The following is a 440493-nucleotide window of genomic DNA, read 5'->3' on the forward strand; positions in this document are numbered from 1 at the left end:
GAAGCTGAGGATCCCTGAAGAACAGCCCAGAAGAAAGGCTGCTCTTCATTCCCCATTGGACCTGGCTGGCCTGTCACAGTGCTGGATGTGCACTTGAGCCCATGCCTGGGTTTGAACCCTGGCTCTTAGCACTTGCAGCTGCACTGGCTCGTCTGGGCCCCTCAATCCCTCTGTGCTTTCATTTTCTCTACCATAAAATGGTGGCACACACCTGTAATCCCAGCATTCAGGAGGCTGAGGCAGGAGGATCGCCACAAGTTGAGGCCAGGCTGGGCTACATAGCAAGTGCAAGGACAGCCTAATCTACAAACCCGAGTGAGGTTTGGGAGGTTCAGGGAAAGACAACAGCTGGCTGGGAAACAGCCTTATTGCTCAACCTGCCCGTGGGGCACAGACTCCCTGTTTGCAGTGTCTGGGAGCTCTGATGCTGGAGATGTTCAAGTCTGAACAGGATCTTTCTTGGCCCCTGGGGGGAAATGAAGAAGCTGGGCAGCAACTCAGCGTGGGCTGGGCCCCTGAGCTTCAAATCATGAAGTTTTCTTTCCTACAGTGCCTATTCCTACCAGACAGTGCAATCCTGGGATGGGAGAGAGGAGGAGTTCCCATTCAATTCCATGCAGATTTACTCAGTTTTGTAACAGATGCTGTTTGGGTGCTTTGGTCAGGTGCTAGGTTGGTGCTAAAAGATTTAGGACTCCTTAAGCCCCCTGACTCTCAAATCCATGCTCCAGCTGCTTCAGGACACCATGTGAAATGATATGCAACACTATGGGGATTAAAGGCCCATACTCACCAGGCCTGGTGACACATGCCTGTAATCTCAGTTCTTGGAGGCTGAGGCAGGAGAGTCATGAGTTAGAACCCAGCCTGAGCTATGTAGCCAGACCCAGTCTCCAAACACCAAAAACAAAAAAGAAAAGAAAATTCAATATTCTTGGTTCTTTATTTCCAGAGAGGCTCTGAACACCCAGATGTTGTACCCCCAAGACCCCTATCAGAAAGCTAACTATTCATGCTGAGAACTCATGCTGGCCATGTCCTGAGTTTCCCAGGACCTTCATCTGTTCCAAGCAATTGTCCCTAAAGGTGCCCAGTCAGTGGTGCATATCAGAAACACCTAGGGAGCTTTCCCAACATCACGAGTCCTGGCACCAGCCCCGACCTGACTCAATATCAAAAGGTGGGGCAGAGGTTTGTGTATATTTTTAAAAGATTCTCAGGTGACTCGGCTAAGAAATGCTGCCAACACCCATTAACACGACTGGGAAATTCCAGTAATTTGGCATCCATTCTATCCCCCAGCCTGCCTTCTGCACCCCAGTTCTTCAGCACTTGCTATTTGATTAAAAATATATAGGCTTCCCCATTAGGATGTCAGCCAGCATCCTGAGCCCCCTGATCTTCGGGATAGCAATGGATGGTACATTAATACAAGAAAACTCAGTGCCAGCCCCACATGCAGATAGTGGGAAGTTGTTTTCTGTTCCATGAATCCCACAGACTCAGACTAGGGTTTGGGATCAGCACTTTTCATTTACGCAAGTGCTCTTCTTGGTTGAGGTCAGCCCAGAGATTGTGGGGTATAGAGTGTGGTACAGTTGATCCTAAAGAGGACCCCTGTGTACAGTTGTTTAAGACATGTACTGCACAAAGGTATCAGGCTGAGGAAAAAACTGGGAGCTAAAACTCCCTGCACACCACTTACCAAGCTCTGAGCCCCTGGATCAGGGCACCTTTTTGTGCTATGGAAGCCCTGCCCTACAACTCTCCTAGCTTCACTTTCCAAAGCCACATTAAGCCCAAGGATGCTGCATTAGCCCAATGAGAAAACTCAACATAACCCCACATGCGAAGGAAGATCAATGTTTTCTATTCCCTGGATGCCACGAGTTCACACTGGTGCTTTGCATCAGCAGTTTCCACTCATGCAAGTGTTCTTTTTGGTTGGAGTCAGCCCAAGGATCGTCGGCCCTAAACTCCACAAGAAACGTAAGCATGCGTGTCACTGCCATCATTTGCTTCTACTTTTTCTTTCTTTTATTTATTTATTTATTTATTTTTTTCGTTTCTTGAGACAGGGTCTCACTGTGCAGTTCAGGCTAGTCTTGAGCTCACTATGTAGCCCAGGCTGGCCTCGTACTCAACAGCAATCCTCCTGCCTCAGCCTCCTGAGTGCTGGGATCACAGGCGTGCACTTCCACACCTGGATCATTTGCTTCTTTTTATACTCCCCCCTCCCTTCCCTACAAACACCAGGGAGAGACCAAAATCTTCAGAAAAAAAATCACATTTTATTGATCATCTTTATTCAGAATTATAAAAATAGATATAAATAAAAATCACAGAATATAATTATTAAATATTCAGTATATACAGGAGTGGCCCTCACCTCATCCAGTGAGGATTGGATAACTAGGCAGAAAGGTCAGAAGGGGGCATCTGTGTGAAAGTGAAACAGACGCTTAGCACAGGGCAGGAACTGTGCCCGAGTGATACATTCACGGGCCCATCCCGTGGGCGACACAAGGGGCCCCGTGTTGACCCACAAGCTCTCGGGGCAGACTGCTCTGGGTGGCATCGCAAACCATAGCACAGGGAAACAACCAGACCTACAGTGGGCCGACGCCTGCCCTGGCGGCCGGGGCAGAGTCTCCACCGTACGCACAGATTTCCAGATCTGTTCTTGGGATGCCAGAGCTCTTCCCTCAGCCCGTTAGCGTCTCTGTTCCCCAAACTGCTTCCCCCTTGGCCAAACTCCTCCAGAGACCTCCGCTGTCACACTCCCTAGTTGGGAAGTGACTCATTTCCCAGCTTGCCTCCAGGGTGGCCCCTATGGGGCGCTAGTTCTCCTCCCACAATGCACAGAGGCACCAGGGCAGGATTTAGTCCAGAAAAAGTCAGTGACTGGTCAGTGTGACGCTAAGTCAGGACCACCTCTTCAGCCTGGCCAGGGGGAGTCTGGGCGGCCAGCACCCAGCTCGTATCTGAGGGAAACTATTGGCCTGGTGGGCATCGCAAGCCAAGCCACCCCTGCAGAGCCCATCTCTCCAGTCTTTTCCTTCAGCGGATGGAAACAACCCGCCTGCGGAATTGGAGGTCAGCATGGAAACGGATGGAAGGCTGTTTCTTTCCTCCCTTGGCTCCCTAGAGGTCCTAGAGGCCAAGGCCATTGTCCTCCCTAGTGTGGAAGTGGATCCAGGGCAGGAACCTGGAGACCCTAGTGTAGACGCCTGGCTTGTCCTTCAAGGCACATCCGCGGCCCCAGCTCACAATCCCGGTCAGAGTGAGACGGTAGTTCCCAGTCTGGGGATCTTGGATGGAGCAGACCAAGGGCCCTCCGGAGTCTCCCTGGGAAGCCAGAGACACTGGTAGTGAGCCTGGGGAGAAGGAATCCCACCTCCAACCAGCAGGGAGAGGTCTCCTGGAGTGGAACTGTCCCAGAGCCTTCCGACTCTCCTTTTCCTGCCACACCAGTTTAAATTCCTCCGCTGGGTTTTGAAACCCCTGTCACCCCGCACCATGCTACCTGTGCTGCCAGACCTTAATTCTCCTCACCCTGGAATATGGTACGCTCGGTTTCCATTTTAACCAAAAATTCTCCTGTCTTCTGCATCCCTATCAATTCACTTTCTCTTTAAAGCTACCCCTCCTGTCCTAAACACTAACCTTTTCGGGCCGGGGATTTAGCTCAGTGGTGCCGCCACCTGCCTCGAAAGCACAAGGTCCTAAATTCGATCCCTATTCCAAAACACTTATCTTTTTTTTTTTTTTTGGTACCAGGGATGAAACTCAGGATCTTGTGCTTGCCAGGCAGGTGCTGTGCATCTGAGCTACATCCCTGGCCTGAACATTAACCTTTTCCAACTCACCCTGCATCCTAAGCACTAAGATAGGTCTACTGTTCCCTTTTTTCTTATGGTTATGCTCTTTTCTTTTGTTTGTTTGTTTTTGTTTTTTGAGACAGGGTCTTGCTATGTAGTTCAGACTGGCCCTGAACTAACTATGTAGCCCCAGCTGGGCTTGAGCAATCCTCCTGCCTCAGCCTCCTGAGTGCTAGGATTATAGTCATGGGCCACCACACTGGCTTCTTCTGGTCTTAATAAATCACCCCCTCAAGTCTGAAATGCCTAACACAGACTAAGATCATGTCAAATATTTGGGGAACATATAAGGGTGGCTTTAAGCCTCCAAGAGACCTGGCTTCTTCAAGCTTTGGCTGGAGAGAGGTTCCTTGATGCGGGCAGAGTCAGGCCCACAAGCTTCAGGGAGGTGTGGGGGTGACAGAGAGTTGCCTGGGACTCTTACCTGGCAGGAATCTGTCTCCCACTGTGGGTCAGCAGCACACAGCATGTCGGTGGTAACTTCCGAGCCATAGTAGTGGGGCTGCTGACACTCCTTGTAGGAAACCAACTTCACAACAGTCATTTTCAGGTGTTCTGGGTAGAGATAGTCAGCTAGATGAAAGAAAATGTGAGGAGTTTGCATTAAGATTTGTCTGTCATGGGTCGGGGATTTAGCTCAGTGGTTCCGCCGCCTGCCTCCCAAGCACAATGTCCCGAGTTCGATCCCCAGTACCAAAAAAAAAAACAAACCAAAAAGCAAGATTTGTCTGTCTACTGGGACTCTGCGAGGGAGGGGAACCAAAAAGAAACAACAAAAAAAGTTGCTACTCGGGACTTTTCGACCCTTATTCATTTTCCACCTGAACCGGATGGAGCCTTTACCCCATCCATACCCACTCACTTCCTACTATTTACCTCTGAGGCCCATCACTCCCTACACAGTGCTCGCCTCCCCATCTCTGGGCCCATCTGGCACCCCCAAAGTGCTCCCATCTGTCCCCACAGTGGATCACACTGCACTCATTTCCAGGTCACCGTCCTCCCCTAGTGGTCTCCCTCGGTCAGCCCCAAATGTCACTTACCAAAATTCTCTTTCCCAAAGCCTGTGATCTCACAGCTTGCGCCAAAGGGGGCACCATTGTTCTTGGGGGGCAGGCAGATGGTCTGTATGGACCGGGACGGCTGTGCACACTGGCCGCTGCTGGAGCGGATCTTCAGCAAGGCTGGGGGAGAGAGAGGTGGTCAGAGGGGAAGGACCACACCCGGTCCCGGTGGCCATCATCTCTCTCCTGAGTGCTGAGGGAGTGGCTGTGTCCATCCCTGGATCAGTCAGGGTCATAGGTCATCCAGGGAGGTCTGGGGGTAACTTGTCACCTGGAAGCCTCCCCTGCCCCATGCTCCAAAGCCTTTGTTCCAGCTGCTGACAAAGACTTAGGCAGCTGGGGCTGCCATATAGTGTACAACTGCACAGTTTATTTCTTGTTGAGGAAGCTGAGCCTAAACAGGGTGTGGTGGTGACGCCTGTGATCCCAGCACTTGGCAGGCTGAGGCAGGAGGATCGCTGAGAGCTTGATGCCAGCCTGGGCTACAGAGTGAATTTAAGGCCACCCTGAACTACAAAGCAAGACCCTGTCTCAAAAAAACCAAGATAAAATGAAAAATAAAATCCAGCTCAAGGCTCTACTCTCCAAATTCTAAATCTTGGTATAGCCAGAAGCTGCACTCATCCCCAAATAGGCCATGCCCAGCGCAAACCATATGCCCATGAGCTGTTTCCTCTCAGAAGCAGCTACCTGTTTGGGAAAGTGGTGGTTTCTACAGAGCAACATCACATATATTTTACTCTTAACTCATCCCCCATAGTCCCTTTGCTGAGTAAGGCAGAGGCTTCATGTCCCCCACCACTTCAACCTCCACTGGGGCCTCTCCCTGGACCCCTTGGCCCAGCCACCATCAGCCTCGCTCACCAATGTCATTGTGGTGCGCCAGGTTTTCGGCGCTGTAGTTCTCATGCAGGATCAGCTGCTCAACTTCAAACTTTACCTCCTCAGGAGTATCGGAGTTAAGCTTTGACCGGCCCAGGTAGACAATGTAGTCCTCCTTCTCTGGGTTTTCACTGTGGGAGAGGAGACCTGTCAGCCTGATCATGCGAAATCCTGCTATCTCCCTTCTCCCACCACAGAGACCTCAAAGCATGACTTGTCCCCAAGGTCATGGGCCAATGGAGAGATGCTGAGGGGGACAATCAAGGTGGGGTCCTCTGCAGGGAAAGAGATGGGGTGTGCTTGGGCAGGGGGAGGAACATCACAGAGAAGGGACTGGACCAAGGGCACGTACATGAAGCAGTGGGTGGCACTAACAACCCAGCAAGGGCTGATGAGGCTGCCACCGCACATGTAGGAGGCAGAGTCTCCCCGGTTCTTCCTGTAAATGGCTGCAAACCAGGGCTGGTTCTCGATGGTGGTGAACTCTCCACCTATGATCTTAAAGCGGGGCTTCACAGCCTTCTGGCCACACTGGAACTCTTCCTGTTTGGGAGAAGAGGGCTTTCTTCCTAGAGGAGCAAGAAAGGGGTGTCTTGGGTGGCAAGAAGGATACAGTATCCCGCTGGGGCAGGCCTCCCTTCTCATCTCTCTGGTGATGGAAGACTGCAGCATTGTGAACGTGTCCCCTTCCACTCCACTGTCATAAGCAATCAGTGACACTCACCAAGAGCGCAGTCGTGCACCATGCACTCTTGCACGAACTGCTTTAGACCAATCTGCACGTAGCACCAGGGCCGCCTCCGGTTGTCTGGGTTCCTGCAACATGAAGGACAACGATGTCATTCTGGCCCAGAACACCCCGCCTGCATTCTCCCCTCCAGAAAGACAAGCAAAGGCCTGGCCAGCGCTCCGGGAACAGAAGTGGATGGCAGCCAAGGTTTCAGAGAGGCCGTGGGAGGACCTCCCCGCCTCACCGGCAGTAATTGTGTTTCCCCAGGCCAAGGTGGACAGCATCAGATCTGTAGGCGTGGAACTTTTGCTGAAGGACAGCGGCAGAGTTCCAGCCCAGGCAGGGCCGTCCTTTGCTGTCAGTGTTGGCCTTTCCTCGGTAAGAGTGACCATTCCCCTCGTAGCAGGTTTTCCATGCATCTGTGAAGGACATCAGAGGAGATCAGAGAGAAGAGATAACCTGGTTTCCAACCTGGCAAATGACTCTGGAAGAGTCTTCCACCCCCACCATTTTTTTTTTTTTTTTTTTTGTAAGGACAGGACTCACTATGTAGCCCAGGCTGGCCTCAAAATCATGGCAATTCTCCTGGCTCAGTCTCCGGAGTGCTGGGATTACAGACGTGCGGCACCACAATTTCTGCCTGCTCTCGAATCCCACCCACCTCTCTCTGACTTGAAATCTCTGGGGCTGCTCCTTCCCAGCTAGTCTGCACCCTCTTACCTATCTCACAGTGCTCCCCCTGGAATCTCTTCGGGCAGTTGCATCGTCGGATGCCGGAGAAGTACTTGTAGGTCACACAACTCCCTCCGTTCAGACAGCCACACTTTTCTGGGGGAGACAAAGGTGGAGTAAGCACCACGTGGAAGGAGGCAAGGAGGCAAGGAGGCAAGGCAGCCCTGCAGAAGGGCCAGGGAGGGGCTCCCCCTAAGGCTTTCCAAGATGTCTGTGCAGCCAGCTATTTCGAAAGGGGCAATGCTCACCTGCATCTGTCGCTCCAACTTCCTGCCTGCCCTGCAAGAGATCGGGGAAGGGGGCTGTCACCAGATTTCCCTGGTGGCACCCCGCAGTGAGGATTAATTGGCCTCAGTCCACCCCACCCCCACGCCCCAGATCCCTCAGTCTTCACCCTGTTCGTGTCTAACCACTCGTCGAAAGGAAAACCAGAGGTTTTCAGCCGGGAGACAGGGATTGACTCAAGCGTCGGCCTCCAGCCAAGGCCGTCTCCCTGCGGCTTACAACCCTCTTGGTTCTCGACGCCCCAGGGCCCACCCTTGCTCTACTCCCCGGGAGAGCCTGCCGCTGCGGCTGCTGCTGCTGCTGGGATCTCGAGAACTCCAGCTCCCCAGTGCACCTCTCCCTTCCCGGGGCGCGGTCCAGGGGTCCCCCAAGCCCCCGCCTGCGACAGGCAAAGCAGGGAGACCACTCACTTGGGAGTCGCTCAGGACCACGGCGCAGAGGAACAGGAACGCCAGCAAGATGCTCATGATGGCGGGGCCGGGGCTCGGGCCACGGCTCTGCAAGGCAAGGAAGGAGAAGTCAAGGCCAGCCGCGGAGGCGCGGGTGACTGCGGCTTGGCTCGGGGAGAAGCACAGGTCCCCTGCGGGGCTCCGGCCAGACCGCGCCTCCCTTGGGGCCTCCGGGCTCCCGGCGCAGCCTGGCCTGGCATCCTCCGGGTCACCCGGGACCCGAGCGGCGGCCGGGCCCGCAGCCTGGGACGGAAAGGGAGGCGCGCGGGAGCCGCACTCACCGGCGGCTGCTGCGGCACAGGGCGCGGGGCTCTGCGGGGCAAAGGCCAGGGGACTCTGGGGGGCGAAGGGCAGGGAACGCTGCAGGGCAGGTAGACACTGCGCCGGATAAGAGCTCTAGTCTGGCGCTGTGCTGCACCAGGCGCCTGGCTATATAAGAGGGCTCGCCCCGCCCCGGCCCCTCCCCTCCGCGCCGCGGTCCCCCTTTTCCTTCCCCGTGCCGGAATCTGTACCCCGCAGGAAAGAGCGCGCCCGCGGTGTGTGTGTGTGTGTGTGTGTGTGTGTGTGTGTGTGTGTGTGTGTGTGTGTGTGTGTGTGTGTGTGTGTAGGGGGTGAGTGACCGATCCCCAGAGAACGGGACCAGCAGAGACTTGTGGTCAATTCTTCGCTCTTCCTCCCATTCCCTGGCCCTGGACCCCGCCCCAGTGCACGTCCCTGGAATCTCAGAGAATCGAGAACGCTCGCTCTAGGCGACTTCAGACTGTATCCTTGCTCTGAAGCCTCCTCTCTAGCCCCCTGATCAGTTCTCCAACCTGTCCATCCTTTGCTGCCACAGACCTCGGGAAGTGATTCAGACCCACGCATACAGGGGCAGAGTCCACAGCTCATATAGCATCTGTATCAACGTGAAAACCGATGGGACAAACTCCCTGAGACAGGCACAAAAACACCTGCTAATAGGGGCTGCCTGGTGTCCCCAGATATCATCGCAGAGCCCGTGGGCGGATGACGAGCTGGATTTATTGCTCACCGCAGGAAGAGAGTTTAATAGTCGTTATCCGAGGGGCAAAGGCAAGGCCAGATCTTACTCTGAATTCAGTCTTTGGTGCAGGGCCGGTCTATGGAAGGACAGGACTGCGCAAAGACTGGTGAGGCTTGGATAGGCTATTGTAGGATTGTGGGGACACAAACTGTCGGTGCTTCCTACTGAAGTATCATTGGGTCTTTTAGGAAGTTCCTATAATGAACAGTCCATTTGTCTGGGAAATAATCAAGTTAGTTAATAAAGAGTGGAATAGTCAAACCTTATTAATGTAGACTAAATTGTGGCAGGATAGGAAGTTCTGCTCTCACCTGCGAGTGGAGAAGCTGGGGGTCTGGAGGACAAGATAAGGGGAAGACTTATTTTTCAATGTATGCCCTTTTAAACTCGTTTTGTTTTTTTTTTTTTTAAAAAACACGTCTCTATTTTATCCATCCCGAAAAGATAAGTACACATTTTTAAAAGCATTTAGGCTGGAGGTGTAGCAGCGGTTGAATGTTTGCCTAACATGTGCCATGCCCTGGACTTGATGCCCAGGAAAAATAAAGAATTAATTACATAAATGAATATATGCACACATATATAGTATGTACTTCATCTCACAGCATTGTTTATATTAAGATAAAAACAATTGTTTAGGCATGGTGTGGTGGCACATCCCTGTAACCTCAGCACTCTGAGAGGCTGAGGCAGGAAGATTACAAGTTTGAACCCACCCTGAGCAACTTAGTGACTTAGCAAGAAGACCCTGCCTCAAAATAAAAAAGTTGAAGGGCCGGGGATTTAGCTCAGTAGTGCTTGCCTGTCTTGCAAGCGCAAGGTCCTGAGTTAGATCCTTGGTACCAAAAATAAAATAAATAAATAAATGCATAATAAAAAAGTTGAAAAGGGTTGAGGATGTAGCTCAGTGTGACAGCCTCGGGTTCAAACCCCAGTACAGAAAGAAAGAAAGAAAGAAAGAAAGAAAGAAAGAAAGAAAGAAAGAAAGAAAGAAAGAAAGAAAGAAAATTGTTTCTCAAATAAAATTGGCCTCTAGAAAGATCATGTGTAAATGACTCCTCTTGCCCTTCCTGCCTAAGGACAAGCATACACATCTGGGTGTCCACATGCACATGACCCAGGCACAGTTAGAGGAGCACAGCAAGAATGCTGCACTTCAGTCATTTCTATCCCTTTTCCCTAGTGCCAGGCACTAAGGTTGGGGTCATTTCAATGCACCCAGCAGATTGGCTCCCTTCATAGCAAAAGAGTCTGCGACCTCGTTATCTCATTAGGACCCAAGCCTTGCTGAAACCTATAGCATTTTGCTGCCTTGCAAACCTAGACCTTAGGCCTGGCTCCCCACTTGAGAGAGACAGAAAGCAAAGAGAGGAAGGCCAGGAGGAGGGCAGGAGGAATGCTCTTTTGCTGTGGCCCAGCTAGAGGTACCAGGATGGGGAAAGTGCAAGTTAACTATCCAGCTTCGGGGAGGCAGGTGACTGACCCGTCATCCTCCATAGTTAGCGCTGTGCCTGCTGACCTGCTAGCCTTCAGGGGACCACTGAGTCCGAACTTTCATAGGCCTCAGAACCTGTCTTCCTACTTCCTCTAGAAGACTGTGGCCAGTTTTGTTTAGATCTGAGAACTCATTAATTGTAAATGAATGTGATCAAAATGTAAACAGAAATGTTGCAGCCTGAGGACTTACCCTGAAACTCCTAGGTTAGCTATTAGGAAATTCCCAACAGTCTGTCATGATTCACATCACTGCCCCAGCTGCTCTCATGACTCCGAATTACTTGGCTGGAGGCTGTCATGCTGCTTCTTTGAGAGCAGGATGACCTCATTTCCTCCTGGACAGAGACCGTTAGGCGGTTCGACACCCTTCTTTCCCCTGTTCCCCCTGGCCACCTCTTCACCTGGGTGGAATATCCTAGTGCCTCTGATACTTCATAGAACTTCCCTTTCCACCCTGCCAATCTTCAGACTTCCCTGAAATCTCTGGTCATCTTTTGGTGCAGTCTAGATTTTTCATTCTTTGGGGCCAAAGTACACATCTTAGACACTTTTGGATCTCACCCAGCACTTGCCACACGTCTCGATCAAGTAGGTGTTTTATGGTGAATTAAACAGTGAATGAGTAGGAGAAGAGAGTTCTGGGGCACCCCAGAAGGTACCCCCTTCTCTCTCTATTTTTTTCATAAGAAGTAGTAGCTTTACTATTTTTTGTATAGTAGTTCTGTCTTGTGCCTAAAGGCATTTGGAGGTCAACTACTTCTCTTTGAACTTACAACTGCCTTGTGATACAGACTGGGTTTGTTTTTCCTATTTTGCAAGTGAAGAAAATGAGGCGAAGAAAAGATCTAGAATGAATGAGTGACAAAGTCAGCACTGGACCTCAGGGCTTCTGACCCTTGTTCCCAAGCTCCGTCGCTCACTGTCTCCATAAAGAGACGGAATGATGTGAAGAAAAGGGCCGAGTAATATAAGATGTCCAGCTAGGTGATGTCAGGTGTTCCAAGCCAAGAGAAGGGGTACACAACTGTGCAAGTACTTGGGAGGCTGAGGCAGGAGGATCACAAGTTCAAGGCCAGCCTGGGCAATTTAGCAAGACCCTGTCTCAAAATTTTGCAAGAGCTGGGGATGTAGCCCAGTGCTAGTGTGCTTGGCTAGCATGCATGAGGTCCTGGGTTCAATCCACAGTACTGAAAAGAAACACAGCCACCGGCTTTGGAGAACTCTTCGGGGAAACACTGCTCTGAGGTCCCTGGTTAGTTGCTTACTGAATTCCAGGAACTTCCCTTGTGGTCTAGATTCGCTGAAGTTTCTGTTGAAGGTGTGAGAAGAGACTAAATGCATATTTCCCTGGCTTCAAGAGGAAGGACACCAACCCCTGCTTCTGTGTCTCAGTGATCCAGATCTCCTGAGTCAGATGTGGTGATAGAGATGATGGAGGGGCCCCTATGTAGTAGCTGCTTTAACAGATAGAGGCAGAGGCCTCTACATGTGCAGGAAAAAGCAGTGTCTAAACTTGGCCTTGACACAACATCCAAGAAGTGGGACCCCCAAAAAGCTATTTTGTCTGCAGCTAGACCCCAAGAGAAGTCCATGTGGAATCATAGGATGTATTCCTGAATAGCTACACTGAAATTCCTACAGAAAGACCAATCCAAGCTGAATGATGTTAGATGAAACACTCAATGCTTTTGGACTCAGCTTTCCTATCTGCAAAACACAGCAATACCTGCCCTGCCTATGCCTCATTTTGCAGATTGACTAGATCATGCTCCTGTGTGATGTGTCCGTTCTTTCCTCCAGTATTTACAACAGGCCTACTATGTGCCAGGCACAGTTCCGGATGCTAGAGGTGGCAAGATGGACTTTGTAGACCATAACTCCTACCCTGGGTGCTTCCCTTCCAGTCCCGATTCTGGCCACGTTGACCAGAAGATCAGGTCAGGCTGTACTCCACCTCAGAATTCCAGTTAAGTGAGGATGCTATGTGTTTGGCTCCCAGCTCCCAGGAATTAAGCAGCTGCAACACACAGCTGCAAGTGCCGCGCCCCCACAGCCCCAACTCCCACTTACCGCCCTCAATTGCTCTTTGTGACCTGGAGCTCTTCTTGTCCTCTTAGTGTGTGACAAACAGACCCCTGCAGTTCTCGGAGGGGGCAGAGAGCGCCGCCGATTGCACAGCTTCCTTGGGCTTGGGTCTGAGGACCCTTTCTTTCTGCTAAAGGTGACAATGGCTTCTGAAGAAAGCCACAGTCAGGCCTGTAATGTGATAGGGGAGGTACCAGGGCTGCAGGGCCCCCAGCGGCCTGTGGAAAGGGGTGGAGAGAAGCCACATACTTGCACCCTTACTCATGGAAAGCAAAGGGCCCAGAGGCTGGACCCTGAGGTTAGACTGTGTCTTAACAACGCCATGAAGCCCTGGCCACGATGGTCCCTCCACTCTGGCCCCCTAAACTCCCTCATGAGTTCCGCCTCACCATCCCTGGCCAGATTTCTAGCCCCACCCAGGCCAGTCAGCCCAGACCTCTGCATGAATGTCTTGAGCCTTGGCCAATTTTTTTTAAATCCGTAACTCAAATTCAGTTACTACGTAAGTCAGGGACTTGTTGCCTTCAAGGAGCATTGGTCATGACTCTCCAGGCCCTCTGGCTTCCGAGTTCCCCACCAGGAACCAAAATCAGACCCCAGTCTTGGAACTTCTACTTAGAGCTCAGGGTACCATGTTGGGTGGCAATGTATGCTTACCTGGAAGCTAAGAGGCATGCCTAGGGTCAAAGAGCTGGAGCAGGAAACCAGAAACTGCTGGCTTTGCCAAGTTAGTGACATTTAGAGGAATATAGTCAAACAGGAGCTGAAAATTTTTTTTTTAAATCCTGTTTAACCAGTGGCAAACGCCTATAATCTTTTTTTTTGTATGGGGAAGGGATCGAGCTAGGGACCTTGCTCCTGCAAGGCAACCAGCAGCACCACTAAGCTAAATCCCTGGCCCCTCGCCAATAATCTTAGCTCTTGGGAGGCTGAGACAGAAAGATTACCACAAGTTAGGGACGGCTTGGTCTATACAATGAGTTCAAGGCCAGCCTGGTATACAGAGTGAGACCCTGTCTCAAAAAATAAACAAGTAGGGCTGGGGATTTAGCTCAGTGGTTCCACCGCCTGCCTCGAAAGCACAAGGACCTGAGTTCGATCCCTGGTACCAAAATAATAAATAAATAAATAAATAATAAGCAAGTAGGGCCAGGGATTTAGCTCAGGGATTCCAGCACCTGCCTCACAAGTGCAAGATCCAGAGGTTGATTCCCGGTACTAAAAAAAAAAAAAGTAGTAAATAAGTAAGTAAGTAAATAAATAAATAATCCTGTTCAGAAGGAAAGCAAGATAACTTTCATAGACCACATGAGGTGTAATTTCATGTTCTCACAGCTCTCTCAAGCTAGATTTGGTACGCTGAATGCTATTCTCTTAAAGCAAAGGCAAGCACTTCCCCGGAAAAATAGAGGCTAATGAAAGGAAATGAATCATCTGAGTCCATTCATCACAAATGAGATTCAGAACCCATAGATTTTGAGGAACCTCATGACACATTTCCACTCTCTCCCCTTCTATTCTGCGTCCTCTGCTCCTCCCCTCCTACCCATCCTCTTTCCCACCCTCAGTCTCTGTCTTCCCTACCCAAGTGCAGCAGGTGTTCTCTCCTGCAAGCAGTGGCTGAGAACAATTTTACCAGCGTCTGGGGAAGGTTTGGAGGCAGTTGTGTCACAGGGAGAGGATAGAGTCCTTTTGGAACATGCTGTGGGACTGAATTCATGGATCTGTGGGAAGAGGGAGCAGGACCATAGCAGGGGCCCCCAGAGATAGCTAGGCACAGCATGAGCAAGAGGAACAGGAGGCCAGTAATACCCGAGCCAGGATCCTCCTTGTTAATTCTGGGGACCAAGTCAGTGGCAGGAACTAAGGCAAAGGGCATCTGTTATCTTCAGAGGGATCTTGTCTGTCCCTTGTTAAAGACAGATACTAAAGCAGGGTGCAGCAGCATGTACCTGGAGTCCCAACTACTTGAGAGGCTGAGGCAGGAGGAGTACTTGGGCCCAGGAGCTTGAGGCCAGCATAGCAAGACCCTGAATCAAAAAATAAATAAAAATTTAAAAGATGGATAATTATAATAACCAACTTTTATTTGCATGACATTCATTTTCTTTTCAAATCATTTTCTTTTAGCAATCTTTAAGGAAGTTACCCCCCCCACCAAGTAATCGGAATTAAAACTCAGAACTGAGCTACATCTCCAGCCTTCTTCATTTTTTATTCTGAGGCCGGGTCTTACTAAGTTGCTAAATTGCCCAGATTGGGTTCAAACTGATCATCCTCCCTGTCCCAACCTCCCAGGAAACTGGGATTGCAGGCCTGCTCCATCAAGCTCAGCTAAGAATGTATGGAGAAGAAAACTGACTCACTGGTTCCGCAGCCTGCCTCATAAGCACAAGGTCCCGACTTCTATCCCAGGTACGAGAGAGAGAGAGAGAGAGAGAGAGAGAGAGAGGGAGGGAGGGAGGGAGGGAGGGAGGGAGGGAGGGAGGGAGGGAAAGAAAGAAAGAAAGAAAGAAAGAAAAGAAAAGAAAAGAAAAGAAATGAAAAGAAAAGAAAAGAAAAGAAAAGAAAAGAAAAAAATTGAGGCTCAGGGGATTTAAGCGATTTCCCCCACAGTCACACTGCAGGCCAAGGGTAGAGCTGGGACCTGAATCTAGACCTGCTTGATTCCAGGTTTGAAGAGCTGTTTTGGAGACAAGATGGCACTCAAACAGGAAGGGGATTGCAGTTTGTTCTTAGAGTGGGGAATCTTCCTACTTCTAACCCACAATGACGTCCCAGAGTAGCTACAACTAACCAAGTCCTGTCTGTGTTGATTCCTGCCTAGCCAGCACAAGCCAGACTTTGATAGAAATGTTCTTCCTTTTGTTTAATATAGTCAGCCACAGTTGTGTCTGACTAGAATCATTGTGTCCTCTGGATGTGCTTGTGTATCTGTGTGGCCACCTGGAACCATCCTCAGCCAGTCTTCCTTTTTTACAGCCATTATTCACCCACATTTCCATGATGGGCTCCTCAGTGGGGAAATAACAACAGCCTCTCTGCACTGCACTGCGCATGCCTGGTGCTGAGCAGGTATCAGGCTAACAGTTCCATATGCATTAGCTTGTTTGATCCTTAGTGAGAGAGATGCAATATCATCCCCACATTATGGATAAGGGAAAGCTCTGAGAGGTCAAATAACCTGCCCAAGGCCACATAGCCAGTACTGTATTTGGCAGATAAAATCCAGATTTCTCACTCCAAAGCCTGTGGATTTGCTGCTGTAGTTTACAGAGCAGGGGGTCAAACTCAGGGCTTTGTGCATGCCAACAAGCAAGGGCTGTCTGTCCCTGAGCCACAGCCCTACCCCAAAGGCTTGTGTTGATAATCACTATGATAATATTGTCTCTTACCCTCCCTGAGAGGGGAAAAAGTGCTTGTCTTAGTTACTTTTCTAGTTGCTGGGACAAAATACCTGACCCTCAAAGTTAAAGGGGGAAAGGTTCATTTAGCTCACAGTGTGTAAAGGTTTCAATCCATAATCGGCTGTCTCCAAGGCAGGATGGATAGTAGATAGGCATTGCAGAGGAGAAACAGTTCATGGTGGGCCAAAGGTAGCAAAGCAAGCAAGCAAGGGACAAGACAAGCCTCTTTCTGTCCCTCATATTGTATACAGGCTACCGGGACTAGGGTGGTCCTAAACCAATCAGTGGACTGATTTAGTAATCACCCACCCTTAATCCTAGCATCCTTAATCCTAGCATTGCACCATCAATCAATCACACACTCTAGATTCAGCTACCTTTGAGAAAGCCCAACCTATGACTTCAGGATACTTTGAGAGGGACATCTAGACACAAGCCACAACAGAGCTCTGTTGAGTAGAAGCTTAGGTATACAAAATAATAAATATCCACTGTTAGGTTTTTCCAGATTGGATGGTGATGAGAATTATCTGGCTTGAAAGTTTAAAAGCACAGATTTTTTGTGGGTTGTTTGTTTGTTTAGCATCAGAGATTGAACTGAGGTCTTTGCACTGAGCTATATCCCCATTCCCCCCCTCCACCTTTAAAACAATTTTTATTTTGAGATAGGGTCTCACTAAGTCATTAAATTGTCCAGGCTGGTCTTGAACTTGCAATCCTCTCTGCCTGAGCCTCCCAGAATGCTGGGACCACAGAGGTGCTCCGCATGTCTGGCTCCAGGTATCTGATTCTTAATATCCTCCCCAGGAGATTCCTAGCACCTAATAAGTCTTGGGGAAATCATATTTTCCCACTATGCCAGTGCATAGCTAAGGAGTCTTGGTTTATTTTTTCACCTGGGAATGCCCAATGAACCACAAACTTTCCACCTAGTGCACTTCTTGTCCAAGCCCACCCTTCAAGGTGGAGGCCAGTGGAGAGCAAGGCAGGGAAGGCAGGCTGCGAGGTGGACCTTGGAGCACAGCTGCCCAGACAGGGAGGAAGCAAGGAAGTGAACGAACTGAGAACCTTGCACCAACCACACCACCCCTGGGTGACTTCAAAAGAATCCATTCTCATGAACTTCATTGCCTCAGTACATGTGGATCTGGGCTTCTTTTAGATTCTTCTTTTTTTTGATACTGGGGATTGAACTTGGGACCTTGCACTTGTGAGGCAAGCGGTGGAACCACTGAGCTAAATCCCCGGCCCCTCTTTTAGATTCTTACTGATGGTTTCATTTGTAAAACGCCAAAGGGATGGCTAAATGGAGGGACTTTTCCATATAGAGAAGAGAATCAGAGTCTCTCAAAGTTACAGCAGTGAATGCGAAATTGGCTTCCCAAGACCTTAGGAGAATCAGGAGAAATGAAGTAAAGTTTAGAACAAAGCAGAGTTGAGAATACCTGGACTTGTTACCACTTCCTAAGCCTGTGTAGAATGCTGAGAATCAAACCCAGGGCCTTTGCACATGCTAGGCAAACACTGTACCACTGAGTGACAGCCCTAGGCTCCTATTAATACCTTTCTATCTGTGCTATTTCCTTCCTTTTCCTGTGCTGGTCTCTTCTGAACTTCTCAAGGTCAAGTCTTCTTTATTTGTTTGCTTTTCTTTTTTAATTTCTAGCGACTTCTGGTTACACTTGAATAGTGTTTTGCCTTTGGAGGCAGGTAGAACTAATCTCAGTGACAATGAACCTAGGAACTTGTGCAATGACCACAATATTTGCATTTTTAGCAGGCAATAGTGACATTACGCCCCATGCAGATGCTCTGCTCCATGGTGTAGTGTTCTGAAGCTCTGTAGAGGTCAGCTTGTTCAATTTGCAAAGGAAATTCTACCCCAAGCTCTAAAAATAAAAGAATTGAGCTCAACTCAACCTATGTATTTTCAGTATTTTCACCCAGAAGGTACTTTCAAGCACTTAAATCATGCTTAGGTTTAAGTGCATGTTAGGTTTTCTGAAGGCCCTTGGAAAAACAGAACAAGATTCTTATTTTGAAGAAGTCTGAAATCTGCTTAGGAAGACAATTAAATTTATAGAAAACAATCACACAGCCATTAACCAGGATGGCTACTATTTAGAAAACAAAAACCAAAAAACAGCTGGGCATGGTGGCACATGCTTGTAACTTCAGCTACTTGGGAGCTGAAGCAGAGAATTACTTGAGCCCAGGAGTTCGAGACCAGACTGGGCAACATAGTGAGGCAAAAGCAAAAACAAGGTGGAGGGAGGGGATGAGGGGAAGGGGAAAAGGAAGGGAAAGAAAAAATGAAAATGTGTTATGTACATGTACCAACTCCCCACAATGAATGTAATCATGTTTGGCAAATGTGTACTAATAAAAAATTTGAAAGAATAAAACATCAAAATAACAGTAACAACAAAACAGAAAATAATAAGCTTTGTTAAGGACACAGAGAAATTGGAACTTTTGTGCACTATTGGAGGGATTATAAAATAGTGTAGCTGCTATAGAGCAGTTCCTCACAACTAAGTAAGTGGTCCAGCAATCCCACTCCTGTAAGTACATCCAAAAAAGTGAAAGCAGACAGTTTGGAGGAGATGTTTGCATACCCAAGTTCATAGCAGCACTATTCCTTTTTTTTTTTGGTACCAGAGATGAACGTGGGACCTTCTGCTTTCGAGGTAGGCGGCAGAACCACTGAGCTAAATCCCTGGCCCTACTATTCCTAATAACCAGTAAGTGGAAGGAACTCAAACATCCATTGACAGATAAATGCATAAACAAAATATGGTCTTCATGTACAACAGACTGTTACTCTGACTCAAAAAGGAAGAATCCTGTCCCATGCTGCACCATGAATAAACCTTGACGACATGATGTTAAGTACAATAAGCCACGCACCAAAAGGTGAAGACTGTCAGATTCCACATATATGAGATATCCAAGATAGTCAAATTCACAGAACCAAAGGTAGAATGGTGATTGGAAAGGGGTAAGTTCTTGTGTAATGAGTACAGAGTTTTAGTTTTGCAAAATAAAAATTTTGGAAATCTGTTGCACAATGGGGTGAAGATATTTAACACTCCTAAAGTATACCTTTAAATGGTTAAGATGATAAATTTTATGCTATGTGTATAAATAATATACATTACCATAAATGCAGTAAAAGCTTAGAGAATTGAGACAGTAAATTTCAAGATCTCCTGGCCCTGAACAAATTTTAAAAGATGGGGGAGGCTGGGATTGGTAGAGGGCAGGCAAAAAATAAATTCTAGACAAGACTTCTGGAAAAAGGACAGGGACTGAAAATAACATTTTACAGTGCAGAGAATAAACTTTCCATGTGTTTACCTGTAGTGTATGTACACAAACAGTGTGAAGTCAAGTCTGCCCCAGCTGGGGAACTCTTAACATTGGAGAGAAATGAAAGCTAAGTACAAATAGTTAGGCTGAGGTCAGATTATAAAAGGTCTTAAAAATTGGGTGAATGTCTGCACTTGATGCCCTGTACCCCAGGAAACCACTGTAGGTTCTTGAGCAAGAATGTGTGTAAGTTTTTTACTGAAAACTCAAAATTCTCACCAATCTCAGTTGACATATGGGAAGCCAAAGAGAGTAACTTGGATTTTGTGTGGGCTTGGGCTGGACGGGATGGGAGGATGAGGAGAGGTATGGGAGAGGTAGTGGAGTGAGAATTCAAATGAGGAGGCATTCAGTGAGGGAGTAGAGTGCAAGGGAAGAGATCAGACTTGGATAGTGGTCATCATTCTTATCTTAGTGTGGGGGGCTGTTTTTTTGTTTTTTTGTTTTTTGGTACTGGAGATTGAACTCGGGATCTTGTGCTTGCAAGGCAGGTGGCAGAACCACTGAGCTAAATCCCTGGCCCTTGTTTTTTGTTTTTGAGACAGGGTCTCCCTATGTAGTTCAGGCTGGCCTTGCACTCCCAGCAATCCTCCTGCCTCAGCCTCCTGAGTCCTGGGATTACAGGTGTCCACCACCAAGCCTGGCCAGAAGCTTCCTCTTGAGAATGGTGGTGACCACCTCTGAGAAGACTGGTTCTAGAGTCAGAGAATGAAGCTTACTTCATTGGTGAACCTGTCTGAGTCACTTCCCTCCTGGACTCCATTTTCCTTTTTGTGCAATGCAGAAGGGTATTTTTTCCACCTGCTTTTGCAGAAGACAGAAGTGGCTGAAAGAAAGAGAAATTTACTTTGGGTGTTTTTTCCCCAGTGCTGGGGATAGAACTCGAGGCCATTACGTGCTAGGCCCTGCACTGAGCAACACCAGGTGCCTTTAAGCCAAGAGGCAGATGTGACCTGGGCTGAAGCAAACCCCGGGGAGACGGCACCCCATGGAGGCCAGGTTTGGAGTGGACATGGAGGACATCAGAAGTCCACAGAAAGGATGTAAGTTTTAAACAATGTAAACAAATGTTGCCCAGAGAGCCTGGGTTCTGGGAATATGAATAGGGAATTTTGACCAAAATTCCAGGTCTCCGAGTTCCCCTCAAGGAGTCATGAGGATCACACAGGAGGTGAATCACCACACCCAACATCTGTCTCAAAGACCTATACCACCGGCAATGACCCTTGGGAAAGGCAGGGGCTGGGGGGCCTCTGATTCAGTTAGTTAAGGGCTGGAGCTGAAGCACTGCAAATATTCCCCTAGGTTCTGATGGCACCAAGAAACAATTTTGCCCCGGGCTCTGGATACCATTCTAGCTCTGAGGTCAGTGGCGGGTCAGAGCCAAAGTTAGTCCTCATGGCGTCAGTCGCCTCTGGTCTGGAAGACCACACGGAAAAAGACGATCAGAACATTGTGAGCCTAAAGAAATTGAGTTTGTATTCTTTCCAGCCTCTGTGCTGTTTCTTGGACCAGCTCTATGTAAGACGAGTGGCTCTTCAGAGCCCAGGTGAGAGAACAAAGGGTGAGGGAGAAAAGCATGTCACCTGCTCGTGGGCCATGTGGTTCCACTGCCAAAGGAAATGTCAGTTTCTCAGGGCTGGGAGAGCCAGTGGGACCCTTGGGAGGAGGACAGATCCCAGGAGTCTGGAACACTCAGATTTGAGGTACACGATGCTCCACAGGGACCTCCTGTACTATCTCACAGCCATGACAAAAAGTGGAAAATAGCCCGGTGTGGTGCTGCTTACCTATAATCTCAGCGTGCTGGGAGACTGAAGCAGGAGGTTCACAAGTTCGAGCCCAGCCTGGGCAACTTAGTGACTTTGTGAGACCCTGTCTCAAAACTTTTAAAATATGTTTTAAAGGGCTGGGGATGTTACTCAGTGTGAAGGCCCTGGATTCAATCTCCAGTACTGGAGGAAAAAAAAGTTAAGCACAAAATTACTCTATGATGAGGCAATTCTACTTCTAGGTGTGTATCCAAGAAACAGAAAGCAAGGACTTAACACAGACCATGTTCATAACAACATTACTCCCAATAGCAAAAAAGTGGAAGCAACCACATGTCCACCAGTTTAATGAATGGCTAAAAAAATGAATCATAAATGCATAGAATATTATTCAGTCTTTAGAAGAAAAGAAATTGTGATGCATGCTACAATGTGAATGACTTTTGAAAACATTGTACCAAGGGAAATAAGCCAGACACAAAATGCTACATATTGTATGATTCCAGTCACACAAGATATCTTGAATAGGCAAATTATTAGAATCAGAAAGTAGAATGGGCCCAGTGTAAGGACACACGTTCCTAATTCCAGCACTCGGGAGGCTGAGGCAGGAGGATTGCCACAAATTTGAGACCAGCCTGGACTACGTAGTGAGTTCAAAGCCAGCCTTAACTACATAGCCAAATATTGCCTCAAACAAACAAACAAACAACAAATCAAAATTTTAAAAAAGAAGAAAAAAAAGACTTCCCACCGGGAAAGTCCCAACCACTTGGGCTTGGCCACCCTCTTTCTTCATGCTCACTAGGGAATTAGTACCTACTCTGAAGCATTGTAAGTCCTTTTCTCTTTATCTATTAATAAATAGCTTTAAAAATCAATCCTGGCCCGGGGATTTAGCTCAGCGGCACCGCGCCTGCCTCAAAAGCGGCAAGGTCCTGAGCTCAATCCCTGGTACCAGGAAAAAAAAAAAAAAATCAATCCTAAGCATGGGTCTTTTCCACAGCAGGCATGCGAGTTTCTGAGTGGAACCGAGAAGGATGTTCTCGGTAGCTTCCTGGGCCTCCAACTGCGCCGCAGTGATCAGCCTACAGCGGCCCCTGAAGCTTCCTGCCAGCTTCCTCGCAGACACCGCGGTGAGTCAGTCCTACCACGGCTTGACTCATTTCTGACCCAGTTTTGGCGATCAAACACCTTACCCTAGCATTTGGCCCTGTGGCTGCAAAGGCATGGTAGTAGATGGTTGGAAGAACACCCACCAGGCTCCTGACTTCTTCCTTTGCCCATCTCATTCCTTTAGGTTTGAAGTGAATTATAGTTCACATTAGAGAGGCTTGGGTTCAAATTCTTTTCTTTTTTCCTTGCAGTACTGAGAATCAAACCTAGGGTTGCTCTGCCACTACATCCTAGCCTATCTTTCTTGTTGTTTTACTTTATTTTATTTTAATCTTGCTAAGTTGCACAGGCTAGCCTCGATCTTGTGGTTCTCCTTCCTCAACCTCCCAAATAGCTGGATTACAGATGTGCACCACCATGTTGAGCTTTGGGTTCAAATTCTGAGTCAACTCTTGCTAGCTGGAGACCTTGGGCAAGTTATTTAACCTCTACAAGCCATGGTTTTTCTCATCTGTAAAGTGGAGCTCCAGAACTCTTCAGTGGTGCTGTAGGGGGTTAGATAGATAATATATGAAGAATTTCTTAGTATTCTGCTTGTCACAAAGAAATTGCCCAGTAAAGCTGGGTGTGGTGGTGTACATCTGTAACTCTGGCTCTAAGGAGGCTGAGGCAGGAGGATTGCAAGTTGGAGGCCAGCCTGGGCTACATAGTAAGTTCAGTACCAGCCTGGACTATATCAGAAGACCCTGGAGAGAGAGACAGAGACAGAGACCCAGGAGGTTAAGATTATTTTATTTGTAGTGCTGGGAATCAAACCCAGGGCATTGTGAAGCTAGGCAACCCTCTACCTTGGGGCTACACCTCAGCCAAGTTAAGGTTATTATTACAAACTGAGTATCCTTTATCTGAAATGCTTGGGGTCAGAAATGTTTTGGACTTTGGATCTTTTCCCATTTGGGAATGTTTGCATAGACATAACGAGATATCTTAGAGATGAGACCCAAGTCTAAACACAAAATTCAAAATAAACAAACAAACCAACAAACACAAAATTCATCTATGTTTCACGTACACCTTATATACATTGCTGGCGTGAAGTCTATGCAGCATTTTTAGTGTGCCTGCATTTTGAACACAACCCCTCACACAAGTCAGGCATGGGACTTTGGTATTCAAAAAGCTCTGGATTTTGCAACATTTTGTATTTAGATTTTTATCCTGAGAATTTTTTTTGGTACCGGGGATCAAACTCAGGTCCTTGCACTTGCACAGCAAGCGCCGGAACCACTGAGCTAAATCCCCAGCCCCATGTATTTAGATTTTTGAATTAAGGCTGCTCAGCCTATATCACCTCTACCGATTAGCACCTGACGTCTCTGTTGTGTAAGGTCACTGCCCCAGGACAGCAGACCCCATCTGAGGAGCTGGAGCAACCAAACTCTTGCAGAACTAGGTAAGGCGGAAGACCTGAGTCAGATCTGGGTCCTCCATTTACCAGCTGTGTGAAGTTGCACATTTTTCACCCTGCATCACAGTTTTCTCCTTTCTAAAATGGTAATGACTCCCCGGGTGTGGTGGTGCACTCCTGTAATCCCAGCGCTTGGGAGGCTGAAGCAGGAGTATCGTTGGGAGTTCAAGGCCAGCCTGGACTACATAGTAAGTACAAAGCCAGCCTGAACTACATATTGAGACCCTGCCTCCAAAAACATAAATAAATAAAATAAAAATAAAATGGTAATGACCGCATAGAGTTGTAAATGTCAAATGAAATAATTCATGCCAAAGCTTTATAACTAGGCAAAAAAGGAAGGAAGGAAGGAGAAAGGGGAGGGAAGGGAAAGGAAAGAAGCAGATTAGGATAATGCACCCAGCATCAAAAGCACTGATGTACCTGAGCCAATGTTAGGTCAATATGGAAGCCAAAGCTGGGCTTGGCACCAGGACTATAAAAGCAACTGTGAGCACCATGAGGATTGGCACTGGAGCCCACGTTTTGGGTGAGGGCAGGGAGAGTGTCGAGAGCGAGAGCAAGGTAATGGCAGGGATTCGGTGGGGCTTTGGTTTGGGGAAGGAATTCAAACCAGTGTGTGCACTGCCTGAGTGTGGTGACTCAGAGACAGCTGTGCTGCCTCAGTTAAGGCTCTAAATCCAGTGATCTTGGTTTGAGGGAAAGTAGAATGTGGGATTTTACAAATTCCAGACCTGGAAAGGAACAAGCCCCTAGAAAGACAGAGGGATTGGAGCCACTCAACTGCCTTATCTCTCCTCCTTCCACTACTCCAGTGGGTGGTTAAGGCAGAATGAGAAGCAGCCTATCTCTGAGAACATCCTGCATGTGCTTGTCCTCACAGAGCCAGGCATCCTTCCATCTACCCAGCTGACAAGGATTCATTCAGCATTTACTATAAGGCCAGCACTTTGCTAGCGTTGGAGAGCAGTGTGTTGCCTGTTTTCATGGAACTTTGATCTGGAGGGAGAGACAGAGAACAGAGTAAATTCCATTTTTTGTTTGTTTGGTTGGTTTTTTGAGGCGGGGTCTCATTATATACTTCAGGCTGGCCTTGAATTCACAGGAATCCTCCTGCCTCAGCCTCCTGAGTGCTGGGATTACAGGCATGTGCCACCATGCCTAGCCCAGTCTTCATTTGTGTATATTTGTGGAAGTGGTGGTAAATTCTAAAATTAGATTAAGAAATTATTTTTGAAAATCCCTTCTATTACCAGGACCTAAGCATTTAGAAGCCAAAGCCAAGAAATAATATCTATTTCCTTTTGTGCTTTGGGTGTGATTCTGGGGTAGTAGATGTCAAAATCTGTCTTCAGTGATGGCATGTGTATATTTAACATCATAAAGATAAGGTAGTCTGAGACTCTTGGAATTAAATAATTCACAGTACAGTGCTAGAGAAGCAGAAATAATCAGTCAATGTATTTTGGAATCACTTGGCAAGTTATCCTGTGAGATACAGAGAAGAATGGAAAACAAACTATTAGAGACAGAGACCATGGGACTTATGGCTATTGTGAGTAGCTTAGATGTGAACCAGGGCCCACAAATGGAAGCACCTGAGAAGCTAAGAAGGCACTATAAAGAAGAAAGCAGGCTGAATGTGAGAAAATAAGGAGAAGTAGAGACTATGGTAAACTGGAGACCTCTTGCCTTGTCTAAAGGGGCAACTAAGGTTTGAGAGGTGGTCCATGCCTGTAATCCCAGCACTCAGGAGACTGGGGCAGGAGACTGCTATGAGTTCAAGGCCAGTCTGAACTATAGAGTAAGACCATGTTTCAAAGAAGAAGGAGGAGGAGGAGGAGGAGGAGGAGGAGAAGAGGGCAATGACGAGGAAGAGGAGGAAAGTTCTAAGGGTGGAGATTCATGCAACCTGGAAAGAACTGCTTAAAATAAAGACAATTAGAGAAGGGCTCAGCAATGAAGGCTGTAGCTGCTAGAATTTCCGTTCCTACCTGTAGCTCCCTGCTGCAAGCTTCCTCCTGTCAATCTGGCCTCAGCTGCCACCACTCCCACCTTGGTAAGTCATAGGAGGGCCCCTCTGGACGTTTCAGAGCTGAGCCAGCTGCATGCCAAACTGGTTCTGCAGAGTGACAAGCCAGGGCCTGCTGGCTGCAGAGTCTTCAGAATCAGTCTCCTGGTGCCCAGGCCACTGCCCTCCTCAGAGTCTTAGCCCAGCTCACCTGGCCTCTTGGCATAAGGAGAGGATTCAAGCCTGCAGGGGTGCAGAGCCAGTGGGGGAGCCGTAATCCCCCCTCCCCACACCTCTAGCTAGCTTTCTAGATAGTCACCCAATTTTGCCACCCAAAGTGCTGACAGGAGGCACTGTTATCCTGGTGCTGCACGGGGAGACAGGCCAGACCCTGGGAGGTGGAGGGCTGCACCTAGCTGGGGTGCCCAGACAGGCCTGAGGGTGACAGGGTGCGTGCTCTGCCCAGGCCCAGGCTCCAGCAGTGTTTGCAGAGCCTGGGCTATTTTCAGTTCCTTTGTCATCACTGCAGGCAAACTGGACTAGAGGAGTCTGATTAGGAGGGAAAGAGCCGGCTTAGCAGAGCAGGGGCATGGGGGTTGCTTCCCTGAGCGGGCAACGCAGCAGCAGGCAGAAGAGCCTGGGTGAATGGTTCTGGGTTAGAATTTCAGCACTAGCTTCAGAGCAATCACCAGGCAAAAAAGATGGAGAGGAGAAGGACTTTGAGATTTGGGGACCAGAGACTAGAATCCCTGTCTTGGGAATAATCATGACAATAATGATACCTTATTATAAGTGTGCTCCATGAGTGTCCAAGTCATCTTCATAGACATGATCTCACTTGATCCCTGCTGCAGCCCTATGAGGCAGGCAGATATTATTCATCCACTGAAATACAGAGAATCTAAGTCTCACAAAAGTGAGCGATTTGCCCAAAGTCACAGTCTTAAGACAGTGGCCAAGGCAGGGCCTGCATCAGTAATCAGGGAAACTAGAACTGCACTGGAGAAACCTCGAACTCGTGACCATGCTCCTGCCTCAGCCTCCCTCAGGCTGAAATTACAGGCATGCCACCACGCCTGGCTCAGCTAGATGTTCTTGCAGGTTGAAGGGAGCTCAAGGAATGAGGGGGAACTCTGGCCTTCCACTGGTGACTCCAGGAAATATGGGGCTTCGTGAATCCATGGTTGGGAGAAAGGCCCATGAACAGAGCTGTTGGTGGTCTGGCAGGACGAAGCCATCACAACAGGCCTCTGGACAGCTTCATCTCCTCTCTTGGCTGCCGGGTGGGAAGGGGTTTTCTGTCCCCCTCATGCCGGCCCCTGAGTCAGCTCTCTGCCATTGCCCTGGCATGTCCCAGGCCCCACGCCCAGGCAGTGAAGAGATGCTGGCCGATTGCCCAGGGAATGCTACTGTTTTAACTCGAGCTAAGTCCTAATAATAACCCCCTTCCCAGAGGCAGCCCCACAATGGCTGCACTGGGGGCTGTGACATGCAGGCACAGGGTGAGCTTCCCTTGCCCTGAGGACTTCCTGGTCTAGGCGGCATCTGGGACACACAGGCCTTTACCGGAGGGCTGCAGCCCAAGTAGCCATGCAGGAACCAAATCCATTTTATAGACCTCGGCTGAGCCAAACTCCAACCTCTGCTTGGGTTTCTGGTCACATCCAAATAGCTAGGGAGGGAGTTGCTTTTGGACAGAAAAGGGGAAAAGAGAGCCAAGACGCCAGGCTGAAGCGACCTCAGCTGTTTCTGGGGCTCTTCTGACTCAGGAGCTGCTTCTCAGGAATGTTGAGCTCATAGGCCTCAAGTACCCTGTCCAGGCACACAGAGATGAGCAGCTGGCAGGGGAGTTGGAGCCTTCTCTGTCTCCTCTGAGGATAGCTCTTGTAGAGAAACCACTCCTGAGGAGGTAGAATGATCATCCCGGAAGGCCTGCAGACCCTGCTAAGGAGGAAGGAAGGAGGGAGAGAGGGAGGGAGGGAGGAAGGAAGGAAGGAAGGAAGGAAGGTAGGTGAGGGAGGAAGGGAGGCAGGAAGGTTGGTTTCCACTCCCCAGCCCCCAGGGATCTACCCCTAGCAATGACTGCAGCAACCAACTTGCAGTTGGTAAATTGCTGCATTGCGTGGTAGTATGACTCTATCTCTCTATCTTATCTCCCCACTCTGTTTGAAGTTCCTTGACCTCATGTTTCTGGGGGAAAGAGAATGCCCAGAACATTTATGCATTTGATAAACATATTACAGATAATCTGAGGAAAAGGAGTAAAGCAAACAACAAGCACAGAGAAATCGGTGATGAGGCAAGCAGGCTGGTTCATATCCCCAAATATGGAGACTCTACTTCCATTCCCAAGCAAAGCTCCCAGACCACTTGGATCAGGGATAGCAGAAAAACTGCATTGAAGCTGGGCATAGTGATGCGCATCTGTGATCCCAGCACTAGGGAGCCTGGGGCAGGAGGATCGTTGGGAGTTTGAGACCAGCCTGGGCCTCATAGTAAGTGCAAGGCCAGCCTGAACTATCTAGCGAGACCCTGTCTCAAAAAGCCAAAAAGGAAGAAAGAAAAGTTGCACTGTTGTTTCCTAGCTCCCAGTGCCCACCATGACCCCAGATGCCTCAGACACGCCAAGAGAAAACAGGAAATCCTTCCACCTCCAAAGAGGAGGAGGCTCTGCACTGACTACAAATGTGGGCACAAATATTTTGCTTCTGGCCTTTGTTTTCATTTCCCTCAAACGGACTGTTAAGCCACAGTGAACAGAGACCCAGGGAGACCCAGCCTTGAACAGAAATCATGTCACAGCTTATCACTCTCCAATAATTACAGCTTTGTCTGCACACCACATTAGATCCTAAGCGCTGGGAGGGCAGGAACAGAGTCTCGGAGTCTAGCAAGCAGCACGTACACACTAGGCACTGATACACATTTGTGCATTGGTCTGACTGAGGGGCAGCTGGAACTTGCCACTCCACTCCTATCTTTCTGCCATCAGCAATTCTTACTCTGGAGCTCATTCTAGATTCGAGACTCTGTTATCTATTGGGAGAAACTGGAGCTGGAGGCACTGGTAGACTGTCTCAGGGCCCAGGAGTTCTAGAACGGACTTGTGTTAGCAAGGACTTCAGGCGCGAGGTCAGTCTCTTTATCCAAAAGCCCGGCTAGCTGTAAAACCCAGCCTACGGCGGCCTCTAGTGGACAAGTTAATCATTGTCCTTCCTGGGATGAGCCCCCCCCATAAAGCACTTTTAAGGAAGAAAAAAATGCACCCTAATTCCACTATAAGAGTATTATTAACCCAGAAATATGATCTTTTTTAAACTTTCATTGTTTTGTTGCTGTTTGTTTTGTTTTCTGAGACAGAGTCTCACTGTGTAGCTCAGGCTGACCTTGAACTCACAATGATCCTCCTGCCTCAGCCTCCTGAGTGCTGGGATTACAGGCGTGTGCCACCATGCCCAGACTGTATTATAACAACCCATAGTAGGGCTGGAGATTTAGCTCAGTAGTTCCGCTGCCTGCCTTGCAAGTGGGAAGTCCTGAGTTCAATGCCCGGTACCAAAAAAAAAAAAAAAAAAAACCATAGGAAAGTTATAGCATCTATATCTTAAGATAAGGAAGATGAAGCTCCTTAGTAACTTGCCCACCGTCACACAGTTTCTAAGTGGCAGTGCCAAGATTCAAACCTAGTTCTAGCCCTGGAGAGAGATAAGGGATGAGTCAGAGTTAATTCTGAGATTCTGAACCCAGGTCATTGGCAGATAGTTAATATTTATTGAGCCTTTGTATTCCAGGGACTAGTTTACCCTTCACAGGTACCAATAATTTACTGTTCATAAAACCCTACAATTAGATAGGAGGGATAAATTAAAGAGACGCATTGTACAATAATATGACTAGAGTTAATAACAACATAGTGTGTTTTGGAAAATTGATGAGTAGATTTTTTGGGGGGGGGTACCAGGGATCGTACTCAGGACCTTGGGCTTGCAAGGCAGGTGGTGGCACTACTGAGCTAAGTCCCCAGCCCAATAAGAGTAGGTTTTAAGTATTATCATCATAAAAATGTATGTAAGGTAATACATCTGTTAATTAGCACAATTTAGCCATTCTAAAATGTATACATATTTCAAAACAAGCTGCACAGTGTGGCACACACTTGTAATCCCATCACTCTGGGAGGCTGAGGCAGGAGGATCAGAAGTTTGGGCCCCGCTTGAACAACTCAGTGACTTAGCAGAAGCCTGTCTCAAAATAAAAAGTCAACCTGGCATGGTGGCACATGCCTGTAATCCCAGCACTCAGGAGGCTGAGGCAGGAGGATCACCACTAGCTGGAGGCCAGACTGGGCAACATAGTGACTTTGAGGCCAGCCTGGACTACATGGAAATACCCTGACTCAAAAAACAAACAAACGGCCGGGATTTAGCTCAGTGGTTCCAGCACCTGCCTCGAAAGGCAAGGTCCTGAATTTGATCCCCCGTACCAATAAATAAATAAATAAATAAATAATAAAAAGGTCTGGGAATGTAGCTCTCAGTATGAAGGCCCTAGGTTCAGTCGCCAGTACTGCCAAAAACAAACAAAAATATCATGTTAAATATGACAAATGTATACAATTTTTATCAGTGAAAATAAAATATTAATAAAAGTTTTTATTAGGTAAATACTACTTCTACCCCCCCCCCCCGCTTTTTGAGCAGAATCTCACTATGTAGTTCAGTCAGGTCTTGAATTATGTAGCCCAGGCTAGCCTCAAACTTTTGAAGAGCGTCCTGCTTCAGTCTCCCAAATGCTGGAATTACAAATGTGTGCCACCACGCCCGGCTTTTATCTCTCTTTCGAAGATGAGAAAACTGAGATGCAGACACTGGGGATACTAGTGTGAACATAAATGGACACAGATCCTGATTTTATGAGGCCCAGAGCCACACAAACATATGCAAAATTACACTTGGGACAGGAGCTTTGAAGAAAGGTGGAATGGGAGGAAGCCCTAAAACAAAAAGTGGAGGGTGACACTTTGAGGGCTGTCACTGCAGAGATGTGAGGGGCCAAGAAGTAGGGCAAGCTACTTGGGAAAGTGACATCTGCGCAGGAGGGCAGAGCTCCAGGCAGCCACTGGTGATCAGATCCAGAGGTGCCTGTGGTGCCAATCTTCCTCCTGGATTGCTGTCTTCTCGGCCCATGAATAAATCTCCTCTAAGCCAGGGCCATCTCAGGCACAGCTTTCCATCCTTCAGCTGTTTGGCCAGGGCAGGGAAATGCCCTGTATGGATGGAGCAGACACTGGCTGTTTCTGCAGACCCTCAGCACACCGCCGCCAGGGCTCTGGAGCACTGAGAGTCCTCTTATCCCCGTCTCCACCACCCGCCTTTGCAGTGGCCAAGGAACAGTGCCCTTTCTGGCTCCAGGCCTAGATTTCTGTCTGTCCCTGATGATGGAATCTTCTCGCATTGCTCTGGGGTTTCAGGTCTCCTGGATTTGGGAGCAAGGAGGTAGCTTGTCCTTGGATCCCCGGGAGCTATAGAGTTTGGAGCCACAGAAAGAACAGGGGAAACTGGGAGTGCTGGTGAATGCCAATAGTCCCAGCATTCTAGGAGGCTGAGGCAGGAAGATCGAAAGTTTGAGCCTAGCCTGGGCAACTGCTTGACTTAATGAGACCCTGTCTCAAAATTTAAAAAATACAAAAGGGCTGGGTATAGCTCAGTGAGAAGGTCTAGGCTTTAATTCCCAGTTCCATTAAAAAAAAAAAAAAAAAAGAACAGGGCAGTAGTTGTACCGTGACAGTGACTGGGGTTTATGAGGTCCTCTAAAGCCTATTCTCCTACCACTTACCCACCTGGTCCCTCAAGTCATACCAGCTTCTTTCCACCCTTCCGATCCAAGGCAACCATTTTTATCTCAGACCTTTGCTGCTGCTCCTTCTACTAGTAATGTTGTTTAGATCTTCGATCATCTACCTCCTTATCATCATGTAGGTCTTCCCTAAAAGTCACTTTTTTTTTTTTTTTTTTTGGTACTGGGGATTGAACTCGGGTCCTTGTGCTTTAAAGTAACTTTTTTTAAAAAAAACGTTTGAGACATGGTCTTGCTAGGCTGGCCTCAAACTTGAGATCCTCCTGCCTCGGCCTCGTAAGTAACCAGGATTACAGGCTTTTGCCACCATGCCCACTGAAGACAGGAATTTTGCTGAATTGGTCTCTTCTATTTCCAAAGTGACTGGAAAAGAGGAACTATCTAATCAAATGAATGCAGACATGAATATGACCCTAGGTGCAGTGCCTTCACTGGGGGCCAAATCCAGCCTGGGGGGCTGGGGTGGAGCTCAGCGGTATAGTGCTTGCCTAGCATGTGCAAGATCTGAGTTTGAGTCTCAGCACTGCAAAAAAGAAAGAAAATAAAAGAAAGCTGCGTAATATTTCACTCTAGATCCCATCATCCCATGTGTGGTATGAGCAATCTGAAGCGTTCCGAATATCTCCTTCTGTTCTCTTCCCTTCAACATATTAACCCAGTTGTGCTGCCTACTATTTGTCCTTAGGCAAGCCCTTACGCACCTTTCTACAGTTTCCTGCCAAAGAAAGGAAAGGACAGGACAGGAAAGGAAAGAGAAAAAGAATCCCAGCCCTCCAGAGACTGAGGCAGAAGGATTACTGCTTCAGAGCCAGTCCGGGCTACAAGGTAAATCGCTTGTGTAGCGAGCTTACCGTGCTGCCGAGTAGATAGCAAGTTCTCCCTAAACACCAGCTGCTCTGGTGGTTTTGTCGTCTTCACCGCACCTCCCTTTGGCATTCTTGGCCCGCTCCCAGTCCCGGCCTCCCCACGACAAGCCTCCCTGCACACCTCAGTCTGCCCGCCAGGGGGCCGCACTCGCCTGCTTCCCGCCACCCGGCCTGAGAGCGCAGGCACCCAGGCCGCGGCTTGGGCACCTTCGCTTTGTCTCAGATGACAGTTCTGACAGCTCTGTCCTCTCTCCACGGAGCTCCACCTCTTCACTCTGAACGTCTCATCCCTGTCCCCCCAATAGTTTATTCATTCTGAAAATATTTACGGAGCGCCTACTCTAGGCCACACTTTGGCGTAGGTGTTGAGGTTAGGTAGGGACAGATCAGATGTCTCCCGCCTTCACGGAGCACCTAGTCTCCAGGAGGGTGGCGGAGTGGGTGAGAGCCAGAGGGAGCAACCACTTGGACTTGGGGGTGGGAAGGATGGAACCAGTCCTCTTTGCTCAAAAGTGAAAAGGAATTTCTTTGTCAATGCCCCACTTCATGTGGTGATTTTCTTTCTTTCTTTCTTCCTTTGTTTTTGTTTTGTTTTGTTGGTACTGGGGATCAAACTTGGGACCTTGTGCTTGCGAGGCAGGGGGTGGCAACACTGAGCTAAATCCCAGGCCCTTCCTTTGTTTTTTGAGACAAGGTCTCCATATGTAGTACAGATTGGCCTTGAACTCACTATGTAGCCCTCAGACATGAAGCCATCCTCCTGTCTCAGCCTCCCCAGGTGCTGTGATTACAGGCATGTGTTACCACGCCTGGCATGTGGTGAATGCTTTTGTTCTGTTTTGTGATGCTGGGCTCCTCACATTATGCATTCCTACAACTCACCTGAATTTCTGAGTTCAGCTCTTCTTCCCCAGGGCCTCAGACCCTATTCCACACACCTCAGCATTTACCCTACACAGCCTCAGCCTTTCACTCCAGAACCTTAGTCCCTTTTGTCCAAATCTTAAAGGAGCTCACTTCTCACCTTGACTACCTCAACTCCTGCTCTAAGAAATGCTACAGTCATTGATTTTATCTGTGGCTCTTAGTATCCTGAAGGATGGGAAACCACTCCCACCAATGGCAGTGATTCTGTTGGGATTAGGATTTTTTTTGTTGTTTTTTTGGGTTTTGTTGTTGTTGTTGTTTTTGTTTTTTGAGACAGGGTCTCACAATGTAGTTCAGGCTGGCCTTAAACTCACTATGTAGACCAAGCTGGCCTCAATTTCATAGCAATCCTCCTGCTTCAGCCTCCTGAGTGCTGGAATTCCAGGTGTCTGCCACCACATCTGGTTTGGGAGTAGTTTTCACAGGGGATGGTGCCTACCAAGTTTTCTGTACATGGCTGAGGTCTAGAAAAGCCCATTGGCTTTTTCTGATGTGACTTCCAAGGAAGAGATGGGCATCATTTGCTCCTGTTTGGGATTGCTTAAATGCTTCTGTCTTTCTCCTTCTTTCCTTACATCTCTCCAGTTTCCATGATGTCCCACTAATAATTCTCTCAGAGTTCCTTGGAGAGAGGCCATGACCTTGTTGCCCCTAATTCTTCAGCACTAATCACAGAATCTTACAGTTGGAGGGAATCTTAGAAACTAGTAATCCAGTGGGTTTCAAACTTCTTTTTTAGCCAGGGATCTCATCTCCAACCCAATCTTATATGTAATCCCAGGAGGTATGCTGAGCAGTGGCTGGAGCTTGGTCTAAGAAGCCCTAGGAGTCTTTGCAATATGTGCTGAAAACCCCTCACAGATGCAAGACTGAATTCATCACCTTAGAGCTGATTTTACGACTCCTGGCAAGTGAGTAACTCTGCTTCTCTTCCAAGGGCATTATCCCCCTCCCTTTCACTTTCAACTGCTCCATTTTCCTTAGGTCTGAAGTGTAAGTCCGTTCATACTTTGGAATTACATTCAAAATTAGGGAGGGATGGGGGAGGGATTTGGCTCAGTGGTGCCACCACCTACCTTGCAAGCGCTAGGTCCTGGGTTTGATCCCCAGTACGGAAAAAAAAAAAAAAAGTAGGGAGGGATGCTTCTGTCATTCGGGTAACAATGGGATCATTGTGGGCAGCTTCAAGGAGAAAGATCAGAATGAGGAGGAGTCCCACCAGTAGGGTGCCTCTGGTGCTCTCCAGTTTTATTCCCTGCTCCCAGAGCTCCAGGCATGCCTGAGTGCTGGCACTGCCCAGGCGACTGGCTGCAACTGGAACAGCACAGCCTGTGGACCCCAAGAGGTTGCCATAGATACTGAGGCACAGGGAGCCAGTGCTTGTGTTGTGATTTGTGTGTATCTTCCCTCTAATTCCCTCTAATTGCTGCAGGGTAGCTGGAGGCTGCGTGGGTGCTACAGCAAGGAGAACCAAGGAGGGTTGTGCAAGGGTGTGTGTTTGTGTACGCACATAGAAGTGTCTATAGTGTCCAAACTGCCACTGTGGGCACGTCAAGAGTCTGTGCTGTTGAGACAGCGAGGGAGGGAGAAGGAAGTGAGGTAGAGATCGAAAGGAAGATGAAGAGAATGGATTGAGTTTCCTTCTGGTTGTGTAAATTTCCCCTTTATTGGGATGTCTCACAAAGTAAGAGGCAGGGCCAAGCACACAGTAGGCAATTGATAAACGTTTGTTGGAAGGCAGCCTGCCTCTTACACAGGAACATGAATCATTCCCAAGGTTGAGCCTCAATATTTTGGTCATCACTGTTCCAGAGACTCAATGCAGAGTGCTTCCTGCACTTACCCTGAGACACAAAGTGCAGAGCCCTCGCCCTCAGGAGGGATGAGAGACCCCTCTCGGCAGGCACATGAGCTTGGTCAGGGTTAGTCTTGTTTGTACCCTTTCCTAGGGGACTCACTGTCACCCCTGGTCTGCATGTCCTGACCTCTCTCCATCTCCTCATTCCACTTTACAGTAATGAATATAAAGTTTCCAGTATCAGCCACTGGAGGTCAGGAACAGAGTCGCCTTGAGCACTGGGGAAGGGCACAGGTATCATCCACTGATACGCAGCCTCCATTTCTGGAGTGCAAGCTATAGGTCACCTCTGCTTTGAGGCCAGAGGACAGAAACTCAAGACTTGCTGGGCATGGTGGCACATGCCTGTGATCCCAGCACTTGGGAGGCTGAGACAGGAGGATTGTCTCCAGTTTGAAGCTAGCCTGGGCTACAGAGTGAGTTCAAGGTCAGCCTGAACTACACAGCAAGAAAAAGAAACTCAAGACTTACTGGCATCCCCAAGTTCACAATCTCATTGCTCTACCCACACTGGGACTTGGGGCCTGGCTCTCACCCTGGTGTGCTGAGGTAGGAAGTGGCCTTATGTGCACCACTTTACTTCCTGTTGCCCTGGGAGGGGTGGGGCATAGTGTTGTCACCTCTACCCTTTCCATGGTCCTCTCCACCTTCCTGCCAGTCAGTTTCTCTTCCTGGGCTCTATTCCCTCCTATTCCCCCATGGCTTCCACTGGCCAGCTCCCTGGCAGTGGGTGAGGAAAGGAGGGGCACCTTCCTGGAAAGCTTGCTCCACCTATCCCTCCAGGATGCGCCTGCCCACCCAGGAAAGTGGGACCCTCTCTGCCTCTCCGCTGCCTCCCCTGGCAGAGAGGCTGCAGACCACAGAAGCCTGGCTCCTAGCAAGCGTCCTGCTGTAAGCAAGTCTGAACCTCAAAGTCAGCTGAGCTCTGGCCTGACTGGCTGGGGTTGGCCTCTGGCTGAGGGTTCAGCTGCCCAGGCAGGTCAGGAACCTGCCCAGCCTGTTTTTCCTCTACTGAGACAGTTATGCACCTCTGTCCCACCGACCTGTGATGCAGAGGACAGAGGATGGGATGGCAACTCCCTCTGCCATTCCACAAATATTTTCCAAGACTCTGTGGCTGGGTAAACAATGGTGTCATGGGGTAAGCCATTGGGGCTTATGATTTAGTGGGGAGGCCAATATCAAATAATAAGAGCAAACAGTTTTAATTAGGTACCTAAAAGCTTTATGTGATTTAGCCCATTAAATGCTCACAACCCTGTGAAACGGATGCTATTATTTTATTAACAGTTCTCAAATAAGGTAACTGAGGCACAGCTAGAGTAAGTCACTTGCCCAAGTTCATACAGCTGGTCAATGAGCTGCCCAGAAATTCAAGCTGATCTCATCCTACTGTTCAATCTACTGTGCTCTAGTTCTCATGCCAGAAAACGTATCCTTACAAAATGACAAGTAGCATAAAGGAAAAGTAGAGATACCCTACAATAAATGGGGGTGTTTTCTCCATCCTCCTAGTTATCTTTTTAACCACCAAAGCACAAAGTCTTTTCAGATCATCTCCACTTCTTCCCTTTCGTGGAGAGAACATTCATCTCTAAGGCTGGAGTGCAAGAAGGCAGCGTTCCACCAGCATCTTGCCCCAGGCTTGGTCTCCCTGATCAAACTTCGCCTGAAGGCTTTATTTTGTTTTCTAATAACTGATGCTCACACACGTCTAGACTGTCGGCTCCCTGAGGGAAGGCAGCTGGCAGCTGGCTCTGCAGATTGGGGGAACATCTCCCAGCGTGCAGCGTGACACAGGCTCCTTGACCTTGGACCTGTCATCTTGATGAGAGCCGGGCTGGGGGCCTGGGACCGCACGTGTGCGGTCTCTCCAGAGAGCTCAGTGGTCCAGACCCCTGCGCATTCTCGCCCGCCCCTTCCCGAGCCCTAGGGTCCACTCCAGGACGCGCCCGCGGATCGAGACCCTCTCGGCTCAGTCTGCGGGGCGGGTCGGGTGGTCCGGCGCCGGTAGCCCTTCCGGAGCTCAGGCGCGCAGGAGCCCAGTCATGCAGGAGCGCTGGCAGGGCGGCCCCCCCCCCGCCCCGGGCGGGGGCGGGGCGGGCTGAGGCCCCTCCCCGGGGCGGGGCGGGGCCGGGCGGGGGGGGGGCTGGGGCGGAGGGCGGAGGGCTGGGGGCGGGGCGGAGGGCTGGGGGCGGGGCGGAGGGCGGCGCGGCGGGGGTGTCCCTCCCTCCCTCCCTCTCCCCGGTAAAGTCTCGCGGTGCTGCCGGGCTCAGCCCCGTCTCCTCCTCTGGCTCCCTCGGCCGGGCGGCGGTGACTGTGCACCGACGTCGGCGCGGGCTGCACCGCCGCGTCCGCCCGTCTGCCAGCATGGCCACCACTGCCACCTGCACCCGCTTCACCGACGACTACCAGCTCTTCGAGGAGCTCGGCAAGTACGGCCCGCCCGCCGCGGCCCCCGCCCTGCCCCGCCGCGCCCCGCCTCGCCCCGCCGCCCCGGTGCTCTGCGGCTCCTCGCCCCGCCCCCCGGTCCTGCACCGGCCGCTGCGGCGCCCCCTCGATCCGCCCCACCCCCAACCTTTCCCGCGTGTGGCCTCCGGGACCCCGCGCCCCCCGGCTCCTGCCCCGCAGCCCCCTCCGCGCCCTGCAGCAGCTGCCGGGGCCGCGGCGCGGGTGAGGACTGCAGTCCCCGGACCGCTCCTGGGCGCCCTCCAGCCCCGCCCCTCACGCACCCTTGGGCGCCCCCCGACCGCCTGCTCCGCGCCGCTCCCCACCTTGCCGCTGCGCTTACTCGGCGTCCTGTCCCAGGTCCCACGCGCCCGGCACTCGGGACCCTCCCCAGCCCTACGGCTCCAGCCCGCTTCGGTGCGGGGGTACGGGGGGGGGGGTGTCGGGGCCCGGCCCCGCCCCCCAGCTAGGGCAGCGTCCAGGATCCCGGCCCCGTGCGGGGCAGCGCCGCAGCACCCCGGCCCCTCCCCCCAGTCTGCAGTGGTCCCGGAGCCGCGCGCCCGCCGCAGCCGCAGCATCCCCCTCCCCTGCGCACCGAGCGGGCACGGAGCGGGCCGCGCCGCCGCAGCCCCGGCCCCCCACCCCCACCCCCGGCGCCGAGCCCGGCCACTGCGGCCCCCGCCCCGCCCGCCCCCTGGACGTTTCCAGAGCCCGGGAATGCGAGTTCCCATTTGGCGGGGCGCGTTGAGGAAAATGTCACGGGGAAGAGGAGCCACTGATGTAGACTCTCAAGTGTGTCCTGGCTTTCCGGCTGTCAGAGCCGGGATACAGTGAGATGAAGCTACTGGGGGGGTGGGGGCAAAAGGTTGAGCCTGACTTTCCGCCATGGTTGAGGGAAATTTCTCTCTCAAGGAATTACACTATTCCTTGAATCTCTCCTTCCCCTACCCTCAACTGTTCCTGCTGAAGGAACGGCAGGATCCCCGTTCCCTTCTCTTCTTCTCTTGGCTGGGACTGCAGGGCTGTCAGGGAGATGCAGCAGGTGTGTGTTTGAAGCATCGCCCACCAGCTCCTGGTGTACAGCCTGAGGTTGGGGCTGTTGCTTTGCCCAGGGACTAGATGCGGGGGTGGGAGCAGGTGGTACTCCACCCGCGTCTGTTCAGTGTCTTAGGGTGGCCTCATCCTCCTGCTTCGTGTTGGCTTGTGGTGGTCACTGTGCTGGTGCCTGTGCGTGTGACTAAAGGTCTGGTGGCATCACTGTCCTCAGACCCGAAGTGTGTCTGTGTCACTCTGCCCTGCTCCATGTCCCAGTTCTTTCCCCCCTTCTCCCTCCAGGGGTGCTTTCTCTGTGGTCCGCAGGTGTGTGAAGAAAACCTCTACGCAAGAGTATGCAGCAAAAATCATCAATACTAAGAAGTTGTCTGCCCGAGGTGGGTGTTCCCCATCTTCATGTCTCCCTGGGGATCCTTCCAAGGCCTCTGACTTCTGGGGATGGCCCAAGAATTGAGATGTGTGTTTTAGCACTTGGAGATGAGCGGAGATTTCAGAGTGGGTGGACTTCAAAGCCAGACAAAGGGAGTTGTGTGGGGAATTGGAAGTGGTCATGGAGAAAAGAATGAAGAGGATGAGAGAGATGTAGGTAGCTGGAGTGGTCCCTGGATGCTCAGAGGAGTCGAGTCCAGTCCTTTGGGAGGTGGAGGATGGGGTGGTGGGTGGTGTGGAATGGAGAGCTCTTCATCTGGAGCATTTACAGCCTTTCCCTTTGAGGTAGTGGTAGCCATTGCGGGCCTGTCCTAGTTCCCATGCCTCAGTGGTGACTTATAGGATGGAAATCCAGTAAATGAGCAGCTCTGACAAATCCAGCCTCCCCTGCCCACCAGGCGGCAGAACAGACTCCCCAAGGGAATGAAATCTGTAAACATCAGGGGAGGCTGCTACTGGCGAGGGCTTCTTGGGAACAAATCCTGCCAGATGAACTTGATTGCTTTTTTGATCAAATTACAAAGTTGATGGTGTAGCAGCAGATGTAGTCTGTCCTGGTAGAGGGTGATGATGCCTCATGGTCTAGACATCCCAGTGGCCTGGCCTGGGCAGGAGCTCACTGCCTGGGTGTGAGGAGCATGAAGGCCCAGGCCTTGGTGCCTTCCTTGTGAGATCTCCTGAGTACCTGAGGCTGGGAGGCCCAGGGCCTGTCACTAACACTTTCAGCGTACACTCTCTGAACCTCAGTGTTGATTTGGTGCTTGCCAAGCTTACCTCCTCTGATCCGTGGGACCCAGCAATGTGTAAAGTGCTCGATGAATAGGTCTGGTTAGTACAGAAGTCAGGTCCTAGATGTCGAGTCCTGGAGGATTGCAGGGTGCAGCCCAGGGACAAAGGTTATGAGACTTATTGAAAGGAATTAGGGCTAGGCAGCAGGATGCCATAAATACCTTAGAAGCGAGGACACATGCCCTAGGGAAGATGTGGGCTTTGGCCAATAATGATGTGGGCATCTCTAGGGCGGAAGATGTCATAGATGTCCCAAGCACTCAGAGCAAACTATAAAATTCCACAGAGATGGCAGTGGGCTTCTGTCACATTGGCTGTTCTGGGACCTGTTCAGCAGGGCTACATTTGGCCCCTGCTTGGGGAGTCTCCCCCAAGGGTCTCCCCCATCCCTACTGGCAGGACTTGTTTTGCCATCTCCCTCCTAGCCCCTTGTCTCTTGTTTGTGTACATTGGCTGTAAAGTTGACTTGTTTATTTTCCTCCTCTCTGGGTACCTTGAGTCCAAAGCAGTGGTTACCATAGAGATATGTGGGTGGTCAGATGCCCTCCTCCCCTCGGGGGGAGTACGGGAGCAGGGCCCTCTGGCAGACATCCTCTGCCGAAGAATGGAAGGTGCAGGCAGGGAGGATGGGTTGAGGATGGACACCTTCCTGGCCCACACAGTGTAGCCCTGGTGCATCAGAAATGGAGTTCGTGTCTGGATCTTCAGTTGTGCAGTGCTTTGCTCTCCTCATCTCCCCAGTGTCCTCTTACCTTGAGGGGGAGAGAGGAAGAGACAGCTGGGAGCTGAAAATCTGGCACAAGAAGATAGCTGGTGGGTGGGTGTGGAGCTACCTGCCTTGGGCTTTGGTTTTATGTTTCTTCCCTTCCCATCTGAGCTCCCCTGGCCTATGTGATAGTGTCCCTTTCCCTTCCTCACCTCCTTTCCATCTTGTCCTGTCTTTCCAAACTGGCATCTTGGCCAAGCTGGATGAGGTTTCATTTCTCTGATTTTTTTTTCTTCAACTTGAGAAGAGGATTCTTGTGTAAAATCATCTGCTTCAGATAGCAACTCCCCCTCTCTCTAGAAGGTTCTGCCAAGACTAGGGCTCTGTCATGTGGCTTGCGTAACCAGGTTAACTTTGGGACGGAGGCTTGGTCCTGGCTGATAGGCTCTGATCCCAACCAGAGGGGTCCAGAGTGTGTAGGTACCAGTCCTGTATGGAAGTAGGAGAATAGGCGGAGCAGAGGGCGCAGTGGGTTGTGAGTATGGACATGGAGGCTGTGAGCTCCTGGACAGGGCTGGGCCAAAGTCTTCACCAAGCTGGTGCCCCTGGGGTTAGGGAGTGAAGGCCATGGCTTCCCTACAGCCTCTCAGTTTACCCTGTATATTTTATAAAGGTGCAGTGGCTGGGGCTTGGTTTCACTCATCACTGTCTGTCTAGGGCTCCACAGGTGTTGGATTTCTTTGTCTGGGAATGTCATGGGCCCACCAGGGTCAATTGTGGAGGTCTGAAGGGGTTTGCTGTATTTGCTGGACCTTCCTTGCTGGCTTGCTTTCTTGTTTATGACTGTGCTCAGACTGAAAGGAAGGAAAGAGAGTGTAGAACTGCTTCTCCTTGGCATCCATGGTGAGGTGGCCCAGGAGGCCAAGGGAGAGACTGCTTAGTCTTGGGGGAAGGGCGGGGGGTGGTCAGACCTGAATGAGAAGCCTTCTTGTGGGGTATTGTTGCTTGTCATTGTGATCTCCAAGCCTCCATTGGTGGCTACTCTCCCCAGGGTGGGAGTTCATACATTTGTGTATTGAGCACTGTTTTTTGCTATGGGCATGTGTGTTATGTGGTCACTGAGTCACATACTGTCACTCCATTTGCTTCAGAAAAGCGATGGGTGTGGATTTGAGCTCTTGGTTGAGCCCGTGGTTCTGAGCTTAGCTCTGCTAGGCTGAAGGAGGCATTTAAAATAGGCTTGGATTCGGGAGCTAGTGGGCCAGGTGATGGCAATGATAAGTCGTTATTTTAAGATTTAAGATCACCCCCCCCCAAGGAGTCTGAGCCCTTATGTCTTTTTTTTTATTTTTAAATCTTCATATTCCCTTCTTATCTTTATTCATATGCATGCAGATTTTCACCTCATGGAGCATAACATTTTATATCCTGTTCTCTTTGCTTACATCCAAAAGTATTTTCCCCATATTGCTACAGTTGAAGGGCAAATGGTCCTTTCTTCCACACAGCTTAGGATTTATCCTTGGAACAGTTTGCATCATAAGAAACCTCTGTATTTGGACCATTTATCTGTATTCCAGTTGCTTGCAATAAGTTGGGTACTGGAGTAATGCCCTTGGCAGTATGGAGATATGCCACCAGAAACAGTAATGAAAATCTGTTTTAGTGCTTGCTATAATTGTTTATTTAATCTCTGTACCCCTCATGACATTTTTGTTGAAGCTTCGGATAAGAATGGCTTTCCTCTTCAGGAGGACCGGGAAGGGAAGTGAAGGGAAGGGACCATGTCTGTTTCTTTACTTCTGTGTAGACCGGCCCTGGCAAAGTGCCTGATACCTGCTGAGCATGTACATGTTAAATGAATGGATCAAGAGGACTGTGTAACCAGTCATGGTTGATTTTTGGCTTTGGCTCCTGGGAAGCTCAGAATCAAGTTGTTGGAGCCCTTGTACCCTGGTGCTGGCTTGGGCTTCTCCTTTCTGATTGATCCAGGGAACCAGGCTGCTGGAGAAGAGGATAGATAAGGATAAAGACCTGTGCTTGGGGCATAAGGCAGGGTGGGAGACGTAAAGTAGCTTATGATTCCTCCTTCTTTGTCATTAATGGCTTTATAGCACCACTATTGGGACTTCCTCTAAGACTTTGAATTTTAGTGTGCATATGGATCACCTTGAACCTAGTTTAAAATGCAGCTTCCTGGATCCTGTCTACAGAGATTCAACTTCAGGATTCCTGGGGTGTGGCCCCTGAATCTGCATTTTTAGCATATGATCTAGCAAATTTCATGTAGGTAGTCCATGAGCAACTGTTTATGAAATGCCATCTAAAATCAGTAGAAGCAACAAGAGCAGTGACAGTCACTCTTGCCATGTTCCTGGGATTCACCATATACCCCTTGCCCCAGCCTTCTTCAGGGGTGTCTCTGCTGGTGTGTGGCCATCTGTGATTAGAGACCTCATTTTGGCCCCCAGATTGGGGTGTCAGTCTATACTTGAGGCAGTGGCAGGCTGAGTGGCTGGTGTTGTGGCATGTTGGCTACTAGAAGGGTAAAGGCTGTCCCTTTCTGGATCCAGCTGGCCCTGGGGACTGAAATGGGATCCCCCTGGATGGTGCCAGCTGAAAGTCCCCACCCCCTTGGTGTTGGCCTGAGTAGCCCCCATGACATTTGTGTCCCCTGTGGTATCTCCAAGGGAGACTTTCCTGTTAGGGATCTGGGTGAAATGAGGGGAAGAGAAGGGAGGGTGAGGCGGCCATCGAAGGAGGGAGAGAGGAGGAGGCTCGGTGCCGCACTGGAACAGTGGAACTCGAGGAAGCATTTAAGGAGGTTGTGTGCAAAGCAATGTTTTCCTCTAGAGGATAAAACAGGCCATTTCTGTTAACAGAGAAATAGCATCCTCCATAGAAGTGATTGAACTCCTCTGACTTCTCTCCGGCATGAGGAGCTTGCTCGAGGTCCCTCCTCTCTGCCAAGGCTTCAGCTGTGGCACTTTCATCCTACAGTTGTGATAGGACCTATGGGACTCAGTCACGCAACCCTGGTCTGTCATCCTTTCCTCCTACCCACCTTCCCAGAGGGACTTGGGGTTGTGTCAGTTTGGGGTTGGAGGCTGCAAGGTGGCTCTGTCCTGTAGGAGAGGCCTCTGCTTGCTCACATCCCTTGTCATCATACCCCTGTCAGAGGCTATGCTGAAACCCTAGAGGTGAGTGGCTGACCCTGTTCCCTGCTGAGGCTGTAGGCAGGGAAGGGGGGTGATCAGCTCCTGTCCTCATCTCTGTGCTTGCTGCTCCCTTTGCCGGGCAGACAAGGGCTTGATCCCATGGGTGCCAAAAAGGTGGTGACAGGAAGAGATGGGCACTTTGCGCCTCTCAAGTGCCTCTCTGTAGAGGCCCTTTGTCACCTGGCCATGGTCAGACACATCTGTCCCAGGATGGATGACTGGGGAAACTAAGGCATAAATGATTTGATGGGAATTTGGTTTTGGCTTTGAGCCATAAGTATGCCCGTGATTTTGCCAGTGTCAGACTCCGGATCCTCAGACAGCGTGGCCTTCACTTCCCCCGAATATTCCCTTTCAGACATAGGTTCTGGGTCCTTGGTTTGTGTGATGAATCCTGGTGTGTCACTCCACACCTTTCCACCTAGGCCCAGGTGCTTGAAGCCCAGTAGAGCAAATTCCTCATTGCTGGCTGAGGCCCCATTCTCAGCTGTCCCCACATTTTTGGACTCTGTGGTGGGGACATTTTCAGCCACTCCCCCCCAACACCATCTCTACTTCCTGGGGCCTATCAGCAGCAGTAGCAGCAGCAGCTTCCCATCTGTTCCCCTCTTTTCTCCTCCCTCTCTTTCCCCTCCCCCTGCTTGCCGCTGCCCTGGGAGGAGCTATTTTTAGGGGCTGCTTCCTGGGATGTTTTACTTGGGGCCGGTTACCATGAAGGAAATGTCACTAAAACTGGGCAAAGGGTGCAGGCACCAGCAGCCCTGCTGGGTGCACTAACTCAGCGGCTGACCCTGTTCTGGTCCTTAAAAGTGACCAGAGTGTCTACAGGCAGAGCCTTGCCTTCTTGGGCTTACTGATGACCCCATGGGACTCTTCTCCATCAAAGCTGGATTGGAGGTTGAACTATGGGGCATATCTTAGCACCCGAACCCTAACTCTTTTCCTCCTTAGTTAGAGCTTTCCTTGTCTTGAAATCCAAAGGCCATAGTGAGGCTCAGATCTTTGTGTCATGTGGCTGACAAGGGGTTGACACCTTTGGTTTAGGGCTAAAAAGGTGGGGGTCAGTGCTAGGTTAAGGGACAAAGGTTTGGGGATTCACATGGGCGTATTTCAGGCCCTGTCCCCTATATTCACAGCCCTCAGCTAGTCCTTACATGTATGGGTGTGAAAGAATTGGAAGCCATGGTCCCTGGTCTGATATGATGGGAGTGCCCCTTTGGAGTGAGATTCAAAGAGGAAGGGATGTGGTGTCCTCATAGTGTTGGGGGGCAATCGATGGAACTGTGGCTTGAGATTCCCACTAGTTACTGCCCAAGGCCCAGAGCAATCTATAAGCAGCTGGGGAAGGTGGATTATGACACCAAATCCCTGTACTTCCCTGTTTGTGGTCCTCCAGGTGATGCCCATGAAGGCCAAGTGGGGCTTTTTCTGTGTGGGAAGGAGGTTGGAGAGGGACTCTCAGGATGTAGCAAGCTGAGGCCATCCCATCAAGTGGATGGGGCTGCAGGAAGCATCTGATACTCTGATTTGGGGTCACAGGGATAGACCTGCAGAGTACCTTCTGAAAAGGGCAAAGTGTCTGAGATTGGAACTCAGGGAGTGTCCACATAGCCAGAGTGTGACCACATGTCCTTTCTTGCTTACAGAGGGTTGTGTGCTTAGGTGACAGCAGAATTCTCTTTTGAAGTCAGTGCTGGCATTTGAGATTTTAGAGAAATGTCACTAAATCAGAGGGCAGGTCCTGGGCAGGGGCATGGAGGACAGGTGGCCAGCTCTCCGTGCCCCACCATTCCAGGCATGGGGAAGGAGAGTGCATTTGGAGGCTTCTCAGGGCTGGAGGGATGGTGGTTGAGGGCTCTGTGTGCCCTTTTGCCACATGCTGTCACCTCACTAACTGCTTCCTCTTTTCTCCCTGCCTTGGTGCATCTTGTTACTGCTTGTTGCCCTTCCTGTGAAAACATGGCATACTTCAAAGCACTCAAAGCACTTGGGCAGAAGGCAGGAAAGGCAAGGTTGCTGGGATCCTCGTTTCCTGGGGCCTGGCTCTGCCCTGGACCAGTGTTGAGGGAGTACCCAGGTGGGGGATGAAAGTCTGGAACAGGCCCCTGATAAGGCTGCTTCTGCTTTCTGCTCCTGTCGCCACCTCTGCTCTTAAGGGGGAAAACTTTGCAGAGGGCTGTAGTTGAAACTGGGCTGAGGGCCGGCAGGGTGGGTCTCCATGGGAGTACCACACAGGCAGGCAGGAAGTGGCCCTGTGCAAAGCGGGAAGTGGCTGTTGTCAAACAGGAAGGGGGGGCTGGGCTGTGGGAGGGGGCAGGGAGGAGCCCAGCAGAAAGGTGGATGGGAGGGAGCAGGGTGGTCCCTGGAAGGAAAGGTGTCTCAAGGAAGAGGCTGCCTCTGTGGCAAGAGCACCAGCTGGTGTTTAGTGCCTTGGGATGTGGAGCCAGGGCCTCTTTCTACTGCTGTAGCCTTGTTTCTTTTGGGGTTGAGGATGCTGTATAGCCAGGATGCCCTTGCACTTGAGAAATATGCTGGGGTGGAAATATGCTTTTTCCCAGCCATGGACCAGTCCTGGAGGTGACCGTAGGACAGGAATTGTAGGGGAAAGAGACAGGACACAACAGTTGGAGGGGATAGGGTGGTGGCTGGCAAAGGAGGCCAGGAGAGTGTTCTGAGGAGAAGCTGCATAGCTCATTGAATGGAGAGCTTCAAGATAGTGGGGAGCCTTTAGCAGCAAGGCTGAGGAAAAAGAGGGACCCTGCAGGCAGTGACACTCCCTGGGGCGGTCCTCTTTCTAGGAGCCCCTGTTGCCTCCCTTCACTTGCAGGCCATAGACGTGGGTAAATCATGTCCAGGCTCATGAGAAGCCCTAAGAGTGGGTCAGAGGGCGCAGGTGTTGTATTTTGGACCCTGCATCTGCCCAGGTGGAGAGGAAAGTGGGTCCTGCTCTCTCTGTTGTCTGGCATTAGCTGTGGCAATAAGCCCAGCTTGGGAGTCTTTGTCCTCTGTCACTGAGCCTTTGTCAGGCACTGTGCTAAGTATTCCACTCATATTACCTCATTTAAACCTCAGGTCTTGCTGTTTACGTATTAGAATAAGAAACTTCTCCCCAAGCTAAGTATCTGGCTCATTCTTGCCTCTTTTGGGTCCAAATCAAATGTCGCTTTCTCACTGAGGGTTCCCCAGCCACCTTGTTCAAACTTACACTTTCTCCCTTCCCCGCTTCATTTTTCTACATGGCACTTACTGCACCATCTACAAGCTGAGCTTCTTGCCTGTCCTCCCTCCCCCAGGCCTACTAGGATGTGAGCCCCTCCAGGGCAGGGGTTTCACCTGGTTTGTTTCCCACTGTTTTCCAGTGTCTAGAACAGTATTTGTCACGTAGTAGGCCTCGATAAATACATTTTGAAGGGCTGAATGAGGCTTAGGTGCATTTAATAACTTGTCGGATATCGCAGTGCTGGACTTAATCCAGGGCTGTCTGACTCCAAAACTGATGTGTTAATTGCTCTATTCCATGGCTTAGAATCAGGGTGAGGACCAAGGCACAGCCCTGGGGTTCAGAGAAGATGTGGGCCTTGCCCAGAACTTAGGGCTCAGCTCCTTGGTTGAACTGAGTGACTGGCAAGGACCCTGTGGACCCTGGGCATCTCCTTCGAGGAGTCGAGAGCCCAAGTCTGTGTCTCCTGTCTCCACGCTGAGTCACTGGTAAAGCCAGAGTGCCTTTTCTTATTTTTAGTGCTGTTGCTGTTGTGGGGCCGTAACCATTAGCCAGTAAGAGACTTAAGGGAGGAGATAAACATTAATCTTCTAGGCCTTCAGCCTGGGTTGCCACCTCCGCATTGCAAGATGCTGTTTTCCCACACCTGTCCAGGCAGCCAAACCCAAGAGTTGTGGGTCAAGGGTGGTGAGGTGAGTGGTCAGAGACAGAGCCAATGCGTCTGTAGTTTGGCAGGTGGCTGGCTCGGTACCTCTGGCTCAGCTCCAAGGCTAGGAGGAAGGTGGGGTAACTCTGACATAGGGCCAGATCTGGAAGAAGCAAGTCCCATCCCCCACCACCAACACGACTACCATTGCTGCTTCCTTGAGTGCCCTGGCTCACAGAAGTCCCTGGCCATATTCTTTTGGGAACAAGGGATACCAGGTGCTGTGGGCATTGGGAGTTATCTGGGGTGGCTGCATCCTGGACAGTGGTCAGGCTGTATCTGAGGATGGGAAGGAAGGCCTGACCCAGATCTTTGGGCAGCTGGGATAGATTAGCTGGGCAGCAGAAACTAATCTCTACCAGTCCCCCACCTCCTTCCATGAAGTAGAGCTATTGCTAGAGGGAAAGTGTGGCACAAAGCTGAGGGTGGTTGGTGAAACAATAACCATGAGTTCCTTCTCATCTAAAATCCTTACATTATCTCAGAGTGATGGGCCATAATCTCAGTGTAGATCTTAGTTTATCCGTTTGCTGCTGTGCAACCTTTGACAAGTTATTTAACTTCTTTGGGCCTCAGTAGTTCATTATCTGTAAAATGGGAGCCTAGCACCTACCTGGTGGGATCATTGTGAGAGTCATATGAGTCTTTAAAGAGACTCTTCTGTGTGGGCTTCCTTACTCTGAATAGCATTCTCTGGGCTCTGCCTTCTTGGGCTCTACCTTCCTGTGGAAGGACTTAACCCATGCAGCTCACTTGGATCTGAGAACTCACAGATTCTGCTTATTTCCTCAAAATAGAGTAATCCAGAGCCTGGGATTTGGCTCAGTGATGCCATACCTGCCTCACAAGTGCAAGGTCCTGTGTTCAACAACCCCCCCCGCCCCGTACCAAAAAAAATTAGAGTAGGCCGGGGATTTAGCTCAGTGGTTCTGGTGCCTGCCACGCAAGCACAAGGTCCTGAATTCAATCCCCTGTACCAAAAAGAAAAAAAAATTAGAGTAATCCAGAGCCTGAGTGTAAACAGGTCAGAGCTCACAGCAGTAGGTGGCCAGGAGGACAGGGGAGAGAAGCAGGATTTGTATCTTGTTTTCTTTTTCTATAAAATGGCATCAAAATAGTGCCATCCTTCTAGAGTTATTATGAGAATAAATCAGAAGATGTGGGGCTGGGGATTTAGCTCAGTGGTGCCGCCTGCCTCACAAGCACAAGGTCCCAAGTTTGATACCCAGTACCAAAACAAAAAAACAAAAGCAAAAGATGTGTCCATGTGGTATAGATGTCAACTCTCAGTAAATGTTAGCTATAATTATTATTTTAAATCACCAGGGTTGGGATGTAGCTTAGTGGTAGAGCACTTGCTTAGCATACATGAGGCCCTGGGTCCCATCTCTAGCATCATAAAAAAGAAACAAGCAAAAATCTTACCTTGGTTATCAGCATCTCCACTGGTCAGCATCATTATGTTTCAGAGTTGCCAGGACGTCTACATAAGACAATATATACAAAACTACTAGCAGTGTGCCTAATCATATATTAGGTTCAGTAAAACTCAACTGTTATACTCATTCCCCTTATCTTGTTTTGTTTTGTGCAGTTTCAGTTATCTGTGACCAACCACAATTCAAAGATATTAAATAGAAAATTCCAGGGGCCGGGGATTTAGCTCAGTGGTTCCGCCACCTGCCTCGCAAGTGCAAGGACCCGAGTTCGATCCCCAGTACCAAAAAAAAAAAAGAGAAAAGAAAATTCCAGAAATAAGCAGTTAATAAGTTTTACATTGCATACCGAGTAGCATGATGAAGAGTAGCATGATGAAATCCCTTCTGCTCTGCTTCTTTCCCCCAGGACATGAATCATCCTTTTGTCCAGAGTATTTATGCTGTATAAGCTACCTGACCATTAGTCACTTAGTGGGCTTTTTGATTATCAGATGGACGGAGTGTCACAGTATCACAGTGCTTTTGTATAAGATGTGATACAATCCGGGGTTCCAGGCATCCGTTGAGGATCTTGGAACATCTCTGCCTCAGAAAAGAGGAGACTTCTTCGTTAAGATTTCCAACAAGAAAGAAATCTCTATGGTAGAGGAAAAAACACCAGGTTTTTAGCTAACACCTGGATTCAATTCTGGCTCTGCCACTCACTGGCTTGAGTATTTAACCTCTCAAGTCATTTATTTTCTTACCTGGAAAAAGTTGTCATAATAACTATCTCCAAGATTGCTATGACTTGGTGTGTTAATTCAGCTAATTGCCAGAAGTACATAGTCAGTGCCTGAGAAGTAAAGGAATATGAATAGCCAGGTGATCATAAAGAGAATGGGTGGCTGATGACTTCCTTTTTTTTTCTTCTGCTTTTAGATCACCAGAAACTAGAACGTGAGGCTCGGATATGCCGACTTCTGAAACATCCAAACATTGGTGAGTGCCCTGTATGGAGTGTTTCGTGGTGTTTTGTGGAATGCAGGGAGGGCAGAGATTGGCTGCTTTTGTGTGTGGAGTCACCTCTGTCTGTGAGGCTTCCCCTGGTGTGTTTTTTTTTGTTTTTTTTTTTTGCCTGAGCAGGGTAGCAGCTGTGTCTCAGAGTTCTAAGGCTTTCTGGTTTAGAGATGCAAGTATCTCCATGGCTGTGGTGCCATGTCAGGCTGGGATGTGAGGAGTTGGAATAGGTCTCAGACACCCTCTCTCTCCCTTGCTCCTTCCGTTTTTGGGTTGAGGCCCAGGGCCTTCAGGATGTGAGGTTCTGGGCTCCTAGCCTGCCAGCACCCCTCACAGGGCCCATCCATAGCCCTCATGAAAGGCGCAGGATTTTGTTTCTGGACCGGAAAGAGTTTTGTCCCTGTTGCAGTGTCCTGGGCACTCTGAGGTTTCCATGGCACTCTCGTTTGTGTTACCCAGAGCCGGGAAAGCGAGCTGCCTGCCTGCCTGACTTCTCTGGAGAAGGGATGGCAGGATCGGCTTAGATGGGGAAAGAGAGAAAATTGAGGATTTCTCCCTGCTTCAACGCTGACAGAGGGACAAGGGGACATTGTTGTTTGTTCTAAAGCATGAGGAGGTTTGCCTGCCACAACCCACTCCGGCTCATTTTTACATTGTTGAGTTGAAACAGTCTTTGCCAAAAGCGTTGACCCTTATTTGGTGCTCCTTGCAGAAGGGACAGAAACTAGGCTGGCTGTGGTATCTGAGCAGAAACCCCAGTGTGGACTTGAGGCAGAGAGGGGCATATCTCCTAGGTTTTTCTCTGAAAGCCCTGAGTCATCACAAAGGACAACACGTGTTCTGTGCTCCTTAGGCATGGCCTAAATATCAGGGCTCCCACAGTGCCCGGGAGGCCTCCTGCTCTGCTCTCTTGGTGGCCAGGGCTGTGAGATGACTTGCTGGAGCTTAATGCTGCCTCTGGGGCCACCCAGCCTCTGGCTCCCAGATCGCAGGAGGCTCAGTGTGAGCTCCTAGTGGGAGAGCTCCTAGTGGGAGAGCTGAGGTCGTCCTCCAGCCCATGGGGAGAGGAGCAGAGCTGAGGTAACCAGCATGCCAGCCATCCAGGGCTTTAAAGATCACAATCAGCAGCTTGGATCACACCCGAAGCAGATTGACATGGCCAGCCCCCTGGTCCGCCTGGTGCATCTGTCCTACGGAGCCAGCACCTCTCAGCAGATGAGTCCTAGCCTTGGAGCTCGGGAGCTCCTGGGTGGTCTGAGGTTAGACCTTACCTGAAAAACTGCACAGTGGGAACTCATATGCTGCCATGGGTAGGCTGGGGCCCACAGAGAAATACCTAGAGCCCCAGTCACAAATTTGGGCATGTTTTGCTTGGCTGGCTCAGTAGTCTAAAATATTTAAATATTTTAAATATTTCCCAATATTTAAAAACAAGATTTCCGGGCCGGGGATTTAGCTCAGTGGTTTCACTGCCTGCTGCACAAGCGCAAGGACCCGAGTTCAATCCCTGGTACCAAAAACCAAAAAAACCAAGATTTCCTATTTTGAAAAAAAAAAATCCTACTTCCCAGATTTTCAAATCAGAAGGCTTGGCTCTAAAGCCACCTACCACCTCAGAAGCGTTTTTGGGTCCCAGTCTTGGGTCTCAGACTCTAACAACAGCAACTTCCCTTCCTGTATGCCTCTTGTGGCCAGCTGGGACAGCAGTGATGAGCTGTCCTCACGTAGGGAGAACAAAGAGGTAGGGGTGAGTGGTAGTTGAAGCAGACCAGTGTTAGCTCACCTGTGACACAGGGAAGGTGAACCACAGAAGGGTCAGGGCATAAAGACAACTGAGATGAATATGAATAGGAAAGATGGGGGATGTTAGCAGAAAAAAGTCCTAGCCTTCTTTCATACATTTCTAGGATTAAATATACATATATTTGCTTTTTTTTTTGGTACTGGGGATCGAACTTGGGACCTTGCGCTTGTGAGGCAGGCAGCGGAACCACTGAGCTAAATCCCTGGCCCTAAATATATATATATTTGACTTTTTAGACTGTGCTTGGTTTGGTCATCCTTTCCTTTTGCCACCTACCCCAGCTCAGAATAAAGGCAGAGGAAGAATGGCGCATCCCAGGTGTCTGCACTGTTAGGAAGGAAGGCAGTGAGACCTGAGGCAGTCACTTTGTCGGCATCGACATTGGCATTGGATTGCCTAGGACCATGCTTCCATTTCACCACTGTTCACAGGTCTTGAGGATTTTTGGTCCAGGACCAATTCCAGGGGCAGGGGCAGACAGAGGGAAGGGTGAGTCAGGACTGTGTCCTGGGAGTGCTGGCTGGCTGGTGTCTCCAGCTTCTGGTGGGAATCAGAACTCTTGGAGATGTGGCTGAGCTTCAGGTCCAGGAGGCGGGGGTTGCCATGGATCCGGACCTGGCTTGTAGCTGGAGAGGAGGCAGTTTGTGCCCCTAATTCACTGTTCCTCTCTCCACTGCTCTGCCCTTCAAAGCTGTGGCCCTTTTGGCTCTGGTCTTTTTAACTCCATCTCAAAGGGAGACCAGCAGAGCAGCCCAAGAATGGTGCACTGTTGGGGAAGCCGAGAGCAAAGTGTCAGATCATCAACCTCTGGCTGCTTTCAGACCTGGAGCCACTTGTATTCAAAAGGGGTGTTGGGTGCAAGGTGCCAGACGTCCCCTTGTATCCCTAATACGTATTCCGTGCAGTTAGAAGCCTGTCGGAAGAGTGAACCCTAATGTAAACTGTGGACTTTGGGTAATGGTGTGTCCCTGTCGGTTCGTCGATGATAACAAATGTACCACTCTGGCGTGGGATGTTGCTAGTGGGGGAGGCTGCAAATGTGGGTACCGGGTTATGTGGGAACTCTTTGTACCTTCTGCTCAGTTTTGCTGTGAACCCAAAACTGCTCTAAAAAATAAAGTGTATTTATTTAAAATAAACAACCAAAACTTCTGTTGGGTGTACAACTCACTGTTGAGCTTAAAACAGTCCAGGCAGCGTGTCCAGTGGTAGGAACTGAGCGTTGGAGGAGCCCATAGTGGCGATAGTCTGACGCCTCAGTGGAGTGCGTTCTACCTGTGATCTGCCTGCTCTCTGCTCTAAATTCCTCTAATGAATAGGCTCTGTCTTCTTCATGCTGAGCTGCCCCAGTGCTTTCGATCACAGTCTAGCATTGTGGTTTAAAGCAGCCCTTCTCAAACTTTTATGTGCTTATGAATCAGCCAGGGATTGTGTCGAAATTCAGATCCTGATTCACTAGGTCTGGGTTTGGGGCCTGAGATTCCTGTTATCTGCCAGATACTAGGATGCTGCCACTGGTCCCTGGTCCATACTTGATGAACCCAGGTTCACTGGGTTTGAATTTGGGATTTCCCAGTTAGAAGCTGTGACCTCTAGCAAATTATTTAACCCATATATACCTGCCTCTGTTTTCTCATCTGGGATTCTTCCTGGAGCCATGAGAGGGTTCAGTGAGTAAAGAAGGCTAGGAAATGGAGATGGAGAGTCCAACTCTCAGACCCCTCTGTTTGTGAATTATTCAAGGAAGGCTGCCATTAGCTTGGGTCCAGGGCCATTCAGCAAACAGTGAAATACAGTAAAAACAACTAAAAAGAAAAAGGAAACATTGATCATGGCGGATCTCAGTTCCTGCTCCCAGTGGGAGAGAGGAGGTCCTGCCACAGCTGGACCCCGGGAGGCAGGCTCAGTCCCTCACAAGCCCCTGTGACAACAGGCCTCCTTCCCACCATGTTATTGCTGTGGACCTTTTTTTCCCCAGTACTGAGGATTGAACCCAGGCCCTTGTGCGTGCTAGGTAAACACTCTACCACTGAGCTACATCCCAGGCCCTTTTCATTTTATTTTATTTGTGGGGTTGGTTTTTTTGTTTGCTTTTGTTTTTGTTTTGTATTGGGTATTGAACCCAGGACCTTGGGCATAATAGGCAAGTTCTCTACCATTGGGGTACATTCTCAGCCCTTTTTATCTTGATGTAAGGTTTCAATAAGTTGCCTGGGGTGGGCTTGAACTTGGGCTCCTCCTCGCCTCAGCCTCCTGCGTGACTAGGCTAGCTGCAGACACTTTCAGCAGTGGAACTTTTTCAGTGGTTTTTGAGGAAAGATTTATTAGTTAAATATGGTTAACTGTGGCTTTGGTGGGGGTACTGTGGATTGAACCTAGGGTTTTTGCACTGAGTATATCCCCAGCCCTTTTTAAATTTTTGAAATAGGGTCTTGCTAAGTTGCTGCATTTCTCTGGCTGGACTCAAACTTGTGACCCTTCTGCCTCAGCATCCTATGTAGTTGGGATTGCAGGTGTGCGCCACTGTGCCTGGCTTGCAGTGGACATTTTTTTTTTTTTGATACCGGGGATCAAACTTGGGTCCTTGCGCTTGTGCAGCAGGAGGCGAAACCACTGAGCAAACCCCCAGCACTCAGTGGACATTTTTAACAGTGAGCCTTTTTTTTGTGGAGCAAGATTTGTTAGATTTTTTTTTTTTTTTTTTTTTTTGGTTCCGGAGATCGAACTCGGGACCTTGCGCTTGGGAGGCAGGCGGCGGAACTACTGAGCTAAATCCCTAGCCCTCTTAGATGGTTTTTGAAGAATAAGAAATCACCACAGCATTTGAGTTGAGGTCTCTCAGTCCTTCAAGGTCTGAAATACCAAGTAAAGGTATTTAGGTGTTTGGGCCTGTCCTTCCTTCCCAATTTGAACGAGTAGTATGCTGAAGCTCCATAATGCTCCTTTTCCTGGATCTTACTGTCTATAGACTTGGTCCAGCCCTCATTTCTGCAGAATGGGCTGGGTGTTAGAATGTTTCATTCTACAGCACCCTTTACTTCTTTCTCACAGCTCGCCACACAGTCGCGCTTAGTTCCCTATTCGTGTAATTGCTGTTAAACCTGTCACCTGGAAGCACCAGAAGTACCATGGTAGCAGGGCTGGGCTCCTCTTTATAGCTGTGTGTACAACTGAGCCTGCTTCAGGGCCACTGCCTAAAAAACGTTGTCGATCTAGTCAAAGTAGCCAGGGCTGGTGGGGTAGCTGGAAACTCCTTTGCCTAAAAGGATGGAGAAAGTGTTTCCCTAGTGACTCTGCAATATCAAGAATCTTGATGTCAGTTTTTCTTCAAGTCCTGGGTCTGCCATTAACATGGTATAATTTTGGGGCAGGTTCTTTTGGAGGTTTCCTCTCCTGTCAGATGGGGGGCATCCTAAGGAGCAGAATTAGTATGAGAGTCTAGTAAAATACCACATGGATAACACATGGCACAATGCTTACATAGCACATAGAACAACTCAGCTAAGTGTCAGTCGTTATAAATTCAGTCATTATCATCAAGAATCTGCCAGTTGGTGCTTAGAAAGGTACAATTTTCTCCTCTTGTCCCCAGTTTCCTTTTAGTTTTCATTACAAATTATAAAAAAGAAAAATGATAACCGTCTTATTCAGATCTCTCTTACCCGTCTTTTTTTAAATTTTTTGGTACCAGGGATCGAACTTAGATCCTTGTGCTTGCATGGCAGGCGGCAGAACCACTGAGCTAAATCCCCAGCCCTTAACCCTTGTCTTGGGATGCCTTGCTCTGAGCACATCAAAGCCATTGGGGCTGAAGCTGGGGCCGGGTGGCCTGGAAGGATTAATCTTCCTTTGCTGCTCTTCTACTAATCCCCTCCCACCTGGGCTCTGTGTGTGGCCTTCCTGGAAAGGGGCACTCCGTGTCTGGGCAAAGGCCTAGGTGCCTGCTCCTCTGGCCCTGTTCTCAGGCCTGTGGTGCTGGGGCGGGGGTAGGATTGGGCCTGGGCGGGCACAGGGAGTGGGGTGGGGCGAGGCTCAAGGCAAGGCTGCTGCCAGGGCTCCCCCTGGGAGCGGTTGTTAGTGTCCTACCTGCTGTCCTGTCAGCTCACCATCCTGCTGCTGTTACTCAGCTCCCTAATGAAGCTGGTCTTTGGCTTCTGGGACAGCTGATTTCTAAGGGATTATTTGTACTAGATACTTTAATGCTTTTTAATAGCAAAGTTTTAATTAAATGGAAAGTCCTTTTGGAAGTGAGGGAGCAGCCGCAGCAGGACTCAGCATGAGGCACCGACTGAGACCAGAGAAGCAAAGTAGGAAGGGAAGCAGGGAAGCAGCAGGGCTTTGGGGACTTTGTCTGAGTGCGAGGGGTTAGGTGGATGGAGAGGACACAAAGGTTTGGCTGTAGCTCCTTCCTTCCCTAAAAGCCCGCTTCTGTCATCGGGAGGCTAGGGAAGTGTGGACAGTTGAATAACTGAAGCAGATCAAATAGGGTAGGCAGTGTGTGTGATGTGTAGACCTCTGAGTCCTGGATTGTCAGGTAGAGAGGGGGAGGGGCCTGTGGTGATAGCTCGGGCCCTGCGGCAGCTGGGTTGCAAGTTTGCTTTCTGGCTGATGTTGATTTGGTGAGAAGGGGAGTAGGGAAGCTCCTCAGCCCTCAAGAGATGCTTTGGCACTGGACATGGAAGCAGTCTAGGCCCGCCAAGGAAGAGATACTGTGATGTCTTTGTATTCGAGTGCTTTACCAGTTGGGTTGGTGTCAGGCCATTCCTGAAGTACTCTGGGAGATGCTCCTGTAACTGCCCAGGACTGGAGCAAAGGTCACACAGGGAGCCTGTGGAACAGAGGTTCCTCCTCCAGAGAGTTCAGGTGAGGGGAGGGACAGGAATATCAGGACAGGCGGCCAAAGCAAGTTGTATCTGTATTAGAATGATGCTTAAGGGTTGGCATTTAACCCAGAGGTAGCTCTGTGGGCAGAAGCTTGAAGAGGAGACCTCAGAGGACATTAGGTTGGTCTTTTGCCCAAGAGTTTTGGAGGCAGGGATTGGGACAGGATTCTGCTCGCCAGCCTTTTCTCACAGTTTGGTGAATTGCCCTGGTCTTCTCTGTGCCCTACCCTCCTGGACCCATCTGTGACGCTGCTGTAGGTACATTTGTGAGCAGTCTCTTGCTCCAGCTCTGTTGCTTTGTTGCCTGCTGTGTGGGCTGCCCCACGTTTCTTACAGGATGCAGTGATATGACCAGCTTTTGGAGCTCGAGATGCCTGGATTCACATCTTGACCACCACTTACTAGTTCTTTGGCCTTTGGCAAAAGTCTTCATGGCTCTCCGCCCCTATGGTCCTGTTCTATAAAATAGGAGTGACATTCATCTTAGTGAAGCATAATAAACTTCTTGAAGGCGGACACTGTGCTTGTCTCTCCTAAATGCCACCACCTAGCCTGAGGTCCAGCACACAGTAGTGCTCACCCAGTGCTTATGGAATCAGTAATGTGTGCCAGGAACCTAACATGTGGCCTGGCACAGAATCACTGCTTGAAACCATTGCCTGAATGTGTGTGTGGCCTCCTGGGCTGTTGATTACCCTGCTTCCCGTGCCTTCCTGCTGGCCTCCACCTTCCTCTCTTCCTCCCCTTCTGTCTGCCCTTGGCATCTGCCTCTCTGCAAGAGCTTCCTGCCATCCTGTTGCATGCATGTGTCCCAGGACCGCCTTCTCTGGGTCTGGCCCCTCTGGGAAGGTTCCTGCTCTTCTCCATCCTTACTTGTTCTTACCCACGAAGCCCCTCTCTCTTCCCTCAGTCGGAGGTAGCACCAGTCTCTCGCTCTGTGGCTGCGTAACCTCAGTTTGGGGGGTTGGGTGTGTTGCCCCTTCTCCCTGCAGCGCACAGTGAGGCTGGCAGGAGGGACCTGGGCGGAGATGCTATGGAGAATAGGATTTCCAAGTTTTCTCTCTGTTAATCTCTGTCCCTGTCTCCTCTCTTGCAGTGCGCCTCCATGACAGTATTTCTGAAGAAGGGTTTCACTACCTCGTGTTTGACCTGTAAGTGCCACTTGTCCCTTCCAGCTGGCTCAAGGTGAAACCTTGGGAAAAGCTAAGCTGGGTCCTCAGCCTCTGCCGGGTCCCTCTCCATTGCCTGAGGGGAAAGACTTGCTTGTGAACTTCCTCTGGGGATGGGTGGGGAGCTGGCCTGAACCCGCCTAGGGGTCTCTTTGCCCTCACATTTCTGTGCATTTCTGTTCAGCAGCACACCTTGTGCCAGTGCTTGTCTCTTGTTCCTTGGTGTGTTGTCCTTATTGGAGAAGTAAAGTACAGCTCTTTGCATGGCCTTAAAAATTCTGGGAAATTGAAGGTAGCTTTTATTCGTTGTAAACTCATCTCCATTTGGTTTCTCTTCCACTTTGGTTGTACTTTAGTGTCTTAAAAGTGGCTTTTTCGCTCCTGGAAATTCTTCTCCAGTGTCTGTCAGGTTTGGGTTTCTGTGTCCGTGGTCTCATTACTCTTCAACCTCAGTGGTAGGTCTGTCCTTCTTGGACAGCTGTATGCTTGTGTTAATATTGGTCTCAAAGCTATGGCTTTTGGGATAGGTTGGATATTTTCTGTTAGATCCCTGTATCTTTACCACTATCTGAGTGTTAGCCAGTGTGTAGGTTATAGAGACAGAAATGTCCAGAAGGAAGGGCGAGCTCACGATACCCCCAGAGAGAAGCCCTATGTCACCGAAGGATGGTGCACATGCTGAGCTCGCAGACAAAGTGCACGTGGAGTTGGGATTTCTCTGAAAGCTGTTTTACAGTGTGACTGCTACCTGTTGGACACTAGGGTGGCCAAGGGACGCTGCCTCCTCTAACCTCTTCTTCTCTTGGTTACAGTGTTACTGGTGGGGAGCTCTTTGAAGACATTGTGGCCAGAGAGTACTACAGTGAAGCAGATGCCAGGTGAGATGAAGGGGCCCAGTAGTTGCACTGCAGCCAGGACGGATTGAAAGAAGTCTTGGTCACCTCAGGGGGCTGGTGTTGTGCCTATTTGAATAGTATCTGGGGAAGATCAGAGGTGCTCTTGTCTGGACAATGATTCTGTAGAGCTAGGCTAGGGCTGCATTCTGTGGGCAATATTAGAAGTCAAAAATTCAACACACAGATTAATATTTTGTAAAGCCTCTTCTAGGTCTCCTTTACCCTACCACCCCAGAAGCACTTTTTCTTTGCATGGCTGTGTACTCACCATCATGGCCAAGGGCCCTTTCTCCCCGTTTTTAATTCAGACAAATCCTGGTATGCACAAGGCCTTGGGCTGAGGCCATGTTATGATCAGAGACCGAGGAAGCATGGTTTTTGTCCCCAAGGAGTCTAAAAGCAGGGAGCTGCCTCGGGAGCTTGCAGCCTCTGTCACCTTGTTGAGCACAATGACCACCTTCAACATGTGGCCCTCCAGCTGAGGGATTGTCACCTGACTCCTGGTCGCTCCTTCATGTGACAAGTCGAATGCCACCTACTGCAGCAGCTTGATTTGGGCTGCCTTTCCCACCTTGGCTTTTCCTCCATCCCCATTTCTCTCTGAGGGTGAGGTCCTGACAACCTGCTTTTAATCATCCCGCCTGCAGCTTATCTGGCTTACGTGGCAGCTCAGGCTGCCTCTGAAGAGTGGGGGAGTGTGGCTTCCTCATGAATTTCTCAACCCTGAGCAGGCCCATGTTTGCTGATCAACTTCAGATGCTTCAGCCTCAGGAAAAATTCTCAAGTAGGGAGATGAATTACAGTGCCAGCAGGGGAGGACCAGGCTGTGGGCGGGAGGAGGCGGCAGGAGAGCTGGGGAGCCGGGGGAGGGGGGACTGTACCAGTGGGCTTGGCCTGGCTCTGTGGGACACTTCGCACTTTTGCCATTTTAGGCCAGAAGGCTCTCCACTAGCCTGGCTGTGTTCTAATTATACATTTCTGTGGAGACTCAGCTCTGCAGCTTGGCCCTGAAGTCTCTTTGGCCCACCGTTGGGCTCTGTCCTATGGGAAGCCTGAGCCTCGGCCACTAGGGGCCTAGTACAGTCCCTTGGCTCTCACAGGAGCCACAGCACCGGATTTTAGAGAAAGGACTCAGAAATGCAGGCCACCCAGCCCAGAACACCCAGGTGCTCTGCAGCCCTCCCTGGCGCACCTGGTAGTGTCTGATGACCAGCCGTCTGTTCTCTAGCTCAGGCTGCTTCAGCCTCGGTGCCCTTGGCATTTTAGGCTGGATAATTTTTTTTTTTTTTTTTGGTACTGGGGATCAAACTCAGGTCCTTCCACTTGTGAGGCACGTGGCGGAACCACTGAGCTAAATACCCGGCCCCTGGATAATTTTTTGTTGTGAGGGTGTCGGACACTTAGAAGCATCCCTGGCCAATAGATGCATCTTTCCCCTTCCCTGTGGTATGACAACCAGCAATATCTCCAGACAATGCCACATGTCCCCCGGGGGATAAACTCGTGCCCAGTTCAAAACCACTGCTCTAGCCTGCCCATACTTCCTGCCAGGAGTTTGACCACAGGGCTGGCAGGAGGGTTCACATAGTGGATTGTCTGCTTTGAGAACGGCAGCTGAATGTGACTTGGGCTAGTCTTTCTGTGTAGATTCATTAGAAATGCTCTCAGGTGCCCTGTTTGGAGCCCCCACAAGTATGTTGTTTCTGAAAGTTGCTTAATATCTCCTGCTAGATGATAAACTTTGGGGCAGCTGCTGAGTTTTATTTGTCTGTATATGCTGTCTGGTACCAAGCACAATGCCTTAGCGACACTCAATAAATGTTTAAACCCATCCCCAAAACAACTTAGGCGGATTAGCTGGACTCTCCTTTTTGCTGGCAAAAGCCTTTACTCCAAGCACAAAATTACAGCCAGATGCAATAGCACATACTTGTAATCCAGCACTTTGGGAGGCTGAGACAGGAGGATGGCAAGTTCAAGCCTATCCTGGACAACTTGGTAAGACCCTACCTCAAAATGAAAGTGAAGGGGGCCAGGGACTTAGCTCAGTGGTTTCGCTGTCTGCTGCGCAAGTGCAAGGACCCAAGTTCGATCCCCGGTACCAAAAGAAAAAAAAAAAAGTGAAAAGGGGACTGGGGACATAAGCCAGTGGCAGAGTACCTGTGGGTTTGAGCCATAGTACCTCCACACATGAGCACACACCAAGGAACAAAGTTACTATATGGGGAAAGCAAGTGACAATGAAGGGGTTGGATGGTTTCACCTTTCTCAGGAGTGTAGGGCATCTCCTGATCTTTGGGAAGCAAATTGGTTGTGTTGGACGTTAAAGCCAAAAGAAGCCCTGGTGGACTTCAGTTCTAGTCGCTCCTCTGCCATTTAAAGAACGACTCTGGAAAAACCACTTAATATACCTGGACCTCTGTTTCCTTTTCTGTAAAATGAGTGTTGGTGAGGATGTGGAGGAAAGGGAACCCTTATGCACTGTTGGTATTATAAATTAGAACAGCCTTTTTTGGAAAATTGTATGAATGTTCCTCAGGAAAACTGAAAATAGAATTACCATATGATCCAGCAGTCCCACTACTGGTAAATACTCGAAGAAATTGAAATCATTATGTTGAAGAGATGTCTGTATACTCACATTCACTGCAGCATTACTCACAATAACCAAGATACAGAGACAGCGTGTCATCAGATGAACAGATATTAGACTTGGGGTAGATGCGTATTACATATATCTGTGGGTGTGTATGTATAATATATAATAGAATACTATTAGATAGTAGGTATAATATATAGAGTAGAATCCTATTCAGCCTTTAAAAATTTTGTCATTTATAACACATGAATGATCCTAGAAGACATTGTTAAGTGGAATAAGCAAACCAAGCACAGAAAGACAGATACCACATGGTCTCACTTCTATGAGGAATCTAAAAAAGATGATCTCGTAAAGTAGAGTAGAAGGGGATTACGAGGGACTGGAGTGGGTGTGGATGGAGAAAGGAGAGGCGTTGGTCAGTGGGTGCAGCTTCAGACAGGAGTAGGTTCTCCTCTCTGGTGACAAGAGTAATAATGTATATTTCAAATAGCTACAAGATTTTAAATGTTCATACCGCAAAGAAATAATAAATATTTGAGGGGATGGATATGCCAGTCAGGTGATTTAAGCATACCAGAGATAGAAATATTACTTGTTCATTAAAAAAATAAAGTAAGTTGAACTAGATGATGTCCTCCTCTGTGAACCTGATATATGCTTTTAGTCTGAAGCATGTTGTCTTGGACGAGGTGGTTTAACTTGACATTTCTCATCCTCCTGCTTTTTCAGCCACTGTATACATCAGATTTTGGAGAGTGTTAACCACATTCACCAGCATGACATCGTCCACAGGGATCTGAAGGTACTGCCCAGGCTCAGCCCCCGTCCCACTTGTGGTGTGTTGGCGCCACCTGGTGCTAGGTAGTGGTACTGTATGAGGCCAGAGTGGGCTCTCTCTGGGCTGCAGGGTGGGTGCCTCACAAGGTTCTCCTGTTTCTTTGCAGCCTGAGAACCTGCTGCTGGCAAGTAAATGTAAGGGTGCTGCTGTCAAGCTGGCTGATTTTGGCCTTGCTATCGAAGTGCAGGGAGAGCAGCAGGCCTGGTTTGGTAAGGGTGACCCTGTCTTCCCAGAATGCAACCCCCACTCTTCCTCCTCTTCCTGATCTGCCTTCCTCTTTCAGAACTAGAAGCCAGACCTTTAATGGTGCTGGCCTCCTCAGAGAGTGGTGGAGGGTGGGAGGACACAGAGATCCCTCCTGGCCCTTCATGACTCAGTACAGTGAGTCTAGCTGCTGTCAGCAGTGCGTTCTTGCTGCCTCTGGGGAGGTGTTGGAGTTCCCGGTAGGCACCCAGACTTGTCCTCTTATTTAGATTCCAAGAAGTACAAGAAGCCCAGCGTGTCTCCTCTTGCAGCCCATGTGCTGAGAGCTTATGCAGCAAAAGCAGCTGGAATGAGAAGGGCTTTGGGGTAAATTGCTGATATGGATTGACTAAGAGAAAGTAGGTTCAGTGTGCCTCTGCCCTCTCTTCTGCTGCAGGTTTTGCTGGCACCCCAGGTTATTTGTCCCCTGAGGTCTTGAGGAAAGATCCCTATGGAAAACCTGTGGATATCTGGGCCTGCGGTAAGCCCATTCCACACCCTCAGCTTTTCCGTGTTAAGGGCCCTCGGCTTCCAGTGATGGCGAGAAAGAGGCATCGCTATTCCTTGTGGGTCCCACAAGTGCCTGGTGTATGTGAAATCACAGTGTTTGCTCTTGTCCCCTGGGGAGGGCTGCTCCCATCACACCCTTTTCTCCAAGTAACTTCCTGGATTTTGTTGCATCCTTCTTGGAGAAAGCTTTGTCCACGCCTTAGAGGATAGATCATGCCTAATCTCTGATGTGACTTGGTGATGGGAGGAGTGAGGCACAGTAGGACGGGCTGATGGCACACCATTACCCACTGACATCCACATCTAACTCTGGGCTGACCCTTACCTTTCGGGGTGGCCCTGAGCCCTGCATGGCCTTTCTTTGCTCCTCAGGGAAGGAGGTAACTAACCCCAGTGACCTGTGTTCTGTCTCCTAGGGGTCATCCTGTATATTCTTCTGGTGGGCTACCCTCCCTTCTGGGATGAGGATCAGCACAAGCTGTATCAGCAGATCAAGGCTGGAGCCTACGATGTAAGGACTGGTTTGCTGAGAGCCCAGCAAGCAAATCGGAAGGGGGGCAGATTTCCTTCCCCTCTGGTTCTGTCCAAGGGAGGGGGCATGATTAGTGTGTCACTTGATAAAAAGGCGTGGAGGGGCTTTGAGGACTCAGGGATGGCCGTATAAGACTTAATTCTCCCAGGGATTTAGCTCCGTGGTTTTGCTGCCTGCTGGGCAAGTGCAAGGACCCCGATACCAAAAAAAACAAAAAAACAAAAAAAAGACTTAATTCTTGCCACCTTTTTTCAGGGAACAACTTTTTTTTTTTAAACATTATTCTTGGTATCTATAAAAATAAGGAACCCACTAAAGCCTTTTGATTTTTATTGTAAAGAATGGAGAAGCCGCACGGTGTGCCACGTCTCACAGGGATGTGAAGTCCAGAAGCTCCTGCCCTGCAGTGGTACCTTGGGCACATCAACAAGACTCTTTTATCCTGAGTAGAGAGATGGAGTTGAACCAGAGAGTTGGAGTTGCCTTCCTGCTCTGATCTGATATTCTGGCATTCTGACCATGATCATTCTGTCTTCTCTCCCAGTCTCTAAGTTGACACAGGTTCTGTGATATTCCTAGGGCTTCTCCACCTCTCTGTCAGACAACTTAGGGTACCACAGAGTATCCCAGTGGCAAGAGTTGAAATGAAGACACAGCCCACATTTCAGGGTGAGGCACACAGATTTCATATTCCTTCTCTCCCTCTTCCTGCTTCTTAGTTTCCGTCACCAGAATGGGACACGGTGACTCCTGAAGCCAAGAACTTGATCAACCAGATGCTGACCATAAACCCAGCAAAGCGCATCACAGCTGACCAGGCTCTCAAGCACCCATGGGTCTGCGTAAGTGTCTTCACCCCAGGTCTTGGAGCTTAGGGATGACCCTCCACATGCCCTCAGGCCCCTCATTTTTTTTTTTTTTTTTTTTTTTTGGTACTGGGGATTGAACTCTGGACCTTGTGCTTGTGAGGCAGGCAGAGGAACCACTGAGCTACATCCCCAGCCCTTTATGCATCTTTTTACCAGCAGAGAATCATCCTGGGCTTTGAGTGGAGGGCTGAGTGGGGCCCAAGGTCAAAGAATGTCACTGGTGGACTCTGAAAGATAGGCTAACAGGCCTTTGCTCATCTCTCCACACTTGCCGTTCTGAGGCTGTGCTCTTGAGTGAGGGCTCAAGTTGACCTTTGCAGACTCAGCTGACAGGAGAAAGTAGCTGACAGAACCAAGGTGCATCCCAGCTCTACAACTCTCCTGGTACCATGACCAAAACCCCACAGATAAACAAAAGTGTCCTGTAAGCTATTGCAAAGAATATCCCGAAGCTCACTCTTGCAGCTCCCAGTAGGGAAGACCCTCCTAGGCTGTCAGTATGGTTGACATGCTGTGTTTTCTTACATAATTCAGACACAGAACAGGATTTGGTAGTTATCTATCCTAACAGTCATAATACATTTATTTGTCCTTTCCCATGTTTGCTGAATGGCTCTTTGATGCTGTACACCAGGCAGGTGCTGGAGATACAAAGATGATTGCAGCATGGTCCCTTCCCCACAGATCTGGGGAGACAGGTGCTCAAACAGGGAACCATGCTGCAGTGGGACAGTCTGCAAAAGTATCCCACAGGAGTGCAAAAGTTCCTGCTGTCCCTGATGGGCATTGGGGTCACCAAAGGCTGTGTGGGGAAGGTGACCTCTGTCCTGCTTCTTGGAGATGATTAAGAGTTCCCCAAGATGTCACCCTACAGAGAGAGGTTAGCGTGGGCCAGAGTGAGAGGCCATGGGAAATTGTTGAGTTTAAGGAATGTTAAGTAGTTTGGTGTTGATGAGGCTATGACTATAGGAATGTGAGACAACGAGCTCAAAAAGATTCCATGACCTACAAGTTTCTGCCTGAGTTGGGATTTTATTCTGAAAGCACAGGAAACTATTTAAGGGTTTTAAAGAGAATATGAAATTTGCATTTAAGAAAGATCACTTTGGAAGCTGTGTACAAAATGGAATCAGTGAGGAAAGAGGCTGGGGATAGAGAGCTCAGGGAGCTGTTAGGACTGTCTAAGCAAGACCAGATGGGGTCTCGGCCAAGGGCAGAGACAAAGGAGTGTGGAGTATGGTGAGCAAACGCAGGAGATATTTGGGACATGAAATCTAGAGGATTTGGTGACCAGTTGTGTGTAGAGGGACAGGTTCCAAGACGGTCATTTAGCAGAGGGCTGTACCCTTCACTGACCCAGAGTGGGACCTAATTTGTGAGAAAATATGATCACTTTGTTCTGTACTCGCTGAGTGTGGTGTCAAGGGGTCCCAGCCAGGGGACAGTTAGAAACATGTCTGTATGGCCTAGGGATGTGGCTCAGTACTAGGACACTTGCGCATACCACACAGGAAGCCCTAGGTTTGATTCCTAGCACTGCGAAAAGAAAAAAAGATATGACTATAGAGATTAGAGAAGATGTGAAAAACTGGAAATGCACATGTAGTCATTTCTGTGTCGGTGGTGCAGAAGCTGTAGAAATAGATGGGATTGTTCCCATGCTGATCAGACTCTTACTGTGGGCTGTTTTCCTTCAGTAAAAGAAGGGTTGGCAACTAAATATCAGCATTTGAGTTCAGACACACCAGCAAAAGGAACTGAGGATGAGAACTTCCATAGTCAGAAAAGAGTCCAGAGTGGAACATGCACATGCCAAGAAACAAGGAGTCTCCATACAGGAGCATAAGTCATTGGATACTGAGTCCCTGCTAAAGATGGAAGAGGCTGCCTGAGCTCTGACCACTGTTTTCTCATTTTTTTCTTTGTTTGTTTGTTTGGTTGTTTTGGTACTGGGGATCGAACTCGGGTCCTTGCACTTGTGAGTCAGGCGGCGGCACCACTGAGCTAAGTCTCCGGCCCTTGTTTTTTCATTTTGCAGACAAAAACAGCGGCATGAGATGCAAGCATGTTTTGAGCAACGTGATGAGGGAGTGGGGCTGAGGAGGACATGGGAAGCTAGGCAGGAAAGGGCAAAAGAAATGGTGCTCCTTAGAGGAGAAGGCAGGGTCGGGGAGTTTTTTCTCTTTATTTTATTTTTGGTTAATTCATATTACTTTTACATTGTGGTAACTTAGGATTTGCACACAGCATGCATTGTTCAAATCCACCCTCCTTTTACTCACTCCACCCTCCAACCTCTAGTAATTCTACATTCAAATTCTACTATTCTACATTCAAATGGACATTTTTCTTTTTTAAACTTCCACCTATGAGAGAGAATCTGTGGTACTTGCTTTCTGTGTCTGGCTTATTTCATTGACATAATGTACTCCAGTTCCAACCATTTGTTAAAGATTTTGTTTAAGGAGAATTCTGAAAGTAATGTATAGACCACAGAGAAGACTCTAGTCCAGAGGAAGGGGTTGAAAATATTAGCTAGTTGAGGAGCACAGATCTGACAACAAGAAGAGAGAGAATCCCTCGACCTGCTCCAGGGGCCCACACTGGGTCTAAGGAACGAGGCTTCTGACACTCAGATTAGGTTGGGGTAGGTGGAGATGAGCTTGTGGGTCAGGGCTGAAGTGGAAGCAGTGTGTGCATGGTAACCACCCATTTCTCTTTGTGGGGAAATTTACACCAAGGAGGAAGAGGAAGTGGAATGAGAGACTTAGGGAAGGTAGAGAAGATGGGGAGAGTTGCTTCAAGAGCCAGGAAAGGGAGTGGTGGTGGGTGGCAGGGAATGTGGGATTGTGTGCACCAGGCCTTGTCCTAGTATTTCTTCTCCTGACAGTCTGGCCAAGATAGCAATAGCAAAGGGAGCACTGAGCCACTTAAAGCAGGCACTCCTGAATTAGGGAAGTGTTGTGTCCTAGGCCATTTTGCTAGGTCTACCCTCTGCACTCCCATGTCTCTGTAGCCCTGTGGATGTCACTGTGTTATGCCATTATGTAATGATTTATGCTGTATTGGTGACTCTAAGTCATCAAGGAAATGTGGACCATTTCTGGTACACTGCTGAAGGAAACAGGGAAGTTAGCAGTAAATATAGAGAAGAAGAATTTTTGTCCAAAATGATGGAAAGAATTGATGCTTCAAGGCAAAGATCCTTAGCTTCTCAATCACAGCTTCATTCAGGACTGCTGGGTGTGGGGAGCAGCTCTGGGAAGGAGTATGTGATCTCTGGAGAGCAGGAGGCTACCTTTTCTCTTACTGAGCAGAATCTGGACCACAGCAGGTGTTGAGTAAATAGTTGCAGAAGGAATAACAGCCAGGATCAAAGCAAATAGTATACTCTCTACCATGCACAGCCTCCTTGCCCGAAGATAACAGTGCTGTCATCTAGTATCTGTTATTGATGTTTTCATATTCAGGTTGTCCTGACTTAACCTTGGGTTTGCAGTGGTGCTTTTATTCTAAAAGCATGTTCTAAAATTTTTATTCTAAAAGCATCTGTGACCTCATTTCATCTTCAGAGCAACTCTAGGGGGGCCACCAATGCCAGGACTAAGGTGAAAGGCAGAGGGTCTGGGCTGGGGGTTCATGTCCCTGTCTCTTTGGCTTCCAGCAACGATCCACCGTGGCCTCTATGATGCATCGCCAAGAGACCGTGGAGTGTTTGCGCAAGTTCAACGCCCGGAGAAAACTGAAGGTGAGCCTTACTTGTTACAGTGTGGCTCTGCTCCGTTCCAGAAGGAAGCTCCCCTCCTGGCTGGAGCAGGGGTAGGAAGTTGTGTGGGTCAGTGGTGCCGGAAAGCTAATGTCTTCAGGCTCCGGCCAGGGGCTGCCTTTGCCTGAGCTGGCTAGCCTTTTCCTTTAGTCCCGACACACTCACAGGGCTGTCCTCTTTCCTCAGGGTGCCATCCTCACGACCATGCTTGTCTCCAGGAACTTTTCAGGTATGTGTTCCCAGCTGTGCACTTTAATTCTTCCGAGGTGAATGGGTGAGGAACAGAGTGGGTTGTCAGGCAGCATCCTGAGCGGGATGAATGAGGATTCGGTTTTGAGGGGCTTCTATTACTGAGAGTCGTGGTGGGGAGGGCACCCAGCCTATGCTTGGGCTCAGATTTATGAATTCTGTTCCCTAGACCCTCCCAAGAAGTAGCCTGTTCAGCCTCCAGTGTGCCTGCTCCCTGTGCATTCTTATTTAATTCTCTGAAGACTCAGCTCTTTTAAGATTTTGGCCAGTCTAGGGTATTGGAGGATGTGCTGGAGGAAGGAGACGAGGTATAGTAAGTCTTATCAATTGCTCCCAACTAGGATGATCTCTTACTTTTATTGTTTCCAAGTAGAGATGACTAATAGAAACTATTCCAGATCTTTAAACCTTTTACAGAGGCTCACACTTAAAATACTCCCTGTGACACTAGCTATAAAAATGAACAAATAAAGACCAGCAGGTGGAGAGAAAGGTACTTGCCTAAATTTGCTCGAGGAATTGGGAGAGTTGGGAATCAGTAATTTGTAAATCAAAACTTGACATTTCTTTTTAAGATGCAGGACACTCCACTGCCCTTTGACCCCCTGTCACCCGCACTCTATCATTGTTTGCCCTCAACTGGGAGCACAGAGGCCCCTCTGTGAGGAAAAGACTAATGTCAAGGCTTAACCACCGCAGCTTGCCATTGCCCCGTCTTCTTTCCCTCTAACCTTGCTGTTTTGGTTCAAGACCCCCTTCTCCTCCTAACAGACTCCCTCCCTTGCTTTCCTCCTGCACCGCCATGGAGAGGGGCTTTTGCGGGGATACCAGCCACCAGCCAGAGTGGGTAGCCATTCTGGGCAGGGGTGGCTCCCTTCAGCTTGAGTCACACCGGGCTCAGCTTTGCTGTTCCAGGTAACCCAAGGGCCTTGGCTCAGAAGCAGCCATAGTCAGGAAGGCCTAGGGCTTCTGAGCCCCAGCCCTAGAGCCACAGGGCTTGAGACATTAACACTGGATAGGGAACCCAGTGAGTGCCCCACCTTGGGCCCATATCCTTTGGGTACCATGAGGGGACAGTTGAGCTCCTGGATTCTGCCCTTAAGGAGGGGCGCAGAATCGAGCAGTGAGCCGTCTCCAACAGAGATGGAGCTCTGGGCCCACGATGTGTTTCTTGTCCTCTTAATTACTTGCAGCTTATGCTTTCTGGGTTTAAGAGCCTTTCTAGAGGACACTCAGGGAAATTTCTGTGCCACCCCTAGAGTGGTGATCTATCTTCTGTCTTCTCCCAGTTGAAGAAATGTGAAGACAGACTCCTGCTTCTTTTTTAGCCTGGCCAATCAATATCAAGTAGCCTGTCCCATGGCCTGCTCCCCACATTGACACACCCCCCCCTTCAGGAAATTGCTGTCCTGATGTCAGGAAATCAGTCTCTCTGCTAGGACAAACACTTTAACTCATCCCTAAGAGGCGCCTGTCCTTGTTGCCCAGACCTCATCTGGTCTTTCAGCTTATTTTGCCCTGGGTCAGAGGAGGCCAGAAAAAGAAAAAATGCTGCAAGCGTTCCAGGGTAGCCTGTTTTGCCTGACTGTGGGACAGGTGAGGACACAGCGTGCTTCCAGAAGCTGCTGCAGAAATTGCTGTCTACAGGTGTCATACAGAAGAAAGATGAGCCGGGGATTTAGCTCAGTGGTGCCACCGCCTGCCTCAAAAGCTCAAGGTCCTGAGTTCAATCCCCGGTACCAAAAAAAAAAAAAAAAAAAGAAGGAAAGGCACTTGTGTTTCCTTTGGCACAAGCTAGGCTGTTCCTGAGTTGAGCCCTAACATGGGGTGCAGCTTAGCCCCAGACTGTAGTAGATGGTTAGTCATGAAGTCAGGGCTCCCTTGACGCATGACTTTGGCAGCTTTTATTTTCTTTCTGGGGGCTCATTTATTGGACAGCTCCACCCTCAGCACACTGTGAAATACAGGCTAATAGCCGCCCCTCTTTGCCACCTCCCTCAAAAGGGAGGCCTGTGTCTCTGAGGAGCTGGAGGCCAAACTCTCCATGCTGAGCCTGAGTGCCCACCTCCCTGTTGTTCGGAACGTGGGGAGGGGAGAGGGCCATTCTGTGCTCTAGGCTCTCAGATGATGGGCTCATTTAGGTCCTAGGGAGGGAAAGTCCAATTGTGTGACTCAGCATCCGCACAGCCTTAAGCATGGTTGACTGGGTTAACCAGAAAGGGCACCTGCTTCTCACCAAGTCAGGCTTTACCTGTGACCCTTACCTTCAGTGGTCACGGGATAAGCACCAAAGCCATTTCCACAAAGTGGAGGCTTGATACTCCTGTGTCCTATCCAAGCCTGGTCTTCTCAGGCCCCAGACTGCTGCAGGCCTGGCTGCACCTGCCCCGTCGGCCTGCCCCTTGCTCCCCCAGCTCGGCTGGCTTGGCCACGCCGCCTGGGCCCTTGCGCTGGGGCATGCTCGCTGCTGATGGGCCCCCGTGGCTTTGCGGCAGCTCTGTGCACTGAGAGACTGTATCCCCTCAGTTGGCAGGCAGAGCTCCGCCCCCGCCTCGCCTGCCGCGAGCGCCGCCGGCCTGGCCGGGCAAGGTACGTGGCATGAGTCCTCCCCGACCGCCTGCCTCGGCTCCCTGCCTCCCCACCAGGAGGGCCAGCATGCCAGGCCCACTCACGAGGGAGGCGAGTCCTATGCTTGCGGGCTGAGATGGGCATGACAGACGGACCACCTAACTTGGCATCTGCGAGCGCATTGATGTTATGAAGCCCCGTAACCAGCTGTGCATGCTGGGCGCTTGCCAACTCTCAGGAGGCAACAGCCTGGGAATGTGGAGCTGGGCAGTAGAGCCTTTATGCCCAGTGGCCAAGGCCCTGACCTATGGAGAGCCCTGGGACTGGCCTGGAGCCACCCAGTGCCGGGACTAATCGGCAGCACTGTTGAAGACCCCCCAGAGAAAGCCAGGCCCCTCAAAACTGTGAAGTCTGGTGTTTGGAGGCCTCCAGGTCTGAAAAGCTATGGAGGGCAGCAGCCTCGGAGTCAGCCATCCCTGGGTTTGGATCCTAGCCTTGCCACATCCTGAGCAAGTCTTATCACGGCCTTAGTTTCTCCTCTCTAATGTGGAGAACAAACAGCCTGGTGACACCTAAGATAGTGGATGATGGGAGCGTACTGCCCTGCCCATATAGGTCGGCCTGGGAGCTCATAACCCACTCCCGTGCAGGGCACACACCAGACTGATGAAGGCAGAGTCCTGAGCAGATGGGATAGGCTCGGGCAATTTTTTTTAACACTCCCCAGGTAATTCTGGTGGGCAACCAGAGTCGAAAACTAGCTGATGCAAAGCCTTCAGCCAGGCTTTCAGTCAGGCTTACAATTAAACATGTTTTTTTAAAAAGTCATTTTCAAATCCAGCATGACTGGAGATAGGATCAAAGGCCTGATTTTTTGGAACCAGAATCTTGTGATGGAAAGAACCTCTATTCTCACTGGAGAAAGATGGAATACAGCTCAGGTAGGAATAGCCACCCAAAGGGTGAAAGGGTGGCAACAATAGGGACAACTGTGCTTAATGAGTAATTTCATTTGCTCAGTACCTGGCTGAGTACCTTTCAAGTATTGTTCACTAATATCCTGTGATCTCGATCCTGTTTCACCCCATCTCATAAATAAATAATAGAGACTCAGGCTGAGTAACTCACTTAGGGTCACACAGCTTGCAAGTGGGGGAACCAAGATACAAACCCAGGGCAGTCCAGGTGGATCAGAGTGTTGGGGGCCTGATTCCATGTCCCTGTGCCTCCCCAGCACTGTCTGCTGCCTTGCAGTGCAGCCCTTGTGGCTGTCTGGTGTTACTAGCCTTCTGGTATGGAGCTCATGAGCCTTGAGCATCCCTCTGGGTGGCTAGAACCCATTTCACAGCTGATTATTCTGCCCCATCCTTCTTGCTCATGGCCCGGAGAGCCTGGGTAAAGGGTGGTAGCTAGGACCCAGCAAACCTGGTGAGGTCCTGCCCAGTGAAGGCTTCACCCCCTGGCAACACCCTCCTGTAGGTGGTCCTGGTTTTTGTGTCTGTGTCTGTCCTCGCACCTGGTCTCCTTCGTGAACTGTGACACTCTGTTTCTTGAGAACACTCCGGAGATGTCTTGCATCCTACCAGTGTGGCCATCCGGAGAACCTCTGTGGCGTCTAGGGATGGAGCCGCCCGGCTTTGCCCTGGGTCCCAGGCAGCTCCAGTACTGAACGTGGTTTCTCCTCCTGAGCACAGGGTGTCTGTGTCCACCGAGCCTTCTTCTGCGGCAGAGGAGATCCTGGGGTGCCGCCGCCTGAAGGGTCCTGATGAGCTCCTGAGGCCCTTCCTGTGGAAGGCTCCTGAGAAGGCCTTCTTTCGGGCCCCATGTCGAACACAGCAGTCTCTTGCAGATCTGGCTTCCGGATTTCAGGTTGGGGAAGACGGTCCGATGCGGAAGCCCTGACTTTCCTCTTTGTTTTCACAGCTGCCAAAAGCCTATTGAACAAGAAGTCAGATGGTGGTGTCAAGGTAGGTGTCTCTCTAGCCCCCTGATCAGAGATTGGCCCCTCTCTCCCAGCAGTACTCAAGGGAGTTCTGGGCACCCCCTTGCCTCTTCCTATCCTTGCTGTTCTGCTTTACACCAGAAGCCTTTGTGCTTGGAACAGCAGGTTCCACTGGCCCTGGCTGGTGTTGAAGACATGGGAAGCGATCTACATTAGAGTGTCCTACCTGAGCTGATCCTGAACCTGACTTCCACACAGGGTCTCATCTCCAGGGCTTGACTCCCTGGGGTTTAAGGCCATTTGGTTAATCTTTTTGTTTGTTGTCCCATTTTCTTTTAAAAGCTCAACCCTTTTTAATCAAATGAAAGTAAAGTTTGCCTGGATGACTCAGGCAGGGTACAGGGCTGGAACCTGAAGCCACTATCCTTTGGGTGTTTTTCCTTACTTGTAAAATCCTTCCAGTATCCAGGTAGATACGACTGAGTGAAAGCACCTTCAGCTTTCTGGAGGACAGGCTGCTTAGAAAAAGGCGAGGGACACGGTGTGTCATGGCTCGTTCTCATCTGGAGAGGGAACCTTTCCTTTGGGACACAGACAAGAGCAGGAACCAGGGGCTTGAAGGGACCTCCAGGAAGCCCCTCTGGGAGGGGCAACAGAGCTAAAGTGAAGAGAGGTAAAGAGGGGTCCCCACAGGCCCCAAGGTGTGAGCAGATGCCTTTGAGGCAGAAGGCTCCTGGGACTGGGACACTCATGTTGTTGGGAAGCCTGTAACTTACACCACAGAGAATTTCAAATCATGAAATTATCCAAACCTTGAAATCTCCAGTGAAGGTTTGAGCTAGGCCTTTCCCTGGGATGTTGGGTCCACAGCTGAGGTGCACACATATGCCCTGTTCCCTCACTGCCCTTCCTCTGTCCTTTATTCTCTGCATGCCTGCCTGTGTCCTGCCTGTGAGGGCAGCTTGGCCTCTGCGCACGCCTGCTCACATAGAGGGGGACCGGGGAGCCACCTGGTTCTGGGTGCAAGCTAAACAGGTGGAGCCAAGTTAGGAAAAGGAGATGTTTTCTTTGGAGAAAGATTTTAGATATTGCTACCTGAGGGGGAAGTTAAATCAGTCTGTCTTTACAAAGTGTCTAACATACCTGTCAGAGGTCTAGCAGCACACACGGTTCTGAGGGGCACCCAGAGGAGGTGCAAGAGGAGGCAGAGCTTCTACCTGGACTTAGGAAGAGAAAAATGGGCACACTGGGAATCAGCTGAGCCTGCTACCAAGCCTATGTGAGAAAGGCCACAGGGAGGTAGCAAGATTGGAACCCATTCAGTGGTTGCCTCTAGGGTATGGAATTGGAGGTGAGGGCAGGGTAGAAACACCTTTCAGTTTGTAAGTATTTAAATATATTTTACTTAAAGTGAGATTGTATTAATTCTGTAACCTGAAAACAACAAAAAATTTTTATGAATTCTTATACATATTAACATTCTCTGCCCGACTAGTACATGGAACGTATGTCCAGAATACAGCTAGGTAGGGTTGGGGATGTAGCTCAGAGGTAGAGCACATGCCTAGTATATGTGAGGCCCTGGGTTTGATCCTAGCACTGCCAAAAGAGGCATTAAGAGACATTTTTAGTAGATGTCTAGATGCTGGTGCCAAAGATAAATGTCTACTGCAACTGATTAAGATTAGCACAAGGAACTAATTAAAAATATACAGATTCCAGGGTGTGGCCTGGAATTCAGATTCTAGAGGCCTTGAGTGGGAGACAGAACAAAATAATAAATTTTAGTACTCTGCTTCTTCCATACAAATCTAAAGCATCTGAAGGTTTAAGAGTTGTAAAGCCAGGTGTGGTGGCGCACACCTGTAGTCCCAGCACTCGGGGCTGAGGCAGGAGGATCATTGTGGGTTCGAGGCCAGCCTGGTCTAGCTACATAGTGAGGTCTTATCTCAAAAACAAACAAACCAAAAAAGCAAACAAGAACTTAGTAAAAAAAAAAATTGGAGGTAATTGGGTTGTAAGGTGGTGAAAGAAGAGGTTTCAGCAAAGGAAGTGGGGAAAGAACAAAGAGATGGGAGAATAACAGAAGTGTGCAGCAATGTCAGATCCTACAGGAACACTGAGGAGAGGACAGGGCAGACAGAACACTAGATAAGTTGCTTTGGATGAGAATGCATTTGCGAGGTAGCCCTGTGTGTATCTGACCCTGCTATGTGCTCAGGAAGTGCATTTATGCTATTCTCTTTCGAGAAAAAAAAAGTTTCAGTAGCACAATGAGACCAGAGGCTGGGAAGCAGGTGTTTAAGACAGGAATAACCAAAATTAAAAGGCCAGTGACAGATGGGCTGGGAAAATACTTCCAGCAGGTATAGTGGGAATTCTTTTATTAAACAGTTTCTCTAACAAATAAGAATCCCCTTAAACCCCAGTAGAAAGATGCCGAAGAATGAATTGACCATCTGGAGATGAGGAAGTAGACCTGGATAACAAATGGAGCCTTACTAGTGTCAGAGAAACAAGATGGCTTCTTTTTTTTCCCCTTTTGTGTGGTACTAGGGATTGAGCCCAGGAACTTGCACATGCTAGGCAAGCACCTTACCATTAAGCTGCATCGCCAGCCCTTTTTAAATTTTATTTTGAGGTAGGGTCTCGCTAAGTTGCCCAGGTTGGGCTTGAATTTGGTGATCCTCCTGCCTCAGCCTCTCAAGTACCTGGGATAATAAATGTGCACCACTACATATCTTTTTATTTTGTAATTCTCCTTCTGGTAGTCTTTTGTAATTATTTTCCTAAAGATATAATTCAAAACAGAGAAAAGCTGAATGCAGAAAGATGTTCAACGTGAAATTACTTATAACTATCATGAAACTGGAGACCATTTCAAAATCTAGCATGAAATTGACTAGATAATTATGGGAAATCCACTTCATAGATTATTACAAAGTGGTTCATTTTCATGACTATGTAGTGACAGAAATATTTTATATTAAGTAAAAAATTTAATGGAGAAATATTTTATATTAAGTAAAAAGGATGGGATATAAAGAAATACATTATTATCTACATTTTGTTTTAAAAATGCAGTGAGTTTGTAAGTACTTATTTAGTCTATAATACGTGTGCAGGGAAAAAAAAACAACTAAAGACCACTGAAGTATTTATCATAACTTCACTGGATGATGGAAGGAAACTTTTTGAGAGAGAGTCTCACTGTGTAGTCCAGGCTGGCCTCGAACTTTTGGCAGTTCTCCTGGCTTAGCCTCCTGAGTGCTGGTATTACAGGTGTGCACCACCATGCCAGGCATAAAGACATTTTTACATTGCATGAAGTAAAAGACTAGAAGAGCAGTAAGAATTTGGGTGTTTTTTCTCTTCTCTGATTTCTATTGTTTGTGATGTGTCAGGTCCTTTTAAACTCAGGAACAAACATGCAACAGTTAATGATGTGATTGCATGAAAGAGCTGAGAAGAGGGAATGAGTGTGCTAAGCAGAGTGTGGAGTCAGATCTTTCTGGGCTCTCAGGAAGGGCAGGGTGGAGATCTGTGCTGGGAGGGAGGTCTGTGAAGTTGCTCAGAGGTCCCGGGCTTTCTGCATACTGTGTTCCTCCCTTCTGCTGAGTGTCCATGGGCAGGTTTCTGGCTGTTCAGAAGCTTTCCGCAAATGCTCAGAGCCCTAGCCTGGCTTTGACCAGTAGTCTGTCTTGTGCTCTTGAATTTGGGGGCTTTAGGTTCTGTTTAGGTTTCTTTGAAGGCAGCATGCCAGTGACTCGGGCTGTGGAAAAAGGAGAGTCACCTCCGAGAACAAAACTGAAGAGGCCACGAATCCTTAGCTCCAAGAGGCCCCTCATCTAGGACTCTTGGCATTCTGTTAGTCCCAGGCCTGAAAATGCCATCCAAGCTTTAAGGAAAAAAAATAGGAAGCAAGCAAGAAAAAAAAGGTTATAGCTACTTTCTTAAGTATTGTTTCAGTATTTGTTTAAGTATGGGGGGACATTTAAGTATGGAAAGGAGGCTTGAACCCTTTTCTGGTGTAACATTTTAAACCCATATATGTGGTTTTTATGTGAAAGTGAGGCCCGCTTCTTTAAAAGTGATCTGGCATTTCAACAATGCTGCAGTGTACTGCTTGAGAAGGAGCCTGGCTGTGGGCCCCAAAAGGACGGAGAGAGAAGCTCAAAGATGCACACTAGCCTGGGAAACGGCCTTGGAGTAGAAAAGGGTGAGCTGGAGTTACCCTTCGGGACAGTTGAGGAGGTAGAGAGCTAGCTAGGCGGAAGCTGCCAGCATTTCCCCATGATGTTGAAGCAGACAGCTGAAGGTCTGCTTTAAGGTGAGAGGCAAGTAAAAACGATTGCAGTGGCCTTGACAGCCAGCCCCTGAAAACCACCAGAAGCAAGACTGGGCCTGAGTAGCGCCCAGGAACTTCTCGACTTCTCCTTAGAAACCTGTGCTCTAGGGCCGGGGATTTAGCTCAGTGGTTCTGTCGCCTGCCTTGCAAGCGCAAGGACCTGAGTTCAATCCCTGGTACAGAAAAAAAAAAAAAAAAGAAAAAGAAAAAAGAAACCTGTGCTCTGCCATAGCCTTGAAGGGGTGGGGAGCAGTGTACGCTGTTGACCTTTTGCTAACTGTAAGGCATTTTGCTAGGTGCTGTGGAGTTAACGGGTATATAACACATGGACCTTCCTTCAGAGCATTAGCACTCTGGATAAAAGGATAAGGAGATAGGTAGGTAGAAAGGAAGATAGGTGGTATGAATATAAGGCAACACCCTCTTCTTTTTATATATTTTTTTAAGACAAGGTCTCAATCTGTAATTTAGGCTGGCTTTGAACTCACTATGTAGCCCAGCCTGGCCTCAGAGTTGTGGCGATCCTCCTGCCTCAGCCTCCCAAGTGCTAGGATTATAGGCATGTGCCACCATGCCCAGCTGACACCCTCTTACTGAGGGATAATTTGGAAGTAAAATCTCATATTTGAGCATGTTGAAAGGGCCATTACAAAAGAAGCCTGATCATACATAAGTTTTTCTTTAGATCAGATTCTAAACTGTGGACTATTGTTTTAAACTCTGTAGCCCTCTGCTTTTGATTATGATACATCCTCCAAAATGCTTTGAAAATGGAATGTTAGCTCCTGGAGGGCAGAAATAATTTATCAGAGGTGTTACTGTGTCTAGAACAGCCCTGGATGTTTGGTGATGTTAGTAAATGCATGTACAAAAGTCAAACAACAGGGCTGAGGATGTAGCTCAGTAGTAGAGCGCTTTCCTACCATGTATGAGGCCCAGAGTTCAATCTCCAGTACCACAAAAAGCAAAAGCAAAAGTCAAACAACAGACAGCCATGTTCCAAGAGAACTTCTGTCTCCCAGTGAGGTGATTATAAAATTCATAATTTCCCCTTCACCTTTAGACACAGTCCTCTGAGGTGTATTTGCAGTGCGCCATGTGGTCTTTTATTTTGATGCTCGTTTCACATCTAGACATAATGTCCGTGAGCATCTAGTTGAGGCTAAGAAATCATTGCTTTCAACATTCCCCATGGCTTACATCTCGGCATCTTTATGATCACTGCACCTTTAAAATCACCAGCACTCCTGCTTCTTTTCCCAGTAATCACAAAATACAGTCAAACAGTCAGATCTTCCAAACAAACATCCAAAGAAGGAGACACCAAAATTCAACTCTGAGATAATTTTTAGAAGCCCAGTGTCCTTATCTGAATAGCAGTTTAGGGGTACAGCAAGTTCTGGGTTGAGCAGTCTTATGTGACTGAAGCCAAGGAAGCTTTTGCCACTTACCTGGCAGCTGCTTTCACCTAGCTGTGAGAGAAAAAGTAAATGCCCTTCAAGTTACATTAACCTTCTGAACCAAACCTGTAAATTGGCAGCAGCCAGATGTTGCCCTCGAAGACTTGTGACTTAATCTCCTTAAGAAGCTTTCTCTGAGCAAGGCTGAGACTTCTCAGAATATACGAAATCTGTGTTTGTGACCCTGACAGAGTTCTTCCTGCCAGGGTCTGGAGGGGGCGTGCCTGTCGTTCTCCGTGGTGTGTGAAACTCTCTGGTGCTGGACTCCTTCTTCCACTCTTTTCTCTCACAATGCAGAGCCCACGCTGGGGCACTAACCTGCAGTGTCTCTGTGCTTCTCTTCTTACCTCCTCTTTCCCCTTCTCTTTCCCTTTTGCTGTGGTGTGTCCAGAAAAGGAAGTCGAGCTCCAGCGTGCACCTAATGGTGAGCTTTGCCTGCCCACCCATCAGCCCACCTCATGCTGCCTGCGCCCGCCTGCCAGCCACGCAGACCCATTCTGCCATGAGCGCGCGCTTCACTCATCCTCACTGCATGTTTGTGCTGTGTGGGCAGGTGTAGCCTGTCCTGCCAGGCCAGGGCCATTGCCCAAGGTCACCTAGTGGCCTCATACGTGGGCTTTGGAAGGTGTGCAATGGCACCTCCTGCTGTGGAGGTTGGATGGCTCCCCGAAGCCCAGGGCAGGGAGTGAAGCTGGCAGGGAGTCGGGGCCAGGTGGCAAGCTCCGGGAGACCCTCATTCACTGTCACTCAGGCAGAAAGGCCTTGCTCACTCGAAGCATGCAGCTGCTGCTTGCAGACCTGTAGCCTGTGGGCAGCTTTGTGGTGGGCAGAGCGGTGGACTGTAGGCTCTGGCTGTGAGCCTTGCTCACCTGGCTTTTCCTGTGGGCAAGTCCCATTCTCAGGCTGGGCCCAGTGTTCATCTTGCATACCCAGCCTCCGGGAACAGCTGACAGACTGCAGTGCATACGTCTTCTTCCCCATGGGAAACAGGGCACCAAGGGGAACTCAGCAATCTGAGTCATGAAACTATCCATTAAAAATCAAAGGTGGGGTCACTTGGGTGTCACCTTGGGGTTCTGCAGGTTTTATAGGCATGTTAGGGTCCTTGTCCCCTGCAAAAGTCTTAGTATCAGCTGGGGTTTGTGAACAAGGCAGCCTTTATCCATCAGTCCTGAACAGGAGGTGAGCATCAGCCGCTGAAGTAGCAGGGCTCTGCTTTCTTCTGGTGGAAATGGAAGACACAGCTCACACAGTTTGGGCCCACATCCTGGCTCCTTCAGGGACTCTTCTTTCTAGCCCACAGAGTTCATCGGAGTCTTGCAGCACATGGTGCCTGGCTCAAGGTTCCAGGCATAGCCCTGAGTTTGGGGGTGGATGGCTGTAGGGCTAGTCCACGAGGCCCGGAGGCAAGATGTAGAGCAGAGAATTGTAAGAGGCAGAGAATATCGATAATGGCTCCCAGCCCTGGAGATTGGCCTCCTTTCTTCCTCTCCACCCTCCCCACTTCGCTATCTGGCTATGCCATTCTATGATGTTTCAAAAGGCAAGGAGATGTCCTTGGTGGTGGAGCTGCTATTGGGAATGTTGGCCTGCCTGCTGGGCAGCCTGCTGTTTCCTGGGGATTAGATTCTGGGCCACAGCCACAGTCCCCACCAAGGTTTACCTGCTGTTCAGTGGAGCTCTGCCCTCATTTGCAGCTGATCAAGTCCAAGATTTATCGAGCAGAAGGTGATCAGCATAGCCCTGCCTCTGCTCCTTGGGGCCCATGGATATGTTTTGTACCCAAAGTTGAATTTTTCCCTTTCCTCTCCGATACCATCTCCTAGGTCAAGTATTCTTGCTCTTCTTCCTCTTCTCTTTAGATCAGGCTTCAAGCTGGTATTTTAAGGGAAGGAAATGCCAGTGCTGGGTAGAAGGGCAGCAGGACATTGCCCACAGAGAGGGGAGCCAGAGTTTCTGAATTTTGTTCTGTTTCCTTATAAATCACTGTCTTTTTCACTTGTAAAGTGGGAAGAGGAGCCTGAATTTCTTTGGTCAGGTATGACTGTGCAATGATACGGCACACCTGGAATAAGCAGAGATTTCCAGAGAGATGCTTTAAAACAAGCCTTTGTCTGGCCCCATCTTGCGGATGCCTCCAGAGCTAGGTAGCTAGGTCTCTGGGGCCTTCCCCAAACTCCCTTACTCTGATCGTCTCTCCAGCTATGGCTCCCATCGGCATAGTGTTCTGGTGGCCACTCAGGCCTAGCTCCTCCAGGCCAGGCCAGGGGGCAAGGGAGGTCTGGGAGTTGAACCTGAGTGGCTTTGGTAACTCAGGAGGAACTAAACCATCTGTTTTCTTGTCTCAGCCACAGAGCAACAACAAAAACAGTCTCGTAAACCCAGCCCAAGAGCCCGCGCCCTTGCAGACGGCCATGGTACCTCCTGACTACAGCTTCTCTGCCTCTGCCCCTGGCTGCCTCCTGTGCCTTCCCTCTTCTTGCCCTCCCCTGCAGGACTCCTTAGCCTCTGTCCTCTTCTCACCCCTGTAGAGCAGGCTGCTCTGTGTGCTGCCCTGTAGGTACCTTGCCCTTCATTGTCCCGCTTGACCATGCTCTGTCCTGCATGGCAGAACCGCTCGCTGTTCCTGCTCCTTTTGCTGTTGTGGGGGAAGAGTGATCAGGGCTCTCAGCCAAACCTCCCAGCTCCAAATGGGCCCCCCAGTGGGTCTGCTTCGGGGCTGGGAAGATGAGTTGCTTATTAAAGGAGAGGGTAGGATCTTTCTTGGGACCTGTACATCAGTTCCTTGTAGAGGAGGCCTTGTAAAACCTGCCTTGACCTCTTCTTTGGAGTGGCAAAAACAGGAGGGCTGCGGTCCTCCATGTCTGGATGGTGCTGAGGTCTCTGGGATTCTAGAGAGCCCTGTCTGTCTGAGTTCTCTCAAGGCTTCTCCAAGGGGTGCTGTGTCTGAGAGCTCCCTCCACTAAGTAGAGTGTGGCTAACTAGCAGATTGGCAGGGGGTAACTTGGAGAGAGGAAGGGGTGATCATGCCTGCCATGCCCTTTGCTTCCTGCACACTCTTAAGGACCACTTGGGGAAGGCAGGAGGTAGACGAAATGGGCAGCTCCTTGGATTCAGCTTGCTGAGAGGACATCCTCAGTCTTTCTGGGAGACCTTAGCATTCTCCTCCTCCTGTGTCTCTTCCTCCTGTGTACCCCTTGGTGAACATTGTTGGCAGGACCCTGCCCATGCCCTGAGTCCCACGGCTTCTCCGTGTACTTGACTCACAGGGCCTTCATGCAGAAAGAACCCTCAGAACCAGTAGGGATCAGGGACAGAGGCTCCTGGCATCCCAGGCACCTGCTTCTGCCAGGCTGCTGCTTCTTAGCACCCAGTGATAGTGCCTAAGTCCTGGGCTTCCCAGCTCCCCGAGACCCACTTGAGTCAGGATTATTTATCCCATGGGGAAGGCTAATGGCCTGGCCTCAGTAGTCATCATAGGGTCTCTGGGGGTATTTGGGTGATGGTGGGATCCTTCAGGGAAGAGCTGTAGGTCTCTGTCCCCAAATCAGGAAGGTTATTTTATCTTCTCTCACAGGAACCACAAACCACCGTGGTGCACAATGCTACAGATGGGATCAAGGTGAGTGAGCAGCTCCTGACCGACGCCCTGCTTTCTGGAGCAGCGGGAGAGGACTGGGCTGGGTCTGAGCCCTGCAGATGGGTGCCTGCACACTGCTCCCTGAGGCTGGGAGTTTGCCGAGGCCAGGCTGGTCTGAGTCCTGTTCTTGAACCCCTGGGAAAATCACTTAACCACTCTGCACCTCTTTTCCTAGCTGTGAATTGGGGATGAAAATAATGGAATCTTCCCTGTGAGTTGTGAAGTTTGGTGAGAACAGATGTTAGCTAAAAAACAGGCAAGGGCCTAACCAGACCTCCATTGCACCACGCCCCCACATTCTCGTGTCTCACTAACATTGGTAAATATGTAATGGGCCCACCAAGCACCGTCTGTGGCTTTGGTTTACAGAGATGACATTACAAATGGGGGGGGGGTGATAAATCAGTAATCGAGGTAAAATCCAGTAGTGATACGTGCTCTGAAGAAAGTGGCCCAAAAAGGGCCGGGGATTTGGCTCAGTGGTTTTGCCGCCTGCTGCGCAAGCGTAAGGACCCAAGTTCAATCCCTGGTACCAAAAAAAAAAAAAGAGAGAAAGTGGCCCAAAGTAAAGAGACAGTGAATGGGGCCTTTGATTAAGTGGTCCCTGAACAGCCTCTCAGGAGGGAATGCTGATCTAGAAATTCAGTGGCAGCAGGAGGGAGGCAGCCAGGCGGGCTGTGAGTCCTGATGCTCTAGACAGAGACTGCAGGTGCTGAGGCCTGGCCTGTGGAATGGCTGCAGTCAAGCCCAATGGATGTGATGAGCAAGGGTCACAGAGTCGGGGTGGTGGTGCTGCTGGAACAGGCAAGGCCTGTAGTGGCATTTGCATTTTATTCTAGCAGCAAGAAGCTATTAGTTTTTAGCAGGGCAGTAACATAAATATGCCCTGTAAACAATGTGTGGCCACTTTTGGGGCAAGAACTTGAGGGAGAAGGCAGGAGAAGCAGTTGGGAGACCTGGGAGCTGCTGTAGTGGTTCAGGGGCGAGATGTTGGCTGTTTGGACTCAGGCTGTACTGGTGCATTTGAAGAGAAGAAAGGAGACATGGGATTTATTTTGGAGCTAGAGCCAAAAGATTGTATTTTAGATTTGTTGATTAGAATATAGGAGAGAAGAATCAAGGATGCCTGCAGGTTTTCATCTGTTGACTAACTGGGTAGATGAGGTAATTTACTAAGTTGGGGAAGAGTAGGATAGGGATTTGGGAGCCCAGAGTTTTGTAAGTCAGAAAGCAAGGGTGGAAGTAGAAGCTTCTATGATTCCTTGTGGCACTTCTTGTAGTAGCACATGCTCTGCTTTTGTTTTGCTTGCTCCTTTGAGTTTCCAAGCTTTGAGTGTATAGAAACATGTTCTTTTTGGCCCACAGGGCTCCACAGAGAGCTGCAACACTACTACGGAAGATGAGGACCTCAAAGGTAGGTACTGGTCCCTGGAGGGGAAAGAGCCCCAGCAGTGACCCAGGTACCTCAGCTCTGATGGGGCACATGCCCTGCCTCTCAAGAACTGGGCTTGGTGGCTGCTCATACCCAGGAGAGGGTTTGGCATGAAAACAGCTTTCTGGGATGGGGATGTAGCTCAATGGTGCTGCGCCTGCCTGGCAAGCACAAGGTCCTGAGTTCAATTCCCGGTTATCCGCCACCCTCTGAAAAAACAGCTTTCCATGGGCCAAGACATAAGGTCCCCGTGCGGTGTGGCTGGGCTAAGCAAGTCCTTTCTCCTTTGACCTAAGTCTAGATTAGCTAGATTAGCTCTTCCTGGGGCCAGGGCTCAGGGCTCCTGTTGCTAATAATGATGTGATGTCCAACAACAGGGGCATCTTGGGTCCCTACAGAAGAAGGGCGCCCAGTCATCCTAATTTTTCCTAGGCAATTCCCAGCATGTGACTCTATCAGTTTTAAAACCAGGATAAGGACTGAGAGTGTAGCTCAGTGGTAGAGCACTTGGTGGCATATTCAATCCTCAGCACCACAAAAAAAAGTAAGAGAAAAGAACAAAGGGAAGGAGAGAGGAAGGATAAGAAAAGAAGAAAACAGTAAAGACAAGACCAAGGTGGTTTCAGGCCCACTGGGATGAGTTGGTTGCTCTAGTCCCAAGATCTGGCCGTGGATGATGGAGTTGAAACTGATCTGATATCTGTGAGACCACACTCAGCTGTGTTTTGGTGGGCCATGAGGACCACCAGCCTGGGCTTGAGGCTGGCTAGAATGTCCTGGGGTGTGGGAAGCATGGCAGGGCTGACCTGTGGGATTCTATGTCCTCTTGTTTGAGCTGGCCTCCTGGAATGGTCCCTTTGCCTTCAGTAAGTTACCTTGAGCCAGGCACCACAGAAAACAGGATGTTGAAGGGCAAAGCTGAGAGACATTGTCCATGGGCAATAAGAGGCACCAAACCTTTGGAAACCAAAAAAAAAAAAAAAATTGAAAGCAGAAACATATACAGTAATAATGGGTATTATACAACATATACAGGGTTGCTGGGAATCATGTCAGATCAGTTCAGTTGTGGCACTGCTGGCGAAGTAGAGGGTGCCCTTCATGCTGGGCTCTTGACCTTGTGGCCCTTGAGCGTGTTCCTGGGAGCAGGGGTCCCTGTACAGGCTGTTTAAGGCTCACCTGGAAGCCGCAACTCCCGGTCTGTGCACCTTCCTGGTGCTTCTGGCTGGGAGGCCTCTGGCAGAGGTGGCGGAGTGGGGTGTGGTCCAGTGTCCACAGCAGCCTGAAATGTCACCTTGCCCCGGCTCTGCAGTGCCCGGGGCTTGGGTCCTGTCCGGCTTGCTCGCTCACCTGCCTTGTTTTGTTTGTTTTGGCTGCTCTGCCTTGCCCTGCCCTGCCCTGGCTGGCTAGCTGCCCCGCTCCGCACTGGGAATGGCAGCTCGGTGCCTGAAGGACGGAGCTCCTGGGACAGAACAGCCCCCTCTGCAGGCATGCAGCCCCAGCCTTCTCTCTGCTCCTCAGCCAGTAAGTGTGAGGGAGGCACATTCTGGCTTCCAATTCCCTGGCTTATCCTGAAGCCCCTCAGGGATCCCCCCAGAGCTGTCAGCCCAACCCAGCTGCCCATCTCAGTCAGCTTCAGGAGCACAGCCTTTGCTAGGGTGGGGAACCAGCTGGAGATACCATTAATACCAGGCAGGGGCCCTGAGTCTAGGGCCAGAGAAATACCTTGAGTGGGTGGAAGGACATGGCGTGGAGGGAGGGGGCAGAAAACGGCTGGTATGTATAGTGGGCCTGGCCTCAGCAACAGTCAGGAAAAAGGGCAGAGGCAGAAGCCAGGTCTGTGGGGGCAGTGGTGAAATTGCAGTAGCCAAGGAACTGTGTTGGGGTAGGTTTTGCTGAGGCTCAGCCTCATGTCGTATTCAAAACAAGGGGCTCAGGGTGAGACAGACCTGAGATTAAATCCCAGCCGCGAAACCTTCCCAGAGTGGAAGTAGCTTGGCTTCTCAGAACTTCAGTTTCCTTATCTGTACTGGGTTGGGGGTAGGGAGGCATCTACCTCACACGTGGTGAAAAATAAGTGATAGGGAAGATCTTGACAGAATGCCTTGCAGGGTCAACAGCAGTTTATGGTACTTAGTTATGCTTCTGTTTGTGCTGGAGGATGCCTCTCTGCTTCTCTTCCTCCCACATCTATTTGTGTAGTTTCTGAACATGATCCTTTTCACCCACGGGGCCCCAGTCATGTCCTCTAGATGGGTTTAGTGGGGTTGGAGCAAGACTGTGTTGTGTGGACATACCTGCTTCTTTAGAAAAGAAGTAGATTTACTGGTTGTCCTAGTGGCTGATTGGTCCCCTTGCACCCCTGGACCAGTGGTAGGGGCACCTTTGGCTGTGCTACCCACTCCCAGCCGGGACCCTTGGCTGTGCTGGCCCAGGTGTGCCATGCTGGTGCTGTCCTAATGCTTGCATTTGTCTTGCAGCCTGTTGCTCCTGTGAGGAAAGGCTTGTGGCCTGGACCAGTCCAGGGGGTCAAGGTTAGCCCGAGCTTGGTTAAAGCCCTCCTTACCTTGGCGACACCCCCTGCTAATAGTGGCACTCCCGGTACATGAGCTGCCCATGAGAGCAGGATGTCACCAGCTGTCCCTTGGTTTGAGAAGGGCCGGGAGTCTCTGAGGGCATCGACTGCCTGTCTGGCTGAGTTTTGTCTTGGTTTCCCTGAGGGACGCATCCTGGCATGAGAGCTGGAGTGAGATTTATAGCTTTTCTAAGGCTTGTCCAGGTAAATGGAGCTTCTGGCAAGAGGCTGTCAAGAGCTTTTACAGTTCCAAGATCCCTTATCCCAGCCAAGCCTGTGAAGGAGATGAGCAAGGCAGAGAGAATTCAGTCTCCATCTGAGGGCTCTGTTCCCTCTTGGAGTCCTAAGAGATTCTGCTCTCAGGCTGCCTGTTGCCCAAGGCTAGGTTCTGGGCCCTGAATGAGGGCTTGGAGTGAGGGTAGCATTTGAAATCTGAGTCCCTTGTGGTGAGAGAAAGCGGGCGCAGGGTGGAAACTGCTGTGTTGGGTGATGCTTCTTAGGCTGAACTGCTGGGGGTGAGTTACACGGACTGGTAGAGCATTCATGATGTTCCAGGCTCCTTGGCTGTTAAAGAGAAGTGTTTTCTGTGACCTGGTTGTTGATGGAGAGGGAGGTAAAGGCCAGAGAACTGTAACTAATGAGTGGGCTCCAAGAGGAGGTGGTCATTGGCCACCACAGAGGATATTGGGAGAGAGAGAGGTAGGCTTGCTCCTTCTGCAAAAGGCCTTAAAGGCAGAGAAGAGGGATGTCTTTGACAAAGGGATCCACAGGGGACACCCTAAGGGATTGAACAGGGCTCTCTGTCACTGAGAGGTTGCCCAGCAGGTAAATTGGTGGATTTTTTTCCCCCTGCAGTGCGAAAACAGGAGATCATTAAGATCACAGAACAGCTGATTGAAGCCATCAACAATGGGGACTTTGAGGCTTACACGTGAGTAGACATCCATTCCTTGAGACATAGATCATCCCTCAAGGCTTTCTCTGCTCCCAAAAAAAGCAGCCAGGACCATGGGGAAAGGGCGAGCTGGTCTTGGGCAGTGTTTTAGTTAAACCCGAACCCCTAGGCCAGGAGCCCTTTCAGGTGGATGACCTGTGACTGAGCCCAGAAGCATGGCCCATACCTACCCTGCTGCGGGGCAGACGCCACTGATGAGGAAGACTTGTAACTCTCCTGTCTGACAACTGCTTTGGATTTTTTTTTTTCTTTCCTGCAGGAAGATTTGTGACCCAGGCCTCACTTCATTTGAACCTGAGGCCCTTGGTAACCTCGTGGAGGGGATGGATTTCCATAAGTTTTACTTTGAGAATCGTGAGTGGGTTCGTGCTGCTGATATACTCCTGCCTGCCCCTTCATCCCTTTGCCTTTGTCCTTGTTTACCTTCTCCTTGCCTGTGTTGCCCTTGTCTTCATTTGACCTTCCTGCCGCATCCTGCTCTGTATGCTTCCCTCTCTGTGCCCTGCTGGTCTCGTGCTCTGCTGTCTTAAATGCCAGAGCCCCAAAGGCCCATTCATCCTGCACCTGCCTCAGGGCAGTGCTGGTCACCACAATGAGGGTCCCTGCAGCATTTCTTTAAGCCTCACCTCTTTTCAGGTCAGATTCCAAAACCCCTGAGATTAGATTGAGAGGATCTCAGCAAGTAATCTGTGTCTACAGGTTTCATAACAGAGGAAACTAAAGCCAGGATAAGAATGTGGAAGCAACAGGGAACTGGTGGTGATTAGTGATACAGAAAGTTGTGGCTAGGATCCCCTTGAGTGTGGGAGGAGGCAGGCATAGGCACTGTGTTCTGGGCCGGGGTTATCTGCTCTGGATAAAGGCCCAGGGGATAAGTAGCTGTATCATCACCTGCTCCCATTTTTCTCCACTCTCTGAGACACTGCCCCATTTGCCCCTCTTCTTCTGTAATTTACCCTGGGCCTTTTCCCATTCTGCCCTGAGTTTTATTTTGTTGCTCCATATCTCCACTATGTTTAACCCTCAGCAGTCTAAGTAATTCTTTTTGCCAAAAGCAATTCCATAGTTTCTATTAGTTTTAAGGAGGGTCTCCTGCAGTTCCTGTGTAACATTGGAGTTGAGCTAAAATGAGAATCCAATAAAATTGCCCCAGCCTGCACAAGTTGTACAGATAATGGCAGGCTGACTTCCCTGGCCTTTCCCCTGGAGGGTCCTGGGAAATATTCTTAGCTGGGTGTTTTGGTGACTTCAATGCCTTTTCAAGTCACAAATCAGTTTTGAATGTTTTGCTCTGTAAGCCCTAGCTAGGTACAAGCTAACTTTGTGAAATCTAAACATCAGCCTAACAAAGTGGTAAGACTATAGGGCTGGGCGTGGTGCGCTCCTGTGGCTGAGGCAGGAGGCAGGAGGATCACCACAAGTTTAAGGCTGGCCTGAACTACAGAGACCCTGTCTCAAAAAACAAAAGTAAGATCTAGCTGGGTGTGGTGGTGCATGCCTGTAATCCTAGCCCTCAGGAGGCTGGGGCTGGAGGATTGCTGTGAGTTTGAGACCAGCATGAACTACAAAGACCCTGTCTCAAAACAACAAAATAAACAAAATAAAGGAAAGATAATAGGCTTTTCTTAGAGTAATGTGGTCCTGAGTTTAAATGTATGATTTGGGCAGTTTACTTAATCTCCTCAGGCCTATTTCCTTCTTATATTAAAAATAACATCAACATGTAAAACCCCCAGCCCAATCAATGCCTGACTTAAAGAGTAGCTGCTGTTGTCATCATCACATTTCTCTTCCCTTGGGTCACTGAGACTAACATACTGGAGTATCCTAATCTCTAGAAGGTTGTATGTGGGGTTGGGGTGCAGATTCTAGAGATGGTTTCCTGGAAGAAGACTGACAGACAGGCTGGGAGGAAAACGCAAGCACCGTCCTGACACCCTCCTACTCCTCCTGCAGTCCTGTCCAAGAACAGCAAGCCCATCCATACCACCATCCTAAATCCACACGTGCACGTGATTGGGGAGGACGCAGCTTGCATCGCCTACATCCGGCTCACCCAGTACATCGATGGGCAGGGTCGGCCTCGCACCAGCCAATCAGAGGAGACTCGGGTCTGGCACCGCCGGGATGGCAAGTGGCTCAATGTCCACTACCACTGCTCAGGGGCCCCTGCCGCACCGCTGCAGTGAGCTCAGCCACAGGTGCACCTGGTGGGGAAGGAATGGTTGGGAGGGGCTGGGACAGGTGAGGTCAGAGAAGGAAGACAAGGCTGGGAGGTGGCACTCAGGCAGGATGTGTGGCTCATCCCAGAGGAATGGCAAAGGCTGGGCAGTGTGGCTGTAAGTTAGGCTCTGAAACCAGTAAGGCTTGGATCTGGCTCCCAGAGTCCAAATTGGGTGTGCACAGATGGGGTACTTTCCCTCCCTAAACCTCAGATTGCTTAGCCATCAAAAAGAAGGGAGGGCAGGGCCGGGGATTTAGCTCAGTGGTTTTGCTGCCTGCTGCACAAGCGGAAGGACTCGAGTTCGATCCCCAGTACCAAAAACAACAACAACAACAAAAAAAAACAAAAAGAAGGGAGGGCCAGGGACTTAGCTCAGTGGTTCTGCTCCTGGCCTCGAAAGTGCAAGGTCCTGAGCTCAATCCCCAGTACCAAAAAAAACAAACAAACCAAAATACAAGAAGGGAGGGCAAGGGAAGGCTAGGGATTTAGCTCAGTGGCACTGTGCCTGCCTCAAAAGCACAAGGTTCTGAGTTTGATCCCCAGTACCAAAAAGATGAAGAAGGGAAGAGTGGTGCCTACCTTCTTGAATTGGTGAGTATCAAATAACATACTGTAAGTAAAGCACTTAGTTGGGTGCTCAAATATGAGGCAATGCTGTATTTAAACGTTAGCTTCTCCCTACTCCCACCTTCTCGGGCAGAGAGCCCAAGTGTGTAGTGTGCTTATTACAGCCTGGAAATTCATCTGCATGCTCATTGTGCTCTATTCTGCTATAGTGTTTTTCCTCTTTGACAGGGGCATTAGGAGATTCCAGCTGGAGGTCAAACCTTCGAAGCCAGTGGCTCTGGAGGGCCTGAGTGACAGCGGCAGTCCTGTTCGTTTGAGGTTTAAAACAATTAAATTACAAAGCGGCAGCAACCAATGCACGCCCCTGCATGCAGCCCTCCCGCCCGCCCTTCGTGTCTGTCTCTGCTGTACCGAGGTGTTTTTACATTTAAGGGGGAAAAAAAGATTGTTTAAAAAAAACGGAATCCATACCATGATGTGTTTTAAAACCACCGATAGCCCTTGAGCCAGCAAGAAGGCAGGAGTTTGTGTGACACCGATTTTGGCATGAACAGTGGGCTCACCCACCAGCCCTGAAGAGGGGAGCTTGGCCTCAGGTCCCCATGGACTCAAGGGGACCAGGCAAGGACTCTGACAGAGCTTTGAGGCCCGTGAAGTGATTGCAGCCCCTGAGGTGGCCTGCTTACCCCAGGTCTAGGAGTGAACTTCTTCAGAACCTGCCTAGGCGCCTAGAATGAGGCTGAGAAAAACACCGTGGCCATCAGACCTACTTGGGAGAGAACTCAGAGCTCCCCACCTGCTACGAAAACAGCTGAGAAGCAGTGGCCTTAGGACTGAGGGCCCGGACTTTGCTGTACTGTTCAATTTAGTGTAGAAAGGAAGAGAATTGGTGCTGCGGAAGTGGGTTTGCTGTGAAGCTGATGAAAAACCTCATGTTAGTCTGACATGCACTCACTCATCCATTTCTATAGGATGCACAATGCACATGGGCCCTGATTTTGAGGCCTGATCCCTGCAGCTGGGAAGGGAAGGGGTTGCTGCTTTGTGTCGTGATTGTCTTCTTAATAACTTAGCAATGAGAGAGCCAGGCCCTGATCAGGGCTCTCCTTGCTGCCTTTGGCAGTCCTGTTTCTGTGCTTATCTGGATCATCTTAGTCTTGCCTTTTCACGATGGTGGTCCCATGCTACCCTCATCTGGGCCTGGGCCCTCTACCAAGTGCCCTGTGGGATGGGAGAAGTGAGGCAGTGGCATAACGTGGTGGTTGTTTCTATGCATTCAGGCTGCCCTCAGGGCTGCCTCCCTTCTTACTCTTCCCTTGCTGCACGTCCATCTCTACCCGTCTCTGAAATTGACCTGACTGCTCTGGCAAGAAGAGGAAATGTTCTCTTTAAAGAGGCCCCTTTGCTGACCAGTTGAAGTCTAGACTTATTGCTGGAAAATCTGCATGGGCATCACCCCCTCTCACTGCATGTACTCAAAAAGGCATCCAGAGCCAAGGCTCCTACACTCATTGTCCCTCTCTGTGCTCAAGGAGTTCCATTCCAGGAGGAAAAGATCTATGCCCTAAGCAGATAACAGAGAAGATAATGGAGGAAGTTTGGTCATGGCCTAGGTTCCCCCCAAATCAACTGTGCATATTTATCTGCACGGTTACCTGCACTTTGGGGGAAAGATTGGTAGTTTCTAGCTCCCTGGATGACCTTCAGGAGGTGCAGGAGCTGCAAGAAGAGGCAAAAGCAACAGGTGTACTTTGGAGCCAGCTGAGGAGAGAGCAAACTCATAGGTGCTGGTGCTTGGATTTAGCCAGGCCCCTCAAGCACCTCATGCATGCCCCAGCCCCTGGGCCCTTGCCCCTTCCTGCCCTGCAGCCTGCAGTACCAGCTCGCAGACACCTTCACCACAGGGTTTGGTTTTGCTGGCTTGAAGACATGGTCTTAGAGTTCATTGAGACCCATAGCTTCACATGGCTGCTCCAGCCCTACTTCTTAGCATTCTTACTTCTCTTCTGGGGCTAATGTCAGCATCTATAGACAATAGACTATTAAAAATTATCTTTTAAACAGGAAATGGAAGGCATTTGATGCAGAATTTTTGCATGATGACATAGAAATAATTTAAAAATAGTGTTTGTTCTGAATGTTGGTAGACCCTTCATAGCTTTGTTACAATGAAACCTTGAATTGAAGATATTTAATAAATAACCTTTAAACAGTCCATTGTGTTACTGCTGTTGGAAGCTTATGGCCAGGGGTTTAGGTTTTTTTGGGTTTTTTGACACCAGGGATCAAGCTCAGGACCTTGTGCTTGCAAGGCAGGCGCAGGCGCCACTGAGCCAAATCCCCGGCCCAGGGGTTTAGGTTTTTAACATCCTACTTTACGAGGCCTCAAATGGAGAAAGATATCTTCTCCCTCTCCCTTTGGGCACGTCTTAGAAGAAGACTTCATAAATTCAGTCTCCAGTCTCTGGGGTCTCTGGGACAACTGGGATGGTGGCGAGGACGAGGTCCCTTAGGCAATGGCTAAAGGTCTCACCCGGCCCCGCCCCTGCCCAGGATGAGCGACGCCCCGACCCCCGCCCTTAGTAGGCCGACCCGGCCTCCCCTCGGCGCGGCTGAGTGGTCGAGCCCGTCCCTCGGCCCGCCCCAGCTCCCCGGCCGCGGCGCCCGACGCTGGCCAGACTGTGCCACCCGGAGGGGAGGGGGTGCGCTTCTGCAGCTACGTCCCGGAGCCCGCTGTCTCGGAGGTCGTGGCTCGGCCGAGCGCTGAGGAGGACCATCTGGGTTCGCCGCACCCGGGAGCTTGGCTGCCGTCCTCTGAGCCGGCGGGGACCTGACGGGTGCCGCGAGCAGCAGCGCGCCGTTTCCCCCTGTTGGGAACAGTGGTTGGGCCCGGCTGCGGTAGAGCGGACGCTCGGAGATGGCGGAGCCGCGACGCGGCCCGAGGGCCCGAGAGCTGGGAAGCCGGGCAGCCCCGGGACGCAGCGGAGCCCGGGGACCGCAGGGACGCCGCCCACTCCGCCGGGTGAGCTGCCCTCGAGGGGAACACCCCCCCCCCCAGAGTGTGGCCCCCACCCACGGTCGTCCTCCTTACCTCCCCTCGCGGACTCCCGGGAGCCGCTGCCACCATAACCACCCGCAGGGTCGGCTGGGGCGGCCCCTCGTGTGGCCCAGCGCGCCTGTCGCCCCATGTTCCACTAGCCTCTGTCACAGTTGCCCCTTGCTTACTTTGCTCCCTCCTGGCTTTTCCAGCTGAGAACCTGCCCCAGAGTCACCCAGAGTCGGTGGTGCGGTCCTTCCCCTTCCCGTTTAGTGCCTCCGTCCGCACACTCTTCATTGCTACCTGTAAGCCCGTGTCCCCCAGCGAGGTCCCTCCGTTCGAGAGCCCCGGTGCCCACTCGGTGCCCCGTTCTTCCACAGCATCTGTGCTGCCCGTCCCCGCTCAGGGCCCACACCCCCAGCCTGCCGGTCCTGTTAGTGCTGCGCCTCCCGCCCGGCCGGCCCTGATGATCCTTAGGTTTCCCCCTCTTTAGAAACCTCTCGCTGCTGCACACACACACAACCGCATGCTCCCCCTTTGGTATTTAACATCCCAGCCCGCATCTCACCACCATGGTTCTTCCATTACCCCTCCCCTAAATATTGCCGCTTCTTCCTAGGTGTGAAGTTAAAATGCAGTGGTTAACAGCGTGGACTCCAGAGCTTGACAGGCCTGACTTTGACGCCTAGTTCCTCCACTGACTAGCAGTTTGATCCTGGGCAAGTTACTAAACTTCTCTGGGCCTAAATTACTCAAAATATAAAATGGGAATATTAGTATCTATTTCTTCCCTATCTCTTAGGGTAGGTATGAGGATTAAATACAGAAGCTTCTTGGTTTACTATAGAGTTTTACATCTTGATAAACTCATCATAAGCTTGACGTATCCTAGGTCAAAAATGGCATTTAATACACCTAACAAACACCATAGCTCAGCGTCCAGGATGCTCAGAGTGTCAGTTGTTTAACCTGATTGTATAGTTTGCTCGGAACTGCAACTCACTGCCACTGCCCGATGTGACAAGAGTATTGTACCATATATTTACTAGCCCACATATCCACTAGCTGGGAAAGGATCCGAATCAAAATCTAGAGGCTGGAGCTATAGCTTAGTGATAGAATACTTGCCCAGCATATGCAAGGCCCTGGGTTCAATCCCTAGCACTGCAGAAAAAAATTCAAAGTTCGGTTTATACTAAATGCCTACCACATACCATTGTATGTCAAACCATCAAAGATTGGGAACCATCCGTATATGCAAATCTCTTAGAAGAATGTCTGGCAAGTAGTAAGCTCTCAATAAATATTAATATCGGTGATACAGCCCAAGTATCAACTTGCCCTCAATGACATCTCCTCACTACTGTGTTTTCCCGAAACTCTCCTCTAATTCTGAGGATTCACCCCTTTCCATCACTTGTGTGTGGATGTATGGTTATGGATTAAACTCAGGGCCTCACACATCCATAGCACATGCTCTACTACTGAGCTACACTCGCACCCTACCCCCCATCACAGTTTTTATTGTCTCTCCCAGATCTCTTCTCATGTTGATTTGTTTTACCCAGGAAAAAGCTGAACTGTTCTTAAATCATCTCTCTCAGTTTTGAAAGACTTACCTCTCCATATTCACCACTGAGATGTGGGTATTGGGGTAGGTGACAGTAAGAGATTGCAAGTCACTGGCCTTAATAGAGTGGCTAAGGTGAAGAGTATGACTGTAAAGCTTCCACCTCCATTAAGTTAAGAAAGAGAACTGGAATGGACACAGAGAGTCTAGACTGCTTTCTCGCTTTTCTCAGGTACTAGTTACATAGCCTGTTCTAGGTCTCCATTTTTATCTCCTGTCCTCACTTTGGCACAGGTTAGATGAAAGGCAACAAGTAGGTAATGGAGAAGTGTCCAGGTTATGGGTTCAGAAGCCAGTAGAACAGTTGAACCATTTCTCTTTGCTTGAACTCCCCCACCATAGTGTCCACATGACTGCAAGTTCGTTAGTGCTGTTAGCTATGATGATGGGTTTGATTGATGTGGCAGATAAACAGACTCATGAGTTTCCTCTTATCTGATATTTTGTTGGAACACGGGACTCTGGGGCTTTCTCTCTCTGGTCACAGGAAGACCAGAGCTCTTGCTTGCTGGCCAACTGCCAGTCACAGGCTGGGAACTCCTTTCAAAGCAGGCCTGTTTTCAGCTGTTTGGCCCCTTGTAGGTGGGAGAATTTGAGCATACTACTCTAGCTCTGAGCTTAGAATTTGGATATCCTAAGAAAGGAAACAGGTGAGAAGCTAAGGTATAAGATAAGGTATAGCTGTGTCTTCTACAGGAGCTTTTAGGGGTTTTTTTTGTTTGTTTTGGGGAACAAATCTTAAGTGAGCAAGAAGTAAGAGAGAGGGGGAAGAAGAGTATGGATTAAAGATAGTTTTAAGGGGAGAAGTAATGGATCATCGATATTTCTGTTTTACAGGTAGCGGGGCCAGATTGTGAAGTTTGCTGACTTCTGATGTGAGGAACTTCATCAGAGCCAAGGTGGAACCTGGCTAGATTTGCAACCTGAAGCCATGGACCAGGGGGCCATGGTGACCTGAGGCCAGTGGACTCTGTCCAGCCCTCCCTTGCTGCTCCTTCTCTCTCCCCTACCCTGTACTAAGAGGACTTGTCTCCACCTCTTCAGGGAACTGATCCCATTTTCCTACCCTCTATCCTCCCGAGACTGTTCCAGGCTGTAGAACTCCTGCCTCCCATCCCCTGAGGTGGTCCCCATTCCTCCATTTCCCCTCGCCATGCTTCAGCTCTGGAAGGTGTTATGCCCAGCTCGGCAGCAGGAACTGCACCGCCTCATACTGCTGCTGATTGCTTTCAGCTTGGGCTCCATGGGCTTCCTGGCTTACTACGTGTCTACCAGCCCCAAGGCCAAGGAACCCCTACCCCTGCCCTTAGACTGCAGCAGCAGTGGGGCAGCTGGCCCTGGCCCTGCACAGCCTCCAGTCCCACCTCGGCCTCCCAGGCCTCCAGAAACAGCTCGAACTGAACCCGTGGTACTTGTGTTTGTAGAGAGTGCATACTCGCAGCTGGGGCAGGAGATCGTAGCCATCTTGGAGTCTAGTCGTTTTCCTTATAGCACTGAGCTAGCACCTGGCCGAGGGGACATGCCCACATTGACTGATCATACCCGTGGCCGCTATGTCTTGGTCATTTATGAGAACCTGCTCAAGTACGTCAACCTGGATGCCTGGAGTCGGGAGTTGCTAGACCGGTACTGTGTGGAGTATGGTGTGGGCATCATTGGCTTTTTCCGAGCCCATGAGCACAGCCTACTGAGTGCCCAGCTCAAGGGCTTTCCTCTTTTTCTACATTCAAACTTGGGGCTCCGCGACTACCAAGTGAATCCTTCTGCCCCTCTACTGCATCTCACGCGCCCCAGCCGCCTAGAACCTGGGCCACTGCCTGGTGATGACTGGACCATCTTCCAGTCCAACCACAGCACATATGAACCAGTGCTTCTGGCTAACCTGCAGCCAGCTGAGCCCCCTGTGCCAGGACCAGTGCCTCGTCGTGCCCGGCTCCCCACTGTGGTGCAGGACCTGGGACTTCATGATGGCATTCAGCGGGTGCTCTTTGGCCATGGCCTTTCTTTCTGGCTCCATAAACTTGTCTTCGTTGATGCTGTTGCGTACCTCACTGGCAAGCGCCTCTGCCTGGACCTTGACCGCTATATCTTGGTAGACATTGATGACATCTTTGTGGGCAAAGAAGGTACCCGCATGAAGGTGTCTGATGTTGAGGTCAGTCTTCCCCTCACTTTTTTTTTGGAGACCTGGTGCTTTGTAGCTCACTTAGGCTGGCCTGGAACTCAACACAGTCTTCCTACCTCAGCCTCCCAAGTGCTGGGATCACAGGTGTGCATCACCAGGCCCGGCCCCCCTCACTTTTCTTAGAAGCTGTTTAGGCTCTGGCCTGTCATACTCCCTCCCTTGATTCTCTGCTTGTCGTAGGTACACTTCCTGCCCCTTGCAGGCAGAAGGAAAGCTACTTCTAATGTATCCCTGCTCAGCCTGCTCTGTCTTGATTTTTCATGTCTCTGCTACTTTTCGTAGGCTCTGTTGACCACCCAGAACAAACTCAGGACCTTAGTCCCCAACTTCACCTTCAACCTGGGCTTCTCGGGCAAGTTCTACCATACTGGTGAGCTTCTTCCCCTGCTCCTTCAGGACAGTAGTCTTAGTTTGAGCTGTCCCTTCACTGTCCTTCCCATGAGCAGACAAGCTGGAGAAGGGGAGGGCAAGGTTTGGGGTCAGACCGCTCTGAGGAGATAGTGTTGGGTGGGAATTTAGCATGGGTGGCTGCAGAGCAAGTTGGCACTGGGGCAAATGGAAAGTCTCAAGTGAGCAGGGATCATTAATGTCCCAAGGATGGAAAGTGGTCAGTGTTATAACAAAACAGAAGGACACGGGCTGACTGATTGTGGTCAGCAGTCAGTGTGTGGTCATAGGGACAGAGGAGGAGGATGCTGGAGACGACATGCTGCTGAAACACCGCAAAGAATTCTGGTGGTTCCCCCACATGTGGAGCCACATGCAGCCACACCTATTCCACAATCGCTCCGTGCTGGCTGACCAGATGAGGCTCAACAAACAGTTTGCTTTGGTGAGACTCCTAGACCACTTCCTTTTCAACCTTCCCCTCCTGCCTCCTCTAGTCTTCCTTCTGTGGAAGAATCCCCACCCTCTTTGCCCTCTACTCCCCAAACCTCACCAGGTCCTGGTGAGAGTCTATGCCATTCCCAGGAGCATGGGATTCCCACGGATCTGGGCTATGCTGTGGCCCCCCACCACTCGGGTGTGTACCCCATCCACACGCAGCTCTATGAGGCCTGGAAATCTGTATGGGGCATCCAGGTGACCAGCACTGAGGAATATCCCCATCTCCGCCCTGCTCGCTACCGCCGTGGCTTCATTCACAATGACATCATGGTGAGGGACTCCTACTACGAAACGGAATCAAAGTCCCACAGTTAGACAGCCTCCAATCTGCCTTAACTTAGGGCTTCCCAACTGCCAGTCCAAGAGTATCCTTAATGGGGGTAAAAGTCATTATGGAAAGCCATAGTGCACACAGTAAGAGCCTTATTGCTGTAACATCAAGGGGAGAAGTTTCCTATACGGGCCTTCTGTAAAGTCAGGATCACAGTGCCTCAGGACTTTTGTCCTTCTTCATCTTCACATTCTGTCTTTCACATCACATCCATCCCTGTTTCTTCTCCCTGCAGGTGCTGCCCCGGCAGACGTGTGGCCTCTTCACTCATACAATCTTCTATAACGAGTATCCTGGAGGCTCTCGTGAATTAGACCGGAGCATCCGAGGTGGAGAGCTCTTTCTGACGGTGCTGCTTAATCCGGTAAGGTGCCGAGAGGAAAGGCTCGAAGATTGGAGAGCCAAAATATTTTCAGACTGGGACTTTACTCATCAAGGCTGCTTCTGAGGTGGGGTAGACACTCCATCTGACATGCAGGCACCCCCTTGCAGATCAGCATCTTTATGACCCATCTGTCCAATTATGGAAATGACCGCCTGGGCCTGTATACCTTTGAGAGCCTAGTGCGCTTCCTTCAGTGCTGGACAAGGCTGCGCCTACAGACCCTCCCTCCTGTTCCTCTTGCACGAAAGTACTTTGAACTCTTCCCTCAGGAGCGAAGCCCCCTTTGGCAGGTAAGGGTGGAGCCCAGATGACCAGAGACACATGGGGGGTGGAGTTTAAGCAATTAAGCCTTATGGGAGTCTTGGCCTCGCCTTCAGAATCCCTGTGATGACAAGAGGCACAAAGATATCTGGTCCAAGGAGAAAACCTGTGATCGGCTCCCCAAGTTCCTCATTGTGGGACCCCAGAAGACAGGTAAATCATCCTTAGTCAGTTTCTCTTGCCCTGCCTTGAACTCAAAGGTTCTTTTGCCAAGCAATTCCCTTCTCATACCCCCGCCTCTTTAATCCAGGCTCTTGAGACAGGGATTCTTAACTCTAGTTGTATATCAAAATCATCTGTGGTTTTTGTTTCATTTTTTTTGCAGTGTTGGGAGTCAAGCCCAGGGCCTCACGCATGCTAGGCAAGCCCTCTGCTGCTGAGGTACATCTCCAGTCCCACCTGTGAGGATTTTAAAAGATCTACAAGTAGTGGGCACAGTGGCGTATGCCTATTATCCCAGCACTTTGGGAGGCTGAGGCAAGAGGATTGCAAGTTGAAGCCCAGCCTGGGCAATTTAGCAAGAGCAAGTCTCAAAATAAAAAATTTTAAAAGAGAGCTTTTTAAAGGGATGTAGCTCAGTGCAAAGGCCCTGAGTTCAATTCTTGATACTACCACCAAAAAAAAAATCCACAAGTGATTTTGATAGTCAAGGCTGAGAGCCACTGTTTTAACTATCTTGTGCCTTTCTCAGGCTTTCCTTCCTCAACATAGTTTGTCCAAAAGAGATTTTACTACCCAGAGTGCTTATTTTCTTGCTGCCTTCAAACTCATGCTGTTCAGCTGGGTTCTTCCCCACAATGGCTTGGTCTTTCTCTCTCATTTAGGGACCACAGCTATTCACTTCTTCCTGAGCCTGCACCCAGCTGTGACTAGCAGCTTCCCTAGCCCCAGCACCTTTGAGGAGATTCAGTTCTTCAATGGCCCTAATTACCACAAGGGTATTGACTGGTGAGACTGGAGCTCCTTGAAAAACTTCTCAGGGGAACATTTCCTTCTTCAAAAATACCCAGCTTCTACCAGCACCAACATCTGACCGCTTCACTCTGAAAATATCTCCGCCTTTCCTCTCTTCTGCTTCCTAGGTACATGGATTTCTTTCCTGTTCCTTCCAATGCCAGCACTGACTTCCTGTTTGAAAAAAGTGCCACTTACTTTGACTCAGAGGTTGTACCACGGCGGGGGTCTGCCCTCCTGCCACGAGCTAAGATCATCACTGTGCTCACCAACCCTGCTGACAGGGCCTACTCCTGGTACCAGGTCTGCCTGAAGCTGGGGACATGTGGGGCTGAAAGGCAAGGAGTGGAATGGGAGGGAAGACAGGAATGAGGGTAGGGAAACTAAACTAGATCTTGAGGAAGGGTGCCTGTGCTGTCACCAGACCAGGGATAAGTGCAGAATAATTCTGTCGAGTCACCAGCTCCTCGCCTTCCTACGCCCTGTCCTTCAGCACCAGCGAGCTCACGGAGACCCAGTTGCTCTGAACTATACCTTCTACCAGGTGATTTCAGCCTCCTCGAAGGCTCCCCTGGTACTTCGCTCCCTGCAGAACCGCTGTCTTGTCCCTGGCTACTATTCTACCCACCTACAACGCTGGCTGATGTATTACCCCTCTGGACAGGTACAGTTCCCCAAGAGTCTACGTTAGGGTGGCCTTCCCTCCAGCCCAGCAGCTTCCTAGGAATATAGAGGGAACCACATCCCTGTCCCTTTAGTTGCTGATTGTGGATGGGCAAGAGCTGCGTAACAACCCAGCAGCCTCAATGGAGAGCATCCAGAAGTTCCTGGGTATCACACCCTTTCTGAACTACACACGGACCCTCAGGTGGGAGAGCATGACCCAGGGGCGGAATCTCTGGGGAAATGGGCAAGCAGGTTGATCATGTTTGTGAAGACAAGGATTTATCCTGTCTCACAAGGAGGGAGTTCCTGTGGGCTGGGAGGGGTAGTGTGCATTTATCGGGCTTGGATTTCTCTTCTTCTTCCCACCTAATCGCCTTTTCCTGTTGGGCAGGTTTGATGAAGATAAGGGATTTTGGTGCCAGGGACTTGAAAGTGGTAAGACTCGCTGCCTAGGCAAGAGCAAAGGCCGGAGGTACCCAGATATGGATACTGAGGTCAGTGACAACTGGGGCAGGGTATCACACTCCACTCAGAGAAGCTGACATGGTCCTACTCCTTACTGTTTCTCCCTTCACTTCTCTCCTTCAGTCCCGCCTCTTCCTTACGGACTTTTTCCGGAACCATAACTTGGAGCTGTCAAAGCTGCTGAGCCGGCTTGGGCAACCAGTCCCCTCATGGCTTCGGGAAGAACTGCAGCATTCCAGTCTGGGCTGATGTTCCAGCCTTCTATGCCAGCATAATGCCCTATTTCCCAAAGGAGAAAGCCCAGAGCAGGTCCCACGGGGGATTAAGAGTGGCCTGCCCTCTTCCCCCTTCTACCTCAGTGGCTGTCAGGCCTGGGATGGCTGAGAAGGGAAGGGCATTCCTTTCCCATAGCTCTGGAGCCTGATAAAGGGGCTTCCTTGACAGCCCTGTAACATGGTACTAGGTACCTTTGACTCATGAACTTAGGAGGTGGGGAGGAGTGCGAGGGTCCAGGCAGGATGGAGAGGAATGTATTAACCCAATGGTTTCCCTCTTCATCCCAAGCAGTGTATCTGTCTATGGCTATGGGAGGAACCCCCCTTGCAGTGGCCCCTTTAGTCAGGCAGTGGGATCTACCTGTGGCCCGGCCTCCCTAAGGTCATTCACATTGAATGGGGATGAGGTCGGACAGTGGCTCATAGAGCTAAGTATGAGCCCTGGCTGTGGGCCAGAAATGTCCTTAATAAACATCCTTATTTTTCTGTTTTGTTTGGCTTAATGAAATGAGGAAAACTTAAAAGCAGAATCAGGCATTCTACCTCTGGTTCAAGGTTCAGCTGCACATGAAAGGAAAAAAGGGAAAGCCCAGTAAACTAGAGTAAAAAAGGAGTTTATATATTTATAAATGCCAAATAAATACCAGAGGCCACCCAGGGCCCCCTCCCAGACAGGCCTATCTCCCCCAGCCCTAGGCTTCTAGAGTCTGAGACATCTTGGCCCCAAGCTACAGCCCAAGAGCAGCTGCCAGTCAGGGCTCCCAGGGAACTGAGTGGGAGTGATCTGTCCGGCCAAGACTCACTCCCTCTGTGTGAGGGGACCCCATAGCTACAGGCCTGTGTCCCTGTCCAGGCCCCTAGGGAGGCCAGACTCAGGGGGAGAAGGTGGTCATCTCGAGTGAGACCCGCTGCCACAGCTCCTTGGTCTGCTTGCTGCGCTTGAGGTTCTGCAGAATGTCGTTGAACTGCATCATGCCCATGGGTGTCAGGCAGAAGGCGCTGCGGGCACTGCGAATGGCGTTCACAAAGTCGTCGTAGTCGGCAGGGGTCAGGTGAATCAGGCGGTGGTGGATGTACTGGATGGAGGAGGATGGGTGGGGGGTGAGTCTTGGTATGAAGCACAGGGCTGTGCCCCTCCTCCCTCACACGCTGAGCACACCCCCCCATGCTTCCTGGACTGTCACCTGCATGTAAGCCTGCTGGCAGCGCTGCACCAGCTGGTGGAAGGCCGGGGCACGCAGATGGTTGTGGGCATGAGCGGGGCTCAGCCGCTGCAGCGTCTCCATGACGATCTCCTGCAGCACAAACGGGCTCAGCACCCCCTTGGCTGCCCCCACACAGAACTGGTGCACGTAGTTCACTCCTGGGGGGCAGGGGGAGGGGCATGAGACGGGGGTGGCCACCTCTGCCCTAGGGACCCAACTTCTGTATCTCAGCTCTGGCCTGGCAGAGCGCCTCCCACCACCCCAGGAGCTGAGGTCACCTCCGCCCCCCCGCGCACGCACACATACCCGACCAAGGCCTCAACTCTGAGCAAGAGCTAGGAAGGAGGTCTGGGATAGGAAGGTGGGGGAGCGAGTCGGGGGGACAATGGTCCTTGGGAGGGGAGGTGTTACCCAGCTTTGCTGCCAGCCCCAGCAACCATTTGACATCATCAGTGTAAGGGGGGGAGCGAGAGAAGTTGTTGGGATGATCATTGTGTGCCCGGCGACCCAGCATCTCCAGCGCCAACATTCCTGCAACGCAAGGGGGTCATATGGCGGAGTACATCTGCTTTACCCTTGAGCCCAGCCTGGCATCTGACTCCGTGGTACACAGATTAACAGGGAGTGGAAGGGGTCCCCGCAAGAGCCTCGGGCCCACTGACCGACACGGTAAGCAGCGTGCAGATGGTGCAGGCTGTGCGGGTTGACCGGCTGGCTGTGCGGCTCCTCCTCCGGCGGTGGGAAGCCCCCGCTCACCAGGGGGCTGGGCTGTGTGGTCAGGGCTGGCAGGGAAGCACCCTGGATGGCTGGGAACGTGGGTGCTGGATGGACACTGCTCACTGAGAGTGTAAGGACAGCCGTGAGATCTGAGTGCAAGGGGCAGAAAAGAATGCCCCCACCTCTCCCGTCCATGTGCCTCCCTTCCATTCACCTGCTCCCTGTCCCCACAACTCACAGGCCACACTGGTGGGCAGTGGGAGCCCTGGCTCTGTGTGGTAGGGATGGACTGTGATGGGTGCCATGGAAGGGACAGGGAAAGACACAGCAGTGGCAGCAAGTGAGGGAGGAGTCACTGAGTAAGGGTACTGAGCCCCCAGGAATGCAGGATGCACACCCTAAAGGCAGGGGAGGAAGAGAAGGGAGACACCAAGTTACAGCGGGATGTGGTGCTCTCCACCCCACAAATGGGGATGCCTTTCTTATTTTGGCTGGGTTCCCCAGACTCCCACCACCTCACCAGGTCTTTGGGACAGAGTATGCCACAACCAACCCCACCCTCCCAGTGTCCTCCCACTCGCCTACTCCTAGCAGAACACTGGGTCACGGCTCACCTGCGGGTATGCGGTGCTGGGCACAGGGAAGACGGCAGGCCGGGGCATGTGAGGCATGGGGTGGGCGGGGTGCGCTGGGTGGGTGAGGTACTGAGGGCTGCAGGGCAGGTGGGGCTGTAGAGCAGTGTAGGGGTGCAGGCCAGGGGAGTGACCATGTCCCAGCCCTGGACCTGGATATAAACTGGACCCCACTGAGATGACTGGAACCACTGTAGCTGCTGCCGTCACTGCTGCTGCTGCCACTGTTACAGGTTCAGTCCCTGGCCCCACCCTGCCCTCAGGCAGCCCCCGCCCAGCCTCCCCAGCTGCCCTGATCCCACTGGCACTACAGCTTGGAGCCCCGTCACGGGCTGTGGATGAGCCACCTGCTGTTTGCTCATATAGCCAGAACCACTGGTGAGCAACCTCAAACAACACTTCGGGGTACACGCCCCCACCCTTAGCCGCCTCTTCCACTGCCATGCAGGCCTTCTCCAACATCAGGTTATCCTGGAAGAGGGGGCACAGAGTGTTAAAGGGGAAAGGTCTCACCCAGGAATGATGTCCATATGTCTTTCAAAGTTGTCTCGGGGTTGGGATCAGGTCAGGGTAAACACTCAGTTTGTGGCAGAGCAATGAGAGTGCCTCTCACAGACAGTGAACACAAACACTTGCTGACTAATAGGAGTCAAGGCCCAGATTATAAGCCCAGTTTCAAACTAGTTCAACCATCTCTCCCATCTAACCCTCATCATCTCCCTGAGGCCTTCATTAAATTTTCCATCCTGGGCCATCTTCATTGGTCCTTAAACTATAAGCCTTTATTTCCTTATTTGTAAAGTAGGGATAATCCTCACTTTAGAGATATAAAGAACACAATGCCCATGAAAGCATAGTACAGGTTCAGCAGCATCCCAAATCCAAAATTTTTTTGGGCAACATGCCATAAGTGGGAAATGAAGAAATTTGGCCCCATGCACAAAATTATTTAAAATAATTGTATAAGATAACTTTCAGTTTATATTGCATCAAATATATATGAAAGATAACTAAATTTTATGCTTAGACTTGGGTCCTAGCCTCAAGATACCTCATTTTATATATAGACAAAATATTCCAAAATCTGAAATCTGAAACACTTCAGATAAGATACTTAGCCTGTGATATCTAAAATGTCACATGTAAGGACAAACTGGATACTTTGTAAACTCCTGAATATGGAATCAAAAGCTGAGCCCTCACTCTAGCATGGTATCCTGCCTGTAGTCCCATTATTCTGGAGGCTGAGACAGGAGAATCATGAGTTCAAGGCCATCTTGAACAACATAGCAAAACCCCATCTCAAAAAATAAAGAGCTGGCCTTCAACCCCAACCTCCCTGCCAGGGCTCCTAGATTGCCTATAGAAATACCTGCTCCTTGCACTGCACCAGGGCCCGCTGGATTTCATTGGGGTTCAACGCGTGGGCATGAGGCAGGCAGCTTAGGGCCAGCTCCGCTGCTGCCCTCACCATATTGGAATCCCGTGCCCGTGATGCTCTGTCAGCCAGGGATGCGACCTCAGGGGGCGTCAAGTGCCCATCCCAGCATTCTACCAGTATAGTCAGGGCTGCACTGCCAATCTCCATTGCCTGCCCTTCGGGGAAAAACAAGCAAATTGGGGTTAGGGTGGACACCGTGAGGGCAAGTGGATGATGGTGCCCACCAAACTAGTAATGCCACAAAGATGAGGCTCTTAGCTCCACCAATAACCCCATCCTACCCACAGCAGGACATTAAATTTACCTGTAATCCAAGAAACGTGGGAAGAATAGGTACGTGAGAGCCAGTTGGGAGAAACAAAGTTGTGCAGGCCAAGGGCATAAAGCCCAATCTCAAAGGCGCAAAGGTGCAGGTTGCGGTGAGGACCCTGGTGGCCCCCTGAGGAAGATGGATGTGTGAAAATGGAAGTGCTGCTGTTGCCCCCTGCCTTGATCAGCACTGTCTTCGCCAGCTCAAAGTAGAAGTGTGCAGCTGCCTCTGATGGCTGATTGGGTACATGAGGGGCATGACTCTCGGGGCGGCGGCCCTTGTACCTGAAGGGGCAATGGGACAGGGATGGGGGTTGGCGTTTCTCTGAAGTGGATGTCCAGGTAGGTTGGGAAGGACCAGGGTGAGGCATTGGGGGACAATGCTCGGATCACACTAGGGATGTGCCCCTGAGAGTAGGCAGATCAGGGCCAATGTGTGTTTCTTTCCACTGACCTGCCAATTTCAACTGTCTTTGCCCTGGCCCCTCCACTGGCGCTGGCCCGACGACTTCCACTGGAGGATGAGGAGCCCAGGGAGTCCGAGGAAGAGCTGCTAATACTGTCACTGTCTTGTCCTCGACCCCAGGAGGTAGGGGCCCAGCCACCTCGAAGTGGCCTCCGGCTTAAGGTGGGGGAACTATCTGATGTTGTTTCAGGGGCACTGCTGTCAATACTGGCCATGCCTAAAACCCAAGACAAGTTCATCTCAGAAGCCAGGAGTCCCAAGCTTTAATATCCTTCCCTTCATGCCATTCTGAGGGCTGTCCTACCTGTATGCTTCTTCTTGGGTCGCCCTGGGGAGCCCCAGCCCCGTCCATTATAGCCTCCACGACTGCCAAGTGCCAGGCGGCTGGGAACCTTCCCCTCTGGCCTTGGGGTCAAAGATGCCTCAGATGGGAGACCCTCACAGGGGGAATGTGGGGAACTTTCTAGGTGGGAAAAATAGGACACTGGGATGAGCCCAGGAAATGGTACCCAACATGGCTGTAGACCATTCATCCCCCTGCCCAGTGCCCCCACCTCACCAGGCACATTCTTCTCTGTGAAGCCCTCAGTAGGGCCTGGCCCAGCCCCTGCTACATTCCCTGGCTGGGCAGGCCCCGCAGAGCCTGAGGTCAGCTGCAGGGCCCCAGGGGCAGATGGGCTCCCGTGCTTTGAAGGAGACCTCTGGTTGGCTGTGGCTGGGCGGCTAGATGAGTAGAACGAACTCAGAGTCTGTGGCTTGTGTGTCTGGCTCTCTCTGTCCAAGAGTTTGTCTAAGATCTGAAGAACAGAAAAACAGTGATAGGATGCCCTTTTATCTCTGACTTCTGTTAACATTCCTTTATTTTGAAGCAGCCTAATGCTACCTCTCAGGAAGCCTTCCCCAGTTAGAACTACAGGACGACCTCCCGGGTTACATGTCTTGGCATCTTCCGTAACACTTACCTCAGGACTGAATATACTGATATTCAATAAATATTGAAATAAATGAATGAATGACTTTATGCTCTCTGCTTCTCGTCTTCCACCTCATGCCCAAGCACACCTACAAGAACCATTGGTCTCTTGTTCTTTATGAGAAGTCTCCAGGATTCCCTACTTACCTCCTAGGGGCAGAACAGTACTTTTCTCATTGTGCAAGAAACTCCTGAGAAAGGGAGTAACATTTGCTCACCCTCTGCCTGTCAAAAGCCCAACATCTCAGGCCCTTACCTTCTTCAGCTTGGCCTGGTCGTCCTTGTAAGTGATCATGAGTGCTAATGCCAGGTCACCCTTCTCCCGACGTGTCCCTTCACACAGGAGGGGATGTTCTGCCTCACTCACTGTCGTCTTCATGCCTGTGAGAAAGCCCACATGGGGATTAAGAATGGGCAGAATTCCCAAGACAGCAAAGCCAAATAGGCTAGGGCTCCCCAGAGAGCCAAACCCACTTCCAGTCCTGTAGAAGGTCCTCATTATCATATCCAACCTAAGTTCTGTCTGCTTTTCAAGAGCTTCATAACCTGCCCCACTCTACCTACCCAGAATGCACCTGTCACCCTAAGGAAGTTGGCCCCTCAGTCATGAAAACTTGACTGCAGCTATGTATGTATATAAGTATGCATTATTTCATTTATTTATTTATGTGGGTTTTTCTGTTTTGGTTTGGTTTTTCAGACAGGTTCTATGTAGCTCAGGTTAGTCTTCAACTCACAATGAGCCTCCTGCCTCAGCCTCCCTAGTGCTGAGATTACAGGCATGCACCACCACGCCTGGCTAATCCACATTTCACATTCTGTCACCTCCATGAGGCCTTTGCCTAGAATTTTGTTTTGCTGCCCTTACCACACCCACCATCAACAGCATACATTCTCCAGACTTCCTGATTATTTCACAAGCACTAGTTGACTCACATATATCATCCTGACTTCCCTGTTAACATTTAGCTTCTCAGGAACAGGGCCCAGGTGTCATGTCCCTCAAGATCTGGGCCAGGCTTAGCTCATGCATGTGCCCAAGACACTGACAGACTCACCCAAGGCAGCAACTGCTGCTTCAAATCCCAGCTCCTCATCCCCAGGCATCTCGTTGTTCCAGTTGCGACTTGGGGGCCGAGAACCCGTGGGAGAAACCACTGGATGAAAGTTAGGGTAAGTCAGGCAGACAGAAGTACCACAGGAGAGAATATGAGAAACCCCAGACCTTCATCACTTCAGACCTACCCATGAAGTTGCCTGATGTGCCTAAAGGTGGTTCAGAAAGAGCCTTGGGGCTCCTGGGATTTCCTTAGAGAAAGCTACACCTCCCTCAGTTCCCCACCTACTGTAGAGGCAGATACCATACCTGGAGCACACAGAACGTCAAAGATGAAACTGGCCAACATGAGGGGCAACACAGGCCGATAATCACAGAGCGTCCCTTCCCGAAGCTCCTCTGCCCGGCACCGCATGGTACTCATCTCACTGGGACCCAGAGGAATCTTCTTGAGCAGGGCGGCCACCTCAGACTCCTGGTATGCCAGCTTCACCTGAGAGCACAAGAAGGAGCTCATTCTTCCTACACCTCAGCAGAGATCAAGGTACAAAGGTCTGAGGAAACTGAGGTGCAAGGTTCGGATGAGACCTCTGACCTCCAAGGCCTTGGTAGAAGCTGGGGGCCGCTGCAGCTCCAAGGCAAACATGCCCACTCGGAAGGCCAGGTTGTGGTGCTCTGGGCGCTCACTCAGCACTGTTAACAGGAAGGCTGCCTTGGTCAGGGTGTTGGTTGCCACCCAGGTCTGGCGGCTCGTGGATACCTTGTTCTTCTTGCCCTAGAGAGAGAAAGACAGGAAGCAGGCAGATGAGTCTGACTAACCTCAGTGGAGGTAGAAGGAGGCTCTCTCTTGGGGTGGGGCTCAGGAGCAGATCAGGAGTAAGTGGGGCCAGGTAAGTAGAGGAAGGGAGTCTCTCTCACCTTGGCAGGGGGCGGCTCTACCTTGAGGTCGGGAGGGTTGGCTAGCAGGTCCTGGGCAAGCTCCACGGTGAGGCGAGAGGCCTCACTGCTATAGCCATGTGCATGCAGGGCCTCAGCACAAGCAAATAACACCTGGAAAGAGGGAGGACACGGGACCAGATGGGGAGAAGCCCAACTTGCAGAACTAGGACATCATGCCCACTTACAGAGCCCATGCTCCTTGAGTGCTTGCCACACTCTAGGCCCTGTCCTTGTCCTGGGTACACCACAGGGACTCGGTCCAGTTATGGAGAAAGACACAAACACACAGGCTGGTGTGAGGCTGGATCACTGCTATTCATCAAGAGGGGTACAGGGAGGTAGAATGGCTCACTGGGACTTGGGCCTGAGGACCAAGAAGAGGGAAGACTTCTAAAAGGATGTGGTCTTTAAGGTCTCTGAAATCTGAAGAAGGGACAGGAGATAACTAGGCAGGGTGAGGGGACAGCAGTCCAGGTAGAGAGGCCTAGGTGTGCATGAAGAGGCATGAGGCACCGCGGCAGCTCCCCAAGTGGGGGGCTATGTGGAAGACAAGGTAGAGCAGCCAGATAGAGACAGGAAGCTGGCAGAGATCAGACCAAGTGGAGCCTAACAAGTTATACTGAGGACTTTTACCCTAAAGGCAACAGGAAACCACTGAAAAGAACTGAGCTGCAGGGTGGCACAATCAGACATATCAGAGAAAAATCAATGTGGAAGCAGTAAAAAGAATGGACTTCAGACAAGAAGTCCTGTCAGGAGCCTCCTATAGGATCTAAGTCGTACTAATGTCCTGAACCAGAGCCAGAGGGCCCTCCCAGCACAGGCCAAGAAGCACCCAGGACCTCCCTCCCTCAAGGCCGCAGAATCCCCTCACCTCCATTCGGCTCTCCTGTTCCAGTGGCTTCAGCCCAGCAAACAGGTCGTGCTCCTCCCCAGCCCCGCCCTCAGCCTTCTCTTCCTCGCCCCCAGCCCCATCCTGGGCATTCAGGTAATAGGCCTGGTAGTCGTCATCCTCCTCTCCAACTGCAGGGGCTGCCTCTTTGTTTTTGGGGAGCCCACTGCCACTCTCATCTGTGGAAGGGAGGTCATCCCGGGTACAGATTTCTCCAGGCAGGAGGCTGGGGGGACCAGCAGAGGCTGCGGGAAGCTCAGGCCCTTCTGAGAAGTACACACCACCATCTTCCTCATAAGTGTCTGGGGGCTCAGGAAGGAAGGTAGCTGGGCCTCGGGAGCCAACAGGGGGAGGACAGGGTGGAGGGCTCTCAGGGAATCCACCAAAGGTGCTGGCCTCTGCCCCCAGGGCCAGGCTGCTGTCATCCAGGCTCATCTCTGCCAGGTCCGGCTCCAGGGAGCTGTCTTCACTGCTCAGCCGTCGCTTGCTTCCACTGCCTGCTGAGCCTTTGCCCCCACCACCAGCCCCACCCAGTGCCTTGGCTTTGCCCCCACCTGGACCCATCTTATGCAGAGCCTTGTCTCCCCCTTCAGCTGAGAGGCGGCGGGGACCCCGCTGTGACGAGGGCACTCCCTCACCCAATCCCTTTCGTTTGGCCCCAGGCTCCTTGGGCCGAACGGCTGGCTCAGTAGGCAGAGGTCGGGGCCGGTCCCGGGACTCCTCCAGGCCCGCAGAACGTGAGGCTCCTGGCCGAGGGGGCAGGGCCCGGGCCCAGCACAGGGCCAGCTTCCGGTCAGTGCCGCTGTAGGTGACACCAGGAAGTGGATAGGCCTCTTCCCAGTTAAAGTAGCAAGCCTCTACCGCTGGCCGGAAGCCAGGAAAGAGCCGCTCCAGGGTCTTCTTGTGCTGTCCCCGCTTTACATTCTCAATCACCTTCAACTGCCACTGGCGCAGCTGTACACACAGTTCCCGGCGGCTGTGGGAAGAGGGCAGGAGGCTGCTGGGAGGATGGCCAGACCCAGCAGGCTGCACTGCAAGTAGAAAGAAGGAGCGGGTGTGCACTGGAAGAGAGGCATGGGGAAAGGATTTCCTGAGCAAGCCCCATAGACACCACGGTAGAACTTGGGAGTTTTGTAAAGTGGGCGCCATTTAGGGGAAGAAAGGTAAAAGCCTGTCAGAAAAAGGCTCATAAATCCCTGGTCGCCCTAATGTTCAGCAGCCCCACTTCCCTGAGACTAGAATAATGGTGCATCTTTATACACAAGGAAGGGCCCTGTCTGGCCCTGTCAGTGCTCTGATGACCCCGGGGGACACTCACCGCTGGGGGCTGAGGGCAGGGTCTAACACAGCCAGCCTCCACAGTGTGACCATCTCGTCACACATGCTGGCGCATGCATGAGCTGCCACTTCCGACTGTCCATTGCTGCGGCCCGTGTGCCCACTGGCGCTGCTGTGTGAGGCTGAGGTGCGCACACTGTACCACCAACCTGTTATCTGGAGACAGAGATGGCTGTGAGATATACCTGACAGCTCAGAAACTCAAGGCCATGCTGCCCAGTATCCCTGTCAGCAAGTCAGGAAGAGAACAAGGCTGAGGGAGAGAGAAGGAGCCACGTGGCACTGGGGGTTACCTGTTCGTAGGTGAGGCACTGGTCAGTGAGGATTTCCAGCAAAGGGGCAGCATTGCTGTCCCTCCGCTTGAACATTTCCCGCACGATGCTGAGCAGGTTCCAGACACCCTCCGGCTCACGGCCCCTCAGTGGGCGCAGCAGACAGGCCCACTCAGCGGCAGCTGGAGGCTCCGTGGAAGACAAGTACATGGAGTTCACATCGCTGGAAAAGTTGCAGGGGGAAGAGGGCAACTGAGATGGAGCTGAATATACCAGGTGAAAGCGCAACTGGGCTTTGACCCAAAATACAGAGTAGAGGGGGAAAGGGGTGCCCATAACATTCTAAATCTTTCTCTGCCTCAATTTCCTGACCTGTCAAAACAACAAAAAAATGACTCTTGCTCTACCTAGATAAAACCAGACTACACTATGACTGCCCGAGATCATCAGTACCCATGACTGTTCAGTGACATCTGTGTGCCACGCACTGTGCCAGTACAGGGGAGAGTGGGTCAGGGAACAGGTATTAACAGAACAAAGACTCTGTCTGCAGTCTTGAGGGGTGCTCCCTGTCCCCCCAGACTCAATACAAAGAGATCCAGTTTACCTGAACACCACAGGGGAGGGGCCGCAGAACTTGTGCAGCGTCTTCTTGATGTTGTCAGTCAGTGTTGACTCATCCAAATACCAAGTACTCTGGTCTGAAGCTGAGGGCCCTGCTGTGGGGTCTGGGGATGACAGTGGTCAGTCACCTACTGACAGGGGATGGATCTGCCTGGCAAGGATGAGCCCTAACTGCTTGCTTCCTTCCTACCGCACTTCTTTTTACCTGGGGCTCCACACACGGTATTGATGGCTGTTGACTGGGAGGAGAGAAGTTCATCCAGGAGGCGCTGGGCTGTGGGGAGGATCTAAGGGGAAAGGGACAAAGGCAGAGAGAGCAAGGCATAGATGAATCCAAGGAGGCTAGAGCCCACCAGAAAGTCTGCCATGCAGCCCTGGAGCTGGTGAGGGGAGTGCAGGCCAAGCTTATTCACCTGCTGAGGGAGCTCACTGATGAGGTACTGAGCAAACTTCTGCAACTGGTCCCTCTGGAGCCGAGACAGGGACTCTGAAACAGGGGCCCGAAGGCAGACTGCAGAAGCCTGAAGGGGAAACAGAAAGAAATGGTGCCATTTGAGAAAAAGGTTACTGAAGGCAGAGCTGGGACAGACAGGCAGAGTAGGGGAAGTGAGGAGGCTCACATTGTGGCTGGGCATGCAGCAGAGAAGGGGGGGATGGAGCAGAGGATGGGGCCAGAATAAATTGGGAGGGCCTCACGTTGTGGATGCGGAAGAGACACAGTGCCACGACATGGGTGCACCATTTGGCCCCAGCCCCACAGGTACAGCTGCAGGAAGTGACCCGGCAGCGGTCAAACATCACAGCCACGTTGTAGGCCCCTTTAGGAGGGACCATCTGAGGTGGCACCACAGTAGCACTCAGGTGGAACCCTGGGGAAAATACAGACATGGTCAAGAAGAACTGCCAAGGCCTGGGCCTCTGCCCTCAACCCTGGCCCTGCAGTTATTCAGAGAACCTGCACCAGCTTCTTCATAACTGGTGATGGAAGTAGCAAGGCTGCCACAGGGCATGATGGGACCCTTACCTATCTGCAGCGGGTCCTTTACAGCCCTCATGCGGAAGAGCTGATCCCCTCGCTGGAACTCATCTGCACTGCCATTGGCCAGGCACGAATACAGCCTGAGGGTAGAGAAGAGGACATGGCCAAAACCCAGCCAATAACCCTTCACAGACCCATCCTCAGTCTTCTTGGGGAAACTCCCAGGTACTCCTTCCTCCCCTTATCTTCCTCTCCAAATTCAGTATCTTCTTTGTGCTGCAGAAAGCCCTGCAGACAGTGTAGGATATCAGGACCCCACATCCCACCATCAGTTCTTTGGCCTCACCGAATGTCCTCTTCATTCTCAGGGAAGCTCCAAAAAGCAATTCGGAGCTGGAGCTGCTCAGGCACTGGAGGGTAAACTTTCTCCACCACTTCAAATGGGATGTGAAATGCCACCTGCTTTGCTGACAGCTCCACCAATGGGATCACCAGTCCATCTTTGGAAGCACAGGTTGGGGTTGGTGAAAGAGTAAGCAAAATGAAAAGGGCCACAATTACTTGGCGCCACTGCCACTGCCACATCCTGGGGCCCATCTTCACTATGAAATGAAGGGGAGACCTGAAACTCTAACCTTTAAAACTCCTTCTGGGGAAGGGGAGCTGGGAAGTCCCCAGGCCACAGGCTGCCACCTCTAGCCTGGAACAGGAGATGCCAGGGAGTTCCCAGGAAACTCCTGGCCAGATAGGTGTGTTCCAGGACCACAGCAGGTAAGCTGCTCACAGGGCTTGGCATCGAATTTCCCACATACCCCAAGCACTTTAGGTTCCCACTACACTGTTAATGTCTCTCCTTTGGCATGCTCATCTCTGACTGCCTTTTCACTATCCTTTCATCTCTAGATGACTACAGGCCCCCGTCAAAGGAGGGAAGACAGGCCAGAGCACAGCAGAATTAAGCCGTGACCTCAAGAAGCAAAAGAGTCTGCACTCTCTGCCACTCCTAAACCCTGACTTCATACCCTGGAAGCCCCAGAGGGGAATTATCCCACCGGCCCTAGCTGCTCTCCTGGAATCACTTGGTGTGGGATGGATGGAGTTAGGACTCTAAAAGGTTTTTCACACTCTTTTACTGCAAAAGCAGTGATAAAATGACAGACAGCACATCTACTCTAATGGCCAGTCAGACTAGAAGACAGATCAGAAACTTATAGAACTGAAAAAGAACCTTAAAAAAAAGTTAACCTGTTTAGTAAAGCAACTGAAGGTGGCCAAGAGAAGGTGGAGGGGGTGGGGCGGAAATGGCAGGCTTTCTCAGATTTTAACCTGTTCAGGAAGCTATCAATATGTTGAAAATCTTCACCGCTATGACTTCAGTTACTTCCCCCAAAGTGAGGGATCTGTAAGCCTCACAGCCACCCACACATGCAAATATGAAAGAAGCAGGAAAGCCAGAGAAGACCTACAGTGAAACTGCTTGTGATTGGGTTGTGTGTGTGTACATACACAGAGTGTGTGCTGCGTCTCCAACTGAGGATGAATACTACCACTAAAAAGTGACACATGTATATTTCTCTCTGTCTCAAAAACGTCAACCAGGCAGCTTGGAATACAGGACACTTAAAATGGTGTGAATAGAAGTAAACCCCTCAAAGAAAGTCAGCTTCCACTAAGGCCCAGGACAAAAACTGCCATAGAGCAAGGCATGGACAGGATTTGATGAGCCCCAGGCCCATGGAGCTTCTCTTGCATTCATTCTCCTTTCCATCCCCTCTATCAAAAACAAAATTATTCATAACACTGATCAGTTATTTCACTGAAAGATCCAAGGATGAAAGAAACTCACAGCAAAGATCAGAAAAAGTGTTCCATGAGGCAATCCCAAAGGCAATTACCCAGATTGGAAATCTAAGGCTAGTCTCAGCCTTGGCTTATAACAGATGCTCAATATAGCCAGGAGCAAACCTCTGGTCAAACCCTATGAACTACAGAATCTCCTCTCACAGCTAGTTCACTTCCACTTTCCTCTGGATGGGATCTTTTCTTGGAGTAGCTGGGATCAGAGCTAAATGTCCCAAACCAAAAAGTTCTTTTGCACTTTGTAACACAGTGACACACCTCGAGTGGTCACTTCTTTACAATCTGCTCCTTAACCACATTCTTCTTTGCCTACTCTCCGGTTTACCAAAGGCTGAAATCAATGAAGTATTTTCAGGTCAGAGAACCAATTCTCCCTACTTACTCCCATCTCTAAGGCAAAGTAACGACAGAAGATCCTCGTGTTCAACCCAGGATTTCCCTGCCACAACTCACAAAACACACACACACACACACACACACACACACACACACACGCACGCACGCACGCACGCGCGCGCGCTGGTGTGGTGAGGCCAGCCCACCCTGGGAGGGCCAGAAAAGCGAGCTTGAAGTCCGTCCTAAACTCGGGACAGCTCCCTGTCCCGAACAGCTCCAAAGCAAGCCCCAGGCAGGGCCTGTCCGCTCCCCTACCACCGGGCCTCCTCACCTCGCATTCTGGTACCGCCGCTGCCACCTCCGCCTCCGCCGCCGGTAGGGGAATTGGGCCCCGCTGACTGTTTGCGCCATCCCCGCCAGTTCTGGCAAAGGCTCTCGGCTTCGGAGATGAAGGAACAGAGTGAATCCTCCTCAAAGCGGTCGGAATCCTCGAATGAGAAGCGCTCTCCGTCCTCCCACTCCGCGAACATCAGCTCCATGGGGCCCGCACCCCCCCGGGCCGGGTCCCCCCCCACGGATCCGGGGCCTGGGCCGCCGGCCGGGGACTGAGGGGAGGCCCGGGGCCTGAGGGGCGAGCCGGGGCTGGGGGTGGCCGGGGCGCTCAGGGCGGCCGTGCCTGGCGAGGATCTCAGGCCTGGGAGAGATACGGGACTGGGCCTTGCCCAACAGCGAGGTGCAAACGGGGACTGTAACCAGTCTCCGAGACTCGGGGCCCGGACGTAGCGCTGGGCGGCCGGGGCCTCTAGGCAGCTGCGGCACCGCCTCCCCCATCAGCTGATCTGAACTTCCGGCCGCGCCGGCCATCACCACTTCCGCCTTCGCGCGCTTGTGAACTGGACCCGGTACGGGCGGGTAGAGGGGACATGTTTCTTTCACGGCTGCATTTTTCTGCCCACTCTCAGACACCATAAGAGGAAGTCAACCCCTGAAGGTATATGAAACAACTGCAGATTCTAGCTGTAACTCGGTGTCTATAATGTCCCCAAGGCATAAACAGCCGTCGTGAGAGTCGGGAACCGTAGGCTGTCAAGAGACTTGGACCTGTGTTATTGCCCCAACTCCAGATAGGCCACGGGGCCCGATCACCTGGGAATTGTAGTCTAGAAGCCAGACTTCAAAGGGTTTAACTGGGTAAGTACCATGGAAGAAAACCTTTGATTTGAGGAAATAGTCCTTTTTGTCAGTATGACCTTTGAATCTAGGAATTCTTAGCCTTTTTTAATAGACCCTTTAGCAATCTGGTGAAGACCATGATTCTCCTCCAAAATTGTTTGTAAATGCACAAAATAAAATACAATAAAGGACACCAACTATATTGAAAATAACAAATTATTAATAAAACAAATTTGTAACATAGTAATGCTTCCTTATTTGTACATTAAATGACAGTATTTGGATGGGGATGTAGTTCAGTGGAGAAGCTCTTGCCTACCATGAATGAGGGCCTGGATCCAATCCCCAGCAGGGGAAGAATAAGTAAATAAATCTAGCAGGAAGTGTAGTAACTACTAATTTTGAACCTAGTGATGATTATCAATTATATCTTGAGATATTTATAATGAACCGTAATATGGTGTTCAACTGCCATGATTAGGCTGGGGGCATAGCTCAGTGATAAGACTGTCTGTGGAGCATGCACAAGACCCTGGTCTTAATCCCCATCACCAAGAAAAGGAAAACAATAGTAACAAAATGTATGATTTCATACAGATACTGCTAATAGCACTGTGACTTGTTACCTACAGTCCTAATTGAAATGTTAAGTTTCGTTTGTGATTAAGGAAGTATTTTCCCCCATTCACAGCCAAAGTGCCTCAACACTGAGCTGCTTGCAGTAACTAAAAGGCTCAGTTTTTTTGTTGTTGTTTTGTTTTGTTTTTGGTACTGGGGATTGAGCTCAGGACCTTGAGCTTTCCAGGCAGGTGCTGTGCCACTGAGGTACATCCCCGGCCCTAAAAGGATCACTTTTAAACCAGGTGCAGAGGCACAGTGGACCCTTGACTTACAAACTCAATAGGTTCCATTGGCTGTTTGTAACTAAGTCAGTACAGCCGAGATCCGGATGTTTACCTGGGTACATGCTATAGATAACAAGAGGCAGATGAATCTCCCATTAACCTAATTAACCCAAGTTGTTTGTATGTCAGGCTGGTCGTAACTTGAGGGTCCACTGTACCTGTAATTTCAGCAGAGACTCTGAGGCAGGAGAATCACAAATCTGAGCTTTGTCTGGGCAACTTAGCAAGAACCTGTCTCAAAATAAAAAAAATAAAGAGGGGCTAGGGATATGGCTTGATGGGAAGGCCCTGGGTGCAATCCCCAATACCACCAAAAAACAAAACAAAAAAAACCCACCTCAGTTTGCAGCAGGCAGTTGCATAGTGCACCACCCATGGGCTATTTGGACAATGGGAAGAGGTAGCAATTGGGGGGGACAAGATTTCTCTTTACCTTAATAATCATCCCACTGGTACATTAAAAACTTCACTGATATTTTAATACACCATAAAGTACATAGAAAAAGTTAACTCAATTATGCCTGAAAAGGCATAGTACACATAAAATACTATGCAATTATATCTAAAATCAGGAGAACCTAAAAGAAAACACCTTCAGCAACCAGCAGGTAACTTGGAAAAATGAGTAAGTTAATACACAAAGAAGGCAATTACCTCAAGTCTGTTTCACCATTTGGGAGAGTGTGGTGTGGTGGTTGTGGTGGGGGTGTGTCTACCTGATTATTGCCAAATAGAATAAGAAAAAAATAGTTACTAGAACTGGGTGTGGTGACACCTGCCTGTACCCCAGCACTGGGAAGGCTAAATCAGGAGGACTGCAAGTTTGAGGCCAGCCTTAATTATATAGTGAGACCCTCCCTGTATCAAAAAAGAAAAAATTTTCTAGAGCTTTTAATTAAAAAGAAATAGGGCTGGGGGACTGGGGATTTAGCTCAGTGGTACTGCACCTGCCTCATAAGCACAAGGTCCTGAGCCTGAGTTTGATTCCCAGTACCAGAAAAAAAAAAAAACTACAAAAATGTTTTTTCCTTTTTGTGGTCAAGTAATTGAAAAACATATTTTAAACTACATGAGTCAAATAAAATATGAGTTCTGCAGAAACTCGAAGCAACAAAGTTGTGGACTTTATTCAAAGAGCACCTAACAGGAGCTATACAAAAAATATGGTCTCTAATCAGAGATGACAGAAAAAAGCTCTACATATAGGCAGACTCCAATATCGCTAGTGCATCCAAAGACAAAAGCACTAAATGGTGTGAAGGGCTTCAAAGGCAGGAAAAGACATCTTAGGGCAAATCAGAAACAAAGAACTTCCAGGATGTAGGGGAGAATATAGGGTTCAAAAAAGGAAGGAGAGCGCGTGCCTGAGAGTGTACTTGGGAGGCTGAGGCAGGAGCATTGCTGCAAGTTTGAGGCCAGCTTGGGCTACATAGTGAGTTCAGGTCCAGCCTGAACTACAAAGGGAGACCCTGTCTCAAAAAAAGAGAGAGGAGCCGGGATGTAGCTTAGTGGCACAGCACCTGCCTGGCAAGCTCAAGGCCCTGAGTTCGATTCCTGGTACCAAAAAGAAAGGAAAGAGAGCTGGGGAGTAGCTCAGTGGTACAGCACTTGCCTAGCATTTGAGAAGCCCTGGGTTCCATCCCCAGCACTGGGGGAGAAGGGGAGAAAAGAGAGAGTGTTTAATTCACAACAAAACCCAATTTCTCTTCAGAAAATTTTATTTCAAGATAAACCATAACTTCCATCCAGACCATGGCTCCAGTGAATGGAAAAAAGTGTTTTGCCTTATTTTACCCTTCAAAAGAGGCATAGTGGTACAAATGTCTTTAAAATGCCTCTGCACAGTTCTCAGAAATGACAGTCCAATTGAAAATGCGTTTCCATTTTCAGCTGAGGTGAGGTTTATTAGGAAACCTCTGTAACAACTTATTCATTTTCTTGGGAGATAAACTTCCAGACTCTCCCAGGGTGTCCTGGATTGATCTCATCTTTCGGGCTTCCTGAAAACAGAACAAAAATAGTATATATGAAGTTTGCCCTGACCTAGGGCCATAGTTTTAGTTTTTTTTGTTTGGTTGGGGGTTTTTTGTTTTGTTGGGTTTTTTGAGACAGGGTCTCCTTATGCAATTCAGGCTGGCCTTGAAATCACAGTGATACTCCTGCCTCAGCCTCTCAAGTGCTGGGATTACAGATTTGCACCATTACACCAGGCATGAGGCCCCTAGTTTTTACAATGCTTTAAAGCAAACTAAGACATTAACCAATCCAGAGAGATCCACGCCAATAATTCTTTTCAACAAAAGGGACTTAGACCCTACAAATGTATTTGAAGCTACTATGCCAGCTAGCAGTTAAATCGAGGCTGGAAACCAACTGTCCTTAGATAGCTTCACTATTTTCAGTTCTGTTTCAAACAGTGACTAAGCAGCAATTTAAACTTGTCAAAGTGATTCTCCCATTCACTACTTCATTTGACAGTCAGAAAATTCTATAACGTGGGTATTAATTTAACCTTACTTTATAAATATGGTAAGTTTGAAGTCCAGAGAAGTGAAATAAATAGGTCAAGAACGAACAGCCTTCAAAACTATATCTTCTCACGGGGAGTGGTGGCACACACCTGGAATCCCAGCACTTGGGAGGTTGAGGGAGGAGGATCACTGCGAGTTCGAGGCCAGCCTGGGCTACATAGCAAAACCCTGTCTAAAAAACAACAACAGACCTATAACTTCTCCCACGCTGGCAAGTGAATGGGGACCTTTCTTTCCTATCACCTAGAAGAAGGCAGAAAAAACCATGAACTGTATCCCCTATTCTCTTCCCAAGAAGGCACCCAGGAGCTGTCACCTGAGTCCTGGACGCACACTCGAAGAAGTCTTGGATCTCTTTTTTGCACGCACTGTCGCGGAATTCATTCTCCTTCCAGCAAGCCATCATCACCGACATTTCTGTGATACATGTCGCCTCTGGAGAAGAACTGGGGGACCTTCAGTCACACTGAGACTTTACTTTCCCGCCCTCCTTCCCAGCCATCCCTTCCCCAATCCGGTTTCCGCTTCAGGGCCTCCTCGGTTCCCACTGCTCACCGCCCTTCTCCCGGCGCCGCTCCCCGACGCGGTTAGCTAGGATGAGGGGTTTGTTGGGCTTCAGTGTAGGTTTCCGTGGGTTCGCAAGCCGCGGCAGGCGTCCTCGTAGGCTGGGCGTCGCCATTGCGCACCGCGCTCCCGGCAGCCACCGCAGCGTCGTGCGTGACCCTTGCGTGACCCTTACGGAGTCAGAGGATCAGCGCGCGGCGCACATGTCTGTTTGGGGGCTTGGTAGTGAGGACGCTGTGTTCGAATGTTCGCGGATTCTTAGCCGTGAGCGGGTTAGGAGACACCAGCTTGCAAGCTCACTCGTGAGAGCCCTGAAGTCTGGGGGCAGTAAGGGGCAGGGGCACCCAGGGAAAGGCCCCGATAAACAGACACTCGTTTCTGGTGGTGGCCAGCTGACCTAGAGGAAGACTGTCATAGACAAGGGCAAAGGGGATGGGAGCGAAACAGAATAGGAGCCTTTAGATGTTAGGTTGGGAAAGTTGTTTTAATAAATCTACAAGTGGGGCCGGGGAATTAGCTTAGTGGCACTGCGCCTACCTCACAAGCGCAAGGTCCTGAGTTTGATCCCCGGTAAGGAAAAAAAATAATAAACCTAGAAGAACTATTGTTTACTACTGTACCTTTAGGAAACCGGTCCCCCCATGCCGCAAAGAAAAATTAAGCTTATTTCTAACTACGCACTGACATTTGTAATGATCCCATTAGGTAGGATGAGGTTTAATGTCTTTCGAAGTGATTTAATCCTCTTGCCATCTCCTGTAGCTACTTGGTAGTAGTCATTCCTTTTTATAGACGTGATGGTTCATCAGACTTAGTTCTTGGGGTTGTTGATGTTGTTGATTTTGTTTTTGAGACAAGGGCTCGCTATGTAGTTCAGGCTGGTTTCAAACTCAAGGCCTCGGCCTCCCAAGTCAGTATTGGGATTACAGGCATGCACCACCACACCTGGCCATGAGGCTTAGTTCTTTTTTTTTTTGGTACCGGGGATCGAACTTGGGTCCTTGTGCTTGCGCAGTAGGTGGCAAGACCACTGAGCTAAATCCCCGGCCCTTTCAGGCTGTTCTTAAGTGATTTTTGGTTGTTTACAAAACAGTCCGGGTTTTGTAGCTGTAATCCCAACACTAGGAGGCTGAAGCAGAAGGGTTGCAAGTCCAACCAAGACCCTGTCTCAATGGGGCGCAGGGCAGGGTGGCACATAGCTCTGTGCAAAGGCCCTGGGCTCAACTGGGGGGAGAGGCACACTCAGTCCAAACATGATGTCATGAATTCTTAAGGCATTTCCAGATGAACTCCAAGAAATGTTTCTGATAATGGAAGCATAATTTGAACAAACGTAGAGTTAATAACTATTTTGTAGTAGCAATATTTACTTACTTGGATGTGTAAATTTAGCGTTAAAAGTCACTTGTCACAGATGTTCGGAATCTTCCCACTGATACCTGCATGGCTGATTTTCCTTCCCTTGAGACTCAGTTCATGTCAGAGATGCTGTCCCTGACTTCTCATACCTGAATTTACTGTTTATGGCTTTATCGACCCTCAATACCCATAGTAAAATGTAAGCACCATGAGATAAGGTAACATCTTGTATCTTGCTCATTGCTAAATTCCCAGTGCCTACAACAGTGCCAATAAATACTTGTTAAATAAACAACTGTTTGAAATATTTTTACAAGTTTTCAACTATCATGCCCACCCCTAAAAAATGATCAAGCAAAAGACATATAAAAAGCAATTTATTATACAAAATGAAACCCAAGATAATATAAAATAGCAACACTTGTAGTCAAGACAGGAGCCTGTGCTCCACCCTCACACTCCAACAGTGTAAATAAAACAAGATTCCTGTCAGACACTTCTACCACCAGTAACTACAACTGCAGTGAGTAGTACACTGCTTCTGTATAGGATGGAACAGGCTGGGCCCCAGACCAGAGAAAATTCACATTGCTTTCTTTCTCCCTAGGAAAAGCAAAGCTTTAGTTCGTAAGTGTGGCTAATCCTAGTTCTTTCCCAGGTGGAAATGTAGCACCTGATTTACTCTTTTTTGTGAGTACTTTAATTACATGGTGATAGGAAAAAAGGTGAAAGTATGAGAATCAGTACAAAGCAGGCCTACATCACCAGCAACAACTGTTCATAAACAAATGGCTCACTTTGTACATAAGTGCTAAAGGAATACTATTTGTGAACTGGTGTCCTTAGGCAAGAGAGATAAGGATGATTCTGCACCTTGCATAACCATCACTTGTTTTATTACACATAATGAAATCTGAGTCTTAACCTCTTTTTGCACTTGTACAATATATATTTTGCACTGTCAATAGGCATCTGCATTGAAAAAGATTGCAAGCTCAGAAATGAGTCCTATAGTTTCTTTTGCAGGTGCCAACTATATAAAATTTTTACTTTTTCCCCCCAGTACCAGGGATTGAACTCAGGGCTTCACACATGGTAGGCAAGAGCTATACCACTGAGCTATATCCCCAGACCTTTTAAAATATTTTTTTAAAAACAGGGTCTAAGTTGCCCAGGCTCACTTCGAAGTTGCTATCCTTCTGCCTCAGCCTCCAGAGTAGATGGAATTACAGTCATGTGCCATCACATGCAGCACAAGTATTTTTTTTGTTTCTGTTTTGTTTTGTTTTTGAGATGGTCTCGCTATGCAGCTCAGGCTGGCCTTGAACTCAAGGCAATCTTCCAGCCTCAGTCTCCCCAGTGCTGGGATTATAGGCATGCACCACCACACCTGGCTCACAAGTATATTTTTGAAGGTCTGTCCTTGCTTGTTCTTTTCTGCAAGAGACCAAACAGGGTAAGGAAACTTTCTATGCTATTATGAAGGACATCTTTTATTGAATAAAATCAAAGGCTAGGTATGTAGTTCAAGGCAGAGCATGTACTTAGCATGTACAAGCCCTGGGTTTAATCCCCACCACCACACACACAAAAAAAATGAAATGAAGAAAGGCAATGAAATCCAGCCTAAACTATAGCTTTTCTTGTTCATATCCTTAGGTGTCACAATATTAAGCATGGACCTTAGTTGTTGAAGCATCTAACATGCATCCATCTCTCTATATATGTGCATGTGTATGTGTGTACAGACACAGATATGGATATACAGATATATAAATTTACAATCAGATATACTGATAAGCTATGGAACTTCTCCAGTGATAATTCATTAATACCTTACAACGAGAGTGGCTCTAAGCTCCAAGGGATCCTTTCTTGTTCCACTATCCCATGAGAAAAAGGTCATGGTGTCAATCATTAGGCTGTATGCTTAAACTGGATCAATAGAAGAGTTTGGCAGCATCCCCAAGTCCACTAAGGCTTTTATTTGGCCAGTCACTTGTGGTGGCTTTAAACCTCTTGCCTTGCCTTCTCTTTGAGTTTAGGACCATGGGGGGCTCCATCAAAAAGTAAGTCTCAGTAACATAACATTGTATAGAAGAATATGTGTAAGTTGGACTGTTCATCAACTTTTTCTGCCAAATTCTTAAATCTAAAACAAAATAGGACACTTTGTTAAATTGACATGAGATATATTAGCTGTTGAACCCATTTATGAGATGAGAAGAAATCCGATGTAACCTAAATACAAAGCAAACTAGCAGTAAGAATGACGGCAAGATTTGTGTATCTCCATCTGAAATTGGGAGAAGAGGTCTAAAACCAAAAAGAAAAAGCCATTTAAAATAAAAACAAGCTGGGCATGGTGGCATATGACTGTAATCTCAGGACTTGGGAGGCTGAAGCAGGAGGATCACCTTGAGTTCAAGCCAGCCTGAACTACATAGAAAGATGCTGTCTCAAAAACAATAACAACAGGGCTGGGGATTTAGCTCAGTGGTTCCGGTGCCTGCCTCGATCCCCAGTACCAAAAACAACAACAACAAAATTGACACAAAAGGCAATTAATATAAAAAACACAAACCTATGAGCCAAGTGCCCTGGTATGCACCTATAGTCCCACCTATGCATATGCAGAGGAGGAGATGGGAGGACTGCGTAAGGCCAGGAATTGGAAGCCAGGCTGGCAATATAATGACACCCTATCTCACAAACAAATAAAGCCCAGCAGAGATTTTGCCTTTCTACCAAAGTAACAGTTCATAAAGCTGATGAAGAGATTATTGGAGAAAGGATTTGGTGAATAAAACAGAAGTTTTAAGGTGTAACCTGGCCCACCTTACCTCACAACTGAGAGGATGAAACAGCTAGAGAAGTGAGCAGTCTTTGAAAAACTCCATTGGGACAGTGAGTGTTTCAGGCTTCTGTTTCCCACTGAACCAAGACCTAGATGCTTCTCTCTCCTGGAGGAGAAGCTCTTTTATCACAGGCTGAGACTTTACTACACATCATTAAGATACAATATTGGAGGATATAACTGAATCCATGATAAGACAGTGTTTATTAAAGACTTGTGCAGTGGATGCTCTTTATGTGCCATGGTGGAATAAGATCTTCAGTATTCCAAGATAAAGATTAGAGATTTTGGTTCCTTTTCATGAAGATCTCATGTAGGTAATCCCAAAATTTGCTCTGCTGTGTTTCATTGTTGTAGATCATGGCAGTCAGGGCTTCCCCCTGGTACAGACCTTGCCAGTAATCTTGCAACCACATCTCCTTCCAGCTGAAATGACAAAATGGGGTGTAGATTATGGAACCACAGCACAGAGATGAGTCCTGCCTTTCTCTGGGGCAAAAGGAATTCTAAGCAGCAAATACAAGATATCTGGATAGGACAAGACTCTGTGTGAAGCCCAAATAACAGGAAGTAAGCCACAAACAAAGATACCACACAATCCACCCAATGTGTTAAAATAACTGACTTGCTGGCTCTTGGCTTTACCACTGAGTTACATCCTCAGCAGTTTGTGTTTTGCTTTGTTTTGTCTTGTTTTGTTTCAGACAGGGTCTCACTACATATTCCAGGCTAGCCTTGAACTCACAGTGATCCTCCCACCTCAGCCTCCTAAGTCCTGGGATTACAGACATGTGCCACTGTGCCTGGCCATCCTCAGGACTTCAAAAAATGTTTTTTGAGACAGGGTCCGCTAAATTGCCCAGGTGGGCTTGAATTTACAATCCTCCTGCCTCAGCCTCCCAAGTAGCTGGGATTACAGGCCTAACCTAGTGTGGCTAGAGATGAATATTTACTTTTTTTTTTGGTACCAGGAACCGAACTCAGGACTTTGTGCTTGTGCGGCAGGCGCTGGAACCACTGAGCTAAATCCCTGGCCCCAATATTTCAATATTTACTTTCTTGATGTTTTATATCTTTCCTCTAGTAAATCTTTCTTTTTTTTGGTACCGGGGATCGAACTCGGGTCCTTGCGCTTGTGCGGCAGGCATCGAAACCACTGAGCTAAATCGCCGGCCCTCCTCTAGTAAATCTTAATATTGTGTGCAACTATATACAAATTACTCCACCAGCAGGACCAAACTGCTATAGCAACACACTGTATATAAACAGCCCTCTGCTGCCATCCACTGTCCAGCCAGGCCACTACAGACCACAGTAGAAGCCTCTTTTTTCTCCTGTTTAATCTTATCACCTCTCTCTGAAAAGGTGTGGCTTGCTGCAAGTGGCTTCAATATTTTCCCACTCCACTTCCCACACAGACTTCAGCATCAGTGCCACCACTTTGTGCTACCTACAATGGTAGCTTACCTCTTTTCCAACCACACTGCCCATCAATGTTTGTTCATTTATTTTTGGTACCAGGGATCAAACTCAGGACCTTGTGCTTGTGAGGCAGGCACTGTAACCACTGAGCTAAATCCCTGGGCCTGCCCATCATTGTTAAATTTTAGTCTTTTGAAAACATTCCTTCTATGGTGAACATAACTGATCCAAATCAAGGTAGGTTTTATGTATGTGTGTGTGTATGTGTCCTGGGAACTGAATCCAGAGCCTGGCTTTGCACTGAGCTACATCCCCAGTCCATTTTCATATTTTATTTTGAGACAGGGTCTCACTAAATTGCCCAGTCTGGGCTCATATTTGCAATCCTTCTACTTTGGCCCCCCAAGCAAACTGGGATTACAGGTGTGCTCCACCACATCTGGCTTAAAGTAATTTTAAGAGTGAAAGGAAGCCTAAGGCAGTCGTGGTGATGCACACTTGTAATCCCAGCCCTTGGGAGGATGAGGCAGGAGGATCATCACAAGTTCAGGGACAGCCTGGGCTATATATAGTGCGAAAAAAAAACAACCGAAAGGAGATGGGGATGTAACTCAGTGGTAAAGGTCTGGCCTAGCAGGTGCAAGGTCCTTCAATCCCTAGTAGCACTCAAACCAAATTGAAAAAAAAAACTTTCAAAATATTCATCTCATCCTAGGCTGGGAATGTAGTTCAGTGGCAGAGGTGCTTGCCTAGCATTTCAGAGCCCCTGAGTTCCATCCTTAGCAACAACAACAACAAAAAAGGCCAGGGATTCAGCCCAGTGGTTCCGCCACCTGCCTCGAAAGTGCAAGGTCCCAAGTTTGATCCCTGGTACCAAAAAAAAAAAAGTGTACCTTTGTATCTCCACCCCCATACAGAAGGTGCTCAAGAAGCTGAGGTTGTTTTTTGGGTTTTTTTGAGACAGGATCTCAGGGTGTTGTTCAGGGTGGCCTCGAATTTACAGCGATCCTTCTGCCTCAGCCAACGGAGTGCAAGGATTAGAGGCATTCACTACCACGCCCAGCCAATGAGGTTGATTTTTAAGGACACTCCAAAATTCCTCGACTGGCATTCGGACTATTTACACCCTTGCCCTAGTTCATCTGCCCAACTTTTCTCTCTCCTTCCTCACCTCCTTGCATAGGCCCTCTGCTCTGGTTCAAGCCTTTTGTTTTGTTTTGTTTTTTGGAACCGGGGATCGAACTCGGGTCCTTCCGCTTGCAAGGCAGGCAGTGGAACCACTGAGCTAAATCCCCGGCCCTCAAGACTTTTTTTATCACTATTGCAAACACTGTCCACTCAAGGTTATTTTCATGTGTTGTCACCTTGATTGTATTTTACATCTTCATCCTTTTCAGTTAGCCTTACCTCACCAACTACTCCACACCTTGCAGGCAGAGTGAGCACATGTCATAACTTCCTCCTGCTCTCCTCAATACCTTGTACTAGTTCCTGGCTCACAGTAAGCAAATAAGTAATTTAATCTGACAGCTGCTCAGGCCCACACCAGCAACCCCTACCTGTCATTCTCAGGAATCTCTGCCACGTTGCCAAAGCCAGGTGTAGGCACCGGGCAGTCCATGTGTGAGGGCTGGGCAATGTGAGGTTCAGGGACAGGGACGTCACTGAGAGAAGCAGCATGGGCCTTCTCAGCTTCTAGCCGAGCCAGTTCATGGTCACAGACAAAACATTCGAAGCCGTTAAGGTAGTTAGGAAGTAGAGGGTCGTTCACTCCCCACTCCCGCTGCTTCAGGCTATCCAGGAGGAACTGGTTGGTGATGCCCCCGGGTTGCTTGTATGCCAGGTATTTCATATATTCCTCATCATTCTTGTCCAGAAAGTCAATAAACTCCGCCAATTTCTGAGGGGACTCAAAGTCGTCGATAAGGATGATGGAGTGGTTGTTGGGCATCCAGTCCCTCACAGAGGGGGAGCCGCGGTACACGGGCACAGCTCCCAGGTGCATGGGGCGCCAGAGTTTTTCGGTCATGTAGTCGTTGCAGATGGCGTTTTCCAGGGCCAAGTGGAACTTATAGCGGGACAAGAAGGCCAAGAGCTCAGGATCCTCGGTAGTGGCTGTGGATGTGTCTTGCAACCGCGCGGTTGGCAGCTCCTTATTCTGTAGGCACTTCCCGTACGAGTCCACCTAGGTGGAGTAGAGAGCGGCGGTCAGGAGGGCCAGTCGGTGGCCTTACGTTCCCGGGGTCCCGGGCTCCCCCCACCCCGCCACAAGCCCCCACGCACCCGGATGTAGCGCATGAGCTCGCGCACGTAGCGGTCGCGGTCTGCGGGCACGTCGCAGTGGGACTGCAGGTAGAGCACCGGCGCGTAGCCGGAGCGACGCCACTCCGTGCGCTCGTAGAGTGGAGGCGCCGCGCGGCGCAGGTAGGCGGCCCCGGGCAGCCACTGCAGTGGCAGCGGGTAGTCCGAGTGGCGGCTGAAGGTGGCGGTGAGATTGAAGAGGCGAATGCCCGGGCCGTGGCTCAGCAGGAAATTGTTGAGAGGCGACTCCTCGTGCAAGAGTACCCAGCTCTGGTGCGCTAGGCGGGGGAGCGGCGCCTCTGACGCGCGGAAGTCGGTGCCGTAGAAGAGCAGGGCCCGCGTTCGTGAGTCCGCCCGCACCCGTTGATCCCGGGACGCCACGCACGCGCCGCGCGCGCACTCTATGCGCTCTGAGTCGCCGGGGAAATGGGGAAACAGCCCCGGGCTCCACCACAGCAGCACCGGCAAGTTCACAGCCTCCTCCGGCCCCGACTGCGGGGTTCCAGGCCGGTGCGCCACCCCTACTGCGCCCAGCGCTGAGGGCGGCCGGAACACTGCGCCGTCCCACGGTTCCGCCCATGCCGCCTCCCCACCGGCCTCGCCCTCCGCCACAGGCCCAGGACCGCTGGCTGAACACACACTGAGTACCCCCAGGGCGGCCAGCACGGACCCGGCATGGCCGGCCGCCATGTCCATTCCTGCAGCCGGTACCCCGCGTCAGACGGCACCAGACCCCGCCCCGCAGTCCAGAGAGGCTTAGGCCCTACGACGCGGGACACGCAGCGCATGCGCAGCTCTGCTCCAACAGCGGGCGGGCCTGAAGAGGCCACCCCAAATAAGACGAAGCTACTGGTTACATCTTATTTTATTTCTTTACAAATTAAAGATGCATTGAAAAATAAACCAATGAAGAGAAATGAGAGGTCCAGAGCAGGGGCATCCCAGGCTGGGAGCAGGCAAGCCTGGCCGCCATCGATCCTAGCCCTTGTCCTGCCCCAGGCAGTTGGGTTGGAAAATAACTGTCAGCCATTTGGTCAATACCAAAGCCCAAGTGGTGTCCCTGTGGGAGAGAACAGGGCTCCAGCTGCCTCTGCCTCTCCCCAGCAACCCCTGGCTTGGAGAAGCGTGTTTCCAGTAGGAGCTGGGTGGATGTGGGCTGGCTCTGTGAGGTATTGCAAGTTGATGATCAGGCTCCCTACAGAACCATCCAGTGTCCGGGGCTCTCCAGCTGGAAAGGAGGCTGGGATCTCTCCTAGGTGTGTTAATACACTTTGCAACTTAGTTCCCAGGCTCACTCATGTCTCTGAAAACTTGCCTCTATCCACGAAGTGATCAGCAATCATTGCAGGGGAGAGCACACGCAGTGGAAGCAGAGAGAGAAAGCTAATTAACCACCCTCAGTAACTAACTTGGTTGCTGACCACCTGGCCCAGAAGCACTAACCACTTTTCTCTCCACCACCTATGGGTATGTATGCCAGCTCTTGTGCACCTACATGTTTTATCCCTAATATAGGAAGTTGTTGATGACACTGAGCAGAATTAGCCACTCCCTGTAGTAACCCTGGGATCCGTACTACTCCTTGCCTCTGCCTGCTTCTCTTCTTGGAGGCTGGTCCAAAAGGACACATATTGCCAGGGTCTGGGTGCCTCCAAACCCCCAACACCAAATCATATACAGTGAACTGAGAAACTACATTCATTAAAACAGGATTAGCAGGAAAAGGAGGGTAGAGTGAGGGATGGGACACCTTCCATCAGCAGGACATGACAGAGTGGTAGGATACTTGAGCCCAGAAAGAAGGTGTCTCCTCATATCTCCCCCTCCCCCTAAAGAGACTGAGGTCGGCTTACGTGACTTATAAGATATGGAACTGTCCCAATTTCTCTGCCATCCTGGGGTACTTTCTGGAAGCTGGTCTGGGACCCTGTGCCATTTAACCACTTGCTTTAGCTCAGTAGCTGCCGAATCTCCTTGTGCATATGACAGAGAAAGTCCACATAGGATTCTCCCCCACTCAGGCTCTTGTCTTCCACCAGGAAGTTCTTGAACAGCATCTCCAGCTTGTCTTCCTGTTTCACCACAATAAGCTACGGCCAGAATGTGGGGTGGTGAGGCAGGGTCAAAGGGAATTAAGCACACCCAGAAATCCCATGACCTGGTCACTCACTCCCCACCCACCTCCCAGGTGAGAACTTGAAAGGTGAGAAATTCAGGGTTCAGATCAATATTACCTTCATGTAAAAAAAAAAAATTACCTTCATGTACCGTGCTCTCTGTGCCCTTAAGCTATCAATGAGACCTCGAACCTTCTTGGACAGTGGATTATCCAGAACTGGCAGGACACTCTGGAACACAAAATTAATTCATCCTTAAAGTACTCTGAGTTCAGTGAGGAAGGGGCAGCACAGACTTTAAGTGTTATCAGAAACAAAGCAGCCTGGGAGAATGACAGCACCCTCCCTTCCCCATATAAATACTGTATTGTATTGCCTGATAGATAAGGTGACATGTCACCACAAACTCCTTCTACACCCTTGACTCCTGGCCCTCACCAAGCCACTGGTGATCTGACTGAAGGAAGCAACGCTGAAAAGGCTCTGGACGACACCTTGTTGGACACTTGCTCCCACCCAGAGGAAGAGGTTGAGCCCATTCTCCAGTAAATATATATCACCACTGCTTAGACGCTCTTCAGATGCTCGAACTGCTGGTAGTTCAGTGGTACTCTCAATGGGAGACTTGGTCTAGACAAAAGCAGAGGCAAAAGGTCACCAAGGACCGTAAGACACACTTGCTCCCTTCCACACATACAAATACATAGAACTTAGAAAGTAAGTCCCCAGACACCAACTCAGTGGTCTCAGTAACTCTGTGTGAAATGAAATTCACACAGATAGGATTAACTGTCTCCCTTCCTCCTAGAAGCTCTTTTCTCAAAGCAGTGTCTCATACTCCAATCCTCAGTCGCACCAGTGGTAGAAGCCGAGGGTAGAAGAAGACATTAGTCTCAGCCACATCCATGGAAGTAACCAGCTGTCGAACATAGGCACGATCGTCAGTAGTGACCTCAGCTCCAGGCTGCAGGACGTCACTCTTCAACACACAGTTCAGGTAAACTGGAAGTAGCTTCATGCACTCAGGAAGGATCAACTGGGGGATTTATCAAAATAAAGTCAATGGTCATGAAAAATCTCTCCCAAATGCAAAACTGTCCCAGCAACCTCTCCACTAATAGGCTTGCCCTACCTGTCCTGCAGAAGAGGGGCTGGCACAGTTCTTTCTGTAACAGGCAAGGATCTGGGCACACTGGGTGATGAGAGTGTCACGCACAGTCTTTATGGGGCTATTCAGGACACCCCGGTATGCTGGATGGGGAAGGGAAGGTAGCACCCATGGTCAACCATCCATTACATGTGTGTTCCCAGCATGACACCTACCCAGGCATGTTGAATCGCTGACCAGTCTGGACCATCTCTCGGCCCCAAACCCACCCTGCCCTGCCTGCACTCTCACCAAACTTGGCCATGTAGTTGATGAGTGTGTCAGTCTCACAGTTCCGATACAGATCAGCCAGCTGGGTGCAGCAGTTCAGGGCCAGGTTGTGGATGCGGAGCCGACGCTGCCCTGCACAGCTGGTATAAAGCAGGGCACACTAGGGGAGGGAGAAAGGGGGAGCTCACACCCCTCCCTCACAAAAAACCTTAGAAGCTGCCCCTTTGCTGTATTATTAAACGGAACAAAGGCATGAGCCACTCCTCCCCCAGCTGCTTCATCCAGTCCTTGCTATCCACTCATCCTCTTCCCAGCACCTCACCAGCCCCTGCCCCCACCCGCCTGCCACCTGCAGGAGGGCTCCACTCTCTTCATTAAGTCGATCATCATGCTTGAACTCCACAGTCACTGTCTTGTCCCCATCCAGGCCCGCCAGCTCCACATCTGTTGTGTTGCTCATGTAGAAACCACCAAAAAAGTCTATGGCACGGATACCTGAAGCCACAGGGTCAGGGTCAGGACTAGAGGCATGGCAGATGCCATGTGCCTTCCTTCTCAGGTTTGCCCGCCACCTGCTCTTTAACCAGACCTACCGGTGCTCGTGCGGACCCTCATCACAGCATCAAAGCCAACAACCTTCTGTACATCACGACGAAGGTCACTCAGGAACCGTTCCTGGTCATTCTCCACCTGCAGTCCCCCAGGCCCCAAGTCACATCACTGAGTACAGAGCACACTCTGCAGTAAGTCTCCTGCCCCCTTCCACTCAACAAGCCTGCTTAATCATAATGACAGGGAGAATGAATGACGACAACAATAGTGATAGCTTTTAAGCATCCAGGTACGTGCCAGGTACCACACAGAATGCTTTACATATAATTATTTAATTCTGTAGACAAATCTTAAATAAATATTAAAACTCCATTTTACAGATGAAAGAAAAAAGAAGTAATTAAGTAATTTATCCTAGGTCATAGAGCCAGAAAATGGTGGGGCCAGGACTGATTCCAAGACCCAGTCTCCTAATGACCGCACTCTCAGGGTTCATTTCACACTCCCAACACAATTTTTAAAAAATTGTGGTCATGGGGAAGGAAATCAGGGTCTTGGCACATGCTAGGCAGGCACTCTACCACTGAGCTACACTTTTACCCTTTTTAAATTTTTATTTTGAGATGGGGTCTCATTAAATTGCCCAGGCTGGCCTCACATCTGTGATCCTTCTGACTTGGCCTCCCAAGTAGCTTGGATTAAGGGCGTGAGCCACTGTGCACTAGCAACACAATTCTTACTCGTGAGTCAGTAGCTAAAAAGCCACTCCAGATGTAAGCAAGACACTCCCAACCCTGCTGCCACCTCCCACCCAGAACCCCACATTGTACCTGAAAACAAGCATATTTGTAGACAGAGCCACCAGTGAGTTGGGGCACAAGTGAGAGCGTGGCCACATCCACATATTGGTTAGGGAAGAGGAAGAGGTCAACACAGCAGCCTTGGGCCACACACTCTTTGGCCAGAGTCTGATACACACCTGTCTGAGGCTGGAACAAAGTCTGGGGAGGAGTAGAAAAAATTTCAAATATCTCAGCTCTGCCCTCTTTTAAAACTGTGTATGTGATCATGTAATATGGGACAAATACTTTTAAGACTTCAGATCCGGTGCCAGCTACAGACACGACTAGATGTCACCGGCTAGAGCGCCCGGTGGGCGCGGGGCAGCGAGCGGCGGGCTAGAGCGTCAACAGCGCCTGGCAGCGGCTTGTTCGTGACGTCATAGTCAGTCGCCACTCTTCGTCACTGAGCCCAAAGAAGGGCGAAGGTTCGAAGGGAGTTTGAGATGCGGCTGTCGCCCTGGGCCTGTGACCTCGAATTGGCCTGGGCTAAAACGTCGAAAGACCCTAGGGTTGCTGCAAGTCAACAGTCCCCACTGGAGAAAAAGATCTTGAACCTAGGTGGGATGCATACAACAGCAGCAAGATACTTGATAACTCAGAAACGTCAAGAGGAGTATGAAACACTCTGTAGGGAGCAAGTTCGTTCTCTTGACTACTGGCTTGGCAAAGCAGAGTCCTACTATAATAAAAGAATAATGGACATAATGGAAAAAGAGGCAACAGGTAATGAAATGAAGATGAAAATGGAGGAGGAAACAATCCAAAGCATAGAGGAACAAAAGCATTACTATGTAATACAAGAGAAGGGGGGGTGGGGGGGTGGAGGAAACAGAAAGGCACATACATCAAACAGGCCAGGCCAGGCCAAAGGATTTAAGAACAGAACATTTAGACAGCTACAACCCCTCAGTGAAACGTTACCAAAAGCTACTCCAGAAAAACATGGTATCCGGAAAGCACAGAGAAGAAAGGAGGTAAATGAAAGAGAACAGATGAAAATTAAGGATCACCAGGAATGCATGATTCGAGGGAGAGAACTTACACAGCAAAGACTCAAGGAAAGAATCCTGAGAAAAAGCCAGAGCCAGCCACCTACATGTGAAAAGTGTGGGAGAGCACAGAAAGACATCAGGGAGCTTGAGAGAGTCACTGCATATCCACTTTTCCAGCCATGCAGTAGAAGTTGGGTACAAGTGACTGTTCTTATGGAAAAGTCTCAGACTAGAGAGGAAGTGGATTCAATTCTAAAACCAAGTGAAAGAAAACGCTTGGCTCTACCCCCCTTTTTGGGACATCAAATAGGAAAATAAAACATTAATAAATGTCAGTAAAGTTTCAAAAAAAAAGACTTCAGATCCACTAGCTAGGAATTTGCAGTAGTAGTAACAAGTGCTCTTAAAAAACTCCATCAAAGGCTTTGGGCTAAAATGAGGTATAGATGGATATAGGAGCGGAGGAACAGGCTGGCAGTCGCAGATGTGACACATGATAGGGAAGAATGCAGTCCCTTAAGAAAGCTAGGAGTGGACACTGAGCAGGGTTACCACCTTCCTCTATAATGGAAAGGCCTCCCCACACCTTCCAGTCCCACACCTTCTCTTTGTCTGTGTTGATGAGCTTCCTGTCATCTCTGTTCTTCAGCTTCCCTGGGGCCTCTGCAATGGGCAAGGACGTGTGGAACAGAAACAGCTTTCCTGCACACTCGGCAGCCTAGGAAAGAAGACAGCACTACTTGTTCATTTCCTTTATTTACCCATTATTCATTCATCCCCTCCTGCACCACTTATTAAGCACCAAATGTCAGACAGCCTGATTTACTGGACAGCCATCAATCACTGAAGAAAATGGATGCAGTATTCCAAGGGGCCAAAGATGATCAGAGGAAACTGAGACAGAGGAAGTTGTCAGGACTCCAGCCTTACCTTCAGGGCCTCCATCCCAGCCTGGATAACTGGTGCAAATACTGTCTCTGTTTCCCTTGTGTCTGCGAATATTTCTGGAATCTGATCCAGTAGGCTGAAGAGATAGGTGATGGAAGACAATCAAAATTGCTACCCAGATTCCTATGCCTCATTCTCAATTCCCCTAAGAGTCACCTGGCCCCCAGCTTGTGAAAATTCCTGAGCCATAGCCCCTGCCTCCCTACAGACTCATCTGCCCAACTACCTGGCCATTTTGGTTTCATTTTGCTTTTTTCAGTCCTAGGGATTGAACCCAGAGCTTCTACCATGACAGCTAAGTACTCTACTGCTGAGCTATATCCCTAGCCCTTATTTTTTATTTTGAGACAGGGTCTCGCTAAGTTACCTAGGCTGGACTTACAAACTTGTGATCCTCCTGCCTGAGTCTCCTAAGCACCTGGGAATACAGCCATGTGCTACCTGCCTGGCTTCCTGTCCTTCTATGGCTGTACCTTCTTCACTCCCCTTCTCCCCCACAATCTGGATCTTACCTGGTGATGACTGCCCGAGACTCACTGACATTGACCAGAAAGCCATCCAGCAGTGGCACAAACATGTCAGCCACATCAGATACAACCATCATCTGTGGCTGGGCCAATGAGCTCTTCACATTGTAGAAGTGGAGCACCTTATTGTAGGTGACAAAGCCAACATGGATTGCTGATTCTTCTGCCCCCTCCCTGTAGAGGATGACATGGTTACTTAGATTTGCTACCTTCTCCACCAACCACAACTTCACAACACTGGGCTCTGCCTGCTCTGTCAACCCGGACACCCCACTATTAGCCAAAGGAAAGACCTCAGCTCCACAACTCTCACCTAGGTAGGTAGTCTAACAGTGACTTAAGCTCCTCACAGAGGAGCCTAACGAGACCAGTTCTGATGGCATTGTATGAGACGTCAATCATGAAGATGAAGGCAGGAGGGCTGGGTAACTTATTGTTCTGCAAAAGGAGGAAATGTTGGAAGGAAAGGGGCCAGGTGAGCTGGACAGTTGACGAGAAAGTAGCCAGCATCAAGGGGACAAGGAAGGGGTGAAAGAAACGATAACAGCAATCCTTAGCTGTTTCATTATCCTCCACCCATGGCTCCTCCCCGTCCCCCTTCTCTCACCTTGCAGTAATCTACAGTGGCCAAGAATTCATAAGAGCCCAGGGATAGCTCAGGACGGTCATAAGCATCCACACGTCTGCCGGTGTGATCCAGATGTTGGAAATACTGGGGAGGAACTGTGGGGAGTATGCAGTGTGTTACTCAAAGGGGCTATCCTCAATTTTAGTACACTTGGCCCTAGCTGAGCTGCCTATCACTCCACTGCCCCATATTCCCACATCCCCACATATGCCCTATGTTTCCAGCTCCTGGAAAATGGACCCTCATCCATCTAACTAGAAAGGAGAACAGTTAAGATGTCATCAGGACCTTCCCCCCAAATTCCAGCTTCTACAGCCATACCATCATTGATACAGCTGCAAAAGCAGCACTGGAAGCGCCTCCCTCCCTCGATGAACTGCATGAAAGGGCACATGTATGCTTTGCAGCGATTGCAGCGCAAGGGGCCAGATTCCCCATGGTCTACGACATACGGTGAAGCCTAAGGAACAAAGGGGAAAGGGTCAGAGATAGAGGGAAACTACAGTGGTTGAGACATATGGCAAAGATGAGAAGGAACAACTGGAGGGAAAAGGGGGATGGCTCAGCTATTCTGCCTGGGGAAGGAGCACAGTGGAAAAGAATGAGGACATAAGAGGAGGGTAGTGATCATAGGAGAATGTCCAAAGGAATCTACGTTCCACCATTCCCTCTTTTTACTCTCATCCCAGACTGTGAGGTTGGCCATAGAAAGCCAGGGGCTGTTTAGGGTGTACAAAGATTAACCAGGATTTTTGTTTCTGGCCTTACACACACATCCCTTCCTCTCCTGCTCTAGGGATCTTGGCTCCTGCTTTCTTCCCTGACACTTCTCCCCCTCACCCAATTAATAAGCCAGGTAGATGTCACCCTGTAGATTATGAGAACAGTGTCCAAGCATCCCCACTGGGAATGAGAAAGAGAAAAGAAAAAAACACAGAGGAAGACAGAGAAGCAGAATATAAACTGCTCCTTGAGCTTCCAGGTCCAGAGAATTGTATCTTAAATCAGATTAGTGAGGCATGAACATGGGGGTAACCTGTCAAGGCCTGAAAAAGAGTCGCCTTGCTCTTTTTTCCACACTGGTTTCAGGGACCAGGAGTGACAGATCAGGGTCCAAGCCATGTGAGGGATGCAGTATTGAATCCTAATATACCTTTTCTCTTATATGCTGTCTTAACATCCTTAATCTACTAGGGTGACAGGACGGCATATAAGGAAAAGAATGGTTATCTTCTGGAGATGACCATGCAATGAGAGGTTCCTATATCCATCTGTCTTCCCCAGTTCCTCCTATGAACCCTGGTCCATTTCTTGGGCCTTTGCTATCATCCCTACTATTCCTCCAGCCTTGGGCCCTGGGAAGGAAAGCTACTGAAGACACTGCCCTGTCCTGCCTAATCAAGATGTCTTCCACCATGCCAACCAGGATCACCCCGGCCCCCTTCATTATATTTTAGCCCTTTCCCTGACTTACCTCCTCTTGGGGCAGCCTTGCCAGGGGCTTGATGACAGCTGCCAGGGGCACCTGAGCCTGCTTAGCCATGTCAGACGTGCAAGGGATGTTATAGGATGTGCATCGGATGTATCGGGGACTTGCATTCCCTGAAAGAAGAGGTAGAAGTCCTGGGTCAGATCACAGAATCCCTGAAGATACCAGTCCTTCATCAGAGATTTAACCCATCACCTCCACAAGTGCTTGAGTTGATGGCAGCTTTCTCCGTAGATGGACTTGGTAGAGGAACTAGTCTTTGGTTAAAGACTGCCAAAAGCTCCAGCCAGAAGCTGGTAACCTTGGAGCAAAGGTCCCCGTAGGGAGGATGTATGCCCTTCTCACCTTGGTCTTTCACCAGGAAGTTGGTGGTGACTAAGGGTGGCACCTGGCCCCGTATACCAGTAACAAATGGCTCTGAAGCCCGGTTGTTCCTATCATCTTCAATGACCTGAATCTGCAGAGAAGAAGTCAGATGAATGAGATGATAGAAGAAAAGGACGTGCCGACTCCCACAGTGCCAAGAAAAAGAACACAGAAACTTAACAGTTTGTCAAAGAACACTTCATGGGCTAGGCCTGCTCTCCTTCCACTCTACAGCCAGCAGCAGGATGCTGGATAGGCCACACTGAGAATGAGCTTCTTAATGAACTATTCCCTAATCCCCAATCGAAGATGAGCACCCTCTCACTCCTCCCACTCCAGGAAAGTTCCAGCTCTGATCCCAGACCATTAGACATGTTTAGAGTCCACATCCCTCCCCCATGGAGCCTTCCCACCTCCTCCCCACAAGACACACTGAGTCAGAGCAGGAAAACAGACAACGGTACCATGTAAAAATGATTCTACCTGGAATGATTCTACACTCAATGAAATTAACAAAGGACGGGGTGAGGAGAGAATTAAACAGCCAGAAATGACCAGGTAAGGTGTGGAAGCAGATGCTGCCTTCCTTTGAGGTAAGCATCAGTGTGCATATATGGGAGAAGAAGCTATGTATCCAATTCTTATAGCCCAATCCTCAGCCACCCACATATTGGGGGGGGGGGGGTACCGGAGATTGAACTCAGGACCTTGCGCTTGCGAGGCAGGCACCAGAACCACTGAGCTAAATCCTCGGCCCGCCACCCACATTTTGACAGACACAGTGAAAATTAAATAAACAAACCAAAAAAAGGATATGCAAAGCTGGTAATCAAACCTTTGTGCAGGCTGGCGACCTTTGGTCAGTTACTTCAAGATGAGTTTGATAAAGCCCAAAAAGTAAAAGCCAAATAACTAACCAGCAGCAAAAAGGGGTAATGCTTAGAAATATATCAGACTCTCCTGATGAGAAAGTGGCCCACACTTTCCCAAACTAGCAATCCCCTCCCCTGTAAGAAATGCCAGTTTGGGACATCAGGAATCTGTACATTAGTAGCCACCTACACAAAAGTTTCTCTACAACAGGCTGTAGACAAACCCAAAGTGAAAAGATCTATTGCTCGACATTTGTCCTGTTCCATCACATGTCATAGGCAGGTTCCTGGAGGAGCCAGCAGAACTAAAACTGAAACTGAGTATGTCATCTGGCCATGCCCAAAGAGCCTGACCTTCTACCACCCCATACTCAAGGCACTGCTAACAGCTTGCTACCTCTTCATTACATGGTGACTTGAGGCATGCATATCCTTCAGCTTGGAAAAGTGAGGATCTAGAAGGGCTAGGGGAAGAGAATGGAGAGGGATGGACATGGTGGATGAGGTGGTGATGAGGTCACAGGCATGCATGGGTGGCACAGGGATGACAGGCGCACACAAACCCACCCCCTGCACTTACTGGACTAGGAATGGCATCAGGGTCTATTCTGTGCCTGGTTTTCTGCTGAGGAGGCAGCTCATTGAGTTGCTTTTAGTGTTTTAATTTTAAAGGCAGCAGGGGAATATAGGGAGGGAGACAAAAGAACAAGAGGCAGATGTTACTTCTCTCAACCCTGATGAGTTAGACATGAACAGCTGGAGCCCAGCTCAGACTGCTGAAATCAGGCCCTCTTACATCTGAAATTCCAAACCTCAGTGGCTCAGAATATGATGTAGCAAGATGTGGAGAGGGAGCAAACAAGAAGCAAGCAGGCCTTTATAGGAGATGGTGAGTGGGAGAAACCTTAAGAAGAGGAATGTTCCCTCCAAAAGGCCAAACCTCCCATCTAAGATCTTTTCTTATATGGGAAGAAGCCTCCCTCACAGCCAATCAGATTCCCCCACTGTAAAGGGGGGAAAGAAAGAGGGACTGCTCAATCCTCACAGGTTCCTCTTAGCCAATAGGCTCCCTCACCATGGTGGGTCCTCAAAGGAAGAGGGAAAAGAACAGAATGAAATATGACAATGGCTAAGCATGGTGGGTAACTGACACAGCAATGTTACAGACAGGACTATAAAGTGGCCCCTACACAGGAGTACAGTACAGTCCCAGCCTCTATCCCAAGTCTGCTCAGGAGAGACTAAGGATGAGTGAGGTTTACCCACTTCTTCGGAGAAGCAGCTGCCTTGTGCCCATGGGTCCTTACACACACACACTTGCCCTCATACACTGTGATTCACTTTTCCTATCCACACCACAAGGGCTACCAATACAAGTACTGGGAACTTCCTTCTCCAGCACTGTTCAAGTAGGAATAAAGTGCAACCAGTGAGGCTGCCCTCTTCTGAACATCTAACACCAGAGAATTCCCACCTGCTCTCCATTAGGAAGAATGCTAAACTACTAGGTCTAGGAGCACACGACCCAGGGCTGGGGATTTAGCTCAGTGGTTCCGCTGCCTGCCTCATAAGCACAAGGTCCCAAGTTCCATGCCCAGTACCAAAAAAAAAAAAAAAAAAAGAGCACACAACCCAGTCACTACTCCACTGAAGGGCAGAGATGACCATGCCATGTATGCCCAATAGTGACAGAACATAGCCCTCCATCCAGAGCTTTACTGACACTGCTGCTCTCTCCTGGTTTCGTTTCCTTCCCTGTGCAGCTGTGGAATCAAACTGCCCAAGAATGAAAAAGAATTCTGAAACTTCAAATTGTTCAAAGACTCAAAAATTACTTCTAGGTTTTAGGTCCACAAAATGAATAAAAAAGGAAAATTATCAGAACATGCTGTGCAAACATCTCATCTAGGTCGATTGGCTTATCTGGTAGACATAAACCCCTTTCCCACATAAGCATCTACTTACAGGGCTGGGGATGGCATCAGGGTCCAGGCGCTTAGGAGGCAGTGGCTGAGGAGGCCCAGGCTGACTGCCAAAAGTGGGTGCCCCAGGGTAGGGGCTTCCATAATTGGGCTGTGGGCCCCGGCCTGGTCCAAAGGAACCTGAGAGACAAGGGCATAAGTTGATGAACTTACTTGTCCCTTCTTAGGGCCTCACGGAAATGACTAGAATCCTACAAACAAAGAATTACGAGGTACATTAATGCCTGGTGAAGTCATTCACAGAGACCACTATCTGAACTATGAGGAAAAAAGAATGTCCTGTAAACCTCACACCCAAGGAATGATGCCTTCAAGCTATCCATCTAGACCTTGGGGAAAAACTCACCATTTTGTTGCAGTTGATAACCCGGCTGCTGGGGGGAGTGCATAGGTGGCAGTGGTCCTTGGGGCCCAGTCATCTGGGTGCCTGGGGGCAGAGCTTGAGGAAGAGGTGAGGACACATGGTTGGGGTGGCTTATGGGGACACCCCCAAAACCCTGTCCAGGTGGAAGTGGACCAGTCATCGAAGGCATCCGAGGACCCCCTGAAGCTGGGGGTTTGAAGCTGGAGGCCAGTGGGGGTGCAGACCGCTGGGGAGGCTGAACCCCAGGATGACCTTGGGTCTGGCTAATGGGAGGAGCCTGGCCCTGAGGATAGGAGCCATATGGACCGGAGTTAGGGAAACTTCCTGAGGCTGAGGCCAGCGATGTTGGTGGTCCTGAGGAACAGAAGAGGTAGAGTCAGAAGTCATTCTGCCTCCTTCAGCAGATCGCTTCCCACAAAAGAGGGGGGGATTATGGCTGCCCCATCTTCTGGAGCTCAGAGGCACAGGAAATAAGAGATCCAGGGGTACCCCCAGAGCCTCATGCCTCTAGAAAGAAGGCCACAGTAATATTCCTGTGGTCAGCACTACTTACCATAGCCCAGCCCTGAAGGGGGAGGAGCTGGGGCCATAGCACCACTGATCTGCATTCCGGCCAGCTGGGCAGTCACCTGTGCACTTGTCGGGGGAGGGCCATAGGGCTGAAGCACAGCTGGCTGGCTGACTGCAGGAGCCAATGGGGATCCAAATGGCTGAGACCCAGGGAGCCTATATAGAGAAGGAATGCAGAGGTGATTGGTGGGCTGGGCTACCTGCAAAGATGTAAGCAATGCCACATCACACAGGAAGCTACGTTGTTTGGCATTTTACCTCATCCTGAGCTCTTTTATGGCTTCATAATCCTATATTTGTGGGCCAATGACACTTCTGATTATCTACACTTGAATTATTTGTAGCAAATCTTATTTTCCACTAGATTCATTCCATAAACATATGGCAAGCACTCTCGAGTCAAATACTATTTAATCTGCTAATTAAATTATTTCCTCCTCTGCCCCAATCCTTTGTTGACAAACTACCTTAGTTTTTTTGGATTCTTTTTGTTTTGTTTTATGGTACTTGGGATTGAACCCAGAGCCTTTGTACTGAGCTACATCACCAGCCCTTTTTGTATTTTTTGAGACAGGGTCTCACTAAACTGCCTAAACTGAGCTCAAACTTCCAATCCTCCTGCCTCAACCTCCAGGAATGCTGGGATTACAGGAATGCACTACATCTGGTTCTGAACGACCTTGCTTTTTTTTTTTTGGTACTGGAGATCGAACTCAGGACCTTGTGATTTCAAGGCAGGCAGCGGAACCACTGAGCTAAATCCCTAGCCCTACATTGCTTTTTTTAATCTGAAGCCTCAGTAGACTTGAAAGAGAGGGTACACATTAAGCACGCATACAACAAGCACTTGAAAAATCCGAGATCAAACAAATCCAGTCCATTGTTCAACTTTAAAGTAAAGTATTAATATATTCTGGGACAGGTGTTACAATAATCTATAAGGTCAGAGGAGCATGTCAGCTGAGTTTGGCAGTTTATACTAATTAGAGGGATGGTGCTAACTGTACCAAGAAAGGGGTAGAGAAATAACATAAACCAACTGGATCTATCTTAGCAACAGCTAAGGTGAACAATGGCATGATATAAGACAGCACATTTAAAAGTAAATACAGGGGGCTGGGGATTTAGCTCAGTGGTTCTGGCACCTGCCTCACAAGCACAAGGTCCTGAGTTCGATCCCCGGTAAATAAATAAAATTTTTTTTAAAAAGTAAATACAAAATAATTCCACTATCACTGCATACCAACTACAGGCAACTGCACTGGTGTTTTATGGTGATATTACCACAGGTCTCTACAACACACTCCTGACAAGACTTATGGAACGCATCAAATTCTTCCCAGTGCAGTCTCTCCCACTGCAATTCTTTTTTTTTTTTTTTTTTTGGTACCGAGGATCAAACTCGGATCCTTGCGCTTGCGCAGCAGGTGGCGAAACCACTGAGCTAAATCCCCGGCACTGCAATTCTGATTTATATTTTCTGCCTTATTTTATCTCTGCTAAACAACTAGTACCTGATATTTGGTGAGCTTCTATTAGTCCTTCAGTTTAATACATTGGCATTCATTCAATAAACTTGTATTTCCTTCCCAAGAATTTAACTAGTGAACTTTACCTGCTTAAGCTCTTTGTTGGGCTTTGTATTTGTCTTCCACAGCACTAAGCATACTATTAGCCCTATGCTAGACATTCCAGAAGTCCTTGTCAGAATAATTCCATTCCATGGTACTGCTATCAACTAAGTCAGTGCCATTCTGTCACATGCCCTAGTAACAGTGAACCGCCGTCACCTTACCTATGAATTAAATAACAACTCTAAATTCTTTATTTAGCCTACTTTTATAGCAAAATAATGAGGGAGACAGAGAAAACAAGAAGCTAAACAATGAAAGTCTAAGTAACAGGCTGAACTAGAATTTATTCCCAGATTAAATGTAAAATAAAACATAAATAGAAAAAAAGCACAAAATATATATGTACAGCTGAATAATTATAATGTAGCCACTCGTGGAACAAAAAACAAACTCAAAAAACAGAATACACTAGCATTGGGGCTGGAGATTTAGCTCAGTGGTTCCAGCGCCTGCCTTGCAAAGGCAAGGTCCTGAGTTCCATCCCCAGTACCAAAAAAGAAAAGGGCCAGGGATTTAGCTCAGTGGTTCTGGTGCCTGCCTCGCAAGAGCAAGGTCACAAGTTTGATCCCTGGTACCCCCCCAAAAAGAAAAAAAAAAAAATCAAAGGCCCTGCACGCAGCTCCCTAAAAATTACCCCGTCTTTATGCACGCATGTGTGTGTGGACTGGGTATTGAACCTTGGGGTTTCCCCCTGAGCTACATATCTCCAGTCATTTTTGTATTTTTTATTGTGTACCCAGGCTGATGATCCTCCTGCCTCAGCCTCACAGAGTGCTAGATTAGAGGTGCTTATCACTATATCCAGCCCAGTTTTTCAACTTTATTTTTATTGCCCCCTTCCTGTTTTTCAACTTTTTAAACAGAATCATAACATACATCTCTTTGGATTTTGTGTCTTTTGTTCAACCCATTTATGAAATTTATCAATGATATCACCTTTAGCTACAATTAATTTCTCTTTCATCACTAAATATTATTCCACTCACTAAATATGGCTTCCAGTGAAGGGGATTGAAGCCAGTGTCTCACTAGCAAGCCTAATTTTTGGTTATTACGAATAATGTTGCTATTAACATTCATTCATTCATTCATTCATTTTTGAGATAAGGTCTTGCTATGTGGCCTAGTCTGGCCTCAAATTCCTGGGATGAAATAAACATTTACATATACATATATAGAGTCCACCAAAAAAATGTATACACACTTTAGGAAAAGAAACATAGTATGATGTTTTTTCAACAGATGGTGTTACCCTTGTATGGGGGACCCTAGAGGATGTCGTATTGCAGAAAACCCACTACACTGTTGGCCCTTAGAGAAGAAATTGAAAATGCATGTGCACCAATCTCAATGACCAAGGTTACCCAAGCATCAATTTGGTGTACAAATAAATGCTTGGAAACTAACTGCCACCACTGTGAGCACCTCTTGTAATTGTAGAGGCCAAAACTGACTTGTATTAATATCATGATGTCTCAATCAACTTAGTATTAAAATATTTATACAAGTTTTTCTTTTCCTGAAGTGTGTATACATTTTTTGCTGGACTCTGTATATATAGTTTTTTCTTTTTTGAGACAGGGACTCGCTAAATAGTTCATGCTCCCTTGAAATCACTACTGTATACAGCACAGGCTGGTCTCAAACTCACTGTGATCCTTTCCCCCACCCCAGTACCAGGAATCAGACTCAGGATCTTGTGCTTGCAAGGCAGGCGAAGTACTAGGGAGCTAAATCCCCGGCCCTCACTGTGATCCTTCTGCTTCAGCCTCCAGCCCTGGGCTTATAGGCAGCTTTGCCTACAATCACCATGCCCAGCTTTGTTTTATTTTTTGAGAGAAAGTCTTACTATGTAGCCCAGGCTGGTCTCGAACTCACAGCAATCCTCCTGCCTCAGCCTCCTGAGTGCTGGGACTATAGGCATGTGCTAACATGCCCTGCTTCTGGCTTTGTTTTCTTTGAGACAGCATCTCACTATCTTATCCAGGCTGGCCTTGAATTCCTAGGCTCAAGCAAAGCTCCCTCCTTAGCCTCCTGAGTACTGGGAGGACAGGCACATGGCACATACCTGGCTTTTCTTTTCTTTTTTTGAGACAGGGTATCGCTATGTAGTTCAGGGTGGCCTTGAACTCACTATGTAACCCAGGATGGCTTCAAACTTGTGGCATTCCTCCTGGTTCAGCCTTCCTAGTGCTGGGATTACAGTCATGTGCCACCATGGCCTAACCATTAGTTTTTGTTACATATCTATGGGTGAAACTGCAGGGTCACAAGGTATACATATCTTTAATTTTAATAAAAAGTGCCAAATTATTATCCTTTAAAGTTATCCTAATTTCCATCCTACCACCATTGGATATGAATTCCTATTATTCTATATCCTCGGCAAATTTTTTTTCCCAATAATAGGAGAATGAGTCCAAGGGCACTCTCTAGCTACATCTCTAGCCCTTTTTACAATTTTTTTTTAATTTTAGGAAAGGGTATCCCTAAATTGCCCAGACAGAAGTTGAACATCTTTTTTTTTTGGTACCAGGGATCGAACTCAGGGCCTTGCGCTTGCAAGGCAGGCACCAGAACCACTGAGCTAAATCCCCGGCCCTGAACATCTTTTTATTTTTTTTTATTTATTTATTTATTTATTTATTTATTTATTTATTTATTTATTTTGGTACCAGGGATCAAACCCTGTTCCTTCCGCTTGCGAGCCAGGCAGTGGAACCACTGAGTTAAATCCCCAGCCCTGAACATCTTTATTTATTTATTTATTGTTCGTTTATTTGTTTATTTTTGGAAAATCTTTTTTAAATATGTTCTTTGAGCTGGGTATGGTGGCACGTGTGAGGCTGGCCTGTGAGTTCAAGGCCAGCCTGAATTGTACAGCAAGACCTTGTCTCAAAGATCCAAAACAAGGGCCAGGGATTTAGCTTAGTGGTGCTGCCACCTGCCTCACAACCACAAGGTCCTGAGTTCAAACCCTGGAACCAAAAAAAAAAAAAAAAAGTTCTTTGGCCATTTGTACATATTTCTTCTTTCACAAATATCCTATTCTAGTTTTTGTTCATTATTAATTTTTTTTTGGTACCAGGGATCGAATTGGGTCCTTGCGCTTGCGCAGCAGGCGGCGAAACCACTGAGCTAAATCCCCGGCCCTTGTTCATTTTTTTTTCAATTGGACTGTCTTTTAAAAAAATTTCTATTAGTATATATTTACAATACATAATGATTACATTCATCATGGGGAACTGGTACATGTACAGAACACATCCAATTCTTTTTACTGTCCCTTTCTCTCTTTTTCCTGCCCATGGATTCTTTCTCTTATGATTAGTCAGAGCTCTTTATATAGTGTAGATACTTTTTTTGTGGTGTTAGGATTGAACCTAGAGCCTTGTGTGTGCCAAGCAAGTGTTCCACCACTGAGCTATATCCCCTATTATGTCTATTTTATTTATAAGTATCTTTTTCATTTTGGCAACTTGTCTTTCTAATGTGCTTTCCCTCAGTTTCCCTTTCTGATTATTCTCATCAGCACAAAGTCCTCTCAAAAAAACCCAAAAAACCAAAAAAAAAACCAAACTATGTTGACCTCAGTGGTAGAGCACTGCTTGGTATATGTAAGGTCCTGGGTTTAATCCCCAGCACTGGAAAAAGGGAGAGGGAGGAGCTATTGTAGAAACAAACCAAAATTCAGAATGGAGCCAGGCATGGTGGTACATGCCTGTAATTTGAGCACTCAAGAGGCTGAGGCAGGAGGATGGCTGGAAGTTCGAGGCCAGCCTGGCCTTCATAGTAAGTTTAAGGCCACCCTGAACTGCATAGAGAGACCCTGTTTCAAAATAACAACAACAAAAATCAAAATGGATAAACAAAATGTGGTGTATCCATACAATGAAGTATTACTCAGCTAGACATTACCAAAAAATTGTGATCTACATTGTGTTTCTCTTCCTTCTTTCCTTTCGTCCCTCTGTCCCTCCCTGCTTTCCTTTCCTCTTTCCCTTCCTTCATTGTGGTAGTCCCAAGGGTAAAACCCAGGCAAAGGCAAGTGCCATACCACTGAGCTTCACCCACAGCCCTTTTTTATTTTGAGACAAGGTCTCACTAAGTTGTACAGGCTGGCCTCAAACTTCCAATCCTCCTGCCTCACCTCCCAACTAGCTAGAATTACAGGCATCTACCACGATGCCTGGCTCTATTTCTACCTCAGTGTCTATTTTTCTCTTTAAATATCTTTCTAGGCTCATTTTCCTTTTTAACTTATGTCTATCCCATAGTTTTTCAACCAAGTGTGTATATTACTAACTCTTGATCTGAAATGTCTTTAATTTGGCCTTTCTCTTGATAAGCTACATAGTTCTAAGCTGGTAACTATTTTCCTTTAATGCTTTTAAGTTATTATTCTTTCTTTTTTTTGGTACTGGGAATTGAACTCAGAGCCTCAAGCTTGCCAGCCAGGCACTGCGGCATTGAGCTACATCCCTGGCCCTTAAGTTATTATTCTATCTGCTGCCCCCTAATAATTTCTACTGACTCTAAACAACTGTTTTCCCTCCTCAGAGAAGGCCGTATGGCCTCAGTTAAGGGAATGTGATTGTTTCCTGTTTGCCTCTGGAAGTACCCATGATAAACTTTAAAAACAGCTAAAACACAATTTCCATACCATTAGAATCACTCCTTTAAATGCATAGCTTGCTAATTTTCTTCAATCATCGAACAGAATCCAACTTGGAACATTTTTATTACCCCAAAATGTTCCCTCGTGTCCATTTGCATCCTCAAGACCTTTTTCCCCCACTTACCAACAGCCAACCTGAGAAAAACAGCACTCCTTATTGTCACCCTTTGCCAGCATGCAGATCTTCCTAGTCTAACTGTTCACTGAAGGCACCATCTAGATATAAACTTTCATAAACAAGATCTCAATTCGAATCTCACTTCTCAGAAAAGCCAAAGAACTTATCTTCCATTCCCAGTACCTGCTTAAACTTAAGTCCTTGGGTTTATTCTGTTCTTCACTTTTCTCCTTTCCCTCTTTCCCTTCCTTCCATCCATTCATCCACCTATCCATCTATCAAGACAGAGTCTTGCTATGTTGCCCAGGTTAATCTTGAACTCCTGGCTTCAAATGATCCTCCTGCCTCAGCCTCCTGAGTAGCACCAGTGCCTGCCACCACACTGGGCCATCTTGGATTCTCAAGACGATAATTCCCACCAAATTCACAGGCAGCCACAGACTCAGCTTATCACTCTGATTTTTGATCTCTAGAACTCTAGAACTTGATCTTTAGAACTCTAGACCTCTAGAATTTTCTTTTTCTTTTTTCTTTTTTTTGGGGGGTGGGGGCTACTGGGGATCAGACTCAGGACCTTGTGCTTACAAGGCAGGTGAAGGCACCACTAAGCTAAATCCCTGGCCCAGGATTTCACTTTCTAAAAGCTTAACTATGAACTTGAAAAAAAAAATTTTTTTTTTGTTTATATTTCATCTCTGCTTTCCAGATTACTGTAGAAAAGGGTTTTCAGGTTACAATGATCTATCACCCAGCTGAAACTCTGACCCACTTGGACTAGGCAGTTTTCCTCATTTCTACACTGAAACTGCATTTATTAATGAGAACAGTCTCACCAAATCCAATATTCAATCCTTAGGCCCTCATCTCATCACTCAGCACCCACTGACCAACTGATTGCTTTTCTGCCTTCCTGAAATACTCTTCATCTGACTTCCTAACACCACACTCTCTGGCTTATACACTACCCCACTACTGTTCTTCCTCATTGTCTGTTCATCTGATTGGTTTCTGCAGTGGTGGGGCGCAAACAAGGGCTCTACCACTGAGCTGCACCACCAACCCTCACCCTTAAACTTGCTATTCCTCATAGCCAACAAATTTACTTCTACTTCAGGGCCTTTGCACCTCTTGTTCCTTCTATCCAGCAGACTCTTCCCCCACATCTTTGTGCAGCTCACTTCATCTCCTCACTGAGGTCTCAAATACTTCAGAGAGGCTTTTCTTGACTGGCATGATTTAAACAGTTCCAAACTTTTCCTCACACTATGTTATATCTTTAAGTTTGTCTATATGTTATCTTCCACATATCCTACTCATCTGCCTTATCCAGACTTATGTTCAGCGCTAAAAATGTATAATTTGGACACTTCAGCAACTCTGCCAATTACCACATTTTCTACCCACAGTTGTACTTTATTTACCAGAAAACAAATAACCTTCTGTCAGAGATGACTTCCCTCCTTTAGTGAACTCTCATGCAAACGGGTTTATAGAGTCATGCACCAATGAAGTTTTTCATTTCATAACTGGTCATGCACAAACTTAACCAATCAGTCTACTAAGTGCCTAATGTAGAAAAAAAGGAGAAGCTGGCAGAGACACAACTAATCCTGACATTGTCTTCTTCCCATTTCACCCTTAGCAACCATTATTGAAAATGTATGTCTTCAAGGAAAAACAAACAAACAAACGCAGAGTGTGGTGGTATATGCCTGTAATCTCAGCTACTTGGGAGGCTAAGGCAGAAGGCTTCCAAGTTTGAGGCCAGCCTGGACAATTCAGTAAAACCCTGTCTCAAAATAAAATAAAAAATGAATAGGAGCCAGTCATGGTGGTGCATGCCTATAATACCAACACTCTTGGATGATGAGGCAGGAGGATCTCAAGTTCAAACCCAGTTTGGAGAAATTAGCAACCTGTCTCAAAAGTAAAAAACAAAAAACAGTAGCCATGCTGCTTAGTGCAGAGGCCTTGGGTTCAATCCCCAGTACCACTAAATAAACAGATACATAATTAATTGAAAAGGACTAGGAATTTAGCTCAGTGGTGGAGTACTTGCCTAGCATGCAGAGGCCTGGGGTTTCATCCCCAGTACTGCAAAAGAGGGGTTAAAAGACAAGAAGGCCAGGAATGTAGCTCAGTGGCACTGCACCTGCCTGGTAAGTGCAACGTCCTGAGTTCCATCCCCAGTACCACAAAAAAAAAAAAAAAAAAGAAAAGAAAAGAACAGAACAGAATAGAACTCAGGTTCACTGAAAAAGAGTAATATGTAAAAGAGCACAAATATTAAGATAGGTCAGTAATCCACAGGGCTGGATATCAGCAGCACCTATAACCTAGAAAAAAGATGACAAAATAGAAGAGGACAAAAGGGAGAAAGGGATCTACAAAAGAACTACCACTTTTAGGTTAACCCAAGTACACACCTTGGCGTGGGAACAGTGGAAGAGCTGGGTCCATTCTGTATATCACCTTGGCCAAACTGGCCATACCCAGCTTGGCCACAAGAAGCCTGTGCTGTCGAGGTTGGAGGGGCCCCTGAGGAGGGTGGGGCTCTTGACATACCTGAGGGTAAAGGACAGAAAGTAATGATTAGGAAATAATTTTCTCCTCCTCCCTGAACCAGGAATGCAAAGCAAGAATCAATAAGCTCAACTTTTGCTGACCCAATACCACAGCTGCATGGTGAACAGGACATTATCAACATGGAACTCTAGGTACAGCAGTACTCTGAACATGGATCCCTTCCACCCAGCCTAAACTCTGCCAGACAAGTACACCAGGGTGAAGCTGTAGCCAGAGCCACAAGAATGTAGGGCCTTCGGCTGAGCATAGTGGAACATGCCTATAATCCCAGTACTCAGGGGCGGAGGCAGGAGAATCCCTGTAAGTTCAAGGCCAACCTAGGCTACACAGTGAGTTCAAGGCCAGCCAGAACTACACAGGGAGACCCTGTCTCAAAAAAGAAAAAAAAAAAGAAAAAAAGTAGGGTCTTTCTATGGTCACCATACTCTCACTCAACTCAGGCCATCCTACTGTCCTTACCCTATACAAAAAGATCAACTGTTTCAAGGAGAAGATCATATTCCAGAACTCAGAAACTTAAGAGCATATATGACACAAGTGGTATAGAAGTTAACAAAGTAATAAACTGAGCTAGGCTGTAGAGAGAGGCACCTTTTTAAAAATTATTTTTAATTCTCTACAGTGCTAGGGATCAAATAGGGCCTCACACATGCTAGGCAAGTCCTGTACCACTGACCTACATTCTTCTTGCCCTAACCATAACCTTTTTATCCACTTCTAACTGTGGAAACTTCCAACAGCACATGGTTTAGGAGCGTTCACCCAGGACAGGGGGCCTGTCCTCCCATTAGTGCTGCCACCTGTGTCCTCACAAAAGCTAGACTCCATCCTTTCCATTCATCAGAGCTGCCATCAAGGCTACTTCTATTCCCCTTAGCTATTCTTCCCACAGGAAACATGGGACGAATGACATTAGTTACTTAGCAAATCACTCTGGAAATTTGCTGACCTCTGTTCAAACAATTTTTTCTTTTACTCTGTCCTTGTCAGAGATTAGATATTACAGAACCTGCCTGGGAGAACACGATTAATCTGAATTTGCACACTAACCATGAAAGAACCAGATAGATTTTCCTCTCAGTGACAAAGCTCTCTCTTGAGAGAATGACAAACTCCATTTTGATAAATCAGGACTAGACAGAGCAGAAGTGGACTCTGTCCAGTCAAAGTCCCAACCAAGGATAAGGCTTCTAAAGAACTAGGATCTAATTTTACCACCTCACAGAATTTTTTCACAGCTATAATTAAAAAGGTAATACTTCTTCATTTTCCAAATGTTACCTATGCTTCCTTAGTGCCTTCTTTTTACCTAAGATGGGTCAGCAATCCACAGGGCTGGACATCAGCAGCATGGAATTTACTTTTTTTTTTCATACCGGGATCAAACTCAGGACCTTGCGCTTGCAAGACAGGCAACAGAACCACTGAGCTAAATACCCGGATACTCTTTAGTATAGAGAAGGGCCGGGATTTAGCTCAGTGGTTTCACCGCCTGCTGTGCAACCGCAAGGACCTGAGTTTGATCCCCAGTACCAAACAAAAAAAGTATAGAGAAGCCACGCATGCATGGTAGTACATGCTGGTAATCCCAGCACTCTGGGAGGCTGAGGCAGGAAGTCACAATTTCATGCCCAGACTGGGTAACTTAATGTCTCATAATAATAAATAAAAATAGTGCTGGGGTGGTGCTCAGTGGTGCCATGCCTGCCTCGAAACTGCAATGTCCTGAATTCAATCCCCAGTACCAAATAAAATAAATAAATAGATAAATAAATAAAAGTAGTCTGGGTATGTAGCTTAGTGCCAAGGCCCTGAGTTAAAAAAAAAAAATTGCAGCCGGGGATTTAGCTCAGTGGTTTCACCATCTACTACGCAAGCTCAAGGACCCAAGTTCGATCCCCGGTACAAAAAAAAAAAAAAAAAAATAGAATCTTTAAAAAAAAAAAATTGCAAAGTTTGGCATACCTTATGGTTAATCAAAGAAGTACTGTTAACTACTTTCTGAAAGTAATCTGTGGAGTAACTAGTGCTCTTCTCAAAAAATTAACATAAAAGCCAAACACTGGGGAATGGAGGTACAGCTCAGTAGTATACCATGTACTTAGTATAGCGACGGCCCTAAACATTGAACCTAACACAGAAACGAATTGATCTTATTACCCTGACATTATAGAGCAAGTAAGAAGCAGAGCAAACCGAAGTAAAGGAAAAGAAATGACATTAGAGGGCTGGGGATTTAGCTCAGTGGTTTCGCCGCCTGCTGCGCAAGCACAAGGACCCGAGTTCAATCCCCGGTACCAAAAAAAAAAAGAAATGACATTAGAGGATATAAGAAGCACCAAAATTAGGCACAAAATACTATGCTTTTCATGTCAGAATCATTTATAGACAGGGTTGTCCCACAGTCACCAGTCCAATGAATGGTGCATGTATAGATATAAGTATAATCAGAGAGACAGAGATAGATAGAGATAGGGAGCCAGAGAGAGGGAGAGAGAGAGAACAAGTGATTTGGGTGAGATTTTAGGTCAACAGGTTCTGGAGGAGTTGTGATCACAACCTCTCCATTTAGCTCCCAACAATGCAGCCAGGTGAGACAGGGTGACATCCACAGGAAGTGAGCTGCCACTGAACCTGAAAAATGTACTGCCACTAGATGTCTTACAGCAGAAATACAGTCACCTGTCTAAAAACAGGAAATGACAAGACTGTTCACCAGCTCTCAATTTCAGAGAGCAAGATTTATGTTTTTCAATTCTAGCCACTAAATTCCCTAAGCTGTTTTGCTAGAGCAAAACAATCCAACCTGACCACTACTGATTCCCTTCCTTCACACAAAAGAAACTTGAAAACATACCAAGAGGAGGTGTTTGCTGATAGCCTGGCACTGGACCATTGTAGGCGCCATAGGGAGTTGGAAGTGCTGTGGACCCTGGCTGCCCACCATAACTGGACTGATGATACCCTGGGTAGATGGGCTGAGGCTGCCCAAATGGCGGCACAGGTGGAGCTGACTGGTTAACATTCATTATGACAGCATCCCCGACTTGGTCTTACCTATTAGATCACAGAAAAGACAAATTAGTCAAAACACATTTTTTTTTTCCTTTTCCTTTTTTCTTTTTTTTTTTTTTGGTACCAGGGATCGAACTCGGGTCCTTGCACTTGCAAGGCAGGTGACGGAACCACTGGGCTAAATCCCCAGCCCTCCTTTTCCTTTTTTTTTTTTTTGGAGACAGGGTCTCACTATGGAGATCAGGCTGTCCTTGCAGCTCAGGCTGGTCTTAAACTCACAGCAATCCTCCTCCCTCAGCCTCTTGAGTGCTGGGATTACAGGTATATTCCACCAGTCAAAACAAATTTTCTAAAAGAAAGAGCAACTATTTAAAGTAAGAAGTCGAGATAAAAATGGATTGACCTTATCAGGGAGTGATCAGCTTAATCATTCCCATGCTGCCACAGGATCACAGAAATTTTCTGCCCCAGCCAGTATCGTTATGCTTCCTCAAAGCAAGGATTTTGTTACTGTGAACCCCATGTTTTGCCACTACCAAGAGGGTATAAATTTCAACTTTAGACAGACCCACTAGAATGAAGCAGCAGCCTCCATTTCCAGTGGTATGATTTCTAATGTTTAGTCAGAAGAAGTCCTGTGGCTGCTGAATTACCATAAATTTACAGATAAATGAAAGAATATCTCCACTTTCCATTCATTCTCTCTAGCATCTACTCATTCGTTCATTCGATAAACAATGAGTATCCTCTAGAGTGCTAGTTGTTTTTAATCACAGGGTAAAAGTCTAGGTCAGACCAGCTAAATCCCTCCCCCTCAAAAGATAAATTTTTAGAGTAATAGATTTAGAGAAATGACATTCTTTGGCTGAACTACAATGATCCAAATGCTACTCCAATCCCAGCCTTTCCACTACAAGAAGGTGACAGCCAAGTGTAGTGGTACAAGCCTGTAATCCCAACTACTTGGGAGCCTGAGGCAGACGGAAGATCACAAGTCCCATATCAAAACCACAAAATAATAAGAGTATATGAAGTGAAACATTAATTATCAAATGTAAAGACATCTGAAAAGTCTAGCAAGGTAACTGGTTAAAACTAAGTTCAGCCAAGCACAAAAACATCTTCACATAAGCTAAGGAGGCAGTTCAAAGATAAGCGGCAAAATAGGACTGCATGGAAAAGATCATTTATCTTTTCTCTCAAGCAGAGCAGATGAATGATCCCAGTGCACTTCTCAAACTCTTTCTCCTCTCCTTAAGAATGCAGGCCACCATCAAAATCACTACAATCTTGCCCAGTAACTGAAAGATAGCCTTACAAGGTCCAGTTCTTGCTTCTTCGAAGAAAAGGACTATCTTATCACGTCTACTGTATATAGCTTTATCATCCTAATTATCCTAGGCAGAAGGGGCCCAAGAAGCAGAGACCTCACAAAGGGCTACCATGAAACAATGGGCCTCTCCTCTTGGCTAGGAAGGAAAAGCTGCTCCTGGACTAGAACTCTAAACTAAAACCCTCTCGGGAGTTGTTTTTCCAAATCCTAAACTTTCCACAGGTCACTGACACTAAGCTTGACAGATGTCTCCCCTCCTTTCTTTTTAAAGTCAGAGAAGGAAAAGGGTGTCTTCGCCAGAAAATTATCCCCTCAAACACATTCCAGAGCCTGGAATCAAACTCTGGTCTTGATTCCATTCTAGGTGGATTGGATAGTTAGAATGACAGCCCAAAGAGGCGGGGCAAGCTTCCTAGAACTCTGAAAGTAGTTTAAGCTTTGGAGGCTGGGAGTGCCGAGGATAAAGATCCAGAAGACAGCTTCTCAGGCCACGGTCGGCGAGAAACCTAGTCCATCAAGCGTTAGAGACCGGGCGTGCTGCGCCCTTCGAGAGGCTCGGAGCAGGAAGCAGGAGCCAGAACCTGGGCCGGGAGAAGGGAGAAACTAGGTCTGATCCTAGGTCGTGGATGCGCGAGGCGAGGGTCTCTTCTCGGGCCCCGCCCCCAGGCTCCTCTCTTCCTTCTAAAACCAGACCCCGATCTGGTCAGTAATACTCCGGCCTCTTCTCTACATTGCTATCCACCACCTAACCTCCGACGCCACTCCTCACCCGGCTCCAGATCCAGGTTCGCCTTCGTTCCTAACGTCTTAGGCTCCCAGGCTCCACTTCCGGTTCCGATCTGGGTGGTGGGGGCCGTGGTGTCCCCCCAGGAAGTTCCGCCTCCACGCTCCAGACGCGGCCACTCCTTCTGCCACGTCGGCATTAGGCACGCACTCGGGAACCCGGATGCTGTGCATGCGCCACTGCCCTCTTCTAGCACGGCACTTTCTTCGGACTCTCTCCTGGCTTTCATGCATTTTCGTTTTTTGTTCTTTGAAATGTCCTGGCCACTTTACTGCCGCATCAACCAACATGCAGCTGAGACGACTGGGTCAAAAGACTTCAGTAACGCTTTCTTAAACTGACGTGTTAGTGACCTATGATCTTAATCAATTTCCTGCTGACCCTTGACCCCAGTTATTTCCGTCCTCTGTGGTGTTCTCACCTCTGAACTTTGTGGTACGTGTAGTGGTGGCAATAAAAGGTAATCCTACTGTCGGGCAGTGTGCATGAGTTTGCGGCCTGGTTCTGCAGTTCCCTAACTTGGGCAACTTCTTTGCCTCCATTTCATCTGTAGAATTGAAGTGATATCCAGCTAAGAGCTTGTTGAGAGAATTAATTCACACGTTTCATAGGTTGACATTACAAGCCCTAGGTAAATGTTAGTTATTAGCCATTTTTGTACAGTGTCTTCGTGTTTTTTTGTTTTAGTTTTCTATTTGATATTCGGTCTCACTATGTTGCCCAGTCTGGCCTTGAACATATGAACCTCCAGCCTCAGCCTCCCAGGTGTTGGAATTGTGAGCTCAGAACTCCACCAGGACCAAAAATTCTCTACTGTTGGAAAAGCTACAATTTCTGCAGTAATCCTTCCATGTTTAGTGAATGATTGTAGTTAACATTTGTAGTGTTGGGCCGGGGATTTAGCTCAGTGGTTTCACCGCCTGCTGCGCAAGCTCAAGGACCCGAGTTCGATCCCGGTACCAAAAAACAAACAAACATTTGTAGTGTTTTATCATCCTTTTGTTACTATTTATATAATGATTTGAGCACTATTGTGGACCCACATTTTAGGTTCTGCAAATATAGTAGGGAACAAAAATGTTCTTGCTCTCAAATCTTGACAGTTATTTTGAGGTATAAAGTAGCTCATTCATTGAAAAAAAAAACCATGCACTTCAGTTTGTGTAGGTGTTTACTAACAGGGCAGATCGCACCTGTCCTCAGTTTATAAATGTCAACAAACTCTGTGGCGATTAGTATCAGTAATACCCGGGAACTTGTTAGAAATGCAGGTTTGTAGGGCTGGAGACATAGGTCAGTGGTAGAACACTTGCCTAGCATGCTTGTTGCCCTGAGTTCTAGCACCAGTACTGCAAAGAGAAAAAGAAATGCAAAGGCACTGGGTTCAATCCCCAGTACAATAAAAAACATACAAAACAAGCCAACGGTGGGCTGGGGATTTAGCTCAGTGGTTTCACGGCCTGCTGTGTAAGCGCAAGGACCCGAGTTCGATCCCCGGTACCAAAAAAAAACACCAAAAAACTGTCTCTTTAGGAGCCGGGGATTTAGCTCGGTGGTTTTGCCACCTGCTTTGCAAGCACAAGGACCAGAGTTCGATCCCCGGTACCAAAAAATAAAAACAATAAATAAAAAAAACCAAGCCAATGGTATATGTATGATACAATGGTTGACATTTAGGTGGTTGGTTGGTTGGTTGATTTGAGAGTCTCAAACTCCTGGATTCAAGAGATCCTACTGCCTCAGCCACTCTAGCAGCTGGAACTACAGGCATTAGACCACTGCCCTCAATTTAATATTTATTTATTTGTTTGTTTATTTATTTATTTTGGTACCAGGGATCAAACTCAGGACCTTGCTCTTGCAAGGCAAGCGCTGGAACCACTGAGCTAAATCCCCGGCCCATCCTGATATATATTTAAATAGTGAATGAGGGAATATCTAGTCTTTTTACTGACGAGACCAAGTGGCTGCATGAGATAACACAGCTAATAAATGGTGAAATAAGAACTCAAGTCTAATTCTTGACCAAAATCCCATCTTCTCTGACCACATCCTACACCAAGGGAAAGAGCATTTAATACACTGGGGAGCAGCTCTTCCATGAAACTGGGTTTTTTTTTTCCGGTACTGGGGATCAAACTCAGCACCTTGTGCTTTCGAGGCAAGCAGCAGCACCACTGAGGTAAATCCCTGGCCCAAAACTAATTTTTGATAACCACAGTTACAACACCATAATGTTAGATTTTATAACAGAAACCTCTATGTAGGGCACATTCGTGCATTGGAGACCTAGAAACAAAAAGAGCTTTTATTATTAACATGAGGTGGGATGTTTTCTATGACTACCTATGGATTATAATGGTAATTTAGTTCAGCAAAAATTTATTGACCACCCATTAGATCAGTCATTGTCCTGTGGACTGTTGATGTCACACAACTCTTGCTTTTAACATTCTTGTAGTCTAGGAAGGAAGACACGCACATAAACACATTGTACTATTAGCTGAGAAATAAAATACAAATATAAACAAGACATACGTTTTTGACTTTAAAGGTGAGGAGTTGAGAGATGGTCAGAAAAGGTACCTATGTTACCTTTAACATAATGATGACAGTACAACTGAAGCAAACCTTCTAGCTTTCCTTACTTTTAGTCTTTTTTTTTTTTCATGAGACAGAGTCTCACTATGTAGCTCAGACTGGTCCTGGCCCAGGCTGGCTTCACACATGTGGTGATTCCTCCTGCCTCAGCCTCCTGAAGGCTGTGAGATTACAGGTATGTTCCACCACACACAGCTGAGGGTTTTTAGTCTTTTAGTTACTTGCTTTTAGTTTACTTTAAAAGTCACTACTTTTATTTTTTTCCTACCACGAAGCTATATCCCTGAAGTAAGTGTCTTGCTGTATATTCCAGGATGCCTTGAACTCACAGTTATCTTCCTGACTCAGCCTCACAAGTACTGGGATTATAGCCATCCAATACCATACCCATTTCCCCCAAATGTTTTCATTTTTTAATTTTTTTCTCCACTTTTTTTATTGGTACATTTTAGATAGACATGATGATCACATTCATCGTAGGGAATTTGTACCTGTACATGATATATCTTGCTTCCTTTTTTTTCATTCCCCTCCCCTCCCTTCAACCCCTCTTCCCCTCCTTGCTTACAAAAGCTTTGTTTCCATTTTTTCCTTCTGTTCTCTTTTTTTTTTTTTCCGCTTGTCCCTTCCTTTTTTTTTTTTGTCCCAGGGATCAAACTTAGGACCTTGTGCTTGCAAGGCAAGCACAGTGCCACTGAGCTAAATCCCTGGCCTGCTTGTCCCTTCCTTTCCCCCTCCTGTCGCCCTTGTTTCCCTTCTCATTTGAACATTTTCTTCCCATTTCCTAATATCTATTATACATTTTGGTCCTTATTTACACCTTCGGTTTCTCACACCACAGAAACAATGTGGTATTTAAACATATGTGTCCGATTTATTTCACTTAGTATGGTCTCAAGGTTCATCCATTTAGCTATAAATGTCTGAAGCTTATCCTTCTTTATGGCAGAGTAGTACTCCACTGTATTAAAAAAAAACATCTAGGGGCCAGGGATTTAGCTCAGTGGTTCTGGCACCTGCCTCACAAGCACAAGGTTCCACTTTTGATCCCTGGTACCAAAAAAAACCCCACTTCTTTATCCATTCATCAGTTGTTGGGCATTTGAGCTGTTTCTAAGATTTAGCTATTACAAACTGTGCCACTATAAACACTGTCGTATGATGCTTTTAACTCTTTTGGGAAGATACCAAGACGAGGAGACTAGCTGGGTCAAATGGAACTTGTAGGTTTAGTTTTTTTGTTTGTTTGTTTGAGACAAGTTCAAACTATGTAGTTCAGGCTGACCTTGAACTCACTGTAGACCAGGCTGGCCTCGAACTCATGATGATCCTCCTGCCTCAGCCACCTGAGTGCTGGGATTACAGGCATTTGACACTATGACTGGCTAGTTTTAGTTCTTTGAGGAATCTCTGCACTGATTCCTCAGTGGTTGCACCAGCCTACACTCCCACCAACAGTGGAGAAGGGCTCCTTTTTCCCCACAGCCCCACCAGCAGTTGTTGTTGGTTGACTTTTTTTTTTTTTGGCACTGGGGATTGAACTCCTGACCTTGCGCTTTCGAGGCAGACGGTGGCACCACTGAGCTAAATCCCTGGCCATTGGTTGACTTCTTGATAACAGCCATTCTCTTTGGAGTGAGATGGAATCTCAGTGGTTTTTTTTTTTGGTACCGGGATCGAACTCGGGTCCTTGCACTTGTGGGGGCAGGCGGCAGAACTATTGAGCTAAATCCCTGGCCCTCTCAGTGTTATTTTAATTTACATCTCTCAAATGACCAGTGATATTGAACATTTTTTCATATATTTATTTGCCATTTCTACTTCATCTGAGAAGTGTATATTCATTTCAGATGCCCATTTTTGAATTGAGTCTTTAAATGTTGGGGTCTGATTGTTTTGAGTTCTTTATATAGTATATTCTAGATATTAGTCCTTGTCTGAGGAACAGCTGGCAAAAATTCTTTTCCCCACACTGTACATTGTCTCTTCACTGGAGTCTCTCTCTTCGATCTCCCTGTGGGCTTCAATTCTAGCTTCCTCTTTAATGGGTCCCGGGGACCCACTTCCCTCCTCCTTCTCTTCTTCATGTTGCTATATATATTCCAGCATCTGGACACCAAATCTCAGGCTGTTTCTCTGCTGTTCATCACTCTGCTGTCTCCCTGGAAGTCTACATTTTAAATTTTTGAGACAAGTTCTCACTAAGTTGCCCAGGCCAGCCTTGAGCTTGTCGTCTTTCTGCCTCGAGCTTGCCGTCTTCCTGCCTCAGACTTCCAAGTACTGCAGTTGGGCTTGCAGGTGTGCACCACCACAACCAGCAAAAAATCACTGATTTTTTGATTTAGCAATATATTACTAGTCTCCCACTAGCTTTGCTGTAGATAACACCTCTGAAGTGTGGCTCTTGATAACAGTTGCCTAGGTTACCTTTCAGGAATTTAACAGTTGCTTTTACTTAAACCACCAGCTCTTCACTTGGGCTTATGCAGGTGTGCAATAGGTAGGTGACTGATGAAAGAGGGCCAAACACACCACCCTCAGATCATACTAATGCCCCTATTTTTGTGAACATGCATCCTGTAAAGAGCTACGAATATTGAAGACACATGTGCAGACCACTGATTACTTCGCTTCCAGTCACTTTTCGCCATGCTTTCTGCTTTTTCTCCTCCCCATTCAGCACTGGTAACAGAACCCAGGGCCTTGTGTATGCTGCATAACTGCTTTACCACTAAGCTATATTTCCAACCCTTTGTCATTTTTTATTTTGAGGTAGGTTTTCACTGAGTTACCCGACATGGCCTCGAATATGCAATCCTCCTGCCTCAGCCTTCCAGGTAGCTGGAATTACAAGTGTGTGCCACCATGGCCAGTTATACCTTCCTTTTAAAATCATAAATATTCCTAAAACCTACCTTTGAGGAGGCATTCACACTTGGCTGCCTCAATAAATAAACTTGGTCTCTTGCAAAACACATATCAGTGACTGGCATGCTGCACAATGGGCAAAAAGAGCCTGGATTGGTAACAAATTCATACAGGGTACCTTTCCTGGGAACTTGTGGAGTAAACCCAGCCATTCCTTGCCAGCTTTAGAATTGAAGCCTCTGCTGGTGCAGCTGCCACTCTGAAGTGGGATTTGGGGGAAAGCGATTGAGATTAGTCCATGATCCTATCCTACAGGACACAGCCACTGAAAGGGTGTTCCTTAGTTGAGAAGGGGGCATAGAAGGCAGAAGTTTGTGCTATAATTAGCAACAGGAGTAACAAGGTGGGGGAAGGAGGTTGAGTACAGCCGGCAACTATTTTGAGCAGATTGATGGGACATGTGTGCTGGACTGTAATTACTCCAGGGCCAAGTTGCTTGCCTGGGGTGTGGGGTGTGGGTGCTGGGGCAGCAGGAGCAGGACAGCCAGACAGGCAGGCAGGCCAGACGGGGTACCAGCACCTCGACTTCTCTCCCTGGGACACTGTCCAAACTTCAGGGGCCATAGGCCAAGCTGAGCAATGGGTGCTGAGGAGGAAGTCCTGGTCACACTATCAGGGGGAGCCCCCTGGGGCTTCCGACTTCAGGGGGGGGCCGAACAGAGGAAACCCTTACAGGTGTCCAAGGTAAGGGAGAGCCCCTGAAATGAAGTTTCAGGGAAAGGGGAACCCAAGGGAACCTGAGAAGTCATGTGGTGGCCTAATTGGGGAGGAGGATCATGGGGGGCTGTGAAGAAGAGGTGGAGGGAAGGGGGCAGGTGGGCAGGGAAGCATGCTCAAGTCTGGTGGAGGGAGTTGTATCTGACCACAAGCTTCTTCCGGGAGCTATTAGAAAAGGGAATTCCTGGCTTCCAAGGAGCAGAGAAAAAGGGAGCTTCAGGTTCCTGCAGCCCTGAGGTTCCAAAGGCTGGTGTCTGGGCACCTGGGGTTTGCTTTCCTGTGTGTGTACCTCTCTGCTCCCAACTCCAAGAATGTCGGGAAGGTTCTCATTTCTCTCTCACTAAACTGATATGTTACAAGCTGAAGCTGTCTCATCCAGGCCAGCCCTGCCCTGCCCTGCCCTGCCCTGCCCATGCCTTCTGTGCTCCTCTTTCCCTAAGTCAGGTCCTTTTCCTCATTAGGCCAGACTTTTTTTAGGTGCTAGGAAGGTTATGGCAAGATCTGGCCTCTCAGATAAAGTCATTACCCTTTTGGTTTCACTCTACAGACTTAGTTTTCTGAACTGTAAAATGTGGGTAATAATAGTACCTACTTCATAGAACCATTTTAAGAAATGCACTAACACATGTAGCACAGTGCCTAACACCTACTAAGAGCTTGATAGGTGGTAGTCATGTGTGCACATGTGTCCATCCAAGCTGATATCACAGTCTCCCAGAATCTGGCTGGACTGCCTTGATCTGGAATACTATTATAAAATCTTAACTTATAATAGCATCTGGGATTCCAAGGCCTGGAAAGGAACTATTGGCCACTAGAATATTGCCCAGAGGAAAATCTTGGGGATGCACTGTCATTTCTAGTACCTCCTCCCTGCAGTTTCCTCCAAGCCCCCTCCACTCAGTGGTTACCATACCTCCCAAGATAAGAATATTACACCCGCTGATCTCCACCTTCCTCCTAGACTGGCCCCCTCAGGTGCAGCCCCAGATACCTCCACTCTTCTCATCCTGCATGGGTACTTCCTATCCTCTCCTTTTCATCTTTTCATTCTATTCCCACTGGAGTCCTCCATCACCTACAATCTCTCCTCCAACATCTCAGATCCGAAGAAGGAGCCAGGCTGGCAGAGCAGGACTCCGAGAGAGGGACCACCTCTTGGCGATCAATGGGGTTTCTTGTACCAGCCTCTCTCATGCCAGTGCCATGAGCCTCATCGATGCCTCAGGGAATCAGCTTGTCCTCACTGTGTGGCGGTATGGACCCTCCCTTCTTTTACCACAGTCCAAGACTCCTAGGGTTCCCTTTTGCCTGCCTCAGCTCTAGGTCTCACTGGTCTGGCTTCAGCAACTAACAAGTACCTATTTCTGCTTGTGTATTTTTGCTGGGGTATAGATGTTTGCATATGTCTCCCAAAAGGTGTGGAATTAAAGGTTGGGGTGTCAAATGGACATGTCACCAATGGGTCTCCTTCAGCCTCTGGTCTATCTCCTCATCTCATCTTCCTTATAGCCTTCCAACCACATTGGAAGATGATTCACTCTAGCCATATGCCTGTCCCTGCTTTCTCCTTTATCTCCTTCCCCAGCCTCTCCAGAATTCTCTAGCTATTAGCCACATAGCCCATCTCTCAAGTTTTGTCGTCTTTCCCATCCAGGGCAGCAGAGGAAGGGCCTGTGAGATCTTCATCCCCTGGGGAGCTTCAGGCACTGTCACCCCTATCTCCACTGAGTCCTGAGCCTCCTGGTGCTCCGGTATCCCAGCCCCTTCAGCCTGGGAGCCTTCGATCACCCCCTGACAGTGAGGCTTACTATGGAGAGACAGACAGTGATGTGGATGGCTCTGCCACTCAGGAGAAGCCCCGCCGACCCCGCCGCCGAGGCCCCACAAGGCCCACACCTCCAGGAGCCCCACCAGATGAGGTCTACCTGTCTGACAGCCCTGCAGAGCCAGCACCTGCCATCCCTGGGCCTCCCAGCCAGGCTGACAGCCGTGTGAGCTCCCCATCTTGGGAGGAAGGAGCAGCCCTTCAGCCGCTCCCGGCCGAGGCACTGCTGTTACCCCATGGTCCACTCCGGCCTGGTCCTAATCTCATCCCTATGGTGGGACCTGTTCCCCACCCAGTGGCAGAAGATCTTACTACTACCTACACCCAGAAGGCCAAGCAAGCCAGTGAGTCCTGAATGCTTGTTTTTTTTTTTTTTTTCCCTAGCCAGGATCTGAAACCTAAGTCTATGCTTTCATATTACAATTTCTACCTACTTCATGTCTCTTGGATACAATCTTTGGGACAAGTAGAGAACAGACATAAGTGGAGGAGATAATAATTATTCTCATGGTCTCCATTATTTTTGCCATTTGAAGCAGTGTAGCAAAAAAAGTACAAGTGGTTCAATTCAACCCAGGAACAGAGTAAGTGGGGAAACTGGAAAAGGGCGTGACTAGATGAAGAGTTTGGTGGTCGTTGCTGTTGTTTCATTAGCTGACAGGATGGATTGAGAGCAGAGGACAGACACAGGGCACGGGAGTATATGGAAACAGGACAAGAGTTCAGGGGCTCTTTACAGTGTTAACTGTAGGCAGAGTTTCAGAGCTGTTGACATGTAAGTTTGGTGGGGATTCCTGGGGACTGGGAAGCTATGGGACGGTCATGAGGTCCCTAGAAAGTGGCAGAAGGAGGAATCTCTGGCCCCTTATCTCAGGCAAGAATGTAGGCCTGGGCAGAAAAAGCCAGTTCCGCTTATCTCAGGCTCTTTGCTATTTTTGATGTGAGCTATAGAACCAGATCTAAGAAAGAAGTGTCTCCCTGTCCTGGTTCTTCCAAGCCCCTCCCTAAAGACCTTTTTGTCACCTCTGAAATCTCAGGATTCCCCCTCTAGTTTTCATCTTTCTCTCCCCACTCCATCATTCTGATAATCCATACAATTTTGTGTCTCTAAATTTGAATAGAGGTTAAGGACATGACAGTTTAGAGTCTGACATCTCTGAGCATATCCAGCATTCCACACATCTAGGCACATACTTAGGATCCCGTACTTATCCCCAGTTCTCATTTCTCATCCCCTCCTTTCCCTTCCCATCATGATGGGTGAGACTGTGGTTAGTGGCTCAAGGATATTTTTAGTCAAAGTAGACCTGATTGTCCAGTGGGGCAGGGTGGGGGGAAGGGGAGGCAGGTGCCCACGTCCATCACACCAGGACTTGTGGGACAGCCTAGAGAAAGGAAGGGGCCAGGCTCCAAAAATAGCCCAGTGAGGTCATTCAGCTGCCAGCCCTGGGGACAAGACAAAGGGGCTTTAAAAGGCTTGGGGGTGGCTCAAGCTGGTCCTGCTCCAGCCAACACTGCCTTTCTCGGCATGGAGGCCTTTGAGCCCATCAGCCAAGAGCCCTTCAGTCAAGCCAGCTGTGACAAAGCCCCAGATCCAGATCCTGAACTCCAAGACCCATTCTATGCAGGTATTACCTTCCCACATTCAAGAGAGCTTTGGGGTGTAGAATGGAAAGGTTTAGAGTGGAGGGTGATACCGCAACAATTGAGGAAAGGTGGACTTTAGGGAAGGTCATGTTCTCCTGTCCTCTTCTTTTTTGCTGTCCTCTTCTTCCTTCTCTCAGAAGAGCATCATTGACCCTTTCTCAGAATGGGTTGGTGCTATGGCCACGTGACAAAGGGGTTTGTGACCACATGAGCTGTAGAAACCTCATAGGAAGAGTGTGTGTGAAAGAGAGAGGTGGATGTACATTATGAATACCTGAATGCAGGCATGGGCAAGTCTGTGGGAGGAGGTATGTGTGAATAAGAATTGTCTGTATATGTGTATAGCTAGGGTCAAGAAAGCATTGAGAGTAATAGCTGCTCACAGTGGGCCTTAGTAGTATGTTAAGTGCTAAATTTACTTATATTAGCTCACTTACTCCTCATAGCAACCCTATGATGTTGCTGTTATCCTCATTTACAGATGAGGAATCTGAACTTCAATGAAGTGAAGTAACTCTCCCAAGAACAAAAGCCCGAACTGAACTCTGACTCCTGTGCCTATTCTGTCATCTACAGTACTATATTCTATGTTATGGGAGTTGGGATGAGGGGAATGAGAGCCCTAAATAGAAAGGAGCTTGGTATCTCAAGTGGAAAGTAGATGGAATTTCAAGAATTTTTCTGGAGGAACTGGGGACCATGGACCAGAGATTACCCGTCTAAGGCGGGGTCTCTCCCATTTCCTGCTCCACCTATCCAGGCTTTACATGGCATGGGAAGCCCTGCCTTGGTTCTTCTTAGCACATAGTCCTTGTGTGCCTATCTGGTGGCAGATGCCTGATCTCTCTACCTAAAAGGCTTGTGCTGACCCCCTAAGAAACCTATCCTTCTCTTGGGGGAAAGGAGACTACATTTACCTGGTGACCTTGAGGTATCCTGAAGATTGGGAGGATGGTCTTGGAGAGCAGCACCCTGACTTTCCCCACATCTTGGATCTGAGATTAACTCTGGCTGTGAGTAACGGGTATGAAGCATAGTTGGCAGTTAGAGGGCCAAGAGCAGCTCTAAAATTCTGACCAAACTGATAGTAAGTGTCCCTGTGGGGGAACTCAGGGGAAAAAACCCACCTGGAGCATGTGTGTGTATACATGTGAATGACTCTGTGTTTTCATGTGTGCACAGATATATTTAAGTATGTGTATGTGAGCTAAAGTGTATGTGAGTTGAGATATACATTCATTCATTAATTAGGTTGATTGCTTGATTTATTTATTTGCAGTACCGGGGATCACACTTGGAACCTTGGGCTTGCAAAACAGGCATGGCGCCACTGAGCTAAATCCCCGAGCTAAATCACTGAGCCGTAATTGGGTTTTTTGAAGCAAGGTCTTGCTACGTAGTTCAGGTTGGCCTTGAACTCACTATGTAGCCCACACTGGCTCAACCTCCCAAGTGCTGGGATCATAGGTGTGCGCCACCAGGTCCAACTGGGATAGACATTAGTGAGAGAGAAAAGTACATTGGAGAAAGAACTAGCTTTCAGTAGTAGACAGATATTCCTCTTGCAATGTCATGTGATGGAAGTTATTGCTATGAGTGCATCTGATGTGGACCACATTATGGGGGTGGAGCTGTGAACGAACATCTTCATTGTTAAGAATCCCGTGTCTTGGTCATCGGGGTAACAGGTAGGAAGAATGAATAAATCCCATACGTTGGGATCCCATCCCTCCTAACAGGGTCTCTATGGTAGAAGGAAAGTGTCCCTTCACTTCTCTCCTTGGGACACTTTCTCTAATTTCCCTGCCTGCTGTGGAAAGGGACACCTCCTTCCTGTAGCCAGTCAGGCGCGGGAAGTGGATAAGGAATCCAGGGGAGGGGGGCACAGATAAGGGCACATCTCTGGGAAGACTGGAACAGAATAGAAGGAAGGGGGACGGTAGTCAAAGCAGCGTCAGGGCGGCCAAGTGGACTCTGCCTTCCCTTTAGCTGACCTTGGTTTCACCTTTCACCCTCCACCCAGCCCTCAAGTCAGCCCACAGGCAGAGGAGAAACATTGTGGGTACCACGGTTGAAAGGATAGAGTGGGGGAGGGGAGAGGGAGCTGTCCCCGGGTGGAGACTGAAAGCTTCAGGGAGCAGAATTAGAAGAGGCTCCAAAGCCCCACTGACCAATCTACCTTCTGGTCTTCTAGAACTGCAACGGGCAGAGAGCCTCCAAGAGAAGAGTGTAAAGGAAGCAAAGACCAAATGCAGGACCATTGCATCCCTGTTAACTGCAGCCCCCAACCCCCACTCCAAGGGTGTGCTTATGTTTAAGAAACGGCGGCAGAGAGCTAAGAAGTACACCCTAGTGAGCTTCGGGGCTGCAGCTGGGACAGGCACCGAGGAGGAGGACGGAGTTCCCCCAACGAGTGAGTCCGAGTTGGACGAAGAGGGCTTTTCCGACGCGCGCAGCCTCACCAATCAGTCTGACTGGGACAGCCCCTATCTGGACATGGAGCTGGCCAGGGTGGGCTCGGGCACAGCAGAGGGCCAGGGCGGGCAACTGAGCGAGGTCTCCGGGCGAGGAGTCCAGCTCTTTGAACAGCAGCGCCAGCGCGCAGCCTCCAGCACCCACGAGTCGGCTCCGGTGGGCCAGGCAGTGGTGCTCAATGGTCAGGGTCTGCAGTCACCACCCCGAGCCCAAAGTGCTCCCCCGGAGGCAGCTGTGCTCCCACCCAGTCCTTTGCCGGCCCCTCTAGCCAGCCCCACACCGTTCCTCCCAGGTGGTGGAGCCCCTTCCCCAGCTCTGAGCGTATTTAACAGGTCAGCTAGACCCTTCACCCCGGGCTTACAAGGGCAGCGGCCAGGTACCACCTCGGTGATTTTCAGACCTCTAGCCCCCAAGAGGGCGAACGAGAACCTCGGGGGCCTCGGCCCGGCTCCAGCCCCCTTCGTGTCCGCCCCACCCCCCTTCGTGTTCTCTCCGCAGGAGCCCACGCCTCTGCAGAGCTTCACCACAGGGGTTTCCAGCCATGTGCCTTCCCCTAGTTCCCCCAGCACCCCGCGGTCCTCAGGCCCTGTTACGGCCACCAGCTCCCTGTTCATCCCAGCCCCGAGTCGCCCCGTTACTCCGGGCGGAGCCCCAGAGCCCTCCGCTCCTCCTGGTGCAGCTGCCATGACCTCCACCGCCTCTATCTTTCTCTCGTCGCCCCTGCGACCCTCTGCGCCCCCCGAGGCGCCTGCTCCAGACCCCGCGGCCCCCGACCCCCCCAGCGCTCGCGAGCAGCGCATCTCTGTGCCAGCTGCGCGCACTGGCATCCTGCAGGAGGCCCGTCGCCGCGGGACCAGGAAGCAGATGTTCCGTCAGGGAAAGGAGGAGCCCAAGAACTCGCCCAACCCCGAGTTGCTGTCGCTAGTGCAGAACCTAGATGAAAAACCTCGGGCCGGGGTTGCTGAGTCTGGTCCAGAGGAGGACGCTTTGAGCCTCGGAGCTGAAGCTTGCAATTTCATGCAGCCACCAGGGGGCAGGAGTTACAAGACGCTGCCTCGCGCGACACCTAAAACCCCGCCTCCAATGGCTCCCAAGACCCCGACCCCTATGGCTCCTAAGACTCCACCCCCAGTGGCTCCTAAACCAGCATCCCGAGGGCTCCTTGATGGGGTAGTGAATGGGGCGACCCCTTCGCCTGGAATCCCTGAGCCGCCAAGGCTGCAGGGGAGGGGTGGGGAGCTGTTTGCCAAGCGGCAGAGCCGTGCCGACAGGTATGTGGTGGAAACGACACCGGGTCCTGGCCCTCGGCCCAGAAGTCCTTCTCCTACCCCCTCACTGCCCCCTTCCTGGAAATATTCACCCAACATCCGAGCCCCACCTCCAATTGCTTACAACCCACTACTCTCACCCTTTTTCCCCCAGGCTGCCCGAACCCTCCCTAACAAGGCCCAATCCCAAGGGCCTCGGGCAGCCCCCAAGCAGGGCATCAAGGCTCTGGATTTCATGCGACATCAACCCTACCAACTCAAAACGGCCATGTTCTGTTTTGACGAGGTTCCTCCAACTCCTGGCCCCGCCTCCTCAGGGCCCCCCCAAACTGCCCGAGTCCAGGAGATCCGTCGATTTTCCACTCCAGCGCCCCAGCCCACGGCAGAGCCCCTAGCTCCCACTGTACTTGCCCCCCGAGCAGCCACCTCACTGGATGAACCCATCTGGAGGGCAGAACTGGCCTCAGCCCCTGTCTCCAGCCCTGCCCCTCCTCAAGAGTCTCCCAGAGGCTTTGGGGCCATCCCCAGCTCCTGTGGTTTCCAGGTAGCCAGGCCCCGATTCTCAGCCACCAGAACAGGATTACAGGCTCATGTGTGGAGGCCTGGGGCAGGGCACCGGTGAGCAAGGAATGGGTCCCAGGACCAAGGAGAACTGGAACATCCAGTCTCCAAAACTGCTTCTCCTGTCCTAAGCTACCCCACCTCTCCCAGGCTTCTGGAGGCTAAAGTCACTCCTGCCAGAGACAGTTTTGATGTTAATGTGTCATCACCCAGCTTCCTTCTCAGTCCCCACCTCCCTGGAGCTTTCCAACCTATTATCCCTACTTTGGTATTTCCTTGCCTGGATCTGTCTACATTTCCTGGTCTCTCTACCTGTATGCCTCTACAGGTCTCTTTACTCTTGTGTTTTTCTCTGTGAGCCTCATTTTAATGTTCAGTAAGAAGCACACAGAGTAGAAGTAACCACTGGGACCTTAGGCTAGAAGCTCACCACCAGGAAGACAGCAAAAACATGGAACTGATCCCTGTTTGCACTAACCTTCTCCCTACTCTTCACTCTGCTTTCCCAGGATTACCTGGCATATACCTAGGGTGTGTATGCCTAGGGTGTGTATGTGTGCAGACAAGTATGAGCAAGTGTGTGTGATCAGGATCTGATCTGGAAAGTAATCATATGTGCTCCTCTGTTTGAGGCAAGAGTAATAGGAGAAGTATAAAGACCCCATCTGAGTCTTAACTTTACACTGGTAGAAGGATTAGATACCCACACAGGGAGTCTAGCAGGAGAAAAGGGTTCCCTGGAGAACAGCTCCTTAGAGAGCAGTGTCTAGCAGGTGCACAGCACATGACAAGACTGGGACAGTTTGCATGGGCTAAGTTACACCACCTATACCAGCAATAGAACTAAGAATTATTTAAATCCTCTGGATTTCAGAAAGTTAGCAAATAGAGCTCTGTGCTGAGCAACCCAATATCAAGGATGTCAGAAAAAAAAGAAAAAGAAAATTTCTTGTGATAATGAATAAATTATTGGCTTCATTCCTTTAGGAACCTAAGACAGAAAAGAGGGAAGCAAGCCTGGGTGAGGAGAGTGAGACAGAAAGCAGGAGTGGAGCAGAAATGGGTGAAAGTGACGAAGCATGGTGAGGGAGAGGGCAGTGTTGGCAGAGTAAGGTTGGTTAACCAAAAACCAACTGTGTGAGGAGGGGGATTGGGAAAAAATCTGAGGGACAAAAATGTATTTGTCAGAGTTAAGGGGGATGATGGTGGGAGGGGAGCGTGAGGGTGTGTGCTGAGTGTAGAAAGAAGAGTTGGTGTCTGTGCTACTTCCTGTGAGTCCATCCTTCAGTTTGTCTTCTGCAGCTTGTCCTGGCTATCTGGGAAAGGCCAGGGAAGCACCCAGAGCCAAAACCTTCCCAGTCCTACCCCATCCCTCAAAACCCTAGCTCTTGTTCCTTTTCAGCTACAGGTCCTGGTTTCTGATTCTAGGAGGGGATGGACTCCCTTTTCACCAAGACCATCACCAGCCATATTTGCTGTTTGATCTGGAAAGTAATCATTTCCTTTGCATTTTGGGTGTGAGTCACAGCTCTTTGATTTGTGCACAAGAATAAACTTATGCCCCATACCTTTTGTTGCTGTCATCTCTTCTGGTTTTATACCCCATCCTGATCTCTCCTTGGTCTTCTCTAACTCATTAATTATCCTAATCTGATTCCCAATCTCAGTCTCCATTCCCACCCTCCCATTTTCCACCCTTTGCCCTTCATCCTCAACTATTTTGCTGTTCTCTACCAATTCCATCCTGCTTCAATTTCACTACCTCCACCACTCCTCCTAGTTTCGTCTCCCAGCAGTCTCCACCCAGAGTCTCCCCCTCTCTCTTCACTGCTCCTTACTTTCCAGGGAAGGCTCATCTTACAGAACTGAGAGAAGTTAAAAGGCCCTTTAATTCCTTTGCTATCAATACTTCCTAGCTCCCTGGAGGAAGCAACCATGTTAAACATTCTCTGAGACTTAAGTGAATAGAAAGCAATGACTGGAGGTGAAGGTTGGAATGGAAGATGGAATAAAACGTGGGCACCATGGGCTGGGGATTTAGCTCAGTGGCACCGAGCCTGCCTTGCAAGAGCAAGGTCCTGAGTTTGATCCCCAGGACCAGGAAAAAAAAAAAAAGGTGAAAGCCAGGCATGGTGGCTGGGTGACATGTTTGTAATGCCAGCATTTGGGAGGCTGAGGCAGGAAGATCTGAAGTTTGAGGGCAGCCTGGGCCTAGCAAGTTCAAGGCTGGCCTGCACTACATAGTGAGACCCTTTCTCAATAAACTCAAAAGAAGAAAGGAAGGAAAGAAGAGAAAGAAAAGGAATGAAAAAAAGAAACTTGGATTGAAACTAATAGAGAATTTGTGACTTATGTCTGCACCTAGGCAGCAAAAGGGGACTAAAAGGCAGATCTAAATGTTCACCTGTTGTTCTTAGACCTGCCAGAGTTGAAGAGGAAAGAAAAGGGAGGTAGAATAATTGGATAGTCCAGCCAGAATTAGAATTAGATTTGAGAAGGAACATGCCATTGCTCCAATTTTGCCAGCAGAGGGCAGATTTGTGCCAGTAATCAGATGCTCCCAAGTACACACTATCAGAATTCCAAAGGAAAGCCCCAGAGACCATAGGCTAAAATAGCGTCTTTACCCACTCAGTTATTTTAGGTGCTCAGTAATAGGAGATCACACTTTGAGTTTTTGTTGTTCTTGTTGTTGTTTCTGTTTTGTTTGCAGTGGTGGTGGTGGATTTTCAATTCCTAGCCTGAGCCTGAAAAGTCTAAGATGGGAGAAGGGCATGGTCAGGGACAGTGGAGAGCTCACAGAGGGTATATTTGGGAAACTCCAGGAGCCACTTTGGAGGCGGCTGCAACTGGGTAGTGAAAGAAGGCTGTGGCAGAGGTGCAGCAGCAGCTCATTCTACAACTTGTACAGAAGTGAAGGAGGAGCCAGGATGTTCCTGCAGCTACTGAGGAAGGACCTGGGCAAATGATAAACTTCCTTCCAGGGGGCTCTCAAGCTTGTGCCCCTTCCCAGAGGCTTCTTTTCCTTTTTTTCATCAAATTCATTTATTTATCTTAAAAGTCCTTATAAAGTTTTTGTTGTTGTTGTTGTTGTTGTTTTTGGTACCGGGGATCGAACTCAGGTCCTTGCGCTTGCATAGCAGGCGGCGAAACCACTGAGGTAAATCCCTGGCCCTTTTTGTTGTTGTTTTGAGACACAGTCTCACTATGTAGCCCAAGCTGGCCTCAAGCTTGCAGTGATCCTCCTGCCTCAGCCTCCTTAGTGCTGGGATTACAGAAGTATGTCTCAATGCCTAGCTCCCAGAGGCTCCTTTGGAACAACATAAATGGGATAATGCAGATTCTATGGCGTGTGTGCTCCTGTTGAAGGGAATTCCAACTAGGAACCCTAGAAAACAAGGCCTTGGTGAGTCAGAAACCAACCTGAGCTTCTCAGGGAGATAGCAACATCTGTCCTACAAAGAAGGCTGAACTGAGCACACAGGCAACAAAAGAGGACTAAAAGGCAGATGTAAATGTTCACCTGTTGTTCCTAGAACTGCCAGCGTTGACCAGGAAGAAAAGGAAGGTAGAATAACTGGTCAAGTCACATATCTCTCATTTTATTAGGTTTGGTTAATTTGTCCTTTATCCTGCCAAGATCTGGCTCTCCCAGAGAGACCAATCCATCAGGAACTTTATTTTATTTTATTGGGGGGGGGCAGGGTTGGTACTGGGGATTGAACTTGAGTCTTTGCACTTGCGCAACCGGCCGAGAAACCACTGAGCTAAATCCCCGGGGCCCCTCCATCAAGAACTTTAAAAGAGCAGCTCCATTGTGAAGACTTCCATCCTGTCCTCAAACATAGAGCCTTAATCCCTCCACCCCCAAATACACCCACAAGTCCCTCCAGCTCCAGCCCCAGATTGGCTGTGAGTGGTCCTCAGTCATGTTCTCTGGCTTCTCTCTCCCACTCCGAATTCCAACACCACTCGGGCCCGTTTCCTTTCTCCCTGTGTCTTCAATTTCCCTCTGAATGCTTCTTTGAATTTCAGACTCTAGGTGCACAGGGAAGGGGAGGTGGGAGGCAGGCTGATCCCTGGCTCAGATGGCTCAGGGGGAGAATCCCCCTTTCTCCCCTTCCTGAGCCTCTGGGTGAGGAGGGCAGGATCTTGGTTCCAGGGGTACCCCCTTTGCCATTTGAGCTGCTTGTGCTCATCATCTCTATTAATAACCATGCTCCCTCCCTCACTGCCAGTGCTGCCCCCACGCCTGCCCAGCTCGGGTTCTCCGGTCACAGCAGCTCAGTCCTCCAAAGCTGCTGGACCCCAGGGAGAGCTGACCACCGACTGAGCAGCCGGTAAGTGTGCAGCGATATGGCTCAAGGGGCTGGAGCCTATGCTGGTGACTTGTGTCTGCACCTGTGATTCTTGATCCTGGGGGAGTAGACCTCCCTCCCCCTAATCTGTACTCAGCTCCCAGCTGTCCAGGCCTGGGGAGCCACAGAGAGAGGGAAGGAGAGGCTCAGGGAGTTGGGGGAATGGAGATGTTGGGGAGGCACTTGACAGATGGGAAGGGAGTCTGAGACCCCAGTAGAGTTGCAGATGTGTTTGTAGGGCAGGACTCAGCAGAAGACAGCTGTCTCTGCAAGCCAACTTCTGTTAAGGAGGGGCCAGAGTCTGTATCTTTCCCCAGCTTGTCCCCATCCACAGTCAGATCTTATTACTATATTCCTGCCCTCACTCAATCCCCTACTGCTATGATATTGCTGAACTGACATGAGTCAGGGCTCCATCGCCTCCTAGATCCCTCTTTACCCCAGCTCTGGGGTCTGGGATGGGAGTGACTAAAGGAGAAGGGAACACGGCCATGACCTCCCAGGCCACCTTCCAGCTGGCCCAGTGCAGGAGCAACAACCTCTCATTCCTATGGAGAAAGTTTTTGGCTGAGTCTCTCAACCTGGCAGAACATTTCTCTATCCCCATGGGCCATGAGGGCAGATTGAGGAGAGACCAGAGCCTCCTAGTCCCAGTCTGATATCCCAGTGCAAATAAAAACTTTAAGTCCTGCATGCCCACGAAAGCTGGATGAATTGTCCTGCCTGTGAGGTTGTTGTCACCTTCAGCTATGGTCCTAATCCCTACACAGGCTCTGTGTAAAGCAGCCCACAAGAGGTTGGTAGAAGGTAGGAACAGGGGATCTAGCTGTTTTTCCTGCTTTGTTTCCCAAGAAAACAGAAGCCCTAAAACAGCGGCTTTTTACCTTTAGGGGAAATACATATTTCTTTGAAAATCTGATGAAATTACATCTTCTGAAGCCCTTAACCCCTGGTTAAGGAGTACTGTCCTACTGCAGCCAGGGGTGGTAGTGCATGCCTGTAATCCCAAGAAGAGAATCACTATGAGCTCGAGGCCAATCTGGGCTACATTGTGAACCCAAGGCCAGCCTGACATAGCAAGTCCTTTGTCTCATACACACACAAAAAAAACTTGGGCATGGTGGTGCATGCCTGTAATTCTAGCACTCAGGAGGCTGAGGCAAGACGATTGCCTGAGTTCAAAGCCAGCCTGGAATACATAATGAGACCCTATCTCAATAATAATAATAATAATAATAATAATAATAATAAACAAAATTGCCCCATGGCATACACTCTGCCCATTGTCAACCCTCCTTGCTACCTTGCTGCCCCATCTAGGGTGAATCCACCTCCACAATGCCACTCTCAGGAACCCCGGCCCCCAGTAAGAAGAGGAAATCCAGCAAGCTGATCATGGAACTCACTGGAGGTAGGGCATGTTTGTAACTACCTCATGTGGGACTTTGTATTGACAGCATCCCTGACTCAAGAGTCTCAAAAATAATATAAGGTTTTATATGTTTTAGGGTAAACAAACAAGAGGAATTCCAGTGGCAGGGGATCAGGGGTCAGGAGTGAGAGGGAGAGGAAAGATGGGCAGGAAGAAAGGCAGAAGGGATTTGACATTGTCTCTTCATCCTTCTACTCTTTTCTCCTTGTAATCTGAGACAAGATCCTACCATATTACCCAGCACAGGTCCAGGACCACAGGACACAGAGTCAGTGAGGTATGTTTGAGGAACACTGGTGCAGACTAAGGTCTCAGAATATGTTTAATTTCCTTATTTCTTTCCCCAGACCTTGGGAACGTGAATAAGCACATAAAATGGAAAGTTGCACATGTATGATTCCAGGCGTTAGACATAAGGGCACACATGTAGCAAGCTCTCCCAGAGGCTTTTTGGAGCCAGAATTCACTTGAGAAGAAAAGGGAAAGAGTTAAAACAGGAGTCTGTAGTTAGAGACAACCAGCTCCACTCCATGCAGGACTGACCTATTGACTTTCCCCGTGCCACTGCTTCTCCAATGGCCCTGCCTCTGTGATGTTCCTTCATACCTTTTGCCCTCGCCCCTTTGATGTTCACCTCTCACTGTAGTATCCACACTTTCTCTGCCCTGCATCCCAGTCCCTGTGCCTTCTCTCCAACTTCAAACCCAGGAAACCAAAATCTCTCACAAACAAGACAGACCTTGCTCAGGCATTACAGACACCATTTAGGTTCCCTAAATGATCTCTACCAGGACACACAGTTAGTTGTGGGTGGGGGTCTGCATTCTGAGCCCAGAAAACCCTCCTGTCCTCTTTCTTTTCCTTTGTACCTCCCTGAAAGGTGGACAGGAGAGCCTGAACCTGGGGAAGAAGATCAGTGTCCCAAGGGATGTGATGTTGGAGGAGCTGTCACTGCTCACCAACCGGGGATCCAAGATGTTCAAATTGCGGCAGATGCGGGTGGAGAAGTTTATCTATGAGAACCACCCTGATGTTTTTTCTGACAGCTCCATGGTGAGTTTGGAACTGAACCATTCTCTCAAAGCCTAGTGCCTTTTCTGATAGCTTTTAGTGGGCCTTCGACCTCCAAAATACCATCATCCTCTCCCTGAAAATTTATAAACTCACTAAACCTCTAGATTCATTGAGCCCCTGATAGCTCTGGGGTGAGGAACAGCCTCTGAAACTAAGTCTCCAGTTTAGAGCCAGTGAAGGGGTGGGGTGTACCACACCCTTAAGGAGAAAATTCCTTTCCAGTATGGGTAAGTGTGAAAATAGGGCTGCCAGATAAAACACAAAACTCCTAGTCCTGAATTTTGAAGTAAAGATACACAATGAATAATTTTTTTGTAAAAAAAAATTTTGGCAATATTTGGGACATAAAATAAATTAAGTTAAAAAATAAAAAATACAGGATATGAGGGGTAGAGGTATAGTACAGTAGTAGGGCACATGCTCAGTGTTTATGAAGCCCTGCGTTGAAACCTCAGCACCAAAAAAACCCAACCAAACAAACAGGATATCCAGTTAAATTTGACCTTCAAATTTATACAGTGAATACTTTTTTCCTGTAACTATGTTTCCTGTAACATTTGGAACAGGAAAACAAAAATACATGATGGCCACTTCAAATTGAATTTCATATGCACAATGAATAATTTCTTAGTATAGTCATGCCTTGTGCAATTATTTAGGGCATATTTATACTAAAAAACTTATTTGTTTTGCATTTGAACTTCAAATTTAATTTGGTGTCCTATAATTTTATTTGGTAAATCTAGCAATCCTAAATTGGGTGTAGTGGCATATGTATATATATATCCAGCATCTCAGGAGGCTAAGGCTGGAAAATGGCAAATTCAAGCCCAGCCTGGGCAACTTAGTAAAACCAGGTTTCAAAATAAAATAAAAAGGGGTGGGGATGTAGCTCAGTGGTAGAGTGCTGGCCCAGCATGTGGAAGATCCCAGGTCAATCCCAAGTACTGAAAACAACAAAAGAAAAAGAGGGCTGGGGATTTAGCTCAGAGGCACTGCACCTGCCTCACAAGCACAAAGTCCAGAGTTTGATCCCTGGTACCAAAAAGCAAAGCAAAACAAAACAAAACAAATCTGGCAACCCTAGAGTTGTTTTTATAGCCATATCCTTCTTTTCTTTTTTTTTTAGCCATATCCTTCTTGAGTCATTCTTTTATTTAAAGGGTCACTCTCTGCCCTAATGATCCCAGACGTGGCAACTGAAATCATCCTTCTTCAAGACCAACAATTTCTAGTTAGCCTCTTCTCCAAAGAAAGAGAAGTAGGGATTAGAGAGGAGCCAGGCACAGGATGTTATAGCTGAGGTGGAGACCTTCTCCATTTCCTTTTTGCCTCCTCCACCTTCTGTGGATGGCCGGGGGAGTAGAAATAGATGCCTGTGGGGATGGGGCCAGGGCAGGAGTGTCTGCCTTTGGTAGGAGCAGAGTTAAAGTGCTAAGCTGGTCATATCTAACTTTAGGAGGCTGAAAGCCCTTCTCTTTGCTGGGTCTGGTTACATTGGGTGGAGCATGGAGGTATACATGGTAAGGTGGCCAGAAGAGCCTCCTCAAGGAGTTGGGGGGGGTTATTTTTAGGCTTTAGGGCTGAATCCAGTGTTGCCCTTTTGCTTCCCCCTCCCCCGCCAGTCCCATCTGCTATAGTTTCACTCCCAGGAAGTCCAGTGGACATCAAGAGGAAAGAAAAGAGACTTCTGACTGTTGGACAAGCTGAGGAAGGGTAGTTCTTCAAATTAAGACTGCGGGGGTGGATTTAGCTCAGTGGCACCGTGGCTTCCTTGCAAGCGCAAGGTCCTGAGTTTGATCCCTGGTACAAAAAAAAAAAAAAAAATTAAGACTGGGTTCTTCTTGGCAACTCTGCCCTCCCAGAGTTTAGTTGTGCAGAAGTCTTGATCTTCTTTGGCATAGTAAGGATGGGAAAGAGGAGTGGAGAATGAGCTGCCCAACCTAAGGTGCAACTAGGGAAACTGAGCCAACAGGGGTTCTGCCTCTTAAGGAGAGTTTGATTCCTCTCAATTAAGCTGTCCATGTAATGGTGGGGGTGATCTCAGAGGACTCAGGGTGTTGTGTTTGGCCACTGTCACTGACCACCTCTTTTTTTTTGTTATGTACACCTCTCTCTTCCTGTTTTCCATACTGATTGCTAACTTTCTCCTCAATTTGTCCTTTCTTTACAGGATCATTTCCAGAAGTTCCTTCCCACAGTGGGGGGACAGCTGGGCACAGCTGGTCTGGGATTCTCCTACAGCAAGGGCAGCGGCGGAGGCCAGGCAGAGGGCACTGGCTCTGCTGGGCAGTATGGCTCTGACCAACATCATCATCAGGGCTCCGGGTCTGGAGCTGGGGGTGTAGGTGGTCCTGGGGGCCAGGCTGGCAGAGGAGGTGCTGCTGGAACAGCAGGAGTTGGTGAGACAGGATCAGGCAAGTACTCTCATCCAGAAACAATGTGTCTGATCCCTAGGGCAAAGATGTCTCTAGGAATATTGCCTAGGTTGAGTGTGGGGAGCAGGAGAAGTGAGCTACCTTGAACCTAGGAGGCATCCAGGATAAAGAGATGTGTCTATTCCACTCACAAGCCTTATCTGAAGGCCTTCTGGCTTTTCAGATTCAATCACAGATTTGACACCTCACTGTTGTTACACAGCAAACTTTACATAATTACCAAGATATTATACTTTTGGTCCTTGGCTTTAGCAATTTCCCTAGTGCAAGGATGTGGGATTAATTTTCATTGGCTACAAATGAACTGCTACTGTTTAACTTACTTTTCTCTCCCATGTCTAATAGGAAACCAGGCAGGTGGAGAAGGAAAACATGTTTCTGTGTTCAAGACCTATATTTCTCCATGGGAGCGAGCCATGGGAGTTGACTCCCAACAAAAAGTGGAACTTGGCATTGACCTGCTGGCCTATGGGGCCAAAGCAGAACTCCCCAAATATAAGTCTTTTAACAGGTAGGGTAGTGGGGAAGGAACCAGGTGCATTCCAGTGTGTGGCGTGGGACTACAGTTCAGATGTTTCAGATGGGCGCTAAGAGGGGATGGCAGGAATATAGGAGCCCTAACGGAAAGCTTTTGCTCCTTTCACTCTAGCTCATCTTCCTCATAGCAATATGATGAAAGAAAAATTTTCTGGGAGGCAAGGTTTGAATACTAGTTCACAGGCCATTTGTTAGGCAGTAGGCATGGGAAAGTCACCCTACTTCTGAGCTTTGGTTGGTTTGAATGTAAAACAGGAATTAATGATCCTGTGGTTCAAGGCCTCTTGAGGCTCCATTCAAGGTGAGGATGTCCTTATCTTCCTGTAGTATGATTCTGTTTCTTTATACCCTGCTGGAATAAGGCTGTAAGTGTCTATTCTTTTGGAATTGGGCTTCTCTAGACCATGGAGATCTTTGTAAAAGTAGGGTTGGAAAGACCTAGAGAAATGTTTTTTTATTCTGTTGTTAATTCCTTCAGAAGGCATCCATCAGAAGGAGTTAAGGTGGGGTCTCTGTATTGTAATTTAAGGCGACCTCAGACCCTTGGGTCTATAGTGTTTGGGTTACAACTCTCCAAGAGACTCTCTACTTAGTGTCCACTAGACTCCTTTTTTCACTATTAACTTTGGGGAAACAAGAAAGCAGAGAAGAAGATAGAAGGTGCTAAGGGAGAAGAAAAATAAGCTCTGTTGAAACAATCTCACATTAGAATTTATGGACCTTTCCTTCCTCAGACCAGGGTAACATCTCCACATAGTTCTATTTCTTTTGTTCTGATTGTTAATGAAATGATCTGTCCCCTTCTCAGGACGGCAATGCCCTATGGTGGATATGAGAGGGCCTCCAAACGCATGACCTTCCAGATGCCCAAGATTGACCTGGGACCCCTGCTCAGTGAACCCCTGGTCCTCTATAACCAGAACCTCTCCAACAGGCCTTCTTTCAATCGAACCCCTATTCCATGGCTGAGCTCTGGTGAGCCGGTAGACTACAACGTGGATATTCGCATCCCCTTGGATGGAGAAACAGAGGAACTCTGAAGTGTTTCCTCTTCTAATTTGCATCAGGTTTCTCCCTCTGGTTCTAATTTGGAAAAGGAGTGCTGACCAGGATGCCCCCACTGTTAATCCCATATCTGTGGGAATAGAGAGAAAAAGGTGGGAGCGATCTGCCTTTCTGCCCTTTACTCTGAACTCCACTCCAAGCATCCTTCCTCACCAACTCAGAGCTCCCCTTCTACTTGTTCCATATGGAATTTACTCTGCCACCAGTAACAGTCAATAAACTTTAAGGAAATGAACTCATTTTTCCTTTGATATTTGAGGGCAGAAAAAAGCTAAAGCTAACAATGCACAAAGACTAGTTAAAGCTGAATGCTAAACACTCATTATTTAGACTTTAAGACCAGCCATGGTCTCTGGTTGCTTACGTTTCCACCCCCACAAAATCATATTCATAGATACATACAAAGACATACTTGATTCAACAGTACACGTGACAAATAATCATGCATAAACACACATGCTGGTCCATATGTGGGCAAAGCTAAGCTGCTGGTGTGCATAGTGGTTAGGAAATAGGTGTTGGTAACACTGGTGTTAGCTCTCTGTGTAGCCAATTAGAAGCTGCAAAACAAGCAAACCAGGAAAAGGGAAATGGGATTCTAGGGAAGAAATAAGGGTTACTTTAATTGTCATGTAACTAGAGGATGCCAGAGTTTCCAGAGGATACCAGATTGTGTTTAAGAATGTATGTCAAAAGTTACAGATTCACAAAAGGATCAAATGGAATAGGGTGCCATGTGGAATCAAGAAGGGAGTAGGAGAAACAGCCACTGGTATATGCTTAGCTCTGTGTGACCATAGCAAGAAAAGATTTAATGGAGCTGGGCTTGTGGCTCATGCCTATAATCTCAGCACTCAGGAGGTTGAGGAAGGAAGATTGCTGTAAATTCAAGGCCAGCTTGAGCTACACAGTGAGTTCAAGTCCAGCTTGAACTGCATGGTAAGACTCTGTCTCACAAAGAAAATAAAAATTTAATGGTTACAGGAGCACTGCAGTGGTGCCAGAAAGCATTGATTGGAGAGAAACCATAAGAACTCAATGGCCTCGTCCTGTAAACGGCCAGAGGTGACCTGTGAAAATGGTTTGATACTCTCTTGACCCAGAAAACCCCAGAAAATCATGCAAATCAAGAGGCTCAAATCTTCGTGTTCACTTTAAGAACACGCGTGAAACTGCCCAGGCCATCAAGGGTATGCATATCCGAAAGGCCACCAAGTATCTGAAGGATATCACATTAAAGAAACAATGTGTGCCATTCAGGCGTTACAATGGTGGAGTTGGTAGGTGTGCCCAGGCCAAACAGTGGGGCTGGACACAGGGCTGGTGGCCCAAAAAGAGTGCTGATTTTTTGCTGCACATGCTTAAAAATGCAGAGAGTAATGCTGAGCTTAAGGGTTTAGATGTCGATTCTCTGGTCATTGAACATATCCAGGTGAACAAAACACCCAAGATGCGCCGCTGTACTTACAGAGCTCATGGCCAGATTAACCCATACATGAGCTCCCCCTGCCATATTGAGATGATCCTTACTGAAAAAGAACAAATTGTTCCTAAATCAGAGGAGGAAGTTGCACAGAAAAAAAAGATATCCCAGAAGAAACTGAAGAAACAAAAACTTATGGCACGGGAATAAGTTAGGCATAAAATAAATGGAAATAAAAGTTAAAAAAAAAAAGAGAACTCAATGGAAATGAGTAATGATACTTTTAAAAGTTGATTCCAAACCTTAGGTCTCTCCTAGAGTCCCAGACTTACTCTGATGTCCCACAAAAGAAGAATGATGCAGACTAGGAAGAATAATGAGATGACAATAGGATCTGGGAAAATAACTTTTTTCTTATTTATCTGCTTATTTTTGCAATGCTGGGGATCATACTTAACATTCTATGCGTGTTACGCACATGATCTACCATTGAGCTATATCCCCAGTCCTGAGAAAAGGAGAGCTGGCAGAATTCAGTCAATTCCATGAGCTGTTAACAGGTTAAGTAGCCAGACTTCACATTAAACTTACCATATTTTAGTGACCTTGGTCACATGACATTTACCCTGATCACCTTCATTTGCAACCTAAAGAATGAATTTTGGGAATTCATTCCTCTGCTAAACATATACACAAAAGTCTATGTACATATTCCTAAGGATTTTCCCCTAAACAGATCCTGAAGCAAAGATTTGAATGCAAGTAGTTAATTTGGAAGGTGTCCCAGAAATCCAAGCAGAGTAAAGGAGTGAGAAGAAAGGCAATAAAGAGTGATTTCATTTTTTACAAAATAATTTTATGGGGGCTAGGGATTTAGCTCAGTGGTTCTGGCGCCTGCCTCTCAAGCTTAAGGTCCTGAGTTCGATCCCCGGTACCCCCCCCCAATTTATGATACTTAATTAAATAGCTTACATATAAGAATGAACATATTATTATTATTATTATTTTGGTACTGGGGATAGAACTCGGGTCCTTGTGCTTGTGAGGCAGGGGTCGGAAACACTGAGCTAAATCCCCGGCCCCAAACATGTAATTTTTTATACTTATTATTTTTCCAGTACCGGGGATCGAACCCAGGACCTTGCGGTTGACAGGCAAGCGCAGCACTGCTGAGCTACATTCCTGGCCCTAAAGAGTGATTTTACCAATTGGGACTGAATCTCACTAGGAAATCTCAAAGAATAATGCTATTCAAAGATTGGTGGGCCAGGGATTTAGCTCAGTGCTACAGCGCAAGGACTGGAGTTTGATCCCCGGTACCAAAAAAAAAACCAAAAACGGATCGGTTCATGGTCTGGCAGCATCAGTATCTCCTAGGAGCTTGGTTAGAAATGAAAACTCTTGGGCCCAGGAGTCTGTAGTTGACTACTCTCTCCAGGTGATCCTTATATACTAGAAAATTTTGAGGAACACTACAGTAGAACATACTTCAGAATTGTCCTACTCATGTGTGAGGGACGTCAGAAACTAGAATATTTAGCCACCAAATCTCATTTTCATTGATTGTCAATGTTAATTACACTGGTACTCCTATGTAAAGTGATATAGTAGTGTATAATCACGGTCCAAAAATATTAAATGGAAAATTCCAGAAAGAATACTTCAGTTTTAAATGGAACATTGTTCTTCTGAGTAGCATGAAGAAATCTCATGCTATCCTGCTCTGTCTCATCTGGGATGTGAATCCCTTTATCCAGCATATTTGCACTGTAAATACTACCATCCCAATAATCACTTAGTAGCCATCTCAGTTATCAATCAACTGTTAAAGTATAGCAGTGCTGTGTTCAAGAAGCCCTGATTTTACTTGAGAATAGCCTGGAGGGCCAGGGATTTAGCTCAGTGGTTCCTCTCCCTGCCTTGCAAGTGTAACATCCCGAGTTTAATCCCTGGTACCAAAAAAAAAGAATGGGCTGGAAATATAATAGTAGTGATGCTGGCAATTTTATTACCGTATGTATTATAATTATTCTACTTAGTTATTATTACTCACTTACTGTGCCTAATTTATACATTCATCTTTTTTTTTTCACTGCTGCTAATCAAACCCAGGGTTCTACCACTGAGCTGTACTACCAGCCCTATGATATAAACTTTATCATACGTATGTATGTATAGAAAAAAGCGTAGTATATATAGGGTTTTGGCTGGGCATGGTGCAGTACACTTGTCAATGTAGTACTCTGGGAGGCTCAGGCAGAAAGATGGCAAGTTCAAGCCCAGAAAGACCCTGTCTCAAAATAAACCAACCAAACAAAATAATAAATAAAAACAAAACAAAACAAAATAATAAATAAAAAGGGGGGCTGGGGATTTAACTCAGTAGTTCCGCTGCCTGCCTCACAAGCGAGAGGACCTGAATTCAGTCCCCAGCACCCCCCCCTCAAATAAATAAATAAATACATAAATAAAAATGGCTTGGGATGTAGTTCATTGTGAAGGCCCTGGGTTCAATCTTCAGTATAATATAATAAAGGGGATTGGTATACCCAGCTATTTCAGATACAAAGGTCTGGACCTATGCAGCATCTGTAGTGAGGTCTGGGGTAGGCTGAGGTAAAGTGGGTATGGAACAGATGGGATAGGATCTCAGTAAGGATTCTTTTTTTTTTTTTAATAGTAAAACTTTGGGCCAAGGATTTAGCTCAGTGGTTCTGCTGTCTGCCTTGCAAACACAAGGTCCCGAGTTGGATCTCCAGTACCAAGAAAAAAACCCCCAAAACAATCCAATAGTAAAACCTTTATTGGTACATTTTAGGCATACATAATGATAACACTCATCACAAGGAATTTGTGCCTGTACACGATACATCCCATCTCGTTTTTCCCATTCCCTCTCCTCTCAAGCCCCTCCCCTTCCTATGTACAAAACTTTGTTTCCATTTTTTCTTCTATTTTCACTTTTTTTTTCTTGTCCCTTCCTTCCTTTCTCCTTCCCCCTTCCCTTGTTCCTCTTTCCATTTGAACATTTTCTTCTCATTACTCAGTATCTATTACACATTTTGGTCCTTATTTACACTTTCGGTTTCTCACACCACAAAAACAATGCAGTATTTAAACATGTGTGTCCGATTTATTTCACTTAAGAGTATGGTCTCAAGGTCCATCTATTTGGCTAGAAATGTCTGAAACTCACCCTTCTTTATGGCAAAGTAGTACTCCATTGTATAAAAAAACCACATGGGCGGGGGATTTAACTTAGTGGTTCCTTGAAACCGTAAGGTCCTGAGTTTGATCCCCAGTACCAAAAAAACCCAAAAACAAACCACAAAACCACATCTTCTTTATCCATTTGTCTGCTAATGGGCATTTGAGCTGTTTCTAAGATTTAGCTAATTACAAACTGTCCACTGTATACATAGTGTGCATATATCGCTGTGATATGATGCTTTTCTTTCAGGAAGATACCAAGAATGGGTCAAATGGAACCTCTAGTTTTAGTTTTTTTGAGAAATCTCCACATTGATTTCCACAGTGGTTGCACCAGTCTGCACTCCCACTAACAGTGGAGAAGTGTTCCTTTTTCCCTATAGCTCCTCCAGCATTTATTGGCTGATTTGTTGATAATAGCCATCCTTTCTAGAGTGAGATGGAATCTCAGCATTGTTTTAATTTGCATTTCTTGAATAACCAGTGATGTGGAACATTTTTTCATATATTTATTTGCCATTTCTACTTCTTCATCTGAGAAGTGTCTATTCATTTAAGGTGCCCATTTTTGGACTGGGTCTTTAAATTTAGGGCTCTGGGCCAGGGATTTAGCTCAGTGGTTCTGCCTCCTGCCTCACAAGCGAAGGGACCCGAGTTCAATGCCCGGTACCAAAAAAAAATTTAGGGGTCTGCTTTTTTTGAGTTCTTTATATATTCTACATAGTAGTCCTTTCTCTAATGAATAGCTGGTAAAAAAATTTTTCCCATGCTGTAGGTTGTCTCTTCACTCTGTTGGTGGTTTCTTTTGCCTTGCAAAGCTTTTTGATAAAATGAGGTCCCAGTTGTTGTTGCCGTGACCCGCACAGTTTAAGATTTGAAGCCGGAGATAGTGGTGGGAGATGAAGAAGAAACGATGAAGAGACTAAGATTATTTTTGAAGTTTGGGACCAGGTGGAACCATAGCTTGTTGGGAGCTAACGGCGCCAGGAGCACCACGCCCTCTTTATTTATAGTGGAAGGCAAACAGGAAGAGAAGGCGGGGCAAATAGTGCTATGTGGCCTAGGCACAAGTAGGGTGATTGTTTCGTGATAGGGGCATGAGCAGGAAGGGAACAGGAAAGGATACAATGTAACTGTCTCCTGGGGCTGTGCCATCCAGGGTCTACAGTAATAATCTAAACAATAATCCATGGAGGAGAAAGGGAGCAGGGAAGAGATGAAGGGCCATTTTCAGGCTCAGCCTGTGACACTTTGTAGTATTTCCCGTGCAGTCTGGGTTTTGTTCATGAACTCTTTGCCTATTCTTGTGTCCTCAAGTGCTCTAACTATTCTCTTTTCCAGCAGATTTAGTGTTTCTGTTTTAATATTTAGATCTTTGATCCTTTCGATTTTAGGTTAGTGTATGGTGTAAGATATGAGTCTAGTTTCAATCTTCAGCATGTGGAAAGCCAGTTTTTCCAGCACTATTTATTAAAGAGGCTATCTTGGGCTGGAGATTTAACTCAGTGGTTCCACCGCCTGCCGGGAAAGTACAAGGTCCCAAGTTTGATACCTGGTACCAAGAAAAAAAAAAAAAAAAAAAAAAAGAGGCTATCTTTCTTCCAGTGAAGGTGTTTGGCTCCTTTGTCAAAGATAAGGTGGCTGAGTGTGTCTGGAGTTGTTTCTGTAACTGTTCCATTGATCCTCAGGTCTGTTCTTTTGCTGTACCATGCTGTTTTTATTACAGTAGCTTTGTACAATAGGTAAGGGTTCTTAACTTTTATCAGATTCTCAGGTGTGATGGCCTTCAAAAGTTAAGAACTATGGACAGTAGGGCCGGGGATTTAGCTCAGTGGTTCCTCTGCCTGCTTAGCAAGTGCAAGGTCCCAAGTTCAATTCCCAGTACCCAAAAAAACCAACAAGAACTATGGACAATATTCTTTTTTTTTCTCGGTGCCATTTATTTGTTTGTTTTATTTATTTTTTGTTATTTATTTATTTATTTATTTGGTACCGGGGATCGAACTCTGAAACTTGTGCTTTCGAGGAAGGCGCCGGAAACACTGAGCTAAATCCCCAGCCCCTTTTTTTTGTCTTTTTTTTTTTTGGTACTGGGGATTGAACTCGGGTCCTTGCTCTTGAGCAGCAGGGGGCGAAACCACTGAGCTAAATCCCCAGCCCTTGTTTGATTTTTTGAGACAGGTTCTTGCTATGTAGTTTAGGCTGGCCTTGAACTCACTATGTGGCACAGGGCGATCTTGAACTCACTGTAGTCTGTCAGGTAAAAGAGCCGAAAACCAAGACCAGACCAGGCCACAGCAAGCCTTTATTGCAGGGACGATCTGTCGGGCTGTCTCTGAACAAAGGAGAGACAAAAGCAATATGGCCAGGGACAGGGAGCGCATCTTATAGGAGCTGGAGTGGGGCTTGTAGTGGGTGGGCTTGAGTGAGGTAGTGGCTAGGGACTGGAGGAGGATGTGACGTCACTAGTTGCTAGGAGGAGAGCAAGTATTGGGTTACTCTTTTGGTGGGAATAGGGCCATGTTGGGAAGAAGAAGGTTGTCCTTTGGTGGGAGAAGCCATCTTGGGGTGGCCTTAGGTGGGGAGCAGGGCATTATGGGAAGAATAAGTCAGCTATTATATATAGCAGCCACACTAAATCGGAGGGAAATCTATCATAATCCTCAGCCTCCTGAGTGCTGGGATTACAAGGGTGCACTATCAGGCCTACCTCTTCTTTTAGTACTTGCATCAAACCCAGGATTTCCCACATTCTAGGCCAGTGCTGTACCACTGAGCTGCAGTCTCAGCCCAAATATATTCCTTTAACACATGCTTATCATATGTCTGCTGTATAGCAGGTACCATATCAGGCAAAAGAACAAAGACAACTTTCATGTGACAGAGAGCTTTCCCAGTTAACCATAAAGTAATCATTAAATATAGTCCTTTAAAGTTGTGGGGGGCTGTAGGGGGACTTCCCTATAATTCCAACTACTGGGAGGCTGAAAGTTTTTTTTCCCCTTGTGGTACTGGTGATCAAATCCAAGGAGCACTGAGCTACAACCCTGACCCCTTTTATTTATTTAAAAAAATTTTTTTTGTTTTGGTACTGGGGATCGAACTCACAACCTTGTGTGTAAGAGGCAGGTGTGGTGCCACAGAGCCAGATCCCTGGCCCTTGACTCCTTTTACTCTTTAAATTTCAAGACAGAGTCTTGCTAAGTTGCTCAAACTGGCTTTGAATTCTGGTCCTTCTGCCTCAGCCTCCCGAGTAGCTGGGAATACAGGTGTGTTCCACTGTACCTGACTCAGACTGGGCAATTTAATCAAAGCAGATTTTTTGTTTTGTACCAGGGATCGAACTCTGGTCCTTGCACTTGAGAGGCAGGCGGCAAAAACCACTGAGCTAAATCCCTGGCCCCTTAGACCGGGCAATTTAGCCAGATCCTATTTCAAAGTCAAATAGACGGGCTGGGAATGTAGCTCAATGGTAGAGTACTTTGGACTTTCCTACCATGTACTAGGCCCTAGTTCAATCTCAATACCACCAAAATAAAACAAGTTATGGAGAAAAGTCAACATCTGCTAGTCAACTGCTCTGAGTATCTAGGAACTTTTTTCAAGCTCAAATGTCTGAAATTTAAAACATAACAACAAAAAAGGTTCAAGGTAAAGGGTTCCAGGATGGTTGTGAAATTATATCCTCAGTAAAGAAGTCTATTTAGCAAAAAAAAAAAAAAAAAAAGAAGAAGTCTATTTAGAAGTCAAAGTATAAGCAGAAGGTGGCCTAATGTAGTATCTAGCAAGAAACCTCATGAAATTCTCAGGTTTTGTCATCCTTTTGCCTGGAACTATTCTTCTGTTAAAATATGCAAATTGGGCATGATAGTAATCCTGCAACTCTAGCACTTGGGAGGCTGAGGCAGGAGGATCTTGAGGTCCAGACCAGGCTGGACCGAACAGAAAGCCCCAAACCAGTATGGACTATATATTGAAACATTGTCTGAAAAACACTCAAGAAAGGTGAGGTAGCCCTAATTGTCCCTGTATTTCTTGGCTTTTTGAGACAGGATCTTGGTAAGTAGTCTACACTGCCCTGAACTTGACATGCTGCCAAAGCTGACCTCCATCTCATGATCTTTCTGCTCCTGCCTCCTGAGAACGAGCTGATTACTGGCTGCACATCTGACAAGGTAGCCTTCTAGTCTCTAGTTGGTCCTAGTACCCACTATTGTTTTATGCAAGATCATCCACTGGCCCCCCCAAATCAGGGATTGAACTCAGGATCTTGCACTTGCCAGCAAGTGCGGTGCCACTGAGCTACATCCCCAACCAAGATCATCTATTGTTACTTGCTTACCCTCTTGCAGCCATGAGTTAGCACCCTCAAGAGTCTCTTTTTCATAGATCATGTCTATAATACCACACCTCAAAGTCATGTAAATTGCTTATTCATTACTCTAGAGACTAGATCTGCACTTCTACTATAAATGGTGCATAATATACTGAATTTTGAAAATTTAATGCAAAAAGGTAAAATATTTTCATTGATTACAAACTGAAACGTCATTTTCAATATGTTGGGTTAAGTAAAAGTTACTAAAATTAATTTCATCTATTTAAAAATGTGGCAACTGGCTGGACATGGTGGTGTGTATACCTGTAATTCCAGAACTCTGGGAGGCTGAGGCAGGAGGATCACAAATTTGAGCTCAGCTTTGGGCCATTTAGCCTTATGGAGACCCTGTCTTTAAAAAAGGGGGGGGCCCTGCAGATATAGCTTAATGACAAAGCCCTCGGTTCAATTCTCCAGTACCACACACAAGGATAACAAAAAAGGGCTGGGGATGCTGCTCCCTGGGAAGCACCCCTGGGTTGGATGCCCAGGACTGAAAAAAGTATTAAGTTTTAAATTGCTAGTGATGCTCAATATATTTCTACTGACAGCACTGGTCCAAGGACCTTATGAGAGCTATTCAGGGACAAGAGACAAAAAAGAATTTCTTTTTATTTCTATTCCCTTGTTTCCCTGTTTTATTCTTCCCTGTTGACCAACATGCTTTAAATTCACCGTTTCAGTCGCTGCTCAGTTCAGCTGTCTGAAAGCAACCACTGAAACTCCTGTGTAGAAAGAGGAGCGACGGAGTAAGGACGCGTCCACAGGGCGGCAAACAAATGCAAAATAAAAGGCCAAACACCTGTGGTTACTTTTTTTGGGAAACTTATTTCCTATTTTGGTCTTGAGAATTGACGGGGAGGGGCACCCGGGATAAACACTTTTGAGGCGCTAAATACCTTTAACAATGGATGAAAACTTCTTCAAGGTAGGTAATGTGGAGATGGGTAGGTCAATATCTGCCTGCCCTATCTCCAATTACCCCACAGGCAGATGGAAAATGCCGAGAAAACGGAACTTCACCTAAAGGCAACACTGCTCTAAATTTGAGAAAGTGAGGCAAAAAAGGTCTTCTATCCCTAAGGTTATTCCGGTATAGGACCCGCCACGTTAACTTTCCCCAGCCTGAACACGTCATCCTGCCTGCAATCGTAGTCCGGCTCTCAGCCAGCTCAAGTTTCATCCTCGCCCGTGCCCTACTTCCAAACCTTTCCTAGGCAGCCCTGAGACGCCTTGCGGCCGCCATTTTAAACAATACTATCGCGAGATACACAGCCGGCTCGAACCTGACTCGTTTACTGTACTTTCTTGCGAGAGTATCTTCTCGACTGTTCTCGCTGAAGCTGGGGAAAGTGTCGCGAGAGCTGGTTGCCTTGGCTCCCTGTAGCTATAGCAGCCGCGGCGGTTAAGGATGCGGCGGCTGGAGCTGTGAGTGCGACACCCTCAGGGGGGCGGGGCCGGAGGTAATGGGGTTCTGGGGGGTAGCGTTTGGGGAGGGGGTGTGGAAGGTCGGTTCTCCTGGGGGAGGGGGGGAAGGACCCAGTATGACATGTAGGGAAGGACCCGGGACCCGTGGGTACCAGGACAAGGCGCCAGTCTGCGCTAGGGCACGGGGAGGGTTGGAGCTGCTGGGAGGTTCAGGGGGAGGGACCCTGGTGTAATAGGGTTCCCGGGGCAGGGGCGGGAGCCGAGAGGGTTGCGTGTTGGGAGCGAGGTGGTTAAGGGGACTCGGAACTGGATAAAGAAACCAGGCTCCATTGGGGAAGAAGTGGGACGAAATTGGGGTACTGCGAGAAGGGTATGTTGAACGGGAGCGCGGAGGTTGGGCCCAGTTTGCTTTTCCCTGTTTGGGGAGTGTGGGGGGGGGAGAGGGAGGACCCGACCTCTGCAGCTCCCTGGGCGCCGCCCCGGGCTGGTCGGGGAGCGCGCGCCAGGACTTGAGTCCTAAATGGCGTAGCGGGAGTGGTGGCGTCCCGGACCCTCGCCCCTTTTCCCCCTGTTTTCAAAGAAATAGCCATCGGACACTCTGGCCTGTGAGTCCTGGTGAACAAGCATTAGTTGGGAAGGTTCAACGGAGAGACTCTTTGAGTAGGGTAATGAATGATTGCTGCTCTAAAAGGCGTGGGGTGGGCGCGGGAGAGAGAAATTCTTTTTTTTTTTTTTGGTACGGGGGATCGAACTCGGGACCTTGCGCTTGCGAGGCAGGCGGCGTAAGCACTGAGCGAAATCCCCGGCCCGATAGAGAAATTCTTGAGGGGAAAAAAAAAACCTAGGTGTGCTTTCTCTGGAGTGTAGTGAGTTGGAGGAAGGGGGTGTGTGCTAACATCACGTTTCTTCCCAGATTCATTCAAGTGTAGAGCTCCTTTACGATGTATTTATGAAATTACATATGTAGTGTAATATCAGTTTAGATGATATAGCGAAAGAATGTGCAGTGCGACATTTAAATCTTACACTAAGTGTAACTTAAAAACTAAGAAAAGTGTTTCTTGTTGCAGCAGGAGGCTGAGTAATAAACCTAGGGATAGGTTTAGTTACGTGAGTATAAAACCCATCGTTCCCAAAGTGTGCCGATTCAGGTTATTTGCTTTTAAGAATGAGGTTTTATTTTAGGAAACTGAACAAATTTTGAGTATCTGTCAATAAAAAGAGCCCCTCCAGGAATTAAAATTACTGAGGGGAAAATATTTAGACTTCGAATTTCAAGAGCTGTTTTCTGGAAGCAGGTTTGGACCATTTGGCTCATTAACATATTCCTAGTGAAAACTGGGGCTTCATGTCAGACATAGAAATAACTTACCCATTTTAACCTACAGATAAATGATCATTACATTATTAAGACAATAATGAATGTATTATGTATTTATACCACGTATAGTTATTATGTAATGAATGCATATAATTTTTAATGTAGATATATTAAACTACAGCTTTCCGATCATTTGTCTTGTAGGTATAAATTTGCAAAGGATAACCCCTCTTTTGATTATGTAACTGGATTTGGCCATGTTGAGATTCACAAATTCATTAATTAGGATAATGGCTTTTAAATCCTTCTTGAGCTAACCCAGATATGGTTAGTCAATGAAGCCATTTATTTGATATGTATTACAGTAAAACTTTTAATTTGTCATGTTAGTAGCTAAATTTCAAAAAGTAGAAGTGATTTTTCTAAGGCAAGATAAATCTGTGTGTTGATTGGATTAAAAAAATTCCTGCATGAATCCAAGAGCAGGCTTTATACTGAGTTCCTGTTACACGTATTGTGTAAAACATTGCAGAGGAGAAAAAAGATTAATTCATTTATCCATTCAACAAACATTGATTGAGACCTTATTTTGTGTCTGATTACTAAGCATTCAGGACACAAACACAAATAAGACTTGATCTCTACTTTGGAATTGCTCAGACCCTAGGAGGGAAAAAAGAAACACATAATTACAGTGTAATAAATAGGATATATGAACACCAGAGTATGAAACAAAGTTCTTGCCTTGAGTTTACACAGTACTCGGTAAGACTAAAAAGGAATGAAGAATTTAAAAGATAAAATGTTAAATTCTAAACTGCTGCATTCCCAAACACTACATTTCTCAGAAGAGAAAAAAGGGGGAATATGAGGAGAAAATTCACTGCTCAGATCATAATTTAATGGTCTTCTTTATTACTCTCAATATAAATATAACAACATTCTTAAGTCAGTAATAATAGCCAGCATTCATTGAGTGATTATTAATGTTCCAGGGTTGCTAATCTCATTTTATCTTTACAACACTCTGCTCTGCAGCTGGTACTAATACTATATCTTAGTTGTAAAGATAAAACAGGCTTAAAAAGGAAGTTGCCGGCTGGGGATTTAGCTCAGTGGTTCTGCCGCATCGCAAGGGCAAGGTCGCGACTTCGATCCCGGTACCAAAAAAAAAAAAAAAAAAGGAAGTTGCCAAAGACCACAGGGCTAGTAAATGGCAGATTAGGAATTAAAACTGGAAATTACGTGATTAAAAAAACTAAGTACAGCCAGGGATTTAGCTCAGTGGTGCCGCTGCTTGCGTTACAAGCACAAGGTCCTGAGTTCGATCCCCGTTACTAAAAAAAAAAAAGAAAAGAAAAAACTAAATACAGTAGCCAGTTGCAGTGAGATTGAGTCAGCTACTTTCGAGATATTGGTAGGATTCTTGAGCCCAGGAGTTTGGGGGCAGTATAGTGAGCCTTCATCTTTAAAAATTAGATAAAATAACGTATCTATGTAATCTTAGTTATATATGTATAAAATCTTGTGTGTGCTTGTGCGCGCACACATACGCACACATGCATAGAATATGACTTTTTTTTTTTGGTACCGGGGATCAAACTCAGGTCTTTGCGCTTGCGCAGCAGGCAGCGAAACCACTGAGCTAAATCCCCGGCCCGAGAATATGATTTATTTTAGGAGCACGGGTCTTGTATGGAAGCAGAGAGGAAAAGTTGATGTTGGAATTGGCCAGGAGATCAGAATTTAGTGAGGTGGCTGGGAAGAGGGTGTACATTTATGGATGGGGGTACCTTTTTTTTTAAATGTAGACTTTTCTCCTTCAGATATATACACTACACATGAGAAACTAATTTGAATATTAGCATGGTGCCGAATATGAGGTTTGTATTGTTATATAGAGAATTGAGTAAATTACCATACTCATGCTGTGTATAATTGTATGGGAAGCTATACAATTATACTATTGGGAAAATAGTTATAACAAGCAATCATTAACATTTGTAAGCTTCCAGAAAGTGATCGTTTCTGTAATGGAAATGGTTATCTGTGTTCATATATATGTTTTTACAACAGACTTTGAGACATTTAATCAATTTTATTTTTTTGTGGTTCCTTGAATTCTCTAGTCTCCCCAAGAGCCGATTGAAGTGATTTTTGAAAGAGGAAAAGCAGCAGACTTAGTGTGAATTTAGAGTGTTTCTTACACAATACCTTATATTTTCCTGGCTAAGACCAGTTTTGATTATTTGAGGGTTTGTTTTTTTTTTTTTTTGGTACTGGGGATCAAACTCAGGTCCTTGTGCTTGTGGGGCAGGCGGTGGAACCACTGAGCTAAATCCCTGGCCCTTTTTTTTGTTTTTTGATAAGTTGTAGTTTTTATTTTTAAAAATTTTATTTATTTATTTATTTATTTTTTGGTACTGGGGCTCAAACTCAGGACCTTATGCTTGCAAGGCAGGTGGTGGAACCACTCAGCTAAATCGCCCGGCCCCAAATTGTGGTTTTTAAAAAAAATTGTTGTAAAATGTATTTAAGATTATCTGGGCGTAGTGGCATATCCCTGTAATCCCAGCACTTGGGAGGCTAAGGCAGAAGGATTGCTGTGAGTTTGAGACTATCCTGGGCTACATACATAGCAAGACCATATCCCCCCCCGCCAAAATCTCAAAATCTATACCAGTGGCTGCAAACCTATTGCATGCTTCAGCAAGCTTTTTTTCCCCAATGTCCTGCTGTGAAGTTTAGGGTGGTATTGAACTCAGTATGTAGCCTTAGGCTGGCCACAAACTCAAGGCAGTCCTGGTTCAGCCTCCTGAGTGCTAGGATTACAGGCATGTGCCACCATGCCCAGCATGTTTTTGGTTTTTTGAGACAGGGTCTCACTGTTAGTTCAGGGTAGCCTTGAACTCAGTATGTAACTCAGGCAGACCTTCAGTTTGCAGCAATCCTCCTGCCTCAGCCTCCTGAGGACTGGGATTACAGGAATGCACTGCCACCCCCAGCTACAGTGGGATGTTTTTATCATTGAAAGCTCTTTAAAAGGTTTGCCATCACTGATCAATACAATCTTAATTATTTTTTATTTTTCCTGAATCTAGATCTTCAGTTTTGCTAGGCAAGTGCTAGGTTAGTGGTCCATCACTGAGCTACATATCCAGCCCTGTTTAAATTTTATTTTGAGTACAATACCTGGAATTATATGTATACATTTCTTGTCTAGCTGTAGGAATTGTTTATATATTTTGGGTGTTAACTCTTTATCAGATAAATGATTTGTGATTTCTCCCATTTCATTGGTTGCCTGTTCACTCTTTGGTTGTATCCTTTGATCTGCAAAAGTTGTTTTTTAAAATTTTATATATTTCAGACATTTGGGCCAGGGATTTAGCTCAGTGGTTCCACCACCTGCCTCCCAAGCACAAGGATCCAAGTTTGATCCCTGGTACAAAAAAAAAAAAAAAAAAAAAAAAAAAAAAAAATATATATATATATATATATATATATATAAAACATTTGAAAAATAAGACAGTAAGCCTCCTTATATAGTGGACCCCTGACTTATGAACTGGATCAGTTCCCGAGGCCTGGTTGTAACTCAAATTGGTTGTATGTCAATACAACTGAGATCTGGATGAGGCAGATGAATCTTCCATTAACCTAATCAACCCAAGTTGTTCATATGTCGGACCAGTCATAACTTGAGGGTCCACTGTATCCACTACCTAGCAAATTAAACATTACTAAATCATTTGAAGGCCCCTGGTTTACCCGTAGCCAGACCCAGCTGGCCAGTCTTCACCTCCTGTGTCAGGTCCCTCCTACCCCTGGTGCCACCTGGGGAGCCAGCCCACTTCTCCGGGATTTCCCCACCCAGGTGCCACTTGTGGAGGACCTAGACCTGCTACTCTGTTCTCCCTGACCCCGGGGTGAACAAAGTTGAATGACAAAAACACTGAGTCAGTTTACCGTATGGGCAGGGCAGCCAGGGGGCTCTTACCTCTAGCAGGCAGAGTAGTCTCCAGCCAGCATCTAGCTCATTTTACCTTTATCCACTCAAAGATAGCTGCAGTCAAAGTATCAAAGTAACACAAGATTCATCTGCTTTCCAATATCCATTAGTACATTCTTAGGTAAACAACTTAATCTCAGTTGTTTTAATTTATCCCTAGAACCTGAAATGTGCCATCACCCCTGAGTGTGGCCTTTCTCTTTGTGCTCACAGAGGAGGCCTCAATTCTTCTCTGGTCTCCCACGTTTCCCTTTATTGATTCCAAGTTTCTTGCCATCCTTGCCATCCCTCAAAGATAACCACTAATAAATTTGATGTTTCTCTGACTTGTTTATAATCCTTAATCTATTAACATATTAGAGTTTATCATGGCTGAAATAAAAATACTGCAGAGGTCCTATGAAGGAAGGCTAAGATGAGAAAGGCTACTTATTTTTTTGTGTGTGTTATGAGGACCTTCACAGTGATCTACATCTTCAGTCCTTTTTGTTTTCCGAGACAGTCTTGCTAAGTTGACTAGGCTGGGATCAAACTTATGGTCCTCCTGACTCAGCCTTCCAGTATGTTGGAATTACAGGGATCCACCACTATGCCTGGCTGGAAAATTCTTAGATTTCTGTTGTTGTTCAGGGCCCAATTAAGCACCCTGTCAGGAATACTTGTACATAATAGGTACACAGCAATATTTGTCGAATGACTATTTAGTACCCATCTACTTCTGTTTGAAGATACTTAGTACTACTATTATATTATTTTGAAATGAAATAAATCTACATATATATCTTTGGACTAGGATTATTGTGTACTTTACCAATAAATAGACAGATGTGGCAGGGTAAATATTTTCTCAGAGGTAGTGAAACTGAGGAACAAAGGAATTGGGAGCACTTGGCTCATCTATATACAGTGTTTTAGATTTTTTGGCTAATTTTATCTTGTGGACAGGGCAAATGGAATAAGGAAGATACAGAGGTACTGCATTCCTCATTCAGGAATAAGTTGTAAATTCTGAAAGAAGCAGTGATTCTGGTAATGTCTGTTCATGGGCAAAGAGCTGTTGAAACAAACAGCACAGTGTTCTGGGGTAGCTGCAAAGGACCTGATCTCCATTATAGCTGGGAATGAAGTCCTTCTCTAGTGAGGCCATAATAGCAGCAGCAGCTGCTGTCACCACTGCTGCCAAATTCAGTGGATGTGTGAAGTGGCCGTAGCAGGAAGTGACTCCATGTCACCAGGTGTGTGTAGGGGAGGACTTGTTTTGGCTCTGCCCAAGTGGTTGCACAGGTTGTGGGTGTCACTTTAAACATACAAAGACTTGCTTGCTGGTGGAGGAGCAGCTTCTTGAGGATCAGATGCACATCTGAAGGGATGAGGTCATCCTTCTAACCAGACCTGCCCTATACACTGAGTGAACATTTTCTTAATTGCAAGTCCTACAGCTGGAAGAAGCAGGCAGTGGTTGAGGCTTCAGATACTTTGTGAGTAGGGGAAAAAAAGCATTTTGGGGACTTGTTTGAAATGAGTAACTGTGAGTATCAGGCTGAAGGTGACCCACATACTCAATCTCTAAGTTGAGGATTGCAGTAAAGTGCATGGTAATTGAGGACAGCTTTGCCGATTCTCACTTCACTCTAGTACTTCTGGGTGTGTGTGTGTCTGTGACCGTGTGTGTCTGTGTCTGTCACCGTGTGTGTCTGTGTCTGTCTGTGGCTGAGGATCGAACCCAGGGCTTGCAAGTGCTCTACCACTGAGTTGTATCCCCAGCCCCTTGAGGTGACTTTTTTTTTTGGTACCGGGGATCAAACTCAGGACCTTGCGCTTTCAAGGCAGGCAGCGGAACCACTGAGCTAAATCCCCAGCCCTGAGGTGACTTCTTAAGACTTAATAAATTTGTTGCCTATATTGTCTTGACTGATTTCATTGTTTTGGGAAATAATTTCAGAGGCTCCTTTTTGATTTCCAGGTTTCCTCATGGCTTATTTTGGAGCTTTTGTTGGTGGTACTTATCCCACTTCTGAAGTCTACTGTGCTAGATTTTAGAGCTTCTAGGAATGATCCTGTGTTGTTTTGTTTCAATTTATTTAAACTTTCCTATTCAGTTTAAGGTTCTTAGAAATGCAATTGGCTTAGACAAGAAATATCAATTCTTTATTTTTTAATTAAACCTTTATTTTGGTATAATGCTGGATTCACATAGTTTTAATAAATAATTTAGGGCTATCTGATGTACCTTTTAAGTAACATCTTTCAAAATGTAGTGCAACATCACAATCATGGTATCGATGTTGATGCAATCAAAGTGCCAGAGATCCATCATGTTGTCTTTTCTTTTTTTCTTTTCTCCTGACTGGCTTGCCCAGGCTTTTCTTGAGCTCCTAGGCTCAAGTGATCCTCAGTTTCCCAAGTGGCTGGACTATGGATTTGTGCCACCACACTTGGCTCCCTGTTGTCCTTTTAGAACACCTCACCTCCCTTCTGCCTCTACACTTTCTTTAACAACCTTGTCAATCAAAAAATAAGTTTTCATCAGAAAATTTTTATGTGCAATCCTCAGTATTTTTGTTTGTTTTGTTTTTTGAGACAGGATCTTGCTAACCCCGACTAACCCACGCTATTCTCTCTGTGTAGCCCAGACTGGCCTCTGACTTGTGATCCTCCTGTCTCAGCCTCCCAAGTCCTACCTTTATGGCATGTAGTAGCAAGGTGAGCTTTGGAGTGGTTTTATATTAGAAATCCATATGGCCTTATGAAGAGAGCCCTAGATTGCAATAGGAGTTTTGTTCCTTGTAGCTCTTTGACCGTGGGCAAATAATTTTAATTTCTCTGTGCTCCAGTTTCCTTATCTATACATTGGATAATGGTATGTTAATTTTTTTTTTTTGGTACTGGGGACCGAACTCAGGACCTTGCACTTTCGAGATAGATGGGGTGCCACTTGGCTAAATCCCCGACCCTCCCCTGTTTTCTATACTCTGCTCTAATGTGGAGTGGTGGTTACATAGGCTTGTTTTAGAGCTTTACTCTGGGATTTCTTTTCACTGTCATCCTGGGAATTGTTTTCTGAATTACATGTGATTTTTCTTGGTTTACTCTCATTTTGATAAAGCACATCCTTTAGAAGCTTTTTGCGAATGAAACATTTATGAGAGATAACCCTTTTTGTTTTTTAAAACAAGGTCTCACTATGTAGCCTAGATTGGCCTTGAACTCCCTGCTATCCTCCTGTGTCAACCTCCTAAGTGCTGGGATCACAGGTGTACGCCACCATGCCCGGCTTGAGAAAACTTATTTTTGTTTTAATTTTTTTGTTGTTTTGACACAGGGTCTTATTAGGTAGTCTAGTCTAGGCTGGACTTTTAACTAGCTGATAACTTCTGATTTTCCTGCTTCAGCCTCCTGAGTGCTAGGATCATAGTTATGTGCCATGATGCCCGCCTTTTTTTTTTTTGTTTTTTGAGACAAAGTTGGTTGTGAACTCCTGAGCTCAAGTGATCCTCCTACCCCAGCTTCCTACCTAATTGGGTAGAGCTACCCATGCCCAGCTACCATGCCCAGCTGGGAGATGACATTTTGAAACTTTGCAAATATGAAAATATTTTTATTTTACTGTCAAAAATGATACCATATTTTGTAATAGAATTTTACTTTGAAAATAATTTTCTTTTATAATTTTAGATATTGCTTATCCCAGCTACTCAGGAGTCCGAGCAGGAAGATTGCAAGTTGGGGGCCAGCCTGGGCAACTTAGTGAGACCCTGTCTCAAAATAAAAAATACTGGGAATGTAGCTCAGTGGTAGAGCATCCTGGGTTGAATCACTAGTGCCACAAAAACAGAAGAGAAAGAAAAAAGAAAGAATGGTAGATTACTTTAGTGGTCAGATCCCAACTCCTTTTGGTAAGAACCACCTCCTAAGGAAATATTATATTTTCTGTAGAATTTCCAAGTAAAATATTTGTGGTAGTTAATCTTCATTATTAGGTCACTTCTAAGTCATGCCTGGAGAGATGATTGTATTGTGAAGGTGCTGACTTCAGTAAGGAGATTAATCCATTGATGCTCTATGGGGCTTATTGGAAGTTTAGGCCTAATTGCATGAGGGAGGTCACTGGGGGGGGCTTACCTTTGAAGAGATATCTTGTCCTCCGTCCCTACATCTAGCTTTTCCTTGCTCACTTGGGTTCCTGGCTGCCATGGAGTGAGCAGCTTTCCTGTACTATGCCCTTCTGCCATGCTATTTCTGTCTTGGAACCAGCTGACCATAGACAGAAACCTCTGAATCCAAAATAAATAAATAAGTAAACTGTTCCTGCTTTATGTTGTATTTATCAGGTATTTTGTCCCAACAATATAAAGATGACTACTATACATAGCTGTTTTGAAATATTTGTTATTCTATTTTGCCATAGAATATCAGAAGTTATTCCTTCTAACTGTTCCTGTGTACAGTTTGATCTCATGTACATTATTCATCCTCTCTCCATCTTGCCCTTCCCCATACAGTTCCCAGACTCTGGTAACTGCTACTCTTATTTTCTAGTTCTTTGAGATCAACTTTAGTTTTCACATAAGTGATGCAGTATTTGTCTTTTTGTGCCTCACGTATTTCCTTTAATATAATGTTCTCTAATGCCAGTCATGATAGAATTTTTCTTTTTTATGGCTGAATAATAGTCTATTATGTATATGTACCACATTTTTGTTATCCATTCATCTGCTACTATCTAGGCTTTTCTCAAAAGTCCTGCAGTAAATGTCCAAATGTAAATGTTTCTTCACTGTACTGATTCCATTTTCTCTGAATATATATCCAGTAGTGGGATTATTAGGTCATATGGTAGTTTTAATTTTTTTTTGCTTTTTGCAGTGTTGGGTGTCAAACTCAGCTTCTGGCTCATACTAGGCAAGCTACCACTTGCCTGCTGTGCAAGTGCAAGGACTCAAGTTTGATCCCCAGCACCAAAAAAAGAAAAAACCATTTGGCAAGCTACCACTGAACTACATTCCTAGCCATAGTTCTAGTTGATCGCGGAACCTCTGTACTGTTTTCTATAATTGCTATAATTTACATTCTCACCAACAGTATATGAAGTTCCTTTTCTTTGCATTTTTGCCAGCAGTCATTATTTTCTGTCTGTTTTATAATAGCCCTTTTGACTGGGGTGAGATAATACCTCATCATTCATTTGGATTTCCCCTGTGATTAGTGATTTTGAGCATTTTTTCATATACTTATCAGCCATCTGTATATCTTTTTTTTTTGGAACCAGGGATCAAACTCGGGTCCTTGTGCTTGCGCAGCAGATGGTGAAACCACTGAGCTAAATCCCCAGCCCGTGTATATCTTTTTTTGAGAAATGTCTGTTAAGTTCATTCACACATTTTGTTGTTGTTGTTGTTGTTAACTGGGGATCGAACTCGGGACCTTGTGCTTGTGAGGCAGGCAACGGCACCACTCAGCTAAACCCCTGGCCCAATTCACACATTTTTAATCAAATTATTTGGAGTTTGTTTTGTTTGCTGTTGAGTTGAATTCCTTGCGTATTGTGGAAATTAATCCCTTATTGGATGAATAGTTTGCGAATATTTTCCCATTCTGTAGGTGCTCTTTTCACTCTGTTGATTGTTTCTGTTTCTGTACACAGGATTTTGTTTGTTTGATTTGTTTTTTGAGACAGGCTTGCTATGTAGTCAGGCTGGCCTTGAACTTACTATGGTATGTAGCCCAGGCTGACCTCAGACTCTCAGTGACTCTCCTGCCCTGTATTTATTTATTTTCCTCAGTACTGTGGATTGCACGCACCTGGAGCTTCAAACTGAGCTACATCTCTTTTTATTTTGAGACAGTCTTGCTAAATTGACCAGGCTGTGCTTGAGCTTTTAATCTTCCTGCCTCAGCCTGCAAGATTGCTGGGATTACAGGCATGCTCATACCAGGCTTGAACCCGGTATCTTAGACATGCCAGGGTAGGTCATTGGTTTACTCCTGAGTTATGCTATAGCCCAGAAGCTTTTTAGTTTGATGTAATCCTGTTTGTCAGGATTTTGCTTTTGTTATCTGTGCTTTGGGGTTATAGCCAAAACACTTTTCCCAGATCAATGCCCTGAAGCATTCCTCCTATATATTCTTTTAGTAGTTTCAAAGTTACATTTACATCTTTGATCTATTTTTAGTTGATTTTTGTATACAGTGAGTGAGAGAGAAGGATCTAGTTTCTTTTGTATATGGACACCCAGTTTTCTCAGTACCCTTTATTAAAGAGACTTTCCTTTATCCAATGTATATTCTTGCAGCCTTCGTAAAATCAATTTGCTTGTAAGGCTGACTGAGGATATAACTCAGTGGTGTGGCACTGTGTTCAATCCCCAGGATCACACACACACACACACACACACACACACAAAATTACTTGTCTGTAAATAGTGTAAATAGGTGGATTTATTTCTGGTTTCTCATTCTGTTCTGTTGGCCTTTTTTATGCCAGTACTGTGCTTTTTTTTGGGGGGTACCAGGGATCAAACTTGGGACCTTGCGCTTTCGAGACCGGCGGCGAGCTAAATCCCTGGGCCAGTACCATGCTGTTTTGACTCCTATATCTTATTTGTTTTTTGGTCCCATGTGTTGAACTCAGGGTCTTCACCCTGGGCTATATCCTTAGCTCTTTTATTTTTTATTTCTCAAGATAGGGTCTCTCTAAGTTTAGTTGCCCAGACAGGGCTTGAACTTGTGATTCTCCTGCTGTAGGCTCCCAGCATGCTGGGATTACAGATATCACAACTAGTTTGTGGTATGTTTTGCAGTTAGGGTTGTTTTTGTTTTTGTTTTTTTCAGTACTGGGCATTGAATCCAGGTGGACTCTACCACTTATCTTATATCCACAGACCTTTTGAAATTATTTTTTATTATACTTTTTTTTTTTTTTTGGTACCGGGGATCCAACTCAGGACCTTGCGCTTTCGAGGCAGGCAGTGGCACCACTGAGCTAAATCCCTGGCCCTGAAATTATTTTATTTTGAGATATGGTCTCAATAAGTTGCCCAGGGTGGTCTCTAATTTTTAATCCACCTGCCTCAGCCACCTGACTAGCTGGTATTACAGGCAAGCACCACAGGGATAGGCCCAAAATTAGGTGGTTTTAATGCTTCCATCTGTGTTCTTGCTCAAGAGTCCTTTGGTTATTGGAGGTCTTTTGTGGTTCCATATACATTCTACGATTGTTTTTTTCTTCTTCTGTAAAGATTATCTTCGTAATTTGATAGGAATTGTATTGATTGTGTAGATTGCTTTGGGTAGTATAGATATTTTAACCGTTAGAAAAAATTGTTTTTATAGTACTGGTGTTGAACCAGAGTCTTGCATATGTTAGGCAAGCTCAGGCTCCCAGATTTTTGGTATTATAGGTGTGCACCAACACCCTTGGCCCCCAGCCCTTATTTTAACAAATGTAATGCTTCTGCACCTTCCTGCTACAGCCTCTCAGGTGCTGGGCTTACAGGCATGTGCTACCATGTTTGGCTGCCTTTTTTTTTTTTGGTACCAGGGATTGAACTCAGGTCATTGTGCTTGCAAGGCAGGCGCTGGAACCACTGAGCTAAATCCCTGGCCCTGGCTGCCTTATTTTTTTTTTTTTTAATTTTTAGTTTTTTGGTACCGGGAATCAAACTTCGGTCCTTGAGCTTGCGCAGCAGGTGGCAAAACCGCTGAGCTAAATCCCTGGCCCCTGCCTTATTTTTTTTAGATAGGGTTTTGCTCTGTAGCCCAGGCTGGCATCAAACTAGTAATCCTCCTGCCTCAGCTTCCTGAGTGCTGGAATTATAAGTGTGTGCTACTTTGCCTGACTTGCTTTCTTGATTTCTTTTTCAGTAATTTAATGTATTGAAAAGCTCTGACTGCAGGGCCTGGTGGCACATGCCTGTAATCCCAGCAGTCTGGGAGACTGATGGAGGAGGTTCACATGTTTGAGCCCTGTATGGATATTTTAACAATTAAAATAATATTTTTTTCAGTACTGGGGCTAAACAAGAGTCTTACACATGCTAGGCAAATGTTCTACCACTGGGCTACATCCCTAATCCTTTTTCTATTTTTAAATTTTGAGACAAGATCTTCCTAAATTGCTGGAGCTGTCCTCAAACTTGGAATCCTCCTGTCTCAGCTTCCCAAGTAGCTGGGATTATAGGCTGTCTGGCTACAGGTTTATTATAGCAATCAGAACTGGTGAAAGGAAGAGATGTAGATGGTGAAATCTGGAAGGGTCCTAGATTTAAGTTTCTGTGTTCTTGTAACTGCAAGGTCTGGTTCTGTTGCCACCTGACAAAGCCAAGAACTCCAGAGACAGTGAAAAGAGAAAAGTGCACTTTATTGGCAAAAAGCCAACAGGTGGAAGATGGAAAGCTTTTACCCAAATTCCACCTTGCTGTGCAAAAGCTTATGTGGGTTTTCTGGTGAATCTAATGTTAGCTATAGCCAGGTAGCATTGGAATGGTCACTGATTCTTGCAGTAATCCATTGTCTTGACATGGCTTTGATATTGTTTACAGGTTACAAGTGTTCAAGGTACTCCAGGTTTCTTGTAAACCTAAAGAAAGATTATTGATTAAGTAGGCATGATGGTGCACTCCTGTAATCTCAGCTTCTTGGGAGGCTAAGGCAGGAGGATCGAAAGTGTGGGGCCAGCCTCGGTAATTAAGTGAGACTGTATCTCAAAATAAAATTAAAAGGGGCTGGGGATTTATCTGCCACCTGCCTCGCAAGCTCAAGGTCCAGAATTGGCTCCCTAGTACCAAAAATTAAAAAATAAAACAAAATAAAAGGGCCTGAGGATATAGCTCAGTGTTACAGCACTTGCTTAGCATGAGCTAAGTCCTGGGTTTAACCTCCACTATCACAAAAACAAAAAAATTTTGCATTCATACTAGTCACATAAATGGTGGTGTTCTTTGCTGTTTCTCCTTACTCTTTTTATTATTTTTATTTGTTTTTGGTACCAGGGATCAAACTTGGGACCTTTTGCTTGCGAGGCAAGCGGCGGAACCACTGAGCTAAATCCCCGGCCCTCCTTACTCTTTTTAGGCAAGGCTGGCTTTATTGGTAATTTGAGGAGTGAGATAAAATGGGGACAACAAAAATGAGACTTACGAGTGGTAGGAGCTATTTAACCCATTTATCAGCTCATCCTCAGGATGTGTCACCTTCCTGGCACATGTCAGTGTATGTCACTAACCTGAGAAGCTCATTGAGTCTCAGTGTTTGGAGTTGTTTTTTTTTTTTTCTACCTGGGATCGATCTCAGGTCCTTGCACTTTCGGGACAGGTGGTGGAACCACTGAGCTAAATCCCTGGCCCTGTGTTCCGAGTTTTTATTGGAGCTTCATTATATAGGGTTGATTGAGTCATTGGCTTCATGACTGAATTCTAGCCCTTTCTATTCCTTATTTATTTATTACTCTTTTTTTTTTTTTTGGTACCAGGGATCGAACTTGGAACCTTGCGCTTGCAAGGCAGGTGCTGGAACCACTGAGCTAAATTCCCAGCTAGCCTATCATGAAAGTATTTAGAGACCCACTGTTAGTCATCTGGTTATACTTAGTGGGGTTTCTGCATAAATAACAAAGACTACTCATATCACTTGGGAAATTCTAAAAGTTTAGAGGCTTTCTCCCAGGAAATAGGGACAAAGACCAGTCAAATTCAAATTCGACATTATGCAACAGTGTTAAAACTCAGTTTGGTGCTCTATAATCACTTGTAATCTCAGTTACTTGATCCTGGGGCTCGAACTCAGGATCTTGTGCTTGTGAGGCAGGCACGGTACCACTGAGCTAAATCCCCAGTCCTGTTACTTGGGAGCTGAGGGGTAGAAGGATCTTGAGTTCAAGGCCAGCCTGGAAAATTTAGTGAAAACCTGTGTCAAAAAAAAAAAAAAAAAAAAAAAAAGACAAGGATGTAGCTCCGCAGTAGAGTGCTTGCCTAGCATGCATAAGACCCCTCAATGCTCAGCATTACAAAAGTAATAAATAGGGCCGGTGATTTAGCTCAGTGGTTCCGCCACCTGCCTTGCAAGCAGTAGGACCTGAGTTCAATCCCCAATACCAAAAAAATAAAAAATAAAAAAGTAAAAAAAAAAAGTAATAAATAAACAGGCAAATAAAAAAAGCAGGTGATGTAGCTCAGTTCAGTCAGTATCACAAAACAAACACACCAAATTAATTCCTCTGGAAGTTTTTGTAGACTTTCTCATAATCTTTGTACAAATTTACTATAGTTTTTCTTTCTCTTAGGCAGTAAACAATTTTTTTTTTTTTTTTTTTTTTGTACTAGGGATTGAACCCTGGGCTTCTGTACTGAGCTATATCCCCTAGCCTTTTTACTTTTTATTTTGAGACAGGATCTCACTAAGTTGCCCCCGCTGGGCTCAAACTTTCAGTTCTTCTTTTTTTTTTTGGTACTGGGAATCAAACTCGGGACCTTGCGCTTGCTAGGCAGGCGAGGTGCCACTGAGCTAAATGCTGCTTCTTTTTAAATTATATATGAATTATTTTTACAGTGGGATGGGGAATGAACTTGAAGTTCTTCTGCCTGTGCCCACTGAGTAGCTGAGATCACAAGTGTGTACCACTGCTCCTGGTGACAGTGAACATTTTGAAGGTCTCATAATTTTTAGCCATTGTTGTATCTCTAATATTAACATAGTGTGACTAACTTATAGTAGATTCTCAGTAAATACTTAATAAATTAAAATATTTAAGATATAACTTATGATACAGGAAGTTCAGTATAGAATTCTGAATTGTTTTAATTTTTGTTTGTTTGTTTTTGTTTTTGTTTTGGTACCAGGGATCAAACTCAGGACCTTTTGTTTGTGAGGCAGGCTCGGTGCCACTGAAGTAAATCTCTGGCCCTGTTTGTTTTGAGACAGGGTCTCACTATGTAGGCTAGCCTTGAACTCACTGTGTAGCCCAGGCAGGCCTTGAACTTGTAGCTATCCTCTTGACTCAGCCTCTCTAGTGCTGGGATTATAGAGGTAGGCCACCATGCCTGGCTCCCTGAGGATAAAGAAAGGGATCTTTTGTATCTAAAATTCCTAGGTTGGCTCCCCCCTCATTCAGATAAGGTATTGGGACATTTGTCCTATTGAAAACTTAGTTGGTGTCATAGTAGGTATAAGCTGTCCTTTAGAAAAAACTCACCTGGCTTCCTGCTAGATACACTGTAAGTGAAGGATCAGAAACAACATCTTTTGATTGGTTGTGCCCAGTTGTAAATGAAGGATTGAAAATGGCATTTTCTTTTTCTTTTTCTTTTCTTTTCTTTCTTTCTTTTTTTTTTTTTTAAGGAGGAAAGATTTAGCTCACAATTTGTAGAGGTTTCAGTCCATAATTGGCTGGCTCCAAGGCAGGGTGGCATGGCAGACAGGCATCACAGGAGAAACATTTCATGGTAGGCAGGAGGTAGCAAAGCAAAGGGAAAAATGGCATCTTCAGATTGGTACTACAAACAGGGCCAGATTCAGATGAAGGATTGAGAATGTCACATTCTGATTAGTTCTGTATATAATGCTTAGGAGCCAAGGAGTCATTGTAGGTCCTGTGTTTTGCACTTGTCTTCCTTTTTTAGGAAACATATCATTCAATCTGACCTTTGACACATTTTGCTCAGTTAGTTGTTCAGTTTGCCCCAGCCCTAATCTTCTGGCCCATTTTTTTTGAGGGGGGCTTACTGGGTAACTACATCCCTATCTTTTTTTTGGTACCGGGGATTGAACTCAGGACCTTGCACTTGTGAGGCAGGTGCCAGAACCACTGAGCTAAATCCCCGGCCCCCCTATCTCTTTTAAATTTTCTTTTCTTTCTTTTTAATTTTGAGACAGGGTCTTGCAAAGTTGCTAAATTGCCGAGACTGGGCTTTAACTTGAGGTCCTTTCTGCCTCATCCTCCTAGAGTGCTGGGATTTCAGGCTTGCACAACCATGCTTGTCTCATAGTTAAAATGTTCTTTTTCTTTCCAGATTTTATTCAGGATACTTTTTTACATTTACTCATTTATCCACTTATACATTTATATGTATAGTGGTTTTATAATTGTTAACTTGTACATCTGTGGGAATTACTTTTATTAGCTGGAATACAGTATTTTTTGTTTTGTTTTGTTTTGTTTTTTGGGTTTTTTTGGTTCCAGGGATCGAACTCGGATTCCTATGCTTGCAAGGCAGGCAGCAGAATCACTGAGCTAAATCCCCGGCTCCATTATTTATTTTTGAGTACAGTATTAATATATAATTCCTTGTACTTTAGTCTTAACAGTCATTTCCAGAGTTACTTTGTATCAGTACCTTTGTCTACCATTCTCTTCAATGAGGTTGTTTCATACATTTGTATCTTTTATGTTTTTAATTAATTTTTGGTGGGCCAGGGATGTAGCTCAGTGGCACCCTGCCTGCCTGGCAAGTGCAAGGTCCTGAGTTCTATCCTCAGTACGGACAAAAAAAAAAAGCAAACAATTAATTTGTGGTACTAGAGATTGAACCCAAGGCCCTTTACACAAGCTACATCCCCAGTCATTTTTATTTTATTTTATTTGTTTTTGAAGTTTTATTTCTGGACCCTCAGTTTTATTCCTTTGATCTATATTTATTTTTATACCAGTGTCTTGATTTCTTTTTTTTTTTTTGTATTAAATTCTTTTATTGGTAGATTGTAGGTATACAACACAATTACATTTCTCATTGGGAATTGTACCTTTATATAATGCATCTTGGTTCTTATTTTTTCCCCATTCCTAGCCCTCCCTTCACGCCCTCCACCCTTCCCTATTTACAAAGACTTTATTTCCATTTTTTCCATTTCTCATCATTTTTTCCTTTCCCTTCTTTCCTTTCCCCTGTGCCTCCCACTACCCCTACCCCTTTGGACCTTTTATTCCTATTTTATATTATCGATTATTCATTCTAATAATTGGTACATTTTAGGTATACAATATAATGACATTCATCATTGGAAATGTGCACCTTTACATAGTCTCTCTTGGTTCTTGTTTTTCACCCTTGCCCAGCCCTCCCTTCAACCCCTCCAGCCCTCCCTATTTACAAAAATTTTGTTCCTATTTTTCCATTTTCTCATATTAATCCCATTCCCTTCTATCCTTTCCCTTAGCCCTCCCACCTCCTTCCCCTTTGCCCCTTTTCTTCCTATTTCACATGACCTATTATACATTTAGTCCTTATTTACACTTTCAGTTTCTCACACTAGAGAAACTATTCGGTATTTACACATCTGTGTCCTATTTATTTCACTTAAGAGTATTGCCTCAATGTGCATCCACTTAGCTATAAATGTCTCTAATTTCTCATTTTTTAATGGCTGAGTAGTACTCCATTTTATTAAAAAACCACATTTTCTTTATCCAGTCTTCAGCTGATGGGCATTTGGGCTGTTTCCAAGTTTTAGCTATTACAAACTGCGCTGCTATGAACATGGGTGCACATATATCACTGTGGTATGATTCTTTTAATTCTTTGGGGAAGATCCCCAGCAGTGGAATAGCGGGGTCAAATGGGATTTCCAGTCCTAGTTCTTTGAGGTATTGCCATACTGATTTCCACAGTGCTTGCACCAGTCTAAACTCCCACCAGCAGTGGAGCAGGGTTCCTCTTTCCCCACAGCCCCGCCAGCATTTGTTATTGGTTGATTTCATGATAGCAGCTATTCTTTCTGGAGTGAAGTGGAATCTCAGCGTTGTTTTCATTTGCATTTCTCGAATGACCAGTGATGTTGAACATTTTTTCATGTATTTATTTGCTATTTCTACTTCTTTGTCTGAGAAATGTCTGTTCATTTCAGATGCCCATTTTTGGATTGGGTCTTTAAATTTGGGAGGTCTGATCTTTTTAAGTTCTTTATAGATTCGAGATAGTAGACCTTTGTCTGAGGAAGAGCAGGTGAAGATTTTTTCCCACATTGTGGGTTGTCTCTTCACACTGCTGGTGGTTTCTCTTGCTGTGCAGAAGCTTTTTAATAAGAAGAGATCCCATTTGTTGATTATTTGTGCTAGTTCACGGGCAACTGAGGTTTTGTTCATAAAATCTTTTCCTACACCGATGTCTTCAAGGGTTCTACCTAACCTCTGTTCCAACTGGTTCAGAGTTTCTATTTTAATATTTAGATCCTTAATCCATTTTGATTTTCGTTTAGTGCATGGTGAGAGATACAGGTCTAGTTTTAATCTTTGGCAAGTTGAAGCCCAATTTTTCCAGCACCATTTATTAAAGAGGCTATCTTTCCTCCAGTGAGGGTGTTTGGCTCCTTTGTCGAAGATGAGATGGCTGAGTGTGTCTGGAGTTGTTTCTGCATCTTCTAATCTGTTCCACTAGTCCTCAAGCCTGTTTCTTTGCCAGTACCATGCTGTTTTTATCACAGTAGCTTTGTAGTATAGTTGCAGGTTGGGGATTGTGATACCCCCTGCCATGTCTCTGTTACCTAGAACTGCTTTTGCTATTCTGGGTCTCTTCTTGCTCCAAATGAGTTTTTGGATTGTTTTCTCGAGGTCTATGAAGTATGCTCCTGGGATCTCAATTGGAATTGCATTAAATCTATATAGCAGTTTTGGAAGTATGGCCATTTTCACTATATTAATCCTTCCTACCCAGGAGCAGGGGATGTCTGTCCATTTTCTGATATCATCTTCAATCTCTCTTTTCAGAGTGCCATAGTTTTCAGAGAAGAGGTCTTTGATTTCTTTTGTTAGGATGATTCCTAGGTATTTCAGTTTTTTGGATGCTATTGTGAAAGGAATTATTTGCCCTATTTCTCTCTCAGTGAGTCTGTCATTGGTGTAGAGGAAAGCTATTGATTTTTGTGTGTTGACCTTGTAACCAGCTACTTGACTGAATTTGGTTATTAAGTCTAAAAGACTTTTGGTGGAGTTCTTGGGGTCTTCTATATAGAGTATCATGTCATCTGCAAATAATGACAATTTGACTTCTTCATTTCCTATCTTTATTCCTTTTATTTCTTTCTCTTGTCTAATTGCTGTGGCTAATGTTTCCAGAACTATATTGAACAAGAGTGGTGATAGTGGACATCCTTGTCTTGTTTTTGATTTGAGTGTGAAGGATTTCAGTTTGTGACCATTTAGGATGATATTGGCTGTTGGTTTTTCATAGATGGCTTCTATCAGTTAGAGGTAGAGACCATCTAGTCCAATTTTTTGTAGGGTTTTTATCATAAATGCATGTTGGATTTTGTCAAATGCTTTTTCTGCATCTATGGAGATAATCATATGGTTTTTGTCCTTGGCTCTATTGATATAGTGTATTACATTAATTGATTTTTGTATATTGAACCATCCCTGCATCCCTGAGATGAATCCCACTTGATCAGGGTGTATGATCTTCTTGATGATCTTCTGCATTCTGTTTGCCAGTATCTTATTAAGGATTTTTGCATCTATGTTCATTAGTGAGATTGGCCTATAGTTCTCTTTTTCGGTTGGGTCTTTCTCTGCTTTGGGGATCAAGGTGATGCTTGCTTCCAGGAATGAATTTGGGAGTATTGCTTCCCTTTCAATTTCATTGAAGAGTTTAAACAGTAGTGGCAGCAGTTCCTCTCTAAATGTCTTGTAGAATTCAGCAGTGAAGCCATCAGGGCCTGGGCTTTTCTTACGTGATAAATTTTTAATTATGTTTTCAATTTCATTGGTTGATATTGGGTTGTTCAGAATTTTTAGGTCTTCTTCATTCAACTTTGGTAATTCATATGTATCTAGGAATCTGTCCATTTCTTCTGTGTTGTCCATCTTATTGGCATATAGGTTCTGGAAGTAGGTATTGATGATCCTCTGGATTTCTGCTGGGTCTGTTGTAGTTTCACCCTTTTCATTCCTAATTGCATGGATTTGGGCCTTTTCTTTCCTTTTTCTGACAAGGTTGACTAAAGGTTTATCAATTTTGTTGATTCTTTCAAAGAACCAACTCTTGGCTTCATTGATTTTTTGTATCGTTCTCTTAGTCTCCATTGCATTGATTTCTCCTCTGATCTTTATAATTTTTTCCCTTGTATGAACTTTGGGGTTGTCCTGCTCTTCTTTTTCTAGAAGCTTGAGGTGCAGCATCAGGTTGTTTAATTGGGCTCGTTCTGTTTTCCTAATATGCGTATTCACTGCTATGAATTTCCCTCGTAAGACTGCTTTCATTGTGTCCCATAGATTCCGATATGTTGTATTGTCATTGTCATTTAATTGAAGGAACTGTCTGATTTCTTCTTTAATTTCCTCTGTGACCCATTGGTTATTCAGAAGTGTGTTGTTCAATTTCCACGTGTTCATGAAATTTTTTGAGTTTCTTTTGCTATGGATCTCCAATTTCATTGCACTATGGTCTGATAATATATAAGGGATAACTTCACTTCCTTTGCACTTACTTAAATATGTTCTATGTGTGAGTATGTGGTCTATTTTGGAGAATGACCCATGTGCAGCTGAGAAGAATGTGTATTCTGATTTTGTGGGGTGGAAGACTCTGTAAACATCTGTTAAGTTCATTTGTTCAAGAGTTTGATTGAGTTCTAGTATTTCATTACTAATTTTAGTCTAGTTGATCTATCTATTTGTGACAGTGGGGTGTTGAGGTCCCCCACTACAATTGTATTAGTGCATATATGGCTTTTCATGTCCGTTAGTATTTGTTTTATATAGTTGGTTGCACTAGTGTTTGGTGCATAGATGTTTATGATTGTCATCTCTTCCTCTTGGATTCGTCCCTTTACAAGGATGTAGTGTCCTTCTTCATCTCAATTAGTGTTGGTTTGAAATCTACTTGATCTGCCAAGAGGATAGTTACTCCTGCTTTTTTTCGGGTTCCTGTCGCATGCAGTATTGTTTTCCACCCTTTAACTTTCAGTCTATGAGTTTCATTTTGAATTAAGTGTGTTTCTTGTATGCAACATATTGTTGGATTTTGCTTCTTGACCCATTCTGCCAGTCTATTTCTTTTGATTGGTGAATTGAGACCGTTAACGTTGATGGTTATAACTGAAACATATTGACTTGTCATTGCCATGACTTTTTCTTTTTGTTGGGTTCTCCCCCTTTACATTTAATTTCTTGTCCTGCCAGATGGGTTCATTCTGCTTTGCTTCCTGGTGTTGTGATCCTCAATGTCTGTTCCTAGGCTATTGTGTAAAATTCTTTGGAGTGCTGGTTTGGTATTCACGAAGTTCCTAAGGTGCTCTTTGTCATGAAAGTATCTTATTTCTCCATCCATTTTGAAAGATAGTTTTGCAGGGTACATCAATCTGGGTTGGAGGCTGTTTTCTTTTAGGGCTTGGAATATGTCACTCCAAGCTCTTCTTGCCTTGATGGTTTGTGTTGAGAAGTCTGCTGTGATTCTGATGGGATTTCCTTTGTATGTGATTTGTTTCTTTTCTCTGACTGCTTGGAGAACTTTGTTCTTCTGTTGTGTTTCTGGAATCTTAACAATTATATGCCTATGTGTAGTTTTTTTTGATCAAGGCTATTTGGAGTCCTATATGCCTCACTTATCTGTATGTCAAGTTCTTTTCCCCTGCTTGGGAAGTTTTCTGCCATTATTTCTGTGAAGAGATTTTTTATGTCATCTGCACTCTCTCCTGTTTCTTCATTGAGCCCAATCAGTCTTATGTTATTCTTTTTTGCATCATCTAGCAGCTGGTGGATTGATTTCTCATGTTCCTTTATAATTTTGAAGCAATTTTTCTTTTCCTGGTCACTAATTGCAATCTTATCTTGTACATCTGAAATTCTGTCCTCACACTGGCTCATTCTGCTGTGTAGACTTTCAATGGAGTTTTTCATGTCCTGGAAATCTATTTGCATGTTTTATGGATTCCATTTGTTTCTTATGCTGGGATTCCATCATGTTCCTCAGCTCCTCTCTAGATTTATTAATCATGTCTTGCACTAAGGGCACAATTTCTCCTGTTATCTGAGAAATTATTTCTGATTTCATTTTTTCCAGATCCCCTTTTGTTGCCAGTTCAGTGGGTCCAGGTGGTTTAGTATCAGAGTGTTCCATCTCATTTCCCTTTGGGGTTGCTGTAGGTGATCTGGAAGTCTGGTTTTGAGACTTATTTATGTGTTTTCTCATTTCGACTGGGACGGGGGGCTGTTAGCGCCTGCACGGATTACCTCCTCTGAGCTGGGTGAGGTGGGACAGGGGCCGGGGGCAGCGCTAGGGATGGTGACCCAAAAGCCCTTTCCTGTGGGCTGGGAGCAGCCGGAGGGATTGTGGCCGGGAAACCCCTTCCTCTGGACCAGGAGCAGTGGGATGGTGGCTCAGAAGCCCCTCCCTCTGGGCCGGGAGTGGTGGGAGGACTGGTGGCCCGGAAGCCCCTTCCTCTGGGCCAGGAGCAGCAGGACAGAAGGTGGCCCAAAAGCCCTTTCCTCTGGGCTGGGAGCAGCGGGAGGGATGGTGACCGGGAAGCCCCTTCCTCTGGACCAGGAGCAGTGGGACGATGGCTCAGAAGCCCCTACCTTTGGGCCGGGAACAGTGGGACTCAGTCTTGGTCTGGTGGTCTCGTGTCCTCTGCGCCTTGGTAATGTGGAACCAGGTGGCTGCCTGTCTGCAGTGGGGTGATTCGGTGTCTTCCGCGTGACTCAGGACCTCGGTAGGGCGTGCACAGACCTGCCTGTCTGCAGCTGGCTGATTCGGCGTGTGTTCAGCGCGACTGGGGACCTCGGCAGGGTGTGGGCAGACCTGCCTGTCTGCCGCGGGGTATTTCGGCGTCTTCTGCGTGACTCAGGACCTCGGTAGGGCGTGCACAGACCTGCCTGTCCGCAGCGGGCTGATTCGGTGTGTTCCGCGGGACTGGGGACCTCGGTAGGGTGTGGGCAGACCTGCCTGTCTGCAGCGGGGTGATTCGGGGTCTTCCTCGTGACTCAGGACCTCAGTAGGGCGTGCACAGACCTGCCTCTGTTTTTTGTTTTTGAGACAAGGATTAGATAAGTTACCCAGGGTGTACTTGAATTCGTGATCCTCCTGTCAGCCTCGAGAGTACCAGGACATGGTCGTTCCCTAGGGCTGTGCGTCCACCTCAGGCCCCTCCAGCCCCCGCCGCCCCTTGGCATTATGGGGGAAGAACACCAGTGCCATCAGCGTGATTCTGGTGAGCTCGGGCAGCAGGGGGAATAAGCTGCTGTTCAGGTACCCCTTCCAGAGAAACCAGGAGCACCCGGTGTCCCGGACAAATAAGCCACATAGCAGATATGCTGTTAACAACACTGGTGACCATGCTGATGACCAGGACGGTGACTCCAGATCTGATTTTTTTTTTTTTTTTGGTACCGGAGATCAAACTCGGGACCATGAACTTTCGAGGCAGGGGCCAGAACCACTGAGCTAAATCCCTGGCACTATAAGAAAAGACTTTATGAACAAAACCTCAATAGCATGGGAACTAGCAGAAAGAATCAACAACTGGGATGTTCATCTTTTTTTTTTTTTTTGGTACCGGGCATCGAACTCGGGTCCTTGAACTTGCGCAGTAGACAGCGAAACTACTGAGCTAAATCCCTGGCCCTGGGATTTCATCTTATTAAAAAGCTTCTGCACTGCAAGAGAAACCACCAACAGAGCTAACAGACAACCTGCATTGTGGGAAAAAATTTTTAGCAGCTGTAACTCAGACAAAGAGCTACTATTGAGAATATATAAAGAACTGAAGGGCCGGGGATTTAGCTCAGTGGTTTCGCCGACTGCTGTGCAAGCGCAAGGACCCGAGTTCGAGCCCCGGTACCGAAAAAAAAAAAAAAACCTGAAAAAATCAGACACCGCCCCCCCCCCCCCCCCAAATTCAAAGACCCAATTCAAAAATGGGCATCTGAAATGAACAGACATTTCTCAGACAAAGAAGTAAAAGCAGCAAATAAACATATGAAAAACTGTTCAACATCACTGGTCATTCGAGAGATGCAGATGAAAACAACACTGAGATTCCACCTCACCCCAGAAAGAGTGGCTGCTATCAAGAAATCAACCAATAACAAATGCTGGTGGGGGTGTGGGGACAAAGTAACCCTTCTTCATTGTTGGTGGGAGTGCAGACTGGTGAAACCACTGTGGAAATCAGTATGGAGATACCTCAAAGAACTAGGGCTGGAGGTCCCATTTGACCCAGCTATTCCCCTGCTGGGTATTTTCCCAAAAGAATTAAAAGAATCATACCACAGAGATATATGTGTACCCATGTTTATAGCGACACAGTTTGTAATAGCTAAAGCTTGGAAACAGCCCAAGTGCCCATCAACTGGAAACTGGATAAAGATGTGGTTTTTTTAATAAAATGGAGTGCTACTCAGCAATAAAGACCAAGAAACTGGAGTCATTTATAGCTAAATGGATGCATATTGCATATTGAGACCATACTCTTTTTTTTTTTTTTTTTTTTTTTTTGGGTACTGGGGATCGAAGTCGGGACCTTGTGCTTGCAAGGCAGGCTCCGTAACCACTGAGCTAAATCCCCAGCCCAAGAGCATACTCTTAAGTGAAATAAATAAAATACACATGTGTAAATACCGAAGTTTCTCTAGTGTGAGAAACTGAGAGTGTAAATAAGGATTAAAAGGATTAATAACTAACAATTGATACTTTGAAATAGGAAAAGGTCCAAAGGGGTAGGGGTGGTGGGAGGAGATGGGGAAAGGGAAGAATGGAAAGGAAAAATTATGAGAAAAGAAAAAAAAATGGAAACGAAGTATGTAAATAGGGAAGGGTGGAGGGCTGAAGGGTGCAAGGTAATGGGGAAAAAATAAGAACCAAGATACATCATGTACAGGTACAAGCACCCAATGATAAATGTAAACTTATTGTATACCTAAAATGTACCAATAAAAGAATTTAAGCAAAAAAAAAAAAAAAAAAAAAAAAAGAATACCAGAACAGCAAGTGTGTGCCACTACACGCTTTATGTATGTATGTATTTATGTATTTATTTATTGTAACTGGGAATGAACTCAGGACCTTGTGCTTGCGAGACAGGCACAGTGCCATTGAGCTAAATCCCTGGCCATTTATGTTTTTATTCTGGAAAATTTCAAACTTACACTGAAGAGAAGAAGTCAGATGTGGTGGTACATTCCTCTAATCCTATCTTTCAGGAAGCTGAGGCAGGAGGATGGCAAATTCAAGGCTAGCCTGGACTATACAGGGACCGTGTCCCTTAAAAAAAAAAAAAGTGAAGAATATAAAAACCCTAGGTACCCATCACCATATCTATAAATTATCATATATGATGAAATTTTGTTTCATCTATATTCCCCTTTTCAGTCACATTCTTTCTACCTAAGCCATGGTTATTTTGAAGTATATAACAGAAATTATCTTAATTTATTTGTACATATCCAGAATGGGATTTACTGTATTTAATTAGGTCCCTATGGATGGACATTTAGATTGCTTCCAGTTTTTATTTATTTCAAATAGTGCAACTATAAACATTGTAATTTGTCTTGGCAAGCTTGTATATGGTTATATTCAGGGTAAATTCCTGGATGCTAAATTGCTGAAATAAAGGTACAAGCACTTGAAATTGAGAAATATATATATGTATATTTTTTGGTATGGGGGATTGAACTCGGGACCTTGCGCTTGCAGGGCAGGCGGTGGAACCACTGAGCTAAATCCCCAGCCCTAAAGTTTTTTTTTTTTTTTTTGGTACCAGGGATTGAATTTGGGACCTTGCGCTTGCGAGGCAGGCGGCAGAACCACTGAGCTAAGTCCCTGGCCCTAAATTTTTTTATTGAGCTCAAATTTGGCAGTCCTCCTGCCCCAGCCTCCCAGAGTGCTGGGATTATAGGCCACCAAACTTGGCATGTCTTCCTTTACACTTGTTCCTCATTCAGATCACCAACCTGAGAGAGGTGTGTGTGTCTCTTTAATGAAGGTAAATGGCTGCCCATTTCTTCTTTCTCCTTCTTACTCCTTTACTCTAAAGGTTCTTTAACTCTCTGTTTTCTGCAGCCCTAAATATGGTAAGATTGTTTATCGAACAGATGGTTTTATTTTTAATTTTTATTTATTTATCTATTTTTAAACAGATGGTTTTAGTTTGGTTTCTGAATGAGTTCTCTAAGGAAATATGCCCAATCAGCAAGAGGAAGGATTTCTGCAGACACGTAGGAGAATGTCTGTGATTGTTCATCACAGGGCATGTCCATCAAGCATTGCTTCAGCCTGCCTATCCAGTGACTGTGTTTCCACCCAGACACAAGACTATAATCTGAATTTTATCGAACTTGGGACCTTGCACTTGCCAGGCAGGTGTGGCTCCACTGAGCTAAGTTCCCAGCCATTTTCAGTTTTATTTCTGTTAGGGCTTACTATTTTTCTCTAGCTACACGCACATATGTGTAATAATTAATATTGATGTTGACTTTTTATCCCCAATACTAGGGATAGAATGATGTTGACTTCATGATTAGAAAAATGGTGATTACACTCTGTCCTGATTTAAATGACAGTGTTTTTTGTTTGTTTGTTTGTTTTGGTGCTGGGGATGAAACTCGGGTCCTTGCACTTGCGCAGCTGGTGGTGAAACCACTGAGCTAAATACCTGGCCCTTAAATGACAATGTTAAAAGAGTAAGAATGAAAGCCAGGCCACTGAAATCTCACCACTCTGGGAGGCTGATGGAGGAGGTTCACAAGTTAGAGCCCAGCCAGCCTGGGCAATTTAGCAATTTAATAAGACCCTATCTCCAAAAAAAAAAAAAGAAAAGAAAAAAGGCTGGGGATATAGCTTGGTGGTAGGGCCCTGGGTTCAATCCCCAGTAAGGGAAGGTTTAGGGAGTAAGAATGGACTAATGCCAATTTTCTTTCTCATGTGTTCTTTAAAAACTATTATTAAAAATCTCTTTCACACACATAGAAGTTGTTTGCCAAACATTTGAAGCCTTCCAGTTTTACCAGGTGGCAGCTGCTGTTGTTTATGGGGATTTAATTTAAACAAACATGAAACAAAGAATGTCCTTGTTTCACAAAGTAGGAACTGTGATTTTTTAAAATATTAGCTTTATTGAGATATGATTCATATACCATACAGTTCACCCATTACAATGTAAAATTCAATTTTTTAAAACACTGGGAATTGAACCTAGGACTTTTGGGAGGAGCTGTATCCCCAGCCCTTTTTTATTTTGAGACAGTGTCTCACTAAATCACCAGATTACCCAGGCTGAGATTGAATTTATGATCCTCCTGCCTCAGCCTCTGAGAGTGCTAGAATTGTGTTTACTCCCACACCTGGGTAATTCAGTGGTTTTTAATATATCCACAGCATTAAGCAGCTGCCACCATAATCACTTTTGAATGTTTCATCATTAGAAGAAATGCTGTACTTACTAGCAGTCATTTTCCATTTCCTTCACATCATATCCCCTCTCAGCCTAGAAACACCACTAATCCACTTTCTATCCCTATAGATGCCTATTCCCAACATTTTATATATTGCAGATTGAACCCAGGGCCTTTGCACTGAGCTATATCCCTGGCCCTTTGTTTTATTTTACGTTTTGGTGTTTTGGTTTTTTTTACTTTTTGGTTTTTTGAGACAAGGTCATGCTTTGTAGTTTAGGCTGGCCTTGAACTCACACAGTCCTCCTCCCTCAGCCTCCTGAGTCCTGGGATTATAGGCATGTACTACCATGCCCATCTAGGTTTTGTTTCTATTAGAATTTGTTTGGGCTGGGGATGTAGCTTAGTGGCACTGGTCCTGAGTTCAATACTCAGTACTGAAAAGAAAAAAAAAAAGAATTTGTTTGATATTTTTCTCATGATTAGACTTTAGATAATAGGCTTGCTTCATTCATTCCTTCATCCTTTTTTTGAGACAGGGTCTTGCTATGTTGTTCAGGCTGGCCTTGAACTCACCATGTACCCCAGGTTGGCCTCAAACTCATGGTGATCCTCTTGCCTCAGCCACCTGAGAGTTAGGATTACAGTCATGCACCATCACGCCTGGCTGGCTATGTGATTCTTAAGGTTCAGTGAAATGTGGGGGAAAACATAGTATGTTCATCTAAATATATTGTTAGTATCTCTACTGAAAATGAGTTGAAGTTTGCTGAATTCTGGCAGAAATCTCAGAGGCTTTCACTACAGAGAAGACAAAAGTTATTGTGAAAATAGTATTGCCAAATATGTAAGTTACTATGCTGGCAGTTTACCACTACTGTAGGATCAATTTAATTCCTTTTCTTTTAATATAGGATCTCAATAAATTGCCCAGGCTGGCCTTGAACTTCTACCTCTGCCTCAGGGATAGCTAGAATTACAGGCATGTAATTCACCTAGGCTGAGTTTAATTCTTAGGAAGACTATTTTTTAAATGCCATTAATAATTTATTTATTTTTTATAGCAAAACCTTTATTGGTACATTTTAGGCATACGTAATGAGAATTTGCACCTGTACATGATACATCCCACCTCTTTTTTACCATTCCCCCCCTCCTCAAGCCCCCTTCCCTCCCTATATACAAAAGCTTTGTTTCCATTTTTTCCTTCTATTTTCTCGTCTCTTCCTTCCTTTCTCCCTTCCTCCTCCCTTGTTCTCCTTCGCATTTGAACATTTTCTTCCCATTTGGGGAAGACTTTTGAAGGAGTGGCTTTTGCCCTGTATCTTAGCATACATATTTATTTTAATGGCAAAGGAATGAGTTAGCAGAACTTGGAGCAAATTGCTCTTTGTATTTTTCCTTTTTTGGGGGTGGGGAGTTGAGACAGGGTCTCACTATGTAGCCCAGGCTGGCCTTGAACTCACAACAATCCTCCTGCCTCAGCCTCCCAAGTGCTGGGACTACAGGCGTGCACCACCACCCCTGGCTTCTCTTCGAATTGTTCCTGATTCACTTGATAGCCATCCTGGACTTTAAGTACTATCACCTTTTGTCTTTTACTTTTTTTAAAAGTTGTATTTTTTTATTAGTGCATGCCTATAGTACATAATGATTACATTCATTGTGGGGAGTTAGTACATGTACATAACTCGTTTTAATTCTTTTTATTTCTTTTGTTTCTTACTCTTCTTCTGTATATCTTCTCCAAATCTGTGAAAATTTGGAGAAAGAAGTAGAAGAAAGTTCTAGAAATGAATATGGGGAGAAATAGCTTGAGGACATTTGTAAGAGTAAGAATAGAGGGCTGGGGATGTAGCTCAGCGGTACTGTGCCTGCCTTGAAAGCGCGAGTTTCTGAGTTCAATCCCTGGTACCAAAATAAAAGAATAAGAATAGAATATAGGACAAATGATAATGACAGAATTATAGGACCAGGGACCAGAAATGGTCTGAGAAACTTGGAGGGAGGTGTTTAATGTAAAACTGGGCCTCTATGGCTTTCTTAGGGAGTATCAAATTGAAACTGTGTTGTATGATGAGATCCCAAATGGGATCTTTTTGAACGTACATGTTCTGGAGTCTGTAAAAAAGGAACAGCTGAAGTCCCAGACCAAAGACCTCACTCTGGGGGTGTCCCAACAAACTGGATTCAGCCATCTGCCACGTTGAGAGTCCTATTAGAGAAAGGAAGTCGCGGTGGAACAAGGAAGGAATATTATTGTTATTATTATTAATATTTTCTGGTACTGAGGATTGAACTCAGGACCTTGTGCTTGTGAGGCAGGCAGTGGAACCATTGAGCTAAATCCCCGGCCCAGGAATTTATTATTTTGTGTGTCCACATTGGGAAGAAATGGGGCATCAGCATCCTGAGCCCTTTCTTTGGGGTTTTGATAAATAGAGGAAGGACAAAGGTTGAGGATATGAATTATTCAATCAGGCGCTCTTGGTCAAACTCTGGTCTGGTTGATCATTATTTCAGGTCTGGTACTGTGATGTTCTTCTGGGACTGGGTGAAATCCTTATTGCTGAGGGGGTGGGTTTGGTTCTTTCAGGAGGTGATAGTTCCAATTTGAGCAAGCAGTCTTGATTCTTATCATGGAGTGGCCTACTGTTTCTGGAATTTTAAAAATATTTTAGTGCTGGGCGAGGTGGCACAGCCCTGCAATCCCAGCACTCAGGAGGCTGAAGCAGGAGGATTACCGAAAGTTCCAGGGCAGCCAGGGCTATATAGTGAGTTGAAGGCTAGTCTGAACTACATAGGGAGACCCTGTCTCAAAAAAACAAAAACAATGGGCTGGGGATTTAGCTCAGTGGTTTCGCCGCCTGCTGTGCAAGCACAAGGACCTGAGTTCAATCCCCGGTACCAAAAAAAACAAAGCAAAACAAAACTTAAGTTTTTCTTCCTTTGGTGTCTTCAGGCTTGAAAGGGGGAAGGTAAATTTAGGGCTATTAACCTCATATCACCATTTTTTGGATGGTATTGGAGATTGAACCCAGGGCTTCCTGCTTGCTAGGCAAGAATTGTACCACTGAGCTACGTTTTATTTATTTATTTATTTTGTTTGTTTGTTTGTTTTGAGACAGGGTCTGGCTGTGTAGCCCAGGCTAGGCTTCAACCTGTGATCCTCCTGCCTCAGCCTCCCAGAGTCCTGGGATTACAAGCATGTACCACTATACTGGCTATTTTATTTTATATAGGGTCTTACTAAGATGTCCAAGCTGGCCTTGAACTGCTAATCTTTTTGCCTCAGTCTCTCAAGTAGCTGGGGTTATAGGAATGTACCCCCGTACCCAGTAAGAGTCAGTGCTTTTAGCCAAAGCAGCCTTTAAGTCCCTGTTACAAGGCTACCAATATAATTTTTTTTACTGGTACTCAATATATGGTCAGTTTCCTCTCTCTTCATTTTCCTCTTTTTTCTTAGGCTTAACTCTCTTTCTTCATTATGCTTTAAATATATAGGTTTCATGTTTAAAAAACAATGAGAGATTCATCTTTTTTACAAGTTTCTGTGAGACAAACATTTAGGTGATCCTGTGATACATTTGAGAGATATGTCACATTCTTCCTGCTCTCTAGGAGCTTTTAATGTAGTTGAAGACATTTGTTTTTTAAAGTTATGGGGTCTCTCTCTGGTACCCAGGCTGGCCTCAAGTGATCTTCCTGCTTTAGCCTCTTAGGTAATCACTGTGCACCACTAGTTGAAGACATTTTTTTAAGCCCTTGTTTTAGAGATATGTTGGTTAATACTCCCAATGACATAATGCTATTTCAGTCTGTTTTAGGAATGATATAAGATGTAATGAATGAATTTAAATAAATGAATTTAAACTAGATTCAAATTAGTTACATGGTTTTTACTGTTTTCCAGTGATTTCTACAGTATTCTTTCTCACAATGTAGAACCAAAAGCTAGAATATTTTCTTTTGGGTTTTTTATTATTAGATTAAGTCCATTCCTAAATTTCATTTTCCAGAGCACCAGCTTAAAAACTGTTAAAGTTTTTCCCTCTATGAGCATAGAACTCAGAGATTAAATATTGATGTTCTAAGGGCTTCCACTTGGTATAAAGCCGTCTCTTAGCTGGGTCTGGTGTTGCATGTTGTAATCCCAGCTCCTCAGGAGGGACTGGGGAAGCAGGATCATAAGTTTGAAACTAGCCTGGGCAATTTAGCAAGACTTCCTCAAAATAAAATATAAAAGATCTGGAGTTGTAGCTAAGTGCATAACACTTGCCTAGCATGAGCAAAACCTTAGGTTCAATTGCCAGTCTCACTGTCCCCCCCCCCCCCCAACAGTCTTTCTCTGCCCCTTCTCACTCTCCCTCCATAGTTTATTTATTTATTACTTTTTTTCCATTAAGTTTATTGGTACATTTTAGGTATACAATACAGTTACATTCATCATTGGGACTTGTACCTTTACATAATATATTTTGGTTCTTATTTTTTCCCCATTCCCCTGCCCTCCCTTCACCCCCTCCACCCTTCCCTATTTACAAAGACTTTATTTCTATTTTTTTCCTTTTCTCATATTTTTTCTTTTCCCTTCTTTCCTTTCCCCACCCCTCCCACTTTCCCTTCCCCTTCCCCTTTGCCCCTTGTCTTCCTATTTCGCATTATCTATTATACCTTTTAGTCCTTATTTACACTTTCAGTTTCTCACACTAGAAAAACTATTAGGTATTTACACATGTGTGTCCTATTTATTTCACTTAAGAACTCCATAGTTTAAAAGTTCCCAGATTTCCTACTACACTCTTCACTACTGTAATTGAGAGCCCTTTAGTTTCTAATTTGCTTCTACTCTGGAGTCACTCAGTATTTGCATTTATGACATTATCATTAGCATCTCAGACATAATAAAATGACAAAAAATGGTTTTAGCACCTTAATTTTTCTTAAGTCCTCCCTCTGTTACTTTTGCTAAACAAGATTATGGAAAGGCATTGTGTTTTTTGGTTTTTTTGGTACCAGGGATTGAACTCAGGACCTTACCCTCTTGAGGCAGGCATCGGCACCACTGAGCTAAATCCCAGGCCCTAGAAGGGCATTGTGTTGAATTAATCTCCTGAACCAATTAATCTGCAGCAGACCATACCAATCCAAAATGGAGTCCATCATGCTAAATGCCATAGAATCCAAGTGAAATTCTAAGGAAACAGACGAGTTTTTTCTGAAAACACATTTGTCTATGTGAGTCAGTGTATAAGGAAGGTCTTTTTAACCTTTATAAAAAGGTTTCCCTAAATAACCTTGTCACCAACCAGCTGAGGGTTCTTTTGCTCAGTTTGGCCTTCTGCCAGGTGTTGAGGACACCTCAGAAAAAATATAAAGTACTTTTTGGGGAGCATTAGCTCCTTCTTGCCCTGTCTCAACCTATGTTAACCAATCAGTTTTTTCATATTTTCTGTTTCTTTGTTTTCACCTTACAAAACTCACTGTTTTACCATTGTCCACCTGGAACTATCATTCTGTTTTTATGTTTGTTTTGAGATAGAACCCAGGGCCTTGCACATGGTAGGCAAGTGCTCTACCACGAGCTACAACCGCAGCCCTCTCATTTTTATTTTGTAGAATGGAGTCTGCCCTGATAATTAATATATTATTAATAATTAATAATTAATCTGCCTGTGATAATTAATCACAGATAAAACACAATTAGATCTATAAGTAAATTTATTATAATTTGGTCTGTTGACATTCTTTTTTGACTTTTGAGAGAAGTGATATATACCTTCATTAAACTGAACATTCTGTTGTACCCTATCCTGCTTGCTAGTGGATCTGACCAAAAAGGACTTTCAGCCTTGGCTCTTCTACTTTCTTCCTCACTTGAGAATTTTACTCGATAATTTCATTCAAGTCTTAGATTCAAGTTCTTTCCTGCCAGTAATATTTATTTTTTTTTAGTGGCCTTTTATATATTGTGGTCAAAGGTGGCCAAATGAATGATGGTGTTACATATTCCCTGTAAAGTACTTGAAGAATATAACTTGATAGCTTTTGTTGAAATACAGCTTTACAAAGTGCTATTGTATCTAGTTATCCCACTTTAGAATTCCTGTACATTTAAACAAAAACCATGTATGTGACTCTCCCTCATGACTTAGAAATTAGGCCTCTAAAAATCTTTCCTGTAGGCAATTTGATACTCACATAGCACAAACTTTTAGTTACCCCAATTTATTTGTTTGTTTATTTATTTATTTATTTTTGGTGCCAGGAATTGAACTCAGAACCTTGTGCTTGTGAGGCAGGCATGGTGCTACTGAGCTAAATCCCTGGCCCTTTTTATTTATTTTTTTGATACAGGGTCCTACTATGTAGTTCTGGCTATCTTTGAACTAATGGTGAACCTGCTGCCTCAGCCTCTCAAGTACTGGGATTACAGAGATTTGCCACCATCTCCAGCCCCCCAATTTCTTTTTTTTTGGTACCGGGGATCGAACTCAGGTCCTTGCGCTTGCGAGGCAGGCGGCAGAACCACTGAGCTAAATCTCCGGCCCCCCCCCCAGTTTCTTTTGAGTAGAGAAATCCAGTGATGGATGTATTGGGTTTTCTTTCTATGGGATACCAAATCCCATAAGCAGTTTGAAGAGAGAATAATAAATGTCCAAAAAATAATTTACTCAAGGCAGAATGTGAGTCCTATAGAGTTTCACTATAATGTTTTTGGAGAGGCTTCAGAAGAAATTAGTCTTACTAAACAGAGATTTCTCTGTGGATCACTTCCTTAATCTGTGTGAGACGTGAAAGTTCATGATGTCTAGTTGCCTTGTAAGCAGGCTTGAAGCTCAATAACTGTTAGTATTCTAGTTTTATTTTCATAATGAATATATTTCTCCTCTCTTGAACTGGGATTCTTTTTTTTTTTCTTTCCTTTCTTTTTTTTTGAGATAGCTCTTGCTCTATAGTCCAGGTTGGGCTTGAACTCACTATGTATCTATCCCAGGCTGGCCTCAAATTCTCAGGGATCCTCCTTCCTCAGCCTCTGGGAGTGCTAGGATTACAGGCATGGGCCACCATGTCCAGCTTTTTCTTCTTTTTCTTTAGTGCTGGGGATTTATCCTAGGGCCTCAGGAATTAAGCTCTACCACTGAGCTACACCCCTAGCACTGTATTACAGTGTCATAATGACTTGATTAGAGAGCTTGATTTTGTTACTTGTACATCTTTCTTTGTATTTAGCACTAATCAGTAGAAATACAATACTGTGTTTCACACTTTGAGATGGTGCAACCAGTGCCTCACCCACCTGGCACTAGGTGACCTGAGTTACAATGGTAATGGTTAACAATAGAAGCAGTAGTATATTGTGTGTGTGGTTTTAATTTTGGCACTTGTTGCCAAAGGACTACTTTAGATTATACATGTGAATAAACTGTAAAAGCTTAATTAGTTTTGGGCAGTGTCCATAAATCTTTTTTTTTGGTACCAGGGATCAAACTTGGGTCCTTGTGCTTGCAAGGAAGGCAGTGGAACCACTGAGGTAAATCTCCAGCCCCATAAACCTTGATTAAAACTTCTTTTAGTCTACTCATATTATTTTCTCACAACCTATAGACTTTCATATTTGGCAAGGATTCTGCTTATGAACTTTTTCTTTTTAAATCAATGTGCTTATAAAACCATTTTCAATAGCTATTTTATAATTGGAGTAATACATAGAAGGGTTTGTGTTATTCCTCTGAGCTTCTGTGTCCTGCCTGCAAATACAAGTTCTGGCTGACTGATCACATGTTTGGAAGTAGGGTCCAGCCTGCTGTTTGTTTTCAGTGATATAATTTGGTCTCTTCCTTGATAGAAGGGTGGAAATCTTTCACTGCCCTCATCTTTGTGATTGAGAACCGTCAGATACGAAGTAATTTAAGATTGACTAACTTGATTTCAGCAGCTCAGTTTTACATGATAGTTTTATTTATTTATTAAATATGGAACGCTTCATGAATTTGTGTGTCATCCTTGTGCAGGGGCCATGCTAATCTTCTCGTATCCTTCCAATTTTAGTGTATGTGCTGCTCAAGCGAGCATGACATAATTTTCTTTACTAGTGCAGCTTTTTTTTTTTCCTTAAGGTATGTACTGGGGATTAAACCCAGGGCCTTTGCATTGAGCTACATCCCTAACCCTTTTTTTATTTTTATTTTTATTTTGGTACCAGAGATCGAACTCGGGTCCTCGTGCTTACCCAGCAGGCGGCGAAACCACTGAGCTAAATCCCCAGCCCACCTTTTTTTAAATTTTGAGACAGGGTCTTACTAGGTTGCTCATGTTAGGCTTGAACTTGCAATCCTCCTTCCTCAACCTCCTGAGTAGTTGGGATTAAAGGTGTGCTCCATCTTACCTTGGTTTAATGTAGCCTATTTTAATGTTTAAAACTGTTTTGCCTATTAAGATGATTTAAGTTCACGTGGTCTTAGAATTCTGAATCATGAATTGAAACCATAACATTATTTTGGTTAATCTCTAAAGCACTACAGAAGACTCTTAGCACTCCTTTTGACTGTAGTGCAAAGTATTTTTAAGGGCTGGTCCTTCTTTGGAAGCAGCTGTCACCCTGCAAAGTTTGTTTGGTGACCTTTGTCATCAGGAATGTTCTTGGAGGAAACAGCTTCATAATTGTTTTTCTTAAGCCTTTAGAAAAGTCTGTGATATGTCCTTTCAAGTTACTTTTGGTTAGTTTCTTCAGTTTACTTTGTTTGCATTTAATTGGAAGCTCCACCTTTTTAGCTTTATAATGGTTTGTGCTGAGTTCCTTGGCGAAAAGAATTGTCTTCTCCCTGATATCCTGTTCCCTGGGAAGCCTTTGTGGTTTAGATTAACAGCTTCCCATTGTTGCCTGTTGCAGTTGTCTCCTCCCTCAATACCTTTCCCTCCCATTCCTGTATCTTTTGCTCTACAATTGCCCTTGCAATTGCTTGAGGTCTTTTGCTGGTGGTTGAGTGTGCTGTCTGGTAAGTATCGGTAGCCTAGTGTTAAAACTGGGTAGGTGACTGGATCAATCAGTGTAAGCGTTTCTTTTAATAGCAACAATTTACTCTTTGAAATTGAGATTTTAGGAGTCTAATTTTCAGGAGAAAACAGCTTTTATGCTGAAGGTTGTCTTTGCTTTTTCCTCCTCTTTCAATTGTGAAATTCTGGAAGTTTGTTTTTTCCATTTAAAAAATGTTCTGGTAGATTTTCTTGAACATGTTAGAATTAAAGGCAAGTGTTGTGAGTTTAGTATTTTAGGGCCGGGGATTTAGCTCACTGGTTCTGCCGCCTACTTTGCAAGCGCAAGGTCCTGAGTTCGATCCCCGATACCAAAAAAAAAAATGACTTTGTATTTTAAATTTCCTTGAAACTTTGAAGATTATCTGTGAGAATGCTATATTTCTTCATACTTATTTTTCAGTATAACATACTGGTTAAAGAAAAAATAGCATATTTTGTGGCTAATCTGGGAAGTAGCATTTACTCTCCAGTATCAGAGTCATTCTTTTATCCTGTCACCAGAATGCTGTTGGCAAAATTCATTGAGATTTTTGGCAATATGTTGTCAATTCTGGGAAATGGCTTCCAAGTATTTCAGGGTAACAGATGTTTCTGGGAATTATTTTTGGGAAATGAGATGTATTCATTAGTATTTGCTCCCTTGAGGTGTGAAGTCTATAGTCCTCTCAAAAGTAAAACTAATATATATATATATATATATATTTTTTTTTTTTTTTTCTTTTGAGACAAGGTCTTGCTATGTAGAATGTTTCATAGTGGGCCATTTCCTTGAGTTGTATGCTTCAACTAAGAAACTGTCTCTAAGTGTGCATTTAACACTGAATGGATGATACTTTGGTATTTCAAGCAGTTAGATGAGCCTTAGATTCTCTAGAAGCATTATTAAGGATATAAGGGAAAATTTGTTTGTGGACTTTATTGCTGTTCCGTTGTGTCACTTGTTTACATGGAGGTTGCACTTGTATGGTAATGATTTCCTGAGCTTCTACTATGAGGCAAGTGCTAGGTTCCCAGTACATCTCTGCCAGACAGGTAGTATTGTCCACCTGGGAAAGTCATACTCAGGGAGAAAGAACTTGGTCTTTTCCTTTTTCCTGGAATGTGAGGATAATGATTCTTACTTAGCTGTTAGTTGTAGGAGCTAAAAGACATACTATGAGGCCAGTAATGTTCACTAATTGGTAGCTACTATTAAGATTTTACAGCTGAAAGCAAGAGAGGCTAAGTAATGTTCTGAAGGTCACTTTATTTCTATTTATTTTTTGGTACTGGGGAATCGAACTCGGGACCTTAGGTTTTCCAGGCAGGCACCAGAACCACTGAGCTAAATCCCTGGCCTCTGAAGGTCACTTTGAGTGATAGAGCTAGGATTTGAATTGGCTCAAACCGTATAGAGTTTAGTTGGTGGTGGCGCCTGCCTGTAATCCCAGCTACTTGGGAGGTTGAGAGGCAAGAGGATCTCAAATTCAGACCCTGTCTCAAAAACAAAACAAATAAGCAAACCCCCAGGAGGAGTTTGGTAGCATGTTTTTATTTGAGTATTGTAAAGGCTTTTAGAGTAGATTTCCCTGGATCACTGGTTATCTCTCCACCCCCTGTCCTATTGCTCCCACTTGACACCCCCCTCCCCCGCCTTTCTTTGGTGTCCTCTGTCACCTTCCCAGTCATGTGCTTGCTTTCTCACACTGGACTTGCTTGTGGCATTCAGTACCAGTGTTCTCAACAGAAATGAGTCAAGCTGGTGCTGTCATTGGCTTCCTCTCCTATTTTCCTCTTGTTGATAGTCATTAGACTTTCATTATTTGTGCTGAAATAATTTGAGTATTGGTGTGTTTATAACAATTTTAAAATGATGCATAATTGCAATAAAGTATTTAAATTAAAAAAGCATTCCTTAGTGATTTAAAAAATTATGAAAAGAAAATCTAGTACTAAGTTATTGAACCAGAGGGGTATATAGGGCAGATTTATATAACTCACGATTATCATTTTGCTATCCAGAGGCCTAATGAATTTATGTTTAAACTCTTCCTTTAACCTGTTACTACTTTGCTACTATTGGCAGTATGGATGAGCAAAAATATTGTGTTATACTACTCACCTTAAGTAGAATGTCTTTTTTTTTGTGTGTTTTGTTAGTAGAGTATCTTTCTTCAGTATATCTTTTAGAAACACAAGGCGTGATTTAGGTGTGATATGATTTAGGCAGGAGATTCAGGGGAGAGCTAGAGGTCTGATGCATCATACCTATAATTTATCTTTAATTGAAAAAAATGACGTTTGTTCCACAATTCTTTCTTCCTTTTTTTTTTTAATTCTTTGGTTTTTTGGATCTCACTATGTATCCCAGGCTGCCCTCCAACTTCCAGTGGTCTTCTTGCCTCAACCTCCCAAGTGCTGAGATGACAAGCATGTGCCACGATTTCCTTCTTCTTTTTTTCTTTCTCTCTTTCTGGGGATTGGACTCAGGGCCTTTTTACTGAGCTACATCCACAGCTCATTTTTTATTTTTCATTTTGAGATAGGGTTTTGCTAAGTTACCCAGGCTAGGGTTCAACTTGTGATCCTCTTGCTTCAGCCTCCCAGAGTGTAGACATTACTGGTGTGCTCCTTCATGACCAGCTTCATTTATTCTTCTGTTTGACAAGTACTGTATTAAGTATTTGCTTAATGTTAGACAGTGTAATGTTTTACACTATATTTTAATTAATTAATTAATTATTTTAGTACTGGGGATCGAACTCAGGTCCTTGTACTTTTGAGACAGTTGGCAGAACCAGTGAGGTAAATCCCCGGCCCTACACTGTATTTTAATAATGAACTGATATACTGGTTAAGTACTGATTAATGAAGTTCCTGGGAGGCTCAACTGGTGGGGAGTGGTGTTTAAAAAGATAGTCCTTCAGAAATGAATACTACTTCCTGATAAGGTGTGACTACAGATGTCATTATCCCTATCACTAAGGGATAGGTCACATTTTCAAACTGAGGAGAAGGGATTGCTAGTACTAGAGAGGACTGGAGAGATGGGGGGGGTAGAAAAAAACTCCTTATTTAGCAAAATGCTGGGTATGTACACAAAATAAATCATTTTGAGTCTTTTAAGAGTTGTGAGTCTGGGGATTTAGCTCAGTGGTGCCGATGCTTGCCTTGTAAGTGCAAGGTCCTGAATTCAATCCCTGGTACCAAAAAAAAAAAAAAGGAGTTGTGGCAGTTGAGTTTATAATTGTGCATGGAAAAAGATTATGGAAGGCCATAAAAGCTGAGGAGTTCAGATTGTGTGTATATATATATATATATATTTTGGTACCGGGGACTGAACTGGGGTCCTTGCGCTTGCGCAGCAGTCTGCAAAACCACTGAGCTAAATCCCCAGCCCTCAGATTGTATATTGTCGCTGGAAGTTTCTGAGCGAAATGTGATTGATCAGTTTGCTTTTGATCCTATTGAATAGATAGGATTAGAGGGGAAGGAGTAGTACGAAAGTTAGGACAATAGTTTAGGATTTTAGTGAGAATACTTTATCTTTGGGCTACATTTTCCACATTTTTGTTATCCCCCCCGCCCCCATCGGGATTGAACTCAGGACTTTGGGCTTGCCAGGCAGGCGTGGTGCCACTGAGCCACAACTCCGGCCCTAGTTATTGTTTTAGAGACAGGGTATCACTATGTACTTCAGGCTAGCCTTGAGCTCTGGTAATCCTCCTGCCTCAGCCTCCAGAGTGCTAGGATTACAGGTGTGTGCCACCACACTGGCTGTTTTACTAACTCATGTTCCCAAGTTGTGCAATTTACGTTCTCTCTACTATAGACATAGTGCCTTCTGAAGTTATGCAATGTGGTTGGCCCTGCAAAAGCTGCACTTTTAACTGCTCTGTTCTTTGTACCACTGCGCTGCCTCCCACGGAGATTGAAAAATTATCTGTTGTCTGTACAGCTATGGATCTTTATGGGGGGGGCAGGTAACCTGTACCTCTCACTACTTAATTCTTACAGTTTGTCAGTTATAACAAAATGAAACATTGTCTCTGTATTTTCCTTTCAATGGGTTTTGGACAAATTGGTAGTAAGTGACAATTTTCTAAGTTCTTGTAATATAAAAAATAAGACTTTCTGTACTTTACCAGCATACAGTTCTTCCTGTTGTACATGATGTAATAACTTGAAGCTATCAAAGTCTTACCCTTAGAAAATTGAATTAAGTAACTGCTCAGTGGAGAGTTTAAGATAACTATCCCATAAGCCAACAAATAGATTGGCCTTTTTTAATAGTTGTAGATGCTTATCTCTATTTTCAAGCTTGGATCAGAAGCAAATAAATATTGATTACATTGGCTGTCTCCATTAGAAAAACTTGTCAGCAGTATCTCAAGCCAGATGTAGAAATCTGACAGCTCTTATTTAGAAAGTGAGAATTTATCAGGGTGTTGGAATTGGTTGTTCTAGGTACTTATCCCTTTCATTAAAAATTGCTCTTGAGGGCTGGGGATTTAGCTCAGTGGTTTCACTGCCTGCTGGGCAAGTGCCAGGACCTGAGTTCGATCCCCAGTACCAAAAAAAAACAAAAACAAAAACTGCTCTTGGGCTGGGGATTTAGCTCAGTGGTTCCGCAGCCCGCCTTGCAAGTGCAAGGTCCTGAGTTCGATCCCGGTACCAAAAAAAAATTGCTCTTTCAGTGAAACTCTCAGTGACTCAATGTCTATTATATTCAACCTCTGTAGAATGTTTTTAAAAAATGCCTTTTAAGGAATACATCCTGTAGTCCATGTATTCAAGTAACTGTAACCTGAGGCAGAATGTGAGTATTGTAATCTAAGCTCCACATGCCTTGAGCACAGAAGAGAATGAAATAAATTGGGGAAGCTGAGTGGTGTTGATATAGGGGAAATAATCTAACTCCCAACCTGCTAGATGTCAGATACGCTGAGCTTGTGTTCCCCAAAATTGAAAAATGAATTTTAAGGAACAACAGAGGTTAAGAGTAGGAAAATATATTCAGAGAGATAGCTCCTGAGAGACAGGAGGGGACCTGAAAGTGGGTTGCCAATGAGCCCACTGATGAAAGTTTTATAGAACAAAATCATGAGGTGGGTACAACGTGGTCAAAACTATGATCAACCAATAAGATTATAAGTATAGCCACTTAGGTAATATGGATCCAATAGGGAAACAGTATAGCAAATGTACATGGAAAGAACAAGGACATTTTAAGGAAGAGATGGATCAGGAGGTCCTGGTCACCCACCTGGGTAACTGATGTCTATCTAGACTTTATTGGACCAGGTGATACCTATTACAGTATAATCTTCAATTTATTGCTTATCCCTTGGAGAGGCATGTAGACTTGTTCATTCCATTTTTATCTTGAGGCCTGGGCTTCAACAAATGCACCTCCAGCCACAGTTGTAATGTGTTCTCACCCTCTGCTCTGACTCCCTCGAGGGCCTAGTCCTTTCTGATTGCCTAGAATATTTCTACCTAACTCAGCTGTCTATAGTAGTGTGGTACATGCCAGTGCATGCCTGTAATCTTAGCTGCTTGGGAGGCTGAGGCAGGAGAATCATAGGTTTGAGCCTTGGACAACTTTGTGAGACCTTGTCTCAAAATAAAAAGGGTTGGGGATGTAGCTCAGTGGTAAAATGCCACTGGGTGTTCAATCTCCAGCACTGTGAGCAGGAAGGAAGGAAGGAAGGGAGGAAGGAAGGGAGGGAGGAAGGAAGGAAGGGAGGTAGGAAGGGGTAGGTTACAGAGAGGACTTGGGAGGGCCTTTTGTTGTTTTTTTTTCTCTCTTTTTTTGGTACCGGGGATTGAACTCAGGACCTTGTGCTTGTGAGGTTGCGGCACTAGTGAGCTAAATCCCCAGCTCATAAGAGGGCCTTTTAGATGAGGGGGCTTTCCCTAACCACCCCCCCCTTTCCCTTTTCTTCCTTCTCTTCTCTGTCCCACTCCTCTTTCTCTTTCCTTCTCCTCCTCTCCTCTTTTCCCTCTCCTCCCCTTCTCCCTCTCTTCTCCCCTCTCTACTCTGTTTAGAGACAGGGTCTCCCTAAGTTGCCCTGGCTGGTGTTGAAGTTACAGGCTCAAGGGATCCTGCCTCAGCTTTCCCAGTAGGTGGGACTATAGATACACTGTGCCTGGTGGTGGTGTGGTATGGCTTTTCCTTGTAGGACAGTTAATTTTCAACAAGAAGAAATAGTGAGGAAAAGCATTCAAGATAGAGGCAATATTAGGGTCAAAGGAGTGAGAAAGCTGAGTACAGAGTATAGTAATTACAGTTTATGGAAAGGAGTCCCATTTGCCTGGAATGGAGGATGAGTGAGAGCACACGATAGGCCCAGAGGTGGTAGGAATATGAATTTTAGCAGCAACAGCAAAAACAAAATGAAAGGAAATGAAAATCCAGTGAAATAGCTGGTCAGGGAGTGAATGAGTAGAAGATGAAGCTGGAAATGGTGGGAAATGTGGGGCAGTGGTCCAGAGGTGCTGAGGATTAAACCTTAGCAGCAACAGTGGAAACAGAATGAAAGGAAATAGAAATCCAAATCTGGGCCCGTTTCTAAGTAGGAAAGGGTTACCAATTATTAATCAGCTTTTGTATTATAGGATATTACATTTCTGACCTCTGGTCTATAATCCTTTTCACTATATTTTTAGGGAAAATGAATTTAAATCTTTAGTTTTAAAATAAGGGAATTACAGAATATAGATAATGTATCTATGAGTTATAGATAATTGAGAAAGTAGAAAAAAATGAATAACTCCATCACTCTATGAATAACTCCACTCTACAGAGATCTCTATTATTTCACATTTATTTACCCTTCATCTTGTAGATTTTTAAACTTTTCTATTACTTCATTCTAGGTAAATCAAGCTCTTGGATATGATTCCTGAGGAAATAAAACTTAGCTCATTAGCTGCTGTACTATGATGTTGAACACAGTGAACCATGAGATTTCACTTGAAACTTTCACTGGACTCCAGTTTACCAGGATCACAAACTATGTCACTATCTCCTGTTCTCCTATTAATTTTATCATGCTCTACCTACCTTTAAATGCATATATATTATTTCCTAAATACTTTAATCTTCTTTGGGTCTATTTCCTTCAGTGAATTATTAGCATAATTTAAAAAGCTGTTTAAAATTTTTGAGCAGTTTTGGATTTATAGAAAGTTGCAAAAATAATACAGTGTTTTTACATATGCCTTATCTAGCTTCTGCTTATGTCATCCTCTTTCATGACCATAGTACAAAGATCTGAACTAGGAAATTAACATTGGTACAATACTGCTGTTGAATTATATTAAAGACCTTTTGTTTTGTTTTGTTTTGTCTTTTTTTTTTGGTACCAGGGATCAAACTCAGGACCTTGCGCTTGCGAGGCAGGTGGTGGCACCATTGAGCTAAATCCCTGGCCCTTGTTTTGTCTTGTTTTATTTTGTTTTTTGGTTTAAAGACCTTTTTTTAATGTTACCAGTTTGCCCATCATTTTATTTTTTTCTTTTCCAGTAGCCTGTCTAGGATTACACACTGCAGGTGTTTTGCTTCCTTAGTCTCCTGCATTCTTTTAATTTTCTTAGTTTTTCTTTTTTCTTTGGAAGGGGTAGTAGGGATTGAACATAGGTTCTTTACACAGAGATGAATCCCGGCCCTTTTTCATTTTTTGAGACAAGGTCTCCTTAAATTGTCAAGTTGCCTAGGCTGGGCTTGAACTTGACAATCTTCCTGCCTCAGCCTTCCAGAGTGCTGGGATTGTAGACATGTGCCACCACACCCAGTTTAAGCTTCTCAGTTTTTATTTCTTATAACCTTGATACTTTTAGAGAGTATTGGTTATTTTGTCAGATGACCCTCAATTTGGATTTGTCTCATCTTTTTTCATGATTGAACGGAGGTTATGCAGTTTAGGCAAGAGTACCACAGAAATAATGTTGTATCCTTCTCAGTCATCATATAACATTCATGATGTCAGTGTTTATTATCACAGTGTGTAATCACTGGTGATTTTTTTGTTTGTTTGTTTTTTCAGATGATGTTTTATTTTATTTTATGAATGTCGAATGTTTTACAATATTGATTTAGTAAGTTTTATGTATTGTATAAAATAAATACCATCTTTAAATACACTGGAATTCATAACAAATCATGAAAGAATATTGGTTGAAATATACCCAGTAGGAAACTTATTTTTATTATCCAATCCTTTGATAAATGCCTCCAGTGTTATAGACAAATTTGATCTTCTTTGAAATGTACTGTCTGCTGCTTTTCTGTTTCTGTTACAGTAGCTATAAATAGTTGTTTGAGGATGTCCTTATCTAAATTCCTGCCAATAAGGACCAATCAACTTGTTCTCTCAGTGTCATCTTTCCAGCTCATTGGAGTCTCTTCCAGGTCATAGAGTTCATGGACACCTTGGACAATCATTTGTTGTGGTTTGTCTCTGATTGACACCAGTCCCTTTAGCCGTATGACCTCCATGCAGTGATGTCCTTGTTTCTCACATTCTTTTCCCACAGGAGTTTCTGAATAAATACTTTTAGACTTTCTTCCTTTACATTTCCTGGTACTTCAAATGTGATTGTAGGAATAGTTGGCCATTAGAAGATCCTTGTGAATACTCTATTTTCTTCATTTATTTCTTCATTTTTGAACCCTTATGACTTCTAAGTATGATCTTCTTCACCCAGGAACTCAATAACAGTGTGGTTCCATGGCTGGGGATTTAGCTCAGTGGTTCCACCGCCTGATCAAGGTGAGGTTGTGCTGTTGGCACATACTGAAGTTTTTCCTGAAAACTTATTCCAGAGAGACTATCAAAGTCATGAAGATCTAATATAGTTAGAAAGATCTGGATCTTTGTGTTTCTAAAATTTGTCCTAGTCCATTTATTAATCTAATGGATGTTCTTAATTTGTTTAACTTCTCTTCTGAAATCAAGTCTGTTTTATTGATGAGGATGATATCTGCCAAAGCAACTTGCCTAGTAGCTTCATTGGTAAGGCCATTAGGTTTCTCTTCTGCTAAATGTTTTAATCCATATTTTGACTCTACCACAGTTATGATACCATCAAGATAAATATCACTCCCTAGTTCAGCATCAACCCAAAATATAGAAGCCACAGCACCGGGATCTGCTAATCCAGTGGTCTCTAACAGTATGTAATCAAATTTCCCTTTCTTCTGCATCAAATTCTCAATAGCCCTAAGGCCACTGTCCTTCACTGAACGGCAGAGGCATCCATTTCCAAGTTCCAGCCACTCTTCATAGAGCTCTCCACCTTGATTTACAGCTAAGGATTTCTCTACTGCACTTCCTTCACCAAATTCATTTAAAATAACTGCTATTCTTTTACTATGTTGCTCTGTTAAAATGTAGTTCAGTAGTGTCTTTCCAGCACCCAAGCCTGGCCCATCACGTGTGGCTCCTCCCGATCTGTTTTGTTTGTTTTGAAATGGTCTCACTGTGTAGTTCAGGCAGGTCTTGAACTCCATTTGCATCCTAGGTTGGCCTTGAACTTGTGGGAGTCCACTTGCCTGAGGCTCCTTAGTGTTGAGATTACAGGCGTGCACCAAGACACCTGGCTATCACTGATGATTTTGACCTTGATTACTTAGTTAAGGTGGTTTCTGTTTCTCCACTGTTACTTTTTGTTTTTGTAGTTAGTAAATATTTTGGTGAAGTTACTTCAATACTGTTATTTGCATTAATGCCACAGAGGTTTCTGCACATGAAATTAGTAGTATCTACTTAGAGATCTCATCAAATTTTAGTTCTTATGAAGTGTGTTCCCTTGAAAGATCTATCTATCCCCTTTTATGCTTCCTGCATGTTGTTCCTGTTTTCATCAGAGGGCCCCTAGGCTTTGCAGGAACAATTCCTGTGTAGTTTTTGTTATTCTCAGTGACTAACTCATGATGAAGTCTCCTGTTCTGCAGGTCTCTGGACCTTATTTATCCCACTATCCCTTAGTATATTCTGGTCCAGTGTCCTTCCAGACGTCATCCCTCTTGATGACCAAGCAGTTTCATTTGAATGACTGGGTTTTCTCAGAAACAGAGACTAAGAGAAGCTGATTTTGTTGGTGAGGAATACAGTGGAGATTAATTAGGCTGGCTACAGCTGGAGCCTGGTTTATTTATTTATTTATTTATTTGGTACGGGGGATCAAACTCAGGACCTTGCACTTTTGAGGCAGGCGGCGGCACCACTGAGCTAAATCCCCCATCTGCTATGCTGTCATTTTTCTCAGGCCAAAGTAATAAACCAGGCTCCATGGACTGGGGATTTAGCTCAGTGATGCTGCTGCCTGCCTTGAAAGTGCAAGGTCCCGAGTTCGATCCCTGGTACACACACACACACAAAAAGCATATCATACTGCATTTATATTCCTGTTCTGAAGAAATCCTTCTGTATTTCATTAATATGGAGCAGTGAAGTGCTGTTCCTAAATTTGAAAGGTCCTCAGCAGGCATGGAGACACACACCTGTAATCTCATGATTACTCATGAATAAAAGGAGAGAACCCTTGGCATCTATTCAAATTATGATGTTGTGGAATTCTAATTACAGTATTTTTTAGTTGTACTAAATGTACAAACATAGAGGGGCCTTTCTTTTTTTTTTTGTACTGGGGATCGAATTCAGGACCTTCTGCTTGCAAGGCAGGTGGTGGCAATACTGAGCTAAATTCTCAGCCCAAGAGGGTCATTTTAACCCAGAAAACAGGTGGTTCTGCTTTAGCTGGATTATCATAAAGTTACATGTTCTACCTTGTTTATTAAATATTCCTTGAGAAACAAAAAAACCAAAAAAACCCTGGAACCACGCTAAAATGGATAGTCTCACGTTTTAAAAGATCATGGAAAACTCAATTTGAAATCATTAAAAAATGTCGTGTAATATAAGCTGGTATTTAAGAAGTGGTAAATATTATTTATGTTTTTAACTTTGTAAAATAAAGATTTCTTTTTAACCACTGGCAAAAAAAAAAAAAGTGCTTAAGGAGCACTCAGGAGGCAGGAGGATGACTTCAACTTTGATGCCAGCCTGGGGTACGTAGTGAGACCCTGGCGCATGTGTGCTGTCTGTCTCTCTCTGTCTCTTTCTGTCTCTCTCTGTCTCTCTCTGTCTCTCTCTGTCTCTCTCTGTCTCTCTCTGTCTCTCTCTGTCTCTCTCTCTCTCTCTCTCTCTCTCTCACACACACACACACACACACGCACACATAGAAGCTCTTCAGCTTCTAGAGTGGTACCTCTAGTCCTGGGAATCTTGTGATCATTTCCATTTAGTCCCAACAGTTCTATCCTGTGGGTTTTGGACCCCTTGTAGAGGCAGTGTAGTTAGTGAGCCTTAAGAATCCACATATTAACTGTGAACCAAACTTTATAATTTTGATCTACATCGTGCTAATACAATTTATACAATGAATAACATTAGATGCTTTGATTAATATAATACAAATTTGTTATTACTGAATTCAAAGTAGCTTTTTTTTTGTACCGGTGATCAAACTCAGGACCTTGCACTTGCGAGGCAGGCACAATGCCACTGAGCTAAACCCCTGGCCCCCAAAGTAGCATTTTGAATAATTCATTTTCTCATGTAACGTAAAAATTAGTTTCTGTAATATAGTCAACAGGAGGATTTAGATTCCCTGGGGCCTGAAGCTTATACATTTATATAGTTCTTTAAGTTAGACCTTTTTTTCTTTTTTGGATTGGGTATTGAATCCTGAGCCTTTGGACTGAGCTATATCCCCAGCTCTTTATTTTTTTTGAGTGTCTTGCTGAGTTGCCCCGGCTGGGCTTGAACTTGTGATCCCCTTTTCTACACCTCTCAATAACAGGATTACAGGTGTGTGCCACCATACCCAGCAAGAAAAACATTTTTTATTTAAAAAATAATTTAAAAAATTTTTTTCTACTTTTTAAAATTAGTGTTGGGCCATGGAGGTAGCTCAGTGGTGCTGTACCACCCTGGCAAACTCAAGGTCCTGAGTTCAATCCCTGGTACCACAAAAAAAAAAAAAAAAGAAAATTAGTATATATACAGATTAATGGAGTTCATTTTGGCAGATTTGTGCATGCATATAAATATTTTAATAAAAAAATAAGAACCAAGATACATCATGTTCAGGTACAAACACCCAATGATAAATATAAATGAATTGTATACCTAAAATGTACCAATAAAAGAACTTAGAAAAAAAATATTTTAATCATTGAGGAAATACTTCTAAAAATAGTGAATTAGACACTAGACTTTGAGGGTCTGTGCAAGAGAGGAGCCCAGAACCGTAAGCTTCATTACTGTCTTTATAAATCTGCCTTTAGACTTGGGAAACTGTAAAAAGGCTAGGATCCATTGTTTCCCATCACCTCATGCAGGAAAAGTTTTTTTTTTTTTTTAAATTCTTTTATTGGTACATTTTAGGTATACAATAAGTTTACATTTATCATTGGGTGCTTGTACCTGTACCTGATGTATCTTGGTTCTTATTTTTTCCCCCATTACCTGTGCACTCTTAACCCCCTCCACCCTTCCCTATTTACATAGACTTTGTTTCCATTTTTTTTCTTTTCTCATAATTTTTCCTTTCCTTTCTTTCCTTTCCCCTTCCCCTCCCACCACCCCTACACCTTTGGACCTTTTACTATTTCAAATTATCAGTTATTCGTTTTAATAATTTTAATCCTTATTTATACTTTCAGTTTCTCACACTAGAGAAACTTCGGTATTTACACATGTGTGTCTTATTTATTTCACTTAAGAGTATGGCCTCAATATGAATCCGTTTAGCTATAAATGTCTCTAGTTTCTCATTCTTTATGGCTGAGTAGTACTCCATTTTATGAAAAACCCCACATCTTTATCCAGTTTCCAGTTAATGGGCACTTGGGTTATTTCCAAGCTTTAGCTATTACAAACTGTGCCACTATAAACATGGGTGCACATATATTGCTGTGGTATGATTCTTTTAATTGTTTCTCTAAATTTCTTGCAGAATTCAGCATTGAATCTGTCAGGGAGAAAGTGCCGCTTGCCACCTCCTTCTTCTGTGTTTGGGTCTCTCTCTTCACTTTCACTTGGGGCTTCAGTTCCTGCTTCAGATCCTTGCTGGGTCCCAGGGACCCACTTTTCTCCTTGTCTTCTTCACATTGCTGTATTCCAGTGTCTGGGCACCGTATCTTGGAGAGGCCGTTTCTCTGCTGTTTGCCCGCTCTACCATCTTCCTGGAAGTTAGAAACCAGTTTTTTTTTTTGAGATGGGGTCTTGCTATGTATGTATGCTGGTCTTGAACTCACCATGTAATCAAGCCTAGCTTTTTTAAAAATAAATTTTATTTTATTTTATTTTATCCCATACCCCTCCTCAAGCCCTGTCCCCTCCCTATGTAAAAGCTTTGCTTTTCACCACTCATTGCTGGTATACAGAAACACAGTTGACTTTTTAAAATATTGATTTGTATTTTTGACTTTACTAAATTCATTAGCCCTCAGAGCTTTTTTGTACCATTCATGTGACTTTAAAATGTAGAATAAGAGCCGAGGATTTAGCTCAGTGGCAGTACACCTGCCTCTCAAGTGCAAGGTTCTGAGTTCCATTCCTGGTACCAGAAAAAAAAGAGTAGAATAAAGACAACAATATAGTCTGTGAATAAGGATAATTTTATCTCTTCCTTACCAGTTGATGAGCTTTTTCTTTTTTGGTACCGGGTATCGAACTCGGGACCTTGCGCTTTTGAGGCAGGCACTGGAACCACTGAGCTAAATCCCCGGCTCCAGTTGATGTGCTTTTAAATTTTTTTTCCTTGCCTTATTACACAGGCTAAGACCTTCGATATAATGTTGAACAGGAGTGGTCAGATTAGACATCTTTTCCTTTCTTGGGACCTGGGAAGATGGGAGTGATCTTATAAAAAATGATTTGGTGGCCTGGCAATGTAGCTCAGTGGTGCCACGCCTGGTGGCAAGCACAAGGTCCTGAGTTTGATCCCTGGTACCAAAAAAAAAAAAAAAGAAAAGAAAAAGAAATGATTTAGCTGGCAGCTGACATAGTTTGACAGCTAAGGAGTAATTCAGGTTCTTGCCTATTTTTTACAAAATGCATACAAATAAATAGAGATATAAGATAAATATCAACTTTAAACACTTATTGTATAATATGAAATAGATGGTAAGATACAGGTGATCAGATAGACTGACCTATTATAGCAGTTGAGATGGGAGTTAATTGGAGCATAAACTAGGTTGATGACAATAGAAGTGAAAAAGAGTGAGAAGAGATTTTTGAAGGAAAAATTGACAGATCTCTGTATCTTGGATGGGGAAAGAGCAGAGGAATAGGAGAGACTACTGAGGTTTTGCTCCTGGGTGACTGGAGATGACATTAATAAAAAGGATGACAAGAACTCTAAGGGAAAGATAACTTCTTATGTGAACATGTTGAACTTACTATAAAAGGACAGTATTGTTGGTCATTTGGCTTTAGATTTCATGGGATTTATGATTTATCAGTACAGATGTGGTGGTTCAAATTATGAGGGAGAAGGCAACAAGAACACCAGTGGAAGGATTGTAGAGAAGAACAAGAAGATTGACTTATATTTTAGGGAATGCCCACACCTCAGCCCCCAATTCAGGATTGAAAGACCTATTCCTAGTAGTTTGCAACTTTCTAGTATTGTTCCCAATATAAAATTTACCTTTCTGGGCTGGGGATGTAGCTCAGTGTCACTGTGCCTGACCTGCAACCACAAGGTTCTGAGTTCGATCTCCAGTACCAAGAAAAAAAAAAAAAGAAAATTTACCTTTCTACTTTGAGTTCACTTATTCAATAAATTCATCATGTGTCCTTTGTTTTCCAGCTGCTAGTACTTTCATTCTATTCATTATATCTCAGTCACTCTGAAACAGGTACTGTGCCTCTGTTTTACAGACCCAAAAAACAAAGTTCAGGACATTGTGCTAGGTAATTTGGGAGTATATAAAGAAGTGAAAATATAGAAATTGAACACTTTGTTTCATCTTCAAGTTTAGCCCTACTCTGCATCATTTGCTACTTTCACCAATTTGACATTATACTGTGTTTCGAACTTTGTTTTTGGAGACTGGGTCTTGCTAAATTGCCTAAGGTGGTTTTGAACTCCTGGGATCTTCCTGCTTCAGCCTCCTTAGTAGCTGGAATTACAGGCACATACTACTACACTAGGCTTTGAGCTCCCCTTTTCATGGCAATAGTGCTGAAACTGTATTCCATATGATTTTATCCTCGTGTCTTTCCTTTTCCATCTCCCCCCCAAGTTTGAGATTGCCAGTATTACCTAGCATAGTTATTATCTACCAATTTAATGATTTGAGCATGTTTTCTGTGTTGAATCACTAATAATGCATAATTCTTGAGTAATTTAAAATGTTTTAGAAATGAAAATTCTCTTTTAACTTATAAAATCAATTTAAATCTTACAGAAAAATTGCAAGAAATACAAAGTACAAAGAATTATCATACACTCTTTAGCAAGATTCACTACTTATAAATGTTTTACTATATTTTCCATATGTGTTTTCTCTTTATATATTTGTACTTTGGACTATTTCAGAGTAAGTTGCAGACATACGCTTTCAGTCAGGGTCTTGCAACGTAGCTTAGGCTGGGTTTGAACTCACTATGTAGGCCAAGCTGGCGTCAAATGCATGTTCCTCCTGCCTTAGCCTCCCATGTGTTAGAATTACAGGCTCAGCATTATCATCTTTTATCCCATGTTAATTCTGTATTGCCTGAAATTTTTTTTTCTTGTTTGTGTTTTTGTTTTTGGTTTTTTGAGACAGGGTTTTGCTGTATAGTCCAGGCTGCCTTTGAACTCACTTTGTAGCCAGGCTGGTCTCAAACTCATGGTAATCCTCGGCCTCCCAAGTGCTGGGATTACAGGCGTGCACCACCATGCCCAGCTCATGTTTTTTCTGTTTCTTTCTTTCTTATTTATTTATTTATTTATTTATTTATTTATTGGTACCGGGGATTGAACTTGGGTCCTTCCACTTGCGAGGCAGGTGCCGGAACCACTGAGCTACATCCGTGGCCATGTTTTTTCTTTTTTAAAACAAGTTGTTATGGGCTGAAAGTGTAGCTCAGTGGTAGTGCACTTGCTTAGAATGCATGAGGTATGGGTTCAATCCCTAGCACCACAAAAACAAAACAAAAAAACCCCAAGTTGTTGGAGCCATATTGAAATGAGTTATAATTTACTTTCTTATATACCTTCAGTAAATGGTATTGGAGAGTTGTTAATGCTATTCGATGCTAGACCACTAACTAAACTTTTTTTACCCCTTGAGGTACTGGGGATTAAAAGCAGAGCATTGCACATGTTAGGCAGGTGCTCTACTACTGAGCTGTGTCTCTAGCCTTTTTAATTTTATTTTATGTATATATTTTTTGGTACCAGGGATCAAACTTGGGTCCTTGCACTTTCGAGGCAGGCGCCGGAACCACTGAGCTAAATCCCCGGCCCTTTATTTTATTTTTGAGACACATTTTTCTAAATTATCCAGGCTGGCCTTGAACTTGCAATCTTCCTGCCACAGCCTCCCCAGTAGCTGGAATTATAAATATTTCATTTTAAGTGAAGTGTTTTTGTCATCAGTGTTTTCCTGGACCATTTTTACTGCCTCTCGCCTATGATCTTTTTGGCTCACTCCTCTAGTTTCTGACACACCTAGAGCAAGTGTGAGAACTTGCTGCCCTACTCTATATAATGCTTCATTCAGAGTCTCAGAATCCCTTTCTGCTGTTGTCTTTTTCCTCTTTGTTCCTTGTACTCAGATGTGTGTCATAAGGCAGGCTGGGTTTCAGTAAGTTCCTAATGTGGATACTGGAAACCCCACCTGCATGCCAAGTCCATTTGGCTGTGAGCAAATTGGAGTCTTGTTACTTGTCATTCCTTGGTAGCAGTTGACCTGAAGGAATGCTGCATGGCCTGTTGGAAGTTGCTTAGTAGCCTTGAGTGGGTTATGTATGAAGGCGTGTATAAAGAGGTGAGGGTCTGTAGGCTGTGTGGGATATGTGGGTTCATTCCTCGTGTCATGTTAATCGTCAGGTAGTGTTTACTGACCCCCTCCTTGTGACGAGCACTGTGATAGGAGCTCTTAGAATACTGTAATAAAATACATAAGTAAATGACATTGTAATAACCAAACAATTCTAGCTCTGGCACTTAGCTTTGAATTGGGCAAGTTAATGTCTTTAAGTCTCACTTTATTCTTCTGCAAATTGAACTATTAATATCTACCTGGTAGGGCTATTATGAAGATTAAATAAAGAATGTAAGTGTTTAGCACATGCCTAACACTACTTATTATTTCATTTCATAGTCAATTCAGTATATATGACTGATACTGTACAAAATAAGTGGAAAGTAATAAAATCATGAATGATATGGCTGTACAGTGTATAATTAAATACTTTAATTGTGACTTGTAGATTATGAAGAGTATAATAGTCTAGGAATTGAGAGAAGAAAAAGGACAGTCTTGTACAGCCATTTGATATTCCTGTGCCTGTTTTTCCACTGGCTGGACATGGTGTGGATAATGTTTGGTACTCTCCCAGAGCATGATTAAGATGTCCAAACATTTTTTAAAAGTGGTGCATATGGTGGGAAGGAAGGGAGAAATTTAAGGAACTGTTAGAAACTTAACACCTCACGTTCTTAATTTTTCCTTAAGTGGATATAGCAGTTTATAGGAAATCTTAAAAACTAGAGATTAGATGGTTTCTTTTCAGAGAAAGTAATTGCTTTGGTATTAACTCAAGTTGGTCAGTGGATGGCCTCTGATTGTTAGCCTTTCTATTATAATCAGAGGATTAAATGATTTGTAACCCAAATTATCTATCTGATCCTCTAGCAAAAAACAAACAAGCCAAGAGAAATATAGTCCTCTTGGACTGTGTTAAGGACATGTGGTTTACTCACCACAAGTGTTTCTCTGGGTTGGGATATCCTAGTCAGAAGTCAAGACTGCTAACTTGTCCCTTCCATCTATAAACGGATCTTTCATAACTATACATATTGATACCACCTTTTAAAAAGTGCTTTACTGGGCCAGGGATTTAGCTCAGTGGTTCCTCCGCCTGCCTTGCAAGCGCAAGGTCCTGAGTTTGATCCCTAGTACCAAAAAAAAAAAAAAAGTGCTTTACTCACAACATCCAAAATAAATGGAATTCCTAGATTTGATGTTTGGTTACTTGGTGATTTCTTTTTTATTGTGTTTTGCTTTTAGTTAGCCTGATTCTGGGGAAAGCTTGTATTTGGCTTTCATTTATATCCACATCAGCTTTCTTCAAGAAAATTATCAGAGAAGTTTCCCATGAAAGTAAAGCTGCTCACACTTTTTTCTAAAAAAAATTAATGAGTGTTTCTCATTTTTTTGTTGTTGTTAGGATTTATTTTTTCTTTTTTGGCATTGTTTGCCAAGGTTTCAAGTTTATAGTGAGAGGTGAGGCAACGTTGAACTTGGCAGAACAGTGCAAAGCCAGTAGAGTCATTAAGTGACGCAAGCTTTTGATTTTTTTTTTCCTTTCTGTTAAAGCTCTCCGGCACAGCTGGCTATTCTAGTTCCAGAAGAAAAGAGAAGAGAGTTTCTGAAAGTCTAGCTGAGACAAAAGAAGAATTTGGGGGCATAAAAGCAGAAAAGAGCATCAACAGCAGCAGCAGCAGCAGCCACCACCACCACCACCACCATCACCCTGGATAATCCAAGCAAGTTTCTTGGCTTTGTGGGATCTTTGTCAGCTATTCAGAACTTGAATTTTTGCTACAGAGGATGATGGGACAAGGTAATAGAAGACCAGGAGGCTTGTGCTGGATTCTTGCTTATCTGTCTACCTCTCCTTCCAGTTGGAAAAATCTTCAGTCCATAGGAAGCATTATAAACTAGACAGAAGAACATGTCTTACCTTGATTCTGGATGCTGTTGGAGTTGAGGATTATATCCATTTCATCAGGACTTTTTGGAGGCAGTTTTTTCAAAAAACAGAAAAAAAGCAGTATTTGAGTGCTTCTCTTCACTAGTGTTATGCCATGTTATATTTTGAACACTGGAGCAAGTGAGGGACAGTGCTGGATCTAAGAGGGCGTCTGAATTCCTTGTGCTGAGTATATGATGTTTGGAAGGTTGTAAACTCAAAAGTCTTTCAATATAAACTCACTAAATTCTGGATTTTCTTTCTTTTGATGACTTCAGCAGATGGATATTCCCTGGCAAAAAGATACAAAGCCTTCTCTGTGTTTTCAGGCTAAATGTGAACAATAATGTCTTGGAAGAGAAATTATTTTTCAGGGGGCCGTGGTAGTGTTCAAGGGATGTTTGCTCCTCGAAGCTCAACCTCCATAGCCCCAAGCAAAGGCCTCAGCAATGAGCCAGGGCAAAACAGCTGCTTCCTCAACAGTGCGCTGCAGGTAAGGGAACATTTTTTAAACATGAACTTTGACTTTAAGTTGCTGGAGCTGTATTTTGATAATTCTTTTAAATATAATACTTCACAGTTCATGTTTGAGGTTAGTAGCCTGAGCTCATTTTATAAGTTTATCAGTGTAATCTTGGGCAAGTCTCCTTATCACTTTGAATCTCAATTACCTTTTTTGTAAAAGCAGAGGATAGTAACAGAAATAATAACCATATTATTATTTACCTGCCTAAAGGAAAACACAAACCAGATGATCTTTCTACTTGTTCATCAACTTTTTACCTGAACAGCCTCTACTGTTTCCTTTTTTTGTTTGAGATAAGATATCTTGTCACCCTAGTTGCTTTTCTCTAGTTTATAAAACAAAATCTCTTCCATAAGTGAAAGAGTTCTAGGTATGTTGTTCTTGTCTCGTAATATTCCCATTCTGAATTTACACATTGAGTGGCGTCCAGTCTTTGATCACTCATCTCCGCCCTCTGAGCTCTCCAATATTGGTTCTGGTGTCTGGTTAGATGTGCTTGAAAAGAGCTGGTGGAAAGTAAATTTTCCTAAGGTAATTATCTGCCTTAGATTTTCTCTTTTGCTATTGCATGCCATCTTAGTGTAGTCTCAGAATCTCAAAGCTTTGCACCTGTCTGACTGTTCTACCTGGTCAGGCCCAGAGCGTTACAGTCTGTTCATTTCTCTTTGTCTAATCTTCAAGTAACTACTTTCTCTTCTTTTTTGCTTTGCAGAGTAAAAGTAAAAAAAGTTTGCTTGCCAAGATAATTATACTTGGGTAAAATATTAGCTTGACTCTTCAGATATAATGAAAAAATAGGTTGCTATGAGAGAAGACAGGACAATTATTTGTATAAACAACAATGGACTGAGAAATTAGGAGACCTGAGTTCTGGTGGGTTTTTTTTTTTTTTTTTTGGTACAGGGGATCAAACTTGGGACCTTGTACTTCCAAGGCAGGCGCCGGACTAAATTCTAGTCTTATCCCTTTTATAGACTAGCCTTGTGACTGACCTTTTACAGGTAAATAGTGTCTGAGTTTCCTCATTTATAATACAAGAATCCTACCAAGCTTATCTATGTAATGAAAGTTTTATAGTCTCTTAGATTCAAGTTTTTATTTGAAAATGTTAAAAAAATCCTGCACTGTCAAACATGCAGAAAGAGTTTAAGTATTTCCCCTGATTACTATCTCAAATTTCATGTAGTTAGATAAGGTTGGTTAGATTTTTTTCTCCCAGATGATAAACTTGTTTTTTTTTTTTTTTTTAAGACATGGTCTTGCTATGTAGTTCAGGCTGGCCTTGAACTTATTGTGTAGCCGAGGGTGGCCTCAAACTTGCAGTGATCCTCCTGCCTCAGCTTCCCAAATGCTGGTATTCCAGGCGTGCACCACCACACCTGGCCACATAAAGATTTTTTGAGTGACTTTATATACTGATAATGCTCTTTGTAATTTAGAAGTAGGCAGAATAAAACATTGACATAAATGTGTTTGTTTACTTCCTTCTTGGCAATAGTCTTTTGTTTTAAGTTCTGTTTCTTTCTATATGTTTTATTTATATTGTCAATTGAAGCAGTGTTTATTACTTTCCATTGCATTGTCCAGTGCCATATATCACATACTGTATGTACACACATAAATATTTCTATATCCATAAAGATGGAAACGATGGTTTTCAAGCCCCTATTATATGTTACAGGTTACAAGTTACAAGTTGAAAATGTTACAAGTTGAAAATGATTATTATTATGAGATAATATTCTTTTTCTTTTATTAATTTTTTGAGGCAATTCATCTATGCAGGTCAAGCTAGCCTTGAACTCACTATGTAGCCCAGGCTGCCCTTGAACTGATGCCAGCCCTCCTGCTTCAGCCTCCTGAGTACTAGAATTACAGGTGTGCTCCACCACCCCTGGCTTGTGAGATGATAGTCTAACTTCTTTTTATTTTTTTGATATTGGGGATTGAACTCAGGTCCTTGCGCCTGCGAGGCAGGAGGTGGAACCACTGAGCTAAATCCCCAGCCCTCTAACTTCTTTTTAAATGACAGCTTTATTTGCCACAGATGTGTTGAACCCATTACATTTGTTATTTACTTGGGAGCACAGTCTGTTTCAAAGAACTTTTAAAGTATGTATCTTTTTTTTTTTTTTTGGTATGGGGATAGAATTCAGGTCCTTGCACTTTTGAGGCAGGCAGCGGAACCACTGAGCTAAATCCCTGGCCCTAAAATATATATCTTGAGACATACATACATAAGAGAAGCTCCTGAGGTATGCTGTGATTTCTGGGACTCCAGAGGTTATACTTTTTCATGTATAATGCCATTAAATGTTTTCTTAGCAAGGAGAAGTTCCTGAAGCATTATGCTATACATTGTATCATTTCTTTTTTATCTAAAATTTACAATGTATTTAGATGTCCTTAATTGTTTTTTTCCTTCCTTCCTTCCTTCCTTCCTAAGAGAGTCTTGCTAAGTTGCCCAGTCTGGCCTTGAATTTGTGATCTTCCTGCCTCAGCCTCCTAAGTAGCTGGGATTACAGGCATGCTAGGCAGATTTCCTCAGTTTTTATTGTTATTGATTGAGACAGGGTCTTGCTATGTTGTTCAGGCTGGCCTTGAAGTCACTATGTAGCCCAAGCTGGTCTTGAACTCCCAGCAATCCTCCTGCCTCATCCTTCTGAGTGCTGGGATTATAGGAGTCTGCCAAACCTCCTGGCTGATATCCTTAGTTGTTTTTTGTTTGTTTGTTTTTTGTTTTGGTGTCTGGGATTGAATTTATGTTGCACTTGCCAGGCAAGGTGCCACTGAGCTAAATCTCCAGCATATCCTTGGTTTTTATTTATATTTATTTGTTTATTTATTTATTTTGGTTTCCGGGGATTGGACTCAGGACCTTGTGCTTGTGAGGCAGGTAGTGGCACCACTGAGCTAAATCCCTGCCCCCCCCCCCCTTTTTTTTTTTTGGTATCAGGGATTGAACTTGGGACCTTGAGCTTGCGAGGCAGGCACCGGAACCACTGAGCTAAATCCCTGGCCCTATCCCTGGCCCTTTTTAAGTTTTTATATAACTTTTTTCTGTTTTAGGATTCCTCCCAGAGTATGGCTCTTCTTGTCTATGATAATTTCTGAGAATTTCCTTGTTTTTCATGACATTGACAGTTTTGAGTAGTAGTGATTAGTTACTTTGAGGGTTCCCTTGTACTGAAATTTGTCTGGGTGATGTTGTCATGATTAGATTAGGGTTATGAATTTTGAGGAAGAAGGCCACAAAGGTAAAGTATAATTCTTACCACATCAGGGGCATGTGCTATGAAAATGATCATCACTTTTGATATCACTGTTATTTTTTATTCTATTAACTTGAGATGGTTATATCTCCAGAGTTAAAAAAATCCTAATTCTAGAGCTAGATGTGGTGGCGCATGCCTGTAATCCCAGCACTGAGGAGGCTGAGGCAGGAGGATCACAAGTTTGTGGCATGCCTAGGCTACATTTCAAATTTGAGGTCAGCCTGGGCTACATAATGAGGACTGATCTGAAGAAAACAAAAGCAAAACAAATCCATGTTTTCCTCAGAATTTGCTCATGTATCCCACTTGTTAGATATTTGTTTTAATTTACTAGAATGAGTGTTTTTCTTGGGCATAAGATTGCTTCTGCAATTATTACCTATGTTTAATTGAATTTAAAATTAAATGATGGCTCTTAATAGAGCAGTGAAATATTTTCCCTTTTTTGTCAGGTTTTGTGGCACTTGGACATCTTCCGACGTAGCTTTAGGCAGCTCACAACTCACAAGTGCATGGGAGATTCCTGCATCTTTTGTGCTCTCAAGGTAAGTACTTCAAGTTTGTTTCTTCCCATTAACTCTGAGTTGCCAAAAGATCAATATTGCCTGGGGTGGTGTTGGTTGGTTAGGATGATGCTAAAGAATTTGTTACTGATTTAGCTGCCTGTGGTTTAGAGTAAAAATAAGTGTGATTAGTTTTGTTTGCCTCAAAGTTTTACCACATGGCTTGGATAGTCTTTTTCTTCTGAACCCCTTTTAGGCATACAGCTCTATTTGATGTGATAGGATCTATTTAAGTATGCTTCTTCTTCTTTTGTTTTTTTTTTTTGGTACCTGGGGGGATCGAACTCAGGACCTTGACTTGTGAGGCAAGCAACGGAACCATTGAGCTAAATCCCTGGCCTTCAAGTATGCTTCTTCTTGAAAAGCTAATTCTAAATCTTTATGTTGTAAGAATAAATGTTTGAAATCTTAATATTTAAAATGAAATCTTGAGCTGGGGATTTAGCTCAGTGGTTCTGGCGCTTGCTTCGCAAGTACCAAGTCTCGAGTTCAATCCCTGGTACCAAAAAAAAAAGAACAACAACAATAACAACAACAAAAAAGAAATCTTAAAATTTTCACATTTCCTAATGTTTCCCATTACCACATTTAATAGATTCTTTACACCAGTTCTCTACCTCATATATTGCCTGGTTCCATGTTTTTTATTTCTAAATAAAATGAAACTGGATATTTGTTTAGAGACAAAGAAAATTAGAGATTTTAGACAAAAAAATTTTAAGAACAGTGTATTGCTTAATAAAGGGCCACATCTTTTGCCAACACGTAGCTGCCATATGTTTTCTTGGTCCATATACAACAGATTATTTGTGTTTGGGTGAAGTTGTGTCATCCAAATGAGTCTGAGTGGGCTTTCAGAGTAATATTTTAGTCTCCTACAGTCTGAATTCTTGGTTTGTCATAGGGATGCTTGGATGAGTTTATTATACATTTGATTTAACTGCTTTTATATCTTTTAAAGTAGGAATTATGGGGGCTGGGGATTTAGCTCAGTGGTTTCGCTGCCTGCTGCACAAGCGCAAGGACCTGAGTTCGATCCCCAGTACCAAAAGAAAAAAAAAAAAAAAGGTTATCTTAAAAATAAATAAATAAATAAAAAATAAAGTAGGAATTATGACTAGAAAAATATAGGAGAGTTCTCTAGTCACAAATTTTTTTTGGTACCAGGGATCAAACTCAGGACCTTGCAGCACTTGCAAGGCAGGCGACAGAACCACTGAGCTAAATCCCCAGCCCAAGACACTGTGTTTACAAAGGAAGAAATAAAGTTATCATATTTACAGATGAGATGTTTGGCTATTTTAAAAATCCCAGTGATAGAAAAGTGGCCCAGTGGTAGAGCACTTGCCCAGCATCCCTGAGGTCCTGTATTTGATCCACAAAAAACAAGAAAACAAAGCAAAAATATCCCAAAGACCTGCATGCTATGGTGTTTGCCTGAAGACCCAGCTACTCAAGAGGTTGAGGCAGGATTGCTGGAGCCCAGGAATTCATGGCCAGCCTGGGTAATATAGCAAGACTCCATTATAAACAAAACAAAAACAAAGCCAGAATAAGCTGAGTGTGGTGGTACACACTTGTAATTTCAGCGCTCTGGGAGGCTGAAATGGGAGGATTGTTAATTTGAAGCCAATCTGGGCAATCTAGTGAGATTATCTCATAATACAAAAGAAAAAGGACTAAGGATGTAGGTCAGTGCAAAGGCCCTGGGTCTGATCCCTAGTATTAACAAAACAAAAACCTTGTTTTTGAAATGTCATTGTAAATGGGATTGTTTTGTTTAAATTCTTTGTGTGTTTTCTTTAGTTCAGCAATATGTTTATAAATATGTGTCATTGTGTATAGGTCTAATTTGTTTTCATTGTTATATAGTATTTGTGTAAATGAATCACTGTTTATTCATTATATTGCATTAGTCATTTGTATTATTTCTAGTTTTTGGGTTTTTTTGAACAGTATTGCTAAAAATATTCATGTGTGTGTGTATATATTATATATATGTATATATTGCTTTTATATATGTTTAGGACTGAGATTACTACATTGTGGGATATATGTCTTCAGCTTTTTTAAATAATACCAACTGTTTCCCAATATTTCCATATGTTTTCCAGTGTGTACTTTTTTTTTTTGAAACAGGGTCTTGTGATATAGTTCAGGCTGGCCTTGAACTCTGATGACCCTCCTGTCTCAGCCTCCCAAATGCTGGGATTACAGGCATCCACCAACACACTCAGCTTCAATGTGCACTCTGATCATTACTTTTTTTCTGAAAGTTGAGAAAAGTCAATTTTGAAATTGATACGATAGTGAAAGACAAGACTCTTCTGAATTTGCCAGAGTTTGAATTTGTGGTAACAACCCTAAAATCTCAGAGGTAATATACCAAAGATTTATTTCTCATTTACATTATTAATCTACTGTAGGCTAATCTTGATTATAGTTACTTAGGATCTAGCTTGTATGATTATAGCCATTGTGGTTGTAATTGCCATTTTGCTTATTTGGTGACCCTGGCATGCATTACAAACTCCATATAGGGTAAAGTTGTTAAGGTAGGCAGCCAAGTGGTTTGTGCCTGCCACTCATGCCTACATTGTTTCTTAACCGTTGGTAGGTTTTTTTTGTTTTTTAATGGTACTGGGGATCGAACTTGGGTCCTTGCGCTTGCGCAGCAGGCGGCGAAACCACTGAGCTAAATCCCCGGCCCTAACCGCTGGTAGTTTTTGAGAAGCCTAGGTACATTCCAGTGAGCCACAGCCCATCTCGTTTAGCCTATATACCCTTTCCTCCTGCCTTGGAGTCCAGGGATCCTACTGTCTTGCTGCCGTCCAAGGCACACTTCTGTCCTTAATTCCCTAATACATTGCACTCTCTGCAATCCTGGATCTATCCACCTTTTTCTTTGGTCTTTCAGCACCTCTCCCTTTGGCAACTAGTTCTGGACACCAGGTTTTCCTGAAATAGATGCCAAGGCTACAGTCATATTGACCATTAGTAGTTGCTAGGCTAGAGGGACAGAATTCTGGAGGATTCTGTGCAAGTAAATGCTCAACAAGTCTTTTTTATTCACAACACAGTGAGCAGAGCTAATCATCATGCCTACTGGACCACAAGGGGACCAAGAAGTACAATCCTCTTATGATTCGTGGGAAGGGGAAGAACCAGAAATATTTAGCAAACAGTATTAATGACTACCATACTTTTCTAGGTATCAACACTTAGAAAACGATCATAAATGTAGTATATTTGTAGTATTAGCAGTATTACAAATAAACCAATGCAACAAAATCAAGAGTTCAAAAATAGATATATTGGAAACTTGCCACTTGCCTTGTGACTCAATATATCAACAATAAGAATTTCAGACCCCTGCCAGCACACAGGAGGTGAGCCCCGAGGACACCAGCAACGCCCCCCCACCCCGTCAAAATGAGGACAGTTAAACAAGTCTTAAAACCAGACTTCCAGATCACCTACAGAAACCCCAAAGGGAAACGAGATGGAACACTCTGATACTCAACCACCTGGACTCCCTGAACTGGCAACAAAAGAGGATCTGGAAAAAATGGAATCAGAAATAATTTCTCAGATAACAGCAGAGATTGCTCATAGTACAAGACATGATTAATAAATCTAGAGAGGAGCTCAGGAACATGATGGAATTCCAACATAAGAAACAAATGTAATCCATAAAACAGATGCAAACAGATTTCCAGGAGATTAAAAACGCCATTGAAAAGTCTATATAGAGGGGCCGGGGATTTAGCTCAGTGGTTTCGCTGCCTGCTGTGTAAGCGCAAGGACCCGAGTTCGATCCCTGGTACCAAAAAAAAAAAAAAGAATCCAGGAAAAGTCTATATAGGGCCGGGGATTTAGCTCAGTGGTTCGGCGCCTGCCTCGCAAGCGCAAGGTCCCAAGTTCGATCCCCGGTACCAAAATAAAAAAAAGAAAAGAAAAGTCTATGCAGCAGAATGAGCCTATACATAGACCTGAATTTTTATATATACCTTGTGTTTTCTAATCCTGCTAATTTCAAATACAAGTTCTAGGGGTTCCTAGAGATTTCTTAGTATTTTCTCTGTAGATGATCATTTCATCTACATATAAAGATTTTACTTCTACCTTGGCAATCATATGCAGTTTTTTAATTTTAATTGCCAGGCTATTTTGGTTCGGCCCTATGTTTCAAAGTTTAATGGACAGATGAAGAGTAGGCATATCTGTCCTTGTTCCCCACCTTAGGGAGAAAGCATTGTATCTTCTCCATTCATATAAGGCATTTTTGCTGGAAGTATGGAGTACATGTCTTTGATCTGGTGAGAAGGCTCTGTTCTACTTCTGGTCTCCTGATAGCTTTTACCGTGAACAGCTGTAGAATTTAGTCCGATACTTTTTCTCCAACTACTGACAGGATCATATGGCTTTTTCCTTTCCTCTATTAAAATGATGACTTGGGGATGGATCTTCCAATGCTGAACCAACACTGCCACCCCTATAATAAAACCACTTTCTACATACTGCCAGATCTGACTTCTAATAGTTTGTTTTGTTAAACCAATTTCTATCTATGTTCATACTTTTTTCTTCTATTATCTTTATCCAGTTTTAGGATTAGCACAATGTTGATTTCCTAAAATGAGGGGAGAAGTGATCTGATCCTTCTTTTTTCTGTTTTAATTGTTTGATATAATTTATCAGTAGAAATGTATATGAGCCTGTTGTTGTCATCTAGGTAGGTTTTCAAGCTAGGAATATACTTTCTTTAATAGGTGCTATTCAAATTTTATATTTCCTCCAGAGTTAATTTCATTAATTTGTCTTCCAAGGTACTTCTTAGAAGTTATCAAATTTATTTCAAAAAAGGTTTTTGTAATATGCTTTCTATATCCTTTTAAATTCTGTAAAATCTGTGGTAATGTCTCCTAGATCTTGATATTGTAATTTAAAAAAATGTGTAATTGCTATTGTGTAATAGGAAGAAAAGGTCTAAAGGAGCAGGGGAAGTGGGAGGGGTAGGGGAAAGGAAAGAAGGGAAAAGAAAAAATATGAGGAAAGGAAAAAAATGGGAACAAAGTCTTTGCAAATAGGGAAGGGTGGAGGGGGTGAAGAGAGGGCAGAGGAAGGGGAAAAAAAATAAGAACCAAGATAGTCATGTAAAGGTACAAGATCCCAATGATGAATGTAACTATTTTATACCTAAAATGTACCAATAAACTTAATGGGAAAAAAAAAAAGAATTTCAGATGAATTAAGGACTAAAGGGTGCAAAGCAAAATTTTTAAACTTTTAGAAGAAACTATGAGAGAATATCATGACCTCAGGGACAAGGAAGGACTTATTAAATAATACATGTAAAGTAGAAAGTTTAAAAATTGATACTTTTTTTTTTTTTTGGTATCAGGGATTGAACTCAGGACCTTGTGCTTGTGAGGCAGGTGGTGGCACCACTGAGCTAAATCCTAGGCCCAAAAATTGATACATTTTAGTTAGGTAGATGGGCACATGTCTGTAATCCCAGCTACTTGGCTGAAGCAGGAGGATTTCTAAATTTAAGGGTAACCTGGGCAACTGTTATGGTTTATACCTAGATGTCCCCCCCAAAGCCTCAAGCGCCCATAGGTGGGGCTTTGTGAAGGTTATTGGATCGTGGGGCTATGATACTCATCAGTGGATTCGTCTACTAATGACTTTATTTTTTAAATTTTTTTATTTTTTGAGACAGTCTTGGTATGTAGCTCAGGCTGGCCTCAAACTCACTATGTAGTGGCAATCCTCCTGCCTCAGCCTCCCAAGTGCTGGGATTACAGGTGTGTGCCACCACATCCAGCTCTGCTGATGACTTTATATCTAAATGTGATTTTTGGAGGTGGAGACAGGTCATTGGCGGTGTGGCCTGGAAAGATCTAACCCCCTCTCTCCTCCCCTTTGATCACTTTATGCTTCCTGGTTGATGCACCATGAGGTCCTTCTCTGTGATGCCCCTCTGCCACCCTGCCCTGCCCTGGAGCCAGCCACTTATGGACTGAAACCTCTATAAACTGTGAACCAAAATAAACCTTTCCTCCTTTAAGTTATGGGTGTCTGGTATTGCACCTCAGTGATGAGAAAGTAACATAAGAAAGCAATTTAGGTATGAGTGCGAGTTGTAATCATATGCAAGAGTCTTCTAACTCTGGCCCACTTCTTGTTGGACTAGAGAGATTTTGCTGGACTCCTCATAGATTGTTCTTAAATCATGAAAGATGAAATTGCAGCATCAGTTTTCTTTGTCACAAGATTGGTGAAAAAAACATGAAAAATTGAATAAACAGCAAATTGATGACTTTGCAGAAAAGCTGATGAAGATCTTGTTTGAAACATAGAGGTCACTGGCACCCCAGTTGCCCTTCTAAAGTACAAGTCTTCAGGTGTATCAGGATAAACAATCAGAATAATGACCCCATTTTAAAAAGGGCTTGTGCTGAGAGTAAAGTGAATTATTTTCACCCGGGATTTCCAAGAGAGCTGACCATATGGATAGATAGATAGATCCCTATCAAGTGTGCTATAGGCAGATGGGAGGAATGGGAATTAACTCAACAAATCAGTTATGCTGCTAATTGAGCCTCATTAGACTACTCCTCTGGCACGTCCTCTGATGAAGAAAGTTTTGTAGCATGGAATCTCAGATCATCCCTAAAGTCAGCAATCCCAAGAGTGTCTATCAGGTTGAAAATTTGAAATGGCCCTGCCCATCTTGGCTCTACACCACCCGCCGAAAGAATGTGGCAGAGGGTCGTACAGGAGTCCTAGGAAACCAGGTTGCTTATCAAGTTGCATGTAGGATCCCCAAGTGCTACAGGCCTGTTACTGGGCACTGCATGGATAGGTACCACTGGATCAACTCAAACCGATAATACTGTGACAAGGTTGTGGTGAGAGAGCTTAAAGGACAGGCTTTGTCTTCTCTAAAATGAAAATGAGTCTGAGGCTCTTGAGAGGCCCATGAAATAGAAAAAAATGCATAATGGTGAATCCTCTTACACAGATTAAGACTCTGTTCTTAGCTATACTTTTAGATTCTTATTTAATTTTTTATGAAATTTTATGTAATGTTAATACACCCAGTAAGGTAATAGAATGAAGATATTAATCTGTGATAAAATTCAATGAATTTTGAAAAGTAACAGTGTAAATAAACGTACTTTTTTTTGTTTTTTGGGGTTTTTTTGGTACCAGGGATTGAACTTGGGTCTATGCGCTTGCACAGCAGGCAGCAACATACTGTTTTTAATACTATACTGGTTGTTTGTTTCTAGGGGAGTTTTAAAAGTTTGTATTTCTTCATTAGCAATTGTTTTAAAAGTAGATTTTTGGTTAGGGAAGAGTGATCCTGATAATACAATGTTCTGACTTCAACTTTATTTCTTGCTGTAACTGTTCTATTTCACAAGTCCAGGAAGAGCTTAAGAATTTTAAAATACAAAATTCCCTTTATGTGTCTTTAAAAATTTATTTATAAGACTTAATATGCTTTATTTTATAAAAGTGATACATGCTTGTTATAAAGAATTTAAGCTAAACGAACAACACACCACTAAGAAAATAAAAATACCTACTATCCAAAGCTGACCATTGTTAATATTGATGGTGAATATCTTTCCATTCTCTGTATATGTACAGATGTAAAAATGGATATACAGACAATTTGATAAGAATCCCATACTAGAGGCAGTACTTATTAAGTGTTTGAATTTAATTTTATTCAATCTTAGAAAAAAACCCTAAGAGTGGTGCTAAAATGTCCATTAGCTTTTCTACCACATAAAATTTTAAGTTTTCTCCAGAGTTAAAAAAGAAAAACAACAGGAAGCTGGAACAGACCTTAACCCCCCTCCCCATCTTATATGTGTTGAATATTAGTGGCTATGCCAACTATAGAAATCAGCATTCTTAATTTTTGTCCTTTATTTCATGTGTTATTTATTTATTTATTTATCTATCTATTTATTTATTTCTTTTTGGTACCGGGGATCCAACGCGGGTCCCTGCACTTGTGCAGCAGGCAGCAAAACCACTGAACTAAATCCCTGTCCCTCACATGTTATTTTTAATGGCAAGTTTTAAAATTTATGTTCTGCCCTAAAAGTATTTATATAGACCTTTTGTTTATCATTCTAAATTTAAATGGATTAAATGCTCATCAATCTATATGTGAGGTCTGTTTTGTTTCATCTTTGGTTAGCTGGATGCTATTAATAAACTTTTCCACAAAAAAGTAAAAAAAAAAAAAAAAAAAAGAAGAAAGCAACTTAGTGAGACCCTGTCCCAAAATAAAAAAGGACTGGAGTATAACTAAATGGTAAAGGACTTCTGGGTTCAATCCCTAGTACTATTACTGTATTGGAAAAAAATTGATAAATTTTACTATAGAAGATTCAAGAACTTCTTTTCATTAAAGGACTCCATAGAGAATAAAGAGACAAGGCTACAAGCTAGGAGAAAATATCTGTAATACTGTATATATAATCAATAAAAGATTATTATCCAGTATAGAACTCCAGAGAAAAATTCCTGTAAAGAAAATAAGCCAGATGTAGTGCCCCACACCCGTAATTCCAGCTATTTGGCCAGCTGAGGCAGAGGATCACAGGTTTGAACCTTGCCTGAGCATCTTAGCCATTTAGTAAAACCCTGTCTCAAAATTTAGTTGGAGGAGGGTATTGAGGATGTAGCTCAGTGCCAAGACCCTAGGTTTAATCCCCAGTATTGGGTGAAAAAAAAAAAGAGAAAAAGGAAGAATAGAAAACCCAAGTGATATTTAAAATGCTTACCCAAATTAGTAATCTAACAAATGTAAACCAAACTATGTTTTTCATATTGATAGAAATTTAAAAATCTGATAAAATAAGGGTTACCATAAAGGTGGAATAATGAGAGATTACATATATTACTGGTTGGAATGCAAATTGATACCACTACTTAGTTAAACAGTTTGTTATTAATTAGCAAAATTGAACTTGCATATAATTTATGGCCTAGTAATTCTCCTCCTAGATATACATTATAGAAAACTTCTTGAAACATAACAAGATATAATCAAGAATGTTCAAAGTGGCATTTTTTTTTTTTGGTACTGGGGATCGAACTCAGGACCTTCCATTTGGGAGGCAGGCAGCAGAACCACTGAGCTAAATCCCTGGCCCTGAAAGTGACATTTTTATGATTACAGAAAAAATGGAAAAAACCCAATCTAAGTACAATAGAGATTAAAATTATGGTTTATCCCCATTATAAAATAATATATAGTAGTAGAAATGATGACTTGCCAGTACACATGTCAGCTTGGGTTAATGTTGGTAAAAATAATTGAATGAATAAAGCAAGTCAAAGAGAACTGTATAAACTATGATTCTGTTTACATATATATACAAATCAAAAGCAGGTAAAACTATACTTTTCAGAGATACATGCATATGATAAAAGTATGAGGAATAAAAGGAATGATTTTTCACAAAATTCAGGATATGGTTGCTTCTGGAAGATATATGGAGGGGAATATAATTAGGGAGTTTCAAACTTGCTACATTTTCCATTTCATAGTTGGATGATGGATACATGGACATTTATTATTCTTTGGTCTCATGGATGCATGTACACACACACATAATGTTGGTTCTTTTTTTTGTATAATTATTTTCATTATAAAATATAGGAAGTTACTGTAATCATTCTAGAAAGCATACTAAAGTGTAAATTAGGAAACTAAAAATCGCCTGAATTCCAGCACAGAGATTGTCATTTCTCCTTATGCTTTCTCTTTGGTGGATGATGTTTCTGGTGGTAAATCCTTTTACCTACTGTTTTTTGTTTTGTTTTTTTTTTGGTACTGGGGATCGAACTTGGGTCCTTGCGCTTGTGCAGCAGGTGGCAAAACCACTGAGCTAAATCCCCAGCCTGTTTACCTACTGTTTTTGAAAAAAGTTTTTTGTTTTTTCCAGATCCCTGAATTCCTTTGTCTGTCATGTCTTCATACTTCATGTATTTTAACCTAAGAATAACCTGAAGTACTATTTTGATGTTGCTATTTTATAATCTTGCAGTGGCTTCCGGATGTCGCCTCAATCACTTAAAAATGCATGATTATAGTCATTTAAAAACTAATTTCAAGTCTTCTTTTCCTCTCCTTTTCTTTCCCAGATACTCTACATTTGAAATGGCATTTACTTTGCCTGGAATGTTTGTCTGGAATGTTTGTTCTTCCTTTTGGTAAACCACATCCACCTTTTAGAACTCTGCTTCAGAAATTACTTTTTTTTTGGTAGTGCTTAGGATTGAACCCTGGACATCATCCATGCTAGGTGAGCACTCTACCACTGAGCTCTCTACCCTCAGTCCCCAAAATTATCTTCTTCATGAAGTTTTTTTTTTTATACCGGGGATTGAACTTGGGTCCTTGCACTTGAGCAGCAGGTGGCGAAACCACTGAGGTAAATCCCCGGCCCCTTCATGAAGTTTTTTGAGGTACTGGAAATTGAACCCAGGGCCTTCACACTGAGCTATACCTCCAGCCACCTCCCCCTTTCCTTTTCTTACATTTTGAGACAAAGTCTTGCTTATTAGTTAGCCCATACTGACCTTGAACTTATGATCCTCCTGCCTCAGCCAACCAGAGTGCTAGGATTCCAGGCATGCACCACCACACTTGACTCCAGATAGTATTTTTGAGACTTGGGCCGGAATGTGGCTCAGTGGCACAGTGCCTGTCTGGCAAGCGCAAGGCCCTGAGTTTGATTACTGGCACCCCCCCCCCCAAGACATCATCAAGCCAGCTATGGTGGCACATACCTGTAATCCTAGCACTTTGGGGGCTGAGGCAGGAGGATCACAAGTTAAGTCCAGCCTGTGCAAGTTAGTGACTTAGTGAGGAACCCCCCCACCCACTTCAATATCCATACATCTCAGGCAGGAATGTAGTTCAGTAGTACAGTACTTGCTTAGCCTGTGTGAAGCCCTGGGTTTAATACCTAGTGCTGAAAAACCTGTCTGTGTCTAAATCTAGACTTGTTTAACTTAATATTTAACATGGTGAATGGATTTTGGGAAAAATAGCTCAGCTGTTCTTCCCTCTTATTGTTCCTCACTGTGCCTCACACAGTGCCTACACTGTATTAAATACTTTCCTGGGTTGATATATACTCTTTTATTTTTTTGGTTTTTGGTACCGGGGATTGAACTTGGGTCCTTGCACTTGCGAGGCAGGCGGCAGAACCACTGAGCTAAATCCCTGGCCCTTTGATATACTCTTTTAGCAGTTCTTAGATTTTAATTACTGATTTTTTTAGTACTTGAATTTTCCTTTTTGTTTTTGGTACTGGGGATCAAACTTGGGACCTTCCGCTTGTGAGGCAGGCGACGGAACCACTGAGCTAAATCCCCGACCCTTTTTTTTACTCTTATAATCTGTTTTATTCTTTTTCTATTTAATTAGAAAGATTTTTCTATTGTAACTTTTGCTTACACTTTTTTAGGTTTACTAATCTGGATCTCTCTTCCTCATGAACTATGTGTGTGTGGAGGTGAGCTGTTGATAGTGGGAAAGACCTACTGAGGAAATAGTGAGGCTTGGGATTCTGTCACCAAAGCAGTCATGTGGTGTCCTGTGCTTAAGTTCCATGTTACTTTGTAGTGTTTGTACTGTGGGGACAGTTCTAGGATTTAAACCAATAAATTTCTCTCTCTCTTTCTGCTTTGTACTGTATTTAAAATTAGGAGTGTTTGGTGAGCCAATATGAATTCCTTTCTGCTGGCTCTTTGTGACCTGTTTGCATTCTTTTTATTTTTTTTGGTACCGGCGATTGAACTTGGGTCCTTGCGCTTGCGCAGCAGGCAGCAAAACCATTGAGCTAAATCCCCGGCCCCTGTTTGCATTCTTTAAGTGTTGTTTGATGCATAAAATTATCATCACGTAATTTTTGTTTTTGTTTTTAAACAAGAACATCCAAGATTTCTCAATGTGATATACTCTATAAAAGCTTGCCAGTTCTGTAAGTCTGATTTCATTATGTTGGAGCATAATTATTCACTGTAGAATCCACTTTTTAAATTATTTTTCCATTCTGTTTGTCTTTTTTGTAACTGTTAAGAAAAAAATACTAAGGTATTCCAAGATGAATCAGAGGCTGACAAGCTTCCTTACTCCTGATGTTTAAATGAAGGATTTGCCCTTCCTTGCTGAATGAGATATATTCCTGTTCTTTTTCCATTTATGTACTTCACTTTGCATCATCTCCTAAAATGCACTTATTATTGGCCTTATGTGAATATCTTTTGGTTCAAGATAACTTTTTTTTTCTTCTATTTTTCTTTTTTGCAATACTAGGGATTGAACCCAGGGCCTCAGGCTTACTACTGAACTTGTATCCCAGCCACTTTTAAAAAATTTTCTTTTGAGACAGGGTTTCATTTAGTTGCCCCAGGCTGGTCTTGAACTTGCAGTCCTCCTGCTTCAGTCTCTAGTGTAGCTGAGATTACAGATGTTTACCACCACCCTGGGTTTTTTTTTTCCAGATGTCTTATCAATATCTGTCAGTATTCCTGTGCCTTGGCTTCACCAGGTAGAATAGTATATGTTGTGTCCAGTGCTTATAATTTCTTTATAGTGATTTATACATAGTATTTATGATGATTCATTTCTTTTGGTCCAGTAAATGGACTGGGTTTTTTTCTGTTATATGATATTATGTATAATTTCAGCCTCAAAATCTTGCATACAAGTTACTAATGTTGGCTTTTGTGGAAAAGAATTTGACTCAGTGTTTCCTTCTGTTTACTTTGAAACATGATGCCTGTCAGCTCTGACTTAGCAAATAGAAAATTGTGTACTAATTACTATGTCCCCTCAAACATTTCAAATTTATTTCCACCTAACATTACTAAAAAATTTTTTTTTTTTTTTTGGTACCAGGGATCGAACTCAGGCCCTTGTGCTTGTGCAGCAGGCGAAGAAACCACTGAGCTAAATCCCTGGCCCTTAAAAATTTTTTTATGACCTAAATTGTAATTGCATAGAACCTAGAGCTCGTATTTATTATTCATATTGGATCAGCCCCCAGGGTAGATTTTACTTTGGTGCTAGCTTATTTATTTATCTTTGTTCAGGGGAGGAAATCCGTCCTCTGTACTTGGTATGCTACAAAGATTTTGTTCTCCTTCCAGGGATTGTACTAGAGGCTTTGCAGTGCCAGGATGTTGGACAGAGTGTTTTTTGTTATAGGCAAATAAGAATGTTGCTTTGATTGATTAAATTTAACAAATCTTCTCAATCAATGATTTTTCTTTTAAGAATGCTAGGGTAAGACATAAAAAAGCCAGGGAGTGGAGTGGCGGGAAGGAAACCGGTTTTTTAAATATAAGATGTTCTGGAATGGAGAGCAATTAGGCTGTCCCAGTGGGGCAGGAATGTACATGTTCTGCTAATAGTCCACTTGTTGATTGGGGGAGATTTGAGAGTTTAGGGAACAAATCCCTTAATATTTCTTGCATTGTACCATGTGGCTATTCCTTCATTGGGTGCTGAAGCATAAGTATAGGGAATAAAACGATACAAGAAATTGCTCTTATGTGTGTGTGTGTGATACTGAGGATTGAACCTAGGGTCTCATGCATACCGGATAAGCAATAGCACTGAGGTATATCTCTAGTCCTTTGAGTTACTTTGAGACAGGGCTTGGCTAAGTTGCCCAGGCTGGCCTTGATCTTCTGATCCTTCTGCCTCAGCCCCTGGTGTAGCTGGGATTGCAGGTGTGTGCCTCTATGCCTGGCTAATTGTTTATTATTAATCCAATCTTTTCTTTTGTAGATTGGAAGAAAGTAAGGTTCTTTATTATCCTTCATGGCCAATTTCAGAAAAGAGTAAACCCATTATCCTGGACTACTATTTCAGGCAGAATAAACAGCCTATACATAAGGAAGTATCATTGTGTCTAATTCAGATATCATCTACTTGTGTTTAATTTCTTTTTGTTGTTTTTTTGTGTGGTACCCAGGATTGAACTTTAGTACCTTGCTCTTGCAAGGCAGGCACAGTGCCACTGAGCTAAATCCCCGATCCCCTTGTTTTTATTTTTTAATTAAAAAATTTTTTTTGAGACAGCATTTCACTATGTAGTTCAGACTGCCCTTGAACTCACTATGTAGCCCAGGCTGGCCTTGAATTTACAGTGGATCCTCCTGCCTCAGCCTCCCAAGTGCTGGGATTATAGACACACAAGCTCCACTATTGCAGGCAGCTAAATTAGTTAGAAATTATGAGACAGCTGGACAAGGCGGGGTCCTCAGCAAAGAAAACAATTAGGGTACTTTCACTAAAGGTTAACATTAAAAAGAGAGAAACTGGGGAAAATGGTGGACGGAAAGGTGGCAGAGGAGAAACTGGAGAAGCCTGAGAAGCCGCCAGAGTAATGGAGGGGAAAGTTCCATTCGCAATGCTGAGAAGCGATCAGCTGAAGAAGAAGCTGCAGACCTCCCAACAAAGCCTACAAAGATCTCCAAGTTTGGATTTGCCGTAGGTAGTCAGACAACAAAGAAAGCATCAGCTATATCCATCAAACTCGAATCAAGTAAGCCTAAAGAAACTGTTCCAACTCTTACTCCAAAAACCCTTTCAGTAGCAGCAGGTTTTAATGAAAATGAAGATAGTGAACCAGAGGAAATGCCTCCAGAAGCAAAGATGAGGATGAAGAATACTGGAAGGGATACACCAACATCAGCGAGACCAAACTCTTTCAAAAAAGGAAAGCGTGGGTTTTCTGATAACCAGAAGCTATGGGAACGAAATATAAAAATCTCATCTTGGAAATGGCCATGACCCAGACAATTAAATGATGTGTTTTGAATTGGAGTGTAGGGTGGATGTAAAGTTAAAAGGAATAGTTTCCTTTTAAAAAATGGTATAAGACTATTTTTGGAGCCGCTTTTTCTTTCTCATTTTTTTAAAAGATTGAGTGGTACGCTAATAAGTGAGAGTTTGAAATTAGAGGTAATTTATGTTTTACATACAGATTTCAAGACATTTGCTAATTTTGTAGTTTCATGTGATTAGTTTCCAAAGGTTACATATAATAAAGAAATCAGAAATGGTACCTTTTTAAAGAATTGCATATTTTTTTTAGACACAACTATTAGCACATTAAGAGGGAAGCAAAAAATTACTATTTAAAACTGTCAGCAGTTACTCCTAAATTAACCCCTCATTACCTAAACTGACTGCCTGGCTCCCAGGAACAGCCTTATAGAGAAAGGGGGAGTATTGTATTGAAAGGAAAATGTTGCTGGACTGTTGACTGAAAGTAAATTTAGATAATATTAAAATAGAGTTTTTTTCCTTATGGGCATTTGTTTTGTTATCATTTTATTAGGTATTGCATTGCCATCAGTGGATACAGATGCTTAGCTCTTTTACTAAAAATAATTTTTAAAAAATTTGTATGTGAAGTATCATATTTGAAATAGCCCATTTCACTTTAATGCTTTTGTCTACCTTCATTAGTCTTCAGAGAACAACCATTTGCTACCAAAGTAAATCTGTATTTTGAATGTGCTTCTCTTGGTTTTTGTTTATTAGCTAATTCTTGTAAGCTTTTCTGCCAGATCTTGAGGCAAATCATAAGGAAGCTGTTTCTTTTAAAATAAAAAACCACCACCAAAAATTTAAATGTATATACTGTTTAAGAATTTGGCTGGTTTTGTTTGTTTGGGGTTTTTTTTGGTACCGGGTATTGAACTTGGGACCTTGTGCTTGCAAGACAGGCGTTGGGACCTTGTGCTTGCAAGGCAGGCGCTGGAGCCACTGAGCTAAGTCCCTGGCAATTTAAAAAAATTTTTTTGAGACAAGGTCCCACTTTGTGTTCAGACTGGCCCTGAACTCACTTTGTAGCCCAGGCTGGCCTCGAACTTGTGGCGATCCTCCTGCCTCTGCCTCCCAAGAGCTGGGATTGCAGGCGTGTGTTACCATGCCTGGCTGTTTTTTATTTTTTAAAAGGTATAAACACCAAAAAAAAAAAAATAATAATAACATTGTAGAAGATGGAAGACACTAAGATGAATTTTCTGTAACTTTGTCTACACATTTACATTACTAAATTGTTAAATCCAATTTGAATTGAACTCACTACAGGATTTCTTTTTTGGTACCGGGGATTGAATTCGGGTCCTTGCGCTTGCGCAGCAGGCGGCGAAACCAATGAACTAAATCCCTGGCCCAGGATTTCTTAGAACAATTATATGGTTTATTTTAAGTGTATACATACTGCCCAGCATCCTGGGCATATTGTAGGTACTGAAAATGAAAGCAAATGCATTTTCAAACACATTTTATAGAATTGTTCATCACATATACTGTTAGATTTGTGTACTGTAGGGTGTTTTGTTTTGTATTTTTGTATTGTATGTGGACTTTTTTTTTCTTTTGGTACCAGGGATCAAACTCAAGACCTTGCGCTTTTGAGGCAGGCGGCGGAACCACATAGCTAAATTCCCAGCCCTGTATATGGACTTTTTAATGTGACAGTTAAACACATCTTTGACAGCATAGTCACAGACAAAAGAAAAATGATACAGTGATTTCCTTCAGAATGCCTACAGTGTTAAATTTGGAGGCAGCTTCAGACTATTTTATTTGTGGTAGTTACTTGCTGATCTTTTTTAATAGTAACTCCAGGGCGGGGGATTTAGCTCAGTGGTTCCACTGACTGCCTCGAAAGTGCAAGGTCCCAGGTTCGATCTCGAGTACCAAAAAACAAAACAAAAAACAACTAACTCTAGAGAAGAAACATGCGCATATGCCTAATAAGTTGTTCTTTTGCATTAAAGTTTAGATTAAGCCCCAAGTAAAACAATGGAAATGTATATAGAACTATTAGTTCTTTCATGATTTAATTACACCAAGATACATGAATTTAACTTTGACTTGACTTTTATGTCAGCAAACTATTCATTTTTGTCCATTTTACTGTTTGTTAAAATAATATTCCTCTCCTACATACTCTTTTCTTGACCCAAATGAAATACTAATCTAAGGTCAAGATGAGGAGAGAAATGACTGAGATTAATATCTTTACTAAAATAACCAATAAATTTTGTCCAACTCACACAAAAAAATAAATAAAAAGAGGGCCGGTTATTTAGCTCAGTGGTTCTGCCGCTTGCCTTGCAGGCGCAAGATCCGGAGTAAGATCCCCGGAGTTAGATCCCCGTACCAAAATACAAAACAAAACAAAATAAATAAAATAAAAATAAATAAAAAGAGAGAAACAACTACCCCCAGATACTTCCCCTAGGGATGAATAGTAGTAATTGATATTCTAAAAAGATCTCAATCACCTTAATTGAGAACCAGACCATCCCTAGCTAGCCCATTCCTTCGGGAAATCAATGCATGCTTGCTACATGACAAGCTTCCCCATTCGATCTCCATTTAATCAGTATTATCTGGGTGACTATACTTGTAATCTTATTGATTGATCGTGGTTTTGTCCCACCTCATGCCCACCTTGTGATTTTCCACTGGATCTTACAGTTTTGTCTCACTTTGTACCCGCCTCACCTCGTGGCTTTGCCCCTTAAAACACCTTTGAGAGAGCGGGGGTGGGGTGGGGTGGGGGGGTGTTTAGCTCAGTGGTTTCGTCGCCTGCCGCGCAAGCGCAAGGAGCCGAGTTCGATCCCCGGTACCAAAAAAACCACCTTTGAGAAGCGAGGTGGGCAGGCAACCCACTTTCCAGTCCGCCTTCTGTTTCTTAGAGAGAAGCTATCTTTCAATAAATTTTTCCTACTCTCCCGTTGTTCCTAGAATTCATTCTCCAGTTTTAGAGAACACAAACTCGCCGTTTCAGATATCTAGCAGGTTGGAAGTCGTATTTCTTTTGTTTAGATTATTTTGCTTATTTGGACTTCTTGGTGTCCTATATCACCACCATGCCCAGCAACTTCCTTGTTTTTATTACCTATGGATCTGAGCATATTTATGTGGTTCACTTTAAAGTCCTAATAGGCTGTGACTACTTTAAATACACTCAACTAATTTGACAACAATTTGATATAATTTAGTATAAAACTGAATCTTTGTTTTTTTGTTTTTGTTTTTGAGTTGGGGGTCCCTCTATGTTGCTGGACTTACAGGCAGATACCACTGTGCTCACATGGATGAATCTTTTTTAAAATTTGAAGTTTGGAATTGTACTTGATATATAAGTAGAAGGATATGATTGCAAGGAAAATATAGGAGATCATCATTATTGACTTTTCCTAGAACTTTTGGCAGAGTCTAAAATTTTCAAACTCTTTATTCATGTCCAGAAAGTCCCCTCTTTTAATTTCCCTAGTGGGATAAGTGGGTATGGTGTAGTTCTTAAAATTTGAATTGAATATGGTTAGCGAGTAATGTATAAGAGTCCTGCACTTTTTATTGTGTCAAAAGTAGTAAGTTGGGGCTGGGGATTTAGCTCAGTGGTTCTGCTGCCTGCCTCGCAAGTACAAGGACCCGAGTTCGATCCCCAGTACCAAAAAAAAAAGTAAGTTATTATTATAAAATTTTAACATTATTTGTGATTTCTCACTAAAAGCAGCATTTATCTTCTGGTGAATTTGGCATATCTTTGCCTCTGTGTCTCTCTGTTCATTGTCTAAAAGTCTTGGCTTTTTTTTGTTTTTTGGTATCAGGAATCGAACTCAGGACCTTCCGTTTGCCAGACAGGTGCAGTGCTGCAGACTTATATGCCTGGCTTGGCATTTTGATTTGTGTCTTTGTGTGAGAATGTCTCTTTTGCATTGGTATCAGGAATACATGCCATAGGTAGCTTTTGATGGTTTTTAGCCATGACACTGTGAGTCCAAAGTATTGTCTGTCTTTTTTTTTTTTTTTTTTTTTGGTACCAGGGATCGAACTCAGATCCTTGCACTTGCGCAGCAGGCGGCGAAACCACTGAGCTAAATCCCCGGCCCCCCAAAGTATTAAGAATTGAATGAAAATGAATTTAAAGTAAAGGGAATGACATAGGACATCTAAGTTCTTTACTAATCAGTAAGCCTTAGAAGTGTTTTTAGACATAAGATTATAGACTCCAAAGGGAGAAACTAGCCAGTTGTTGTTTGCTTTTCCCAAATTTAGATCAAGTGTCTCTATTGAACTGACTGGAGCGCCTGGGATTTAGTTCAGTGGCTCCTCTCCTTCCTCCCAAGCAAAAGGTCCTGAGTTTGATTCCTGGAAAAAAAAAAAATAAACTGACTGGATATCTGATAATATTAAGGGGTTATTACCTTTTAGGGGGGCGTTTGTGGCAATATTATGGTTATGTTTAAAAAGAGTTCCTAGTGGGGCCGGGAATTTAGCTCAGTGGTTCTGGCGCCTGGCTCGCAAGCGCAAGTGCCCGAGTTTGATCCCTGGCACCAAAAAACCAAACAAAAAAAAAGAGTTCCTGGTAGGAGAAAGGAAAAAAATATGAGAAAAGGAAAAAAATGAAAACAAAGTCTCTAAGTAGAGAGGGGTGGAAGGGTTGAAGGGAGGGCTGGGGAATGGGGAAAAAATAAGAACCAAGATATATCATGTAAAGGTACCAATTCCCGATGATGAATGTCATCGTGTTGTATACCTAAAATGTACCAATAAACTCAATGAAAAAAAAAAAGAGTTCCTAAGTTTTAGAGATACATTTTAAAAGATGTAGAGATGAAAAATGTTTAGCATTTGCTTCAAAATGATCTGAGAATGGGTAAGTGGATGGGTGCTATAAATGAAATAAAATTTATCACCGACTGGTAATTGTCAAGGTTGAATAATGGATGGGCATTTATGTGCTATTCTGTCTACTCTTGCATGTGTGAAATTTTTTGCAATAAAATGTTAAAAATCCTTCGTTATTGTTTTGAATGTCCAAGGGTAAATATTTGCATATTTTTTCCCCTCTTGAAAGAGAACTTTCAAAATTCCTTTGAACACTCAAAGCCAGTGAAAGTTCCTTATTCCCACAGTCAATGATCTTCTAGTACCAACCCTCTTATCTTACTTCCAGAGGGCTGTGTTTACAAACAGATTAGTCCGTCAACATTTAGGTTCTTTGGTTTCTAGAAAGTAAAGAGAAAGGAGTAATCGTGAGAGCTAAATGATTTAGGGAGCCCAGATCAAAAAGACAAACTCCTGTAGAGGTAAGCTAATGGTAAGCTAATGGTAGGGTAGGAAGTAGTGTCTTGCCTTTGCAGAAGGTGTTGCTGGGTCCCTGTCAGGAGGAGTTGGAGTGTTGACTGGGGTACTTTCCAAAGACCCTGGGCCCACAGAGCACTGAAATTAGTGACATTTCTTCTTGATCTCCACCATCTCTACTCATGACTTATGTTAAATGTAAGCCTAGGAAATTCTGAGAGAGAAATAGTGTTCTCTGCCTAAGAGCAAGGGTCTATGTTTTAGGGAAAAAACCTTAAGGAACAGCTGCATGTGTAGATGCCAAAACACAAAGACTTTCTGTCTTTATGGCACTTCTGTCTTATTTATTTGGTTTTTACTAATCCAAATAATTATGTGCTCATGTGGATAGAATTGTCTGCTACTTGATCTAAGAGAGATGGGTGGGGAAGCACCTGCTTTTAGTCATTAAGGTCTTGTTGCTTTTGTATTGTATCCAAGAAAATAGTTAACAGACAAAAAATAATGTGTTATTTCATAAGAGTGAAAAAGAAAATCTCTTTGGCTTACCCTGTGAAGAAGCATACAGAGAAACCTCAAAGTTTTGTTTTTTGTTTTGTTTTGTTTTTTGATTTTTGTTTCCCCCTGATTAAAATGGAACCACCAGTGACTCCACAAAGAAAAATGATTCCTGGGTTTTAGTTCTTCCTGCCCTTTCTCTCTCCCTGCCATAGAACTCAGCAATTGGAAGAATACCAGGTTTTGTTCCTTATTGGTACTGCCACCTGTTCTTACTGCTGAACTAAATGTTCTTGGCTTTCTTTGGTGTGAACAGGATCTCCCTCTGGGAAAGGTGGGAGGAGGGTGAAAAAGGGAACGGGAGGAGGCCCGTTCCAGCCCCTGTGCTCATGTGAGAGGGACACACAGAGGTTAGTGTGCTGCCTTAACAGAGGGGCTTTGTGCTACAGCTTCTTCCAGAGCTGCAGCTCCACAGATGCATGCTGGGCGGGCTCAGGCTACTTCATCCCAAAACTCTTGCTTCTGCCTAACAATAGCAGAGCAAGACTGACAATAATCATTAAAATAGGAAAGTAAAGAACATTCAATTAGAAGGCATTCCGAATGCATTCAGTTACACAGTGTGTATGGAGAAGGCTGCCTATAATTAAGTGGTGAAAAAAGAATATGGCATGGAAATGTTGATGCCAGTGAATGCTGTTACTGGAGATCCACTGTGAGTGCAGTCAGAGCTCTGACCTTAGATCTTTCCTTTCCTCTGCTGAAACCCTAATTATCTAGGTCATGGGAAATCTGCCTTTCTTGAATGGGAGCAACAGACTAGAAATAAGGTAGTCTTTCTTGCGCAAATCTCAGAGAGGAAGAAGTAGCCCAAGGTAGAAAAATCTGACTCAAAGCCCTTCTTAGCATAGGACAGTGAGAAAGATTTTTTAGTAACTTAAAATGACTCCTAAATATAATAATAATAATAACAATAACAACAACAACAACAATAATAATACCACCTAACACTGTGGTGGCACTTATAATATTGCCAGGCATGAGTCTAACATATCTGTTTGTCTTAAGATATGTATATCTATCACATACATACAAACTTCTCTATATAGACTAATATAGTTTAAGATAGTTTGTTTAATCCTCAAATAACCCTAGGAAGTAAATACTAATATTTACTCTGTTAAAAGAGAAAGTGAGCTGGGAGGGTTGGGAGGGGGAGGCAGGAAGATTTCGAGTTACAGCCTCTATAACTTAGCAAGACCTTGTCTTAAAAATAAAGATACAGCTCAGTAGTTGAGCACATGGCTAGCATGCACAAGGCCCTGGGTTCAATCTGGAATGTGTGTGTGGGGGGGAGCAAGACCTAGAGAAATAAAAATAAATTGTCCAAGGTCATATAACTGGTAGCAGGATTGGAATTTTTAAACCCAAACAGTTTAGCACCAAAATTCAAGCTCAAGCTCTTAACTATTATAATACTGTGCCATTTCTGAGTTGAATCCTGTCCTTTCTCAAGCAGGGTCATCTGAACTACACAGTGCCATGATTTGGTAGGACTTTATATTCTGGCTTTGTTTTTTTTGCGGGGGGGTGGGGGTGGCAGTTTGAGATTAGGGTCTTAGTATGTAGTTCAGGCTGGCCTTAAACTCACTATGTAGCCCAGGCTGGCCTCAAACTCAGAGGCCAATTCTCCTGCCTCGGCCTCCTGAATGCTGTGATTACAGGCATCCATCACTGTGCCCGGCCCAGGGCGTCATATTCTAAGATCACTATGCATAGGGAAGAAGTTAATATACTAGGAATAGCTAGTGCCTTAGAGTAGTAGGGCTTAATTCTTGAGGAAACTTGCTTGAGAAAGACTAAAGGTGCTGAAATTTGAAAGTGTTAGATTTGTTTTGTTTTTTGAGACAGGGTCTCACTGTGTAGTTAAGGCTGGCTTTGAACTCACTATGTGTCCAGGCTGGCCTCAAATTCTCGTGATCTTTTTGCCTCAGCCTCTCAAGTGTTGGGTCACAGGAGTGCACCACCACGCCCAGCTGAAGGTGTTAGATTTGCACAGAGCTGGTCTGGAAATAATTACCTGGTGGTTTGCAAATATGGTCAAGAGGTGATATGAAGAAGTACTAATTTACCAAGATAATTACAATTATAGAGTATCACAAACAAATGTTAAAAATAAATAAGCTGTACATGGTTGTGTACACCTGTAATACCAGCGCTTGGGGGCTGAGGCAGGAGGATTGCTATGAGTTTGAGGCCAGTGTGGGCTACATATTGAGCTCAAGGCCAGCCTGAACTTGTCTCAGGACGATAGATAGATAGATAGATAGATAGATAGATAGATAGATAGATAGATAGAGCTAAAGAGCCTTTTTCAGAGAGAAAAAAATTTTTGGTTGCTCTTTATATACCAGTAACATTCTAGTTGTTGGGAGTATAGGAAGGAATAAAAGGACAAAAATTTATATTCTCATATTTACTATATTCTGGAGAGTGAAGTCAGAGCTTGTGTGGGCTGAGTCAGAAGTAGATTAGTAGGGCAAATTATGGAAGGTCTTACACTTTGGCCTTTACTGTATATTCAGTGGAAAACTAGAGGATTTTGAGCAGAGGAATGGCATAATCTGATTGTATTTTTAACAAAATCATCTGAGTGCTATATTGAGACTGTTGTGTCTTCCTCTGAGAAGGGGTCCTGTCAAGAAATGATGTGCAGTCATCCAGGGAAGAGATGAATTGGCTGAGACTGGAGTGGTAGCAAATGAGGTAGTGGGGTCTAAATGTATTATTATTATTTTTTGGTATAGGGGATCGAACTCTGGTCCTTGGGCTGTAAATGTATTTTGAGAGGGGAAATAGAGGAATTGCCAGTTGATAGGATGTGAGTGCTAGAGATGGTCAAAGATGTTCTCCACAGGACCGGGGATTTGGCTCAGTGGTTCCGCCGCCTGCCTCGTAAGCGCAAGGACCCAAGTTCGATCCCCAGTACAAAAGAAAAAAAAAAGATGTTTTCCACAGTTTTTGTCTTAAGCAGCTGCAAGGATGGTGTTGTCATTTATTGAGAGAGAGAAAATATGGGTGGTGCTGATTTGTGGGGGCAGATAAATTCATTTTGGGGCATGTTAAATTTGGTAGGCCTGCCTACTGATCATCAAATGTTGATGTCCAGCTGGATATATAAATCTGAGGAGGAAGATTTGGCTATTAATGTAAATGGGGCATTATCAATGTATGTGTAGTATCTAAGACCATGATGGTAGATGAAACTTATACTAAAAGTGCGAATGACTGATTATAGGGAAATCAAGAGGTCTGAAGCCTGAGTCTTAGAATTGATCAAGAACTGGCAAAAGAGAATGATAAGGAGTGACCCATGAAGTAGAAAGAAAGCCAGGAGAGTGTGATGCCCTGGAAGCTAAAGGAAGAAGATACGTGAAAGATCAGCTAGATTAATTGCTGCTGATAGGTCCAGCAGCATGAGGACCAAAAATTGGCCAATCTTGGGTAGGATTTCGTATTCTAAGATCACACAGGCATGTTTATAAAGTGGTCTCAATAGTAATGTCTCTGAAAAATAATGCTTGAATTTTTTGTATGAAGAAAATACTTGTACTTTGAAATGAGAGACATTCTTCTGGCCTATTGGTATGTATTGAATTGCTGCGTAAGTCATTTTTTTGAGTGGTTCAGAGAGGATCTGCAACACATGATGTCAAGGAGCATATTCTAGTCTTGAGGGAGAATCTGGTACCAAGTGACAGAGACAAACACCTTAAGCCAGGTGCCACTTGTTGCTGCCTTTGTTTCCATTCTCTGGACATTGCATTCAACAGAGTTCAGGTGTAGGTAAAGATGGAGAAGCTAGATACATTTAATTATAACCAAAATAAACCATGCATAAAAATACATCATAGCCAAGGTCAGTAGACTGGAAGGTATTTATTTGCCTCAAAGGACCAAGAAAGACTAAAAATAGTTGTAAAGACTAACTAGTCTGACAGTATTAATGTTTTGTTTGTTTTTTGTTTTGTTTTTTGTTTTTTGAGACAGGGTCTCGCTATGTAGTTCAGGCTGGCTTTGAACTCACTATTTAGCCCAGGCTGGCCTCGAACTCCCAGAAATCCTCCTGCCTCAGCCTCCTGAGTTCTGGGATTACAGGAGTGTGCTGCCACACTCGGCTGCAGTATTAATTTTTGATAATATTTTGAATATGGGGTACTTTATATCACATACTGATAGAAGTATATAAGTTTGCCTAACTTCTTTATAACAGCAAAAAACTTGGAGACTGCCAAAATATTTGTCAGTAAATGAATAAATAGATGTGGTATTGCCACTTAATAAAATGATATGTAGCAGAGAAAAAGAATTTTTTTTTTGGTACTGGGGATCGAACTCAGGTCCTTGTGCTTGCGGGGCAGGCGGTAGAACCACTGAGCTAAATCTGCAGCCCAAAAAGGATATTCTTGAGATCTGTCACTGTGGATAGATCTCAAACAATGCTGAATTTAAAAAAATTCAGTGTGTGTGTGTGTGTGTGTGTGTGTGTGTGCGTGCACTTTACATACACACAAAATTATGCTATGTGTAATTATGTGTATCTGTAAAAGTATTAAAAACAAGATTATGTGACCAACTCACAATCTTCAGTGGCTGTGGAGAGTGGGACAGTCTTAAACAAGACTTTAGCTTATCTGTAGAATGGAAGTCAATGTGGTTATTTCTGGGTAATAAACACAGGGTTTTTTTCTACATAATTCTTTATACTTTTAAAATTTAAAATATAGCTAAAAGATTTAAGAGGGCCATATTTCATAGGATGAGCCCTCAGAAAATATATTGTGTGAGTCTATTTACATGTAACTTATCTCTTTTTACCTAATCATTTACTTCTGTCTGTATGTGAGGAAATAAGGTAATTGCTTCGTATTAATTCATGATGGTGTTTTCTCCTAATGTGTCCTTGATGGTGTCCCACTCAGATAAAGAATCTGTTAGCACATATCATGCCCTTCATTTTGACTGTTAATTTTTTTAAGTTACTAACTGCAAAGATATCAACCAATGGGAAGTACAGTTGCTTCCACAGTATCAGTATAGAGATGCCAGCATGAAAGACTGGGATGTGTAGAAGCTTAATAATAGCATTATGCCTTTTTTCTTGTCTAACTTCTTCCCTACAGGGAATCTTTAACCAGTTTCAGTGCAGTAGTGAAAAAGTCCTTCCATCTGACACTCTCCGCAGCGCTCTGGCAAAGACTTTTCAGGATGAGCAGCGTTTCCAGCTGGGAATTATGGATGATGCTGCAGAGTGCTTTGTAAGTGCTGGCCTCTGGCCCGCTTTGATGTCGGATGGGACTGTTGATGGTCTCCATCAGGGACTGACTGTGATAGAATTTATTGTGCTCTGATCTGTACAGTTAAAACTGGGAGTTTCTCTAGTTTCTCAGAGATGTAGAGTTTCTCTGCTATTGCTGTATGAATTGCCTAGTGGATTTATTATTTTTTCCTTTATGCTTAGGGTAGGTTTGTGCTTGCCGCCTTATAAAACAATGACTCTCACCTTCAGAAGAGCCAAGTCTCATTAAAATACAAAGTGCTAAGGGCCAGGGATTTAGCTCAGTGGTTCTGGAGCCTACCTCGCAAGTGCAAGGTCCCGAGTTCAATCCCTGGTACCAAAAAACCCCCCAAAAAACAAAGTGCTGGACTGTACTTCAGAGCTTCTGATTCAGTAGCCTGAGATGGGACCCAAGAATATCCATCTCTGACAAATTCCCAGATGATGCTAGTACTGAGATTGCTGTCTGGGAATCATGCTTTTTTTGAACTTCTCCATTTCTAAAGATATTAAACAGGGAATCACTGAGTGCCTAGAGCGCAAGAGTGATGTGCTATATAGACAACTATGTTACCACCATGACTTTAATAGAACATTCTAACTTTTCTCTCTGTTCTATCATCAACCTTTGAAACAGTCTTTGTATAAACAATTAAAAATATCTGGAAGAGATATACATCACATCACGGGAAAAATTGGACCAAAATTGGAGGTACTCCTGAGCATTTGGATCACTTAATATATTAGTGGTGGGAATATAAAATGGTATCACTGCTTTGGAAAGCAGCTTGGCAGTTTCTTTAAAAACTAAATATGCAAATTACTGGGCAGGGGATTTAGCTCAGTGGTTTCGCTGCCTGCTGTGCAAGCGCAAGGACCCGAGTTCGATCCCTTGTACCAAAAACAAAAAACAACAAAAAAAGAATTACTATATGATCCAGCAGTTGCATTCCTAGACATGTATCCCAGTGAAATGAAAACTTAGGGTCATATAAAAACCTATACATGAATGTTCATAGAAGGTTCATATATAGTAGTAAAAAAACTAGAAGTAACCCAAATGTTCTTCACTGGATAGATGGTTAAAATAAACTGATATTCTATACTATGGAATACTATACAGCAATAAAAAGGAATAAATTATTGAGTCATGCAACAGTTCAGGTGGATCTCAAGGGAATAATGCCAAGTGAAAATGTGATATCAAAAGGTTGCATGATCCTGTTGTATAATGTTCTTGAAATAACAATAATAGATTTGGAAGAATCAAAAATCACAGGTATTCTTACTTTATAAGACATTTGCTGTTTCTCTGGGTAAACTGCTTGCCAGTTTGTTCACTTGTCAATTAAGTTTTGTTGGTATACTGCCTTTGTTCTTTCCTTGTCAGGAAAATCTCCTCATGAGAATTCACTTCCACATTGCTGATGAAACCAAAGAAGATATATGTACTGCCCAACACTGCGTTTCCCACCAGAAATTTGCAATGACGTTGTTTGAGCAGGTGAACCCTAACTCTATCATTGTCTCTTCTTAGACCTTTTCTTCAAGAAAACTTTATCCAGGAATGTGGGGGTGTTAAATGGGTTCTAAAGTAGTTCATGATTGTGGCTGCTTAGTTTGCTTTTTCTCCCTGGCCCAGTGTGTGTGTACTAGCTGTGGCGCTACTTCTGATCCACTGCCTTTCATCCAGATGGTACATTACATCTCCACCACTTCCCTTTGGTGAGTCTTATGGAGTTCTCTGTTGTACCCTTAGGCACTCCTCCAGTTGATTGGGTGTGAACTGAAGTCCACCAAATAGTTTATACCTCTGTTACTGGGTCTGTGCTATCTCATAGGAACTCAGAACACTATCACCTAAAAATAACCTTTGTTCTCCTTCTTTCCTCTCCTATCCCTCCCCTTTTCTTAGGCTGAGTTCTGGCCAGCAAAGTGGGAGGAGAAGTGGGGATTCTATGAGCTTTGGATTTTGGGACAGTTAGAGGCACTCACTGTGTTTGTGGGACACTGAGGCTGGCCAGGACAAGGGGCTGTAGTATAGTGGGCAGAAGAAGAAAACGCAAACATATGAGTTAGGAATTTGCATGAATGATTTTTGTGATTTAGCTGTAACCCAATACAATTCTCACCATCACCCCCCACCTTTTTTCCCCATCTTGAAGCAATCAGGCTATTTGTATGCTGGAAAGGCGAGAAAAACCTTCGCCAAGCATGTTTGGTGAGCTGCTGCAGAATGCCAGCACCATGGGGGATCTGCGGAACTGTCCTGTAAGTTAACTTGGGTGGGGTTCAGAGTGAGAACAACATGGGCTCGATGGAACTGAGGTAGAGCCTCAGTGAGGTGTTGACTGTTGTTACATATATATTTCAGAGCAACTGTGGAGAGAGGATCCGGATTCGCCGTGTGCTGATGAATGCTCCACAGATTATCACAATCGGCCTGGTATGGGACTCTGACCATTCAGACTTGGCAGAAGATGTCATCCACAGTCTTGGGACCTGCCTTAAGCTGGGTGATGTGCGTGTTATTTACCTTTATTTCTGACTTAGACTTCTTCTGTCTTAGTATTATTCAAACACTGAACAAAAATGTATGTCCTAGATAACAAATATTGTGGAGTTTCAGACAGATATGTTTGTGTGTACAGATTCATGTGTGTGCATGTACACACTTATCTCTTTTGTGAAGGTAGCAAGGGCTGATTAGAAAAAATGGGGTGATTTGGGCCTTAAAGGTCAGGATGGACAGAGTTTACTGGTAAAAGAAAAAAATCAATGAATTAATTTATAGTGTTATTGTATGATCTACTAATGTTAGTTTATACCGGGATGGTGTCAGAAAGTATATTCAACCATGGGCAGTGTGGTCAAAGGAATAGTCCTTACTGGAGGGCTGTGTGAGAGCCGAAGGAGATAAGGATTGGTGGCCTGAGCCCAGGAATATGAAATTCACAGTTAGAAACTGGTATCTATTGAGGAGGTAATGAAGCAGGTGGGGAGAGAATTAGTGGCTTAGGAGATTTCTGTGTATTTAGAGAAATAGGTAGGGAAATAGATGTCAGACTGGGTCTCTACCTTATTAGCTCCATATCCTAGGGTGGGTACAGCCAGATTTTCCTTTGGTTCAAGAAGAACCAGGAAGTTTGGTTTTCTTTATATTAGTTTCTCTCTGAGTAGTCCTGTGACAAAGAAAACCTTTATTGTTGTTGTTTTAAAGCCATTAAGCCATTATTGAGAATAAGTGAACTATCTGGGATCTTATTTTAGGTGTCCTTCCCAATGACTCCTACCTGAGTAGGCTCTGCCCAATAAATTTCTTTTATTCTAATTTCTATAGTCTATCTAGTCTGTTCTATTCTAGTTTAAATTTTATGATTATTTTCTCATCCATGTAAGTTCCTCAAAGCCAGAATCTTTTGCTTCAAATGTTCCTGTGTGTCTCTTAGCACCCAGAACATTGCTGGTTACCTAGGAATCGAAATGCTGGTAACCAGCATGGCTGTATTTTCCCCTCTTGAAGGCTTTCTTACCCACTACTTAGGTTCTCAGTAGGAAATTTATATTTGTGTGGCCAGCTGATAAGCAACCTTTGGAACTTGAGAGTTTTTTGGTGGCTTTTTTTAACTTTCCTAGCTCCTCTCATGAGACCCCTCAGTAGGAAAATAATAAAAAGTATGTGGAAACGTCACCCTGTATCAGTTTACTGGCCACTATCTTCTTGCTTTTTTGTACATTTTCACTTCATAGGTTCATTTCTGATGATTAATCTGGACTAGCCAAAAAAAAAAAAAAAAAGAAAAGACTGGGCCAGGAATTTAGCGCAGTGGTTCCAGCGCCTGCCTCTCAAGCGCAAGGTCCCGAGTTTGATCCTTGGTACCAAAAAAAAAAAAAAAAAAAAAAAGAAAAGACTGAAGGGAGGAAAAGCAAGTCAGTACCTTAATTAAGAAATGTTGGCCCTGGGATTTAGCTCAATGGCACTGCGCCTGCCTTGTAAGCGCAAGGTCCTCAGTTTGATCCTCGGTACCAAAAAAATATTGATGAGTCTGCTAAGAGATATGAGATGATCGAATATGTGATGGTTTTTTCCTTTCTTTTTTTCCCCTACAGCTGTTTTTCAGAGTGACAGATGACCGGGCCAAACAGTCTGAACTGTATTTAGTAGGAATGATCTGTTACTATGGCAAACATTATTCTACATTCTTTTTTCAAACAAAGATCCGCAAATGGATGTATTTTGATGATGCTCATGTTAAGGAGGTAGGGACATTCAAGCCCTTCTTAAAGTGTTTGATGCCTGTAACATAATTATTTGTCTTTTGCATTTCATTTCTATAATTTTGAATGATGACCCTCACTACTGTAGGGAGTAGGATCAGTATATCTTTTATTGTTTTCTCTTTGAATCCTTTCACCATGTGTTTAGCATAACTCTGTATTTATAGTTGACAAAGTACCCCTTTACCCCCAGTACTGGGATTGAACCCAGGGCTTTTCCACTGAGCTATATTACAGCCCTTTTTTAAAAATTTTGAGACAGGGTCCCACCTGATTATGCCCAGGCTGGGTTCAGACTTATGATTCTCCTGTCTCCTGGAGTGCTATAATTACAGGCATGTGCCACCACATCAACTTTAAAAAGTTTTTTTTTTGGTACCAGAGATTGAACTCAGGACCTTGCACTTGCAAGGCAGGCGGCAGAACCACTGAGCTAAATCCCTGGCCCTAAATAAGTATTTTCAAAAAATGTGTTAATTTTTTGATTTGAGTAAGAACAGTCTAATGTCCCTCAATTAGGTTATAAAGTTAACAGAGTTTAGAATTCCAAATCTTGAAATTATCAATACCTTGACTCAGGGCTGCTATAAATTGTTCTTCAATTTTCATCTTCCTAAAGTGTCCTATCACAGATTAATATATTTTGGGGGGATAGCATAGAAAAATAAGGCCATAATGATACTTGAAGCAGGAAACCTGGTACTGTCTAAACCACAGATTCTATGGCTGAAGTGGTTTAGGTCATTCGTATGAATGTAGGAAGCCTCTTGTGTTAAAATTAGCAGCCAGGAGGACTGCTGACTGTAACAATTCATGGCCTTGAAGCAGTGTCTGTGACAAATAGTAAAGTCTTTGTCAAATTCCCTTATTCTTCTTTTCTTTGTTTTTTCTTTTTTGCTGCCATTATAATTTAGAGCAACATATAAATTCTTTGAGCATTAGATTTTTATTTGAAAAGTATTCTTACAGGTATTAAATAAGAGTTGTATGTACAAAGTACATAAATATGTTTTAATTAGAATAATAGTAATACAGTTGTAAATTTACAGAATGTCTGTTATGAACAAAGCACTGTGCTAGTTGTCCAACTGCACAGCTCTTATCTAAGGATATGCCCAGTTCAAGCTTAAGATGGCATGAGTCTGAGATTTGGTTGGATTGTTGTGTCCATGGCAATCTGTTCCTCTTGCCTATGGTGATAGCAGAGCTGTATCCATCACAGGGATAAGGCTGAGAGGTTGAGCAGTCTATGCTAAGCAGTTTGACATTTATGTCCTGCCATATGTGAACTCTGAAACTGAACGTCATTTATTCTAAGGCAATCTGTGAGGTAATTCCTGTCTACTCTTTAGCTTCATAAGAATGATTTTACTATTTAGGAGAAAATTGCAGAAATACAAATTCCAAATGAGGGGTTCTAATCCCTCACATAGTATGTCCATCTTTGAGAGCTTTTAGCATATATTTAAATATAAATTAAAAAGTAAATATATATATTAGGTTATTTTATTTCGATGGTATTAGGATTGAACCTAGGGCTTTTGCACTGAGCTACAAATTCTTTCCTAAATCTGGCTTCCCAGATTTTTATTTGTATTTTAAAGCTGAGTTGATGTTTCACAGAAATAAAAGTAATTTTATTCATTCTTTTTCTTATGGACTTTTAAGGGTTTCTAAAAGGTTTTTAGCAAAAAACAGACATAATAAAAAATTTATTGTGTGTGTCTCAGATCTTTTGTTGTCTCTTTACCCAATTCTTCTCTTTAGATAAGCAGAATGGGAAAATGTGTTTGAATTGTGAATATGAAGTATAGTTATCACGTTCTTCTGGTTGTTTTGGTTCAGATTGGCCCCAAATGGAAGGATGTGGTGACCAAATGCATCAAGGGGCATTACCAGCCCTTGCTGCTGCTTTATGCAGATCCCCAAGGTACCCCAGTGTCTACCCAGGACCTGCCTCCCCAAGCTCAGTTCCAGCCATACAGCAGGACATGCTATGATAGTGAAGATTCAGGTAAGCTGCCTAGGTCTCTACTTCTTCCCTCCCCCTCACTCTATGTGATCAGGCAGTTGGCACTCATACTTATGTGCTTAGCATATAGCCTAGTTTGGAGAGAGGATCCATTAGATGTAAGAAAGAAGTGCCAACTCATGCCAAAGCCTAACTTATGTGAGACTTTGTTTCCTTCAGCTTTCAAGAGTGTGTTGCTAATCATTTGGCCTGAGCTCAAAGTGAGAAGATTATTATGTTTATTTATATTGAGGTAAGCAAGTTTGTGAGGGAGATGTCATTAGTTAGCCTTCTTTTTTTTGGTACCTGGGATCCAACTTGGGACCTTGCGCTTTCGAGGCAGGTGCCAGAACCACTGAGCTAAATCCCCAGCCCCTAGTTAGCCTTCTAATATTGGATAAGATGATTGATTCTTATTAGTAATTTAATAGTGATTTAAGTTAATTGTTAAAACAAGAAAGTTGGAGTCACTACAAAGCTCATCATTTTTAGGGGGATGAGAAGGTTTCGTTTTAAAATTCCAAATGCAGTAGTAATACTCCTCAGTTTATGACTCAGTTGTTTACTTCTGTTTGAAACTTAAATATTGTTTTCCTATAGAAATAAGTTTTAGCTTGATGGCTAAAGTCTCAGGCTAGCCCACAGAGGCTCATATTTGGTCTGCAAATTCTAGTAATTTTGGCTTGACTTCTGAAAAGGAGGAAGAAAAAAAATGTTCTTTTATTTTTCTGGATCTGCGACTGGCCCTTAGTATATTTTTGAAAGATATAACTCTTGGCTTTGAAATCTTTCTCCCTCTCCTTTTCCTCTCCTTCCTGCTTAGAACCTGGTGCTTTCTTCTTACTTCTGTACCCCACTTAGATCTGCTCTACTTCTTTTGGCCAAACACCCATGTGTCCGGTTGTGCTTATCTCAGCTAGGCATTCAGAAGAAAGCATTCTGAGTGAGCTAATTCACACTAAAGAATAAAAAACAGCTCTATAATTTTTCAGAGATTAAAAAATGCATATAATACCAATTAAATTCTTTTTACCAGTTACATTTTTTATAGTGGCATTCATGCCAGGATAGGAGAAAGATAGGATAGGTGAACACGTGGTTATGTACAACAAGTTGCCCGGGGACTTTCTATTGAAATAGAACTTATTTCTCAAACTTTTTCGTTTCTTCCACTTTCCCCTCATAGGTTTTCTAAACTCCCCACAGTTTTTCACAGTGGCAGGCAGAGTGAGGGCTTCATCAAGGTAGGGACAGGGAGGAATTGTGTGTGTCTGGATTACCTAGAAGTTGGGTGTTGGAAAGAATGTCTCTGTGGATATCCTTCTCACCCTTCCTTCTAGGAAGTTTTTGCCTTGGAGCTATGTTGCATCTATCTTTTTTCCTACTGTCTGTCACTGTTCTTCTCTCTTTCCTCACTTTTGCATGTATGTCTCCTCCTTCCCTTAGGGAGGGAGCCCTCAATTTCAAGTGACACTCAAACAGATTCCTCAACGGAGAGCTATCCTTACAAACATTCCCACCATGAGTCTGTGGTCAGTCACTTCTCTTCTGATTCTCAGGGAACAGTCATCTATAATGTGGAGAATGATTCCATGTCCCAGAGCAGTCGGGACACAGGTAGGGACTTAAACAGAGGACCCTGCTTGCCTGATTCAATCCCTGCATGGAAGGTCTCCTAAGAAAAGAAATGGGGGGCCAGGGATTTAGCTCAGTGGTGCTGAGCCTGCCTTATAAGTGCAAGGTCCTGAGTTTGATCCCTGGTACCCCCCCCAAAAAGGAAAAGAAACTGGGGCAAGTCAGAAATGTTTTAGTATATGTGCTGCTGAAGCAAGCACTAGTCAGAAATGTTTTGCATGCAAGATGGAAAGGCACAGAACTTGGGTAATTGAGTGGGCTACAAAGAAACAACAGTTCTAAATGAGCAATGATGCTCTCTCTCTTGTGCATACTCTTGTCAGCTGTAGTACATCAACAAGCATCATTATAATATAATTATTGATGTAATTATTCTGAATTCTTCCTTTTTCCTGTTTCGATCCCTATCCTTCCCACAGTGCTCCATTAAGCCCTGTGGTCTTATACCATGTCATGTCCTCATGTCAGGTTTTGTCTTGAGTGACGGGCTTTGTGAGAAAGTTTATTTATGGTTGGGGACACTTGCTTATTAGCTTGTTAAGCTAGTGAAGGACAGATATGCAAAAGAAGGAGAGATAGTTGGCTTATTATTGTACATTCCATACAGAGAGCATTGTTGAATTGTTTTGTTAATCTGTAGGAGAACGTGCTTGCGTTCGTGGAAGAAGTCAATACAGGGCATGCAGTACAGGGAAGAGTGAATGAAAAGTTCATTGTGGGGGATAGAACACCTAAAGCATGGAACAGTGCGCATGCTCTTAAAAACTTTGGGAATTAGTGAACTCATAAGGCTTCAGATCAGAGGTTTATAGTCTGTAGGTGGCCTGTATTTAAATCAAGAATTTCAAACATTTGTAAGTATGCAAAATGGTGTACTGCCCTTTGATGTACCTGTCACCTAGTTTTAGTAATTATAACTTATGACCAATCTAGTTTTGTCTGTACCTCTACCCACTCGCCCCTTATATTACTTTGGAGCAAACCTCAGATATTATAGCACTTCTTGCATAAATATTTCAGTATGTGTTTTTAAAGCATAAGAAATCACTTCTTAAATCTACCATTGGCGCACTTAAATATAAGAGTGTTGTAGTTCAGTGGTACAGTGCTTGCCCAGCATGGGTGAGGCCCTGGATTCGATCCTAAGCACCACCACCAAAAAAACAAAAAAGTAATGATGATTTCTAAATCACTAAATGTTCAAAAAATGTTCAGTATCATCTTACAAATCCCATATATTTTAATGCTTTGTATGTTGCACTCAGAATCCAAATGAAGTCTACACATTGTGGTGGGTTAATTAGTTTTGTAGATTACTTTTTCTTTTTTGGTACCAGGGATCAAACTTGTGACCTTGTGCCTGCAAGGCAGGTGGCGGAACCACTGAGCTAAATCCCCGGCCCTTGTAGATTACGTGTTTGTTTTTTTTTTGGTACCGGGGATTGAACTGGGGTCCTTGGGCTTGCGCAGCAGGTGGCGAAACCACTGAGCTAAATCCCCAGCCCCCCTTGTAGATTACTTTTAAGGTATAGGTTTTTCCTCTGTTTTTTTCCTTTGTAATTTGTTGTTGCAGACCTAAGTAGTTGTCCTGTGCATTTCCCACATTCTGAATTTTGCTGATGGCATATTGATATAATTTGTTTATCTGATCTAAGCCATTACATAGGATAGATCCTGTTTTTTGTCTTTTTTGGTACCAGGGATGGAACTCGGAACTTTGCACTTGCAAGGCGGGTGGCGGAACCACTGAGCTAAATCCCCGCCTTTATTGATATAATTTAATATCTTCCTCTGTTCTTTATGTCTTATAAATTGGTTTCTAGTTGAAAGTAGAAATTTAGTCAGATTCATGTTGGATTTCTTTTTATAACTACTGTACAGATGGTATTAGTTGTGAGTTTTTTTGTTTGTTTTTTTTTGGTACCGGGGATCAAACTCAGGACATTGCGCTTGCAAGGCGGGTGCGGTGCCGCTGAGCTAAATCCCCAGCCCTTAGCTGTGTTTTTAAGACCACATTTCTGCAGCTGTAAACTAGGGAGGAGCCAAACCAACAATAAGCTAAGTCCATTTTCTAGGAGAGTCAGGTTTATATAAGGGGTTGGTGTGTGGGGGCGTTATGCCTGTTGGTTTAACATTGGTAAGATTTAGTTGCTCTAAGTGATTTTCTTCTTTCTTAACTCTTTCTTGTGTCTAGAGATAGCACAGTGATGTATAAGAACAATAAAGATTATATGGAACTGTTGGTTGAAAATATGTATCTGTGTCATTGATACCTGAATATATACAAAGATTTTTATCTACTAGCACATTTCTGTTGGCTTTGAATGCATTTGAAAACCTAGGGGGTTTTCTTTAAGCTATCTTCAAACTTAACTCACCTTCTAACTCCCACCATCTTAGTTGATTTTATGCTTTAGAACCCAATATTTGTTGTTTAGTCTAATTGTCCTATATTTGTACACCGTGGGCATGAAGCATGGCAAGTTACATAAATAGCCCAGCTCCGCTGGGTTTCCCAGTGATTATTATTGTGAAACTATGAAGGATAATCTCTAGGTGAAGTCAGGTTTTATGAAGTATGGGTTGGAGGTGAGAATGAGAATCATAAAAGTTGAAATATCCCTTTAAATGCTACACATTCAAGAAAAATTTAGAAGTTGGTCTTAAAGCCAAATATATTCAGAGCTCTTTTGGGCAAAGGCTGGGATACCCATGATTATACCAAACATACTAAAAATCAGACTTTACTTGGTACGTGTTGCTAAATAAATAAAAGGAAAACCCTGTCTTCAATTTATGAGAGTGAAAATATATAATATTTAAAATGTTTGCCTTTTAAAAAATTCCCAGGGGCTGGGGAATCTAGTTCAGTGATAAATCACCTGCTTAGCATGAGTGAGTCCCTGAGTTTGGTCCTTAGAACCACAGAAACCAAAAAAAAAACCCAAGTAATGTGTCCTTGGTTCTGAGAGAGTCCTACATTTAAATGAGATAAGCTTGTCCCCTATAACTTCTTCTGATCCATGAGTATACTGTTTACGATGCTCACTAATCCTAAAGAGAGACTAGATTCTCATGAATGGCCTGATCATCACCTTCAATGGCCTGATCAGGTCAAATATCAGCTTCCCCCATTTCTTTCTTCTTTCAGGACACCTGACTGATAGTGAATGTAATCAGAAACACACATCCAAGAAAGGGTCCCTGATAGAGCGCAAGAGGAGTTCTGGACGTGTTAAGAGGAAAGGTGATGAGCCACAGGCCTCTGGCTACCACAGTGAAGGCAAGCCATTCTGCATTCTTCTTTCTTCATTTCCTCTGTCAAACTTGTCACACTCCAGACTGTTAGCTTATGCTTTTTGCTCAAAGGGCTTTTCCTTGCATTCTAGACTTTGGGGTCTGGGTATATGTGATCACTTTAAACATTTGTATTTGTTTCATTCTTTGTGTTTTTAGGAGAAACACTGAAAGAGAAGCAGGCTCCTAGGAATGCATCCAAACCATCCAGCAGCACCAACAGACTAAAGGATTTTAAAGAGACAGTCAGCAATATGATACATAACAGACCATCCCTGGCTTCTCAGACCAATGTAGCATCTCCCCGTGTGGGGAAGGGAGGAGACCAGCCTGACAAAAAACCTCCTAAGAGCCTGCCTTTAAACTCTCGTGACTGGGAAATAGAGAGTACCAGCAGTGAGTCAAAATCTAGTTCTTCGAGCAAGTATCGTCCAACATGGAGACCAAAACGAGAGTCTCTAAATATTGACAGTATTTTTAGTAAGGACAGAAGGAAGCATTGTGGCTATACCCAGCTAAGCCCCTTTTCTGAGGATTCAGGTGAGGAGATAATTAGGGGAAAATTGGCCTTTCCAATAAAGTTGGTTTACGTATTTGAAAAACCTGGGGTTTTGGTAGACCTGGCAAAGAGCATCTTTACTCTGATTTCTGGCTTTTTGAGGATATGAGTTCAATGAGTGGCTGGAGGAAGGGGTTAGTTACAACTTGGTTTAGGCAAATACTAAATCTACCTCCTTTTCAATATTTGTCTTTTGATTGGAACAGCTAAAGACTTTACATCAGATGAACTAAGCAAGCCTCCTACTTATGACATTAAAGCTGGTGGACCAAGCCCCCGGTACAAGCCTTGGGGGCCAGCACGCCCAGGCTCCCAACTTTTAGAGCAGCACCCTCGCCTAATCCAGAGAATGGAATCTGGCTATGAGAGCAGTGAGAGGAACAGCAGCAGTCCCGTCAGCCTGGATGTCACCCTCTCTGAGAGCTCAAATACCTGCAGGTATTGTTTGGCCTTTGAATAAAGGCAATGTCAGGAGGTACAGTGTGAGCTCCCTCCTTGGAGCTTTCAACCATGACTGAGACAAATGAAAAGTTGGGCTTTAGTAGAATCCATCTGTGTAATTGGTAGAGCAACCAGCTTTCTGTAGCAGCAGCGCCCTCTGCTGGGAAGAAGAGCAAAGGCACTTAAGAAGAGTACTTTTCTTTTTTCCTGTTAAGTTTATTGGTACATTTCAGGTATAAAATACAGTTACATTCATCATTGGGATCTTGTACCATTACATGAGTATCTCGGTTCTTATTTTTTTCCCCTTCCTTGCCCTCCCTTCACCCCCTCCACCCTTCCCTATTTGCAAAGATTTTGTTTCCATTTTTTCCCTTTTCTCATATTTTTTCTTTTCCCTTTTTTCCTTTCCCCTACCCCTCCCACTTCCCCTGCTCCTTTAGACCTTTTCTTCCTGTTACACAATATCAGTTATACATTTTTTAAATTACAATATCAAGATCTAGGAGACATTACCACAGATTTTACAGAATTTAAAAGGATGTAGAAAGCATATTTCAAAAATCTGTTTTGAAATAAACTTGACAACTTCTAAGAAGTACCTTGGAAGACAAATTAATGAAACTAACTCTGGAGGAAATATAAAATTTGAATAGCACCTATTAAAGAAAGTATATTCCTAGCTTGAAAACCTACCTATATGACAACAGCAGGCTCATATACATTTTAACTGATAAATTATATCAAACAATTAAAGCAGAAAAAAGAAGGAACACTTCTCCCCTCATTTTAGGAAATCAACATTGTGCTAATCCTAAAACTGGATAAAGATAATAGAAGAAAAAAGTATGGACATAGATAGAAATTGGTTTAACAAAACAAACTAATAGAAGTCAGATCTGGCAGTATGTAGAAAGTGGTTTTGTTATAGGGATGGCAGTATTGGTTCAGCATTGGAAGATCCACCCCCAAAAGTCATCATTTTAACAGAGGAAAGGAAAAAGCCTTATGATCCTGTCACTAGTTGGAGAAAAAGTATTGGACTAAATTCTACAGCTGTTCATGGTAAAAGCTATCAGGAGACTAGAAGTAGAACAGAGCCTTCTCAACAGATTAAAGACATGTACTTCATACTTCCAGTGAGAACTCCTTATATGAAAGGAGAAGATACAGTGCTTTCTCCTTAAGGTGGGGAACAAGGGCAGATATGCCTACTGTTCATCTTTCCGTTAAACTTTGAAACATACGCCTAAACCAAAATAGCCTGGCAATAAAATGACATAATTAGGATAGGATTGGCAAGGTAGAAGCAAAATCTTTATATGATGATGAAATGATCATCTACAGAGAAAATACTAAGAAATCTCTAGGAGCCCCTAGAACTTGTATTTGAATTTAGCAGGATTAGAAAACACAAGGTATATATAAAAATTCAGGTCTGTGTATACGTGGTATAAATGAATTGGATATTGAAATTTAAAAGTTATGTAGGAGTACAAAGGACTTAAAAAAGTTAAAAAAAAAACCAACACAGTGTTGGAAGACGTTTAGTACCAAATTTTAAGACTTCTTCTAAAGCTACAGTAATCAAGGCAGTGTTGGTGTAAGGAAAGACATATAGATCATTTGAATAAAACAGAGAATCTAGAAATAGAACCACACATATATGGTCCACTGAGTTTTGAAAGATTATTTAACATTAGCATTTTATAGAATATAAACTCAATTCAAGAGCTGAGGAAGAGATCGTGTTTGCAGCAAATGGCACTAGAACACCTGGTGTCTGTATATAAAAAATTAGCCTCAACTCTTTATTTCCATACATGAAAATAACTTGAAGGGATCTATGAACCTAAATATGAAAGCCTAAAAGTATAAAACTTTAAGAAGAAATTATAAGGGAAAATGTTTATGAATTTAGGGTAGGCAAGGACTGCCTAGTATACAAAAGACATGATGTATAAAAGAAAAAAATTGATAAATGAGATTCCATCAAAATTTAGAACTAAAAATGATGTCATTAAAATGAAAAGTCCTTAAACAGACCATATTTACAATGCATATAACCTATGACCAGAATATATAAAGAATTCTTAGAGCTCATTAATAGACAATCCAATTAAAAAGTAGACATAAGATGATAAATAGCCAGTACAGCACAAGGAAAGGTGTGCAACTTTAGAATCAGAAAAATACTAATCAGTACAATAACAAGATTGAATTATACACTCATTAGGGAGATGAAGTTAAAAGTTTTAAAAGCCTTGTGTTGACTTTTTCTTTTTGTTGGATTCTCCCCCTTTGCGTTTAATTTGTCCTGTCCAATGGATTTATTCTGCTGGGTTTCCTGGGGTTGTGATCCTCATTGTCTTTGCCTAGGGTACTGTCTAAAATTTTTTGGAGTGCCGGTTTGGTATTCATGAAGTTCCTGAGGTGCTCTTTATCATCAAAGTATCTTATTTCTCCATCAATTTTGAAAGATAGTTTTGCAGGGTACATCAGTCTGGGTTGGAGGCTGTTTTCCTTTAGGGCTTGAAATACATCACTCCAAGCTCTTCTTGCCTTGAGGGTTTACATTGAGAAGTCTGCTGTGATTCTGATGGGCTTTCCTTTGTATGTGATTTGTTTCTTTTCTCTCACTGCTTGTAGAATTTTATTCTTCTGTTGGAGTTCTGGAATCCTAACTATTATATGCCTATGTGTAGATTTTTTTTGATCAAGGCTATTTGGAGTCCTATATGCCTCACTTATCTGTATGTCAAGTTCTTTTCCCCTCCTTGGGAAGTTTTCTGCGATCACTTCTGTGAACAGTTTTTTTATGTCATCTGCACTCTCTCCTCTTTCTTCATTGACTCCAACCAGTCTTATGTTATTCTTCTTTCCATTGTCTAGCAGCTGCTGGATTGATTTCTCATGTTCCTTTACAATTTTAAAGCAATTTTTCTTTTCCTGGTCACTAATTGCAATCTTTTCTTCTATATCTGAAATTCTTTCCTCACATTGGTTCAAAGAAGAGTACTTTTCAATGATTATTCTCACTTCAGCAGCATATGTATTAAAATTTGAAAAATAGATTAACATCCCCCTTGTGCAAAGATTACATTAAATTTGTGAAATGTTCTGTATTTTTCAGATATGTAGGGTGAACAGATCTTGATCTAATTCATGAAGAATAGAGATATTAAAGTTATATATGGAAATAATATTAATTTTTTTTGAGACAGGGTTTTGCTATGTAGTTCAGGCTGGCCTTGAACTCACTATGTAGCCCAGGATGGCCTTGAACTCATGGCAGTCCTCCTGCCTCGGCCTCCCAAGTGCTGGGATTATAGGTCTACGTCATCATGTTCTGCTTTACTTGAGATTTTAACTGGTCTTGCCACAAAAATAAAAAAGGGCCGGGGATTTAGCTCAGTGGTTCTACTGCCTGCCTCGAAAACGGAAGGACCTGAGTTTTATCCCCGGTACCAAAAAAAAAGTAACTGAGTTGATGGGTATTTTAGTTTTGCTTGAGTTATTACTCTCTAAGTGTATCCCACGATATGTTGTATATGTTAAATATACCTAATTTTTTTTTTTTGTACCAGGGATCGAACTCGGGTCCTTCTGCTTGTGAGGCAGGTGGTGGAACATACATAATTTTTTAAATGTTTCATAAATAATTTTCAATGAAAGAAAGAATTAGTGAATCAGACTGTTATAATCCTAAAATCAGGGCTGGGGATTTAGCTCAGCAGCACTGTGCCTGCCTTGCAAGCACAAAGTCCTGAGTTCGATCCCCGGTAACCCCCCCTCCAAATACATGCACCTAAAATCAGAAAAGAAACACAGCTGTTATTTATTCTTGTTTTGTTTTTGTTTTTAAATTGAGCCCAGGGCCTTTGTGCTGTTTTTTTTTTAAGGTTACTGAGGATTCCTTTTTGTTTTCAACTTTTTTTTTTTTGGTACCTGGGATCGAACTCGGGTCCTCAGCTTGCGAGGCAGGCGCCAGAACCACTGAGCTAAATCCCCGGCCCGGTTACTGAGGATTCTCTGAAGCAAATGATATTCATAATCCTGTAAGATAATGATGACAGTTTAATAGAACTCATTGTTCCCTGCTTGTAAAGCTGTTTTGTAAATTTCAGATCTCCAATCGTTATTTTTAATGAGTTGTCCCAGAGGCAATTTTCCTAATAGTTTATAGTTGCTTTGGAAGCAGTGATTGTATCTTTTTCAAGGGTGATACCACATCTTCATTCTTTTTTATTCTTCTTCTCTGGCTGCCTGGCCCTTTTCAGTTTTACTTATGAGAAGAGGGCATAAAATTTTAGTAAGATGGGCTAGGGATATAAATCAGTTGTAGAGTGCTTGCTTAGCATGTGCAAGGCCATTGGTTCTGAGAGAGAGAGAGAGAGAGAGAGAGAGAGAGAGAGAGAGACTTTAAAGAAAGGAAGACAGTACATATGAGAGCAATATGTTTATTCATTTAATAGATTTTGTGTCTACTGTGTGTCAGATACTAATGTCCAATGCACAAGATGTGAGCAAGGTAAGAAAAGATGGAGAAATGAGTGGATAAGTGGATATTTCAATTTTTCAGAAGTAGTTTAGCAGCCTTTTTTTTTTCTGAAATGTTGAGTCTTATGATGCTGCCTATACCAGCCTCAAACTCTTGACCTTAAGAGAGCCTCCTGCCTCAGCCTTAAGAGAGCCTCCTACCAAGTAGCTGGGACTACAGTCACATTACCACCACACCTGCCTCCTAGAAACTAATTATATCTTAGTTTGATGTTTTGTTGAGGGAATTTAGTCTCAGGAATGTTGTTAGTAGCCACCCTTCTGATACTTTTACTAGACTATGGCTTCTCTTTGAAGGGATCCAAGTGCAAAGAGATCAGGGGGATTTGTCCCTTCTTGGCATCATATCCCAAAGTCTCACAGCAGTAGCATCCTAGAAGTGGACTCCACAGCATCAATGAGTAGCTGGACAAAGACTCAACCCCTCTTGGGTAAGTACAAGGACACTGGGTTGGGGAGACTAGATTTGACCACCGATTCAGTTTTGGAGAACACCCTTACCTGAGCACATGTGAAATTAGAGAAGAGTTGTAGTTTGGGTATTCTATTAGAATGTAAACATAGAGGCATTTCAGCTGTTCCATTTTTGCATTTATCTATGTTTTGTTCTCCATCACAGCTTGCCTGAATGTTTCTACCTTAGAGCCCTTGCAAGAACAATAAGGGACAGAAATGTGAACAGTCATAGTAACAGCTCCATTCCTCAGAAAAATAATTCCTAGGGTAGTAGTGGCAAACCTATGGCCCACATGGCATAGTGGGCTGTTTGTATCATTGAAAGCTCTAAAACGTTTGCCATCACTGCCCTAGTGTTTTCCATGGTATAGGAGCAGCCTCTTAAGAAAAGGGTTTTTCAGGGGCCAGAGATTTAGCTCAGTGGCACTGCGCTTGCCTCACAAACACAAGGTCCTGAGTTTGATCACCGGTACCAAAAAAAAAGAAATGGATTTTTCATTGATTAGTGCTGTGAGTTGAGATATGAAAAGGAGGGGACATGTAGGCTATGGGGAATATTGGGAAATAAGCAATTTAAATGTATTTTCACCCCTGCCCCTGTCTCCTAGCCTGATTACCAATGCTATTGATAATTGCTGAAAGTTCTTAGAGGTGATTGGAATGAAGGTGCACAGCAACAGTAATAAAAAGTGTGAACCCTTTTAGGTATATGTGCTATAGTTGAGAACGTCTGGTGGAGCAGAGGCAGAAATGTATGTATCCTAAGTTACAATAAGCTAAATACTGATGGGAGAAATTCATACTTCCGAATGAAATTATACATTTGGTTTCTTTCCTGCATTTTAGTTTATTTCATGTTTAGCAACATTGCTCTAAGACACTTGTGATCATGCATTAGCTTATTGCTCCTTCTCTTGAAGTGCTACCTTTCTAGCATACTAAAGACTGAATCTGGGCTGGAGATTTAGCTCAGTGGTTTTGCCGCCTGCTGTGCAAGTGCAAAAAAAACAAACAAAAAATACTGAGTCTTATACTTTCCCTAACAGTCCTCAATTGTGGACAAGCTGGATAGAATACACCAATAGGATTCCTCAACTGGTAAAAGGTACTTAGAAAAGAGTTATGACACAATTCTTTTTTTTTTTTTTTGTACTGGGGGTCAAACTTAGGACCTTGTGCTTCCCAGGGAGGCGTGGTGCCACTGAGCTAAATCCCCAGCCTGTGACAGAATTCTTTTTTTTTTTTTGGTACCAGGGATCGAACTGGGGTCCTTGCGCCTGCGCAGCAGGTGGAGAAACCACTGAGCTAAATCCCTAGCCCCTGTGACACAATTCTTAATACATCACCTCACCATCTTCTTTGTGTAAGAAGTCTTATATGTCCCACAATTTGATCTAATCATTTTATTAAGGCACAGAAGAAAAGTTTATCTGATGACTGATGGATCTTTAAAAAAAAAACTACAAGAGTAAATCATGTCCAACAGTTCAATAACTTACTTTTTGCTTCCTGAAATTGAAGGAACAAGTTTCCATTATGGTATATGTCCTTCTCTTTTTCTATCCTTTTACAAATACATAGATAAGTTTATGTACATATATATGGGCTACTTTAAAAAAAAATAAAATGAAGTCATACTATAGTATTATTCTGTCTCTGAAATTTTTCACCTATGGACATCGCTCTAAATCTATTTATATACATCTATGAACACTTATAAGGTTAAATTTTTCCCATTGTGGACATTTTATAAACTCATTAATGAGATGGTGGAAATTAAAGGTGAGGAAATGACTTGCTTGAAGCTTCCCAGTGAGTCAGTGGCAGCTCTTGGTGGAGAGTGCTCTCTACTAATTAAAGCATGGATTATCCTCAACATGGTGGTGCACTCCTGTGATCCCAGCATTCTGGGAGGCTGAGGCAGGGAAATCACAAGTTTGAGCCCAGCCTGGGCAACTTAGTGACTTAGCAAGATCCTGCCTCAGAATTTTTTGGTTTTGGTATTGGGAATCGAACTTAGGACCTTGAGCTCACAAGGCAGGCAGGCATGCACCGGAACCACTGAGCTAAATCCCCTGCCCTACCTCAGAATTTTTTTAAAAAGGAAGGGAAGGATGAAGGGACAGAGGGTGGGCCAATGGGCTGGGAAAGTAGCTTACTGTGAAGGCTCTGAGTTCATCCCTAGTACTGCAAAAACCAAACCAAAATGAACAGAAAAACACTACACAGCATGGATTATTAACTTAATATACTTGACTGAAGTCAGCTCCACCCTATGCCATGTATGTCATTTTTTTTGTGATTCATTTTTTCATTCTTAAAATGGCAGTAATATCTGCCTTGTCAGGTGTGAGAATTAAATGATTGTTTTACTTAGTTCATATGTGATTTATATGTAAAAGTACTAAACACTGTTCTTAACACATTGAAAATGTTTAACAAATGGTAGGTGTCATGTCATTACTGTTGTTATGAAATATTCAAAAAGTATTTGTTACTGTTATTATTATTATTACTGGCCCAGGTCCCACCCTGATTCTGATATGGAAAGGACTATCCAAAATATGAATTTCAAATTGAAGGCAAGAATTTCCAGGGAAAAGTGGCATAGTAACCATAAATTCAGCAGGTGCTTCATCTTGGTTATGGAAATGTGATTTATCTTCTCCTTTGCTTTATCCAGGTGGGGAGATAACGTCTAAAAGTGAACTGGATGAATTGCAGGAAGAGGTGACCAGGAGGGCCCAGGAACAGGAACTTCGAAGAAAACGGGAGAAGGAATTAGAAGCTGCTAAAGGGTTTAACCCTCATCCCAGCCGCTTCATGGACTTAGATGAACTGCAGAATCAGGGTAATTGTTGTGAGAATTAGTTGTGGGTGATAGGGGATGGAGAGAAAAGGTAGGAAGAAGGAACAAAGCTTGTAAATTCACTCTCTTCTCTTTAGCAAAATTATATTTTTTTCTTAATTTAACAATTCTGAAGATATCTACTTAAAGTAGGAGTTAATGAGCCTGTTGATTGGAGATAGGCACTGATTTTGGCCATGTCTATTAAGATCCTATAGGTTAGAGACAGTATATGATTCATTAAAAATATTTTTCATGAATATCTAAAGAAACTATAAATAAAACTAATTTCAATTCAGAAACAGTCAAAAAGGGCAAGGAGCCATACTGACAGAGGATTTCTACTTGCTGGGAAGAAATACACCCCAAAATATCTCACCTGGAACTTCAGGGAAGTGGATCTGCTGAATGGGAGCCAAAAACACAATACCTAATTTACCTGTTTTTCCCCCTAAAGTAGTTCTGGTACTCGAACCCAGGGTCTAGTGTTGGGAAAACCCTCTACCACTGAGTTACACTACTAGCCCCTAGTTTTTTTTTTGTTTGTATGTTTTTGTTTTTTGGTACCAGGGATTGAACTCAGGACTTTGCGCTTGTGAGGCAGGCGCCAGAACCACTGAGGTAAATCCCCGGCTCCCCTAGTTTACTTTTGATCCCATGACAGTTTTTTCCCCAGTCTCATGAGAGACTGCATGGTTGCAAGCTCCCCCATCCACCCTATGTTAAGCACCCCTTCCTCTCCCAAACTTGTGCCAAAAACTGTCTTCAAAATATGAATTCAATAAGGCTGAGGTATCTACCTTTACAAGCCTGTGAAACATGAGCTTTTCTTTCTATAAAATGAATTTGTAATTATTCAGAATCCCCAGATATAACGAATTCTGCTAAAGGAGTGAAAGATAGGAGGCAGTGCTGTTTGAGTGGCTGCTTTCTCTTGACCATTTTTCTCTTACCCTTTAAGAAGCTGCCTGCGCTAAGTAGTAGTCCTATTTTGGGACAGCTTTTCTCTAATCTTACTGTCTTTTGATTCAAAACAGTTGTTTTATATTTTTTCCAAAGCATTACATTTGTTTCAAAGTTAGTTTTAAATTTCAAATTCCTTAGCTATCTCTATGCTTGGATAGTCTTCCCCCGCCACCCTTTTTTTTTTTTTTGGTACTGGGGATTGAACTCAGGACCTTGTACTTGTGAGGCAGGCGGCGGAACCACTGAGCTAAATCTCTGGCCCCAATCTTTCCCTTTTTAACCTTAAGCTATGTCACTGTGGTGTCCCAGGTTATGTTACCTCTCAAAGAGGATCTTGCCATCTTGTTCCTTGTCTTTTTTCTCCCTCTGTAAGTTGAGAAGGAATTCCACTATGTTTTATTGTCAGTTCTTCATATGTTTTGGTTCAGCATGTGGAACAGGGAGTACTAAGATTTGGGACAATAGGAATTTAAATCTAAGTTGAAATATTGTTGCACACCTATAATTCCTGTACTAAGGGAAGCGAAGGCAAGAGAATTGCAAGTTGGTTTCCCTACTTATTGAGACCCAACAAAATAAAAAATAAAAAGGGCTTATAGCTTAGTGGTAGAGCATCCCTGCATTCAATCCCCAATATTGCCCCATGTACACATACACACACTAAAATTTAGTGCAGTGATCGATAACTATAGTTTGCCTAGATCTCTGTAAAGTTGAGAACATTTTTTTTTTAAAAAATGGATTTAGTGGCCAGGCGTGGTGGTGTACGCCTGTAATCTCAGCACTCAGGAGGCTGAGGCAGGAGGATTGCTGTATGAGGTCAGCCTGGGCTACATAGTGAGTTCAAGGCCAGCCTGAATTACAGATCGAGACCTCAACCCTCCCCTCCCCAAAGGCTTTAGCCACCACCTCTGGTTATAAAGGTTGTATAAATTCAGTTGATTCTAAATATAATAATGAGAGAACTTTGGGCTTTAAGATGGAGGAAACCACACTTCTAGATATGAGATGGACCCCGAGGGCCAAGTTCTCCAGAACCAACCTGCTATTTTCACTTTCTTTTAATTACATTCTAAAAGCCATAATGAATTAAGAAGTGAAAGTTAGGGATGTGGAAAGTCTTTCTTGCCATGTCCAGCTGGAGGTAAGTGGAAGATGGGGGAGAGAAATGGAGTGACATGACTCAAACGTGATCGTTTTTTTCCCTGTGACCTTGCCAAAGCTCAATGTCAGTCTCAGTTTTAGGTGAATAAATTCATATTATAAGCTTTGAACTTTAATGCTTATGAGCAAGTTGAAGGTAAGGGGATAAACTTGAGGATTCATGTATGGAAATTGCCTGTACTGTGCTTATAGCCTTTTCATCTGGCATTGTACTTGGACTCTTCTGTACCTGCCTTGTCACATATCTGCTTTGAGAGAAGGAAAAACTATGCCTTGTTTACGGTATAGGAAAGTGACTTTTTGAGGGTAGTTTTGGTGAACAAGGCCATAATAAAAGAAAATAATAGGGCCAGGGATTTAGCTTAGTGGTGTCATGCCTGCCTCATAATCACAAGGTCCTGACTGAGTTCAATCCTTGGTACGGGGTGGCGGGGCGGGGGGGGGGGATACTTAGCCAGGTGTGGTCACACACACCTCTAGTCCCAGAACTTGAGAGGCTGAGGCAGGAGGATTGCCACGAGTTCAGGGCCACCCTGTGCTACATAGTTAGTTCAAGGCCAGCCTGGATTGCATAGGGAGACTCTGTCTCAATAAACCCCAAAAAACAACAACAAAAATAAAAAACTAAAAAAACAGTAAATACAATACTTAGCAGTGCTGATGAAGGTTATGTCCATATAACAACAAATGCTGTTCAACTGCTTTGATAGATACATAGTTGTAGGAACTATAGAACACCTGTAGCCCAGAGGTATACTAAATTTCTACTTTAGGGTGATTCCCAGAGCATTGTAAATTAATTGATGTGGGAAAGAAATGGTGTATGACTTTCCACAGAATAGTAAAGCCATCTTTGCTGTAAGACCAGTGGAAGTCTGGGTGTTCTGACACTGGTTGGCACTTGTGGAAAAGCAGTTCAGTTCCAGGCATAAGAATCTACATTGCTAATATAGCCAATACTTTGTTCTTTCCTTGAGGGATTCCCTAAGTGCTCTTGGAGTTGGAATATATGGCTGGCAATGACATGCTTGTCTTTCATGGCATTGGTAAGGCCTGAAGGCAAAAATGGTTGTCTAACTTGTTTCATAGACTTCATAGCAATGAACAGTTGGACTAAGAGAAGAGCAGTGGCTCAACAGCAAGGATCTCTGTGTTCCAAAGGGAAACAGTAATACAAAGGAAAAGTTGGAATTAATTGTTGTATTAGTCAGCTTTCTGTTGCTTTGACAAAATACCTGAAATAAATAATTTAAAAGGAGGAAATGTTTATTTGGGCTCATAGTTTCCTAGGTTTCAGTCCATAGTAACTTGGCCCTGTTGCTTTTGGGCTTATGGTGAAGCAATCTATCATCACAGAAGCTCGTGGTAGATGAAAATTCAACTCATGGCAGCCAAGAAGCAAGGGGTGAGGGTGGCAAGGTCCCAATATACCCTTCAAGGGCATCCCCCCATGACCTTCTTCTAACTCAGCCACCTCCTAAAGTTTTACCTCTCCCAGTAGCCCCACCAGCTGGGGACCATGCCTTCAACACATGAACCTTTGGGGAGCATTTAAGATCCAAATTTTAATAATTATAATCAAAATGAAAAGTACTGGCCCTTTCAGGGAGGAGTGACGGCTTTGAGAGGTCCCTGCAAGAGGCAAATTCAGTGTTTGAAGAGTCGCTGCATCTGGAACAAAAGGGAGACTGTGCTGCAGCTTTGGCTCTTTGTAACGAAGCTATCTGTAAGTAACTCTAACCGCTATGGCTTTGGCAGTTTTGACTAACTTCACAATAGATATTAGTGTTGTCACTCAGATGGCTATAAAAACTTTTATGTCTTTTCACTCATGTTCCCAAGCTAAGGCCCTTTGACTATCTTTTCCCTTTGAATTTCTAAATGTCCCTGGCGTTGTTACCGTGGCCTTGTAGATATTTACTAGAAGAACTTCAGCAGGAGTCCACAGATGAATTCTCCAGCCATGCCTGCCTTCTTATTTATTCTAAGATAAAGTTATACCTCAGATATGAGCTTAGTTTACTCATTGACTAGTAAGTGGGAGTTTATGGTAGGAAAACTGAATAAATTGGCTGTGACTTCCCACTGAAATATTCGATTTTTTTTGTTTCTTCCCTGCCTTCCTGGTATGCAGCACCATAATATTACAGCAAGGGACTAACTGAGGGTTAGAATTGGTATCTGACTGTTAAATGTGACCCACAAGAAGCTGTGCTCTGTAAGGACAGATGCAGGTTTGGATCTTATTTCTGCTATTGGCCATTGGGAAGGGGGAGTTAGGAACAGAGTATGGAGACCAGAGCTGAACAGGTCAGTTGGAAAGGATGACAAGAGTGGCAACCTTTAAGCACTAGTTTATCTTCGTGGTTTGTTTTAGTTAGTTGTTTTTATTTTTATTTACTTATTTATTTTTAATTTAAATTAACCTGTTTCGCCTCCATGGCTTCCATGAATGTTCTGTATAGCCAGAGCTAGCTCTGTGCCCTGGACAGTATATGCATGGTCCATGGCTTGCATTCCTGCTGCGTATTTTGAGTTTTACTGCATATCTTTGCTTGTTTTGGTTCAATTTTGTTCTTTTTATTTTTGTTTTGTATTTTGTGTTCTGTTCCTGCTATATATTTTTTTGCATTTTAGCTAAACTAAGACTTGCCCTGCATGGTGCCAGCTCTAGCACGCACAGCAGAGCCCTAGTCGATAAGAAGTTGCAAATCAGTATTCGAAAAGCACGGAGCCTGCAGGATCGCATGCAGCAGCAGCAGCAATCATCCCAGCAGCCGTCGCAGCCCTCAGCCTGCCTCCCATCACAAGGGGGGGCCCTCCCTCAGCCAACAAGGTAGTGCTTGGGAACCATGTTAGTTTATGGATGCCAGGGGAGGAAATGACCATGGGTGCTCTTGTTGCCTTTGTGACTACAGGGAAGACAGGAGTCTGCTGAAAAGATTTTCTTCTCTCAGGTCAGATATACCGTGTAAAAGCTCAGTGCACTGGTGGTCCTTTCCTTAATAGTTCCTAGAAAAATGCAAAAAGAGTAGCATAACAAATGGACTACTTGTCCAAATTTCCTTGGATGAATTTATCCCTGGACTTGTATAACTATGATTATTATAATGGTACGTATTATGTTCTTAGACGTGGCAATATTGGCTACATTTCATGTTGCAGTAGCAACCATGTGCTTTATTTTGGGATTTTAGTGCTTCCTTCCTTTCTTCATGGAAATAGAGAAGGCAATCTTTCTTGCTCTAATTGTGCGACAGAGAAGAGACAAATGGTTCCCACATCTTAGGCCTTATTTTTTTTTTTTTTCGGTACCGGGGATCGAACTTGGGACCTTGCACTTGCGCAGCAGGTGGTGAAACCACTGAGCTAAATCCCTGGCCCTTAAATTTGGCTTTTACTTAGAATAAATGAATCTAAGTAAAAATTAATTTTGACTGTTAAGGTTGAGTAGTTTTCAAAATATAAAAAAATATAAGTATAAAACCAGGTACTTTCTTTTATTTTTCAGTGATAGAGATTGAACCCAGAGCCTTGCATGTGCTAGGCAAGTAGGCTACTGTTGGGCTATACCTCTATCTTGCAGCTAACATTTTTGAACATTTGCCTAGGACCATGCCTGAGTGAAGCACTTTATATGTTTTATTTTTTTAAGGACTATTATTCACCACAACAGAATGTGGGCTCAGAGAAGATAAGTGTGAAACCTGAGATTTCTTACCTAAAAAATGGTAGAAGTGTAGAATTCAAACCCAGGTATGCTTGATGCCAAAGCACTTGTCTTTGGTCATTGTGTAATACAACCTGTTAGGATTAGATTTCCTATATAAATATATTCTTCATAATGTTATAATGGTAACTAGGTAACAAAGCCTAGCATAGTTCATAGCATATAGGTTGAATGTTTTTATCCAAAGAACTTGGGACTAGAAGGGTTTTAGATTTTAGATTTTTCTGAATATTTCCATAGACTTTACTCTTTTGAAATTTTATTTTTTGAGACAAGGTCTCATTATGTAGTTCAGGCTGGCCTTGAACTCATTATGCAGCCCAGGCTGGCCTCAGACTAGCAGCAATCTGCCTGCCTCAGTCTCCCGAGTGCTGCGATTACAGGTGTGTCCCACCACACTTGGCTGCATAGATTTTATTCTGGTTGAGCATCCATAATCCAAAAAAATCTGAAATGCTCCAAAATCCAAAATTATTTTATCATTATTTCTACACTCAAAAAGTTTTAGATTTTAGAGCATTTAAAATTTTACAATTTCTTATTAGGGAACCAAATTTCACAAATTTTGGAAGGCAAAAATCCTAATATTCAGATTAAGTATGCACAAGTTGAGCATCCCTAATCTGAAAATCCAAAATTTGGAAGGGTGAGGTTTTAAGTGCTTCTAACAATGTGATTTTTTGATTAGAAATATAAAACAATTAGGGGCCAGAGATTTAGCTCAGAGGTTCCAGCGCCTGCCTGGCAAGTGCAAGGTCTGGAGTTCGATCCCCTGTACCATAAAAAAAAAAGAAAGAAATATAAAACAATTAATGAGAAACCAACTAAATACAATTAATCCCTATTCCCACTCCTAAGTCTCAAGAGACCCCTAGTATATTACTTTAAGGAAACATCTCAGTATTACAAGGAAATCTAGATTATGAAAATATTTAAAATAGTTAATTTCTGTGTACACAAATCACGTTGTATTCTGTAATTATTCTCTTGGTTCTCTTCACTGGGCCTACCTCACAGGCCCTAGGTAGGACTTCCCTCCTTGTATAGCATCCTGAATTTTTGTTGTTTGGGATGAATGATTTTCAGGCTTTGCTTACCTTCCATATCATCTGCATGTGGGACTAGCAATTTTTACTTTTTAATTTGCAAGTAGAAGGTGATTGCAATGAGACTATACAGGTAGTGAGGAATATTGCCCAGGACTCTACACAGTATTATTATATGCAACTTTGGAGAGGGCATTTAATGGAAGATTAATACTACATGTTTATCTGGGTGTGAATGAACTATTTGTCTTTTCTTTTTTTACTTTTAAACTATTGACTCTACTTGTGATTATCTTTCCAGTTATTTTCTTCGTTCTCCCTGTGGATAGCTAGAAATGGGAATGGAATGAACAGTTCTTTTTTGAAGTGTTCATGTCAATCAAGGCAACTTTTTTTTTTTTTAAGGCAACTTTTGACTAGTTCTCTCCCTTTGTTTCAGTGAACAGCCTATCCCGCTCCAAGTACTGTTAAGTCAGGACACCCACCTGGAACCCTGCACAGATACAGAGTTTGGGGCCAGTTCTTACTTCCACTCACCTGCTTCCTGCCATGAGTCACACTCATCACTGTTCCCAGAGTCACCTGCTCCATCTGCCCCACAGCACAATTCCCCTAGTAGATCTCCCTTGAAGCTTCTGACTTCAGTTGAGGTGGACAGCATTGACTCCTCTGAATTCCACTGGCAAAGTGTACCTAAAACACCAGGGAAGACTGAGAATTCTCAGTATGATTGTATGCCACTGGATGCCCTAGAGGGTAAGCTGCAAGGTCACAGGGATGACAACAGCTGCAGGAGGTTCCCTCCACAAGAAGGGAGGGGCAGTACTCAAGAACAGTTCCAAGAAAAAAGGGATCCTGCTGACCCATGCCTTACGATGCTTTGGTCACATCAAACAGGAAGACCTATCTCTGAGAGAGGAGATCCACAGAGTCTCGGCTCTAGTCTTTCAAGTTCATCAGCTCAGCCCAGCTTTCCCCTGTGTAGGGCTTGCCACCCCATAATGCCTGCTGCTTCTTTATCTGTGCATCACTCTCCTGATCCTGTGGAGAAAACTAACCAATGCCTCCAAGCCCAAAGCCTTCAAAATTCATTGACTTCAAAAGTGGACAGAGGCAGTGAAGAACTCGACAGGCCAGAGTTTCCCAGCACAAAGGGACTTGTCCACTCTCTGGCAGAACAGTTCCAGAGGATGCAGGGTGTCTCCATGAGGGATGCCACAGATTTCCAGGATAAAAGTTTGCCAAATAGTCTAAGGAAGAACTGTTTCCCTTCTGACTGTCAGCCTCCTCTTCCACAAGGTCAAGAAAAAGGCCACTGTCATTGGGCAAAACAGCAACCATGCCTAGATGGTAGAGACAGACTGCCTTCCTGGGAGGAGCCTGCTGACCATGCTTCTCTTGCCATAGATTCTGAGTTGCCTAATGGTGTAACTTCTAGGGGAGGACAGCCCAGGTTGGCAGAGCCAGGTGTGTACCAAGGAAAGCTGTCCCAAGTGAGAGATGCTAGGCCTAAGGAGCTAGGTAGCAGTATCAACTTGGGGACTTCCTTGCCTTTGGATTCCTGGGTGAATGTCACAAGGCTCTGTGATTCTCAGCTTAAACATGGGGTTCCTGGGCCAGGAGTGAAGTCTTCTCCCCATGATTCCCATATGTGTCTAATCTATCCAGAGAGAAATCATATCCTTTTGCATCCACATTGGAACCAAGATACAGAGCAGGAGACCTCCGAATTAGAGTCTCTCTACCAGGCCAGTCTTCAGGCTTCTCAAACTGGCTGTCCTGGATGGGGGAACCAAGATGTGGCTTGGCATCCACTTAGCCAAACAGGTAAGAATGCAACCAGGGGTTGGGCAGAGTGGAGGACATATAAAACCTGAAAGCAGGAGGACAAGATAAGAGAAGGGGTGGTGTACTGTATAGACAGCATCCCTATCTTGGTAAGGGGGTGTGGAACTTTTGACTTTACTCACATAGCTTTCAGGACAAGGGTTAGACATTTTACAGATTAGAGTGGAGAATGGGGGCAGAATTAACACTTACAGATGAAGTCCTTTCTTCTTAAGAGACCACTAAGTATTTGCATATGGTCCCCCCAATATGCAGTACTAAGGAATGGTTCATAAGTCTTTGAGGGTTAACTCAGCAGGAGATGGGGGAATCTAAGAGGAAGAGTCATCCTTCTATGATTTAGATCCTGAGCTAATCTTAAGGTTTAGCCTGTAGGTCTCTCTTGCAACAGGGATGTCCACACTGAGCCAGATTTCCAGTGTGGCAATTCCAGATCATTCTGAACCAGGAATGTTAAGACCTTCCCTGACCCCTTCAGGAAATCCCAGGTTAGTATGTACAGAACTTTCAAGGTAGTGTACTTGTAGGGCACCTATTACTGCCTTTCCTTGAGATAGTGCAGAAAGAGGGAGGACTGAAACCTACACCTCAAATGCACATTGCAGGGCTGGGGATTTAGCTCAGTGGTTCCAGTGCCTGCCCCAAAAGCACAAGGACCCAAGTTTGATCCCCGGCCCAAAAGAAAAAAAAATGCACATTGCAGATTTAATTCTGGAAATTGAATACATGGACAGTGTTTATAACTCACATTGAAGTACTTACCTCCACAGCTGAACTGTTTTCCTGATTCTGACATTAACTCTAAGGATAAATTTGGACAAGACACTTCATATTCCAGGGTCAAATTTTTCTCTCTAAAATGAGAGAATTAGTTCAATGCTTTAAAAAGAAAAGTAATTTGAACTCTAAAATGATATATATGATCCTGTAAAATTGAACTCAAAGAACTTCAACTAGCTTGTGGCAATTTTTGTAATAGTACAGGCTCCTTGCATGCTGACAACCTGTGTTTAATTACAGTCAAACAAGTGTTTATAGAGTGTCCACTATGTTCTCTGGAGCTTTGCGGGAAGACCACAGAAATAAGAAAATTGATATTAAGATATGTTTCTGTGGATCTGTATCCTAGCAAAGATTTTGTAATAACATTAACTCAGCGTGCTTTAGGTACATGGGACAGGGCAGTATGTGAAAATTACACAGTGAGGAAACCCTGGAGTCTGCTTCAGTGAGCTGTTTGTTTAATACAAGGGAGAAAGAATTCACAAATATTAAATGTTTTAGGAAATATAATAAACACAAAATAATACATTGGAAAACTGAACTAGTAACTGAATGTTAAATGGAATATTTAAAAACAAAGACAAAAACCCATATAATGCCCAAAATAACATTTTTAATTATAGTTATTTTTTTTGGTTTTTTTGAGAGTTTCACTATGTAGTTGAGTCTGGGTTTGAATTCACTGTGTAGCCTCAGCTGACCTCAAACTCATGGTGATCTTCCTGCCTCAGCCTCCTGATTGCTGGTGTTGTTTGTTTTGTTTTGTTTTGTTTTAATCGATAATTTTTATCTTTATTGGTACATTTTAGGTGTACAATATAATGACATTCATCATTGAAGATATGCACCTTTATGTTTTGTTTTGTTTTGAGGTACTAGAAAAATAACTTAAGACCTTTGCACTGAGCTAAATCCCTATCCCAGCCTTTTTTTTTTCCTCCTGGCAGGTAGCAAATTTTTTTTTTTGGTACCGGGGATCAAATTCGGGTCCTTGAGCTTGCACAGCAGACAGCGAAACCACTGAGCTAAATCCCCGGCCCCCATAGCTATTCTTTACTGATTTTTTTAGGCTTACTGTATAACAGTGTAAGCACCAGACAAACTGGCTATTCCAGTAATCTCAATATCACTTCTTTTACATTCTAAGTTAATCAGTTTTCCAAATTAACATTTAAAAATAACTTGTTAACACAGGTACAACCTTTCCTTTTTTTAAACAATAGATGTTATAAATGCTGGATTTTGCTGGCACAGCACTTTCTTAGGGTTAAAGGATGCTTTTCCCACAGGCAGTATGCAGATGGCTCATCTCACAATCTTTAAACTAGCATTCAAAGTTAATCAAGCTGTAAACATTACTGAAAGACCAGGCTTATCAATTATGGAAAGGAGAACAACAACCAACAGTAGCACAAGGCAAAAAAGCCTTGAAGAAAAATCGTTTCTTTGTATTTTTGTTGCATTTTCTGGGACAGGAGAGCCACAATACTGGCTATTTTATCAACACAGCTATTTTGAATTGACAACTGATACCCAAGTTTCATAACCTCAGCTATTAACAATTTCTTAGAAACGGGCTTATGCTACCGCTTTCTTCCCTCCTGCTTTCCAATCATATAGTAACCACTATAAACAGTTCAGTCTTAAGCTGTGACTCACAGGGTACACTGGTAGTTAGGAGCATCCTTCTTTCTTAATCGTCTTTTTCATCTCAAGAGTGTTCTCCAAGTGTATGAATGGTTTAAACACTGTGATAGATGTCTTAAATCACTCTTACACATGCTGCTTCTATACTTGCCTTTGAAAAGACTATAACTTAAAATTCGTGTTAGAAAACTGCTTTTCCCTTGAGACAAGCTTCCACAGCAAAAAGTTGACTTCAACACATGGCTACCCAATGTGGGAGTCCCCCCCGCCAAATCACAGGTGGATATATTATGACACCCGTTTCATAAAAAAAAAAAAATACAAATTGGTTATGGACGTAAATATCAAATGTAGGTCAAGGGCGTTTATATTTTCGGAGTGAAAGGCTTAATTAGTTGGATTTGGAACAGCTCCTTGGGAGTCATATCCAGTTTCGAATAGCAATAGTGGTTGTTTAGAATTTAAGTGATTGAGAGAAGCTGGGGCCATGGGCAATAAAAGAACCTTTCATATGCCATGTATTTCTGAAGAGTTCCTGCTCAGGCATCGGAGGGAACCAGGTGAAATGATAAAGACAACTGTGCTGAAATTGAGAGACTTGAAATTTAATCCTAGATAAACTACTAACTACCTATCAGACCCTGGAACTCATTTTCCTGTTATATGAGGAGGCTTGATATGTGATTACTATGATCTTTTCAATTCTGAGCTAGATTAGAGATAATAGTTACCTTTGTCACCACAGATACTCTAGAAAATCACTATCTTAGACCCAACTCTGAGAGAAGCTGATTATGTTTACAAAAAAGAAATAAGATTAGATGAAGACATTCGGCTGCCTGTTCACAGGGCCACTTTTCTATGCAGTTCTTCAAGGGCAGTGACTGTCACCCTTCTGACCTATAGCAATCTATTCATCTTCTGGAAATTGCACCTGTCTGAGTTCCAAGAGAACATTCTCATTAGATTCAGGGATCCATATTTGTTAGTTAATGGTTGACAGCTCCTGAGTTTGTGCTTCTAGCCCCAGAGTTTAGGGCCCAGGAGAGTGATGGCTTCAACTTACATTTATGTTTTCCTCCTCAGGCTTGGCAGATGGCACAGTGAGGAGATTGCACTCAGTCCCTAGTCTTGATCTCTCAAAGACCCCAACCACAGAAATGGAGCACATTCTCCGTGACATCAGCACAGTGCCTGTGTCACAGGTAGCAGCCTCAAGTGCAAAGGTACTAGATCTGGGTGGTGTGTTAGGGAAGAAAGTGTGCAAAGAAATATGTGGTAGGGTGGGTGGTAAGGCAGAGGCATGGTAATGGGGGCTATCAGAAGAGAACAAGGACTAAAATAAGGCTGCTTTTGAGTGAGAGGATATTGCCACATGGCTACTACCTTTCAAATGTATCTAGTTCAGGTGTTTAACTAGGAAATTTTACCTTATTTTCTTCCATGTCCCGGAGGAGAGACCTATGGGAAAAGTACAGTCTGATGTTATGTGTCCGCCTATGTGCGTCTGTGTGTTTGAAGGCTGCATCTTACTGAGGCCTCAGCAAGGAATATGAGGAGGATGAATAGTACAGTACAGAGAACTTTGGCACTCTCATGCAGTCTCAGGGGCACAACTGTCTCAGAGTGGGAGGAGGCTCCAGTGTCTTCCCACAGTTTTGTAAGCAGCATTAGGGTCCAGAATCAGAGTATCCTCTTTGCTGGGTGAAAATACAATGCAGTTGAAGGAACAGGGAGAAACTGAAGGTTGCAACCTGGGAAAAGCCATGTATATTCAGCAAAAATGAGAACATATGATCATTATTTTATTTACATACACTCAGTTGGAGCCCAGAGAAATGTCTCTTTCCTAGAACAGTTCTCAAAGGGTATATTATAGGGTTCCCTACAGTGAGAAAATTTTTCGGAGCCTTGAGAGAAATCTGAGAAGCAAAAGCTCTTGATAGGGTTAGAACCTGTGGTATTCATCAAAGGAAGAAGGGAACGGCAAGGATATAGCTCAGTGGTGCTGTGCCCGCCTGGCAAGTTCGATCCCCAGTACCAAAACCAAAAAGGGACGAGATAGAGCCAGGCATGATGGTACACATCTGTAATACCAACACTGAGAGGCTGAGGCAGGAGGATCACAAGTTCAACCCCAGCCTGGGCAACTTTAGTGAGATCCTGTCTCAGAAAAAAAAACAAAGGGATGTATGTCAGTGTGAAGGTCTTGGGTTCAATCCCTAGTATCTTTAAGAAGAAAAAAAGCTAGTGTAGTTAGCACATACCTGTAATCACAGCACTTAGGCAGAGGCAGGAAGATCACGAGTTTATGGGTTATCTGTCCTTTTGACAATTTTACACAGTTGCCCAGGATAAGTTGAGTTTTCATTACAATAGAGATCAGCATGCAAAGCACCAGTGCACCAAAGCTTGTCCACTAAGATAGCTCAATAAAAAATATAAAAAACAGGTTTTATTTGTTTTTTTGTTGTACCTAGGAACTCATACATGCTTGGCAAGCACTCTACCACTGAACTACATCCCCAGCCCCTTTAAAAAAGGTTTTAAATACAGTATATGGTACAAAAATAAAAAGGTACAGCTGGGCATGGTGGTATACATAGTCCCAGCACCCTGGGTGGTTGAGGCAACTTGGTGATTGCCAAGTTTAAGACCCACCTGGACAACTTAGCAATTTAGCGAGACTCTGTCTCAAAATACAAATACTAAAAAGGGCTGAAGATGTAGCTCAGTGGAAAGGCCCCAAATTCAGTCCCTAGTGCCAGATAGATAGGAAGAAAGAAAAATTAAAAGGTACAAAAGCATATATAGTGAAAACTGTGGCTTCTGTCTTACCATCCCTTCAGATCCAGTTTCCCTCTCAAGAGTCTCCTCCTCCCAATTTATTTTCCTTAAGTTCCTAAATAATTTAGCAGCCTGCTATTCTTTTTGGGACAGGTAATCTTTTCTGCCCAACATTTGTTCTCACACACACTGAATGCATTTAATGTAAAATGTGATTTTTCCTAAGAGAGTTGGCTTCCTTCTGACTTCTTTAGAATTCATTTATTCATTGATTCATTCTTTTAAACAAATGCTTATTGAGCTTATGTTCTTGGTATTGTGCCAGGTGCTGGGAATACTATAGTGAGATAGTTATAGTCTCTGCTTTTATGGAGCTTACGGTCTATTATGGGGGACAGATAAATAAGCAGTTTTATAATATGATAAGGATTTGTTGCTATGGGAATATAATAGAAGCAGTATCTAGACTAGGCTTGAGGTATCAGGGAAGCCTTCCTAGAGGAAGCAAAAAGAATATAGCAGGCAAAAGGTCCTTCAGCAAATATTAACTGACTTCACAGAGGTTCATCTGGTTTAGTGGCATTACAGAGTCTGGTGATGGGAGATGTTGGAGAGTCTTGACAAGTGAGATGAGAAAGAATATAAATACCAGTCAAATCACGGACCACAAAGAGCCCTATATGTTACAATAAGGAGCTTGGAAGGATAGAGAGAAGCAAACATATTGGAGAGCCAATTAGGAAATAAACATAAATGACACTTGATGTCTGCCTGCCTGGGTGTGGGGAAGGAGAATCAAGGATAATATGCAAATTTTGGGGGTTGTTAATGATATATTTGAAGGAAGAAATATGTTCAATTTCAGATGTATTATGCTTGAGTGGAGAGTTGGTAAGCCTTTGTATGTGAGACACATGACTTAGAAATTGAGATTTGAGAATCCATGCCACTGAAGAGAAAAAAAGAATTGCAAAGAGAAAAAAATGCCAGCACATATCCTTGAAGAACCCTAAAAAGGGACTCTGAAAGAGAGACAGCTTGGGCCAGGGATTTAGCTCAGTGGTGCTGCCACCTGCCTCACAAGCCCAAGGTCCTGAGTTTGATGCCTGGTACCAAAAAAAAAAAAAAAAAAAGACAGCTTGAGGAGAAAATAGGAAAGTGTATAATATTCCCTTAGAAATTTCTTTCTTGAAGCACTCTTCCCCTGATAGGTGTTATGAGCATACACTGATGAGATAACACAAATTCTGCCTCTGAATAGCTTGTAGTCTATCAAAGGAAATTAAATATATTGGCATATGGATTGTTTTAGTTAATGTATTATTTACCAAATGCTTGCATTGTTCCAGGTGCTGGGGATCCTGAAGTGAAAAGAAAGGTATTCTACTAGGAGAGAAAGACAATAAACAAATGATTTAACATCAGAAATCATATGTGTGATAAAGGCAAATAAAATAAGTCAAAGGATAAGGATTAAAGTATGGGTTGGGATGTAGCTCAGTGGTAGAATGCTTCCCTAGCATGTGTGAAAACTTGGGTTCAACACCACTCCTACCAAAAGAAAAAGTAACAATAGCTTTCTTTGGTGCTATTTTTGACAGGGTAGTGAGGGATATCAGCTCTAAGAAAGTAACATTTGACCAGAGACTTCAGTGATATGAAGGTTTGGGCCATGGGAAAATATTCCTGGTAATAGGGACAATAAATGTTCAGGCCTTGAGGTAGGGGTGAGTTGATGTGTTCGATGAACATTAAGATTGTAAAAGATAATGGAATGGTTGGAGTTAAAGTGAGAAAGATCAGCAGTGCTCTATCACATAGGACTTTCTAGATTACAGTAATCAGGTAATGGATATGAGATAGGAAGATCACATTGAAATCTGTTGCTTTGGTGTAGCTGAACTTAAATCGGAAGTTCATAGGTAGAAATAGGAGTACTTGGCATAATGGAACTATTAGTGGCATTGCCCTTGACTTCTGATTTTCCATTGTTTGGATTGAATGACTTAGAATGTGGTACCAGGAGGACAAGTTTGGAAGAATATTCATTTAATTTTGGATGTATTCATATTTCAAATGTTAATGGAGACATTTCTTATTTTTTACCGTAAGTTAATAAGTAATAAGGTATAGAATACATAAGACAAGCATCTGTGAATGTAAACTTGACAGGCAAAGAAGGAAGCTGTCCTGAAATATAGTGGCAGGTTAGCAGATGGAATTGAGTGTTTCATTCTACATTTCAGCAGGTATATTTCAGTTCCCACTTACAGTAAATACAGATTTTTCTCAGCCTTTAATTCATTCACTCTCTCTCTCTCTCTCAATTTTTACAATTTCTATTTTAATCTTCCTGATTTTATTGTTAGCATTAAAAGTGTGCTAAAGACCTGAATGGTAGTTTTAAGAAGGTGAAGGATATGATAAAAACTGGTGCAGGGAAATGGATTTGAAGTTTGAGTTTCTTAGAAGGGCTGACAGGGAGAGTAAATAGGGTTTCTGTCTAGAACAAGGCATGTTTGTACTTAAATTCCCTCCATTTCCCCTGCTTGTCTCACTGTGTTTACCCAACCACATCCTGTGGTGTGTAAATCCTCATTTTTGTGTTTTTTGTCTTGTCTCATTATAAGGATTCATCAAACATGAGGAAAAAGCCCTTGGAAACCAGGAACCGTTATTCCAGCTCCTCTTCCCTCCCTGTCATCCATGATCCTTCTGTGTTTCTCCTTGATTCCCAACTCTACCTTCCCCAACCACAGTTCCTGTCCCCAGATGTCCTGATGCCCAGCCTGGCAGGGGAGCCTTATAGAACCCAAGGTAACTCCTCTCAGTAATATTATATGTTAGAATGTGTTTCCAGGGAACTCTTAAGGGTCAAATTAGTATAGGGGGGTGGGGTGTCCTGAAATGGAGTGGTGTAAGGGTATAAATTACTGTTTTAAGATTGAGCATTGATCTCTGTGAATTGTGACTGAATTATCTTTTAGGCATCATGTTTTTTTAGGTCAGAATCTAAACTAGCACCCCTAGAATCTGGCTACTTATGAAAATGAACTATTTTAGTCATTATATAATAACCTTTTAAGTGACCAAGGGGAGTTAATACCCAGTGTTTGTGATTCCCCCAAAGCAGAAGTGTCATCTCTGTTACTAATTCCTCTCCTATTGCTGTGTAATGAGTCTCAGCTGAGGGATGGTGTAAGAGAATAAAGAGTGAAGGGGAGCCTGGAAAGACCCTGCACCTGGAGTACCCATGCCATGTGTACAAACCCAGGTGATCCTGGGGAAGGTGGGCAGCATCATTCTTGCTTTCACTGACCCTCTACAGTAAGGGATTCTTCTTTTCCTTCTTATGGGCTCAGTCTCTGATTAAGGCAGTGGTTCCCAACAGGAAAGAGGAGGTCTGCTAGCACCTAATGGGTAGAGGCCTGGGATGTTACTAATCATACAATACACAGGACAGTCTCTCCTCATCTCCAACAAAGAATTATTAGCCAACAATATCAATAATGCCAATGTTGAATAAATATATAGAAAAGGCATTCTACATTGTGTATGTGGGAAGAGTGGTATGAACAAAAGCAGAGATCTCAGAGATTGAGCAGGAATGTAAGCATAGGCAGCCCTACTAAAGGTACCACTGTGTTAAGAAAAGCTAAGTGAGACTCCCCCACCACCACCACTGGGCATCATAAGCGAGACTTTAGAGTAGTTGCTCAAGAATTAGTCATTGCAGGGCTGGGGATTTAGCTCAGTGGTTTTGCCACCTGCTGTGCAAGCGCAAGGACCTGAGTTCAATCCCCAGTACAAAAAAAAAAAAAAAAAAGAATTAGTCATTGTACACCACCTGCCTCACAGGCACAAGGTCCTGAGTTCAATCCCTGGTACAAAAAAAAAAAGAGAGAGAATTAGTCATTGCAAGGGCAGTATATCTGCTATATTCAGAGGCTATTTGTGCGTGTGTGTGTGTGTTTGTGTGTGTTTATGTTGGAGGAATTATAGTGGAACAAGGTAGGTATAACAACATTCAGGAGACTGTTTCATTTGCCCAAGTTGGAGATAAGAGACTTGTTTTTGATGTATATTAAGAATTAAATGCACAAGCGCAAGGACCCGAGTTCAATCCCCAGTACCAAAAAAGAATTAAAGGGATGGGGATTTAGCTCAGTGGTTCCTCCGATTGCCTCACAAGCGCAAGGTCCCGAGTTTGATTCCCAGTATCCCCCCCACCCCCAAAAAAGAAAATAAAATCAAAAGCAAAATTAGGTGCTGTGTTTTCCTTGTATGTGTGCTTGTATGGGAGTAAAGAGTTGGGTGGAACAGCCAGGAATGATTCACTAAGAAGGAGAATTATTTTATGAAGATACTCAATCTCTGGGTTTCTTTTCTGTCCTCAGGAACTTCCAGGAATGTCCAGCAGTTTCTGGCTATGTGTGACAGGAGTGAAACTTCCCAAGCGGTCCAGTACACAGGAAGGACTTTGACCTATCGGAGTCTCCCCCATCGTTCCAGAACTGATGCTTCCTTGGGACCTTGGTCAGAGACCAACCAGCACATTAGGGCCAGACTCCTAAGTACCACAGGGTACAAGCCTCAGCTAACCCACACTGCCACACTACCAGAGAGAAGCCAGGGCTTTCAAGTTCCTCATGCTCAGTCCTGGGGAGATCTTTTCCATTCACCCTCCTACCCTTCCATTGTTCACCCTGTGTCCCCACCATCCAGCAGTCTTCGTTTATCCCCGAGGAGGTCAGCTTGGAATTCAGCTCCTGTTCCAGTCTCACGAACACCTGGTCCTCGAAGAGTAGATATTCCCCCAGATGATGATTGGAGGCAAAGCAGTTTTGCCTCCCAATCTGGACTCAGGAGGACAGGGGAGAGGGGTTTCTGTCTGTTCTAGCAGATGCCTCAGAACAGAGCAGAACAAGGCTAGAGTCCTGCAGCACAGCAGCTGAGTCCTGCTCACCCTTTTCCTGTGCTATTTTTTTCTCTAGAAAACTACTGTGGCAAAGTTGGTACCCTGCATCCCTGTCATGGTTATGAGAATTGGCAGTTTCTCCTAGCAGTGCCAGGAATGTCAAAAGAGACCTGGCTCTTTTTTCCTCTTTGGGAGGAAATAATATTTAAAATTCCAACTTAGATTCCCCTAGCAAAAGGAAGCAGCTGCTATTTAGGGCTTTATTTAAGCCACTTTAAAGTTCAATCCATCACATTACTCTGAAAACTAGCCATTCCTTAGTGTCATAATGTCATCATTTTATTCTCAGATACTCTTCTGCCCCCACCTCCACCTGAACCTTCATCCTCTGGTTCCTACTACATTCCCAAGTTCTACTCTTTGTTTTATCCACCTATTCCTATTGCTTGACTATCTTCCTCATCCTTGGAGGGTCCTAACCACATCATCTAAGGGAAGCCCACCTGCTGAGGTATTATATATGGTCAGTCAGTCTTTCCCCATGTCCTAAACCTGGTGTGTGGAGCTGCCAACATAACATCCACCATTCTGAAGAGATGGAGTCAGGAACCATAACAAACCCTTTTTCCTCAGCAGCAGAGCCATTACTGCCACTTGCTCAGTCGCCATTATAAACCCTCAGTCAGCTGATCTATTTTAGGGCCACACATACTGTTTTTGTAAAGTATTTTTCATTAATAAATCTATAAGATAGTTCTATTTAATGAAATTTGTTGTCATTTTTCCCTTCTGTACACTCTTGCTCTTACATATTGGGGTGGGGAAGCCTAAAGATAGGTAGATAGATTATCTGATTGATAAGCTTTTGACTGAGTGAAAGTGAGGAGCAATAGTGGAGTTGAAGGATATACACTTAAGGTGGGATCCCTTAAATAGAGTGCCTTTCTTTGTTATTACTGTTGCTAGCATGTTTCTTATCCTTTTCCTGCCAGAGTAACCCAATACATTACATACTTACTCCCTCCATTCCTGAGGGAGATTCTCTGGGCATTCAAAGTCCTATTACAAATACACTGCTGGTCCAGGTACTCCTAGTACCTTCTTCTACCTTACACGTTTGTGATGTGCCTCATATTCCTTCCTTACTCTTTCCATGGCCCTCTTTCTCTGGGGAGTTACAGCACTTCAATACCAGAAAGATCCATCTTTACTCCTACTTCACTCTAAGTCTCTTCTCTTTAAAAGATATTTTGTGATGGGGCCGGAGATTTAGCTCAGTGGTTCTGCCACCTACCTCGCAAGCGCAAGGTCCCGAGTTCGGTCCCCGGTACCAAAAAAAAAAAAAAAAGATTATTTTGTGAGCTTACTTTGCAAAGAATGTCCATTGAGCTTTTCTTCCTTTTTTTTTAACCCCAGTTCTCAAGATCATTGAGATTGACACAAAGAAGATCCTGAGACCTTTATTCTATTGCTTGCCTAATTATCACCATCCATTATGAACAGATTGTGAGCACATTTTACTGAATGGGAGGACGTGCAGGAGTTTCACAGTCCATCCCACTTGGATCCTACACCATCAAAATACAAAGATCGTAGTATATGCTGGTCCCTGTCCACAAATCAACACATCTGGTGTCATGCACACACACATCAATTTTTTTTTTTTTTGGTATGGGGGATCGAACTCACGACCTTGCGCTTGCGAGGCAGGCGTGGTACCAATGAGATAAATTCCCAGCCCTGTCTAGTAATTACGGTTGAATCAAATCAGTTCTTTTTCCTCTATTCCCTTCCAGAATATCAGTCACCTTCGTCTCTACAAAGTTTCCATAGGTCACCTGGGCCCAGATTCTGTGTATGTGCAGAAACAAGGAACTAATTTCCAATTCCTTTTTTAGCTCTCTGCCTTCCAAATCTGTTTTCTCAGTGAATCAAAAGCGAGGTTATGGCCTTCTCAGAAGAATTGTGCAGATTATTTGAATATCTGTTGGTGTTAATTTCCTCACTGCTCCTTCCTTTTTTTTTTTTTTTTACTGGGGATCAAACTCAGGACCTCGTACTTTCGAGGCAGGCGGCCCCTCTCCTTAGCAATTTGATTCTTAACCCTTGGAGACTAGACTGCTATAAGCTACATTCTTATTCTGTGCCTTCAAACTCTTGACAATTCCAGGCTCTAAACACAGGGGTATGAATTCTATTTCAAACTTTTGGATGACCATGTATATCTGCTGTAGAACCTACAATGCCTCTATTCTCTTGTACCCTGTCAACTCTTTTGTAATCAAACCTGACAGTTGTTATACATCTATTAGTAGGAGGTTCTGAGGTTTGATCCGGACTCTCCATTTTACAAGGAGCCTATGGCCTTCCTTGCACTCATTTACCACAGCAACTTTAGCTACCGGCCGCCCTCTACTCATCCTCGTTTCTGCATGCAAAGAATTTTAACCTGATCCCTTGGCTTCGCGCTGCTTCTCTCCTACCCTCAGTAATTTTGCCCAAGTCCCTAGAGCCTGTCCCGCCTCCGCCCCCGCGCGCGCGGTGCATGCCGGTCTTAGCCCCTCTGAAGGAAAGGGTCCGCCATGTTCCCCGGCGGCGCCGCCGCTTGGCTCTGGTAGCCGCCGCCCCCGCCCCCAACCCCGCCCGGCCCAGGCCTAGCGGAGCCCCGGGCCCAGCATGGCCGCCCCGGAGCCGGCCCGGGCTGCACCGCCCCCTCCCCCGCCCCCGCCGCCCCCTCCTGGGGCTGACCGCGTCGTCAAAGGTGAGAGGTAGCCGAAGCCCCGGGGGCCTGGCTTGAGGCGCTGTGTTTGAGGGCGGGCGGGAGCCCGTCCCCTCAGGAGCGGGCCCGACTGGGCGAGCGAGTGACTGGCTGCCTCCCTTGGGGAGTGGCCCCTGGGCGGGCCCCTGTTGGGCTGGGCTGAGTCGGTGGCTCTGTGGTCTCCCGCTTGCCTCCAGGCCGGGGCGGGGGTTTGCTCTCGGGGTTTCCTAGCTCGGGGGTCGGGGCTGCTCGCCGCAGTAAGCCCCTTTCTCTTTCTACTCGGCCTGTCAAAGCGGCTTTGGGGCGGTGATTAGCTCTCTTCCCCGCGACAGCGGCGCTTCTGGCTAGCCGGGGCTGACCTAGGGGCTCAGAGACCTTCAGCCACATGGGGCTGGGTGACGAGCAGTCAGGAATCACCTGGGCTCTGGCCCACGCCCGCTCCCCGGTGACAGCCGTCCGCCCCGTCGGTGCCTGCTTAGCCCCAGCCGCAGGGGTTCGTGCTCGGCCCTCAGGTGCCACCCCGCACGGATACAGGGGCGCCATATGGCTTTGGACAAAGGGTAAAGGCAGGATTTGGGGGCCTAGGTTGTACGTGCAGAGTAGGTGGGAAAGAAGAATAAAAGGGGGAAAAACAAAGACTCGTGGATAGGAAGAAATATTAGAAACCCTCGACACTGTTTTGTCAAAGGGGTTACTCTTCCCATATAAACATACTCCCACACGCTCTCTAGAAGAAAAAGTTAAATGTTTCTGAGCCAGGGCAGAATTTATAGAGGAGTATCCACAGTACGTCAGTGGTTTTATTTAAAATAGAGGAATTGAGGTTAATCGAGAGTTGCTTAATATTCGTAGTTCCTGGCGACAACTTATCAACTTGAAGATTAAAAACAATTTGAAATTTTTCTTTACCATGTATCGATAAGTTGAAATCGTTGTAGTTTTTTTTTTTTACTTCACGTTTTTTAAAATAGATATTCCTTTTATTTATTACTCTTTCATTCAGCTTCACAAATGTACTGGCACAGTGTGTGAGCACTTAGCTCAGTTTTGAAATATGACCCCGTGATTCCATTAAAATATTTAAAATTAAGAAAACCTTTTTCCTTAATGTGTTTTTCTTTTTCAAGTTAAGATTTTCAATCTGAGCCTCAAAAAATAGACACTGATTTGTATGTAGGCTTATGTGGATTTTCAAAGTTAGTTTAGTGTATTCCATTGAACTAGGCATTGGAATGAGTTAAATAGTTACAGACAACTTGTTCTGAGAAATCTTTAAAAAAAAGGAAGAAAGTTCAGGCATTCATTCTGTCAAGAAATCTCAAAAGAGTTTTATGGATGTGGGAACAGGGGACATTGGCTGCCGCCTCATTTTATACTATATCGTGTGTGTGTTTGTGCGTGCGTGTGTGTGTGTGTGTGTGTGTGTGTGTATTTCCCTGGGCACTTTTCATCAGACTGTTAGAAAAGATAACCAGTCACATTCTTGAACAATAAATTTATGCTGTTTTGAACAATGAATTTCTGTTATCCTTGTGCTTATGAATCTTCTTGTTCCTTGTCATATGTACGGTAATGTTTTTCCTACACTTTTTTTTCCCCTACATTGTTTTAATGCAGTAAAAATGAGATTCCAGGCATAAGGCAGATTCCTCAGGGGTGAGATATGAGTCCAATAAGCAGTCATATTTATAGTTTATTTGTATGAAAAGCCATTTGTTTTAGGTGAATGGGAAAGGAGCTTGTTAGTATAGAAAATTATAGTTAGGTAAAATACGTGTATCAGTATGTTTATCAGTAAACCCTCTTCATGGAGACAACTTTCATTTCATTATGGAATTTATTAACCAGTTAGAATTTTTGATAGCACTTGTTTAGAGACAGAATGTAACAGATTAGTTTGCACTGCCCATTGAAGTCTTGTCTTTAGCGTTTTAATCAGTTACTTGGAAATCTTCCTTTCATACAGTCCCAAAATTCCACTTTTAAATTTCATTTCCAGGCCTCTTTTTTGCCTTTTACATTCAGTTATACCATAACACTACATTTGGTGATGTTTCTGAAAACTAATGATCACTGCACTTGTTCAGTTTGAGCTTGTTTAAATGCAGATTTAAGTCCCAGTTGTGCTAGTTTTGCATGTGTACCATTTCATAGTAATATAATGAAAACAATAATTGATATTAAATATAAATAGTCTTTTACTCCCTGAAACTCTGTTCTATTGTCTCTAAACTTTATGTTCTGTATCCTAGTGAGAAAACCTGTATTTTATGGTTATGTTTCATTTTATTTTTTGCTATTGTTGTTTTTTATCTTATTATTTCTTTTGGCAGTGTTGGAAATCAAACTCAGGGCCTCAGGGACGCTTGACAAGCACCCAACCACTGAGCTATATCCTGAGCCCTTATTGTTGTTTTTTCAAGAGTGCTTCTCACTACCGGTATGTAGTCCAGATTGGCCTTGAACTTGGAATCATCTTGCCTCAGCCTTCCCAGTGCTGGAATTACAGGTGTGCATGATGATGCCCAGCTGGTCATATAAGTTTTAATTTTATTTATTTAGGGTTTTTTGAGACAGAGTCTCACTTTGTAGTTGAGGCTGACCTTGTACTGACTGTGTAGTCCAGGCTGGCCTGTAACTCATGGTAATCTTCCTGCCTCAGTCTTCTCAGTGCTGGAATTACAAATGTATGCCACCACACTGAGCTTTAAAGAGGTACAGATCTTTCTGGGTTTAGTACTAGATGCCTGAAATTCACTTCTTATGAAGTTTGGATGATTCAAATCCTGTGGTTGATTTAGGTATAAATGTGATAAGCTTGTGACTAGCATTATTAATGGCAATTGCATGTCACTGATTATGGGTGATTAGGTTTCCTGGTTAGTTAAATTTGGTTCTGAGCCTAGTCCAGTTGCTGGCTTAGGTCAGATTCTTTCTGTTTGAGACCAGGGATTTAGCTCAGTGGTTCCATGGCCTGCCTCGCAAGCACAAGGTCCCAAGTTCGATCCCGGGTACCAAAAAAAAATTATTTCTGTTTGAAAATTGATAAAAGCGCAAATGAGTTAGGTAAAATAGTACAAGCCATTTTAATTATATCCTATTAAGCATTGTTGTTCTTTAGCTAAGTTGCAAATAAGAAATGGAAACAAACTAGGAAAAAACATTTAACTGTATAAGTATGTTTGCTTTACTGCCCATTAGCAAAGTTGGTGTGGTAACTAAAACACAAAACGAATTTCTATATATTGCTTTTTCTCCTCCCCTCAAAGTTTACTTGACCTGAATTGTTCAGTGTACATTTTCCTTTATAGATTAGGTCCCAGATTTGTAAAGCTGGATTGTCCTTGAAATTACCAATTCTGTTAGTCATAATACAAAAATTCATCTTTATTATTTAGAGAGCATTGTCTATATTGTGTGTATGTTCATTTAGTACCTACAATGTGACAATTTTCTTTTACATTCAACATTTTCCCTTTATTTCTTAGGTTTTATTAGCTGTAAATTACCACACTTTCAGATTGAACTAAGTCCTTGAAGTGTTTATGTTTTGTTTTAGGCTGAATGTATTTCTTTTTTCTTTTTTTTTTTTTTTTGGTACTGGGGATCGAACTCAGGTCCTTAGCTTGTGAGGCAGGTGGTGGAACCACTGAGCTAAATCCCCGGCCCATAGGCTGAATGTATTTCTAATGGGCAGCCTTATAATTTATTTAGGCTGTATTGCCAGCTGTCCTGCTTCTAAATCTGAGATCATTTGGCTACCGTTTCCAGTACCTTAGCTTTATTAGAATTTCTTAATTTTGTTATATATTTTCAGATGACCCACATAGGTCTTAGGGTCATTAAGCTACTTCAGTGTTTCTTATTAGTTGTATTTCATATTTCAAAGCAGCTTGCTCTCTAATTTTTGTGTATAAAGCCTATTTTGTAGACTTATCTGTGTAAAAAGATAACTCTTAAAAAAGATTTTTCTTTTTCTTTCCACCCCCATTAAACTGTTAACCATACTAAAATAAATCTTCAGTACCATGTGTCCAAGAGAAAGCAAAGGAACAGAGAATATAATGTGTGTGTTTAAGAGAGAAGGAGAAAGAACACTATGGTAACAAATTATCTTAGAAGGAAAATGCCAAGTAGGAAATACAGATGCTCAGTAGAGAGGCAAAAGCTTCAAGTTCCAGAGCTACTGAATAAATTGGCAAGAATTGTAAGGAAAAGTTTGGTGAAAAGAACTTTGGTTTATTAAATGAAGTGTGTTTTAGTGCCAATCACATGACTTCATTCCACCATACAAAGAAATGAAATAAGCTGATGCTAATTTGACATCCTTGTATGGTATGTAAAACATTTTGGAATATCAGAGAACTCAAATAGCAACTATTTATTAAGTTTCTGCTGTATGCTTCAAAACAGTGGGCCGCCTGCCTTGCAAGTGCAAGGTCCTGAGTTTGATCCCTGGTACCAAACAAAACAAAACAGTGGGGAGGCCCTGCCTGTGCAAGTACAAGGCCCTGAGTTCGATTCCCAGTATCAATAAAGAAAACAACAACAACAAAAAATAACAAAACAATGGGAAGACAACCAAAGTAAAAAAAGGTAAAAAAGCAGTCTTGATCTTTTGGGAAATAAGTACTTATAAAAAGTTAGTGTATTTCATATGAGCAGGCATGATTAATATTTGCCAATAGAGTAACATCAGCAAGTGTTCTGAGTGTGAAGGGAGACAGTAATGACTCTGGAGTGACATGATCTAGGAAGGGTTTTACATAGGAGGAAAGAGGCCTTGAAAGATGAGTAGGATTGAAATATGCAGGGAGTGGTAACATTTCCATGGGCAGTGGGCATTGTGCTTGGCATTGAAGATGCAGAATTTAAAAAGATGTTAAGTAAAAAAAAAAAAAAGATGTTAAGTAAGATTCTTTTGTTGCGCTGGCAGTCTAGTTGGGGAAACATTTTTATAAATAAATAATATAAGGAGTTGGAAACAAATGCTATTGGAGTGAAGAGAAGGAATTGACTATATTAATTTGAAGAAGCAGCATCATTGAGAGGGTAATGTTTTGAGGTAGTCCTTAAAGAATGAGTCTAATTTCTCCAAACAAGGTAAGGGTGGAGAAGAGAAAACAGAAGCAGAAAGGCAGAATTATATATGGCAATAATATGTAAAATGCTTGGCAAGGAGTGGCAGATGAAGCTGGAAAGGATCTTTTGTATACCAAGTTGAGGAGCTGAAATTTAAGCTAGTACGCAGGATAGCCTTTGGTTGATTAAGGACACAAGCTCTGGAGTTAAACTACCTGGGTTTGAATCCTAGTTCTACCACTTAATAATAACCTTCTCAGCATGAACAAGATACTTAACATTCATGAGCCTTACTTTTCTCATCTATAGAGTTAATAATGTCTTACTCTGAGGTTTTTGGAGGCTTAATGTATGTGCCTTATAACATGAGAATGTGTAGTGTGGCTAATGGTAAGTACTGAACAAATGGTGTCTTCACAGTTATTATTATTGACAGTTTTAAAGTCAAATAGTGACCTGCTATCTTGGTTTTTGAATGGTAATTCTAGTAGTATTGTGCGGAACAAATTATTAAAGGGAACAGAGGCTTAAAGCAGGTTGTCTGGTTAGAAGATTAATGGAATAGTTGAAGTGAAGAATGACAAAAGCATAAATTAAGAGAAAGAGAGAAACCAGGTATGGTACAAGTTCCCAATAATATTAGATAGTTGATATATATTGGCTAAAGGGTTGGGTATGGGAATGAAACAGATGAGTAACAGTTTTTTAAGACAATCAGAGACTGATTTTGCTTTAGGGATTGATTAAATTGGGCAGTTGTACCTGCAGGCAGAGTTTGGAATGACATAGAATAGACTGAAAATAGCCAAACTGAGAAGAGACCTTGAAAATAAGATTCAGGATTTTCTTTTTTTTTTTTTTTTTTTTGTACTGGGGATCGAACTGGGACCTTGTGCTTGCGAGGCAGTCAGCGGCACCACTGAGCTAAATCCCCGGCCCTGATTCAGGATTTTCTTTTTGTTTTTCAGATAAGAAGCTACTGCCAGGCTCAATGGCACACACTTGCCATCCTAGCTACTTAGAAGGTGGAGGCAGAAAGATCACAGGTTCAAAGCCAGCCTGGACAGCTTAGTGAGGTCCTGTCTCAAAATAAGAAATAAAAAGGGTGATGGTGGGGGGAATTAGCTTAGTGATGGAGCACCATGGGTTCCATCCCCAGTATGAGAGGGAAGACGACCTAAATTTTTTTGTATGGGTTAATCTAGGTGCTTTGTTTAATTAAGGAGGAAGAATAGTAGAGATTTGATTTTTTTTTTCTGGTAAATAAGAACAGAACTTGAACTAGCATTATAACAATGAAAATGTTAGGAAATTGACCGGATTGGAAGAATCAAAAGGACTCGGAGTTGGAAAGAGCAGTAACAACAGAATTTTTTTTTTTTCTTTTGGTACTGGGGATCGAACTCGGGTCCTTGTGCTTTCGAGGCAGGTGGAGGAACTACTGAGCTAAATCTCCGGCCCAACAACAGAATTCTAAATCTCAGTGACGTAGAATGGCGGTAATCATAACAAAAACCAAGAAAAAAAATCCAACATTGAGAGAAAGATATTTTAAAAACCATCAGAAATTTAAAGGGACTCGTGAGATACCTTGAAATTTTGAAGACACTGCTGTTGAATTTATTGAACTTTTCTTAGGGCATGTGGCCAATCCTTGCACATCTCAGGCCAATAAGAAGCCTTTTGATGACCTCTTTAGTCAAAACAATTGTCATTATGTTTTGTTTTTTGTTTGTTTGTTTTTGGTACCGGGGATTGAACTTGGGACCTGCATTGTGAGGCAGGCCCCGGAACCACTGAGCTAAATCCCTGGCCCTCATGTTGATATAAAGACAGATGGTACCAGAGCAGCACTTAGACTTCGATTTCAATCATGAATCTTTTCCTTATTAGTCACAACACTTTAGGAGGCCATATAACATCCCCAAACCTGTTATGTTATTTGTGAAATGGAGATAAAACCTGTCTAACCATACTCATAGAGTGTCTCTAAGAATTATGTCAAAGTATGTATGTTAAAGTAGTTTACAAACTGTAAATAAAGCCCTATGAATGCATTATCACTACATAAAGCAGTGTCAAAATATAGGAGTATTGTGGAAACTAAATAATACATCATTCATTCAGTAAACATTTATTAGTGTCTTTGTTCTAGATCCCTGGGTGTGTACAAATGATGCCTCTTAAGGCACTCATAAGCTGGTAGGGGAGACAGGTATTCACAGTGTAATTGGTAAGTGTCGTAATAACAGGTGTGCACTGTGTGCTGTGCTTTTGGACCACAAAGTGAAGCACACTATTAATGTAGGCTGGGAAGATCAGGACAAGTTTTCAGGAACTGGAACACTGAAATGAAGTTTAAAGAAAAGGAAAAGTTAAAACATGGAACTAGCATACTTCCTCTCATGGGGCATGCAAAGTGCAGAGATTGAACAAAATTATATAGTTGAAAAAATTAAAGGTGGTGTCTAAAGCATAGAATGTGTTTAGAATGTGAGGTAGTGGTAGAAAATTAGAGTGGAAATGTAGGTAGGGGGTCAGATTATGAGAGATCACATGTGTTATATTAAGCTAAAGAATTTGGATTTTAAGTAGTGAAGCCAGTCTTGAAAGGAGAGGTTGTTGGGATTTAAGTCTTTGAAGCAGAGTACTTTATGTTGTGGAACATGGCAAAATTGAAGAAGTTATAGTATTTATAGGGTGGTAGAGAAGTTATTCAGAGGCCTGGTGACCAAAGTGACAAAAACAAATGGGAGAATTATTTAGGACCTATTGACCATATAGGGTAAGGAAGAGAGAGATGTCTAGGATAATTCTCAGACTAATTAGGTAACTGTTTTGGTAATGGTTACAGGCATGTCCAACCAGGGGCCTGCAGGTTTTTTATTATAACATAGGCATGTCTAACCCACAGGCCATAGGTACAACACTCCTGGTAGACAGGAAGGCAGTGCATTTACTTATGTATGTATTAAGTTTATTATATCTAAGGAACATCCAAGTGGAGATATTTGATAGTTTAATACAGTTCTGTAGTTTAGGGATGGGATCTGGACTGAAGTCCTCTATTTGATAGTCCTCAAAATAAAGATTCTACACCTAAGAGGCTGAGGCAGGAGGATCACAAATTTGAGGCCAGCCTGAGCTACATGCCAAGATCCTGTCTCAAAACAGGTAGATGTTAGTTGAAACTACGATGATGAGATCACTAATTCAGAATATTATGAGAAGAGGGCCAAGGACAGAACCCTAGGGCACACACTGACATCATAAGGCTCAAGAAAAAGTGTAGAAACCTATTAAATAGGACAGTAAGGTATGATTAGGAAAGTAAAAGCAAAACCAGGTGCATAATTTTAAGAATACAAGAGAGTTAAAAATTAGAGAAATAGAGTAGAAGCCAAGTAAGTAAGGATTGGAGATTGCTAGGAAGTGCCAGGGACCATCTAAATTGAAGAACATGAATTTGTATTAGCATTGGATGATTTTGGGGGGCCGGAGAGTACTGGGGATTGAACTCGAGTCCTTGTGCTTTCAAGGCAGGCGGTGGCACCACTGAGCTAAGTCTCCGGACCAGCATTGGATGATTTTGATAATTTTATGCTCAGCACTCAACGTTGTAAGCTAAGTTATCCAAGAATTGGGGTTTTGCCTGGCAGATAATCTAGAAGACCAAAAAGAAAAAAACAGTTCAGAATGGAGTTGCTTCAAAATTGTAAATAGCTGGGCGTGGTGGTGCATGCGAGTAATACCAGTATTTGGGAGGCTGAGGCAGGAGGATCATGAGGAGTTCAGGGCCAGCCTCGGCTACCTGGAGAGGTTAAGGCCACTCTGAATTACATTGCAAGACCCTGTCTCAAAAACCAAAAACAAGGGCCGGGGATTTAGCTCAGTGGTTCTGCTTCCTGCCTCGAAAGTGCAAGGTCCCGAGTTCGATCCCTAGAAGCAAAAAAAAAAAAAACACCCAAAACCAAAATTGTAAAGACGTAGTAAAGGTAGCTAAATAGGGGTTGATAAGGGGCTCTATAGGTTCTTTGTACGATCAAAACACAAAAGAAAATAGATCATTTAGTGAGAAACTGCAGTTCAGTACTTAGGAGACAGATCAGTAAGTATGAAGAGAACCTCAAGCTTTTCAGTTTTTCAGATTTATTTATTTATTTATTTATTTTTAGTACTGGGGATCGAACTCGGTCCCTTGCACTTGCGCAGCAGGCGGCGAAACCACTGAGTTAAATCCCCGGCCCAGTTTTTAAGTTTTAGATAGGTCATCCACAAGGATGTTTCCTTTAGCAGGACCTACAGTGGAGAAGGTTTGCAAGCCAGGAACTCAAGTTTAGGATAAATGTGAGAGATAAATAGAAGTTGAATAGATGAAAGAGACAAGGGTAGACTGCTAGAAGGCATGAACCTCGAAGAGGCATTTTGTTTTTCTCAGTGGCGTGATGATGTTGGAAATAGTGATGGGGAGGACTAAAAGAAGGCTTAGTAGTGGAAAATAAGCGCCTGCTTTAAAAAAAAGTATTTGAGAATACCAGGCATGGTGGCACTTGCCTGTAATCCCAACATTCTGAGAGGCTGAGGCAGGAGGATTGCAAGTTCAAGCCCAGCCTGGGGCAGTTTAAGGATTTAGCCAGACACTGTTTTAAAATAAAAAATAAAAATGGGCCAGGCTTATAGCTCAGTGCAAGGTTCCTAGATTCAATCCCCAGTACTGTGGGGGTATATATATATATATATATATATATATATATATATATATATATATATATGAGAATAGTATTCTCTGAAGATTTTACGTGTCTGGGGGGAAAGTGAGGTTTTTGTTTTTGTTTTTTTAATCTGATAGGAATTCTGGAGGCCTCAGTGAAAATGTTTGTGAGGGAGAACAGCAAGAAGAAAATGGTGTGAGGGAAAGGAATACAGAAAAAAATTCAGAAGTAGGGCTGGGGATTTAGCTCAGTGGTGCCGCTGAGTTCGATCCTTACAAGCATAAGGTCCCGAGCTCGATCCCTGATACCAAAAAAAAAAATTCAGAAGTAATATAGACATATTTATAGAGACTATTTAGGACAGTGGCTAAGAATGGCAACAATGGGAAGTACAATAGAATTAACTGATCTTAGGAATTTGAATGGCACTTTGGACTAAAGTTGTTAATTTGGCATGCACACCACTGCACCACAGTGGAGTTGCAGGCCTATTAGGGCTAAGAGTTGGCAGCCTTTGGTTAGAGTTGAGGAACACAGTTAATTCTCAGCATTGCATGGTAGAAACAGTAAGATCTCTGCATCTCCCATATTCCTGACCAGTCTGTATCATTGCTAGTTTTCTAACTTTCTAAATTAACTATTTTTAGTTGTTGTTTTTAAACACCATACATTCCATGCAAGTGAAAATACCTTGTGAATTACCTTATTGATTACTATATAGATATGCCTTTCTTGTCAAAATTTGTATTACAGGAAAATTTTCAATGTACTACATTGGTCACATGAATTTTACCTAATCAAAATTTTTAGTGTTGGTAACTTGGTGATTTTTTGTGTGTGTTTGTGCTGGGGATAGAACTCAAGGTCTTTGCACAAAGCTGCATCTTCAGCTCTTTTCTTAGTTGAGTCTAAGAAATTGCTCAGGGTGGGTTCCTGCCTCAGCCTCCCAGAGTACTGGGATTGTAAGTGTACACCACCATGTCTGGTTTTGTGGTTCTTTAGGTTGAGGTTGTTCAAGCTAATCCTCCATTATTTAGCCATTTCACTTGTTGACCATTTACATTAAATTTGCTTATGTTAATGTTCAGGTTTTTTCTTATCACAAATAGAGAAGAGTAGGAAAAATAGTCTGAAAGTTAGTCTGTAAAAAATTCATATAGAAGCCAAGTTCTTTGTTTTTTACCTGTATCCCAGCTACTTGGGAGGCTAAGATAAGATGATAGTAAATTTGAGGATAATCTGGGCAATTTAGCAAGATTCTGTCTCAAAAAAAGGACTGGAATGTAGCTCAGGTAGACTGCTTCCCTAGCATGTGCCAGGCCTAGGGCTCAATGCCAATTGATACTGTCACCTGCATGTGTGTGTATGTGTGTATATGTGTGTGTGTCTGTGCACATGTGTTTAGATATGCATTTATATGAAAAAAAACTCTGGAAGCAGCAATAAATTTTTTTCTTTATATAAGATCCTCCCTACTTTTTTGGGGAACAGAGTCTTGCTATTAGTCCAAGACTTGAACTTGCTGTATAGCTCAGTCTGGCCTGAAACTAAAATCCTCCTGTCTCAGCCTCCCAAGCACTGGGATTACAGGCATGTACTACCACACCTAAGAAAAACCTTTTAAATGTCTGAAAACCATATGGAAATGCTTTAAAATATTGCACTTAGGAGTTAACCAAACTAATGATTGAAAATGTTACTTTGATAAAATATATATTTTAATCCCCTACTGAATGCTTATTTTAGGCCAAATTTTATTTGGTCAGTTTTCTTCAGCCTTGGCAGATTACCTGCTACAGCTCCTTTACCCAGCTGCCAAACAATGCTATACATATTTCTTTTTCTTTTTTTTTTTTTTGGTACCAAGGATTAAACTGGGGTCCTTGCGCTTGCGTAGCAGGTGGTGAAACTACTAAGCTAAATCCCCAGCCCCATATTTCTTTTTCTATAACTTTTTTATTCACTGATATATTAAAATACATTCCTTTGGAAACTCCCTATTCTTTACTTTCAGTGTTGTGTTGTTAGATCAACACTGATCCCCTATAATTTTCATCTTTTCATTTCTTTTGCTATCAGGAATCGAACTTAGGGTCTTGTGCTTGCCATGCTGAGCTATATCCCTGGCCCAGTTTTCATCTCCTTTTACTCATGAATGAGTGGCATCTCTCTACCACCCAACTTGTTACCTATTCCTTAAAGATATCCAAGTTGGTTTTGAAAGTAAAAGTATGCCTTGAGTTGAAAAAAAAAAAAAAAAGCATAGGTCCGTAGATAGCCATGGAGGCAGTGTATACCTCTGTTTTCAGCTGGATAATGACATTCTGACTCTGGGTTAAAGAAGCAGCAACTCTTTAGTGTGACTTGCAGTGGGATATTCATAATGTGTATGAAAACATGCAGTATTATTTGTGTCTGACTGAGTTGGGGAAAGAGGGATAGTGCTCCAGTGGATTTTTAGGACATTCTGAATTTTGAGCAGAATTTAGCAATTAGTAAAATCATGTTGTTGATTGTTAGGAAGTTTGGATGATCTAAAATGCTGCATCTTAAAATCAAACATTATCTTTTAATGAATAGAGTAATGTTACTCTCTTTTTTGGGGGGGTATCAGGGATCGAACTCAGGACCTTGTGGTTGTGAGGCAGGCGTGTTGCCGCTGAGCTAAATCCCCAGCCCTTGGATAGAGTAGTAAAATTTTTTCTGGCCTAATGAGAAAAATGTGAACTTAATCTTGGTCTCAAAAATTTGTAGTTAACTTTCTCATTTTTATAATATTTCCAAAGTAACTCTTGATTTATTTGGTAATCAGTTCATTAAAGTGTTTTTGTTTTTTGTTTTTGGTACTAGGGATCAAACTCAGGACCTTGCGCTTTCGAGGCAGGCAAGGTGCCACTGAGCTAAATCCCTGGCCCTTAAAGTATGTATATTTTTTTTTTTTTGGTACCAGGGATCGAACTGGGGTCCTTGCACTTGCGCAGCAGGTGGCCAAACCACTGAGCTAAATCCCTGGCCCCAAATATCAGATTTTTTTTTTTTTTGGTCCTGAGGATTGAACTTGGGTCCTTGCACTTGTGCAAAAAATATGTATTTTTTAAATGGTTGGTTTACTGATGGAACAAATTTGGTTATAGCATATATAATTGTTTAATCTTTAGCGATAAATAGCCCTAAAAGATTATATTCAAGTAGGCTAGAAAGTATTTTTTTTTCTTATTTTTATTAGGAACATGGTAGGTTACCTCATATTTGGGATTTCTTTCTACTCTGGCTTATGTTAACATATCAATAGTGACTTATTTAGTATTATTAAAAAAAATTGCAGCTGTCCCTTTCCCCCCAACACATCGCTTGACATCTGAAGAAGTATTTGATATGGATGGGATACCCAGAGTTGATGTTCTGAAGAACCACCTAGTAAAAGAAGGTCGGGTTGATGAAGAAATTGCACTTCGGATTATCAATGAGGGTGCTGCCATTCTTCGGAGAGAGAAAACCATGATAGAAGTAGAAGCTCCAATTACAGGTAAACTATGTATGTTTTAGATGTTATTTTTGTTGTACCATTATTTAGTTGCCTCAATACAAAGCTGTTTTTTCAATCGTGTCATATACTAAATTAATATTAATGATATTTTGGATTTGCAAATTATTTTCTGTATGTTTAAATTTTTTGGCTTGTTTTCAATGAATAAATACAATCTTAACTTGAGTACAGAAATTAGTCTGATTTACATTTTTGAAGATTTCATTAGTTGTATTAGCCCTACTTTAGCCTGACTCAACACTTACTTTGCTTTCACTCATTAGAGACAAATACCTTGATGTCATATCAGATATCAAAGGTGACCATTTAGAGATTTAGAATGGAGATTTTAATGCACCCATTATAGTTTTGTCATCCTATGACTTAAACACATCTTGACTCCTAAAAGGGAGCTTTATAAATTTAGATGAAAAGTTTGTCACTGGCCAGGTATGGTAGTGTGTAGTTCCAGCACTCTGGAAGCTGAGGCAGGAGGATCACCACAAGTTCAAGGGCAGCTTGAACTATGTAGTGAGTTCAAGGCCAGCCTGAGCTACATAGAGAGACTTTGTCTTAAAAAAACTAAAAAAGAAAAATTTGTCACTGACCTCGAATTTTGTTATATCTGTTATATCTTGTTCTAGGTCTTGGACATATGAACCCTTGGTTACACATCATCCCTATCATAACTCTTCATAGAGCACATCCTTTCCAGTCATTACTTGATAGCATTTATATTATCTCTTATGTAAAAGAAATTAGAATTTAAGTATTATTTGTTACTTCAGAAGTTTTTTTTCATATCTAATAATCTTCTTGTTTCAGTGTGTGGTGACATCCATGGCCAATTTTTTGATCTGATGAAACTTTTTGAAGTAGGAGGATCACCTGCTAATACACGATACCTTTTTCTTGGTGATTATGTGGACAGAGGTTATTTTAGTATAGAGGTAATAATCATATACTATCGTTTGATTTAAGTGTTAAATAGATGATTTCTATTACTTTCTAATACAGTGAGTTTCTAAAACTACCTGTGTTTGGTTCTTTTTAATACCTCTGCAAATTCTGAATTTATAGGTATTCTTTCAGACTACTTAATAATTTTTTTGGTATTAATCTGTATAATTATAATTGCCATTTTTTTCCCCATTGGAAATTATGAGCAAACTGAGCAGTCTTTATTGCCCTGTTTTCTCATGGCTTTAAAAAGATATGTTGTTTATTTTTATATTTATCTTTATTGTCCCTAAAGGCACTAAATCATGTGAAAAAGTTTAAATTCTCTCTGATGAAATGAAGCATATTACGATTCTTTTCTTGCTTAAGCCCTAGTGCTTCTCTCTCTCATTGTGTGTATTAAGACCCAACTAGGGGCCGGGGATTTAGCTAACTGGTTTCGCCACCTGCTGTGCAAGTGCAAGGACCCGAGTTCGATCCCCGGTACCCCCCCGCCCAAAAAAGACCCAACTATATCATATAGAATCTTTGTGTATTCTAAGTATATCATACACAAGTTTTACGTATTCTGAAATTGTTTTTAAAAGCTTAAGAGGGCTGGGGATTTATCTCAGTGGCACCGTGCCTGCCTCCCAAGCTCAAGGTCCTGAGTTTGATTCCCCAGTACTGGGGGGAAAAAAGCTTAAGAGGCATTAAAATGACCTGTTGATCATCATTTAACAAGATTCTTTTTGCTCCTTTTCCCTCCTAATATATAAAGTATGACAAATACAGAACATTCTGAATTTTCTAACATATGCATCTTTCTTTTCTTTGAAATGAAAGCAGAACCATATTATAATATTGTTCTGTTACTTGTTTTCTTCATATATCTGTTCACTGAGTCTCTTTCCAAATTAATAAATATAGGGCCGGGGATTTAGCTCAGTGGTTCCGCCGCCTGCCTTGCAAGTGCAAGGTTCTGAGTTCGAAAAAAAAAAAACACCAAAACAAATTAATAAATATAAATCTACACCTTCATCTTTAATAGCTGCATTATCTTTCATTGAATAAACAAATCACAATTTCTTGTTAGGAGACCCTTAAGATGTTCCCAGATTTTTAAAAAAAATGTTCCCAAATTTTTTGCTATTATAAATAATGCCTCAGTGAGCTGTTTGATTAATTTATCTCTGGTTATTCACCTTGCTATTTCTGTAGAGCAGATTCTAGAGGAGAATTTCTGGGTCAAAGCTATACTGATAGATACTTTTGTTGTGTATTTAATATGTTCCCAGCATGTTCTAAGCATTTAACAGACATTAATTCAGTCCTCACAACATTGTTATGAGGTAAATACTGTTACCTTATCCATTTTATAGATAAGGAACTTGAGGCTTGGAGAGACTAAGTAACTTACCCAAAAGCATATTTTTAGTAAATGGCACAGTAAGTGAGGGAGTCTGACTATAAGTCTGTGCTATTAATAACCTCACCTAATAGATATTGAAGCCCTCCCTGGTGAATTTTCATTTTAGTGTTTTCAGTATACTTTCCTTTTAAGGTGTGCTAGGATTCCCAGTGTGGAATGGAGTTTGGAGTCTGTTCCTCTTGCTTCCCTCACAAATTTTATCACTGAGTTTTCTTCATCCCATGCAGTTTTATTTCTAACCCTTTAACTTTCTCGAGAAAATGGCTCTTCCTAAAAAAAAGTTTTGAGGCAGTTGGTAAAAAAAAAACAAACAACTAGCTGGACATGGTGGTGCATGCCTATAATCCCAGCACTTAGGAGGCTGAATGAAGCAGGAGGAGCGCCACAAATTCGAGGCCAGCTTGTGCTACATAGTGAGTTCAAGGCCAGCCTGAACTACATAGTGAAACCCTGTCTCCAAAAGAAAAAAAAAAAATAGGGGCCAGGGATATAGCTCAGTGGTGCTGCACAAGGTCCTGAGTTTGATCCCCATTACCGAAAAAATAAAATAAAATAAAATGAAATAAAACAAATAAAAATTATATTAAAAACACTAATGGGCTGGGGGTTTAGCTCAATGGTTCCACTGCCTGCCTTGCAAGTGCAAGGTCCTGAGTTCAATCCCTGGTACCAAAAACAAAAACAAAAACACTAGCAATTTTAGGAGCCTAAGCATGTTAGTGTATATATACTTGTATAAGATTGTTTTGTAACTGACTCATTTAATGCATTTAAATATAAAAGGAAGAAAACAATCAAAAGCAGCAAGTTCATGTTGAGTGCATTAGCTGTTTCCCTGCTTTTATTTTTCCTTGTGAATGAAATGGAGATGTGAATAGTTACATATTTCAACATACCTTAACCTTTTAAAAATACAATTTGTTTTTTTTTAGTACTGGGGATTGAACTCGGGTCCCTGCGGTTGCAAGGCAGGTGGTGGAACCACTGAGCTAAATCCCCAGCCCTAAATATACACTTTTTAAGTTTTGTGTGTGATTATATATCCCACGTTTCTTTCCATATGAAATAGTCCTTTCTTTTCTTTTAACCAAGTAGAATGTTAGTTTTTTTCTTATAATGTTCTGTACTATTTGTTTTAATATTCCTTTTATTATAAAATTGCATTTTCTTTGAATTAGACCAGCTCACAAGCTCCTACCTATATAAGGATTTATGATCAACAAAACAAACATAAAACTTAGCCCTTCCCTTTGTTAAGCAGCATGGCATATTACTTAAGATTAGAGGATCAGAATCTTATTATTTAGGAGTTTTGTGATTTTGGACAAGTTACATAAGCTTATTGCTTCATTTTTCTTATTTGCAAAATAGAGGTGATAATAATAAATACTTCATAGTATTGTTTGAGAAATACATGAGGGGGATTAATTATATAGTGCTTGACCCACTGTAAGTACTCTAAATCTTAGCTGCTATTATTTTTGACATTATTCTTATATTTAGTAATGAACATAAGGAGGAAGCCATTCTGGGTTTTTTTTGTGTTGAATAAACTGTAAATTAAAGTAATAGATTATTTGATTCATTGATTCAATAAACATTTATTGCTCATCTCCTCTTTGCTAGGTACATTCTAGGAGTGGAGAATCAGAAGGAATAAGACAACAAAGTCTTATGATTTCATGGAGCTTGTATTTTAGTAAGCGACAAAAATAATAAAGTAGTAGAGATCATAAGGGTAAAAGAGTTAAAGGAAAAGGAGTAAAAAACAACTTAGTTAAACAAAAATATAAGATAAATTCACTGGAAACATTTTCTTTTGCAGTGTGTCTTATATTTATGGGTCTTGAAGATTCTGTACCCAAGCACATTATTTCTTCTGAGAGGCAATCATGAATGCAGACACCTTACTGAATATTTTACCTTTAAGCAGGAATGTGAGTACTTTCATGGGAAATATTTTCACTTCCTTATTTTTGTTTTATGGACTGATGTGGGTAGTAAAAATTATGAAGACTATACAGTGTAGTATATAATAACAAATTTTGTGTCTATATACATAAATATTTGAGGAAGATTATTGAGCACTGTCTATTTTTTAATGGTATTTAATTCAAAAATTTTCATCCTTATATATCCTAAGTTGAACTTTTACAAATATACATAGGAATAGTTTAGTGTTTTATATATATTTAAAATTTTTTAATGTTTATGGAGTTGTATATAGTCTTGTGTTTTTTTTTGCAGTACCGGGGATCAAACTCAGGACCTTGCGCTTGCCTGGCAGGCGCAGCGTCACTGAGCTAAATCCATGGCATAGTTTTAATGTTAAAATTATAAACCAAAAAAAAGTTACTGTTGCATTTTAGATTTTTGTCCCCCAATCTTGAGATCATCGCAAATCAGTTCATGAATTGAAATTCTTTCTTTTTTTTTTGGTTTTTTTTTTTTTGTTTTTTGAGAGAGTCTTGCTACGTAGTTGAGTTTGGACTTGAACTAAGTACCCCAGGCTGGTCTCTAACTTGGCAATCCTCCTGCCTCAGGCTCCTGAGTGCTGGGATTACAGGCATGTGCCAACATGCCAACCAAAATTCTTAACCTACAGAGTTTATCCCTTTTCTCTCTCAATTATAACGATAATCTCTAAACCACAGTATGACATAGATCAGTATTTGTACTTGTTTCATTAATATTCATGACTATTAAACCATAAAGTTCTAAAGTAGGAATTCATTTATCCCTTAGTACCTATGGGGATTTATTTCAGTACCTTCTGTAGCTACCAAAATCTGCAGATGCTCAAGACCCTTAGATAAAATGCTATAGCATTTGCATATAATTTATGCATATCTTTCCATGTACTCTAAATCATCTCTAGATTATTTATAATACCTAATACAATGTAAATACCATCTAAATAGTTGTTATACTGTTTTGTTTTGGTACCAGGGACTGTTTTTTGGGGGAGAAAGATGGTTTCTGGATTAGATTTTCATAAGGAGCACAGCCCAAACTTTAGGGAATAAAGAAAAGAAAAAGACATCTGAACATATTTAATACAGAGACAAGTTGTTTTTTGGGGTTTTTTTTGTACCGGGGATCGAACTCTGGACCTTGGGCTTGCGAGGCAGGCGGCAGAACCACTGAGCTAAATCTCTGGCCCCCTTTTAAAATTTTTTTTATTTTGAGATAGGTTCTCACTAAGTTGCAGTTGTATATCATGGACTCAAACTTGTGATCCTCCTGCCTCAGCCTCTCAGAGTGCTAGGATTACAAGCATGCCCCATTATTCCTGGCTCCCTGAGTATTTTTGATCTGAGATTGGTTGAATTCACAGATGCAGAATACACAGATAAAGAGGGCTAAATGTAATTTTAGAATTACTGAGACACAAAACAATCCAGTAAAGATCATATTAGTAAATAATTAGAGTAAAAGAAATAAAGACAGCAGTGGGCAATGGCAGAGAAAAACTACTCATAATAACCTCAAGGATGAGGCCCATAACCTAAATGAATAAGAGGAGGCACATAACCTAAACACGTAAGATAAAACCTGTGGAAAATACATGCTTGACCCGAAAACCATCAAATTAAAATTGTTACTAAACCACAGTGCTGGAAAACAGGTCTGTCAATAAACTGAGTTTAGAAACTCTGGCTGCTATATATAGAGATAGATTTTTATTACAATATTAACCAAAAGATTCTGGGCTAATCTCCCTTCCCTATCCCACATATGTTCACATGTAGACACCCTTCTAGACAGATTCTGGGGCCTTCCAGAACTGTTCAGATACCGTGCTCTCAGTTCAGATACCCCGTGCATGAGCTATTTACCACCTGGAGGTCTTAAATAAGAGGAAATGAGAACTAAGCTGTTTTTTTCTTAGATAATTAGCAACCTCCCCGCAAATCTCACCACAACAAACTATCCAAGAGTTAAAAGTATAATGGAATAACAAAATGTGCATATCTCTCTATAATTAAATGATCATTTGATTTGATGGAGCTTCTATATTGGTTTCCTGCTTCATTACCCATTTTAAATATTCATTTTAGACATTAGGAGTCCGCTAGCTCCTCCAACATCTATTTTCTTTTCTTTTTTAAATGGATAGACCTTGAATTTTGTTCTGATTATGTAGTGGTCTTTCCTATAGTAATAATAGTCATTTGCTCTCAGAATAAAATAAAAGTATGAAAACTATTTTAGCCTTCAGTTCTAATTTTGCTTTATTTGGCCTATAAAGGTAAAAGTTTGAACTGTCTATAGAGAGCTGACATAGTTATTTTTAGCAATATTTTTTGACTATATGCTGCATATCCTACATAAAAAATTTACTCTTAGGAATTTTGACGAATGTATAGTATTGCCCAGCACCACAGTCATGATACAGAAAAGTTTCACTATGTCAAAAATTCCATCTTGCTCCTTTTTTATGGTTACCACTTTACCTATTCTCAACTCCTGACCACCACTTATGTGTTTACTGTCTCCATAATTTTCTTGCTTTGATTTTAATTTAAAACATTTGCCTCTTTTATAATAAAAATTTGTAAAATACAAGAGAGAGGAGAGAGCAGAAATAAAAATCTGGTATCTGTATCTGTGTTTAAAAAATGACCAATGATCCATTTTTACATGTTAAATTTTTTCTTTTCCTAGGTAAAATTAAATATTCAGAAAGAGTCTATGAAGCTTGTATGGAAGCTTTCGATAGCTTGCCCCTTGCTGCACTTTTAAACCAACAGTTTCTTTGTGTTCATGGTGGACTTTCACCAGAAATACACACACTGGATGATATTAGGAGAGTGAGTAGAAGCTTCAAATTTCTCAACACTGTCAAGATTAGATAATAGTAAAAATCAGTATACTGATATTTTAAGGAAATTACCTTCTAATCATTCAGAACAATGTAGTGTAATCTGTATTCAGAGTTGGTACCACTTTCCTATCTATGTTCTGTCCTCATTTTTTGATGAGTTTTTTCTGTTCCTTGTTTATTTCTTTTCTTTCTTTCACAGTTAGATAGATTCAAAGAGCCACCCGCATTTGGACCAATGTGTGACTTGCTATGGTCCGATCCTTCTGAAGATTTTGGAAATGAAAAATCACAAGAACATTTTAGTCACAATACAGTTCGAGGATGTTCTTATTTTTATAAGTAAGGAAAAATATCCAGGATTAATCATATTTTAGTATTTAAAATTTATTTAAAATACTATTTAAATAAAAGAAAAAACATTTTACTTTTTTTCCCCTACAGCTATCCAGCAGTGTGTGAATTTTTGCAAAACAATAATTTGTTATCGATTATTAGAGCTCATGAAGCTCAAGATGCAGGGTAAGAATTCTGTCTCCCTGACCCAAATTAACACCTTGATACAAATCAAACTTAGTAACTATGATTTATGCTTTACGATGCATATTAAGTTATTTGTTTTGCAGCTATAGAATGTACAGAAAAAGTCAAACTACAGGGTTCCCTTCATTAATAACAATTTTTTCGGCACCTAATTACTTAGATGTCTACAATAATAAAGGTAAGATGTTGTTGATAAAAAATTATTAAACAACTTTGCATTTTAATATACTTATTTTTGAAAATGTAATAGAAAGGGGTATTGTTTAAAACTATCCAAAGTATAAAAAACTGTAAGAGAAAGAAGAAAACAAGAAATAAAAATCCAAAATGTGAAATGTCATATGTGATCATATATGATCATTTGTGAGCTTGTCACTTGCAAAAGCTGTTGTAAAAAAATGCATACATAATTTTCTTAAACTCACTTTTCTTAATTCTTTTCCTTTATAGTCAAGAGAATGTTTTTGTCTTAGTATAAAGCTGCTGCTGCTTGGACAGTTTTGTTTATTTGCATCATCTGCTTGTTTAGTTTATCATGTTGTTTTATATGTACTTTTATCCCCACAGCCTTTATCACTGCCTTTTGAAGATTTGTGTTTGGACTTTCTTTGATTATCTAGTCTGACTTCTTTTCAGAGATAAATTTTCTTTCTCTTTTACTTTTTTTGTAGTATTTTTTTTTAACCTTCTATTCCAGTGTTTCTTATTTCTTCTCCTTCCCTCCAAATTTGATCTGTTTGTAATGATAGGATTTCATTTTATTCTGAATATGATTTATTGACAGATAATACAAAGGGTCTTAGTCTAGTTAAATATGTGCCAAGGACATTAAAGGTGAGATTGAATTTATACAGTTCACATCATTAGAGGAAGAAATTAAGAGGCCAGTTCCTAATCTGTCTTGACATGTCTGGAATTCAGTTGGCAATTTCATAGCTTCAGAGTAGATGTGCCAGGAGAAAAGAACAGAAGGTTAAAGACTTAAAAGTACACTTAGAACGATAGTGAGGTCATTGCTAAATATGGGTCATAGTGTAGGTTCGAAAGAGGAGCAGAATTTGAGTTTTTTGGATAATGGGAAATGATGGCTGAAAGATTAAACATTTGTTTAAGATCCAACAGTAACATGCTGAATAACTGATACAGAATATAAGAACTTAAAGAAATATGGCTTCAGTTTTTAAAAGAAACAATCTAAGTTTTGACTGCATTCTCAAGAACAGAATGGAGTGCTTTATTTTTTTTGCAGTGCTTTTTTTCTTTGTTTTTATTTTTTATTAGTATATGTTTATAGCACATGATTACATTCCTCATGAGGAGTTGGTACATGTACATAACACATCTAAATTCTTTTTTCCATCCCCTTCCCTTCCCCTTCTTCCCACTCCCTCCTCCACTCTTAGTCCTCCCATTTGGCAAAAGAGTGATCTCCATATTTTCTAATATCTATCTTTTATGTTATTCTTTATTTATACTTTGGATTTCTCATATAAGAAAAACTATGCAGTATTTAAGCTTGTGTGTATGATTTATTTCACTTAACATTATCATCTCTGCCAGTGCTCTTAATTCCGCAGATGTGTCTGTTCTTGTCAGTATTAAAGGAGCTAGTATTCAGTGTTCAGCTGATTACTGCCTTACTGGTTATCCCTTGTCACTTTGACTCAGGAATCAATTTTTTTTTTAGTGCTTAAAAATGAAACTCAAACCATTACATGTATTTTGACAAAATCAACTGTCTCTTAGTAGTTATGATTCTATACATAACTAATATTAATGCTTTGAATGTTTACATAGTATGGGCATGTTTGTGATGTTCGTTCCCATTTATAAGACAATTTTCTAGATTTTTCTCTCTTTGTCTTTTCTTCCTTAAATAAGGCCTGAAAGCTTGGTATTAGCCCACAGTCTCTGAGGCTAAATTTAAAATATTTTTATTTCATAAGGGAATTTCATAAGGAAAACAAACATACACTGGTTAAGTTAGTAAATGGTAATATGTAGCAGGATTACTTTGGATTCTGTATTAGCCAGAATTGCAGATCTTGGAATTTAACATCTGTATTTCAGTGCTTTTCATTAAAGTAAAGGAACAAAAAGTAACCACATACTTACTGTAGTATGACAAAGCATTTTATACTTCTATGTAGTCTTCTATGAAATACGTCCTCTGATCTTAAACTTTGAGATAGACAGGATGAACATTTTATTTTCATTTTATAAGTGAGAAACAGATTAAACAATTTACTACACATTCCATAGCCAGTACGTGCCATATTTTAGATTAGAATAGAGCCCAGCCCTTCTAACCCCTTATTCCAAAAGTATTGTAACCAGTGATGTAAATTTATGTAGGTTACTGTAAAATATTTAGTTATATCAACATTGAAACAGATATCTGAAATTATAATGAATATATTACCTTTGGATTATTATAATATTTTATCTTTTGGTATTTTAGCAGAATTTTTTTCTAAATGAAGTAAAATATTTCAAGTTGTTTCACCTTATTTTCTATAGTAAATGAAATAAATACATCCACACATCCATAAATAAATTAGTGAAGGTTTTGATTTGTTTGTTTGCTTTATTACCACTTAGCTGTCCTTATGAGGTTGCCTAAAGCTAAAAAGATCCTCTTTTAATTTCTCAATTTATATGAAATTTAAAAACCTAGAAAATTGCTCATTGCCATTCTGTGTTTCCTTTAAAAATTTAGTTTTCACAATTTTGGATTTAGTAAAAATATATGTTCAGGGCTGGGGATTTAGCTCAGTGGTTCTACTGCCTACCTTGCAAGCAGAAGGACCTGAGTTCGATCCCCGGTACAAAAAAATTAAAAAAAAAAAAAAATATATATATATATATGTATGTTCATCATTGGATTATAAAGTCAAACATTCTGAAAATTTCACTGAACAGATCTATTACTCTACATAAAAATCTATTAAAAACAAAATGTGTGTTATTACAACAAATTAGTTTTTATGTCTCTCTGCCAGCCCAGATTCTAATTACCCTTCCTTCTTAAAAAGATACCTTTTTGCTTTTATGTATTTTGTATTTTGGAGCCTACAGACAAATTGTTATATTGGCATTCAACTTATCTTGTAGCTGCTGTATTAAAGTATGAAAATAATGTGATGAATATTCGACAGTTTAATTGTTCTCCACATCCTTACTGGTTGCCCAATTTTATGGATGTCTTCACATGGTCTTTACCATTTGTTGGAGAAAAAGGTATGCTTTTTATTTTAAAAGAATCAAGAATTATTTTATTGCCTTTACATTTACTCTAGTTTACTATCACAGGCACATACTTGCTAAAGGAAACTTAAGTCTGATTCCACTGTGGTTACAGCTCTGCTTGTGTCTGTGGGTGTGACTATGAGAGCCTCAAAGATATTTTAGTTAGCTGTTTACAGTCCCCATGTGAGGGTGTCTGGGGGACTGGAAGAAGACTTATAAATAACCTGATGTTGTCTTCAGCTGTTGGGTTTTCTTTCTTTTTGTCTTTAGTTTAAATCTTTTATGGAGGCCTGGGGATTTAGCTCAGTGGTTCTGCTGCCTGCCTTGCAAGCGCAAGGACCCGAGTTTGATCCCCGGCACTCAAAAAAAAGAAAAAATTTGTGCATAGATATTTTATGGAGGAATAGCTTTGCTTTGGAATGAATCCTTCTGCATATTTTAACACCAAATTGGGGATGCCACGGGCATTTGTGATAGAATTGGATAGCCCTTGTTTTGGCAGTGTTAGTCATTTTATAGCACTTCTGTGCTTTGCAAGAAATGGTAAAGAACATTCCAGGTTCTAATCTAATATTTCTTCTCCTATATCAAGAATATGTATAGAATTTTAGGAGTGATACTTTTCTAATAATTTAGTTTTGGTTTTTTTTTGGTACCGGGGATCAAACTCGGGTCCTTGTGCTTGCTCAGCAGGCAGCAAAACCACTGAGCTAAATCCCCGGCCCTTTTCTAATAATTTAGGAGACCATCTATTAGATCATACTTAATTTTATTAAGAGAAAATAAATGCTATTTTAAATTTTTTCTTTTGTTTTTAGTTCTGTAGAATTCTTAGGATTTTAGTACCTATTATATTCTTCTTTTTCATTTTAGTGTTACTTTTTCCACAAGGCAATGCCTTAGTTTTCATATGTGGCAAATGGTAGTATGAGAGCAGAAACAGGGCTGGGAATTTAGCTCAGTGGTTCTGGCATCTGCCTCGAAAGCACAAGGTCCCAAGTTCGATCACCAGTACCCCCCCCCCACCAAAGAGTACAAACGTGATTATAAAACATTTTGTTCTAGGGCCGGGGATTTAGCTCAGTGGTTCTGCTGCCTGCCTCACAAGCGCACGGTCCCAAGTTAGATCCCCCATACAAAAAAAAAAAAAAAATTTGTTCTATATCCTCCTCTATTTTTTTCCCCACTTCTTCCATGTTATAGAATGTTCCTTTCTGTATGATATGTCACTTCTGCTAAGGCAAATTTTGGTTCTCAGATTCAGAATTAATACTTGCCTTCAGTCTTCTTTACTCCAAAGGTCTCATGTTAGGTTAATATGCAGATAGAATTACCTGCTTTAGCATTTGAGAAGGGGACCAGTTAAGGGCTTAGGTGTGAGGGATGCATTACCCTTAACAACCTTCTATCTTTGGTATATGAGAAATAGTTCAATCATAGCATCATCGGGCTAAAGGGAATTTAAGAATTCATCTTGCTCACTCTTTTGCCTCCAAACTTGATCCGCAACTCAGCTATTTTAATGTAATATGGGAAGAGTGTAAGGAGGCCAGGAAAAAGATAAGGTAGGAGGAAAATGGGCATTTTGTAGATTCAAATTTATTCTCTGAGCCTTCAACATAAGAAAATATTTCATCATATCTAATTTAAATATTTATGCAATGAGTGTTTAAAAGGAAAAAAAAAGAGATGGATTTTTCTCAGTATACCTGTCAAAAACTAAGGCATCAGAGAGTTTTAGAGCTTATCAGTGAACTCAGTAACTATGTAATCTACTTCCTTTTGAGAGATGAGAAAGTTTAATCTAGCGTCTGTGGCTCTATAAGTTAAATAAAGATGGAAAATAGTAAGCTTCTGTTAGTCTTCCCAAATTTAAATTCTAAGTAATCTTTGAGCCTTCTTTTGCCACTCTGAATCATCTTATCTCTTGTAAAATACAGAAATATTCAAACCTTTTGACCATTTGTGTTTTCTGTGACTCTTCTCTAAATTAAAAAAAAAAAGCTCACATATACAAAAATATCTTAATAAATTTTAAGCAGTCATAAAAGTTTTGTCAAACTCCTTGCATATTTGACATTTTAATACATGATAGATATTTTGCTAGCCTATGTCTTGATTCTAATATAATTTTTCTTGGTAAAAATCAGCAAGTGACATTTCATTTGTTTCACTTCCAAAAAGCTAGTTTTACTCTGGTCTAGTCCTTGGCAAGCTACTAACCTAAGCCAGGGGCTTCCTGAGAAAATGATTTAAAGTTAGATGAAAGCAGTTTCTTTAACCTTTTAAAGGTAAGAACCCCTGTTAAATTTCATATGTTAAAAATCCTTTCTTTTTTTTTGAGACAGGGCTTTGCTATGTAATCCAAACTGTCTTTGAACTCACTATGAGCCCAGTTTAGCCTCAAACTCCTACCTTACCCTAGCTTAAAAACAGTTGTAAACTGGAAAACTATGAACATACATGAATAATGTGAGTTCTTATATACTCATTACTCATCTTCAACAATTACCAAATCATGGCCATTGGCCAGTCTTGTGTCATTTATGTACCCATCCACTATTTTCTTCCCTACTCCCAAATTATTTTGAAACAAATCTCAACTAATATTTTTTACATCTGTATTTCAAAATGTATCTCTAAAAGATGAAAATTAAAATTAAATTTTAAAAAAGATGAAAATTAATTTTTTAAAGTACACATAAAAGCACTTACCAATTTCTTAATACAGAATCATTTTAAGAAAGAAAATTCATGTACAAATATATGTACATACACAGAACATTTTTAGTATGCTTGCAGCTCTGAAGTGAATTGGCTTATTGGTCCTAATATAAGAACCTCTGTTCTGAAGGATCCAATACAGTGTGATTTCCATAGAATGTCATGCATATAAAATTTACTCTGTCTTTTTTTTTTTTTTTTGGTACTGGGGATCGAACTCGGGACCTTGCGCTTGCAAGGCAGGCAGTGGAACCACTGAGCTAAATCCCTGGCCCTAAAACTTACTCTTTTAATAGGTTTTTTAATTTTAGTTTTTTTAGAGATGGGGTCTTGTTATGTTGCCCAGGCTGGCCTTGTAATCCTCCTGCCTCAGTCTCCTGAGTAGCTGGAACTATAGGCATGTGCCACAACACTTGGCCTCTAGATTTTTTTTTTTAAATCTCTTTTTAAGGTACTAAGAATGCAAAGATAAAAGTAGGATATGGGACTTTGCTGGTTAACTGGGGACTTGAGATACATAAATAATGATAAAAGATGTAATATGGTAAGCACTCCAAGGCAAGGATGGGTTTTTTTTTGTTGTTTTTTTTGACAAGGATGGTTTTAAGAGGAGAGAATTAAGGAATTTGAGAGATTGTTTTTGTCAGAAGGATTAAATTAGCCTTTTGAATGGGAGAATTTTGCTTGCGGATAAAAGAACTTCCCAAGCCTGTGTGTGAAAATGAAGTAATATAGGTCTCTTTGACAAATGTTGAGGGGTTCAGTTTGGTTTGTTAGTAGAATGTATGAAGGACTGTAGTAGAAAAATAATGAAAAGTTAGATCATTAACTAGATTATGAAGATCTGGTGGCCAACCACTGAAACAGATGTGACCGTGGTAGTCATTTAGAAAAATTACTAGGGGGCTGAGGATGTAGCTCAGTGGCACTGTGCCTGCCTGGCAAGTGCAAGGTCCTGAGTTTGCTCCCCAGTACTGCAAAAAAAAAGAAAGAAAAAGAAAAATTACTGGGCTGGGGATGTAGCTCAGTGGTAGATACTTGTGTAGCATGCTCAAGGCCCTGAGTCTCTTTTTTAGCACCAGTAAAAAAAAGAAGAAAAATTGCTGTGGTGAACTGGATTGGATGGAAGGAAGACTAACGGCTGGGAGATCTGTTAAGAAGCTACATCAAGCCGGAAATTTAGCTCAGTGGTTTCACCGCCTGCTGCACAAGTGCAAGGACCTGAGTTCGATCCCCAGTACCAAAAAAAAGCCAAGTAGAGGGACCAGGGGTTTAGCTCAGTGGCACTGTGCCTGCCTTGAAAGCTCAAGGTCCTGAGTTCTATCCCTAGTACCAAAAAATAAACAAACTAAACAAAACAAAGTCAAGTAGAGAGATGATGACGTCTTTGTAGAATAAGGAATGGAAACATGGAGAGCCAAAAGAACTGTAGAAGTAGAAATCAGTGAGACTTAAGAAGATTGCAAGTTTAAGAGGAAGGAATGGTTGAAGATGAATTGGGTATTTTGAGTTTGGTAAAGATGGTACCATTAACATGCTGATGAGAAAACTTCTTTTACAGTAACCTTTCACACTGGCTATTGCTGCTCTTCCTTTTCTTTGGAATCTCTAGGCCTTTGACTGTCATTTTTCTTTTTTTTTCTTCAATGTAGGGGTTTAAACCCAAAAATGTACATGCCAGGTAGGCACTCTACCATTGTGGTACATCCTCAGCTCATTTTCTTAATAGTTGAATATTTTCTTTCTTCTTCTTAACACACTCTTAAACTCTTTCTCTCTTGTTTTTCTACTTCATTTGTCCTATAAATCTTAGCTTTAGTAAATCCAACCATTTATTTTCTCCATTTCTACAGCTTGAGTATAGAACACTACTGGAGATATTAATACAGCCTTATTAATTGATGCCACCTTTTCATTTCTAACACTAGCTGGGTTCCCAGTAGTACCCAAATATCCTTTTTTTTTTTTTTTTTTTGTACCGGGGATCGAACTCGGGTCCTTGCGCTTGCACAGCAGGCGGCGGAACCACTGAGCTAAATCCCCGTCCCCCAAATATCCTTTTGATTTCTAGTCTGTTGCTTCTCCCATTTTCCTTAGTATATGGTCTAAATTTTCATCTTTCTTTTTTCCTTAAATGCTTTTTTCTTCTAGCCATTTCTCTCACTCAATGAAAATACCTGTTAGTGGTGAGAGCTTTCTCTATTTATTGTTTCCTACTACAAAGTATATTCATCTTCAGTTCTTCTCTTTTTGAAAAGGTAACCCTTCCCATCAGGGGCTAGTCTTTCTAACTTGTACCTAGATTCTGTTACCCTTCTGCTTTTTTTTTTTTTAGGAAATGTAGTTTCTCATTCATATCTGCTGTATCTTAAAACTCGCTTGATTAGCTCTTTTATAAATTATTCATATCTGTCTGTTTTTCGTTTTTGTTTTTTGTGGTACTAGGGTTTGAACCCAGAGTCTTCACACTGAACTGTATTCCTAGTCCTTTTTAAATTTCCTTATTTTGAGACAGAGTCTTGCCAAATTCTCTAGGCTGGGCTCAAACTTTTGATCCTCATTCCTCAGCTTCCCAGAGTGCTGGGATTACAGGCATATACTACCATACCCAGCTAGTCTGAATTTTAAATAAAAAACAGATAATATTTTTCCCTATTTGATATCTTTCTCTACTACTATGCTAAGACTCTCCTGTCTTTCTTTCACAGGGAAGCTTCAGGGTGAAAAGTACCATATACAATACTTTAAAACCTGCTCTTTAATGTTCATAAATGACTCCGTGTAGCTTTCAAGAAAAATGTTGACCTGGGCCAGGGATTTAGCTCAGTGGTTTCGGTGCCTGCTGCGCAAGTTCAAGGACCCGAGTTTGATCCCCAGTACCAAAAAAAAAAAGTTGAACTATTACACTAAATCCTTGGATTTCCTTTGTTGCTTTTCCTGCCTCAGCCTCATTTCCTGCCTTTCTCTTTGACATTACCTATGTTCCAGCCATAACACAGCAGAGCCAGTTTCCTAATGGACTATATTGTTTTATGCCTTTATACTTTTTCATTATTTTTCATAACAGCTTTATTGAGATAGATCTCACTCAGGATATAATTGATGTATTTTAATTGTAGGGCTGGAGATTTAGCTCAGTGGTTCCGCCACCTGGCTCGAAAGCCCAAGGACCCAAGTTTGATCCCTGGTACCAAAAAAAAATTGTGTATTCAGTGATTTTTGGTAAATTTTACAAAGTTGTTAAGTTATTACCTCAGGGTTTTTTTGTTGTTTTTTTTTTGGTACCGGGGATCGAACTCGGGTTCTTGCGCTTGCGCAGCTGGCAGTGAAACCACTGAGCTAAATCCCCGGCCTCTATTACCACAGTTTTGAAACGCTTTCATCACCCCCTCAAAGAAACCCTGTGCCTATTAGCCATCACTCTTCATTTCCCCAAATCCATTCTTCCTAAACTTAAATAACCATAATGTATCATCTCCATAGGTTTGCCAGTTGTGTGACTCCATATGTAAAAACGGAGTCATATACCATGTGGTCTTTTGTGTCTGGCTTCTTTATATAACATTTTTTATTAGTGTATATTTGTCATATGTAATAGTTATATTCGTTTTGGGGAATTGCTACATATAGGTATCATTTCTTGATCATTTTCTCCATAACATCTTTTTTTGCGGGGGTGGGGGGGGTACCGGGGATTGAACTCTGGTCCTTGCGCTTGCGCAGCTGGCAGTGAAACCACTGAGCTAAATCCCCGGCCCCTCTCCATAACACCTTTAAGATTGTGTTCTTCATTCTTTTTTATGAACAAATAATATTCTATTACATGTATATACATTTTATGTATATATCCACTAATGGGCTTATAGACATTTGATTATTTCTAAATTTTTACTAGTATGAGTAAGGCTGAGAAGAACATTTGTGAACAGGTTTATATATGGACTTGATGTTTTCATTTTTCTTGGGTATAAACCTCAGAGTGAAATTGCTAGATCATAGAGTAACTCTGATTAACCTTCTGAGGCTCTGCCAGACCATTTTTCAAAGCTGCTGTATGCTGTACCATTTCACAATCCCACCAGCATGGTATAATGATCCTAGGTTCTCTTGATATTATCTGCCTTTTTTATTGCTCTTATAATAAATATGAATGGATTTTGATTAGCATTTCCCTGATTAATAATGAAGAGTATATTTTCATGCTATTAACTATGTATGTTTGGACAAATATATTTTCAAATATTTTACTCATTTAAAATTGGGTCACTTGTCTTTATTATTGAGTTTGTTTTTAAAATGTGTATTCTAGATGCAGATCCCTTATGAGATAAATTGTTTACAAGTATTTTCTCCCATTCTCTGGATTGGCTTTACCAATTCTTGAGAATATCCTTTGAAACAAAAGTTTTAAGTTTTGTTTTGTTTTATTTTGTTTTAGAGATAGGGTGTCTCTGTGTTGTCCAGTTTGACTCCCAAACTCCTAGGCTCAAGTGACCCTTCTGCATTAGCCTCCTGGGTAGCTCAATCTGCAGGCATACCTAGCTTCAAGTTTTTAATTTTAATGAGGTCCTATTTACCTATTTATTCTTTTGTTGCTTGTGCTTTTGGTGTAAGATTTAAGTAATCATCATCTAATCCAAGTTGATAAAAGACTTACCCCTATCTTTTTTCCTAAGAGTTTTATAGTTTTAGCTTTTACATAAGGGGTCTTTGTTCAATTTTCAGTTAATTTTTATATATAGTATGCAGTAGTGAGAGGGTGTCCAACTTCATTGTCTGTCTATGGACATCAGTTTGTTCCATGAACATTTGTTGAAAAAACTGTTCTTTTTCCACTGAATTGTTTTGGTATTCTTGTTGAAAATGAGTTGATCTTATGTGTGAGGTTTATATCTGAATTACCATTCTATTTCACTGATCTATATGACTACTTGATAGTTTTTCTAACTTCTGTTTAGAATTCCTTTTTCCATCCTCTCCACCTGGCAAACTCTATAGAGTCTAGTTCATGATTCTTGCTAAATGTAATTTACCAAAAGTCTTACCTACTGGGTCTTTGAATATCTTTGAATACTTAAAGAATAGTTTTTATTACTCCTTTTTGGTTGCCATCTATCTATCTCTTTTATGTTTTTATTATACTTGATCTTAGCCAGAAGGCTGAGAAGCGATCTTTATGTTTTTATTTTATTTTTATTTTTATTTTTTGGTACTGGGGATTGAACTTGGGTCCTCGCGCTTGTGCAGCAGGCTGCGAAACCATTTATTTTTATTTTGGTACTGGGGATTGAATTTAGGAGCTTGTGCTTGCGAGGCAGGTGCCAGAACCACTGAGCTGAATCCCCGGCCCTCTGTCTTCAATATTAGTTAGTAAGCTTTTTGAGAGTAGAGACTGTGCCTTTTGTATTTGCATTCCAGAGCTCTTGCATGTGGTGTGGTTTTAATATATTTGTAGGAAGAAAAGTAGGCTTGTAGGAGCAGTATTGACTTTTGTTATGAGTATTAATTTTTAGGTGTCATCAAGACATCCAGAGGCTAGTATACAGTAGACATTTTTATTTATTAACTGAAATTTGTACCTTTCTTATGTTACGGCTTTCTTTGTTAGATATTTATTGGGTGCCTGTCATGTGTCAGGTACTGTGTTAGGCTCTGGAGATATGATGGTGAATAAAACAATGTCTTACACTCATGAAGTTTTCATTCTAGTAAGGGAAACAGACAACATACAAATGGCTTAAGACAGTTGACAGTATAAAACCAGTAAGGAAATCCAGAGCCCAAAAGAGAAGTTAAGATAGGAGATGAATACTTTGGGGTAATCTCCAAATAGATGATACTTGATACAGTAGCTGTAATAATGGATAGAGTTGCCAAAAAATTGGACATATAAAAAGAATAAGGCTGAAAGAGAATCTTGATGATAGCCAAATTTTGAGGATTAAAAGGCAGAAAAACCAGAAGAGTATGGGAAAAGAGAAGGAAAAATATATACAGAAATCAAGGAAGATTAAGAAAGAGCCATGAGTTCATATTGTTAAATAATCATTGGTAATCTTTAGAAATAAGATTCAGGGTAGTTGCTGTGGCCAGTGTTTTTAAAAGATTGAATCTTGGGAGTTCTTTGAAACAGGAGAACCATCCCATAATTATTTTCTTCTTATTGCTGTAAGATTTGACATGTATATATTCAGATATTATTTCTCTGTTTATGTCCCTTTGGGATTTTTTTTTTCTGAGAGACTCAAAATTATATTCCATAAAGAATTTTTTCTCTCTAACTTATTACCATTGAATTGTTTTTTTAAAAAGTTTTAATTTTTTAATTAATATTTGCAGTACATAATGATTATATTATACCTTGTGGGGAGTTGGTACATGTACATAACATATCTTATTTCTTTTTTCATCCTCTTCCCCTCCCCTCCCTTCCTCTTTCCATCTTCCTTCCTCCATCTCTTTATCTTCTTCCCATTTGAGAAAGAACTGTCTTCCTACTTGCTATTATCTGTCTTTTATTTTGCTCTTCATTTATTATTTTGGGTTTCTAATATAAGAAATCATGCAATTTTGAAGCTTGTATGCCTGCTGTATTTTATTTATTTATTTTTATTTATTTATTTTTTTGGTACCCAGGATTGAACTCAAGTCCTTGCTCTTGTGCAGCAGTCAACGAAACCACTGAGCTAAATCCCCGGCCCTATTTTATTTATTATTATGGTCTCAAGTTGCCTCCATTTTCCTATAAATGACTCACATTTGTCCATTATGGCAAAGTATTACTCTGTGTGTAAATACCACATTTCCTTTATCCATTCATCTGTTGGTGGACATGTAGGGCACTTCCAAGATTTAGTTATTATAAAACCCTTTAAAACATAATTCTATCATTCCTCCTGTGAGAATGTGTGTACCTTCTTGAGTTAAAAATTATTTAACCATTTGTATGAATCATTGCTGTGTGTATGTGTATATATATATATATATATATATATATATATAGCGAGAGAGAAATGATCATACATAAGCAGCTAACATGTAACTTTTTTTCTTTTTTGAATAGTGACAGAAATGTTGGTAAATGTTCTGAGTATTTGCTCTGATGATGAACTAATGACTGAAGGTGAAGACCAGTTTGATGGTATGATTACTCAACTTACTACTTTTTATTTGAAATGGTATCTCTTACCTACTAAGGCTCAAAACAATATTTTGCAAAAAAGTCGTATCTTTCAGATAGCTTTTCTCTTAGTGACAAGTCACTTTTTCAGATATGTTTAGTATTTTAAAATAATTTTAGTTCTTTTTTATGGTAGCATGGCAAGAAGATGAATTTTGGGAAAGGGAAATTTTGGAAGAACAAAAAGAAAGGAAAATTGAAAGGTATTAAAAGGATGTGGTTCTTCATGAATATGGATACTGCTTTTTGAAGAGAAGATCTAGTACAGTATTCTTAGTGCATCAGAAACATATGTGAACTCCCAGTGTTGCTTTCACTCTTTGTAGACACCAAAGTAGGCTGATCTCAAATTATTGTGGTTGTGTTCTAAAAGACCACTTGTTAGTTTGGTAGAGATTTGGGAAGTATTTTTTCCATAGAAACAAAGTTATACATGGTTGTAAGTTCTTATATGAGGCAACAAGCCTGTATATCTAATGCATATTTATAAATGAATACCATAGAAACAAAGTATCTTTTTTAATATTTTGAAATTTGTATTTAAAACTTTTTAATTTAAATATTTAATCTTTATTGAGTAAATTATAAGATAAACAAGTTATAAGCTGCAAACTCTTTATTCCCTACCATATTCCCCTCACATCTTTGTTTTATTTTTATTTTATGAAAAAATGAAACAATTTCTTAATAAAATAGTGTAATAGAATAACAATAGTTAATATACTGTGTATCATTATCTTCATAGTAGTTATTCAGATTACAAGACAAACATGTTTTAATAAACTTGATAGTTGTAGTCAGTATTTAAAAGTTTTTATATGTTAAATATGCTTTACATATTGGAAAGATTTGATGGCCACATATTACCATCCTTGCTTCCGTCCTCTTTTCCTTCCTTCTTCCTTCATTCCCTTTCTCTCTTTCTTTTTTTTTGTACTGGGGATTGAACTCGGGACCTTGAGCTTTCTCTCTTTCTTTCTTTTGGAGATGAGGTCTTGCTCTATTGCTCAGGTGGGCCTCAAACTGCTGGGCTCAAGCAGTCTTCCTGCGTCAGCCTCCTAAATAGCTGGAACCACAAGTGTGTGCCACCCACACCCAGCAATGGCTATATATTTCTAAGTATATTAATATGCCATAATTTTAAAAGTTAATCTCACATTTCTTGGCAGTTGTGTTATTCTAAATTATCCTTATGAATTGCAGTGCAATAAACATTTGTATAGTATCTTTTTTTCTTAGAAAAGAATTTCTTAAGGAGAATTACAGTCTTAAAGAATATGATTGAGTTTATATTTTAGCTTGTGAACTGCCAGATTGCTTTGCAGAAGAATTGGAACCAGTATGAAGTACCTCCAGCAATGAATCCATAGACCTGTTTCTCCATAGGCTCACCTCTTAGGATTTTGGCCATTTTTACTTATTTTACTTACTTTGCTTGGTAAATTAGTAAATAAAGTAGTAAATTAGAGTTGATTAAATTTACGTTGATTTCTAATGATGCTGAGAAGAAAAATTACTATTTTTCCAGCCATGTAAACTATCTATCTTAATTGATCATTTATTGAGTAAAATCTGAGGAAAATCTATGTGGAAATTTCTCTGCCAACAAAAAAGTTTGATTTTTTTTTTCTTTCTTTTTTTTTTGGTACCGGGGATCGAACTCGGGTCCTTGCACTTGCACAGCAGGTGGTGAAACTGCTGAGCTAAATCCCTGGCCCTGATTTTTATTAATTTACAGGGGTGAGGTGTGGATGGGTGGAGATCCAATCCAGAGCTTTGTGCATGCTGGGCAAGTGCTCTACCACTGAGATACTTCCCTAGCCCACAGATTTGATTCCTAAACAATTATAATTCCATTTACTGAAAGTATAAAGTGATTATATATAAGTATTGTTCCTCCCATTTATTTGTAGCAGTCAGGATAGGATTTTACTTGTACTTTTGTTAATTAAAACAAGTACATTTTTATCAGTTTTGGTTTAGATAATAAGCTTTAGTGAATAGGATTTTTCTTTTTTTTTAATTTTACTTTTGTGGTACTAGGGATTGAACCCAGGGAGCATTGAGCTACCCTGTTGTTACTAAGTTGCCCAGGCTGAGCTCAAACTTAGCTCAGCCTAGGCACCTGCCTCAGCCTCCCAAGTAGCTGGAATTGTGCCACCACGTTTGGCTTATTTTTCTTTTTATTTTCCCTTCTTTTGATGTTTGTATATAAGTTTTAAGTTTTAACATGTATCATGTATTTTTTTCCTAAAAATTTTAAATAGTTTTAAGTAGATATTTCTTTTCCCCATTCTGGTACACCAGAATCTGTTGTAAGAATAGAATCTGTTGTAAGATTCTAGTTTCCTACAATAGCTGTGGCTTTGGGCAAGTTACTTAACCTTTCTGGGTCACAGTTTTCCTCCTCAAATGAGAATAATAATAATAATGATACCTACTTCATAATGTTGTATTGAAATAATGAATAATTGAGATTATGTTTGAAATAGTTCATGGCACACTAAAGTAGGTTCTTTAGCCTACTAAATTCTTTAGGTAAAGTTTTCTGGTAATTTGTCAAATTCTATGAAATAATGTAATGAGTGTGTCAGTTGGTATTGGGTTAACTCTATATTGGAATTCAAGGAGTTTTAAAAAAAATACTTAGTTGTATAAAACTCTCTTAGTCCATTTAATACTATTACCCCATTGAATATATAATTACTCCATTGAAAATTATGGATAGTTTTTCTTTGGAAAAAATGTATTATTATTAGGTGAAATTAATAGATCAATATTTTCTATTCTTTAAAAAGAAATTTTATTGGTACATTTTAGGTATACACGATAACTTTCATCATAGGGAATTTGTACCTGCATGTGATCTATCTTGCTTCTTTTTTTCCCACCCCCCACTTCAACCCTTCTCCTTAAATATTTTCTATTCTTTTTTTTTTTTTGGTACTCGGGATTGAACTCACCTTGCACTTGCGAAGCAGGTGCTGGAACCACTGAGCTAAATCCCCGGCCCAATATTTTCTATTCTTAATACTATTATAACTGGTCTCTCAACATATTTTCTAGCTGTATAAAGAAATACATTATATATTTGTGGTCACATATCCAACAACTTAGATGAGTGGAATGATTACATATGATAATTTTAAATTTATTTTCCACTTTGGAATATGTCATTTGCATAAGGCCAATATCGTTATTTTCTACATTTTAACCTTTTTAACTTTGAAAATTATCATATTACCAATAGTATTTTAAATAAGAGTGGTAGTAGGTAATGCTTTGGTCTTTTTTAAATAAATAAATAAATAAATAAATAAATAAATGAATGTATGTCTTTGTTGAGTCTGTAGTACTTGGCTGTAGGTATCTATGATTTATATGAAGATAGATATTGAATCATTTTTTGAGACTGAACCACAGATAAATATAACATTTTATTATGTTCCTGTTTTGGAAATAGAGAAAAGAACATAAAACATTTACTACTTGCCTAAGGCATGGAAGTATTAGACTACCATATTCCCTCTAATGATAAGATTTTAGGTGTCTTAATGTTTTTCCTATCAGTATGATAAATTATGCTAATTTATTCACTTATATTAATTTTCATTCCAGGGGCAAAGTAAATTTGGTCCTTAAAGAAGTAGTATAATATAATAAAAAGATAACGGTTTAGGTATCTTTTCACTGTCATTCGCTAGCTGTGGAATCTTGGAAAGCTCCCCTCACGTCTCAAGATCTTTTCATCCATATATTGAGGGAATAGAGAGGATGAAAATTATTCCCCAGTCTTTAAGAATTTTAAAAATCTTCGGTACCATTTGTGACAATGTTTCTATTGGAAAACATACTGAATTCCAGCTTTGAATACTAGAAATAGATCTCACCACTTCCCAATATGACAGGTGCAATTACTCTTCATTTTTTTGTTTGCTTTTTTGTTTTCGGTACCGCTGATCAAACTCAGGACCTTGTACTTGCGAGGCAGGTGCTGGAACCACTGAGCTAAATCCTTGGCCCCTACTCTTCATTATTTATCCTTGTACTACCTAGTATTTAGAGTAGGAGTTCTAAGAAAGTTTGGGAATGATTTGGGAAAGAACATTATAGCAGTGGAAGAAGAGTGAGGACATTAGAATAGATACTAAAGTTTAGGATGGGGTAGAGAAAAGATAGTTTGGAATTAGGTATATTTCCCCTCATCTGTACTCTCTCATTTTGTCCTTTCCTCTGTCCCTCTTTTCTTCTTGCCCTTCACTGTAATGGCATGGCTTCTGTCCTCTCCTTCCTCTTTTCCTGTGTCCATCATATGGACTGGGTCTGAGAAAAAATCTAATTTTAGAAAGGCAGAATGAAAAAAAAAAAGGCGGAATGGTTTTTCCTGTGGAGGCAGAATAAGTGTTAGTTTTTCTGAGGGAAAAAGGAGAGAGCAGGATTAGAGATTTTCCCATGGCAGAAAGAGTAGTTTTTGTATATTCAAGTCTGAGATTAGCTAAAGGAGTAAGACTCCTTTTGTGTAAGTGATGAATGTTTGGTACTGTGTTGTTTATGTGTATGGTGTCATTCTTAAGACAGATTTTCCCAAAAATTTCATGTAAAAATGCACATAGTATTCAAGGTGTTACTTAATCATAGAAACAAATTTGAAGACTGATTTCTATGATATTTAGAATGCATACTGAGGGCCGGGGATTTAGTTCAGTGGCACCACGCCTGCCTCACAAGCACAAGGTCCTGCAATTCGATCCCTGGTACCTAAATAAATAAGTAAGTAAATAAATAAAATGCACACTATTTCTTTGAGATATTTATCTTTTATTTTCAGTTTGGTAAAAGATACATAATCCTTATGTGTTATAGTGTTCCCAAACTAAACTTTGCATTTCTTGTAATGGAATGATGTGTTTTAGTATTAGAATGGAAGATGCAAACTGCTCAAGTGAAACCACCCCTACTTACTCTTAGAGCTATCATTTGCTTTGAAACAATCTGTTGCCTTTTTTGCAAAATGATGTCCCTTGAGATCCCAGATTGGACTGGGAACAGAAAGCACTGTGTTGCTGCTGAGTATATGCAGAAGTTCTACAATTGAGAAATCAAGAAATTACGTGTTCTTGTTGCAGAGTGTAGGAGGCTTAGCTTTTTCTCTATTGGAGGTGGGTGAAGTTTTCTACTGAGGTAGTTTATAAAGTTACCTACATTTCTGTGCGTATACTACAGATTTTGCAGATGTTAGTGTCCTTGAAGAACCACATAAGTTTGTACCTTATTTGTGTCATTGCTTTTCATTTAACATACTTTCATGCTGACACATTTCTTTAGGGGTATGAATATAAGTGTGCAATTGTTGTTAGCACAGTCTTTTATCAGTCTTATGTGTTTTCACTTTTTTTCTGTCCCTAATTATGTCTACTTTCATCAAATATTAAAACCATTCTGTCCATAATTTCTTCTGAACACATCTTTTAAGAAATCTTTACTTTAGAGCTCTACTCAGTGGCATCCCTCTTATTCACCAGATTCTGAAGTACTACATTTTACAAAATTTCAAATATGAGGACCTTCATTTTTCTCCCTTTCTTTCTACATTCATTCTTCAGTACCACTGCCAAGTTAAATCTCTATCTTTTTATTTGTCTCAACCACCTTTTCTCCATCATTCACTTCCTTTTTTCTGGACTCTCCATCTGAAGAACGGCTCATATATGGCAATAAAAAAGGTACAGACCAGACAGAGTAACACTGTTTTGAAATATGACTTCATAAGTTATCCTCATGTCCATGTAAGTTAGCACATTCATTGAGTAATGTTTACGCATAGTCCTTTTGGGCCTTGTGCAAATTTAGTCTAAGTTTTACTTGAGTTAGTATTTGATGTTTTTTGAAGTCATATTCCAAGATATCTGTCTTTCTGTGCATGGAAATATTTTCCCTCTTTTCATTCCTCTTGTTTTAAAATTTCATTCTTTTGCTTATTTGTAATGTTTTGTACTTTTCCCTGCATGATTAGGGGTGTTTGATTGTCTGTCTTATTCCCCAAAGTAATTTTACTGTGGACATTTACTTTAATATGATGCATGATGTGTTTGTAGACTGATTTTAAATCCTGATTTTCACAGTGTTTTTATATTTCTGTGATTTTTTTTCATTTGAAATCAGTATGGTTTACATATCATTTGGTTTTACAGATATATAAATTAAGGCTGCAAATACGAATGTACCTCATTACAGCCATTCTTTCCAGCCCCTTACTGCGTGACTGCAGTTTAGCTATTTAAACTTCTGTCAGTTTAAATCAAAATGTCTATATTAATTCATTAGAAGAAAATCAGACATGCCTTGTATTCTTGGACAATTCATTGAGTAAACTCAATTTCTTTGTCTATAAAATGAGATTGAACTTTGCAATATCCCTAATATCTTTTCAAATTCTAATATTCTCTGATTCTTAGACATTTGGTAATTTTTTGACATCTAAAAAAAACCTATGTAGTGCTGTAGTACCTACAGTTTTGGACTTAGAAAAAGCTGTAGCTTCAGTGTTCATAATATTATCCTTTAAGAACGTCATAAACATGGTTGTGGATCCTTTTTCTCTAAAATATACCTGATGTTTTTAGCTTTTAAACTGGATTTCATTTTCTGTTTCATTGTAGTCAGGTCCAGTCATTGTCTTATTTTTTAATTATATGTATTTGTAGGCTGTTTGAATTTTATTATATGTGCTGCTGAAGTGAGCACTGTAGGCTGTTTAAATTTTAAATAGAATGTTCTAGCCTAGAAGACTTATGATTGTTTAGACCTATGTATACCCAAGGCCCCTTTTGCTGTAGCATCTTTAGCCTTTCCTTAACCTTCTCCTCAACCATAGTGTTTGCGTATGTGTGTTTTCATCATGTTGAAGCACAGCTCTAAAGAACCATACTCTTGGGTCCAGAGTGATTCTAGTTGCTATATATGAGATAATAGTACTGAGATTGTTGTTCTTTCTGGAGGTCAAGGGAAGAAGATACAACCTTTGAGTCTTTGTTCAGCCAAGGATATGATTATTTTGCTATGTTCTGTATCAGTGATAGCACAGCTCCCTTTAGAGATGAAGTAAAAGTGATCTTTAGCCAGGTTTTCTCATTGTTATGTCATACTCACCTACAGCTTTAAGAGCTTATATGTACTTACGTGACTTTAGAGGACAGCTAGCCCATTAAGTTGAGATATACCTTGTTGTTGAAATGTGGGTATGAACCTTAGTTTGGGATTACCTGCGTAGTTGTACCTTTTATTTTTAGATCAACTTAGAGCAAGGAAACTTATTTTTCATAATATGATGAGATATATCCAGCCTGCATGTTAAAGGCTTTTGTGATAGTTAAATAAAAGATTACAGGAGATTACTATTGTCTGTAGGCCTGTATGCATGGGTTCTCAGGAAAATTAAAGACACTGTAGGATTGTTACTAGTTTCTTGTCCTTTGTAATGAAAGTTGGGCTCAATTGTTTTTCTCATTGCTGTTTTACTTGGTCAGCAGTATGAGATGATTAAAGTTTGTGAATTATTTTCAACTGTATCTGTATCACATCCCAGCATTTGACCAGTTCTGAGCTAAACATTGAGAAAATAAGAAACTTTTTGGCATGAGTTTATGTAGTCTCCTCCATGTGAGCTGGTGGCGAGGAACTTGGTCTTGGTTAAGATGAGTGTGGAACAGGCTGATAGAAAAATGCAAGTATGGATGTCCTAAACTTGAACCTTTCTATTCCATTGAAAGTAGGTTCAGCTGCAGCCCGGAAAGAAATCATAAGAAACAAAATTCGAGCAATTGGCAAGATGGCAAGAGTCTTCTCTGTTCTCAGGTAATTATATATTTTCTTGATTATTTGTTTTGCAGAAATTATTTTATTGTACTTTGTTTATGAGCATTGTCCTGCTTGACATCTAAAAGCAACATGGTAATTTTCTTCTTATAAAGAAGTTAGTTGTATACTTACATACTGAAGAAGGGAACATAAGTCCATTTGAATCTAGGGTTAGTTTGTTTGCTTTTCTTTTTCTTTTTCTTTTTCTTTTTTGTGGTACTGGGGATGGAACTCAAGACCTTACACATGGTGAAAGCGTGCAGTCTGCCACCGAACCACAGCCTTGCTGTTTGACCTTTATGATTATTATTACTTGCCTTTGGTATCTCTTGTCCTTCTGTAATAAAAGTACCATATTTATACCTTGAAAATAAGATCAGGAAAAGAAGAAGGGGATGCTTTTCGGAGTGGCCCTGATGCATTTGCTTGTGCATACAGGAAATTCTTTTTGCTGAGTGTTCTTGATGAATTTCCTCATACCTGCAGGGCATTCCTTTTGCTGGAAGCACAAATTGCCTTCCTGGTGTTATTTCAGGGAGACCAGGTTTAAGGGTGCCAATTAATAAATCAGTCCTTCAAAGTTTGTTAGAAAAACTGATTATCTTTAACATTTGAACTTTAGAACATATGAAATACCACAATTTATCAATTGTTTCATGACTTTTGATAGTGAATCTTGCCACGTACTTATTGCTTTTGCTGGAATATACCTGTAATCCCAGCACTTGGAAGGCTGAGGCAGGAAGATCGTCAGTACAAGAACAGCCTGGGCTACAATAGTGAATTAAGGCTGGTCTGTGCTACATAGAGAGACCCTGTCTCAAAAAACAAAACAAAGGAAAAAAAAAATCCACCCTAAATAAATAAGACTTTTCAAGAAAAGAAATATATGTCTGTCTTAAGGTGTACTCTCTGAAACATTTAGAATATGGTAAATAATGTTGAATGTTGTGAATTATATACATGCCCTACATCTGGACCCCATCTCTTTTAAACTAAATACTTACTGGAAGTCTCTGGTGTTTATTATATCTCTCTGCTACAGGGAGGAGAGTGAAAGTGTGCTGACACTCAAGGGCCTGACTCCCACAGGGATGTTGCCTAGTGGAGTGTTGGCTGGAGGACGGCAGACCCTGCAAAGTGGTAATGATGTTATGCAACTTGCTGTGCCTCAGATGGACTGGGGCACACCTCACTCTTTTGCTAACAATACACATAATGCATGCAGGGAATTCCTTCTGCTTTTTAGTTCCTGTCTCAGCAGCTGACACAAACAGGGTGCTATATAATAGATGGTGTCTAATTAATACCTGAACAGGGCAGAATATTGACAGAGTGAATAGTTCTTCCAGTTGGAAATAATGGTCAGTTCATCAACTTTCCATGAAATGATATGGGAACACCTCATATCATAATGTCTGATTTACTTATTTACTTATTTATTTATTCATTCATTTGTCTAATGCACCTTTTTCTTTTCAAAGCCCCAGTTTAGAATGTGAATCAGGGATATCCATAATACTAAAATGGAAATGTAATTCCAAGTTTCTTCTTTTTAATTTTTTATATTTATATAATTGTATTGGACTATGGTTATATTTTCAAATACTCAATTTTAGAATTAACAGTCCACCTTGGCCCCAGAACATTACTTATGCACTTCACTTGCCGAAAGATTTGTGCAAGGTTTTGTACTGTGGTAAATGATGCCAAAGTTTGTTTTCTGTGGTGTTTGTCAAATGTTCTATGTATAATTGACTGTCTGTAACATGCTGTTTCCTTCCTCTGCAGATGTAGCTGCTTTTCTAAATCTGTCTGTCTTTCTTTAGGTTAGCTGTATGTCTGTAAAAGTATGTTTAATTAAATTACTCTATCAGACACTTGTCTGTCTTTTGATGTAGAAGCAGCTTTGTAGCACTCTTTCAGGTTTGCTGCATTTGTTGCTGCACTTTGTGCATTCTGAACATGAATGTAATATTAGATATTAAGTCATTGTTATAAGGGGTTGAATTTAAATCCTGTAAGTCAAATTGAAAGGTGTGCCTTTATTTTGCATGAAAATAAAAAGAATTATACGTAAAGCATTCCTGTAATCTGGCTCGTTGAATATTTTATATTTAAAAAACTTTTTGGCATAAATATTTGTGTAAACACTGATTTAACTTTTTGAAAGCCTATTATAGATTAAGTAGAAAAAACAGATGTGATGTGGTAGCCCATACACAGTGACTCAAAGTCTAGAATTCTTTCCTTTGCGATTAGAAAGCAAAAATTGTAATGTGGAAAAGCCTGAATTTATGTTTTATTGTAGTCACTTTTGACAGCCCTCCAAGGGTCATTGTTCTATTAAAACAGGCAGCAACAGTTCTGATGTTTTACTTAATCATTATTAACTATTTGTTTTGATGTTGTAATTCGTAAATTTTTTAAAGTAAAAAGATAGGATATTTAAAATTTTTGAATAAATTTGAATTATATTGACTTTTACAACTTCACTCAGTCCCTTTATAATAAAAATAATTTTTTTTCCAATAGATCCTTTTTACTTGTAGTTTATATGTTTTATTTTATGTGTCATTGTATTGTTTGCTACCACCACTGGCATATCTGAGTACAATTATGTTTTCAAATTAGAGTTTCAAATTTTCATTCTGAACAAGGTTTCTTTCTTTTTTTTTTCATTCTTGTTTTTCTGTGATACTGGGTATCGGGCCCAGGGCCTCAAGCATGCTAAGCATGCACTCTACCACTGAGCCACGTCCCCAGCCCCAGGTTTCTTTTTCTGATTAAAATCCAAAAAATCTGCAATCTTCTTGTTACATTCTTTGCCCTTCGTTTTTTAAAATAATAAGTGTTAGAAAAATTAGCTAAAGAGTATTTCATGAATGTACATTAAAACAAATTAAGAAGACCTTAAGCAGTCAAGACTAGCAGAAATGTTAAAAGGATGAATTTTAATAGCTTCAAAAGCTGGGCATGGTGGGGCACACCTGTAACCCCAGCACTTGGGAGGCTGAGGCAGAAGGATGGCCATGAGTTCGAGGCCAACCTGGGCTACATAGTGAGTTCAAGGCCAGCCTGAACTACATAGCAAGACCCTGTTTCAAAAAACAAGCTTCAAAAATGTTATACCCTTACTCCTCTTTGTTTAAAAAAGAAAAACAAAATTGAAAGGTTATCATACTTAAATAAATATACACTATAGCCATCTCTCAATTATCCTTGGATATATTAATACTTTTACATTATATCCATAGCAAATCTTGCTTTCAGATTTCGCAGTTAGCACCTGCTAATTACATGCTTTGTTGACAGTTCAGCGCTTCTATTTATTCTTAATTCGCATGCAGCCTGAAGCTCATTCCTCCACCTTGGAAACCACCCTCAACGGCAGGGAAGGTTTGACAGACAGCAGCTTTGCTGAAGGGATTGTCTATTCCCAGCATAGAGTGTGAGTTACTGAAGGGAGCTGAGCTTAAGGGGTCTAATTTGGGGAACTGTATACCCCCCAGGTCTGCTAATAATGGCTTTTAATAGTATGGTTTGAGCATTTGGTTGAAATTATTTCCCTAAGATAAACCCACTTAGAAACAATAAAACTTATGCAGAAGGTGCATCTGTGTGATTATTCAAAAAATTATATAACATTTTTAATTTCAGTAGATATGTTCTCTGATAGGGTGTACAACTGAGAGGTATTGGAAAATAAAATTTTAATTCTGAACCTTCAGTCCTATTGTCAAAAAACATAAATTGTCTTTTTAGTAACTTTAAAGTTAATTTACATAATGTTTCTTGAGTGTTTTTATAAACTACACAACTCTTACTGGAGTTGAATTTTATGTTCATATTTTATGTACATTTCCTCATAGAATTTTGATTGGAAGCTAGCTTTAAATGTTACTGTCAGATACCTACATGGGAAAATATGTAGCCAACTCTACTTTAATAATGTCAAATTCCTCTTGGTCATTTATTCTGTATTGTATTGAGGAACACAGTTTAAGGCAGCACTATACTTAAAATTATTAGGGCTATATTAAGATGTTCTATATAAGTGAAAGCAGAGGAGAAATACAACAATACTTTTCAAGATAAAATTTTGCAATTATCAGATCTCTTTTTAAGCTTAATGTTTGAGCTTCATATGCCTATCATTCAATTCTAATCATTCAGTCTTATAGTTTGCAGTTCTGAGTGTGATATCCATTTTATATTCTAGAAAAGACCTTTAGATCAGTTAAAGTCCTCAAGAAAGTGCAGAGAATATCAGTTGACCTAGAAGATGTCTTTACATGTAAAATTAAGCACATAGAATGATTTCAAAAGTGTATTGTTAAAAAAAAGAGTGTATTATGGGCCGGGGATTTAGCTCAGTGGTTCTGGTGCCTGCCTTGCAAGCACAAGGTCCCAAGTTCGATCCCCGGTACCAAAACAAAAAAACAAAACAAAACAAAAAAGCGTATTGTTACATTTCATAAATTAAAAAAAGACTATTGATGTAGTCAAATAGATGTTAATTTTTATAGTGAGATCAGTTTTCAGTCTTAAATTTATTACCATACACAAAAAAAGTTACAGAATGTTTCATATTAAGTACCTTTTGTTATCATAAATGCTTTTAAAATAGATTCTGGTAAATATTTTATTTTTTTCTCCAATTTAAACTATAATGAAGTTTGTCCATTTTTGAAGAGTAGGAGTTCTCGCCCTGATCAAATAGAAGTAGGCCATTTAGTGGGCTTAGTTTTCTGTCTGACATTCTAGGAGTTCTTTTTTTTTTTTTTTTGGTACTGGGGATTGAACTCGGGTTCTTGTGCTTTTGAGACAGACAGTGTAACCACTGAGCTAAATCCCTGGCATCTAGGAGTTCTTTCTAGGTGTTCAAGGGTAGATTTTTGTTGTTGTTGTTGTTGCTGGTGATTTGTATAATGGGCATACAATAAGTGTGTCTTATTTGTAATATAATTTAATACTTAAGGAAAATGAACTCTTCCTTTATTTAGTATTCATTCTGCTTCTTCAGGGTTCCTGAATTCCCTTTATCTGGTTAAGATAAGCAATATTGGGCCAGGGATTTAGTTCAATGGTTCTAGTGCCTGCTTCACAAGCTCAAGGTCCTGAGTTCGATTCTTGGTACCAAAAAAAAAAAGATTAGCAATATTGCCCAGGATGTAGCTCAGTGGCACCGTGCCTGCCTCGCAAGTTCAAGGTCCTGAGTTCAATCCCGGTACTGAGAAAAAAAAGTAATGTTTCCAAGGGCCAGGGATTTAGCTCAGTGGTTCCGCTGCCTGCCTTGCAAGCACAGGGTCCCAAGTTCAATCCCCGGAACCCCCCCCCCAAAAAAAATTAGCAATAATTTCTAGTTTAGTATGCCTTAATACAATAGATTCATCAATACCCTTTCATAGTAATAAATTCTTTAGATAAATTATATCATTTCTAAATTATATTTATTCCTGAAAGGATATTTTAAGAATAATTATTCTGATTGGCCTTATTGCAGAGGAAACAAAGGCGAATAAAGATACTCTTTTTTTTTTTTTAGGAGAATACAAATATTCTTAGTATGTATACTTTTAGTAAAGTACAGTATGGGCAATATTATGAGACAATATTGTTTGCTGCAGTCTTAGGTCCTGGTCCTCAGTGTGAGCTCTTTCTACAGTTTAAACCCAAAAACAAGCTGTTAAAGAATCTTTGACTACAAAATGTATAGCTAAGTATGGTGAAGTTTTTTAAGTGGGCCAGTATTAGCTATACCAAGATGCCTTTCTCATTTATAATATGACCTATATGAATCTCCATATCATGAAATAAGATTTATTGCCTGAAAGAACTCAGTTCCATCCCTTGATGCCTCTGAAAAGATGCTCTGAAGCTTTTCTTTAGTTAAGAATGCAGAGTCCTAGTTCTTAAGACAAATTCATGATAAGCTGAATATAAATGGATTTTTAAAGGTTATAGATGTTTATATTTTGGGGCCATCAATATTAGACTAGAAGCCAAGTGCAGTGGTATTCACCTCTAGTCCTAGGTATTTGGCAAGCTGAAGCAGGAGGATTGGTTGAGCCTAGGAATTTGAGGCTAACCTGAGCAATATAACAAGATTTTGACTAAAAAAACAACAAAAAAAGAAAGTTACAAAGGAAAAAGTTCCTTCTAGATAAGAGGGGTCTTTTTAAGGTTTCCCCCCAAAGAACAGAGCTACAGAACAGTTCTACTTAGACTAACTCACTAAGTTTATGGCCTTTTTCATTTTAACTATACCAGCTTGTGCTGCTTATGTCTTGTCATAATTAGAAGTGACAGGCAAACCATTGCTGACTTCTTTGAGTTTGTATCTTATGAAACCAACTGATGATAAGCATTGTTTCCATTAGACATGAAAGAAGACAATTCTATTGTCATAATTTTACCCTAGAGAATTTTCCTGTGATTATAATGGTTAAGTATAATAAACAATGGAAAATTCTAATGCCATCAAAATGCTGAATTCGAGAAGGGTGATTAATACTGGAGTGCATTTGCATGGGTACTGAGGTGTCTGTGTTTACAGTAGGTCTACATGTTCTGTTCTCTTGAGTGATGTCATAGTGCTGTGTATAAACTGTGCTGTGTCAGGAACTGGGGGATTGGATGGAACTTTCTAATATGGGTACTATTTATGTTAAATTGTAAATGATGATGTAGTATGGGGTACTGTGATATTTAAAGTGATCATTGCCTTTTCTGCTGTACAATATGACCCTTCTCATCTCTCTTATTCATTTTGCATGCCTCTGCTCACTTCTGTACAGCCACAGTTGAGGCTATTGAGGCTGAAAAAGGTACGATCAGAGTCCTTATACTGGGCAGAGATCTGTGGTGTGTGGGTGGGCATCAGAGTATGTCCTGTGGATGTGTCTTACTCCTAGCTTGCACAGCCCAAGATGAATCATACTCACTGACTCATCAGGTTTAACAGTCACATTCCTCTCTCTTTTTTTAATCACAAGGACTGATGTCCATAGTGACAGTCTGTTTTAAGTATGCACCCATAATTTATTGTTCCTGATTTTTTTTTTTTTTTTGTACCCGGGACTGAGCTCGGGACCTTGTGCTTGCGAGGCAGGCGCCAGAACCACTGAGCTAAATCCCCGGCCCTGTTCCTGATTTTTTTTTAGAGGATAACATGTTAGGCTGTAGTATTTAATGTTGCCTATTTTAATGGAAATTACTAAATTTGACTCTGTAAATAGAGATCTATCTACTCTATATTTTGCATGATTCTCTGCTATTCAGATTATTCCCTATAAGTGAAACCTCCTCTAGATAAACATGTGAGTTTGTTTTTACTCATTTTTAGTAATGTGCTTGAGAGTGCAGGAACTGTTACAGTAATGATTTTTTTCCTGAAGCTTAGGCTATAATTTACTGATAAGATTATATTCATGTATATTATGTTTATGGCTTGATATTGCACATTACTGAATGTTTCACTGCCCCAGCCATTTGTTTGGTTAACATGCACAGACTGAGTCTCAGGGATTACACCTATTAAGCAACCAGATTATAGCTAGTAGTATGGAAATCTTTTCTATGAACACTTTAATAATGGAGGAAGCATCATTCCAGATGAAATGAATGAGAATCCATAGCAGTTGGTTAATGATTGCTCTTTATTTTGATTTGATTTTCAAAGAGTTTGTAATAAATGGCCAATAAATTAAGGAAGACATCTAAAATATGAAGTTATAGTTTTTGCTCTCAGTCAAATACAAGTTTAACTCCTGGAGGCATTTCCCACCTTTTTCTTTGCATATTGGCTCTGATGGGATGATGACCTCCAAGCTAAGTCTGATCTAATAAATTTTAATGTATCTTTACCTCTTTCTCCTCCTGAGCTGTTGAGGATTAACCTTATTTAGCCTCCTCACTTACTCTATTCTTGTTGCTACCTTACTGTGATAGTCACTGGTGATCTTAGGTTCTAAGGTAGGAGATAAATGATCTAGAAGTCACACTTACACCCTGAGACCATTGCCTGGAGGTTGATTTTGTGGGCAGGGAAGGATCATTTTTATGTGTTGTTTTGGGGTTTTTTTGTTTTGTTTTGTTTTAGTATTAAAACTATCCTAACATTTTTTATCTATGAAGCTATCATGTTTATATTTAGGTTTAAACATTTCACATTTTAAGGGGAAGACTGGCATAGGGATAGTATTCCGTTAAAGTAAGGTTTAAGTGTTGCTCCTTACAGCTATTTTCTTTCTTCTTAAAGTCATTAATTATGTTTTTTTAAATCTCAGAATTGTTTTACAATTACTGACTTATCAAATTTGCATTTTGTTAAGCAATACGAGGATTCTCTCCACCACATAGAATCTGCAGTTTTGAAGAGGCAAAGGGTTTGGATAGGATCAATGAGAGAATGCCACCCCGGAAAGATGCTGTACAACAAGATGGTTTCAATTCTCTGAACACCGCACATGCCACTGAGAACCACGGGACTGGCAACCATAATGCCCAGTGACCATCGACTTCCCAGGGACTCTCGCAACTCGGGCCCCAAATGGACAAATCACCCGAGGAGCTGGAGGGGTTGGCCAAGCTGACTATAAATGTTACAGTCCCTCTGAAGAAACCATTGTGCTTTTGAGTCCCTAGCCCCCTTCCTGGATGGAGGCTTGAGGGCCCTGGGACATGTGCTATCTGATAAGATTGGGTCATCGCTGCCAAGGTGGAGAGTAGTGAGCAAGGGGCTTGGGGCAATTCCCAGTGGAGGGCATCTACACCTCCATTTATGCTTGTGGTTCACACATTTAAGTTTACAAATGAGATTTCTTTTTTCCCTAAGTAGAATTAGCTTTTTTTTTTTCAATCATGACTTCAAATGCAATCCTAAGAGTTAATGTGGACTTTTTTTTTTTTCAATGAAATGTCATTAAAGGATGAATTAGCATGGTCTTAAAATATATTTCTGAGGTTACTAGCTGTATTTTGAATTGTAGGCAAAATGCTGAGAAACCCAGTTGGTGTTTATACAAAATGCTGACCTCAGGTCTAGAGTTCTTAATTGTGGCTAATTCTGTAACATAGTCTTGATATTTTTCGATTATGAATAAACTATTTCTAGAAATACTCTTACTTCAACAGAAATAAAAAAACTAATTTAGAATCTTTTTTGCCCAGATCTTTTGAGATTTACACCCCAGAGATTTAAGAAGAAAATCTCTAAATTTCAAAATTATGAAGAATTACAGAATTACTCACTTAAGGTACTTTAAAAGAAGTTTGTACATTGTCAAAGTAAATTTTAATTCAAATCATGTCTGTAAAACTTGACGTATTTTGTGTATGCATGTTTTCATTTTGCAAATATTTAATATATAGACCTATGATGTACAGGTACGACATGTATAGGTTACCTAGATGTTATGAGAAATTTTAGTTTATTGTGAGTACTCCAGTTACTTAAATAGCCACCAGGGTGATTTGCTGCTGGCTTTCTATCATTTTTATGTTTTAATGCAAAGGAAAATTTAAATGTTCTGGAAGTGTTTTTGATTAAGCAATGCAGCCTAGAAACAATGGTTCTGTTCAATCTTTCAGATGTTAGTGGAAGCATAAAAGTCAAGACTGCATGTTGAAATTTTTCTTTTGATAGTTACAGAACTGCTTGGTTAAACTAAATGGAACCATGTGCTAATTTTACACAATTATTGATCTGTATTGATTGCCACTGTAGTTTGGTATTTCCCTTTACTTTGGTGGCCTGCTTCCCTCATGCCCTGGAATACAACTCAAAGCTCCAGGCAGCGGAACCGTCTATTGTTTTGTTTGCCAGAAAGTGCACCCTGTATGGTCTCCTGTCTAAGTTGGAAATATGCATGTCCAGGACTATTCGAGTATTTTATAAACAATAGCACACAATAAATTCCATGCATGGGCCGCTGCTCCTATCTATGTGTTGGGTTTTATTTGGAAGATGCAGTCTCATTTGACCTTTTTATGCAAATCAAAAAATTCTGTTAATGGAGCTGGGATATTCTTCAGAGATTATCTCATGGATAGTTCATGGTGATTCGATGAATTAAATCGTTGTCTTCATCAACTTTTTTTTCCCCTTAAGTTTTGTTTTTTTTCACATGAGCATTAGTAACTGCGCACTAGAGGACTTTGGATGCCTACTCTAGTTCTCCTAGATATATTTAAAATCACTATTTTCTTTTTGGTACCAGGAATCGAACTCAGGCAAACTCAGGCTTGTAAGGCAGGTGCAGCATCACTGAGCTAAATCCCCAGCCCTAAAATCACTATTTTCATTAACAGTTAGTTGAAAGAAAATGTTCTTACTCAGAATTTTATTGTATTGGTACTGGGAAATTATTGGATGTTTTAACAACAAGCAAAAAAAATTATTAACAATACTGGATTTTCTTGCCATCACACTCCTCCTTGTTATAATCAAAGTAAGTATAGGATTTTGCAAATTGAGGGAAATTAGAGTACTGCACACATTTTGTAAAATAATTTAATTGTAGTTTTTTTTGTTTTGTTTTAATTTTTTATTAGTATGTTTGTGATATATATTAAATACATTCACCATGGAGAGTTGGTACATATACATATCACATCATGATCCATTTTACTTCCTTTTCTCTTCCCTTTCCTTCTGTCTCCCTTTATACCCAGATCCCCTTTCCATCTCCACACCTCTTTCTTTTTTCTTTGGTATCGGGGATCGAACTCGGGTCCTTGCGCTTGCGTGGCAGGTGGCAAAACCACTGAGCTAAATCCCTGGCCCTCCACACCTGTTTCTTTCTTTCTTTTTTTTTTTAGTTTTTTAGTTTTTTTATTGGTACATTTTAGGTATACAATTATTCGTTTACGTTTATCATTGGGTGTTTGTACCTGTACATGATATATCTTGGTTCTTATTTTTTTTTCCCCATTACCTGTGCACCCTTCACTCCCTCCGCCCTTCCCTATTTACATAGATTTCATTTCCATTTTTTTTTTCTTTTCTCATAGTTTTTCCTTTCCCTCTTTTCCTTTCCTCTTCCCCTCCCTTCACTCCTTCGTCTTTGGACCTTTTTTCCTATTTCAAATTATCAATTATTCATTTTAATCATTTTAACTCTTGTTTACACTATCAGTTTCTCACACTGGTGAAACTATTTGGTATTTACACATGTGTGTCCTATTTATTTCACTTAGTATGGCCTTGATATTGCATCCATTTAGCTATAAATGACTCTAGTTTTTCGTTCCTTATGGCTGAGTAGTACTCCATTTTATAAAAAAACCACATTTTCTTTATCCAGTTTCCAGTTGATGGGCACTTGGAATGCTTCCAAGCTTTAGCTATTACAAATTGTGCCGCTATGAACATGGGTGCACATATATCACTGTGGTATGATTCTTTTAATTCTTTTGGGAAGATACCCAGCAAGGGATTAGCTGGGTCAAGTGGGACCTGTAGTCCTAGTTCTTTGAGGTATCTCCATACTGACTTCCACAGTGGTTGCACCAGTCTGCACTCCCACCAGCAATGGAGAAGGGTTCCTTTCTCCCCACAACCCCTCCAGCATTTATTTGTTGATTTCTTGATAGCAGCCATTCTTTCTGGGGTGAGTCCACACCTGTTTCTTATCTGTCTTTTATTTTGCTCTTTAAGTTGTAGTATGTTGGGTTTCTCATGTGCAGCATGAACAATAATTATACATTATAAGGTATAAATTTCTATAAAAAATAATATATATACACCTGTCTAATTCCAGCTAAAAAGCAGAACTTCTCAAGTTACTGATTACTACAGGTTCTATTTGCTATCATACTAACTTGCAATTCAGTTCATGAACTGCCTCAAAAATTATTATACACTGCGTACCTTAAAGATTTTTTTTTTTAATGTTAGTGTTTTGTGATAGCTATGCATTTCTAAAGTAGGAATTTAACTAGTGTATTGGGTCCCAGGAACTTCTTTGGCCCTTAGATTCATCACTAAGGATATATAGCATTTCTGGGAGCTATGGGAAGCATAAAACATCATTAGCAAACTAGAGAATTTTAGGCTGATGGTAAAAATTAAGAAAAGAAAATAACTCAGAAAAAGCAGTATACACAAAGAGTGGTAATCACTCAGCCGCCTCACAGACCACTTCCTGCTTGTTGAATAGAAACCTCTTTGAAGTCTTTGCTTTATAACCATTTGTTAAGTATTTAGATATTTTTAATGCAACTCATGATGAATGCAAATTGTAAAAAGTACAGATCTTTTAAATTGTCACTTAAATATCTACCAGTGCAAGTAGTAGTGATGGTGAAATATATTCAACATCAAAATTTTTCGATCATTCTCTTTTATATCCCAAGATGACATGTTTGAATTAGCAGAGTCAATCTCTTGGCTTCTTGTACCTTCTGCAGTTCAGCCATTAGCAACACAACTCATATAATCTCTTTGGAGTTTGCACTTAAATTTTGAAGCCTGTTAAATTTGAAGTTGTCCTGAAAGTTTTGCTTAGAATGAATCATCCCTATTTTACTCAGGGTTTTTGCCTATTATCACTGAGTTTTCTTTATTCAAAGCTATTCTTCATAATGCTGTATGTTTCATTGACTCCTTAACATGATTCTTTCACCTTCCCTGCTATAGTTTGTGCTTTCTACAGTTTGGGGTTCCAGTGGAATGCCTCAAAACTATATGGATTTAGCTGTTCATGGTGGCACATGCCTGTATACCCCAGCACTTGTGGGAGGCTGAGGCACGAGGATCACAAGTTCAAGCCCAGTCTGGGCAGCTTAGTCACTTAGTGAGACCCTGTCTCAAAATTTATAAAAGGGCTGGGGATGTAGTTTGGTACAAAGGCCCTGGGTTTAATTCTCAGTACCCAAACAAAAACAACAACAACAAAAACCCCTCGACCTGTTGCCACATTCCAGGGCCTTATTGCAAGAGGTTCTGTTCCCCCTTTTGATGATGTTCAGAGACAGGTAAGTGACAGCTGGGGTCAAATGTAAGCAGAAAGTCAGGTCCTGCAGTCATACAGGATCACTGCCCTAACAACTTCTGATAGATTGTACGGCTCAATAGCTTTGAGGAGAAAGGAGCTAGGACTGTCCTGGGTCAACAGCCATTACAAGAAGGAATGAAAGGATGTTTGAGTTGATTCATTTCCATTTTCTGTTCCTAGAAATATTATGCATTTTTAGTTTTAAATAAAATGTTGAGCTTATATTCCAGAAACTTTTTTTCTTTTTTGAAATAGGTGGAATGCCACTGGTGACACTCTTAGAGAATACCTAACTCTTCTTTCAGAAAATGTGAATTTTTTACAAATAAATTCTCCTTGTTTCTCCTGCAGTTGATTACTATTAAATGACCGTTCTCTGCTCCTTCCTCAGGTAATTAAATTTATACTTAAGCCTAGATCGGAATTTATTGAATTCTTTTTGAGCAGTGTTAAACTAAAAAAGGACATTGGCTTTGGGGGAACTCATCCTGGGTCTATATTGACATCCAGGAACTCCAGGGATTCCAGTTTCTCCAGGCTAGTGCCTATCCTTTCCAACCAATACTAACTTCTGAACTAATCCCAAGGGTTTTGTTTGGGTTTTTTTGAAGATGTAAACTGAGAACAGAAATACTGCCTTGAAAAGAGTCCAGGAAGCAGTAGGTTTCATCTTTCCTCAGCCTGCCAGGCTTTTGGGTAAGTTTGGGAGTGTTGACAGAGTCTTGAGCCCTCTTGGCAGAGAATAAGGGTCAGAAAGAGAGAAGTCCTTGGGCAGTGGTCCAGCTCCTTACTTGCCTCGTTAGGGAGAATTCAGCCTTGTCTGTCTGGTTGGCAGGGCACACTTAATCACCAAGACATATCATTTCAGCAGTTTGCAAAGAAATTGATATGAAGGGACAGCTGCAAGTAAGCCACAACCTAAATCTGAGGAGATCAAGCACTCACTTCACTTGGAGGGAAGAGAGAAGGAAGGAAGCCCAGGGCTTAGCAGGGTAAGTTACTTTCCCGTCAACCTGTCTGCTTGCTTAGTTTATAATTGAGTAAGTATTCGTCACCCAAGGGAGTGTTAATCACTGATTAAGCAGCTGAATGTGGTCATAATAGCAATGTTCTTAATATATTTCTTTTCTTTTTTTCTCTTTCTCAACCTCTTTTGTGATCCTTAATAACCAGCTTTACTCCCCCTTCTCCTCACCTCCTCAAAGATATTTGGTGTTTGCTGGTGAATTAGAGAAAATCAGATGGCCATCTTGGTCTGGAAATAGTGGAACAATATCAGTGACTTAGATAAAATTGAGGGTTTTCAGTTGTAAGGAAAGAGAAAGTTGGGAGACTTCGGTCTAGGAATAGGTTTAATATTTTGATTTGTAAATTGGAGGTGAAGAATGACAGTTTTTTTAGATAATGTAGTTCATATCTCCTCTTCAGTTCTTGGTGTTTCTTTATCATACAGTAGGAATGTTACATAGTGGTACCTCAGTTCACTAACTTCTTTTCACAATTCTGGTTGCAGAATTTGTTCCACGATTCTGGTTTCAACTTACTGAGTATGGCTAGAAAAAAAGTGATTCTCTTTCTAGGTAAACTGTACTCCGTTAATTTTTTTTTTTTTTTTTTTTTTAGTACTGGGGATCAAACTTGGGACCTTGCGCTTGTGAGGCAGGTGACAGAACCACTGAGCTAAATCCCCAGTCCCTGCACTGTGTTAAATTTTAAGAGCTTACTCTTAATTTTTTCCAGCTTCACCCTTGTGTTTCCTGTCTTTTTCCTTCTGTCAATTTATACCCCTTGAACTTGGAAGAGACTGAGGCACTTTGCAAAAGTTAGAAACAGGAAAGCTGTGTCTGGGTCTGAGATACAGAAACTCAGACATGAGCCTGAAGAAAGGTATATCTAGATAGATAGATAGATAGATAGATAGATAGATAGATAGATGGATGCAAAGACTTAACCTCATTCCTGCCTTCTTGTCAGAAAACCAGAACCTTTGTGCTATAGATCAGCTATATGTTCCAGACATAGTAGCGATTATAGTATTAGGAATTGAACCATTATCACTTCATTTCCCTGAGCTTTGTGCTTCTTTTTAACTTCTAGTCAGTTCTTTTAACCACTGTATTGCAAAGTTAATCTTCCTTTGAGGAAGATATCTTTAGAAGCGCAGTTAAGTGTGCAGTACCTTTCTGATCTTTTTTTTTTTTTTTTTTTTTGGTGCCGGGGATCAAACTCGGGTCCTTGCACTTTTGAGGCAAGCAGTGGAACCACTGAGCTAAATCCCTGGCCCATACCTCTCTGATCTTAATTGGCTTCCATTGCAACAAAAACACTTCTAGTTTAGCATCAGAAACATATTTATTGTAAGTCCAGGGATTTAAGACCTTAAAATTGTCTCAAATCAAGGTACTTTCCTTCCAACTATTTTTTTTAAAAAAGAATGAAAAAGCTCCATTCTTTCAAGGCTCAAGAAGGTACTATTTTGACCTCGGGTGGGAGCATTGGCTGACAGAGCAAATAAATGATTTTTCTATAATGACAGTGATTCTGGAAATGCACTGAGAATGTATAGTGATTAAAAATGGAGGGCAGTTGGACTAGGGTTTTAGCTCAGCAACAGAGTGCTTCCCTAGTGTACATGAGGCCCATGTTTGATCCGTACCACTGCAAAAAATAAAAATAAATGGAGGGCAGAATCAGATTAACTGTTAAAAATGGAGTTCAAAGGTATGAATGGCAATTTCATCTACTCTTCAGTGAAAGGACATGACCTTTAAACCTTAAGGTAGTCTGTTATCATTAGGTCCTGTTTCTTTGGTAGTAATGTAGAGACTGTGATAAACAGAAGAGATTTGTTCTATGGACTCGATCCATTCACCAATGAGTTGAGGGGAGATAATGACAGGATAGATGGAAACAGGGATGAGAAGAAAGTAAAAAGGAAAACAAATCATTCCTCCATTAACCTCAGGCCAGAGGTTTACTAGTTTGCAAGAGCTGGATTATTCTGGGACTGTTTTGTTTTTTTGCCACCTATGTAACCTCATCTACATGATGATTCTTGGGTCTTTTTCCCCCTAATAGTTATGGTCCAAAAGGATTAAATGTCAGGTCTTTTGATCAAATGTCAGGATGTTTTCATAACAAAACATGATCTCTGATTTGAACTTTGTTACATCATTCACAGTAAAACCAACCGTTGCCAGTGTTTTTATCCTCTATCATTTTTCTGGTCTGGGAGGCAGGTAATCTGGATATTAATAATTTTTTAGCCTCTCAATGCTTACAGATGCCTTTCTTCCTTTCTTTTTTTCTTGAGGTGTAATTTACATAATAAAACAATTTTAAATTAGCAATTAAATGGGATTTAGTACATTCACAACGTTGTGCAACCACCACCTCTGTCTAATTCCAAAACATTCTCAAAACAAAATCCCGGGCTGGAGATGTAGGTCATTGGTAGAGCACTTGCCTAGCATGCATGAGGCTGTGGGTTCATTCTCTAGCAGCGCACGCGCACACACACACACACACACACACACATACGGAAGAGGAAGAGGAGGAGGAGGAGGAGGAGGAAAAGAAAACTTTATAATTGTTAAGGAGTCATTCCTCATTTCCCCTATTTCCCCTTCACCCAGTTCCTGGCAACTACCAGTCTGCTTTCTCAGTTGACCTGTTCTTGATATTTCATATAAATGGCATCATATAACATATAACTGCTTATGTCTGGCTTCTTTCACTTAACATGTTTTGAGGTTTATTTAGCATGTCAGTATTTCTTTTTATGGCTGAATGATATTTCTCTCTTCTCTCAGAGATAGAGAATAAAGATATATATATATATATATATATATATATATATATATATATGGTCCCAACTTGTTTAACCATTTATCCTTTGGTGGACCTTTGAGTAGTTTTTATCTTTTGAATAGTGCTGCTATGAATATTCATGTAAGCATTTGTTTAGGTATCTGTTTTTAGGGATATATACCTAAGAACGAAACTGCTGGCTCATATAGTATTTCTAGGTCCAACTCTTTGAGGAAATGGTATACTGTTTTCTGTGGTGCTTGCACCACTTTACATTTCCACCAGCAATGCACAGGGTTTCCCATTACTCTACATGCTCATCAGTACTAACTGTATTGTATTTTTTTAACAATAGCCATCCTACTGGGTGATATTTCATTGTGGTTTTGGTTTGCATTTCCCTAATTAATGAACATATTTTCTTGTGTTTATTGCCATTTGCATATATTCTGTGGAAAATACTTATTTAAATACAGTATTTTGCCCATTTTTTAACTAGATTTTTTTTGTTGTTTTATATTTTCTGGATGTTAATTCTATGTCACATGATTTGCAAATATTTTTTTTTCCATTCTGTAGGCTGTCATTCCACTCTGCTAGTGTCCTGTTGTTTTTTTGTGGTGCTAGAGGTAGAAACCAGATCTTCATACATGCTAAGCATGTGCTCTGCTACTGAGCTACACCTCCAGCCCAGGGGTATCCTTTGATGTGCACAAGTTTTTAACTTCAATGTAGTCCAATTTATCTATTTTTTCTTGTGTTGCCTGCAATTGTAGTGTCATATCTAAGAAATTTTTGCCAAATTCATGTCATGAAGCTTTCCTTGTTTTCTTCTGAGACTTCTGTATTTAGCTCTTATGTTTAAAAACATAATATTCAAACTCAAATTATCCTATTTAGTTAATTTTCAAAATGTTCCTGTGTTCATCTCTATGCTCATGCTTTTCTCTGTACTTAGAATTCCCTTTTCCCCATCTTAATATATTCAAAGTATTCCCATTTTTCAAGGTCAATTCCAGCTGCTGTCTACTTCATGAAGTCTTCTGTAGCTTATCCACTGAAGAGACTTTCTTCTTCTGATCTCCCGTTAGAGCTTTTGTTTCAGTTTTCTTAGAGACTTTATATATTACCTAATAGTTTACATCTAATCTTCCCTATAAGACATTCAGATGAGATGTATAGTCTTCATATTTATTTCCATATAGTATTTGGCATTTTGTATTTTTATCTGTTTATTAATAAATATATTTTGAAGGAGTGAATGTTTAATTTTTTTCCAATATGATCCCTTTTGTCTACTCAGCCCTTATGGAAGGCATGGGAGAAGACAAGACAGGAAAATTGGGCATCACATAGTCTCAACTAGGTAGTGGGTATAGCCTTAATTCTACTTCAAAACCTAACTTCATAGGAAATTTTCTTCATAATTTGCCTGACTTATTTTAACTATATAACTCTTAGCATTGTTGTGCTCATTTTATATTGCATTTAATTTGTGGTTTTTGATTTGTTGCTTATATATGTGATAGCAGTTCCTTTAAAATGAATATAAATACTATACACTAATATATGAATGTAGTCTCCTTATAAAAAAGTTTATAGGGCTGGGGATTTAGCTCAGTGGTGCCTCCGCCTGCCTCGCAAGCGCAAGGTCCTGAGTTTGATCCCTGGTATCAAAAAAAAAAAAAAGTTTACAGATAGGGAAATCCCCTTTGATCAACCCAGTTCCTATTTCACTGTCTTCTTCCCCTACTCAGAGTTAATCACTATTACTAGTTTTCTAAGAGTCCTGCCAGACCTTTTCTGTTCATTCACTTACATATAAAATTGTATATAGAACTTCATATATAACACGTGTAAATTATATTTACACATAATTCTTTCTCTTTTTCACAACTGCCTGTGGTGATTGGTAATCCATAAATTCTAAATAAATCTTACTCTGTTAACTTAGGTCTGAGAGAGTAGAATGAGAAGTCAAAGGTCAAGTGCCTGAAAATGTATTGTGTCCAACTTGCCAAATTCCACTCAATATCTATTTTGCATGTAGTCCCCAGGTATCATTGGACAGGCCATGGCTCCACGTTTACGGCGACGCAGGCATAAGAAACCTCCATCAGTGGCTCCTATGGTTGTAACTTCACCCACAGTTGTGACTCCTGTGCCTCTGACCCTTGAAAAACCTGGCCCTAGCATTGATGCACTTGGCTTCTTCTCCTTGGATAATAATGTTCCTGGCCTATCGAAGCTGATCCTTCAAAAGCTGAACATGAAAAGCTATGAAGAATATAAGTGAGTGACTAGCTCTGTGTAAGAGAGATATTGTCTTTGGTAGAAGTGATTTCAGAAGGTGAAGGGGAAGTATAATTTGGGTAATAGTAGGCATTTATAATGAGAGATTTTCTCATCCTAGGTATTTGTAATGAGAGATTGTCTCATCCTGACTTGTCAGTTTTAATATTAATAGAAGAAACAGAATTTACTTAAGAAAGAAATTATGGGAGTGGGAGATGAAAGAGCATGTGAAAATGTATAGGAGACAAAGTAAGGGAAATGAGAGATTTTGGAGATATACTTTTCCCTATTGCTACTTTTCCATGTTGTTTCTGCAGGTTGGTGGTAGATGGGGGTACCCCTGTATCAGGCTTTGGATTTCGATGTCCTCAAGAAATGTTCCAGAGGTTGGAGGACACATTCCGATTTTGTGCTCACTGTAGAGCACTACCTAGTGGCCTTTCAGACTCCAAGGTCCTCCGGCACTGTAAGAGGTGATTTGTGACATGCTAATAGGGGAGACATTCAGAAATAACCGTATGTTAGGTCCTTATTTCAAGAGGAAATTCAGATTTCAGAATAATTTAAGTCTTATTCTTCATTTTGTTTGACTCAAGCTACAGAGAGATTGGAATATAGTTGTGATCCTACATATTTTTGGTGTTGTGGGGAGATAAGACAAGCAAACAAATATACTCTACTCTCTTTTTTTGAGTATAGTTAAATCCCGACTTACGAACATTCAAGTTGCAAACTTTCCCAGGTACAAAAGGACCTCAAATTACGGACACTTGTAGATGTGAACAAATCATGGAAGTAGCTCAGGTGTCTATCTTACCATTTTTGTTTTGTTTCGTTTTTGTTTGTTTGTTTTTGAGACAAGGTCTCCCTTCTTAGTACAGGCTGGCCTTGAACTCACTGTGTAGTCCAGGCTAGCCTCGAATTTACAGTGATCCTCCTTGCCCCAGCCTCCTAAGTGCTGGGATCACCGGTGTGTGCCACAATGCCCAGCTAACCTTACCATTTTAAGGTAACTGTAAAAGTAAAAATTATTTACAGTATTTTTATGTGTGTTTGGTTTTTTATCCTTTACACTGTATATTTGTGTCAGAGGTGTATAAGACGCACTTTGTCAGATTTACAAACAAATCTGACTTACGAATGTTCTCCTGGAATGGAACTCATTCAAGAGTTAGAGAGTTACTATACTCAAGTGATAAGATCACCTGTGTTCTGAGGAGGTTGGGTTTGAGTTATATCTATTTCTGTGGCTTATTCTCTTAGGTGCAGAAATGTGTATTACTGTGGCCCAGAGTGCCAGAGGTCAGACTGGCCTGAACACAGGAAGGTTTGTCAAGAGCTCTGTCTTGTGGCTGTGGATCGTCTCATGGAATGGCTCCTGGTCACAGGTGGAGTGGTGGTGCTGGGGAACTCTGCCATAATGGCCACAGTTGGTTGTACGTGGTTAAAGATATGAAAGCATATTGTTATGATGGAAAAATAAGGAACTAGGAAGGGATAGGTTACTTGAGGTCACATGTTGGCAGAATGAACATGGAGAGATTATTGCTCATTAGTGAGGAGGGAACTTTGAAGCTAAGGAAGGATTAGGCTACTTCTTATTCTTTCTTTCTTACAGGTGATTTTGTCTTACCCTCAGGACCTTGGCCATGGCCAGCTGATGTTGTACAGGACTGGGATACTTGGTTTTCTATGAGAGGGTTACAGCTAGAGGCTACACTGGATGCTGTGCTAAGTAGCCATGCCATGACCGTCCTCTGGGCCAGTGTAGGAAGGCCAAGGCCAGAGCCAGATGTTCTGCAGGGCTCTTTGAAGCGGCTGCTGACAGATACCCTGTCACGGCCCTTGACACTGGGCCTAGGACTTAGGGCCCTGGGCATAAACAGTGGAAAGACTGGGAGAAGCACAGTGCATGTGGTTGGTGCTTCCCATGTGGAGACATTTCTTACTGGATCTGGGGACTATAATGAGCTTGGCTATATGTTTCCTGGACATCTTGGCCTCCATGTGATCATGGTGGGTATAGATGTGGCTACTAGCTTTTTACAGAGCACTGGATCTTCAACTCCAGAAACTGGCACCATTCTTCTTAGTGGCCACAGGGGCCTCTATCATGACTTCTGGGAGGAACATGTAGAGACTGGGCAGATAGCCCATCCAGATATGGCAGTGGCTTTCCATCCAGGTAAGAGCCATTGCTTCACAGGAATACTAGGTGACTCCCTGAGAATTTTCTATCCTGATTCTTGTATCTTTTTAATCTTTGGAACCCTGTTCATTTGAGCTTGTTAAACACCATGTGATGATAACATTGGTTCATCATTTGCTATGTGTACTGCACTAGGGTTTAGAATTTTTCACTTGAGAACCTGGGGTGGATGATGATGATGATGAGTATGATGAGCAACATGAGGGTTGGAGTAGACACACTGAAACAAGTGTCTTGATCATAAGGTCTATTTCAGTCTTTCTCCTGGCTATTTCCATTTCTATTTTTCTTCCATAGGTTTCCATGCCTCCCCAACCTTGATGGAAACTTGGCTACCTACCTTGCTGCTACTTCGTGACTATAAGATCCCTACATTGCTTACCGTCTACAGGTTTTGACCTATATCTATTTGTGATACCTCCCTGATGCACTCATAGCATTCTTTATATGGAAGGGTTTATTTTGCTTCCCCTTGCTTATCTACCTTCTTGTGACAATGTTCTTCCTTCCCCTGTTTGGCCTTTTCATCCCCTATGCTGCTTATTTACAGATTTAGTGAGACATTTGGGAGGAAGGGGTAGTCCTTACCTAGTCCCTGGGTAATTTTTGGAATTGATAAGTAAAGAAATGTCATGCTGTTGAGCAATTGCTGTTAGCTCTTTCTCTCCCTCTCTCTGTCTGTCATAATCAGTAGAACAGTGTTTCTTATCTCTCTCCCATAGCCATCAGGAATTGGCAGCCTCTTTGCAGATTCTGGTGGACCTGGATACACATATCATTGCCTGTGGAGCTAATCCTTTCGCATCCCTCAAGCCTGAACAGGTCTATTCCAACCCCAACAAGCAGCCAGTATACTGCAGTGCCTACTACATCATGTTTCGTGGGAGCTCCTGGCAGCTAGATAAGAGGCAATTAGAAGAGAACATAGATGGTGGCGTTTAAATGGCTGAGCCAGATCCTCACTAGACTCCTGGAAAATGGGAAAGCTGTGATAAGATTATACTGCACATGCCAAGTTGTTGCCAACACTGAAACATACTTTGTTCTAAATCTCATTGACTGTCCAGGTAAAAAGTCTTAAGCTGAATGAGAACACTAGTATGATGTAACTTATTTCTAAGAGGTTAGCCACAAGTAGCTTCTAAGATAGGATTCTAGATTTAGTAGGTGGCAAAAAGCCCTGGTGTCAGTCTCCAGAGTCTGGAGTTCTTAATAGTTTCCTTTGTGAGTAAATTGTACCTTTGACTGGAACCAGATAGCACTGAAGAGAAGAATGTGAACTACCTTATTCTTCTGAAAATGATTCTTCGTATCCTGCGATTGGGGTTAAAAAATGGAGATGTTGATGACTTGAAAGTGATGAGAAAATGGACATCAGGAAAGTTTTGGGAATATAGGGAAGGTTGTAAGTATTGGAACCCTCATATTTCCTGCTGCCCCTCCTCCCAAGAAATGTCTCATTTTCCTATTGTCTTTTGGGGAATTCTGACCCTAAAATGGACCTGGTGGTATATTTGAGTTATCCCAGGTTATATCAAACTTTACCTGAATTCATTGGAGTTATCTCCTGTTCTGTACTACAATAAATTCAGTTTTGAGGATTTTTTATTGTTGTTTTTGTTTACTTATTTATTTTAGTGATGGAGGGGGTTCACTATGTTGTCCAGGCTGACCCTGAACTTTTGGGCTCCAGTGATCCTCTTACCTCAACCTCTCAAGTAGCTGGGACTACTGGTGCTTCTCACACTGTCCCAAACTACTTTGACACTTCTTAAATCACTTGTTTTATCCTGTTTCTTGCAAGTATTACTCACTTGCACACAATACTTTGAAATGGAAGATTAGTATCAGCTTTGTGTTTGGGGCTGCCATTCTCCCACACACTTGTCTCATGTTATCTTTCTCTTATCAAACTCTCAGGATTAGGAAATTCCCTAGGTATTCATTTCTACAACCTTGCCATTTTTACATACAGACATACAACCTGTCACCCCAATAAATACATATGTACTCTCAGTGCCTACTCTTACATGGGGGTAATTTTGAATTCACTTATTCATTTAAAACAGTTAACACTTGCTATGTGAAAGACATGGTATTATTGCTTTGGAAAGATAGATGAATGAGAGATGATCCTTATTCTTAAGCTAAGGAGAGAAATAATATGTCTATAGAGATACCTTTATTGAAGAATAGAATAATCAATAAGAAACATGAGAGAAGTTTGTAATGCTAAGGAAATAGGGTGAAAAGGAAATCACTTTGCTAACTGATAGTGAAAGTATTGTGAATTAGAATTTTATGAAACAAAGGGCAGAGCATTCCAGATGAAAGGAAAAATAGGAACAGAAGGTTAGGTGCAGAGAAGCTTAGGAAGGGGAAATTTTAGAATACATGGAAGGATTAATATAAATAAAGTCTGGAAAGTAATTTGGGGTTACAGTATAGAAGAAGCATATCTATTGTCGATCTAAGTATAATTGGGGTAGCCATCAGATATTTTTGTGTCCTTAGCTAAACTACTCTAAGTCTTAGTTTCCTCATGTGTTAAACAGGGATAATACCTATTACCCAAAGTTGCATTAAAGAGTTAAATGAAAGGGGCCAGAGATTTAGCTCAGTGGTTTGACTGCCTGCCTCGCAAGTGCAGGGACCCAGGTTCAATCCCCGGTGCCAAAAAAAAAAAAGAGTTAAATGAAAATATTTTTGAAGTTGGAGGACTCACACATCTCACTCTCAGAATTTACATAAAGCTATAGTAAGACAATGTAGCCCGGTGTGGTGGTACATGCCTGTAATCCCAACACTCAGGAGGCTGAGGCAGGAGAATCACATCAAGCTTGAGGCCAGCCTGGACTACACAGTGAGTTCAAAGCCAGCCTGAAGTATACAGTGAGACCCTGTAAGACTGGTGCTGGCATAAGAGAGATATATTCATCAATGAAATAGTATTGGGAGTTGACTTAGTCTGTTTGAGCTGCTATAACAAAATATAAACAGAGTGGCTTATAAACAGCTAAAATTGCACACAGTTCCAGAAGGTGGAAGTCAAAGATCAAGGCATTTGCATATTTGGTATCTTTAAAGGGCTCATTTTGACATTTACAGAAGGAATCATCTTACTGCGTTTTCATGTGGTGGAAGGGGTGACCCTCATTCCTCTTTTTTTTGGTACCAGGGATCAAACTCCGGACCTTGTGCTTGCGAGGCAGGCAGTGGAACCACTGAGCTAAATCCCCGACCCCCTCATTCCTCTTTTATAAAAGCATTACTCCCATTGATGACCTTATCACTTCTTAAAGGCTTCACTTCCTATTACCATCACCTTAGAGATTGAGATTTCAATGCATTAATTTTAAGCAGGACATATACATTCATACTAAGAAGAATTGAAAAAAAAAAGCTTGTAGTCCCAGCACTCAGGAGGCTGAGGCAGGAGGATTGCTGTGAGTTTGAGGCCAGCCTGAATTACATAGTGAGACCCTGTCTCAAAAAAAAAGGGGGGGGGCTGGGGATTTAGCTCAGTGGTTTCAGTGCCTGCTGCGCAAGTGCAAGGACCAGAGTTCGATCCCCGGCACCAAAAAAAAAAAAAAAGAAATCCTTACATGTATGGACTATTGATTTTTGACAGGGTTGCCAAAACAATGAGAAAAGAATGGACTTTTAAACAAATGGTGTTGTTGACAAGGGTGCCAAAATAATTCAGTGAAAAAGGAATAGACTTTTGAACAAATGATGCTGAGACAACTGGATATCCACATGCAAAAGAATAAAATTGGACCTCCAACTCACAACATAGAAAAATTTACTCAAAATGGTTCAAAGACCTAAAGAGCTAAAACTAAAATTCTTAGAAGAAAATATAGTGGTAAATTTTAATGAACTTGTATTGGGAAATGTATTCTTAGGTATAATACCAAAACACAAATTGCCAAAATAAAAATTGCTTAAAAAAAACTATCAAGAAAGTGAAAGCCCTGCTGTGCATGGTAATGCACACCTGTAACCCCAAGTACTGAGGAGGCAGAAGCAGGATAATCACAAGGTTGAGGCCAGCCTGAGCAACTTAGCAAGGCCCTGTCCCAAAAGGAATTTTGAAAAAGGACTGGGAGTAAGGTATGATGGAATATGCCTGTAACTCCAGCACTCTGGGAGGCTGAAGCAAGAGGATCTTGATTTCAAGCCTACTGTGGGTAACTCAGTGACTTAATGAGACCCTGTCTCAAAAAATTAAAAAGAAATCCTTACATGTATGGACTATTGATTTTTGACAGGGTTGCCAAAACAACGAGAAAAGAATGGACTTTTTAGACAAATGGTACTGGGGGTGGGAGGGAACATACATATAAGAATATATGCATAAGTTACATGCAAATACTATGTCACATTATATGAGACTAGCATCTGAGATGTTAGGTATCCACAGGAAGTCCTGGAAGCAGTTCCCCACAGATACCAGAGGACAACTGTATTCATAAATTATGCATCTGATAAGAAATTCGTATCTAGAATGTATATAAACCACCCTTAAAACTTAAAAGAACAGAGACGGGCATTTGTAGCGGCACTGGAGGCTCCGTGCGGCAGGCGCTGCGGAGAAGCTTAGTGGTGCGCGCCTCGGGCCGCTGCCGACCCTGGCTCTGCGCTCGCCAGCGCTTCCGCGCCTCGAGCGGTGCCCCGCGCTGCTGCGCGTGCCGGCCCTCTAGGCGGCCCCCGCCGACCACCACGAGCCAGTACTCCTGGCCAGAGCCGTCCCGCCAGCTGGCCGTAGCCATGGGGCCGCCGCCGCCCGCGCTAGGCCCGCTTAGGGGACGTATGCAATCGGCGGGCCACGGGAGAGTGGCCGGGCGGGGGGCGCCGGGGGCAAGTCGGTGCTCACCATCCAGTTCATCCAGTCCTAGTTTGTAACAGATTACGGTCCAACCATTGAAGATTCTTATACAAAGTAATGTGTGACAGATGGCAGAGCAGCCCGGCTAGAAATTTTGGATACAGCTGGACAAGAAGAGTTTGGAGCCATGAGAGAACAGTATATGAGGACCGGTGAAGGCTTCTTGTTGGTCTTTTCAGTTACAGAGGCAGTTTTGAAGAAATCTATGTTTCAAAGACGGATTCTTAGAGTAAAGGATGGCGATGAGTTTCCAATGATTTTAACTGGTAATAAAGCGGACCTGGATCATCAAAGGCAGGTAACACAGGACAAAGGACAACAGCACGGCAACTTAAGGTAACATACATGGAGGCGTCAGCAAAGATTAGGATGAATGTAGATCAAGCTTTCCATGAACTTGTTCGGGTTATGAGGAAATTTCAAGAGAAGAATGTCCTCCTTCCCCAGAACCAACACGGAAAGAGAAATACAAGAAAGGCTGCCATTGTGTCATTTTCTAAGAATCCCTTCAGTTTTAGCTGCCAACTGCCAAGGAAAGCCCTCATCTCCTCTCCTTGTGGTTTACATCACGTTGGTGCCTTTCTAGCCTTAGACAAATGATCACCGTGTTAGCCTTAGACCAAGAAGCCAGCTAATTCTTTCCACAAAGCTAACACAATGGTCCTTTCCAGATCAATTTAAAGGAAACACTAAGGCTGCTTCAGAGATTATCTGATTCCTTTAAAATACTGTCTACAGGGCCGGGGATTTAGGTCAGTGGTTTCGCCGCCTGCTGCGCAAGCGCAAGGACCCGACTTCGATCCGCGGTACCAAACAAAAACAAAACCAAAAAACCCCATCAGACTAAAATACTGTCTACATACATAGACACATTCTTTTTTTAAGGGCTTACGTTTTATTAGGGATGAATCAGTTTTGGAACTGAAGTTATTTGCCAAGCTGAAGTCATAGGTTGTGAAATACTTTTCAATTTCTTGGAGCCGAGGATTTAGCTCAGTGGTTCCAGCGCCTGCCGTGCAGGCGCAAGGTCCCGAATTCGATCCCCGGTATCAGAAAAAGAAAAGAAAAAAAAAGAAAAGAAACAGTTGCATCAACTTCTTAATCATATTGCCTACTGTTACTCTAAATAGAAACATAAGGAGGGTTTTTTTATGTGAATTTTTGCCTATCCTTAAAAATTTTGATGTCAACTTTAACCTTAAATGCATTGAATGGAATCTACAAAAGGGAGACATCATAGACCTTTACTGATGCTACAGCTTTTGTTTTCCAGTGGCCAAAAATACCAAAATGTCTGTTGTGTTTATGGATTAAAAAACGCTTAATGAAGCCTTTGTTATTACTCCTCCTCTTGAAGATGATAATATTCTATGTGGCCAAATATTTGGACCCATTCTGGACTTAGGCATTTTACTCTAGTTTCTTAATTTAATGCTTTTCACACTCTTGCTAATGGTAAGAGTGAGTAATTTCTGTCTGTCTTCATTTTCAAGTATTTCTGGTTAAGGGATTCAAAAAAATTAAAACTTTTTGTTTGATATAATATAAAATGTGGAATTGATCTTTCCAGACTCAGGATTAATGTTTTTGCTATATACTTTTATACATTATTTTCTTATCAAACTAGTTAACAAGTATTTTTATATGTTTATAAGTAAATATGCTTTCACAGCATACCTTGTGTATATGTAAAAATAAGTATTTAATTCTCACTGTTCAGTTTTAACTAACAAAGAAAAATGTAAACTGCAGAAACTGTGGTAGAAATTTGACTTGCCAGTCTGGTCCTGGTTGTGTCCACCTTCGGCCAGTTGCGCCCCTAGTGGAGAAACCGTCCCAGTACAGAGAGGCAGGACAAGACTGCATCACTGTCAGGACCCCCCAACTAGGTATTGACTGCTGTGTCAAGCATTATGTGTAAAACTTTTGATTGACAATTTAGTATCATTGTGAATGGTTTCTGATTTTGTTTTTAATTCTGTGGATTGTGTTTAAACAATTCAAAAGTATATTTCTGATGATGAGATACTAAGTGGTATTGCATAGTTGTCACTTCATTGAATGTGTACAACAGTTCCATGAAGTTTATAACGCCAACCTTGTATAGCTTCAGGTGCTAGAATTAAAATTCATCTGTTGTCACACACACACAAAAACTTAAAAGAACAGGGCTGGGGATTTAGCTCAGTGGTTCTGCTGCCTGCCCCAAAAGCACAAGGACCCGAATTCGATCCCCAGTACCAAAACAAATAAACAAAAAACCCAAAAAACTTTTTAAAAAACCCACTTTAAAAATGGACATATGATCTGAACAGACATTTCTCCAAAGAAGATAAATAGCTAACAAAGGAAAAGATCCTCAACATCATTAGTCATTAAGGAAATACAAATTGAGATAGCAATAAGGGCTGGGTGGTAAGGCTCAGTGGTATAAACACATGATGCACTATACCCTAGATTCAGTTACCAGCACCCCCATGCACACACAATGAAATACTGTTTTACACCTTTTACAGTGGCTATAATAAAAATTCACAAGTTTGATGAGGATATGGGGAAATTTGGACCTTCATACTCTGTTGCTGGGAATGGTGTAGCGGTTTTGTGTAGCTTTTTTTTTTTTTGGTACCAGAAATCAAACTCAGAACCTTGCACTTGCCAGGCAGGCACGGCACCACAGAGCTAAATCCCAGCCCTTTGGTGTAGCAGTTTTGGAAAACAGTCTGGCAGTTCCTCAGAAAGATTGAATTACCATTTAATTCAGTAAATGCACTTAGGAGGAATGAAAACATATGCACATGAATATTCATAGCAGTATTAGTCATAAATAGCCAAAAGGTAGAAACAACCATTATATGTGGATAATCCAAATGTAGTATATCCATACAGTGAAATACTACTTAGCCATAAAAAGTAATGAAGAGGGGCCAGGGATTTAGCTCAGTGGTTCTGCCGCCTGCCTCGCAAGCGGAAGGACCTGAGTTTGATTCCCGGTACCAAAAAAAAAAGTAATGAAGTACTGATCATATTACAATATGAATGAACCTTGTAAGTGTTAAGTGAAAGAAGCCAGTCATGAAAGACCATATATTATATGAATGCATACAAGTCTAGAGACAGAAAGTAAATGATGGCTACCTATCAGTGGGCAGGATGAGGGTATTAGCAATGGCTACAGTGATACAACCTAAAATTGTATTTTAGGAGTGGTACAACGTAAAATTGTGGTGATGGATGTACAATTCTTTGAATATATTGAAACTATTGAATTGTACTCTTTACATGGATAATTATATCTCAATAAAGCTATTACAGTTTTTTGGTAAATCCTGAAGAATGAGAATACTTATGAAGTGTTTAACACTGTGGCTAGCAAATAGCATGTACTTAATAGTAGCCATTAAATACATAGCACTTTGAAATTTTCTCAGAAACATTGATTAGATTGGCAGTATTATATAAGATGGCTTGGTACTGGAAGAAAACCACTTAGGACACACTGTCCTAGCTTAGACAAGTGATGATGCAATGTCAGCTAAGGTGAGGGCAGTGGGCATGGAAAGGAAGAAGGAATTTCTAATATAACAAGCTAAACAAGTGATACTTTATGAAAATAAAATTACAGGGTTTTGCTACTGATTATAGTGCATGAGGAATGATATATCAGTCAGAGTAATTAGAAGACAAACCACTTGCAAGTGTAGGGTCTGGAGTTTGATCCCTCATACAAAAAAAAAAGAAAAAGAAAAAGAAACCACAACATGACAGGTGACAAGTTTCCAACTTAGTAGATGTTGGTGATACTGCAGTATGGTGGTGGTGAATCTATGGCACACATGTTGTTTTTCTTTTAAGACAAAAGTTGTTAATGTATTAGTTGTTTTTTTCTAAACTAAAACCTCAGTATGCAGGTTTAATTGCAGTGTTGGCATTTTGCAATAAGTAAATGGGTTTCGGGTTGCAGTTTGGGCACTTGTCTCTAAAAGGTTTGCCATCACTGCCATCATACATAAAAGTTAAAATACCTAACTTCATGCTGAGAATTCTAAAATGACTTCTGCCCTGTTTAATAGATTGACATAAGCAAAGACAATAGAGGTCTTTTCAAAAGTCAACATATGGCGCGGCATGATGGTTCAATCTGTAACCCCAGCACTTGAGAGGCTGAGGCAGGAGGATTGCCATGAGTTCGAGGCCAGCCTGGACTATGTAGTTCAAGGCCAGAATAAACTACATAGTGAAAATAAATAAATAAATAAACTACATAGTGAGACTCTGTCTCCAACCACCCCCCCAAAAAAACCCCCAAAAGTTAACATATTAAGGAAAAAAATAACCAATGGTTCAAAACTACCATTGAAAACCCTTTAGGATATCACTACCATAGGTCCTCTCAAAGAGCCAGTTTTTACTCCAGTATTGGAGAGAAGTCTCTAATCAACAGATAAAATGTCTTGGTTTTGGTAGGTCAGTTATTGAACACTCCCTGCTAGCTTTAGAAATATTCCTGTTTTCAAGGAGCTTATGTGTTAGTGGAAGAGATGAGCAGTAAATAGAACTGAGATGCTTTTAATTGCTCTAAGAAAGGTAGAGTAATGAGTGTATGTCTATACCACCAATACAAGTGGAAGTGGTGGAGACAGCCCCTAACGCTGCAGTGTTCAGAAAGTACCTTTAGGTTCCACTCAGAGTAAAATTCTGAGTAAAAGCAATAGGAAGTACACACCTCTTAAGAATCTCTGGTGTGTTTGGACACAAGCTTGATACATTTGGACAGAAGGCCATCTAACTAGAATAGCAGTCATTGAGAAGGATGGTGAAAAGGAAAGAGATGAAGAGGAAGTCAGGGACCAGATTATTTAGGGTATGATGAACTATAGTCAGGAGTTTGGATTTTGTTCGGTTCCAGAGGAAAATGTTAAAGGAGTTTAATCAAGAGAATGATAAGACCTAATTTATTTTTAGAAACATTGTAATCTCAGCACTATTGATATTTGGGCCCAAGTAATTCTTTGTTTTGGTTTTTTTTTTTTTTTTTGAGACAGGGTCTTGCTATGTAATTCAGGCTGGCCTCTAACTCATAAGTATCCCAGGTTGGCCTTGAACTCATGGCAATCCTCCCGCCTCGGCCTCATGAATGCTAGGATTACAGGTATGTTTCACCATACCCGGCAGGATTTTGGATGTGTAATAGCATCCTGCAACGTTGTAGGATATTTGGTACCATCCCTGGTCTCTACCTGTTTGATGCTGCTAATCCCCCTCCCTGTTGTGAAAATCAAAAATGTCTCCAGATACTGCCAAGTGTCCCCCAAGGGTCAGAGTACGGATCTAACTGTACAGAAAATATGTGTAAACACCAGATTCTGACACACTGGAATGTTCACGTTAGAAGCACAAAGAGTCCCTCTTCCACATAAACATAAGATGGCCTTCCAAGATGTTTTGTTCTTGCTAAGTTTGAGGTTGAATAAAGATAACTTAAATGCACATGTTCTCTTATTCCACTGTTAAATGTGCCATGGTTGATAGCTATAAAAGGTCCAGTTGGATGCAAAAGAGGTAATTAAGTCTACGCAAGGGAAGACAAGGAAAAGGAGGTCAAAAGAGTTTCTTGGAGCAGAAAAGAGGTGGGTTGCCTTTGAGATGAGTCTAAATGGAGGAATAATTGTTAAAAAATAACTGTCTGTTGGGCCGGGGATTTAGCTCAGTGGTTCCTTCCGCTGCCTGCCCTGAAAGCGCAAGGACCCAAGTTTGATCCCCGGTACTAAAAAAAAAAAAAAAAAATTGTCTGTGCTTTCCAGATTCTGATCCCCTTCAATCCCAGGAAAGAAAGGAAGAAATGGGAAATGCAGTGATGTCTGAACAGACTGTTGGATATTTGGGCCTATAGTTCAGGAAAGTGGGCTGGAAATAAGAGGTTTGGAAAATATCCTCTTATGGTTATAACTAGGCCAGAGGGAGTGGAGTGGAGTAAATAGGGGATTAAGGTCAAGCTTCTCGGGGAACGCTTAAATTCTAGAGGTCTCTGGGGCAGGCAGTCAGATTGTCTGAGATGGGGAATTAATGCTAAGTATCTGTGGTGTGCAGTTATGTTTACCATTGTTAAATTTGGCAGGAATCTGCTGCAAGTATTTTCACCTTACCCTTGTTTGGGGAATAGGTAGGTATGTCTTGTTCTTTACACTTGAAATCTGAAGTCTAACCCATTCCACCCCCGAATTTTTCTAAAAGTTTCCAGGTGATGGTCTTGGTCTGGAGACCCCATGTGAGAACCACTGACTGGCTTTTCCTTTAGACTACCAGTTCCTTAGTTTAAGATACTGGTCTGAGCCATTGTAATTGCCTCAAATATGTAATGCTAGTGTGTTTTATGTTCCCAAAGAGAGGCTAGAATCACCTACCAATTCTTTTTTGGAGTGGTTGTGATGAGTACATCTCCAGTTCCGACTCTCACGAATTCCCAATAAATATTAATTAATTTCACAGGAGGCTAATGAACGCCCAAGAGGAGGTGGGGAGGCAGCACCGGTCTCCCATTTTCAGCCCTTCTGTGCCGCTCACTACTGAAGGGGTTTCCGGAATGCCCCAGCACCAGATCCCCTGTAACTTCCTTAATAACTTGAAAGAACACAGACAGGGATTGGAGCAGGGTCTTTGGAACCGAGATCTGTGCTAAAACCTATTGAGGCACCCGAGGGGGCGCGCTTTTCTCACCAAGTGGAGCGGCGGGGCGGGGCGGAGGGTGAGGCACCGCCCCCTCGAGTCCGGGGGCGTTCCCCGGGGGCAGCAGCAACTCTAACGGGCTCGCCCGGGCCCACGCCCCGCCCCCTGCCCCCCCCGCCCCACCCCCGGCTCCATATTGTGGGCCTGCAGGTTGGGCTGTGGCGCGGCTTCCCGTTCAGGTGAGGAGTAGCGCGCGTTCTCCGCTTTTCCCTCTCTGCTTTGCCTCGGTTTTCTCGCCCCGGGACCTCCGTCCTTGAGACAGTGGGGTCCGCCGCGTGCCCTGCGCCAGGGCGCAGCTGAGGTCCGGTTGTGGGCTTCAGGGTGGCGGCAGCCGGGTGTGGGCTGTGGGTTGGGGTGCGTCGGGGTGGGAGGACAGGGAAGTACTGTTAGTCTGTGCTCTGTGCCACTTGGCGGCGCGGGAATCCCAGGCAGCGGTGACATCCTGTTAGTGGACCACAGGTGCAGGGGCTGCGGCTAAAGGGTGGCCCTGCTGAAACCACCTCGAGCGAGGCTGAGTGCAGTGAGCGGCACCGAAAGCCAAGTCTGGCCAGTGACGAGACCTGGTGACACAGCAAATTTAGGGCTACTTGGGAAATTTGTACCGTGCGTAGTGAACCTTAGGACACAACTCCCAAGCCTGAGGTTGTACGCTGGCTCAGGTTTACATATCTTGGAAATGATTCTAGAAAGTAGCATTCCAGGGTCGATTCCTATTTCCTGACCAGCAGCAACCCATCCTGTGCGAACACTTCCCAAGGAAAACAGAGGGAGAAGGCTGATGTCCTCCATAAAGGGATAGAAATGGAAAGAAGACGCTGTACTTTCCGATTTTCTTTACAACGTCCTACAGCTGATTGCGAGCTAACCTGATAACGTAATCTGTCCTAATTACACCCTGAGTGTGATGACTACCTCTAAACCAAGGAAGGCGTTTCAAGCACTAGACCAGCAGGTAGAGGAGAGAATTTCGGCCATTATGAATTGAAGATTGCTTTCAGCCCTCAGGGATGGGTGGCTGCCTACCTGTCCAAGAGGACTAGCAGTGGTTACACTTTTCTTTACCCAATCACTGACTGATTTAAATGGTCCTTCCCAATCCAGAGGCTGGTTTTAGAAAATTCTATCTACTGTTGCCCAACTTCAGTCACTCTTGCTGTTTTTTTCCTTCCAACTCCTTCATAAATTTGCTACAGCTGCTTGTTGTGTTTCTGGGCTTCGTGCCATCTATGAGACTCCTTTGTGAGACCCACCCTTTTACCAGCTGACTCACTGGGTGGAGATGGTTTGGAAAGCCATCTAGTTTGCTAAAAGCCAGTTTAAGCGAAGTTGAGTAATGTGTTGAGTAACGCGGGTTTGTTTAACTTTTACAAAAAACTAAATCTTCCCTTGACTAGATGATACAAGTAGTTTTTGTTTTTGATTTGGGATGCTGGGACTGAGCCTGGGGCTTGCACATGCTGCACAAGAGTTCAACCACTGAGCTACATCCCCCGCCCTTTTTAATTTTTTTTTTTTTTTGTACTGGTGATCGAACTCAGGACCTCACACTTGCCAGGCAGGCCCTGTGCTTCTCAGCTAAATTCCTGGCCCAGCCCTTTTTAAGACAAGGTCTCATGAAATTGCCCAGGCTGGGCTTGAATTTGGGATCATCCTGCCTCAGCTTCCCAAGTAGTTGGGTTTAAAAGGACACTGAAAAGTTAAGTTTCCGGCCAGGCGTAGTGGTGCACACCTATTATCCCAGCACTCAAAAGGGTGCAGCAGGAGGATTACAGTGAGTTCAAGGCCAGCCTGAACTACATAGCAAGACCTTGTCTCAAAAACAAACAAAAAGCAGAAAAGTATGGTTCCATCCCATTCCCAACCTCTTCTTCTAGGAGGCAGCTGCTGTTTTCTACTTCTTTGTGTATCTTTTCAGGAATATTCTATACATATACAGGAAAATAAGTGTAATTTTTACATTTATTTGCAAACTACCTATGCAGTTTCTCACATTGCTATTAAAATTTAATATGTGTTGGAGATGGTTTCACATATGAATTAAAAAGCTACCTCAGCTGAGTGTGGTGGCATGAGTAATCCCAGCTACTCCAAAGGCTAAGGCTGGAGGAAGCAACTTTGCCACCAGCCCAGACAATATAGTGAGATCCTGTCTCAAAATTAGGAAAAAGAGGGCCGGGGATTTAGCTCAGTGGTGCTGCACCTGCCACACAAGTGCAAGGTCCAGAGTTTGGTACTGGGGGAAAAAAATTAAGAAAAAGAGCTAGGGGTGTGGCTTAGTGATAAAGTTCTTGCCTAGGATCCACAAGGACCCAGAGGCCTCCTGCCTGTTCTACTGAGCCACACACCCAACCCTTTATTTGTCATCTAGATTTTTTTTTATGGCTGTACTGAGGAGAAGCACTAAAACATATATTTTAAAATTGAATTAGATGGTAGGTGCAGAAATGCCAAAATACTGTGATACCAAAGTAGAGGTCAGAGAATGGGACCATTGGCATCATCTGAAAGTTTCCTTAGGAATGGGTGTGGTGGTACACACTTGTGATTCCAGCCACTCAAGAGGTTGAGGCAGGAGGATGGCAAGTTCAAGCCCAGCCTAGGCATGTAGTTGCTTAGCAAGGCCCTATCTCAAAATTCAAAAAGGTCTGGGGATGTACCTCAGTTTATAGGTCCTGGATTCAATCCCCAGTACTGCCCTTCCCTCCCCCACAGGATCTCAGTCCCCATCTTAGAAATATTAAGTCAGAGCCTGTCCTTTCAAGATCTTCAGATGATTCACATTGGTATTAAAATTTGAGAAGCATTGTCTTTGTCCACTGCATTGTTGAAAGAAAGAGAAGATGTGAACTAAAGAAATTGGGAGGGATGAATGATCTCAGGCTTAAGGTCCAAGTTAGTCAATGAGAAAGGGATGTCGGGAGTGGTTCCAGTGTTAGAGATTTCATATAAGGAGTTGTGGATAAGAGATTAACTAACTAGCTTTCTATTGCTGTGATGATATATGGGAAAAACAATTTAAGGAAAGATTTATTTTAGCTCATGGTTTGAGGTTGGCCCTGTTGCTGTGGGCTTGTGAGACAGAATGTCATGGCAGAAGAGTGAAAGAGGAAAGCTGCTCACTTCATTGCAACCAAGAAGCAGTGAGAGCTGGGGCAGAAGGAGCCAGGGACAAGATGTACCCTTCAAAGCCATACCCACAGTGATCTCTTTCCTCCATCTGGGTCCTGCTTACTGATAGCCCTTTCCATTCTAAACTCCTCAGTCTGTGAGTTCCATTGATAAGGTTAGCATCCTTGTGAACCAGTCACCTCTCAAGTTTCTGATGCAATGGGAATCGTGCCCTCAATATATGAGTCTTTGGAGGATGCTACATATTTAAACCATCACACTAGCTAAATTGGACCCAGCACTAAGGAGACCTGAATGTCAGGCCAGCAAATTTTTATTTTATACTCTGGTGGTAGTCATTGAGGCTTTTTGAGCTGAAGAGTAATTTGCTGAAAGAGCAGCATTGTAGGATAGGTCAACTAGTGTGAATGGACGGGAAAATTGGAAAGGCGATACAGTGTAAGCAAGAATATAAATGGAAAAGTAATTTTAGTAAGACTGAATTATCTTCCTAAAGATAGTGTGATAAAACTTGGTCTAAAGATACGGCCATGCAAACAGAAAGGAATAGGAGAGGCATTTCAAAGGAAGAATAGAAAAATATTGGGTTTCCTACTGTACTAAAGTATTAGGTAATTTAAGTAGTGATACTATTGATAGATAAGGAATGTTAAGAGTGGTCTAGAAGGGACTAATGAATATTTAATTCCACACTTACTGAAGATGCCCTCACTGGCAGCTTTTTAAAAAATTGTGCTGAGGATCAAACTCAGGGCCTCATGCATGCTGAGTACATTACCACTGAGCTATATTCCCAGCTAAGAAAAAGTTTTACCTAATTCTAAAACAAAACTAGATACAAAAATTTTTAAATAATCCTTAGAAATCAAAATAAGATGAAATAAGGGCCGGGGATTTAGTTCAGTGGCACCGTGCCTGCCTCTAAACCGCAAGGTCCTGAGTTCCATCCCTGGTACCAAAAAAAAAGAATTACAAAATAAGATGAAATAAATGAATCAAATGCATATCAAACTGACAGCACAACTACATAGAATTATTTTTGAAAACACATTAATTAGACCATACATTCACAGTAGGATATATCCTAAGGACATGAAAAATTGCAGAAAAAAAGAACTTTAAGTGGGCAGGAGATTTAGCTCAGTGGTGCCACGCCTGCCTTCAAGTGCAAGGTCCTTGAGTTTGATCTCCTGGGAGGAAAAAAAAACCCAACTTTAAGTTTTTTGTAATCATGTTGTTAGTAATAGTGTTTTTTTGAGACCGAGTCTTACTATGTAGTTCAGGGTAGCCTTGAACTCACAGCAGTCCTGCCTCAGCCTTCCAAGTGGTAGGATTACAGGTGTGCAACACCACACCCAGCTTTGTTAGTATTAATATGGATATTTGTATTAATTTTCTGTGGCTGCTGCAACAAATTTTAAGAAATTTGATGTTTTCAAACAGTAGTATAGTTCTGGAGATCAGAAACCCAAAATTGAGGTGGCTGAAATCGAGGTGTTGACAGGGCTACACTTCCCCTGCAGACTCGAAGAGAGACTGTTTCTTTCCTCTTTTAGTTTCTGGTGACTGCCAGCTTTTCTTGGATTGTGACTATACTACTCTAATCTTTGTGTCTGGTCACATTGCGTTTTCTCCTGTGTGTGTTCATATAGTATTCTCTTCTTCCTCTCATAAGGGTAGGGTACATGTGATTGCATATAGAGTCCACCTGAATAATCTAGGATAATTTCCCCAGTTTAAGATCCTTAATTTAGTTGCATTTCCCCCCTCCCCCCAGTCCCTGGAGATCAGGTTATGTAATATCCTTCAGTTCCAGGGATTAGGGTATGGATATCTTTTGGAAGCCTATTACTCAGTTTACTATAATGTCATTGTCATTATTCTGAAACTCAAGTACAGTCACATAAAACAAATGATTATGTCGATGTCATTAGGAAAGAAGAATCTTAGTGTAGATCAAAATTACACAAATATAAAATTTTTAAAACTTGTAGAGTTTGAGTTGGAAATGAATGTTTTCTATTTAAAAAAAAACAAGTATTACTAGCCTGGTCTTACTGAAAAGACGTAGAAAACAATGGTCAACCTAGTAGCAGTGAGCTCCCCTTGTTCCCAGGTTGTAATTTCTAAACAGCCCCCACTTGGAGGGTAGATTGATTCCAGCTGGGGTGGGGTGGGGGCTGCAAAGGTAATCCTGGACTATCTTATCACGTAAAATGGCAAGAAAGGTTGGGGTGTTGCTCAGTGGTACAGCACTTGGCTAGTATGCATAAGGCCCCAAGTTCGATGCCCAGGACTGGAGAAAAATGACCGGGAACCAATCAAAGATTTCTGAGGTTGTGTCAGAACAATAGCCACTATGAAGAGGCTCCTTCTGGCCAAGGATGGGATAAATTGTAAGAATAACTACAAGGGACTGAAATATATTAAATATGTTTAAATCTGAACTCATATTGATACTTTAAAAACTTACTGCTCATTTTTGTGTGCTAGGGAACTCATTATTTTGAAAAGTGGGTTTAAAACGAAAAATCAAGCATCTTTCCTTTCCTATATGCTTCAGGAAAACCATGGTTGATAAATAGGAATTTCCACAAGGAGTAGTCCAGATAATAAATGAAGAAAGAATGATAAAATTAGATCTAGGGGGCCGGGGATTTAGCTCAGTGGTTTCACCGCCTGCTGCGCAAGCGCGAGGACCCGAGTTCAATTCCCGGTACCAAAAAAAAAAAAATTAGATCTAGGTATTGATTATCAGTTACAAAAGAGAAACTCATTGTGTGTTTCCTGAAGGAAGTAGACAAAACACTTATTGATACTCTGAAATTTAACCTGAATCTGATGAAGTTTCAAGATGTTACAACTGATATATTGGCAATCACTGTTAAAGAACACCAATGAATTTCAATTGTCAAAATCCAGAGAGTTGGGAGATTCATGACAAACTGCCCAGTTTCTTTAGCAAATAAACTAGAAGAAAAAACTTAGGAGAGGCTTAGATCAAAAGAGACTTAGGACACATATCAGTTGTTTAGGATATATGGACCTTATTTATATACTGATTTTAATAACTAAACTATAAAAATTTTGAGACAATTGGGGAAAATGTGAACACTTACCAAATATTTGATGATATTAGGGAATTGTTAAAAATTTAAAGTACAGTATGTGCTTTAAAAGAGATGTGGGGGTTTTTTGTTTGTTTTAACTGAGAAGGCCTTGAAATCTTCATGAGTTTTTGGTGTGATGCCTGAGGGTTTGCTTTAAAGTAATCTCAGGAGCATAGCGGTTGAAGGTAGGATTGACCATGACTTGATAACTGCTAAAACTGACCTTGTAGATCAGAACTGTAGATTCGGTAATGCCATGTATTTCTACCTGATACTTTTTTTCTCCTTTTGAATATGTTTGAAATTTTCTGTAATAAGACAGTGCAAAACAAAAAATAAAAACATTTAGAAGATAATTGGAACTTTTAGCACTAACTCATTAATGATAGTAAGGAATAATTAAACAACCTGGATAATTATTTAACAAGTAATCATGTTTATAGAGCAATATACTGAAGTATATATATTAAGGTATAAGTAGGCTAAAAATGACACAATATCCGAGATTTGCTTAAAATAATCCAGTGGAGTAGTTAAGACTGAGAGATTTGGCCATAAGTAAATATTGCAGCTAGGAGATGCCCATGGGATTTATCTTTGCTTTTGGATAGTTTGAAATTTTCCATAACTAAAAGTTTAAAAAAAACAAAAGCCAGGGTTTAATCCAATATGTGTTACTCCAGAATATATGTATATTTTTTTGAGACAGCTCTTGAACTCCTGGGCTTAAGCATCCTCCGGCCTTAGCTTCCCGAGGAGCTCAGACCATAGACCCTCACCACCACACCTGGCTCAAAATGTTAACTCTTAAGCCTTGTACCATCATGTCCCATCCTGGGGTTCTGTCTCCATGTAGGGGGATTTCTATAGCTCCCGGAAAGCATTTTTTCCTTTAATAATTATATTTTCATTTTATTGTTACCTTCACTTTGTGTCAGGAAAACTATCCCAAGTTTTCCATTTATGAAAGTGATAGGATGCATACTTTTAGAATAAATTTAACTGAAAATTAATTGCTCTAAAAATATTCCATAAATAATAGTACTGGTGGAATTCATATGACAAACTGCACAGTATGAGAACAAAAATGGAATCTTTACTGTGCTATACTGGTATATATTGGTACATATGGTGAAATGAAGCATTTTCATGTTGCATATACCCCTAATAGCCGCCTTTTAATTCCTACCATAGAATGGCACATGTGTGTGATTATATGTGTATCGGTGTTATCTTCAAAGGCCTTAAGACATACAAGAAATTACAGAGGACATTTTTTATTGTTACAGAATGTCATACCCAGGCTATCCCCCTACAGGCTACCCGCCTTTTCCTGGATATCCTGTAAGTATTGCCACTTCAAAAACAAAAATGACTCTGATTTTTGTAGTGTTCAATAGGAGTGGTGTTACATAGGAAACTTAGTGTTACATAGGAGTAGCTCATGACAGATCTCTAGATGTGCTAGAGCAGGGCTTATAAATTAAGTGCCCAGAAGTACTGAGTAGAATTAATGAAGTCAGGGGTTGTGGGGAAACCAGGGAGAATTTTTCCATCTGTAGAAATTGGTGGCTGCTCATCTCTAACCCCACACAGAGATCACACTCAGAGGCAGACCAGTATTGCTGGATATTTCAGTACTTCCAGTAAAGCCAGAAACCTGAATTTTATGTGAAATTGCCCAAAGTTCTGAAATTTGCAAGTCAGTTTTTAAAAATGTTAATTGCTGCAATATCAGCCAATAAAACAAGTATGTAAGCTAAACTGATCCCATGACTCATTTTATTTAACCTTTGTGTTAGAAGGTTTAAATAAGTTTGACTAAGAAGTAAATTGCGGTGGATTAGAGGGCCCTGGATTTGATAGCTGTACTGTTCTGAGGACTAAACTCTTAGTTGAGATATAAGAATTATGCATTTCAGTTTTATGTTTATAAGTATATAAGGCTGTTACCTAACTGGGAGACTAAAGAGGAGCCTATACATATGAACGATAGTGTTCATACCTTTCTATAAAGTGAATATGTAGCTTTCTTGAATTTATCATAGGTTAAGAAGGGAATTATGAATGTTTCCAAACCCCTATGTACTAAATCAAACTCACAACCACTTCAGGCCAATTGCTAAATAGATAATATTAAAATCTCCATGGCTCAACACAATAAAAACTTATTTTTTGCTTGTTTCAGTTTCCTGGAAGTCAGTGGCAGGATAGGGGGTGAGTGGATGGGAGAGGCCTTACTTCTTACAGTGTTTTAGTTTCCAGATTCCTTGTATTGATCACATCATCCTTTAAGCACTTCAGAGTCCTCTGCTGCATCCTCTGCATCTGGCTGGCAGATTAAAGAAGACAGGGAGCATAGACAGGTTTTTAGAGCCAGCCTAGACGTGATATACATCATTTCTGTATTCTCTCATAAATATTCAGTCGTGTGGTCTTATCTAGCTGCAAGGTAGTACTATAGTTTTGTAGCTGGGGAGTCTGGTTTTTTGCCTTTAGAGACAAAGGCTTACTATATTACCCAGGATGGCCTTGACCTCCTGAGTCCCAGCAATCCTGCCTCAACCTCCCAAGGACTGGGACAGTAGTATGCCCCCCACAGCTGGCTAGAGTTTATCAAATACAATAATCTCCCAAAGATGAAGGAGTGAAGGGAGGGGAAGGGGAAAGGAAAAGAGGGAAAGGAAAAACTATGAGAAAAGAAAAGAAAAAAAAGGAAATCTATGTAAATAGGGAAGGGTGGAGGGGGTGAAGGGTGCACAGGTAATGGGGAAAAAAAAATAAGAACCAAGATATATCATGTACAGGTACAAACACCCAGTGATAAATGTAAACAAATTGTATACCTAAAATGTACCAATAAAAGAACAACAACAACAAAAAAACCACAATAATCTCTGCTACTCTTAGACATTGTCTGGTCTCAACTAACGTCGGAAATGTTACACCCTGTGTGACTTGAGTTACTTCTTTAATCTTATACAACAAGTCCAGATGTATTGCAAGAGCCACAAATTCCTCTGTTTAGGCTAAAGAGGAAGATCTTTACCCTATTTCTAGAGGCTAGGAAAATGAGCTTTGTTGTTCCAAAAGCTTTGAGGCTTAGTAAGAACCTAGTTCTGGCTTATTTATTTATTTTCCGGTACTGGGGATTGAATTTAGGACCCTGTGCTAACGAGACAGGTTCAGTGCCACTGAGCTAAATCCCCAGCCCCTTAGTCCTGGCTCTTAAGTAGAAAAATGTACCCCTCTTCCCTGACCCAAATAAAATTAAGTTTAAGTGAGTCTGGCAAACAGATGTCCTGACAAACTAGTATAATACTGATTAGTGTAAGACACCAGGACTTCTAATGAAACTTTTATTATATATAATAAATTGTTTTTTTTTGTTTTTGTTTTTGTTTTTTTGAGATGGGGTCTTGTTATGTAGTTCAGCTTGGCCTTGAACTCACTATGTAGCCCCAGCTGGCCTGGGACTCAGTGATCCTCTTTGCCTCAGCCTCCTGAGTTCTGGTATTACAGGTGTGTACCACCATGCCCAGATGAAACTTTTAAAATTAAAAAAAAAAAAAGGAGAGACGTGCATAGTAATCTTTGTTCCTTTTTAAAAGATAGGTCGTATGATCATGTTCAATTGAAAATTTTTCTGATTTTCCAGCCTGCAGGTCAGGAGTCATCTTTTCCCCCTTCTGGTCAGTATGCTTATCCTAGTGGCTTTCCTCCAATGGGAGGAGGCGCCTATCCCCCAGCACCAAGTGGCGCCTACCTAGGAGCTGGAGGCTACCCTGCACCTGGAGGTTATCCAGCCCCTGGAGGCTGTCCTGGTGCCCCACAGCCAGGGGGAGCTCCAGCCTACCCCGGAGGTGAGTTAGGGCTTGTGAAATTAGTAATGATTTGGGATTGTTGAAGTATTTTTTCTCTCTTAACCTCTTCGTTCCTTTTTTTTTTTTTGGTAAGGGATCAAGAGTCACTTTTAGCTAACTGGATATTAAGGACCTAGATGGCAAGATGAAGGGATAAAGCTCTTACAGGGTCTAAAAGCTGGAAGTAGTTTTAAGGAATAAATTTTATGGTATGAATGTCCAACATGTAACACTTTGAGTATTTATAGTTTTAAGAACTGATTAATGCACTTTAGTTAGCATGACTGTGACCTTTAGGACAGCTTTATCTGAAGGTTAAAAAGCAAAACTTTAGCAGTTTGTCTTGTAACTTAATAAGAGGAATGTAGTAAAATTTTTAAATTTATTTTTTACTGTGGGAGCAATTGATGAGAAGTTGAAATATAGACAAGCCTGCTACTATAGCAGTTTCTCAGCTGGAAATAGACATTTTTCTGAAGTTTTCTCTGCAATCACAAGACTTTCTCACTATAGTTTGTTGGACTATTTTCTCTCATTCCTCCAGGCCAAGGATTTGGAGCCCCATCAGGTGGATCAGGTTTTTCTGGCTACCCCCAGCCACCTGCACAGACTTATGGTGGTAGTGGACCAGCTCAGGCCCCAATACCTGGTAGGTATCAGCTGCCTAGAGAGAAACAGTATCATATACTGTACATTTTTCAGCTGCTATAGAGAGAAGTTAGGTTTATGTTTAGGTTAGTCCTCATTAACTTTCATGTGTTTCTGTAAGTAATTTTATTTTATTTTATTTTTTGTAAGTAATTTTAAATACTTGGTTTCATTAAATATATTAACTAGATGGAAAAACTTAGTACAATGGAGACAAGGAGCCACTTTTTCTATTAAAAGATCTGTTCCAAAGTAAATCCTTTAGGAATTTCTCTGCCCACTTCTGTACCACAAATGAAACCACCTTGTCAACAGTTTCTTTTGTTTGGTTGGTTGGTTGGTTGATTGATTGGGGATTTTTGTTTTGTTTTTTGGGCAAAGGGTCTTGCCATTTGTTCCAGGCTGGCCTTGAACTCACTATTCAGACCAGGCTGGGCTCGAACTCGTGGCAGTCCTTCTGCCTCAGCTTTCTGTTGTCATTCATTTCAGATGGTGTCAGAATTGAATTTCATTCAAGTGTTTTCTTTTTTTTTTTAAAGTATTATTTGTTGAGATCTTATGTAGAACATGGAATATTAAAAAGATTCTTATAGTCTTGTGTGATGGCACCTGCCTGTAACTCCAACACTCTGAGAGACTGAGGCAAAAGGATCGCAAGTTCAGGCCCAGCCTCGGCAATTTAGCCTTTTTGAGATCCTGTCTCAAAAAGAACAGGAGGGGAATGTTTTTGTGAAAAAATTTGGTTTTCGATTAAGTAAATCATGATACTGGTATGTAAAAAAATTATCCTAGTGTATGACATAGTATGTGCATGTTCTCATGTTTTTGTATTCATAGCGATCAATACTGTCTTGAAAAAAGTAAGTCATATAACCTGTTAGTGTGTATTTGTTGTGTTTTTTTTTACATATAGGTGGCTTTCCTGGAGGTCAGATGCCCTCTCAGTATCCTGGGGGACAGATGCCCTCTCAGTATCCTGGGAGGCAGACTCCTTACCCCAGCCAGGTATTTTTCTTCAGCCTTTTAAACTCAGTCTGGGTAATGTACTGGACAAGGGCACCACTCCTTTGCTGACAGTGGTGGTTTCCATGAAATAGGGGAATGGTCTTTCCCAGTAACTTAAGACTTTAATCTTTGTTTCTGATATACCCTGTGCTTGCTTTCTTTGGTCTGTCTGCTTTAAGTTCTCTCCTGATAACTTTGATAAGTCAAGCATAGGCTTTTCTCCCAGATGCTGCTGCCCATAACTTGATCCTTGAGATAAACTTGGGCTCTTGATACTGGTTTTAATTCTTTTTCCTCTGCCCTGCCCTTACCAGCCACTATAACCATGAACTTGGGTGACTTGGTAATTGGTATTCCTGCCAGTGACTTTTAAAACACTTCTTTTTTTTTTTTCCTGCCAGTGATTTTTGAAGGGTGGTTTTGTTTTCCACTTTGCCTTTATAACTTTTCACTCTTCTTTCAGATCAGTACAGAATCCTTCCCTTCCTATCCTGTTTTCTCTCCTGTTTCTTTGGATTATAGCAGTGAAGTGAGTAAGGTTTTCCTATGTTCACTAATCACTAGGTCCTATATCTGTGACCTGATTTGTTTCTGACTTCTCATGTACTTGTGTCTTGCCACTTTCTTGGGCTCAACTGTATGGGTTTTTTCCTTGTAGTGCTTGGCAGGGCTCTAAACATGGTAGCTGTTAAATCTTAAATTGATTTCTCAGTAGCTGCAGGTTTCTCATGCTATATGAAATTGTTACCCAATCTCTGATACTTCCTTATTTTAATACTGTTTTATTATTAAATTGCCTTGTTAATTTTTTATATCTTAATGCAAGTCACTGGGAACATAAACACAACACTTTAACACTTGCTTTTTATCTGGATTTGCTTATTGATTTCCATGTTGTATGATAATGAAAGTCTAACATTTTCAAGTCCTGGACTAGTCAGAGAAGGACTACAGTATTGGATGTGAAATACTTTAGTGATTGTTTTGGCTCACCTGTTTGAAGAATTTAAGTTCCAGAGAGGTTGAGAAACTTATCTGTGACCACATGACTAGTGTAAGACCAAGCTGAGGCCAGATCCTAGCTCTTCTGACTTTCAGACCAGTAGTTGCCTCATTATACAGTGCTTTTTACTGATGGTGTAAATGTTCCTCCAAAGCACATAGTAGTATACGGCTCTCATGCCTTCTATCGTTGAAGTTGATTGTTCATGTGTTATATATCAATAGTTAACATTTGTGAAATTAATGAAAATTTCTGCTTTTGTTTCAGATTAAGCATTTACATAATTTTATAGACATGACTAAATATGAAAGATTTTTAAACATAAAACACTGAAAGTAAAATACATACACATACAACTTATTTTGTGTAACAATTAGCACCTTAAGCTAGACCTAGAACCCATAGGTAGAATTAGCAGTGGTAGACTTTGGAAGCACTTTTAGATGGGAGTGGAATAGGCTACTTTGTGAGAGATGAGGTCCCTGTTATTAAAGTCCCCAGGTAGGGGTTGGTTGATATGACTGTAGGTGTGCATGAGTGTGTGTGTGTGTGTGTGTGTGTGAGAGAGAGAGACACAGAGAGAGAGAGAATATGAATATCTGTGTGAATTAAAGAAGATTAAAAGAAAATTTCTGTCTTGGGTGGGGAATTGAGCCAGCTGACCTCTCCTGATTGATCTCAATTCTCTAGTTCTGTGATAGCTTTCAGCAGGAAGGTTGGAATCAAGTAGATATTAAAGAGTGGAACTTCTGGTAGTGAGAAATGTCCCTTAGAGTTTTGATCATAAGAGCACAGACTCTGATTTCTTTGAAATATAAGGCCTAGAGGATGATAGTATTCTTGGCAATTCACTTCAGACTTAGACTTTCAGCAGAGAATACATCAACATTTTCCCCTACAGATAAAAATAAAATGATTTTGGGCCGGGTATTTAGCTCAGTGATTCCACCGCCTGCCTCGAAAGCGCAAGGACCCAAGTTCGATTCCCGGTACCAAAAAATAAATCAATAAAATAAAATAATAAAATAAAATGATTTTTTCTTTTAGTGAAGAGGGAATCCTCAAACAGTGCATAGTGACAGTTAATTTGTTACTATCTGGCCCAGTAAGGGTTCTACTCTCCTTGGGATATAAGTGACAGTAGTTACACCAAAGAAAACTGTCTTCATTATTTGATACATTGTTTTATATAAGGGCAATATGTTGAAAGAAATTTACACTTGAATATTTGCTACAAATAGAATAATTTTTAATTTTTCCTTAAAATCACTATAGGACTATTTCTTGTTAATTATCTGCTTCCATTCCCAACTTAGAACCTAATTCTTTTTTTTTTTTTTTGGTACTGGTGATCAAACTCTGGTCCTTACGCTTGCGAGGCAGGCGGTGGAACCACTGAGCTAAATCCCCAGCCCCTTAGAACCTAATTCTAAGGATAACTAACCCTTATTGATAAAGAAAGTCCTGTAGTAAGACTATATGTAAATGGAAGGGATTAGTAACCATAAATCTACTTTCTTGGGGATGGGAATGTAACCCAGGGATAGAGCACTTGCCTAACATGGTCAGGCCCTGTGTTTGATCCCTAGCACCACATAATTAATTTTTAAAAATAGCTTTCTTGGGCCAGGGATTTAGCTCAGTGGTTCCGCTGCCTGCCTCAAAAGCGCAAGATCCTGAGTTCAATCCCCGGAACCAAAAAAAAAGTTTTCTTGAAACAAAAGTGATAATAGAAGGAAAAAATGGAAACAAAGCTTTTGTACTTAGGGAGGGGAGGGGGGCTTGAGGAGCAGAAAGGGATAAAATGAAATTTATTTTTTAAAAATAGTTTTCTTTGAAAGGCTGCTGCCAGGCACACACCTGTAGTCCCAGCACTTTGGGAAGCTGAGGCAGGAGGATCATAAATTCAAGCCTACCACAGATAACTCAGCAACATAGCAAGACTCTGTCTCAAAATTTATAAAAGGGATGGGAATGTAGTTTAGTGCAAAGGCCTTGGGTTCAATCCCCACTACTACCAAAATAAGAAATAACTGGGGCCCAGGGATGTGGCTCAGCGGCACAGCACCTGCCAGGCAAGTGCAAGACCCTGAGTTCAATTCCCGGTACCAAAAGAAATGGCTGTTAAAATAGTGGTCATGTCTTCTCCCCCTTTACTTTGTTCCCACAAGTATTGGTTGTATTGCTGTATTTAGTGTGTATTATTTTAGGGCTGGGGATGTAGCTCGATGGTAGAGTGCTTGTGTGGCATGCATATTAGGCCCTGGATTTCATTCCATGCACCACACATACACATACAAACAGACAGAATGGTATAATTTAAAGTCTAGTTTCAGGGCCAGGGATTTAGCTCAGTGGTGCTGCCGCCTGCCTCGCAAGCCCAAGGTCTTGAGTTCAATCCCTGGTACCAAAAAAAAAAGAATAAAATTTAGTTTAATTTGCCTAAAAACAGTTGAATCATTTTATATCTTTGGATGATATTGATGGCATATTTAAGTGGTAATATTTTGGAGATATTGGGTTAAGTAAAATGTTATTATGACTAAAAATTTATTTTAAACTCATGGGATATTATATTATCTTGCTTCATTCCATTCCTCTTAAGTCCTATCTTGAGCATTTTAAGAAAACTACTGAATTGTTTCATAGCATTGTATTTAAATTTTTTTAAATTTTAATTTTGGAATAATATCTTACAAAAAAATTGCAAAGATAGTGCAAAGAATTTCTATATCTTCTTATTTTTTTTTTTGGTACCGGGGATCGAAATCAGGTCTTTGCACTTGCGCAGCAGGCGGTGGAACCACTGAGCTAAATCCCCAGCCCTGGTGATAATTAATTTTAATCACTTGTTTAAGATGGTGCCTGGGGCTGGGGATTTAGCTCAGTGGCACTGTGCCTGTCCTGCAAGTGGAGAGTCCTGAATTTGATCCCTGGTTAAAAAAAAAAAAAAATGGTTCCTGCCAAGTTACAGACTATTTTGATTCTACCATACTTTTGCTCACTATTTTTAACATCTGTTGATAATTTTTGCCTGAAACAGTTATTCCTATGGTATTTGCTGAGTGGTGAATTTTTAATTTTTACATAGATTTGTATTTTTAAAATAGTCTATTTTGCTTTCTGGTTTGTTTCCATATAAAATAGATGAAGAATATTGTACCTCCCAGAATCTCTAATTATAACTTCACTTTTTGTGTGGTTTTTTTCATTATAAAATATGTCTAACAATTGGAGTCCATGTAGGAAGTAACAAAATTATATTGCAGTTTGAAACTCATTGAGTGCCTGTATGTACTTCACTAAAGTCATTATTTTCTTTTGTTTGTAAGTCAAATATTGTCATTCATCTCACACTATTGATCCTCTGACAGGGAGATCAAACACTTTCATGTTCTACCAAAAAGGAATCTAAGGCATAAGAAGATTATAACTTTAATTTCACAAGTTTGACCTCCTTGTTTCCTGGAATTTTGGTGTCTAGCTATCTGTTAGCAGGAGAAAAATCTGTCCAGAAGTGGGATGGGTCTTTCCTGTCTGTTCTAGATTGAGCCCTGGTAATAAAATGCTCAGATGCTTGCCTTAAAGTCCAAACATTGGTCCTCTTACCTCTGACTAATATCCGGGAGAGTCTTTAAGTTGCCTTAGCAGAAGACCCTGACTTGGACTTTATGCCTTTTGTTCTCAGGGCACTCAGGGGACAATCCGGCCAGCTGCCAACTTTGATGCTATGAGAGATGCAGAAATCCTCCGCAAAGCCATGAAGGGATTTGGTAAGGAAAACAGATTTTTGTGTTTTATCATGTTAAACTGATTGATTCTAAAGCAAAAATAAACTTTATATCATAAACCAAGTCCTGTGTAGAGGTGCCTTGATATTATCTGTGCCTACTGCCTTGTAGGCATTACCACAGGTGACCTGCAGGAGCACCCAGTAGGCATTGTCTTTACTTAAACATTTATGGTTCTTCCAGGGACAGATGAACAGGCAATTGTGGATGTTGTGGCCAACCGTTCCAATGATCAGAGGCAAAAAATTAAAGCAGCTTTTAAGACCATGTATGGCAAGGTATGATTCTTTTTCTTTTTCTTGGCCTGTAGGCTCTGTGTTCATGGCAGATTGGAGACCATGTTTTTGTTAGTACATGTGATACAAAGGAGAACAACTAGACTTTACAACCTGAGGTGTGGTCACTGTTTGTCTTTAAACCCTTTTTTATTCTAGAGTAGTCCTTGATCTCAGTCATACCTTATTCGATGTCTCATGTGGGATAGTTGTTCAGTACAAAGCAGATTATGGCACAATCACAATCTAGAGTGTGGTTCTCATTCTTCTTGATTCAAAGGTTATAACAGCCCCACTCATTCTGGGTCCTTAGCATCATCTTCCACTCCTCTTGCTCCCTCTAAAGCTGTCCTGTATTACAATTATGTGGAACTATTTGCTGTTCGTTTCTGTGCCTTGTACATACTGTGCTCCTGGCCCATTACCCCTTTCCTTTTTCTTCATGGGAAACAACTTCTTCAAGATTTGGCTTAAATAACAGCTATTCTGATGTTTCTGTCATTGCTCTGAACAGAATTTAACTGCTCCATCCACTGTGGTCCTATAGCACTTTGTAAAACCTCTGCTGTCACTAACCTTCTGCTCAAAACTGTGAGCATGACAAACTATGTTATATTTACCTCTATTTCTAACATCAAGTATATAATAAGTAGGGCCAGGGATTTAGCTCAATGGTTCCACCACCTGCCTCACAAGCACAAGGTCCTGAGTTCGATCCCTGGTACCGAAAAAAAAGAAACAGTTTATTTTAATAAGCTTCTTTGTGGAATGATCAATGACTAAATCCAGCAAGAGTCTACAGCTAAAAATTGTCAGTTGATAAAGAGAAAAACTGGAAAGAATTGCTTTTCCATTTAGATACGAATCTTGAAAGTTCCTTAGCATCCTCTATGTCCAGTTTACTTTTCTCAGAGTGTGCTAATTCTCCATGGGTTGGTCCTACTTTGTCTCTTCTACTCTGCCTTTTCCTCTCTGCCTAGCCAAGACCAACTTCTTTATTAAGACTAATTATACAGCCTGAGCCCTAGACTTCTTAAGGTTCAGTATCACTCAATTCTCTTACAAAGGTATTTTCCATGTTCAGAATTTTTTTAGTTCATAACTAGATTGTACTCTGCTCTCTTGAATTTTTCAGATACTCTTTTAGAATGAAAACTAAACTCATGGCCTGCTTTCCTTACCCCAGCCATTTTGACTTCCTACTTTAATATGATTTTTCTATCCTGTTGTGGCATTATCTCGATCCTGGGTTCTTTATCACTCAGTCAGTGAATATTTATTCAGTACCTACTGTATGCCCGGACTGTCTTGTCCTATCAGTTGGTTATTTACTAACTTTTATTGATGTATTCTGTAAAGTGGCTATCTAAAATATATCTTTTGTCTACTTTGTAACTTTCCATTTTCATTACCACTGCTTAAGCCCAAGCCTTTGATACTTACCTAAATATTCCAATAGCCTGATCTTTCTCATCTAAGAAGGGGAAGCTGAGGCAGGATTGCAAGTTCAAGGCTAGTCTATGCAACTTAGACTGTTTCAAAAAATTTAAAGGGCTAGAGGTATAGGGCTCAGTGGTAGAGCAACCTTGGGTTTAATCCCCAGGACCGAAAAACAAAAAAGCAAAAGCTGTCATTTGTAGCCTCTTTGTCATCATAATCTGTCCTCCATATTGTTGCTGTATTTGTGCCCTCTTCTTGCATAAAAATTTCTAATGGCTTCTCCTAGAACTTAATCCAAGTTTAGTTACAACTTTGTTTTACTTTATAGGAAAACCTTCCTCTTTAACAAAGTCTTATTGTTTCATTGAACAGACTTTGTTCATTCCTGCCTCTGTACCTAGTGATTCGCAAACTTAGCTGAGTATAATCTCCTTTAAAATTTAAAAACAATTTCTGAGTCTTAGTCCTGCACATTAGTTTTTTTAAAACTTACTCTACAGGGCCGGGGATTTAGCTCAGTGGTTTCACTGCCTGCTGTGCAAGCTCAAGGACCCAAGTTCAATCCCTGGTACCAAAAAAAAAAAAAAACCAACGCACTCTACAGATGATTCTAGAGTTGGGAATAGAGGTTCCTTGTTTGTGTTTAGTTTTCTTGCCATAAATCTCTTCCTTTCTCTTTGCTAATTTTTACATGTTCTTTACATGTTCTTCTGGACTAAATGCTTTCTCTGAGCTCTCTAGCCCACTTTACGCCTTTTCATATTTCAACTTTTTCTGGTACTGATTTCTTTGTGACTCCTCTGGTGCTGGAATACAGGTTACTGATATTATCTCTTTATGTTTCTCTTTCCAAGTTACAAGATGACGATAACTTTTGTTTCTACTTCCTCATAGAACCAAGAATGATTTCTTGTACTAAATGAATATGTGTATCATTTTATTAATTTGAATTCCTTAATGTATCTCTTGCTGTGTAACTTTAATAGGAGAACTGTGGAATAATTTTTTTTTTGGTACTGGGGATTGAACTCAGGTCCTTGCGCTTGTGAGGCAGACGGCAGAACCACTGAGCTAAATCCCTGACCCAGTAATAATTATTTATACATAGAATGGTACAATTATATCTCTTGAATTAACAAACTTTACTATTTCTTAGTATGCCACACTCAGGTTTGAAATTTGGCTTTTATAGAACAACTCCATTTTATTTTTCCATATTTTCTTTAAAGGGTTTAAAGGACAAAATTTGGAGAGCCTGTATACTTAGCTTGCATTTGTAATTAAACAGGATTTAATCAAAGATCTCAAGTCAGAGTTGAGTGGAAATATGGAAGAACTTATCCTTGCCCTTTTCATGCCTCCTACATATTATGATGCCTGGAGTTTATGGAATGCAATGCAGGTACTATGCCATTTATTATAAGTATTATATGCTATTTAATATGTCAACCCTACAAATTATGGTGGTTCTGAATATGCCATGAAACTTTAAAGCAATATATTATTTCACATCATCTGAAATATAGAGCTTTTCAGGTCTAAAGGACACAGAAATATTGATGAAATATTAAGATTTAATTACTTTCAGATATTTTTGTTTTCCTTTTGTATAATTTTCCCTTTGTTCATACAGGGAGCAGGAACTCAGGAACGTGTATTGATTGAGATTTTGTGCACAAGAACAAATCAAGAAATCCGAGAAATTGTCAGATGTTATCAGTCAGAATTTGGACGAGACCTAGAAAAGGACATTCGGTCAGATACATCAGGGCATTTTGAACGTTTACTTGTATCCATGTGCCAGGTGAGTACAGTGTGAATGTTTATGTGTTAGTAGAGGGAACATATTTTATGCTAGTGAGTATTCTTGGTTCCTTCTAATATTTAGCCACCTTGGAATATTGCCATCTTTAAAAGGGCAGCATAGAACCCAGTGTATAGACTTTTTGTAGTTACTGCTGGAATTTACCTCTGTAAATCTGGCTTTTGTAAGGATCCAGAAATTTACGTCTTGAGCTGGTTATAGTGGTGCTCACCTGTAATCTCATCACTTGAGAGGCAGAAAGACAGGATAATTGCAAGTTTGAGGCCAGCTTAGGCTACATAGTAAGTTCAAGGCCAGCCTGAGCTACATAATGAGACCACATCTTAAAAAAAACAAAAGAGGGGCCAGGGCTTTAGCTCAGTGGTGCTGCCACCTGCCTCGCAAACCCAAGGTCCTGAGTTTGATCTCCGGTACCAAAAAAAAAAAAAAAAAATCAAAAGAAATTAATCTCTTTAAGGTTTTATGTATTTCTACTTGAAGAAAAACCAGTCAAAACCAAAGTTTTGAGGTTCTGTGGCTGAGATAGGGATGAAACTGTTTTTAAATGGCCATTCCACTGCTCCAAGCCTAGAGGAATGGGCTTCCAGGCAGCCTTTCCACCGCTCCCAGCCCGGAGGAAGTGGCTTTTATGATTAAAAACCCTACAAAAAACTGTAATAGATGGTCTCTACCTCAATCTGATAAAAGCCATGTATGAAAAACCAACAGCCAATATCATACTAAATGGTCAAAAACTGAAATCCTTCACACTAAAATCAGGAACAAAACAAGGATGTCCACTATCACCACTCTTGTTCAGTATAGTTTTGGAAACATTAGCCATGGCAATTAGACAAGAGAAAGAAATAAAAGGAATAAAGATAGGAAATGAAGAAGTTAAATTGTCATTATTTGCAGATGACATGATACTCTATATAGAAGACCCCAAGAATGCCACCAAGTCTTCTAGACTTAACCAAATTCAGTCAAGTAGCTGGATACAAGATCAACACACAAAAATCAATAGCTTTCCTCTGCATGAACAACAGACTCACTGAGAGAGAAATAGGGCAAACAATTCCTTTCACAGTAGCATCCAAAAAACCTGAAATACCTAGGAATCATCCTAACAAAAGAAATCAAAGACCTCTTCTCTGAAAACTATAGCTCTCTGAAAAGAGAGATTGAAGATGATATCAGAAAATGGAAAGATATCCCCTGCTCCTAGGTAGGAAGGATCAACATAGTGAAAATGGCCATACTTCCAAAACTGCTATATAGATTCAATACAATCCCAATTGAAATCCCAGCAGCATACTTCACAGTCCTTGAGAAAACAATCCAAAAATTCATTTGGAACAAGAAGAGACCCAGAATAGCAAAAGCAATTCTAGGTAACAGAGACATGGCAGAGGGTATCACAATCCCCAACTTGAAACTCTACTACAAAGCTACTGCGATAAAAACAGCATGGTACTGGCAAGGAAACAGACCTGAGGACCAGTGGAACAGATTAGAAGATGCCGAAACAACTCCACTCAGCCATCTCATCTTTTTTTTCTTTTTCATCTCATCTTTGATAAAGGAGCCAAGCATCCTCACTGGAGGAAAAATAGCCTCTTTAATAAATGGTGTTGGAAAAATTGGGTTTCAACTTGCCAAAGATTAAAACTAGACCTGTATCTCTCACTATGCACTAAACTAAAATCAAAATGGATTAAAGATCTAATCTAAATATTAAAACAGGAACGCTGAACCACCTGGAACAGAGGTTAGGTAGAACTCTTGAAGACATTGGTGTAGGAAAAGATTTTATGAACAAAACCTCAGTTGCCCGTGAACTAGCACAAACAATCAACAAATGGGATCTCTTCGTATTAAAAGGCTTCTGCACAGCAAGAGAAACCACCAGCAGTGTGAAGAGACAACCCACAATGTGGGAAAAAATCTTCACGTGCTGTTCCTCAGATAAAGGTCTACTATCTTGAATCTGTAAAGAACTTAAAAAAAAAATCAGACCTCCCAAATTTAAAGACCTAATCTGAAAATGGGCATCTGAAATGAACAGACATTTCTCAGACAAAGAAGTAGAAATAGCAAATAAACATATGAAAAAATGCTCAACATCACTGGTCATTCAAGAGATGCAAATGAAAACAATGTTGAGATTCCACCTCACTCCAGAAAGAATGGTTGCTATTATGAAATCAACCAATAACAAATGCTTGTGGGGCTGTGGGGAAAGAGGAACCCTGCTCCACTGCTGGTGGGAGTGTAGACTGGTGCAACCACTGTGGAAATCAGTATGGAGATACCTCAAAGAACTAGAACTGGAAGTCCCATTTGATCCAGCTCTTCCCCTGCTGGGTATCTTCCCCAAAGAAATAAAAGAATCATACCACAGTGATATATGTGCACCCATGTTCATAACAGCACAATCTGTAATAGCTAAAACTTGGAAGCCGCCCAAATGCCCAAGTAGAGACTGGCTAAAGAAAATGTGGGGACTTTTTTATAAAATGGAGTACTACTCAGCCATAAAAAATGAGAAATTAGAGACATTTATAACTAAATGGATGCATATTGAGGCGATACGCTTTTTCAAGCAGGTTGAGTTGTTGGTTGTTTTTTTTTTATGGTGAAAACAATGTGTGTTTAGAATTAGCCAGCTGGACTCAGTTTAGATGATCCCAATTTTGTTGGCAACATCCAAAGCATCATAATCAGGAGCCAGTCAAACATACACCTTCTTCTCTCCATCAGGCCTGATTAGGGTATTGACCTTGGCCATATCAATGTTATAGAGCTTCTTCACAGCTTGTTTGATCTGGTGCTTGTTGGCCTTGACATCCACAATAAATACGAGTGTGTTGTTGTCCTCTATCTTCTTCATGGCTGACTCTGTGGTCAGGGGGAACTTGATGATGGCATAGTGGTCAAGCTTGTTTCTCCTGGGGGCGCTTTTCTGAGGGTATTTTGGCTGCCACCAGAGCCTCAGTGTCTTGGGACAGCGGAAGGTGGGTGATGTGCAGATTTTCTTCTTTTTGTGGCTGTGGATGCCTTTCAGCACTGCTTTCTTGGCTTTCAAAGCTTTTGCTTTGGCTTCAGCTTTGGGAGGGGCAGGAGCCTCCTTCTTTGCCTTCGGTGCTATCTTAGTAAAAAGGGGAGATTTTTCTTTTTTGGTCATTCTTTTAGATTGAAAAAGCTATTATATATTTTTTTGAGCTGATACTCTTAAATGAAATAAACAGGACACATGTAAATACTGAATAGTTTCTCTAGTGTGAGAAACTGAAAGTATAAATAAGGACTAAAAGGTATAATAGATAATGTGAAATAGGAAGAAAAGGGGCAAAGGGGAAGGGGAAGTGGGAGGTGTAGGGGAAAGGAAAGAAGGGAATGGAATTAATGAGAAAATAAAAAAATGGAAACATTGTCTTTGTAAATAGGGAGAGATCGAGGGGTTGAAGGGAGGGCAGGGAAATGGGGAAAAATAACCAAGAGAGATTATGTAAAGGTGCAAATCTCCATTGATGAATGTCATTATATCATTATATTGTATACCTAAAATGTACTAATAAAATAATATTTAAAAAAAACATTTTAAATAGTGGAAAAAAAAAAGAAACTTTTTAAACTCAAAAGTAGCCATACCGTTTCTAGAGCATGAGCAGAGGAGTAGCTTCCTAGGAAGATGGCAGTGTTGTGTGTTTGAATCCAAAGGTTATAGTCTGGGAAGGTTTTCTTAACATCTTTATGTTCAGTTACCTATGTAGAATACACCTCTCCATATTCCTTGTGCCAGGTGTTTTCAGAAGGCAGTTTTCCACCTTTAAGGAGTTTTCCCAGTTTGTTCCTCTAAGGAGCACCGAGACTCTAGAGGGCAACCTTGCCTTCTTAAAAGCTCATGAGACTTTTTTTTCTTTTTTTTTTTTTGGCCAGGCTGACCTCTATAGACGTTATTCTATTTCTAGTCCCACCTGGGTGTATGGAAGGATCTAGTTTCTTTTTTTTTTTTTTTTTGAGACAGTGTCTCATTGTATAGTTCAGGCTGGCCTTGAACTTACTACAAACCTCCTGTTACAGGTATGCACCACCATGTCCAGTTCCGGTCATTTTTATTTATCTCCATGATAGGTATATGTTATGATTATATTTGGATAAAGGAAAGGAAGTTTGCAAAACCATATTTTAGTCTCCCTCCCTAGACTTAAATTTCTTGAAAGCAAGGACTTTCTCTTCCTTATGTCCCTGCACCTAGCACCTTGCCTGGCACCAAGCAAGTGTTCAGTGTCTTTGATTGTGCCGGGGGTGTAGCACAGTGGTAAAGGACTAGCCTGGCTATGCTGAGGGTCCTGGGTTCAAATCCCAATACCACAAAAACAAATACATAAAATAAGCAATGTTACCAATGTTTTTGGTTGCATGAGTGAATGCAAGTGGAACTCAATGTAGTGCTTATTGATCTTAAATTTCAGCCTACAGAGAGTTATAATTTTGTCATTTAGGTGATAGTTTGTATCCTTAAGTAGTCATTTTTGTATAAACCTTTTTTTTGGTTTAATTTAGTTCTCAAAGCCCTGAAACTCCTCATTTTTTTTTTATTATAAAAGTGTGCTTTATTATAAGGAAAATTTAAATATAACCAACAATACTGAAAATAACGTGGGCATTTGTAGCCTTGGTCAGAGTTCTTTATTAAACAGGCATTTATTTACTGTTCCATGACTAGTTAACAATCAGATTATGCAACAAAAGAGATTAGCTTGAAAAAGTGAATAAAGAATGCAGAATGAGGAACGAGAAATTTGGCTGGGTTTTTTTTGTTTGTGTTTCCCTTAACAGACATGGCTTTTAAAATCTAAAATACTAAGTCATTTTCATGTAGAGAGGCTCCCACATCCTTCAAGAAGGTTTTAGCAAAAATATTAAACAATTTTCTAAAATGTGGGTGAAGTTACAGTTCACATACTCTAATTTCTTATATATACATTATCCAGTTAACATTCTAGCCATGTTTTCATATACAGGTAGGACCATAAACATTCTCTAAGAAGACTACAGTAGCCACCAAATAACTGTACCCATATATGTTTTTGAAACATATTTCCCAAAATGAAATCGCCCATTTAAAAGCAAATAACTTGTTGGAATTAACATCTGTAGACACTAGGTCATGGCGTAAGAATCAGCGTATTTGTTTTGGTTGAATATAACTGAATTTGTCTTCTACGGCATCTTCTATGAGCATCTCAGTGGTCAATGAAAATCTAGTAAGTTTGAGTTTTCTGTACTTTTAAGTGTGAGTCAGCATTAAAGCAGATGGCAAGGCTTACTGGCCTATTTGCTATGGACAGAAATTCCTTTTATTGTTCTATATGGTTTTGCTTATACAAATTTATTCCTCCCACCTTAGAGGAATTGGGGGTGGAGTAAACCTCCCTGGCTGCTGATCGGTCTGTGGGTTGGCAGTCTCTGTGAGGAAGACCAGAAACCCACGGTGGCAGATCTGTGCAGATTATGTAGACATAGGGTCCCTCATATGTTTGGTAAAGGAGGCTTTTTCTTTGATTAAGTGTAAGCTCTTGGGCTTTTAGAAGACAATAAAAGTCAGGTTTGACAAGTCTAAATAGCTTTAAAAAACATTTTGTGACATTAAATGTCAAAATTAAACTTTTAAAGATAAAGAATATAGGAAGCTGCAAAATGAAAAAGGAAAGCAAAGACATATATACTTGATGAGGAAAAAAGCATTAATGATCTTTCATCCTTAAAAAACTCTTTTTTCAATCATCATAATAGCTAAATTGCCAGTCCTTAAAATCACTAGAATATGTTGGTTACTGACATTATCCTAAAGAAGTCAAAATGTACTTTATTGCAAAAAATACAAAAAGTTTTAAAATTGCATGTGATGTTTCATACCATTTCACTAATAGGCCAAGGCCAGCACACAACTTAATCAAGCCAGAAAAACTTTAAATTAAAAATGATTAAAATTTTACTGTCTAATGAGTTATGAAAAGAATGTGGTGCCATGCTGTGTAGCATGATTCCCTCTTATGTGGGCATGGTCACTAATTTGATACCCATCTGAATAAGTCAAACACATTGCCTAAGGTAGTATCTTTTAATTATCTTCTTAAACATGGTTACTTTCTATATATTACAATCATTTAAATAAAACTTTCAGAAACTCCTCATTTTAATATGACCTCATTAAACCATGATCAAATATTATAAAGCCAAAATTGACAGTATAATATAGGACTAGCTACACTGTTAGTTTCTTTGGAAAGGAAAGATATACAGGACAGACTTTCTGCATTAATGTTTTTTGGCGGGGGGGGGGGGGTTGGTACCAGGGATCAAATGCCGGACTTTGGGCTTACGAGGCAGGCGTCGGAACCACTGAGCTAAATCCCTGGCCCCAAAACTATTTTCCCAAACAAATACTTTTTTTTTTTTCTTTTTGGTACCAGGGATCAAACTTAGGACCTTGCGCTTGCGAGGCAGGCAGCAGCACCACTGAGCTAAATCCCTCGCCCCTTATTAATCTTTGTTTTGTTTTTGTTTCTGTTTTTGGTACTGGGGGATTGAACTCAGGACCTTGCGCTTGCGAGGCAGGCAGTGGAACCACTGAGCTAAATCCCTTGCCCTCCCCTCATTAATCTTTAATAAATTATTTCTTTTAAATCCTCAAGTAACTAGATGGGGGAGAGGATGCTTAATAGAGCTTTTTCTTCCAATTCCTACCTTTCTCTTTTGCAGGGAAATCGTGACGAGAATCAGAGTGTGAACCACCAGATGGCTCAGGAAGATGCCCAGCGCCTCTATCAGGCTGGTGAGGGAAGACTCGGGACAGATGAGTCTTGTTTTAATATGATCCTCGCCACAAGAAGCTTTCCTCAGCTGAAAGCTACCATAGAGGCTTATTCCAGGGTACGAGCTTCTCTTCTGAAGACCTGATGTCTATTTTAAGATGTGAAAGTATTTAACCCTATAATTTTTCTTTGCAGATGGCTAATCGAGATTTGTTAAGCAGCATCAGTCGCGAGTTTTCTGGCTATATTGAAAGTGGTTTGAAGACCATTGGTAAGAGACTTTTGTGTTTTTGTTTTGTTTTTAAATGATTAGGGGCTTTGAATAGTTCTCATTGAGTGGTTATAATTAATATAGACTCTCTGGAATCTGCTTAGGCAGAAGTTGATTTAATTTTATGTTTTTATGTATAATTTCCTATGAATGGTTGGTAGTGTGAAAAAATAGAACTGTTTGGGAATTATTTGGCCTTCATCTGTAGGCCTTTTCTGAACACTGTGCAGGAAGATCTATCAAGTGTTGAGTCTCCTTTAAGATGAATGGGAAAGTCCTGAGAACTCTGATATCACTACAGTACATGATTTTTTTTTTTTTTTTTTTTTTTGCGGTACCAAGGATTGAACTCAGGACCTTGTGCTTGCAAGGCAGGTGTGGTGCCACTGGCCCTACAGTACATGATTTTGAGCCCTCAAAATACACCTTTCAACCACTCAGACAGATACCTTTTGAAATTAACTAATTTCTGATGATATAACACCCAGTGCCTAATGAAATGGAAATTTTGTGCCTAATGGACTCAGGAGAATACTAGTGTACTAACACACTGGTATTAGCAATTGGTATTGCAAATATTATTGTAATTGTAATTAAAGTAATAATGCACAGTTAGTACTTCTTTACCTTCTGTAGGAAGATACTTTGTTGAATGAATTTCAAAGAGATGTCAGATTTTTTAACATCATTTGGAAACTGCTCGTCTGTTTTTTTAAGTTAGAATATATCTCATATCTTTCAGCCAAATGATATTTGACTTTATAGAATTCAGGATTTTGTTATTGTTTCTTTTAGGAAAACATTATTGCTTCAGGTTTTCACACTGTAAAGGGAGAATATATAAAGAATCTAAGTCAGTACATCTATAGAGAGAAAGTAGGATTTATTTTCTAGAATTGAAGGTTGCCTGTCTGATGCAGCTAGAAAGAAAGATGCTGAGAAAAATCAAGTGGGTTGGGAGACATCTTCACCTCCTCTCAGATTTCCAAGATGATTCCATGGAGAATAAAGGCAGGCTAGATGTGATTAAAAAAAAAAAAAAAGCTGGAGGGTTGGGGTGGTTTGTCATGTTCCGACTCTGGTCTGAAGTGTCTCTCTCTGACTTGCAGTGCAGTGTGCCCTGAACCGTCCTGCCTTCTTTGCTGAGCGGCTCTACTATTCCATGAAAGGTGCCGGCACAGATGACTCCACCCTGGTCAGAATTGTGGTTTCTCGAAGTGAGGTGAGCCCAGGCAGCACTTTCTCTTTTTGTCTGGTTGGTCTTGATTTTGGGTTTTTTTTGGTACCAGGGATGGAACTCAGGACCTTGCACTTGCAGGGCAGGCGCCGGAACCACTGAGCTAAATCCCCGGCCCAAAACTTGTGTGGTTTTTAGAAGATTGATTGATTGATTGATTGAAGTACTGGGGACTGAACCTAGAGCCTTCACACTAAGCTAAATTCTCAGCCTTTTCTTTTACGTTTTCAGACAGATTCTCATTAAGTAGCCAAGTTACCCAGGCTGGGCTTAAACTTAGGATGCTACTGCTTCAGTCTCCCAGAGTGCTAGGATTAGAAGCATGCATATCTTCCTTTTTAAGCCTAAATAATATCTGTATATCACCTGCTAATTCATTTATCTCTCTAGGCATAGTTGGGGTGTGTCCATCTTTTGGCTATTGTGAATAATCTCGCTATGAACATGGGTCCACAAATATCTGTATATTTGTTCAAGTTCCTGTTTTTACTTTTTTTTATCAAGAAGTGGATAATATAATTTTTTTTTTTTGCTACTGGGGTTTGAACTCATGACCTTGCTCTTTCAAGGCAGTGCCACTGAGCTAAATTCCTGGCCCCTATGCTTGCTGTTTTTGTTTTGGTTTTTTTTGGTACCAGGGATCCCTGGCCCTCAGTATTTTTGATGATAGGCATTCTGTCATCAAATGGTGTATCCTATGATAGCCATCCTGTGTTTTGTTTGTTGTTTTTTTGAGACAGGGTCTCACTATGTAGTTCAGGTTGGCCTCGAACTCACAGTGATCCTCCTGCCTCAACCTCCCTAGTGCTGGGATCACAGGCATGCACCACCACACCTGGCCCCTGTGTTTTTTCAATGACTAACATTTTAGAATAATAGATCAGACTAGTACCACTCTTATTCAGTATTTTACAGAGCAGTGAGTCAGACCTTCACTGAGTAGTGCTAGTGTCAGTATGAATATTAGCTATAAAAATGTCAGTCACTTGATATTTCTCCCTCCCTTCCCTATTTTGATTATTATTTTAAAAAGAACTGTAATAGGGCCAGGTGTTTAGCTCAGTGGTTCTGCTGCCTGCCTTGAAAGCGCAAGGTCCCAAGTTCGATGTCCAGTACCAAACAAAAACAGAACTGTGATAAAATTTTATTTTGACACACTTTTTTAAACTTGTCATTTCTTGCACAGATCGACCTTGTACAAATAAAACAGTTATTTACTCACATGTATCAGAAGACACTGGGCACAGTGATTGCAAGTGACACAAGTGGAGATTATCGAAGACTTCTTCTCGCCATTGTGGGCCAGTAGGAGGGAATTTTTTTAAATGGATGAAGTCCTTCAAAGCAGACTGACCTGCATGCAGCATCAGCCATCACCGAATCAAAACAACTTAAGGACTATCAAGGTTAATGTGTTTGGTTTGCACATGTTGTTATTGCCTTAATTCTTTTTTTCTTTTTTTTTTTTTGGTACCAGGGATCGAACTCGGGTCCTTGCACTTCGGAGGCAGGCAGAAGAACCACTGAGCTAAATCCCCGGCCCTTTATTGCCTTAATTCTAATGTTATTTTTTCCTATATGTACAATCAATGTAAAGCCATATCACAGTGATGTAGTAATTTTGCAATATTTCTAACGCTTCATTCTTACTGCTTTGGTTCTAATCAGGTTTTCAAATTGAATAAAAATTAGTGATCTAATTCTGTATAATTATGACCAATTATGGTTTTTTCCTTTTTTTTTTTTTGGTACTGGGGATTGGACTCAGGACTTTGCACTTGCGAGGCAGGCGGCAGAACCACTGAGATAAATCCTCGGCCCTATGAGCAATTATGTTAAAAGGTTACCCATCACCTCTATCTAGTGCCAAAAATGCAAAAGTAGTATTTTTAAAAAGTGATACTGCGGGGACTGGGGATTTAGCTCAGTGGTTCCGCTGCCTGCCTTGCAAGCGCAAGGACCCAAGTTTGATCCCTGGTACCAAAAAAAAAAAGTGATACTGGTCTGGTTTGATTTGAGAACATGATTGCCAATTCAGAAATATAATGAAGTGCTGCCAGCCTAGCGGCACTCCCCTGTAATCCCAGCACTTTGGGAGATCAAGGCAAGAGAACCATTAAGTTTGGCCCCAGCCTGGACAACCTAGTGACTTAATGAGATCCTGTCCGAAAATAAAATACAAAAAACAGGCTAGAGCTGGGCAGGCTGACACATGTCTGTAAGTCCCGCACCCCAGGAGGCTGAGGCAGAAGGATCATGAGTTTGAGCTTAGCCTGGGCAACTTAGTGGTTTAGCAACACCCTGTCTCAATAAATTTTTTTTTTTTCCTTTGGTACCAGGGATCGAACTTGGGTCCTTGCGCTTGCAGGGCAGGCAGCGGAACCACTGAGCTAAATCCCCAGCCCCTCAAGAAAATTTTAAAGGGGCTTGGGATGGGCAGAATAGACCTGCTCACCCCCATAGCAGCCAGGAAGTGGAGAGAAGAGAGGAGCATGGGTCAAGAAAGACACTCTTCCATGTCACAGCCACAGTGACCCACCTCTTCTAACTAGGCCCTATGAGACTTTTGGGAGATGGTTTAGATATACACCATAATATTCTGCCTCTTGCCCCCAAAAGGCTCATGTCCATCTCTGAGTTCCCAAATTCTTCACAGTTCCAGTACTGCGGAAAAATCCTAAGTCCAAAGTCACATCTGAGACTCAAAGCAAACTCAACTGTGAGCCCTGTAAAAATCAAAAAGTTTAATACTTTTAAAATATAGGGCAAACATTCTCATTCTAAAAGGGGGGGATGGAAGATTGCAAAGGAATTGAATCAATAAGCAAGTTGTGGTAAATTGTGAGCTCCAAAGGGTATGGGCAGCCCCATCCCTGTGGCCACTCAGGCTGGCTCCACTTGCTATGTAGTTTTCCTCAGTAGGTGTTTTAAATTCCTGACATTTCCAACTTCCTAAGGTCACCACTGTGCCTTTGGCTTCATGTATCATCCTCTCAGGAACTCCTGGCAGGGACTGTGACCCTGTCACACATTTATGCCTGGTCTTCCAGGCCTTCTGAAATCTGGATAGAAGCCTCCATTACCTCATAACTCTTGGATTCTGCATGCCTGAAAAGTTAGAACCACTTGGATAACATCAAGGTGTCCTGCTGGCTGGAGCAGTAGCCTGGCCCCTGTGGACCATAGCTCCATTGGTCTCTTGGTTCCTGGATGGCTGGACTTGGGGTATGTTTCCTGAAAGCTTTTTTTCTTTTCTTTTTTTTTTTTCCTTTGGTACCAGGGATCGAACTCAGGACCTTACGCTTTCAAGGCAGGCAGCAGCACTACTGAGCTAAATCCCCAGCCCTGAGATCTATTTCTTTAGGCAGCCCTGAATGAGCAGGGCACCCTGGGGTTCTCAAGCAAAGTCTTTAGAGGAGTCTATGCTTTTACACCTTTGAGTGTGGCTTGACTAAGGCCTGGGCTTTTCCTGAGATGACCTCAAGGCATCTTTCCTATTGTCCTGATGCAAAGTACTTGGCTTTTTTACGCTAATCTTTTCAGCATCCACACAATCCAGGGCCCAACTTTACAGGTGCTTCCTTTCTGGCCAAGCTGCACATTTTCCAAATTACAGTGGTACCTCGGTTCACAAACTTAATTTGTTCTATGATTTGAGGAAAGATGGCTGAGGTTGTGTTTGTCACCTGAAGAATTTGCAAACAAAAACAAAATTTTACCAAACACTTATGTTTGCAAACCAAATTGTTTGGAAACAAAAGCATTTGTGAACTGAAGTACCACTGTATTTATCTCTGTTTTTGCTCACTGTAGATCTGACTAAAAGAGTCAGCAGTACTCATGCCACAACCTGGATGTTGAAATTCCCTCCACCACTTTAGTCTACTACCTTTAAAATCAGCCTCACACCCACCAAGTTTTAGGACATGAACAGTGTAGACAAATTCTTTGCTGGAATGAAACAGGTGTGGCCTCTAGTCCAGTGTCCAGTAGAGTACAGCAGTACATCAGTTCATGAACAGAAGGGTTTGGCAAATTTTTGCTTCTATTCACAAACTGCATTGGATGACAAACGACTGCAACCATCTTCCCCATTCTGACATAGTGGCTTCCTCTAGTTGAGATTATGGTTGCAGACAGACCTGTGCACACTTGCTGTGATTTTTTTTGTGTGATTTTTAGCACATACAGTACAATATTATTCAATCCAGCATGGCTCCAAAGAAAGTGCAGAGCAAGCATGGTGGTAAAAAATGAAAGTGCAGAGCAGTAATGAAGGTGAGAAGAACATGCAGAGCAGTAATGAGGGTAACAAGAAAGTGTAGAGCAAGAATGGTAAAGTTTTGAAGAAAGTAACCATTGAATTGAAAGAAATTATAGAAAAGCGTGAGTATGGTATTCATGTGACTGATCTGGCCTCAGAGTACAAGATGGTGATGTCAACAATCGCAACTATTTCGAAGAATAAGTATGCCATCAAAGGAGCTGATGTGGCAAAAAGAGTAATGATATTAACCAAGTGTTGAAAGAGGTGGAAAAACTTTTGTTAGTGTAGTTGAATGAGAAATAGCTGCCAGGTGATAGCATTAGTGAAGCTATGATCTGTGAAAAAGCCAGGAGATTGCACAGTGATTTACTGCAAGAAAATCCCTCTACAACTGCAACAAGTGATGAATTAAAGCGAGTAGAGGGTGGTTTGATAAATTCCACAAGAGAAGTGGCATCCACAGTGTGATAAGATATGGTGAGACTTCCCATTCTGACAAGGCAGCTGCAGAAGTCTATAAGAATTCATGAAGGCAGAAGGATACCTTGCTCAATAAGTGTTCAACTGTGATATAACAGGGTTCTTCTGGAAGAAGATGCTGAACAGAACTTATGCAGGAGGGAAAGGCACTGCCAAGGCTAAGCCCATGAAGGAGAGATCGACTCTTGCTGTGTGCAAATGCAAGTGCTGATCTGAAGATTGTCACTACTGGTGTACCATTCCCAGACCCCTCATGCATTCAAAGAACAGAATATGAACAAGGCCAGACTGCCTGTCATGTGGAGGTCCAATGGGAAAGCTTAGGTCACAAGACAGTGTTCATGGAATGGGTGCATAAGGTGTTTGCATCCACTGTTAAGAAATATCTTTCTAGGCCTCAGATTTACCTCAGTGGTGCCGTGCCTGCCTTGAAAGTGTAAGGTCCTGAGTTTGATCCCCAGTACAAAAAAAAAAATCTTTCTGACAGCCAACTGCCTGAAAGTTGCCTTCTTCTGATGGATAATGCCCTGGAACACCCTCCAGCTTTGGTAGATACGGAAGCTGACTATGACTTCATAAAGGTCAAGTTCCTCCCCACCAACACCTCTTCTGTAGCCCCATGGACCAGCAAGTGATCTGCAACTTCAAGAAGCTGTGCACAAAGGTGCTCTTTACCAGATGTTTTAATGTCACTGAAGAGACGTTATTGACTGTGAAACAGTTCTGGAAGAAACATTTCAATGTCCTTCACTACATCAACCTGATTGGCACAGCCTGGGAAGATGTCAACTACCGGACCTTAAACTCAGCCGGGAGGAAACTGGTCAGAATGTGTCACTGAACGTGACTTTGAAGGGTCTGGTGCACGGGTAGTGGAGGAGATTGTGTGCATGGTCAAGAGTATGGGTCTGAATGTCAATGGTACAGACATAGTTATAGGGAAAAGTTTTAGAGATCTTAGTAGATTGAATATTAAGGTAGTTGTAGAAGCAAAATAAGTAATGTGTTCCTTTAAGGTTTGCTTTTCCCATAACTCTTGCTGTTTAAGGTGACTTTAAGGTGATGGTCATCTGGCTCTTTAACCAGTAACTTCATTAACCTAATAAAGTTACTATGCCTGGGTGAATTTACAATGTATATGTGCTTACCTTGTGTCTGTGACTTGTAAATAGGAACTGGAATTGTATTTACACATCAAAGACCACTAGGGATGAGATAATGGCTAAAAGGATATAAAAAGGAAATGCTGAACAAAGGGGTGCTTGGATACTAACCAGACCAGTTTCCGGTGGTCCCACCTGCTTGCAAGTAGAACTTTTATTATTTTACCCTAATTCTGTATCTCTGTGTAATTCTTTCCGAGATTTCTGGAACATTTGGTTCCCTGACCAGGAATTGGGAATGAAATAGCCCTTTTGGGCATCGACTCAAACCCCACCAGAGGGAGCAGCTCTCCCTCTCCTTGAGAGGAAAGGCACGCCCCGGGACTAACTTCCTAGGCTCCCCAACAGGACATGGAGACCTGCTCACCAGGTGGGATCGCCCGAACCTGAGACGGAGGACAACAGAAGGAGGGCTGCTGCTGTTGGGGTCTCATCTGTCTTTTTCCTTTGCTGGGTGAGAAACCTTGGGAAACCCCCTAGTTGTTAACTTTTGGTTTCACTTTGGTTTCATGTAGAGAACAGGGAAAGGGGACATTACTAGAACCTCTGGAGTAAGTCCTAGTCTCCTGTGAGCCACGGCAGCACAAGGTGAATTACAGGAAAGGTAGAAAAATGAGACTGAGAAGAAGCTGAGCTTTGGGTCTGTTCAGTGCTGCTCTGGGCAGCAAACAACGCACATCGGAAGAAACAAATGTAACAAATGACTTGCAGAAGGTTCAGTACATTGGCATAAACGAGATGTAACAATCCAAGAACAATGAGGAACTGAGTAGATGAAGATTTTGTTCCTCCCAGGAAGTCTTCAGCTGCTGTACTCTGGTGCTGGAGGATCACAGCATCACCCGGTCATTGAAGTCTCAGTAGTGACCAGATGCCAAAATGAAAAGTCTCAGAATTCCTGGGCTGTGGGCAGGAGAACTAGGCTAACCAAATGATTTTTCCCTAAACTTATGTAGCATTGCTCCCAACAGTTTCACTTTGTGAATTCGTATTTTATAACTTTGGGCAATTACAGCACAGGGGCCTGATTACCCCTTGTGCTTTGCCATTTGGGAAGATAGCTCCTCCCATTTGTTTTGGTTCACTTTGTGAACTTTGGGCAAAAATAGTGCAGGGGCCCAATCACCCCTTGTGCTTTGCCATTTGGGGAGGTAGCTTCTTTCATTTGTTTTGGTTACGGTTAGGAGGTCACCAGGAGGGAATGTAGTAACTTCTAAATGTGTGAGTGAAAGAGTTCTGGATAGGAGAGTATGTGGAATGAGCTGCGGAGCAAGACAGAGGAAGGGGGCACTTGCACTTAAAGAGTCCTCCCTGAGTTGCAAAACTTGTGTGTGGTCTTTCGATTTTGTGGTTGAGTTTAACAAAGACAGAATGGTGAGCTTAGGCAACAGCCCACCTTAGCCTGAATGGACTTTAAAGTGCCCAAGAGGCCTGCAGCCAGGCAGGAGAGTGAGTGATCCCCCACCTTTGTTTGTCTTGTGTCTCCATACAGGGGTACCCATACACCAACACTCTGATTGGCCAATTGTGGGGACAGAAACACCTTGTCCTACTGTTTTGGAATGCATGCTTAAGAATTTTAAGAAAGGTTTTACTGGAAATTATGGTATTAAGATAAAACCTCAAAACTTAGAACCTTTTGTGAGTTAGCATGGTCCATACTTTGCCCAGCCTGGCCATCTGAGAGATTCCTAGATGAGGGTCTCATCTGTTCCGTCTGGCTAACAGTCACTGCCCCTGGATGGGAACATCCAGATCAATTTCCCTATATTGATTTATGGCTCAAATTGTGCCACAGAATGCCTCCTTGGCTTCATATGTGTGCCCCGGAAGCAAAAAGCAATATCCCGGTCCTCTCTCAGAAAGGAGACAATGCTGAAAAGAAATCAGTCCTTTCAGATCTGGATTGAGAGAATTTAGACTTTCCCCCTCCTTTTGAGTTGCTAAATTCACAGGTGCAGAGGAGATGGGGACAAAAGCATGAGAACTGCTTGGCCTTAGAGCACCAGAGGGTGCATGCTGTGGTCAGATTCAGAGAGGATTGAATAGGGTTTACACTCAAATTGGAAGAAAAATTGAAAAGAGAAAATAAGTAATGGATTGAAAACAGCTAAGAAAGCTCTGAAGGGCATAAAAAAGCCAGAAAAAGGAAGAAATTTTACAAGAAAAATCAAGTTGCAAATTTTAGCTAATTGATAAATGTACCTGTGTTTCAGTTTGAGTTGATGTTTAATTGGTGTGCTTAAAATATTTCTTGTACATTGTAAATTCTTCAATTGTAATTATAGGGTTAAGTTGCTCTTTTCTGTACTTTGTTGATAAAAACCTCAAGGTTACTACCGTTCAATTGGCAGCCAACCAAATTTAAAGTGTAACAATCTGAGATCAAAAAAGGAACACTAAAATTTTAACAGCTAAAGACAAGTTTGGGATAAAAGGTCTATAGTAAGTGAGATTGGGCTGGGGATTTAGCTCAGTGGTTCTGGTGCCTGCCTCACAAGTGCAAGGACCAGGGTTCGATTCCCGGTACCAAAAAAAAAAAGAAATATAGTAAGTGAGAGAAAAAAACATTCAAAAGCTTAAGTAAAAGAGATACAATTTTGATATAAAAAATTTTGTATGTTTGTCTTGTTAGATAAAAAGAGATACAAGACCAGAAGGCCTAGGTATGTCAAAAGATGTGTGAAAGTGATTTATCAAGAAAATGTGTATGTTTGTTGGTTTCAAGTTTGTTATAGTTTAAAAATGTTTACATTGGTTGTCATCAAAGGGTTAAATTCTAAATATGTTACTATAATATGTGTACATTGGTCATCTTCAGAGGGTTTAAGAGCCAACAGGTTACAATATGACCTCTTCCTTTATAGTGAGTTAGAAAAAAAAGAAGACTGTTGGGAAAAGGCACAAATATGTCAGACCAAGGTGCAGTATTTGAGATTTGACTTGAAAAGAGGACAAAGGAGGCTAGGACCAGAAAAAAGAAAGTCATTTATTCTCTGCCAAGACCCCTCCAAAAAGCTTCAATTATTTGATTCCATCTTTGCTACCCATTGTCCTAATTGGGAGGACTGTAATGAACTTTGTAGAACTTTGTTAATCTCTAAAGAAATGCAGAGAGTTTTAGGAGAAATTAAAAAGATTAATCCCCCTAGAATGCCGGGAGACATGCACAATCCAGACTCTTGGCATGAACAGCAGTTTCCAGTAAATATGCAGCCCGAATGGAATCCCAATACCCCAGTAGGCCAGGAGAGCTTAAGAAATTATCAGACAGCCCTTCTGGAAGGGATACAGATGTGAGTAAAAGACCTACAAACATGATTAAAGTGTCAGAGACACAACAGGAGCCCGATGAGAGCCCTGAGAAATTTTATGAGCGGCTCTGCAAGGTCTATAGAATGTACACATCATTTGACCCTGCTGTTCCTGATAACCATCAGTTAATATGACCTTTGTAACTCAGTCAGCTCCAGACATTAGAAGAAAGATTCAGAAGCAAGAAACTTGGGAAGGCAGGAATATAACACAACTGTTGCAATTAGCTAGGAAAGTGTATGTGAACAGAGAGTCAGTGAGAAAGAGAAGGAGCAAGGGAGGAAGATGAGCAAGATAAGAGAAAAGCCAGATACATAGCAGTGGCTATGGGAGCCAAGGTAGAGAGGGAGAAAGAAAGACAGGGAGCGAAGTCAGAGGGAAAGCAGAAGAAAGATTTTTAATGTGAGGACTTAGATTGTGACCAGTGTGCATATTGCAGAGAGAGAGGACATTATAAGAACAAGTGCCCACAGCTCAAAGAAAAGAAAAAGCAGGAATTAAAGGGAGAAAAAGAAAATCATTTACTTTGGGCTATAGAACAAAAGAAAAGCTTTTTAGAAACTAAAATTGACTTTGGTAGCTCCCCCTGCCGTAGGCATACCAGATGTTAAGCAGCCTTTTACTCTGCATTTGACTGAGAAGAGCCATGTGGCCTTTGGAGTGTTGACCCAAGAAGTAGGCCCGTGGAATCAACCAGTGGGATACTTGTCTAAGAATTTAGATCCAGTAGCAAAAGGGTGATCTTCTTGCCTTCGGGCCTTGGTGGCCCCTCAGTTTTATTAATCCAAGAAGCAGACAAGCTAACTCTAGGTCAGGAACTGACTGTGCAGGTTCCACACATGGTCTTGAAACTGTTGAACACAAGAGGGCATCGATGGCTCTCAAGTAATTGGGTTACTCAGTACCAAGCCCTTCTCTGTGAGAACCCCACTTACGGTTTATTCCTGTAAAAGCTTTAAATCCTGCTACGTTCTTGCCCATGGAGACAGGCCCTCCCAATCATGACTGCTTGAGAGTGTCACCGATGAGCTCTTTTCCAGCCACCCTGACCTACAAATGACACCCTTGTCTGATGCTGACCTCATTCTGTTCACAGATGGGAGCAGCTTCTTGGAAGATGGGGTTCGTCATGCTGGATATGTGGTAACCACAAAGGATGAGGTGATCCTAGCTGGGGTGCCTTCCTAGTGGCTAGTCAGCACAATGTGCTAAGCTCTGGGCACTCATACAGGCACTCTGATGGGCAAAGGGTAAAAAGGTAAATATATATACGGACTTTCACTATGCAATTTGCTACACTGCACATCCATGGCATGATTTACAAAGAGCGAGGTCTTCTCACGGCAAAAGGGAAGCAAATTAAAAATAAACAGGAAATTATACAGTTGCTAGAGGCAGTGTGGGAACCTAGCAAAGTCACAGTAATACATTGTTCAGGACATCAGAAAGGCAAAGACTTCATTGCACAAGGTAACTATAAAGCTGACGTTGAAAGCTGAGAAAGACAACGCACTCAAAGCCCTGCTCTCACCACTCCGGAGGCTGGTGAGTCAACACACGGCTGAAGAATGGGAGCACTGACAAGGACGACATGGATTATTGTGTTGTGCCAGATCACCACTGCTTTAAGTTTCTTTGTTTTCGAACTGTGGGTGTTTAGGACTAGTAATGAAAAGTTTGATGAACAATATGTGACTTTTAAAACGGTGAAATGGGAACTGGAAGGCTATCCGTTTACAATGTTCTTTGATACCTGCCCAAAAGAACATTATGGGGGACCTGGGGTAGCTTCTGATTGTGGGGGCTCTTCTAATGAGAAATTATATTATAATCCTATATCTATGTATATGCCAGCCCCATGGGATCCTATTTGGCTACAAGGAGTAATATATTTCATTAGGACAAGAAATTTTAAAAGATCTTGAGGAAATTTGAGATGCACTTCAGGCTTTAGAAACCCAACTAGATCCACTGGCCAATGTTGTATTACAGAATAGGCATGCTCTCAATTTGCTAACAGCCCAGAAAGGAGGGATTTGCTTATTTCTTGGTGAAGAGTATTGTTATTATGCTAATAAATCTGGTGTAGTACAAGAATCACTAGACAAACTAAAAGATCAGATCAAGGCTCTTGATGAGAAATTTGGTATAGGAGAGCTGTCCTATGGGATTAATTTTACTTGGGCAGGATGGAAAACTTGGATAGGACCTCTTCTCAGTCCCCTTCTTGTTATAATATTAATGTTTGGTCCTTGTGTCATCCAATGGATTTCAAAATTTATATAGGAGCACACTGCAGCAGCTCAACACTACCAAATGCGAGTGTTAAGAAATGTAGATAAACTGGATAGAACTTATAAGGGTTAGAAGAATTATCCTGAAGTAAACAGGGAGGAATGATATGGAAAAATTTTAGATAACTTAGTAGATTGAATATTAAGGTAACTGCAGAAGCAAAATAAGTACTGTGTTCCTTTAAGATTTGTTTTTCCCATAACTCTTGCTGTTTAAGGTGACTTTAAGGTGATGGTCATCTGGCTCTTTAACCAGTAACTTCATTAACCTAACAAAGTTACTGTGCCTGGGTGAATTTACAGTGTATATGTGCTTACCTTGTGTCTGTGACTTGTAAATAGGAACTGGAATTGTATTTACACATCAAAGACCACTAGGGATGAGATAATGGCTGAAAAGGATATAAAAAGGAAATGCTGAACAAAGGGGTGCTTGGATACTAACCAGACCAGTTTCCGGTGGTCCCACCTGCTTGCAAGTAGAACTTTTATTTTTTTACCCGAATTCTGTGTCTCTGTGTATTTCTTTCTGAGATTTCTGGAACAATAGAGGAGCTTATTGGGCACCATAAGGAGGAGCTGACAATGGAAGAACTTGCTGAACTCCAGAGTGAGCAGCCGAAGGGACTTGAGCATTCCACCAAGGAAGAGGAAGACAGGGAGGAAGTTAGCAGTGATGTGATAAAATCCACTATGGAAAAATAGAATGAGTGCCAGGATTTATTTGAGACACGCCACCCCAACATAACTAACGAATAGAGATAACATAGTCTCCCATTTCCTGAGGTCTATGCAGCACAGGAAAAACAAGTGACATTACCCAGATTTTTCATCAAAATTGGCCCCGCAGCTAAGAGACAAGAGAGAAAACCCCCTAAAGGAGATCTCCCCGATATACTTATGGAGAGGTACTCTATCTCCAAAAGTTGCAGAAATCTCAGAAAGAAATACGCAGAGATACAGAATTCAGATAAAATAATAAAATTTCTCCTTGCAAGCAGGAACCCCAGAAACTGGTCTGGTTAGTATCCCCACCCTCTTTGTTCAGCGTTTCCCCCTTTTCTTTTTCTTTTTTTTTTTTTGGTACCAGGGATTGAAACTCGGGTCCTCGTGCTTGTGCAACAGGCAGTGAAACCACTGAGCTAAATCCCCGGCCCAGCGTTTCCCTTTTTATATCCTTTTTAGCCATTATCTCATCCCTAGTGGTCTTTGATGTATAAATACAATTCCAGTTCCTATTTACAAGTCACAGACACAAAATAGGCACATATACTTTGTAAATTCACCCAGGCATGGTAACTTTGTTAGGTTAATGAAGTTACCGGTTAGAATCAGATAACTGTCACCTTAAACAAGGAGTTATGGGAAAAGCAAATCTTAAAAGAACACATTACTTATTTTCCTTCTACAGCTACCTTAATATTCAATCTATTAAGTTATCTAAAACTTTTCCATATCACAAACAATGACTTCCTCCCCACTCACCCTTCTGTCCTCCATGGCAGAAGCTGCCTCAATCAAAGTTGGTGTTCTCTCTCTTCATACTGCACTATACTTTGTTTCATGTTTTTGTGGTTAAAAAAATACATATGGTTCAGAACAGATTAACCTTATTTACATTGAACCTATAGGCAAATTTGATTCGGTTTCCGACCAATTTGGTTCACAACCAAAATCATGGGATACATTAAGTTTGTGAACCAAAGTTATCACTTTACTTGTTCTCATCTGAAACCTTGTGAGCCGGGCCTTTACTATTTGCATTCCTAACAGCTCCAACTAGAAGAATCTATCATGCTCAGCTTATAGCATTCTAGGGCCTCTCTAGCTGCCATCTGCAAACCTTTCCACACTCTTCCTTCAAATCACTTCCAAAGCCTTCTAAGCTATATGTCAGTAAACAGGTGCAGTAACAGCAACAACCCTAATTCCTTGGTACAAGTTTTCTGTATCAGTCATTTTCCCATCACTGAGACAAAATACTCAACACCTGCAATTTAAAGGAGAGGTTTAATTGGCTCACTGTTTTCACAGGATTCTGTTCATGATTGGTTGGCTCTAAGGAAGAAGCAGCATGGTAGAAGGGCATGGCAGAGGACAGCTGCTCACACCATGGCAGCCAGGAAGCAGAGAGCAATGGGAGGAGATGGGGGAGGAAATAAACCCTTCCATGTTCTGTCCCCAGTTATTCACCTCTTCCAACCAGGCTCCACTCCAAACACATGAGACTTTTTTTTTTTCCCCACATGAGACATTTTTTTTTTTTTTTGTACCTGGGATCAAACTTGGGTCCTTGCGCTTGCGAGGCAGGCAGCAGAACCACTGAGCTAAATCTCCAGCCCTCACATGAGACTTTTAAGGACGATTTCATTGCACTAAAAGTTGAGGAAAAGAATAGTGAATATTGGGCCAGAGATTTAGCTCAATGGTTCTGTTGCCTGGCCTGCAAGCACAAGGACCTGAGTTCAATCCCCAGTACCAAAAAAAAAAACCAAACCAAAAACAATTATAATTCAACAAACATTTTTTTTTGGAGACAAGGTCTTACTATGTTGCTTTATTACATATAATACTACAACCCCCCAAAATGAAAAAGCTTCTCACTAATTCTATAATTTTCATGTTTAATAGTATAAATAATTATTTTTAAATTTTGCTCTGGTAATACATATCATAAGACGTTTCCCATGGAGAGTTGTGCAGACGTGTGCATTTTAATGATTTATTTTCAAATAATTTCAAATGTGTAGCATTGGAAAACTGTAAGGAACTCTGTTGTCCCCTTCATTCAAATTTCCAAATAATATGTTATTGCACTTGTTCCATTGCTCACTCTTTGTATATGGTGTGACCTGCATTATTGAGTCTTTTTCTGAACATTTTAAGGGTCAATAAAATAAACCGCAGACATAAAGTCTTATCACTCTTAAACACTCTGGTGTATTTCATTTAAACAAGGGCACTCCTGTGTAATGGTAAACAATCTTGCGCTTGAGATCAGCATTGGTACCACATTGCCATCACATCCATGGTGCCCATCCACATTTCATCTGCTATCTCCCCAAGTTCTTTTTCCTTTCTGCTTTTGAGTGCTACACAGCAAAGAGTGCTATATTTGGTTGGCATGTATCTTCAGACTCCTTTAATCTGGAAGTTTCCAGCCTTTCAGGTGTTTGACAGTTTTAAAGAGTACAGGCCTTAGGCTGAGGATGTAGCTCAGTGGGGGAGAGCTCAGGTAGTGTGCAGGACCTCCATCCCCAGCACTAAGGTGGGGAGGCCTTAAATTCTAGAGAATAGAACAAGATGCTTTGTTTGTCTCACTGCATCTCACCAAAAAGCACACAATAGACTTCTCCCAATATTGATGATGTTATCCTTTTGGGGGGGGTACCAGGAATCGAACTTGGGTCCTTGCGCTTGTGAGGCAGGCCACGGAACCACTGAGCTAAATCCCCAGCCTGATGATGTTAATCTTTATCACCTGATTATGCCGATTACTTCACTGTTTCCCCTCTATACTTGGCAAGCATTCCTTGGGGGAGCATTACAGATGCTTGCCAATATCCTATACCTTATCAAACTTCCACTCATCATCCTTAGCATCCATCTAACTCTTGCTTGACTCAGGTTCCTCTAAGGTATTACCATCATGCCTGGCCTGAACAGGACAAAGCAAACAGGCTGCTTTCAGCAAACAACAGCAGCTTCTCAGTAAATAGGACAAATGGACTCAAAACAAAATATACAACCCCCCTGGTGCTGAGAAGTCCAGTGATTGTGCAGACTGTCCTTGGACTCAATCATAAACATTTCACCCCAGATTCCTTAGCTCCTTCAATACCTATATAAGCCTAATTCCTTTCCCAGTTAGTTGCTAATATCCCTCTCCTAGTGTGAGCCCATCCACTCACAGATGAAATCTTTCCCAGCTAGCTGCCACTATCTCTCTTTCCCAATGTCAGCCCATCCACACATGAATGTAATAAACTCAGCTTTTCCCTGCTCGCTGCTAGAATCTCCTGATTTTAGTCCCTGGTCACTGGAATAAACTTTTCTTTTTCTCACAACAAAAAAGCCTATTTTTTTGACAAGTGGATTCATGCACACCATGTATAACAATTACTAAATGGTAATTCTCAGTCATTCCCTCTACACTCCTGGTTTGGCATTCTGCTGAAAGAGCCTTTTTTGTATTTATTCAAACAATGTGAGCTATCATATTCTTATTTTATTCTGTGGGTTGTAGTCCATTCTTGTTATTGTTTTGCTGTTCAAATCATCCGTAATTTGGCCAGTGGAAATCATCTCAAACTAGTTCTTCACACTCCAACATTTAAAAATCACATATATAACATGAAATCATATATAAACATTAAATATATGAAAATATAAACATTCATAATTATATATTATATAAAATATATGCAATATATTATATTAAATATATTGTATTATCTATAAAATATATAATTAATATATAAAATATATAAATATTTAAAATCATAAATGATTATGTATATATATGGAGAGAGAGAGCGAGAGAGTGAGAGTGAGCTGAGATTCATCCCTGTTGTGTGTGGCTGCAGTCCATTAATTTTAAGCATAATATGCCATTTTGTGAATATACCGCAGTTGATAGGCACTTGGGTTGTTTCCAGGTCATTGTTATGTTTTGCTTTTCCAACACTTCAAAGGTTGACTTTCGATTGTAGTAAACATTTGCATTAATACCTTATACTTCAAGTCTGTTTATTGTATAAATATTGAGCACCTAGAAGTGATATTATTTTGCACTGTCCCCAACAATGAGAGGCTCACTTTGTAATAGTCTTTGTTTTTTGAGATAGGGTCTTGCTCTGTAGTTCAGATTGGCCTTGAACTGTGTTTCCAGGTTGGGCTTGAACTCACAGCGATCCTCCTGCCTCTGAGTGCTGGGATTGCAGATGTGCACCACCACACCTGGGTGATTTTTCAAAGAAAATGCTTACATGATCTGT

General features: G+C 43.0%; 13 protein-coding genes, 1 long non-coding RNA gene, 1 other non-coding gene and 6 pseudogenes across 88 annotated transcripts; 12 read left to right on the forward strand and 9 right to left on the reverse strand.

Annotated features, from left to right (window-relative positions):
• Nucleotides 1–2271: 2271 nt before the first annotated feature.
• Plau (plasminogen activator, urokinase) lies at nucleotides 2272–12653 on the reverse strand. Of its 2 annotated transcripts, none has more exons than XM_021259639.2 (11): nucleotides 12633–12653; nucleotides 7985–8071; nucleotides 7538–7568; nucleotides 7278–7385; nucleotides 6802–6976; nucleotides 6552–6643; nucleotides 6180–6396; nucleotides 5810–5958; nucleotides 4925–5065; nucleotides 4306–4454; nucleotides 2272–3348 (listed from the first exon to the last, which is right to left on the reverse strand). In XM_021259639.2, the coding sequence occupies exons 2-11, from the start codon at nucleotides 8039–8041 to the stop codon at nucleotides 3154–3156; spliced, it is 1314 nt and encodes a 437-aa protein (XP_021115298.1). In that variant the 5' UTR covers nucleotides 8042–8071; nucleotides 12633–12653; the 3' UTR covers nucleotides 2272–3153. The 2 variants fall into 2 exon arrangements, with proteins under 2 accessions (XP_021115298.1, XP_004846370.1); XM_004846313.4 differs by lacking the exon at nucleotides 12633–12653 and adding an exon at nucleotides 8305–8436.
• A 31-nt stretch (nucleotides 12654–12684) lies between these two features.
• On the reverse strand, nucleotides 12685–32600 carry LOC147825565 (uncharacterized). 4 transcript variants are annotated; one of them, XR_015440314.1, is made up of 3 exons: nucleotides 32501–32600; nucleotides 14600–14677; nucleotides 12685–12865 (listed from the first exon to the last, which is right to left on the reverse strand). It is a non-coding gene; the product is annotated as an uncharacterized LOC147825565 (long non-coding RNA). The 4 variants fall into 4 exon arrangements; XR_015440315.1 differs by lacking the exon at nucleotides 32501–32600 and adding an exon at nucleotides 25777–25899; XR_015440313.1 differs by lacking the exon at nucleotides 32501–32600 and adding an exon at nucleotides 20146–20254.
• A 4879-nt stretch (nucleotides 32601–37479) lies between these two features.
• Camk2g (calcium/calmodulin dependent protein kinase II gamma) lies at nucleotides 37480–92594 on the forward strand. 34 transcript variants are annotated; one of them, XM_004846297.4, is made up of 23 exons: nucleotides 37551–37735; nucleotides 39084–39178; nucleotides 50230–50289; nucleotides 58091–58145; nucleotides 58976–59041; nucleotides 62391–62463; nucleotides 62606–62708; nucleotides 63140–63223; nucleotides 63669–63763; nucleotides 64504–64626; nucleotides 68318–68401; nucleotides 68606–68648; nucleotides 71195–71257; nucleotides 73160–73203; nucleotides 79378–79410; nucleotides 81335–81403; nucleotides 82564–82608; nucleotides 83992–84040; nucleotides 85469–85582; nucleotides 87489–87564; nucleotides 87848–87942; nucleotides 89545–89789; nucleotides 90608–92594. In XM_004846297.4, exons 1-22 carry the CDS (start codon nucleotides 37671–37673, stop codon nucleotides 89775–89777), a joined length of 1767 nt encoding a protein of 588 aa, XP_004846354.1. In that variant the 5' UTR covers nucleotides 37551–37670; the 3' UTR covers nucleotides 89778–89789; nucleotides 90608–92594. The 34 variants fall into 34 exon arrangements, with proteins under 34 accessions (XP_004846359.1, XP_004846355.1, XP_004846365.1 ...); XM_087184684.1 differs by having other exon boundaries at nucleotides 39108–39178; XM_004846298.4 differs by lacking the exon at nucleotides 79378–79410 and having other exon boundaries at nucleotides 37492–37735.
• A 3293-nt stretch (nucleotides 92595–95887) lies between these two features.
• On the forward strand, nucleotides 95888–102002 carry Ndst2 (N-deacetylase and N-sulfotransferase 2). 3 transcript variants are annotated; one of them, XM_013072792.3, is made up of 13 exons: nucleotides 95888–97201; nucleotides 97514–97601; nucleotides 97909–98063; nucleotides 98204–98389; nucleotides 98686–98814; nucleotides 98943–99125; nucleotides 99213–99309; nucleotides 99981–100104; nucleotides 100239–100413; nucleotides 100604–100774; nucleotides 100869–100978; nucleotides 101168–101270; nucleotides 101365–102002. In XM_013072792.3, the coding sequence occupies exons 1-13, from the start codon at nucleotides 96200–96202 to the stop codon at nucleotides 101488–101490; spliced, it is 2649 nt and encodes an 882-aa protein (XP_012928246.1). In that variant the 5' UTR covers nucleotides 95888–96199; the 3' UTR covers nucleotides 101491–102002. The 3 variants fall into 3 exon arrangements, 2 of the variants coding, with proteins under 2 accessions (XP_012928246.1, XP_021115289.1); XM_021259630.2 differs by having other exon boundaries at nucleotides 96018–97315; XR_015440312.1 differs by lacking the exons at nucleotides 99981–100104; nucleotides 101168–101270; nucleotides 101365–102002 and having other exon boundaries at nucleotides 96018–97315.
• Nucleotides 102003–102114: 112 nt separating this feature from the next.
• Zswim8 (zinc finger SWIM-type containing 8) lies at nucleotides 102115–116386 on the reverse strand. Of its 6 annotated transcripts, none has more exons than XM_004846290.4 (26): nucleotides 115888–116386; nucleotides 113707–113860; nucleotides 113406–113500; nucleotides 113078–113250; nucleotides 112795–112902; nucleotides 112587–112668; nucleotides 112365–112485; nucleotides 111779–111980; nucleotides 111466–111641; nucleotides 110130–111123; nucleotides 109235–109366; nucleotides 108912–109091; nucleotides 108626–108809; nucleotides 108318–108416; nucleotides 107516–107640; nucleotides 106846–107083; nucleotides 106591–106749; nucleotides 106275–106503; nucleotides 105816–106105; nucleotides 105443–105666; nucleotides 104053–104541; nucleotides 103653–103836; nucleotides 103384–103560; nucleotides 103133–103252; nucleotides 102701–102811; nucleotides 102115–102592 (listed from the first exon to the last, which is right to left on the reverse strand). In XM_004846290.4, exons 1-26 carry the CDS (start codon nucleotides 116093–116095, stop codon nucleotides 102132–102134), a joined length of 5715 nt encoding a protein of 1904 aa, XP_004846347.2. In that variant the 5' UTR covers nucleotides 116096–116386; the 3' UTR covers nucleotides 102115–102131. The 6 variants fall into 6 exon arrangements, with proteins under 6 accessions (XP_004846347.2, XP_004846352.2, XP_004846348.2 ...); XM_004846295.4 differs by having other exon boundaries at nucleotides 102701–102879; nucleotides 103677–103836; nucleotides 109256–109366; nucleotides 115888–116353; XM_004846291.4 differs by having other exon boundaries at nucleotides 109256–109366; nucleotides 115888–116353.
• Nucleotides 116387–119334: 2948 nt separating this feature from the next.
• On the reverse strand, nucleotides 119335–120860 carry Chchd1 (coiled-coil-helix-coiled-coil-helix domain containing 1). Of its 2 annotated transcripts, XM_021259638.2 has the most exons (4): nucleotides 120721–120860; nucleotides 120482–120600; nucleotides 120255–120337; nucleotides 119335–119634 (listed from the first exon to the last, which is right to left on the reverse strand). In XM_021259638.2, exons 1-4 carry the CDS (start codon nucleotides 120842–120844, stop codon nucleotides 119619–119621), a joined length of 342 nt encoding a protein of 113 aa, XP_021115297.1. In that variant the 5' UTR covers nucleotides 120845–120860; the 3' UTR covers nucleotides 119335–119618. The 2 variants fall into 2 exon arrangements, with proteins under 2 accessions (XP_021115297.1, XP_004846346.1); XM_004846289.4 differs by lacking the exon at nucleotides 120255–120337.
• Nucleotides 120861–122448: 1588 nt separating this feature from the next.
• On the reverse strand, nucleotides 122449–129556 carry Pofut4 (protein O-fucosyltransferase 4). The gene is made up of 3 exons (XM_004846288.3): nucleotides 128651–129556; nucleotides 127927–128552; nucleotides 122449–125371 (listed from the first exon to the last, which is right to left on the reverse strand). Exons 1-3 carry the CDS (start codon nucleotides 129362–129364, stop codon nucleotides 125224–125226), a joined length of 1488 nt encoding a protein of 495 aa, XP_004846345.1. The 5' UTR covers nucleotides 129365–129556; the 3' UTR covers nucleotides 122449–125223.
• On the reverse strand, nucleotides 129519–156597 carry Sec24c (SEC24 homolog C, COPII component). Of its 8 annotated transcripts, none has more exons than XM_013072888.3 (24): nucleotides 156429–156578; nucleotides 154169–154368; nucleotides 151152–151290; nucleotides 142279–142451; nucleotides 141708–142079; nucleotides 141345–141481; nucleotides 139960–140028; nucleotides 138487–138598; nucleotides 138127–138254; nucleotides 136974–137112; nucleotides 136632–136747; nucleotides 136338–136462; nucleotides 136010–136198; nucleotides 135480–135573; nucleotides 135151–135267; nucleotides 133546–133716; nucleotides 132757–132853; nucleotides 132513–132658; nucleotides 132185–132323; nucleotides 131918–132036; nucleotides 131642–131821; nucleotides 131224–131415; nucleotides 130927–131016; nucleotides 129519–130758 (listed from the first exon to the last, which is right to left on the reverse strand). In XM_013072888.3, the coding sequence occupies exons 2-24, from the start codon at nucleotides 154338–154340 to the stop codon at nucleotides 130618–130620; spliced, it is 3357 nt and encodes a 1118-aa protein (XP_012928342.1). In that variant the 5' UTR covers nucleotides 154341–154368; nucleotides 156429–156578; the 3' UTR covers nucleotides 129519–130617. The 8 variants fall into 8 exon arrangements, with proteins under 8 accessions (XP_012928342.1, XP_021115288.1, XP_021115286.1 ...); XM_021259629.2 differs by having other exon boundaries at nucleotides 131624–131821; XM_021259627.1 differs by lacking the exon at nucleotides 154169–154368 and having other exon boundaries at nucleotides 156429–156597.
• Nucleotides 133912–135004, forward strand: LOC147825566 (putative uncharacterized protein ZNRD1-AS1 pseudogene; annotated as a pseudogene).
• Nucleotides 156598–162371: 5774 nt separating the features above from the next.
• Nucleotides 162372–174669, forward strand: Synpo2l (synaptopodin 2 like). 2 transcript variants are annotated; one of them, XM_004846282.4, is made up of 4 exons: nucleotides 162372–162656; nucleotides 163794–163945; nucleotides 164347–164861; nucleotides 168359–174668. In XM_004846282.4, exons 1-4 carry the CDS (start codon nucleotides 162552–162554, stop codon nucleotides 170527–170529), a joined length of 2943 nt encoding a protein of 980 aa, XP_004846339.1. In that variant the 5' UTR covers nucleotides 162372–162551; the 3' UTR covers nucleotides 170530–174668. The 2 variants fall into 2 exon arrangements, with proteins under 2 accessions (XP_004846339.1, XP_004846340.1); XM_004846283.4 differs by lacking the exons at nucleotides 162372–162656; nucleotides 163794–163945; nucleotides 164347–164861 and adding an exon at nucleotides 165928–166145 and having other exon boundaries at nucleotides 168359–174669.
• Nucleotides 174670–174706: 37 nt separating this feature from the next.
• Myoz1 (myozenin 1) lies at nucleotides 174707–181607 on the forward strand. The gene is made up of 6 exons (XM_004846284.3): nucleotides 174707–174808; nucleotides 176147–176237; nucleotides 177139–177311; nucleotides 179506–179749; nucleotides 180116–180281; nucleotides 181116–181607. The coding sequence occupies exons 2-6, from the start codon at nucleotides 176165–176167 to the stop codon at nucleotides 181345–181347; spliced, it is 888 nt and encodes a 295-aa protein (XP_004846341.1). The 5' UTR covers nucleotides 174707–174808; nucleotides 176147–176164; the 3' UTR covers nucleotides 181348–181607.
• Nucleotides 181608–191707: 10100 nt separating this feature from the next.
• Nucleotides 191708–318577, forward strand: Usp54 (ubiquitin specific peptidase 54). 6 transcript variants are annotated; one of them, XM_087184702.1, is made up of 22 exons: nucleotides 191708–191846; nucleotides 248093–248961; nucleotides 252722–252814; nucleotides 278690–278824; nucleotides 280235–280348; nucleotides 280487–280569; nucleotides 281010–281115; nucleotides 281219–281365; nucleotides 282955–283104; nucleotides 284968–285136; nucleotides 289920–290051; nucleotides 290225–290605; nucleotides 290831–291062; nucleotides 295923–296056; nucleotides 298765–298932; nucleotides 302666–302785; nucleotides 303697–303895; nucleotides 306275–307302; nucleotides 307504–307662; nucleotides 311200–311339; nucleotides 315531–315717; nucleotides 317298–318577. In XM_087184702.1, exons 2-22 carry the CDS (start codon nucleotides 248815–248817, stop codon nucleotides 317798–317800), a joined length of 4527 nt encoding a protein of 1508 aa, XP_087040828.1. In that variant the 5' UTR covers nucleotides 191708–191846; nucleotides 248093–248814; the 3' UTR covers nucleotides 317801–318577. The 6 variants fall into 6 exon arrangements, with proteins under 6 accessions (XP_087040828.1, XP_087040827.1, XP_087040830.1 ...); XM_087184701.1 differs by lacking the exon at nucleotides 191708–191846 and adding an exon at nucleotides 192059–192181 and having other exon boundaries at nucleotides 306275–307662; XM_087184704.1 differs by lacking the exons at nucleotides 191708–191846; nucleotides 315531–315717 and adding exons at nucleotides 192059–192181; nucleotides 286580–286750 and having other exon boundaries at nucleotides 306275–307662; nucleotides 311200–311318; nucleotides 317298–317384.
• Nucleotides 228432–228537, reverse strand: LOC147825567 (U6 spliceosomal RNA). Its single transcript, XR_015440616.1, has one exon. It is a non-coding gene; the product is annotated as a U6 spliceosomal RNA (small nuclear RNA).
• LOC101725257 (zinc-regulated GTPase metalloprotein activator 1B-like) lies at nucleotides 237725–238874 on the reverse strand (annotated as a pseudogene).
• On the forward strand, nucleotides 258880–259877 carry LOC106009502 (protein BTG4 pseudogene; annotated as a pseudogene).
• On the forward strand, nucleotides 294097–294195 carry LOC147825568 (U6 spliceosomal RNA; annotated as a pseudogene).
• Nucleotides 318578–320368: 1791 nt separating the features above from the next.
• On the forward strand, nucleotides 320369–372589 carry Ppp3cb (protein phosphatase 3 catalytic subunit beta). 11 transcript variants are annotated; one of them, XM_087184707.1, is made up of 15 exons: nucleotides 320369–320579; nucleotides 333696–333896; nucleotides 334722–334846; nucleotides 338093–338204; nucleotides 340936–341081; nucleotides 341295–341434; nucleotides 341537–341614; nucleotides 341719–341813; nucleotides 344750–344875; nucleotides 354672–354749; nucleotides 360485–360511; nucleotides 362558–362642; nucleotides 363691–363788; nucleotides 369446–369475; nucleotides 370982–372589. In XM_087184707.1, exons 1-15 carry the CDS (start codon nucleotides 320495–320497, stop codon nucleotides 371158–371160), a joined length of 1605 nt encoding a protein of 534 aa, XP_087040833.1. In that variant the 5' UTR covers nucleotides 320369–320494; the 3' UTR covers nucleotides 371161–372589. The 11 variants fall into 11 exon arrangements, with proteins under 11 accessions (XP_087040833.1, XP_004846335.3, XP_004846336.3 ...); XM_087184711.1 differs by lacking the exon at nucleotides 360485–360511 and adding an exon at nucleotides 322910–323085 and having other exon boundaries at nucleotides 320384–320579; XM_087184712.1 differs by lacking the exon at nucleotides 360485–360511 and adding an exon at nucleotides 322910–323016 and having other exon boundaries at nucleotides 320460–320579; nucleotides 362561–362642.
• Nucleotides 372590–376217: 3628 nt separating this feature from the next.
• On the forward strand, nucleotides 376218–385566 carry Mss51 (MSS51 mitochondrial translational activator). Of its 5 annotated transcripts, none has more exons than XM_021259618.2 (8): nucleotides 376218–376342; nucleotides 376515–376638; nucleotides 381507–381748; nucleotides 382069–382224; nucleotides 383015–383139; nucleotides 383370–383936; nucleotides 384258–384351; nucleotides 384683–385566. In XM_021259618.2, the coding sequence occupies exons 3-8, from the start codon at nucleotides 381531–381533 to the stop codon at nucleotides 384900–384902; spliced, it is 1380 nt and encodes a 459-aa protein (XP_021115277.1). In that variant the 5' UTR covers nucleotides 376218–376342; nucleotides 376515–376638; nucleotides 381507–381530; the 3' UTR covers nucleotides 384903–385566. The 5 variants fall into 5 exon arrangements, with proteins under 5 accessions (XP_021115277.1, XP_087040840.1, XP_087040839.1 ...); XM_087184714.1 differs by having other exon boundaries at nucleotides 383391–383936; XM_087184713.1 differs by lacking the exon at nucleotides 376218–376342 and adding an exon at nucleotides 380036–380822 and having other exon boundaries at nucleotides 376469–376638.
• A 3267-nt stretch (nucleotides 385567–388833) lies between these two features.
• On the forward strand, nucleotides 388834–389509 carry LOC101724881 (ras-related protein R-Ras2 pseudogene; annotated as a pseudogene).
• A 6155-nt stretch (nucleotides 389510–395664) lies between these two features.
• On the forward strand, nucleotides 395665–425687 carry Anxa7 (annexin A7). 2 transcript variants are annotated; one of them, XM_013072999.3, is made up of 14 exons: nucleotides 395665–395756; nucleotides 403106–403160; nucleotides 405475–405679; nucleotides 406224–406328; nucleotides 407241–407332; nucleotides 407796–407861; nucleotides 412024–412108; nucleotides 412310–412404; nucleotides 415130–415243; nucleotides 415475–415645; nucleotides 422417–422587; nucleotides 422665–422740; nucleotides 423850–423962; nucleotides 425164–425687. In XM_013072999.3, the coding sequence occupies exons 2-14, from the start codon at nucleotides 403107–403109 to the stop codon at nucleotides 425284–425286; spliced, it is 1470 nt and encodes a 489-aa protein (XP_012928453.1). In that variant the 5' UTR covers nucleotides 395665–395756; nucleotide 403106; the 3' UTR covers nucleotides 425287–425687. The 2 variants fall into 2 exon arrangements, with proteins under 2 accessions (XP_012928453.1, XP_004846333.1); XM_004846276.4 differs by lacking the exon at nucleotides 407796–407861 and having other exon boundaries at nucleotides 395687–395756.
• Nucleotides 418288–418832, reverse strand: LOC147825569 (large ribosomal subunit protein uL23 pseudogene; annotated as a pseudogene).
• Nucleotides 425688–440493: the final 14806 nt, after the last annotated feature.

This window comes from Heterocephalus glaber, unplaced genomic scaffold, assembly GCF_053883595.1.
Source record: "Heterocephalus glaber isolate CG9 unplaced genomic scaffold, H.glaber_assembly_v1.0 deba00001497, whole genome shotgun sequence".
NCBI classification, from domain to species: Eukaryota; Metazoa; Chordata; class Mammalia; order Rodentia; family Bathyergidae; genus Heterocephalus; species Heterocephalus glaber.

Bases quoted from the DNA above. Each gene is read 5' to 3' on its own strand.
- Plau (XM_021259639.2), bottom strand. From the start codon at position 8,041: ATGAGCATCTTGCTGGCGTTCCTGTTCCTCTGCGCCGTGGTCCTGAGC. The intron at 5,959-6,179 runs GTACGTGCCCTT...CCTCTCCCACAG, and splicing joins AGTGCCACCCACTGCTTCAT to TGAAAACCCAGAGAAGGAGG. The intron at 3,349-4,305 runs GTAAGAGTCCCA...CTGGCTTCCCAG, and splicing joins GGGAGACAGATTCCTGCCAG to GGAGACTCCGGAGGGCCCTT.
- Camk2g (XM_004846297.4), top strand. From the start codon at position 37,671: ATGGCCACCACTGCCACCTGCACCCGCTTCACCGACGACTACCAGCTC. The intron at 37,736-39,083 runs GTACGGCCCGCC...TTCTCCCTCCAG, and splicing joins CTCTTCGAGGAGCTCGGCAA to GGGTGCTTTCTCTGTGGTCC. The intron at 82,609-83,991 runs GTGAGTGAGCAG...TTTGGCCCACAG, and splicing joins ATGCTACAGATGGGATCAAG to GGCTCCACAGAGAGCTGCAA.
- Ndst2 (XM_021259630.2), top strand. From the start codon at position 96,200: ATGCTTCAGCTCTGGAAGGTGTTATGCCCAGCTCGGCAGCAGGAACTG. The intron at 99,126-99,212 runs GTAAGGGTGGAG...CCTCGCCTTCAG, and splicing joins AGCGAAGCCCCCTTTGGCAG to AATCCCTGTGATGACAAGAG. The intron at 100,979-101,167 runs GTGGGAGAGCAT...CCTGTTGGGCAG, and splicing joins AACTACACACGGACCCTCAG to GTTTGATGAAGATAAGGGAT.
- Zswim8 (XM_004846290.4), bottom strand. From the start codon at position 116,095: ATGGAGCTGATGTTCGCGGAGTGGGAGGACGGAGAGCGCTTCTCATTC. The intron at 108,810-108,911 runs GTCAGAGGTCTC...TTGTGCTCTCAG, and splicing joins CTTCTACCAAGGCCTTGGAG to GTGAAGCTGGCATACCAGGA. The intron at 107,084-107,515 runs GTAAGGGCCTGA...TCTGTTCTTCAG, and splicing joins ACCAGGCCAAGCTGAAGAAG to ATCTTAGACAAACTCTTGGA.
- Chchd1 (XM_004846289.4), bottom strand. From the start codon at position 120,844: ATGGCGACGCCCAGCCTACGAGGACGCCTGCCGCGGCTTGCGAACCCA. The intron at 120,601-120,720 runs GTGAGCAGTGGG...GTTCTTCTCCAG, and splicing joins GCGGCGCCGGGAGAAGGGCG to AGGCGACATGTATCACAGAA. The intron at 119,635-120,481 runs GTGACAGCTCCT...TTCTGTTTTCAG, and splicing joins AGTGTGCGTCCAGGACTCAG to GAAGCCCGAAAGATGAGATC.
- Pofut4 (XM_004846288.3), bottom strand. From the start codon at position 129,364: ATGGACATGGCGGCCGGCCATGCCGGGTCCGTGCTGGCCGCCCTGGGG. The intron at 128,553-128,650 runs GTGCGTGGGGGC...TACTCCACCTAG, and splicing joins AGCTCATGCGCTACATCCGG to GTGGACTCGTACGGGAAGTG. The intron at 125,372-127,926 runs GTAGGGGTTGCT...TTGTCATTTCAG, and splicing joins GAGATTCCTGAGAATGACAG to CTGGAAGGAGATGTGGTTGC.
- Sec24c (XM_021259629.2), bottom strand. From the start codon at position 154,340: ATGAATGTTAACCAGTCAGCTCCACCTGTGCCGCCATTTGGGCAGCCT. The intron at 140,029-141,344 runs GTAAGTAGATGC...AAACACTAAAAG, and splicing joins CTGATGCCATCCCCAGCCCT to CAACTCAATGAGCTGCCTCC. The intron at 137,113-138,126 runs GTAAGTCAGGGA...TTTGTTCCTTAG, and splicing joins CAAGGCTGCCCCAAGAGGAG to GCTTCACCGTATGTCGTAGA.
- Synpo2l (XM_004846282.4), top strand. From the start codon at position 162,552: ATGGGTGCTGAGGAGGAAGTCCTGGTCACACTATCAGGGGGAGCCCCC. The intron at 162,657-163,793 runs GTAAGGGAGAGC...CCAACATCTCAG, and splicing joins AACCCTTACAGGTGTCCAAG to ATCCGAAGAAGGAGCCAGGC. The intron at 163,946-164,346 runs GTATGGACCCTC...TTTCCCATCCAG, and splicing joins CTTGTCCTCACTGTGTGGCG to GGCAGCAGAGGAAGGGCCTG.
- Myoz1 (XM_004846284.3), top strand. From the start codon at position 176,165: ATGCCACTCTCAGGAACCCCGGCCCCCAGTAAGAAGAGGAAATCCAGC. The intron at 179,750-180,115 runs GCAAGTACTCTC...CATGTCTAATAG, and splicing joins AGTTGGTGAGACAGGATCAG to GAAACCAGGCAGGTGGAGAA. The intron at 180,282-181,115 runs GTAGGGTAGTGG...TCCCCTTCTCAG, and splicing joins AAATATAAGTCTTTTAACAG to GACGGCAATGCCCTATGGTG.
- Usp54 (XM_087184701.1), top strand. From the start codon at position 248,815: ATGTCTTGGAAGAGAAATTATTTTTCAGGGGGCCGTGGTAGTGTTCAA. The intron at 298,933-302,665 runs GTAATTGTTGTG...TGGCCCTTTCAG, and splicing joins AGATGAACTGCAGAATCAGG to GGAGGAGTGACGGCTTTGAG. The intron at 303,896-306,274 runs GTAGTGCTTGGG...CCTTTGTTTCAG, and splicing joins GCCCTCCCTCAGCCAACAAG to TGAACAGCCTATCCCGCTCC.
- Ppp3cb (XM_087184707.1), top strand. From the start codon at position 320,495: ATGGCCGCCCCGGAGCCGGCCCGGGCTGCACCGCCCCCTCCCCCGCCC. The intron at 341,814-344,749 runs GTAAGATGTTGT...CTTATCTTGTAG, and splicing joins AGATGTCTACAATAATAAAG to CTGCTGTATTAAAGTATGAA. The intron at 360,512-362,557 runs GTACAGACCAGA...TTCCATTGAAAG, and splicing joins CATATATGGCAATAAAAAAG to TAGGTTCAGCTGCAGCCCGG.
- Mss51 (XM_021259618.2), top strand. From the start codon at position 381,531: ATGGCTCCACGTTTACGGCGACGCAGGCATAAGAAACCTCCATCAGTG. The intron at 383,140-383,369 runs GTGGAGTGGTGG...TCTTTCTTACAG, and splicing joins GGAATGGCTCCTGGTCACAG to GTGATTTTGTCTTACCCTCA. The intron at 383,937-384,257 runs GTAAGAGCCATT...TTTCTTCCATAG, and splicing joins GGCAGTGGCTTTCCATCCAG to GTTTCCATGCCTCCCCAACC.
- Anxa7 (XM_013072999.3), top strand. From the start codon at position 403,107: ATGTCATACCCAGGCTATCCCCCTACAGGCTACCCGCCTTTTCCTGGA. The intron at 407,333-407,795 runs GTATTTTTCTTC...CTCTTCTTTCAG, and splicing joins AGACTCCTTACCCCAGCCAG to ATCAGTACAGAATCCTTCCC. The intron at 422,741-423,849 runs GTAAGAGACTTT...TCTGACTTGCAG, and splicing joins AAGTGGTTTGAAGACCATTG to TGCAGTGTGCCCTGAACCGT.